Source organism: Sabethes cyaneus, chromosome 1 (genome assembly GCF_943734655.1).
Source record: "Sabethes cyaneus chromosome 1, idSabCyanKW18_F2, whole genome shotgun sequence".
NCBI lineage: Eukaryota > Metazoa > Arthropoda > Insecta > Diptera > Culicidae > Sabethes > Sabethes cyaneus.
The window spans coordinates 38,659,094-39,149,363 of NC_071353.1; the positions used below are offsets into that span (position 1 = coordinate 38,659,094).

The window sequence follows — 490,270 nt, forward strand, 5'->3', positions numbered from 1 at the left end:
AATACGAAACAAGGACACCAACAACGTGTAGTCGACATATCGTAGTCAATTCAACTCGGCGTCTCTAAAGTCGCAAGTCGCTTTTGATCTGGTAGAGCCATCTAGGACGTTGGATCCCTTTATTTATGGTGTCGGTGAAGTTGTAGAAGAGAACAGTTTTCGTCACCTTGTCATCCGGCTTCCTTACTAGGTGTCCGGAACACCGTAGCTTACCGAGTAGCGCTAGATATCCGACGGAAATCGAGTGAAATCTTCATAAACCCCACCGTCACCAAGAATAGAGGGGCCCAATGAATTAGATGGCTCGATCAGCATGAAGCTGACTTGCGTGTGTCGAAACGCGCAGCGAATTGGTGACGAGTAGCTCAGGACCACGTAAAATCGAGCGGAATTCTTGATACGGCAAGAGCCAACCCGGCTCTCGGCTGGTAAAGTAAGTAAACGATAGGATCTGTCCAAGTACCTGTAACTCGTGATCCATGCACCTCCGCTACTATTCGCTTTCTGTTTGTACTCCACCAAATATCGTCTTCAACACCTTCCGTTCGAACACGTCAAGGGTATCCTCCGTGAGCAAAATCTCGATTCAAGTTTAGAACTACCGGTCTCACAAGGGTTTTCTACATTGTCATCTTCCTACGGCGGCAATGATCGTAGAGTTTCACGAAGGACAAAGTAGGCGCGATTTCCCGCTTTAACGCGCCGCTGGATTTCTTTACTAAGGTTGTTGTCCGCGGTTACAAGCGATACCAAATATACGAACTCATCTACAACTTCTAGTTCCACGCCGTCAACTATTACCGCTCGTGAGAGGCGCGCGTTTGTCTCCTTTGAGCTCCTTCTTTTCATATATTAAGGAGCAAATTTTGGTCTACGACGCATCTATTTTTAGCCCAATCGACAGCACCGTAGCGTGCGGTTGGCCAAACTGGCTCCGCCAAGGGCACTAGCTTTTAGGAATGCCCAAAAGGGCTTGCATTTCAGCAAAGCATTAGTAATAACATATGCATTAAAAACTGGACTGGTTTTAGCGATTTTTCATGCCACGTTATCAGTTGATTTGTATGCAACAGCGAAAACAGTCAAGCAAGTACGCTCGATGCTTTGTTCGTACTACCAGCTCCACCCCGTAGCGAAAAAGTTGGACATGATGAAGCATTTCGTTTTCGCTGAAGGGGCCAAACTGGCATTTACAACAACCTCTCCCGCGAGAAAGGCGAAATCGTTGAAAGGAAGCCTGGTTCCGGCCGCCGTATCGTGCAGCAAAAGCTAACGATAAAGGCCAAGTGCAAGGGGGTCTCAATGTTCCGCGTCTTGGATCGGGAGGTCGAAGTAACCGGCTAAACGGTAAAGAAGTTTTTGGCCATACTGGGCATTTTCATGCGCGTGCGTCAGTCGAGACTGGCTGTTTCTGAGGAGCGGGCAATCGCCCAGAGCACACGATGTCATGGTCAGAATGAGCGACAAAAAGTACGAAAACTACTTGATGCTGGACATTGGCAAAGATTGGCAGAGGACCGAGTACTTTACGTCCTCCAACAAAAAGATAGGCGTTCAGTATATATCTTCCGCGCAAATCTCCCGACGAAGATCCTTCTGTGGCGAGAAGAGAATTTTCAAGTCGTTGTTTCGTTCAGTACTAACGGTGAATGAGGAGATACGAAGATACAGCTCGAAGTACCTACCGGAAGTTATCGCCTTGATCAAGAAGTATCAAGCAAAGGATGCGGTCTTTGGGTCGCTTGGCGGGGCGTTGAAGCATTTCTATAGAAGGCTTAATAAACGTAAGAGTTATGGAATTTTTTGTCTGTTGAATTATCTTTTGTAATGTTTTTTTCAGCGCCAACGCCAACCCATGAACTCGCCAACGTAGCAGGACCGAGGAGATGAGCTTGTTGGTGGCGTTTACCAGCGTTATGCGGCGAGCATTGATTTGATCACTTTTTTTGTATTTGGGACAAACAATGAGAATGTCATGCTACTCCCAAACAATTGATTCTTTGTGCAATCTTACTGTTTCGGCCAATCACGGAGTGCAACTACGGGCAGTCTACCTAAGCTAAGCCAAGGTGGGAAAAACAACTCCTTCCATCCTGTCGAAAGCGTTGTTCGGATACTTAATAGCATTTTTCGGAAATTTTCTGGCCTTTGCGGGTATTTCTCTGCTATTTTCCTGCTTTCAGAAGCGTTTTGACCTCTTCGGAAACGTTGTTTTGGCATTTGTTGGACTACAAGAGCGCTTTACGACAATTTCTTGACCTACACTAATGTTTTTCGGCCATTTTCTAACGTTCACAAGCATTTTGTGGCCATTTTCTAGTACCACCAAAAGCGCTTTTCAATTATTTTCTGGCTTTTGGAAGCGTTTTTCGAACCTTTTCTGGCGTTTCGAAGCGTTTTCGGCTATTTTCTAACCCTTTTGCGGACCCTAACGATTTTCGGAAAATTTCTAGGTTTCGAAAATACAATTTTATCCAGGAAAGGAAAATTGAAGATTGTTTGACAATTCAGAGTGATTTGCAAACTTTTGCCATTCATACCGTTAATATTCTATAACAAAAAATGCTCGAAATACGCCTCCGAAAACCAGTAAATGGCGGAAAGGCGCTTCTGAAAGTCATCAAATGCGTAGCATTTTTTCGGCATTTTCTGGTCTTCGAAGCGTAATTTGGCCCTTTTTCAATTTTCAAAGGCGATTTTTGACCACTTGCTGGCATTTTCTTGCCGTTTTCTGGCCTGTACAAGCATTTCTCAGCCATTTTCTCGCTTTCAAAAGTGTTTCATAACCACTTCTTAGCATTTTCTGGCTCGGAAATTTCGGTTTTCGAAAATTTTCTGGCTTTCAGAAAGGTTTTTCAACCATTTTCTGGCCTTTAGAAGCATTATTTGGATACTTTCTGGCTTTCACAGGCATTTCTCTACTACTTTATTCATTTATTTATTCACTTTCTAACTTGTTTCTGCATTATCTGGCCTCCACGGGTATCTGTCGGCAATTTTCTGTCTCTTAGAAGCGTTTTTCGACCATTTCCTAGACCATTTGCCGGCCTACGACTAAGCTTTACGGCAATTTCCTCACTTTCCAACATATTTTTCGGCCATTTTATGACTTTCAGAAGCGCTTTTCTGCCATTTACTGGTTTTCGGAGCCATATTTCGAGCACTTTTTGTTTTGGAATAATAAAGGTATGAATGGCCAAAAGTTTGCAAATCACTTTGAACCGTCAAACAATCCTCCATTTTTCTTACTGGATAAAATAGTGTCTCATTGTCAACGTAAAATCATGAAAATGAAAAAAGTGGTCCCAAATTACTACCATGCGGTACAGCTTAGTACACTAAGAATAGAACAAGATTTGTAGCACGAAAATGAACGTTTGTTTCACGAATTCTTTTGTTGTTTTGTGCCACGAAGTGGATTCGTATAATTGTTTGTACATATAAACGCACATATAATTGAGGGTGTATTCGTACGAATCATTATATTATCAAAAATATTTCGTGCATTAATAAATCAAAGCCATGGATATAAACGTCCTTAAGAACTTGATCCTTTTTTATCGTCAAGATTGTGGCAGCTGGTTCTAATAACAGGACACGTTCGGGGCTAGTGCTAAGATCCTACTGACTCTATAGCAGCACCGCCCAGTCGAGATTCGAACACACAACGGCTGGTTTGTAAGGCCAGCTTCGTAGCTTTCCCTCCTTCCGAACCTTGGATATAATCCAGTGTAGAGACATTGCCAGCTTTTCACGGCCACGTTTATAAAGTTCTGCTGGTAGGCTGTCCTTACCGGCGACTTAGTTGGTCTTCAGCTACCCGATTTCCCGTTTGACTTCTTGGAGGTGCTGGGATATTACTATATCCCAAGGGCATTTCTAGATTAACTTTCGTTTCGGCTCCTTCTACAGCTTCGTCATGGAGGTGTTCATCAGAGATTTGGTGTAGTCCTTACGTGATTAGTTCAATTACTTACTTACTTAATTGACCTAACGTTTTATGACAAGGCCTGCGTAGCATGATTTCTCGATCTATTTCGATCCATAGCAGCTGGTCTCCAGTTCCGCGGGCACCCAGTGCTTGCCAGATCTCGGTCTACCTGGTCTTGCCACCTCCCTCGCTGTGCCCCTCTTCGTCTTATTCCTACCGGATTCGATGCGAAAACCATTTTTACAGGATAGTTGTCCGGCATTCTAGCAACATGTCCTGCCCAACCTAACCGTCCAGCTTTAACCACTTTCTGAGTACTGGGTTCGCCGAGACGCGCGCGCTCGTGGTGCATTTTTTGCCTCCATACATCGTTCTCTTTCACGCCGCCAAAGATGCTTCTTAGCACACGCCGTTCGGAAACTCCTAAAGCTCGTGCGTCCTCTTCTTTTAGTGCCACGTTTCGTGCCTGTAGAGGACAACCGGTTTTGTCCAGTATGCCCTTAGTACGGGGGCTCAAATCGTTCGACCGCAAGTGTTTATGGAGTCCGTAGTAGGCCCGACTTCCGCCGATTGGTTAGGTGATCTCAAGACGGTTTTGTGGATAGCTGTGCGTGAGAAATATTAAGGTGCTTCGGAGCACCAGGCTTCGGTAAACTGCGAAGTTTACACATCGTTGGCCGTTATCGTTCATCTCGGTGCGCAGGCTGCGGGGTCCTATCATCGATCTATACATTTTTTCTCAACCGACTTGGGCGTTTATTATCGCCAACTGAGGTCCAGTAGCGATTAGCGAACAGCTGTTGCACGCTGTTTGTAGCCGCGCGTGCAACGATTCCTGCACATCCTCAGGTCTACCTTCATGCGAGCAGCGCACGTTTATGATGCTGTAATTCAAGAAACGGCCCTTCATCCTCAATAGACACATTCTCTCGTTAATCGCCTTCCAATCTATTAGGCGATCCTGCATTTTTTCCAACTTTACAAATCCCGTTTCCAATTCGTTGCTAGTGCCACCGCTCTGGTGACACTGGGCCTTTCCACCGCGGATCTTCCTAGCCTTCTCTGCTTTGAGACAGATTTCCTGCAGAGTTACGAACTACCGGGTTTGTGGGGCTCAAACTGTTCGGGCTGTACCCGATCGTCACTTACTAAATTCAGCGATCTGCAGTTCCAAGTACCGAATTTCCGCTCATCGTCGATGTTTCCTTGTCTAGGTCTATGCCGAATATGTCGATCCGTGTTTGATTGAATGTTCGTAGTAATCATTGTTTAGGTAGGATGTCTCGCTAGAACCACGATACCGAGGGCCACGGTGATGGGGCTGCTATCTTAGCTATAATGCCGAGATATTTTAATTCAGCGGCCCGCTCCAAATCAGACGTTGTCATGAGCCATCCCCTAACCTGGAGTGCATGTGCTCACTAGTTTGAGGAACGCGAAGTCGTCAAGAGCAGCTCCGGACATGGGGACATACTTTCATGGCTAGTAAGGCTACTCCTCAAGCTAACGCTCAGTATTCGCGCGAGTGTCTCCTTTCCTGTCCGGGTGCAACCTTAGTTTGCATCGGAATTGGTTTCCTCGTCTCCGCTAAGATTGTTCGTATTCCGGTTGGTACCACGAGAAGGCAGAGACAAGAGTTACTGGATGAAAGGTCGAGGACCATTGCGGCGTTTATTTTGTTCCGCAGGAACGCGAGGTACCGGTGCGGCTATAATAGATATAATATTTTTTTGAAACGATGGTTCTACAATTGATGAAGGGACGGTAGGGGAAAGAAATGAAAATTTTTTGGTGAAGGAGGGGGAAGAGCGGAAAAGGAAGGGGGGGGGGTATTGGTAGCTATGCTTGACAAGTAGTCATTTTGACTCCTACCTTTTGTCCAATGCTGGAAGGTGCATGAGGTCGAATCTTTTTGGTAAACTCCTGTGTCGCAGGATTCACTTCTAACGCATATACTATGCCAAGATACTCTCCAGTTCAACTTTCAAACTAGTGATAGGACAATTTTAGATACATATTGTTTGTATTTATTACGAGCATCAAAATTCGATACCCAACAATTAATTATTCCAATACTTTTGAAGCCCGTATATTCTTAATAATAATTTCATTTCTGTTGAATGTTAATACATGTGTAAAGCTCATTGAATGTGGAACATTATGACATTTGGCACGATTACCCATTATTAAACCATGTCATTTTTATTATTGTCCATATAACATATGTACTGAACGATTTCAATTTCCGGCTTTCTACCATCCAGCACGTAGAAGCATTGAAATCAATATCCACATTCCGTAATAAATAAATACATTACCAGCAGTTTGCGCAGTTGTTTAAAGCATCATTACGACTAGTAATCGAGGATTCATTTTAAAACACGAGTTTGATGCCACCACATCAAATCGGTTTGGCTTTTTTCCGGCTGAACAGTGTCGCAACATTTCAATTTCAGTCAACATTCAACAGCCGAAAACCAGCAGTGAATTTAAAATGTCCAGCCCGTTGGTTTGATTGCCTGTCGCTAGGTATTCCATTCTTTATTGAGAATTTTATCAGCCGTACACAATATAACGGTGATATGTAATATTTTACACCTGTTATATAAACTGATGCACGTACCGAAGTCTAATATGCCACTGCGTATGGAATTACACGAAGCGGTTGTCATGCCTGTAAGGTATTTTCCGTGATTTACAATTTGACATAAGCCAATTACACATGGCACAACACGCCACAGTACTGACCTGTCGAAGGTTCGACATCAAAATGAATTAAAATTTAACTACCGGTACTGGTTGACGATGATGTTGACTCATGCTCTATCGATTTTCAGTTGTTATTACTATTAGGATCATCAAATAGAATCAAGCAACAAATCAAACAACAGTAACACAATCCGAAGACACAAGCCGACGATAAAGATGACGATAAAACGTTTTACTTTCAATGTGGTAACCCCCACATGCAATATGAAGCAAAAAAGCTATCTCCTGTTGTTAATGGGAAATTTCCGGGAAAACCTTTTCGGTCGAGGAAATTATTTCCATCATTGACCATTGGCCATACCGGGCAGCCGTTTTGGGACCGCCTCTTTGGCCACCGACCCGAAATGAGAATCAAATTTTCTATTTCCTGTGTTCCGATAGGATGGTCCTGCTATATGGACAATTCAATCAACATGAAGAGTTGCGTTTGTTTTCTAACCAGCAAGTTAAATGTTCAACTTACTTTCCCAACTTCCCATCTGCTTTCTGTTGCATCCTTTATCACTTCGACCATCCTAGCCAACTTAAAGCCTCAGCTGCATCGAATCCAAATCGACGGACTGTCAAATATTTGCTCCATTAAATAGTCTAAAATCGAAAACACGGCTAACGATTTGTCACTCGATTAACTTGAATGGCTTCGTTTCCTACTGGTCTACCCATCCGCCGGCACCGTCGGACTGCCGGCGGAGCCTGCACAGTCCATTCAAAGAAGCGATTTTCTCGCCCGACCTGACATTTTCGCAGCATTTGTTTTCTCAAGGTTGCTCGCTAGCAATCCCATCAGCTTTTCCCGACCCCTCAGCAGCACGTGCCACCTTATACCTACGGAGCATTGGAGCCGCATGCTATTCTCTCGAGCTTTTCACAGCAGTATTTTCACCCAATTGTCCCCAAGACAAACTGCACACCATATTTCCCGGGAGACGGTCCCCTCGACCGGTGTGCAGATGGTATACTACTTGTGCAAGTTGCCGCTTGGCCAAGCGGCCGATAAAGTAGCAACGATTTACTACATACTCTCAATTCAACACTCCTTTGGAGCACCATAGTACCGACGGCCCGCAAGTGGAGAGACAAAATCAAATAAAAATGTACACCATATTTCTTCCTAGTTCGTGCCTAGACATAGTCAGTGGAAAACGGCCGCGCCGCTTATCGTTCTTGGCTCATCCGTGTTTTCGTCATCGAAAAGCAACCTATGGTTGTGTATGTAGAAGTTTTGGTCCGTGTGGAAAGGTGGATTGGTGTTACCTACATGCATACAACAATGAAACCGGACGAGTCGATTAAACGACTGTATGAGAAATTCTTTTGCTTATTTCTTTGTGGAAGTAGTAACGACAAGGTAACCGATTGATCGCGTTAGTTTTGTCGAATAAAGATGACCGGGAAACATGTTTGTACCTTGTATTGTTTCGTATCTGCATAATACGATGCCAAACAATCGATTTTTTCCAACTTCTGGGCATGCATAATTCAAATGAAAAAGCCTTTGCTTCAAGATTTCCGATTGTGAGTTATGTATTTTATTTTCTTCTTATTCGGCGGTTACAATCTTGTTTTAGTACCAGAACAGATCCTCTGACGATTGTACAGGGTGAGTAGTAATAACTGTCAGTAAAGTAAATGGTCACAAAAATAAGATGCTTGTCTAAATTTTAATTTTGAGTGTGTTTCGTGCACCCATAACACCCATTGTCTTGAATTACCCCATCATATCTTTCTCCCTTTACTTTAATTAGCAGTCGCAATCTTTGTTGAAAAGCGTTACAGCTGGCACGCATGGTTTCTTATCTTATTCTGGGGCATTTCATCCCAAATATTCTCCAAATGTTGTCTCCCTAGTTTTCCTAGCATGTAACCCCATGCATAGAGGATTCAAATCAGGTGAAGAGGCAGGCCACTCTTTCGAAGAAATAAAATCCGTAAAATTGTGCTCACACCTAGCTTTTGAGCTTTCGCCTGGTGAGACGGTGCAGAATTTTGTTGGAAGCAGTTTGGTGCATTCTTGTAGTTTTTTTTACGATGGGAAGCAAATAACCTAATAACCTAAGTACCTAATAACAATATCGATGTAATATTTAGTATAGATTTCAACACCAGGTTTAATCAACATCAATAGAACCTTCAAATTTTTGGAGAAGCCTCCCCATACCATCATCCTGGAAACATTCTGGAACCTTTGAACAGCCAGTTTGTCCCGAGGAATCTCAGAAAGATATGCTGCATATGTCCGATCATTTTGTTGGTTGTCGTGATCCTGATAGCAGGAACATTTTTTCGATCGAAAACAGAATTTCACAATCACCGTGCCGCTTGAGCAGCTCCCAAACCTCTTGCGACTTTCTGCTTTTCAGTCAAACCGTACACCTGTTGTTGTTTATATGCAATCAATCGTTGATCATGTTTCAAAATATTCTGCATGATTGACTACGAAATTCCCAGTTTCTTGGTCATCTTACGTCCAGACTGATCTGGTTTCCATCGAATTCGCTCTCTTACTCGTTTGATGACTTGGGGTGTCCTTATAGTGCTTTTATGGTTAGGTTCGGGGACCAGATGTAGTGCTTGAGACGGACGAACACTTTTTCGAGGTCAACGAACACCAGCAGAAGAGAGTCCTGGAATTCATTGATCTGCTCCAATATAATGCGGAGCGTTGTGATATGGTGTATATATGATGGGTCAGCACGGAATCCAGCTTGCTGCCGCCGGAGAGTAGCGTCAATCTTCTCCTGGATCCGGTTGAGGATTACCTTACAGAGTACTTTGAGAGTAGTACAGAGCAGTGTGATGCCACGCTAGTTACCGCATTCAGTTAGGTCTACTTTTTAGGGACTTTGACCAATCGGCCATATCCAGTCCACCGGAAAAGTTGCGGTTTTCCATTTATCGCTGAAAAGCTGATACATCATCTGGGCTAACAAAGACGGATCAGCTTTAAGCATCTCGGCTGAAATACAGTCTATCCCTGGCGCTCTACAACTGGATTTCATACTCTTGATAGCTGCTTCAATTTCATCCAGCGATGGCGCCGCCGAGTTGACGCGATTAATTCGATGAACTGTTGGCGTCATACGCTGCTGGTTTGGTTGGTCTCGGCTAGGGTTTGTTTGGCTAGGGAGTTAGTCCAGGCTCTCTTGTCCCGTTGACGGCCAGCTGTCTTAGCCGATCTGGTTCGCGCTCGCTCAATGCCGGCTTTCGCCTTTCGCCGCTCATCGATCTTACTCCAAGTTTCATCCGATATCCACTCCCTCCGCCCGCTGCGCACTTTGCCGAGGGTTTAGTCACTGGCCGTGAGCTGGCTTCAGCCCCGGTCGAAAAACAGACTTGTCACAAGTTACCTTTTTGCACCCATGAGTAGCACACCTCTAAAACAAATGAAAATTCAAAACAAACTTGTAAGCTATGTATGCGTCGGACAATGAGGTTTGTTTTTGGACTTTGACGTCACGCTTGATCGCGATTGGTCGATTTATGATTCCACCCAGGGAGGATCTATCGGTAAGGAATTGTGAAACTCACATGTGACGGGGCAGGCAGGTGACCATAATTTTCAATGCCGCTCTTGCTATTTTTTACTTACCGATTTGCTGCTCTTGTATGTATATGTAGCTTCCGAAAAGTGTCTTCGTTTGTTTTATTTAGGCTAAAAAGCAGATAAATGCATTATCGGGATCAAAACAATACAAATGACAATTGCACTGCGTGTTTGGGTTTGAGTTTCTGTCAACTGCAGTAGACAAAAATGAAGTTGCGAGTTTCCTGGCTCGAAATCAATCATAAGCCGTTTGGTTCATGACAGTGCAAACGTCATGGACCAAACACCATCTGCGGTAACGCACACTTGTAAGCAATTTGACAGCAATAGATCCCCCTGATTCCACCCACACCGTGATGAAATTTCTTCATTGCACTAACATCGCTTTACCAACATCGCCACACCTGTGTATACCACATTAGGGCCACCGGGGCCACTTTCGTATTCTAAACTTCAAAGTATAAAATGAAATACAGAATTGAGCTTAATTACCGCCAGCTAAACGCGGTTGATGGCCTAGAACCAGGGTTGCCACATGCACAGATTATTCTGTATATTTGAAAGAAATCGCTTGTACAGAATCTGTATGCATAGAATACCGATTTTCGCCAAATTACACAGATTAAACAGATTTTTGAGTTTTTACATGAGAGTGAAAGAGACGGAAATAGTCAGCAAAATGACTCTCTATCTCTTTCACTCCCCATTGTTTTGCATTGGACAGATTTTTGCACAGATATTTTTCCTCGCCGTACAGATTGTCAGATTTTTCCAACAAAAAACACAGAATTATATGTGGCATCCCTGCCTAGAACCGAATTACATGTATTTTCTCCGTACAAAGAGTTTAGTTCTCTAGTTTAATCTAGCTTATAATGGGTGATTTCCCCACCTGCTTGTTGTCCCAGTGCAGTGCGGAGTGCAGTGTGATATAAAAACTGAAATGAGAGAATGGTCAAACTAACTCAGTATCTCGTGAGTACTTTTCATCATTAAACCAGCGACACTAGTTTTGCTGGAAGTTCAATAATCAATAAGCGTCGTTGATTTACTTATGCGAGTTATTGAGTGTTTTGGCCGTTTTCTCATTTTAGTTGTCTCTACGTCCCACATGTTCTAGTAAATAAATAGATACACAAAGTTGAGCCGGCGGAGAGCGTCGCTTGCACGCGCTTGCTCCCAGACCTCTAGCCTCACTGGGCAGATAACCCTTTCATATCCGTCACGTCCGGTCTGCCACTTGATAAAATATAGGTGATCTTATGTAAAATTTTCCGAAGAATCGCGTGTTGCCCACCCCTGTCCTGTATGTCATCAGAAAGTGCCCCATTTTGCTCATTTTCCCCAATTTTTGAAATTTTTTTACCCTTATTGGACTATACCAAGTATGTGGATTATTTTAAGTGTAAATTGAGCTCCCAAGCAACAATGTGAGTTTTATTGTACTCTTATGGTGGTCGTCAAGACCAATTTTGGTCTTAAATACCATCATAAGAGTGTAATAAAACCCAAATTGTAACTTAGGCTAGCTTGTGGTCGGCAGCTGAAACTGGCGTGCCTAGGATGGGTCACACTAGGACCCCTGTTCTACCTCCTGCTTAAAGTTTGATGCCGTATTGTTGGCCATCCCTAGTCGGCCTCGCATCATCACCTTCCAAACACCACTTTGATTAATCGAGCAAGACCGACAGCGCAACGCGGTCAACCCTGCATTGAGATCGATATCATGCACAGCTGTCAGCGGTGACGTGATAGATCTGTCATCAACTGGGTAAGTGATTCGAATGAAAACAAAGCAACAGAAAGAGTTGAAAGTTAAAACGTGTGCCGGTTATAGTAGCCTAAAGAGTATTAAAACTAAATCTAGTTTATTCTATACTATCAACTTAAATACTTAAAACCAATTGCTTATTCTACTGGTGAGTATTGTTAACTAAAATTATTCTTACATCTATACTAAAGCTATGGATTTATGATTGTAGAATTCTACCAGAAGATAAGCCAGTTTCCAACCTGAAAATTATTTAAGGAGAACTGAATCATCTATTTCAGCTCCGGTTGTACTAGCCGCACTAAGTGGAATTACAATTAAAATACATCTAAGGGGACTAAACGTGAGTGGAATACAATTTTACTTAAAACTAAAATTACAGGAAACTCACAAGAACCTACAACAACACTTGCATGCAACACTTAATAATGAACTCTGTATACATACACGTAAACGCTACACGATAAAACACAATTAAATTAAGCATGCAATTAATATGTACAATTATGTATATTATAGAAAAATTATAATATCTTTACGAATCCTAACTCGGGTCCTGATATTAAATTAACGGAGAATCCACCTGTCCGTGTTGCCATGATTTGCGTAAGATTCCCTTCTTCTTCTCCTGCTTAGAGCCGGGTCGGCACGTGCTATATCAAGAGCTCAGTCCTGAGCAGCTCATCGTCAAGTCCTCAAGCGTCTCGACAATTGTTAGATAGCTTTGATCTAGTCGTGCCACGTAACACGTTGAGCCGTTCTATTCTTGGTGCCGCGCCGAAGAGGTTTTTTACGAGAGCAGATTTCATTGCAGTGCGGCATCCTTGCGACGTGACCGGCTCACTGTTGCCGTCAGTCTTACGCCAGGCGAACAATAGGAATTTCTCCAAGTGCCTGCAGCTCATGGTTTATGCGTCCATGTCCATAACACTCTCCGCTGCGCGTTTGTACTTCCTCAAATAAACCGCAAAATCTTTCATTCGAATACGACAACTGCACGTATGTCTGCCATAGGCATGGTTACAGTATCAAGTCCGTAGAGTACTAGTGGCCTGATCAGAGTTTTGTTAATATCGGGGTGCAACCTAAGAGGCCCTTTCGCTGGGATATACTAGAGTTCTGAATTGAGAGACAGGCCATGGCAACTCAGTAGCTCTCGAGAACTTGTCATCATTAAACCAGCGACACACGTTTCACGTAATCAGTGAGTGTCGTTGGTTTAATGATGTGAGTTTTTGAGTGGCGTGGCCAGTCTCTCAATTCAGAACTCTAGGATATAAATCGCTTCCTGGTCTATGCACCGTTACCGACCTGGGCGTTCATATCTCTGTTGACGATCACTATCGAGAAAGAGAACGAAGTCCTTCTTCGTCTATAATTTTGGCTGGTCTTCCACTACCTTGCTTGCGAGTAGGATATTGTAAATAGTTGAAGCCGCAATATTTTCGCTTTTAAAACGTTGTACCGTATACTTTTTGCCGAGTTCTTTGTGCAATTCGTAGAAGTGAACAACGCACTCGCGGAATGCTTCTTGTGTTGACGCCATTTTAAGCAAAACTTGGCAAGCATAAACAAAACAAAAACTACTTGCAGAAAGAGGAGAGAAAGAGCCAACATATACACACTCTCATTTCTCCCTGAGCTCGTTTGTTGTTGTGCGTAGGGACCTCAAAAAACTCCAAAATTTTAGTTGTCACCCCTTAGTGTACTAATACCAGACACCAACTCCAGTTGCAATGCAAATAATGGCGGCTTTCTGCTAACTTCCCAGGACACAGCAAACAAGTATAAACTGTTCGATTTTAATTGAAGAAATGCCACTTGACTAACGATATCTAAATATACATATTTTCGACGCTATGGTTCACAGAATTTCGGAGCTGTGGCACATTCTGCTCGTTAGGAACGAAGTCGAGTTTTTCACCCTGAGCTGTCCGTACGTAGATCGTAGATCATTGAGCCGTAAAAAATCTTATTATTGGCCATATCCTGCTGTCTCTCCGAGCAGAACACGGAAAAGTCTGCGGTGTTCCGAAACCAACCGGTCTGAGATCAACAACAGCTGCAACAATACAGCGGAAGCCTACAGGACAGCAGAGCTGCATTTCACCATTTCTTCTGCACCACTGTACCCGCAGGCCGCAACCGCAACGTTGATGACGACAGATTTGCTGGACCACCGAAGGCAAAACCGAAGGAAAGAAAATTGGATAGGATATGTCTGTTTTTGGGTTCAAACAGTGTAAATCTTTGTTTTTTGGGGGACGACGTTCAGCTGGCTGCCATGGCGATTTGCTTTTCAACTGAACACTTGCAGGTTTTAGCAGTTACATTTGGGTACACATTGGGTATTAATAAATGATTTATGATACACGGAAAATTAAATATACTGATGAAAATAAAATTGAGCCAAGTTTCTATAAGTTTATCTGTAATTTAAAAATAACAGATTTGAGCTTACAAGTATTGAAATTGGTTGTCGCTTTAAAAAAACGAAATTGTGTGTATTAAAGTTGATTTTGAGTAGATTTGATTTTCAGTGCATAGAAAGAGAAAGGCAAATAACAGGCTCAGTGTAGGAAGGCAATTTATTTATCTTTAGATTAATAATTAGTTTTGTTGATTCGAAATTGCTAGGGGGTCAGTGCAGAAGATGTCCAAAATTGGGATTTGTTTTGTTTGTTTAGACAATGGTGATATAGGTATCTATTCGACTCAGGTTTCCTTTTATTGAAATTCCACCATGGTATTGCGATATAAAACAACAATAAGCTCAACGTGAAGCTAATTAAAGGTTATTTTGTAGTTTACTACTGGATTTTCGTTGTAAAGTGTTTGAATCAAATGCATTAAATTTCAAGTGTGAAATTTCAATCAAAATTTTTTTCCTGAATTCATCTTCTATCTAACAAAAAATTCATCAGTTTACTGGCTACTACATTTTTTTTTATTTTTAGATGCTAATGAAATTAAACCACACTATTTCGAAATTCACTTTTTCGAGGCATTATTTACATTAAACTTGCGTTAAATAAAAAGTGTGAGGATTTGTAAAAATAGCCACTATGCCCAAACTGATCACGAAAAGAGTGGACGACAGTTGAGGGACATCTTTTGCAAAAAGACGTCTGAAAGTAGTAATCAATCCAATCTAGCAAAAGTTTAGCAATCTTGGCGCTTTTCTCCGGATTATGCTTGTATTATATGTCGTAAAGTTTTCTTAACCGATACGTTCTGCTTATTTGGCACACGCTCCACATGGTTTGTTCCACATTTCATTCACGAGTCGCTGAAGTAGATTTTTTTTGAAAAATTGAACAAATCAGACTGGGGCTGCCGCCCATCGGAACGTGGGATGCTGCAAAATATTCAACCAAGGTAGGCCACACTGATTTACTGCATACTGGCGGTTTGCCTTTCTACTCATCCTTCGCCGTAGCGCTTCTCGTCATTCATTCCGACAGATTCTACCGGTATGCAGCCTGATAATTTATAGGATACTCGCCAAATTTAAACTCTGTCACGCCATTTATCACCGGCGAGCCCGAAAGCCGGCATGGCCCAGACGGGCACCGGGTGCTGCCAGCAGACGTGCTACGAAACCGACCGTCCCGATGACCGGAGAATCCGGAGGGGATGGTGGCTAGTTTCGGAGTTGGTTTGGCACCACGTGTACGACATTAACCGGCTTTTGCTTCTCCCTGGTAGACCCATCTCATTTATAACTGGTTTTGCAGCACATATCAGGCGTGAGGATATGAGCGCTGCAAATTTAAGTTACCGTGGGCCCATGTGACAGGATAATACAAAATCAAATTTTATGCTCGAGCGCGAAAGTGTAGCAGCAGGGCGATCGTAAAACTTTGCTGTTCTAGTTTGTTTTATAACCGTACTTGTTTTAATTATGTTGTGCATTTATGCTAGTGTCAAATAGTTTGAAACTCCGCACTCTGGATTTGCATTTTTCAGGTGGATAAGATACATTTTTTGTCGTAAGACTGCTTCTTACCACAGGATGTTGCCTGGTTCTTATCAAACGGCCATTATTTCATCGCTGGATAGTGAAAAGAATCCTAAACTTTTCAAGTATAAATTTCCCACGCTTTTTCCGTACGATCGCTTTGGTTTCCAGGTATAGTTGACCTTGAGATACACAGAGTGAGTCGACTACAAAACAAACGAACTATTAAAAGGTTCAAGAACAACGAATCACCACAAGAAAGCACTAATTGTCGCTCGTCAGTACCAGCGTAACTAAAACCGTCCTTTTTATGGTCCCAAGAAACATTAGCTCGTGGCTCTTTTCAGAACTAATACAATATTTAGGTATTTAGGAGGAGAAGAAACTACTTAGTCCTATGGATTTCCGAACAAACTGATACAGCTGATCTAAGCTACCCAAGAACGAGTGAACGTGCGCGTTTCGACGACATGCTTCTTGTTTCGACGCTATTTTAAGAACTAGCATAAACAGTACAAAAAATATTAACAAAACGAGGAGAGAGCTAACACATACATACTCTCATTTCTCTCTGAGCTCGTTTGTTGTTGAGTATAGGGGCCGCGAAAAAATTCCAAAATTTTAGTTGCCACCCGTTAAAACTAACACGGTTGCGGTTAGACAAGCAACCACAATAAAATCAATTTTGTATTGGGAGTGGGACGCCATTGCTCCATGAAAATCCCTATAACGGTCCCTAGAATCCACTTTTCTCACAAGTTACTTGCACAACTGCAATCGGTCTATATGCAAGAGAAACGCAACCCCTTTTACTTATTTGGACCTCCCTCCATTGGTGGGAGCCCCCCCCCCTTATTGTTAACCGCCTTATGTTGATTCCATTATACCAAGTAACATGCGTGCTAAGTTTAAAAGGAACCCCGCTTTTATCAACCCCCCAGCAGTGAGTTCCTTATCTCAAGGAACATGTGTGCCAAGTTTCATGAAGAACCATTCAGGCGTTTCAGAGTTATGGCCTATCGGCCCCTCTTTGTTAACCCCCAGTGCCGTTTCCCTTATGTCAAGAAACGTATGTACCAAATTTGGTGAAGAACGGTCAAGGCGTTCTGGAGTTATGGCGGAACATACAAACTTACTTACGTTCACTTTTATATACATACTAGCTGACCCGAAAAACTTCGTATTGCCACAAATTAAAGCCTGTTGTGCATAAATCATGAATCTCGGATGATCTTTGTCTCAATCTCGAGTTTTGCACGTTTCTGAGAAGTTCAACCTTAGATGATTCATTTTGGCAGTTACGTAACTATGAAAGCATCCCAAGTAACCAATAAGCATCGCCAATGCTATTCAAATGCAAACCAAAAAGCATTTAAGTCATTTCAAGACTCCAAAATCCATTCCAAAATGCCCCGCATGCCAAATTTGGTTCCATTTACTTGATTAGTTCTCGAATTATGAGGAAATTTGTATTTAATTTGTAGGGGCTTTCCCTCTCCTAAACAGGGGTGGGGTCCTAGTTCATAAAAAAAATCTTACCTCCGAAAATCCCCGCCATTTACTCGATTAGTTCTCGAGTTCCATTTGCTCGATTAGTTCTCGAGTTATGAGGAAATTTGCATTTCATTTGTATGAGAGCCCTCCATCCTAAACAGGGGAGGGGTCCTAATTCATCATAAAAAAAAATCTTGCGTCCTTAAACCCCCGCTTGCCAAAATTGATTCCAGTTGCTTGATTAGTTTTCGAGATAAGAGGAAATTTGTATTTCATTTGTATGGAAGCCCCCCCCCTCTTAAAAGGGAGAGAGGTCATACCGCCCTTTCTAAAAAGGAAAGGGTTCTCAATATCTATACCTTTAAAAATGGATTTCCGTCTGTCTACCCGAATGTTCCTTATAGAATCGAAAACTACTAAACCGATCGGCGTGAAAATTTGCATATAGGGGTTTTTGGGGCTAGGAAAGGTTCTCTCGATGGAAAAAGACCCCCCCCCTACTAAGAGGGGGGGCTCCCATACAAATCTATGCCTATAAAAACGGATTTCTGTCTGTTCTGTGTTTCTTATAGAATCTAAAACTACTAAACCGATCGGAGAGAAAATTTGCATGTAGGGGTTTTTGGTGCCAGGGAAGGTTCTTATAATGGTTAGAGATCCCTCCCCCCACTAAGAGGGGGAGGGCTCCCACACAAATCTAAACCTATAAAAATGGATTTCTGTCTGTCTGCCCGAATGTTCTTTATAGAATCGAAAACTACTGAACCGATCGGCGTGAAAATTTGCATATAGGGGTTTTTGGGGCCAGGGAAGGTTCTTATGATGGTTAGAGACCCCTCCCCCCACTAAGATGGGGGGCTCCCATACAAATGAAACACAAATTTCTGCATAACTCGAGAACTAATCAAGCAAATGGAACAAAATTTTACATGTGGGTGTTTTTGGAGACAAGATCTTTCGAATGGTGAAGTGAGACCCCTCCCCACTTTAGGAGGGAGTGCTCCTATACAAATGAACTACGAATTTCCTCATAACTCGAGAACCAATTAATCAAATGGAACCATATTTGGCATGTGGGTGTTTTTGGAGGCATGAATATTTTCTATGATGAATTAGGACCCCTTACCTTTTTAGAAGGGGGGGCTCTCATGCAAATGAAATACGAATTTTCTCATAACTCGAGAACTAATCAAGCAAATGGAACAAAATATGACATGTGGGTGTTTTTGGAGACAAGGATGTTTTCTATGGTGAATTGAAACCTCTCCCCGCTTCTGGAGAGGGGGCTCCTATACAAATGAAATACAAATTTCCGCATAACTCGAGAACTAATTAATCAAATGGAACCATATTTGGCATCGGGTGTTTTTGGAGGCATGAATTTTTTTTATGATGAATTAGGACCCCCTCCCCACCCTTTTTAGGAGGGGTGCTCCCATACAAATGAAATCTAAATTTCCTCACAACTCGAGAAGTAATCAAGCCAATGCAACCAAATTTGTGGTAGGGAGATAAGGACTCTCATACAAATAAAACAGAAATTTTTGCGTAACTCAAAAACTAATCGAACTCGAGAAATTTTAGACTCTTTCATAAAACAATAATCAATAACAAGACCAGCAAAAACTATCAATAGTAACATTAGATAATTCAGCGCGAGACGGCCACAGGCCGCGAGTGTTGCCGACGACCTGCCGTCGGAAGCGCCAGCCACTGCGGGGGCAGCCCCCCGTAGAGATCACATCTATCTAGGTTTATTTATTTTACCAGATCTACTGACCTCTATTACTTTCCTTCAGTTGGGTCACCCCTGCGAAATGGTACTTTCTACGAAAAGAGTTACATCCCGCTTAACCTTCCTAGTGCATTGGGGTCGTTTTCGACCCATCGGCATACATACAAAGCTTGATACTCAGTAACGGTACGAGTTAGAGACTTGAAATTTTCTGACTTTTCCTAACTTTGGAAAATTAGCATTGTGGGGAAGTTTCAGCTTTCAGCGACATCTAGAAGAGCCACAGCAAAAAAAGTTACATATTATGCATTAAGGGTCGAAAACGACCCAAGTTTTGAAATTGCTCTCATTCATCCATTTTCAATCCGAATTTCGTTTTCTTTACCTCGTTTGAAAGATATGGCCAAAAACTAGCACCCAAGGTATATTGGGGAATATTTGTTGACTGAAGCCACTTCTGCGTCGGTTCCGGAACACCCACTACCAGGTCCCGGGGAACATTTTTATATTTTGAGATAATTCATTTTGCGGCACATCAAATCACATTGGCTTGATAAAATAAGACTAGTGGAAGTACAATGGGGACATTTTGGACCCGAATGGCCACTTCCCAATCGGTTACGGAACATCCCGTACCTGGTTTTTGAGGCCATTTTTGAATTTTAGGATGATTTCTATTGCGGCACGTCAAATTTCATCACATTGATAACATAAGACTATTGAAAGTATGATAAACACATACTTACTTACTTAATTGGCCTAACGTCTTATGACAAGGCCTGCGCAGTATAATTTCTCCATCTGTTTCGGTCCATGGCAACTGATCTCCAGTTCCGCGGGCACCCAGTGCTCGCCAGATCTCGCTCCACCTGGTCTTGCCACCTCGCTCGCTGTGCCCCTCTTCGTCTTGTTCCTACCGGATTTGATGCGAAAACCATTTTTGCAGGATAGTTGTCCGGCATTCTAGCAACATGTCCTGCCCAACGTATCCGTCCAGCTTTAACCACTTTCTTACTTGGAATACTTGGTTCGCCGTAGAGACGCGCGAGCTCGTGGTTCATTCTTCGCCTCCATACACCGTTCTCTTGCACTCCGCCAAAGATGGTTCTTAGCACCCGCCGTTCGAAAACTCCGAGTGCTCGTAGGTCCTCTTCTAGCAATGTCCACGTTTCGTGCCCGTAGAGGACAACCGGTCTAATTAGCGTTTTGTACAATGTGCACTTTGTACGGGGGCTCAGATTGTTCGACCGCAAGTGTTTGTGGAGTCCGTAGTAGGCCCGACTTCCGCTGATAATACGTCTTTTAATCTCACGGCTGGTATTGTTGTCCTCTGTTGCCAGCGAGCCAAGGTATACGAACTCGTCGACTACCTCGAACTCATCCCCGTCGATTACCACGGTGCTGCCCAAGCGAGCCCTGTCGCGCTCGGTCCCGCCCGCCAGCATATACTTCGTTTTAGACGTATTTATCTGCAATCCAATCTTCTCTGCCTCGCGTTTCAGTCTGGTGTACTGATCTTCCACCGCCTCAAATGTTCTGCCGACAGCATCCACGTCGTCAGCAAAGCAGATAAATTGACTGGATTTATTGAAAATCGTGCCCCGCATTTCGATCGCCGCTCGCCTTATAACACCTTCAAGCGCAATGTTGAATAGCAGGCAGGAAAGACCATCTCCTTGTCGAAGTCCCCTGCGAGATTCGAATGGGTCCGACAATCCACCCGAGATTCTCACACAGCACTGGATCCCATCCATCGTAGCCATGATAAGTCTAGTAAGCTTACCCGGAAAGCCGTTTTCGTCCAAAATTTTCCATAGCTCTTGTCGGTTTACGCTATCATATGCGGCTTTGAAATCGATGAACAGGTGGTGCGTGGGGACTCGGAATTCGCGGCACTTCTGGAGGATCTGCCGCAGGGTGAAGATTTGGTCTGTTGTAGACCGACTCTCCATGAAGCCGGCCTGGTAACTTCCCACAAATCTATTGGCTATTGGCGATAGTCGATGAAAGAGGACTTGGGACAGCACTTTGTAGGCGGCATTCAGGATAGTGATGGCTCGGTAGTTCTCACAATCCAGCTTATCACCTTTCTTGTAGATAGGGCAGATAACCCCGTCTTTCCACTCCTCCGGTAGTCGTTCCGTATCCCAAATCTTGACAATCAATTGATGCAGACAGCCGGCCAGCTTGTCCGGGCCCATTTTAATAAGTTCCGCTCCAATGCCATCCTTTCCCGCTGCTTTGTTGTTCTTCAGCCGCTGGATGGCTTCTTTAACTTCCCTTATCGATGGGGGTGGCACATCTTCGTCGCTTGCTGCACCAATGTGGTCACTTCCTCCGCTATCATGGTCTTCCGCCTGCACGCCATTCAGGTGTTCATCGTAGTGCTGCTTCCACCTTTCGATCACCGCACGGTCATCAGTCAAGATACCTCCATCTTTATCTCTGCACATTTCGGCCCGCGGCACGAAGCCTTTGCGAGATCCGTTGAGTTTCTGATAGAACTTCCGTGTGTCGTGAAAGCGGTACAGCTGTTCGAGTTCTTCGCACTCCTTCTCCTCTTGGTGGCGCTTCTTTTCCTTGAAGAGTCGGGTTTGCTGCCTCCGCTTCTGTTTGTATCGCTCCACATTCTGACGGGTGGCTCTACGCAGCATTTGTACCCGCGCTGCGTTCTTCTCATCCAATATCTGCTGGCATTCCTCGTCAAACCATTCGTTACGTCGATTCGGTGCCACACTGCCTAGGACGTTCTCCGCTACGCTGTTAATGGCTGTTTTCACGGCATTCCAACAGTCTTCAAGAGGGGCTTCATCCAGCTCTCCCTCTTCCGGCAGCGCGGTTTCGAGAGATAACGCGTAGTTTTCGGCGACCTCTGGTTGCTTCAGTCGCGCTAGGTTATACCGTGGCGGGCGGCGGTATCGTATGTTGTTCACAACAGATAGTTTTTGACGTATCCTTACCATCACTAGGTAGTGATCCGAATCAATGTTAGCGCCCGGATAGGTTCTGACATCGATAATGTCTGAAAAGTGCCGACCATCTATCAGAACGTGGTCGATTTGTGATTCTGTCTGGTTGGGTGATCTCCAGGTGTACCGATGGTAGAGGTTATGCTGGAAGAAGGTACTACGTATGGCCATGTTCTTGGAGGCGGCGAAGTCGACAAGTCTTAGGCCGTTTTCGTTCGTTTGCGGGTGAGCGCTGAACCGTCCAATCACCGGTTTGAATTCCTCCTCCTGACCAACCTGAGCATTACAGTCCCCGATGATAATTTTGACATCATGTCTTGGGCAGCGGTCGTATTCACGCTCCAACTGCGCGTAGAATTCGTCTTTGTCATCATCGGTACTTCCGAGGTGAAGGCTGTGCACGTTAATTATGCTTATATTGAAGAATCGGCCCTTGATTCTTAATCTGCACATTCGGGGGTTGATGACCCGATCACCCGCTTCTGCATCTCGCCCATCACTATAAAAGCTGTGCCCAGCTCGTGTGTATTGCCGCAGCTCTGGTAGATGGTATGACCATCTCTATACGTACGTACCATCGTTCCTTTCCAGCATACCTCCTGCAGCGCTACGATGTCGAACTTGCGGCTCTTCACTTCTTTAGAAAGCACGTGGGTACTTCCGAGGAAATTTAGAGACCGACAGTTCCATGTTCCTAATTTCCAATCGTTAGTCCGTTTTCGTCGCCTGGGTCTTTGCCGATTGTTCCGATTAGAGTTATTATTATTACTTGCGGAGTCCATTGCTTTGGTTTTTTTAGTGGTTCAGGCTTGCAAAGCCCGCAACCAACCCCACAGTATCGCCGGAGGGCCAACGTAGCTCGAAGGAGCCCTCCTCCCCTGTCAGCATACGACCTTGGTTTCCACCGGGGTTGGTTACCCGATCTCCACCCGAGGTTGCTCGTATCCCGGCTGGTACCACGAGGAGGTTGGGGTAGGAGTTGCTAGGTAAGAGGCTGTGAACCACTGTGGGGTCTATTTTATGCCCAGTGCACAAGGCACCGATGGTACGCATTACCTAGCCATTTACCAGCCTGATAAACACATGTTGAAGGCAAATGGCCACATCAGCATCGGTCCTGGAACATCCGGTACCCGGTTTTTGGGGACATTTTTGTATTTTAGGATAACTCATAATGCGACATATCAAATCACATCGGCTTGATAATATAAGACTGATGGAAGTAAAACAATGTCATTTAGAAGCCAAATGGCCACTTTACCATCGGTACTGGGTCATCCGGTACCAGTTTCGGGGGACATTTTTGGCTTTTGATATAATTCACCATGCGGCACCTCAAATCACATCGGGTTGATAAAATAACAACAATGGAAGTATAATGGGGCGTCAGTCGCATATAATCCGGTACCCGGTATTTATACCGGGGCAGATGAATTACCTTGTAATCCAAAAATGTCCCCAAAACCCGGATAACGGATAGTCCGGAACCGATGGTGAAATGGTAATTTTGGCTCCAAAATTTTTACATTGTACTTCCATTAGTGTTATTTGATCAAGCCAATGTGATTTAATGTGGCGCATGATGAATTATCCTATCCAAAAATGTTCTCATATACCGTGCACCCGATGTTCCGGAACCGATGATGAAATGGCCATTTGTCTTTATTTATTTGCTCAAGGCGTTGTGATTTGATGTGCCGCAAGATGAATTATTTCATAATCCAAAAATATCCCGCGGAACCAGGTACCGGATGTTCCGGAACCGATGGTAAAATGGCCATTTGGCTTCTAAATGACCTTATTTTATTTTCATCAGTCTTATTTAATCAAGCCGATGTGATTTGATGTGTCGCAAGATGGGTTATCCTAAAATACAAAAATGGCCCCAAAACCCGGGTACCGGATGTTCCGAGACCAATGCTGATGTAGCCATTTGCCTTCAAAATGTCTTTATTATACTTTCAATAGTCTTACGTTATCAAGCTGATGTAATTTGACGTGTCGCAAGATAAATCATCCTAAAATTCAAAATTGTCCTCAAAAACCGGGTACCGGATGTTCCAGAACCAATAAGGAAATGGCCGCTTGGGTCCAAAATGCTCCCATTGCACTTCCATTAATCTTATTTTATCAAGCCAATGTGATTTGATGTGCCGCAAAATGAATTATCTCAAAATATAAAAATGTCCCCCGGGACCTGATAGTGGGTGTTCCGGAACCGACGCAGAAGTGGCCATCAGTCAACAAATATTCCCCAATATACCTTGGGTGCTTGTTTTTGGCCATATCTTTCAAACGAGGTAAAGAAAACGAAATTCGGATTGAAAATGGATGAATGAGAGCAATTTCAAAACTTGGGTCGTTTTCGACCCTTAATGCATAATATGTAACTTTTTTCTAATGCATTAGGAAGGTTAAGGTTTTTCGCGAAATGGTATTCTGGTTGCATTTGCTTGATTAGTTCTCGAGATAAGAGGAAATTTGTATTTCATTTGTATAAGAGCCTCCCACCCTCTTAAAGGGGTCATAATTCCCCTCATAAAGAAGGGAGGGTGCTCAATTCACCATAGAAAAAAATTTGCCCAATTTGAAAAAAACACCCACATGCCAAATTTGGTCCCATTTGCTTGATTTGTTCTGGAGTTATGCAGAAATTTGTGTTTCAATTGTATGGGAGCCCCACCTTTTAGGGGGTGGATGTGTCTCTAACTGTCAGAATCTTCCTCGGTCCCAAAAACCCCTACATGCAAATTTTCACACCGATTGGTTTAGTAATTTTCGATTCTATAAGAAACATACCGACGGACAGACAGACAGAAATCAATTGTTATAGGTATAGATATATGTATATAGATAGAAGATAGATAGATGTAGCGAGCGGACTAGTTTTAACGTCGTAATATAAGCAACCACAAAAACTTTGCTTTATTGACTGTTTTACCAAGGTTTTATAGCTGACTAAAAGTATTTTTTGACTCGCTTCATTTTGATATTACATAATAAAACCAGAAGTAAAGCTTAATACAGCAGTGAATCCTTCAAAAGAATTTCAAATAAAACCGAGTGGTCCGAGTCATCTCGCACGATAAGTCCCTCAGTTTCTGCTGCTGGTTATGTCCTTGAACAGAACAGATTCGCCGCCATGTTGTAGACTCTAACCAGAGATGCCAAATACGGCTATTTTTCAACCATTTTATCAAGGTCAATAGTCATTGTCCGTGAGAGATGAACGTTTGCTTTTAAGACAAATCCTCCTAGCCTCCGAAATAACAATATGTACTAAAGCCGCTTGGTTTCATTTCAATTTTATAAAGGTTTTATTGCGGTATTGCGTAAGACCAAGGCGATACAAATCAAAAAATACTAATTGTTAGCTCCTTAAACCACAATGTAACTGTCAATAAAGCAATTAAATGGTTGTGCAATGGCAGGTAGAACTCGACCCCACGTCTCTCGATTGCCCGATGCCGATCAAGTGTGTTACCTTTACACTACTGCCGCTCGCTTCTACCCACCAAGTTTTGTTATCAGTCTTCCAATTCGAATAGAATGTCTGAGATCGATTTTCATTTAATTGAAATAAAAGTCAAATCACAATATCATGAAGTTTCACCCGCATAAAATATCATTACGCGATGGTGCATATGACAGTCAGCCACCTGAGGCAGGCAGAAAAAACAAAGCCAAACAGTGATAGTATACTCGATGCGGCACTCGTAACACATATTGATGAACTTTGCATACAAATAGGCATTTCCATAGGTTCCAATCGGTATAATTGATAATGACTGCGGGAGAAAAGGATCGATGGGTCATAAGCGGGAAGCTCCCGCCGGTGGTGGTGGTGGTGGTGGTGGTGGTGGTGCTGCAGCACGGAGCTTCGTTTGTGTGCATAATGACATTCACATCCATTTGTTGGAGGGTCTCTGTGTATCACCTCTGATGGGAAAAGAGGTAGCCGCAGGTTTTGAGTTATACAGTTAGAGTAATTAGTAAAAGTAGAACAGGCTTGACATCCCGACAGGAAGCAAAGCCGAGCAGGAACATCAACGGCTCTGTGATTTGATGCCAGTAGATGTCACAGGAACTGGTAATGCTACTGGTAATGACTGTAATGACATCATTTTCAACATAACGAGTGGATTCAGTTGGAAGCATGCATTTGATATCCTGTATATTAGTTGCTTGTGGTTCGTATTTGAAATTGAAGCCTGAGGTACTCGCGTCTAAAGTCCTCTGAAAGATATATATTGTGACTCGAAATATTACCATGGGAACCATTAAAATAAAAAACTGTTAAGGTGATATACGAGAGGGTGGCACAGGACTGTGTATCGTTATTCGAACTTGTGGTTCTTCGTTTATCCTTTACTACCGAGAGGTAGAGCACGGGAGGGTATTTTCAGCCCATTAAGCGATGGCATCTATTTTTTCGGCCTATGGCCTAGTGGAAGAACAGGTGGTTTTGACGTTCTTTGAATAAAAAATAGTAGATTACTTACAGTCTTGAGAAAATTGTTATAACATATTAAAATTATATGTCGGCAAAGTATTTTTACTGGCAAAAGAATAGGCAGAATTTAGAAACCTGCTGAAAATACCCTCCCGTACCCTACATACTTTCTTGGCGCGATTTTCCATTTAAATTAATTTGTTAAGTTCACACATCACACATCCTCAAGTGATGAACGGTATTCTAGCATTTGATAACTAGCAAACAACTGCCTTCAACATTAATCCAACAAAAGAGATTAAAGCACACCTTCGTATCACATCCACAATTTACTCCCGGGATATCGCGAGATTGCAGAAGTGGTATAGAAAATTATCGTCACGGCTTCGAAAGCCTCATGAAACTAATCGAATATTTTTAAATCGAAAGCTTCTTATATAAGCTGAACATTAATGTTAAAAGCTGTATAGAACTACAGAATAACTCACGCGAACGGTAATGAAATCTTGGAAACTTCGACTCGCACTTTGAAGTGTTAATTACAATGATCACAACTTTCGGATTGATTTATAATGACGTTTTCATCCAGTATTTCCCGGTCATTCATTACTTCTTGAATTGCAATTGTATTCATCATGATAACTATGTTCAGTGTCGTGGATAGGATGGGGACTTAAGGTATTAATTACCCCATCTGTAGTGCACCAACGATGGAACCTAATATCCACCCTTATCGCAAAGAGCAATTTACGGTCCTGAATTGGATTCTATCGTTGTACCGTTTCACTGTCTGAAAAAGTTTTCTGCTGGAAAGAGGACTTGAATCTTTTTCCGCCCAATGCAAGCTTTTGTTCGGTTGACCCGATTTCCTGTTGAATTGCAAATAACTCGTAAATGTATAAGGAATCAAAGAAAGTTCTCCATATCTACCACTGCGGTACGGTTCTTCTTGTGCTCTTCCATTCAGGTGCTCGAAGCATGAATGTAGTAACGAAGCTAAAATGTGAAAAGTAAGCCAACATTCGAGTGAATTCTTCCTGGGTCGAACATCATAAATATTCACGACCGATTGATTTGCCGACGGGCTCTCCATCTTGAATGCAATTTATCATGTAACTGAAAAAGGAAAGATTTGTTGATTCGCTTTCGAGACTACACTGCACCTTCAATGTTTCACAGCACGAAATGTGCACTTTACTTCAAAAGAAATGATAACATAAAACGAATAATACCAAAGTGCAGTCAATTGCATAAAAATCCTACATTAAGTTAAAAACATTGAATACGGAAGATACTGTAGTAAAATTATCCTGCAAATTCATATTAAATTCAACTTTCCAACTAACATCAGTTTGAAAACAATCAATTGGCACGAAACGAATATTTTCCGTCGAAATTAAACACGATTTCCCAGCAAATTTCAATATGTTCAATTGCTGTATCAAAGATGCTTGATATAATGGACGTCATATTTTCCCATCACGCGTAAAAAATTAAACAATCGCTTGGTCCGGAACTCGAAACAATGCTCCCAGGTATTAATTCGTCCCTCTGCCACCTACATGAATGGGCTGGAATGTCGTGCGGAAAACAATCACACTTCGTACGTGTCCGAGCATACCGATGATGTTACACCTTCCCCCCACATTCGGCCATCTATCCGGGGCTATCCGTCGCTACGTATTGGCCAAAATCGGCCGGATCGGATTGAGCGAATCAGTTCATTCGGTTCGGTCCGCTGATCACACGATTGTTCACCATGGAGACACAAATCAAAAGCTAAATCCTCGGCCACTGTGACACAATTGGCAGAATCTGTACGCGATAAAGAGCGCTCGAATTACAGAAATAAAAATGTGATAAATTGACGTTTATCCCTGGATGGCTGCCGCTTTTTTTGTCATGTGTCTGTGCTTCTTTGTTCTTCTTTCCGGCCAGCCCGTCACTTGTCTTTTCCAATACCAACGTTGAGAATTGGCTGGCTTGAAAACGATAAAGAGAGAACAACCCATCCTCAAATACGGTGAAAATGTTAAGCCAATAGTAAAAAAGGAGGTAAGGAAGCGAGGAATTTTATTTCTCGCTACCTTCGAAGCGGTTAAGTAGAAGGGGTTTGGGTTTTACTTAAGGTCAGTAAACAACACAGTTGGAAACAAGAGAACGGAGTTGTGAAATGTAGGGTAACGACCCCAGAATTCGCCCCTTTTATCAGGTTTTTATGCTGTAAAATGAGTAAATCGCCATATTATTATAAAATCAGCCCTGAACTCAGACAAGTAGGACTATATATTAATATTCTATCTATTTTGGCTATTAGGAATCGCGAAAATTGAAATTTGATAGCAAAAAAGCCAATTTTGTGCAGGAACCTCTAGCACCACATTTCGCCCATAGCGATCCAAAATTCGTCCCCCATGTGACCCAGATTTCGCCCACTTGTTATTTGTTGCAAATTTCAAAATAACCTCAATTATTTTGTTAGAATTGTTGTTACTATTATTTAACTTTAAGATTATGTCTATCCAGTCCTTAATATGGCAATCAATTTGTATCAGGAATTCGTTAAATGTTAATCTAAATTGAAATAAACTGATCATCATCACCTCCTGATACCTGATTCAGTAAAACTAAAAAACACAGAGAAGGTGGGTTTTTACTAAATGTTTATTTTCATTGCAGTAAAATAAGGCATTTGACACTCGTCAAAGATATTTAAAATGAATAGTGCTTTTTCTGGTCCTTTGTTGAATTCATTTTCACTATTGATATGTGGGCGAATAAATACAATTCAGTGCCTACAGAATGGTACAATGTTTATTTTAATAGTTTAAATAAACTTAATGATTACTTATATCATTGTTTAGTAATTTTTTGGGAAAGAGTAAATGTTTACTGTGAACAATAAAAAATTAGTTGAACTGGAAAATCTTGATATTCGGCTATATATATTGACTAATCGAAGGTGAGACTCGAGTCCACAACCTAACCTCTTCCCCAAGAAATAACTAAGCTTAACTGCTTAATATAGTCAATAAAAAGATGAAGAAAAAAAATTGTTTAGTAAATCACTGTCTGTAAATGGGTATGTCGGTTTACAGTATTAAATATTCCTGGTAACTGGTAAGCATACCCATCTTACCTACTCAACTAGGATATTTTTTGACATAACTTGGAATTCTTAACTAGCATTTTTGGTTAGACCGGGTTTGTAATGCTAAGCTATTAGAATTTTCATGATATTATCGAAATATTCTATTTTATCAACACGATTATTTCTTTGTTGTCTGCATTGCACATTAAATACTTTCCAAAGTTTTATTCATGACAACAATTTTATTGCGCTTAGATGCTTTAAAATAGTAGACGGATTTTTCGTGTGATTTTCCAATAGTCAGGTTTATTCTCATGACAAGAAAAATTGTGATTTTTGAGAATATTATGCGCGTCTTATTAATTCGTGCGGTTTTAATCTTATTATCAATTTCGATGTCGATTATTGCTAATTCAATAGTTCGTTTGGTAGAAACCCCATTAGCCCATGTTTAGCAGGTAATTCTTTTGTTAGATGAATTCAAATGAAGATATGATGTGCTTTCTGCATCAAAATATTATTTATTCTATACTTTTACTCACCATTTTGATAAACATAAATCAGCGAACAAACTAATCGATTGTGACTTGCATTTGCTTATGTGTGGCATACTTGCATATATTTGATAGATGAGGGCGAAAACTGGTTCACGCAGTAAGTTCGGCTAAGTATATACAGATTCGACCCGGGCGAATTTTGGAACTCATATGATTTACAATACCCAGTTTTCGCCCAGTGCATTTATGTTCTATTTTCAGCAGAATTGCGATAAAATATCAAAATAAAAGCACAATTATGAAATTTGAAACAGATATAACCAAATTGATGCGAAAAAAGTGCAAACAGATACGATTTTCCATTACTTTTCCTCAATTTTATTTTTCGTGCTCGTTCTTGAAAATGGAAAAATCGCGTCTTAAATACATTACCTATTTTTCAAACCACATTAAATCATTAAAATACATAAAACAACACAACGAATTCTATTCAAATAACTGAAAACTGAGTTAAAATGAATATAAATTAAACTAACAACTTATATTTCAGCTATATATTGAGTTAAATCACGGGAATACCAATGGGAGGGCGAATTCTGGGGTGGGGGCGAATTGTGGGGTTCTTACCCTACATAAATACCTACTCGAGCCTATAAGGAAAATACATCATACATAACTTATCTCGTTTATAGAGTAAACAGGGGCTAAAGTTTGATCGGGATAAAAATACGATTCAATGATTTATCGGTGAAGATACAGCATACTTTGACAACTTATGATTTTTTTACATTTAAAATTGAGGCGTTGGAACTAATTTTAGTCAGCCGAAACGCAATTTAGTCAACACGGTGCTTTCCTTAATAGTCCTGATTCACTTTACTGCTGAAATGCAAGCTTGTCCCAAATTATCACTAGTATAATCACCTATTATAAGCTTGCGACTATGACGTCAAATGACGCAAGCGCTCACATGTTTACTACAATTTAGTAGGTGAACATTAAGTGCTTGACATTTAGAAATGCTGCAATCAATGCTCAAAGTAGCGAGGTATTTGTTGCTGAAAACACAGTAAACTGCGTTTGTGTGTATTACATCTATGATTAAGGGGTTCAAGATGATGTTCTTACAAAATATTCTGAAAATATGAACAAAATACTGCATTTTAAGCGCATTTATTTCTATTAAAATAAGCGACTCTCGATTAATCGGTTCCTTACCCTATATCCAATTTGGGCTGCTAAGTTACCCAGAAAATATCACAAAAACTAACGTCGCACTATGGGGCAGAACCCGAAAAAGCTCGGACAAAACCTCAAAATTTTTATTTGAGATATTCTATCAAAGTTAATATTCTACGTATGGTAGACACATAATCTATAAGAAATATACATAAATTGTTTTAATAAGTAGTTTTTCAATAGGCATTAAAGAAGGTGAAACACAGTGTAAAAAAATTTTGGAAAATGGAAAAATAAATATCATTTAATCTTTTAGTATCTGGCTACCATGCTGCTTAACATTCTATACTGTTAAAGGACAATTCACATTAAAGGGATTATAAACTAATAGTTTAGATGATATTAAGACAGATTTTTTCCTAGTAGGCTTTGTTCTGACGAAATGTTTTAGAACAAAATATTTGTTATTTTTTGTCAATTTTCAATAGTGTGTAGAAAAAGATTTCCACAGATTTCCGCTCTGACACTACCATAAAATCAACATTCAGGGTGTTAACTAGTAATAAGCAAAAAATTAGCTGCTACTAGTTGCGATGTTCGGAGATATTCAAGTTTTCTGAATACATGTTTTCCGGCATTTTAGGCTACAAATTAGTAAACTCGCGCGCCAGTGCGAAGTTCATTCCTGCTGTACGTTAAAAAGTCATGCTTGTGTATGTAAGACATAGCATTATTATCGTTATGAGATACATCGGAGTAGATAAGGCTAATTCAGGACATTGTTAAGGCGACCACTTAACAACTTTTTCCCTATTAGCTCTGTTTCAAGTCAAATTGGCAGTAGAATATGTTCGGTTGGACTTTCAGCTCGATTGAACTAGCCTCCATTTTGTTTATTTAGAGTCGAACATGTTGATACGTGTTTGCAGGATAAACAGATTGCTATACTCTGTCAGTTACTCGTTATTTTTGTGCCTTCTGCCTTACCCTACATAAATACCTACTCGAGCCTATAAGGAAAATACATCATACATAACTTATCTCGTTTATAGAGTAAACAGGGGCTAAAGTTTGATCGGGATAAAAATACGATTCAATGATTTATCGGTGAAGATACAGCATACTTTGACAACTTATGATTTTTTTACATTTAAAATTGAGGCGTTGGAACTAATTTTAGTCAGCCGAAACGCAATTTAGTCAACACGGTGCTTTCCTTAATAGTCCTGATTCACTTTACTGCTGAAATGCAAGCTTGTCCCAAATTATCACTAGTATAATCACCTATTATAAGCTTGCGACTATGACGTCAAATGACGCAAGCGCTCACATGTTTACTACAATTTAGTAGGTGAACATTAAGTGCTTGACATTTAGAAATGCTGCAATCAATGCTCAAAGTAGCGAGGTATTTGTTGCTGAAAACACAGTAAACTGCGTTTGTGTGTATTACATCTATGATTAAGGGGTTCAAGATGATGTTCTTACAAAATATTCTGAAAATATGAACAAAATACTGCATTTTAAGCGCATTTATTTCTATTAAAATAAGCGACTCTCGATTAATCGGTTCCTTACCCTATATCCAATTTGGGCTGCTAAGTTACCCAGAAAATATCACAAAAACTAACGTCGCACTATGGGGCAGAACCCGAAAAAGCTCGGACAAAACCTCAAAATTTTTATTTGAGATATTCTATCAAAGTTAATATTCTACGTATGGTAGACACATAATCTATAAGAAATATACATAAATTGTTTTAATAAGTAGTTTTTCAATAGGCATTAAAGAAGGTGAAACACAGTGTAAAAAAATTTTGGAAAATGGAAAAATAAATATCATTTAATCTTTTAGTATCTGGCTACCATGCTGCTTAACATTCTATACTGTTAAAGGACAATTCACATTAAAGGGATTATAAACTAATAGTTTAGATGATATTAAGACAGATTTTTTCCTAGTAGGCTTTGTTCTGACGAAATGTTTTAGAACAAAATATTTGTTATTTTTTGTCAATTTTCAATAGTGTGTAGAAAAAGATTTCCACAGATTTCCGCTCTGACACTACCATAAAATCAACATTCAGGGTGTTAACTAGTAATAAGCAAAAAATTAGCTGCTACTAGTTGCGATGTTCGGAGATATTCAAGTTTTCTGAATACATGTTTTCCGGCATTTTAGGCTACAAATTAGTAAACTCGCGCGCCAGTGCGAAGTTCATTCCTGCTGTACGTTAAAAAGTCATGCTTGTGTATGTAAGACATAGCATTATTATCGTTATGAGATACATCGGAGTAGATAAGGCTAATTCAGGACATTGTTAAGGCGACCACTTAACAACTTTTTCCCTATTAGCTCTGTTTCAAGTCAAATTGGCAGTAGAATATGTTCGGTTGGACTTTCAGCTCGATTGAACTAGCCTCCATTTTGTTTATTTAGAGTCGAACATGTTGATACGTGTTTGCAGGATAAACAGATTGCTATACTCTGTCAGTTACTCGTTATTTTTGTGCCTTCTGCCAGGATTTGGCTGAGGCCGATGACAGCCTATCTCGCCACTCGTATCCTTTTGCTGTGTATGGCCAAACTAATGAATTAAAAAATTTGCATGAATGCACTAAATCAGATAATAGGGTAAGTTAACCTATATAGTAAACCCTCTACCTGTGATGGACCCTCGGATAAAATTTCGGTATTTATTAGCTTATACTTCTTATTTCTGAGGATATATGACATGAAACAGAACGTACTGGACATAGCACACATTTGAGTTAATAAAATTTTAGCTGCAATTCATTATTAATGCTTTAAAATTGACGTTTTAAACAAGTGGGTCCATTATATACAATGCAAAAAATGTCGCCATTACCGGACTCTCTCCATGCAAAATACACTAAAATTCCTATAATGGACCTGGTCGTTATTCTATTGTAAACCACAAGGGTCCATAAAAGGAAAATGGGCATTCCAATTTATTTTACAAAATCTGTAAAATATAGGGATTTGATATTTGAGCAGCAGAAATTGATATATTTAGGCTTAATCGAATGTTACTAATATTGTAAGTACCATTGGCTGCGTGTTTAGCGTAACGAGTTCAAAATAATGTATAGAAAGGTCCATAAATGGTTGATTTATATAATAATACTAAATTATAATAATACTAAATTATAATAATACTAAATTACTCTTGATATACAGATTGTGATAATTTGTATAGGAGGTCGTCAGACTACCAATTTCGACTACATACTTAAAAAAATGTGTTTGAGTATTTAAAATATTTATAACTTGATTCCCGAAGTCCTACAATTTTAATATGTTCAGTAACTTTACGTAACTTTACAGGACAAACAACTTTTCTGAAAACACAATATTTCTAAAGTCAGTATTTAAAAAGTTAGATCTCAACGCCATCTATAGGAATAAAAATACAACTACTTAAAATTCACAGAAAGATGCGAAATTTTATAACAAATAATGTTGCTGAAGACAATAAAGCTCTACGAAGCATATGAAAGAAGTTATGAGGTTTTGTCCGAGCGCCGGGCCAATCTGCCCCACTGTGCGTCGCCAAGGCTTCACTGCTAAAAAAATCGATTATTGAATTTCTGCACCAGTCGTTCATTACCGGATACGATGTAAAAAAATCTTATAGATTTGACGAGAGCTTTTTCTACCAACGGTAGGGTGTAAATTCACTTACTGTAGAGTCATCGAAACGACAGGGAATAATTATTGACTTATTCGAAGACCGCAAAGTGGCTGGAACATTACTGGCTGCGGTTTCTCGATGTCTGAAATATGGATTTTGCACAGTAAACACCGTTTCGAGTAATGGCGTTGAAATCTTCCCAGGCGGAAAAGCGTCTCAAAAAAAAATATGACGCCGCCAGTGCCGTCCTAATAATGACAAATAGGTTAGAAAAAAATCGATTGCTTTTCCTTGATCATGTCCGCATCTCTGCACCTTGAAATGTTCACCTGGCGCTATTTAAATTATGACTTCGGAAATTTGATGAAATCTGCGCGAAAACCAGTTAACTCGGTACTGCCGGTGGCAGTGCAGCAAGAAATGAACCGTTTTTAATCCATCTATCGGAGTTATTTGGGAATTCAAATTTTCCCAAACGCTTAGAACGCATTTTTATATGAACTAACTTCTTCATTTCGATCTTCAAGTGGATTTCTACGATAAATCAAAACGTCTAATTTATTCATCATGTCTAATTTGATGAAGTTTAGAATTAAAATATTGAAAAAAAATCGTTGCAAGTTTCTAAATTAATAGTAAAACACAATGATTGCACAATCGTTCTACGTGCGAAACATACCATCAATCCGAACGTCCCCCGTATGATTTTCATCTGCGTCCGCAAGCTGCAAGACGAAGAAAATCCTTACCCGATTTCCGACCGGATAGGACAGAAAACGAGAAAAACCTTAGACCGTGCTGTGAACACACGGAAGATTGCTGAATTATTGGAATCAATTATAGCAAATCACAGTCATTTTCTGCACGATTATACACGGCTCACTTCCGAGCGAGGCTCTTAAACCTGTTGCCAAGGAGTTAAATAAGAGAAAAAATACTCGAAGGGAAATATCCTCGCTGAAATTGCATTCCTCGCTCTCTGATAGAGGTGGGCTATTTTTTTCTTGCGTAGTGATTTGATTTCATTCCTAGCTATTTCTAACGTATTATATTTTATATTCAAGACTCAAGATTTGTTCCTTTTTTCTTAATCAGCAAATACACTGCTAAAGAAGTAACAATTACAATACAACACGTTTAAAATTGGCAACTTTATATACAGCACTAACTGTAACAGCAGATGTTAAATTATATGTATCGATACCGCGTAATTGTGTATTAAGATTGGAGTAATATGTGTGCGATACGAAAAGATAAAGATGAAGAATAGATAAAGATAAAGAAGAATAGAAAAGGATAAAAATACTGCAATTACCGAAATCAAATTATAATAAAACAAATCTAAAGAATGTTCCTCTTTGAAACCCCTTAGTAGAATCTGCAAAATGATAAAAATGGTGAATTTCCGTTTAACTCTACTATTTATCAACTAAACACGATTATAATAGTGTCAATAGCAGAACTTAAAGTAAAAGATAACTATGGTTAGTGCAGAGTACGTAGGTTGGGTTGCGATGAAACTTTGAATGTTAAAAAAACATTTTTCACCACCCTAGCCCAATTTTTAATTTTCTTATCACACGACTAACGGGTGACAACTAAAATTTTGGAATTTTTTTGAAGCCTCTATACTCAACAACAAACGAGCTCAGTGAGAAATGCGAGTATGTATGTGTTAGCTCTCTCTCCTCTTTTTGTCAATAATTTTTGTTTTGTTTGTTTTGCTTACCTTGTTTTGATTAAAATGACGAAGAACAAGAAGCATTTCGGGAGCGCGTTGTACACTTCTACGAACTGCCACAGAAATCTCGGCAAAAAGTATACGGTACAACAATTAAAAAGCTAATATGTTGCGGCTACGACTGTTTACCATATCCTAAGATGCCCAACAACTATTCGCTAGCAAGGTAGTAGAAGACCAGCCAAAATAATGGACGCTGAAGGACATCATTCTCTTTCACGGGCCTACAAAAACAAGCCCTCTGGTTTGGCTATCAATTAAGACGTGCCAGACGAATGTTTGAAGAAAATTTTGATCCCGTTTCTACAAAAACATCATGCAGATGGACAATACGTGTTTTGGCTGGATAGAGCATCATCGCATTAGACGAAAAAAACACAAACGTTCCTGAATACCCATTCGATCTCACTTGTACCCAAAAACCACGACCCGATAAATCTGTCTCAGTGCGCCCAATCGAAGATTTCTTCGGGATTTCGAGTTCCTTGCTGTACAAAAATAACTGAAGAGCCACGAATTGCAAACAGTTGATTGGTAGAATCAAGAGATGCATTCGCAAAGTTGACATGACGGCCGTACAACGCGTCTGTTGGACATCAAACGGAAGCTTCGCCAAACAGCCGATTACGGACCGTTTTCAAATGTACACTAATTTTTTTCAACAATGGATAAAGCATCCTTAATTTCGGTAAATGAGATCTTCTTCGTAAATCTTGGACTTTTTTTGACAGCTTGAGAAAAAAATTCCAAAATTTTAGTTGCCACCCGTTATTACAAATTGTGACAAGGGGAAAAACAGCGTTTTTGACGTTACGTAATATTTAACGGCTCCGAAGAGAAAAATTAAACCAAACAACTCGCAAGTCGAGCAGCGCAACGAATGAATGACTGACAATAATATTTTTGCCTTACCTTTTCGACGTAGGACTACGTCTTACAGAATGGTAGCAAAGGTAGGGTGTCATTTAAAAAAAATCTAAAAATGCAAGAGTCAGAAAAAAATGATAGATTTTGAGCGCTTATAACTACCCAGGTAACGAATAAGCATTTCCAATGCAATTTAAATGCATGCCAATAAGCATTTAAGTTGCCTTAAATGCCACTTAAATGCTATTTTGGCAAAATATGCGACTACTTTACTGCTAGTCCTCTTATAGTGCTTTTTTTTGCCTATTTGCAGCTAGTTACCGACAAGAAGAATTTAAATAGAATTGTGGATGCCAATTTACAACAATTATGCGGTAAACAGCAACCCCTAGTAGCACAGTTGTTAGAATTCAGTTGTAGCAACCGATTTATGACTAATTTCAGTCATAAATAAGTTTCTGCAACCATAAGTGCGAAAAATGTGCTGCTTGGGACCTGCGGTATAAAACGCCAGGGATGCAAATAAACAATTGATTTACTGCTTATACTAATGCTTATTGGTTACCTGGGTAGCTCATTTCTCAACAAATGCGAATGATATTTATATCAGTCGGTCAAAGTTGTTTCAACGAAATAATGAAAATAAATCATTTTCAAATATTTTGTTAATGCATTTTCATAATAGATGAATCAACCAATCACGTACCAACTCATTTTAGCTTCCCAAGCATAGATTTTTGTACATGCATAAATTTGGGACCCTATTTTCTCCGCAATATTTAATTTTTCCAGTATAATTTTTTTCTGTAGTATACATAGTTTATGAAGTAGTCTAATTATCAGACACATTGCTGGAACCAAAGCTCACAGGAACTGAAATAATTAGTGGGTTCCAAATTTAAGCGTGCACAGATATCTGTGCACGCTGGCATCGATGTTTCTAAGCCTGGGGTAAATACCTGCGATTTCACTAGTTTCCATTTCTGAAAACAGTGACCAGGCCTTCCCGTGCCAACAGGTCACGAAATATATTCCTTTTTGTCAGCCTAAGCCTAAAATCTCGTGTTCACGTATATTTTTGTAGAAGAAAGTACCGTTCTAGGTAGTAAGGATTCCGTGATAAAAACGTTAGAATGGAAGACTAACAATTGGGAGTGAGTGAAGTGAAGTGCAAACCCAGTGGAAAGAAAGATACATGTTTCAATAAGTATACTATAAAAACCGATGAAGAAGGAGAAGTCGCCAGTAGACGATGCTGCTGGGGTGATAGATTCTCAAACCATGCTCGGACAATAATTATGCTGGAGCGTGGACGATCCTATAATGAACGGTTTAGAATCGATTTGAAGATTCGTGGTTTACCTCTACCACCGACGCATGGTGAAGAATTTTATTTACTGTTGAGTACTGCCGTCAGCCTTCCAGTGCAGTGTTGAATAGCAAATTCGATAGCCCGTCACCTTGCTTCAAACCATCTAACGTCACAAACGAGTCCGATGTCTCACTCGTTATTCTGACGCTTGATTTTGAACCGTAAAGGGTAGAATGAATCAACCTATCAGTTGCGTTGGAAAACCATGTTCAGGCATACTCCGCTACAGGTCATGTCGTTTAACTGAATCGTACTCCGCCTTGAAGTCTATAAACGAATGGTGACAAATAGAATTGACCGAGAATTTGCCGCAAGGTGAACATTTGCTCCGTCGTAGAGTGCTATTTGCCGCACTGATAGTTGCCAAAAAAGATTTCCTGCAACGGCCTCAGTCTGTGAAAAAGGATGCGGGAGAAAATTTTGTATGCAGAATTCAGGAGAGTAATGCCTCGATAGTCAATGGCCCTTTTTGTAAATAGGGAGTATCAGGCCTTCCAACCAGTCCGTAGGTAGTTCCTCCTCAGTCTGCACCTTTAGTATAACCTGATTGCACAATACACCCGTTCGTTCCCGACTTTCAAAAGTTCGGCGGGAATGCCGTCCTTCTCAGCTGTTTTTTTCCTTTTACTTACTTTTACATATTTGGCCGTACCACCACAGCCAATCTAGTGCCATATGTGTCTTCTTTTTCGTCCAGCAGTAGCCGCACGCTTAGTGTATGTAATAGTCATTCGTGCCTGATGTCTGTGAAGCAAAGCTACCACGAGGGAAATATATGCGGATATTTGACCTTGAAAACTTTCGTTAATTTTGCTTACCAAGCGATTGGAAAACAATCATTTTCTGAAAACCCCATAATTGCTGGATCTATTTTGAAACGAATGGATTTTGAAGAAATGAAGTATGCCAAACGGCTTAATTAAACAAACACCCCGCAAAATTTGATAGGAATCTAAGAACAGTACAATGCTATAGCACAAAGTGCGCAATCGAGCATCAATGCCTATTACTTACCCAAACATTTTCGAAAGGTAATGGCCTGTTGGATTCAACCTACTAGTTCGAAAGTGCCTAGGATTTATTTCATCATACCTCCCGACTAATATCCTTTTCCGAGCGTCAGGGGAAAAAGTTCTTCAACACTATACGGCAACGCTAATAAAACAGGCTCATGCCGTGCCGAAGATTTCCTTGTTTGCATAAGCCATGATGCCGGTGCCTGACTGACGTTGTTAAACTGCATGATGCCAGCTGTCGTTTGCACAAAAACCCCATTCTTCCATTCCGTAGAATGTAGCCGCATGGTTTCCCTGTCGAGTGTATCTCCATTCATCGCTGGCAAATATGATATGTGCCATTTTTCTCAACGTGTCACGGTTGGATAGATGAGTGACATGGAAGGCGTACCTTCCTGGTTGATGGAGATGCCCTCAAGTCCGCAGAAGCATTTAGGAAGTAATGCATTTTTAAGCTTTTTGTCTAGGGCGCGTTCAACCGCGAAACTAACCACATAAGGTAATTAGTAAAATCTTCCTTTGGGGCTCTGTTCTTGAGCTGCTCACCGTTGAATCCTGGTTACGTCACATGTTTCGACTGTACGATTCCAATGACAACTGCTATGCGCCGGTGAATTCGTATTGCATGTGCTGTACTGTAACATCCCAACAGTGAAAGCTTTTCATGCTTGCCTGCTGCTATCAGACATCGTCTGTTACCGACCACAGTCATACGAAAGCCAGCACGGAACAGTGGGAAATTGTTCACTTTACCATCGCCTTCCATTTCGCTGCGTTTTGCGACTATTGTATGACTTTTATTTTACGATTGCCATTGACAATTCCATCGCTCTCACGTAGCTGATGGAAAGCTGTACTATACTTCCGGTGCAAACATTCACAAGGAAAACAGTTTAGGGAGTCCTGCTGATGTGGAAGTACAGAATTCTTCCAATATACGTACATCGCTATGATGTTGCACTCTCGTTTGATTCTATCTAATTTTGAATACAAAAATGTTCAACTTCAATTTTTCACAGTTACCAAAATACCTGATCTTATTTAGAATCTGAGTGTGCACTTTAAAAGGATCCTGAATAGCTTCAACCTATGCTAAGTTGTTTCTGCGAATTTACTTCTTTTTTTTTGTAAGTTAAAAGTGAGCACGAAATGCTTTAGCCGCCGCAGTAGCCAGGACCACCATATTATGGCTTCAGGATGATGGCGACAACCAGTCGTCCTCGGTTGCAGGAGAGGAACGATGATTGATCCCATACACGGAACAATCAGTTGCACCCATAGCCAACTTTCATCTTCGATGCGGTTTTCTACCAGTGCACGTTGCAGAATTAGTAAATTCGTTGTTAAATTAGTAAATTCTGAACGGATTAATTCTAGTTTTTTAAATCAAAAGTATAAAAAATAAAACAATAAATTTTGGGAACAGAGTTTAAAAATATGAGAAACAATCGGTGAAAAAAATATTTTTATGAATATTTAACAAACGCGATGGGGCCAATATTGATTTTCTGGTTTTCTTATAAGTGAATTAAATGTTCAAATAATAAACGCAAATAAAACTCTTAGTGCAGTTTATCGATAAAACTAATTATCGGCATTTACCAGTGAAGCACTCGATTGGAACTGCTCAATCTCCTATTGAAACAAGTTAGATGCGAATTTTATGTAGCATCTCGCAGTACAAATAACCGACGTTGACAAATACGATTCCGTGTGTACACACAATATATATAGTTGTCCGCTCATATCGGGCGCGACTCATCGCAGCCAGTTTCCTGTGTTCTGGTTTGGTTAGGAAAAAACTTTATAGTCGAATACATATTTGCACTATTCGGATTGCACAAACACCGTATGTTTCGCCATTAAGTGCGCACACATAGCAAACCAACACCAGCCACCTTACTCAACCTCTCAACCAGCCAATTTCGAACATTCATGCTGCTCCATGCTACTCCACACACACAAAGCTGCACATGCATACATGCAGTTGCATAGTCGGTCGAAGGTTACGCTTATTTGAAAAAAAAAATAACCTACTCACCCACACTTAATTGCATTGCATTGCAGAGGATAAATTGCCGTAAACTTTTTTTGTTTTGTTGATCTTCCTGAGAGTGTGCAAAACGCGAACGCGAGAACAAGAGAAATCATGATTATCTTAATCGCATACAATTACGCAACCAATTAGGCGCACTAATTGCACAAACATCCGCCTCTTTCCTCATCACTGGTCTGTTGAAATTTCGGAATTACTGATAGGTTAACCGCTTTTCAATCTGCTTCCACGACCTAACAACAACAACAACAACAACGGTGTATTGTGCATACTGCACTCTGCATTGCACTACACAGAAGTGATGGGTAATTTATGTTGAAGGAGCGTTCGTCTCGACTGTGATGTAAATTTAAAACCGTACTGTGAAAGGATTGCCAACAGAATCGGCGTTAATTAAACTATTTCCAGGGATCATCACATTATTACTAACCTCTAATCGGATTAGTCAAAAATGTGTAAAACCCCTGAAGTTGTACCGTACCTACTGAAAAGTAAATTAGTATCGTCGGTTCAGTTCAACAGCTGCAATATATCCTTTCAGCATATCTCGATCAATGGAAAGCGTTATTTGATGATTTAGTGAAAATGTAATCAAACCACAGTGAATCAAACTAACCGGTGGTTTCGTACTGAATGAGTGTTTAACTAAGCTTTAGAGTGTTTACAATAGCTCTGATTATTAAAGTATGCAGCTAGAATTTTCATTCGAGTGGAGGTCAAACTTTCACGCGTTCAACTAACATCGTACCTACATTGAATCAAAATAAACGGGAGAGGTTTCTGTTATTCAAATTTTGCGACTAGTTTTATGATACTGACGACCACGCCTTACTCAAATAATTTATGTTTGATCCTTCAATGTCTACCAGCTCCCAGGTATGATATTGTTTTAACAAGCCAGTGTCGTCGTATGTTCGAATCTCAGCTGGCCGCAAGTTGTTCCGGACCGTAACGTGAAAGAAAATCTGTAGGCAAAGAAACGGGTGAAGAAATTCTTCAAAAATGTTCTGACAATATTGAATTACGTTGTTACTTACATTTACTTTAGTGGCGACGGCCCGTTATCGATGCTGGGTTGAACGAATTATGATCCTCCTGGATGATGGCATAATGGACGATAGGTATAATGGATGATAAGTAGTCTTCCTCGCGTCAAGCTTACCAATGGAGGTTCCTCCACAGCCCACTTATATCTTGTCTTTCCTTTTTTCCTGCTGTTCTGCGATTTGTTGGTCAGACTTTCTGGCATATTCCGCCGACACGCCATCTGTCGTTCATGTTGAAACGCAGTGTCCCCTCAGTGCGAACCTTCGCTGCATTCGACAACCTTTGCTTGAATCTTACACACGACAAGATAGTGACATTCATGCGTTCGATGACATAGGAAAAGTGTCCACCGTCAATCAAGAGATGACCGATCTGAGGGCTAGAGTAGAGGCCATTTAGATGCATCCAGGTGTCTTTTCGAATATTGAGACGTGGAAAGTACGTGCTACAGATGGCGATTCATCTAACCGCAATAAAATCATTCATCGGCGAATGAAGACTGTCTTCCAATGACAGGACAGAAGAACGATAATGTCATGTTTTGGGCACTCTCCATAGATCCTCTGTAGCCTGCCGTGAAACTCGTCTCCTAGCGTCATCGCATCAGCATTCATTTGTCGGTGATATAGATGTCAATATGCTAGTAGATGTTAATAACCCAAGTAACAATTCTAAAGCCACTTGGTTTTACTTCAATTTTATAAAGGTTTTATTGCGGTATTATTCATTACCTCTGGTTTTATTATGGTATTACACAATACCAACCCAGATAACACAAGATCGTAATAGAAAGTCCTTATTAAGTCGTATGCATGTTAGTTTTACATTGGAATTGCATAATGATAGGAGTATGTCAAAGCGAAGTGTACAATAAATTGTTTTGTAGTCGTGCGTGTCGTCATATACAACTTATGGATGTGAATTATATAGCAGTATAGTTGATTGTAACATTTAGTTTTAACTTGATTGTATATTGAGGAGTATTAAGTTGCGTGTTCCAAAAACTGTTGTATAGAAAGCAAGATAGAATTGCAAATGATTGTCAAAATTTTTGCATGTATATTGCCTCCACATTGGTACTTATATGTTCTTATGTGGCGTGAAATATAACTTTTTCGTGCAGATATGATTTCGTATCTCTCAGTTGCAACCTAGATATACAAACCAAATTCTTTACTGGGAAGTGTGGATACGAGTCAAAACACACTTACAGCTAACTGTAACACCATAATATAACTATTGAAAAAGCAAATTTATTGTGATTGCTTATATTATCATGATAAAACTGTTGGCTGCACCACGTCTCTTATAAACTTTCCATCAGGCTTCATTTTCGGTTTTTTGCTCAGTACATTTAATTACAGCGCCTCAGCGAAACAGTATTCGAACAAGTAGTGAAAAGGACAATTGTAGAGTCAATTATTAACTACAGTATTGTTGAAGAAAGTATAGTTTTATATTTTGTATTTACGGCTACCCCATTGGTAGTCAAATGAGCGCTCTAGCAGCCCCATACCGGCGTAAACACAAAAGATAAAACTAGATTTTCATCAGCAACATTGTAGTTAATAATTAACTCTACAATTGTCTTCTACTCTACTTTTTCGAATTCCGTATCGTTGAGGCGCAGTAGTCAAATGAGCATCTACTGAGCAAAAAACCAAGATGAAACTAGATTACTATACGTGTGGCGTTGCAATACAATATGGCGCAACAATCAAAATTGGTCTTATTACGGTGGCTTGTCAAACCGCTATAAATCTGTTAGTTTTATAGAGTTCATAATTCGGTCACACCAATCAAATTTATTGCTACTATTGTGAAGAATATTAGAGTTCAACACCAAATTTTTTTTTTTTTTTTTTGAGGTCCAATTGCCATATTTTGTTTTAGCTCGCCAACAAAAATTAATCAAAGCAAAGTGTTTTGCAGAAAGTTAGTGTTAGTCGGTTTCCTATCACAGGCAGTGTTGCGAAGCCCACACTCGTGTGGTCTAATTTTCTCACACACGCGTACTCATCCTAACGAACGCGCCGGCGTAAGCGTCCCTTTCGGACTCTCGCTAGTACTTATTCATGCTTTGCGACGGGCTTTAGCGAGTGTGTGTTTAGCAACAGCTACGGTCGTCACTTTCGTTCTTCGTTACAACCCGAGCTGCTAATACCGATTACACGCGAGGGCTCGCACTCCGGCCCCCGTGAGTAGAATCGGGGGCGAAAATGAAGAAGGAAAGAAAAAGTAATGCAAAACCTGTATCCCAGTGCGCCACTATGCCTCACAGGCAGCTGATTACTCAGGAGTTATTTGACTCGCGAGTAAGCTATGCAGAAAGATGATGTGAGCATGTGCGTACGCGAGTGTGTAGGTAGCAGAATGTCTGCACACATGCAACGGTGACTGTTTGTTTTACGCTTGCGTGTGCGGTGCAAACGTTGAATTCTATGCTTCTCATACTCACTTGTGTGAGAGTGGACAATGTTGGTTTCTCGCTCGATTCGCAAAGGGCCATTCATAAAGTACGTCACGCTTTTAGAGGAGAGGGGGGGTTGACCTAATCGTGACGTAGCTGGGGAGGCGGGGTTTAGAGTTATGTGAAGTCACAAGAAAAATTTCAAATGGAAAATTCATTTGGGGAATTATAAGGCTTTACAGAATATGCTGTACACCACTGAAGAACTCTTTGAGTACCGTCCTGCCTAAAAGATATTTGCAACCGTAAATAGCTATCGCACAAACTTCTGAGGGGCTACGGGGTGCTACCAGAGACCAATGGCAATGTTTCCCTTTGCTATTCGTGCTGAACTCAATCGATAAACATAAACTTATACCGAAGTTCAACGGCTGGGTTTATGGTTCTTCCGTATAACCTATACTGTCCCTCACTCAAAAGCTCTCTGAAGGGTAGAGTTTGTGCCACTTGCGGATTAAATTTCGCATCTAAGGTAATGTTGTATGATTGCAAAAAATACACAAAATGACAAAATCCGTCAGAAAAGTTCTCCCAAGGCGTGTTGTTAAAGGCGTCAGCAGGAAAATCATTAGAGCAGTGGTTCCCAAAGATTTTCCTGGGATCTAAATTTTTGCCGAACCCCCATTAGGGAAAAGCTGCACTAGAGGAACGTAATAAAATTTAGAATTGCTTAGGGAACACGCGTTCAAGCACCTTAGCTGCTTCAGTATGTACATGAAGCGTTTCCAGGTATGGCAATCGATCGCCTTTGTTTGATTTAGATCTGCGAGAAGACGCTAGATAGGGGCTTGAAAGGACCAGAGTTAAATTTGACGCTCCTTCCAGATAACTCTCTTCATTTCATACTGCCTATGAATATAGTACACCTGAAAAGTCTGATGCGTCTGAAGCTGTAACTGAAAGATGTGCTCAAATAGGTACTAACGAATGATTACAATTTTTAGTGTACCCTAGTTAAAGGTACAACAGTTAAGGCAAAACTTTCTCAACGCATTCATTCACGACCATCCTGAACTGAGCGCAACATTAATCGAGAACTTATTCGGCCACCTATTCGTGCTTGGGCGTACCGCGAGAACAGCCGCGGCTAGTTCTTGTGCATTTAGCTTATTTTATGACAGATTGAAAAAATGGCGTCGGAAGAAGAGCTCGTTCGCGAAAACATTCTGCACAAGTACATCGAAAATGTGAATCTAGCACATCGTGTGGTCGGTAAAAAGTTGGTAGTCCCGAATTATACGGTTTCTCGTGTCATAAAACGGTTCGAATAACGTCTGACTGTCGATCGTAAGCCAACATGCGGAGAAAAAAATCATCCGTGTACTGTTAAGGATCGCGAAGTTGGGGCCTTCGACGGAAAATCAAACTCCTCCGCTCGAGATGTCACAAAAAAACTGAATCTGAGCAAAAGTTTCATGCAGAAACCCACACCTCGAGCTGGATTGCGCACGTTCATGGTTCAGAAGGCCCCAACAGAATACGGTCACGAAAAGCCGTGTCCGGAAGTTTTCGATCAAAAGCTAATGAAACCACGCTTCTGTCTGTTCTGGACGACCAGACCTACGTGAAAGCGGACTTCAAGCAGATTCCGGGGAACCAGTTTTTCACTGCAAAGGATATGTTTTATGTTCCAGAGAAGCTCCGGATACAGAATATTTCGAAGTTTTCCAAGAAATTCTTTATTTGGCAACCAATTTGTTCATGTCAAAAGCGGAGTACACCTTTCGTGACCGCAGATACTATGAATGGACAGGTCACAAGTGTATTTGAAAGAATGTCTCCAAAAACCACTTCTTACATGCCATTACGTAAAGGAGATGCTGGAGTGGTATAAGGCTAATAATGTCGATTTCGTGTCGAAAGATCTTAACCCCCCAAATACATCGGAGCTGCGACCAATGAAGAAAAACCGGGTTATTATAAAGCAAAATCTTCTAGAACGTCCCAAAGTAGTCAAAACAGTTAAAAAAATGAGTAAATGCATGAGTAAATATGCAAAAACATATCGATTTTGAGGATGTGCAAAACCTCATAGGTGTGGTTAAGGAAAAAGTATGGACACTCGGATACGAAGGCGAGATTAACTAAAATAAAGACGCTAGCACCAAGTTTGATTGTTTCATTTAATACCCTGAAAATTTGATGGCAATCAGAAAAAAACTCGAATTTTGCGAATTAATTATGTGTGTTGCAATTTTACCGTGAACACTCTTTATATCTTTCACTTAAAGCTCTAAACATTACGGAAATAGAAATTGAAATACAACCCCAAATAATAGTCATACAAAGTTAGCAATAATAACGAAACGTAATTAACATAAAACAAAAATTTAGCTGCTAATTGGAAATTTTGAGTTGGAGAATGAAAAAAATTCAAATGAAATTGAAGCATGGTAAAATCAAAAGTGTTAAAAAAAGAATAAAAACTAAATCGAAATAATATCGAAAATTGAGCTTTGTCAAGCAATATTCGATATCATTTTCAATATTCAAACAACAGACACCAAATTTATTTACCACAGTTATTTAATCGAATTTGGGAAAAGCTGAAGGTAATTTTGAGTTTATATAACTGGGAGAATCTGAATGAATATAAATATTGCGAAAGCTAACATTTGCAATGAGAAGCAATGCAATGAGAAAAATTACAGCAAAATCCATACAATCCATTAAGGCAAAGCTGATGTAATCCTTACATGCATCAAACTTTTTAGCAAGATTTTATTACATGTCGCGCATATTTTAAACTCTAGAATTACTGCAGGTAGTACCTAAAGCTATTATAATAATCATTTCCCGTGTTTCATCGAGATACATATATCTAAATGCAACATTTCCAATCAGTGCATGTAAAATGTAAACCAACCGGTAAAACCGGTGAACCATTCAGACAATAGTCGATGCACTCTTTGTAAACCACATTAGCCAACTGATGGTGGTGGTACGAATTTCGTTCTTCCGCTTCGCTATCATCATATTCGCCCATTAATCGGTTCGCTATCAATTGCCTTATCTAGTCGCCGAGTGCTTTATCACCCTGTTATCATATTTCAACAAGCAAACGATCCAACATGCAACAGTATCACTTGGTTCCCTCCCTGGTTATGAGGCAGCGAGATTTTACATTATTCCACAAAAACAGTGCTGGCTGTCGTCGGTTGTCGCAATATCGGAAGCATCGTAAGAGTTTTCACAAACTCCCACGCCCCGCTTCCGTGTCAGTGCAACGAACGCGAGTGTAACAGTGTAAATCATAATCGGTGCAGTTGCAGTTTAGTGCGTTATTTTTTTTTACAGAAGTACCCACATAGGATTAACCAGCAGCAATGCGCTTAATCAGTTTAAATTGTGTGATTGACCGTTTGTGACGTACTTTTCGTTCGTTCGCAGCTGATTTCCGTTTCTCGGCATTTGTGAGTTCCATTCAGTGTATCGGGCAAATTTACCGAATTTTTGTTTTATACTATTGCCTGTATAATAAGTTAGTGACAAATTGTGATTTTTACTGCGAAAATTAACGAAAAAAGTTTAGTCGATTCTAAGTTGACAACAGTATTCTTGGTAAGCTTTAATTTTCGATTGAATGTGGTCTGAGTTAAGCAAAGTAAAACATAAGTGATAGTAAAAACTGTCCGCTATTATAAGGTTCTACAGACTCTATCTGTTGCAACTGAAATTAGAATACCCTTCGATTACTATAGATGGATAACTCGAATGCTCTCAAATATCATATTGAATTTACCATGATACTAGTAAAAACTTCCGATCACCTTTGCTTCCGAAATGAAACATCCTTCGGTAGAATTCCGCGATTTGTTGGAATGGTCATATCGGAAGGAAACGGTGCGCGAAAAGAAACTGGAACTTTACGAATCCACCTTTCCAGGCTGATGCACAGCAGCACCTCCCACCGATTTAAGTCCTTCCTGCTGCGATATTACTGTGGGCGAAAAAGTTTTCCAATTTACGCCTGAAGATTCCGGTTTATTCGGTAACCGTGGAAGTGGCGAACTGAAAAAAACATAAAGTCCTCTTTGCGTCGTCTTTTCCAGCGTGCTCACGGACTGAAAATTGCATCCACCACGGTACACACTGTGCCAGCCGGTGCATTAATTAAGATAATAAGGCTAGAGTTTACCCGTTCTGATTTGCACTTGATCTGCCACTTAGTTTGTTTCAGGCGACATTTTTCCCAAACTTTGCCGCTTATTCCGCAGCAACGCTTTGCACGACCCCTAGGGGAAAACTTTTTCGATTCGTAGACATGCTCATAGTATAACAATTTCCATTTATTGAGCTTCAAGTTTTCTCGTTTCGACCATATTGTATCCGGTTTTGCATTCCATCAAATAAAATTGCTTAATATTATGCTTTCCATGAATGTTGAAATAATCGCCTGAATTATATGCCACTCAAACCGACACCGCCTCAATCGGGAAACGAGATCTTAACCGTGTGTATAGCTTCAGTTTGGAATACAAGTTGCTGAAATAAGGCACAATGGTTGGAATATAAATAATATATTGCCAGATAGGATTGCTTTCCTTTGACCTCCATCCACCCACGTCATCGCATCAACAACAGCAGCATAACAACCGGCAGCCGACGGCAGGTAGTGTATTTTGAAACACAACCCCACCCGCATATGGTAGCTCAACTTCATCAAATAGAACCGCCAGAGGATTCGATGCACATTGAAAGGTTTATTTTATGCTAAAATTGTTTACATTGCAGAAATTAGTAATTCAATAAATTATTCGGGATGTTTTGAAAATATGAAAAACTAATCTTCCTTTGGTTTTTCTCATAAAACAAAGTCAAATGAAAACGATCGATGGTCATACTTGGAAATGCTTCATATACACACTGGAGCAGCTAAACTAGGAGGTGCGAATTTGCGTGCCTCTTCCCCAGATGAGGGGCGGCTCAAACAACGTCTGCCTCGGAACGAGTGGCTGAATATGAAATGCTGTATCCCGCAAGCTACACCTAAGATCGCAGAACGGATCAATCATTATAGGATACGGCAAAGAACCTGGAATGTTCGAACACTTCATGAGCCGACACGGTCTGGCTTGCTTGTTCGAGAGTTACATCGACTCGGAGTGGAGATCGCTGCTATTCATGAAGTTTGGTGGTCAAATTCCGGAGAAAGAAAGTTCCGTAAGTGTAGGCCCTATTGCAGGCAGTTCATTCCAAGTACCACATCTACTATAGTGGCGGTAGAAAGGCAGAAACTGGAGTCGGTTTCGTAGTGTTAAGAAAGAAGAGCAACGAGTTATCCGTCGGACGCCTAAAGATGACCGTATATGTGTGTTGAGAATAGGACACCGCCTCTTGTTTTTGATAAGAAATAACACAAGTTGGCGCTGGTGTTTCATCATGCGCCATGCGTGAGAGTACGCTTGAAACTATCAATGTTTCCCAGTTGAATACAACAGATGTCGTTACTTCATAACGCATATTGTACATTTTGGAAACAGCTGAATTTGCGCGACAATAAATTTACTCAACACAGCAACATTACTTTCTCATGCATCTCAGTTTCTTTTGTGCTTATCACTAATCGCAATATAACGTTTGACACCTGAACCAATAAATAGTTGGTAAACATTGTTTTTATTTATTGCGTTCGTGTTGGGCAAAATTTAATTTTTTCGAATTGAAATGTCGCAAACATATACAGCTCCTGACTCTCGTACAGTAGCAAATCACTTTTCCGGGCTCTCGGAATTAAGAGAGAGCAATAAAGAGCAAATTCTTTAACTACAGCCAAATCAACGTATACGCATCGACAAATGATAAATCCGATGATGCTAAGGACGAGTTCCACGATAGGCTTGAGAGGAAAACCCAAAACATGACGTGAAAGTCATTAACGAAAATGCAAATGCCCATATCTAAAGGGAGGAATTCTTCTATCCTGTCATTGAAAAAGATAGTCTTCATCTGTCGACCAACACAGTCTGAAGCTCAAAAATTTTGTGTTCAAAATCTTTCTTCATTATTTCGTGACGCTCGCCTGACTCTAAGTTTTTAAACGACATCCTGCTGTCAGACGTAGTTCTACATCAAAATAATCTTTGATTTCAGTAAGGCATTTTGTTTTAGAGAAACCAAAATATCACCAGATATTTTTGATGCACTCCACATTCCGTTCTTTTTTCAGTATCAAACACACTTACCTTCCGATACATTCTCTATATAATTTCACTAGAAAAAGAGTTCAACATTTTCCATCGTCCGAACCATCCGAACCATAAATCACAATAATGCATGTCAAGGGGTTTCCAGTAAGTCATATAAGTGCGTAGTAATCATAGATTATTTTGGTAATTTTTTCTGTCTTAATGACGTAACACAGGTCTGCATCAAAAAACTGCATAGGATTTTTCAACTGATTCTTATAGATTTTTGTCCACCGAGTTCAGAAAAAATAATAAAAATTGTCCATCACGTCACGTTATCATGCAATACTCGTTGAATAATCTTGAAAGTTGGGTTTAGACATAAACCAGCAGAAATACCCCGGATATAATTTAAATTAAAAAATTAATTTTTACATAAGAATTGTATTTATTAATGTAAACAATGAGGAATATTATTTTAAAGCAATTGCGGTGCGCTCAAATGCGCCCATCACTACCCACTTACACTCAGTCGACTGTAGGGTGAATTATGTATGTTGGACAGGCGTTACGCGTACTCTATTTTGGACATTTACAGCAAAATCAAATGGAAATGTCCGAGTAGTGTCGAAGTGTCCGAGACTCGCGTAATCGACCTTCACGGATTTGAACCAAATTTTGCCAGATTATTCGTTTTCGGTCAGAAAGTAAAAATTCAAATTTTGGTGCCGATCGGACATTTCGATTTGATCGATTAATGGGAGCACCTCCATTTTTAAGGAAAATACCCGTTTTGTCAAAACCGCTTACTTTCTTTTACTTACAGTGTGACACATTTGTATTTGAACAAAAAGAAAGTCATATATTTTTGTAAATAAAGCCTTATTTTATCACATTACCACTCGCGCTGAGACATAAAAACTCATAACTTCCAGAGTTTTCATTTCTCCATTTCCTAATTTTGCATGCTTCTTCGAGAAAGATAAGAAAAAACGAGAAAAAAAGTTCCAAATTTGAAAAAAATGCAATCTATACATATAAAAATGAATTTCTGTCTGTCTGTCTGTCTGTCGGGATGATCCTTATAGAATCGAAAACTACTGAAGCAATCGGCGTGAAAATTCGCGTGTAGAGGTTTTTGGGGCCAGGGAAGGTTCTTATGAAGATTAGAGACCCTCCTCCCACTAAGAGGGGGGGAGCTACCATACAAATGAAACACAAATTTCTGCATAACTCGAGAAATAATTAAGCAAATGGCACCAAATTTAGCATGTGAGTGTTTTTGCAGGCAATTTTTTTCTATGGTGAATTGAGACCCCTCCCCTCTTTAGGAGGGAAATTATGACCCCTGTCCCCTTCAATAGTGGAGGAAGAGGGCTTCAATACAAATGAAATCCAAATATCCACATTACTAGAGAACTAATCAAGCAAATGGAACCAAATTTGGCATGTGGGGGGTTTTTGAGGCAGGAATTCTTTTAAGATGATTTGAGACCCCTCACTCGTGTGGTAGGGGGGTAAGGACTCCCATACCAATGAAACACAAATTTTTGCATAACTCGAAAACTAATCAGGCAAATGGAAGAAAATTTGACATGTGGGTATTTTGAAGATAAGAATTTTTTATGGTGCATTGAAATCCCTCCCCTCTTTAGGAGATGAATTTTGACGCCTCCCCCTTCAGGAGGGGGGGGGCTCCCATACAAATGAAATACAAATTTCCTCATAACTCGCGAACTAATCAAGCAAATGGAATTAAATTCGGCATATGAAGGTTTTTGGAGGCAAGATTTTTTTCTATGATGAACTAGGACCCCTCCCCATTTTAGGACGGGGGGCTCCCATACAAAAGAAATACGAATTTCTTCATAACTCCAGAACTACTCAAGCAAATGGAACCAAATTTGGCATATGAAGGCTTTTGGAGGCAAGAATTTTTTTCTATGCTGAATTAAGACCCCTTCCCACTTTAGGAGGTGGGGTTCCTATACAAATCAAACATAAATTTCCTCATAACTCGGAAACTAATCAATCAAATGGAACCATATTTGGCATATGAAGGTTCTTGGAGGCAAGATTTTTTTACATGATAAATTAGGACCCCTTCCCTTTTTAGGAGGGGAGGGGGTTTCCCATACAATTGAAATACAGATTTCCTCATTCTAGAACTAACCAGGCAAATGGAACCAAATTTGGCAAGTGGGAGCTTTTTTTCTATGGTGAATTGAGATCCCATCTTTAGGAGGGGAATTATGACCCCTCCCACCTATAAGAGAGGGGCTCCCATACAAATGAAATACAAACTTCCTCATAAGTAGAGAACTAATCGAGCAAATGATACCAAATTTGGCATGTGGGAGATTTTGTAGGCAGGCTTTTTATGATGGTTTGAGACCCCTCACCCCTGTGGTAGGAGAATAAGGACTCTCATACAAACAAAACAGAAGTTTTTGCGTAACTCAAAAACTAATCGAACTTGAGAAATTTTAGACTCTTCCATAAAACATAACAGATAATAACAAGACCAACAAAAACTATCTGCAGCCCCCGCAGAAATTACCTCTGTCTAGGTTGATTTGTTTTCCTAGGTCTACTGACCTCTAGTACTTTCCTTCAGTTGGGTCCGAACGAGCGACAACGAGTAAGGAGAGGATCACCCCGAGGATCGAAAGGGTACTTTCCACGAAAAGGTTTTCCATGAAATGGTACAGTCCGCGCAAGGTTTTTCGCGAAATGGTAGTCGGCGAAATGTTATACAATCACGGCGAATCCGCTTTATTTTATCTGGCTAAGTAACGGGGAGAATGTTTTCTACTTTACTGTGAGGAAATTGATAATTTGCAAATTATACTACCCATGCTTTCATAGTGACGTAACTGCCAAAATGAGCTATCTAAGGTTGAGCTCCTCAGAAAGTTGCTAAACTCGAGATTGTGACAGATTTACAATTTATGTACAACACATTTTAATTTGTGACAATACGAAGTTTGTCGGGTCAGCTAGTTGTTTATAAAAATACATTATTCAACTTATAAAAATACACTATTCAGTGTTTTTTTTTGTAATGTTCAAGTGAAAATTTTGCTTCTGCTGTAAGGATAATCAGCATTTCTCCTTCGTCGCACGAAAAAAGGTAGAATTTCAGTAAATCAGATCGTCTACAAGTATCTTTGTCTTTTTTTGACAGCTTGAGAAATAAATTCCAAAATTTATTTCACATCTATTATACAGGCAAAGTATTTACTTAGAAAAGCCCAGCGAAAGAAAAGGAATGTCTAGGCTGAATTTTAAAGTAGACTGAAAATGCCCTCCCATACCCAAGAACACATTGTTCCTAGTAAAACGAGATCTCAATTTTTACATGTCTTCTAATGCATAGGCTTTATTACTAAACGATGCTTTAATTCCATGATGATTGGTACAGCTATAATCTATTCAGAATATTGACACATGTGAATGGCAGGAGCGTATTTTATGCTGTTTATTCCAACCTGGAATTTTGCAGGTTACCCCATGAGGCACGTCGGTGAAATGCTAAAAAAATAAATCAACCAGCTAGTGGTGCATTTAAAACTCATACCGTCCGATTTTTGTTTTTCGCATCGTAAATCCTCTCATTTACTGCCCCACATTGTCCCATTATTCAAATATGTTTCAGGCCATCGTGTTTTTTTTTCGAGCAGGCATCCGAATAATATCAATAATAATAACAATAAGCACACCTAACCAATCCGAAAGAAGGATACGGAAATTGCAAAATTATATCCTCTTACCCGATGCCCTTTATTGCGCTCGACTGATTCCATTGGATCTGCTTTTTGTCCGACAGACAGTAAAGTAGCACATTGTTGGAAAAACCCACCACAGCAACAGGCACCGCGCGAGAGACATGGAGCGGAAAACCCTGAGTAAATATTGCATTGTGATTGCACTTCCCGGATTCGAGCAAATTTGCTGGCTTCTTCTATAACAATGTTTATAAATAGAATTCAAACAACCTGCTCCTTTCATCACTTAATGAGCTGCTTTTGTAGCATGAAAATATTAGCTAAAACTTAATTCTGTTGAATAGCAAACTAAAGATCTGCTGACGTTTTCAGTGAAAACTCGAACCATTTTTACAATCCATAGCATGCCTAACCTTCTTACTAGCAGTCGGTTCCCGATTGCAATTTGAAACAGCGAATATTTCAAGTCTCTTATCTACCCACCGGCCAACCTGAATTATCCTGAATTGCAAGAAAACGGTGAGCAACTGTTATTCTACACTTGTTCCGGCGTTGAAGTGAAAAATGCTAACCACATTTTCATTCCCATTCCCTTGTGCGGCATAATAGCGAAAAACGCACGGCGAAACAATCGGAGCTTTACACCTGAACTTTTTCCTCCCTGTCTGTTATGTGATGCAATTGTTGTACAGTGTTTCCTTTTCTCGCAACCCACCCGGGGCGAGCTCCGCCACTCTTTCAGGACTCTAAATACAATATCATCTTTGTCTTGCTTTCATTATTACCTTACCTTAGTATGTATGGCACCGTTGTTGCCGCTCCGGTGTGCAACGACACAATAGAAAACTTTTGTGCGAGAGTTTCCAGTATCCCCGTACATTTTTGCAACTTCTTGCAACGTCGTGTTTCTGGCCTCGTTCCTCCAAATCCCCATATCTGGTGCAGTTTTCAACCAACATTTCAGTTTTTATATCAATCCGAGTACAAGGGGAAAAAGTGTATCACTTCTTTCGCAACCAAGAGGCGGAAATCTCGCTCACTGCGCTATTATTTTTGTTCATAATTAAGACATTTTCGTTGCCGGCTGATTTCTGGGGCGTGTAACCGGGAACTTCCACTCACTGCTCCAGTTAAGAAAAAAATGTTGATGATGTATTTTATATCGTGAAAGTTAAAATATAGACCACACTACTGGCATTAGTTTTTCAAAGTAATAACAGAAAACAAAAAAGTTCCGTACTACATACGCTACTTGACAGCACATTGTCATTCGAATGCTTTTCTACGGTATTATGTTTGAAATTAAGTATGCATCAGCAAAGTCTCAAGATCGACTATGAACAATGTTGTTGATGTTAATGCGGATTTTAGAACAATTGACTGAGAGCTACCAAGGAGAAATACGATTTTCGCATTGTGTAGTCGGTAGAGTTTCTAAAAGTCTTTGAGTTCAAAACCAACGTCAACCATGTCAACCATGAATTCTACTAGTTCGGGAGAAAGCAAAAATGCTAATCTTACAAAAAATGCGCAAGTAAAGTCTATGGTCATCCGGCCACCATAATACTAACTAGAATTCTTGCACCGTCTCTGGGTAGCCTCCCACCATGAGACGAATTTAGATAATAATATCAAAAACGAAAAGCTTCTATATCAGCTTATTCAAATCAGTATGTATCCGAGACAATCAAGTCAATTTCTTTACTTTATAAACTAATATTTTCTTATAATAGTAGCAAAGTTGAATGAATAAAAGAACCTTTAACCTTTTGCTATTTGTCGCTGCAGGACGCACATGAATAACACAAATACAATATTCGGTGAACTTACAAGAAAACATCACTATTAGACCTTACCAACATACACCATAGTGTAGTCCTGTCTATCCGGAATTTCACTACTATACTGCTCGTATAGGTGTAGCCTATGGAACTTTTTTGAGAAAACTTAACTTGAAATTTGTATGGGAATGTAAGTCAATGGAGGCGCATGGTACATTATGAATATCCTGATCACTTAGTTGATTGACTTCCCGGAACTCGGCTTTCTAGCATTCCTGCCATTTTCTCACGTTTGAGCAAATTGCTATTGTTTCATTTGTTATTGTATATCGAAGGAAAAGATGAGGTAAATTCTTGCCGACAAAAATTTATGACTGTAATTGGAATATGATGCATATTCCTTCCACCGTTGATATGTATTAATGACCCCATGTTACCCATAACCTACAAAAACATACTACAAGTAAAACTAATCGGACCCGGATTACGACAGAATATTAAATTATTGACGATTGCTATTGCCTTTCACACTTTAACATACCTAATCCAATCAATTCTGCTTTTCGTATTTATTTCAGAATATTGCAGCATCAGAGCTCCACCATTCTCCGGTGCAGGATACAGCAACATTGCAATGCAGAGCAAACAGGAATCGTAGGTACACTACAGCTGCAGTTTTAACCCGGTTCAACTTAACAGATCAGCAGCCGTTATTAAATGCATAAATTTCCTCTCGAACATTGCGCTTGCTGTGGTCAAATCCGCTCGCTCGGCCTCCCTACCGTACCCACGTGCCGTCCTTTGGAGTGCAACGCAAAGATCCGGTGCCCGCTCTGTTAGTTTGGAAGAAATCAGGCTGTAGCCTAAAAGTGGAATGCAGTGAATACCTATCGGATGCTTTTGGTTCGGTGAAACGAAGCCGACTGCGGAGAGGTTGAGTGGCTGTAAGTGTGCATCTACGTTTGCAATCCAAATCAAATCAATATTGGCGATGTGCTCCAAACCCAACCCGAACGGCAGTAACGTTCTGATAGTCGGTGCTCTGTTTTTAATAATTGTAGAAATAAATCAAACTGATTGCAATTCCATACTCCCCAATGTGGGTACAAGGGGCCGAACGGCCGCTACAACGACGGCTGCAGCCGCAGCGGCAGGATTGACCACTATCAACACCCAGCCCTCAGGCGGCGATGAGAACGCTAGCAATAGCACCAGCAGAAATAGTCACAACTATGAAGAAACGACGACCGGGTATTTGGCAGCTTCTGAAAGGACGACCACTGTCAGAAGCAGCAAAACCACTAGCACTGCCGCCCATTCCGTCTACAAGACGCCTACCGGCAGCATAGCGTCCATGTCCTCCAATACCAGCAGCCTGGGCAACGGTTTCGAGGGTCAGATACCGTTGGAACGATTACCATCCAATACACTGCTCAAGTATACTGCCTACAAGGACGTTTCGATTCTACACTTCCGTATACCGACCGACACCCGTACAGCCTTCTTTAGTTTTAAGGCATACGAGGAATCTAAAAGTGCCTTTCGTAAGTATTTTAAAAATTGTTCTTTACGTTATATTGCCTATATTTTTATAGCACAGACAAACAGACGAGACACTCGCGTTAATTCCATCGTCCATTAGAAGCCACTCATTTTTCACAAAAAAGCGTGTTTCGTGGCATGGCCACACCGCGGCGCTCGAGTATTGCTTCGCGTTTTTCGTATAAAACCATACAAATGTAAAAACCCTCGGTATAAAACCCTGCAAATGCAAGCTACTCCGCAACATGCATAACAGAGGGTGCTGGTGTGCAAGTAAAATGTGTGGGACGATGGTTTTTAAAAGATTTTCTTCTATGTGTCATGCCAGTTTGTCAGTGATTATTGTATAAATTATATCTATTATATCTATACAGGTCGGACTCGATTATCCGGGTGAAAAAAAAATTTAAATAGGTTTTTTGAAAAGTGAAATATGCGTTTAAAACGTGTTTACCATTATAAAAAAAAATTTCATCCGATAATCGAGTCCGAACGTGAGTTTGTATGTTCCACCATAACTCCAAAACGCCTTGACCGATCTCCATCAAATTTGGCACACATATTCCTTGATATAAGGGACTCAGCACTGTGGGGTTGATAAGAAGGGGTAAGGGGGTCGTAACAATGGGGGTAGGCCATAACTGCTAAATGCCAAAAAACCACATATTCCTTGATATAAGAGACTCAGCACTGGGGGGTTGATAAGAAGGGGTAAGGGGGTCGTAACAATGAGGGAAGGCCATAACTGCTAAATGCCTGGACGGTTGTTCACCAAACTTGGTATACATGTTCCTTGACATCAGCAGGGAATCAGCACTGATGAGTTGACAAGAAGAGGGAGGGCGGGTGGTGATTCATAACAGGGGGGGGCATACCTCCGAAATACCTGGACGGTTCTTTATCAAACTTGGCGCACATGTTCCTTAACATCAGGGAATCTGCATGTTGGTTGACAAAGAGAGGAGGGCTAATAAGGGTGGGGGGGAGAACATAACTCCGAAACACTTTGACAGTTCTTTATCAAACTTGGCATACATATTCTTTAAAATAAGGGAATCAGAACTCAAGGGATTGACAAAAGGAGGGGCGTCATAAAAGGGCGAGGCTCCGAAATGTTTGCACGGTTCACCCATAAGTGACGGTGGGACAGGAAGGGGGTAATAACGCCCACATGACTGTAACAATTTATCCGTACAACAGAAAAAATCAGAATACGAAACTGCAATGCTCGCAGCTGTAGATTTGTCAAGTATAATTATGCACTGAATCAAAGTAACCCGTATAAAAAGTGTTCGATCATTAGTGTAAAGTGTTGTTGGCCGACTCTATTTGAGTTACAGGGGCAATCATTCAAACAGTGTGGAGTTGATCTGAGAACACCATGTTTTTCTCGTGGTCAGCTTTATATGGCATGATTCAGATTTCAGGATAGGATGCAGTACTAAACTAATAAATAAATAAAAAGCTGTGTTCAGAAAAGTACAATAACAAAATTATTCATTTCCTATGGGGGCGTGGCCATTATTAAAAGCGGAAGGTTACAGAAATTAACCTGCTAAATTTTGAACGAAAGCAGAGAGTTACCTTTATTTATGATGGTACTCTCCGTATTGGTACAAAATTTAGCGGATTTTGAATGTCTCGGCGCCTTTGTAATCTATAGACTCTGTACGGAAGGTGCAAGTAGGAAAAATATCTTTGTTTCTCTTTCTTTATAGGGTTTTATAAAGATTTCCGTAAAGAAAACAGATGTACAAGTGGCCGGGTAGACAAAGCTGACAGGTAGGGGAAGCTGACAAATGGGAAGGGACGTCCAAAAGAGGAACAACTGTTATATTTTTGCATTATACGAAATGCTTAAAAAATTTTGCGGCCATCTTGGATTTGACCACCATTTTGGATTTTATAAAATAAATCGCCGTTTTCAACATGAATTCTGTAACCGCTTTTCATTTTCAAATCACCATTGGAAAGCTGAGTAAAAATACTACAAAAAAGATTCATAAAATTAGGTGTGCATTGGAATTAATTAAATAAAACAACCAGTTATCTGTAGCAAGGTTCACAGTTTTCAAATAAGTATTGTGATATTGCAAAAAATTCATTTTGAAATGAAAATCGGTTGGAGAGATCATGGCGAAAATGGCCATTTTTTAATAAAATCCAACATGGCAACTAAATCTAAGATGGCCGCCAATTTTTTTTCACTTTATTTGAAAACCCTATCCTTCCTCTGTACAAAGTCGTGTCGTTTGTAATTCATTTCATAGCAAATTTGGGCAATATCACAAGTTTATGCAGTATGTCTTCATTCTGCATGAGAATTAATGTCATAGCCCATTCCGATTGACTGTATCATACGCTGTCTTGAAATCAATGCAAATGTGATATATGATACACGTTTTACTGACAACCTTTTTCTTAAATCTACCGAATCAAGAAGATTTGTTTCATGGTAGTACGGACTTCCACGTAGCCCGCCTGGCACTGTCTCACGAATCTGGTTGCCGGTAATAGAGATTGGAATAAATTTTAGGAGAATATTGTGTAGGCAACGTTGGTCTCGTCAGCGTCATCTTGTAGATGAGTTTAACGAATTGCTCTATTAACTCTTTTTTCCTCGTGCCAGATCCTAAAAAATAGAGAAGTGTCTCTATCACTAATAAGTGTTTATCTTGGAAAGCTCTCCCGGAAGTTTCTCCTTGTTTGCGGTTTTATTGTTCTTCCGCCTACCAATATTTCGCTAGATCGCATGGAGATGATGGGTAATACCCAGCTGGTTGCTACTGGTTATTTTGGGCCTGCTCTACTTCTGCTACCGCTTACTGCATCGCCATTCCGGTGCTCATCGAAGTGCTACTTCGACCATCTTACCTTTGTTCGTAATCACGATCGTAGAGAGTATTCAATCCCGCAAAATCTATGTACCGCAGGTCGTTATATGCAGAAATGTGGAAGGCAGCCTGTTTAAATAACAATTTGAGTATTTTTACACACTTACGACAGTTCTACTGACCCAAATTTATTACAAAACCTGCAATGATGCGACGACAGCCAAATGAGGCGTCCCGATCTGGTTCTTACTGGTTCTCCTTGCGATGCGTGCGGGAAAGTTTCTACCGAAAATGGAATGATGATCGTTTGCGATGGATACCAAAAGTGGAAGTGTACCCATATTTCCGTATGGGATTTACGATATGAAACGAAAAAGCAAGTAGTACTGCGAAGAAGAAGCATGCCAAAAGAAAAAAAAGAGGAGAAGCGTCAAATCCGACCGATTGACATTTCTGGAAAACAAGCTGAAAGCGACGGAGGAGAAACCGAAGCGGAGCGGAGCAGGAGGTTCTAATCAAAAGAAAGGAGATGAGGTTCAACCGAGCCCTCGAAATGAAATCGAATGGGATGGAAAAGTATTTTCTCGAAGAGAAAGAAAAGAAAGATAGGGAGCTGCAAGAGGTCATTCTGCAGGTGCAGCAAGAACAGCTAGACCGAATGATAAACCAACAAAATCACATGATTGACATGATTGAAGCAATCAACCTCAAGGAAACACGCTGCTACACGTGAAAGAACGGTAGAGATAAAAAGTGGAGCCCGAAGATGGAAAAGCTGATAAAGGGGAATCTGTAGAAGTTCGAAAAAGTATATGAAAGACAGCGGTTTGAGTGAAGACGCCGAAAACAACTGAAACGGCGAGGAAAGAATTCTATCCCGAAGATGAATCGGTCAGTGAATCTGCTGAAGGTTCGGAGCAAGGGTAGGATCTGAACAAGAGCAGATATTCAAAGATTCAAATGCACTAGCCGCGCGAAATGTATGCAGTAAAACGTTACCTATTTTCTCGGGAGAGTCGGAAGAACGATCATTGTTCTCTAGAATGTACCAAGCGTCCAACGAAGCCAGTGGGTACTCAGATTTCAAGAACCTTGTGCGGCTACAAGAATGCTTAAAAGGTCAAGCTCTGCAGATGGTTCGAGAACAGTTGTTTCTATCGAAATCAGAACCGAAAGTTATGGATGAGTTCCGTTACCTGTTCGGTCGTCCGAAACAACTTCCGCAGAGTCATCTGCAGAAAGTACACAAGCTAAAACCTCCGCAAGTCGGTCTCTTTGGTACAGCTGTCTATCAAGCAACATTTATTCAATCCGCTGCTCATTCAAGAGCTGATCGGAAAGCTCCCAGACAACGATGAGCGTCGCACCGTCGAAAGGTTGATGCTGCCTAATCAAACGTTGAACAAGGATCCGGAACTATGCATTTCTGTAGGCAGGCTGACAAGTACCAGGAGAAACTCCCGAGAAACTTGACGTGACCCAAACTACGTGGCACTTTAATCCACCAGCGGTGCCGCACTTAGGCGGCATGTGGGAGCGCTTGGTGCGGATCGTGAATGTAAAAAATCTGCGTAACACGATAAAGTTGGAATTTATGACATAAAATTTTCTTCACTGAAAGAAAAATGTAAATTAAGTTTTCAAATTGAGTTTAAAAATATTTGGCAGCACTGGTGAAACTGGGTAAGCATAAACAAAACAAAAAATATTGACGAAAAAAGGAGAGAGAGAGAGAGAACTGACACATACATACTCTCATTTCTCTATGAGCTCGTTTATTGTTAAGTATGGGGGCGGCGAAAAAAATCCAAAATTTTAGTTGCCACCCGTTAAAACTAACAAATTTGGTGATTCGCTGTACAGGAGCCATTGAAGGTGGAAGATTTAGTATCTATTGTAAGCTGAATTCTCGGGTACTTTTTCATTTCGGCGTATCTGACAATGAGAGATTCTCTCCGTGTCCCCTCTTAGTGATGTCCAGTAATCGCTTGATTAATCGAGTAATCGATTAGAACATGAAATAATCGAATAATTTGCAATCAAATACTGCCGGCACGAGTAATTCATTAATCGAATAGTTCAAAAGGGATAAAAAAATGCGAATAATCTCCATTAATCGTTCATAGTCGTACGATTAATCGAATAATTTAACGAAATATTCGAATATTTATAGTCGAGTACTACTAGCACGAATACAGAACTAATCGATCAGTGCATATAACGCTAACCGATTAATCGGTATTAATCGGTCATAATTGAAAATTTCGGACATCACTATCCCCTCTCTTCCGCTTTTTACGGCGATACTAATGAATTTTAGCGCATCGGCTTTGCACGAATCGGTTGCCGAAGTCACTAGCTAGCTAAATGTTTTGAAAATTTTTTTTTTAAATGCTTTAGTTTCGCCGTAAAAAGCGGAAAAGGGGAGACACGAAGAGAATCTTTCATTGTCAGGTACGTCGAAATGAAAAGTACCCGAGAATTCAGCTTTTTCGGTTCTTGCCTTTTACAACAGATACTAAATCTTCCACCTTCAATGGCTCCTGTACAGCGAACCACTTCGACCTTTAACGGGTGGCAACTAAAATTTTGGATTTTTTTCGCGGCCGCTATACTTAACAACAAACGAGCTCAGAGAGAAATGAGAGTATGTATGTGTTAGCTCTCTTTCTCTCTCTCTCCCCTTTTTCGTCAATATTTTTTGTTTTGTTTATGCTTACCCAGTTTTGCTTCAAATGGCGTCGAAACAAGAAGCATGTCAGGAGCGCGTTGCACACTTTTACGAAATGCCACAAAAATCTCGGCAAAAAGTGTACGGTACAACCTTTAAAAAGCGGATTTGTTGCGGCTTCGACTGTTTACCATATCCTAAGATGCCCAACATCTATTCGCAAGCAAATTAGTGGAAGACCAGCCAAAATTATGGACATCGTTTTCTCTTTCGTGCCTTCAACAACAAGCTCTCTGGTTTGGCTATCAATTAAGATGTGCACCAGACGAATGTTTGAAGAAAATTTTGATCCCGTTTCTGCAAAAACATCATACAGATGGACAACACGTGTTTTGGCCGGATAGAGCATCAACGCATTACGCCAATAAAACACCGTGGTTCCTGAATACCCATTCGATCCCATTTGTACCCAAAAACACGACTTGAAAAATCTGTCTCAGTGCGCCCAATCAAAGATTTCTTTGGGATTTTGAGTTTCTTGGTGTTCAAAAAATACTGGAGAGCCACGAATTGCAAACAGTTGATTGGTAGAGTCAAGAGATGCATTCGCAAAGTTGACATAACGGCCGTGCAATGCTCTTGTTCGCACATCAAACGGAAGCTTCGCCGAACAGCCGATTACGGACCGTTTTCAAATGTACACTAATTTTCAACAATGGATAATATATCTTTAATTTCGGTAAATCAGATCTTCTTCAGGTATGTTTGTCTTTTTTTTTGACAGCTTGAGAAAAAAATTCCAAAATTTTAGTTGCCACCCGTTAGTTTATCGTCTAGCGCCTTCATTGTATCCTTCACGGACCGCACCAAGCGCTCCCACATGCCGCCTATGTGCGGCACCGCTGGTGGATTAAAGTGCCACGTAGTTTGGGTCACGTCAAGTTTCTCGGGAGCAAACTACTTTGCCATATCGGGAAAGCATGTATACAGTAAATAATAATGCTGCTAGCTTTACAGTTACAATCTGGCAAAGTTTGGTTCAAATCCGTGATATATATATATATATATATATATATATATATATATATATATATATATATATATATATATATATGGGAGCCCCCCACCCTCTTAATGGGGGAGGAGTCTTTTACTATCGCATGTAAATTTTCACGCGAATCGATTCAGTAGTTTCAGACAGACTGACAGAAGGCAGACAGACTGACAGAAATACATATATATATATATATATATATATATATATATATATATTTCTGTCAGTCTGTCTGCCTTCTGTCAGTCTGTCTGAAACTACTGAATCGATCCGCGTGAAAATTTACATGCGATAGTAAAAGACTCCTCCCCCATTAAGAGGGGGGGGCTCCCATACAAATGAAACACAAGTTTCTGCACAACTCAAAAACTAATCAAGCAAATGGAACCAAATATGGCATGTGGGGGTTTTAGGAGGCAGGATTTTTTCTATGGCTAATTATGATCCCTCCTTCCTTTAAAAGGGGGCTTCCATACAAATGAAATACAAATTTCGTCATAACTCGAGAACTAATCAAGCAAATGGAACCAAATTTGGCATGTGGGGGATTTTGGAGGCATGAATTTATTTTATGATAGTATGAGACCCCTCACCCCTATGGTTGCCGGCGACTGCGGGGGGGGGAGGGTTTGTTTTCTTAGGTCTACTGACCTCTATTACTTTCCTTCAGTTGGATCCGAACGAGCGACAGAGAGTAAAGAGAGGATCACCTCTTCGAAATGGTCCATTCCACGAAAAGGTATTCCGTGAAATGGTACATTCCGAGTAAGATTTTTCGCGAAATGATATACAATTACGGTGAATATTTCTATCCGCTTTATTTTATCTGGCTAAGCAATTGTGGAAGTTATATTCTACTTTACTGTGAGGAAAAATTGCAAATTTGTATATAAAACTACCCATGGTTTTATAGTTACGTAAATACAAAAATAACTTGCAAAAAGTGGCACATTAAATAAAAAGTGAGCGTGTAAAAATCTATAAAAAAAACTTAAAGTCTTTCTTTCGACCTATAGTAACATCCTAATTAGTGCATTCTGACACAACGTACAGGTCATTAAACTAATGTCATATTTCGGAAATAAATCCTAGCTGAAGAATAAAATAAATAAAAGTGGTCCCAAGTCCCTGCCATGGGGTACATCAGATTTATTTGTGAATGGGGATGATTGCAGAACGCTATCAAACAAATACGAGCGTAGCCTTATGACAAACTATTGCGAAGCGCTTGAATATGAGGACTTCCTATATGCATTGCTAGCCTTATTCCTTCATTCGAGTTAATTTCAGATTGAGAAATTGATTGAATTATTTTCCGATTAATACAATTTTTATATGCAAAACATGACCGAGATCTAAAAGCTAAGCACTTCGAAATTATTTACCTTGCAAATAATAAAATTTTCATTTGGTCACTTTTAACGCAAATTCGGGAAATTTCAAAATTTTACCGCGGATGATGATTTTTACCATGAATTTTGGAATTTTGACTTTTGCGTTAGATTTACGCTGACTGCTCTCTTCGTATAAATAGCGACTTTAGAGTATGTAGAAGTTTATAGCATAAAAAGAAACAAAAAAAAATAGGCATGAAAAGTCCCAGCCATTTGGAAAAGTACGTACCATTAAGAAAAACCAAAACAAATAGAAGTTTGGGATGATGCAGTGCACACGACTCAATTCAAAACCAGGAAAATTTCCAAAAGTTCACCGCCACTGCATCGGTGTCGCAACTGCAAACAGGGATCCCCAAACAATCTACAATTTACAAACCAGATTAGGTCTATCGCTATAAATCTAGGTGGTGAACGAAGAGTCATCCAATTTTACCAGCATGTTTCTAAATTAGAATCAAGATAAAATTTAGATTTGCTTTCCCGGATGCTAGATTCTTTCCGCAGCTGCAGTCGAACTGCAAGACTAAATCCCATTTGACACTAAAAGTCGGTACCTTCGGCACCATCGATAATGTCTTCAATTCTGATTTTGGTTTTCTCTTTCTTCCAGAACGTGTGTGTCAACCGAACGACATAACGTTACACCTAAAAGCTGGCAGCTATCCAGTGATTAGTCCGGAGAATATTACGTTTCCGAAGCACTTCCTGCGGACCGACGAAAGGTAAGATTATGCAGTGCACATTATCCTTCATTACCGTTATCCGATTACACATTGACGCAAAACAATAACACTACAGCAGACGAGCAGACAATTAAGTTAGAGTTGCAATGCTGCCACTCAAAGCCAATTAAAATTGTATTGAAATTGTGTATCCGATTTGTTTACGGAAATGGGTTTGGCGCGTACTTTTCGGCGAAAAAAGACCACGCGCATCCATTGCAAAGTGAAATTTAGCTGAAAGGCCATAATCTTTGATCGGTCCACTTTTTTTTTTTTGATTTCACGCTCGAACAGCCGCCTCCCAGAGCGACAACATTTGTCGAACGAGACAAATCCGCAATAAATCACGGTGTAACATTTTTAATAGTGGATTCCGATTTGCCGATTACGTTCTCGTCCGCGAATAATATGCCCGCGACCTTCGCTTCGGATATAACGGCAGGAGGTTCGGCACGGGGTAGTAGCTTACAGTTTTATGTCCTTGCTGAGTGTTTCATCCAATCATTGGAGCTGTTTTTTTTTTGTCGTCTGAACAGCGAGGCCGTGCCACTGACCGCCATTGAGCAATTGTGACAGTTTGAGCTGCAGCTTATGAGAACGATGGAGGCAAAAGTGTCGCAAATATCCGATGCTACTACACCAAATCATGAGCTGTGCTGAAGTTACGATTGCCAATATTTCTAGCGTAATCCGTTCCCTGGCGATGAATTGATGTCCTATTGAACACATATCTCATTCAGCTAATGCCTATAATGCATATTCACGTCCATATAGCGAGCTTACTCGGAATTTGCGTTGTTTTCGTACACAACTAATGCTCCTTCACGCCATTGAATCTTTACGTGTAATGTTCAGTGGAATAACTGCGCTTTTCCATAGCACACCACGCGAAAAGCACACACTGCGCACTTGAAAGCATCCCCTCGTAAACAGGTAACCACTAAATTATTCAATTTACATAATCCACGTATGCCATTACAACGTTGCGCGGATTTTCTATTTCCTTTTTCTATCGGACCCGGGCCGGTATCAGGACAGGACTCTCTCCCTCATACCAACATGAAGATATGCTGCTTTCACCCAGTAGTGGCCTCGTATCGCCTCGGTCTGCGCAGCGGCTGCATCAGATATCTTGATCTAGATGAATGGGGGCGCCAAGTTGTTTATCGACGAATTTATGTTCAACAATATGTGAGATGAGATGTATTTTGATTCGCCGTTTTTGTGGCTCCGTTTCGATACTCTCTGCTTCCGCATTGAAGCCAGACGTCAACATGCTCTGCTCTGGCACAGAAACTCGATTCGATGTACGCCAGCATGAGTAAGCGTTCTTTTCATTCATTTATTAAACGCTGTCTACAGTGAGAACGACAATGACGACGATCACGATGACGACGACGACGACGACGACGACGACGACGGCGGCGACGATAACGCAACGAGTTTTAGGAAGATGGCACACGTCGTACGCCCCGGCCTGGAATCTGAAACGAGATGAGAATTTTTATAGCTCAGCTCATTCATTAGGATCGTTATGGTCTCGAACCGTTTTGACTCTTATCGGTCAGTGCAATCATATTCGGCTAGAACGGGTCGAAGGATGTTGACGTTGGATGACTTGCGCTTCTGGAGGATGGCATTCGTTTGCGATTGGAGTGAAAAACTGGCGGAAAATTTTAGCATGATCTCACCATTTTGAGAGCCAAATAGATAATCCGCGAATGATTGACGAAGGGTTCAGTTTGACTGAAAAGTAATATTAAAATTCATTTGTAGGTATGTACTTTGAGTCATGCGATTGTGCACATTTATATCTCTCGCAAGACACAACATCTTTGAAAAATATGCTTCAAGTGCAAAATTCTGCATCGGAAAGATGCAAACAAGCTCTCCATATAAAATGGCTTTATTCTGCTTTGATCCTTGCCATCTTCGGATTGCAATAGCAGAAATGTTTTCATCTTTGAATGAATTTCAATTTCCGCCTTAGAATGCATCTCGTATGTACGCGAACAGAGCGAATTAACAATACAACTTTGATTGTGTCACATCCTGCCATCACCAGTGCAAAACGGAACAACATTCCCCGCAATCCTTCGGTGTCTTCTTTCCACCATCAGAAACAATACCATCGACGATTCAATTCCTATCGCATCGATACGATAATGCAGACTTGAACTTTTAGCCGAAGCGTCATTGTGTAGCCATGCTTTAAGCCACGCAGGGGAATAGGAAGTGATAGAACAGCAGACCGTGACGTGACCCGGACGATGCAATGGTGGTGATGTTGAACTGAAAGTGTTCTGCTTTGTTAGCCCACATCGTGGAAAGGAAAAATAGATTAACACTCGTATACACATGCAAACGGTACGGGAAGAAAAAGTGACAAGACAGCGTGGGAGTTCCCTAGCGTAAATCGAATCATAAAAGTGCACGAGCAAAATCCCATGAATATCAGAAAAGGCTAACCGAGCGAACAGCTACTGCATAGCTTCCGACCGGTTCTGCTGGGAAAAATCAGAATAATCATATAAAGAGGAAAAACCAAAACTGCCGGAATTTTGTGGAAAGGCGGAACATCCTGATGGCATCGCCACTGACTGTTCACCCGGTGGAGTCTAGCACTAGCTTCAACCGCCTTGTTCCTGAAGGCTCTGCTAGGGAGACCACCGGTGCACATTTCATTGAAATTCATTGCTTTCAACAAGAAGGAAAAAATGCTTTAAATATCTAATTTAGACTTATTTTAATTCAATCGATAAACGCTTCCAGAGAAAGCACAGGAAGCTACTATTTGAACCACACTAGCGACAACGGTAACCTTATAGGTGATGCGCATGCACTCTTTCCAATCAAGACAGGTGGCACCGGGGAATTCTTTACGGTTTTCGGCAATCCTGATGAACTTTTTTTTTTGATTCGGTATCGAAAATTAAGAAAGAACTACCTACATAATAAATGAAATGGAGGAATCCAGTGAAGTGGTCTCTGTAGATCCGATTTGTGCAATCGATTAAAAATAACTTTAACTATAGAGCGTTACCGTAGGTAACGAGCAAAACTTTTGAACACACTAAAGCTTATATGATGTGCTCAATCAAGCTATTGGGAACAAAATAGCATATCGCCAAAGAACAATGTTTCAGTTTTTCTTCTTCCTTGTCTTCTTTGCATGATTTTTTTTGGGTATTGACCCAAACCAATGTTGCTAGAAACCAAAACAGAATCGAACGAGAAGCAAACGATGCCGACGTTTATGCGAGTGAGTTTGAAAAACATAACATCCAACGCTTGCTCCACTGACGCAAGCGTACGACAGTTAACCGTTCTGCTATCTATACACTCGCGAGCGCACGCGTCTTGCAGCGTCTTTCTACACAGCCCGCTTACGAACACAGCAACACATGAGCGCGAGCGACACACTAGGATGTATGGATATAGATTTTACTTTACTTTTTCTTTTTTCTTCCTTTTTTCGGCCACCCTTATACACCCGGGCTGGTAAACGGCTGGGTAATGCGTACTATCGGTGCCTCGTGCACAGGGCATAAAATAGACCCCACAGTAATCCACAGCCTCTTACCCAGCAACTCCTACCCCTACCTGCTCGTGGTACCAGCCGGGATACGAGCAACCTCGGTGGAGATCGGGTAACCAACCCCGGTGGAAAATAAGGTCGTATGCTGACAGGGGAGGAGGGCTCCTTCGAGGTACGTTGGTCCTCCGGCGATACTGTGGGGTTTGGTTGCGGGCTTTGCAAGCCTGAACCACTAAAAAAATCAAAGCAATTATAACTCTAATCGGAACAATCGGCAAAGACCTAGGCGACGAAAACGGGCTAACGATTGGAAATTAGGAACATGGAACTGTCGGTCTCTTAATTTCCTCGGAAGTACCCACGTGCTTTCTAAAGAAGTGAAGAGCCACAAGTTCGACATCGTAGCGCTGCAGGAGGTATGCTGGAAAGGAACGATGGTACGTACGTATAGAGATGGTCATACCATCTCTACCAGAGCTGCGGCGATACACACGAGCTGGGCACAGCTTTTATAGTGATGGGCGAGATGCAGAAGCGGGTGATCGGGTCATCAACCCCCGAATGTACAGATTAAGAATCAAGGGCCGATTCTTTAATATTAGCATAATTAACGTGCACAGCCCTCATCTCGGAAATACCGATGATGACAAATACGAATTCTACGCGCAGTTGAAGCGTGAATACGACCGCTGCCCAAGACATGATGTCAAAATTATCATCGAGGACTGTAATGCTCAGGTTGGTCAGGAGGACGAATTCAAACCGGTGATTGGACGGTTCTGCGCTCACCCGCAAACGAACGAAAACGGCCTAAGACTTGTCGACTTCGCCGCCTCCAAGAACATGGCCATACGTAATACCTTCTTCCAGCATAACCTCTACCATCGGTACACCTGGAGATCACCCAACCAGACAGAATCACAAATCGACCACGTTCCGATAGATGGTCAGCACTTTTCAGACATTATAGACGCCAGAACCTATCCGATCCGGGTGCTAACATTGATTCGGATCACTACCTAGTGATTCTCTCGAAACCGCGATACCGGAAGGGGGTGAGCTGTATGAAGCCACTCTTGAGGACCGTTGGAATGCCGTGGAAACAGCCATTAACAGCGTAGCGGAGAACGTCCTAGGCCGTGTGGCATCGAATCGACGTAAAAAGCAAAGCCTTGGGATTATACCGTCTTTAGACATTACCCTTCTTTATCGACAGACTTCGCAGCCAGCTGTTCGAGTACAGGAAAGTTACGGAGCCAGTGCAACAATCCTACTGACTCTATCAAGCAAGCACCGCCTAACCGAATCGACGCTTTGAGGAATGGTTTGACGAGGAATGCCAACAGATATTGGCTGAGCTGCGTAGAGCCACCCGTCAGAATGTGGAGCGATACAAACAGAAGCGGAGGCAGCAAACCCGACTCTTCAAGGAGAAGAAGCGCTACCAAAAGGAGAAGGAGTGCGAAGAACTCGAACAGCTGTACCGCTTTCAAGACACACGGAAGTTCTATCAGAGACTCAACGGGTCTCGAAAAGGCTTTGTGCCGCGGGCCGAAATGTGCAGAGATAAAGATGGCGGTATCTAGACTGACGACCGTGCGGTGATCGAAAGGTGGAAGCAGCACTACGATGAACACCTGAATGGCGTGCAGGCTGAAGACTATGATAGCGGAGGAAGTGACCACATTGGTGTAGCTAGCAGCGAAGATGTGCCGCCCCCATCGATAAGGGAAGTTAAAGAAGCCAGCCAGCGACTGAAGAACAACAAAGCAGCGGGAAAGAATGGCATTGAAGCGAAACTTATTAAAATGGGTCCGGACAAGTTGGCCGGTTGTCCGCATCAACTGATTGTCAAGATACGGAAAGGCTACCGGAGGAGTGGAAAGATGGGGTTATCTGCCCTATCTACAAAAAAGGTGAGAGGCTGGATTGTGAGAACTACCGAGCAATCACTATCCTGAATGCCGCCTACAAAGTGCTGTCCCAAGTCATCTTTCATTGACTATCGCCAATAGCCAATAGATTTGTGGGAAGTTACCAGGCCGGCTTCATGGAGGGTCGGCCTTCAGCGGACCAAATCTTCACCCTGCGGCAGATCCTCCAGAAGTGCGGCAAATTCCGAGTCCCCACGCACCACCCGTTTATCGATTTCAAAGCCGCATATGATAGCGTAAACCGACAAGAGCTATGCAAAATTTTGGACGAAAACGGCTTTCCGGGTAAGTTTACTAGACTTATCATGGCTACGATGGATGGATCCAGTGCTGTGTGAGAATTTCGGTTGGATTGTCGGACCCATTCGAATCTCGCAGGGGACTTCGACAAGGAGATGGTCTTTCCTGCCTGCTATTCAACATTGCGCTTGAAGGTGTTATAAGACGAGCGGCGATCGACATGCGGGACACGATTTTCAATAAATCCAGTCAATTTATTTGCTTTGCTGACGGTGTGGATGCTGGCGGCAGAACATTTGAGGCGGAGGAAGATCAGTACACCAGACTAAAACGCGAAGCAAAGAAGATTGGATTGAAGATAAATACGTCTAAAACGAAGTAAATGCTGGCGGGCGGGACCGAGCGCGACGGGGCCCGCTTAGGCGGTTCCATGATAATCGACGGGGATGAATATGAGGTAGTCGATAAGCTAGTATATCTTAGCTCACTGCCAACAGAGGACAACAATACCAGCCGTGAGCCGTATTATCAGCGGAAGTCGGGCCTACTACGGATTGGTATCAACTGCTTGGGTTAACGAGTGAGGGAATCGAACCCGAGTTCGAAAACAGACATTGAGGAAGCCTGCAAGTCGTAAGCGAAATACGTAACTGTCGTGAATAAAATACACATAGTAGAATTAAATTGGATAAGTTTTCTTATTTTTTATTTTTAGGTTTCGTATTCTACTAAGACGCTCCAAAAACTTCAGTCAAGCAAACCTTGAGCTCTATATCATGTGATATTTTCCAAATTTGTAATGAATCAACTTCCAAATGACTAGGTTCTATAAAAAACAGGACTTTCCAATTGTGTAAAAAATAATTTAGCGGCCATCTTGGATTTTGTCACCATATTGATTTTTTTTAGAAAATAACCGTTTTCGCTATGACCCCCACTGGTTTTCATATTATTTCCAATAGTGGTCTTAAAATGGAAATTGACTGGGGAACTCATAGCGAAACCGGCGATTTTCTGATATGACGACCATATCCAAGATGGCCAAGCCCTGTTTTTTTTCTTTACAGAACCATATCATTTGTTACTTGTTTCATTGCAAATTTAGGAAATATCACATTATACATGTCTCAGAGGAAAGATTCGCCATACGACACACGAAGTTTCTACAAAAAGGTATCTATAATAATAGTGCAATAATAGTGTTTACAACCTGCACTTCCAGATGTTGTTGAATCTAGAGGTAAACACGGAGTTTAGCAGAAACAGAATAAGAATTGTGAACAATGATCAGACTGTGGAGCCATCAATACTGGCTACAGGAAGGTTAAGAAGGTAATCAGTGAGCTGAAAAACGGTAAGACGGCTGATGCTGGGAAGGACGATATCCCGGCTGAACTTTTAAAAGCGGAGAGCGAGCGGCTGTACGGAGCAATCCACCAGATCATTGTCAGCATTTGGGAGGAAAAACAAATGCGCGTGGAGTGGTTGGATGGCCTCATTTGCCCTATTCTCAAAAAAGGACATAGAGTGTAAAAAGTTTCGAAGCATAACATTGCTCAATTCTGCCTACAAAGTGCTTTCCGTATTCTGTTCTATACACTGAGACCGTTAGCGGAGTCCTTCGTCGACAAGTACCAATCGCTCCGCCACGGATCAGATGTTTACCCAGCGTCAGCTACTAGGCAAACTCCGGGAGTACAACTTGCAGACTCCTCATCTGTTCGTGGACTTTAAGGCGCCGTACGATTCAGTCAAACTAAATTCGCTGTGGCAGATAATGCTTGAACATGGTTTTTCGACGAAACGGAAGTTGCGTCGTTCATCAAGAAATGCCATAAGGGCGAAGACGCCATGTTTTGGCCGAATCTGGCGTCGGCCCACTACTCAAAGCGATCGTTGGAGGAGATGGAGCGGTTGAATATCCAAGTCGGCGAACCCGACAAACGTCCCCCAGCTGCGCCCTATCGAAAATTTTTGGGCAAACCTGAAGCGTAAGATCTTCTCCAACAAATTTGTCGCGAAAACTGAAGAGGAATTGATAAATAAAACGAAGAAAGAACTCAAATACATGCCTACACGCATGTTTTCGTCCGCCATGGTTACACCTAGCCTTCGCATCTTGCTTGCTAGGCTCCTGGTCGCCTAATACCTAACGGAATTGAAGCGAACACCATCTTCGCAGTGTAATTGTCCGGCATTTTTGCAACGCATTTTTTAGTGAGTTTTGCAATCAATCTGGCATCCCCCAAGGAAGCAATCTTGGATCCCTACAGTTTTTCTTATTTTCAACGACGTTTACGCTGTGCTTCTAAAAGAATGTAGAGTGCTCTACACTGACGACCTAACAATTTTCGTACTGGTCATATTAGGTAAGGGAGCCCTATTAGGTATTAGGAAGACGCCATGTTTTGGCCGAATCTGGCGTCGGCCCACTACTCAAAGCGATCGTTGGAGGAGATGGAGCGGTTGAATATCCAAGTCGGCGAACCCGACAAACGTCCCCCAGCTGCGCCCTATCGAAAATTTTTGGGCAAACCTGAAGCGTAAGATCTTCTCCAACAAATTTGTCGCGAAAACTGAAGAGGAATTGATAAATAAAACGAAGAAAGAACTCAAATACATGCCTACACGCATGTTTTCGTCCGCCATGGTTACACCTAGCCTTCGCATCTTGCTTGCTAGGCTCCTGGTCGCCTAATACCTAACGGAATTGAAGCGAACACCATCTTCGCAGTGTAATTGTCCGGCATTTTTGCAACGCATTTTTTAGTGAGTTTTGCAATCAATCTGGCATCCCCCAAGGAAGCAATCTTGGATCCCTACAGTTTTTCTTATTTTCAACGACGTTTACGCTGTGCTTCTAAAAGAATGTAGAGTGCTCTACACTGACGACCTAACAATTTTCGTACTGGTCATATTAGGTAAGGGAGCCCTATTAGGTATGTGTACCGTTCCTCTTTACCCAAGCTGAAAAACCTGCTGATTGAAGTCCCCTCCGTGGAATGTGAAAACTACCGTTATAGAAAATTATTTATATAAAATCACGACAAAAATACTAGGTTGGTCTAAGTAAAAGTCAATTTTTTCAAGATATACGTTTAGCCGCAGAAAATCAAAACTAACTTTTCTTAGCAATATCGGTGATTTTACCCTTTCGTTACTCGCGCCAACTGCGATTTATAGGCATGCTGACACCTAACAGAATTCACTCGAATACTAACGCCACTTGATGAAAAACTTATGAAATTTTTTCCACCGTTTGAAAGATCTTAGTCTTCGGAACAACTTTGCTGAAAACAGTAATTTTCTTTAGTTGGAATCCCGAGATATACCGAGATAAAATTAACGGTTCACAGACGTTGTGCAAAATACAACAGTGCGAGTGACGGAGGGTTTTGGGTAATTTTTGAAAAATTATTTGAAAGTAGAATAAATTCATAGTAGTAGAATAACTTTCGACTTCCGAACACAACTTGCAGTCTAGATTGTACCTTCTCGTACCTAAGATCACACAAAATGACAGCTGCAAACTGGTGCCATTTGTGTGGAATTTTCCGCGCAATCGTAAACCGGAAAACCTGTCTAACGCTTTCCATAGCACTCACTTTTCTAACGCACTACAACGGACATTGTTGGGCGCACCTGCCACCTGCACTTGTCGCGCGGAGCGGACGGAACGGTGAAACGGCTGTACTCGATGGGTGATAACACTCTGCCCCGGTTGGGTTTGCTGAATCGCCGTATCGCTGATGGTAACGTTATTTTGTGCCAGTTTATTACATTTTCTCTGTGCATTTTCTACATTATTTCGTACGTCTGTATGCACGTATGTATAAAAACACAAGCAGATGAAACGTCGGCTAGCTTCGATGGACGAAGGAGGATCGAGAGGAGTTGATGGTGAAGAAAGAAAACAGAAAATAACACTGTTTGCATAAAGAAATAATACCATCATGAACACATGCGAATGGAAGTTTTGCCTTATACGCTGTCAGACGCCAGGAAAAACCATCAACTGAGTGGAGATTGACGTGGAAGTGGTATATAACCACTTCCATGCGAAGGCATTACTTCTCCGTGTGGAATGTAGGGAAAGGACCAAGACGAGGCGGCTCATCTTCAATTGAGATGTTGTGACTGTCTGTGCACGCTGCTGCTAGAAGACGGAAGTATCTGGGTTAACAGTGAAAACAATTCAGTGAAGCAGTACTTGAGCCGGGGTAATTTAGTTATGCTTTTAGGTTGAACTGAATTAAGTAGTTCAAACGATTCGCTTTGGTTCGCAATACTTCTGTAGATTTACCAGAAGTAATTTAGAAAAATGTTGTACTGCCTTTATTTAAATCTTTCGTTACGAGCTTCTATGGATCTCGATCTAATTTTCCACTCTCCGGCTAATGCACCTGTTTCAAAACTTTAACATATCAATTTTGAATAGCGTCATCAATTTAATATTTAATATGCTCTGCCCGACCGACCAGCACACCTCACTACATTTGAACTAGCATCGCCAGCAAAAATCCCATATCATAATATCCAGCTAATTTTCTGACTCATCTCTGTCTGCACCTTTCTTCTCTTCCTTTCCGCAACAGATTCGAGATACATAATTTACAATTTAAATCCGACAGCATAACGCGTCGGCTGAGCATAGATGGACCACATCCGGGTAATTGGTTTGCCGTGGCGTTCATCAGCTGGACGGACCCGAACAACGAGCGAATCGAGCAGCAAGGTAAGCAAACAGATGATGATGATTCGCCCTCGACTCGACAGCGGATTTCAGATGCCAGCTGGTACTCGCCAACCTGCGGCGGTGACATTTGATGGTATATGGCTAGAATTGGCACCAGCAGGAAATTGAAGCCACATCAGTTACATTTTAGCGAAGAACCACGTTATTATTACGTTCAATGAAAATCTTGATTCCAAAGTCTAGGTTCAATGAAAGTCGTTCAATAGGTTGATGGTATTTAGCGGTTGATTAGCGATTGAATCCAAATAACGAAGTTCTGTATTGTTATTTCTTTACTCTTGGGGAAGAGTGAATGTTTAATGCGAAAAATGTAGTTATTTATTGTTCCCTAGTAGCACAGTTATTACAAACCGGTTATGGCTACCGATTAATGACTAATTTCATTCATAAATGAGTTGCGGCAACTAAAAGTGCCAAATATGTGCTGCTAGGGGTATTTGTTATTTGTACTATTCATAGATGACTAGCTGACCCGACAAACTTCGTATTGCCACAAATTAACCTGTGTTGTACATAAATCATGAATCTCGGATGATCTTTGTAACAATCTCGAGTTTTGCAAGCCCCCAGTGGGCGGCGCTTCCGACGGCGGGTCACCGACAACACTCGCGACCGTCTCGTCCTGAATGATCTAGTGTTACTATAGATAGTTTTTGTGGTCTTGTATTGACTAATGTTTTATGGAAGAGTCTCGAATTTCTCGAGTTCGATTAGTTTTTGAGTTTCGCAAAAATTTCTGTTTTATTTGTATGAGAGTCCATATCCACCTACCACAGGGGTGAGAGGTCTCTAACTATCGTAAAATAAATCCAAGACTCCAAAATCTCCCACATGCCAAATTTGGTTCCATTTGCTTGATTAGTTCTCGAGTTATGATGAAATTTGTATTTCGTTTGTGTAGGAGCCCTCCTCTTAAAGTTGGGAGGGGTCCTAATTCACCATAGAAAATATTTTTGCCCTCGAAAACTTTCACATGCCAAATTTGGTTCCATTTGCTTGATTAGCTCTCGAGTTATGAGGAAATTTGTATTTCATTTGTATAGGAGCCCCCCCTCCTAAAGTGAGGAGGGGTCCCAGTTCATCATAGAAAAAATTTTTGTCTCCAAAAACACCCACGTGTCAAATTTGGTTCCATTTGCTTGATTAGTTCTCGAGTTATGAGGAAATTTGTATTTCGTTTGTATAGGAGCCCCCCCTCTTAAAGTGGGGAGGGGTTCTAATTCACCATAGAAAATATTCATGCCTTAGAAAACTTTCACATGCCAAATTTGGTTCCATTTGCTTGATTAATTCTCGAGTTATGAGGAAATTTGCATTTCATTTGTATAGGAGCCCCCCTTCCTAAAGTGGGGAGGGGTCCCAATTCATCATAGAAAAAATTTTTGTCTCCAAAAACACCCACATGCCAAATTTGGTTCCATTTGCTTAATTACTTCTCGAGTTATGAGGAAAATTGTGTTTCTTTGGTACAGGAGCCCCCCCTCTTAAAGTGGGGAGGGGTCCTAATTTACTAAAGAAAATATTCTTGCCCTCGAAAACCTTCACATGCCAAATTTGGTTCCATTTGCTTGATTAGTTCTCGAGTTATGAGGAAATTTGTATGGAAGCCCCCCCCCCCTTTTAAAGAGGAGAGGAGTTATAATTCCCCTTATAAAGAGGGGAGGGGTCTCAATTTACCATAGAATAAATTCTTGTCACCGAAAACACCCACATGCCAAATTTTGTTCTATTTGCTTGATTAGTTGTCGAGTTATGCAGAAATTTGTGTTTCATTTGTATGGGAGCCCCCCCCTCTTAGTGGGGGGAGGGGTTTTTAACCATCACTAAAACCTTTCCTGGCCCCAAAAAACCTCTACATGCATATTTTCATGCCGATTGGTTCAGTAGTTTTCGATTCTATAAGGAACATACGGACAGACAGACAGACAGACAGACAGACAGACAGACAGACAGACAGAAATCCTTCTTTATAGGTATAGATTTAGTCATCTACTTGATACTCGACAATTTGTCTGTCTCACTAAAAGCTTTAGCTATGCTTCTCGACATTTCTTTTTCAATTTTCGATCAAAGTGAGGGTTCACAGATCCTGACAATGATCCGATGGATTGCTTGGTACAGCCGCTCGCTTCCCGCGTGTAGAAGTTCAGCCAGGATAACGTCCTGCCCAGCAGCCTAACCGTTTTTTAACTCACTGATTGCCTTCTTAACCGCCTCCTGTGTTGGTGGCTTCAAAGGTTGACAATCGTCCACCAGTCTTATCATGTTCCAGCTGATCCCCGTGTATACCTCTCAATACAACAGGGGTGACATTGCGCATCTCGTTTCGAGTGATTTTCGTTCGAGACGCCCATTTGTTTAACGTGGTCGAAACGAACCAAAATCACTCGAAAAGAGATGCGCAATGTCACCCCAGTATCTGGATGTGATCATTATACCTGAATGCTGCCACCGTTTTGTTAGTAAGCAGGTTTATTTCTTTGTTATAAATCATCTGATACAGTGGCTGTATGAAACAGTTACAGCGAACTAGTTGTAAGTAATCTATTTTTAAACATATGAGTAGGTTCACTGTGATGTCCTGCCGTTCGCTATCTCACGCCACGGACTGCTCATCCCCTTTACGCGGGAAGCTGTCAACCGACCCCGACATCTTCTCTCTGTGGCGGTTACACGTTACCAAATAATGTGTCATTAACACACATTACACATGCCTGCTAAGTTCGCTAATATGGTTTAAATATCAGGATGCCACATCCTCCCCCTGCATAAAATAAACATTTTAATATATGATATTATTGCAGATCAATTATGGATTATTTACATTGCTGGTGGTTATCAAATTACTCTTCTTTGTTGTATTGAAATTCGTTAACTCTCACACTCTCCAATGTTTTTCCAATGTTTTTGCAATTCAACTTGATTATGCTTCGCCATGGACTTTTCCCGACTCAACCTTAATATGGTTTGGTCATATCTTCCCCTCTTCCCCTTTCTCGATCATAATTTGCGTTGGCCAAGGCCTTTTCTCAGCTCACCTTTCAATGTGCGTTGATCATGACCTTTGGCCGGTTCAACCTTACTACACTTTGGCCATGTGCTTTTCACGACTCAATCTTAATATACGTTGGCCATGGCCCTCTCGCTGGCTCAACTTTAATGCGAATTGGCCATGGACTTTTCCCGACTCAATCAAAATAAACGTTAGCCACGGTCCTCTCGCCGGCCTCTCTTAAATAGGAATTGGCCACGGGCTTTTCCCGACTCAATCTTAACATACGTTGCCCGTGGCCTCAACTCACGCTGCCTCAACTTTAATGAGAATTGGCATGGGCTTTTCCCGGCTCAAATTCAATTTTAATAATTTGTTCTTTGTTTTATACTCACTCTCTTCAGTCCAACCAACGTCATCAGAGTGTTCAAATTTTATCAATTTATTCATTAATGAAGCTAAATTTGTTTCGCCCTAGAATTGTGTACTAGCATTTTCTAGCACAGCCCATTTCACTCGACCGAATCGTACCCTGTCTTGAAATCCACAAACAGATACCTGTAAATAGCTTAGATTAAACTAAAACTTGTATATAGCTATTAAAAATCCTCGCCCCCCCCCCCCCTCATTCTTAAGATTCTGATTCTGAAAAGTTTTACAACCAAAAAATAGCCAAAATTATTTAAATTCTCTCTACATACTCTAAACTTGAGTTTAATTAAATTAAGGGCATTTTAAGCAGTTTGAAACAAGTTTTAGCTAAATCTAACCTATTTACAGGTAAGCTTATGTGATATTCTCCGACCAAGGATCCCACAACCATTTCAATATTTTCAACGGGCTTTGGGATACGCTATTTGTAGCTCTGGCAAATAAGACCTTTTAAGCAGACCCCCGGTAGTTTTTCTTCTGTCCATCCTTAATACAATCCAGTATGAAATGGAGAGAGTTACCTGGAAGGAGCGTCAAATATAGCTCTGGCTCTCTCAAGCTGCCACCTAGCGCCTCCACGCAGATCTAAGTCAAATGATGACGGTCGATGGCCTTACTCGGAAATGCTTCATGTACTCACTGGAGCAGCTAAGCTGGGAGGTGCGAACCAGAGCGCCTGTTCTCCAGGTGGGGGGCGGCTCACACAGCATCTGTCTCGGAACGGGCAGCTGAATATGAAATGCTGTATCCCGCAAGCTATACCTAAGATGGCAGACCCATCAGCGGGATGTAGGTATCGCGTCCCCGGTGAGGTAGTATACCGAAAACTCAATTACCACAAATAACGAAGAAAGAAATACAGGACGGAACAATCGGTATAGGATACGGCAAGAGACAAGGAAACGATTAAGGGATAACGATTGGAAACTTGGCACCTGGTACGGGCTGGCTTGCTTGCTGGAGAGCTGCATCAACTCGGAGTGGAGATCGCTGCTATTCAGGAAGTTCGGTGGCCAAATTCCGGAGAAAAGGAGTTCCTGTGCAGTAGACCGTATTGCAGGTTGGGAAAACAAAAGCAACGAGTTATCCGGTGGAGGCCCGTAGATGACCGTATATGCGTGTTGAGGATTAAGGAAAAATTCTTCAACTACAGCTTAATCAACTTATACGCACCGACTATCATTTAATAACGCGAGTACGAGGAGCACGTGCTCGCCGGCGCAGAGGAGCGTCGCAGTGGAGCAACGACACACGGAGTTTCTAGAAAATGGTGAAGGAATTTTGCTATGCTTGTGATGTGCAATGGTAGTGCTGGCAACCTGCCTACCGACTAAACGGCGGTAGCAGCCAGGTGGCAGGAGCACTTCCAGACACTGTGACTTCCAGATGGAGAGGTAAATGCGGAGCAGGGACAGGATAGGGATTGTAAGCGATGGTCAAGCTGTGGAGCCACCAACACAGGAGGAGATTAAAAAGGCAATCAATGAGCTGAAAAACGGTAAGGCTGCTGGGACTCTTGGACGGTATCCCGGCTGAACTTCTAAAAGCGGGGAGCGAGCGGCTGTACGAAGCAATTCACCGGATCATTGTCAGGATTTGGGAGGAAGAACAAATGCCGGAGGAGTGGTTGGATGGCCTCATTTGCCCAATTTTCAAAAAGGGACAACGACTGAAGTGTAAAAACTATCGAGGAATTACATTGCTCAATTCTGTCTACAAGCACAATATGTTTTCCCGTATCCTGTTCTGCAGACTGAGACCGTTAGCGGAGTCCTTCGTCGGCGAGTACTAAGCTGGTTTTCGTGAGGCTCGCTCCACGTCGGACCAGATGTTTACCCTGCGTCAGTTGCTAGACAAGTTCTGGGAGTACAACTTGCAGACACACCATCTGTTTGTGGACTTTAAAGCGGCGTACGATTCAGTTAAACGAAATGAGCTGTGGCAGATAATGCTAGAACATGGTTTTCCGACGAAACTAGTTACGAAACGAAACTACTACTGACGTTGGATGGACTGAAACAAGGGGATGCACTCTCTAACCTGCTATTCAACATTGCCTTGGAAGGTGCATTACGAAGGGCAGACGTGGAAAGGAATGGAAATATCATCACGAAATCTCACATGCTTCTTGGTTTTGCGGATAACGTCGATATCATCGGAATCAACCGTAGAGCAGAGGAAGAGACCTTCAGACCTTTTTAAAAGGGAAGCGGCTAGATTGGGACTTACCATTAACACCGCCAAAACAAAGTACATGGTTCCTGGTAGGGAACGTGGGAGCCCAAGTGGTGTTGGTGCCGAGGTGGAGTTTGATGGGGAACGATATGAAGTAGTGGAGGAATTTATATACCTTGGTACACTCGTGACATGTGAATGTGACAACGATGTAAACCGCGCAGTAAAACGACGAGTTGCAGCTGCGAATCGAGCTTTCTACGGATTACGTAGCCAGCTGAAGTCCCGTAGTGTGCAAATTCGCACAAAACTGGCGCTCTACAGTGCACCAATTCTCCCGGTGTCCCTTTACGGACACGAATCATGGACACTAAAGGAAGCTGATCGGCAAATGCATGGGCTTTTTGAGCGCAAAATTCTGCGATCTATATCTGGTGGCAAAATGGAAAATGGAGTGTGGCGCAGACGCATGAATCACGAGCTGTACCAAGTATACAAATATGCTGATATAGTGAAGGTAGTGCAGTGTGGCAGGCTGCGGTGGGCTGGACACGTGGCCAGAATGCCCGACGAAAGAGTAGCCAAAACTGTTTTCAGCAGAGAACCAGGAAGAGCCCGTAGACTCCGAGGCAGACCATGCACCCGGTGGGTGTGTGGTGTGCTATCGAAGACGATGCACGTTCAGCTGGTGTTCGTGGGGATTGGAGAACGGCAGCCCAGGACCGACGGTACTGGAGCACCATAATTCGTTCGTCGCAGAATCGGTAAGGGACCATTGCCACTTTACTTTAGTAAAGTAAAGTAAAGTAAAGTAAAGTAAGTAAGTAGGATGGCAGCTTGTAGTCGTCCGCCCTCCGCCTTTAGTGACGCTGCTGAAATACCCACAGCGGTCGTTGGTCCTTTGCTGGCCATCCTCATTCTACCCTTGTTTTTAAGGCTCTTTTCTCACCATTCAGTAATGGCTAAAAGAAAAGGGCTCCTTCCTTCTGTCAATAACCATCTAACGCTTTTTTGGAAATGGAGGAAGCGTCTGATGGGAAGTATAATTAATTGGATGAACTTGCGGGTTGTGCAACGGCAGGTGGGGCTCGCATTCGCGGTCTTTCGGTTGGTACCCGAATGTTTTACTCACTAAACTACTGCGGCCCGTTATATTCACGGCTAAGAAGCTACACGATCGCTTTTACCATCCTGGAACTGCCCATATGTGAGTGTGACTGAAGAATGGTCTAAAATCTCTCTGTTTCTTGCAATCTTTAACAAATTTCTCTTCTTGCTTCATTCATAGACTAAACTTATCCAGGTGGCAGCACATTACCTTCGAGTCAAGAATTAGGTAGTCTAATACCTAGTTGTGTTTTATTCTTCAAATTCGCCACCACAGGCTCCTGTGCGATACATTATTTTATGTATGACTACTCGTTGCAGCAAAGACTGAGAAGATAGACTGTTTTCTGTCAGTGCGATGGAAACAAGCAGTGCGTTACCGGCAGTCGCTCCGGAAGATCTCTTGATTAACCACCACCGAGTGTATTTGTTCTGCGGTGCGTTGCGTTGGTCCGTGACGTAATCTGTTGTCACTCCGTTGGCTTTTGCTAAGGATTGAAGCGCATGATCCGCTCTGTGGAAGTTTTTAGAACGATCGATTACCAAGACCCTTAATCCTCAAAAAGCTCATAAGGCCTTTTACAGACCTCCACGTGCCCGTTTTCTTCTGGAGATTGTAGCCCTGAGCGCTCATCACTGAACGTTAGACGGAGACAATTGTTTGCAACTTGCGGTTCGTAAGCTGTGACAAATGGCATTCCATTCATGTTATATGAACAACTTAGAATCTAGATCTAATAAATCAGTGTCTTTTCGGAATCGATTTCATGTAAGAAATTATCTTTCCTGCCCCACCAACTACCTTCCAGCTAGTATTTTTGTATGTATATAAAAGTTAAAATCAGCTATACGTACAGATATACATGCTAATAAATCGTATTTGATGCGCAAAATTGGAGGTGATATACGTGATTAGGAATAATTATACGTATTTCATCTATATACATAGTTCTATACGATAATATCCGATTAAACGCAACTCCCTCCATACTAGTATACAATTTCTGATACGATACTGAAAATCGTTTGTGTGTCAGTTATTATCATTAAATACGATTGAAAATCAACTTGAGCGGACTTTATTGTGCTTTAGTTACGATTCCGAATTTGTTAAGAGATGTTTACGATTATTCTCGTACATTGATGTATGACTTGGTGCTAGCTGGGCTATTAGTAACTGTCCAATGCTACTCAATGAATTGTTAACCTCTTCAGCCATATTTCGGAATGCTTGCACTGGCCACTAGACTCTGATTAATGATAATACCTGCTTGTCTCTTTTCAGGTCTCGCTCCATCCTGCGAAACGCTGCTGATGTCTGAGATGGCCGTGGCGCACGCTGTTCCGTTCATTCTGAACGCACAGCAGTCACACACGGACACGATCAGCAGCAATCACACCGAACCGAGGAGCTACAAGATCTTCATTCCGAGCGGGGTAGCGGTAGTTTCCTGGCGCTTTCAGATTACCAAACCATGCAACGAGTGCAGCGATGTGAGCTTCTTCGTTCAGGCTCACTCGCTTCCGACGCACAAGGATTACCTGGAAAGTGCGGTCTTCTGTCCGAACCAAACGGATACGATCAGAGTTGACTTGTATCCTCAGGAAAATACCTGGCACTATGCTGATTTGGAATTTTTAACCAGTGACGAAAGCCGCTTGAATAGGACGGTAAACAACACCAACGAAGCTGTTGGTGAAGTGAAATTATTAGAATTAGAATATGTCATAACGGTTGAATTCATCATTGCTGACAGTGACCACTCTCAGAAACAACAATTGAAGTCAGTGGGTGACGAAAAGATGAAATCATCAACCGAAAAAACGTTGTTCCAAAGATCGTTCGATCATTACCCGTTACTTCGTCAGACGTATCGCGAATTCTTTATGTTTGATTATGACCTTTTACCGGATATCAACGGAACCGTGCCGTTGACGCTGAATCTTAGCGCAGATAGTCCTGCTATGATGAAATTCGACGTGAATGATGTCTACGACATCGGTGGAACACTGAGTTTTGCGGTCGCTATGCGACAGGATATGAAAAGTGCTTTGATCGATGCTCATCAAGCGAACAGCAACGATCACGTGGGGGTTGTTGCCGAAAAATTGATTGATGTTCAAGACTTTGTCGAAGATACAACAACGACGACAACGACAACTAGTACGACAGCGGCGCCGGCAGCGACAGGTGGGGTGAAGGAATCGAATAAAACCAACCAAACGGTAATCGTTTGTATGCGACTCGGTGAACCGGGTGTACCGACCTGGCCAGACAAATGCACCTACGCGAGACATACTTTCCCGGCCGCCATAATTATTAACAATACCGATTCAGATACCAGTACCGGGCTGGTACATATTCCGTTTCCGGAACCTGGCAGGTGGTTTGTAACGTTGGGGATATTCTGCCCGGGGACCGAAACGGCAGCCAGAGTTACCATTATAGATAGTGTGAAAGAATTTATAAAGAGAAACCGAGCAATACTGCAGGATATAAAACGACCGTGCTCTTGTGCTGAATCGGCTGCAGTTTACTATCAGTGTCTCGGTGAAGAAACTTGCTTGGTTAATTTAAATGAAACAGAAACGCTTAAGATTAAAGAGTGCATTATGGATTCCAAGTGCACCGATAGCTCAGACGAGATGGCGCGAAAATTTGAAGCACACCATAAATATGCTACGGAACAAAGCGTTTCGGCTGATGGCGCATGTAACGGGAGTGTAGTGTTTACGATATCATCCAGTCCATGCGTGGCAGGCCGATGTGGTCGGTTTGGTCGTTGCTACCATTACATGTCCGGTGGTTTTGTATTTTCGACGTGTTTATGTTTGCGTAATTACCGTGGTTGGGATTGCACCGAAGACTCACAGGTTCCGTCCAGTGCATCCATCCTGCTTGCCTCGCTAATGTTGACATTGTCTAACCTATTGTTCCTACCAAGTATTTTCTTTGCCATCAAGCGAGGTTACTATACGGAATCAATTATTTATTTCTTTGCAATGTTCTTTTCTACGTTCTACCACGCCTGTGACTCCGGCGAGGAGGAGTTTAGCTTCTGTCTCGTCAAAATAGGGGTCTTACAATTCTGTGATTTCTACTGTGGCCTATTAGCCATCTGGGTTACCTTGATAGCAATGTCCAATGTAAGACACCAGTTTGTCTCGCTACTGCACATGCTGGGCGCTATTCTACTGGCGTTTGGAACTGAACTGAACAAACAGTCCCTATGGGTATTCCTAGCCCCGGCACTGACTGGAATCTGCCTGATCTCCGTCAGCTGGGGCATACGATGTCGAAAGACGAGAAAATGTTTCCCTTCTCGAAACTATCTGGCCATTTATCTACCAGTGGGCAGTGTGCTCGTCATGGTCGGTCTCGTTTGCTATGCTTTCTTACAAACCAAACAAAACTACCACATTGTCCACTCGATCTGGCACATGGTAATGGCTCTCAGTATCCTCTGCCTGCTACCCAGCCGGGAAACCTTTCAGCCAAAATGCTAGCATACGGTGTTGATCTACCTTTTCAATTCCGCCTCGCATTCGTCCAACTCAATGTCCACGGCGACTACCTCTGGAACGACTCCAGCGCCAATCACTACGACTACTGAGGAAATTTCCAACGGTGTTGAATCTCGTGGAAGTATATTTACTATAAAACCTGCAGCGCCTGTTGCTGAGAGTAGCTGCACAGCCATTGCTCAAACTTCACACCAACGGAACGTTTCCTGTACGACGGCAATTACAGAAATCACCCCATCTGTTTCGCTTGTAAATAATCTTACCGATACGACGCACATCAGTGCCAGTAACAGCATGACCCTGTCGTCCACGTATTCGTCACTGGCATCCACTGTGGCAGGTACCGCGGATACTTGAGCAGTACCGCCTGTTGCGTTACAGGAGTCCTAACTTCACCAAACACTTTTTGATAAGTTTTAATGAGCACACACAACACGATGTTAACTGTCGTCACTGGTAGTACACTGTATCGATGTAGCTAGGCTAGGCTAGGGTAGGAACAAAATGACCTCGCGTCAACGTCAAACTAAAACATTGTGGCGCGTGAATCGTAGCTATGGTTATGAGCAGAAATCCCGCATTAGTATCGAATACAATTAGCAACCGACCAACTCGTTGTGTACGGTACAGTTTGTCGTGGTACTGTAGTTGTAATTATTTGAATGAAAAGTGTCAAGACACCTAATGGCAGTGCACTACACCATCCGTTTCAATAACTGGCTCAAACATAGCGTAATATAGAAATTCAAAGGCTCAACTAAAATTCTTAATTTATTTCTAATACAGCAATTCTTTCTCCCTTAGTCCAGGTGCCTTTTTACTGCAATGTTTAAGTAACTTTTACAACGCAATGTGAAAACCCGGTTCTGCAGTCTTACGATACTAGTTTGAAAAGTTTGGAATAGGGTAGATTAGTCCAATAACTTTTGGTTTTGAGCAGCCGTTCTCAAATCAGTTCGACGACCCTAGTACTTTGTGGAAGATACTTTTAGCTCAACATTCTGGCACTGCAGCACTTTACACTCGAAAACTCTTAGCACCATCACAACCCCAGCAGCAGCACCACTGAAACTTGCACGTTTTCTGTCCACTGTACCTTGCTGTATATAGACAAAGCTCCAAAAAAGTTCAAAAACCTCTTCCTGGCTGTGCGATCAACTCCACTGATACTGATGTTAACTGCAAAACCACGAAGCTGAGATTTCGTGATGATGGCTACGTTTTTTGCCCATTAGCTCTTCGTACCTCACCTTCCGGAGCAATGTTTTTGAGAGCGCAACCGTCACGAAAGCGTCGGACATCTCTCCTGTTATGCATGGTTTTGATCCCTCCAGCGTAATTCAGATTCAGATTCGAAAACCATTTTCAAACCATTCTGATATCATCCGTCATAGATCATTAGGTGTAACTTAATCGTACACCGCCTTGAAATCTTCAAACAGATCAACAGCGTGCAACGTGTACTGGGGCTAATCTGGACCTGTCTAGAAGCTAGGATCAGAAATTCGACCGCAGTGCCGTCCGTCCCAGCGGCCTTGCAAATTTGCGGCTTGCTGGTCGTTGTTTAAACGCGTTCCCTACTAGCACAGTTGTTAGAATTCAGCTGTGGCAACCGATTTACGACTAATTTTAGTCACAAATAAGTTTCTGCAACCATAAATGCGAAAAATGTGCTGCTTGGGTTCTGTATTGATTATTCTACAGCTTGACATTCGTTTCCTGGAGGAATGCTTCACTTCACTTTGGAATGGCATGTGCTTTTCTTTGTATGGCCAGTAAGTCGATTTCCATCCTTATCGTTACAACGCATTACCGAAATAGGGAGATTCTTGCCTTCTGACGCTGTTGACTATTTTACTATTTTTTTTTGAAACGATGGTTCTACAATTGATGAAGGGACGGTAGGGGAAAGAAATGAAAATTTTTTGGTGAAGGAGGGGGAAGAACGGAAAGGAAGGGGGGGGGGGGGTATTGGTAGCTATGCTTGACAAGTAGTCATTTTGACTCCTACCTTTTGTCCAATGCTGGAAGGTGCATGAGTCGAACCAAGCTGTAATCTGAGATTATAACCGGATTCGAACCCACAACACCCTCCAGGGCATGTGGTTCGCTGGTACTTGTACCTTTGAACCATAGAGGCGCTGGACAAAAGGAGACCGCAAAATCCACTTCTCAATTGATTCTGCAATTGATGCAGGAAGCGGCACAATATGTGTCGATAACACAACCAACACGCGTAGCTATCCTTGAGAAGTGGATTTTGCGGTCTCCTTTTGTCCAGCGCCTCTATGGTTCAAAGGTACAAGTACCAGCGAACCACATGCCCTGGAGGGTGTTGTGGGTTCGAATCCGGTTATAATCTCAGATTACAGCTTGGTTCGACTCATGCACCTTCCAGCATTGGACAAAAGGTAGGAGTCAAAATGACTACTTGTCAAGCATAGCTACCAATACCCCCCCCCCCCTTCCTTTCCGTTCTTCCCCCTCCTTCACCAAAAAATTTTCATTTCTTTCCCCTACCGTCCCTTCATCAATTGTAGAACCATCGTTTCAAAAAAAATATTAATATATGTATGACCTCATTCCAAGGTCAAGACTAAAATCTTGAGATTAGACTATTTTACGCAGACTCCACACACATCATTCGTGCTCACCCTTCTGCTGACGATGGAAACCATTTTCGACAGCTATACCTCTCAGTGTTCTAAATCCGTAGTCGTAGTTAACATGTGATTCTAGCTCTGATTTTTAAGTCTTTTCCAATTACCATCTCTCTAGCAGTTAATTCAACGATTCCGTGGATATTCCTCACAGCTTACGCATGTCTTCTCCTGATACTGTGTTAACCGTTGTCCCAACTTTTTGACGTACTCTGCTGCAACGCCATCAGCCTTCAGCGAGATCGTCCATGCGAGATTTCCGCACGCCCGATAACCGTGCGCGGATGTAACAAATTGGGTTTTATTAAAGTCTTATGATGGCATTTAAGACCATAATTGGTAACGAAAACTGCCATAAGAATACAATAAAATTCACAGTGTTGCTTGGGATAGGATGTCGTTTGGGTGTCGTTCTTATTGGTTGACGAACAAAGATATTTTTTAGCAGTCGTCCTACGTAAACTCCGAGTTTTCTTAGGTCCTCTTCAAACAGCGTTATCGTCTCATGTTCGTTGGGTACAATCAATCAAGTTAGTTTATTTACAGGGGGTACTCAGTACGGAAGCTCAAAATATTTGACCGCAACCGCTTATGGACCTCCCAATTGGCCTCGAGGTAAGACGCTGGTTTAATAAGCCAGTCGTCGTATGGTCGAATCTCGGCTGGGAGAGGCTGTTAGAGTCAATAAGATCGCAGCACTGACCCCGCACTGTCCTGTATTCTAACAGCTGGTTGCGAAGTCTGTCGAATAAAAACAAAAGAAAATTTCGATAACGGAATTAGCACCCAGGCTTTTTTTGCTTATGGAGTCTATAGTAGGTAAGCCTTCCTCAAAGAAGACGTCTTCTGTCCTCATGATGTTGCCAGTGGTTCAAGGTATACGAATTAATCGACTATCTCAAGCTGGTTTCCGTCGATTACCACTGTACTATCTAAGCAACACTGTCGCATTCGGTCAACTCTTCAACATATACTTTAGACATGGGTGCGCAGGGAACTGGCTTTTGCGGTACTTCTGGAGTAAATCGATCCTGTATGAAGTCCATGAATTCGTTAAATCTAGTAGCTAGTGGCGACAATCGATGGAAAATGACTAGGAAAGGTACTTTTTTTTTTTTTGTTAGATTATAGTCACTTTAACCAGCTTGGGTCATTCGTGACTTCTGCGGGGTTGGGATTTGAACCCGGGTCCTCGGCGTGAGAGGCGTGAATGCTAACCACTACGCCGGGACTGACCCCTGGGAAAGGTACTTTCTAGGCGGCATTTAGGACCACGATTTTACGTATTTAGTTATTGGTCCATGTCCGCCGGTCTAACCGCTCTCGAATTTCTGATACTATTGGTCGTTGACGACATCGACGATGGAGTTCCTTATTGGATATCCAGTTATCGGGCCACCACGTTTCCCATGTGTACAATAATATGGATTTAACGTTTGAAATGAAAATTCGGGGTTTCGTATGTTTGGTTGGTTTAAGCACCATACGTTTCGCAGACCTGCAAAAAAAACCCGTGGCACTTCCTGTGGCTATATCAGTTTTTGTACTACCGTCGGGCGTTGTCGGGCTGACAAGATCTTAAAAAGCCTCCATCTACTCAACATGTTGTCCCGCAACTGTGAAGTTGGTGGGATTGTCAGTGTTCACTACATTCATTGTGAGACCTACTGCCTAGGAGCTCTCGGTGAAGCCATCTGACTTGGTCTGCATATAGGTTCGACGTTGTGCGAGCAAGACAATATCGTCAGCTAGGTCAAGCTCATTTAGCAACTCCATCGTTAGAGGATTACAAGGTATTCCACGATTTGATCTACTATCAATAGCTCCATACGTCCGATGAGAAAAAACAGCGGTGATAATATGCAACCCTATCTCACACCAGCAATAAACCTTATAGGATCGAACAAGACGCCATTGTGCAACAGCTTGCACGAGAGTGCCTCGTACTGAGCCTCGATGGGCTGAACTACCTTTTACGCAACTTTTCTACGGCTAAGTGCACTCAAATTTTTTCGAGGTTGAGTCGGTTAAACGCTGTTTCTAAGTCAGCGAACACCAGCAGAAAAGAGTCCTGGAATTCAGTGATCTGCTCCACTAGTCAGTCAGTAACTGACCAGCGCTATCCTTTAGAGGTATCTTAGTATTCACCATGGCACCACTAAGGCGGCGAGAAATATCGTTCAACAAACGGATATCACCATTGTTGGCGGAGGTTTCTCCTTCTTCGGCTAGCGAGTTAGTCCAGGCTCTCTTGTTCTGCCTATAGACTTATTTAACAGCCCTCGCCAGTTAGGCATGTCGTTAACGGGCAGCTATCTTAACCGTTTTGGTTCGTGCTCATTCAATGCCGGCTTGACTTTTCTCCACTCATCGAACATCCTCTAAGTTTAATGCTGAACTGAATAGTTTTCCCAATCCAGTTTGTTTTATAGATCCTCCGGTAGTTGTTCCGTATCGAAATCGCTTCCTTAGCTATCTTGGTTTTCAGACTAGGCGCTATTTAGGTGTACTGCTCTCAGCTTTCGATTATCAAACTTCAATCGTTAAAATACATCCTTTCCTAGCTCTGCACGTTTCAGCGCGGAGGCAGAAAGACTTTGCGAGATACGCTGAGCATTTGACAGCATACCCGTGTATTCTAAAAACGATACAGCTGCTCGAGTTCTTGCCACTCCTTCTCCTCCTAGCAGCGCACCGTCTTTTGCTTTCATTTTAGCAATTGTAAAATGTATGTAAATGTGAAAAGATGAGAAGAAAAAATATATAATGCCTTTGGAACTTTTGTTCGTAGGAACACCTCCCATAATCTGAAACTATCATAAGTTGCTCATGGCTTCCTATGATAAAATTTAAAAAATAACTTTTTTGTGTTGAAAAATACAGACATCGTTTCTTCGGCAAAGTTGTAGAAAATATAAAGGCAAACAAATTTGCTGAAAAAATAATATTTCTATCGCTGTCGGGTACGCAGATACAGAACATTTTGTTTAGAGGTCCTTAAAAATTAGTTTTTCGTGCATGATTTTTGTTGGTTGCATTTTACTAGAACACATTGTTCTAGGTAATTACTGAAGCACTCAAAACACACTTTGTGCAGAAGACTGCACCTTGAAGCTTAGATCAGGTCCTACAAACTTGCATAGGTGCCGCTTGTCGTGCCCACCCATATGAGAGCCGGAACTTGTAAGGAAAGGTCATAGATTTTCGCGCTCTTCTGCAAAAACGTGTGTTTTGACTGCTTCGATAATTGTCTAGAACAATGTGTTTTTGTAAAATGCAATTAACAAAAGTTAAGTATGAAAAACTAATTTACGTAAACTTTGTAAGAAAATAGTCTGTAGCTCTGCACCCGACAAAAGTAGAAAAGTTATTTTTTCACCAAAGTTTTTTGCCTGAATATTTTTTACAACTTTGCCTAAAAACCATGTCTCTATCTACTAATACAAAAAGTGAACGTGTATTGATCCTACGGCAAATGCAAAACACGTAAAAGGCATGCTTGCCGTACTCTCATATGGGTAGGTGGGGACAACCAGCAGCTATGCAAGTTGTTAGTGCTTGGCTTAAGCTTCAAGGCGAAGCACTAATTTGATATAGCCATTAGTCCTACTTTATCCTGCAGGCATGTTAAGCTAAGGAAAAATAAAGCTTGAATATGCGTTAACTTGGCAAGTAAATGTCCTAGAGATTTGCAGTCTTCTGTAAAAACGTGTGTTTTGAGTGCTTCAATAATTATCTAGAACAATATGTTCTCGTAAAGTGCAACCAACAAATGTTAAGTATAAAAAACTAATGTTTAAAAAACTTTTTAACAAACTTCTCTATAGTTCTGCACCCGATAGAGACAGAAATGTTATTTCTTCAGAAAATTTCCTTGGTTCTACATTTTCTACAACTTTGCTGAAGAAAAAATGTCTCTAACTACTAACACAAAAAAGTTATTCTTTTATTTTTATCATAAAAAGCCATGACTAACTTTCGAAACTTTCAGATTAGCGGGGATATTTAAACGAACAAAAGTGCTGAAGACCTGAAATGCTAAAATGAAAGTGAAAGGCGGTAGGGAAAAAGTTTCCTTTTTCGCCTTTTTGGACCACAACTGTGCAGCGCTTCTACTGCTGAAAGAGTTAGATCGATCAGATCAGATTCAACACGACCTAAGACGTTCTCCACTACGCTGTTAATTGCTGTTTTAAGGGTGTCCCAAAAGGCCCCGAAAGAAACTTTATTTAGCACTCGCAAGCGCCGCTATTATATGTGGTTTACAGCAAGTAGTTTCTGACTTCCCAAGTAACAATTAGAGTTTTATTATACTCTTTTGAAGGCTTTTATGACCTAAATTGGACATAAAAACTGCAATAAGGAGGAACTGAGGAGAGGAGTGCCCACCATGTACCAATACGTGGTCTATTTGTGAAACTGTTTGATTTCTCCTTCTGACCTAATCCTAATCTGGACGTCATGCCATGAACAATGGTCATATTCGTGCTCCAGGTACGCATTAAATTTGTCTTTGTCATCATCTGTACTTCCAAGGTAGGAGCTGTGTTTATTAATAATACTGATTTTGTAGAATTGACCAAGCTACTGGTATTAAAAAATTGATCAATCTGCACATTTGGGGGCTGATTTCGCGCACGTCGGTATTGTTGCACCTCAGATAGATGGTAAAACCATCACAAAACACACGTATCATCGTACCCTTGCAACGTATATCCGGACGCGTTACAATGTCGAACTTGCGACTCCGTACTTCTTCAGTAAGCACACAGATACCTTCTAGGAAATTCAGAGACCACTAGTTTCTTGTTGCGAGTTTCTAACCCAAAGTCCTTTTGATCGCATGGGTTTTTGCAGATTGTTCCGCTTCAAATAACTTCTTATGTCGTTACTTAAGTTGTTAGTGGTGCCAGCTTGCTAAGCCCACGAGCAACATCACCAACTTCGTGCTCTGTTGCATTGTATTGATGCCACTACAGTAAATGTGTTATCGGAAAGGAGTGCGTGCAACAAAACCCACTACAAGGAATGTCCTCTCAGTAGTATTTTACCGCTGAACCTCTTGAATCGTTGCTATCTTCACTCCTAGTCGCTGTAGCTCTCTAGCAAGCAAGTCATCGTCTGCCAGGTAAACGAAGAGTTCGGACCTTCCAAGTACCAAATTTTTATTCGTTTAGCACATCGATCGATTCTCTCTGAATTACTATCGTCGTTTTCCATGGTTTGTGGAGCCTTCGATACGCCACTCTACCGACGTCGCAAAACCTACACACTGCTGTTATAGCTTGGTTATAGCTGACGGCAGCCAACATTTCTTAATAAGTCGCTTACCCCTGTATGAGCCGCTCGCAGCCAAGCTCAGTTCTGCAGTTCATTTGGTGTTACACAGGATTCTCCTAGAGGAGTCGAACTACCTAATAACCCACTCCATACCAAGCCCACATTGCTAAATTTATACTACAGCAGTCCCCCGAATAACGCGGTGGGCGGTGGTGTACGCCCATGGTGAAGTCTGTCGATAAAGAAGGGTCAAGTCTCAAAGACATTTATAACCCAAGGCTTTGCTAGGTTCTTTGTTTTCATTTAGCGTCCTTATTTCTAGGGCAGCCAAGTGGTTGTAGGGATTCAAAGTCTACCGAATAGAAAACTTTTTCAACAATGGCTGTCGATAAGATTTACGATCTATATTGTATAGCAATATTCTACTGTTATATCTTGAGGAATCTCATACTGACTCAAAGTAATCGGCACACGACTATCGTGTGAGTTTCCCTTGCATTCTTTTTTTCATCATAAAAATCGTCATTAACTCATAATCGAATACAACCTAATTGACAGTGTTCACAGTAAGAAACATTGTTGCTGTTTCCGAAGCACGCAAAAAATATGTTGTCCACTTACTTTTTGTAGTGCTGCTAAATTGGATAACCAAAGTTCAGTAAGTTTTTCTCGCATTCTTTCCGGCTTCCACTCGAATGCATTCCGGTGTTTTATCTACCAAACATGTTTTGTTGCAACAGCAATTACCAACGCCGGTTATAGTAAAGAATTCATGAGAAAATGCCGAAAGCCAAATCTTTACTATCCCCAGCAGAAAAAGGTGAACAAACATGTTCACTTTCCTTCTTTTCTCCCGCCCTGCGAAACGCAGACGTTTCAATACTACCGCACGGGTAAACTAACATTCTATAGACAACAGTAGGTAGGTAGATGCTTTCGACTTGTCATCGTATCAACATTTTCCCGATTCAACTTGTGATCCTATGCTCTGTGATTTGAATACAGTCGTTTTGTAGCGAGAATACCACACGCACGAATGTTGATTGTTATCAGCAAAATAAATTGTGCCCTTTACAAATGTTTTCAAAAAAGCTACGCCTGAAGTTCACGGAAAGCCCCCGCACTAGGCGGTGTGAAAATTCAAACTAAACCTATCTAGGTCAACAGTTCGAGCCGGCTTCTAAAACAAACCTTTCGACTAGTCGTTTTGTTTGCAGACCACATTCAACAAATCGCGCCAAACATCATCACAATCCCGAACTTTGACAAAAACAAAATAACGTCATCGTACAGAAACGAGATTTAATTCATTCCGTTTTTTCGTGTATGCGCAAATAAAGCAATCCCGTGAGAAGCACGTATAAACTAAACAAATAACCACTCCAGCGGACGTAGAGTTAGGGAAAGGTCAGTCAGCATCAAACGATGCTATCAAATTATGATCCAATTATGTGTCACAGTAGAAATACATTCCCACACAACCAATGCAATGCAATTCCGTACTAAACTGACTGTAAGCACTTAATATAAACCCAACTAAACTAACCCCGGAAACGCACCAAGCACGCCCACTCACTCCCTCACCCGTCTGTTCGATGGAAACGCCCGGTCCTTTGTGCATCGGCCCGCTTGGTAAAAATCATTCCACAGTCACGCCAAAGTGATTTAAAAGGCAACAACTAAATTGTGATCTACTCTGTAAGCATCATACACTCAATGTTAGATAACTGGCACCAAAACACTGAAAACAGAGAATTACCCTTAAACTTAATATAACTAAAACTCAAGAGATGTTCGTCAAACACACAATGATCCGTTCTATTTTCCGTTTTGCGCAACTGTGATCGTCGTCACGATTTGTATTATAGGTTAAGGAGAACAAACATAGAACTAAATAAACGATATAATTTTCAACTTTTCGCCTGAACGTTCAAATGTTTATACTATGAAACAAACATCCGATGGCAGCAGTAAGCTGACTAAACTAGACTCAAAGCAACTAATTTTTACGATGTAATTGAATCAGATTAACAGCGCAAATGCAAACAGAGAAAGATATTAGCGCACTAACGAGCAAGTAGTAGATACGTACTAGATATATTAGGTAATAATTTTAGCGTACGCGTAACAGTGATGGAAAAGAGCTGCCCTCGCACCGCAATGTCTGTCTATTGTTGAATAGAGGAATTGTACTGATAGTAAATGGAACCGTGGTAAAATGCGAACGCATAAGGAACGGCGTAGAGAAATAAAGAATGGTATTTTATAGAATCCTTGATTTACTTTAGCATGCAGTATCACAGAGCTAAAACCCAAAGCTCTCCATAATAATTATAATTTGTAACATGTCTTAAGAGTATTTTTTGAAACGGTGGTTCTACATTGTCGACCAACATTTGAAACATTTGTCAAACAGAACGAGTGAGAGTTCATTTTCCTATGCTGCTCTAGCAAAAAATAACTCTCGCTCGGTCTGTTTGACGTTTGGCTTATCCGCCCTTTTCTAATGTTAGTCGACAACTGATGAAGGGACGGTAGGCGAAAGAAGTGAAAATTTTTTGGTGAAGGAGGGGAAAGAACGGAAAGGTGAAGAGGGAGGGGGATATTGGTAGCTACGCTAAACAAGTAGTTGTTTTGACTCCATTTGACCTTTTGTCCAATGCTGTAAGGTGCATGGGTCGAACCAACTTATAATATGAAATTATAGCCGGATTTGAACCCACTACATCTGCCGGGGCATGTGGCTCGCTGGTACTTGTACCTTTCAACCATAGAGGCGCTGGATAAAAGGAGACTGCAAAACCCACTTATTAATATAGCGACGCGTCTGGTTGGGTTTTAGACACAAAATTATGCCTCTTGCTCCATGTACTGTAGATAACCACCGACCGAGTAGTTTAAATCTAACTTGTTTTACTGGAAAGACGACGATACTATGCTGGCCCCTACGACTTGCAAGGTACTACACGTGACATTGTTCGTCTGACTGCGTGTTAGCCGTGATTCCCAGCGCGGGTTTTCGGGGAAAGGGCCCGTTCCTATGAAATACACTAATCTCATTTTTTGAAACGGTGGTTCTACAATGATGGGACGGTAGGGGAAAGAAATAGCTACCAATATACCCCCACCCCCCTCCCCCCTCCTCACCTTTCCGCTCTTTCCCCTATATTAATATATATGTATGACCGCATTTCAAGGTCAAGACTAAAAACATGAGATTAGTCTATGTTTTAAGAGATTAGATATATTAAAATTATTCATAGCGACAGTAGTTTAGGTTACAGCAGTTCAATCGTGAACATTTTTCCTTTCATTACGATGTGCTTGATAACCAATTGATAATTCAATAAAAAGGGTATATAATAATTTGAATTCCCATATGCAATTTTGGTTGTCGTACGCAAACTGGGAAGGGTGGCTGCCCTTCTCGGATGGTGCAGCGAAAGCAACTCCAACCCGCCTGAAAATTACAGTCATCCCTCGAATAAGGCGATGGTTGGTGCTGTACGTCCACCGCAATAGCTCAGTTATCCATTCACCAATAAATTAGATTTTTGATAGTTGATTTCAAAAGGCAGCTTAATTTAGGATCATTTTCTTTATTGACTTTTTCTGACCTTTCTAAGGGATTTCGAGCGATTCTGAGTTTAATTTGCGATCATTTTCTTTTCTGACCTTTCTAAGGAGGTTATTTTCTTTATTTTCTTTATTTTACAACTCATCTGACATGTCAGTCTTAATAAACTACACACTTTTGTGATGAAGCTTAGACGTAATGGCGGTATTCCGCACGACGTTTTCTTGAAAGAAGCTCGCACGGACTCCGCGGTAGCTGCTACTGAACTTTTTACTAAGTTCTTCAAGAGTGTGTTCTCGAACATTCATCCTCCTCATACGCCGGATGAACATCGGGATTGGCTGACCGGCATAGCGCATTACAACATCTATCTGCCACATTTGATCGTATCCATCGAGGATGTGAAACAAGCACTTTCGTCCGTAGATTCCTCAAAAGGTCCTGGTCCAGACAGTCTGCCACCATCGTTCATTAAACAATTTGCCACATCCCTCGCTACACCCGTGTCAATAATCTTCAATCGTTCACTAGATTGTGGTATTTTTCCAACAATGTGAAAAGTCGCGTCCATCACTCCTATACACAAGACTGGAAATGTCCACGACATTGAGAACTATCGCGGAATTTCAATTCTGAGCTGTCTCCCCAAGGTTCTTGAAAAGATGGTCTACGATGTTGTGTATCATGCAGTACACCCAATAATTTCGGAACACCAACACGGTATTATGAGAAAACGGTCTACAGCCACGAATTTGATGGTATTCGTCAACTCACTGATCACGAGCATTGAAAAAAGAAGACAGGTCGATGCGATATACATCGACTTCAGCAAGGCATTCGACAAAGTTCCACACGCACTGGCAGTAGAAAAAATGCGGTGTATGGGGTTACCATCCTGGGTAACACAGTGAATCCAATCATACCTTACCGAACGCTCTGCTTTTGTCAGCATCAATAGTACTAATTCGGCTTGTTTCGAGGTGCCATCCGGTGTGCCTCAAGGCAGTCATCTAGGACCCTTGATATTTGTACTTTTTTTTTTTTTTTTTTTTTAATTAACCCTCCGCTCACCCCCGTTACCAAAAAGCTCACACAGAGAGCCCCCTGGTATCGGACACTTACAGAAACCTCAGCTTAGAAGAGAACTGGGCAACACACTAAACAAAGAAATTAATTTAAGCTGAGGAAAACATGAAGAGGATACATAAAATTATTTAAAAACTATTTAATGGGCGCCCAGTGGAATTTAATATTCCTTTTTAAGGGGCCCAGTATAACTATAACTAATAATAATTCTGATTAAGCTACTGGTAGAGAGAAGTTAAATTTAATTTACGATTTACTTTACATAAGCATGGTTGATACGCTCAAATTATATAATTGATTATGTTTGTCTTAAAATATTGTTTAATTTTGTATTTATACAGATCGATGTTGGTGATTTGTTTTAATTCGTTAGGCAGAGCGTTGTAAATTGAAGGACCAAAAAATGAAATTCGCGTCTGACCAAGATTTGTTGTGGCTCTATCACGCTGTATGAGATTTGCTCGTCGGGTATTTTGCAGCCTATTACCAGTGTTTAAAGACATATTATGGTGATAGTCTGGTTGATGTAAAACTTTCTGCATGTGAATAACAGTTTGCATATCACGTAAGGCTAAGATGGGTAAAACTGTGTGGCTATTATTTGTGTAGAGTTGAACCGTTGGGTAAAGTATCGGTAGTTGAAATATTATTTTCAAGCACCTGTTTTGCAAAACTTGTATTTTCTTAATTTTCGATTTACTGGCGTGGCCCCACACGAGAACTAGATACTGAATTTGGGAGTGAATACAACCATAGTAGAATTTTAATAATACGTGTTTAGGAACGAAGTAGCTAACTTTTCTCATTGCGCCGGCTAATGATGAAATTTTTTGCTGCATATGTTTGATTTGCCGGTCCCAAGACAACGTTGCATCAAGGTAAACACCCAGATACTTGAAATCATCTACTTTTTATATAGATATTTCGTTGACGCATAGGTTAACATGATCGGCGGGTTTTTTCCTAGGTGAGTGGAAAACCATATATTTTGTTTTCGTTAAGTTGAGTGACAGTAAATTAGCATCAAAATAGTCAGAAAGAACTTTTAAATCATGCTCCATTGACGATATCGCACTGCCGATGTCAACGCAAGGATAAAATAATGCCGTATCATCTGCAAATAACCTTGGTATCCCTTTCAAGTTTAAATTGCCAATGTCGTTGATGTAAATCAAAAACAACAGTGGACCGATATTGCTACCCTGAGGCACCCCTACATCAATTTTGTGGAGTGTGCTACGTGCATCACCAATCGTTACAAATTGCATTCTTTGTGTTAAGTAACTGCGAATGACATTGTTTGCCACTCCTCTTATTCCATATAATTCCAGTATACTTTTTGTTAACGAGCTGTGCAGTCGTTTGAACTGTTCTAAACTTATGTTCGCAGACGATTTAAAGATATTCCGTGAAATTAAGTCCGCACTTGATGGGTGCGCTCTTCAAGGCGATATTAATTCTCTCTCACGATGGTGCACTCTGAACGGCATGGGAGTTAACGTCACGAAATGTTGCGTCATATCTTTTAGCCGCCTACGTGACCCCCTGCAAAACGATCACACTATCGGGCAAAACCATTTACGTCGAATACAGGCTATTAAGGATTTGGGCGTTACTATTGATTGTAAAGCCAGGTTCAATGATCACATCTCTACAATAACAGCTAAGGCTTTCGCAATTCTAGGTTTCGTGAAAAGAAACACTAAAGCATTCCAGGATATATACGCACTTAAATCGTTGTACTGTGCACGTGTCCGCAGCATTCTGGAATACGCTATTGTTGTATGGGCTCCATACCATGCTGTGCATATCAATAGATTAGAGGCTATCCAAAAAAAATTCCTGAGATACGCTCTGCGTTTTCTGCCCTGGGATGATCCTATAAATCTACCAGCCTATGGGGAACGCTGTAAACTGATCGACCTGCATTCGTTAGCTGCGAGACAGAAATTATTGCAAAGACTTTTTGTTTTCGAACTACTAAACGGAGATGTTGATTGCAGCTCTCTTCTAAACCAACTCCGGAATCATTCCCTTCTGTGGCAGCCTTCTCATCGTACAAACTACGGGTACAACGAACCTTGGGCCATGTGCTGCCGTGTCTTCAATGATACTAGTGAAGTGTACGATTTCGACGTTAGCAAAACTATTTATAAGCGTAGGATACAACTATTAGACTAAAACAAATTGTCTGTACAGCTCTAAGTTGAAGATAATAATATAAATAAACTAAAAATAATAAGCTGGAGCTTCTAATAATTCGCTTAAATTTATGCAAAGGTTCACCAAATTCGAAATATGGTTCAACGCGACTAAACGTTCTAGTACACGATGCAATCGGTTTATTGCGGCCAAATTTAGTGCGGTGAAAGCGGTTGGTCAGCAGAGAGGATACCCGCAGAGTCCTTCGTACTGCGCGAAAATTCACCAGCGCTAATTGTAATTGCGGCGAGTCTATCTCGCCGTGTAACAGTTTTGCCACAAACAAAGCTTGTTGGATGTTGCGAGACCAAGCAAGCGACAGCGATCCGGATACGGAGGTAGATTTTCCGGGGCACGCCAAGGCAAACTACGCAGGGCTAATCTTATGAACCTCCTCGGCACTCGTTCAAAGGACAGTGCCTCTAGTTTCTGATAATAAGTAACAGAAGTTGGCGCTAGTATTTCATCATGCGCCATGCGTGAGAGTATGCTTGAAACTATCAATGTTTCCCTGTTGAATACAGCAGATGTCGTTACTTCGTAACGCATATTGTACATTTCGGAAACAGTTCAATTTTGCGCAACAATAAATTTACTCAACACAGCAACATTGCGCTCTCATGCATTTCAGTTTTTTTTTGTGTTTATCGTTAATCGCAATATAACGTTTGACACCTGAGCCAATAAATAGTTGATAAACATTGTTTTTGTTTATTGCGTTCATGTTGCGAAATTTAATTTTTGCGATTTGAAATGTCATAAACATATTCAACTCCTGGCTCTCGTACGGTATCAAATCACTTTTTCGGGCTCTCGGATGAATGGTAGTAAGATGCTATGGAGAGGTATAGGAAAAGTTTGTTTTTTTATCAAAATTAGGCAGAAATCATAAAAATTAAGTATAACAGAGTGAGAGTACCACAATTAAAATATGATTAGTGATTGTTTTTCAGGTAGGTAAACATAGATGAGTTAGAAATTTTCATTTTACTACCACTAGAAAAGCGCCAAAAAACACCACTAGAAAAGCGCCTCTTGAAAAGCAACGGTTCGTATGGTGTCCTATTCGAAGGTTCCAAAAGAGTTAAGAGGACATAAAAGACTAAAGCTACCGGAAATTTAATTATTTAATTATTTTTATTTTTATTCTGCAGTCTTTTCTGCTTATTTTGATACTAATTTTGTAATGATCCGACTACGGGAAGTGGCCGAAAAATGATCATACACATAAGCATTCCAGTGCGTCATGGAACAACATCGATGGAATAAAACGCCGCTCCTGAAAAACCACGATTTTCAAACTTTATTATTATTATTTTTTTATTGTCCAGCTGTTTAAGGTTCAACCTTTTAATATATACTACCTCTGGGTTTGTCATTATTAGCTCAAATCTGGTAAAATCTTCCAATCCTTGCAATTTATGTACCTCTTTCTCAGAAACTACAGAACGTATTGGAATAAACTTTTTTTTGTTTTGTTGGTAGCAGCTTGACAAAGACTTTTATAACTTTTGAGCTTTGTAAACTAAATGCAGCTTGAGAAAAACAAAAAAAAAAGAAGAAAAGATAGTTGAAAAAATAAAATTTTGTCTTCTTTTTCTTTTTCCTCTGGCAGTGTTTCATTTACAAAGCTCAAAAGTTAAAAAGTCTTTGCCAAGCTTCTACCAACAAAACAAAAAAAAAAGTTAGTTCCAATACGTTGTGTAGTTTCTGAGAAAAAAGTTTCTGTTTCTGTTTCTGTTTGCAGCACAAGGTGGGGCAGTTAGAGCCAAGTCTGTCCAGGGCTGAGATAAGGTGGTTGTGATAATGTTAAAAGAATCCGTGCGGATTACGCTAGCTCCATAATGTGTTGGTGATTATGGATTAATGGGCGGAAGAAGAGTGACAGAACTTGGCTTGATATAATTGTGTGCTTGGTCAATATAGCATAAGATGGCTTGTACTTATCTTGTTTTCTCCTTCCTTTGTTTGTTTCCTCGTCTTGCTCGAACCTTTCTTACAACTTGTTCATTCATGGCATCACGGCGTCCTCATCCATCGTTGTCACCAGTGTGGTCATCTGTGGCTGGTCTCTTGCCCCCCCTCACGACAACATTGTTGTTGCCGTGAGAAAAAGCGATAGAGATCAGGCAGAAAAGGGAGAAAAGAAAAGAAAAGAAGAGAGAGTTTTTAGTCGCATGCTAATTGTAATTTTCAAGTTAGTAATATCACGAGAATTCTATGTCTGTCCATCACCTATGCTACTACCGACTAACTACTCGCTAGGCTGGACGCTACTCATCTCCCAAATACCCATGTCATCACGATTGACCCAGCGCTGTTCAACAACCTATGCTCATTAAAAGCCACAGCCGCCTCTTTATCTACCATCTTTGCAGTATTGTAGCTGATGGCGTAAATTTTCGAATATTTTGTGCGGAATATTATTCAAGAGCAATATTATCGCTCAGAACTATCGAAAAACTACTTGAACTTCCGAAAAATAGAGCAGATGCGATATAATGGGGACTGGTACTCGCTCGTATTATTCCCGGTGGCATTAATTGCATATTTGTAGCGGTAGTCAACCGATTTGTCGGTATGCTCTTCAGACCGTGGTCAATTGAAATGATTCTGTAACTAAAAAGGGATGAGGTGGATCAAAAAGAACTTCACTTGGAGATATGTATATATTCCGTGTTAAGTCTTAAGTGTAAGCTGTCACTGAAGCAAGACTTAATAAGATGTTAACGACGTTGATAATTCTGTGAGGATGGTATTGAATCGAAAAAAAAAAAAATCCTCATACCATGGCCATATATTATGTACTATGACCCCATTTTAGGAAGTGGGAATGATGGTATATTGAGGACAGCCCTTCGCTATCGCTTGAATCAGCCAGAGAATCGAATACCTGTTTTTACTTGAAGAAGTTTTAACGATAAAAAGATTTAGTTAGAAATGGAATTTCAGTTGAAGTCTGCCAGCATTGGGCAATGGACAGAACAAAATTAATATCGAGGCTATAAAGCTTTTCGAGAGATCCACTAAGTCCGACCGCGACGACAGCCGCAAGAATGGAGAGGAGCAGGCCACCGGTGAGTTGCCACCGTTCGACTTGATGGACTCTCCGACAGAGGCTCATCAGCATTAGGAAGGCCCTTGGGAGACAAACAGCGTCATACATGATCATTTTATGTTGTTAGTTGAATACCGTTAACGCGGTTAGTCACAAGACATGCAAATCATTCTAATAAAGGAGGGAAATAAGAAAAAAAATAATTATAATTAATTACATCCAAAACAATACAATAGAGGTGACAGTAACAGCAACGATAGCAATATTAGTAATAATAGTAATAGCATAGGAAACTGATACAGGAAACACAGCTACTGACTATAACTTCCTGCCCATTAATAATTGTAATTTGGCAGCATAGGTATAAGAAGAATTTCCGACTCATCATAGAACACTCAAACATATATTCATTCGTACCTATACACCCATGCACACTCATACATGCATACACATGTATACATGTACGTGTGTGTATATTTTTCAGTGCTGTGCTGTCCATAATCGCATAACAGCCACAAATTCTATGGCAATCTCATAGAAAATATCTCGATTACGCAAATAAAGACATCACATCATTTTTGAACACTCGTTCGTTCTAACTAGCGATACATTTTAATTTTCATGAGTAAGTCAAAATCTCATGAATGGTGGGTAGGATTTGGTTTCAGTTTTCTAGAGAAATTTCTGTGCATACCAGCAATTCATCTAGGGAACTGAGTAAGCCCTCCCGGTGCTTCGGCCCAAACGGATTGAATTTAAAATCAAATCCGTTCGATTTCGCTCCATTCCGCTTTACGAGACACATGCTACACATAAAGCTAAATTATGCAATACTACATACTACACATATATCCAACTTAAACTATAAACATTCTACATGCGGAACTAAGAATTTTTAGGTCGTTTGGCCGAAGTACGCGTCAAACCACCTACCCATGGGAGGGATGTAGTTTCTGAGAAAAAAAAAGTACATAAATTTTAAAAATCGTGGTTTTTCAGGAGCGGCGTTTTATTCCATCGATGTTGTTCCACGGCGCACTGGAATGCGAGTCGTGTCACCTAGGTGACAACCGTGTCACCTATAGGTAACAAACCCCTGTCACCTAAGTAACAAACCGTGTCACCTAGGTGACAAAGCGAGTCACCTAGGTGACAATTGTCACCTGATTCGCGGCGAATCCAGAATAGTCACGTCACTCGCCTCACAGAATAAGTGTGATTGTCTCTCGACTTTTGGCAGAGTTGCCAGTCTTCATGATGAAATGTTTTTGGTAAAATGTGGTATTGTAGTCAACGCGTCCGTCAGCGTTATTCTGACAGTTTTTCCGTGGGTTTACTATCAAATTGACGCTGACGGATGCGTTGAAGCAGCATTCTGTTTGGGCCTTTATTGAAGCTTAGGTAATCTTCGGAATCATCGAAAGAAACCAAACAATTCATGCGTTTGACAACTGTATTTTCTTATTGTTTATGAACTAGGTCCTAGGACGATATGAACTAAACTTTCACAGCATTTCAGGGCATGAATCTCTAAAGCAATCAACGCTTGTTTACAAATACTGCTGTCTCCCTTTCAGTACGTCTATACACTGTATATCCGAATGAAACGTACTGATAGGAGTCTGGACAGGATTTAAAATTTAAAGGAATTCGACATTTCCTGTTAGAGTTATCGTTGTAAAGGACGTATTTAAAAACTAAAAGAGACTAAACAGCAATTGAGGCAACGAAATCTAACGGTGTGCTACCGTGTTGTGCGATTTTTTTTCGTTTGAGTGCTTCAAGCTAACTGAATTACTAAATGGTTGTTATCCATTTAACTTAAAACTAAACGCATTGTGCCTGGTAAAGCAGATACCGTTCGAGCGAAGCTCGGATACTACGTTGGGAACTTCCGTCATGGCCTCTTTGAAGATGACTACAAGATACAGTCTAACATGGTAAACCGATGGGATTTAATGCGCAACAAAGTTGTAGTGGTACTACGATTTGACTAAAGATCAAGATCAGTGGAGTCGGTTGCTACCATTTGTTCTCGTTTCAGTTAGTTTTGACTAATTGAAGATTCTAGGTGTTATTATTGATTATTCTAGCGTTTCTTGTAAATCTATCTAAAATATTTTCAAATCACAGCTGAATCAAATGATTTTATATCTTACGTGTTGCTTCTTCTCAAGATATTCATGCATTGTGTTACTGACAATATGCAACTTCTTTGTCTAAATGTTTTGCTTCACACACACTTCGTCTCGCATCAATTGGTAAATACTAGTGAAAATAGATAATTATTAACATTTTAAAATGGATTTCTTCCAACAACACTATGATCGCTTGGCTATTTAATTCTCTGCTACACGCTTTAGAGGCCTGTAATGTAAACATGCTATCTAACTTACAATTTGTTCTATCGAAACTTTCTATGAGCCGTTGAAATATTTTTTTAGAAATAAACTTTATATTCTGGAGATAAAAACGAATAGTGAAGATAGGTTAATGAACAAGAATTCTAAAAACCAGAAATATATTAAAAATGACTGAGACGGAATGGGAGTATTTTATCCGCGTGGGCTTGTGTTGCCACGACGGGGCACTCTATGTCATTGACATTTTTTACGCTGCTGCAGCTTCATCCTGGCCATGCTAAAATTCGGTTCCGGTCCGTTGCACACAATAGTGCCGTTGGTAACGAAGTCGTAGGCACTGCGAATATCGCCCGGTTGCAGCTGGTGCTGCGAGATCATACCCCGTAGTGCACAGAGATCCTTTGTGTATGAGTAGAAAAACAGTGGATGATGGTAGCGGCGCAGCTTTACCCGATCGGCAACGATACCGGTTAGGTAAACATCTTCCAGATGGAAAATGGGTGTTGTAAGCGACGTCCGGTACAACAGCTTGGCTGCCTCGAGATTCATCAAATATGCCGTACCGGACAGGTAGTGCGGGTAAAACTCTTTGCTGTACATGTAGTTCGGCGAATACCTTGCAGGAAGAAAATTGTTAATTAAATTCATTATTTCTTTAAACCCATTGCTTAAAAAATCAAAATAAAAGTTTTATGTTATTTGATATTTTCAATAAAAGCCACAGAAAAAGGACTTACTGTTACTTACCATTTGCTACTGGTATCGGCAATTGGTTTCACCTCACAAAAGAGAAAACCTGTCAGCAATCGTTTTACCTCAACCAAACGGTTCTTCCTCGACGTTACCGCTATAGTATTTCGATCATAGAATGGAATTGATGCCTTATATAGCGGAACTGTTCCTCCCAGTAATACTTGCAGCAAATTTGGAACGTTAATAAAAGTGTCGTCATCACATTTTACGATGTATTTTACTGAAACGATGCAAAATCAGTAGCCATAATTATTCATCCTTTAAAATATAAACTAATAGAATTCAATCGAGTGCTATTATGAATATTTGTAACAAAGTCCTACAGCACACAACCTTCCTTCGTCGCTGAAAAGAAACAAAAATTATCCTTACAAACTTTCCTCCATTAGGATCATCTGCCACAACACGTTCGGAAAACGCATTAAACGTCTCCACCAGCACATACTTATTACCACGTGGATTTTCAAACCATTCCAGTACCATGTCGGTGACGTTAAACTCAACGAAGCGACCAACGCCGCTCGACACAGGACCCGCAAATCGCCCCACAACCGGAGTTATGCTAGGCTTAACCGCTTTACTGATGGTGAAGTTAACCACGTTCGACGGCGAGTATGGATAGTTGACTCGCAACCAATCTTCTCCATAGACAAAGACGTGCATCCGTGCTGTGAAATCGTTGCTGTAGTCACGCTCATCCAACCGAAACTGCAGATATTCTTTCTTCTCTTTCTGGAATCGCAACGTTTCTAAGAAACAAATTACCCTTAGTATCAACCACATACCGGTGGCACAAACCAAACCTTTATCAGTCGATCTCGCTGTAGGAATTTACCAACCAAAAAACTGTTTTGAAAATTTATTTCGTAACCAGCTTACCTCTTCCGTTACAATTGTTGACCACCCACTTCAGCATCATGATCGTCTTCAGCGTTAAATTATTATAACTATCGATAAAGCTCTCTTGTATGATATCACCGTACACCTCACTTTCATTTATGACTTTCATCTGTAGCTCGTCCAACTCTTCTGCAGCCGCACCGAAGGTAGGGTCTACGTCTTCTGCAGCGGCCCCTTCAAACTGCTGACGTTCCAAGGGAGCTTCGTGGCTCGGTGGCAACGTCGCCGGTATACCCCGTGAAGACATGGCCTCTTGCCTAGCAAGCCTACTTACGGTCTGCTGATGCAAATAGTCTGCCTCCGACTGACCCAATAGGAATACTACCTTCACATTAAAAGACGGTGACGGTCGTTCATTAGCAGCGACCGTAGGCTGCGGTGCTGTCGTGCCATTCGCCGAACCATGACTAGATTTGCTGCTCCGAGATTGCTCACCGGAGCTCTTGATATTATCGTTGATCTGAAACGTTCGGAAATACTGTTACTGTGTTACTGAACGAGTTGCAGTCGAATCTATACCTATAAAGAAGGATTTCTGTCTGTCTGTCTGTCTGTCTGTCTGTCTGTCTGTCTGTCTGTTTTGTGTTCCTTATAGAATCAAAAACTACTGAACCAATCGGCGTGAAAATTTGCATGTAGAGGTTTTTAGGGCCAGGAAAGGTTTTAGTGATGGTTAGAGACCCCTCCCCCCACTAAGAGGGGGGGCTCCCATACAAATGAAACACAAATTTCTGCATAATTCGAGAACTAATTAAGCAAATAGAACCAAATTTGGCATGTGGGTGTTTTCGGTGACAAGAATTTATTCTAGGGTAATTTGAGACCCCTCCCCTCTTTATAAGGGGAATTATAACTCCTCTCTCCTTTAAGAGGGGGGGTTTCCATACAAATTTCCTCATAACTCGAGAACTAATCAAGCAAATGGAACCAAATTTGGCATGTGAAGGTTTTCGAGGGCAAGAAAATTTTCTATGTTGAATTAGGACCCCTCCTCACTTTAAGAGGGGGGGCTCCTGTACAAATGAAATACCAATTTCCTCATAACTCGAGAACTAATCAAGCAAATGGAACCAAATTTGGCATGTGTGTGTTTTTGAAGACAAAATTTTTTTCTATGATGAATTGGGACCCCTCCCCACTTTAAGAGGGGGGGGGGGGCTCCTATACAAACGAAATACAAATTTCCTTATAACTCGAGAACTAATCAAGCGAATAGAACCAAATTTGGCATGTGGGTGTTTTCGGTGACAAGAATTTATTCTATGGTAAATTGAGACCCCTCCCTCTTTATAAGAGGAATTGTAACTCCTCTCTCCTTTATGAGGGGGGGCTGCCATACAAATTTCCTCATAACTCGAGAACTAATCAAGCAAATGGAACCAACTTTGGCATGTGAAGGTTTTCGAGGGCAAGAAAATTTTCTACGGTGAATTAGGACCCCTCCCCACTCTAAGAGGGGGGGCTCCTGTACAAATGAAATACAAATTTCCTCCTAACTCGAGAACTAATCAAGCAAATAGAACAACATTTGGCATGTGGGTGTTTTTTTTGGTGACAAGAATTTATTCTATGGTGAATTGAGACCCCTCCCCTCTTTATAAGAGGAATTATAACTCCTCTCCCCTTTAAGAGGGGGGACTTCCATACAAATTTCCTCATAACTCGAGAACTAATCAAGCAAATGCAACCAAATTTGGCATGTGAAGGTTTTCGAGAGCAAGAAAATTTTCTATGGTGAATTAGGACCCCTCCCCACTTTAAGAGGAGGGGCTCCTGTACAAATGAAATACCAATTTCCTCATAACTCAAGAACTAATCAAGCGAATTGAACCAAATTTGGCATGTGTGTGTTTTTGGAGACAATTTTTTTTTCAATGATGAATTGGGACCCCTCCCCACTTTAGGAGGGGGGGGGTCCTGTACAAACGAGATACAAATTTCCTCATAACTCGAGAACTAATCCAGCAAATGGAACCAAATTTGGCATGTAGGTGTTTTTGGAGGCAAGAATTTTTTCTGTGATGAATTAGGACCTCTTCCCACATTAGGAGGGGGGGCTCCAATACAAATGAAATACAAATTTCCCCATAACTCGAGAACTAATCAAGCAAATGGAACCAACTTTGGCATGTGAAGGTTTTCGAGGGCAAGAAAATTTTCTACGGTGAATTAGGACCCCTCCCCACTCTAAGAGGGAGGGCTCCTGTACAAATGAAATACAAATTTCCTCCTAACTCGAGAACTAATCAAGCAAATAGAACAACATTTGGCATGTGGGTGTTTTTGGAGGCAACCATTTTTCCCATGATGAATTAGGACTTCTTACCTTTTTAGGAGGGGGGGGACTCCCATTCAAACGAAATACAAATTTGCTCATAACTTTAGAACTAATCAAGTAAATGGAACCAAATTTGGCATGTGAGAGTTTTAAATGGCAGAATTTTTTTTCTGTGGTGTATTACGACCCCTTTCCCTTTTAAGAGGGTGGGCTTCCATACAAATGAAATACAAATTTCCTTATAATTTGAGTACTAATCAAGCAAATGGAACCAAATTTAGCATGTAGGAGATTTTTGAGTCTTGAATTTATTTTATGATAGTTAGAGACCTCTCACCCCTGTGGTAGGGGGATATGGACTCTCATACAAATAAAACAGAAATTTTGGCGAAACTCAAAAACTAATCCAACTCGAGAAATTCGAAACTCTTCCATAAAACATTAATCAATAACAAGACCACAAAAACTATCTATAGTAACACTAGATCATTCAGGACGAGCCGGTCGCGAGTGTTGCCGGTGACCCGCCGTCGGAAGCGCCGCCCACTGGGGGACTTGCAAAACTCGAGAAGTGATAAAGATCATCCGAGATTCATGATTTATGTACAACACAGGTTAATTTGTGGCAATACGAAGTTTGTCGGGTCAGCTAGTAACGAATAAATCAACAACAACAACGAGTTCTAGAGAGAGATATACAAAAGCTCGCCAAATTGTCATCACTTAGAAGTTAGAAATAAGCACATTGATGGTGAATGGAATAAGAAAATCTTTGGGCTTAAAAGACTTTCTAAAACTTGATCCTTCAATTAATCAAATAATAGATTTATGATGACTAGTTTTGTTTATCCTGCCTGTTACCACACAATTCGTGAAACAAGTACTTAAACGGGGTAACTTGTAACAGCTAGTAGATATAAAAGGTATACACTTAAACAAATCGGTAAAAATTACCGTGGACGCACCATACTTGACGCGGGTCCAAAGTTGACGCACTTTTCAGAAATTTTCTATAATAACTTATCTTGACTATTAATATTTCGCAAAAGTGTACCTTTGACACTTTGTTTACACTTATGAAACGCATTCATGCCATAAAAAGCTTTTGATTGGTCATTTATAATTGTAAATAAAAAATAAACAGAAAGGGTGTTTGTCAAATGCGCCATTTTTTTCCTACCTTAGCACAAACGCTAAAGAAACACTCAACTATGTTTTATATTTTTTAACGCGTAAAAGTGCTTTTTTGTTCTAATATCTTCGAAAACTGTTAAAACTTAAGTATTATTAATATATTGTACACGTTATTCGAACTGTAAAAGCTTTTTAGCTTATTTCTGGACAAAAATGTTTTGCGTCAAATTAGGCTCTTAGTGTTCCTTATTATTTACAGAGTAAGATATAAAAAGTATGTCATCTATTCCGACACTAAATATCTCGTAAGTCACCAAGAAAGATATTGGTTCAACAGTTTACCGTCTCATTAGGTGTTACAGAGGCCACAGTTCGTCGGAAAAAGCTGCAGAAAACACTTTCCCAGGGCAAACATATGGTTTTAGCGTTGGAGAGGAATTCCTATAAACTGTAAATGACTTGTTTTGCTTATGAGTAAAATCAAGTTCCCCAAACGGGTAGGGCAATCAAAAATATTGGTTTAGGTTAAATTAGGACACTTTTTTCGTTTGTCTGACCGATCCAACCCCGCAGTTACTGCAGTTTCCGGTAAGTGGCTAATTTAGTTTTTCCTGCGACACCCTGAATCTTGATACTTTCCTAGCTGTCATTCAAAACAATGTACAACTGTTTTAGGAAAGTCATTTCCAGAATTTTCATTGTTAAACACAAATTATGCCAGATTTTTGAATAGCCTGGTTGTGTTTGCAATATAAACATATCGGCTGAGGGCTGTCCCAATTCTCCCAACGTTTTCGCAAAAACTGGGGTGAAATATATCCACACAAATAACGAAAACCTTGTGTAACTATTTAAAATAATGCGCAGTTATCTAAAATACAAAATACATCGTCATTTTTGTTAAATTATACTAATTTTTCAAGTGCGTCAAATAAGGAACATTTCGCGTCAAATAAGGCACGTTGCAAAATTCATGCGTCAATTTAGGAACCCCGAGCGTCTCACAAAAACTTGACAAAATATAAAGAATTCAATGCATATTTACTGTTTGTTTATTTTTTACATATTCTTTGCTAGTCTAACTATTACTGTGCAAAACCTTGACTTTATTGGCCAAACCGTCATTTTGTAATTAATGTTAAAAATTGAAAATTTCTTAACCGCGTCAAATTTGGTGCTTGCACGGTACCGAAATCTCAACAGCCGTTTTGGTAGTGCATGTCGACGTTTACGGATTTTTATGAACGTTTGGTATCATAACAAATTTTACCGAACGTTCGGCTTTTGAGATTTCAGTAAAATTTTCCTCATCTCGGTGCTTTTTTTAAGATAGTAATAGATAGTAGAGTAAACATAGATCAGCGGATGATCCTTCTCGCAGAACTGAGATTCGCACTGTAAAATTCTCAAGAGTCGCATAGGATGTAATGACGTCATGCTCTTTTGGATACACGTTTTGACAGTTCGTTTGGATACAAAGGATTCGTCTTCGCTGATCTATGTTTACTCTACAAGTATCGTAACGTAAGACATTTATGCGTATATTCATAGCAAAAGCATTGAAAATCGCAATTCGGATTAACATTTGTCAAAAGAAAGAAACTCATAAGAAACTCATACAAATCAAACTAGTATAAGTTTTTCAACAGCCAATATTCTATCTTAGATAGGTCTAAGCTTCGTATAAATTAAATGTCCTCAAATCTACTGCAAATAAGTTTTTACTTGCACTCATAGTTGGGAACTGTTGCTAGTTACCCCGTTTACCCCGAATAATTATGATATTAAATCGCATTTTCAGACCCTTCAAAAGAGGTGACGTTCAAACGTCAATTTCGTTTAGGCAATACCTATATTTTGACATTTTGACAAGTGCTTTTTAGTTGGAGTATTGCCCAACCAGCGAACACCCTGCTAACGAGCAACCCATTTAATGAGTTCTCAACGAGCGAATCATTGATGTGAAAATGGTTGTACATTATAATAGAATCGAGTTAAATACAAAATTTACTGCTTATTTTAAAGAATGCTTCAACTTTTCTGACGATGCCCTTCATGGGATTTTGTACAACGTTCATTAAAACTTTTCGCACTGCTGCAGACCACATTTTTTAAAAATATTCAACGGAGTTTGCTTCTTTCTCATCCTTCTTGAGCTACCTTTTGATTATATCACAGTATCTTTCAATAGACCGCAGTTCCAGGAGGCGGGTTTTGACATTTATAAACAAAATCAACTTTTTGGTTTTGAGCAGTGCCAAAACCGCAGCAGTACAGTGAACAGATGCTATATCCGGCCACAACAATGAAGCAGTTGTTTGCTCAAGGCAGAGGCAGAGACGAACAAAGGCGAAAACAAGCAGCACCGTACGCAGTTGTTCACTGAGCTACTAATGAGTTTGCAGCATTGTAGCACCGTAAATACAAAAGATACAGCAAAACTTTATTCAGCAACATTGTAGACTAATAACTAGTTCTATAATGAATCAAAATTGAGTCAAAGTGAACGAGCAACATACACTTGACGGTACAACATTTGACCATCGGCTCGTTAAGATTATTTAATTCGTTGAAGATGCCATCAATTCAACTAACTTTATAATTCATCCGGTGACAACCAAGATTGGAAAAAAGCAAAGCCTTGGGCTTAAACATTTTTCTAAGACTTGACCCTTCTGTATCGACAGACTTCGCAGCCGCCTATTAGAGTACAGGACAATTACGGGGCTAGTGCAATGATTCTACTGATTATATACAGCAATACCCAGCCGAGATTCGAATATACGGCGACTGGCTTGCTAGATCACTACCGTACCTCGAAGCAAACTGGGTGGAAAACCAAGCTTGAAATACTGTGAAATATATATATTATCTTCCGCTTAGTAATTTATATGCAAGTATTCCATATAAAAACAATATTTAAACTTACGAGCTAGCAAAAAACGTTATAGTCTTCTAAGAATTCATTATTTTCACTATGCCACAGCCATTGGGCAGGCTTTTCTACAGCGGCGTAACATTGGCTTAATTGATTCCGTTAGTCTGCTAGTCAGACTAAGCAAATATTTGGCGACACAACTTCTAGCTAAATATATCATAGGGGATGGTATTATAATCTGCTTTCCAATTTGGCCTTTATTTTAGTCAATCTTCGCAGCTACGAGGCAAGCTTGCTAAAATGGCATCTTATTTGAAATCAAAGCTAACCAAATTCATGATTTGAAGTAATTTATAGCTATATATAGAATTTTACTGCAAATGAACTTCAAATGCGAGTATTGCATACGTACGAGTAAGATTAAAAATTACTTACATTTTCGTTCTCCTTAGCGAATTGATCATTCGTCACGCCGAAGCTGTCATCAGTCTCTTTTCTCATGTAATCCTGCAGCTTCTCAAAAGATCGTGCCTCGAGATAGTCGCCTTTTAGCCGGGCGTGCAATCGCGTGAACTGATTATAGTTGAACTCACTCACGTTGCCCCACGTTTCGCGAATTGTTTGCCGGGCTTCGAAATTGCTAGCCGACGAGCAGACCACTATAAGCAGGAATACCTTTTCGTTCTCGCTGCCGTCGCCGGTTCGTTCCTCCGTCGAGCAGACGTTCAGCGGCTCAAGTAGAGTCGTATTTTCCGCCGGCAGGACGTAGCTTACGGTTTGCCTGGACGTATTCGCACTCCAACCGACGATGGTCCCTGAAACGATCCAATTGAGCACTGCTGTTGTAGCAAATTGCACTACCTTTAAACGATCTAAGAAAATCACTTCCCATCGACTGAACCCGTAAGCACCCCCGAAAGAAAGAATGCGGTCCAAATTCGACCGCTGCCAGACTCATACTAAATCAAACCAATAAAGGCCAATAACTGCGCGATTGCCAATTGGAACGAGCGTGTGCTTTCCTCTGTGAGGCATCAGAATGCAAATGGATTCACACTCGCTGTCGAGCAATCGTCAAAAAACGACATTCATATCCCCGTCTCAAGCCAAGTGCATCTCTTCATTTATGTGCGAAAACAAGCAGCACCGTACGCAGTTGCGGTGGAATTTATGGTCCGTTTCAAGCACGGTAATTGGTGCTGGTCACCAAATGCAATATCCTTGCAGTAATCAAGGAAAAATATAAAAGGAAATGGGTGTTTTTTAGTCTCTAAATGAAAAACTAAACCTGTGGTTTTTTTTGTACAGTTCATCAAACCATTTTTGTTCCTGAATTACGATGAAACCACCAGTTTTTAGCTTAACAAGAGCTAGCTGTACAGGCTTTAAATCATTGACTACTCTATCATCATGAACATCTTATTTTAAATATCAACCTATTCATAAAACGAAATATTCTTCCCCAAATAAATTCCCCAATGTTTTTCTGGGATGCACATCTCCCCCCGCCTTTTTCCATAAATATGGTAACCCTGAACCGGTGTAGCGATACCGATACCGAGAGTAAACAAGTGATCAATAAATAACTACAACGAAGACAACCGCCGCTGACAAAGCCAACGTTACGCAAATAGGGACGGAAAGTGGCTAATGGTGAAAATCAGAGTGTACGAATGCGATCAATAAAATCAGAAGAAAAAACATGCTAAATTGATATCAATCAGAGTGAAAATTAACCTTTTGCACATATGCTACCGTCAAGGGGGTCGAAAGTCTGTCTCATATGGGCGATTGATACAAGTTAACGTAAGACATTCTTACGGTCGGAAGCAGTACAATCTTACAAAAATCGTACAAACGTCGCTATACACACGGCACTTGCTCGTAGCAATAATGGCATGAAGGTAATTGGCGGCGTCAACGCCGTGTGAATCGATTGAAATGCATTCACGATGAGCAGTACAGTTGTACTTAAACGGGGATGGTTATGAAAAACAATTTAGTCACGTCTTAGATCAGCCCCAAACTATGCCTCCGAGGAAGTCAACTATCGCCACAGACAGCCATGCGTAAACGCACACACCAAATAACTATTCATTGAGTTCATTGAATATATGCTTTCATTCACAAAAGTCCGAAAATTTATCAATCGATATCAATTAATAGCAAACGAAGCGCTGCTGGGTTGCTGAGTTCTATTCATGACCACCGGGCAATCGACCTAACAGGAAGCTGTGATATATTTCTATCAATTGATTTGCACATGGGATCACAGCCCTCGGCAACCAACCAACCAACCAACCAACTATACATTGCGCCGTCATTCGTTGAGCCCAGCTGATGGCCGGTCGTCTTCTCTATTTCTGGGTTTCCCTCGCTTCTATTACAATCAATTAAGCAAGTAGCATCAATGTAATGGCTACGATTTCAACGGAGCAGGAAACAGCGAGCAAAAAATGTGTAAAGAAAAAATTAAGTTTGACGTAAATATGGGGTAAATCATTGGAATGGAGCAGCCCCAAGCAAATTATTTGAAATTATTATTAAAACTTTCTTTTATCTTTTATCGACTGGTAATTCACTCAATGGAGTTTCTCTCGGTTTTGCAGTCTTAAAAAGCAGAAAAACGCTGTTTTTCTCTGTCACCAACGTTTCGAATAATTTATATTGTTTATCAAGGCTCCAAAAACAATCAAAAAATAATCAAAGCGTTAAAAAGTTTAAAGTACCGATATCAACAATATGCCGTCGTACAAACTTGACGATGTGCAAAACGTTAATCAGATTGCTAGTCCTTTAGGCAAGCTCAGCTTACGGAATATAAACATGCACTTACTGTCGAAAAAATTGACAGTCCTGCATGAAGGCGAATATAAAACGCATTCAGCGCAATTAGTTTTACCCCTGGTAATATTCTTTTAGCTGTTAGCCCATTGAAACGACTACTGAGCTGCTGCCAGTGATTGTCTTTCTCAGTTTTCTACCCTTCAAAACAATTCATTCATGAATTGCAGTGCTAAATGATTGTTCGACTAGCCTGTCATTCAATTTTCTTACTCTTGACTGATATTTTAGATCTCAAAGTTTAGTTTGTTAAACTGCCTGCTTTTCAAAATCAACCAGAACCTGGCTCGACACCAGCAGTAGAGGGACTCGACGTGCTAGATAGCTCGATAGTTCGTCAAGAAAATAAACAAATTTGCGCTGAGTTGCCCAGAACCGAGAACTTAGAACCCATTTTATTTCGCTGATGATTACTTTGACAGATGGCTAGCAGCAGCAGCAGAGGAGCTGGTAGAGCCAAATCAAACAACTATATTATTGTCGCTAATGGTTGACTTTGTAATTCACAGAGATCATTCACTATTGATCAGAGAGAAGCATCTTCCGAGCCGCGTACAGTAGTTTACGCGAAACACGAACACTTTTAGAATCAAAAGGTCCTTTTTAGGGCCACCATACTTACAAAAAGAACTTATCTCGAAGTTTTCTCTGATATTCAAAGATTTAAAGCAAAAACTTGCCGAACACAATCCTACGTCAGCCATGCGATAGTTGCTGTAACACAACCATCTGGTTTTTACCCTGCGACAATGCTTGATATCGTCTATGTTTTCATGATTTTCTCTGACATTCTCACTTCAATCTATTGCAGTATCATCCAGATATTTTCCTGTATTCCACACCTAATTTTTGGTAGTATCACTATTGAATAAACGAACTACTTATTGTCCGTTTTTGAGAGTCGGTATTTTCGTACTTTTCCCTTCATGTGTCTGCGACTTTTCAATACCACCCTTGCACCTAGAGTTATATTCCTACATCATCCGCTATTTCATAATCTGGCGAACAAACCGAACTCATGTTCGGTTCATCATGTGAATGCTCAAAAAAATTCTTCTCATTGCAATTTTCTTCAATTATTGTTGTTGAAAGATGATAACTCTTGAACGCATGGTCAGATAATGCGATAATAATAACAAAATGTCAAGTAATCTGCTCTGATTTTTTTTCCTATTGTCAATTTAAAACCAATCTCATATGTGACTCTGGGTAACCCCTGAGTCATCAACCAAATTACTCATAAGTCTATTATTCCTCAAACCAGTACGCGGGCCGCGCGAATCATCGCGAAGAAGCGCTGTTTGACCAATACTACGTTAGAGGACTGCGTTATGGGCCGAAAGCTAAGGTACGGCAGACTTGTTGTAAACACCGCTCAGAGCGATACCGCTGCTACCAATCCAGATACGCACCGCAACGGTTGCCTTCAATAAAAGCACGCAGTGTCGCTGCTACATATTGGAACGCTCCAGAAGAACGAAAAAACCCAAAACCGGTGTTTTGTCTTCGACTCGGTACGGATGAGCACGGCGCCAAAGGCTCACACGACTTCGTACTTTACTTTCTTTCTTTCTCAATTTGTCGTCTTTCAAGTTAGCGAAACTCTTCAAATTGCTGGATTACCGAAGGGCCCAGGGTTTCAATAAACCGAACCAAGTAAGTACGAACCACAGATTTAAAGGGTGCCCCACATCAAAATGCACCATGGAAGAAACACTGATAGAAAATTATCCATTGGATATTTTCTTTTGAAAATTTGGGTAGAAGTAGTTTAGAGTGTATTGTTTACACTGTATTTTTATCGCTGTCTGTTTTTTGAAAATAGGAAAATGGCGTCACACGAAAAGGAACGTCGCGAATTGATTTTGCGCAAGCATCTGGAAAATCCTCAACTATCTTATCGGGACACCGAAAAACAACTTGGAAATGTGCACTTAATTATGAGTCGTGTGGTTAAACATTGCTACGAAACTCTGAGCATCAAACGGAAAGAGAAATGCGGTCGGATTGGATGTTCTATTAGTGATCAGGATCACAAGCGTGACGTAGAAGCGTTTAACCGTTATGTGTTCGACAAAAAAAACACCTTTAAGTGCTCGACAAGGGTACCCGGGTACCCACAAATTGAAACGCTTGTAACTTTGGCAATATTTGACCGATTTGGACCATCTTACCACCTAAAGATTTAGGAACTTATCTACTTTCAGTGGGGTTGCGACAGAACCGGAAGTGGTTCATCTGGTTCCCGGAAATCCGGTATTCCGAGAGTGTGTTCCGGAATTAAGGCACTTTTTAAGATTTTTGATGTAATCATAGTAATATGGGTATCCAAAATTCCTCAAATAACTCCGAAAGGTCATTTTTCATAGTTTTAAAACCGTATAATGATTTACCCTCGGAATGGCCATTCTAGGACAAGTTCCCGTGGGACCTCCTGTGGCCACAGAACTGTTTGACTTGCAACACTGGCAATTTGGGTATCTATATTCATGAAATTACTCCGGAAGGTCGTTTCTCATTGTTTTGACTCTATCTGATGATTTTGCCCCGGCATGGCCATTCCGGAACATATTCCAGTGGGGCTTCACAGTGGTCCAAAACCACATAAACGTGCGCATTACAGTTTTGAGTGGGAAAACTTGATTTTAGGTTTATGAAGGCTTTGGAAGAGTTTCTTGAAATTAAAAGTTCTATCGTTTGATGGAATTCAAATTTTGATTAATCCCCCTAAAAGTGAAATAAAAATTTTATTTCCTTCAGTTTCAATATAACACATTTACGGGTTCTGCAAGGTTTTAGAGCATATTATTACAAGAATTTTTCCAGAAGACAGTAACCTTCTATCTCTTTAGCGAAGATAGAAAAATCCTTTTCAGCACTTTTTAGCTTTAATTCCGGAACACATCCTCGGAATACCGGATTTCCGGAAACCAGATGAACCACTTCCGGTTCTGTTGTAACCCCACTGGAAGTGGATAAGTTTCTGAATCTTTAGGTGGTAAGTTGGTCCATATCGGTCAAATATTGCCAAAGTTACAAGCATTTCAATTTGTGGGTACCCGGGTACCCTTGTCGAGCACTTAAAGGGTAAAAAATTTCGAAGCTCCCCCTTTCCTCCCCCTTAAGTGCTACATGAAAACTTATTTTATAAAAAGTTGTAATTTAGCGAGTTCTGAGATGTCACGGAGTTTCAGTATCCTGGGTCGAAGAAAACTTTAAAATTTCTTACTTTGAAATCTGAAAAGGTACCCGGCAGAGGTGGGCACAATTCCGCTAATCCGCTAACAGCTAATTAGCTCAGCTAACATTTTGGTTAGCGGTTAGCGTTTTCGCTAATTTTTAAAACCGTTAGCGTTTTTGTTAGCTTTCGCTAAATTTATGTGCCGCTAAATAAACCGCTAACTTTTTTTGGCAAGAGGAAAATTGTTATGAAATATGAAATTTTTCTTTTAATTTAACTGTTTAGCTATTATCTATCAATATTATCGCATAGATCTGGATCGAAAGATCCCAAAACTTAATAAACTTTTGTATGCCAGCACGGTTGATGGACTCATGAAATAAATTAATAATTAAAAAAGATATATTCTTAGAAAACCTCAAGAGAAACTTTCCGATTTATTTACTTCATTTACATCGCATACATTATTTTAAAAATTCATAAGTATTGAAGCATCATTTCAAAAATATTATGAAAATGAAACCATTTGATTTTTTTTAATGTGGTTTTAACCAGTGTGTCATTCACCACGCAAGAAAATGTAACCAAGTTTACACAACAATCCAGCAAAATTATTATCTGGGAAACAGTTTTTCACAAAATTTTCCGTGGAAGCGAAAAACTCCATAGCAAACTTAAATTTCCAAAATATTTTTTTTGTTTCTTATTCTTGTTTTACAAAGTGACCAATATGTGCTTGTAAGGGATTAAAATTTCACGATAGTGTTATTTTTTATTTCTGAGTGATGACCAAAAAGCTAGAATTTCTAAGATATTCATAGACAGCAGTCCCCTAAATTAGGCGGTGAGTGGTGCTACATGCCCACTGCATTTTCTTAATTTCCTGTTAGTCAATTTATTTGGTTTTTGGTAGTTAACAAGCTCATAACGGGCTCAAATAATATACCTACAATCAATTTTGTTGATCGATAGATAGCTGATGGGCGAACAGCATCACGCATCGCCTTATTCGGAGAATTCCTGTACCACTGAGAATTCATATCTCAGGAACTAAATGTGTGGTAGAGCAAACATTTTTAAATGAAAATGTAAGTAATTTTTTTTGGCAATCAAGAAAAAATATTGTTTGGAAAAATCTTTTAAAAAAATTTCCACAGATAAAAACTATGTCCTGCCTCATGGAAATTGCCCTCGTAATTTCATTTCATCCATTTTAAATGTGGTAATGTTCTTCAAAACATTTTTTTGTGAATGCCTGCAATTTTTTCACGAAATTATTTCATGTTTTTCCAGTATATATTTTTTCTTATACCTTTGCAACGAAGATTTTCTTCTTTTCAAAATTGGTTTTTTGAAAAGTATTGCTAAATTTGTGCTGCTAACAAATTTAGCGGTTAGCGGTTAGCGTTAGCTTCCGCTAAATTTTTGGTTCATTTAGCGGTTAGCGGTTATCGAAGCTAACGTTTTGGATTAGCGGTTTAGCTGTTAGCGAAGCTAAAATTTCGGTTAGCGGTGCCCACCTCTGGTACCCGGGTACCCTGTCGAACACATAACGGTTAAGGAGAATCCCAATGTTTCGATCAGCGATGTGGCCAAAAAGTTGAATCCGTCCAACTCATTCGTTCAGAGAGCCAAGGAACGGGAGGGACTGCATACCTCCAAAGTGCAGAAGGCTCCAAATCGTGACGAACGGAAAAATACGGTGACAAAATCACGGGCCCGGAAACTGTACACCCAGATGCTGACGACGCCTCATTGGGTATCCTGAATGTTCTACCTGTTGTCCAGCTTCGAAAATGAAGTGATTGGATGGAAGCTTGAACCAACTATAAAGTTCTATTCCGACGGAATACCCTAGAATAAGACCCCAGAATAAGAGTATCTGTAGCTATGGAAGATTAGCTAACAGTCTTCCAGGTAGAGATAACAGCAGAATGTACAAACGTCTGTTTTAAAAGGAAATACAAAAGCTCAGCGGCACTAGAAGCCCTTAAAGCTTTTAAGTGCTCCTCAAAATTGTCTTGGATTGCGTTGGCTTCTTACGTCATAGCGGTATAGAGGGGAATGAACTTGCAGACGAACTAGCTAGATGTGGCTCTAGCTCTCCGTTAACGGGTCCAGTTCCATTCTGTGGAATCTCTGACTTTGTGCTGAAGGGTGAGCTGAAACAATAGGAGAGCCGAACAGTCATGGCCAATTGGCCAATTGGTACAATCGCTCCAACAATAAAAAAAATCTCAAAAAAGGCTTACTAGAGCCTAGGAAGATCTGGTTTGCGTCGCCGATCAGGGTAACAAGGTTCATAAACCAAGTCATCCCTGATTGGTGATGGTGAGTTACGGAGCAAACACTCCGCGGAGGATCATTTGGAGTAAACGGAGGCTTTCGAGGTCAAAGTAGCGCAAAGGCACGCGCATTCAAAAATCGCAATGCCACTGAACCAGTAATTTTAGCTTGTCTCCATAAAGTAACAAACTTGATAGCTGCAGATACGTTTGAGCGCGTTACATACCAGCGTCACACAACGATTTTCACTGTAATCTATGGCGATCGTGGAACTAAACTTTGAAGGTAGCAGAAAGACACTCTATGCTACTCTATGATACTGTTACCGGCTTCACCACATATGGGTGGGGCATGCGATCGACTGATCCATGATGTAAAGCAAAATCTAGCTAAGCTACAATCTAACCAACTAGCACCCGACGAGGTAATGCTAAACGCGATGGCGGAAATCCAAAATATAATTAACTCTTGACCATTGGTCGACCTTCCCGTAGGTGCTGATGAATCGCCTAACCCTTTTCTGTTGGGATCAGCGCGCGGTCAAAGAAATGCGTAAGAAAAAATACGTATTAAATTTTCCCATGGACAAAACAACTTTTGCATGACCAACTATGGATGCAATGGTAACGTGATTAAATGCGGTTTCATTAGCGGTGCTGGACGTACGCGTTAGGATTAAAACGCTATCGGAGAATCCTTCGCCCATTTCGTAGGCGAGTATTCATTGTGTCGTCAAGAACGAATCGACTGCACCCAGGTTTGATTTACACGCTTAAATATTTTCATTTACAAATTGTTTAGGCTTTGTACACCGTAAGAGAATTTTGAGTAATTCTAATCAATCTATAAGGCAACTAGTTGAGCCCGAATCTTACGATCCGGAAAATATAAATGTCCGTTCAGAATTCAGAAAACGGCGGATACATACCATTGGCCAGAGTTTGCGAAGATGTTTAATCTTTGTATTAGTTTTTGAGTTCTTATAATGCATAATATAGCTTTAAGATGTTGTACATAAAAGAATCAGCCGGAAACTGAAACAAATAGTTTTCATGGTCGTATTGGATTTTATTTAACTGAATAAAAACATTATCTCCACTGTGCTGATTCATATGGTCGGTGTCGGACAGAACCAAGTGGCAAAATTCTGACTTCGAGAAAAGCGCATTCAAAGTTTGCTGGATTCGAAATCATCTTCTAACTCTGGCTGTTTGCAACATTTGTGTAGTCTGATTAGAGTAAAATGTTGCTTAGAAAATTCTTGATCGTTTGCTATCATTAACTCATTTTTTAAAATTTTGCGACTTGGTCCGGTCTGATTTAACACCGACCATATGATATCGCGACAAGCAATCGACTTGAGCAGGCGAGTCGAGCAGTCGAATCAAACAATTGAGTCAAGCAGTTGGGTCGAGCAGTCCAGTCGAACAGTCAAGTCGAGCAGTCAAGTCAAGCAGCTAAATCAAGCTGTTCAGTCAAGCAATGCGGTCGAGCAATTGAACCGAGTGGTCGAGTCGAGCAATTGAATCGAGTAGTCGAGTCGAGTAGTCCGGTCGAGCAGTGAAATCGAGCAGACCAGTCGAGCAGTTAAATCGAGTAGTCCAGTCGAGCAGTTGAATCGAATAGTTTAGTCGAGCAGCCGATTTGAATAGTCCAATCAAGTAGTTGAGTCAAGCAGTTCATTCGAGCAGTTGAATCGAGTAGTCCAGTCGAGCAGTGGAATCAAACAGTTGCATCGAGCAGTCCAGTCGAGCAGTCGAATCGAACAGTTGAGTCGAGCAGTTCAATCGTGCAGTTAAGTCGAGCCGTCGGGTCGAGTAGTAAGTCAAGCAAATGTGTCAAGTAGTCGAGTCGAGCAGTTGAATCGAGCAGTCCAGTCGAGTAGATGAATCGTGCTGGCCAGTCAAGCAGTCCAGTCAAGCAATCGAATCGAACAGTTCAGTCGAGCAGTTCAGTTAAGCAGTCCAGTCGAGCAATCAAATTTAGCAGTCTAATCATCGACCAGTCCAGTCGAGCAGCCTAGTCAACCACTTGAACAATCGAGCAGTTCAGCAGCCAACCAGTGAGGTGACTGAGAATACAACCCATTGCTATACTTCTTTGTTCTTTGATTTTAAGTCACCGCAAAATCACTATCTTCAGGTTTAGTTGAAAATTTTCGGTGAAATAATGAAACTGATGAATATATCGCGTAACGTTTCAGCCTACTACTCTTCAGCTATCGTCATTGCTATACTGCCTATAATCGCAAATCAGTCCCATATGCATTTTCATCGTTTTTGAGTTAAATATCAGATTCTCTCTTTTTCTTGCTTTACTATCCATTAAGAATACTAAAAAGCTGTTTTTATTTCAAAAAGTCTGAAAAAAATATGAAGACAAATTGTCCCATCTTAAAAATAATCGCATATCAGTCCCACCAAATGTTTTTCCAGGTTATGGCCATATATTTTACTTCAATCCATATAAACAATATTTGTTGTTGTTTTTACGCTTTTTAATTATTAAAAATCACCAGTTAATTTATAAATACAGGATTGTTTCAAAGAATTTCCATACGAAAATTAATTAAGTAATTTTCGTTGAAACGGAGCCACTAATGACACGTGAGGTCTTCAAATATTGAGACTCTTATACTTGATTGGTTGGAAATGGTTAAAATATGAGAATTCTTAATACCTCGAAACAGTGAACCCTTCCTTCGCGAAGGGGCTTGATGGTTTAAAAAAAAGTTAAAATATTGAAATATATATCATGAAATGCTTCCTAAATTTGCAATGAAACAACTAATAAATGGCATAGTTTTGTAAAGAAGAAGAACAGGTTGAAATTCCTGAAGTAAAAATTAATTTTTTGGTGGTCATCTTGGATTTGATCACTTTATTGGATTTTATGACAAAAATCGCTGTTTTCACCATTAGTACCTCAACCAATTTTCATTTTAAGACCACCATTGGAAAGCTGAGAAAGAATGCTATTAGTAGCATAACTACATCCGTCACATAACGTTTGTGACTGAGAAGAGCTGAGACTGATATGCGATTATTGAGCTATTGGATGACCTAAGTAATCGCATATCAGTCTCTACCTTATTTTTAATTGAAATTTTCACAAAAAATGCAATGTTTGGATAAAGAAGTTATATTAAAGGTCTATTTTAATATATTATGTCGAAAAAATAGGAATAAACTGCGCTCAACAGGTGAAATAACCAAAACAAGAAAAATACCTTCAAACGCTGTTTTCTCAACTCGATGATATTGGAGATGAGACTCATATACGATTATAGGAAGTATAGCTGATGCTGACGTCCTGTCAGGGACCTGTTTTTAGTTACTGATAAGCCTCTTATGACGTCCTGTCAGAGACCTGGTTTTCGATACAGACATAAGTTGCCGGTGGAAGCATAATTGTCCCTTGTCATTTTGTCATTTTTGATGTTTTGTTCTTTAACGCTATAATTCGATATATATTTTTAAAATAAGAATTGAAAACATGGTGTTTATACTAGAAAAAATCGAAAAAAAAATTGAAGACAATTTGTCCCACTAAAAAAATGGACGCATATCTGTCTCACTGCATATAACAACTATACCTATAAAAAAGGATTTCTGTCTGTCTGTCCTGTGTTCCTTATAGAATCAAAAACTACTGAACCAATCGGCGTGAAAATTTGCATGTAGAGGTTTTTGGGGTCAGGAAAGGTTTTAGTGATGGTTAGAGACCCCTCCCCCCACTAAGAGGGGGGGCTCCCATACAAATGAAACACAAATTTCTGCATAACTCGAGAACTAATCAAGCAAATAGAACCAAATTTGGCATGTGGGTGTTTTCGGTGACAAGAATTTATTCTAGGGTAATTTGAGACCCCTCCCCTCTTTATAAGGGGAATTATAACTCCTCTCCCCTTTAAGAGGGGGGTTTCCATACAAATTTCCTCATAACTCGAGAACTAATCAAGCAAATGGAACCAAATTTGGCATGTGAAGGTTTTCGAGGGCAAGAAAATTTTCTATGTTGAATTAGGACCCCTCCTCACTTTAAGAGGGGGGGCTCCTGTACAAATGAAATACCAATTTCCTCATAACTCGAGAACTAATCAAGCAAATGGAACCAAATTTGGCATGTGTGTGTTTTTGGAGACAAATTTTTTTTCTATGATGAATTGGGACCCCTCCCCACTTTAAAAGGGGGGGGGGGCTCCTATACAAACGAAATACAAATTTCCTTATAACTCGAGAGCTAATCCAGCAAATGGAACCAAATTTGGCATGTAGGTGTTTTTGGAGGCAAGAATTTTTTCTACGATGAATAAGAACCTCTCCCCACTTTAGGAGGGGGGGCTCCTATACAAATGAAATACATATTTCCTCATAACTCGAGAAATAATCAAGCAAATAGAACCAAATTTGGCATGTGGGTGTTTTCGGTGACAAGAATTTATTCTATGGTAAATTGAGACCCCTCCCTCTTTATAAGGGGAATTGTAACTCCTCTCCCCTTTAAGAGGGGGGGCTTCCATACAAATTTCCTCATAACTCGAGAACTAATCAAGCAAATGGAACCAAATTTGGCATGTGAAGGTTTTCGAGGGCAAGAAAATTTTCTACGGTGAATTAGGACCCCTCCCCACTCTAAGAGGGGGGGCTCCTGTACAAATGAAATACAAATTTCCTCCTAACTCGAGAACTAATCAAGCAAATAGAACAACATTTGGCATGTGGGTGTTTTTTTTGGTGACAAGAATTTATTCTATGGTGAATTGAGACCCCTCCCCTCTTTATAAGAGGAATTATAACTCCTCTCCCCTTTAAGAGGGGGGGCTTCCATACAAATTTCCTCATAACTCGAGAACTAATCAAGCAAATGGAACCAAATTTGGCATGTGAAGGTTTTCGAGAGCAAGAAAATTTTCTATGGTGAATTAGGACCCTCCCCACTTTAAGAGGAGGGGCTCCTGTACAAATGAAATACAAATTTCCTCATAACTCGAGAACTAATCAAGCGAATTGAACCAAATTTGGCATGTATGTGTTTTTGGAGACAATTTTTTTTTTCAATGATGAATTGGGACCCCTCCCCACTTTAGGAGGGGGGGTCCTATACAAACGAAATACAAATTTCCTCATAACTCGAGAACTAATCCAGCAAATGGAACCAAATTTGGCGTGTAGGTGTTTTTGGAGGCAAGAATTTTTTCTGTGATGAATTAGGACCTCTTCCCACATTAGGAGGGGGGCTCCAATACAAATGAATTACAAATTTCCCCATAACTCGAGAACTAATCAAGCAAATAGAACCAAATTCGACATGTGGAGGTTTTTGGAGGCAAAAATATTTTCTACGGTGAATTAGGATCCTTCCACACTTCAAGAGGGGGGGCTTCTACACAAATGAAATACAAATTTCCTCATAACTCGAGAACTAATCAAGCAAATGGAACCATATTTGGCATGTGGGTGTTTTTGGAGGCAACCATTTTTCCCATGATGAATTAGGACTTCTTACCTTTTTAGGAGGGGGGGGCTCCCATTCAAACGAAATACAAATTTGCTCATAACTTTAGAACTAATCAAGCAAATGGAACCAAATTTGGCATGTGAGAGTTTTAGATGGTAGAATTTTTTTTTCTGTGGTGTATTACGACCCCTTTCCCTTTTAAGAGGGTGGGCTCCCATACAAATGAAATACAAATTTCCTTATAATTTGAGTACTAATCTAGCAAATGGAACCAAATTTAGCATGTAGGAGATTTTTGAGTCTTGAATTTATTTTATGATAGTTAGAGACCTCTCACCCCTGTGGTAGGGGGATATGGACTCTCATACAAATAAAACAGAAATTTTTGCGAAACTCAAAAACTAATCCAACTCGAGAAATTCGAGACTCTTCCATAAAACATTAATCAATAACAAGACCACAAAAACTATCTATAGTAACACTAGATCATTCAGGACAAGCCGGTCGCGAGTGTTGCCGGTGACCCGCCGTCGGAGGCGCCGCCCACTGGGGGGCTTGCAAAACTCGAGATAGTGACAAAGATCATCCGAGATTCATGATTTATGTACAACACAGGTTAATTTGTGGCAATACGAAGTTTGTCGGGTCAGCTAGTTTCATATAAAATGTTTTCACGTTGTATGCAAAATTGATGAAAGTTTTTCGACATTTTCTCAAAGAAGGACAAATAATAACTCCAAAACTAAATAATTTTAGAAAAAACAGTTTTTCAACTTTGAGTGCGATTTTCTCACTTTCGTGTTTTATAACATGGGACAGATATGCTTCCAGGGGCAGTAAGCCTCTTAAATAAATAGATAGATAAGGCAATAGGGTGTTTGCAGAGTGCATATGTATTGGAGAGCTGTTGGGCAGGTAAAAGTGACAGCTCCATATAAACTATACGGGCTGGGAAGGGCGAGATTTTTTAAATAATTTAATTTCTGAATTTAAAACAGAAATTACTGCTTGTGTTATATGTATAGCAAGGTAATATATCTGTTTACTAAATAACAAATCTATTTTCAACAAACAAGCTAAAATGCTGTAGAAATGATCAAAAATGTAATTATTAACTATGTTAGCGGGATAAAACTGAACTAATAACGATAGCCAGCGATTACTTTCGAACAAGAAAACAATAAATTATACTAAAATCAAAGCTACATTGCTTATTTCGAACTTGGGCTATGCGGCATGCTGCATCCGAAAGCCGTATTTTTGGGTCACCGATTTAATGCTAATTCACTGAAATATTAGTTGCTAAATGTAAACATGTATATCGGGGTACATTTCTTGGTTGATTTAAACATTAATTGTTTTGAATGGATAAATAGTTTCAGAAAAAACGATCATTTTATCCAACGCGTTTTTGCTGCATTGAATAGGAAAAGATGCAATGTGTGCCTAACAGACGTCTTGCATGTGTGTGTAGCAAAAGCCCTATGCGGAATGAATGAATGAATACCAACATGTAGGTATAACCAAACTAGAACGGTGTGCTGCAGGTGGCAATTTCTTAATTCTGTTTAAGATTGTTCCCAATCTATTTTTGAGTTACAAATCTAAAAAAGAAGAAAACAAAAAGTTATTTATATCCTTTAATTCTACTACTGTGCACACAGTAGTAGAATTAAAGGATATAAATAACTTTTTGTTTTCTTCTTTTTTATTGTTTCAGGTATTCTACTAAGACGCTCAAATAAACATTAGTTAATTTTACAAATCTAGTTAAAAGAGTTAAAAGTAATGCTTTACCTGTTTTATTTTATTGCTAAAACGATGAGAAATTATTTGGAATATTATAACTATTATTCCTAACCTATTTATACTAAAACGCTAATGTATAGATTGGATTATTCCAACTATTCGCATAACGTATAGCGAATCTACGATTTAGGAAAAAGTGAGCGAAACTTAAGCAAAATCATAAACCTAAATAGGCGAACAGGTGTGGCCACGACTAAGCTTTCTGCTACAGTTTCAGCGAAGATTTTGTGCCGTACTACCACCGTTGATAGGTGAGATGACGTACACAAAGTCAGAAAATTAATGAGTAACATTAACCTAAATTCTTTCATGCTACCTATAATAATACAGGTTAGCAAAATATACGTTCCATAGAAATTTTCTAACTTTCGCGCGCGAAACAGAGCCAATGCTGTGGGAAGTCAGTGAAATCTTGCCTATCAAACAATACAGTTTTCGAAATCTGTTTCAACTAGCTACTAACCCTGTTTTAGTTAATACTAATTGATCTGTAGCTCAGTGTGCCACCGCTTGCGCTTCAAACGACACGCTCGATTGAAAGTTTATTTTCCCAGAAATTTTTAAATTCTGACTGACTAACTGACTGACTGGCTGCACGATCTGAGTTGATCTTGGCTCGAACTGCAAAAAAGAAACCTTCCCTCGATCAATTGGATCAATTAACGATGATTGCATGCAACTCGCGCGTTTCCCCTGGCCGAGTGAATGAGTGCCCCACAATGCGGTGTGTCCCGGTCCGGCCGGTCGATTTCTTATCATTAGCTCACGTCAGCCAGCCAGCCAGCCAGCCAGCAGCCGTTCAGCCAAATTGAAATTGAAATAAATTTGGAAAACTAAATGTCTAGACAAAACACGGCAATGGCAGCGGACAATGGATAAGTTCAATACCCTAGAGCCGTTGCTGCACTGCTGCTGCGGCATTCGACGCCACATTGCACGGCAAACTGCAGCGCTAATTGTTACCGAAAAGGCCACAAACGGGATGTAAATTAAAGTCTGCATACTTAAAAAAACCAACATACTAATCCACCTGATGGTGAATATATATCTTTTCAGATAGCCCCTCACGATGTCTAGGAAGTCTAGTCAATAATATTCTGTAATAAATTATTTTAAATATCTCGCATTTTGCACCTTACTGGACACCGCAGTCTAAAAGTGCGACTGGCACAAAAAGTGCGACAATGCGAATGCTGTGAGTAAGAAAGGGAAAGACTGAAAACTGCAATGATGCTGTTTTGTTTTGTCATATACATTGGCATTAGAGAAAATAATCTGGATTGATCCAGGTACGTCTGCAAAACACAATATTACGCGAAGTTTAATTAACCATCTGCTGGTATTGATACATAAATGTTAACTAGTAGAAATAGGTTTCGTATGTGAAAATAAAGTTAACTTTTTACTGAAAGACGTGTCTTTCAGCCACATCAAAGAAAAAGTGTAATTTCGCCCGAGATGTGACTCGATGATCGAACTGAATTTTGATACATTGAGTAAATATTCGTGTGCGTGCGGTTGTATATAAAAAAATCTACAAAAAGCTGGTTTGAAACATTAACTAAAACAAACTTTCAACTCTCCTGTTTCTGTCCTCCCAAGATCACGGTAGAAGGCACTCCTTTATGACACATTCCAGCGTTACGAGACACTAGCCCTATTTTGCAGATCGGTTCCTGTTTCATCCAATACCTGCCATTCTAGTGGAAAATGAAGTACTCTTTAAACAACTACCTATTTTACAAGCTATTTGCCAAAAAATTGGTGAAACAGGAGGCGATTCACAAAGTAACAATGGGTGCTAATTATGTCCCGTAACGCTGGAATATGTCTTAGGTATATCTTAATGAAGTATAGAATGTCTGTCGGAAGAATGAAGAATATAAGTGAAATTTCGTCAATTTGAAAATATGTTCGACAATAGGCCGTATGAAATATGAATAAAAGAGTTAGAGCAAACTCTCCCATAAGATTTACACAGGAAAAGCAAAGCAAACTATTTTATTCATATGGTCTAATATGCAAGACACATGTTTGTTGTACAACAGCTATCAAGCGCTTGTTTCACGTATAACAGTTGTCATTAATTGAATAAACTATCTTCGAACCGAAACTTTTTGAGTAGACAACATTCCCAAACAAAACACTGTAGGGCAAAGTTTGTAAAATGAAATTGATACACGGACCCGGGCAACCATTTCTTTATGTTTCTTCATTTTCCGATATATCAGACTTTAAAGACACCAATAGAGAAAATCGATGGCGATCGTTACCATTTCTAAAAGAAATTTCTACAAACTTAATAGAAAATTAAAGTTTACTTTATAAAGATCTTCACCAAAATATCGATATTGACCGTCATCTTCGAAAATAAATATCAATTTCTGTCGCCAATTCGTTATTAATCTATACGTGTTTTTTTTGGCTCGGGCAAGTTTCGAGTTCGAACCCATGCAATTTCCAAACTGTACCACTAATCCTCAGATCTAGGACTACTCTTGGGGAGCTTAGATAAAAATGGCGATCATGTTCTAAAAGACCCCATGCATGTATTAACATATTGGCGAATTCGTCTATGTACGAGAGTCGCGAACTAATTTGGCGAAACTGGCAGAAGAAGATGTTTGGGTTCAGTGCTCAGTTCAAATGATTCGGTCAACATATTGTTAATTTCGGGTTGAACATACATTATAAAGGCACATGTATACGCATCGATGCCATTCTTCATTATCCTTTGTCAATGTTAAAAGATACAATGGCATCAAAACAGAAGTAGTTTTAGATAAATGTTTATAGGTAACAAATATCTCTGAGTTCTATGATTTGATATTTGTGCTACCGTAAAGGGAATATAATGAACTGATATTTTGCTTGTTTCAAACTCATCGTTTTCTGTCAATAGTTTTACCCTGTTCTGATTGTGTATTAATTCAGCGATGTTTTCTTCAGTATACCCGCTGGATGCCGACTGTTCTACGCAGAAAATTTTGTAATTTCTGAAACCGATGTATGTTTGCCTCCAAGTTGGCTTTGAGGTACGACACTGTTCTAACAAGCCAATTGTTGCATATTTGAATCTCGGCTAGAAGCGCCTATTAGAGTTCATAGAATCTAACAATAGTCCCGCGATTGTGACCTGTTTGCAGATTGATTCTGCAAACCGTAAAGTAATCAGCGTGAAAAAACTGTGCTGTAATTTCTTTCGCTCGTAAAAACCATCCATTGCATGAGCCTTGGCATTAGCAGTACAAATTTGACGATTACTTTAATCGCAGGGGTGTAACTTTCAAGGATTTTGGAACTTTGCTTGATTCGCTTAAGAACATGCCGGTAGCAACTTTGATGTTTGCGAACAAATAGCGAATTTGTTTTTTCAATCCGGCAGTGGCACTGAATACATTTTTTTGTTCATTTGCTCCTATCTGACAAATAATATTTATCCAGTTCCAACCCGGATTGAATATACAGACTTACTAGAAGTAAAACTAACAAAAGCAAAACGACTGTAGCATCACCTCATAATCTGGCAGTTTCAGGCAAGAAACATGGTATATGCCAGAGAGTTGCTTAAGAAACACTTTCACGGAATGATCGTTTTCAGCTGAACCTGCACCTCTTTGCATTTTCGACGTGATGCGAATAGAGCGATAGTCGTCTCCGGTATGCTAACTTCACGAGCTATTTGTTTGTCTATATTCGAAAACCGTGATATGCAAGTACAAAGAACTACTCATACGTCATATATGATATCAAAGGTTAATCATAATCTTCAGTTCGAGAGTTCTACGAATCTATACCTATAAAAATGGATTTTGGTCTGCTCTATGTTCCTTAAAGAATCGAAAACTACTGAACCTGGGGTTTTTGGTGTCAGGGAAGGTTCTTATGATGGTTAGAGATCCCACCCTCCACTAAGAGGGAGGGCTCCCATACAAATCTATACCTATAATCTATATTTATACCCTACCTGTGGTAGGGGGATACGAACTCTCATACAAATAAAACAGAAATTTTTGCGTAACTCAAAAACTAATCAAACTCGAGAAATTTTAGACTCTTTCATAAAACATTAATCAATAACAAGCCCACCAGAGACTATCAATAGTAACATTAGATAATTCAGGGCGAGACGGACACAAGCCGTGAGTGTTGCCGGCTACCTGATTGTGACAAAGGCCCTCCGAGATTCACGATTTATGTACAACACAGTTTAATTTGTGGCAATACGAAGTTTGTCGGGTTAGCTAGTTATAAATAATAATAACAGCAAATACAAAAAAAATACTGACATAAGACAAATAAAAAAAACTGCTTTACACATCGTCAACTACGGGTCAATCAGGATGCATGCATCCAAAATTTCCAGTGTCCAGTAATAGAAGTTAAATCCCGCTTAATTGTGAAAAGATCGACCAAAAATTGACTCTGTCTAAATCTGCCATGTCATAATACTTTTAATTAAGAAGCAGATTTATATTAGTATCAATAAATATATATGAAATTATTAACCACAAATACCGCTACCAGATAATAAGCAGCACTGTAAAGAGAAAAAAGTTCCCATTCGACCACCTATCTTTGTTCAACGTCTTATCAAATATTGAAACAATCAAAAGATAAGGCGCCCCTCCAATGGTGTCAACTAATCGATTGACATTGTTGAATGTTTTCAATGGACAAAATAATCCAAACTAATTGGCAATAGATCAAATCATTATCGCACTCACCTACACGACCCTTCTCCGTGTTTAGCGGAACGACTTCCATAAACACTAGAGTGACAAAGCCGAATACTACCATCGATACTATGAAAATTCTATTTCTGGAACATCGGCAAACATCATCGGATGTCGTCGATCTAGCACGCGCCGCTGGTAATGCATTTCCGCTGCCGCCTGGCGAAAGCTCGTAACGTTTGGCCGAACGCTTTTTGCATGAATCATCAATCAGTAGGTGGTACTCGTCGGCATCCGTTTCGTTACTAGTCGAGCTAACACTGCTCTGTTCTGCACCAGCTTCCAGATCATCCGGTGGCAGGCTTCGGTCAGATTCACCGAATCCTTTACTAAGTGCACTTCCATTCAGGGTGGACAATGTTGCTGGTTTTCCCAACATTGGACCGCCGGAATTGTTTTCCTGCAAAAACTAGTGCGTTAGAAAAACTGAAAACCTTTCCAGAACAATCAATTTTTCTCCAAGTGCTCGATGGAAGCAAAAATCTATTGCTAGGTATATTACCGGCCAAGGCCGAAAACGTCAATCAGGAAGACAATTAAAAGTTTTCATGAATTTACTTACTTTTTTGCAGCAGTTATGGCTTAGGAGATGAAATGCAATCAAATAAAGGAACAATGCAATTCCTTTGATGTTTAATTATTGTTGTTGCATAAAATCCTTCGTAACATTCCGGATTCCAACTATCGTTCCCAACTAAAAAACGCCTTCGATATTCTTTAATAGTTATCTCGGTTCACTATAATGCGCGTCACTAATTTTATACTATATGATTCACATAGTGTCAAAACAGAACATTCTTATCTTTAAAATACAACACATTCTTTATTTGGCAGGATCAGCAAACCTCAACCACGGTTTAATCCGATCCTGTCCGTTCACTCTTTCCTTCCAATTTCAAACCTCTTCAGTCCAAAAGGTCCAAAACCAAACCAATTAGGAATGGGAGAATTGTCGATATTTGATAGTATCAATATCGATTACCTTGATTGCAGCCGCATATCGATAAGCTTTTGACGATAACGATAATAATTCTAGATAGAATTAACAAAAGGGCGGATGTCGCAAATGTAAACAAAACGAGTGAGAGTTATTTTTTGCTGGGCAAGCATAGGAAAATTAACTCTCACTCGGTTTGTTTACGCTTGCGACATTCGCCCTTTTATTAGTTCAATCTTCAATTATTACCCGTTTCTTTAGTAGAATCAATATAGAATGCCAGTGTCGCTGTTTTTCTACAGGACTCATTGTGGTAAACATGATGCTAACAATCTGTATCAAGTCTGTGAATCGGGAACTCCATTGTCAAAGTTGCTTATTGTTATTTGTCTGTTCTTTATCTGTGCACTGTATGTTGCTGTCATCAGTGCGCTCATCGCTGTGTTTTCATGCCAGTGAAATGTTTTTAAACGCTCATTTTCTTTTCGTCCGGATGCATTGAATCCCTCAACTGAGTCTTTTTGCACCGATTTTTTCAGAAATTTGAAGCAAGCGAAGTTTACAATTGGGTTGTTTAACAGTATATAGATTTTGATGACATATGATACAGATTGGCATAAAACATAAGAAAACATAAATAATTTGGTTTTTGTTGTTGTATAAACGCCAAAAAAATTTTTTTTGATGTTTAATAAGTTAGGTCAATATTTTAGACTACATGCCATCGAAAAACCATTCACGCCATTCATGCTTGTTTTACTGATAGTTTGTGACAACCTTCATTCAATATAAACTATAGTCCGCCGCGTTTGCGAAATCTTTGGCCATTTTTTGTTGTCACTGTGATGAAATAACGTCCCTGTTGAAATCATCTTACGTGTCTTGTGCCTGTTTCTTAACGTAACTCACGAACGTCATTATATAAACGCAAGTGTCTTTTAATAAAAAATTAAAACAATGCTTTTAAAAAAAACGAAGCCGTGGGCAATTTAAATGCACAAATAAATTTTGTTATACGTTCCTGGGAGTGTTCTTCATGGATAAATGTGTCTAAATGTGAAATTTCTCGTGCATTCAACAACCCAATTACATTACTTGGCAGCCATATTCGAAATTTTAAACTGGTTGTCAAAGTTTGACAATGAGATTCCCCTTTTGCTGAATCTCAGGCACACACACATATGCAAGTATAATGTAAATACATTATCTGAATATGTATGATGTTTGCCACGCGCACTGCAGCGACACTGGCATTCTATATATATTGATTATACTGTTTCTTTCAGCTAACTGGCACCTTTATCTCATTTGCTTTGCGTTGACAAGGGCTAACATCACAGCGCGCTCAGGAGTCGTGGGCCCCACTGACAGCTGAAGAGAGACAGAGACAGCTGTGTGCCCAAGTAGCACACGTTGTCACAATTGAGTCGCAGCGGCTGATATGCGACAAATTTAAATGTAAAACTTCGGTTACAGTAACCTAAAATATAACAGTTGTGTAACCGAAATAGCGCAACTTATGTAACTAAATCTGGTTGCATTAACAGTTACTCAATAACCAATATGTAACATGTATAGTTACAAAATGGTTACTATTGAAGTTACACATAAACTGTAAATTGACTTTCAATTGGTGGCAAATTAGTTATCTCGTAACTTTTATTGCATAGCGAAAATGTAGCAGGTTTATTATTTCAATCTATGGCTCTAAATTTAACTGTTGAATATAGAAGAGTGTATAAATTATTATTTCAACACAAATTTTAATGCAGTTTCAAATTTATGGTGAAATGCATGATTCTAGCTTTGAAAAATTCACGCGCTCTTATTTAATATAGCTTTTCGTTACTTACTTCTTTGAAAAATTGATGTTTTGTAAATCAAATATAAAAATTTTAATTTTAATTTTTTGATTTTTTAAATTTATTCTTAGCAATAATGAATTAGTGGAGCATTCACCTAGAAACCATTAAAAATCAAGTTGTTTTCGCTATCACTTCTATCACAGTAAAATTCATAGCCATTTTGCCTTTGGTTCTAACTACTACACCATCGTCCTTGAAGTTTTGTATCGTTTTCGGCATATTGCATGAAATGATTTTAAGCAGCCATTGTTCATTGTTCACATTGTTGATATCGGGAAAAGGTATTTTTTAGTGATTGTTGTGAAAAGAAAGTGTTAATTTAATATCAAAGAATAGTTTCAGTTTGAATAAAACAGTTACCACCAGTGTTAATCATAGAAGGTTACATTTCAGTTACATTCTAGTTGTACGTAACCTTAGCCTTCGACCTGGTTACGGTATCGGTTATACGGTAACCAATATTAAATCTGTTGTAGTCACTTATTTCTTATGTCGTCATTTCTAAGTTACACTGTAACCTATTTTCATTGCCGGTTTCGTTTCGATGTAACTTGATCGTTTTGACGTTTGAGAATAATCATCATTTGTTTACTTAATACCAATGTCTGGGCGGAGAAGATTCCAAGTACCATCAATTAAGTAAATAAACGCATTTACAAGAGCATTTCACAACCCGTGTACCAATTGTTTATCTTTACCATTAGCAATATTCTTCAGGTCTAGTTTTTCCTTAATCCGTTGTGTTTACAAGGAACAGTGAACAAATTGTTGCGAAAATGTTACTAGCCGACTTTTTTTGACTTCGTAACTGCTCGTAACGGAAAATTAACTGTTTTGCGACCAGCAAGTTGATGACAGTTTGGAAAAAGGTTTCATTTGTGTCACTTGATAACTATTTAGTCACTCGTAACTGAAAGGTGACTGTTTTGCGACGACCAAGTTGTTGACAGTTCGAAAAAAAGGTTTCAATTTGGTCATTTGGTAACTACCTGGTAACTTTTTGAGATTTTTGTCACTAGAAAACTAAAAAGTAACTATTTTTAATTTTATGTAACCTAACTCGTTACAAGTATCCTAAATGTAACTGCTGTGCAACCTTTTTGTATTTTTTTATTTTTATGATTAGTTACAAGTGCTACTTGGGTGAAGAGTGGCGAATATATGATATCTCGTTTACGCTAACGCTAACATGTTGGTATCGAAAACATGACTGCCTGCCAGCTACTTGGTTCCTTTGGTAACAAAACGCGCTGCTCACTTTTTTGATAGCTTGAAATCGTCGCAGAAAGAATCTGCTTGGCCGTAAGTGAGTAATAAGTAGAGTGACTATATATAGCGATTATGCCCATAAAAATTGTACGCATATGAATATTGCGGAGTTTCCACCTATTTAGAGTCCCACGCGAAAATTATTAGTGTGGTTATTTTCTGCGTTTTCCACACATGTTTGCAATTTAGCAATTTGAACCAGCAATTTTTCGTTATTGCCTCCTCACTGCACCCCTCCTTGCTAGACAAGCATATTTTCCATGTATTTAGTAAGTACAGGATAATAATTATTAACAAACGAATTTGCGTAGGGCTCGTAAAATTGCTGCAAGGTACAATAGTATGTGTTAATTTTTCGCTTGAACATAAATGATAACTGTTTGGCACATAAAGATCATTTACTGGGCACATCAAGCATTTTCCTAGGTTTACTGACTAGTAGGGGCTATCCCTTAGTTGAGTCCGAACGAGCGATAGCGAGTAAGGACAGCATATACTCAATAAGTAGGCCGAACATGCTGTCGCAGTTTCCGAACGGTAATAGTTAAACCCAAATTACTACAAGCTGATTTTAGGGAAACTGTTAATAGGAAATTAATTGAAAACTAGACAGCAAGAAACATTTTTGTTTCAAGTATTTTTCATACACTTGATCCATGTATCCAGCTTTTTACGAGCCATAACGGCGGACATGTTCGTAATATTTGAACGGCATTTTTGACAGTTCAGTAATACATCACACGTCTTGTTTCCGCATGAAACTAAGTCCCAAAACGGTAATTGGCTTTATAAACCATGTAGTACCAAATTGGGGCACAGGATTACAACTATCCCGCTCAGCTCCATCAATGGGTATGAGCAGTACGTAAACTGTGTACAGCAATCGGGGCCTGCCATAAAAGACGATCATTAATAGCGAATTTGTTTATTCAATCCGGGGTTCAAATCCGGTTATAATCTCTGATTACAGCTTGGTTCGACCCATGCACCTTCCAGCATTGGACAAAAGATAGGAGTCACAACGACAACTTGTTAACCATAGCTACCTATTACCCCCCCCCCCCCTTCCTTTCCACCCTTCCCCTTCATTCCCGAAAAAATCCTTCTTCATTACTTTCCCTTACCGTCCCTTCATCATCGAATCATCGTTTCAAAAAAAAAAAAAAAAAAAATCAATCCGGATTGGAACTGGATGAATTTTTTGTGTTCATTAGCTCCTATCTGACAGATAAAATTCATCCAGTTCCAACCCGGATTGAATAAACAAATTCGCTATAAGACTGTCGCAGTGGCCTTTTAACCCAATGCCCTTCTGACATATAAAAAAAGAGTCAAGAACCAATAAAACGCTTCATTGTTTCAAATTTCTGGTAAGCTCATGCAAATACATGTATTTTGAGGTATGGTCCATTCTGGTGAAGTTTCCTGGGAGACAGAGTATTGCTGATTGCAAGGAAAATTGTACCATCCAAAGTGCGAAATCGCTCATAAAAGTGCGATCCTGCATTAAATAGTTTTGGTATCTTCGGCGCACTTTCTCGTTACATTTCAAGCAATAATTGCATCGAAGAGACCGATACGATTTAAGCCAAAATAACACTTTTATGATCGATTGCACACTTATTGATTGGACAGTCGTCCTTGCAATCAGCAATATTATAAGGTTTTGCAAGGTGACGTCATGAATGAACCGGAATGAACGCAATTCACCCATTTGACATTCACTCGTGGTTTGTCTACTATTTGTTAGGCGAACGCGATATGCATAAATTGGAGTTAAACGTTTTAAAAGCGTATTAGCCAGTAGTGTCGCCCTCCAAACTACTCAGAATGGCAGTTTTTGTGCTTTTCTGACTTGCCGTTGAGGCCTTAAGCAATATTTAGTTTCAACATGTTAACCCATGTTCCAAGTCCATGTAAACAAACCACTGATAGACGTCAAAGAAGTGAGGTTATGCTCGCCCGTGCAAAACCTTATTTTCTGGGAAATGGTTCATTCTGGGGAATGGTTTTCTGGGAAATGGTTCATTCTGGGGAATGGTTTTCTGGGAAATGGTTCGTTCTGGGGAAAGGTATTCTGGGAACTGGTTCAGTCTGGCAAAAAATTTCTGGCAAATAATTTTGTGGCAAGTGGTTTTCGGGCAAATGTCATACAGTCATGCAATGCTCTAGCAATGCTTATTTTCTTTCTCTTTCCTGCATACGCGTTGGACTGGTCGTCTGCTCGATTGGAATGACACTGACAGATAATTATCATTCCAATTTTGACATTGTCGCCACTATATATATAGTCACTCTAATGGATACGAAAAGTTTTCTCAGTGTATGCTGCTCCAGCAAAATATAACTCTCACTCATTTTGTTTACATCTGCGACATTCGCCCTTTTGTTAATTATATCTTGAAGTTTTATATCCAGTCTGGTAGCACTGTGCAACTTGAAGTGGTCGAACTCGAAATTAATCTCACTAATAAACAGGGATACCAGACTTGCAGATTTGCCTGCAAATTCCAGATTTTTGGAACGGTCTTGCATATCATTATAAATTTGCAGATATTTGCAGTTTTTCTGACTTTTATTGTTTCGGTGCAGATTTTTGTTCGAAGCTCTTTAAACTTTCACAGACTTCCTAAAAAAGTGTGCAGATTTTCGCAGATTATTTTCAAACCAGAAAATTCGAGTAGCTGGAAAACTGCTCGATTTTTTCGGTTTTCGAGCAGTTCTAGACATTTTTTTAGAAAATATGGCATCTTTGCTAATAAATAAATAATAAACACAAAATGATGAGGATGACAGCCGGGTCAAGCTATAAAGCGGAACACGCTGATATTTCGCAATTTTAGTGTTTAAAGTGGTTAAAGTATTTCGTTGAAGACAAAATCAGCTAATATTCCTTTCAAAGTAATGTACCGCGTATTCACAAATGGATTATGAGTGAATTCTACTATTTGGATATATCGCTGTAAGTTTACATACATTAAAAAGAATAATTGAATGTGTAACTATTGAAATATTAGCATGGGCAGTCCAGAAAATATCAAGACATAGATTTGATCTTTTCCCGACGTTTCGACACTTTGTTGGTGTCTTTTTCAACAACAAAGTGTCGACACGTCGGGAAAAGATCAAAAATCTATGTCTTGATATTTTCTGAAGACTGCCCATGGTAATATTTCAATAGTTACAAGTGAATCCAGTCGGCAAAGAACACAACCAGAAGTGTTTATAAGACTGATCACAGTCAACGAAACAGATACAAATCAATCGACAAAGAATTAAACCACCGCTTAAATTCCCATAATTAGTTAGTTTAGTTATTTACTAACACTTATTACGGTGCCAGAAATCGCATTTATACCAATATATTAAAAAAATTAAGCATCTTTAAACAAAGCACTAATTACGAAACACGATTTCTCTATACTCAACAGTAAATTAGCTGCAGAACCGGAACAACTATTACCTGTGTACTTTAAAAGCTGCCTAGAACAGGCTCTCGTTCGGATTTTTGGAGAAATTGGCGGCCAAACTACGGTAGATATACTGAAATTCGACACCAAGCAGGCGCGTGCAATCATCCGGGTGCCAACCGATTTCTACGTAAAGTTGCGATCCGTGATATCGTTGATCGGTCAATTTCAGGATATTCCTTGCAGTTTCGTAGTTCACAAGGCGAGTCCACTTTTACTCGGATTGGTGGAAACGAATTTAGAATTTTAAGCACGATGTCAATCTGCAAAAGCTACGGCAAGGATAAAGTTATATTTGCCACCAAAGAGGATCACGCCACACCCAGCACAGTGGAACTGCCGGAATCCGAACCTGCGCCAGGTTTGATTCTCGAGAATGGTGATATAAACTGGAACTGCCCTTGTCTTGGTGGAATGGCAACTGGGCCTTGTGGAGTGGAATTTCGTGATGCGTTTTCCTGTTTTCACTACAGGTAAGTAATGCGTGCGTAAGCATGGAATTAGTAAACAGTAATATTTTATTTACTTTGCACCAAAAGTGAGGCACAACCGAAAGGTTCCGATTGCTACGACGCCTTCAAAACGATGCAAGACTGTATGGCAAACTATCCAGGGGTATATAAGCAAACCGCAAACGATGATGATGCAGAAGAGGGCTTAGATATGGGAACGATGTTAGAGGAGGAAGAGGATGTACAAACTGATAAGTCCGAAATAGCTACTACCAGGGATAGCAGTAAAGAGAGCCATTCAATAGAAGACAAACAGTCAACAACCGTAGCACAAAAGTGAAATTATCGTTCAAGGAATATGTCTAGTACGAAATAAAGCTGTTTAATTAGATTGTTTAGTATGTAGGTTGTTTTTAGAGGTTTTAACCGAAAAAAATTCTCGTGGTTTTGAAATTCCCTTGCAAACCTCGAGTTTTCTAGTCTTCGTTTATTCTCTGTTGCGAACAATATTGATTTCGTTCGAGTACTTTGCCTATTAAGATTGCTGACAGCTACCGTACGCACACTATGCCGCGTATACGTACACGCAATTTGTTGTTGCTGCTGTTGGTTTTTCCATGACGTTTTTCAAACTGGGGAAAAACAAACCACCAACACAACCGCAAATTAGCAAGCTCTATTTGATTTTGAAGGTGCAATAAGGAAAATCCTCAAATATTCAGATAAGGATAATCGTCAGATACTCAATCTTGCTCGATATTCCAGCGGATAGGATTTTTCAGTGAAAGTGGATGGTATTCTCCAATCCACCAGCAAACTCAAATGGTCAAAATAAATGATTCCCGTCGAAATTGTTCATCAAATATCAAACAGAATAAGTTTCTGGTTCGTGAACAAACTTCCAGTTTCTATTATGTAGCGTAAGTTTCAAAGAGCCCCTGCCCCATTTTAGTTTTGCTGTCAAAAAATCAAAACAAAAGTATCAGTTTTATTTTGCTTACGTTCGCTTAGAAAATTGGTATACGTTTTACTTATTTTTAAAACCAGAATTGGTTTTAAATTAAAGTGTTCGCGAATGTTTAGTTTTCTTCGACCACATGGAAGAGAAGCTTAGCAACTATCGAACCAAGAAACGTCGCCAGGCACTATTAAACAATTTCAAAGATCGCTTCTTTAATATGGTATCGTTCCAGCAAGTCCGAGTGGACGAAAAAGCATCCCACGTCATTGTGGAAACCGACGTACGTGTAGTCCTGGTTTAACTTTTCCGCTGCTTAAATACTAAATTCTAGTGCATTTCCAGCCCGATAATAACCAATCAAAGCCGACAAAATGTATTACTCCTGTCCACAAAGGAAAACTGAATCGCAAACCCTTAGGTACAGCTCAATCTAACTTCGATAATGAGTCGGTTACATCGATTGCCAGTTCAACATCCGGCAGCGAAACCGAACTGTCACAGGCTGAACAACCCGTTCAAAAGCCTTCCCGGTCTTATCTAACGTACATCACTTATACGGTGTATTTCCTTTTCTGGGTTACACTGTATGCCATTGCAATTGAGCTTCGATTTGGAGTTGTCTTTCTGATGTTTTCGGCACTGGTGGCCATCTATCTAAACACCCGAACGGAGAAAACGCCGGGCGAAATCAGTGCGTACAGCGTATTCAACCGGAACTGTGAAGCCATCGACGGTACTCTGAAAGCGGAGCAGTTTGAGCGTGAGATCGGAATTAGACACTGAGCGAAGCAGAGCTAAAAGTTAAACTATTTTTACACTTTAACTGAAAAAATTCCCGCAATATTATCAAGATATTTATATAAATTTTTTCACATTATTTATCATTGACGTTTCTGTTTCCGGCAAGTGGAATATCTAAGCATGCAATCGTAGCAAAAAGTGGTCATGGTTCAATTATTTATTACTCAGGCGATTATTTATGTCATTTAAAATAAACATTTTTGGAAGTTAGCTATTAGTTGACGTGTAAATCAAGCATGTCCAAATCAAAGATGAATTATTTTTTTTATGTATATAGATAATATCCAAGGCATAGAGATGGCGACAGTTATCTTGGATTTACATAAAAGGAAAACTTATCCAATTTAATTCTATTATGTATACATATTTATTCCGGACAGATACGTATTTCCCCTACGACTTGCATACTTCCTTAAACAGTTCGAAAACAGCCACTGAGGAAGCCTGCAAGTCGTAGACGAAATATGTATCTGTCAAAAATAAATATACCTACATCACTGACGAACATAGTAGAATTACATTGGATGTTTTCTTTTTATTTGATTCCAGGTTTCGCATTCTACTAAGAGGCTCCAAAAACTTCAGGCAGTTATCTTACTTTAAGGTGTGGGACAGTCCCGGATTTCGATGGCTTGTCCCGGATCATTAAGCGTTTTCGAAAGTGTCTCGAATTGATACACTAGAATCTCATTTTACGTCCACTATTGGGAGGACGTAAAAAAATCTGTCATAAAAAGAGGACATTAATATAAATTTTGAACGTAAAACGAGAGGGCGGTAACTGAAATTTTGGATGCAAAACGAGAGGACGCTAATTCAAATTTTGGACGTAAAACAAGAGGACGTTAATTCAAATTTTGGACGTAAGAAAAGAGGACGGTAATTCGAATTTTGGACGTAAAAAGAAAAGATGGTATTTCGAATTTTCTAAGACCACCTAATGATTTTTAACGATGACGTTAATTCAAATTTTGGACGTGAAACGAGAGGACGTTAATTCAAATTTTGGACGTAAAATAGAGGACTTTAATCAAGATATATTTATACACAGGTACTATGAACAGCCATATTGAATTTTGTGCGTGACGAATGAAAGTTCAAAAAACCATACGATTGCACTGTGAATTTGTTATTTTTGCTATTTTTTCATTGTTTACGGATATTTGTGTTTTAGATATATTTTTACGTAAATCTCCGTTCAATTTTTGGCAACATCTCACCGGCGTACAGCTTAATAAGGGTAACTATATTATTTATTTAAAAATGATTTTGATTTTCGGTTTCATGTCTTATCTGCAGAATGGTACGTTGCGCGACTGAAGATTGTGCAAATTTATAACAAGGAAAGGCAGGAATTACAAAACTAATACTACATCATTCCACAGCTTCCCACGAAATGCTTTCGTCCGACAATTTATCTGGAAAAATTTATGAATGAGCGTCAAATACGGACATGAAAAATTATTTATTTATTTCAGACATTTTGCTCCGTCGAGTTTAACACATATTCAGAAGGTATTTCTGCGGCGTAAATTAGTTTACAACGGTAAATGATAATTCTTGCTATTCGTTCTATGAACACTACATTTTGTTTTCTTTTTGCAATTCCTAATGCCATCAAAATTGCAAACCCGTGATAAGCGGTTCAAGCGATACCAACTGAAAAACACTGACGAACTGACATGACACTTAGAAGAAAATCCTTTAAAAACCATCGTCCTGCACATTTTGCTTACACATCACTAGCACCCTGTATGCATTTTGCGCAGTAGCTTGCATTTGCAGGGTTTTATACTGTAGGGTTTTGTATACATTTGTGTGGTTTTATACTGAAAATTCGAAGCAACACTCACGCGCCGCGGGGTGGTCATGTTGCGAAACATGCTTTTTTGAAAAATGATTGGTTCTTGATTGGACGATGGAATTATCGCGAGTGTCTCGTCTGTTTGTCTGTGTTAGTAGGTTGATGTCTTAAGGCCCCCATACACGTACGCACATGTTGGCCGAAAATGTTGGTGAATTCATGCTCGTCCAACACGCTCGCCGGTGTGTGAGTGCCACGAACCAAGCTGACAGAAGAAAATGTTCGGCTCGCCGCTCGACCGGAATGAACCTCCAACATTTTGTTCATTTCCAACCCAACATATGCGTACGTGTATGGGGGCCTTTAGGCACCCTATTTTGTCGGTAGACGCGTAAAATGCCTTCTGTCAAACTTTTTATGGGGAAGGATACGCGCGATGTATCCACCTTTTTTCGAGCCATAATAGGCCTTTCCAGTTATGTGTGTATTGGTGCTTGAAAATGAAGCAAACAACAACAGTAAACAAAAGAGATGCATTCCTTTGTCACCAAGGTACAGAATGAGTTTCATCTCAAAATCTTCAAAATATGTGCTTGAATTTGGAACAGGATGAAAAATTTGACCGAAATATGTGCTCTGCAGTGTGGCAAACGGAGAAACACAACTAGTAATCGCTATTTTTCGGTTTGTTCCTCCAGCATCAGCTGTTCCCCAAAATGAGGTAAACATCATGTTTATACACGCGTATTTCGTGTCCGCTAGTGTCAATGTGATATATACAGGTGTGGCAAAGTTGGTTAAGTGGTGTTAGTGCAATGAAGAAATTTCATCATGGTGTGAGTGAAATCGTAAATCGACCAATCACGATGAAGCGTGACGTCAAACTCCAAAAACAAACTCCATTGTCCGACGCGGTTTGTTTTTGTAGTTTGACGTCGTTTTCTGATTTTTCGCTACTAATACCATCAAATGTCTTCATCTGCCACACCTTTTTAAACCTCATTGCGCTAGTGTGGGTGGTTGAGCTGTCAGAAAGCTCTATGGCGGACGTGTTCGTAATATTTGAACAGCATTTATAAAGTTTATAAAGTTCCTTTTTGTGAAATCTGGCATCCCTGGTGTTCAAGTGTCCCTGACGGAGAGCAATTTGACAGAAATCAATCGCAGTCGTAGTCGTAGTCGTATTTTGAAGGAAATGAAGTGCAGAAAGAGGCAGATTTGTGTCGTCGTAATCGAGTGCGTATATTCCAGCGGAAAACAACCGTCGAAATCCGATCGTTTGTGACCGTCGGTCCATGACTGTTCAAGGTATAATCCAGAATTTTGTGTAGTACTTTAGTGCATCATCATACGAAAGGTGTCGAGTGACCCCCGTCGCGATTGCTTTCGGTGGGATATGTGTGCAAGTTGAGAGATAATATTTTAATTGGTGGAAACTTTTACACTTTTGGTGCAAACTAAAACATATTTGTAAACTTCCGTGCAACCTTTGCAGTTTAAATTTGAGTGGTTTATTCCGAGTCCTGCTGTCTACCTGCGTTTTGATAAGCTACCTTTTTATTTAAGGGAAAGTGTTTTATGGTAAACTAGTGTTGGCTGGATAAGCAGAAGGAAAAAAAAATCATAGGTAAAGAATCTGAACCGTCAGTGATTGCTGTTTGAAGAAATCTTGGAATCATTTGTGACAACATTTGAGGATGTTTGCTGCTTATCAGGATAGCTCGGAAAGTTGTAACCACTAATGAAGACGAAGAGTGCATTAGCCAGAAGCTATTCCCTCTTGGTGTGACGAAACGAATTTTAAAGCATTGGGGTGTTTGTGGAATGTTTATGTGTATCGCGTGTGTATCGAAAAAAGCCTAAGCTATTAAGTTACGTGAGTGTGAATTTTCAAGGATTTCGTAATACCGTGTGTTTTTGGTACCTGATACCAAATTTTGCTACCGGAGACAGGATTTTGAAAGCTAGAAAGTGTGGCAGCATAAAAGTTGATACAAGCATTAGAGCTTCTGCCGCTATTTATATAAATAAAAGTTTGTAAAGTTGAAAATACTGGTATTGGAAGCATAGCAACTTTGCAGCCAAAATGACACCACGGGCACCGACGACGACCGCGACTAAGCCCAAACCAGAAAAAGAGAAACGAAGGTGAGTGTCATTATTGTTTCTGTTGCTGCAGTTGTTGTTGTATGAGTAGAATGCGCTAAGCTTGAACCTTTGTCACACGCAGACCATAGTGTTTACGTTGAATTATGAGAATGTTTTTCGACAGTCAAACGAAATAAAAACAAGTTCAGTTCATTCGGGTTTTGGGAGGCCGTTTGTAAGACTGACTGCACGTGATAAACATTTCGGGTATCAGTAATACCTACATAATAACCTGTAAACAATTATGATAGTTTGAACTTGATGTTTTCGAACAACAAATAACTACAAGTATTTTGTTCAGAATACATACAATGTTTTAGTTTTTGTATCTATTTAATTTCTAGGAGTACAAAATTTATAATATTTTGTTATTAATTTTACAATATTTAGTCACCTTTAATTATTGTAAAGAATGTCCTGATATTCTTTCCGTTCATGCATCATTTGTTAAGTTACAGTATGGACAGTATTGTAGTAGTACAGTTGTGCATCGAAAATGTCTAAAGGTCCAAACAGAATGCAGCGTTAACGCATCCGTCAGCGTCAATTTGACATTAAACCCATGGGAAAACTGTCAGAATAACGCTGACGGACGCGTTGACGCAGCATTCTGTTTGGCCCTTAACTTTGCTACTAAAAACGGCCAGCACTTGAACAAATATCAAAAATGACCGTAATTCTCTGTATTTTCCGTGCTAGTCCTGTGTGTTTTTATTAAAATTATGTCAGTTTAAAGTTTACAGTCAGATGGTAGTTATCGATGGTTACTCGATCATTCAGGACCTACGTAGTCTAGTCTTTATATGGTTAAAGAGTTACGCACTATAAGCGAATAACGCGGACCTAGGTAGAGTCCTTTGGGTTCGAATTTGGTATTAATCGACTGGAACTATAAATCGGTTTAATCTAGGGATCTCCTTGCGTGCTATAAGTGGTCCTGCTATCAACTAACTTTTCTTTTTCCCTTCACGCCTTGTCACATCCTGAGGGTATTATTCACACCTTGAGATATTCGACTTCAATTACAGATCAACACAACAATACAAGGTTAAGTCTAAGATTTACCGCCCGTAACTTGCGATAGAAGTTCTAGGGTTCGAATCGACGATTGAAGTATCAAACCCCTTGGATGTAGCGGTATCTGTCACATCTTTAATTGTGGAATTTTTTGAGAAAATTTGTACGCTAAAAACTGTTAAAACGACGAAAATTTGTAGGCAATGGTTCATTGTACGAAAATGTTTTTCAAGCGAAATTCTTTTAACTATATTTGCGCTGCAGAGAGAGTTTATAGGCAAGACTATCTGATTTGCTTCGGATTGTCAGGGCGCTATAGAAACCCTTTGTACGGCTAATTCAAAGTTGAAGTTGCCACAATTAACTAAAAAGACTAAGCATTAGAATTCTTCTGAATGTGCTTACACTTGTGCCAAACTTGTTTTTAAAAACTCCCAAGTTTTATCAATTATTGTGAAAAGGTGTGATCGTACTTATCCAAGCAATAAATCATATTTTGCTTCCACCTTATTTGTTATTACGTAGCTCAGAATTCAGTTGTAGGATAGAAACAAATAACTAGTCTGATAATCAGATAAGGATCTCGACCGGTTGTTTGTGATATAGATTATTTATGTGATAGGAATGTGAAAATTGTCACAAGGTAACGATAAATTTATGCTGCCCGACTTCACTTCGGACTTCGACTTATGCCTGGAATGTTTATCCACCGAACAAAAATATACCAAACTGCGTCTTTTTTTCTGTCGGTAGCGCAACAATAGGTTTGAACACCTTGATCTATATTCCAGCGTTTGAAAAACGGAATAGCCGATTTGTAGTGCGCCGAGCTAACGTATTCGAAAGCTACGAATTTTTCAATAGTAATTTTGGCTTCCAGCAAAGGTTTCGCTGGTGTTTGTACGTTGATTGTTGTTCTCGGCAAATATATACAAACTCTGGAGTTGTTTATAGCTGCGGCGAATTTGAATTGTAGATATCTGATACTACCGACATCATCGTGCATGTGTTGCACGTTAATTTGTGTTTCATTACCAATAGGTGAAATTCGACAAAACTAGTGTCGGCGTGCGTGTATGATTTTTGAATGATTCTGGATTTTGAATTGTGTCATGCCATTCTGGGTTGACTTTCTTTAGCCTGTCGTTCGAAGCTCCGATGCTCATCGTATGTATTCATTAAGCCAATAAATCACAATTGGTCCGTATGTATGAAACCGGTCGACAAGAGCTGCGACTGTGGAGATTCACAGTATTGATCAAATGAGTTTCTGGAGAAACTATTATATTTTCACCACAGAAAGAAATATGGATCTGATCGAATGATTTGCATCTATTATAATTATTACTTGGTGTTGTCATTTACTCGAACATTCTAATTGCAACACTTTACTTCACGTGTTTCAATTCTCCTGCTCGAAGATTTGAGATCAACAACAATAATGAGTTCAAGACCGGTTCCATGCAGTGATTGTTGATGCTAGTAGTCTGAGTCGAACTTAGTCTTGCTTCCATACATACACATATTCATATGTGCAATGACCTAAATTGTCTTGCTCTACACACTTATCACTGCATGACATGTAAAGCTGCTACTGTGGACGCCAGCTTTCGACCATGTTTCCTTGGTGCTACCGGTGACTGTAACTGATTCACGGATCAAAAAGAGCTTCGATGTGATAACAACATGCCCGAAAAGACTCAACGTTGTTTGGGTAAACAAAACAACTCATAGCAAGTTTTTTGCCTCTGTCAAACTGTTTGCATGCTCTAGCCGGTAAACAACCGGCACAGTGGACCTTGGAGATTGATAGCACGCCGCTTGTGTCGATAAGATTCTGAAGTTGCATGTAAGATCATGACTGGCCTAATCAGTCCTAATGAACCATCAAAATCCATATCTGACACCACGGTTAGTGCATTTCGAATCAGGCAGAGGAAGTGCGGTCAGACCATGCTGTGAATATAGCAGCCTTCATTGTCATCAAATGACGATCGCATTTATACTGTTTTGTTTTCTTAATTCAACGATCGACCACATCAATTAAAATTTAGTAACATTGACATGCGAAAAATGTTTATCTATTAGTTGCGATCGTTTAATTTTTCAGCTCGCTGCTGCAATATGGCGAAAGGAAACCTGTAGAATTTGTATGGAGCAGAAAAGATGCACGTCGTGATTTGCCTGCAAAATCACCAACAGACAGAAATTTACGTCGTGACGCACTGTACCTGTTGCTTATAAAGCATACAAATGAAATTACAGTGACTCAATTAGCGTCATCTTCAATTGGATTACCCGCGCTTGGGTAATTTTCAATCATTTTCGGCAGACGGAAGTCATACAAGTTTTCTAACTAAACTTCAGATTGAAAGAGTTTTAATACCAAGGTTGTTCCTTTAGTCGATCATATCGCGATGGTATTAATATCAACACGCAAAAAAAAAACAACTGTCCAACAGACTTTGTACCTGCTTAGTATTCTATGGCGGCAATCTCTATCTAGCGGGGGGAGAAAAAACATTGCGAAGCTTTACGCAGCAGAATGGTGGCGCGCAGGAAATGGACAGAACCGAAATTTCGTATAAACCCAATTCGATCAACAATCAACGTGGCGCGACGACGCGGTTCTGCTTTCTGACTCGACTATTTGAGTAACTCCCGTATAATAAATTAGTTCAAATTATGATAGCTTCCTACAGACTGGCTACGATAAGACTCTGTCGTAGTTATCAGTAAACCTGTCTTTTAGCTTTTTTTTTAATTTATACAAGTCTAGGACTTTAGAATGTCTCGAATCTTAATTTCGACTATAATTTCATATGATCTATTGTATTATCTTATAACGATAGTAAAACCGGTTACTACATTAGAATGCAACAGGATCGTTGGGTTTTGTGTGTCTAGTTCGTTTCACGTTTCGATAGAGGCGGTCCATCATATGTAAATAACGGAAGAAGGCAAATTCAGACACTTCTCATTCAATACGGAAGCGTTTCGCACAAATTCGCCGATCGATCTAGCATGACCTTTTACGTTTGTGCAGAAAATTTACATATTGATTCACTATTAACAAATGTATCATTTCACACTATCACTATTTAGTTTCGTTGCTTCTCAGCAGATGGTGTGTTAATTTTTTAGTGTTGAAAAATTACCATTTTTACCATTGTTATTATTTTTTATAAGACTTTTCTTGCGATTTACGTATATGAGTAAAAATCGTCTTCAAGTCCACAGAATTACCAGGATTTCACATATATGACACGTGGTTCACGTTCACAGCTTTATACAAGGCAAGTTTTGTACAGCTTTGCAAACAACGACACTTCAACTGGCTGCGTAAGCGTAAGGCCCTAATCACAGCTGTTATCGTTAAAGAGTAGGCTTGATAGCGCATCCCCTTGTTACAGTCCACCCAATGTCACTAAAGCATCTGAGGTCTCGCCCGTTATTTATATGTATAACAAGCTTCATCAGTTTCGTCGGAAAACCACCTTCTAGCAGACTCCGCTAACAGTCTGGCGTAGACCGCCGTCCACCGTCGCAAAGTAGCTGGCTATGATATCAAAGTCATCTGCAAGGCCTAGGAGCTGGCTACCCTTGCTGGAAATCGTGCACCTGGTTTCAATGCCCGCTCGTCGGGTCACGCCTTCAAGAGCGATGTTGATCAGCATGCAGGATAAACCGTCACCTTGTCTTGACCCTCGCTGCATCTCAAAGGGACTCGAGAGTGTCCTCGAGTTGCGCACGAAACACATCACTCAATCTAATGTAGCTCTGATCAGACGCGTCAGTTTATCCAAAAAACCATGTTCGTGTATTATCTGCCATAGCTGGTCTCGATCGACTGTATCGTATGCTGCTTGGTCAATAAAGATATGATGCGTGAATTTGGTACGCAGTGGCGCGAGCCCCCATGAATCCCACGTGATAATACCCTACGGAATCTTGTGCTGTCGGTGATAGCCGGTGTAACAGGATTTGGAAGAGTACCTTGTACGCGGCGTTTACCAGCATTATGTGAAATCACTTGTGAATTTTATGACAAAAAATAGTAGGGTAAGTGTACCAGTAATGACGTAATATAAGTAATAAAATTGCATGGTTTTGGTCGAAATACAGTGTTGGTGATGTTTGTAGTAAGTCGAACGCTTGATAAGGGGATTGTGAAGTCTTTTATCCAGCCCACTGTGGTTCGAAGATTAACCAATACCTGCGATCCACAAGGGCCTGGGAGGTTATAATTGTCTCAAATTCGGTTATAATTGGGCTCCGACTATAGCTTGGTGAACACTAGTAAGAACAAAGCAAGCAGGCAATGGTTACTCGTCGGCAGCGGACGCAGCATTAGCAATGTGCTAAGAAAATAGACTGACGAAAATGCGTCTGACGATAGGCGAAGCATAGTAACCAGGAACGTTACGCAGATCGAGAAAAGAAGAGTTTTATTACACCGAAAAACATCAATGAAACTGAAGTTTTTGGAGCGTCTTAGTAGAATACGAAACCTATCAAACATATTATCATTTGTGGATAATGCAGAGAATTCCTCGGTCTCTAGTAGCAGCAAGTGTCGGACTAACATTCCTTTCCTTCTTAAATCGACCTGGATTTGACGTAACCAACTTTGCTATTGATCATCACAAAGAATTGGGTCACTAGAAAATGCATACTGAGAATGACCTGCTACTCCGAAGCATCATTCTGACGATTCTTTGTACAATTTCAGCTGACCTAAATCAACCGCGGACAACTTGTTCTTCCCCCCTTCTAACAGACCGCTCCCCTTTTGTCAACCTCCTGCGCTGATTCTTTTATATCAAAGTAAAGAATATTTCGGATGGTGGAACATCGCACCCAGAAAGAATTAGATTCTAATTGTAGCGAAACTGTTCTCTTCTTTTCAAACGCATAGGCCTTCACAGTAGTAAGGCAACTAGCAGGAGACGAGAAAGACCAAGAATTAGCTTGAAATTTCATTTTGGTCCGCCCGAGACAGTTGGTTCCGTTGCCTACGTTAGTTATTGCTCGGACGCTAAGCCCTGCGAACCCGTATTACCCGTACTGGGGTTGGAGTACCAACCCCTCCAACCCCTCTGGGCTGTCAAGGTTCGAGGAACATATATGGTTCCTTTTGATAGCTCTCCACGATCCTCCCCTTGTCAACTCATCCCTTACCCACAGCCACTTTTGCATCTGTTTTCTCTCTGAAAATCCCCTCAAAGCCAAAGCCTTTTAGTCTTGTCTTAAACCTTCCTCCGGAGTGGTCCCCCGTCCTCCTGTTCGAACCTTATCTCTCAGATACTTGTATAACTGCTATCGGTACAAATGAAAGAGAAACGCCTCCCTTTCACTTATTTGGATCTACCCCCCTTGTTGACCTAACTTCCCGGTGCTGATTGCGTCATGTAAAGCACATGTATGCCAAGTTTGGTGGAGAACGATGTAGGCAGTCCGGAGCTATAATTTATAATTTTGTTTGCATAATCCATCGAACAAGTTTGTCTACATGTATACGTAAGTACTAAAAATTAGATCCAAAAATGCGCTCGCGGTAGAACTGGTGAATATTGGTTCAATATTGATGAATTCCAGTGTAAACCAAATGATGGAACGGGACAGGGCTTTGAAGATTCGCTTACTCGATGATAGTGTAGAGATATGAGGCTTTAGAGTTAGCTTTCCGTCATTCCAAGAAGGGTTGATTTGCTCTTTTTACTTCTTTTTTGCTACAGCGCCTCAGCCAAACAGAATTCGAAAAAATGATTTATAGGACAAGTGTAGAATTACTCATTTTTTTTCAATATTATTGTAAAAAGTATAGTTATAGTCTTTTGTATTTATAGCGTTACAGAGCTGCAATGCCATTGGTAGCAAAAAGAGTGCTCTTTTGGATACCAGCGGGGTATCAGCCCCGTAGCGCCATAAATATAAAAGATAAAACTATACTTTATTCAACAATATTGTAGATAATAATCAACTCTGCAATTGACCTATGCATCACTGTTTCGAATTTTGTTTGACTGGGACGCTGTAGTCATAAGAGCAAAAATAAAGTAAAAAGAGCAAATCAAGCCTGATTCCAAGGTCGATTCCAAGGGTTTTCACTTGTTCAACTCTAGTGAAATTCAAGTCAAGTAATATAACATTTCTAGTGCGTTGATATCATTGTGGGACGCCTGACGTATTCGTAAAAACAGTGGTTTGATTATCACTAATTTACACATACAGCTGTTATTGTACGAGATACGATTTCAGTCATTTGCAGAATCTCACTAAGCAGTCGAGTTATGGCGGAACATATATACATGCTCACGTTGACTTCTATATGTTAGGATTTACTTATCACATGTAAATTGACTCTTCTTGGCGAATAAGTGAATTAAACTCTGTTTCATTAACGTTTCCGCCCACTTGATTCAGTGATCCTCAGAATTATAACTAATAACTTATAGGAATAATATAGTAGTTCTGAGGATGGTTGAATAAAGCAAGCAGAAATGTTAACGATACAGAGTTTAATTTGATTATTCACCGATAAGAATCCGTTTAAATCTGATAAGAAAATCGTACTAAACCAAAATATATTTGGATTAGAATAATGCTCCCACGAATAACCACAATGTGTATTTCGATTTATTTTGTTATTTGAATTAGTATTACAAGCGTGAATTGTGTCTTTTTTACTAGTAGGGAAATCTGCTAAGCACCTTTGAAGATACGGTACTATCAGACACCTGAGAAGACAACCCAGGGAGTGGGGTTAGGTATCCCGATCACCCTAATGGGGCGTGAGGATCCAAACCCACTAAAACCTTACTCGAGTCTCCAGCCTCAATCCCCCCTGGCACCATCGGTATTACTTCAGGGAGGGGCTATTGTGCTTAACGGACTCTCTTAGATAACTACTGGACTATGACAGTTAGGTTATTTATTCGCCGTTGATCGGCTCCTAAGCGGTTTTGTAGCTCAAGTATAATCTGAGTAGCAGCCGCAGCCGCATTGACCGCTCTCCAGACGTCCGAGCTGGAACACATCCTTTGGACTAAGTTATCCGGAGTAGTGTCCTGTCCGCTCACTGCCATCATGTTGCATCTCACGCCCGCGAAACGAGGGCCTATGAAGAAAGCATGTTCTGCAGTTTCCTCAACATCCAAGAATTCGGGACACACGGGGGACTCCGCATGCCCAAACTTGTGCAGATACTGTCTAAAACAATCATGCCCTGACAGAATCTGTGTCAAGTGGAAGTTGACTTCACCGTGGAGCCTGTTAACCCATCCGGATAGTTCCGGGATAAGTCGATGTGTCCACCGGCCTTTAATGGAATTAGACGATGCCCGTGTTCATCAAGGCCGATCTTGTGGTACCCCGTATGCCTCTAGTTCCACGTTGGTTGAAGTACTCTACGTCCTCGCTGATGATGATGCCAATAGGCATCATACCCGCTAAGACGCAGATTGCGTCATGTGAAATGGTGCGATACGCACTCGCCACTCTCAAGCACATGAGACGATAGGTACTTTCCAGTGTGGCCAGATAGCTTTTGGTACCTAACGCCGATGAGCACACCGGCCCGCCATCAGTGTTACCAGGTCGATTGCCCATTTTCCCGCTGCCCAGAGGTTGATTTCCCGCTGAAATCCCGCTGTCTAGAGTCTATTTCCCGCTAGAAATCCCGCTGAACCAAAAGTCATATTATTCCTTCGTTTCTGGTGCAGAATATTCATTTCAGTAAGGCTTGCATTTGAAATCAAGATGATCTGCTGAAATTGAGAGGTTGAATTAACATTATGCAAATTTGCTGCATTCATGTTGACGAAGCTTCAGGAAACAGAAAAAGAAGTATCTTGTTATCCCTCATATAATGACAATTTACTACGACACTTCGCAAGAATAATCTTATCTTTAATCTTATCTTTCCTTAATCTTATAATTAAGGAGTCTAAGAACACATGCGAAAATTTCGAAAAAAGCTTTAGCACAAATTCTCTTTCTGTGTCTAGCTATGATAAAAATAATGCAAAATTTCAGCAAAGCTGGCAAATGGTTATGGTTTTTGGTGACAAAAGAAGATATGTTTCAATCTTTATAAGCAGCCCAAATTCAAAAATATCTGAAAAGCGCACCGGTCCTTTGTTTTCGCTGATATTTTGTTTTAGCAAAAATGTACCGATTTGTCTTTTAGACTTAGGGTTTATCGGCTCATCAGCCGATTTTTTTTGGTTTTGTTATCATACAAATGCTGCGGTATATAGCAAATTATGATGTATATAGATACATAAGTTGTTTTGTTTGTAATTCATGAATCAGTTGGATTTTGCCATTGGCAACGAATTAGTTTGTGGAAAAATTAGGAATACGCAAAACGGATTGGTTCAGTAAGTTCTAATGAGTATTTGTCAGAACTGATCCCATTCTAGGCAAAAACCACGGAGTTTTCTAATCAGCAGGATATACTGAACCATCTGCCAATGCATGAGCAGACATTAGACTGTCAATAAACGAAGTTTTTTACTGTCAACCTCTCTGTCAGCACCCTTCTTGCCTACCAAATATCGCTAAATCGAGATCCCGCTAAAATCCCGCTAAGTTATTTAAGAAAACCGCTAGATTCCCGCTAGCCGCCGTTTGGTTATTAAGTCCCGCTATCCGGCTTGAAATCCCGCTAAATCTAGCGGGAAAACCGCTGATCTGGCATCACTGCCCGCCATACCTGAGTATGGACTGGACCACGTTGGCTAATAGCCTTCGCTTGCTGCCATATACCGCAGAGCTATTAAACATCATACGAGACAATGCCGAAATAGCTGTGGAAGCCTTCTTACAGGCATAGTCGACGTGGCTCCCGAACTTGAGTTTGTCGTCGACCATGACTCCCAGGAGTTTTAAGGATCGCGTGGACGAGATAGTGCAGTCCCCGACGCTGATATTTGCTTGCTGCGCCGACTTGCGGTTGTTCACCACGGTAACCTCCGTTGTATGATGCGCTAGCTCCAGTTTCCTGGATCGCATCCAATCTTCAACAATGCTTACAGAATGGGCAGCCGTCAACTCAACCTCTCTGATAGATTCACCGTAGACTTCCAAGGTGATGTCGTTCGCAAAGCCGACAATCACCACCCCTACCGGGAACTTTAGCGTCAGCACCTCGTCGTATAGAACGTTCCACAACACCGGGCCCAGTATGGAACGTTGCGGAACCCCTGCGGTGATTGGAACGCAGAGGGTCAGAAGACCCTCCTCCGTGTTGTAGCATAGCACACGATTCTGGAAATAATTTTCCAGAATTCTGTACAGTGACACCGGCACTTGGACGTTCCGAAGCGAACTGGCTATGGAGTCCCAGCTAGCGCTGTTAAACGCATTTCTCACGTCGAGCGTGACAACTGCGCAATAACGAGTACCTGTCCTCTTGGGCTGGATTGCCACCTCGGCTGTCTTAGTGACAGACAAGATGGCATCCACCGTAGATTTGCCTTTTCGGAAGCCGAATTGGTTCCTTGACAGACCGTTAGTACCTTCCGTGTACTGTACGAGTCTGTTAAGGATAATCCTCTCCAGTACCTTGCCGGCGGTATCGAGCAGACAGTTCGGCCTGTATGACGAGGGGACACCCGGGGACTTCCATCTGTCTGGGAACTGGCCATCTTCCAGCAATCTACTCATTACTGCCCCGAATAATTCGGGAGCCTCCAAAATAGCTGCTTTATTGGCCAAATTCGGGATTCCGTTTGGTCCCAGTGCTTTGCTCACCTTTAGGGATTTAGCGATCTTAATGAGTTCCTCGTTCGTAGCCGCCACTTCCTCCCCGACCTCTAAACCGCCTCGTTACTTTGGATGTTCGGCAGGGAGACTGACCATCCTACGCTATGGTCTGAGATACTGGAACGTCGGCCGTGGGACAACTCAGCGGCCTGGGGTCAGGGCCTTGGCTCGTGGTGCAGAACGAGGCATAACCCCACGGGTTCGCATTGGCACTAGCACATAAGCTTTCAAAGCAGGCTCTTTTACTAGCTTTTATCCCACTCTTAAGCGCTGCGCATGCAGCAACAAGTGCTAGTCGACATTCAGCCCTGCCTTCCTCCGAACGAGCTCTTTGCATAATCCTCCTCGCGCGAAAGCACGCCCCGCGGAGTTCCGCGATTGCATCTGTCCACCAATAAGCCGGTGAACTCCCCTGCCTAGCTCGATCTTTCCTAGGCATGGTAGCGTCACACGCTCGTGACAGTACCTCAACCAAATGATCAGTGCTCGGATCGGGCATACCGCGATCACCGCACTCTCTTCGGATCGCTTCCACAAATACTTTGGGATTGAAGTATGACGTCTTCCATCCACGGGTGGTTGGAGTGTCGGCTCTACTCGCCGCCTGCCGTTTCTTTATCTGACCGACACCATAGCGGACCGCCTGTTGGTCACTGTGAGTGTAGCCATTGTCTACCCTCCAGTCTCCTATCAGACCTGGACTGCCGAATGTCACGTCGATGATAGACTCCGCACCGTTCCTACCGAAGGTACTGGTGGTGCCGACGCTGACCAGGTCTACGTTGAGCTTTGCCGAAGCTTCAAGCAGAATCCAACCCCTATGGTTCGTGCGACGACTTCCCCATTCTATCGCCCAAGCGTTAAAGTCGCCCGCCACAACCACCAGCCTTAGACCAAGCAGCACAACTGTGGCTTTAGTTTTCAAAAGGTCGCATAATCAACCTTTTTACATACATTATGCGACCTTCTGAAAACTAAAACCAGAACTGATACTCGGTCTACCATCCGCGTAAACTGCCCGATAGACCAACTCGGCGGAGCATAACAGCTGCAGTAGAACCCATCCTGTCACAAATTCCTGAAGACTGCGGACAGATGGATCCAATGAATAATCAATCCAAAATTGGCGAAAGCTCTAACAAAATCGAAACCACACTGTAATATACCTCTCCGTTTGCCTATCGGTATTTCAGTACGGTTCGCCAGAGCAGTCTTTGGAATTGGTATAATTTTGTCATTCATTATCTGCCGTTGGCAACAGACGCTGATTTGCTTTGATGAAGACAGTTGCTGGAACTTGAAACCATTGAATCAAGTTATGCGAGAATGTCTGAACCAGAACTAGTTTCTAATGTTTTACAGCTCGATAAAATCGAACATTATAATTAACGTTTAGTTAACTAATAATATAATATTTTATGTTGGTCATGGTTGCCTAACACTAAGCTTTGTCCTTGCAATTCTCATTGAGCCCGCATCGTTCATGTATCTTTTTCTGGTGGAAACACAGAGGTTTTCTTTTCACGTTTCTCGCTCATGTTGATCGAATTCTTGCGTTTATTGAGTGTGACGAAACAAAATACGAAATACAACACAAATAACAGCATTAATGTTAGTCTGCTACTGCCACCCTCTCGTGGCGCACCGCACACCAACACTGTTGTTATATCTTTGTACTATGATGCACACACAGAAGATTATATGGATATGTCAGTCAGTACATACAGTGGACGGAACGGAGGAACAAAAGCAAATTTAACCAAAACAACAAACAACATAACAAGATTGGGAGAGCCTTCCCCTGCTTCTCCGTGGTTATCTAGAAACCGTGTTGGTCGCAACATAACAACAATGCAAAGCGCCCCATACCATACCTCCATGGAGCGGCGCGCCTTAAGCTGTTTTACATGGAGATTATGGCGTCTGCTGCTTTCGATAACAGCACGGTGCCCGGCCCGGTTTCACTAATGTAAGCTGATGTACGTAGAAAATGTATGTGCATCCTCACAGTAGTAAACTGGTATCATCGGCATTGGTTGGATTACAGGATCCAGTCCACAAATGAAAGCGCTGCTAGACCTTGCCCTCGGGAATGTAACTGCGGAGTTTGTTTTGTTTCAGAAATCTTGTCTTCTGTTAGTGTGCTGCGGTTTTCATTGTCTTCTTCTTGTTGATCAAACTTATATGTGTTGATTAGTAGTTGATTAGTGTTGATCACTCTCTTTCACTGGCAATACTTCTACTAGATATGTTGCTAAAAGCAAATAAGATAAATTACTTCATATGATTAATGATAGCAAAACGAGAACAAAATATCCAAACCATAGGGTGGCAAACACCCTTCGTCATGGTTAACTACAATCCATACTTTATTTCAACTTTTTAAAGGAAATATCTCTGCAGTTACTCAAGTTTTTGGCAACGAGGTTGCATGTACAATTAAACCCAGTTAGATACATAACATATTTTGAACCTTACATTTTTAATGAAACAAATTTTCACATTCTAGCGGATTCACTTCGTCATATACAAGATTTTCTTTCGTCTATAATGGACAGACTAAACAGTAATTGTTTACAAAAATCTATGCACGTATTCCTTGAGTGCATTGAGTGTTGAGTCGTGTGCGTGAGCTATCTAACTTCTACAAAAAACGTGAAAGTAATTTGCATCACTGGTCAAAATTCCAATTATTTACTGACCAGCAGATTCTCTTCGTCTTATTCAAAGAACCAAGAAAATTTTTATTTTTTGAAGAAAACATTGAAACATTTTTGACATGATTTTCCTACAATGTCTTTTATTGATAACGAAGAATATTGGAGCTAAAATGGTGTGAATATAATTCACATCAAACAAACTTGGTTCTCATGATGTTTGTTCGTCTTTATTAAGGGAACGTAGAATAAGACCGGTCGTAGACACAGCCTACCAGCACCGTAAACAATATTCCTGTTTGCATACCAAAAATATTTCGACTTAACAACACGTAACACATTTCTGGTTTTCGGAAATATCAAATGGAAACCCGACTTTGAAAACGGGAGATTGGAAAAGGGGTTTGAACTGCTTTAGCGGGTCAAGGCAACCTAGATTGTCATCTGATTTTGATTGCTCAATTGCATTGAGTATAATTAGCCCAAGGGTCATTAGAATTCGAGCCAGTTCAGGCGAATATCATTTTAGCAAACAATGTGGTTTTTCCTTGCAATTTTAGGCCTTTTCTGCTTATTTGTGTCTTTGATTTATTCGATCAAATCAATGTAGCAGTAATTTGTTGAACTTTTGACGTTTCTGTAGAAAGTCGATGGGCAAAGTTCCATGCGCGTCCCAAAAAAACAGACGTCATAATCTTGGCTGCTGACTGTCGGACATGCATTGATATACCGTGTACCCCCGTTGGTATGACCTTCTTTAATCTGAACATTTTTAATCTGTATCCCGGTGGTATGAATGCGTTCACATTAAAAACCGATCAAGCGTCACACACAATTGACGTTAAAGTGGACCGGTAAATTAAAAAAAAGCAAAAAATCTTAATGCGTTTCCCCTTGCTCAGGAGCTTTGGCAATACAGTGGTCCCCCGTTCGTTTGAACGATTCCTCATGCAAACTAACGGGGTTACTTTTTAATTTGAACAACTGGTAACCCGAAATATGCTGAAACCTGTGTGAACTGGCCGCCCTGCTCTTTGTTATTGTTTTGGTGGTTTGTTTTAGTTGGCAGTTGCAAGTGCGAATATTGCATTTTCCGATCAGATTTCTATCTTAATCGTTAGGAAAACGAAATGTGAAACCGATTAAACACGCTTGGTCAGTACAAACAAATCGTGTTTATGTGCATTGTCTGCATAAACAAATGATGTCATGTTGAGAATGACGTTTGAACCATTTTTAATTTGCACGTCGTGCAAACCAACGGGGTTCAAATTAAAAAGTGTTCAGATTAAAAACGGTCAAACGAACGGGGGTCCACGGTATAGCTCATATGCAACTTATCTCTCTCCAGCACTCAAAATAGACCATTTTAGTCGAAACTGCCGAGCCATTTTCGTATTATACAAACCGAACCTTTAGAATTCGCGCATGTTTGAGATGTTTTTAAAACGTTTGTTTTCGTCAAATCAAAACAAGTTCATAGGGTGCGCGTCTTGCGCGTGTGTGAAAATGAATAGAGTTACCAAATATTCAGATTAAAAATGAACTCGTCCAATCTGAACGAGCTGGTTTTCATATTAGCGGGGATTGAGTGTAAAGGTTTATTGATTCATCTTGTTATTGCTAAGTTAGTAAATTGAATGATTAATTTATTGTTTTATTGATTTGTTTAATTGCTCTGCATTGAGTTCTGTATAAAACTGTGTAATATCTGAAGTCATGAATATATTTTTTCAAGCAAAAATATTGCATAAGGAAATTGGATTTTTACCTTATAAATTTAGCGTGTAACTAACTACTGGTTAAGAAACAAATACAGCGAAGCAGAGCAATGAAGCAAAGACACTGAGCGGACTGCGTTTAGAATGAATTGAAGTTTCTTTCGATCGTACTGGTAGTATTAACGTGAGTCGTAAACAAAGAATCAAACAAATTACTGATTCAAATCGATAATCGACGCAACTAGAGCGACACAACTAGAGATGCGTACTGTGTTTAGCTGTCATTCGAGTAGCCAACAACAAACTTGTTCTATTTTTGTCACGCCCGCAGCGATAATGAAATTCGGTATAAATTCACCTAGTGCCTGCGAGTGGCTAATTTGATTTATTTATTCATCAAACAGTACGCGTACAATACATACAACTTTACAATTGTAAACCGTGTCGTCGGTACGTGATGGTGAATTGAGCTATCAATTTCTGAGGAGAAATTTATTCGTCTACCGTGCCTAAAGATACGCTAACCATTTGTTGACTATTTACCACTAGACTCTGACACAGCTACCTTGGAAATTGTCATGTGACGTGAAACAGTAAACACTGAAGCTCATTAGAATGACTATTAGTGATAGTAAACCTGCGTCCTTTACGATTATTTTCTTTTGTTTTATCCAAATTAATTTTGTTGGTCAATTCGCTGGTTGTTGGTGTGATTGCATCCGAATTATATTTTTATTTTTACAAGGTAACACGAATCTTTATTCAATGGGTAATCAAAATAAATCACGTATCACTCTGTCGTTAAGAAAAATCAATCACCTGCTTCATTTGTAATTCGGTGGAAAAGTTCAGTAATGGAAATACATGTGTCCTGGTAACAATAGAATATTTTGGTTTTTATTCCACCAGAGACAAGCAAAGTAGGGCATAAGCGCATGCTATACATTTTGCGTTTTCTGTGTCACGCAGTGAAGGGGTATTCCTCGAAAATATAGTATAAGGACGAACGTGCAAACGAAGTGGGAGGCACTGATTAAGCAGGAGCGCTGTTAGAGGTTGACCTATTTTCCTGCTGTGGCAGGCCATCACTCAGACTTTGTACTCTATCTATCGGATGTTTGTATACACGTTAATTTTCGGTTCACTGTAACCGATTGCACCGCCCGCCGGAATAAAACCCAATTTTGCAGTTACATCTGGAACTTAACTATCAGTTTGTTGTTCATATTTGCTTTCTTACACTTGATCGTGCATGTAACAACTAACTTCTATCGCTCTTATGTGTTCATTGACCATTCAGTGATAATAACCTTCAATTATTTTGAAAACATGTTATTTAATACTGAAAAAATGTGATTAACATGTATTTGCATTGACCAAACTCGTGACTTTAGTCATGACCTTGAAATGCGGTCAGGCATATATAAATATTTATTTTGAAACGATGATTCTACAATTGATGAAGGGACGGTAAGGGAAAGTAATGAAGAAGGATTTTTTTCGGGAATGAAGGGGAAGGGTGGAAAGGAAGGGGGGGGGGTAATAGGTAGCTATGGTTAACAAGTTGTCGCTGTGACTCCTATCTTTTGTCCAATGCTGGAAGGTGCATGGGTCGAACCAAGCTGTAATCAGAGATTATAACCGGATTTGAACCCACAACACCTGCCAGGGCGTGTCGCTCACTGGTACCCGTGTACCTTTGAACCACAGAGGCGCTGGACAAAAGAAGTCTGCACAACCCCCCTTATTAACCATAGCGCGACATGGGTTGTTCTATTTTTAGACACACAATGTGCCTCTTCCTACACCTACTGTAGAAACCACCGACCGAGAAGTTTTAGTCTAACGTCTTTTTACTTTCAGGACGACGACACTATGCAGGCCCTTACGACTTGCAAGGTACTGCGTGTGACGCTGTTCGTCCGAAAGCGTGTTAGTCCGCGTTTCTCAGCGCGGTTATTCGGAGAAAGGCTCCGTTCCTATGAAAATTGACCAAACTCGTGACTTTAGTCATGACCTTGAAATGCGGTCAGGCATATATAAATATTTATTTTGAAACGATGATTCTACAATTGATGAAGGGACGGTAAGGGAAAGTAATGAAGAAGGATTTTTTTCGGGAATGAAGGGGAAGGGTGGAAAGGAAGGGGGGGGGGGGTAATAGGTAGCTATGGTTAACAAGTTGTCGCTGTGACTCCTATCTTTTGTCCAATGCTGGAAGGTGCATGGGTCGAACCAAGCTGTAATCAGAGATTATAACCGGATTTGAACCCACAACACCTGCCAGGGCGTGTCGCTCACTGGTACCCGTGTACCTTTGAACCACAGAGGCGCTGGACAAAAGAAGTCTGCACAACCCCCCTTATTAACCATAGCGCGACATGGGTTGTTCTATTTTTAGACACACAATGTGCCTCTTCCTACACCTACTGTAGAAACCACCGACCGAGAAGTTTTAGTCTAACGTCTTTTTACTTTCAGGACGACGACACTATGCAGGCCCTTACGACTTGCAAGGTACTGCGTGTGACGCTGTTCGTCCGAAAGCGTGTTAGTCCGCGTTTCTCAGCGCGGTTATTCGGAGAAAGGCTCCGTTCCTATGAAAATTGACCAAACTCGTGACTTTAGTCATGACCTTGAAATGCGGTCAGGCATATATAAATATTTATTTTGAAACGATGATTCTACAATTGATGAAGGGACGGTAAGGGAAAGTAATGAAGAAGGATTTTTTTCGGGAATGAAGGGGAAGGGTGGAAAGGAAGGGGGGGGGGGTAATAGGTAGCTATGGTTAACAAGTTGTCGCTGTGACTCCTATCTTTTGTCCAATGCTGGAAGGTGCATGGGTCGAACCAAGCTGTAATCAGAGATTATAACCGGATTTGAACCCACAACACCTGCCAGGGCGTGTCGCTCACTGGTACCCGTGTACCTTTGAACCACAGAGGCGCTGGACAAAAGAAGTCTGCACAACCCCCCTTATTAACCATAGCGCGACATGGGTTGTTCTATTTTTAGACACACAATGTGCCTCTTCCTACACCTACTGTAGAAACCACCGACCGAGAAGTTTTAGTCTAACGTCTTTTTACTTTCAGGACGACGACACTATGCAGGCCCTTACGACTTGCAAGGTACTGCGTGTGACGCTGTTCGTCCGAAAGCGTGTTAGTCCGCGTTTCTCAGCGCGGTTATTCGGAGAAAGGCTCCGTTCCTATGAAAATTGACCAAACTCGTGACTTTAGTCATGACCTTGAAATGCGGTCAGGCATATATAAATATTTATTTTGAAACGATGATTCTACAATTGATGAAGGGACGGTAAGGGAAAGTAATGAAGAAGGATTTTTTTCGGGAATGAAGGGGAAGGGTGGAAAGGAAGGGGGGGGGGGGTAATAGGTAGCTATGGTTAACAAGTTGTCGCTGTGACTCCTATCTTTTGTCCAATGCTGGAAGGTGCATGGGTCGAACCAAGCTGTAATCAGAGATTATAACCGGATTTGATTTGGATTTGAAAAATAGAACAACCCATGTCGCGCTATGGTTAATAAGGGGGGTTGTGCAGACTTCTTTTGTCCAGCGCCTCTGTGGTTCAAAGGTACACGGGTACCAGTGAGCGACACGCCCTGGCAGGTGTTGTGGGTTCAAATCCGGTTATAATCTCTGATTACAGCTTGGTTCGACCCATGCACCTTCCAGCATTGGACAAAAGATAGGAGTCACAGCGACAACTTGTTAACCATAGCTACCTATTACCCCCCCCCCCTTCCTTTCCACCCTTCCCCTTCATTCCCGAAAAAAATCCTTCTTCATTACTTTCCCTTACCGTCCCTTCATCAATTGTAGAATCATCGTTTCAAAATAAATATTTATATATGCCTGACCGCATTTCAAGGTCATGACTAAAGTCACGAGTTTGGTCAATTTTCATAGGAACGGAGCCTTTCTCCGAATAACCGCGCTGAGAAACGCGGACTAACACGCTTTCGGACGAACAGCGTCACACGCATTACCTTGCAAGTCGTAAGGGCCTGCATAGTGTCGTCGTCCTGAAAGTAAAAAGACGTTAGACTAAAACTTCTCGGTCGGTGGTTTCTACAGTAGGTGTAGGAAGAGGCACATTGTGTGTCTAAAAATAGAACAACCCATGTCGCGCTATGGTTAATAAGGGGGGTTGTGCAGACTTCTTTTGTCCAGCGCCTCTGTGGTTCAAAGGTACACGGGTACCAGTGAGCGACACGCCCTGGCAGGTGTTGTGGGTTCAAATCCGGTTATAATCTCTGATTACAGCTTGGTTCGACCCATGCACCTTCCAGCATTGGACAAAAGATAGGAGTCACAGCGACAACTTGTTAACCATAGCTACCTATTACCCCCCCCCCCCCCCCCCCCCCTTCCTTTCCACCCTTCCCCTTCATTCCCGAAAAAAATCCTTCTTCATTACTTTCCCTTACCGTCCCTTCATCAATTGTAGAATCATCGTTTCAAAATAAATATGTATATGCAGTAATTATTATCCGTTCAGCCATTAAATTGTCTAATTGCTATTAGTAATGCTATCTAATTATTTATTTTTATTTTTATTTATTATTATCTAATACATACAGAGTAAGGATTAACCTTTTTAATTTCTGCATTCAGGTCAACGCATAGTTGTTTCTATAATTCTAAGTTTCTGATTTGATTCTTACTATACTCCAATATCTGTAACTGTCTAACCCCATCTGTTATGCCATGCCATACATTCTTTCCGAAATTTAGAAAAGGAAGTAATTTCTTTAATATTATTAGGAAGTAGATTCCAGTTTGCAATGCCTCGTACAAAACAGGTATTACCGTAATGCGATGTATTAAATTGAGGAAGGTTGAAATTTCGTGCCCGATTACTTCGAAATGGTAGAAGTTTTTCGAACAAGTAATTCGGCTTTGTTGTGCTGATTATTTTAAATAGTGCTAAACAAACCCGTAATTTGAGAAACTCAGAGAAAGGGCAGCCAAGTAATTTATGCTGGAGATGTGTAACGCTGGAGTATCTAGACAATCCAAAGACCCAACGTACACAACTGTTTAAAGCAACGCGCATCCTGCCAATTGCCCTAGCAGAAGCATTTAGCAGTAGTTCTGAGCCATAGATAAAATGAGGTAGTAATAACGTTTTGAACAGTTTAATTTTAAAACCACAGGGAAGAATGGAGGATGTCATTCTTAAAAGACGCAGTCCTGCGTAAATTTTTCCTGATTGATGATTAACGTGACTATCCCATTCAAAATCACTTTCAAACATTACTCCAAGAATTGATACTTTATCTATATAATCAATCAAGTCCGTTCCAAGTACAATATCTGGTGGGTTGCTAACACGTCTATTTCTTCTGAATAATACAGCTTTTGTTTTAGAAGTATTTATGGGAAGAATATTTTGTTCTGACCAAGCGAAAACGTTCATAAGATCCGCGTTCAAAAATTGAGTCATTTCGAGTGGACTTAGCACATTACTGCATATATAGATGTGCACATCGTCAGCAAATATGTGACAGTTGCAGACTTTGAGTATTGACGGTAGATCGTTAATGTACAAACTGAAAAGAAGTGGGCTTAGAACTGATCCCTGAGGAACGCCAGAGGAAACAGATAAGGAATGTGAGACGCTTCCGTTCGCAGAGACAAATTGAGAACGATTAGACAGATAAGACTCAATAAGTTTAACGGCATTCCGACTGAAGTCGAAATTAGTGCACAATTTCTGCAAAAGTCTGTTATGAGATACCCGATCAAAAGCTTTAGAAAAATCCACCATGACAAGTATACCCATTCCTTTTTTATCAATCGTATTGTGAATATCATCGTGAACCTTGAGTAATGCCGTTGTCGTACTGTAACCTCTTCGAAAACCTGATTGAAAAGGGCTGAGAAGAACGCGTTCATCGATATATGTCATTATTTGTTGTTTGACTATTTTTTCGAATGCTTTGGACAGGGAGCACAAAATGCTTATTGGTCGCAAGTTGTCAATCCTAGAAACTCTTGGTTTTTTTCTGATTGGCACAATTTTAGCCGTTTTCCAGACACGAGGAAATTTGCCGCTGGAGATTATCAAATTAAAAATATAAGTGATTGGTTCAATAATCGACGGTAAAATCCATTTGATGAATTTCATTGGTACCCCATCTGGTCCAATGGCATTTGATGTGATGGAGCTAATTGCAATGATAACCTCCGCAGAGTTAGTTGAATGAAATTTGAATCCATCTGAATTGAATGGAGGGACTGGGGGGAATAGTGACTCTCTTGTAAAATTGCTGGAAAAGAAAGTGTTGATCTCATCGCTGGTATTATCTAAAGGTTCATTGTTGATTGGGCTATTTATCGAATTAATCTGTTTGAGTCTTTTCCAGAGTTCACTGTTAGAATTAACATGATCAATGGTTTGGCTAATATATTGGGATTTGGCACTGTTTATCAGACTAGTTACACGGTTACGCAAGCGTCTATACTGATTATGGTGAGATTCAGTTTTTGTATTAACCCACAGTCTGTAAGCAATATTTCTTTCAATCATTGCTGTTGAAATGTTTCTATTGAACCACGGATTCTTATTATTCGGTTTACTTGGTCGATTTGGAACAAAAAGTTCATACAGTTCGATTAAATGTGAATTCAAAACATCTAAAGCAATATCAGGGTCATTGATTGAATATAGTAACTGGCAGTTAATTTCACTCAGGGCATTAACGAGAGCCGGTCGATCAATTCGAGCATAATCTTTATAATAAAAAGTAGTATTCGTAGTTGCGCGTGACATATCTAGAGAAGCAAAAACTATATCATGCTTCGAAAAACCAGATGCCGCAACTTGATGACAGTTAAACACAAATGAAGAATTGTTAGCTAATACAAGATCTATCAATGAACATCCTCCAGGATGGAAGAATGTTGGCTCGTTATTGATACACTGAATTCCAAAATATTCAATAGTACTACGTAGTCTGTTTGTTTTTGCATTACTTTGATTTAAATCAGTATTGAAATCGCCCATCAGGACAATATTTTTATATTGAATTGTGAACTCAGCCAACAAACGATATAACACTTCAGAACAATCCGACCGTGGAGGATTGTAGAACACACCAAGCAAAAAATTTTCATTGTTACACTGTACTTCTATAAACAAATACTCTGCACATTGGTTATCAGCTCTGTTCAAACTGTAATCAGAAGCATCCAAAATTCTGCACTTTAGATCTGTTTTAATGTATATGCATATACCTCCGCCTCTGCTATATTTGCGATCATTTCTTATTAGCCTGTAACCCTCAATAGCAATTATTTGATCCGGGATTGAATCAGATAGCCACGTTTCAGTTATGCAAATCAAATCAATTTTACTATTACCAAAGCAATAGTTCAACTCGTTAACTTTACTCAATTGACGAGCGCAGATGCTCTGTATATTAATATGACACATGTTCAAATTATCAGCACATAAAACTGAATTCATAACGGCACGAGGGATACAGCCAATACCATGATTTGTACTAGCATTGTGGAATGTAGAATTATCCGCCATCTAAGAATAAAAACAATAAACGCCTAAAAGAAAATATTTCATGGCACAACAAGATGGAGTGTTTAGTTACATTTAATGATAGTGAATAAATATAATAAACTTTTGGTACAATATACAATTCTTTGATAACATCATTCATAGCAATAACATCATTCCATTAAAGCGTTGTAGCATTTCAACCGAAGACAGCAGCCCGAGATAGCAACAATAGATCGACGACAGCATAAGCATCAGCAGCAACCACAACAGCACCCACAACATCAGCAGCAACGACACCTCCATTATTAACAGCAGCAACAGCAGAAAGGCCGCTGGGTTATAGACTCTGATTTCCCAGCTCTCCAATGTATAGAAATAACTTTTAGGAGGGAAGAATACACGGATATCGAATGGAATGGAGACAGGGATAAACTTGTGAAGGAAAAAGAGAAATGTGTATGGATGGGAATTTGATTTACATCTTAAACTTTCAGGAGCGGAATAATCAAAGGAATAACTGATGAACGGATTCATGGGAATAAAATAATGGAAGGAAAAGGATAGTCAAGGAAGGGTATTACATTCCACCAATTGATCCAGAGAGTAGATAGGATACGCGGCAGCATTCCCAGTAGATTTAACGAAGACAACACCATTCTTTGTAAACACGTTCAAAAATTTTCCTGTGCGCTTAAGCTTCATTGCGGCACCTTTTATTTGACGAGCCAGCTCAGTGAGGTTTTCATTAATGTAGATCCGCGAATCAATATCGAATCCTAGGTGATTCAACGACAATTTTCTCGTAGAGAGATATCGACCATAAAACTCATCACGCACGGTTCGGAAAGCAAATTGTAGCAGTATAGGGGGACTCACACCAGACGCAATTGGAAAGCGAGCCAGCCGTTTAGCATGAATCAATGGAATATTAGCATCTGAATATCCAAGTACACAAGACACTTTGCGGATGAATGAGCTTAAATCTTCCTCTGGGACAAAAGGCACACCGGTCAGCAGCAAATCATTTAACTTCTCGGTTCTGTTAACAGTTTCTTTGGTAAAAACCACCTCATCACTGGTTTTTCGTAGGGAGCCCGCAATATTGTTGATTTCTGCTGCACAATCCGCTTTAAACTGTTTCATTTCATCACGAATCGCTGATATGTCATTTCGTAGATCAGATTTGCACGCTTCAATTTTAGCCTCGATCCTAGAATTCCCATCGTTAAACATAGTTTTGATGCGATTCAGCAGTTCATCATACGATTCCACATTCTCATTTGTTGTATCCAAGTCGTCTCTAGAGCGTTTTGATGTAGTTCCATGTTTTTCGGTTTGTTGAACCAACGATGATTTGCCCTTCACCATACTTAAGATTGTTTATTTACTATCAGTTTTGAGTGACCTAGCGTGAGTGGCGAATGAACTTGTCAGCTAGTACGCTAAAGTCAAAATCGACCAGACAAGATGAACAATAGGCACTACGATATAACCATCAATACAATAAATTGAACGCTTATTTGCACTTATAGCAATCGTTGGCTGGAGCAAACTTTATGCACAGCAGATAGAGTCGCACTTGCTGAATAAGCCGATATAAGGGAAACGTTACGTACGAATCAAAAACGAAATAAATCTTCGATTGATTACACAACAACGCTCTTCTCACTCACTATTCGTACATCCCTTCAGAAACTATTTTGATTAATTATGTACGACAGGACGGATAAAATATATCCAACTTCGGACCAGTGAGGCAATAGCATATGACAGTTAACGAGATTCCCTGTTGTGACTACAAAATCGTTATCTTGTCGCAAACATATTTCTTCGGTAGCAAAAAGTACCTCTGTTGATTTTTTGTCGATAATTGCCTTTATTCATTTGCAGTTTTAATTGACTTGCGGCTCATTACACTCTTGAAATTTGTACGGAAAGAACGAAATTATCAGCGTACGAGGTCATCCGGGGTCTGCTCTGCTTAACACGGTGCTATACTACCGGCTTCGATCAAGTGTGACGGCATCGCGTTAGTGTGACTTTTTGTTCAAGCTTCCGTTCTCTCCAGCACATACACAGTTTTGTAAAATTGGGAAACCAGAAAAAGGCAATAAGACTCATCACATGTGTTTTGTTCTGAACCTGCAATGAATTCATAGGAGTAATCATATTATTAATTGAATGCAAATTTAAAACTATTTTTTTTACCAAAACTTTGTGATTGATTTTAAAACTTTATCTGAATATAATTTTTGATGACTACAGTAACGTTGAATGCAAAATATAAATTTCTAAATTTTTCATCACATTCAAAGAATTACTTAAATTAATTTTTTTTAATTTCAGTACTTCAGTTTCAGTAGCATTAATCAGAGTTGATCTTTCCGATTCCGATTGGTTGTCACCTCTACCTTTAGTCTGACATTGATTGTCTTAAAGGCGTTCCCGAATCGCACAGGTAACACATAACTCGTTCCAGGGTAACTTTGATCAGCCGCGTTAGTTTATCCGGAAAACCATTCTCAAAACTGTAAACGCCCGACTGTATCGCATGCTGCCCTGAGATCGACGAAAATATGATGCGTGGGCATTTGCACTTCCGAGATTTCTGGAGGATTTGTCGGAGTGTGAAAATTTTATTCGTATCCGCACCGTACCCCATAAAGACCGCCCGATACTGCCTTACGTCTGAAATAGCCGACGTAACAGTATCTGGGAGAGCTCCTCATAGGCGATGTTGATCAGCGTAATGCCAATGTATTTACAGGAATCGTGCCCCGCCTGTAGATGAGACTAACCACACCTTCCATCCACTCCTCCAGTAGTTTCTGCTCCCAAATGCTTGAAATTATCCAATAAAGTGCCGTTGCTAGTGGTTCTTAAACATTTTTGTAGAGTTCTATTGGGCTATAATCAGTCTTTTCTGGCGGCTCTATTATTCTTCGGCTGTCTGATTTCTCGTCGAATCTCTTCAAGATCGGAAGATGGAACGCTGTTACCATACCTTGCTGTCCTAAGACAAAGCCTGTTGAACAAAGTTTCTTCATGTAACTCGGTTGAGGGCTACCGCTCTCCAATTCCTCGGACACCGAGTACTCTCCGCCAGATCTCGCTCCACATGGTCTAACCATCTTGCTCACTGCGCTCCTGGTCGTTTTGTTCCTACCGGATTTGAGGCGAACACTATCTTTGCAGGGTAGTTGTCCGGCATTCTTGCAACATGCCCTGCCCATCGTATCCGTCCAGCTTTAGCCACCTTCTGGATACTGGGTTCGCCATAGAGCTATGCGAGTTCATGGTTCATCCTCCGCCTCCATACTCCGTTCTCCTGTACGCCGCCGAAGATCTTTCTAAGCACTCGTCGTTCGAAAACTCCGAGCACTCGCCATTTGTACCATCTGTAGGCACTGCTAGGTTAACTTCCGTGCCGTATTATTCTATTATATCACCACTGAGATGCTTATTGAAGAACTGCTTCCACCTGTCGATCACCTCGCGCTCGTTTGTGACCAGGGTTCCCCCTTCATCCCTACGCTACCCTACACTAATCAGCCTTCGATGCGTTTTTTTTCGAGATTAATTCACCTTCTCATAAAACATGCACGTGTTATCAGCCTGGAATAGTTGTTCTAGCTCTGCACGATCTCTGCCCCCCTTCTGGCGCTTATTCCTCTTTAGGATCATAGTCAACTCATTCCGCGCATTTCGATTCTTGGCCAAATTCTCCCTCGTAGCAATGCGTCGATAGTTATTCCCCGTTTTTTTTTCCTCTCCATTCTCCGTTAAACCAGTCATTTCTTGCACTGCACTTGCAGTTTCTGCACGTTAGCATCACCGTTTTGGCCTCAATGACTGCCAAACGTACCCTGTTTCATCAGTCTTTGAAGGTCGAAGCACCTAATAGAGAAGCAAAGTAGATATTCATATAGTAGACGAGCGTACCACGTAGTTCTCCATACCGTACCGTAACGTAAGTACCGCGTAGGCAACTGGAGTTTTGAATAATTGCCGAATTTTTAACCGAAGAGGGGGCCTTTATCGCATGGTATATACCGACGATAGTTTTAAGCGCACATGTACTGCTACGAGGTAATGATCTGAGTTGATATTCACAGTCGGTAGGGAGTGTATGTTGGTGATGTTCGAAGAAAAACGGTTATCGATGAGAATATCAATTTTGTGCAATGTTCGTTGATTAGCTGTTCTCCTGGTGGCTTCACCACCAGACACCGGCTAGTTGTAAAGTTGATGCATCACTGGCCATTATTGTACATGTCGGTGTGCAGGAGTTCGACCACCGGATTATACATCGCTTTCCTACCGACCTGGGCGTTCATATACCAGACGACGACCAGACCTTGATATCGTTCGGTCTATCTTCGTGCTGGCAGCGCACGTTGAAGATACTGTAGTATACTAGTACAGGAAACGGTCTTTTATCCAAAACTGAGCTATCTCTCGTAGGTTGCTTTCCAATCTGTCAAGTGCATTCTGTCCTGCCCAACACTTCAAAGTTCGGTGGAGGTTCCGCCGCTCACCTGCAGTTTCATAATGTCAAACTTTCGGGGTTCTAACCACTCAAGCATCAGCCGGTCGCCACCTATGAAACTCAGCGATCTGCAGTTCCATGTCCTTATTTCGTTGCGTGGATCCATGATAAATGCTCCAAGTCGAATTTTCTTAGTTATTCGTAGTTGTAAGAAGGCAGACGAGATAACACTTTTTATAAAACATCCGTGTAAATCAGACACTGTCATGAGCTGCTCCTAGCATGGAGTGCAGACGGAGGCTAAGTTGAGCATATAATGTTCAACTCTAGAGTGGATTCACCGTGAAGAACCACCCGTGATATGGACATAGACCATCAAGTTTATTCTTTGTGCATTCGGCTTTGGTTTCCATCGGGGTTGGTAGCCCGATCTTCACTAAAGCTGTTCGTATCTTGGGAGGTAAGGATAGAAGTTGTTGGAACATGAACATGAAGCGGATAAATACAGTATCTACCGGGTTACACAATTGCGGTTTTATCAACCACCCAGATGCCTAAAAGAGACCTCACCATCATAAAAACGCTAGCTTGAGGATCGAGTATTTGCGTAGACAGAAAGTTCCTAGGGAAGAACCTGCTTACCAAAAAATTGCACGTGGCCAATGGCATGGAGCTGCCAATAGACGCAGGATAATTATTAAGGATGATGATCAAGTTGTCGATTTATCAATTTTAGGTGCGGTACAAAGAGGTTGAAAAGCTGAAAAAGGTAAATCACAAGGACGGCATCCCCGCTAAACTTTTGAAAGTTGGGAACGAACAGATCACGTCATGCAAAAGCTATTTGCCGTTGAGGATCTATCGGAGAATTGGTTGAATTGTGTTAGTCTCACATAACCAACACAATTCACGAAGGACATAAAAGACATAGACAGTGAATCTTTATGGCAATTCACATAAATGCTGCCCCTGAGGAGTGACAGAATAAGATTAACAAATGCATATTGCGGGAAGTTTCAAGTTTTTACAAGCGAGAATGTTGAAAATAATTAAGATTTTTTACATTTTTTCGAAAATACATACAATATTGAGAACTGCCCCCATCCTCCTCATAAATACGGACTGCAGGCGCAGGGCAAGAAAATCGCTTAAAGGGTGTCCCACATCGAATTGCACCATGGAAGAAACGCTGTAGAATATTACCCATTGGATATTTTCTCTTAAAATTTTGGGTAGAAGTAGTTAAGAGTGTATTGTTTACACTGTATTTTTATCGCGGTCAGTTTTTTGAAAATTGGAAAAAATGATTCATTCCATTTCAGCTCGTTCCAAATAATTCTTACTCGAATGCACGACGGTCACCGAGCAACCGTTTCGTTGCATTTTGGGGGGCTGCAGTTGACTCAATTACTGTTTGCTACGCTTGCTAAGCGACCTTATTTTGGTTAGCATTTTGCCTGTGTTTGGTCAGTCAGTTGGCAAATTTTAATACACCATTCTCGGTTAGACTAGTAGGAGGACTGGGAACACTATCTAAAGAAGAAAGTGCATTTCAGATTCGCGCAAATTAATTATCGAAAACTTGCGTTATTAGCGCGTAATAAATCGGTGTTATACTTTAGAATTGTGAAATATATAATACCGCGTGTGAATATTATGAAATCTGTCCGTGAGCACCAGTAATTTGATCACAACGAGTAAAATATGTTTACGTTGCTTTCGCTGCTGTGCGGGGGGGGACAGAAGATAATGAAACAAATAGTGCAGAAAAATGAGAAGTTGTGTGGCCGAAAATATTCGCGTTGACGAACGTAAGCTGCTGCCACCTCCAAAAGTTTACTGTAGGGGTGAAGCGGAATAGGGATTTCTTAAAGAGCGCAAGAGATCGAAACATTTTGGCATATTTTCACCCACACGTGCATACGGGCATTTCTATGAGTGTGCAAGAGATCGTTTAATGCCGTCAACGCGAATTAGTGCTTGATGCTGGGAAACCGAGACGGAAAGATCGTGAGCAACGGCAATCGGGCGATGTTTGTTTTCTGTTTACTTGCTCTTTCATTCTTACTTTGAGCTAAAGATGACAATACAGCCGCAATACATTGCGGTAAAGTGTTGCTATTTGTCGACTAACATTTGAAAGGAGCGGATAAGCCAACTGTCAAACAGAACGAGTGAGAGTTCATTTTCCTATGCTGCTCCAGGAAAAAATAACTCTCACACGTTCTGTTTGACAGTTGGCTTATCTGCCCCTTTCAAATGTTAGTCGACATTTGACCTGGAGAATATATCATTCGACAGACGAAGATAAGTATTCTATTTTCATTCGTGTATTGCCACCGCGACTCATTTTGGTACAAATCTTTCGCACCAACTATTGTCAATAGTTGTTGATATAACAAAGTTACAAACATTGTTGTCAAATTATCGGTGGTAATAGATATCGATAAAATTAACTTAAATGTCAATATTTGTCGATATATAGTGTGGTCGATATTTTTCGTCAAATTGCGAGAATACTAGAGTAGATAGCGTTAAGAGATGTGCAATGCACGGGCCAAAAAAAAAATATTGATATCGATCCTTTTAATTATTATTGTTCTCAATTTTAAATATATTACACTAAATACGCGCCAGAATAATGAAAATTATTCTGGAAGTGTGAATACATAAAAGTATTCATGCGGGGCTTATTGTTTATAAAGGAGACCTCGGAATGTGCGTGTATATCCAGGCATTCTAGAAATGGGTCGCTGGATGAACAATAGAGCTTTCACCTTCCATCTCCAGGACTAAAATTATTTGCATTTATAACAGAAACAAACTTTTTAGCTAAGAGATGCAAGTATTTTTTTACATAAAAGCGCTGCCGGTCAGCGGGCGATGGATTGTATCACACACACACACACACCATTCTTGGTTAGACTAGTAGACAATGCACGTCTGTTTTCAAATTTTCATAATTTGAAACTTGAGACAATGATGATCAGCGGCTCAAACAATTACACTTTAGTTTTCTGAAAGCTTCGATCACCCCTCGTCAAGATAGATTCAGTTTTCTTATAGGAATAGGAACGTATTAGCGGGCATAAAAAAATTCTGATACCCACGATTGGATATGAATGGTAGATTGTAATTTATGTTCAGATGATACTGAAATGCAGATGATTTTGTGGATTTGGTACCGATTTGTATTCGGTTATGATGGAATTTATGGAAATCTCTTGTGTTCAGGTCTTTACAGATTGTTTTCAGACTGCAACATTTTGATTAATTACGACGAATTTTTTGTCGTGTTCCAATTTTCCACTGCAATTTATTCGGCAGTGCGGTCGATTTTACTGATGCGTTTTTTTAATGTGTATTATATCCACCTTCTCGCGCGCTTAATGGCGGCTAGAAGGTACAGCTTTCGGCAATGTTTATTTGCTTTTGAGAACTCCGCTCACGTATGCTTGAAAGTTCTACAACAACAATTAAGGCTGAAAATATCACTTGTCGTGAATAAAGTTTCCAAAGGTATGCTAACGTTCTTCGAAAGTTGTACCCACTAGCCGCCATTACGCACGCGAAAAGGTCGATACAGTGGAATTTTGATTTGGGCATGTCTCGATTTTGGCACGGACCGGTTTTGGCAGTTTTGTAGTATTCGTTTTTGGTAGGACGAAGTATTTCGCTTCCGGAGTATGTTTGGACATCGGTCTGTTTCCGCATACATGAGTTTATGATTGTAGAGTGTTTCGAGGTGTAATGTTTTTGTTGACGTAGGACTACGTCTTCCCACAGGCTGTCAGGGACTTACTTTCGTCGGTCTGACAGCCCTCGTCTGCCTTTTTGAGTATGGGGTAGTTGCATTCGTGGAGGGATCATTGATTGATTATATTTAACTTATTTTTGACCCTTTTTTGTTGAATTTTTCTATGTCGGGAAGGGATCTTAAGTTCGGGATCCTACTGTATTTATATATTTTGTATTGTTAAACTAAACAGTATACGGGTAGTATTGTGCGCGGTTTTGCACAACTGGTAAATTTCAATTCTAAGTCTAAAATTGAAAAAGAGGAAAACTTATACAGTTTGATTTTGCTATGTATATTTTGTTAACGACGGATGCGTGTTTCGCCTACGACTTGCAGGCTTCCAGCTTTGCAGGGACACTGAGGAAGCCTGCAGGTCGTAGGCGAGATACGTATCTGTCGTGAATAAAGTGTGCATAGTGGAGTTGAATTGGATGGGTTTTCTTCTTTTCTAGTTTTGGGTTTCGTATTCTACTAAGACGCTCCAAAAACTTCAGTCAATTCTAAGTGTTTTTATTAGAGTAGCGCATAATAGATCGCCTGATCGAATTACTTATCACATTGAATCCAGATCTGATCATATCCTATCATGCTAACATAATCGTCCTTCCTGTGACATTCGTGGAGGTGCAGAAGTAAACTCGGCCTCAACAGCGAATGTTGAACTGACAATCCTTCCCTTCCCTAACAACCACAAGGACGTGGCCGGCGCCGTTATTGATCTATTTAAAGGCGTAGCTACTGAATTGTTGTACATTGAAGATGGTAAATTATCCCAAAATGCTATCTAGGTGGTTCTTTTTGCAACTTCATTAGCTAAGATCAATCACGGAGGTGCAACTACGATGTGTATGGAAAAAATGACTAAATGCTCAATTGGAAAAAATGACGTCATTCGAAAAGGAACGTTGCGGATTTATTTTGCGCAAACACCTGGAAAATCTTCAACTCTCTCATCGGGACATCAGAAAACAATTCAGAATCGTGTAGCCAACGGTGAGTCGTGTGATTAAACGTTACTGCGAAACTCTGAGTATCGAACGGAAGGATATGCGGTCAGAGTGAATGTTATATTAGTGATCAGGATCACAAGCGTGGCGTGGAAGGCGTTTAGGTGGAATCCCAATGTTTCGATCATGAATGTGGCCACAAAGTTTAATTTGCCCAAGTCTTTCGTTCAGAGAGTCAACGACCGGGAAAGACTGCATACCTACACAGTGCAGAAGGCTCCAAACAGTGACGAACGGCAAAATACGGTGGGAAAGTCACGGGGAATGGAAACTGTACACCAAGAAGCTGACGAAGTCTCATTGTCCCATCATGGATGATGACATTTACATCAAGGCAGACTTCCGGCAGCTTCCAGGGCTACCGTATTTCACCGCCCAGTACAAGTTTGATATTCCGGAGTAAATAAGGATGCAGAAACTTTCAAAGTTTGCCAAGAAATACGTAACTTGGCAAGCGATATGCTCATGTGGCAAACGGAGTGCGCCGTTCGCAACTGCCGGGACTACAAACGGGCAGATCTACCTCAAGAAGTGTCTAAAGAAGTGCCTGCTTCCTCTGTTGAAGCAACACGAGAGCCCTACGATCTTCTGGCCGCTTCGTTCCACTATTCAAAGGATGTCCTGGAGTCTGAAGTTTTTAATTGTAGGTGTCCTGGAGTGGTACGAAGCCAACGGCGTTACTTTTGTACCCAAGGACATGAACCCCCCCTCCCCTCCCCCTACGAACCGGAACTAGGGCCCATCGAGAAATACTGGGCTATTATGAAGCAGGCACTACGGAAGCATTCCAAGAAGGTAAAATCTGAAAAAGGAATGAAGAAAAGTGTGTTTCCGCACAGAAGAAGCTGCAGTCAGATGTTGTACACAACCTTATGAGTGGAGTTTACCGTAAGGTGCGCGTATTGAAGTTGAATGAGATAAATATGTCAAAAACTTACTAATGAGTTATATTTTATTGCCTGAAAGTTTGAAAAGGATCGGTCAATTAGGTTATTTTCTACAGCGTTTCTTCCGTGGAGCAATTTGAGGTGGGACACCCTTTAGTTGCAAAAAGTTCAGTTAAAGTTACGGATATTATTTTTGCTCCCTCGACCAAAGCTTTCCGACAGTTTCTGACTTTTCCACAAGATGTCCCGAAGTCGTGTCGACAGCTTTCGTTATCAAATCGCAAGCGTTTAGCATTATCATTGGTTAAATTGGACTAAGCTTTGGGATTTCATTGACATCTCCGTCGATAAGCCGAACGATAGCTCTCTTGTCGCAGAAAACTGTCCATTGAAGTGGTGTCATCAAAGCATTCACATTTATCACTTACTGATAACGCACGGTCATATAAAGCATAATTTGGCCATCCAGCTGATTAGGCCAAATGCCACTGGATCAGCTTCTAGTCGTACCATGCCGCTTTAATCATTCGTGGATATTCGTAGGTTCCGGTTAGACGCGCAGTGGTGATCCAGCGCCGATGCTCGGATCTGTGGCAGTTGAATGGTGTTGTGTGTTGGTGAATTTTCCTGTAACGACTTGTAACTGATAACAATCTTAACTAAACGGTGTGTCTGATTGTGTTTCGAAATTACATGCAACGTGCTTGCTACCCTTAGCAAAATGATGCAAAATTGGAATACTACTGCCGTAGGTTTCGGAAACCAGAGCCCATCATTTTACGGTTCAGCACAGGAGAATTATTACTATCCAAACAAAGAGTATTCTCATTACGATGGACATCAAACAACGCAAAACCAAGCGCCGTTCGCTGCGGCTCCTCCAGTGGTGTATAATTCTTCGTCTCTGGCGGCGGCTCCAGCAGTTAGCAACATCGGCTATCCGTGCCATCAGCCAGCAACGCCATATCAGCCTTACGTCCAGCAACATGTGCCGCATTCCGCTGCTCCTTTGCCAATGGCACCGGCCTATATGGAACAACCGTACGCTTTGCCGAATTTCCCACCCTGCCAAGGTCCCACGGATGGACCTTGGAATTATGGCTATTGTTACGGGTTTTATGGTGAAGCCCCCTGTCCTTATGTGGATGTTATTGATATGGAAGATTTTATGTAAGTACCTATGTACACCAACGATTGGTTCAAATGGTAAACCAATCACTGAGATTAGCAAATAACCACTTAAAAATGGTTTAGCACCGGTTATGGTTCGTAATCGTCAGCCTCGTCGCTCCGCTATTGGTCAACCATTATCTATCGGTTGGATAGCTGCGATAAAAGAAGCCCAACCCTCTTCTTTTTGTTATTCGGTGGAACTCCGATCAGTGTGCACAACCAAGCGACAACTTGTAGGTAGGTGCAGCCTACTATCGGCAGCGCTGGCAGTAACCACATTTATTGTTCCCCGTCTATTTGTTTCTAGTTTTTATCGTGGCTGAGTGTATCTCGCCATGTTCATCTGTCGTAAAAAAAACTTCATACATCATACACGGGTGAGCTCATCGTAACTAAGATTTATTTTTGCGCTATGCGCTACGGAAGGGCCAAGCGGCCTTACCGACGACAATGTACTCCCATTATCAGATTTATTATCAAATTGGTCTGCTATTGGCAGTATTTACCTGGCTGGTTGAGATGTTTTTCTCAGGTTGCACAATGTCTCGATGGGCGCTGAAATGATTATATGTGGATGCTAACGATGTTTACACTGTTTGTGTTCTTGTACAATAGACACAAGTTGAAGGTACAATAATTAGAAGGATAACTCAGCGAAAAAATTTATGGGCCGAAAATTACTAGTAAATATCAAATTGTTAGTACATTCAGTGTTTTACAAAGAAAAATGTAAATTAAAAGGTCTTTTTGTAAATCGACAAAAATTGCATCGCTCATTCCTTGAGATTTATAATTTTGACGTTTCATTGCTGTTATTCGTTCTTAAAGTTTATCGATGAACACTGAAGCTTGAATGTGCTGTAAAGTAAAGTGGCAAAAAACAGAAATGGATAACAGGTAAATTACGTTGTGAACGTCATCGTTAGTGGTTGCGAAAGCAAACGTTGCCTGGCTGTAAAATAGCCGAAAAGTATGGAGTCATGACACTGTTAAGAGATTTTTTTAATTGTAAAGTTGATCATTTTGAAGAGGTTATTGTTGCTTGTTGTTTTTTGATTCAGCTAAAAATTTAAAACTTCAAAGAAAAGTAGGAGCAACTATTTTATACCTCATAAATTTGTTAAATGTTTTATCATTAAATCGCCTTTAGTAATGTTTAGTGGAATAAATTTGACGATAGGATTTTTTCTACCCTTGAGTTATGGGCGTGCGCGGTCGTTAGGAATTTTCCTCTACCGTGGAACATTTTATAGATGTTTTATTAATACACGGATTTCTGTTGAAATGCAGAGCCTCAGTACTACACTCGCTATGTACACACGAAATGATCTCTTGTACACTCATAGAGCTGCCCATATGAAGTGTTTGTGAAAGTTTGTGCTAAATATTGCTTGTCTTTTGTATTCTTCAACAAATCCCTATTCTGCTTCAAAAATTCTGCGTAAATTCCGAAATTTGCTAAAAAAATTCGCGTAAATTCCGAAATTCGCGTAAAAAATTGCGTGAATTGCGGAAATCTCCTAACAACAAACCGCGTAAAAACTGACTTCAGTGTATGACGAACCCGCAAACCGGAGCGCACCTTCCGAGATAATGAGTATATCTACATCCCTTTTAATGTAACAACCGAATGTGTGCCAAAAGGTATCATTTTTCATACATTCATTTGGTATCATTCACTGGGTTCAAAAATGCCACTGGTGACAGTCATGAAGATTTTCTTTTCTAGCTGGCCCCGATTGCTGTACACAGTTTACGGATTGCTGAAACCCATTGATGGAGTTGAGCTGGGTTGTATGACTATGTCTCAATTAGGTACTACATGGTTGATAAAACCAGTAACCTTCTTAGGATGAAGTTTCCATACAGAGTATGGAGTTAATAGGTAGCTACTAAAGAAGCTGTGCCTGGAAAACGCAAGAGCTCCGCAGGAGCAGAGCAAGTGCGCTGAACTTTCTAGTTCTAAATTGCAAAAGCGGCAAATGTCCGTTAAGATCTTGCCAATTCTCTTTAAATGGTAAAGAGTGGGACAATGTCCGGTGAGGGGTCTCGTAATTGTGCTCAGTTTCCTACGCGTTAGGGTAAGTAGTTTTTCAAACTGCAGAGTCTGGGTAGATAAACTGTTTAACTTGTCTACAGCCCTACGCTTGAAACCAAGCCAGTCCGGGTCCATAGACTCTGGAACCTGTGCAAGTCCCAATTTTTGATCCATCTGTAAAGAAGCAGATGGTACCGGACGGAAGAACAGGCCCTCCATTGCTCCATACAGTGCGATCAGTATCAATTACATTGTACGGAACATCCATGTTAGGCCGTGCCTCCATCCAGTCAGAGATTGTCGTTACTAGGGGTGATAGTTTGAACTCCCTTAGTACGCGAGGGTGGCCTATTTGGTCCCCCTCAAGTATGTTACGACATCTATGCAACCTTAGTGCACCGAGTTCGGCTTCCTTCTTCACATGAAGATGTGAAGGCAGCAAGCATAACAATGCCTCCATGGCTGCAGCTGGTGTTGCGCGCATAGCGCTGATAATTGACAAACATGCCAGGCGTTGAACTTTGTTTAGTTTGGCATGCGCTGTCACCTCATTCACCTTTGGCCACCATACAAGAGCGGCATAAGTTAGCCAAGACCGTGTGATAGTAGTGTATGAACAATGGACTAGTTAAGGTTTCAGTCTCCAGGTTTTGCCAAACAGTGAACTGCATGCTCAGTTGGCTGTAGTTGCTTTCTTGACATTATAGTCTTGGTGAGCAGTCCGGTTCAGTTTATGATCCAGACCCAGTTGTTTAACTTCATTGCTGAAGCTTAGTCTGACGGCATTCAGTGTAGGGGGAGTAAGAGTATGTCTCCTCCGCCTGGTAAATGGTATCACGACTGTTTTGGAGGGGTTTATACTAAGCCCCAAGAAATAGTGGTGTTTAGAGCACCTTGCATACGACTAGACAGCACTGCGTCAAATTTACCTCTGACAATAAGTACTACGTCGTCGGTGTACGCAATGCCAATGACCTCATAACCGTACTGTGATAGCTTGTGCAAGAGTGCGTCGACCACCAGTGACCAAAGCAAGGGGGAGAGAACTCCTCCTTGAGGACATCCTTTGATCACTGAGATTGTGATCGACGTATCTTCCAATGAGGCTGTGATTTCTTTGGTTGACAGCATTGCTTCAATCCAGCTCATTGTCGGCTGATCAGTTCCTTTATTAAGGAGAGCCGTATTAATTGAAGTGAAGGACATGTTGTCGAAAGCGCCTTCAATGTTAAGAAAAGCACATAGTGCCGCCTCTTCGTATTAAAGCGATTTTCCAATCAGCGTCACTAGGCAATGAAGTGCGGTTTCCGTAGCTTCCCGCGTTCGTAAGCATGTTGATTGCCATGCAGAGGGGAGTGTTTCTCCGCTTACGCCACCGTAGACCGCATTTGGTTACAAAATTGGAGCAAAGGGTGTTGCGATTAAAATTTAGTTGACTTAAACCTGATGTTGGGGACGGGAGAGTATTCCCAGCACGCTACTAATTTCGGCATACATTACCTTTTTTGGCTACACTTTCCCAAATAAAAACTTTGCCGCTATATTACAATACTGAAACGAATGTAGCACTCATAGGCTTTAGTGTGTTATAACCATTTTCATAAAAATGTAAGTAATTTGCTAAATTTTATTCAATAAACACCAAAACCACTGTTTTTCCACTGGCACGTAACCAGGCTGAAAAACCAGCAGCAATCGCTTACGCGTATCCGCTCTTGATGATGGTTTGGAAAACACACAATTAGGATCACGTTTACTTATTCTAGAAACTAAACAGCTGTGAAAATGCTATCACAGAAAAATTCTACTTCTTTTTATCACGGAAGAACACAAAAATTCCCCTCTGATATGAAAATATAAATCAATTTTCATTCACTAGCTTTAGCAGCATTTTGTTTTTAATTCTAGCGTATGGTGCGTTATTTACACTACTACCGATATGTGAGGCCTGAAACGCCTGAAAAGCTTCTATCGTGTTGACATAGCTAGTATTTGAGTGACAACCACTTGCTTCTGGCGCTAATGTATATGAACGATTCAATGATACACTAGCGCCAGCAGCAAGCTGTTGTCACTGCAAAACTAATTATCTTCAATGAGCCCGGTATGTAAGCAGTTATCCATCGGTCTCTTTTGATCTGTTTTTGCAAAGCATCTAATTCCTGTGCAGCCTACTTCGGCCGGTCGGATTTAAAAAACACAGACACCACTATAGAAAATGGGCTCCATTTAGCCGCAGCGACTTCATCATTTCTCGCGGCTATAACTCAAATTTAGTAGCGTTTCATTAAAACCAAAATACACGCCGATATTCAGTAAATAATATTCTATCAACTGGTATAAAAATCTTGTCTCGAATAAATATAGTTTCAACGTAATTGCTGAATATTGTTCAGGCTACCGCTTAATGGGCTGGAAATACCCTCCCGTACCCTATTTCTTTTAATCGAGCATTTAAAAAACCTGAATATCTCTCATTTTGTGGGTGTGTGCATGTAGTATGAAAACTTTGCTCACGCGACGCGAAAATCCCAACTATTCGCACGTCGAGTTAGCCAAATCATTAGAGTTGGCCAATTCAGCAGTCACCTGCGTAATAAAAGTGTGAAGGCTGGATCGGTGGGAAATTGAAAACCGGAAGCCATAAGAGAGTGACTAGCGCTATCAAGCGGAATTAGCAACCTCTTCGTACAAGATGCCATAAACAAGCTAATAGTACCGTCTACAAGCATTCTACTAGCTAAAAAACGAGTCGAACTTTCAACTTATAAGAGGAGAGTGACTCCAAATCGCGTTGATAAACAAAACAAGACGACCAAAGCACGATCCCGAAAGCTGCCATGACGATGTTAAGTTCGCTTGTGTAGCGATGGACGACAAAAACTATTTCAAGGCAAATTTCAAACAGTTTCTTGGGCAGTAGTTTTATACGCCAACCGGAAGGGAAAGGTGGCAGATATTTTCAATCATATGGAATTGCGATGTTCGCAAAGAAATATCAGATTTAGTAGTCTATCTGTACCTGTGACTTGAGAAGAGACGTTAAGAAGTGACGTTATGACTTGAGAAGTGACGGGAAATTCATGTCACTGAATATCTGAAAATCGTTTGTAGGCTTTCCTAAAGCAGCACGATTGTATCGTGCTGTTTTGGTTAAAATTGGTATCCTGCCATTACGGAATGAAGGCCATAAAGTGGAGGCTCGCCTAATTCGGACATATTGAGCAATCATTAAGCCTGGAACCTGGAAAAGATCCAAAAAGTTGATGGCTGCTAGAAGCAGTTTAAGGCAAACTGACATTTTGCGGCAAACAAAATAGGCGAAGTGGCTGTTCAATTCTGCGATTCGGTTCTGACCAACCAGAAGCTTGGTTGAATATTTTTTCTGTAACAGTCACCTTAACACGTAACACCCTTTATCCCCGAGTATGACCGCGTGGAGGTTGCACATTAAAAACACTGGAAATGGCCGGAGCAATGTTGATCGCTTCCTCTCAATGTCTTCCGTATTTCATAGCCAAAAATGTGCAAACATTGTATTTTAAGCTTTCCAATGTGAATCAACTGAGTTAGGCATTCTTAAAGGGTGTCACACATCAATTTGCACCACGGAAAAACCCCTGTACAAAATTACTTAGTTGACCGATCCTTTTCAAACTTTCAAACAGATAACCCATTAGTAAGTCATATGAGGGAGTAAATATTTTTTTTGTTGTGAAGAACGAACATTGGAAGAACTGGGAAAAATTATATGTAAAATCTGGAACCCACAACTCTCAACTTAGTAAGTTTTTGGCGTATTTATTTCATTCAACTTTAATACCAAAACCGTATGCTCGCACCTTACGCTTAACTCCACTCATAAGGTTCTTTACTGACTGCAACTTCTTCTGTACGGAAACCTACTTTTCTTCATATTTTTCTTAGTTTTGATTTTCCGGGATGCTTCCGTAGTGCCTGTTTTATAGTAGCCCATTGTTTTTTCGATGGGCCTTAGTTCTGCTGCGTTGCGGAAAGGGGGTGGGGGTAGTTCATGTCATTGGGTACGAGAGTGACCCCGTTGGCTTCGTCCACTCCAGGACATCTTATGAATAGCGGCACAAAGCTAGATCCAGTCAGCAGATCGTAAGGCCCTCGTGTTGCTTCAACGAAGGAAGCAGACGCTTCTGTAGACACTCCTTGAGGTAGATCTGCTTGTTTACAGTCCCGGTAGTCACGAACGGTGTACTCCGTTTGACACATGAGCAAATCGCTTGCCAAATCATGTATTTCTCTGCAAACTTTGAAAGTTTCCGCTTCCTTAGTACTTCCTCCGAAACATTAAACTTGTGCTGGGTAATGAAAAACAGTTGCCCCGGAGGCTGCCGGAAGTCCGCCTTGACGTAAGTCTCATCACCCATGATGAGACAATAACGGTCAGCATCTAGGTGTACATTTGTAGTCCCGTGACTTTTCCACCGTATTTTGCCGTTCGTCACGATTTGGAACCTTCTGCATTTTGTACGTATGCAGTCCCTCTCGGTCCTTGGCTCTCTACACGAAAGTCTTGGACAGATTCAACTTTTTGGCTACATCCCTGACCGAAGCATTGGGATTCGGCTTAAACGCTTTCACAACATGGTTGTGATCCTGATCCGTAATAGAACATCCATTATGACCGCATTTCTCCTTCCGTTCGATACTCAGAGTTTCGTTGTAACGGTTAATTACACAACTCACCGTTGACTGCACGATTCCGATTTGTTTTCCGATGTCCCGATGAGAGAGTTGAGGATTGTCTACATAGATGCTTGCGCAAAATCAATTCACGACGTTGCTTTTCCGGTGACGCCATTTTGTCTAATTTTCGAAAAACTAACAGCGATAAAAATACAGTGTAAACAACATACTCTAAACTACTACTATCCCAATCTTCAAAAGAAAATACCCAATGGGTATTTTTTTACAGCGTTTTTTCCGTGATGTAATTTGATGTGGGACACCCTTTAGCTGCAAATAAGAGATTATTTTCGTCTTGAAGTTTTATGCTAAATTTTGTATTAATTGTGCCTGTGGTTCAAATGTTATCGAAAATGTTAGCGAAAGGAATATAATGAGATATAGGGTAGATGATCCATTAGTTGCGCCACTAAGCACAATATAACTTCATTTTTCTTGTTTATTGAGGTACATGCTTCAATTAATGCTTGTGGGATATAAATTTATCAAATACAAGGTATTTGTCACAAGGCAAGACAATTGCTTTCGTAGTACGAGAAGCTATATAAAGAAAAAATGAATTTTCCGATTCAATTATTTTGTACCAACAGTTGCGCTAATGTTTTGTTAGTTAAGTTTGATGTTCCTTTAATTGTTGTATTCCATATACATTGCTAGGTTGCTAAGTGAAAAAACATCGTAGCAAAACTATAGATGGGCGCCTATAATTGTGCGGTCCAACTGCGCGTTGGATTTTGGAAAATTGGCATTTTAGCAAATAATGCTTTAATTTTAAATGGTGTAGTCTAACTACCAATACTTCTAAAAACCTGTTTTATATAATGAATATAATAAATATAATGAATTGTTTTTTCTAAAATGCTACGGTGACGAAAATATGCATTAATAATGAATAGTAGCGCAAGTATTGGTACTACCACAACTATTGGATCAACTACCCTAGTTAATTGTACTGGAGAGCGATGGGCGAGTTGAACTTAAATAATATGAATTGATTAACCCACCTAGCAGTAGCGTTGCTCACCTTGCACGCATGTTAACAATTTGCCCCACTTGTCATTGCACGCGAAACCATTATAACTTGTGAGCGATAAAATACGGTTCGCAGAACATACGTGAGTAATTGCAAGTTGTTCATGTGTGAGTAAAATGAAAAAGTCGCCTTCGTCATCGCTCGCAAATTGGGCAGTTTATGTTTCTCGTTCGATTTGCAACAATGGCTAATACTGAAATCCCCATATAATGTCAAATGAGGCAGTGTTTTTCATAATTAGTAATTTTACGAGAAATAATCCTCAATATTACGAAATTCATTGAAACACTTTTTCAATCAAATTTACATAAAATTAGCTCAGTATAGGAACTTATTGCTATGGTTAAGTGTAAATGCTGAAAGAAATTCAGAATGAACCGGACTTTATATTCAAATGCAATTCCAGTTAATCTCTGTAATTTTTCGCCTTAATAAAATTGAAACTTCACTCGATAGAATGATGTTGAAACATGATCATTAAGAAAAAGAAGTACTTTCCCCGCTATTTCCAGTTTCATGGAACCTCAGTGACAAGTAGAATAAAAAGTATCATCTGGATTACCGATAATCTTAACAACTTACTCCTGCCACAATGAGCCGTTTACCGTTTGTCACCATCCTTTTAGGCGCCTTAATTTCGCTGTCATAATCAGCTGTGAATAGCACACAATTAGCGGGCGGCGCCTTTTAGGCGTGTTTTTGCTTTGCTTTATCGTTGTAATTGCAATTTAGCAGAAGCCAACCGCCACCGCACACCATTGCGTAATCTGTAGATCATCTTGGGCGATTCGGATGACAATGGACAGACAGGGACGAGCGCCTGATGCGATGCAATCTTCTCCGGGCTACCGACAATCCGGAGACGTTTCTTGCACCGAACCTTGTGGAACACCCTCCAACAGGGAACTCTATTACTGGAGGTCACTTCTCCCACGGACAATCAAGTGATAGCAATTACTGTCGGTTATGGTATTGCTATGTCTAGTCATAAAGGTGCAAAACGATATCGGGCATTCGATACAGACCGACCAGTTGATTTGTCAGCAGTGCTTGTGTCGATTTTCATGTTTCACTGAAGAAGCAACCGTACACCCTATCGAACCAAGCAGAAGCACGTAGAGATTAAGTTTATAGTCCGGACAGATAACGACAGGATGGAAGACCCTACCGTACAATCGATCAATCGTAAAGGAATAAAAATCACAAATTTATTGGAAGCTCAGCATGGGCAGATGTACCTAGGGAGAGAGAAACTATTCTGGTTTCACAGTGTTTTCCATCGATAGATTAAAAGTGCCTAAATCGATGAGCACGCGATGTTGGTAACAATAGGACAAACATGAGATTATACTTTTGCTTAACATCAAACATATGTGATTTATGGATGTTCGAAAATTATCTCTACACAGACTGATACAACACGCTTAGCAATTTGAGGCTACTCAATTATCTATTTTTATGTTTTTAAGATAACCAATTGCTAACTTTTAACTTTTGATCTGAACATCGGTTCTAAAACTGCTGCTCACTATTTATTTACTATGGTATGACTTTGGGTTGACAAATACCTTTTGATTTGTATTTATCTTTTAAATTTATTAAAATTGCTTAAAAAGCTGGCTGTTGCACAATTATTTATACATTCAGTAAAAATAGAAAATTAATGCAGCTAATTAATTGATTACCATCTCTTTCTTTTCCTTTTCAGGAACAATGAAAAGCGCAAGGAGAAATCGCGCGATGCTGCCCGCTGCCGTAGATCTCGCGAAACGGAGATCTTTCAGGAGCTGGCCGCACTGCTACCGATGCGCCAAGAAGACGTAGACCATCTAGATAAGGCCTCGGTGATGCGTTTGTCTATCGCCTATCTGCGGGTTCGGGAAATGCTCGAGCTATGTAAGTAGAAAATTACGTACACCATGCGCTGGTGATGAATGCTATCGTGTGGACGTCAAGTCTGTAAATTACGATACAGTCGACAGGATGGGTTGTGGTGCCCTGTTAAAAAATTTGATACCATTAAGCAATTTGAAATCATCCAACATTTTGTTACGTAGTTTATGGACGCTTCCAGCGACAAGCTTTCAGGCCGGCTAGCACTTTGTGCGGTTTTCACACAATCACGTTGAGATGGCAGCACACTAAAAGCTTCCTGTTTTTGCATTTCTTTGCAGTTCCTAGTAAGAGCAACGAATCGAAGAAGGATGCCGCGGCGGGCGAGTCAAATAGCTCAACAGAAGACGAACTGAGCGGTGATGACGAAGATGTTAAGGAAACCAAATTGGCATTAGAAGAATTCGTTGTCGAGAGTGAAAAAATTGCTCTCCAAACATTGGATGGTTTTCTGTTGGTTCTTTCCGCTGATGGAGATGTAACTTATGTTTCCGAAAATATTGGCGAATATTTGGGCATTTCACAAGTAAGATGTATTGAGGAAAATTTGGAGGAAAAGAATAATATTGAATTCATTGTTTCAGATCGATATCATGGGGCAACCGATCTGGGACTACAGTCACCAGTGCGATCATGATGAACTTCGTGAAGCGTTGAACGGAAGGCACAGCCCGGCAGAGATTAACAAAGGTGTAGCCAACGGTGACTGCGCTCCACTGCAGAACCGTGACTTCTTTCTACGTTTGAAGTGTACCCTTACCAGCCGCGGGCGAAGCGTCAATATCAAGAGTGCATCGTACAAAGTGATCCACGTAACGGGACACATTGCGTGCAAAGACAACGGCCAACGGCAACTGGTGGCCGTTGCGCGCCCGTTGCCGCATCCTTCCAACATTGAAATTCCGTTGGACTCGAGCACTTTTCTAAGCAAACACACGTTGGATATGAAGTACAGCTACGTTGATGATAAGTACGGTTTTTTTTTTTCGAAGTAGAGTTTGAAATTCAATAAAAATAACTGAATTCACTATATTTCAGAATGCGACCCTTGCTAGGGTATGATCCGTCGGATTTGATGGGAAAACCATTGTACGAGTGTCATCATGGTATCGACTCGGAGCATTTGTTGGCAACCTTCAAAAACGGTGAGTGAATTGTTTTTGATTTTCATATTATACTGATACTATTTATTAGCATTTCGATGCTTTTAGTGTAAAAATTGTTAGAATTATGACTATTCTGCCGTTTTTGGTAATAGTCCAATATCGATCGAACTATGGTTATCCTGTTTGTCGGTTCTGGTCGTTCTCCAATCGACTCGAACACAATCTTTCTCGACGTGCACATCCATTCAGTGTGGAACCTGCTGAAGTTGGCGACCTCTTCCTACACCTCTGCTAAATATATTTTAACTGATCTTTCGTTAGACGTTGACGTTCGATCTTCGGTTACAACGCGAAATGCACGCGCTAGCTCTGCACTTCATTTTGCTTTATAATCGTAAAGTGAATTCTGTAGAAGGCTAGTTTTGTTTTTAAGCTATGGAACCTTAGGTAGCCACATAGACTACGGAAAGTCCTATTCGCAGCTCGTCGTTTTACTGTTCATTTCATTGCAAGACATTGATTTCTCAATTACTTTGAGTTGTTCCCGTTCAGCTCCACCATAGCAGGGATCCTAGGAATCCCACGGTCTCTACCAGCTCCCGTTTACATTAGGCTGAATAAAACAGTTTGCTTTGCTTTTCCCATGTAAATCTTAGGAGAGCGATTGCTCTAACTCTTTTATTCATACGGCCTATTGTGTTGGCAGTGTTGATGATGAGTCCGATTCTCGCTGCTTCCGATTTAGAGGTTTTAAAAAGTTTTTGGGCTTCATAAGCAATTGCAGTCCAACAGACAAAGCCCTTGTACAAAGTGCACCCTATACAGGACGCTTATTAGACCGGTTGTTGTCTACGACGGGCATGAAACGTGAACAGTGCTCGTGGAGGACCTGAGAGTGCTCGGAGTTTTAGAACGAATGGTGTTAAGAACAATCTTCGGTAGCGTACAGGAGAACTGTGGAGACTGAGGATAAACCATGAACTCACACAGCTCTCTGGCGAACTCACTATTCAAAAGGTGACTAAATCTGGACGGATACGATGGGCATGCTGCAAGAATGGCGGACAACTACCGTACAAAGATGGTGTTCGCTTTAAATCCGGTAGGAACCAGACGACCAGAAGTGTAGCGAGCATGATGGTTAAACCAGGTGGAGCGTGATCTGACGGAGAGTTCGCGGTGTCCAAGGAATTGGAGAGCGGGAGCCCTTCATTTTAACCTATCTAGTGCCGTCCAAGTCAACTTTATTGGCAAATTAGTATATAAAAGTAAGCGAAGACTCAGGTAAATTACGTCAGATTGCAATCAAGACAAGCATAAGCAACGTAGTTGCGTCTCCTAGAGTTGCATAGCATTGGAGTTAAGTTTAGTCGTTTTGGTCATATAATTCGGTTACAGTGAATCTAGATTATCACAGCAAAAAAGCATTTTTTCGCCGAAATTTTAGACAATTAGGTTAGGTACCCTCGATTCGCTCGAACTTTCTCGGGTTTTATAACTCAAGTTCCGATAATTATTTTGTAATTGGCTGCGTTAGTGTGAGATTAGATTAGATTAGATTAGATCAAGTTCCGATAATTATTTTGTGCGAAAAGCAAAACATGAGCTGCTTTTGAGTATACATGCATGCAAAAATAGTCATTACCTTGATTGCAGTTTGTTACTGCTTTGCCTGTTAAGGAGCTAAAACTTTTTTTGGTCCTAACCTTTTCCCCAATTTTTTGCCGATTTGAAAACAAGTGGAAAAATTCGGAGAAAGTCAGCTATTTTCAATCTTGCGACTGCGAATAATATATGTAGCTTTGTACCTAATAAATTTGTTTTGTTACAGGATAAGCCGTTGGTTAATTTTTTGACGTAGGACGAAGTCCACAAATATTTCAAAAATTAACTGATCAACCACAAGCAACATATGCAAGCCGCTTGCGCTTCCCAGGACCGTGACGATAGGTTATAGAAAAAAGTGGCAAAGTCTCTCCGTCCAACTTGAGAGATTATTCGTTTCGATCAATGATAGACAAATTTGATACTTTTAATGTAAATAATTTGGTTAAAGTGTCAAATCACCCCTTTCCTTCAACCGATTTTATCGGTTAAACATTGAACTCAGTCTAAATTGATAGCATAGCATAGACAATCGTACACATCATGGGTGGCTGATATGATGTACCAGTAAGTACACCATACACCTGGCCATGTCCTTACGATTGTAGAAATGGGTAACTTAGTTGACCACCTACTTTAAGAGGATGCGTAAAAACTCACGCAATCTTCATAGGTGTTCTTGTACCCAGTATATACGTTATGAATAAAATATTAAAAATAAAATTAAATGAAGCATATACGGGAAAAATAGAACAATCTCACCATCAAACCTTCGAATGAAAAAAAAATTGCGTCAGTTTCCATCATCTAATATCCAATAAGTAATTTAATTTTTCCTTACGATATCCATGTGCATTATTTAAGCTTGTTACGGTTAGAGTCTTAATTGTACAATAGGAGGTGCTTGAGCTAAAACGAAACAAATAATTAAAATAACATATTATACTTACCTGCTACCATGGCCGTGTGGCTCAGCCGTCTGCATTTGGGTATCACACGGTATCGCACCTCCTGGCTTAGCTACTCAATAGAGTATTACCGGGTTTGGCCACGTGGAGGCGCTAGGTAGGAGCTTGGGCTGGCAAAAGCTATGTTGGTCGCTTTCTCGTTTGCCTTCCCCATTTCATACCCATTGAACTCAGTCCAAATTGATGTCCTGAAAGTAAACAATTTTGTTAAACCGTTTCTTCAACCGATTTTATCGTTTAAACCTTGTTCAATTTGTTGTCCTGAAAATGAACCGTTATAGAAAAGTGAGCGATTATCCTTTACTTTTGCCAGATTGCATTCCACTATTGCAAGAATTCGTTCTAAACTGATGTCTTGCACGAAAACGGTCGAAGAGATATTTGTGCATGGTACGTGACGCAGCAATTCTTAAAGCGAAGAAAAATCAGCAACTGTCCTATCTGAAAACAGTTTGTGGGTGTTTCATTTGCTGCTTTGCATCAGCTGGTTGCTTGCAATTCTTTACATAGTTTGAATTGTATTACTGTCTAGTCAAGAAAATAACTGTAAAGTAGAGGATTGAGGATCGAAAAGAACTAGTAAGGTGCAGATGACGTTGTATAATTGATATTTTAACTGACTGTCCACATGTTAGTTGAAAGACAATTATATTTCAAATCAATCTATCACAATGAATGATGCTATCAATTCTTTTCGAGGAAATTGACAAATCAGTGTTGTAAATGATAACCCAGAATAATTATTTATATTTTCCGTCTAAGCGCAGTTGTAAGCAGTGCTTAGAAATCTCATATTCAATTTATGCAATACTCCTTAACCTTAATTGATGAATATACATCGCATTCTTTACTGTTTCTAGTACAGATGAAATGAACTCAGCATTGCCAACCTGAAACCAACGATTGGAACAAATCATTTGCGTTCATTTTCGTATTATTCTCTACATTCATTTATTCTCGACAATAGTGAATGAAATCAACTGTGAATCATTCATTAATTTTAAACTGCCGACAATGGCAAACGAAATTACAATAACGGTAAACATTGCTCCGAAGTATCAATTAATTTCCTTCAGCCAGGTTTTGCTTGATTTCGAGAGGAAGCAGTTTAAAAAACTAAAATTTGATATCTAAAATGTCAGTCAAGAGCAAGAAAATCGACTGACAGGTGAGTTGAGCAATCATTCAGCACCGCAATTCATGAATGAATTGTTTTTAAATGTAGAAAACTGAGAAAGACAAACATTGTTAGTAGCTCAGTAGTCATGTCAATGGGGTGACTTATAAAAAAATACTTTTAGGAGTAAACTGTATGTGCTGAATGCGTTTTATATTCATCGTCATGTAGAGCTGTCGATTTTTTCGAGCACTGCTTCTAAGTAAGCTCCTTAAGGTGAAACGGTACTGAATCCTAACATGACCGGATCGATGGCCCACAAACCCTATTGAGACTATAGATTACAGAGGCGACAAGGCACCGTTAAACCGATTATTTTTGAATCCAAACCTTTACCTTTATTTGTGATGGTACTCTCCGTTTTGATTCAAAATTTTGCAGTTTTTGTGTGCCTTATCGCCTCTGTAATCTATAGTCTCTGTACCATACATGGACACAATTTTTCCGGCCATGTTGGGATTAAGTACCGTATCAAGCAGTTAACTTTGTCAACTGCATGTCAGTTTCACTCCAGTATACTTAAAGTTGATTACTGCTACAAATAACGCAAAAATGGTCGAAATGCAAAATGCTCGCCAATCATTAGAAGATGGGTAATTGTGGCCTGATGGTTTAACTCTTAATGATACTACAAACTCTAAGAATCTGATAAAAATGATATACAAAGCACAGACATTAATGAAATCTAAACTAGCAAAGGTATATAAATTTGTTACATATATTACAATAATTTGCGTAAAAAATTGCTTAACATTTTTAAGCTGGCAAGCATTGCTGAAATAGTACCTGCATTCGTAGTTCTACATGAACCCCTCGTTCGTGCTCCTAGGCACAGACCGCCATAATTTTCTTTTTATCAAAAATTAGATTCTATAAAAGCATTTTAAATTGAAAGCAATTGAATTGTTCATAGGTTAGTTTTCTATGAGAGGGTTTCTGCTATTATTGTTGTTTTTTAATTTCAGTTTTGCAAAATGTAAATCACGATTCGCAGATATTGTGAAACCACATATATGACTACAATTAATAAATATGTAAATTTTCAACCGACCCGCGGAAGGACGTTCCGGATCGATTCGCGAATTGTCGCATGATCCGCCCCTCTGTGTCGCGTTATTATTGTTATTACACTCACGAGGTGAACCGTGAATCATATAGAACCACGGAAGCGGATGCGTGAGCCAGCGAAGGTTAACTTCAATGGTAGGCAGAGTAGTAAACAGAATTTGCATGTTTTGTTTGAAGGATGTAAATGTTGATAATTTGATCAAGAGTTCCAACTATTGTTTAATTCATTTAATAGAAGTTGACACAGCCGAGTACCTGTCACACTGTACATGGACTCGAACATGTTGCTATCTATCGAAATTCAATGGCTGTCGGTTGGAATCAATTTATGATCGCTCCGAATCTCTCTTATCAGCAGTAAACATCGCTTGTCATAGTTAATGATTGTCCTGATCGGTAATTTTTGAACTACATTTTTGCAGTATCCTTCATGGTTGCCTCCCTAGTAGTGTTATGAACCGCCGACTATTTCGTTATAATGAATTCATAAATAAATTGCTAGCGGTCATTTATCAATTTAGCAAAGCTGAGTTGACCCAGTTCGGTTCGATTTAAATATTATCTGTTAATCGAATCTATACCGTTCGAACAGCACGTGCTGGCTTCGGGTGCATGACCATCAGCGTACACTGTAGTCATTATTGCGCTCATGTGATCCACCACGCAAATCGGGACGCGTTTAGCGTCCATTATGAGCGACCTCAATTCCGGCCGGTCCTCGCCAAATTTGGGGTTTGCATAATAATTTATTATTTTTCGGTACGAAGCGTAATGCACTAGCGAATTTGCAAACAATGGCTTTGCAAAAATACTTTTAGGCACTGCGGGACCGTAAACTACTCGCAAACGGCAAGTATCGGTTCAGTCGAAGATACTAATAGGATCTCGTTAAGTAAACACCTGGGCGAGTTTGTACCAGTGTTAATGGAATCACTTATTATTGCTATAATACTCAAACCAGTACAGAGCTTTAGGCATTGAGTAGACGCGTCACATTAAACACACATTACCTATGACAAATTGCGTCACGTGACCCCGCCTGGTTGGTGCGGAACATAATCTAGAGCATCGGGTTGAGCCGATTAGTTACACGACGCACCTTTGTCGGGAGTACGGTGGCGTCGCAAAACTTTCAAGATGGGTGTGATGTGTGCAGGTAATTGCATTAGCAAAAGCATAACCTTCCCTGAGTCACGTTTCTGTTCGGCGCAAACTCTTAAGCGAACGGCGTGCGACAGGCGGCAAAAATATAAATTAAAATCAACTCCGGAATGAACGTCAATCCCGTCGAACGCATTTATCATGCACGCGGTGAGAACGTAATGACCTATGCTGTACGATCGATCTTTGTACACTTTGTTTGCAGTGATCAACTATGCAACTTGCAGGATTGGTTACCGCCTGCTGCAGCACTTGCCATATTCAATGTGCAGCAACGCATTTGAAACATGTAGTATATCGTGCGTGTGTAGTATCGTCGATTGGTTAAATTATCATAAATTTTTAAACCATATTGACATGCTATCCACTATTAACGGTCATAAATCTTTTTTCGAAACGAAATTAAATCTACCCCCGCCCGGACTTGGCGAAACCAATCCACAGGAGGGTAATAGACAATTTCCACACCACCCACGTCTCGTTCCTTTCCACGTTGTTACTGCTGTAGAATGTATCCTTTCCACGCAGTAATGATTGAAACCAGATCGCAAGGTTTGATTTAATGTAGATTATTATTGAAGTTGAATCGATACTTTGATTAAATCGCTAAATTAGCGAATAGATGACGGGCGTCGTGGCGCGTATGCGAATCGGATTGCCAACTACCGCACTGTCTGCCGTCGTCTGCGGCAGCAGAGCCTGCATTGTAAAATTCGGTGCGAATAAATATTCATAACATGCTGGCTGCCGAGAAGCGACGTGGTTTGGTGGTCATTCGCCGGACGAGGATATCAAATTAATTAACCGCGCAGGGAGGGGCTCTGTCGCGCGCTGCATACGGTCAAATCAACTGCATCAGTGTCGCAGCGTCCGTCGGTAGGAGATTGATTGTCGCTTTAAGGTAATACCGCTAAACTCGCTTGTTCGACACCTGTTATTAGACGCAGCTACTATGCTGACCTGGGTACGAACATTTGCAAATCGATTCACAAAATTGACTTTAAATTAATAGAATTGACGACGCTGATGTTTTCTAAAGCGAAAACAACTTTTTCAATGTGGAGTAGACCGCGATTGAGTTATAATTAAACAATATTGTTTTTCTTTTTTCATTCAAAAATTGTATGTGAGATTATTGATTATTATATCGCGGTTTCGGAAGTTTTGAACCTTAGAGGCATGTAACCCAGCTTTTGCATTTATGTTTTAGACGTAGCTTTGTGAAACGCCGATCTTCTTGGCAACATCACGTGTTAAAATATTGGGATTTCATGTGAAACTAACCTTGACCTTTCCCTCCGTCTTTTTGCAAGTTGCTCCTGGTTTACTTCCAGCTCCTGGTTTGTGATCTAATGTTAATCGATCTTTGAACCTTTCCAACACTCTCGAGCTTCCCAAGCACGATGATTTTCCATATGAGCGCATAAACTTTTTTCTCCCATCTCCACTTGATTCGCTTCCATGTTGACCGAAACAAAATGCAATTCACAGGATGTAAACACTACACTTTAAAGAGAAACTGTACCAAATTTGGTTGATTTCTACCCAGTAGAAACAAAAGTTATAGCTAGTTGTGAATGTTGCAATATGCTCGTGTTCGCCCTTTATACCTTCGCTTCACCAAATTGTCAAACCAAAAACGAAAATTCATAGGGTTTATTTCTAATTCCCGTCGTAGTAAATAAAGCCATTCTAATTTTCATCATTTGTTGGCTGGATTTAATGAATACTCCAAAGGTTTTTGTGCTAATTTGACTAAAACACACTTACTTTCCGATCCTTGAACTTTGAAATCACTGAAAAGCGATTATTAAAGCATATTATTGAAATTACGCAACTGATTTTATTTCTTAAATTCGTCGTACCGTTTTAAAATCCGTCCATCAAAATTTTTCGTCGTCCGAACTAAAAATCACAACAATGTTTACGAAGCTAACGCGCATGTATTTGTGGAGGACGGTATGACAAATGTTATCCTGCAAAATTTCTGCAGGTCATGCAAGTTTTCCTGGCTGTAGAATAACGACAATCCCTTGTGTGAGTTATTTTCAGTTAAGAATGATGGAAATTAAAACGATTAGTCGACATTTTCTTCTTCGTCGCAGGAAAAAACGTAGCAAATTTGGCTGGTAGGACTTCTTTAATGATAAAAAGCATTTAAATAGATCTCAGCTCACTTTGATTGATCGCGTATGACAGACAACAAACTAAAATATTAGGGAATAACTAATTTTGCATTGTGTGCCACAAAAGTGCTGTTATTTTTAATATTTTTTGTTGGATAGCACGGGAATAGGCAATTACGACGAAGTAGCAACATACCCTAAATTGAATCGAAATTTTCCAGTTCATTTCATTTTCTTTCCAAAAAAGAGCTTACATCATGACCAAGTACAGAGTCATATACAAGCAAATAGAGAGAAAAAACACCCCGTGGTGGGCAATCACACAAAGACTTGCCGGGCCGACTGTCGGCAACGCACTGCATGTCTCTATCGCACTGATCGAGTAGATAACAGTCTTTCTTCTCAGCGATAGAAACAAAGAGCAGTCATCCCAAGAGAAGTAGAATGTAGAATGATAGAATTGGGGAGTAAAACAAAACTAGGTACACTGAAGACGCATTTTACGCGTTTTATTTTTACGCGATTTTCGGAATTTACGCGGATGTGTTCAATCACTCTATTTTTTCGCTTAGTGTTGAAATCCAACAAAGTTTTTTTACGCGAATTTTGGAATTTTCGCAGTTTTTTACTCGTTTTTGGTTTGCGCGGAGCGTATCCTTCGCGTAAAAAGCGACTTGTATTAGACTACCTAATATAATGAGCGGCAGTAGTATAGTGAGTAAAACATTTGGGTAACAACCGAAAGAGCGTGGGTGCGTGCTCCATCTGCCATTGCACAACCCAATATATTTTTGATCTAACGGGTGACAACTAAACTTTTGGAATTTTTTGCCTTGTGCTTGCCTTGTTTTGCTTAAAATGACGTCGAAACAAGAAGCATTTCGGGAGCGCGTTGTACACTTCTACAAACTGCCACAGAAATTTCGGCAAAAAGTATACGGTACAACATTTAAAAAGTGAATATGTTGCGGCTGCGACTGTTTACCATATCCTAAGATGCCCAACAACTATTCGCAGGCTAGGTAGTGGAAGACCAGCCAAAATTAAGGACGCAGAAGGACATCGTTCTCTTTCTCGTGCCTTAAAAAAACGAGCCCTCTGGTTTGGCTAGCAATTAAGATGTGCCAGATGAATGTTTGAAGAAAATGTTGATCCCGTTTCTACAAAAACATCATGCAGGTAAACAATACGTGTTTTGGTCGCATAGAGCATCATCGCATTACGCCAAAAAAAACACAATCGTTCCTAAATACCCACTCGTTTTGTACCCAAAAACCACGACCTGACAAACCGGCTTCAGTGCGCCCAATCGAAGGCTTCTTCGGAATTTTGAGTTCCTTGGTGTACAAAAATGACTGGAGAGCCACGAATTGCAAACAGTTGATTGGTAGAATCAAGAGATGCATTCGCAAAGTTGACAACGCTTCTGTTCGGACATCAAACGGAAGCTTCGCCGAACAGCCGATTACGGACCGTTTTCAAACGTACACTAATTTTTTTCAACAATGGATAATGTATCTTGAAATTCGGTAAATCAAATCTTCTTCATGTATCTTTGTCTTTTTTTGACAGCTTGAGAAAAAAATTCCAAAATTTTAGTTGTCACTCGTTATGTCGAAATTTTCATCCAATAATCATTCTTCGCATCAGATACCTTGTCTCATCGCAAAAAAAATCATCTTGTTAATTCATCTTGGTAAATGCTTCGATTTAGTTTCTGGTCAATTCATCACAAGTGTAATAGGACACCGCCTCTAGTGTCTGGTAATAAAAAACAGAAGTGGACGCTAGTGTTTCATCATGCGTCATGCGTGAGAATATGATGCCGTTACTTCGTAACGCATATTGTACATATTGAAAACAACCCAACTTTGCGCAACAATAAATTTATTCAGCGTGGCAACAACACTCTCTCGTGCATCTCAGTTTTTTTTGTGTTTATTGCTAAAAGCAATCTGAACCAATAAATAGTTGGTAAACATCGTTTTTATTTATCGCGTCCATATCACGAAAAATTTAATTTCTTCGAATTGAAATGTCGCAACAAGGTCGCAAAAATATTCAGCTCTCGGCTCTCGCACGGTTCAAAATCACCTTCCCGGGCTCTCGGAAGAATGGTAGTAAGATGCACTGGAGAGGCTTAGGAAAAGATGGATTTTTATCAAAATTAAGCAGAAGTCATTAAATTATGCATAACAGAGTAACTGTACTATAAATAAAATGTGATTAGTGGTTGTTTTTTAGGTAGGTAAACATAGATATGTGAGAAATTTTGTTTTTACTACCACTAGAAAAGCGCCATCTCTTGAAAAGCAACGGTTCGTCTGGTGTCCTATTGATTGCAATCATGGGGTATATGTTCAGCATAATATGTTATTCATACAGTTATTGATACACTGTGTTATTGTAAAAACCTGCTAATATCTTATTTGTATGCGAATGTCGAAATTTAATCAAACAGAAGCATCGTACTTTTTCCTTAGAACTTCGTTCGAAGAGTATCCCACGTCCGAGTCTATACTATAACAGGACTATAACAGGTACACCAATCCCCACATCATCGTTCCAATCAACAAAGCACGATTTCACAGTTCATCTACTGGACCCGTAGCATCCTCACATCAACTGCAGCTTTCGGTGCAATCGAAAGAAAACATCGTGTTTTGGTATGGCACCAAAGTGCACCCAAAGGGAAACATGATTCGGATTGTATACAGACGACGCTACGAATTCTAGCGAAACAGCATCAACCAAAAGGGATAAGTTTTGGGCTATTATGAACTGCATTGAGAAAGGACCACCGTTCATTTACTGGCTGCCATCGTCATACCTACCTACTGAAAACATATTTTTCAAGCAAACTTCAACCTTGTCTAGATCTCTGCTGATGAAAGGTAACAACTGTTCTGTGGTTAAAGTTAAAAGTTTCAGGTTTAACTGATGTGTGGAACGGCACACGAGCTATAATGGGGTTGCCAGGTTGCTATTACTCTAAATCTTCACTTCGAATCATGTGTACCGTTTCGGTGTCTATTCTGGGCGTATACGTTTTACAACAAATTATCATGCAAGCAAAAGCGAAAGGAAAGGAATATTAAGACTATCAGCGTTTGCTCTATCAACATTTTGTGCCAACATGTTTACAAAACTATGCAGTAATTACATAAGAGACCGTTTTGGCAGCAAAAGTTGAAAATATACACACTATATTTTTTCCCATGACCATGCCCACGTGGTTTAGCTATGGCTAAGGTCAGTTTCGTTCTACAATGAGAGGTAGGTACCTACGTACCTTCATCTCGTACTCTCCGCGGGATATCGTAAACAGCATCATGACTGGCACGAGCGCCCAACAGCAGGGGTCGTCGTGTTTTTCTGGCATGTTTAGAACTGATGGTGGCATTCTCTTTGACGTAAAACTTGGCGAATGTTCACCACTGCCACAGCGTCGACACTCTAGCGTCCGAAGCAGCAATGCATGCTGCTCAATCCGTATCATTTCAAATATTGATGAATAAAATTAGCAAACTCAATGACCAAGAAGGGATCTAGGGCCGATGGCTGCCAGGTCTGGTCAGACAGAAAAAAAACCGTACCGAACGTTTCCCTCACGAGTGTGAGAGGTGCTCATTTTCTGATCTGCATTCATCCGATATAATACATAATGAAGCTGCTTGAAATAAAATCCAAAACAGACACGACTGTTATGGCTAACAAAGTAATTGTTGTACACACTGCTCGAAGACAGAAGCATAAATTAGCCGCCAGTACTATTCAAAAACAAATAAATAACCGCGCTTCACTGAGTACATCCCCACACGCAAAGTGCATTCTTGAGCTAAACTTTATGGCGCTACTGGTATCCTCTTTCATATCGTCAAATGTGCTCATGTTTACATTTTTGTCCCTCGAAGCAAAAAAAGAGAGGAAAATCTTGTATACTCTGACAGCAAGTGCAGCGAAAATATTTGAATAAAAAAGTAAGTTGATTTCGCTTGTGGCTTTCTTTCTTCAAACACGACAGCAAGTGAAGCGAACTCAGAAGGAAAAGCATCGTCGTCACTCGACGACTCGTCGACGAGAGTAGGATGTGTATTTGAAATGCACTTTTCTTCTTGTCGTCGAAGGTGCTTGCCCGATATACAAATCATGCTTCTTTATCGCCGTGCGGTCCTGGCAAGATAGTGTGTAGTTACCGAAAAGCAAAAGATTTTTCCCCGTTTCCCACACGGGCAAACAGAGATTGTGTTGCGCTGCTGTTCACTTTGCTTGATTGCGAGCCGAAAGCAGAATGAATGCGAGCCAGTGAAATTAAGGGTAAATAGAAATGGAACGTGATTTTTGACACCACAAGTTGAATGAATTGGCGAAACGAAATGATGGTTTGTGTGGGAAAGCATTGATGTACTAGATAAACAAGGCGAGCGTGTCGTGACCTAGGATGGTGAGCGTAAACTTTTGGTAAGTTATTGTGCTGCATCAGGAATTGTACGTCTGAAATTTCGTTTGAGAGAAAAAAAAAACCCTAAGCTAGAAGTTGAACGGCTTGTAAAGTGTTCAAATTGTTGCTGTCTTCAAGTGAATTTATTGGTTTCATTGTTTGAAACTGCACCCAGAGGTCTTAACAACAAGAAACTTGCTTTTACTAGTTAAACACATGTGTTATATTTTCCTTTGTGTTCTTCAAACTTGTTGAAGGCATACCTCTATATAACACATCCTGGATATAAGACAACCTCGATATGCAACTAAAATTAAACAGACTCTAGCGAATCTGGCGATAGAGAGAAACTTTTTTCCACAAAAACACATAAACGCACACGAAAGTATACGAAAGCATATAGTAGCAAAAGAGAGTGTGCGTTAAGCTCATATTGATGTTATTCTTGAATAAGCGAAAAGCTTCCAAAAGGAAAACAAAATCGAAAGAGACTCTGCTGCCACTTTTTGGTCATCGCGTTGTTCGAGTTGTTGCGGTTTCGGTTCTGTATAGATAGATCTGGGCCGAATTTCGGATTCGTCTCCACACTACTCGGTCTTGGGCTACCATTCTCCAGTCGCACTAACACCCGGTGTTCTAGCATCCTCGTCAACAGCCATCACCCTGTATAGGTGATGTAAGTACATAGCCAAATACTTACTTTTACCAGCAGAGAGCCGCGGTAACTCTTGCCGTATCAAGAATTCCTCTCCACTGTACTCAGTCCTGGGTTACTTGTCGCCAATTCGTTGAGCATCTCGACACATGCAAGTCGGTTTCAACCTGGTTGAGCCATCTAGCTTGCTGGATGGGCCTCTCTAATCTTGGTGCTGGTAGAGTTTTTGAAGAGAACGGATTTCACTGCACGGTCGTCCGGCATCCTTGTGACGTGGTCGGGCCACCGTAGTCTCCCAACTTTCGTCAGGTGTACATGTGTCATGTACATGTGTGGTGTCATGTGAATCTCTTCAAGCAACGCCTGTAAGTCGTGGTTCATATGCCTACGCTGCTCTTCGTTTTCCGATTGCACTCCGCCAAAAATAGTCCGCAACACCTTTCGTTCAAATACGACAAGTGCACGTATGTCTTCCGTAAGCAGCGTTACTGTCTTAAGCCCGTAGAGGACTAACGTTTGTACATTTGTACATCGTCAGCTCTGTGCGGCGGTGTATAGTAGTTGATCGAAGCGCCTTGCGGACGAAAAAGTAGACTCGACTTCCAGCTTGAATGCGTCGTTGGATCTCCTTACTCGTATTATTGTCGGTGGTGACCAGAGATCCCAATTATACAAACTCATCAACTACTTTCAGTTCATCGCCGTCAATAGTCACTGTCCGTGGGAGACAAACGTTGTTTTCTCTGGAGCCTCTTCCTACCATATATTTGGTTTTAGACGCATTGATTTGTAACCTAATCTGCCGAGCTTCCGCTTTTGGACAGGCGTAGGTTGCCTCTGACGTTCCATCGTTTCTAGTAATGATGTCGAGGTTGTCTGCGAAGGCTAGAACTTATTCTTACTGAAAATCGTTCCTCTCCTTTGGAAGCCAGCTTGCAGGGTCACACCTTCAGCAATGATGTTGAATAACCTATAGGAGAGTCCATCCCCTTGATGCAACCCTCTGCGCTATTCGGAGGGACCTGAGAGTCCGAAACACGTACGTAGCACGTCACTCATTCCAGGATATCTTTAAACAGTAGTGTCAGTTTGTCCGAAAAACCGTACTCGTGCATTATCTGCCATCCCAAGCAGCACTTTTAGTTGCAGCAACTCATTTATGACGAAAATTAGACACAAATCAGTTGCCACAATCGGTTTGTAACAACTGTGCTACTAGGGATAGTTGTTCGAGCTCGACTGTATCGTATGCTGTCCGGAAATCTACGAAAATATGATGCGTGGGGACGTTGTACTCCCGACATTTCTGTACGACTTGTCAAAGGGTAAAAATTTGATCTGTAGTAGCACGGGCCCCATAAACCCCGCATGATACTGCCCTACGAATTTTCTTGGTATTGGGGATAGACGAGGTAACAAAATCTGATAGAAGCACCTTGTTGAGGGCGTTAACCAGCGTAATACCGCGGTATTTATTGCAATCCAGCCGATCGCCCTTTTTGTTGATGGGACAAACCACACCTTCCATCCACCCCTCCAGTAGTTTATCATCCTCGCAATCTTTAAAATTATCCAGTGAAGTGCCATTGCTAGCAGTTCTTGGCCATTTTTGTAGAGTTCTGCTGGGATTCGGTTCTTTCCGGCCGCTCTAGTATTCTTCAGCTGATCGGTTTCTCACCGGATATCTTCGAGATCGTGAACCGGCATACTGTTGTCGTTTGTAAGCACTCCTAGATTAACTTCCAGGCTAGCCGTTAATATCCAGGCAAATAGGCTAACCGTTAATATGCTCATCGAAGAACTACTACACCACCAGTCTACCACCTCGACCTCGATGACCATATCCGACCATATGGTATATGGACCATATGGTCGGTATACGACCATATACCGACGACCGAGCTCCATCCGTCTTAGAGAGTCGAAGCACCTAGCTCCACAGAGGATGGTAGAGCTTCATCTAGTACGCGCGCGTAGTTCTCGGTCATTCACGGGATGTCTCATTGTCGAATGTTTTACCGAGGAGGGCAGCTTTGTCGCAATGTATTAATGTAGGGCCGTTGATAGCTTTGAGCACACATGTACTGCTACTAGGTGATGGTCCAAGTCGTTATCCGCACCCCGTAGGAAGCGGGAGAGAAGTGACTTGAAGAGAATCTCTCATTGTCAGATACGTCGAAATGAAAAAGTACCCGAGATATATCTTCTCTCTTTGAGATCAATAGCAAAGGCTTTAAATATATCCACCAGCACAAGTAGGAAAAAAAGAAAAGTGGAAAAATGGTTCTTAACTGAAGCATTCGCTGAGAGGTGCTTTGCTTATGCTTGGTTCTAGAGTTATAAATTTTTAAATTAAGCGATGTACTTACGTGAAAATCGGCAAATTTCCATTGTAGTCAATTTCCTCTAGTCTCTGAATTATGCCCGTGATAATTTTTTTTATAAAATTCGGTGGGGCAATTGCAGATGGTAAACCGTGACCTAACGTACGCTCCTCGCGTTCGAAATTTATAATCCACTTAAACCCTCTAACGGGTAAGGTAGTTTTTGCCAGTTCAACAAAGAAAAACAATTGAATTGTCACGAATTAACTTCACTTTTAAATTTGAAATGAATCTTTCACGATTGTTGTTAAAATATTGCTTTTTTCATCTGCTCGATAAAAAGTGTTCTAGGGTTGTGTTGTGCATTATGCTGACGAATTATTGTTATGTTGTAAATTAACTATCTTCAAGAAGTTTACGTTTACTTTCCTTTACGAATCAAACACTTGGTTCGTTATTGTTTTACCTTTGTTATATTATATAACAAAAGTTTTTAACTTAATAAAGTGATTCTAACTACATCGCATTTTTCGTGATTTTCAACTTGCTTCAACAAGCGATTTTTGTCTGTGATAAGTGCTGAAAGCCGAAAGTGGCAACTTAACGAGCTTCATTATCACCTCCTCTAATCTGTCTCCTGTCGTCTTTTTGTGTCAATCTTGTCGCAAACCACTAGTTCTAATAGGTCACCGTGACGTCACACGTGGGTGAAAATTCGTTAAGCTGGAAAATCACCAGTATCAAGATGAATTGCGAAGCTATTGCGAGCCACTTCTCGATATGTATTAGGCAGCTCCTCTCGCAAACGGATTTCTGGCAATTCGGGATAAACCGATCTATTATTCAACTGGTGCCCGTACCAATCATCAATCACTCGCTTCGTTCAGCTCACGTAATCTGGGAGTTAGCTTCTGCTGATGGCGAAGGGAACTGGAGCAAACTGTTAAGCGAGACTCTGTTATCGACTGGAGGGAATAGCGTGTTCAGAAGAATCTATTATAGGAAACTAAAATAGGATACACTAACTTGACAGCGGAAAGGAGCCCGTCCTATAGCTGCACGCCATATTCTCGATGTGTGATGGTTAATGCGCTCTAATTCGTTAGAAGAAAAAAAGAGAACACACGTGCTTCTTGAGACGTGATAAAATAAACGTAATGCTTTTAAATAAAGAGCATAAAATTAAATGTCTTTTGATTGCTTTAACCGTTGAGTAAAAGTGATTGATACCCGGCGGCACAGCACATAAGCGGGTTTAATGATTCACTTTCAGAAGTTTCGATAGTGTGAAAGCTGTTATGTTTAAGTACATTAATTTGGCTTCCATTACTGGTTTATAAATATACTTAAGGTTGACAAATTTGTTTATCATTTTAACGTCGTAAAAAGCTACAACTTGACCATCGTTTCATATGTCATTGACTTTCATTGAAACCGCCATTACTACACAGATGTCAGCAGCGTAATAAAATTCATTGCTCCTGTTCCCTTGACCCTGATGATCCTTCTGTCCTAATATCAAAACCTAACTGAAAGCATAGCGTCACTGGTTGCGGTAGCAGTTTTAAAATTTAATGTATTTTTCCCGTTTGGGTTGTTACTAGCTCCTTCATCCCGTACCGTTCGTTCTATTTAACCATGTTCTCTATGTTATGCTTACTCAGATGCATTTTTATCTTAGGATTCAGCTTCCACCACTGCTCACCAAACAGCTGAAGCGGTTATAAATTCAGTGCATTTCTAGTAATAAATCTGTACCTCCTGAGAATGTATCTGGATTTAAGAAATCAACGCTCAAATCAATACGAATACAAATGTTGTTGCTTGCATAAATAACTATAGTGTACTAGTTTGAATATAGTTCTGAATATTCTTGCAACATTACCTTGCTACAGCGGATGTTTTTTTCTAAGTAAAACTGAACCACAAGAGACGACTAAATATAAATCAGATTATTGATAAAGTAAATACATATACCTAGTGTTTTCCGTCGTTCGCCGAGTTGCTGCACGCGAAGTGGAAAACAAGATAAGTAGAGAAAATCCTTCACCCATTTTAATGTTTTATTATTTTAATCACGAGTCGTTCGTCGAAATGCGCTACGTCGCCAGCGACGATGGAAGATTTCGTTTCCACGCAACATAGAAGGACGTGCACATATGATGTCAGTTTTTGCTGCTGACGCGTTCCGCCATGCAGTTTTGGGGGCAGGGAAGCTAACTGGAGCAAGCAGAGCGCAACTTTGGTCTACCAGTTCTGTACTTTGAACTGAGAGAGGAACAGTCATCGTTATGCTAGTAGCGCATAATTTATCATTCAGTCATAAATTTAATTGAATTTTCGATGCGATGCGATGACAGAAGCATGTGATAGCTTGTAACATTTGGGATTCCAACATGGCATGGGTTTTAAGGACCTTTGTACATCGGATTATCAAATATTTTATTACGCTGCCCACAAAGCGATTGTGCGATTAAGTTTCAGCAATCTAAGGCTTACGATAAAATCGGTTAAGACTTCATCCCAGGTATAGACTTGATTTCTGGTTGTTCCTGCTCGAGATCTAATCAAAAGCAGGCACACTTAGAGGGTCCCTCACTCTTTCCAATGCAATCGTTCACCTTTTTTTTCGCCAAATCTATTTCACCGGAGATCAATTACATCCCTGCGGGTTTTCGGTCGTCTGCTGGTCGCTATCGACGGGGGAAAACTTTAATTTTTCTATGCGGTAACTTTTTTCATTAACTAAATTTCACTCTCAGCTCCCCCTCGTATTCCAATGAACGACGATGCGGTTGTGGACGAAAAGCTTTTACTCTTTTAACGCTATTAACAGAGCTGGAAAATGAAAGGATGGCCAACTATAGCTAGGGTTTTAATTCAGTTCTAGGAAAAGCATCACTTCAGTGGTAGTGGCAAAGTATGTTGTCGATTTTGGGGCTACAGTTGAAGATTAGAAGATTCTCTGTTAGAACAAATTCGTAGAGATGTTGTTTGATTCAGTAAAATATATAAATGCGAAATTAATTATCTTAAAAAATATTTTGAAGTCAGTATTAAATGTATAATCGATATTTGTGGATCGTTTATGCCCAATCGAGACTTACTTTATATATTTTCTGTCTTTTGATAAGAAACAAAGCTACTATTGTGGAAAGGGAGCAAGTGCCTGGTGAAGATCATTATTAATTCGATGAACTGGAAAATTTCGATATAAACCAAAAATATATTGGGTTGTGCAATGGTAAGTAGGGCTGGCAACCACGCTCTTTCAGTTGGTACCCGAATGTTTCACTCACTAAATTACTAAATTGGAATGTGTCATTTGCTGTTCGTATTGTTCCAAGGTAAGCATAAATAACAGAGGCTACAGACCCGTGCTGTAGTCCATCCACCGTCACGAAAACAGGTAATATCTCACCCACTATTATGGCGTATTGTGCTTCATACGAATCAGCTTAATCAGTTTCGTCAGAGAACCATGTTCTAACATTACCCGGCATAGCTCATTCCATTTGACTGAATCATATGCCGCCTTAAAATCAACAAGCAGATGATGATGTGTAGTCGTTTGAAATTGACTAAAGGTAGTCATTCTATAGTGAATTTCTAGAAACAGCCAACCCCAGATTACAGCAGGTTCTCAATAGTGAACCCTTCCTCGGTGGCATTAACTGAATAAAACGATCAGTTATCAATCAGTAAAATTTCACTTGTATTCGCCAAGGAACGAGGGGTCCACTATTTCGAGGCATTAAAAATGTAATTTTCATTTTTAGCCATTTTCAACCACTTAAGTGCAAAAGTTCCAATATTTGAAGACCTCGTGTCAGTAATTGGCCCGTTTCAACAAGAATTACTCATTTGCAGAGTCGGCTGTAATCTACAATCTAACTTCTATTTGAGTCCTACATTGAACTCGTTCACATGACCGATGAACTATTTTACTGCCCTAAATATTGTTATTAGCAATTTTTTGGAAACATCCTTCAATTGCTTCAAAAACTAAAATCAAAATTATACGTTTATAGCTCTATTATGTTTGCATTTAAAAAGTTCCTTCAGTTCAACGCCCTGTGGAATTGCTGCAGCCGTGATAGTAGAGAACACCTTTAAATGCATCAATTGTTGCTTGTACCAAAAATGCATCTCTTCTTTCTTTTCTCTCTTTGAATGCAAAAACTTTACGATTCCCGATTGGGCATCCGGCACCATGTAATTAGCAATGTTACCAGAACTTCACCATTTTAAGCAAAGATTTTCGAAATAGGGTGCAACGGGGCACACTATCTGTCTGATGAAACGAAACGTGCGTTGTAACAATCACTAAACAAACTTCTTGTCAAATAAGAAGTATCCGTCTTCAACATTCCATTAGGTTCTATATTCCAGCGAACAAAATTTTACTACTCCCACATCTTCAATGTTACACAGTGTGCTAGACAGTCCACTTCCTTCCTGCGACCCACAGCAATTACGGGACCAACGTAGCTATCATTAGACTGCCGTCTCTTCAAACCAAACGAAACGATCGAATGACTATGCTCACCTTTTTGCCATCATTTAAATGAGTTGTTGCTATTATCCACCCACGCCGAAATTACCCGACTAACGATGGGTCAATAGTGAACCGACCACCAGTCAACAGTGGAAGCGGGGGTGGTGTTTGGTGGCAGGCAGGCAGAGGTGTAATTTCTGTTCGATTAAGCTTTTAAAGGAAACATAACTTTTCTCGGTTGAATCTCAACCTGTGGGTTTATGTGAGTGCAAGCACTCGAAATGGACTGTGTCTGAACGTGACAATAAAAGTAGCTGGATTTTTACACTTTTCTTGAACTCGTCCTTTCCCAACATTTTCACGATTGAATCTGCAGCAGCTGCCGGTTAGGTTCCCCCCAAAGGTGTTCGCAGCATTATGGCTTATTGTCTTTTTCCTTCGTTTCTGCTCTTCTTCCCTCGTGCTTCGTGCCACCTTTCGGAAGGTAGATAAAGCAGTCGTCCATTATGGATTTTATTAGTAAGCAGCCCATTAAATTCGATGCATGCAAACATTAGCTAGCTGATTTTACGGGATGCTTGTGATGTTCGTTGTGCAGTTCGTAGTTTTACTTTTGGGTGGGAAAACAATGTTTCCCAGCACCACCGGTGCAAGCGCTTTTCTTTGTCCTTCGTAAATTAGCTAGGGAGAAAATTCCACGTACTCCGTGAAGGAGGACCAGTGCAGCGGAGGCAGGGGATGCGACTCAAAGAAAAACATCCTTTTCCATTTATTTATTTTTAACTTTGATAAATGTAAACAAAACACAAGTCGAAAATTGGAATTGAAATGAAACTGCAGCTAAATAAACTTATTAAGTCCTGGGCAAGATTTATTATGGTTTTGGCATAATTGAATTCCACCCAGGAGGGAGGGAAGGTCCTGTACCTTCTAATGGATACACGCTGCAGCCAGCAAGGTTGATGTTTCTTTTCCATTTTCAGTGGCCTCGGTGGCCAAACTGAACCGTCTTCTTCGAAGTCCAGCTGCAACTCTCTGGCGACTTAATGCAGTCTAACGCGCGCCGCACGGAGTCGGGATTTATGGTGGATATCATAAATTTAACGGGATTGCTTCGAAATGCGGATAATGCGCTTTCCTCTAGTGCGATCGTAATCCCCGTAAAAGAAATCTAAATGCCAGTGACTACATATTTGACTGCTTGAAAACATGATCAATTTATGTCCGCTGTTTGTAATAGCTCTGCTCTTTGTTTTATCGGAAGTCATTCAACGCTCTTCGATGGTCTTCTGGTTTGCAGGAACACATCAACCAACGGATGATTGAGGACTGTTCGTGTTCAGTTGACAGCTGTTACTTTGTTCGGACAAGCACGAAACGCGGTTCAAAAGTATGAATTACAACGTGCATGGAACATGTCTGTTTGGTGAACAGTCAAACGAAGTATTATTGTTAATTTGAGGCTTCATTTGAAATTTTAAGCTTTGAAGTAATTTAACATAAAAAATTAGGTTTCGTTTTCGACGAAAGCCGACGTCTTATTTCGATATGATTCGAACGCTTTCAACCGGTTTATTCTTCATCGCACCCCGTCGAATAGATAAACTGCACATCAATTTGGCGACATAATGGTTATCCATTATGCAATAATAAAGTTCATAATACCGTAACATATAAAATAAGCCAATAAGTGGGCAGAATAAAATTCGGAAAATTGTCCTCACACCAAGCCTGTGTAGCTTTCGCCTGGTGGGACAGTGCAGAATCTTGTTAGAAGCAATATGGTGCATTGTTGTAATATTTTTTGACGATGGGAAGCAAATAGCTCTTCAAAACATTATCGATGTGTCGGTTTTAACATCAGGTTTAAGGAACAGCAATGGAACCTTTAAATTTTTGTAGAAACGTCCCCATAACATCACCCTGGACATATTCGGGAACCTTTGAACAGCCAGTTTATCCCGAGGAATATCGAGATGATGTGCTGTATCATACTTATTTACTTTAGTGGCTTGCCGTCCTAGGAAAAGTCTGTTGAACAAGGTTTTTTCAATTAACTCGGTTGTGGATTACCGCTCTTCAGTTCTTCGGACACCGAGTACTTTCCGCCAGATCTCGCTCCACCTGGTCTAACCATCTTGCTCGCTGCGCTCCTGGCCGTCTTGTTCCTACCGGATTTGAGACGAACATCATCTTTGCAGGGTAGTTGTCCGGCATTCTTGCAACATGCCCTGCCCATTGTATTCGTCCAGCTTTAGCCGCCTTTTGGATATTGGGTTCGCCATAGAGCTGTGCGAGTTCATGGTTCATCCTTCGCCTCCATACTCCATTAGGAGAATACGCCGCCGAAGATCCTTCTTAGCACTCGTCATTAGAAAACTCCGAACACTCGCAGGTCCTCTTCGAGCATTGTCCATGTTTCATGCCCGTAGCGAACAATCTGGGGACTTAGTCTGCTCGACAACAATTGCTTGTAAAGCCCATAGTAAGAACGGCTTCCGCTGATAATACGCCTCCGATTCTCACGGCTGGTATCATTGTCCGCCGTTACCAGTAAGCCAAGGTAGACAAATTCATCGACTATCTCAAACTCTTCGCCGTCGATCATTATACTACAGCCCATGCAGCGTCGCACAGTGGAAAATACTGGGACAAAACACCCAAAATGGAGTTGACGTTTTTCATGAAATAGTATTTTTCTATGAAAGTAGACAGACTAAATAACAATATTCCAAAATTTCAGAGCACTGGGAATGATACAGCTTTTTGGAGAATTTTTTGAATCTGAGGTTTGTGTAACAACTTCCCATATTTTTCATTTAATGCAAGTTTCGAAAAACTGTTTTTAATCGTACCCCGTTAGGTATTTGCATACAAATAAAACGTGATTTGGTATTGAAATGATTATAGATTAACACCTTATTTTGCAAATTGACGAAAATCAAGTACACTCTAAAATATATTTGCTTCAAATATCAAAATAGTAACAGACACGTGACTTCGCATTTTCAAAATTGAGCATCTTTTTTGGGAACGGAAGGTAACCGTCATTTTTTCATATATTATGTAAAATTTAGTCTACTTTCCAAAAATCATATCCGCATTTTGCGCAGATTTGCGCAAAGATTAATGTTCGTCCGTTGTGGAAGGCCCTACGTTGTGTTTTCTAATTTTCCTTCCTGGCCTCTGCCAATTGTAGTAAACTGTACCGGGCAATTAAGGCCTGGTGAGTTTGGATCACTGAATCAGGGAATCACGGGTTTCTTTATGTTCAGTTACTGAATAGTACACTGGTTTACTATACGAATTATATTCACTTATATCACAAACGGGGTAACAATTATGGAATACTGGCGGCTGCTGGTAAGCAGGCCGGCAGTGGCACTAAGTCAACTACATTTCGTTCTAATCTAGCCACGTAACAGTGGTGGCAACAGAGACAAGTAGCAACTGGGCTACTGCATGTACTGAACAATACTAAGAATGATAATGAGAATGATAGTGATAATAACGATACTAACAACTGATAATAATTGCTGACCAGCATCTGAGCTGGTTTATATAGATTTTAGTAACAATAGCGTGAGGCGCAACAAAGACTTATTCTTATACTGGAAGCGGGAATACATAGCGTGGCTTTCATGTAGGTCACTCACGAGTGACGACAGTGATACCGACCGCAGTACGGGCGGCGTGTCCAAACATACTCCCCCCCTTGAAACCACCTGGTTTCAACATTCATCCGGGGGTGGCGGGGAAGAGGTTGGCTATGTTGTGTACTTGCTGCACAGGCTGATGGCAGCGTCGACGAAAGCAAGATATCTGCGGCACCAACCAAATAACGTTGAACCAGTTGATGCAGATGATAACGCTGAGGACTGGCTGGATGCACTGATGCAGCTGAACGGCAATGGATGTGCAAGCTGCGCAAACAGATGAGCAGCATCGATGCTGTCTGCATTTACGAAGGGCAGGCACCGATGGACTCGGCTGCCTTGGTGATGAACAAGCAGCGATGAACTAAGCTGCGTACGTGACTGCAGGCATCGTTGATATCAGCATGGGATGCAAGCCAAATGCATCCGAATAGACGAGCGATGATGCACTGGAAATCGCCTGCTACCTGGCCTGGTAGCGGTAGGCAACGATGGACTTAGCTGCTTCAGTGTTGTAAGCTGCGATGAATCGTTGCAGCGGAAGGCCGTCTGGTGCTGAAGCAGGAACCGAAGGAACTGACCATAGGTGAGAGCAGATGACCTGTCTGACTGCAGACGGTTAAACTGAAAACGAGGTTGGCGTAAATGGGTTGCATTTAGCCTGGAATTACAAAATACTTAACTCATAACGTTGGTGGGGCAGCAGTTTCGGTCGCCTCGGTTGACCAGAAACGCGCTACCCCTGAATGCCTTTGTGCTGGAACACGCCTTGCCACGTAAGACATGTGGCTAACTCGATGAATGCACTACACTGCTGTGTAATCCACGATGACGAAAGCAACGACTGGAAAACTGTGCTGGCGATGAACTTGTAGAATGCGTTCCGTTGACTCTACTCAGCTTGCCGGCGGACGCTACGCTCCGACCGGCGGTTTGGAGGGCTACGCTCCTGAAATGTGGAATCTGGGTTCCACGACACTTGACACGAAACTGGCGATTCACGCCAAAGGACTGGCTGTCCTTGAAAGACAATCAAGTCGACGGTAAACGCTGCAGATAATGAATCCCCGGATGGCCGCTCCGGCGAATTCCACTAACCGGCGGACGTTGCACTCCGACCGGTGGTTTGGAGGACTAAGCTCCCGAAATGTAGAGGCCGAGCTCTACGGCAGCATGACGATAAATTAGCAGAAATAGCACAGCACAGTCACTGCGGTCTTGTTACCACAGCGAGACAATAAACTATGGAAATCATCGTGGCTGGAGGCACTCCAGCACCGGCTGAACCAGAAAACTCCCCTGAAACTTCGAGACTTATCACGCAGAGGTGAAACAGAAAATTGCTGCGGCTTGGCACGCCACAGCAAGACGATACTACAACTCATTGTCGAATTCACCTTTTAGTAGGAATGATGACATTTTGTAGCAGGAACGATGGTACTATATAATACGAACAACTGCTTGCCAAACTCCAGAATGTCCATAGCACAATTTTACATGAACAAGTCCGATGCCGCATTCAGCGGTTTGAAACCAGGAACAACGTTAGACAATAGCCCTATTGTGGCTCCAATCGATGACAATGATACAATGGCTGCGTAGTCGAATGTGCCTTTCAGCACGACAATAGCCTTACAACAAAGGCTCAGATTCCTTGCGCTCAACCGGTAGGCTACCGGCCAGCCGGTGTTTTTCAGCAAATTTACGGAGATTCTCCATGACGAGATAAATTTTAACAGGAATGCGAAGGCAACGTAACAGCTCGCATTTCGTATACACGTAAAAAACTTTGAACATTGTTGTATGTTCCTGCCTCGCAATTATGGGAATTGACGTCCCGCGAGTAAACAGTGCACTTAATTGCGGCAGCGTATCACATTTGTTCGATGTACCGGCACTTGGTTGTTCTCGATCACGGGCGGGTACAGTTCACCGCGATAGCAAAGGCGAAATAGAAAGAACGATAGCCGGCGGCAAATAACGAAAACCGGTAGCATTCCAACAACCGGTGGCAAATAACGGAAGCCGGCAGCAGGTGACCAATCCTGGTCACGGCACCAAAACTATGTTCGTCCGTTGTGGAAGGCCCTACGTTGTGTTTTCTAATTTTCCTTCCTGGCCTCTGCCAATTGTAGTAAACTGTACCGGGCAATTAAGGCCTGGTGAGTTTGGATCACTGAATCAGGGAATCACGGGTTTCTTTATGTTCAGTTACTGAATAGTACACTGGTTTACTATACGAATTATATTCACTTATATCACAAACGGGGTAACAATTATGGAATACTGGCGGCTGCTGGTAAGCAGGCCGGCAGTGGCACTAAGTCAACTACATTTCGTTCTAATCTAGCCACGTAACAGTGGTGGCAACAGAGACAAGTAGCAACTGGGCTACTGCATGTACTGAACAATACTAAGAATGATAATGAGAATGATAGTGATAATAACGATACTAACAACTGATAATAATTGCTGACCAGCATCTGAGCTGGTTTATATAGATTTTAGTAACAATAGCGTGAGGCGCAACAAAGACTTATTCTTATACTGGAAGCGGGAATACATAGCGTGGCTTTCATGTAGGTCACTCACGAGTGACGACAGTGATACCGACCGCAGTACGGGCGGCGTGTCCAAACAATTAAATATATTGAATTTTAAGGAACCATATGTTTTTAGGCAATTCCGCTTTGTAATTACTTCTAGCAACACTATTACAGATATTTTTAAAGTAAATCTTTGAGCATTTAGCAGCTAAAGGTTAGTACCAGGCCAGCAGAGCAGCAGTGACACTTTGATATTCAAATTTTAGTGAATAAACATGGTTATTGGCTGGAGAAAGTGATATTTTTAAAATTCAAAATAATTTTCAAATGTGGCTCAACGTTATGGATTGCTGAGTGTTACAAGGCCATTACTACTTCTCCTAATTATCCCAATGCAATAAAACACAAAATAAAAATAATAGCTCAAATAGTTATAAAACTTTTCTTAGAAAATTATTTTAGAGACACCCTAATTATTGATTTTTTTAAATATTTGAAAACTTTAAGTTTTAGTAGTCAATTTGGTTCACAGTTATATACAAAATATGCAAGTTCCATGCTACTTTACCAATTTTATTAGTTTTGTCTCAGTTTTGTTCTGACTGGCGCCACTGTGCGTCGGTTCCGCTCGCCAGCATGTACTTTGTTTTAGACGTATTTATCTTTAACCTAATCTTTTCTGTTTCGCGCTTTAGTCTGGTGTGCTGTTCTGCCTACGCCACAGATGTTCTACCGATAATATCCATATCATCGGCAAAGCAAACGAATTGACTAGATTTGTTGAAAATTGTGCCCCGCGTGTTGATATCCGTAGCAAGCATGAGAGACCATCCTTGACGAAGCCTTCTGCGTGATTTGAATGAACTTGTCAATCCTCCCGAAATCCGAACACAGCACTTTGTACCATCCATCGTAGATTTAATCAGTTTGATGAGCTTCCTGGGGAAGCTGTTCTCGTCCATGATTTTCCATAGCTTTTTCCGGTCGATGGTATCATTTGCGACTTTGAAGTCAATGAACAACTATATTGACGTGGGAACTCTGTATTGACGACACTTTTGGAGGATCTGCCGCAGTTTAAATATTTGATCCGTTATAGACCGACCTTAGACGAAGTCGGCTTGATAAGTTCCTACAAATCTGTTCGCCATCGGTGATAGTCGGTTGAAAATAACTTGGGACAGAACTTTATTAACGGCATTGAGAACGGTGATCGGACGATAATTCTCACAGTCCAACCTGTCGCCCTTTTTATAGATCTGCCCGAACCTCATCTTTCCATTTCTCCGGTAGCTGTTCCGTATCCCAAATTCTAACAATTGGCCGGCGTATACAAACGGCCTGGTCCCATTTTAATAAGCTCCGCTCCGATGCCATCTTTCGCAGCTGATTTGTTGTTCTTTAGCTGCATGATAGCCTCCTTAACTTCGCCATGCTGCTGCAAATGATCGGATATTCTGTTAGTTGTGGTGATCCTGTAGCAGGAACATTTTTTCGTCTGGAAACAGAATTTTAATGCCCTCCGGTGTCCTCACAGTGCGCTTACGGCCAGGTTTAGGCAGTATTTTTCCGGTTTCCTTCTGTCGCTTGAGTGTATGAAAGATAAATCTTTCGTTTACATCCTTTGGTGATTGGCGGCGATACCACATTTTGTAGATTTTTGAGTAGCTTGTCTGGACTGACTGGAAACTACACTCCAGTTGACAATCGATATACGTTTATACGACTTAAAAAACTTTTTCAAAGCATAAAATATTTGTCATTAAACGCAAAACTTTTGGCTAAACAGTAAATAATAATCAATTGATCTGGGTTGTCATTCACAAAATTAATTGAATCTTATCAATTTATTCCAAAATAGTTAAAAACGCCATTTATTATTATGGCATATTGCTTTGATGTATGCTTGTCTTTCAATTAACATGTAAAATGCTGGAAGATTTTGATTTAAAATTATTGTTCTAAGTCCATTGGAGGTTTTCTTAGCACTCTACTTTTCGGTTATTTTTATACTTTACAGCACTTAAACTAAAAGCTTGTAAAGAATTTCATGGCTGAAAATTTGTGCCTTATGTTACATGCAAGAATATTCCACCTAGGGTATGTTGATGCTTCGTCGTAATTGCCTATTCCCGTCCTATCCAACACAAATTATTAAAAATATCAGCATTTTTATGACACACAATACAAAACTAGTTATTGCCTAATATTTTAGTTTGTTGTCTATCATACGCGATCAATCAAAGTGAGCTGATATCTATTTAAATCCTTTTTATCATTAAAGAAGTCCTACCTACCTTTTTTCGTGCGACGAAGAAGAAAATGTCGACTAATCGTTTTAATTTCCGTCATTCATAAATGAAAATAACCCACGCAGGGCGTTGTCAGAAAACTTGCCTGACCTGCAGAAATTTTGCAGAATAACATTTGTCATGCCGTCCTACACAAATACATGCGCGTTAGCTTCGTAAACATTGTTGTGATTTTTAGTTCGGACGATGAAAAATTTTGATGGACGGTTTTTAAAACGGTACGACGAATTTAAGAAACAAAGTCAGTTGCGTAATTTCAGTAAAATATGCTTTAATATCATCGCTTTTCAGTGATTTCAAAGTTCACGGATCGGAAGGTGAGTCTGTTTTAGTCAAGTCAGTACAAGAACTTTTGGGGTATTCATTAAATCCATCCAACAAATGATGAAAATTAGAATGGCTTTACTTACTACGACGGGAATGAGAAATAAACCCTACCACGTTTTTATACATGACTTCAGTTTGGAATATATTTTTATAGTATATTGATATAATCGGTTGAGCAGGTGAGGTAGATGCGTTCTTTTATTCAACGGGTTACTTTCAGGACATCAACTTTGTCTACATTTAATGTTAAAATGATAAGATCGATCGAAGGGTTGGGATAATTGAAAGGATAGTTTTACACTCTTCCAAACTTGTTTACTTTCAGGACATCGAATTTGTCTAGGTTCAATGTTTAAATAATAACATCGATCAAAGAGCGAGGGTAGTTTCGAATTTTTATAAAATTGTTTACCTTCAGGACTTCAGTTTGTTCTAGGTTTACTGGTAATGAATAATTCCTGTGCTGTTGGAAAACAAGCGTTCGGTCGTTGTTTTAGAATCGAAGTAAACGAAAATTGTCGTACCGGGTCTGGGAAGCAAAAGAGTGCTTCTATGTGATTGGCTGATTCGTTCGTTTTTGACAATGCCTAATATTTATGCTGTTTTTAATAGTGATTTGACAAATTATTTTTATATTTGCTATATTAATCAATTTTTAGAAAAATTTCTGATCGATTGTTCCAAATATCTCTAAAATCCATTGAAAAATGGCTGAGTTATAAGCGTGCAAATCATAACCACTTTTGGTTACATGCTCATTCCTCGAACTTCTAAAGTGCACCCCAATATAGAAAACGAAAACGTAGTTCTATGTTATAAAAGCAAAGCCTAGGGCTTAAACGTCTTACTAAGACTTTTTTATCGACAGACTTCACAGCCAGCTATTAGAGTACAGGACAGTTACACAGGGCTAGTGCAATAATCCTACTGACTATCTAGCAGCACGGCCTAGCCGAGATTCGAACACACGACACGACGACTGGCTTGTTAGAGCAGCATTGTACCTCTAAACCAACTAAGCGGTTCCTCGAATGGAAAAAACGGCACAAGTTAATGTGATCTACACGGATTTAAAGGCTGCGTTGGATAGCGTAGGGTGCCTATAGATCATAAAATATAGACGTACAGACGACTTGTGATTACCTGTGCGGCAGAGTTCTATTCCTGCTTCTTCTCTCGGTTTATTAACCTCTCAGGTGTACTGCAAGGCGGCAACATCGGACCTCTTCTGTTTTTATTGTTTGTGAACGATATTGCTTTGCTGCTTAGAGTTGGATGCAAGCTGCTGACATGAATATAATTGTATCTGACTTCAAAGGCTCTTGATGTGTTTGTGGGTTGGAGTACGAAAGATTGGCTTGTTATCAGCATCGCAAAATGTCAAATGATGTCTTTCCACCGCATCGTCAGTTCGGTTGTTTTCAATCACCAAATAAATGAACATGTCCTCACAAGAGTCGACTAAATCAATGACTTTGGGGTGCTACTTGACGCCAAACTTACCTTCAACTTACATCGTGCCACGTGCCAATATCGAAAACTTCCCTACAGCTCGGTTTCATTGCAAAAATTGCACGTGACTGCAGAGTTCCACACTGCTTTAAGAGACTTACTTGAGTTTTCTTTGGGTCTTCAGCAGGGAATCAAAATACCATTCTCGGGTACTTTTTCATTTTGACGTATCTGCAAATGAGAGATTCTCTTCGTATCTCCGCTCTTCCGCTGTTTACGGCGATACAAATGCATTTTGACACATCAGCTTTGCATGAATCGGTTGCCGGAGGCACTAGCTAGCCAAATGTTTTCAAAATTTTCTTTTCAATGCGTTAGTTTCGCCGTAAAAAGCCGAAGAGAGGAGACACGAAGGGAATCTCTCATTTGCAGATACGTCGAAATGAAAAAGTACCCGAGCATTGTTCATGCGCAGAAATAACTGACAAAAACAAAGAGCGATAAGCCAGTGATTCTCTGCCTATAAAATAAACATATGTAGCAACCAGAATGTATCACGATAACAAAATCCTAGGACAAATGAATGTCTCTTCACACCAGTCAGAAGGATTAGTTTCGGTGAGAATATATTTAGATACACACTCGCTCTCACAAGCGCTTGTTGTTGGTTATGCAGGTATACAATAAAATATGTGTTTGTCGCAAGTCGGCTGGTTGAAGACAATACTTTATCAGCAACTTGAACAAAAGGGACAAACAGCAAAAATCTTCAGAAAATGACTAGGTTGCTTTGTTCCATACAATGTTACCTTGGTAACTACCAAACACTGCCGCTGCCGACGCAGTGTGACATGATTAGGATTGCTTTTGTTGCGTACAATACGTATTTCATACAGCGGTGCATCTCTTTCGCAGGTTGTCATGAAACATCTGTATCTATGACAACTGCGACATCTTGTTATTGTCCTAACTTCCATGCAATAGTGACAAACTTTCATCGTACATTGTCGCAACATTTTGAAGTAGGGACAATATCGTTGTCTCTTGTGCGTTCGTGATTTTTGATTCCCTGGTCAGACAATCAAGCAGCGTAGGAAAGTTCAGCTAGCAGCGAGTGGCAAAGATCTTAAATTGCGTGATCGATTCACCAACCACCCTTTCTTGTAAAATTTCGTGCATCGCAACGCGCCTTCCGCTAGTGCAACCGATTTTCCATTGGACCACCTTTGGGTCCTATGAGCCAATAATTGCCTGCATCCGAACTTTTTGTATTGCTGAAAGCTTATTTGAGCTAAATGTTCCGTCACACAAGTTATCTCATAAACGGTTTTATAAACTTGTACTGAAACATTCAACATATATAATGTATATACTGGAGAGGAGGGTTCCACCGAAGAAAAATATATGGTAAAAAAAGACCTTTGTTCCTCACGTCGTTTGTCAAACACATGTATTTTGGTACAGAACAATCAACGCGGGGGGGGGGGGGGGGGGGGTTGCCAAAAGAGGGAGATGGTCTCTTACAAGGGGAGAGAAAGGTTCAAATGGGTAAAGGGGTGCGTTCCTCTTGCATTTGGAACGATAGCAGTTGTACAAGCTGCTTGATTTCTGAAATGGGGAATAAGGTAACCATTAGCAAAGGGGATGCTCAAAAACGTAAAAAGGCTTTTTGTCGATTTATAGGGATTACCGGGAAGAAGTCAGATTTACAAGTGGCTGACTGACTGACAAAGGGAGTAGAGTAGTCATTTCATCGAACATCAGTATTCTACCAGCCAACTATGAGTCTATGACAAGTGACTTTAGCATGGGTTAATTCTCAGGCCCCTCCATTTACCCTTCCTTCATGCTGAATCCTATATTTACCCTCTGAAGACTCTTGACAGTGCAAATGTCCCTCCTATAGTTGAGTGTACTGGTCAGAGGTATGAATGAGTCCTCGCCAGGGACGGCTATAATATGGGATAGTACTGGCAGCGAGGAATAAGTGGGTAAAATAGATCAAGCTTTGAAGGAAGGATAAACCCCAATACACACAAGCACGCATAAAATTTAATAAGCATATCGCTCATTCAATAGCGATTATAGCAAAAAGGAACGCAGTGCAGGTTATACAGCAAACACCCGGGTGATATCACAATAGATCAACTATACTGGTCGCAGTGATGAGTCCACACATGGAACAAAGCGAGTCTATGACACGTTGGAGGTGAGCGTGAGGGCGACTCTGAACCGTTCATTTTTTACTGTGAACCGATTAACAATAGTGGCTTGTAGCTCACGTTTAGCTTGTTCCGCTATCTTGAGCGTTCGTCAACTATCTCGTAAGCTGCAAATTGCGACCCAAAGTTCGTGTTCGAAGAACCGTGATTCCTATTGGAGATCCGTTCGCCCATATGATGACCCATATAAGAGGTTAGAAGTTACGAATTTATCTCCTGCATTCGGCATTGTACTGCCTTGAAGGTGGGTTGGCACCGCGAATATCGTTGGTTTCATTTAATTGAAAGTTAGCGCTCGGATCAGAGATCGCGTTTGAAATAGAAAATATTATAATATGTTGACGATGTTTGTAAAAATATATAACCATTTTTGCAACAGTAACCCAGTGAGTGCCATCTTAGAAGATCCCTAAAACTATTTGAATTTCTGCAAATCAAAAGTAATACACTCTACAGTGAGGAAACTTCGTTTAAACGCATGGTCAATTTTGGCTGATATGATATAACAACCAAAAAGGAATACGTCAATACAAAACTATGCAACTGGTAATTGAGAGTAGATTTTGTGCATATATTGATTTGGTTTGAATGCTACTCATGACTCCGATAAGATAACATATTTCATGTTGTTTTGGAAAATTCGTTTAAACGCATACTAATAAAAATGGTCTTAGTCGTGTCTGAGAGGACAAATCCTTAGTTAGCTGTCATTTTAGTATACTGTGATTGCATAGGTAAACAAAACATAAACTGATAGTTTTATTTTGTTGAACAGAAGACAAAATGGTGAAACGAACGTATCTAAGCGAATCAAAGCAAAAACTGACCCGTGAATTGAAGAATGTGGAATCAAACAACCGTGAAATAGCAAAGAGAATAAACCGATACGAAGTAGCAATTCGAAATCTAGTCAAGAAAGGTGAAAAATATGGTGTAAAGAAGTGTACCAAGGGGAACGCCAAAATAAAAAATCGCGGCCGAAATCGAATAGCGCAGCTGGGCGAAACAGGAAGGTATTCTGCTGCAGAAATAAAGGAGGAACTGAGACTTTCGATTACAAACAAGCGAATTGCACAGATATTGCAAGAATGTAGATACTTAAAGTACACTACAAAGGCCAAAAACCTTAATCTTACTCCAACTCATATCTAGCTAGGCTGGTAATTCGCGGAAAAGCACATGTCGTGGAAAAGAGAATGGAGCAGTGTATTTTTTTCGGTCGAGAAGATGGTACCAACTGCTTGGCTTACTACTGGAGTGATTTGAGGAAGTAACCAGAAGTCAAACTGAGTAGAAACAATGGTGGTGGAATGCTTATGGTTTGGGCTGCATTTTCGTGAACTGAAAACCCCCTATTATGATGATTTCAACAATGATGAATTCCGAAAAGTGTGTAGAATTTTTGGAAGAGGTCTTTGTTCCCTTTGCCGAGAATATTATGGCAGAAGATTTCATTTTCCAGCAAGATAACGTAGCCATTACGTTGGTAAGAGAACTTTGCAATGGTTTGACGAGCGAGAAATCAATGTTTTGAAATGGCCTGCACGTAGCCCAGAGCTTTACCCTATGGGGCATTCTAGTGTGGCTTGTTTATCAAGGTGGAAGGCAGTTTGGAATAGTACAGGAGCTCGAAGCTGCAGTTGGGGAATCTTGGAGATTCATTCCTGTTGCTACGCTGTAAAAGCCTGTAAAATTTGATGCCGGACAGGATTTTCAAAACAATTCGAAATAACGGAAAGGAAACGAAATACTAACTGTTGTTAACTGTTAAAATATTAATCACATCCTTATTTGAACCAATAAAATTTGAAGTGCGTTTATACGAATTTCCTTTATTAAAACCCATTTTTGTACTTTTATTAACTCTCGAAGGGCTTAAAATTGAAATCGGCATTGCTGCATATTACAAATTAAGACTACCACCATCTGATATTGTTATGGTTTGTTTTATTGTTGAAACATTAAAATACTACCATGCGTTTAAACGAATTTTCCTCACTGTACTGCTCGTTGGTACAATAACGAGTTTCGATCGAAAACTTTTATTTTCCATTTTTGGCCGAATTCTTAAAGAAATATTTCTTAATCTTCAGCACTAAACATATGTAAATATGTTATCTTGCTTATAATAAAAATCACACGTGAAATTATTTATAGTTTATAACCACTTCGTTTTAGAACAACCTCATATTTTGTTCGGTTGACTTTTATAATGAGGTCAGGCATTAATTATTTAAAAAAAATTGTTTTGTTGTACGTGATAGTATACAGCAAGGTTCGTCGCTCCTTAATTACAGAGTAGTTGTCTGACTTCTCGGAAGTGATAACATGAGGGTTAAATTGCTATTGAAGAAATGTGACTAGGTACATTGCTACACGAAATATCCTAAGTTTATGTATGACACAAAACCGTAACAATCAACTGCACCCTACCGTACGGTGCGCAGTATCCCGTGGCATGGTAGTGGCCTTGACTTTGGATCTAAAATTTCGCGCAAGTTCATTGCTCGCAAAAAAAAATCCGACGCCTGCAGTAAGCAGTTTGGTTATACGCCTAAGATTTCAAAAAAAAATTGTCAATCTATTTTCAATTCCACCGCAAGCCGAGCGTGCTCTACTACTATTCAAAAAACATTGCCGGCGTGTTGCGAGGTGACATAACAGGCCAGACACGTTCGGTGTTTTCTGTCCGTCAAGCCGCGAAAATGTGGAAAACTACTGCGAATTTTCGCACACCGATGATCGATGTTCCGGCGACCGCGCGGGTCGCAACGCTTCGGCTATGATTGATGCCCGTCGGTTGTCGCTCAACAGTTGGTTGTTATCCTTCCACCGGCCTACGAAAACAAACAAAAACATAAAAAAGTCATTATCTCGTTTCATCTACTGGTTAGAATTGTTGTACGTTGTTTTTGTTTTTTCTTATTTCCTTACTTACAACGGTGTTGAAAAATAAAGAAATAACCACGCGTCTCCTCCGCGGGGCCTCCTCCCCGGTATGGTTCTCTTGTGGATAAGATTTCCATTTCGATCGGGATGATTTGATGCAGTTAACGAGACACGTAATAAATGTCTGCTTGTGAAATTGCAAATGCTGCAAATTTGTGATTTGCTTCGCGGCAATACCGAATACCAAGCTTACGTCAGTCAATTTCCTTCTGTCAAAGTTATCCCGCAGCCGAAACCTCAATTGTGCGGGGTCGAATCCCTTCAAACCAATAGATCAAAGATAGGACAGGACTTCTCGTTCCCGCACGTAAGCTCTCTAACAAAGAAAGTGTTATTGTACGCTGGCGAAACTTATCATCCAGAAAAACAGCCACGTTTGACCCGCCTGTCCGCAGCAGTTGCCAGGAGCAATTGTGTAAACGCGATAAACTCTACCGAATCAAACTCAGTCGATGTCTACTGACTTCCAGAATGCTGTACCTACGTAATAGCTTTGTACGGTAGAGTGGTTCACAGCTCAACAGGACTCAGCCTAAAGATGCTGTTCACTTGCAGTTCTGTGCTACGCTCGGTGAGCCGCCCTACTGTTCTTCCACTCCGAAACGTGTCGGGCGAAAAATTAAATCAATTGGATTCGAAATGTTAATTCACGCCAATGAAATTCTACCCCATTGCTCGCTTTCTTCCAGTGGCACTTGCTGCTGTTGCTGCTGCTGCTCTTGGCAAGAAGAAAGATCAGTGCACGTAGCACGTAGCGAGTACTATTTCTTTTTTCAGCTGGATGCAGTTTCGTGTGCAATTGGCGGGAGATTCGCTTTCGGTTCAGTGCGGACTGCTGCTGCTGCTGCCGCTGTTGGTGAACGAGAGAGCACAAGCCGTCGGATCCAGGGTGGAAACTGCGGAAAACGTTGTCGTTGGTCATGGCATTTACCTTCGGCGCTAGAGGGATGTATTTAGTGCACATTTTTGCTGCTCATTTTGGGTGTTTTTGTAACAGATCACTTTATTAATCTATGTATTATGTTCAAAGAACAACAATAATTATTTAGTTGAATTTCAACTGCAATAGTTGAATTAAAAATTGTTCCCAAATATTGCCGACAGGCATGAAAAAATTAAGTGTCCAATCCTAAGTTTAATCTTTAATGCAGTCAATACTTTGCTGTGCTTCGGTGAGATACGAAGAACCGTAATTCAATGCACAACATTCAGTAAAAAAGCAAGCACATTGTACATCTTAGTAATCAAGTCGCCAAAAGCTTCAATCGAAATTTCAAACACGCCACAGCAACTGATACCAAGTGTTCTTTGGCCTTTCATCATCACAAGTAGCAGCGTTGTACGAACTATTTTATAATCTGATTTGACAGCCGGTACAAACTTCAGTCGCTGGTGCCAGTCCAGGTTGTACACAACGTAGGAAATGTTTTCATTCTGTAATGATGCACAAACTTATTTGGAAGAAACTGTAAATCGAGGAGATGTTTTACCGCTTCGTTCAAGTAATCAATCAACTTAAAACTCCAGAATATGTCTCCTACGGCGACTAAGATGTAAGCACTCATGAGAGCTGAATCGATTGATAGTCCTTGGTATACACAATATAGTAGACTACAAGCTAGTAATTGAAAGTTTACATAAAATATAAATGAAAATGTTACATTGAGAAAGCGCTTCAAATAGTGCACTTGTTCCAAAAATTTATTATGGCGTATGACTGTAGCCTTCAGCTCACTCTTCAATTCGTTCCAAAACAATAACACATTATTTTCGGAATCTTGCATCTTTGTTGCTTCTTGATCAACAATGAGTTCAATGTTTTTATCAACACGCGAAAATAAAATATCATACTCATTAATGAGATCCTGCGAACACTGGTAAAGTCCCATCAGGTAAGAATTAAGTACCGTCATATTTGCAACAAACATAAAAATTATTAATAGATAATAAATACTGTTCCAAATCGCAAATAACATCTTCCACTGTGGCCCTATTCGGGTCAAGTTGTCCGGTGTACCGTGCAGTCGAGTATCGCCTATCAACATTTGATGCGGAATTTGATTTACGCTCAAAAACATCAATGACCATAGCGTAATTCCTCGTATTATCCGGTACGACCGATTTCGTCCGAGATCACGAAACAATCAAATGTTTAACTCACGCGAAAGGTAATCTTTAACCAGTTGTAGATCCTTAAGATAGTACCGAGTAGCTCCTGCACGGATTACCATCATAGCCATTTCGGCAAAGAAAGCGACTGCTCCAAGTGTGTCTGCCTTAGAATCCCACTCGAAGACAGCGACATAAATGCGATTCAGCCCAAACATAATCGATAGAATCATCAAGAACCGGTAGAGCGCAAATAGGTATCGACCGTAAGCACTTCTGTCGGACAGATGAATCCCTATTAAATTTCGTGATAGCATAAGAAAACATAGAAACCTTTTAAGTTCAATTCTAGTTACCGCCTAAGGCCAGCGCAAACTCTAATGGACGAAAATAGTCCGTTTCATCGTCCAGAATTCTCAGCAAACTCTCGTAGCGTTCTACTAGCGGTTGGAACATTTCTTTTCGCAGCTTGTTTGTCAAAACTGTAACTGTGTGTAAAGTAAAATTTGCACTGAAAGTAAAAGCTGAACCATCATCCCCATTTGTGGACTTATCATCTACTGTCATTTGCCAGGTATGATTGCGTATTCCCGTTTGTGTTATTTATTCATGCAAAAAGAAAAAGGCACGAGAAAATTTAATGGCAATACAAAGTTTTTCTGATGTTTGATAGCATTACCTAAAGTTCTCACATTAGTTTTTCATATTTGTCATTAAAGCAACTAGCATATAATTTTCAGGACGGAATGTCCATTTGTTTACTTTGTTTGGGATGCTTACTCTTTAATAATGTTCACTGCAAATACTGGGATGCATACTGCCGCTATGGAATTGAAATTGAACTGATAAAATGAAAGATTTCAAACATACATAAATATATGCTCCGCAACGGGTGTCCTTGATAATTGAACGCGGTGCACTATCGTATAAAGAAAAAAAAAGTATGGAGGTATGTGCCTATGGGAACGAACGAGTGGTTCACGTAGGACCACCAATTGACAATTTGACAATTTTTGCATAACTTGTAGTCAACTTTAAGTAACTGCTTTGAAACTGGTATGCAGTTTCAAAGCTAACTTTGTCAGCTTTCTTAAGGAGCTTGCTTTCAACTACGGTCAAACCGAAAACATAAATAGCTATTCTGAGTTATCATTTACAACACTGATTCGCATTCGTCAATTTCCACGAAATTGTTGATAACACCATTCATTGTGATAGATTAATTTGAAGTACAAATGGCTTACAACTAACATGTGGACAGCCAGTTAAAATATCAATTAGCTAACGACCTCTGCATCTTGCAAGTTCCTTTCGACACGATATCACGACACTCTTTCGATACAGTTATTTTCATACTTGATACAAAGACAATTGAAACTATGTGAAAAATTGTAAGTATACTAACTGACGCAAGGCAGCACTCAAACGCTAAAAAACTATTCACGGATAAGACAGTCGCTGATTTTCCTCGCTTCGAAAATTGCTGCGCCACGTCACATGCACAAATATCCCTTCAGTCCCATTTCCGTGCAAAACATCAGTTCTGGTGTTCAAACCATCAACATCCATTTATAATTGGCAGAGCTATTAACGTTCAAAATGTTTTATTTTTTCGTGACGCTCGAATTTTTTGTTTTATTTTTTGGAATTACCCCCTGTACCAGCTGCCTGCCTGAGAGACGTAGTCCTATACGTCAAAAACCGTGTGGTGCCTGCGTACTGTGTCTGTGCGTGCTTTCGGTCTCTAGTATTTTCATTTTATGTTTTGTGTGCGTGACGAAAGTATCTATCGTTTATGTTTCCGCTTTCTGAGACATCCCAAGTAATAATGAGGATTTTATTACATTTTATGATGGTTTTCAGACCAAAACTGGTTATAAATACCATTATAAGAGTGTAATAAAACTCAAAATGTTACTTGAAATCTTCAAGTGTTATGTTCGCTTTCTGGCATTTTAGTTAATGCATCATTGTTGCAATCCGTGGGTCGGGATTGAGCCAACCCCTCGCCAATCACACACCGGCTCCTTGAGAGCCACCAGTCCTCGGACCTCCCAAGGCAAAGCTACGACCGCGCTTCCAGTTGTGTAGCATTGGCATTAAAATCTGTGCTACATTCTGCAACAGTTCGAGCAGGTAAAAAAATCCTTGTTGTCTAATGGTCAAACTGATTTGGCGATGGGTGAAGTATCTCGTTGCAGGTGACCTTATTGCTTGGTATGATAAACCTTCTTGCTACTTCTACCAACAGAGAGCCGGGGTGGCTCTTGCCTTATCAAGAATTCCTCTCCACTGTACTCGTTTTTCGTCTACTCATCGCCAATTCGTTGAGCGTCTCGACACACGCAAGTCGGCTTTAACCTGGTCGAGCCATCTAGCACGTTGGGCCACAGTAGTCTCTCATCTTTCGCCAGATGTACGATGGGAATGTCTTCAAGTAGTGCCTGCAACTCGTGGTTCATACGCCTACGCCCTCCTCCGCTATCCGTTTGTACTCCACCAAAAATAGTCCGCAACACCTTTCGTTCAAATATGGGAAGTGCACATATATCTTCCGTAAGCAAAATTACTGTCTCAAGTTCGTAGAGGACTACCGATCTGATTAGCGTTTTGTTTATCGTCAGCTTTGGACGGCGACGTATGCTCCTTGATCGAAGCGTCTTGCGCAAGGAAACGTAGGCTCGACTGGCAGCTTGAATGCGTCGTTGAATCTCCTTACTCTTATTATTGTCGGCGGTGACCAGGGATCCCAAATATACGGTCTCATCAACCACTTCCAGTTCATCACCGTCAATAGTCACTGTCCGTGGGAGGCAAACATTATTTTCTCTGGAGCCTTTTCTTACCATACATTTGGTTTTCGACACATTGATTTGTAACCCAATCATCCTAGCCTCCGTTTCTGGTCTGGGGTAGATTGCCCCCGCCGTACCAAAGTATTTGGTAACGATTTCGAGGTAGTCGGCGAAGGCTAGGAGTTGGCTACTCTTGCTGAAGATCGTTCCTCTTGTTTCGATGCCCGCTCCCCCGGATCACACCTTCAATAGCGCTGTTGAATAACATACAGGACAGTCCATCCCCTTGCCGTAACACACTGAACAATTCGAAGGGACTCGAGAGTGCCCCCGAAACGCGCATGTAGCACATCACTCGCTCCATGGTAGCTTTGATCAGCGGCGTCAGTTTGTCCGGAAAGCCCTACTTGTGCATTATCTGCCATGGATGTTTGCGCTCGACTGAATCGTATACTGCCCTGAGATCCACGAACATATGCTCGGTATGATATGGGTATCCGAAACTAGAACAGGAGCATCCTGGCGCATCGCTACAGCATTTTGGTGCCAAATTGTTGGACCACAATCTCCTGATCGGGAGTTCACTTCATTCTGGATACCTTTCCGATGAACTCGATCATCACAACCGTCCCGAAAATCTTCGAGGCGCTGTTATCCGACAGACAACTCCCGGTGATACCTAAAATTGTATATACTGGGTCGAGTTTCAGCGCATTGTCGACGATAACATTGATCGTGAACATGCTTTGGATACCTCTGAGAAGCTAGACCAGACGTTGGAATCCCCTCAGTGAGCCATCGCCGTCGCTCATTATAGAGCGAACCCCGTTCAAAAACACCATACTAGTGAACGAGCAGAAAAAGATCACGATCGCAGGGTTATCCAGGAGCAGCTTTAAAATCTTGGGTATAGGGATTTCCAAGAAAAACTTCGGTCAATTTCAAAGAGGCCAAACTCATTCTACCTCTTGTTTGTTGCGTCTGTTAGTTCATGTGCCATTAGCCCACACGAGTGCTCTATCGCTTAGGAAGTTACTGTCGAAGTTGGCCAGTCGGACAGGTTGATACCAAGGAAAGAAAAAAATCACCATGAATGAGCTGATCGGTCTTCCTGATGAGATTATTGTGTTAACCCCGCTCTCACTATCAGTGGGTGCTTTCGCACATCTAACGGAATGTTAACAACTGGGAAGGTGTTGCGTAACTGCTTTACTAACAAACTTTATAAAATGTTTTACAGTAGTTCTACAATACGTAATATTTTAAAAATATACCGTTTTGACAGTTTCAGTGTAAGCCGAAACGAAAAAGCGCGCTATCAGATTGCGTCAACTATTCATTTTACAGCGCAATTTAATGGACAACGTTGAGCAGGAAAGCAAGTGCATTATACATCTTTATAACGAAATCGCCAAAAGCCTCAGTTGAAATTTCAAACATTCCACAGCATCTGATTCCAAGCTTCCTTTGAGATTTCATCATTACAAGTAGCAGTGTTGTACGAATTATTCTGTAGTCTGATTTGGCGGCGGGAACAAACCTCAGTCTTTCTGGCCAGTCCAGGTTGTACATAACGTTGGTAATATTCTCGTTCTGCAATATATAAACTGAACTGGAAACATAATTGAGAACCGAGACATGTTACCTCTTCGTTCAAATGATCAATCAATTTAAAACTCCAAAATATTTCTCCTAAATCCAGTAAGATGTAGCCAGCCGTGAGAACTGAATCGATTGACAATCCTTGGTATATGCAATGAAGGGAACTACAAGCTAGCGATTGAAAATGTACATAAAACATAAATGAATATGTTGTATTGAGAAAGCGTCTCAAATAATCCAGTTGTTCCAAAAAATCATTATGACGTATGACTGTAGCTTTCAGCTCACGCTTCAGTTTGTTCCAAAATAAGTTATCTTTTTCGGAATCTTGCATTTTTGTTACTCTTTGTCTAGCGATAAGTTCAATCTTTCTATCAACTAAAGAAAATAAAGTATCATATTCGTTAACAAGATCCTGCAAACATTGGTAGAATCCCATCATGTACGAATTGTTTACCGTTATGTTTGCCACAAACATAAAAATTAGCTGCAGATAGTAAAAGATGTCCCAGATTTCAAAAAGCATCTTCCATCGTGGTCCAATTCGGGTCAAATTGTCCGGTGTACGCTGTAGCAATCGACTGTCGCTCATCAAAATTTGATGTGGAATTTGAATTACGCACAGGACGATTAGCAGCCACAGCATAATTCCACGGATTACCCGGTACGTTCGATTTCGGCCGTGAGCTCGTAACAATCGACTGTTCAATTCACGTGACAAATAACCTTTAACATGCTGTAGATCCTGAAGATAGTATCGAGTCGCTCCTGCACGGATGAACAACAGAGCCGTTTCGGCGAAGAAAGCGACTGCTCCAAGTGTGTCTGCCTTAGAATCCCACTCGAAAACAGCGACATAAATGCCATCCAGCACATAGACAATCATTAGGATCATCACGAATCGGTAAAGTGCAAACAAGGTTCGAGCGTAAGCACTTTTGTTTGCCAGATGGATTCCTAGCGAAATTTATAGTAGAAATTTAGTAGTTTTTTGTTTAATTCTATTAATTACCGCCTAAGGCCAGCGCAAATTGTAACGGACGAAAAAAATCCGTTCCATCGTCCAAAGAACTCATCAAACCTTCGTAACATTTCACTGCAATTTTGATCATTTTTTACGCAGCTTGTTCTTTTTCCTGATGTACTGTTAAATTTGCTATCCTTTTCCAGGTTTATTATGCTTATATATTTGTTTTTGCGTCATTTTTTTATAGTAAAAAGTAAAGTAAAAACAAATTTAAAAAAGTTTTGGAACATTGGTTTTCTGTTCCTAAAATTCTCACATTAATTTTTCATGATTGCGAACTAAGCAGGTGGCATATAGTTTTCAGCTAGGAATGTATCTATACATACATTCAGTCAAAAGATTTTTGGAACACTCTAGTGTTCGTCAGATTTTGTAAACTATCCAGTTTACACAGACATTCATTGGATAACGTTTAGGAGGAAAGCAAGTACATTGCACATTTTTATGATTAAATCACCAAAAGCTTCAGTTGAAATTTCAAACATTCCACAGCATCTGATGCCAAGTTTTCTTTGGGCTTTCATCATTACCAGTAGCAGCGTTGTACGAACTATTCTATAGTCTGATTGAGCAGCCGGAACGAACTTCAGTCGCCGATACCAGTCCAGGTTGTACACAACGCGAGCAATGTGCTCGTTCTGTAAAGATGCATAAATTGTTTTGAAAGAAGTATTGGGAACCGAGATATTAAGGCCCAAACAGAATGCTGCGTAAACGCGTCCATTAGCGTTATTCTGACAGTTTTTCTTTGGGTTAACTGTCAAACTGGCGCTGACGGATGCGTTGACGCAACATTCTGTTTGGCCCTTTACATTTTACCGTCTCGTTCAAATAATCATTCAACTTAAAACTCCAAAATATTTCTCCTAAAACGCAATATAGAGTACTACAAGCTAACGATTGAAAATGTGTGTAAAACATAAAAGAATATGTGGTATTGAGAAAGCGCTTCGAAGAGTCCAGTTGTTCCAAGAATTCATTATGACGAACGATTGTAGCTTTTAGCTCACGCTTTAATTCGTTCCAAAATAACTTATCTTTTTCGGAATCTTGCATTTTTGTTGCTCTCTCCGTAATGTTGAACTCAATCCTTCTATCAACACGAAAAAATAAAGTATCATATTCGCTAACAAGATCCTGCAAACATTGGTGGAGTCCTAACATGTACGAATTGTTAACCGTCAGGTTTGCCACAAACATAAAAATTAACTGCTGGTAATAGAGGATGTTCCAGACTTTAAAAAACACCTTCCATAGGGGTCCTATGCGGGTCAAGTTGACCGGTGTGCCGTGTAGTCGAGTGTCACTTATCAAAATTTGATGCGGAACTTGCATTACAGTCAACACCGTTAGCGACCAGAACGTAATGCTTCGTACTGTCCGGTATAATCGAGTTTGGTCATGAACGCGAGTGTTCAACCTTCGCGAGAGGTAAGCTTTAACATGCTGCAGGTCCTTGAGATAGTACCGGGTTGCTCCTGCGCGGATAAACATTAGGGTCGTTTCGGCGAAGAAAGAGGCTGCTCCAAGTGTGTCTGCCATAGAATCCCACTCGAAGACGGCGGCATAAATGCGATCCAGTACAAACATGATCATTAGTATAATGAAGAACCGGTAAAGTGTAAATAAGCATTGAGCGTGAACGCTTTTGTTTGCCAGATGGATCCCTGTTGAAGTTTATGTTAAAGTAATTGAAAATATAGTAATCTTTTAGGTTTGAACGATTACCGCCCAGGGCTAGCGCGAATTGTAACGGACGAAAAAAGTTGTTCCGTCCAGAGAACTCAACAAACCCTTATAGCGCCTTATCAAAGCGTTGAACATATTTTCCGAAGCTTGTTTGTTGAATGTTTAACCTGCTGGATAATGAAATTTTCACTGAAAACAAATGGCATTTAGCCATTTTCTTTTCTCGGATACTGTAAAATTTGATGTCACTTTCTAGGACTGATTATTTGTTGTTGCATTATTTATTCATGCCAGAAAGAAAATGCTTATCGAAAACAAATTGGGCTGTTTTGTCATTTTTGCTATCATATCATTATGTTCTCACATTAATTTGGATAGTTGTGAATAGAGCATCTGTTTTGAAATTGTCTCGTAGACTTTGTTTATTTACTATAATGAACTGCTTTTTGTAAGTGCAAGTCTGAAGTTGCATTATTGAAATGAAAGATGGCGAACACACGTAATGTTTCTATTATTACTAGATAGAATTCCATCACCAATTTGATATAGGTGGGATAATCAATTACCGTATACATTCTATCTCAAAATAAAACGAACATTGAAAAAAATATTTTGTACAAAACGGCAAATTGAGTGAGCTTAACACTAGTTTCGGAAGATGGAAAATTTAAGCTTAAACAAAACATCTTTTGTACTACGCTAAGCTTTATTGCGTCCTTTCGCGGCAACTGTACAATTCGGATTTCGGAATGCTATTACCGTGACCGCCCCTAATTCTGCGCAGCTCCTAATTCTGCGCATTTTTCTTTATATAAGTATTTTTTAACATTGTGCATAACTATGATCATTGCGTTATTTTTTTATAAATGTCTGTTGAATATTACGCCATTATTCACAAATGAGCCATAATATTTGAGAGCGAAATAATTTAACGTGAAACTGAAAGTATTTTATATGGCAGAAAACATCGCCGTTAGCACCAACGCTAAGATTGTCCTGCTAGAAAATTAACAAATTTATGATCGAAATTCTGTGCAATGATCAAATTACCCAGCATAATTAGAAAGAATAATTAGTTTTAGTCATGTTTTAGACCAGTGATGGCCAAAGCGCGGCCCGCGGGCCGCATGCGGCCCTTCCTGATAATTTGTGCGGCCCGCGGGCTAATTTGAGGGATGGCAGACTTATGAATAATTTTTTTGATGACACAGGGGTCACTTAGTTCAGTCGTAGTACCTCGTGCATATTGTAGATCTGATTGCTCTGCGGTTTAAATTTTGTGATGATTGTTAAAAATCGGCTTTTGCTGCCGCCTATTCTACATTTTGGTATGCGAAAGAATAGCCAGAGGTCATTGCGGCCCCCGGACTCTTGGGGCGACCTGATTTGGCCCGCACCAGGCTTATGCCTGGGCAACACTGTTTTAGACAAAAAGAGTGATTGCTTGCATTGCTTTCCTTAGAAAAATGCGATGCAATACTGCGCAGATTTAGGCACAGATTTTTTATTCATGTTCCAAATTCTGCGCAGTAATGTATCCTACGAAGAAATCGCGAAAGAATACGCAACCTCACCCAAATGGCTGAGGTATGGAAGCATGAAAATTCAAATAGAATCTTTAACTTCCATTGATTGGAGTCCTGTGATTTGTCTCGGGGTCCGAACCCTCGAGCGCCAATTCATGAAATTATGTCTTCTATTTTTTTTAATGTTCAACCTCCAGGGGCTGTCAGAGAGTGGGGCAGTGGTTTCTATATGAAAACACAATTTTTGGTATTAGTCTAAGGTGTAATGTTCAGTATGCAGAAAACCCGAATCAATTCGCCCTTCACGTTATCGAGAATAAAATATTTAAAATGAAGCAATCAAAATGATAACAATGTTCCTTTGCCACCCGGACAGCACAAGAAGGCCGGATCATGGATTTAATTATGGTAATGGCTAATGTCGGATTTTTTGGTGTGCTTTCAGCGTATAAAGACATAAACAGCATGGCAGGAGTAATTATTTTCACTTTTTGGGTGCTCAGAATTAGGAGCAAACTTGCGCAGAATTAGGAACATGGGCAAGAAAGTGCGCAGAATTAGGCACCGTGGATAAGTTTACAAAACGAAAAATATACTCAATTGTTAGTCGACTTATAATTCCCATATTTTTTACCAGATATTATAGACCGTAGCACTACACGTTGCTGCTATTCACGTTGTTAATTTAAATCTAGAATACTTAGAATAGCGGAAGAATCATAAAAATGTCTTAACTGCGCAGAATATGGTACGTTCACGGTAAATACTAAATTTTAGTATTTCATGTCTTATCACGTCGGTTACAATGCGCTATTCTATACACACACATACAGAAAAATTTTGGCGCGTACTAATTTGACAAGCTAGGCAGTGCGGCCAGTATGACGGCAATACGCGTAACAGAACCTGTGGTGTGAAACGGAATAGGGTGCATAAACAAACTACAGAACGTAACGTAACCTAAATCATACTATATTTTATTTTATTTTTAAGCGATTTAAATTATGACAGTATTTCATAGTTTCTTCATAAACTAACTTTGTCCAGTAGTAGGGTATTTTCAGCAGGTTTTATAAATTCAGCCTATTTGCCTTTTCTTTCGCCAATAAAAATATTTGGCCGACATACAATTTTAATATGTTATGACTATTTTCTCAAGACTGTAAGCAATCTACTATTTTTTATTCAAAGAACGTCAAAACCACTTGTTCTTCCACTAGAAGTAGGCCATAGGCCGAGAAAATAGATGCACTCGCTTAATGGGCCGAAAATACCCTCTTGTGTCCTATATTCACATTGCATTGAAAGTTGAAACGCAAACACTTTTTGAGTTTTACACCACCATTCAGTGGACAACGTTTAGTAGAAAAGTAAGCACATTGTACATCATTATAACCAAATCACCAAAAGCTTCAACTGAAAATTCAAACCTTCCACAGCATCTGATGCCAAGCTTTCTTTGGGCTTTGATCATTACCAGTAACAGCGTTGTACGAACTATTTTATACTCTAATGTGAGAGCCGGAACAAACTTCAACCGTTGATGCCAGTCCAGATTGTGCACAACGTAAGAAATGTGTTCGTTCTGTAATAGTGCATAAACTCACTGAAAAGAAAATTAAGAATTTGAATATTTTACCGCTACGTTCAAATCATCAATTAACTTTAAATTCCAAAATATTTCTCCTAAATGCGCAAGGATGTAGGCACACACGAGTGCTGAATCGATTGACAGTCCTTGATAAACACAATATAGTAAAGCACAAGCTAGCGACTGAAAATGTATGTAAAATATAAATGAAATTGTTGTATTGAGAAAATGCTTCAAAGAGTCCAGTTGTTCCAAGAATTCATTATGACGTATAACAGTAGCATTTAGCTCATGCTTCAGTTCGTTCCAAAATAGCATACTTTTTTCGAAATGTTCCATGTTTGTTGCTCTTTGGGTGACGATACATTCAATCTTCCTGTCAACACGAGAAAATAAAGTACCATACGAGTTAGAGAGAGTGGTAGAGTCCCATCAGATATGAATTGTTTACCGTCATGTTTGCCACAAACATGAAAACTACTAGCGTAAAATAAAAGATGTTCCAACTTTTAGAAAATGCCTTCCCGTAGAGTCCAATTCAGGTCAAGTTCTCCGGTGTACCGTGCAATTAGATGCCGCCTAAGAAGATGTGATGTGGAATTTGATTTATGCTTAAAAGTATTAGCGACCAGAGCGTTATCCCTCGTATTGCTCGGTATGATCGATTTAGATTGTGAATTCGAAACGATTGTGTGTTCAGCTCATGTGACAGGTAATCTCTTACATGCTGCAGGTCCTTGAGATAGTACCGAGCTGCTCCTACACGCACATACATCAGAGCCGCTTCGGCAAACAAAGCGATTGCCCCAATTACGTTTGCTTTAGAATCCCACTCGAAGGCGGCGACATAAATGCGATCCAATACATAGACCATCATTAGAATGATCAACAATCGGAAAAGCGCAAACAAGTATCGAGCACAAACGCTTTTGGTAACCAGATGAATCCCTACCGAAATTCATGGTAGCGTAAGAAGAAGATATGGTGACGTTCTATGTTCAGTATAGTTACCGCCCAAGGCTAGCGCGAATTCTAACGGACGGAAATAGTCCGTTTCATCGTCCAGAGAACTCAGCAAACTCTCGTAACGTTTCACCATGGCTTTCAACATTTTGTTCGCAGCTTGTTGATCGAAAATGCAACTTGTTGGGTAGCGAAATTGGCACTGGAAACAAGAGCTCTGATATCCAGTAAAATTTAATATCACATACTAGGATTGTTTCTGCATTGTTTATTTATATCAAAACGGAAAGCAGATGTAACACAACATGCGATTTAAAGTTTTGTTGTATTTGATATAATTTACCGAAGTTCTCACATCAATTTTTGATGACTGCATTTCAAGCAGCCGGTATTCAAGTTTTGCATAAGAAAATACCTTTGTTTACTATACCACAGTGCTTCCGAGAAAGTGCGAATGTAAATTTACATTGTTAAAGAGTAATATTTTAAAAACACCTACAGTTTTTCTGCTGCCGGATAGAACTGTATTTCCATTTTGGTCACGTGATAGTTTTCACTCAAAACCAAAATAGAATCATTGTTTTGCATGCACACACTTAGAATATGTAGAATGTTTAGGTTTTATAAACGCATAAAAAATGTGTCAGTTAACCAAATTTTAATCATAATAACCTCATTAATTGGCGAGCCGGTTACTGATGTTCGATAAAATAGAACTTGCGAGCGGCGCTATCCACGCGTTATGGTAACTATCAATAAATAAAATCACGCTCGTATATTTCAAGATTACTCACGTCGTCAACAAAGTTTCCTACCTTTCAGAAATCTTCATTTTTATTTCCCGTTTATAAAAAAGGAGCATAAATGTATTTGGAAAATTATCGTGAAGTTTTCGCCCTGAGATCTCTTGCTAAGCTGATTGCACTCATTGTATTGGATCACATTTTAAGATTTTGCCAACAACAGTCTATTATTGAGAACCAGCATGGATTTATGCCAAAGAGCACCATTGTAACCATTTCTATATAACCGATGATTGTAATTACGTTAGACAAATTGATTCAATTTTGTTGGACCTAACAGCAGCCTTCGGTTGCGTCAACCACGAAATTACCTTTGCTAAATTTGGAGAAAGTTAGGATGGCAAAGTTAGGTTCGTATCTCTCTGATTTCCTGGCATTCCTCAAGGTAGCCACCGCGGGCCATTGGTATTTGTTGTATGTATATTTCAAACTGACAACTCCAATCTTCAGTCAAATTAGTTCTATCGCCATAGCCCAATTATTCGTCAGCGATAATCGGACTAGGCAGTAATTGGTTTAGTCAGCTTCCGGGAATTACTGTTGAAAGAACAGACAGTGTCAAAGACTGATGCGTGCTACTAGATAGCGAACTAGCATTTCAGCAACATAATTCTTTCGTATTAGGGCCTCATGTTCCCAATCGCCAAGAATTTCAACAACTTCTATTGCATGAAATCCTCATACTGCTAGCTTTTGCGTTCAACTCTTGAATATTGATGTCAACTTCGGAATCCTTACTATCAGAATGGAGTTGACCCGTTACTGCTGCTCTGCTACGCAAGTCGCTGCCCACTCAGGGATCTGGACACGCTAGCTATCCGCCGCAATGTTGCCAGTGCGATTCTAGTGTTTGGTGGGCTGACCGTTTGCTGACCTGACATTTGCTGACCGTTAGAACGGAATGTACAAATTTTCTCACCAATATTCGGTTACAGATTCATTCAGGAAATTTCAGGAACCGTAAATTTCTACAATAGTATAGGTGAATTTCTCAGATTATTCAACAGAGTTGCAGAGGAGTTTGACTTCAATTTGTCCAGGGAAGCAATCAAGTGTAATTGTAAGGCAATATGTATTAACTAATTTGAATATCATTAGAGTATATAACTAGCCTGTTGATAATGTAAATATATACTAAATACTACTTTATTCTCTACAAGCTGTAACCCCCGCGTGTCGCCTCGCGTCTGATTGAGAACAAATTGGAGGTATGCTATGTAACGCTAACGCTATGTAACTCTATGAGGTGCAACTACGTTACTTTTGCTCGTCTTGAATGTAATCTGGTATGATTGGTTTGAGTCTTTGCTTAATATGGGCGATGATTACCACGAAAATACATATCGCGCCCCTCGTTTTGGCGACAGACATAAGCCTCTTATATTTATGGTTATGATGTATGGTTATATTTGTGATGGATAGGATGTGTGAACTAAAGTAGTTTTTATATGGACTCGACATAATAAAGATTTACAAAATTATCATATTTACGGAGTCCAGATGTGGACTATTATGCACTCGAATTAGTCACGACAGCCAAGAAATGACAAAACAGGGTCGCTGTTTTAATCTCTCTTCATGGAAGCACAATGCCGAATGCACAGTATAATGGTTAGGAGCTACCGGTCGTCCCAATTTTGGACACTTAGCTCCTAGTTTAGAGCATAAGCTCTAACAACAAACACTGATTATCTAATGACGTGTCGGTAAATGCGAAACTATATCTTAAGAATTGAACACATTGCACAATATTTATCCGCCATTGTTTTTACTCTTATACTTATGATGTACTTTTTCATATTTTTCTTGCTTGTGAAACCCCTGGAACACTTCATCCCGGGGATCACATATTCGTTCGTCGAAGGCAAAATTGCCAGCTTGCAGCATACTCCGGCCAAATTGGCATTCATAAACAGTTTAAATGCAATCGCGCGCACTGTTCCAGTGCTGACGCTGGTGACTTGTTTTGTGCTTTGTGAGTGTGTGTTTTTTTGTTTCATACATTTCAACTAACGTATAGAATGTAGCTTTCCATATACAGGATACACGTACTTTACAGCAGCATAACAGCACACTGCCAAGCCAAATCATGTCGTTCGTTCGAGAAAAATATTAAGGAGGGCTCGGTGCAGTGGGGGGGGCCAACATGGTGCAGGTTGATATACTCATGAGCCGTCCCATCATCGCCTGGTTGCGCCATTGCCGTCAACGTTTTGAGTGGTTCGGGAAAACTTGGCATCCTTTCAAATGGTGAAAATCGTGTGGCATGGCGCAGTGTGGCAGCAGGCAGCACGGGGAATTTTTCGGCATAAACTGGTTGTTGCACTGGTGCATGCCGCCCGCTGATGCCATGGAAGGACTTTTTCGTTTGATAGTACCAAGCTAAACAAAGCTAACGCTTACGGTACATTTGATAGAGTTGAAAATCTGTTGAGTAGGTAGCTCAAGTAGAATGGGATGTATTTGCATGAGAAGTACCATTCCGTTGAAACGAAGAAAGGTGAATATGGTTGAGCAGCTGCAGCGCTTGCTTCTGAATACGAACGTACGGGAATCAGAAGTAGTCCTGTTGTAGCAATTCCTGTTTGAAAAAGTTAGCCAGCTTTCATTAAAAATGTATCCCTAACGGCTCCCATTCATTTTGTTTGTACGTTTCAATTTTGCTGCTGTTAAAAGGACACCCATCTAATTTCATTTTCTTTCCCCCGCTTTCACTGTGGCGCCGGGGGTTTTGTATCGTCAGCCAGTCAGCCCCAAAATGCTACCAGGGACTATCATGACGAACGGAGCCAATGCACAGCGCCGCAACTCCATTGCATTGCATACAACCACTCCGTTTTTGCTTCTTCAAGGACACAAGCAGTGTCCTTGGAAGGGAACAACACACTTCAAATTGATGTTGGTCAGGATAGCTAGTCACCGAGGCAGACCATTTTAGAACATTTGCAGTCGAGCGATTGATTAAATTTTCATGTATTCCAGACACGATCCCAATATTTACCTTCGCAGTAAATTAATAATAATCCCATCTTTGTTTTTCTCTGTATGTAAAGCTAATTTGTTGTCGATTCGGGTTTGCCGACTGGCCGGAAAACGGTAGTGTCAAATACCTTTGTATAGCTTTGTGTGTTCCGATTAGCATTTCAAGGGTTTCGTGTTTCTATGTTTGTTTCGGTTTATTCCCGGCACGAAAGGGTGCCAGGTGCATTGAACGCGAATTTACTACAACAGCCGCCATCGTCGCTTTGAAGTGCTCCCGATGCCATGTGGCATTTTCTTCTGCGTCATAGAGCATGGACGACGGCGACGACCGACGAGGAACTACGAACGAAAATATGCATGCAGCGAAATCACTTTGTGGAAGGATATAATTAATTGGGAGTGATAAAATATTAATCACTATAATGTACACTTTTATCTGTGATTAAATCGAATGAAGTACTTCTCGAGAAAATGGAGAGGTTTTTGTGACGAAAGTCGTTAAACCTCGCTATCATCGCTGGTGGGTGAATGGCAAGCTTTTTGGCGTTTTCTACGAATAAATTGTAGTGCAAATAATTCATATCGCATTGGAACTGTCTCTGTCAAGTGAAATATTGCTGCTTCCAACAAACTTCGAATTTCTGAGGCCGATATGTGGAAAAAGCAAAAATATACAAGAAAACTGTTTCATAACTGAATTAGAAAAAAGGTTGTTTTTATCTTAAGCTTAGAGTTTTATTATGATACTTGCACCAGTCGTTTTTAATATATGATTTGAATATGGTGGTGGGTTATGAAATTTTAAGGATGACTATGATTGATTTCACATATACCACACCTGCCTCTTTTAGAGAAGAATGGTTTACGCAAACAACTACTCGTTCTTACAACCTAATTGAAAATAATTGCACATTACATAATAAGACTTTATCTAAACTGCTTACTGCATAATCAGCTTTTGTGTATTTTTTTTTTACAATATCTTGGAAGTCATCTAAAATAACACGTATTAGCGGATTTTATACGCGGCGAACATTTACGAGGTAGAGTGACACTAGAGAGTTACAGAACATTTTTAGTTTTCGGTTCATTTTACTTTAAATTTACTCTGGTACAAAAACTATGCTAGCTAGCTCAATACAGTTACTTTCATTTGAAAGCTGAGAAAATTTTGTACTAAAAATTGCTGTTAAACCTCCTACTCAATGAGATTTAGTAACTTTTTAGAAGCAAAAATCATTGAAATATATGTTTCTCAAGACGTTTCTCCTAAAAATGTGATAAAAGCTATTTACCAATTTAAAGCTCTAGTTCCGTTCTACAATTCGTTCTTTGACGTAAAACGTCTATCTCTTTTATAGCGTTTTTGTTGTTTAACCTGGGTTAGTTCCCACCCAACCACTGAATAAACAAACATTTTCGACAGAATAAACAAGCGTTTTCGGGTTGTCAGTGTATTGCTTATTGCGAGGTTGAAACTGTGAAAAGAGTGAACCCGTCGTCTAAAAAGTGCATCCCTGAGCGAAACTAAGTTCAACCAGAGTGAAAAAACAAACATTTTGACAGCCGTTCGATTGGAACTAGAGCAAACCTAGGTTGGAACTAAGCAAAAACAAAAACGGTACTAGTTTCGTTGCAATTTCATTTTAAACGTATGGTTTTGGGTGTTGAATTAGTTTCGGAAAACTGCTCGAACTCATACATCAAGCATAGCACACTAGATCAACGCGTGCGACGGACATGGTTAGACGCATATGTCTCTCTGGGCCGTTTGGGATCATTCAATAATGACGTCCACTGCTTATGGGGGGGAGGGGGGGTGTAAATGTTATGACAGGTTGGGACAAAGGGGGAGGGAGGTTAGGCAAACGTGACATCCGTCGAAAAAAATTGCATTTTCATCAAAAGGCAGCAAAAATATGTTTCTCAGTCATTTATCTACTTAAATACTTCTTAAATTGAAACCAAAGCTTCATTTCTTCATTGATTTGTAACAATTTGCAATTGAATGTTGTTAGAGCCTTTGTTCGAAGTTATTATTTGTTGTTAATTGTTATTTTCTATTTTTTTTTTAGTCATAAACTAACTCTTAAAAGGTTAAGCTATTTTTATAAACCACTTTTTACTTTCAAAACGCTTTCCATTTTTATTTTGAGTTTGTGTGACATCCCAAAGGGGGGGGAGGTTAAGTTTTGTGACACAATCGGACAGAGAGGGGAGGGAGGGGGGTTCTAAAAAAGCAGAAATTTGGTGGACGTCATATATGAATCGTCCCTTTCTGAAAGTATTAAAACGTATTCTCCGGAAGAATTCACTGACATTTGATGTACCTTTGTTATGGCTTCGCTAATTGTGCAGCAATGACAGCCCAGCAGGAGTATGGTTGTAGATTTTCTGATCCTCCGCTACCGAATGCAAGTAAGCGAACACAAATCTAGAAATGTTGGATTTATTGCACAATGATTTTAATTCAGGGACGTCTATGACAACGCACCGTACGTCGCTTCCGAGAAGGAACGTTGTTTACATCGAGGCTTCGAGGGAAGCCTCTGTCTCATCAGCAAATAGTGCCAGCGATTGACCATGAAATTTTTCGGATTGTGGAAAATGATTTCAAGACAAACACAAGGCAAATTGCGGCACAGTCCCTTATCACCATGGAGGTGTAGAACGTGCGGGTAAAAATGCACCCTTTCCACACTCCACACACGTTCAAGAGCTGCTACCAGCGAATAAACCTAAGCGGCTTGAGTTTTGCAAGCTTATGCTAGTAAAAGTGGAGGCGAATTCTCAATTTATGACTATGTTATTGTTTTTTCATACGTGTCAGACTGTGCTCATCGCACGCGGTCATCTAGTGTGCTATGCGTGATGTATTTCTGCAGTTTTCAGATACTAATTCAACACCTAATACGATACGTTTAAAATGAAATTGCAACGAAACTAAAAAAGATATGCGTTTTACGTTAATGAACGAATTGGAAAACGGTACCAGAGGTTTAACTAGGTGAATAACAGCAATCAGAATTATCACCCAAATCGATAAAAACGCCTTGAGAAACCCTTATTTCAAAGCTTTTTGTTTCTAAAAAGTTACTAAAATTCATGAAGTAGGAGGTTTAAGACCAATTTTTTGTATAAAATTTTCTCAGTTTTTGAATGAAAGTAACCGAATTGAGCTAGCTAGCATAGTTTTTGTACCAGAGCTAATTAAAGACAAACAGAACCGAAAACTAGAAATGTTCAAAAACTCTGTAACAGCCCAAGCAACCATGTGAGTTTTATTGTACTCTTATGCTGGTCTTCAACACCAATTTTGGTCTTAAATGCCATCATAAGAGTGTTACAAAACCCAATTTGTTACTTGGGAATTAAGATTTGACCACATGCGTAGCTGGATTTTTTTCGACAAATGTGGTCCTCTTGCACCCCCTGAAATAGCCGCACTAAACTACCTAACACCCTGTATATAATAGTGAACGTGAATTTGTATGTAGGGGAAATGTGTATAATGTGCCCCCCCTAAGAATAAATGGATATATCTCCGTTATACTTCCCCAAATTAACGTTACAACTACGTGTATATGTTGGTATTTAAGCTGACAACCAATTGCAATTGGTTATTTCATTTAGTATTGTGGAATAAACATGCTAGGAATTATTTAATAAAAGCACCTAAATGTTGTGTTGCTCGTCTGCGCGGGGTAAAATGCCCCACCTGCGGTATAATATGCCCAATGCGGTAATTTGAGTATTTCTACCAGTGACAGACCAACTCTATTTTGTATAAAGTAAAACTATTTCCTTTGTTTTGCAAAATATCGTTATTTTATGTAAAACTAGCTGACCCGACAAACTTCGTATTGCCACAAATTAACCTGTGTTGTACATAAATCATGAATCTCGGATGATCTTTGTCACTTCTCGAGTTTTGCAAGCCCCCCAGTGGGCGGCGCTTCCGACGGCGGGTCACCGGCAACACTCACGACCGGCTCGTCCTGAATGATCTAGTGTTACTATAGATAGTTTTTGTGGTCTTGTTATTGACTAATGTTTTATGGAAGAGTCTCGAATTTCTCGAGACCGATTAGTTTTTGAGTTTCGCAAAAATTTCTGTTTTATTTGTATAAGAGTCCATATCCCCCTACCACAGGGGTGAGAGGTCTCTAACTATCATAAAATAAATTCAAGACTCAAAAATCTCCTACATGCTAAATTTGGTTCCATTTGCTTGATTAGTACTCAAATTATAAGGAAATTTGTATTTCATTTGTATGGGAGCCCACCCTCTTAAAAGGGAAAGGGGTCGTAATACACCACAGAAAAAAAATTCTGCCATCTAAAACTCTCACATGCCAAATTTGGTTCCATTTGCTTGATTAGTTCTAAAGTTATGAGCAAATTTGTATTTCGTTTGAATGGGAGCCCCCACCCCCTCCTAAAAAGGTAAGAAGTCCTAATTCATAATTGGAAAAATGGTTGCCTCCAAAAACACCCACATGCCAAATATGGTTCCATTTGCTTGATTAGTTCTCGAATTATGAGGAAATTTGTATTTCATTTGTGTAGAAGCCCCCCCTCTTGAAGTGTGGAAGGATCCTAATTCACCGTAGAAAATATTTTTGCCTCCAAAAACCTCCACATGCCGAATTTGGTTCTATTTGCTTGATTAGTTCTCGAGTTATGGGGAAATTTGTATTTCATTTGTATTGGAGCCCCCCCTCCTAATGTGGGAAGAGGTCCTAATTCATCACAGAAAAAATTCTTGCCTCCAAAAACACCTACACGCCAAATTTGGTTCCATTTGCTGGATTAGTTCTCGAGTTATGGGGAAATTTGTATTTCGTTTGTATAGGACCCCCCCCCCCTCCTAAAGTGGGGAGGGGTCCCAATTCATCATTGAAAAAAAAATTGTCTCCAAAAACACTTATATGCCAAATTTGGTTCAATTCGCTTGATTAGTTCTCGAGTTATGAGGAAATTTGTATTTTATTTGTACAGGAGCCCCTCCTCTTAAAGTGGGGAGGGGTCCTAATTCACCATAGAAAATTTTCTTGCTCTCGAAAACCTTCACATGCCAAATTTGGTTGCATTTGCTTGATTAGTTCTCGAGTTATGAGGAAATTTGTATGGAAGCCCCCCCTCTTAAAGGGGAAAGGAGTTATAACTCCTCTTATAAAGAGGGGAGGGGTCTCAATTCACCATAGAATAAATTCTTGTCACCAAAAAAAACACCCACATGCCAAATGTTGTTCTATTTGCTTGATTAGTTCTCGAGTTAGGAGGAAATTTGTATTTCATTTGTACAGGAGCCCCCCCTCTTAGAGTGGGGAGGGGTCCTAATTCACCGTAGAAAATTTTCCTGCCCTCGAAAACCTTCACATGCCAAATTTGGTTCCATTTGCTTGATTAGTTCTCGAGTTATGAGGAAATTTGTATGGAAGCCCCCCCTCTTAAAGGGGAGAGGAGTTACAATTCCCCTTATAAAGAGGGAGGGGTCTCAATTTACTCTAGAATAAATTCTTGTTACCGAAAACACCCACATGCCAAATTTGGTTCTATTTGCTTGATTAGTTCTCGAGTTATGAGGAAATTTGTATTTCATTTGTATAGGAGCCCCCCTCCTAAAGTGGGGAGAGGTTCTTATTCATCATAGAAAAAAATTTTGCCTCCAAAAACACCTACATGCCAAATTTGGTTCCATTTGCTGGATTAGCTCTCGAGTTATAAGGAAATTTGTATTTCGTTTGTATAGGAGCCCCCCCCCCACTTAAAGCGGGGAGGGTTCCCAATTCATCATAGAAAAAAATTTTGTCTCCAAAAACACACACATGCCAAATTTGGTTCCATTTGCTTGATTAGTTCTCGAGTTATGAGGAAATTGGTATTTCATTTGTACAGGAGCCCCCCCTCTTAAAGTGAGGAGGGGTGCTAATTCAACATAGAAAATTTTCTTGCCCTCGAAAACTTTCACATGCCAAATTTGATTCCATTTGCTTGATTAGTTCTCGAGTTATGAGGAAATTTGTATGGAAACCCCCCCTCTTAAAGGGGAGAGGAGTTATAATTCCCCTTATAAAGAGGGGAGGGGTCTCAAATTACTCTAGAATAAATTCTTGTCACCGAAAACACCCACATGCCAAATTTGGTTCTATTTGCTTGATTAGTTCTCGAGTTATGCAGAAATTTGTGTTTCATTTGTATGGGAGCCCCCCCTCTTAGTGGGGGGAGGGGTCTCTAACCATCACTAAAACCTTTCCTGGCCCCAAAAACCTCTACATGCAAATTTTCACGCCGATTGGTTCAGTAGTTTTTGATTCTATAAGGAACACAGGACAGACAGACAGAAATCCTTCTTTATAGGTATAGATAAACCTAGTTTCGGCCTTCTGGAGCACTTTTTCTTTTCAGCATGGGGCACATTATACTGCAGCTGTGGCGTTTTGTACCGGGTAGTTGAATTACCTATAATTTGGACGTTGGTAAAAAATTATTCCCACTACGGTTGCTCTACAGTACTAATTGAATTAAATAATGGCAATTGGCTTCAACTTAGATCTGTTTACCTATGTTTATAGCCACATTTGCAAGGGGGCAAATTGCACCACCGCAAGTGGGGCATATTGGCCTGCTTTTACTTATTTGAAAAAATATTAAATGCTAAAGCAAATCAAGCGTTTCATACCGTTATTTTTGGCAGGGATGTCTTTTTGAAGTTCACTTTACGCAATCGAATCGCAACAACCGGTTATGTACAGATTTTGACAAGAAAATAGCTTATGGAAATGACGCCAAAAGTTACATCGGAAGCTGCTCAAAAACAAATTTATTTTTGTTTTATTTTTACAGCATGTGACAACTGTCATACTTGCATAGTAGGCTAGTTCCAGCAAATACTATGGTTTCTGGGTGGTTTTGCATTTTGATTTCGCTTGTTTAGCGAAAAACGAAGGGGGGCACATTGGCCAGGGGGGCACGTTATACACAATTCCCCTATGCTTCGCCAAGACTTGTTTCTCTACCGTTTTAGGGATTTTCATAGAGCAAATGGTTGCATAATTGGCTACGTGACAGAAGCGGGAGCTGCCTGAGTGAGAACCAAAAAGGTGCTGGGGGAGGAAGGAACGTGAGTATGCGTGTATATTCCTTCGTAACTCCGAAACGTTTGGATGGTTCTTCGTCGAACTTTGCACAAATGTTCTTTGACATAAAAGAATCAGCGCAGGAGATATACAAAATAAGGAGCGGCATCTTACAAGTGGCTGGATGACAAGAGAGGGTTTCTGAAAGGGGGTGATAGAGAGTGGCATTGACAAGAGGAAGTTCAAAAACGTAAAAAAGTTTTGTCTTGCTTTATAGATTACCGAGAAGGCAGATTTACAAGTGGCTGGGGGACGACAGGACGGGAACTGACAAAGAGAGTAGACACATTTAAATGAAGAAAAAGGGTTTTATTTCTTGAGTGATGGGAATGTTCGTTACATTAACAGATGTACAAGTGGCTGAAAGACAAAGGAACTCCGAGTAAGATGTAAGAGGACTTGACAAACATGGGTATTTAGTTTTAAAAAAGGAGGTGCTCCCATTAATCGAGCGGGGCTCGGGCACTTGGTGATGAATGACCTATGTTAAATATAGCATGACTCATGCTACCATTTTGTAACAGATGTGATGCAAAACTTGTCATAACAATTGATGATTACATATTTTGCATTATGTCCAAGTTTTGCGTGTACCTTTCCGTTTTGTTACCGAAGCAGTATGTATTGGATAAATATTCCTCTTTGTTGTTCCATTAGTTATTGGTCATGTCAGACCATCAAAAACTATTGTTTGTATGGAATATAAATCGACACCTGGTTGATTAATCTTGATCGATACTTAACGTCAATCCAATGTATTAATTAATTTTTTTGTTTATCTTTCCAGTGATCAGCAAAGGCCAAAGCGAAACGGCCCGGTACCGGTTTCTGGCCCGTACCGGCGGTTACGCTTGGGTCGTGACGCAGGCTACGCTTATTTACGATAAGCAAAAGCCACACAGCATCGTATGCGTCAACCACGTCATCAGGTAAGTGCAAAATAGTTCCATTTACTGGCTGATATCATCTCCGTCTCCGGTCCCGCCACCAGTCGGGACGTGTGAGGCGGGTGATTCGCCTTCGTACGAAACCTCGCTGTCAAATCTGTCAAATATTGCTCTGTCTCTGATTTACGCGGGAACAACTGCACCAACATGGGTGGGAGCTTACGGCACCGTGCGTGTAAGTGTGCCTGTGTGGTTTTAAGTTATTTCGAACTCACATGCTGCTCCCGGTGATATTCTCCATATGGTGAGCATACTGTGCTCTACGTGATTCACAGGAGGTGACAGTACTATTTTTGTGCACGAAGTTGTTCCTCATTGCAACCTGTGGATAATCTAAATAAACTGAGCGTTCGTAACAGTCGGGTATATGGAAAAATACTACGGACCGCACACGTGATACTCGTTTCTTTAAACACTAGCAATAATAAACACGAAAAGCTACCAAATAACCGTAAACAGAATAAGTTTACTTGGCACCCACTGTCCGTTCGATCCATATTCCCACTCGACCTGTAGGCATGTGTTCGTTAATTAACTGAAAATAAATGATGTTTTTTCCGGTTTCTTTAAGCAAGTGCTACCAGGCTACCGTAATTCCCAAAAAGACGTGTTGCGTGCGGGAAAAAATCCAAAGTGGGTCGAGCCCCGGTAATGGTCAACTTGATTCTCCGTCGTAAAAAGGATTACGTGGCCTGATTAAGGATGCTAGTTATTCAGCCTTCAAACTTCCAACGTACACGGAAAGCTCAACTGAAAATTGACACCCATTTATTCATGATAATATTCTGCGGGTCGGTGAACCACGACATCCAGAAACATAGAAGTAAATCATGCACGAGATACCAGATCGGTATGACATACAATAGCCTCAATTATCTCTAAGCTCCGGAACGAGTGCAGAGAGCTTTCAGGAGCCGGTGCGACACTGGGCGACAACGACGACTTTTCCCCTTCATTATAGAGCAGATTCCGCACACAAAATAAAATGGTACTTCGACCTTTTTATTGTCCTCCCAGTCCGCCATTGGAAATAGCTACATACAATCTGACAAAAGAACCGTAACAAATCACCACTAGCGAGGGAACAGATCCTGGCAGAACTGGCATTTTGTTGTACGGTTTCTCGGTGGAAGTGCAGCATTGAAAAAGAATTGCCATTTATTCACTTTTATATCATTTTATGCCCTGCTTCGTTGCCACCGAATGCACCCGAAAGTGGGCCGTCAAAAGCTGGTATTTTTGTTTTCCAGACATTCATTTAGCTTAAACGATGTTAGACTAAACTTCGAAACCGTAAATCGTCAAAATTTTTCTTAGGAATCATTTTGAACCATTTCAAACTTACTGTTTTTGGGTGTATCATCGGATTCTGAGCAGCATCGGCTGACTTGCCGCGTCAGGAGAAAATTCGCGATTTTTATTATGTTTCATTTCGTCGGCCAACTGTGCGCTGCTCCAAATTGCATTAGTACCGAGGAGAATGAACCGGATTTCAATTTAGAAGCTACATTTGTTCGCTATTTGTCTTCACGTTTGCTTCGCGCAGTGAAATCCTCGAAGCGCAGATTTGCAAACTAGAGAGACTAAGTTTACGGCTTAATGGCGTCAAATTGTTCGTTTCCAATTTGATTGAAAATTCCCGTTGCAAACTTATGTTTCATTTGGGGAAAATTTTCCGGTTCAATTCGGGAGATACAATCTGTTCCTTTTCTTCCCTGAACTACCTGGAGCTAGACAGCGTTCCGTGGAAAGTCATAAAGTCAAACACGTCCAGTAAAAGAATAAGCTTCCAATCTGAAAGGAGGAGTCCTTTGTGCCATTTCTTATCTCTATTGCTACCCATCATCGTCATTATCGGTATCGATGTGGCGAGAAGGAGATATTTACGATTATTTGCATCCATTTGAGGACGATATCCCGTCTGCTAGTTGCACTTTCGTGTGCGCTCAGTACGGATCGTTTTTGACCTCATTCGGCACAAACTGATCGGTATATTTATGACATTACAGACCATAGGGCTCCCGTTGAAGGAAATTTCGCTCCCCGGTTCCTCCGGTTAGAGGCGATAAGTTTGCATGGGGGGTAGTAGTCTTGTGTTTGCTTGTACTTTTCTTTCTTACTATCGCTCTGCAATAAACAGGATGAGATATGCTCTACGGTGCAGCCAAAATGGTTTGTTACTTTTATAGCTTTCTAGCTAAAAGCTTGACCGCACTTGAAATATTGCTTTTTACAGTTGAAAACGTTAAAGAACAAGGGGATCAGCATTATTTTTGATCGAAATTATAATCAGCATTGTTGTTTGGGTAAAATTATTGCAAAAGAGGAGTGAAAAGTATTTAAACCTGGGGCCAATCCCGGTTTAGTGGTTAGCATTTACACGTCTCACGCCGATGATCCGGGTTCAAATTCCAACCCTGCAGAAGTCACGAATGATCCAAGCTGTTAAAATGACTATAATCAAAAAGTATTTGAACTTACGCCATGACACAATTACGTGAAGTTATTTCGAGTATTTTAACGGAGTACTCACAGCATTCTTGTATATTTGAAAAATGTTGTGATTTTGTGCTCCAGCTTGACGCTTAGAATTGACCACAAGAGCACCTTACGCGCCTAATCCTCTATCGGGCAACGGCCGTAGACCGTTTGGTATCAATATTACAATAAGAATTCAGGCTATAGGCGAAATAAATACATTTTTACGATATTTCCCGTTGGCAGGTTTAAAACTCCTACTGCTTGCCTATACCTTTAGCATCCTTCATAGTCGTAGAACACAACCGGAGGAATAAACCCTTTGTAAAACAAAAGTTTTTAACCAATCTGTAAAATCTACACTGTTCCTTGCGATAATATTCCGTCATACATAACAACATCTGGTCAACATCTGAGTGTAGAGTGAGACTGTTCGAGATTTCGCGAAATTTTGTCTTCACTGAAATTAATCGAAATCCAACGAAATTTACCATATATTTAACTATAGTTTACGGGTAATCTACCTTATGGTCTAAGGTAAATTTCGCTAGATTTCGTTAATTTGCAATGAACACGAAACATCGCACAGCCTTAGTGTAGAGTTTCCTAGTGCGGGTCTTCGTAGTAATTTGCTGACGTTCATCGCCGTTTAGCAAGTTTTTAACTTTGGGTTCGGCGGATTTTTCAAAATTATCGAACAAGTTTGGGTCGAAGAGTTTCAGGTGGAAAACTATGGGATTTATTGCGGTTTGGCAAATAACCATAATAAGATCAATTTTGTGTTTGTTTGTCATTGTATTGCTATTGTATTGTTTTGGATTTGTATTGTTACGCCTCGTAAAATCACTTTCAGTAATTTTTTAAAAGATTAGCTGACCCGACAAACTTCGTATTGCCATAAATGAAGCTGTATTGTACATAAATCGTGAATCTCCTTTGTCACAATCTCGAGTTTTGCAAGTTTCTGAGCATGTTTCATGGGTGGTTTAATATACAAATTTTCCTCACAGTAAAGTAGAAAACAACTCCCCCATTGCTTAGCCTGATAAAATAAGGTGGATAGCATTAAAATATTCGCCATGATTTTAAAACGTTTCGCCGAATACCATTTTGCGGAACATCACTTCTCGGTTGACCATAACGCGGAATATAGAGTTTCGCGGAATACCGTTTCGCGAAAAACCTTACGCGGGATGTACCATTTCACGGAAAATGTATTCGTGGAGAGTACCATTTCGCAGGGGTTATCCTCTCCTTACTCGCTCTCGCTCGTTCGGACCCAGCTGACGGAAAGTAATAGAGGTCAGTAGACCTAGGAAAATAAACAAGCCTTGATAGATGTGATCTCTGCGGGGGGGGGGACTTCCCCCGCAGTGGCCGGCGCTTCCGACGGCAGGTTGCCGGCAACACACGCGGCTTGCGGCCGTCTCGCCTTGAATCATCTAGTGTTCATCTATTGATAGTTTTTGGTGGTCTTGTTATTGACTAATGTTTTATGGAAGAGTCTAAAATTTGTCGAGTTCGATTAGTTTTTAAGTTGCGCAAAAATTTCTGTTTTATTTGTATGAGTTCTTATTCCCCTACCACAGGGGTGAGGGGTCTAAACCATCATAAAAAAAATTCCTGCCTCCAAAACCCCCCACATGCCAAATTTGGTTCCATTTGTTTGATTAGTTCTCTAGTTATTTGTATTTCATTTGAATGGGAGCGTCCCCTCTTATAGGGGGAGGGGTCATAATTCTCCTCCTAAAGAGGGGAGGGGTCTCAATGCACCATAGAAAAAGAATTTGCCTCCCAAAACACACTTGCCAAATTTGGTTCCATTTGCTTGATTAGTTCTAGAGTTATGAGGAAATTTGTATTTCATTTGTATGGGAGCCCCCTTCCCCCTCCTAAATAGGGGAGGGGTCCTAATTCATCATAGAAAAAATTCTTGCCGCCAAAAATCTTCACATGCCAAATTTTGGTTCCATTGCTTGATTAGGTCTAGAGTTATGAGGAAATTTGAATTTCATTGTATGGGAGCCCCCTATCTTGAAGGAGGTCTCAATTCATCATAGAAAAAATTCTTGTCTCCTAAAACACCCACATGCTAAATTTTGTTCCATTTGCTTGATTAGTTCTCAAGTTATGCAGAAATTTGTATTTCATTTGTATAGGAGCCCCCATCTTTGTGGGGGGAGAGGTCTCTAACCGTAAGCACATTCCCCGACCCCAAAAACCAGTACATGCAAATTTTCTCGTCGATCTGCTCAGTAGTTTTCGATTCTATAAGGAACATACGGGCAGACAGACAGAAATCCATGTTTATAGGTATATATTTGTATGGGAGCCCCCCCTCTTAGTGGAGGAAGGAGTCTCTAACTATCATAAAAACATTCACCGACCCAGAAAACCCCTACATGCAAATTTTCACGCCGATCGGTTCAGTAGTTTTCGATTCTATAAGGAACATACGGACAGACAGACAGAAATCCATTTTTATAGGTATAGATTTGTATGGGAGCGCCCCTCTTAGTGGGGCGAGGGGTCTCTAACCAACATAAGACCCTTCCCTGGCCCCAAAAACCCCTACATGCAAATTTTCACTCCGATCGGTTCAGTAGTTTTCGATTCTATACGGAACATACGAACAGACAGACAGAAATCCATTTGTATAGGTATAGATGTGACACAATGCACAACTAACTAGTTTCATCGTGGTAATACAAGCAACCACAATAAATTTGTTCTTTGTCTTTAAATTCATAACGTAATAAAAACTTTATAAATTAGAGTAAAACCAAGTGACCAAGTCCTAAAGTGGAAACTTTTACATCTGGGTGTCTAGCCTATCGTTGTTGTGTCTCGTATCATTACATCCGATAACTACAGTTTTATACGAGCGAAGGACCGAAATAAATTGCCAGATCCACAAAACACCTACGCGATTATGATGTGGTGGACGCTCATGATTGAAATGGTTCAGCGCGACGCGGATCGGTTATGCTGTATAAGCGTAAACGGACTGTACCGCGTCGAACGGTGACAATTATACGCTGACACAGCGCATAGCGTAAAACGTACGACACATAGCATAGGAAGAAATATTTCAGTACAATATAGTCGAGAACGACACGTTACGAGGACCACATCTAGTATTCTTACTCCAAACCGAACCGCCATATCCCAAGAATATTGCATGGCGATCCTCGCCAGTATGCAGTGAAAGCGAGTTTCGATACGGTTAAATTTTCTGATTCACGCGTTGGAGATGCCCAAGTTAAAAAAAAAAAAAAAGTGGTCGAGTTTTGTTCCGGAAGTTATAGTTTCAGAAATTGTGCAATGAAAAACGTCCTTGTTGGTTGCAAAACGAAAAAGCACGCTTCGAACAGTGTTCTGGAAGAGACCACGTAATACGTGAATCGTAGAGTGAAAAAAAAAAAATTAAAATGGGATGGTTTAGTGCGGATGAAATCATCGCACCGGCCGCATCAAATAGCGTCATTGAACAGAACCATACCGCACAAACAATTGCACTGTGCGTGATAGCAGCGTTGGCTGTAGGATACATTGTAGTGCGGATAGTAGCAAAACTGCACCGCCAACAGACAGAAAGTGTCGCCCAAAGAGCTATTAGTATGGCAAATTTGCCAAACGTGTAAGAAACTACCAAATGTTGTGATTCAAAATAAAAACAATTAAAACAATAAACAATTGCTTTAAAAAACAAACGTATAAAAAAAAAAAAAAAAAAGTGTAGTGCTGTCCCAAGTAGCTTCCACGTTGCATTCGTACATCGACATACATTCTACGGATAAAAGTGCTGATTCAGTTGTACAACTGGAAATGATTTCAATCAACCAGACGATGACTGCGAGAGAAAATTTCGTTCGATGATTCCAGCTTCGGATGGATGGAAAATTTCACACTAGCGAGATATGGGAAATTTCGGCTGCTGCGGGGAAAAAATGTCAAATGTGATGACCATAGAACAGCTCAAATATAACCAGAGAAATAATTGGGAAGTATCCATTAGTAAAAAAAGAAGAATATAAATTACTTTACAAAAAAAAAAAAAAAAAAATTTTTGTTTTAGGCACTATCACTGGAATGGAAGAATTTTTCAAAGCAGGAGATGCGTTAGGGAAATTACATGCTAATTTAAAAAAACATGCCAATTATAAACCAGGCACTAAGGTAAGGAAAATAAAGGAAATCCAAACCATATTAGAAGAGCTAAAAAGGGCCGTAAACAAATGTAAAGCAATAGAGACTAAAGCCCAATTTAAAAGAAGATATCTACAACTAAAGTCTGTTGCTAGGCAGTGCTATAAGCTGCTTGGCTCAGTACCTGCTAACCTAGACGACACCTTAGCCCCTGAAGGCACTAAAGGGGGTGAGGGTGAAAATTCGAAAATACAGGATAACGAAGAAGACTCAGAGGAATCAAACGACGACGAGGAAGTTCTTCAAGAAGAATTTTCAGACTTCGAAGAAGAAGAACGCTACGAAATGGCGACCAAACTAGACCTTAGCTTGGCCATGAAGGTAGTCGACAGATATAATGGCGAACCATCGAAACTGTCCATATTTATTGAAACCGTCGAATTGCTGGAGGAATACTCCAACGGAGTTCCACCAGCAGACGTCCTGAAATTTTTAAAAACAAGACTAGTAGGCGCAGCCCACGGGGCAATCGATAATGCCCGAACAACCGCCGAGGCGTTTGATGCACTGAAAAGAAAATTTTCGGTGAAGATTACACCGAGAGCGGTGGAAAAGGAGATGGCATTGAAAAAACAACATTCTAAACAAATCGCAGAGTTCGGCGCGGACATAGAAAACCTGTCCGCTAAATTGGCAGCCGCACACGTTTCAATGGGAACTTTCCCAAGTGAGGCGGCAGCCCTAAATATTGTCGAACCTGTAGCGGTTCAGGCATTTGTCGAGGGATTGAAAGATCCCTCAACACAATTTTTCGTAAAAGCACGGAATCCGACATCGCTAAATAAAGCGATATCGGATGCGTTGGAGTGCCAAAGTACTCCAAAAACTGAAAATAGTTTGGAAAATATGATGGCACTATGGTGCACATCAGGAAGAACGCCCTATAGGGGCAACGATCGAAATAATTGGAGAAGCCGAGGAGGCTCTGGAGGTCGTGGTGGTTACCGAGGAAACACTAGGTACCGTGGTAGGGGTACACAACACAATAACAACTATGGTTATAACAATAACCACCAAACCAACCAAACCTACCGAGGAAATAACAGTCGCGGGAGGAACAACGGACATGTGGCACATATGGCCGAACCTCAGCAACGACAACAACAGCAACAACAAACACAACAACAGCAACAACAACAACCTGTAGAAGAGGCACATTTAATCGATCTTTTTCGTTAATTTTAGTGCGAAGAAGGCTCTCAGAGCAAAATTTAAATTATTTGGCAGAGTAATAGAACTCATAATTGACAGTGGAGCATCTTGTTGTATTCTGGACAAAAGATGTCTTCCCGAATTTATCAATATCAATAATTCACACACATTAGAAATCAGTGGTGTAAACGGAATAACCCGTACTCTGGGATCCGTTGACACTTTTGTGGGGTACAAGTCTGTGGAATATCCCATTAAATTTAATATTATAGAGAGCTTGCCGGATGCAGTTAACGGCTTGGTTGGCACAGATTTTTTGAGAGAATTTGGAGCCATTGTTGATTTTGTGGGTATGGAGATGAGATTGCAACAACCAAAAACTGAAACATGCTACATTATACCGGCTCGTACTGAGGTGGTAAGGTACGTTGATACCGGTGTGACGGGTACTTGTGTGGTACTACAACAAGAAATAATGCCACATGTTTTCATAGCAAATTCAATATCAGTTCCAAAAGAAGGGAAATTACCCGTAAGAATTATTAATATAGCAAATAAGGAAATTTGCATTGAAACAAAAAATATTGAAACAAAGGATCTAAGGGATTACAATGTGGTAGGAAAAATTAAACTGCCAAAATACGATACTAATAGAGCAAGTAAACTTTTAAATGAGTTGAACTTGAAACATTTGACAAAACAAGATCAGGCAGAGATGCAGAGGCTATGCTTAAAATACGCTGATGTGTTTTGCTTGAAAGACGATAAATTAACAGTAACGGATAAGTACACATCCAGTATTAAAATAAAGGATGGCACAACTCCAATATTTTCTAAACAATATCGCCTTCCCCTGGCGCAAAAAAGGGAAATAAATGACCAGATTGATAGGATGATGTCAGATGGAGTCATTGAAAAGACTAGTTCCGAATGGAATAGCCCAATTTTACTAGTGCCAAAAAAGTCGGCGAATGACAAAAAGAAATGGAGGTTGGTTGTTGATTATCGGAAACTTAACAATGTTCTTGAGAACGATACATTTCCACTCCCAAATATAGAGGAGGTCATAGACTCATTGGCAGGAGCGAAGTACTTTTCGCATTTAGACTTGTCCCAAGGGTACTACCAATGCAATTTGAAGCAAGAGGATAGGCCACTAACAGCTTTCTCGACGTCGTCTGGACAATATCAGATGACAAGGCTTCCAATGGGACTAAAAATAAGCCCAGCATCATTTTCAAGACTAATGACCATAGCGATGGCAGGTCTTAATGGAGAGAAGTGTTTAGTATATTTGGATGATCTCATCATATTTGGTAGAAATCTAGAAGAGCATAACAAAAATCTCTCGAACGTTTTCCGAAGATTGCGAGAGGTAAATTTAAAACTAAACCCCGAAAAATGCAATTTTTTGCAAGAAAATTTAGTATACCTGGGACATTACATATCTGCTGAAGGCATCAGGCCTGATCCTGCTAAAATCGAAGCAGTGAAAAAATGGCCGATCCCTTCCACTGCGGATGAAGTCAAGCGATTCGTTGCTTTCGCAAATTACTATCGGAAGCACATAAAAGACTTTGCTAGGCTTTGCACACCGTTAAACAAGTTGACCAGAAAGGGTGTAAAGTTGAATGGAGTAGCGAATGCCACAACTCATTCGAGAATTTAAAACAATGTTTTATAAATCCACCAGTACTGGATTACCCGGATCTAACGGAGACCAACAAATTCAACTTACATACGGATGCGTCTGGATATGCGATTGGTGCTGTGCTATCTAATAGCAACGGCAAACCGGTTGCATATGCCAGCAAGACTCTGAATAAAGCCGAATCAAATTACAGTACGATAGAAAAGGAGTTATTGGCTATGGTGTGGGCTATCAAGCATTTTCGACCATACCTGTATGGAAGAAGATTTGAAGTCTACAGTGACCATAGACCATTAGTTTACCTTTTTACTTTAGCTGACCCCTCCAGCAGATTAACAAAATTCAGGTTAGCTTTAGAAGAATATGATTTTGAAGTAACTTTCAGGAAAGGAAGCGAGAATGTGATAGCGGACGCGTTGTCACGCATTTCGATTCAAGACCTGAAAACACTTCATGGGAAAACTGTTCTAGTCGTTACCAGAGCTTCGAAACTTAAAGGCGAAAAAGCGAATGACGATAGGACTGATCAACCTTCGTCTAAACAAGACAAATACGTTAAAATGGTAATGAAAGATAACATAAAAAGCATGCAAATCTCCACAGATGTAATTGAAATTCCCCTCAAAAGGACACAAATTGACCTACGGGCAATGTTGTCGAAGGTGGCGGAATATTCAAAAATTAATAATATAAAATATATAATCATCAAAAATAATAAGGAGACATATGACGTCATTAAAAAATATGAAGAACTACAGATATATGGTCGACCATCATCAGTAAAAACATTACCAATTTTAATAAAAATCGGAGAGGAAATAGAAGAAGTAACAGACGAAAGGTCAAAGCTTTTAATACTAAACGACTATCATATATTACCGACAGCGGGACATGCGGGTATTAGACGCACACTTGCAACTATAAGCAAAAGATATTTTTGGAAAAACATGAAATGCGATGTAGAGAATTTCATTAAAAAATGCAAGCAATGCCAGATATCAAAAGTTGGAAGCTGCGGAAAAACTCCAATGATCATTACGACAACAGCAAGCACAGCATTTGAAAAAATCTACGTAGATTTGGTTGGTCCTTTGATACCTACCAATGGATACGAATATATACTAACAACGCAATGCGAGTTAACAAAATTTATAACCGCAACACCGATACCTAACAAGTCAACAGAGACAGTAGCTAAAGCATTCGTGGAGCATGTTATTTTAAAATATGGTGTTCCACAACGAATTGCGTCGGATAGAGGAACAGAGTTTATGTCGAGTTTGTTTACATCCATTGCCAAATTATTGAATATTCAAAAACTAAATTCTACAGCTTACCATCATGAAACTATAGGTTCTTTGGAGAACACACACAAATGTTTAGGAAACTTTTTACGCATCTATTGTAACGAAAAATTATTTTCTTGGGTACATTGGATACCATTTTACACATTCGCATATAACAATACCGTTCACACTAACACTGGATACACACCTTTTTATTTAGTATTCGGAAAAAATAGTAACATGCCTTCAAATTTAACAAATGATAATCCAGTGCCTATTTATGACATAGACAACTATAGCAAGCAATTGACGTTAAAGTTACAAGTATGCCATCAAGAAATAAGAGAAAACCTTCTTTCTAGCAAGATGAAAAGAACAATGAAAAATAACTTAAACATTGTACCAAAATGTTATAACAAAGATGACTTAGTCCTAATTAAAAATGAAATAGGTAAAAAATTGGACAATAAATTTATAGGTCCATACAGAGTAGTAGAGGACATAGACTCAAATATAAGGGTAGAGATCAATGGTAAAGAGGATATAATACATAAAAATAGAATAAAAAGTTATAAGGAATGAAAATAATAATACATATAATTTGAAACAATAGGACGTGTGGTGGACGATTGTTTCATAATGAGTTCTTTCAAATTACATGGGAATAATACGCATTATATAAATCCTAGTTCATATTTCCTTGTTTAGTTTAAAAATTCTTAACTATAGATAACAATTTTTAAAAAATGTAAATAGGGCGTGTGGTGGACGCTCATGATTGAAATGGTTCAGCGCGACGCGGATCGGTTATGCTGTATAAGCGTAAACGGACTGTACCGCGTCGAACGGTGACAATTATACGCTGACACAGCGCATAGCGTAAAACGTACGACACATAGCATAGGAAGAAATATTTCAGTACAATATAGTCGAGAACGACACGTTACGAGGACCACATCTAGTATTCTTACTCCAAACCGAACCGCCATATCCCAAGAATATTGCAATGACACACAGTGGGGAAGCCTCATATAAGCTTGGATGAAATTTGTAAAAAAAAATTATAAAGTGAGCAGCTAGTCAAAAGCAAACTTTTTCATTCACAAATTAAGTAAATATCAAAGAGCGGAGACGAGAGCCTTGAGGAACGCCGAAGGTAATTTGAATTGGATTTATCTGTCCTTTGAATTTGACTATTTCTTGTGCGTATATCTGTATAATTATTTGACTGAATTCTAGAAAGGTTGAACATAGTTTTTTCATGTATCTGACAAAAATATTCTACAGTTTTCGCAAGAGGCTTTGCCTTCTTAGTTTCTTAGTGTAACCGTGTAAGGATTTTTATAATTTTGAAACTGTTATAACTAGAACATAATTATTTCTTTAGAAATAAAAGTTAATTTTGAGTGTGTTAGTAAAATCTCAAATATGAGTAAAAGAAATCTTTTCCGTTTAGAAGACTGTAGAATTTTCTTTAGTTTTACAATGTGCCAAATTTTTCCATTACCTATTCAGCTTAATGACTTCTCCGAAAAAAGCTTAGTTAAAAATATTGATACCACCACCATTCATGCAATTATAGTAGAACAACATAAAACATTGAAAACGACTACAATTCTGTGCTTAGCGATTTCGCTGAAGATAGCAATCCCATATAAACAACTCTGGAAAAAAGGGTTAAATTTTGTCCGAGTGCACGACCATTCTATCCCGCTGTGCAACACAGATAAGGGTTATGAAACTTTCTCCTGGCAACAGTTCAGCAACGACCTATAAAAAGTTGTTTTGAATGGTGCGAAAATTTGGAATCTTCTATCCCTAGTTTCTTCTTCCACCAGCGCAATATATTATGCTGTTTGTGAGACACAGCTAGCGGGTGATATGGTGGATACCCTATATCGCTCGAGTCACATGTTGCTAGAAAGCTGAAACATTTGAAAACAACGACAATAGCCTGTCTGTCCAATAAATATCAAATGCAAAAATAACCACACACGCAAAAAATTCGCGGAAAATAACTGAGAGGAATATTACCAAGGTGTACAAGTGAGTCGTTTAGCTGCTTGAAAGATCAAACTGGAATCCGCCATGGCGGTGCAGTGTAGTGACACAAATCCAACTGCGGTTAGACAGCCTAGAGTCTAGAGGTAATTTCACTCGAAATGTCCTGCCATAGGCGGGCGGTTTGTTTTTATTCCTTCCGAATACTTTCATACGTTGTTGTTGTGCTCCCTCCCACCACCTGTTTGAACGAAAATAACCCACCGATTTAAATTTAAAAACTTGCTCAGACAAACAGCGATTCCTAACGATATCTCCTACCGGTGCGTGTTGAACTTTTCTGGGACGAGATAGTTTTGTTATAACTGCTCTTTCAAGAAAGTGTCTTAAAAACTATTATTATATTTCCGTTGTAAGTATTGATGTATCTATTATTTCTTTTTTTTCTCAGTTTCTCTACTACTTGTCATTGTGATGTAAAGTTTTACATATGTTTTTGACAGTTTTTTTTTATTTTGGACGAATATTTTCTATAACATTCGGCCATTTGTGATTCGGCCAAGTGTGTTTCGGTCTTTTGAGATTCGGCCATTAGATCTATTATACCATTTGTTAGTTCGTCCATTTGTGTATCGGTCATTCGTGATTCGGCCATTTGTGTTTTGGCCATTCGAAGGTAATTCGACCATACATTAAACCTTCCGCACATTAAATATGCCTAATATATCTATGCTTAATATCCATTATGCCTATCGTGCTTATGCCTAATGGGGTACACTCGTTAAAAATTACTTCGGTTTTGTTCAAAGCTTGTGCGGATATTCATTTTCAGTACATTTTAGAACCGTAATTTTTATGTACTGTCAAAAAAATCGACCAAACCTCGTGTTTTTTAGTCTTGACCTTGAAATGCGGTCAAACATATATTAATATTTTTTGAAACGGTGGTTCTACAATTGATGAAGGGACGGTAGGGGAAAGTAATGAAAAGTTTTTTTTTTAAATGGAAGGGATGGTGAGGGGGGGGGGGGTTATTGGTAGCTACGCTTAACAAGTTGCCATTGTGACTTCTACCTTTTGTCCAATGCTGGAAGGTGCATGGGTCGAACCAAGCTATAATCTGAGATTATTACCGGATTCGAACCCACAACAAATCCGGTTATAATCTCAGATTATAGCAACTTGTTAAGCATAGCTACCAATAACCCTCCCCCCTCACCTTCTCCTCCATTTCAAAAAACTTTTCATTACTTTCTCCTATCGTCCCTCCATCAATTGTAGAACTACTTACCGTTTCAAAAAATATTCAAAAAAATCTGTTCATCAAGTTTACGTGAAAACATAGGTCATTCTCATCCACCGCACTTTTCATGTAACATTCACGTGAATTGTAGGTAGGTAGGTAAAAACTTTAAACTCCAACACGGTATCCTTCCAGAAAAGCTTACAGCAAATACCTACTTTTTATATGTATTGAAAGTTCACTGTGAGAGCAATCCCTATTCCTTGTGCGAAACGCAAAAACGACACATGAAAACAAGCGGAAAATTTTTGTTTTCCCCTGATCTCGGTATCACGCGTAGTGTGGGTGTCGGAAAATCTCATCATTAAAAGTCGCTAGCCAGAAAAAAAAACGGGGAGTAATGTGTATTTTGCTAAGCAGCCCAAACCGGTTCAGTCGTGCCGGCTTTCGGCTGTGGAAAGATTTGTTTATCACACTCGTATGTGGTTCTTTGCATTTATATTGTCGCGAAACTGAGACTCGTGCAGCAATACCGTGCATAATTTGGTTATAAAGGCAATATAAATGTTTTCGAAAGTGTTTTCCATTTCGATGGAGCCCAGAGACAAATCTGGGCGCAGCATCTCGTTATTGAAATACGGACTTGTTGCGGTTTACCCAACCCACGAGTCGAGCACCAGCGCAATTACCGGCGGATTATCGCTCAGAAACACGTCATTTTAATGTCTCTAGTTATATGCACGTTACTGCAGTTAAAGGAAAGTGTCAACCTTTTTTCAGTCCTGTTCTAGGAAACTAAGTTGCGTGTTTATCTGGAAAATGCAAACGCTTGAATGACAACGAAAACAACAGGACATTAAAAGTAATCAAATTACATCCCTTTCTCAAAAATACTTTAGCGACTGATGAATTTTCTTATTGCCGGCAACAACGTGTGGTTATAGTAAAAATAAGATCGCGTAATCCGATGTAAATACTCGACGCTATTCTGTCACTTTTGCTGAAAACAAAAGGCAATATCATCCGAATGTGCGTCGAGCGAGGATTCTACAATTGTTAGGAGATCATGAATGGTTGACGACAGCAACGTGTTGTTTTGATTTCATTCGCGTTTGCACCACTTGCCACCATCCTCTCTGGTAGCTATTCAAACCGGAATCAAGATGGAAAATTTCCAAATATCAACTGTCAGCTGAATTCAAATTATATTACGAGCATCAGTTGAACTTGACCTAACGCTTCAATTGGTTGTCACATTTTTGGTCAGTTTCTACAGATACTAGTGCTAAACGAGAATGACTTGATGTTTATATGCGAGCTATTGTCTTCACGCTTTCACGATATCGCGCAGCTGTGAGATGTGAGCACTTTGATCATCATAAAGAAAAAAAAAACTGTTCAGCTTGCGCACTCGAAATGTTTATGTTTAATGGGACGTAGGGTGCTCTAATGTTAATTCCGATTAAAACCGACTAAGCCAACGAAAGACTCTGCTCAGTTCTTATCAGGTCCCGTCGTTTATACAGTATACGGTAGCGGCTGCCTTGCCAGTTGAACCCTTCCATTACTGCCGCCCCGTTCGGGATGACGCCGGCGATTGCAGTGCGCGCACGAATGAGGTGTATCAGCATAACAAACAACAAATTGATAGTGTGCCATTTAGAGTGCAAGATTGGCTCTAGCGAGAAAAAAGAACATGATCGACCGAAGCGGCTTGTTTCCTCTATCTGATGAAAACTAGTGATTGTGGTTATATAATCGTTATGCAATGGATGTTCTGTTTATTTCTTGTGCTGGCAAAATTCAGAGCTGTTAGTTAAATTAAAGTACAAAAATGAAAAACTGCTTCATTGCGTGTATTTCTCAGTTATCGTCAATTGACCAATAACTTTCTGTGTTTCGTTTGATTAACTCTAATTAACTGTCTCATAACTAGTTTCGTACGTTGTGATTTTTTACTGGCAACCATTCGCCTCCATTTGTATCTTATTAATCGCCTCCATTAAGCAGACAGTGGTTGTGTAGAATAAAATTAGCTCTAGATAAAAAGAACCTCTAAAAATTCCTAGTTACTTCCTACTAAGATTTCTTCAACCTTTTTAAACTTAGACCTATCATTCCAGCTTATATTCTAGAACCGCTCAAATCGTGCTTAAGTCTCGATCCATTATCAGAGTTCGCCTCGTTTTTTTTGCGCTGAAGAATGCTTCCTATTGTGGATTGATAAAATAAGATTTCGCATCATCAGTTTGGTCGTAACCGTCGCCGTACCAGTCAGTAATCTTCGATTAAGCTACGTTATAAACGTCGACTTTTCAGCTTCCGCACATGCGATCCGTGGAGCAGAACACGTTTTACACCGTGCGCCGTACTATGGAGTACAGGTGGCATTCCAAAGTTTCCGCATTTTCTTTTTATACGCCTGCAATGTGGTGACTGGTGATAATTTTATCTGGCATAAATATATGTACAAGAGAAGCAGTAAAAATCGTAATAAATGCTTCCACGACGGAGGTGAAAAATTAAAGATAGGATACAAAAATACATTGTAAAGCGTAGCAATATCTTAAACAAGATATTTTTGAGTATAGGGTCGCCATACGTAAACACGATCAATACTTTATTGCGAGTTTTTATAAGAATTAATCCGCAGTTAAATTATTTACAAAAATCTATAACTACTATAAAAAAGTGGAAATAGTTTGAATCACAGCTCAAAATTTCAAGTAGTTACTCCGAGCGATCAGCAGATTCTCTACGTCATACTTAAAACTGGTGGAAAAACCAAGAGGATTTCTATTTTTTGAACAAATAGTGGGAAAAAGTAAGGTTTTTAACATATTCTTTTCCTCGATAGTGAAGAGAAAATCCATAAATATCAATAGCAGGTTAATTGGCATCAAAATTGATTATAATGCTGGTTTCCCGTCTATATGTCTGGAAAGTAGACGAAGACCCACCGTAGACGATCCCATCCAGCACCCTATCACTGATTCTATATAATTTCTTTGTCTAATTTAAAAACAATCTAGTTTAACGCGAAGAAATTTTTGTACATTTTATATTTCAACTGAAAACTTGGTCTTTTCCATTTGTTTTTTGAAAACAATTTTATGCAAATGTGAAAGGTACAATTTTGCACCACTGTTTCGAGCGTTTTGATTGACGTCCCACCAACTAGTCCAGCTAGTGCTCTCTTTTGATGCCACAATCTTAGTCTAGAGCTTTCAAATCACACGATTTAGGCGGCCACCTGCAGAAAAAAACTAAAAATCAATCGTGAAAACGATGCGATCCAGCTAATGTTTGTTTTTTTCACGAAAGTACACTCAAAAGAACCTCAAGGTTTCATAAAAAATAATTATCAAAAATTCTTTACGACGATTGAACTTAGACCAATTTGATGTCTGTGCTTGGGAAGTACGCGAGAAAAAGTGACAAGGTCTCCTCGTAGAAGTTTCAATTCCATTTCTATTATTAGTTTAAATTGAGGGGAGAAAACAATCTTCCCACATCTGCTGAAACGACGCCAGTTTCGCTTTGGACCATTTCAGAAATGAGTTTCGAACGATACAAAAATCTGGCATCTCTGTTTAGAGTAGCTAATTACGTACGTATGTGCGTTTGTTGTCTGTGCTTGAGAAGGTGAGAAATCGTGGAGAAAATATACAAAGAGTTCACTCTCATTTATCATCTCTTTGTACTATTTAGCGATTGATATACGATTTTTTCCTTCATGTAAACTGTAGAAAAAAATTATCTTCAATTGATACGAAATTTTGGTTAATCCCTCTAATAAGTAATGAATGAAGTATGAGCATTCTAAACCGGACTATTTTACACATTTACATTTTGACTTTTGACACCCTTTGTTTTTTGGAAGGTGTAGCCCAAATAACAATTGTTTATTAAAGTTTTATAACGTTACTTTAGTGGTTTTCAAGACTAATTTCATAAAACCGCTAATAAAACTATGACATGCACCAGAGCTTTCTGCTGAGCGCTATAAAATTGCCTTCCAACCAAGTGGCCCACTCATCAAAAGGTTTTTGTGACCTTTTGAAAAATCGGGTCTTAAGCTCAAATGGTCTCATCACGCTCTGCTGAAAGCAGCAATAAAACCGATTATGTGTTTCGCTGCTTGACAGCCACTGCCATAATTTACTTAAGCTTTTCGTTACAAAGCTATAAAGCATACATCTTGCTCTGGTGAAAAGCTAAATCCGTCAGCCGGCTTTTTTTCCACGTGTGGACTCATCATTACGACCAGCATAGTTGATCTCTGGTTATATCGCCCGGGTGTTTGCTGTATGACCCGCACTGCATTACTTTTTGCTATAATCGCTATTGAATGAGCGATCTGCTTATTACATTTTATGCGTGCTTGTGTGTACTGGGGTTTACCCTTCCTTCAAAGCTTGATCTACTTTACCCACTTATTTCTAGCTGACAGTCCCTGGCGAGGACTCAGTCGTACCTCTGACCAGTACACTTAACTATAGGAAGTACATTTGCACCGTCAAGAGGCGTCAGAGGGTAATTATAGAATTCAGCATGAAGGAAGGGTAAATGGAGGGACCTGAGAATAAACCCATGCTAAAGTCACTTGACATCGAAAGGCTTGATTCTACTATGATTCGAACCCACGACCACTCTCTTGTCAAAGCAGACTCGATAACCTTGTGGCTACGGAGCCCCCCTTTGTCAGTCGGCTTTATTCATTTAAAAATATGTACATCCGTGAGTTATAGTTTAGCTGTTAAATCATCCTGTTCGATTTGGTTTATAGCGACGATAATAAAATATACGATAGAATGAATAATAAATTTTCAACAATCTGCGTAACTATGAAGCATATGCGCATTAAATTTTATTATGCATGTTGTTATAATAGGTGGATAAAATCAACGCGCTAACAAAATTTTGCAATTGCAGTCGACCGCAATTTCTAACGAAATCATTTTACTTGCTTCCTGAGACATGAAAACCGATTAATAATACATTCAAGTCTTTTTTTACACGGTTTATTTTTACGATTTTTGAATTAACGCGGGTTTTTATGACGATTTTTTAATTAACACGGTTTTTTATGACGATTTTTGAACTAACGCGATTTTTTTTAATAATTTTTCGAATTAACGCGGTTTTTTCAGCGATTTCTTAATTCTTGCGGCTTTTTTGGTGATTTTGAATTAACGTGGTTTTTTACTTCGATTTTTGAATTAACACGGTTTATTTTATGGCGATTTTTGGATTAACGCGGTTTTTTTACACGGCACGTATCCTACGTATAAAAAAATACTTGAGTGTAACTTGTTTCCTGCAACAGACTTTGCTTTGATGAATTTTTGTTTGCTCGCTAAAACTAAGGTAAAAAAACTAGAATGTGGCAATATGGCCTCGCATAAAAAAAGATTTCGGTGTTGAACTCTAATATTCTTCATAATAGTAGCATCTGGTTGATCAGTGTGTTACTGTTTTAGTAGCTCTATAAAACTAACAGGTTTATTGCGGTTTGACAAGTAACCGTAATAAGATCAATTTTGATTGGTGGCCATATAGTTTTGCTACATCTCGCGTATCATAATTTTCTAAAAGATGTGGCGCAGCCAACTATTTTTATCGGGGTAATACAAGCAACCAGAATAAATTTGCTTTATTAACAATTTTATTGTGGGTTTATAACCAGCTACAAGCAGTTTTTTACGTGTATCATCTCGGTATTGCGCAATACCATGATAAAACCAGACGTAATGAATAATACCGCAATAAAACCTTTACTAAATTCAAATAAAGCTAAGCGGCTTTGGAATTGTTAGTTGGGAGTAGAGTTTGACATCCTCTTCTTCTGTTGGGTACTCTCACCACTGCGTCCATTATTTTGAACTATTGTGGTATGCCCCATTGTCTCTTTTGCTGTACGCTTCAGGCTTACCTATCACTTATTGAAGAAGTGGTAGGCTGGTAGCTGGAGCGAGACAGGTGCCAATCAGGGATGACTTGGTTTATAAACCTTATAGTCCTGATCGGCGACGCAAACCAGATCTCCCTAGGCTCTAGTAGGGCCTTTTTGAGATACTGCAGTCTGCGTCCTATTAGTGCTCCACAATTGCAGAGTAAGTGTTCCGAGGTTTCGCTCTCGGTATTGCACAGGCGACAAATATCATTTTGCACGAAACCGAGATTCCAAAGATGATATTTACTCGGGCAATGTCCTGTCACCAGACCGGTAAACGTGCTGAGGTCTCTCTTATTGAGACTCAGCAGCTTCTGAGTAACCTTAATACTAGGCATTATAAATTTCTTTGATTGTTTGAGCGACTGTACAGCCATCCAATTGGCCATAATCATTCGGCTCTCCCATTGTTTCAACCCACTCTTCATCACACAGTCCGAGATACCGCAGAATGGATCCGGACCTGTGAATGGAGAGTTAGAACCACATTTGGCTAGTTCGTCTGCGATTTCATTTCCATCTATTCCGCAATGACCAGGGACCCAGTACAGGTAGAGTTTGACATAATGTATTAACACCAGGGTCGTTAAATGTACTGGTTGGTGACAAAAATTTGAAGACATATGACATTTTTTCTTGTTACCATTCTTGCAACATAGTACATAAGCATCGAAAAGAAATACAAGAATAATGAACACATCTATTGTTCTACGTGTCGTACACCTTTCTGTATAAGTCACCAGTCTTTGAGACGCTTTTTTGTATTCTCTTATGCTGTTGCGCACGTAAGCCAAGCTTAAAGCTTTCCTCCAAACAATTTTAAATAAGTACGTTCCCAATACACCTAATTTTCTATCACTTGTCCGTACTATTCCAACTACAACTGTGAGCAAAAAGTGACAAATGCGTGTCGTTTCTATACTACATTTTGTGTGAATGATCAGTTCTCGCACGAAAATGTTTTTTTTTTATTATCATCCACGTATTCGGTCTAGTCTCTACACTTACAAGAGATAGGTACTATCGATACAGAAACAGTACAGAGCAATGGTATTGCATGCTGATAAATGTATAGAAAAAGTGTAGGGGTAATCTGGGTAAAGCCGACACCCCTCGATTTTTAAAGCTATAAACTGTTTTTTGCAAGTTGCCTAATACATTCTGTTTACACATGTTATTTCTTACGTTTCGAGTCATTTTAACACCGCCGAAGTTCCAAAGCTGCCAAAAGAAACAGCAAAACAAGATCGGTAAGCAATGAAAAAACAGTCCTTGTAAAATTTCTCAAGTGGCATTTAAGCGTTTTGGCAGAAAAATTTTGTAAAATTCAATGCTTTTTGCATCCTTGTTTCATCACCGATTATTCTTTAGTCAGTTTACTTTGTAAAAATACAGGCGATTTTTTCCTTTATTGCTGCTCTAAGCCATTGTTCTGAAATTTTGAGTCATTTCGGGGTAAAATTGACACTTTTAGTCAGGGTAGAAAAGCGCCACAGGGTTTGTGCTTCTAGATAGTATGTGTTTTAAGTTTAATGTTACGTTTAATTAGGTTTATTTTTACGGTTTGCTATAAAACTGAGAGTCTGGGTCGAAAAACAACTGAAAAATGCCAAAGGTGCTATAGACCGTTTAATTAAAAGAGACAAATTAAATAAAATATTAAGGTTAAATAAAAAATCAAGGGGAAAGGAGGAGAGGGGGTTGATTTTTCCTCGCTGTCGCTAGGCGTAGTATAGGCACTTTCCCTGAGATTCATAATTTTTTTAAGAAAAGCTTTCATTTGATATTTATGAGGTGTCGGTTTTACCCTGACAGGGTGTCCCTGCTGCTTGTTATGCCGGAAGATACAGAATTATGCTTTTCATTATATATCAAAAACATTCAAAATATGTATCAAATAGACCTCGTTGAATGAAGAATTTAGATTTTAACTAAGATTCTGGGAGGGTTATTGGAAATAATTGGCGTACATATATGAAATTTCTGTAAAATTGTTAGGTTGTCGGCTTTACCCACAGTTTCCCTAACCGTTTCGGTTCCGCCTTAACAAGGCAGATAGAATCAGCTCTATCCGGTATCTGTACCGCTTTCCGGAAAATAACTGCAACAGACAGATCATCTGGGAAGTTTATGAATAGATGAAAAAAAGTTCAGATTGCGTTAAAATGTGCACTTAGTATTAGAGTAAGCTTTAAAGAAAAGGAAAAATTTCCTCCAAATAGAAAAAAAATCATAAAAGTGTAAGTGCCTGCCTTGTATTAGCCAATAGTTTCATGGTAAATTTGGAACAATCGTACCACAGTCGTAGCGTAATAACAACGCGATGTCAAATCAATAATTGATAACAAAACTTTACAACTTACCCTCCCCTTTAAATGTCACAAAGTACATTGGCCCTTTTTCGTTTCAGTTCTATTTCCCTCGAATGTTACATCATTCATCAGTCACACTCTAAACCGCTTCCGACATTTTCTCTATCACGTCACAGCGGTAGCGCGATTACCTTTCCAAATATAGGTCGGTTCTTTATCAGCTTACGTGAGTGCATGATTAATTTTAAATGCTTTTGACTGTTCTAGCTTGTTGCGGGTTTTTATTGCATAATTTATCGTTTGCTATTGCAGAAAAATACGTTTCGTTGCGTTACGTTCGACTTACTGTATGGTTCTAGCGCCTCGTCGTTACGAACGAGTAAAGCAAAGTAATTATGAAAGCTGGATTGTGACTGCGATGGCTGTTTATTAGCTGATTTAAAGCGTTCAATGCCAATGCAAATATCCTAACAATATTTCGAAACATTAATGAAGCTACTTGAAGTTACTGGCTGATTAAGAGCCTTCTCCTCGAAGCTGGGTAATGAGCCTAATAAAATATTTTTCAAACCTAACAATAAATTTCTAGCAGAGCAAGTCAACATGCTGATCTATTGTGACGGACGTAACTTTCTGATTTGAGCTTGTAGAGCAAGCTTATTCAACCTCGTGATTTGAATGCTGTCTAATCATTAAAATGGTTTTTAGTTATTTTTTGTAAATGTTAATCGGTTATATCGATTGTGAAAACATAACCTACTATACATTTATGTAGAATAACAAATACTTTCTCCAATACCCGAGCATTTATACAGCCTTTGTACAGCTCTAAGTCTCGAAGACTTCCCGCCAGTCTGCCAGAGCTGTCGTTCTTGTTGTTGTTGTTTGCGAACGATGCATTATCATTATGCGGATCAGAAATCACCACATCCTATTGAATAAAAGCCTGAAAAGCCGACTACATGGTTCTTTCGCCCCGCCCCTCGCTTCTTAGAGTCTCACACTAAGTGCGGTTTTGTTTTCTTTTCCGGAACCACCACCATCACCACGCGCTCATTTAGTTTTTTGTTTTCGATCTCCTGAATCTGCGGGAGGCTTATTGATAAAATCACCACCCACCCAGCGCCCAGCTACTTAGCAGTAGCTTTGCTAGGCTTGTTCAGGACATTACTGTCGTCATGTGTTTGTTCGTTTGTTTCCTTTCCGTAAACCTAGTAGATTATGGTCGAAAATTGATTAGAATGAATGAGGCTTTAGATTCTGGGACAAGTATGTCGGGTTCTTTCTTTCGTTCCGACCGAGGCGATGCGATGGTTGCATAGTTTTGCGACTGGTTTTTTTTTGTGTGCTACGTGTTGTCATCCATAGAGGTTAGCTTATTTATCACAGTAATAGTGTTTGTGTTAGGCATGAAGGAAATGGGTCACCAGTACTTTTGCTTTACACTGTGATAGACGCGTTTTTTAGCAGCCGCTTAAGGATGCTATTGGATTTTTGCGTTTGTTATAAAATTTAAATCATGACTCATATTAAATCATAATTTTAATAGTTTCGTTATTCACACTGCGCCACTTCTGTTACCGGTTTGCACTGGATAGAAACTTGCATGTGGCAAACTTCACGCTTGTGTAATCATTCATAATCGCAATCAGCATGACATCTCACATTATACGATTATTGTTGAATGTCTGTTTATAAAGGAATCACAGTTCAGAGTCTGGTAGATTTCAAAAATCTCATACTTACATGCTAAAAAGTAACTGAAAATAAGATTTTTTCCTGCAGAAAATATTCAAAAGTCACATAATTCTAACGATTTCAGCGATAGATCGGATTTTTATGCAAATATTTACAATCCTAAAGCATAATTCTACCCATGGAATAAAAATAATCCAGGTTTGCGTGCATTTATTTTCTAACCTTAGGTTCCAAATCAAATGATTAATTCTATGGATGACATTGGCGCCGTACTGTTGGTATTATTATTATCTTTGGCTGCTACTCGAAACGTCACTGCAGTCCGAAGCAATTACCCCCCTTGGAATCGCGGGCGGTGGCGGTGGTACAATGAATGTTTTAATGCGGTCGCGTTCGGAACAGGTTCATTTCGATGTTCTGCCTGGGCGGTACGTACCGGTATAATAAAAACCCAAACTTTGATGATGAATATGGCCACGGTGGTATTTTCCGTTCTTGCACCACCGCCAGCCAACCAACCGACCGGCCAGCCGCTTACATCAAGGAGGATCACAGTCGGATGGTCTTTTTGCCTTTTGCGGCGGGTTACTGGCTGTTATTATCTGTTTCCAATTGTTCGTCTCTGTCATTTGTTGGTATGGCGACTGAGTCGTAAATAAATTAACGAAATACTCAATAATTACCTTCCCAATCAGCGCGCACGCAACGGTTCGTGTCAGTGTGGATGGATTGTTTTTTTTTTTCTTTTTAAAAAAAGCTTGACACCGCATCGATTTCAATTCTGGGCAGCTGGATTATGTTGATCGCTGTCATAAAAATTCGTCTTATTTGGGATCTGAATTGTTGTATAAAGCTGACACAGAGGGTGTCCGGTATCAAATTGCAGTTCATTGCGTAACTTTCATTGAATAAAATAAAACACGTTATTCAATTTGTTCCATATTTGTTTTACTCGATTTCATTAAATATACGAATCTTCCTCTTAACACTACTCATAGAATCTTGTACATCATCTAGACCAACTTATTTGTGTGGAAATCCAGTTTTCCTCCATAGCTTCTTCCGATTCCACTTCCTTAGGATGTTTCCGAAGTGCTTGGTTAATAACGGCCCGGCCGTTTTCAAATGGCCGCAGTCCCGGTGCGTTCGGGAGTTTGAGATCATCCGACACGATGGACCTCAACTCTTTAGCCTTTGTACCACTCCGGAACATCTTTCGTTTGTGCTCTTTCTGCTTAAGGTGACACTGATGTAATCAGTATCATTCGGAGACGGAGCAAACGGTTGTACGGGAAACGAAAGCACTTGGTCGTTATGAGAAGCGGTTGTCTCTGTCTCTTTATGGTTAAGATGAACAAACCCAAGAAGCAATGTGAGTTTTATTGTACTCTTATGGTGGTATTCATGACCAGTTCTGGTCTTAAGTGCCATCATAAGAGCGTAACAAACCCCAAATTGTTACTTGTGAAAGTAAGTTTGGAAGAAAGTAATGAAATCAAAGTGTTTAGAGTATCCAAGCAGAGTTTGGGATAAGACGTAAAGGAGAGAGAGCTGAAAGTAAGATAAGGGAGGGTCATAGACGCAACGCTTACTAGATTCGCACAACTGCAGTTGACGATTGCACAAGGATATGTTTTCTTATATACAACCTTCGCAGCTTGATCCCATCGATACCTTGACCAGCAAATAAGCCGTACATCAAATGCTTTATGATGCAAAATGTGCTACGAATATATTCTCGCACGAAATACAAACCAATCGTAATAACAATATTTGCGGTAATAAATAAGCCTACGAATGTTTTTAAATAGTTTGAACAATTTTCATCAGCTATGAATATTATAGTTTTGCGAACAATTTTCCTAAAAAAACGCGACATTATGTTCTCAAGTTAATAACATATTAAACAAACAAGTGTTCGACCCAAGCGACCAAGCGACAATTTTTAATTAGGGTTTTCTGTGAAATTAGTATTAGTATGCCTATGTGTTTTTAGAAGCGCTCCCTAGAATTTTAAGTCTTGATTGAGAAATAACTACATTAAAAATACCGTTCAAATATTTTAGTTTGAAGAACTCGAAATTTTCGATTTCATTCTAAAAATATTTTCAATATTATCGGGAAATAGTAAATTACGTATTGATTCTACTGTGTTGAGTTAATTTTAACTACGAACTGTCGTAAAATTATTAAGTGTATCCTATATATTTTAGCGAAGGAACACAAATAAAAGCCTTCATGGAAAACACAAATAGAATTCCGAGGGAAACTTTGTCAGAGTCCCTGCGCTTCTAATGTACTTCTGTTTATTGCCGCTCGCCGGCTGTTAGTTATTCATTCAGTCGCTAGGAGAAGAGCAAACGAAATCTCCTGCCAAATATATTTCGCTTCAGCGGCTTCAGCTGTTGGTGGTAGCATCGCTGACAATTGATTGACAGATTCAGGTGGCTGAATGGGGAACACGCAGCATTACTGTGTTGAAAGGTTTTCCCCTCTGCTCTCGTAGACTGATTCACATCAAGCCGCATTTGTAGATTGGCTCATATAAATTATTACTCGCTAATTGTTAACTATAACTCGGGATCCGGTATTGGTCATGCTAACGGGATACACGTGTCCCGTGAGCATGTGATTGAGAATCCGATTTTACTCAATAAGCTATGGTGATGCGTTCTAGGAGATTAGATTAATAACCATTACCATTCCATTCAGCGGCGAGGCAGCAGCCGGGCGTCATCAACCTAGTTGGCGCTTTCCGACGATGTACTTTGATTTATAAACAGTGAAGGAAAAATCCGATCAGAAAACAAACAACTGCTAAACACTGTTGTTTTTCTGAAAAAAAAAACGTTTATTCTCTGCTGGTAGGTCTATCATCGCGTCTATATATATTGAAACCGGCTCGAGCATGTTTTTCAAAGCCTATGTTTATTGAGCAGTTTAGATTGATTGTTATCAAGTCAAGATGTGGGAAGGTTGAAAGCATTTCTCTTCCTTTATGGAGCATTGTCAACTGCTAAAAATATTAAGTTATAATGTTTAACTATTTTTACATTTTATAACCTAGTATGTGGTTACATAAAAGTCGATTAAATGCAGCCAAATGACATTGTGAAATGGAAGATATTGTTGACCAAATACGGGCTTTGTTTTTATGTTGCTGTAAACAAAAATAAATAAACATTCCGCTGTCATAGTTTTAACATGAATGATAATTTGAAGAAAGAGCTTTTGAAGATTGCATCCTCCGACAATCAAATTCAATCAACCCGGATTGACTGTCCGTGTAAATGTCGAGTGTCAATCTGGCAGAAGTCTCTATAAGTTTCGTTCGAAATGAAAGGGGATAGTGAAATACACCTTTTTTACTGTCTGCCGACGGAAACTCAGAGTAGATTATTTTGCAAACAGATAGAAAAGGGTTGCGAGACACTACAAAACTTTAAATCCGCTCCCGAGTTGTTGTTGTTGTCAGAATATAAATTAGAGTTGGGCTTCTGGAAAAGTGATGGTCCGGAGGAGCAGGACGATGCGAGCAAACATGGCCCCTAGATGCGCTATTGGTCTATTTTCCAAGTCACTGAAACCCTTCGTGACACGACAGATTTGTTATGGTCGAGCTACTCTGCTGGATGTCGTTCTGTCACTCTCTCGTGCATGTATATGTGCCGTGCAGTAGACGAGGTGACGATAGAAGTGTTGATTGATTGTTAATGATTTATTCATGCTCAAAGGATTTAGTAATTTAAGAGGGATGTTGCTCCCTCGGTTCCCAAGCGTAGGCTAGACTAGCCCTTTTAAGAGTTGATTCTTACCATCGTTCTCCATTACCAATGTTTACTCAACAAAAATATGCAAGGAAATCATGATTTAAAATATGACTTATATTTATGATTGATTGATAAGTAGCCGTTGAACAAATACCATTAACCGAAAAACACACAGATAAATGTTAACATAAATTTGTACTTTCATTAGGTAAGTAAAACCTAATTGCCCCCGTTCTTGTTCCATGTTGGTTTCCAAAACTACCTTGTACTGTCGTGGTTATCACGCAATCGTTCTTTCGTCCATAATGACGGTGTGCGTGGGTGTATAATTTTCACATTTTGGAGATGGTCGCTGCACCTACTACTTTTCCGAAACCCATTTTCTCGCAATTGGATCGCATCGCATATCGGTTTTTGGTTCGTTCCGGAGGTTCGCTCTTGAATGTTAAAAAATCTTTATTTGTTTTCCTTTGCATTTTCGTGGAAGGGAACTCCGGAATCAATTGGAGCGATAAATTAACATGCAAATAAATGCTGCTCGGCATGAATCTGCTAACGCGGGGGTGGTTGTAGAAGGAGCTCCGGATATTTTGGGTGTTTCTCGTTCTAAGTTTTTTATTTTTTGGTGGTGGAAAGTATTGAAATATCGATTTTTCTGACGGTTTATTCATTTTTTCTGAACTTTCTAATTCTAACTTAGTTTATTTTCACAATTTTGTTGAAGGAAATTTGTGTACACTAACAGGTTGCTAGAAAATCATAATCGGCTTTAAATTCAATAAATGCCAAATAACTCTATTTGATTAGGCCCTAAAGGATTTGAAACTTCCACAGACGCTGTAACGCTTCTCATCAGAAACAACTTTACCTAGTATTAATTGTTTCTCTTTCATTAGTGGGAAAAGTTTTCACCCGATTAGGCCAGTAGAAAGTCATTTTAATGTAGGAGATACCTTCACCAGAGCAATTAGAAAGGTGGTCTCATCTTTCAAAACGCGGTCCTTGAAAATATGGCATTGATTCTAAGGGTGTTTTAAAACCCTCCAACTTCACAAGCGGATTAAAAACCGTACTTTCCAGTCCTTTTGCCAGAAAGAATGCCTTCTAGGGGCTTCTCCTTACACTTTCACTTACCTTTCCTTATATATGCTGTCAAGGAGCATATACTTCAACAGGATTCTTTTCAAGCAACCCACTGTAAAGCACCCGGAAGGAAAAGTTTTTCCAATTATGCTGGAATGTTGATGCCCAAGTCTGCGGAAGCTATTGAGCAGCTTGGCTGGGGGGCATAATAATATGTCGAACACTTTCGCTTTCGTGTGACTCTGAAATGCAAGAACCATTCCAGTCGTCTTTTTTTCTGGAGCATTTTACCACGTGTGGGGGCGTTTGGGTAAGGTGGTCGATTGTAAAATTATGTTAATAAGATTTGTAATTTGACTGCTTTTCATGACCTTTTTTGCGGTAGAAAGCTGGCAGTGGAAACATTACTGAAACTGGGAAGAGTAGGAAGAGGCCGAAAATAACCTTCTAGAAGCATTCAGTGCTGAATATATTATTGAGCTGCGCCAGCAGTTTATGACCTAATCCACGCACACATTATTCCTTCTGGTGAATGTTAAAAAATTCTGAAAGGAGGATTTTAAGATTGACACATTGACCTACATTCAATCCAGCATAAACAAGCAACTGTCAAAAATTAATTTAGACGAAAAGTACTGTGAATAAATGATTGCCAAAAACGCAAGCAGTCAACCACACTCGGTTTCTCTGTTCTCGCTCAGTAATAAAACTGTGAAGAAGAAAAATCCGTTTTGATCTGCTGTCATGCAACCGGATGGTGTAGCTTAAGTCAATACGAAATGGGAATCCTGATTAATTTCGTTCAACGTTGTCAACTGCTTCGTCCGGAATTGCCTTGATTGCCATAAGCAACTGCGGTCGTCTAATGGCATACGATTGAAGTTTATTGCGCATAACAGCCTGGAAAACTGAGTTTTGCCCGCACGATGAAATAATTTATGTTGACAAAGATGATTCCTAAGAACGAAGTCCGGCTTGAAGAAGAGAAAAATTATCCGCAATATTTATGCGTTTCATCCTACCGGCTTCAAACCATTCGGCGTTATTGAATTGGAAACGCAAGAAATTTATGGCCTGTCAAAGACAAGCTACTCGCAGAATATTGAAACAACCAAATCGATTACTAATTTAGAGCGCAGCCCATCGCAGATTGACTACTAAACTTTTGACCGATGGTGACCCAACTTTGCAAGATTATATCAATATAAGGCGACATTCTTCTTTTATCCTTACTCAACGCAATTATTACTGACTCGACCCAGTTTCGCTCCTAGTTTCGACGATAACGAACCGGGACAGCGCGCGGGGGAAGTTAACTGTTTTTTTTCGGGATTCCTTTTCACTTCCTGTATCTTCAGCCAGCAAATCTCAGGCCCGTCACGGGAAACAAGCAAGCATCTAGCGGAAGGAAACGTTCGTTGGTAACTCGGCTAGGCAAGGCAAGTAAGTGTGTGCGCATGAACGGAATAGCAATGGGTGAAATTTGTGACCCATTTCCGTATCCTGGGTTGAGGATTTAAAACTCGCTTCTGAGTGCTATTTTGTGCAATGTTTGTGAAACTTCAAGATTCTTGATTATTGGATAAAATGTGTTGTACAAATAAAATAGAATGATGAATGACCAAATAGTTAAAGCCACATTATATAATAAAAATTAAAAAAAAAATCATCTAAATAATTTTAATAGCAATCGTAACTTTTGTGATTCATTAAAGCTCCGGACTTACCCTTACTCACTTTCTAAACATTTGGAATTAAATTTAGTTGTTTCGTACTACCTGCTTACAAATAGACAAGGAATTCGACGTTCACTAATTATGCGCCATTATCTCTTACACAGGTTGTTTTCCAGAGTTCCCTTCGCTTAGTTGTGCCTCACGGCTCGAGCCTGCGCCCAATATTATTTAATATATTGAGATGTAATCTTGCTGAATTTTTGTCGAGCTGCACTAAATCGTTATTCTGTGAGAACATAAAAATAAAGTTTCTAAAACTGGAATTCCTCACCAGTCTTATATTCCTCGGATCCGTGGATTGTTAAACCAGCATCGTACCTTAAAGCTAACTGGGCGGTAGTTCAGCTGGATACGTAATCCGTAAAAATTTGAGGCTGTAATTCATCATTTCACTTCGCGGCTTACATAGTAGTCACATATCACGAGCGTACCAAGGTATATGAATTCCTCCTCTCCTTCATATCACTCCCCATCCTGTTCGACCTCGGCAACAACACAATTCAGTCTCCAACCACCATGCACTTCGTTTTGGCTGTGTTAATGGCAAGTCCCATTCTAGCTGCATTCAATTTAAAAGGCCTAAAGACCTCTTCTACCGCTCTACGTTGTTCTTCACATATTGCACCTTGCAAGACAATGTTGAATAGTAGGTTATGGAGTGCATCCCCTTGCTTCAATCCATCCAACATCAGGAAAGTGACCAAGGTCTCACCCGCTATTTTGACACATGACTTTGATCCATCCAGCGTCGCATGAATCTGCTTAATTAGCTTCGTTGTAAAACCATGCATTATCTGCCACAGCTAATTTCGTTTAACTGAATCGTACGCCGCCTAAAAGTCCACAAACTAATAAGTCTGCAAGCTGTACTCCCGGAACTTGTTTAGTAATCGACGCAGGGTAAACGTCTGATTCGTCTTGGTGTGCCTCTCACAAAAACCAGCTTGATACTCGCTGACGAAGGACTTCGCTAAGAATCTCAGTCTGCAGTACAGGATACGGGAAGGCACCTTACATCGATGACATCCGAAAAGCGTCAATCGTCAATCAGGACATGATCGATCTGGAAGCTAAGGTCTATTTGGATGCCTCCAAAAGTGTTTCTGAATGAGTAGACACGCAAGTAGGTGCTACAGATGGCCTTAGCTCAAGCTGCGTCAAAGTTTATAAGGCTCAAACCATTCTCATTGGTCGACAAATGAAAGCAATGTCTTCCAATGACAGGACGGAAGAATTCCTCTCTACCGATCTGCGCATTTGCATCTCTGATGATGATTTTCACCCCATTTTTTGAGCACTATCCATAGGTCCTTTTGGAACTGTCGTAGAACTCGTTCTTAGCGTCATCGGATATATCATTTGTCGATGCATATTCGTTGATTAGACAAGAATTTGCATTTAGAACCAAATACAAAGGATTGACTTACTGTACTTTAACAATGCCCTCTGCCCCAATTTCACCGAAAAAATCAAGAAACTCAAATTATAATGCCCTCAGCTGTCAGCTGTAATGAATTACCTTAGTATATTTCTTAAATTTCACTTTTAGTTCCATCAGTCTAATGTCCATAATTCCTTCGAAGCTCAGGGTAACTCCCAATTAATTACCAGTGCCGCACAGTGTTGCGAAACCCACGCTCGTGTGGTCTAATTTTCTCACACACGCGTACTCGTTCTAACGAACACACCTGCATAAGCCAATTAGGTTTAAAGAGGCGTGGAAGAAGAAGATATTTGATTGCATTTGTAGCGAAGAATTAGTAATTGGTGTCAAACTACAAAAATAAACTGTGTCGCACAATGAGGTTGGTTTTTGGGGTTTGACGTCACACTTGATCGTGATTGGTCGATTCTCTATTCCACTCACTTCATGGTGGACCACTTTACCAACATCGCCATACCTGCATATACTACTTTGGGTATACGCATTCCTTTCGGGCTCTCGCTCTTATTTATTCACGCAATACAACGAGTTTTTGCGAGTGTGTATTTAGCTAACAGCCACGGTCGTCACTCTCGCTCGTCATTGCAGCCCGAGCAGCTGATGCCGATAACTCGCGAGAGCTCGCATTCCCACTCGCGTGTAGAATCGAGAGTGTAAGATGAAGAAGAAAAGAAAACGTAACGCAAAATCTGTATCCCTCCCAGTGTGTCAGTATGGTCGTGAGCAAGCTATGCAGAAAGACGCTACGAGGTTGTGCGTTCGCGAATGTGTAGGTAGCAGAATGTCTGCACACAGTAACGGCGGCTGTTTGTCGTACCGATTTTTCGGTACGATTTCGAAATACATATAGGACAAAAGTATATTGGGTCGTTAAACGGTTTCGGTACCAACCGAATGTTTTATTAATTAAACTATTTAATTCCTAACTAAACTAAATAATTTTGAGTAGATTTTATCATAAACTTTTGCTGCTGTTAAACCTTATCCATTGTAAACGATTGGCACATTATTTGTAACAGGAATTACTAACGTTACTGTGCTTACATGTCAAAGAACTAGTGCGTGAAATAACATTTCGGAAAATTATTTTTAAAAAACATTCAAAGCAATTATTTGCAGTTGGCGATCCTTCCCTTTTATTTCAACAAAAACGAATTTAACGAATTTAAATTGCAAATTTTGGCCATCGGCCAATGACAATCTAGTTTTCTAGTTAGACTTTTAACATGTTTGGTTCTTCCATTGAGTTAAGAATTGTTCATGGCTGTGAAATCAATTACTGTGAACGCAGATAATTCCGATCACTCAACCAAAGCAGCCGATTTTTAAAAGATTGAATTAAAATTCATAGTTCAAAGTAGGGATGGAAACTATCATTAAAAATCGTTACTGATAACTATCAGTAGTTTCAGTACGTTACTGATAACTATCAGTAAATATCAGTAATTTTACCCATCACGGCATTGTAGCAATAAAATAGGAAATTGTAATACCGGCATTATTTTTTGTAATTTATCAGGTGGACTTCCTGGGGTCTCGCGTAACTATCGACCAGATTTTTACCATCCGACAGATCTTGCAGAAATGTTGAGGGTACATCGTGTCCTTGCATCACATCTTTATTGATTTCAAAGCAACATACGATACAGTTCATCGAGACCAGCTATGGCACATTATGCATGAAACCGGTTTTCCGGATAAACTGTCGCGACTAATCAGAGCTACATTAGAACGAGTAATGTGTTTCGCACGTCTCGGGGACACACTCGAGTCCCTTCGAGACGCGGCGCGGGTTGGAACAAGGTGACAGCTTATCCAGTATACTGTTCAACATCACTCTTGAGGCGGTGTTCCGACCAGCGGGTATCGAAACGAGAGGCATGATTTGCATCAAAGGTAGAAGTATATGAATCACGACATACTTTTACTGCTTGAGAATCCCAGAGACTCTCATCTACATCTGACGAAAGTCGGTAGGCTACGGTGGGCCGGGCACGTCGTAAGGATGCCAGACGGCAGAGCAACGACAACAGTTCTTTTCAGCAACCCCACCGGCACCGGAAACACGAAGACTCAACATGCAAGATGGCTGGACCAAGTCGAAAGTGATTTATGACTTTTGAGACGACTGTTAAATTTGTGACGAATGACCCTAGATCGAGTTGAATAGAGACGACTGCATGAAACAGCACGAGCCCCCCCGGCTCGAAGCTGCTGACTACAACGACGACATATTGTGTCACTCTCGTCTATCGTACGCAACTACCGACCATTAACTTTAATCCAAATGATTTTTCTAACGGGACGACGTACCTGTATCAGTAAGCATCAAAAACTGCGAAACCTTACTGATACTTAGTGATATTATTGCTTACTGATAACTATCAGTAATTAATAATAGTTTTCTCATCCCTAGTTCAAAGGCAAGCTTTGATCATGAGGATTCTCATTTACTATGGTTTCACCTTATATTGCAAGAAAAAAACAATAGCAACTCGTATTAAAGTTTGCAATGCTGTATCGTTCTGGTCTAAACTGCGTTCATGTGTCTATTGTTCGTGACAGGAAAATCAACAACTTGCTTAATAATCAATTTAAATATTCCAAACATCGTTTTTTGGTAGAGTTTCCTAGTCCTAGGTATCATGCAAAAAATTATTTCCCACCGCCAGCGCTCAGAATGGAAACTCATTTTCAGAACCTTCCGAACGAAATCAGTTCAACGGCCAAAATGCTTCCTAACATGCACATTCTTAGGACGAAAAAAAAACCCTGTCCTTTGAATTTCCCAATTGATAACAAAGGCAACGACAAAGAGGTTCCAACCTATCGTTCGGCAAAATGTTGAGAGTCACAAGCCAAAAATAGCTCTCCAAATGTTACCCCAACAGCTCGAACCGGATTGTAGCCCGAAACAAATGCCACACACTTCACATCAGCATGGCAAATGCTGGCTCCCGGGGATGGGCAGGATGGTGATTTGGACGGAAACCCTCCCACTGCGCTGTTGGGGCACGCTACAATGGATTCGCTGTAGGGAAAGGTCTCGATTCTCTTCCAATCCAACGAGGAAAATGAAAACAAGTGGAGGCCTATTGAAAGGGAACTTGTACCCACTCTCACAGCAGAGGCAGCTCGTAGGAAAAGTGAAAGTATAGGAAAATTCACTCTCGCTGCCAGTAGCAGAACAACACAGCCCACCTGCCGTGTCTGCGCGAGGAGGGGGGGGGGACAGGAACGGTAGTCACGTGTTGTCGGGAAATGTCTAGTTTTGAAATTCCACGCAAACCACGAAAGCTGGCCGCCAGAGAACGACGGCAGTACAGCAGAGAGCGAGAGTCCGTCTGGTTTGTACTCAAGGATGTAGGAAAGCGAAATCGGCAAGTTTCCCTTGCATGACAAACGAAAGGAAAATCGACGCAGGCTCAGAACTCTCCAGACTGTCAGTTGGAACCCACACTAGCTGCCGCAGAAGGAAGTCGACCATTATGGATTGCCGAATACTACTACAGGGAAATGGATTTTTGTTGCGTAAATTTGGATTTTCATTCCACTGTGTACGTACTCCTGATTGGTTTAGGGTGTATCCTCGCAAAAAAATTTCAATGAGGTTTCCCTATGGAGTTCCCTAGTATTTTATTTTGAATTGTATTTAGAAAAACTTTCCTACGTGAATGAATTTTATCATCAGTTTGTGGATTATATCACTGGAGAGCCACCCTTTGGCTGGCGAACTTTATTGCTGAAGAAATATAGTCCTTATGCGCAACGGCCGGTGAATAACAAAGGCTTGTGCACCCAGCTGATTTTTCCAGTATTTGTAGTGGAGACAGTTTTCTCTCACAGTCATCCTAAGCAGTCGGTAACATTTGCTGTTGGTTTTCTCACCCTGTATTTTACTACTGAGAAAAAACAACCAAGACTATCGCTGCACGGGCCTCATAATTCGCCGCTAATTTCCAGCTACTGCCAGCCAGCCTGAAAATCACCACCCACTGTCACCGTCACCACCCAGCAAACCGCGCTTGCAGCAGCTGTCGCTGCCGTGCGTAGTAGTACACAGACGGTGTGTATGGATGTTTGGGTTGGGCATAGCTTTCAGCTTTAGACAGCCTGTGCATCGCTCCAGTCGACAGCATTAGGACATTTTCGGTCCGGTACTAGTTCATGTATGAGCTTTAAGGTGACATTTTATCGAAAGTAAAAGTGAATAGTTCAATTATCCGTCTACTAGACATTGCTTGACACGACAGATAGTGCAGCAAAACAGCCAAATTGATTTCGCATCCTTAAAAAGAGATCGGTTCAGCTGGTAAAAAGGCGATAGTGAAAAATTTGAGCCGTCTCAACCAGCCATTACATAACATTCGTTGCTACTTTTCCTATCAACCATCCTCGAAACTGCTACCAGCAAACAGGAATAGTGTGTCTACGATGATTTCGAGCAGTAGAACAGTTTCAAGTCGCGTTAAAGTGAGTGCCAGAAGAAATAAGACCGAAATATTGATCTCGTCTTCACTTTGCGTCTCCTGTGTCTACCTCCGGAGCCACCAAGCACTAACTGAATCGTATTACATTACGCGTTGTTTTCCAGCTAGAAAAGCTAGTATAGCTGGCATTATAGAAGAATAATTAAATTACGTCGAGAATAATCAACGTCGTACGATTAAAATACAGTGCCGTTTTTCTACAGTTTTGGTTTGCTTCCGCGGTGACGTCAGAACGTAAGTGTTAGCGAAGAAAAATCATCCCAACTCGAGAAACGGCCTCCACTCGACAGGCTGTAGTACTCGCCGGGCCGAGGGTGCTGGCTGGCGCTGCTGGGTGGAAGACCAACTCCGTTGCTATTCAATTTGACAGATTCGGAAAGCTTCACGTGCAAAGCACATACCATTCGTTATCTTGACTTTAATTGCTCGTGAAAATTTTGCTTACGGCGAGTTTCATTAAATTCCGGGGTGGGGGTGTTTGCCATGGAAATGCAGCGTGTAGCCTTCTGTCAGGCTTTCTATCAGATGAGCAGAAGAAGAAAAAAGCAGAACACCTTAATTAACATATTTTGCGTGAATCTGTCCGTAAAGTTGATTAATTATCCTGCCCTATGGTAACATAAACTAGACAAAATTGCGTACAGAAAATTTGTAGTGCTTAGACATAACAGAATCATAATTGAAATCGGTATTTTTTTATTTCTCAAATCGCACAGCACATAACATTTCTGTTATAGTTTTACGACAACTTGACAAACGATGATAATTTGCTGAAAAATCACTACGACTATGACTGGTTAAAACCAGCTGAGAAAACAGACCCATTTTGTAACACGTCAGAAATCGACTACACAATCTGACGATGCCGAGTAGTGAAATAAAATCCTCATGGGAGGAGCCAGTCACTAGACTACGGGTTAAGCTTGCATATATTTTCGTATCAGGTTGTGGCTTGCCCCATGTAGCGGTGTCTATTTTGACTGCCTACTATTACTATACCAAACTGAACTTCAACTTTCGGTTTTGATTTACGACACTTTGTATTTGTTCTTGATTATATGTACGGTTTCGGCTTTTCTGCCCTGTGACCGTCGAAAGTGACAATAAAATTGGTTTACGTCAGATATGCGTCTTTTGTGAAACAGTTTATTTCGTAAAAATCACTCATTTACTAGGCGCACTAATCAAGGAGATTTATGGGGTTCACTATATGAGAAAGGAATTTTACTGCTGAAAGAAAATCCGATAGGTGTCTGGTGTTTTCCCGGAAACGAAGCCCCTAAAGAGTTTTCGTGAGGAAACGAAGAAATCACTATAGAAGAAGAGTCCAATTTATCATAACTGGTGACATACTAAATTGATGCTTTGCTTAGAGTATATAAAACGTTACTGATGTATTCGTTAGGTAGTTTTCGCAAACGCTCTCTTGTTTAGAATTCTACAATAGATAGACACTGCGTATAGTTGAATAAAAGTTTATTTATGATATTTATTAGCGTTAACATTAGTGACATTGCCTATACTGAAACACTTCCTGTCCTACTAGTAGACATCACATGATATCAAACATACGAAAACACGTATGTTTTTTAATATTTTGACTTCTGGTGAAGATATTTGCTGATTCAGCATGCACACGCAAAATAATCCACACGTCCTTTCCATGTGAAAAATCTCTACAGTGAATTTCTCTACAGGGAGTTATGTGACTTTCAGTCGAACATGATTGGAAAATACAATATTATCTATGATTTCCACGTAAATGCACGCATATCAATGTAAACTATGTTGAATTCACGGAAATAATTCGGGTAAAGTTGGATGGAAAATATCCACATAACCTTTCCCGTAATTTCGACGTGAAAATTATTTTGAGTGTATTGTTTTTATTTTGTTTACACCTCAAAGAAGTACGAACGTCAATTCCTGCACTGAAAATAAAGCATGATTTATAGAACAAAAACTATTAACAAAAGGGCGAATATCGCAAGTGTAAACCAGACGTGTAAAATTGTCAAAAATTTTCGGACTACACATCCATGGATGGCGATAATTTCGAAGTAGCCTGCATATCGAAAATACCAGCTAATAATAGTTTAATCATAGCTAAAAAGCTGTATTTAGCTGCTTTCTGCTTGGTTTCAGTTGTTTTAAGATGAATCAAACAGTAAGTAGGTGCCAGAACCAAAAGTACCAAAACCAATGAGGTGGACATGGACGATACATGTAGTTTGACAACCACACCACCCCTCTGATGTAAACAAAACGAGTGCGAGTTATTTTTTGATGAACTAGCACAGGGAAATCACCTCTCACCCGGTTTGTGTATTCACACGAATCATTGCATTTTGAAAAATGATGCTGACACCTATCGGAAAATATCAAAATCGTTATTTTCTCTAAAAAAAAAGCTGACAAGATCGGTAATCCGAATTTAGCTTGTTTATCACACTGCCGTAAGAACAGCAGAAGACGCATTAAACCATAGAACTACGACGACTGCATATTAAGCAGATCGCAATTGCACAAAAATTTGCTCTCCTATATATAATCTTTGCAGCTCGATCTCGATTCATGTGAGTGAAACTCAACTGAATCTGTTGTTGATCAGATAACAACAGCTTGGGATCAGCCAAACTCCTTATTTTGCAGGAATTCCAACTTCAATACACACGAACATTGTTAGCTAGCCTTTTCAATAATAATGGTTCCCTAACGCAGACATCAGAACAGGATACCTTATCATTAAACTATCATAACTTTGAAAACGTGAAAAACGAAAAATGGGACGATCCTGAAGCACAGTTGTGTTTGACCCCTCGATGAGCGTAGTGGGAGGGTTTTGCAATCTGCTTTGACAAATGAGCGGTCGTGGGTTCGAATCTTGGCAGAAGTAGGCTATTCGATGTCAAAGTGAATTTAGCATGGGTTTATTCTAATGCCCTCAATTCATGCTCAATTCGACATTACCCCGATGAAGCCTCTTTGACAGTGCAAAAGTCTCTCTTATAGTTAGTGTACTAGTCAGAGGAACTTAATGAGGACTCGCCAGGGACGGCTATGGGGTAGTACTGGCGTGTCAGGAACGAGGTAGGTCAAACTTAATATCACAAGTAGATCACACATCACACTCGATGGCGATTACAGGAAAAACAAATTCAGTGTAGGTTATAAGGAAAACACCTAGGGGACTTTATAATATACTAAGAATAAAGCATTATTTATAGTATGAAAACAAGCGTTTGTTTTGCGTATTTTACCACGAAGTAGATTCGTAAAGTGAATTTTGATTATTTCGTACATATGAACAAGGATGTTTCTGTACGATGCATTGTATTCATTGTCGTGCATTATACGAATATTACGAAAGCCTACGGTAAAAATAGTATGACACCGACACCTATCGGAAAATAGCGAAATCTCTTTTTTCTTCGAAAAAATTGACATGATTGGGAATCGAAACTGAGCTGCTGGTTTGTTATATTACCGTAAAACTGCTGACGACGCCGCAAACCATAGAACCACTAACACTGCATATTAGGCAGGTTATAATTGCACAAGTGGGGTATGTTGCTGCTTCGTCGTAATTGCCTATTCCCGTCCTATCCAACACAAATCATTAAAAATATCAGCATTTCTATGACACACTAGTTATTCCCTAATATTGTAGTTTGTTCTGTTGTCTATCATACGCGATCAATCAAAGTGAGCTGAGATGCTATTTAAATGCTTTTTATCATCAAAGAAGTCCTGCGTTCTGGTACAAAATGTGCTACGAATGTGTTCTCGTACCAAATGTGAATCATTCGTAATACACTCACATCTCGTTTTACGTCCACTGTTGGGGGGACGTAACAAAAATCGGTCGTAAAAAGTGGATGTTAACTCAAATTTTGAACGTAAAATGAGAGGACGGTTTGGTTTGGTACGGGAGGGCCATGTGTTTTTTCCGTTCTCTCGATTTACAGGAATCTAAAGTATTGTTTTTTTGTGTTTCCATGAAGAGACAAAACCCCGTTTTTATACATCTAAGATTAATTGACATAATATATCAAAAATTCAAAAATGTATGTGTTTTTGTTTATGAGGTATAATTCTTTGAAGAAATTAGGTTGCGATAATACAATTGAGACGTATGATGGTTTCGGGTCAATAATTCTCCGAAAAAGAATAAGTGCATAAGTTTTTTTAACAAATTCGTAGCCCTTTTATAATTTTTATAGTTCTCTTTTCATGGAATTGTTTTTAACATTATTTTTATTTTTTTATAAGGGTAGTCTTTCTAACAAACGAAGGGGAACGGTAGAAGAAAGTAATGAAACGAAGGTGTTGATTGTATCTCCAGGGCGAGACAAGACGTGAAGGGGAAAGAGCGGAAAATTAAGTAAAGGAGGGTCATTGAAGTAACGCTTATTAAGTTCGTATAACGTTCCTCTTCACCCAAACTTTACAAAGAATAGTAAATTTATACTACACCTATAAAAATCGAAATTTCGCAATATTTACAATTTAGTACAAAGCTACGGCGGATCAAACTATACAGATGGACGACTTTGATACTTTATCGTATACAAGACGAATTTTAGAAGGAAATACAACCAAAATGATTAATCGGATCTAATGACTGGTTCAAATACAACGCAAAAATCGCAACACCATGAATCCCAATATCGATTTTTGTCTTGTCTATTATAATATATTTTCAGCAGGTTTCTAGGGACTGCATCGAGAGAAACAAAGAGTCATCCGATTCTGCTGTGGCCCTGCAGCAAATTTCAGCCACCTAGAACGATGGAGACACTTACTACGTACACAGATACCGAAAATGTTTCCCTCAAACTTCAGGATGCGTGCTCCCGAAAAAAAAGATAAAATACTCGTCTCGCTCGCCATAAGAGAGTGCGTGAGCATGCGGCCTTGATGGGACCTTGAATTGGTAAAAGCGCTGACGTATTTATGCTCGCCATTGCACGCACACCTTCGCACAGTGGGCCGCACGTGGAAGCATCCTTATTATTGCTAGTATTCCTCTTTTTATTGGATGGATACCAGGAAAAATATGATCTTGAGCGTGATTATGTGACAAAACGGAGAAACTCAATTTGGCAGGGTTTGACTTATATTATATAAAGCGATTTGTCGAATGGGAAAAGGGGGTGTAAGGAGAATAAATTTCAATGAAGTGAAAATTGAATTTTAATAAACTGTACAGAATAACGCAACCGAGTTGGATAGACAAGGGTTGATTGTTCGATGATGGTGATTTAGTGAATTACACTTCCTGTTTGAAAAGTGCTAGTCTTTGCTACTTAGGCACTGAATTTAATCGGTAACCATCTAATTTATAGTAAACAGTTGTGCACAAGTCGCTCGAAGTCGAATCGTTGCTTCCCGAAGATGGAAAAGGAAACAAACTTTTTCTCTTTAATATTATTTCCAAATGTCACGACCACTTTCGTCAGAAGTTTTAGTGCTGTCGGTACAGGCAAATGAGGAGAACTTTTTTATTGCCAAAAGCTAAGCAAATGCCCAGACATTAGTATCGATTGATGTGAATACGTTCAAGTAAACTTCGTGCTTGTACTTAGATTGACCGTATGGAAATGACCCTATAAATAGTAATCGTTTCCTGGTATATTGTTTTTCGTTCCGAAATTAGTGTTGTTTGAAACACGTTTTGGATAAATACTTTTGGGTAAATAACGACAGCAGCTTTCACGTTTTCGAAGTTTAACTAATATAGAATTTACGGACAACCTAATGCCGTCTGGAGCTGGCCGGACAGTACTGTGAATCATATTTCATTTCCACGTCCTTTTGAAATATTCATTGCACATTAATTTTCCATGACTGAAGTTCTTTAACCTGTCGGGAGAGCCACTTCGCTTTAGTTTCGGCTACTAAACCAACCCTGCCCAGTGTTAGTTCACCCATCGTGTGAGCACATAAACTATGTACAACAAACCGGTAATCCCTTTAATGGTAAATACGCCAGCCAACCGTTAACGAGCAGCGATTGCCTGCGGCAAGCTTGTGCTTTTTATAGAAATCCTGCAACTACAGTTTTAGACATGTTCCAACTAACGTAGAAATGTGTGCTTTCTAATAAGCTAAATGGCACCGAAAATCTTCCACTTTAAGTATTTTTGGGCGGGCACCGCTACAATAAACCTCAAGGAAAATCTCACCACTTGTTCACCAATATACTTACCGTTCTGAAAGTTAGTACAATTTGTGTTAAAGGAAAATTTCGCTCCCCAGACATGTCTGTTTTTCGCCTGCCCGAAGAATAGTGAATTCCTACCCTCATTACAGCTAGCCTGCACAGGACTAAGATTAGAGGGGTGTTTTCCCGAGAAAATGTTTGATATAACACAATTTTCGATGGTAGGCTTTTGCGGTTTCTACCGTTTAGACAGAGCAGAAGTAGAAGGAAATGAAGTTCAGTTACTTACAGTTTCGCAAAACTTTTCCGTTTATATTGGTGGAAATTTTCCCAATCTTGATTGATCAGAGACAGGTTTGTTGGCTAATGCTTTGGTAGAAGTCGACAGGATGTATGAGTTTTCGTCTTGTGTTGAATTTAACGACGTAATTTTGCCGCAACTTAGTTGGTATTCGAAAACTAAACCTGTTTTGCGTTTAGTTAAATAACAACCTTGTTTTCGGTCTTATTATGATAGCTGTTTGATAGCTTTGTAATTTACCGTTAAATCTATGAAACAAGGAAATTACACCAGGTTTGAATTTTTAACTGTATTTTCCGCACCAGAAATTTTACTTTCACCGCAGATCAAGTATTCTTAAAACCCCCTTGCCCGTCTACGCAGCCAAAATCCAATTAGTTTACGAAATTAATCTTCCTAACGAACTTATTGCCCCCACCTGCCGCTGAGGACGCTTGATCCCAACCGTTTTCGCCGTTGTTTTTGCTGCGTTTGCTCCGCCGAAACTGCCGGAAGAGATGGAAACCATTGACACTTTTCTTCCGTAATCGAATTTTCTCGCAGCCACAAGCGGTGGTTACGACTACATGCGGGCGGTGACGGTAATGCTAGAATTAAAGAGACGACATCTGGCTGGTGGGATATCCTGCGGACTAATTGTGCCAAAGTAAAAGGCCCTTCAATCTGAGAGTAGGCAGGAAAAAATTTAAAAATGTTAAAGGTTACTTGATGCTTTTTAAGAATGGCAACGTTTTAACAATTTTTTGTACTCTGATTAACTGCTTTTTTGGCAGCAATAGTCTCAAACTAAATTGCAGCGAACATCATTAGAAACCGACTGACACTACTAACTCATTCCCTTGGTCAGACCTCAGTCAACCAGCGTTTCATTGCGGATCATTATTTTACACTTGTATGTAAATTAATTTACTGCATGCGAAAAAAGAGTTATGAATGATAACCCGATCAGGAGGCCATAACAAGATTATATCTGTTTTATAACACATTTTGATATTTTTAACCATCATCATTTCAAAAGTATTTTAAATACGTCACTTCACAGTTACTAATACTTGATAATATAGAGCGAATAGAGCTCGCTGTGTTATTTTTTGAATATATTGAAATGTTGACAATTAACCTTTTACACAATGTCTTACAATTAAGATAAAATCATTACAGGATTTTTTATGAATCAGGTATTAATTAGAGGCAGTTTAGTTATAATTTTTGATATTTTAACCACTTGCAGAGGTTAATTTATAACAACTGTTGTTATAATGTATTATAATATATCTAATTAATAACACCTGTTGTTAGAAGATTTGATAACAAAATAACAAGATGTGTTATAATTTTGTTAGGTCCTCCTGATCGGGAAACCATACATTTATGGGTTCAATCCATTCCGGAAGTATGTTATTGATTCTTTCAAGAATCCGGACCATCAATCACAAAACTTTTGCCGACCAACTGATGATGATGTTCGCACGTTTGTATCATCATTATCATTTTTGAAGGCTATTTTGTATTTCAGTTGTTGCGAAATTCTTCCATTAAGGCTCACTGATATTTACTTTCATGCCGTCTCAACTAGCCCTGTTGAATTGAACTATAAATAGTGAATTTTTATATGCATCATGACTATGAAATTCTATTAGAATCTGTAGAATATCTGCTCTAGCTACGACATTGTAATTTTCAACACGCAACAAAGAACTGATTGCAATTCTGTTGTAGTATGCCTTAAACCCCACCTGCCTTAGGGCCGTCTTTTTGACAGAATTTGCCGAGGAATTACAACAAATCACAATACTAAGTAAGCAGAATTTGTAGTACAGTTTCTCAAAATTAGGTTACCCGTTGCATCCAAAATCCTTAATATTTTTCTTAAAAAGTAGCTTTAGGCATCAAGGAAGAAGAAACATGAATATCTGAATCGTTCCGGAACGACATTCTCCGCTTCGGGTAAAAGTTTTAATGCTTCATTTAACACTATTAATACGCCTGCGGAATTGCACCTTATAAATCGACTTGTTTTTACTTATCTTAATCCTAAAAAGACAGAGAAATCTGCTACTGACAGCGACCGAGTTTTTTATTTTCTGATCAATCGTTTGCTCTGCCCCTGAATGATGCCAAATATTCTTATATCTTACAACTAATCTTGCGCAGAGAGAGCACAACTACAAGCAGCGGTAATATTTTCTTCACGCACTAAGGACTAGAGACTATTTGGTCCGGAATGGATACCAAATTGCCGAAACACAAATGGTCGAATAACAAATAGCAAATAACTGCCTTAGGAGGTCGAAATTACCGGCCATTCGAGGAAGGAGAGCGAGAGAGAGAGAGAGAGAGAGAGTATCAATTCCACTTCTGGGCTTTGCATTCTTCCTTGATGTCATTTGTTGAGGAAGTGATGAAAGTCCATAGGAACTTATTCCTTGCCTGCTTTACGAATTTACAAGCAAACACGAACTGGCACATCGCCACGCCTAGTTGTAATGTAAAATTTTTGACTGGAAAGTTGCTTGAAATCCATTTTACCAACTGATAGAATACCATTTACTGAATATCGGAGTGCATTTTGGTCTTAATGAAACGCTACTGAATTTGAGTTATAGTCGCGAGAAATGATGAAGTTGCTGTGGCTATTTGGGGCCCATTTTCTATAGTGGTGTCTGTGTTGTTTAAATATCCGGCAGGACGAAAAAGCCTGCATGGTACAAACCCTAACAGTTATAAACCAATCCACCGAATAACTCAATAGGTGGTACTGCGCATGCGCCCACCATAATCTCTTAGTTGCGCAATTAACAATAAAGCTGAGTTTTGACATATTGTTGGGGCTTATCAAAGGCTTACCAAAAACCAACTGTATCTATTTGAAGAAGCCTGAGGAAGTACAATGCGAAAATTGCACCATTCACGGGACTATTCGGTGGATTACTGTTTTTCAAAAACAGATCAAAAGAGAGACAGATAACGTAATAACGGATAACGGATAACTGATAACGTGTCGGTATTGCCTACATACCGGCTCATTGAAGATAACTAGTTTTGCAGTGACAACAGCTTGCTTCTGGCGCTAGTATATATTAAATAGTTAATATACACTAGCATCAGAAGCAAATGGTTGTCACTCAAAAACTAGCTATGTCTCCACGATAGAAGAGTTTCAAGCGCATCTGCCTTGCATATTTGTAGTAGTGTAAATAGTAGGGCTGTCTAACCGGTAGTACCGGTAGTACCGAAACCGGTAATACCGGCCAATTTTTGGATACCGAAATACCGGTTTTGGAAAAGCAAAAAACCGGTATTTCCGGTATTTTCTAATCTGCTTGTTTTTTCCAATTCCTTATTCGAATAAGAATTAAATTTGGTAAAAGAAAATATACTCTTAGAAAAACAACTTGATGTTAATGCCGACGAGATTCTTCGACTACTAACAATGAAGAGAGTGAAATTGTGGGTCAAATAATTATAGCTCTTGAACCCGTTTAAGGTACAGTAGAGTAACTTTGCTGTAAAAATGTTTTATTGTATGAGCCAAACGTCGCGTTTCAATTTATTTTTGAACAACTTGATATTCAAAAGCCACCAAATTATTCGAAGCTCTCAAATAACGAATTTAGGAAGATCAGGGCCCAGAAACGTCACCTACAATAGTAAATTGTTATTCAACAATGAAGTAATGAAGCTTAAGTTTCAACAGAAGCAGCGCCGCTGGCTTCAATCAGCGTCATTGAAACGATTTTCACTTCATCATGACGACCGGTTTTAAAGTTTCATTTGTATTTCTCTATCAAATAGTCAGAAAAAGGTCAGCCTAGACTTTGAATGCAATTGAATTGATTTTGAATAACATTTCCTACAATTTAACGCATATTATTATTAATCTACACAACATCGACAAATGGTGCCTGACTGTCAATCGTCGTCATTTGACATAGTCAGTAGCTTCAGCTGAAACTTGCTTGAAACGTTCTGTTCAACAAATGAAACAAGTCGCTTCAGTATGAAGCGAAGGTAAGGGCTAGCTTCATTTATTTGTTTCGACGATGCCGGATTCTGATCAGAATACGGGGATTTTTGAGTAAAGAATTTGGAATATTTTTCAAGTCTTTTGAGTAATACAATGATTAAACAGGGAGATGAAATCTGCATCTCACTACCTTCGAATAGTGGGATTGATAACAAATAAGAGAAGGTATTTGTGAACGATGATGAAGAGGATGACGTTATGCAGGAGTTCCGGTTTGGGGATAGACAAAAATTGCTGAGGGGCTGTAGGAGACCGCGGTATTAATTATGATGGAAGCTACAACACAAGATATTTTGTAAATAATTAAAGGCGGGTTTCCCTACTATAAATTTGAATAAATGGAAGGAAAATTCCTGATATGCTTAGAGCCGTTCGCCAGACATCGATGAAAGCGGAAGTTTTTTCAATTGTTGGAAGTGCTGGCAATAAAATTCGTTCTAGTAAGGGAACTAAATCGCTAAGAGTATTATATCTGCTTAAATTCTACTTTGCTAAGCAACAATACTGAAGCTAAAGTTTCAAAAAGAAAAGATTTACTAAAAAACATTGACATTTCTCTTGATTTCGAATAATCTACCAATACCGGTTTTTTACCGGTATTACCGGTATTTTCTACGCTAATACCGAAATACCGGTTTTCACCAAAAGCGCCCAATACCGACAGCCCTAGTAAATAGAGCACCATAGGCTGAAATTAAAAACAAAATGCTTCAAATTGCTAGTGAATAAAAATTGATTTATATTTTCATATCAGAGGGGACTTTTTGAGTTTCTCCGTGATAAAAAGAAGTAGAATTGTTCTGGTATACCGTATTCACAGCTGTTTAGTTTCTAGAATAAGATCATCATCGAGAGCAGATACGCGTAAGCGATTGCTTCTATTTTTCGGCCTAATTACGTGCTAGCGGAAAACAGTGATTTTGATGTATGTATAAGTGCAGCAAAAAAGGTATGCCGAATTTAGTAGCGTGCTGGAAATACCCTCCGGTACCCTAGGTTTCGTCGTCAGTCAAAATACATCCGTTGAAGTTCGTCAAAACTTGCTAGTGCAAACACTTAGCACGCTTTTTGGCTATCAAATTCTGCTTCAAGTGTCGAGTCGTATGTTTACTGGCACTGTACAACCCATAGGCTTCTCGAGCGTGGATATTTCGCGGGGTTCGATAGTTGACATCGTACGTCCTAGCCATATCCCGGATGAAGATGCCAGAATTGGACTCAATGCACCTCTTCCTACTCAGCTCTTAATCTCTAGTTTCGGTTTTCTTACAGGTTCTTAATCGCCTTTTCGCACCTAGATTCTCCTTATAACCTTTCAGAACAATGTACATTATTGATATTGGTATTTTGATCCAGACCACTCTGGATTTTGTAGGTGTTTATGTAAGACTTTTACGTCGTCCGAGTTCTATTCTGTACTAGTCCACAGCGTGGTGGAATATTTTAACGAAACCTGGATTAGTTGTTCATGTAAAAAAAAACGTTATGTCAAATGGTTCCTGTTCCTACCATAAGAGGCGTGCCAGTGATGCACAGGGGGCGTCCAGATTTATTTTTAGTTAGACCAACTTTTAGGTGGCCAAATCACAGATCCAAAACGAGAGGTTAATTGCTCACCAAACTCGCCACTCAGTCGGTCAGTTATTTCGCGTACTGATGGAAAAGTAGTGCCATCTTGTTGAAACTACATGGCAGCCAAATTAATTTGGGGTAAAAAGAAGTCCGTAATCAGCAGCTGATAACGGGCTCCGTTGACAGCAACGTCAATTCTGAATTATTCTTGTAATATCTGTGATTGTACATCACATCAAAAGCAACATTTTTGTTTGTTGATGTTTGCAATCAACTAGAAATTAGGTAATTATTATGACCTCTCTTTCTCTGTATCTATATCTGTCCCCTACCATTTCAAACGATATGCTTAGTGACTGAGAATGTAGAGCTCCTACAGAAAGAGAGAAGTGGAAAAAATCTATTCTTGTTGCACATAGAGCTCTGCCCTATAAGAGAAAAATACGCCATTTGCTATTCGAAGATGGCATTCTTCGAGAGTACGCAAGAACTAGTGGATTTCGATTCGGTAAAGTCCAGAAATGAAGATTATTCTCATTCTGCTTGTTTTCATTCGGTTTTGCTTGTTTATGAAATAAATTACTTTAAGGAAGAGATTTTTCAATAACACAAAGCAGACTATTATCATTAGATGAATTTTCATGAGCCACGTAATAGCTCCACGGATAACAAAAAATAGGCTAGCACAAGCTACTTCAAACTTAGAATGCATAATAAATCACCACGCACCCAAGGGAGGCCTGCCACCTGTCACTTACCTTGTTGAAACAATACCGAGGTTCCGCTCTGTGGCTCGTTTAACATGGGACGTAAGGGAAAACCCGATTCGGAAAGGAAGCGCAACATCTGGATGAATCCCTAGTTTTTTTTTGCACAAAACCTAGTTAGTATTTTTCTACTGGCTCTGCCCAGTTGAAAAATGTAGGTAATAATATGCGTACCTAACGCTTTTGCGGTATTCTCCATCCAACTTGTAGGCTGTCATGCATGATTGGATGCGGCAGTGTGTATCTATTTGCAGTAGAAATGCATTGCAATAGTCTGTAAAATAGTTTTTGCGGTTTCGCTATGTGTTATTGTTGATGTGAACGGAACTCACAATATCGTTCATACAGTCGTAGTCTTTCAAGAAAATTTTCAACGATTCAGCAAACTATATTTCAACTTCTAAATCTTTTAAGGGGCTGTCTATCTACCATAAAGAAGAACAAATTCAGTTTATATGACCATTGTAGCCTTTAACATTACCAGCAGATCAAAAAAATTCAAAGAATGCTACCGTAACAAGTTTGTAAAAAGGAACAAACAATAAAACATTCATTAGATGATTTACTGTCGCTTTTTTAAGACTACGAATCTATTCGGCGAATGAACTGTGCAATTTTTACATTTTAATTTTCTGCAGTAACATCAACGTAATTACCAACCGCAAAAAAAGACAATCCATTTATGTGTCCGACTGCCATCCTCGCTCGTGGGTTGGCTAAAAGAATTTTCTTGCAAAGAGTTTTCTTCCAATGACGGCTGCACTTCACTAGCAGTAGAAAACGGCAGTCAGTTGAATGTTTGCTTTCACGACAAAGAACCATACCTCCAGCTACTTACTGGCGGATGAATTACCGGACGTCCCCGCTTTTTTCGCTGATGGCAGAAAGTTTTCCCATTCGAAACTAACTGACACGATGGAAAACATGTTTTTCGTGGTCGTCTGATACTGATTTTATTGCGTTACAGTCGGTTTTCTGGCCTTGCTATAGTCAAACTTTTTTAGGGTATTGTAACGATGGTATCTTTCCAGTCAACTTTTTTGTTCACCTAGTTGCTTCAACAATTAAATTATTACGATTGTAATGAATGGAAAATATTTCATAATGTATCGTAGGAGAACGGCGAATAACTGTATCGAAAAGAGAGAAAGACACCGCTCGAAATCGGTAGTACAGTTTATACGTGAATGATTTTAGAGTGGAATTTTAATGTGAGCTTTTGTATTTGTTTCAATAACAATTGAACATATTCCTAACGTCAAAATAATCTAATGCACAAATTATGGAAGCGCACGGTTTTTTACTTTGTCGCGTCGCTTCACCATAACACTGTACCTAAAAAGATTTATGCATATTTATACGATTCAGAACTAAAGCTGTTCTGGAATATTTGAATCAAGCGAAAATCTGTACTCGGAGTTCTCAGGGTGACGCGGTTTCGTTTTATCCGATTCGGAAGTAGCGACGTAAGCACATATTTGCTAATGAAGCTATATGCATAATGGCGTCGTTAAAATGCTGGTATCTTCTTCCGTTTGTTCGGGTTGTCAGCGAACGACATAATTTATACGGAAATGGAAACTAGGTTGCCGAAAGCGAAACCCGGAAATTGTTTCATATTTGTTCCAATGGTGCTTCGCCGATTCCTTCAGCAGAGGCTCTTCAACTCCAGAGAAGTGACGCACGGTTATGTACGTGCGTATGTGTTTTATATATGACATCATTAACTATGATTACGATCATGTTGGGATAAACGCTTGCACGAGCGTGTCCTGAAACGAAAGCTTACTACCGTGGCTTATTACCATCTAAATGTACCCGCTCGTTCTGCCTTCACACGCGGCCACACGGCAGGACTAGACTTTTGCTCCACCGAACGGTTGAAAATTTTCCAATTGTGGTGTCGCTCGGAAAACGGTTACTGACACTCGTTTTTTTCCTGCCCAACGAAAGTACACCCCAGAGAATGCAGCTTCAAGCGTTTCGTTCTATTAACTTTGTATTTCGTGTTTACAATGCTGCTCGTTTGGCTGGAGGCAATTTGACCATCCTTTCTCCGGTACACCGAAAATGGCGGCAGTAAATACACCGTTTCGGCGCCGTTCCCGGGTCTAGAGTATTCCGTGTGAATATCTATCGTGAATTTTTTTCGCTGAATGTCTGCCGTCGAAATGTTTCGATTGGATCTTGCGTGATGTACAAGGAAAAAATATTTATTTGACTACAAAAAAGCTTGCCGTACAATAAAAATATCGTATCCGAACGTGTTGAGATATCAAATTGGAACGAGGTCGGCTTGAGACGGAAGTTTCATGTCGTTGTTAACGTCTCTGGCAACCAAACTACTAGTCGTGGTTCGATTCCCTACCCAAAGGTATTACCGATGATATTTTCTATGGACGGTGTGACGTTTGCTTTGTCGGTTTTTTTTTCTCAAAACCACACTATGATCACGTTTTATTGAATTTGTGCAGCATAAGCCTTTTTCGAGCGCTTAGTCAAACTCCATTCTGTGGTCGTTTTTCGCCAATCCAGTGCAGTGACAACAGAACGATTGCTACGTGATCAGATTCTAACCTACTGTGCGAGCATCGTAGGTCGAACAAACATATCTAGAAGCAGACTAATTCTTGTGCTAAGTTTTTAATATATTCATATTTACAATATCTGTCGTGATATATTCCTGAAATGGCGAAAAATTACCCTCTTGACAGTTAACAGACAGAAATAGGGACGTTTAGGTTATTTTCACTGTGCGAGAAAAATGTCCTGCTGATAAAAATCATAAAAGTTATTCAATCATTTGAGTAAAAAAAAACGCTGCGCTGTCCGCAAAAGACTCAATATCAACCATGGTTCCGAGAAATGTCATCAAAGGCATATTTGGATGTTGTTTGGGTTTCAATTTCCTAGTGATTGTTTGATTTCCCCATTCTTTCCTCAGTTTGCTCCAGTAAACCGCATCCGCAGAGTGTCGGAAATTGATTATTTTGTTGATACTGCCCAAACTGACATGCTGCTCCTGAACGACGTCCTCTTTGCTCGCTACTTCACTCCGATATTTACACAATAATATTTCAAATTACCTTTAAGAAATCTGGAAAATGGCTATATTTTCACTCAAAATTTTATTAAATCCAATGTCTGTTCATAGAGTGTTGTGCAAATTCGGAAAAGCAAGTTTACATTTCTCAACCCCAAGTAACCTCGACCAACCGCTCGCTGAAACGCCAACACTTAGCACCGGTTTACTGAACCACCTATTCCAAAGCCATAAAAAAGAGACCGACCGACGACCCCCCTTCGTTGTGCTGAAAACTAGATCGAAAAGATCTGCAGTCACATTCTGCACTATCCACCGTCATAAATAACTCTCACCGAGTGTGTACCTACCCCGACCGCGCCATACACCTGGCACCTCAGCTCATTCAGTATGAATGGGCGACCTAAAACCAAAAAAAAAAATGAAATGCAACAATTGTGCAGCAATGGACGCGGACAGTCACGGCAAGTCGCGTCAATAAATAAGCGAAAGCCGGTCATGGGCCGACCTGAGGGAGAAGGACCGCCGAAACGGCTCGGTCTACCGAGTGACATGACCGCTGCGCTGGCTGCTGCACAGCCGGGGCCAGACGGGCTAGGTTTAAACATTTAAGAATGAAATTGTAAAATGAAACTGAAAACTAGTTTTCCCGAACCCACCCGGACCTTTTTCACCCGACCGTGGTTTCCCCCACCGGGGATTTATTTCTCACGATTAGATATGGGTCGCGTTACTTGTACCGCAAGTAGTGCCGACTGCGAAGTGCAACGGTTGCAACGCGTGTTGCACTCGCTTGCATGTAACTTGTTGCAATTTAATAGTGCCATGATTTTCTCTGAGCGTGTACTTAGACTCTCCCACATTCGATTGAGGCCTTGTCTGGTAGTAGTGCAAATATTTGCTTTACCTCACGGAGGCACGCACATTCTGATGGGATGAAAAACACGTGATGCACCGTGAAGTGTCGCATTAAACTAGCATTAGTGGTGCCTGAATTTGCGCTACAGATGCGATTTAACAGTTATGAAATTCAGTTTTGATTATAGAAATTTCAACTGACGACCAATTTTAGTCTGCACTGTCGAAATAATGCATTCTCGACGTGTCAGGAAGCGTGTCAATCAATCTCCGCCCATTCCTCACTGTGAATCAGGCTTACACCTATTTATGAATCCTTATCGCGGAAACAACTGCCATTGGCAAATTCCATCCATCGGGTTGCCTTTCGATCCCGGTTGTATTAGTGATTTGCGTAGGCACCGGTGATGGATCGATTATGGTTTGTTTTATTTGCTTTTGCACTGATAGTGCAACGCGATGGTAATGATTGTATGTTTGATCAGTAGAAGGCACTTTGAAATCATACGAGAATCACCTAATTGGCACGATTGATAACAATCAGTAGAAAGCTGCTACCCGGCCAACGATGCTCCTCCGCGGTTATTGCATTTGATTGTGGTTCGAACAATGTTATTGTTCAGCCAGATTGTTGCACAGTGGCATGCTTTTTCCGCTGAGGCCTGCATGTTTCTATGCCTAGTCGATAACATCATTCGATGAAAACAACAAACATGCACATAAACTTTTGAACCAAGGCTAGCGCTTTAACAAAACACTTAGATCTGTAGGACGAAACATTGACAGGAGCTGTATTTGTGTTTTTGGTGGCTCACTGATGTTGAATAATTAGTCAACTCCCAGAAAGGTTCCGAAATATGCCGTAATTGACCTGTCGTGGTCCGACTATACGGTACGAGAAAACTAAACTAAGTTACAGATCTCAAGTAGCAACCAACTATAAGTATAACATAAGGGATTTTCATAAAAAAATAAAATTTGATCCCTATGGTGGAATTTTTGTTGAAACATTTCCAGACCGCGAATCTTCCTGGTTGAAGATAGAACCTAAGTAATCCTCCTTTCTGCGTAAAATTCGGATCAATAGGACACCATACGAACCGTTGCTTTTCAAGAGATGGCGCTTTTTAGTGGTAGTAAAATCAAAACTTCTCACTTATCTATGTTTACCTAACTGAAAAACAATCACTAATCATATTTTATTTATGGTACGGTTATACTTAATTTTCATGACTCCTGCCTAATTTTGATAAAAAGCAAACTTTTTCTATACCTCTCCATAGCATCTTACTACCATTCATCCGAGAGTCCGGAAAAGTAATTTGATACCGTACGAGAGCCAAGAGCTGAATATGTTTGCGACATTTCAATTCGAAAAAATTAAATTTCGCAACATGAACGCAATAAATTAAAACAATGTTTTCCAACTATTTATTGGTTCAGGTGTCAAACGTTATATTGCGATTAGCGATAAACGCAAACGAAAATGAGATGCACGAGAGAGTAATGTTATTTATAAATTATAAATTTATTGTCGCGCAAAAGTGAGCTGTTTACGAAATGTATAATATGCGTTACAAAGTAGCGACATCTGTTGTATTCAAACAAGGAAACATTGATAATTTCAAACATACTCTCACGCATGGCGCATGATGAAACACTAGCGCCAACTTCTGTTGTTTATTATCAGAAACTAGACGCTGTGTCCTATTGAATCTGATTTTTTTAACCAACTTTACGTCCCGCAAGGCCCTAACCTAGTGCTGCCATATATTTTCATAGTTTTCAATCATGTTTAATTAGCTTTCCAATTACTTAAGTGGTCTAATGTTCATGACAGTCTATCTAATTAGCATTCTGACACGTTGGACTTCGACTATTTGAATCGCTTAATTGTGAAGTCCATGGTAGGTACGGCCTCCGCTGATAATACGCCTTCTAATCTCACTAGTGGTGTTGTTGTGTTCAGTTGCCGGTGAACCAAACTATGCGAACTCGTCAACTACCTCAAACTCGGTCCCCTCGTTCACTACAGAACTGTCCAAGCGTGCCCTATCGTACTCGATATTTTCCACCAGGATTTACTTTGCGGTTCAGTTTGGGTACTGGTATTTTGCTGCCTCATATGGTCTGTCAAATCGGCATGCTGATCGTCGCTCGCCTTATAACGCCTCCAAACGTAATATAATGAAGACGCAAATCACTTTCGACCCGAACGAATCATCTCGGACGTTGGGTCACTCTTTTTTTTCTGGTACCGTTGTTTCACTGCACTATTGTTTGGCATTTCTACGACATGCCCGGTGTTCTGTAGCCTTCAGACTTTCGCTAATTGTATATCCTGGCATATGTCTTCCGTGAGCTGCGTCACGGCCTCAAGTCCACAAAGCACTACCGGTTTAATAAGAGTTTTGTACATAGTCATTTTCGTACGGTGGCGCATGCTCTATAATCGTAGCGTCTAGCGAAGGGCCAAGCAACTCCGATTTCCGCCAATCCAAACGTTCTGGTTGCATTGTCGAAGTCATCTGCGAATTCTAGGAGTTGGTTGCTCTTGCTAAAAATCGTACTTCTTATTCTTATGCCCGCTCTTCGAAGCAACCCGTCAGGGACGATGTTAATCGCCGCGTCGCGAAAGGTCTGGAGAATAGCCCAGACACGTCACGACAAACGTCACTGGATCCAAAGCAGTGCTGCGAAGCCCACACTCATGTATTCTAATTTTCTCATACATGGGTACTCATTCTAACGAATACGCCGGCATTAGCATCCCTTTCGGACTCTCGCTCTTATTTCATCATGTACTGCGACAAGTTTCTGCGAGTGTGCATTCAGCTAACAGCTACGGTAGTCGCTCTCGTTCGTCATTGCAGCCCGAGCTGCCGATACCGATTACTCGCGAGGGTTCGCGCTCCCGCCCGTGAGTATAATCGAGGGCGAAGATGAAGAAGAAAAGAAAAAGTAATACAAAATCTGTATCCCAGTGCGCCATTAGCCCTCACGGGCAACTGATTGCTCACGAGTTATGTGACTCGCGAGTAAGCTACGCAGAAAGACGATAGGTGCTGTGCGTTCGCGAGTGAGTAGGTTGCAGAATATCTGCATACAGCAACGGTGGTCGTTTGTCTCACGCTTGCGAGAGCTGCGTAAACGTTGAATGCTATGCTTTTCATACTCTTTCGCGTGAAAGCAGGTATCGTTGGTTTCTCGCAATATATGCATGCAATATTGTCCAAAATTGCTTTGATCAGTCGCGACAACTAGTTCCGCGGTTCCGTATTGGTGCATTAGCTAGTGTCGATCGGCTGTATCGTATACTGCTTTAAAGTCGATGAGTATATGATACAAGGTCATATTTTGTTCAAGCATTTACGCAAAAATTGCGGGCCACTACCGCTTTCACCCATTACCAGTATTTCTTTACAAGTCCTTGAGCTTTCGGTGACAGTCGGTAACAAAATAGTTCTATAGCCTATAGGTGCGTTTATCATTCGCTTCTTACCGGTGGCTCAGATGGTCGTTAGCAACCCAATTTCTCGTAACCGCTTGAAGGTCTATTGGTGACATAAAATTGTTCTCCATGGGCACTCCTCGAGAGACTCCGTAACCGCATGGTCATGTTCTGGAATGAGGAGACTTTACCATGGATTTATTTTAGGTCCCTTTATATCTTTCCTTTTTTATGAACTTTATCACTGCGACTAATATTTTGATCTATTGTGATACTGTTCAGATGTTTTTTTTCTGTATTCCGCACTTCGTTCTTTTTGCAGTAGTGCTATAGAGTGAGCCAATTGCACGGATAATATCCGTGCTTAAGTGTCATTGTTTCCTTTCATGCTTTTGGCTACTTTTCAACCAATCTCGTTCTCTGAAGCCAGACGAAGCGGATGCTATTCATAATTTGCCCTGGACAGAGGCTTCATTCGCATCTCAAGCCAGTACCATCCTTTAGAGCTCGGTTTAACCTCCAGCCGAGGTTAGTTATTAAGAATGGTACTGGCTTGAGGTGCGTAATGAACTTTTGTGCCTAAGGGTAATTTATAACTAGCATGGATGATATGATCACTTTAAGGCAGTGGTGCCCAGGCATAAGCATGGTGCGGGCCAAACGAGATCGCCCCATAAATGTCGCGGGCCGCAAATTCCTCTCGCCATTCCTGCGCATAAAAAAATGCAAAATATGCGACAATAAAAACCATTTTCTGTGAATTACCACAAGATTTAAACCGGAAAGCATTCGAAACTAAAAAATGCACGAGGCATTATGGCTGATTTGAGTGACCCCTGTGTCATCAAAAAAGTTACTCATAAGTCCTCCATCTCTTAAATCAGTCCGCGGGCCGCTAAAACATCTTGAAGGGCCGCAGTTTGGCCATCACTGCTTTAAGGGGACACAAACGACTAAAACTTTTGAAAATTTCACCTTTTTTACCTTTGTTATACTATAACAAAGGTTTAGGAATTGGTCGAAAAACACGAAATTGATCCGAGGCCCGGAGGGCCGAGCCACATATACCAATCGACAGGGTTCGACGAACTGAGCAATGTCTGTGTGTGTGTGTGTGTGTATGTGTGTATGTATGTGCGGGACGCAACTTTTCTATCGCCTGTTTCTCGGAGATGGCTGAACCGATTTGTTCGCTATTACTTTTGCTTGAAAGGTATTATTGGCTAGTATATCACTATTGAATTAGTTCGAGGTCCGACATTTCGTTTAAAAGTTATAAGTAAAAACGTGAAAATTACGTGACACGATTTTCTCCGGAACCAAGTGACCGATTTCAACGATCTTGGTATCGAATGAAAGCTCTTGTTAACGCTAAATTTTTCGGGTAAATTTTATTGAAAACAAACAAGCAGTTTAAAAGTTATCCTAAAAAACCTGTTTTGACAAGGCAATAATTATCGCCTGTTTCTTAGAGATGGCTAAACCAACTTAGGCGCTATTAGTCTCATTTGAAAGGTAACATAGCCTAATAGATCACTATTGATTTGTTTTTTGATTGGACGTTTAATTTGAAAGTTACAAGCAATTGAATACAACACATTAAAATTTATAATAATTTATAACCATTTCATCTAAGATGATTTATCTAGTTTGAATTATTTTGACATCAGATTAGAGATTTTAATGCTGCAAATATATCTGCAAAATTTCAGTAGAATTGGTTTTGCCGATCAAAAGATATTGACCCTCCAACACTCGCGCCAACTTTTGTAATACGGGTTATTCGCGCGCACAATGGCCCAAAGCCAAAAAGACATGCGCACTAGAGTTTTGACTGGGAAAACTTGGTTTTAGGTTTATGGAACCTTTGGAAGAATCTCTTGAAATTGAAAGTTCTATCGTCTGGTGCAATTTAAATTTTGATTAATCCCCCTAAAAGTGGAATAAAAAAATTATTTTTCTTCAGTTTCAATATAACACATTGATGTATTCTGCAAAGTTTTAGAGTATATTATTACAAGAAATTTCGCTGAAGACAGTAACCCCCTATCTCTTCAGCGAAGCTAGAAAAATATTATTTATTGTATATGAATTAGTGAAATCAGTTTTTTATTTTAGCTCTTTTCGTAATTGTTGTATGACATTTTCATGTATTACAAAGTTGCACAAATAGTAAAAATACACAACTTTGCTGAATATAGTATACCTCTATGTTTGCTTGTTTAGGAACTGTAGAACTTTGATTATAAAAAATACCCTAATTTTGACTCCGGATTACTCGACTACCAACAGACGGATACATTTTAAACATTTTACATTATTGCTGATTGTTTTGATGCATACAGACACCATTTTTCCATATGAAGAAACGAGAGAAAATTCCAGGCCAATTCCGGTACACCTCATATGCTGATTGCTTCATTTCTGTGATGTCAGTTTATGCTGATCAATTTTCCCAACAATTTAAAGTATTAATGCATTGAATAATTTTGACATTTGGCTCATAACAAGTTTATTGAAGAATATACGTTAGTTACACAACGATTTGTAACTTTATAACAATATGGCGTTCAAAAACCTACACGTGTTATACAAAATACAACAGCGTGAGTAACGGAAGGTTAATAAAAATTGATGAAATTTATTCTAGAAAACTTTATTGGTGTGAATCAAATAGGCATTACAGGAAATTATGCATAGTTCAAAAATCTATAAACTTGACCTTTACTACGCAATGTATATGTTAAAGAATAATATTTGCTCTTACAACCTACTTTTACTTGCACTTACTCAAATTATTAACAACTTACTTATCCTTATTCAGCAATTTCATGAAAAAAGGATCTATCAAAATTTATAAGTGGTCATATTTTGTTCAAATTTTGTAAACGTATTCAATTTTCAAAAATTTTATGTAAACCAACGCACTACGCAACGTTAACCAATAGATGGATTATACTCCGAAGACGTGTCGGTTTCTATCTCAAATAGCAAGTAAGACCGTTTAACAAAGGTTCCTTTCACCACTAGGTGGATTAAATCGGGTTTTTTATTTCAGATTTTGATTCTACAATCTTTTACGCTTATTTTGATACTAATTTTATAATGATCCGACCACGGGAAGTAACCGAAAAACGATCATACACATAAGCGTTCCAGTACGGCGTGGAACAACTTCGACGGAATAAAACGCCGCTCCTGAAAAACCAAGATTTTCAAACTTTATGTACCTTTTTCTCAGAAACTACACAACGTATTGGTAAAAACTTTTTTTGTATTGTTGGTGGAAGCTTGGCAAAGATTTTTATAACTTTTGCGCTCTGTAAACGAAACACAACCAGAGAAAAAAGAAAAAGTAGAGAAAATTTTACTTTTTCAGTCATCTTTTCTTCTTCTTTTTCGTTTTTCTCAAGCTGTATTTCGTTTATAAAGCTCAAAAGTTATAAAAGTTTTTCTCAAGCTACTACCAACAAAACAAAAAAAAGTTTGTTCCAATAAGTTGTGTAGTTTCTAAGAAAAAGGTACATAAAGTTTGAAAATCGTGGTTTTTCACGAGCGGCGTTTTATTCCGTCTAAGTTGTTCCATACCCCGTTGGAACGCTTATGTGTATGATCGTTTTTCGGCCACTTCCCGTGCTCGGATCATTATAAAATTAGTATCAAAATAAGCGGAAAAGACTGTAGAATCAAAATTTGAAATAAAAAAAAACAATGAATTTTTCAAAATTTTTAGTCATTTATGTCCTCTTAATTCATTTGACTGTGCCGTCTCACTCAAGCAAAATTAAAAACTCATGTGCAATGCATTTGTAAAGCTTGTTATTATCTACAATATTGTTGCGTATAGTGATACTATATCTTTTGCAAATAAAAAACGAAGTGCGGAATACAGAAAAAGATACCTGATTAGTATCACCATAGATCAAAATGCTGATCGCAGCGATAATGTCCATTTAAAGAAAAACGGGCACTCTTAGATTAACTTCCGTCCGATGACGATGATTATGATTCCGTTTGGTTGGGTCATTAAGTCTTTGGGATAAGTGTAGAGTTAAGTGGCAGAGGTTATGCTGGAAGAAGGTACTATGTATGATCAAGTCCTTGGAAGCGGCAAAATCGAGAAGTCTTGGGCCATTGTCGTTCGCTCGTGCGCTGAGCCGAATAACCACCACGGGGTGTTTTTTCTTTTTTATTTACTTGTATATGACTCTATACGCGGTCATTATGTAAACCTTTTTTTGGAAAGGAAGACTCCCACGAAGACTAGTCGGCGCGACTGTCGGCAACGCACTGCCTGTTTCCATCGCACTGATCTGGTAGATAACAGTCTATCTCATCAGCGGTAGAAACAAAGAACAGTCGCACAAAAATAATATCGTTGCAAGAGGAGTGTGTGGTGCGAATGTAGAATAAAAGAATTAGAAAATAAAACAAAACTAGCTATTACACTAACTAATATAACGGGCGGTAGTAGTTTAGTTGGTAAAACATTCGGGTGCCAACCGTTAAAACGTAGGTGCGTGCCCCACCTGCCTATGCACAACCCTAAATATTTTTGGTCTATATCGACATTTTCCAATTCATCCAATTAGTCATTCTTCGCATCAGACATTTCCTCATCCCCATCCCCAAAAAATAGCTTAGCCGTCTCTGAAATCTTGCTTGTAAAATGTAAAAATCTGGTTTGTGAAGCATAAAAAGTAATGGTTTTTCGAAAGTTAATTGAAAGCGGATTTTGAACTTCAGATCTGTATATTAGAATAAATAAAGGAATAAACAAAAAATCATTCAAATCAATTTCACATACAAATGAAATGTTATGATTGTTAGCCCAATCATAACACGTGAAACTGTAGCAATTACATCTCTTCCGAGGTCAAGAACACACGTGATATTTTTCACTTGTATCGATTGGATTCGAAATAGTTTTATGCAGAGCGGATTGACGTAGTTAAAACAAGTCGTTATCAGCTCGATCCCAGCGTATTTGTGAAAACATGCCTTTTCTAACCGCCTATAACTGCCTCCGGATTGTAGCAGATTGCATCTATTAGGGTGATGTAGCATAATACCGTTGTAAATATATAATTTTTAAAAACTCTGTTCATATTTGCAAAACCCATACCTCAGTATACCACGTCCAATAAGTTTAAAAAAATTAAACTGACTTTATTTAATTTATATACCGTCCTACCAATTGTTAATCAACTAAGCACTCGAGCAATAATCAGTTTTTATAAATCAAGGTTAGTGTCACGACCTGATAACAACTGCAAAATATTTTACCTATGCAAGTAGAATAACAATATTGCATGGTTGCATGGATTGAATACAACACTGAACCTAATCATTTCACTAACAATAACAGTGAAACAATTACATATTGTATTGGTATCTATATACAGAGAGAAAATTTATTTTTTAAGCATTTCGTGACCTGTATTAGCAGCATCAATCCTCCTCCCGCAATTCAATAAATTTACCCAAAAAATAATGCTCTTCGCACACAAAAAGCCTTTTGTCACAGAAGCAATGGTCATTATAAAATGTTTCTGCACGCAAAGCGTGCTTCGCTCGGAGGATTGTTATGGTTCGAAAGCCACGGAATACAGCGTCAATTAGGTTTATATTCATGCTGTCATAAAAGATCGTATAACGCACATCACACAATCAGCGCATTTTGCGTGTAGTAACCACCAATAGCGATAGGCGGCGTCTCAAACCGGAGCTGCTAATTACGCCTTCCAAAGTGTGTTTCGGAATTTAATTTGGCCTCTTTTTTTCGATGCAAGAATTTCAACTGAAAACTTCCAGCAAAATAAGGATCCCTTTTTTTCAGTATAGTGGAGGTTATGTGTAATTTTTAACATAATTTTAACAAAAATTTTAGATATTTTACTACCAACCTTCCGCTGATTTTTTATGTGATTTTCGTTGCGGCCCCGCTCTCAGGTTGGATTATCATGCTGTAAGACACTTTTCATGGGGCGGGAGCTTGTTCTTTCTGCTCTGCGTTAAGCGGTTGTAATGATTTTTTTACCAATCAAAAGTGTTGTTCTCAGAAGGCGCCCTGTAATTATACTCTGCCCCACTGCAAAACACGCACGGGGTCCACCCAACTTTATGCAATGGCGAATAATTTGCAATTTCGATGATATCTAAAATTGATTAAAAAAGCACTGTACACCGTCTTGTCGGTGGCAATTTATGGCGCCCCCTCAGGGTACGCGGTGCAGGTGTCTTGTATAGCACTGAACGGCAGCTATCACATATTGCGTGACGGCTCGGGGATAACGATCTGTCCCCAATTGGGCTTCTGAAGTTTTGTGTGTTTGAATGGCGTAGGTTTTTGCCTTTAAACGCCGTCCGTCATCCGTGCAATTCAAAGTCGGTAGCTCAACCGTACCTAACCGAGAGCCGATGGGGGATAAACCGTATGGCCTAGAAGAGCTCCTGTCGGCTGCTAGTATAATGACCCATGTGACGTTTATTTAGTGTCTGGTTGCCGCTCACTCTGTATGGAATCGACTGCCATCTAGATGCCATAATAAATTAAAGCGTGTCAACAATCGGTCGGCACAAAAGCGCACAGTGCAGTCAAAAGGACATCGACTATGAGCGGCCGTGAAAAAATAATGACTGCAATAAGTGCGAGTTTAGTATTAGAAAGGCTTAGTAAAGTGATTGGAAATATTTCAGCACATGAAGAAAAACTCAGAATACTAACCCTGGTTTAGCTGTAATATTATGTTTTTATTAACTCACTCATACGTTTGCCTTGCGGAACAAGAGCAACACAGCTGCATAAGTCATCCGATAAATCTTTCGAATCGGAAAATCAAGTCGCACAGATGATTCCACTGCATAACTACAAAGAAAAACGACAACAGAGCCGCGGCCTGAGCAAACATTCCGACACGATACGTTGGGAAATTTGATTCACTCGGCCAGACTCCAGTTTCTTACGCGACTACTTCTGTTCGCTTGGGCACACTTCCGAATCTGGTTCGGAATCTCGTTTTACCACGCACAGAACCACTGAAAGCTGACGCTGACGGGTAATATGACCCGTACAGTGGCGCCGCACAAGTTGTGGTTAGTAGGTACAGACGCTAGAGACTAGCCCCTAGCCTCCCCTGCAGTTGCGGTGTTTCGCACGATGTTAAGGAACAGTTGGTTGTTTCGTTAATAGGCCTGCCTGCCACAGTTCGTTTGTTCGCTGCCACTAACTAAATTCCATGAAATCGAATCACTGCAACGTTGTGTACTTTTTTCTTTTTGTGTAACTGTAGATCCATAATTTAAGGTCCCAAAAATTACTGTTTTTGTCTTTTCGTGCTTTTTTGAGCTTTTAAAGAGTCATAACTTTAGAACCACTAAACTGGTTTTGATGAATTCAATTGCAAATGAAAGATATCGATATAATATTGGATTTAACCTCACTTGAAATTGGATAACGTATCAACAGTTTAGAAAAGTATAATTTGTTGATCTTGGATAAAATTTTTAAACAAATAAAGTTTCGATAATGCATTGGAAACGCACTATACTCTTCTTAACTAGACGAAAACAGATATTTGTGGCAAGGCAATAGTCTGCCAAATCAAAGATATTAGTTTATTGTGCTCTGGAATATATTTGAAGCAATACAAAACTCTTTGCGTCGTATTGTTATTTGGCATTGAACAACTTCAGTGCCTGGGATCGACGAGATTAGATAAAAAATAGTACTTTTTAATCCCAGTGTGCAAAGTTATTGAGCATACACACTTAAAAAACTCAGCAAAATTTGCCGAGATTTGGACAGCCAAGCGTTCGGTGAAAATTTCAGTTTTGCAAATCGACGTTTACGGATCTTTACTAACGTTTGGCATCATAAAAATTTTACTGAACGCTCGACTGTCCAAATCTCGGCAAAATTTTGCTGACTTCGGCACTTTTTTTTAAGTGTGTAATTGATTTTTAACACATCATTATATTTCGCAACCGGTAAGAGATAGACAGTTAATGTTTTCAGCAAAGTTGCTTATTTTCGTATGTTCTGCAACTTTTTGAAGAAAAAATTTTTTTTTGAAATTATTTAAAAAAAACATATCAACCAAACAAACAAACAAATTGGAATTCTTAAATCGTCCAATTGTAATTTGAAGGTCAGACTTGGACCACTGACCATATCGTTAATCATAATAACACAAGTAGGAACATACGCGCAATACTCCCACGTAAAATCATTACAAATATTTCAATTGCTTACTTGAGGCTCGAGACAGTATACTCAGTACACACTTTAAGAACCTCGGTCACTGCTAAATAGTTTTGAGCCAGATCTTCACCCTAACCGACGCGACATTGATACCCTTGCCAATCGATACTTAACGGAATTACTTGCAATCGAATATCCTTACCGGATGGACATTGAAATTCTTGAACCGAACAATTCCAAGGTTCAGTAGGTTCTTAATGTTAAGACTTGAATCGCTGACCATACCGTTAATCTCAATAAGGCGAGTAGGATGATACGCGCGATACTCCCTTCATTTGTTTACTTGAGGCTCGAGACAGTATACGGAGTTTGTTTGGCCGAAGTTACGAACCTCGATTACTGCTGAATTTATTTATTTTTTGGTTGTGTGTGGATATTATCGTTACGACCAGCATTTTGATCTATTGTGATCTTATCCAGGTGTTGTTCCGCACTTCATTGTTATTGCAGTATCGCTATAAAGTGAGCGAAAACTGCTTATTATCCGTGCTTAAAGTTTCGGTGTGTTTTCACCCCTTTTTTCCTTCTACGCTTCTTACTATTTTTCAACCAATCTGGCCAGGAAGTGCGGAGACTAGTTATAAATTATAATTTGTCCTTGGACAAGAGGCTTCATTCGCACCTCGAGCAAGTATCAGTCTTATAACCACTTAACCCCGTTAACACTCAACACCCTCTTATAACTTATAACCCCGGCTAAAGGCTTCATGGTCGGTAAAGCAGAGTTCAGCACAGAGTGAGGGTGTGTATGTATTAGAGATGGTCGGGCATGGAAATTTGAATACCCGAACCCGACCCGTGCCCGATTAAGAAAAAAATTAAAAACCCGTACCCGACCCGAACCCGCAAATTTATTATTTTTAATACCCGAACCCGACCGCAACCCGTCGGGTACGGGACGGGCCCGGGTACCCGGCCATCTTTAGTGTTAAATGTGGTCGATAGAGATACCCGACCCGACCCGTACCCGGTTTCAAAAACAAAAATTAAGAACCCGAACCCGCAGATTATTTTTTTTCAATACCCGAACCCGGCGGGTGCGGGTTTCGGGCAAATTTTCCGCTACCCGACCATCTCTAGTATGTATGTGTTCCTTACTACTTTTTACATAACCAATCTCGCCCCTAGAACCAGGAAGCGGAACAAGTTATAATTTGCCCTTGAACAAGAGGCTTCATTCGCACCTCAAGCAAGTACCACCCTTATAACTTGCCCTGGCAAGAGGCTTTCTTGATAGTAATTGCAGAATTTAGTAAGAAGGATGTGGAGGGGCCTAAGAATAAACCCATGCTAAAGTCACTTAGCATCGAATGGCCTGATTCTATTAAGATTCGAGCCCACGACCACTCGCTTGTCAAGGCAGGCTCGGTAAACTTGCCAATTCCTCCGGATGGAGCTTGACTTGTAGGTCTGCATCCTGCGAGGTGCGTCTATTCTTCCTTGGAACCAGGCTTTATCCAGAGTGATAAATTTAAGATTTTTACTGCTAAATTTTTACAGAGCTTCACTGCTAAACGTACAAAAGGAATAAGGATTTACTCCTGCTCTCTCGGAGGCTATCTTCTCCGGCAAACGAAAAGGTTTTTCTTTCTTTTGCAATGCTTTGTTGTTTTATTCTGTCGGCAACGTAGCGCCAAATTTTTCATTTCTTTTTCTGTGGGAACACTAGAGAATGCATGCTTTGGCATCATACTGGGGCAGAGTAAATAATTGAAAAGAAAACCGAAAGCACTAGTGACCCAGTGAGAGCAGAGACTGCAGTGAGAAGCAGTTTTCTCTGTCTCTTTATGGTTAAGCTGTGCGGAAATAAGCCAGCTTGAAAATTATTTTTAAATCCAAGCAGGATTAGTTGGAGATGCAAACTGGGAGTCAACAAAACAATTCACACAAATTAGAAAAATCTATTTCTCGATGTTGGATTTTGGACGGGTAAACTTAAAATGCACTGCTCATCCTAAAAAAACTACTTATCTTATGAAGTACTCGCTAGATAACCCAAGTAACAATTTGGGTTTTATTACACTCTTATGATGGCATTTAAGACCAAAATTGGTCTTGAAGACCACCATAAGAGTACATTAAAACTAACATTGCTGTTTAGGAATGCTACTCTAGACCTTACATACGAGCGACACCTAATGAACCATAACGGGTGGCAACTAATATTTTGGAATTTATTTCTCAAGCTGTCAAAAAAGACAAAGATATTTGAAGAAAATCTAATTTCTAAAATTATAGATACATTGTCTATTGTTGAAATAAAACTAGTGAACATTTGAAAACGGTCCGTAACCGGCTGTTCGGCGAAGCTTCCGTTTGATATCGGAAGAGGAGCATTGTATGGTCGTCATGTTAACTTTTCGAATGCATCTCTTGATTCTACCAATCAACTGTTGTTTGCAATTCATGGCTCTCCAGTTATTTTTGTACTCCAAGGAGCTCAAAATCCTGAAGAAATCTTCGATTTGGCGACACTGAGGCAGAGTTGTCGGGTTGTGGTTTTTGGGTACAAATTAAGATCGAATGAGTATTCATGAACGATTGTGTTTTTGGCGTAATGCGATGATGCTCTATCCGGCCAAAACACATATCGTCCATCTGCATAATGTTTTTGTAGAAATGGGATTAAAATTTAGCTTCAAACATTCCCTCTGGTACACATTTTGATAGATAGCAAAACCAGAGAAATACCTCTCTCGGAAATGGCAATGTACAGCATCACTTTCTATTCAAACTTACGTTTAAACTTGCATTTTCTGTTCAGAGATGCAGTAAAAATATACATAGAATAGTATGAATCATTCCCGGGAATGTGTTCGGGAATCTTTTTTTTTATTAATCAGGGGCATTGGAATTTGTTTTGAAGTCATTTTGAGCAAAACTTGACAAGCATAAACAAAACAAGTAATACTGACAGAAAGAGGAGATAGAGAGAGAGCTAACACATACACTTTCTCATTTCTATCTAAGCTCGTTTCTTGTAGGGCCCTCAAAAAAATCCAAAATGTTAGTAGCCACCCGTTATAATCCAAATTAATCACTGCAGCCTTGATAGAGGATTAAGTCCATAAGCAAGCAAACACAAACCACACACGAAGCGCACGTTGTTAACGAAGGTTCACAACTTAATTCGGTTCATCGTAAATAACTTTTGGTACAATGGTGAATTAAATTTAATACATATCTTAGTACCTCTTTAATCAACTTTTTATTGTATTCGGAAGCAAATTTGGGCTTAATTTTTCGCAATTAAATCCCATTGGAGGATGAGTGATGATATTCACGTCAAGTTTCATGACAAATGAGGTATTGAGTATAAGCGTATTTAAAACTTGACTCTTCTTTATCGACTGACTTCGCAGCCGGTTAGAGTACAGGACAGCAACGGAGCTAGTACAACGATATTACTCATTCTAGCAGCACCGCCCAACCGAGATTCGAACATACAACGACTGTCTTGTTAGATCAGCATTGTATCTCGAAGCTAACTGAGCGCCAAATGAATAGCTGTTGCTAAATATTACCATCAAGGTTCATATAAGCAGCGTGCAATTCAACTAAAGGTCTAATAAGTTGTCCACGAAGATCCTATTAGAATCCAGTTATGCGTTTTATGTTTTATTTTTCATTGCTTCGGGTATATATCACTGGGCTTAACGTCTCTTGTTGGACTATTGTTTCAGTCTTACATCTTACCATAGTCGTTCCACAAACTTTTCTCCGAACATGGTTCATCATCCTTTGTACAGGCTTTTTTCCACTTGTTTGACAGTTGGAAATAGCTTGGACTCTTTCTCGTCGCTTGCTGTTGCATGCTTTTTCTTCAATTTGCTCTTCACCATTGAGGGTTCTTCCTCAATCGGCCTTCGCTGTGCTGGCCGGATTCCATTCCCTAGAAACCACAGTGACGCCATTGTCGTTGTACCACTGTTTGCCCGAATTTGTATAGTAACAGCGTACCAAACCGGGCATGAAGATAGACTGCTGAATTTGTAAAAATTCAATATGATTGTATGATCCTAATGCTTTAATAAGTGAAGCCTTGGGTTATAAAAGTCATTAAGACTTGGCCCTTCTTTATCGATAGTACATCGAAAGTTAGAGTACAGGACAATTACAGGGCGAGTGCAACGATCCTACTGACTCTAGTAGTACCACCAAACCGGAAATTGAACATACGATGACCATCATCGTACCTGGAAGCTAACTGGGTGGTGTGATTTGACTAAAAATGCGTTAATTAAAGGTAATAGTACAACAAAGTTTTGCCTGTTTTTTTTATGAAAATCCAAACTTCTAGTAAATAAATGGTTACAATTTAATCATTGAATTATATCTAATCAGGCTTCCCCAACCTTATCCTATCTTTTTGGCAGAGCTTTAAAATAAAAGTTTTTGTCTTTCGAGGCTTTCCATAAATCTAGAGCCTTTTTTTGAAGTCTTCAAATGACCGGAATTGCCAGATCATGAGCCGTTGTTCGAAACAAGTAATAATCGGGTGGTGAATATGGCAGCTGGGGTAGATTATCCAGATTAAGTGTTTCCAAGTAAATTTTAATGGATTTGGCAATGTGAGGCGGAGCGTTGTCATGCTGAACTATCATTTTTTCGGGCTTCCGCTCGTATTGTGGTCATCTTTTTCCTGCAGTGCTCGACGCAATCGCATCAATTGAATTCGTTTGACTTCAGCAGTTCAGTGTTGTTTTTTAGTTGCAAGATGTTATCATTGCAAGGTCTTTTATTAAGTGGGCCAACATTTTGGTCACCTTCGTTCGTAATAAAAATATACTATACATACATTAAATATTGAATAGAAATTTCCTCGATCACCACAGGCATCACTGCAACTGGTTGAAGCAACGATACTTGACCTATATTCATTCAAATGGGTAGTTTTCAATTAAGAAACCAACGAGGCAAACTCCCAACCTATCTCAACACACATTGCATCAAAACTTCATATTAACCAAGCTTCATAGCAAAAATACACCCAAAATAGAATTCGACATGCAATTTCTTACACATCAAGGCATGATATTGTAACAAATTAGTGCGTCTACTGACTATCTATTTTCAACTATAAATAGAACATGAAGTTAGTTTTTTTTATGTTGCAATACCAATATCACAGTTTACTAATATGTAGTTGAAAAATGCTATCAATGAATGAGATTATGGCGACATTCGTTTTGGGTGCAGCAGAACCGATGCCCCGTAGTTGCAACGAATGTATGATTGAGCGAACAAACCGTGGCCGCCGTTCATTCCTAGTCGTTACAATTGCCTTCTCTCACTTGTTCAAGTAGATCCAGCTATTAAGTCTCATTCAAACGAATCATAACGTATTTCCAGTTCGCGCCAGAGCTCATGCAAATAAACAAATCATCAAATTACGACCACTTGACGTTTGCGGACCAGTCGCACGTGATCATTTCAATTTGCTCTGCTGCTCCACACTTGACTGCAAAGTGCAACGCTCGCTTCATGTGCGCCTTGCGACGGAACCGAGCCGAACGCATTGCTTGCAGGTGCGGTTGTAAATTACAAAAACCGACCCCACCTCAGACGAGTTTCAAATCAAAACTAAACAATTAGTGACTGTACCTACAGGCGAGTCGAACACCCGTTTTACTCGAATCACTAAGAATCATTAAGCATTTAAATGCCACTCCAAGTTCATCACCGTACGAATGAATGATGAATCTCTCCTGACTCCCCACAAGGATCAACTGGTGAAGTCAGAGTCCTGCCACCTGGCACTGTACCCATATCACTAGCGATAGCCAAAAGTTCGCTTGCAATATTAATGAGAGAGTATGAATTTGATTATTTTTGCGGTTATTATTTTAATACGAGCTTCAGATTTTCATTTCCCACGACGCATCACCATCGGTAGCAGCAGGTAGCGCCATCAGAGGTTAGAATTTCAATTTACGTTCTGGTCTCAGCAGGCTAACTAACTAGCTGATGCTGGATGCCCTAACCACCCTGGTTTACCACAGCGACTGCGGTTCTCCAAGGCCAACAACTTTATCCTAAACCACCGCCACCATCCCGCTGTTGCTGCTGATGGTTGTGGTTTTTTTTCTTCTTCTTTGTCATCAGATGACGCGGCACTTTCATCCTGTGTGCAGTTTGGTTTTTGACAATTTAAGTAACGAAAAAATACGGATGCAATCCCCCAGTGTCAACTATTAAATTGTTGCAACGTGTTTCTTTGTGTGCTGATACCAGGTCCTTATCGTCGTTCTACCGCTAAATTCACGACGACGTGCTGACGAAGAACGGTTGTCATCGCCGAAATGTGCGGTGGTTAACTACACGGCAAGATGCAGCAGTTTAGTTCGGTTTTTTTTGCTCCTTTCCCGCTGTTGTTGTTGGTGATGCGAGATAATCGAAAAATGTACGCTTGACGGAGTCCGCACCCGGCAGAAGAATGGTTTAAGGATGCATCCAGCAAAGCTACCGTGTTAACGGGGGAGGTTGGAATGCTGTCGATTTTACTTTGTACCATTTGATTTGGGCTGTTCTGAGTTCTATACAGAATTCCTATGGCAGTGACACTTTCGTGTGTGCAGGATCTACTGTCTTAAAAGTTGTCCAACATCGCCCACAGCCACTGTCTCTGGTGTCCTCGTTCATCATCCTTTCGGTATCGAGCACAGTACCATAGTCAATCACCTTCGCTCGTCGTAAAAATATATTAATTTCGATAACAAACCTCACTTTGTTATTGTTACGTGCGCATAAAGGATCATCGTTATTACGTGCCGGGATCAACCACCAAGCATGGGAAAATGTAGCAAGTAGCAAAGCTCGTCTTTCCGAAGATGCAACTAGTTGTCAGCTAACACGACGACGCCGTGGGACCGGCTCGGGACATGTTTCCACCGATGAACCCTTTCGATTCCGAAAAAAGCACAACCCTCAATGCAACACGATGGATGGATGAGATGAGCTTGTGCACAAAATTGTTTATATGGTTTGGAGCTGATAAAAAGTAAATAAACATTAGACAGTATTATCCTGTGCACGCTCCAAAGGGCTGTAACTGTGCGCAATGAGCCGAAACACTAATGGCTGCTGGAAGCGAACAAGTTTTAACGTAAACGAGCTGTTGGGTAAGGTCCTTGTTTCACCGTACTGTTCGGGACATTCACTTACACCTAAGTGATTCCGACTGTAGAATAACCGCATTTTAGCGTTGACTGCAAGATGTAATTGCATTAAGTGGTAAGCTTGCTCTGCCCAATTTGATTTTACGGGTTTTCTTTTATGACTTATGAAGTTTCGCAGTTAATCTGTTGGCTCATTAAAGCAACTTTTTTATGTTTCTTGTTACTAAAGCTGTTGAACTCCCACGTTTTTCTTACCAATTTTATTTTTCTTGGAGTTGATGATGAACTAAAAATTTTACTAGTTAAATAGTTCGAGGTAGCTATCATTTATCGATCTATCTCTTTTCAAACGGGCAGTCAACTTACTCGGCGAATGTTTTTTTAACTTGCGGTGAACCAATTCGAGTGTTTTTGATGATACAGAGAACCATAAACACCTCCCGGCGAGGACGGAGCTATCGGTTCTGGATCCTTCCGATGAAGTTGTTTCCCTCAGTGGCAAAGTACCTCAACCTCGATTCGCCGAACAGAACCGCCGGCTGCCTGTTCATGTCAAATTCATGATGAACCACCGCCGATCGTCTTCAGTTCGTCCTCGTCTCCCGGTCTGTCGGTAGACGCGGGGGGAGTGTAAACTTCACATAAAACGACATAAAAATGTTTTCCCAATTAAGCTCATCTGTTCTCGTTTGTCCATGTTTCATGAATCGAAAGGACGTCACTTTTATGATTGCATTGGCTTCACTTGTGCATGCTGGCAGGAATCATTTACTGTCATACCAGGGGAAGGTTGAACAAGATTATTAAACTGTATCGAATTTTTTTTGCCATGTCAGTGGATAGAAACACAGTTAGAAAAGTAGAAGTTTCGTTAGAAACTTAGGTTAGGTAGGAAAAGTTCCGCATGACTCGTCGATTTGTTTTCAACAGTGCACTTCTTCAAATCATGCACCACTCAAACTAACTGACAAAACTCTTCCCAATCAAATTACCCATCACAAATCGTTGCACCACATGGCAACATTGCGGGGAAATTTTCCAACCAATTTCCTTCCGAGTGTTGGCTGGAAAGGTGAAGAGCTTAGCTGACTACTCTTAGTGGAGGAACAAAAAAATTAAATCAAGAACCGTCAATAAATCATCGACTTTGTATTGCCCAACCCCTCACCAGACGGGACAGCTTTCCGCATCTAATAAATGTAAATTTTATTATCAACAAAGGTACAGGCCAGCAAGCAGCAGAAATCACTTTTGTTTCAAACCATTCAACAGTAAGTAATATTGGAGTGCTTCTGGCTGCTGAAAACATTTACCTTGCATTCAGGCTCCCCCTACCTGACAGAGTGAGGGATAATGTCGAGCATACTACCATGTTCATGGTTCTGGGCTATTTCGCTGGTTCACTCTCCTGATGCAACCCGTCCAGTTGTTTTTCACATCTGAGATATAAATATTGTATCGTCAGCATATTTCGGTTTTTTGATCTTTCCTTGAGGCGAGCTTCATTTTTTGTCACTTCTCTATCGTATCTTGTTACGATAAATTAAAATATGCTAATTTTCCGCTACATTCAGATCGAGATCCCCAAAGTGATACCGACTTGAAAGACTATAGAGTAAACAAGCATTTTACTTCACTTGCATGACTATTTTAACTGAGCGGAAATTACGCTTACCAATTTAATTTCATTGCAAAATCCTTCCTTCCAGGTGCTCCGCCACTCTGATAGCCAGCAGCGACTACGAAACCAGCTTATTTAACCCGACTAATTAATTGTACATATTAGATTAATTACCTGCTCGTAGTGCCGCGGGTTCCGAATTTGTTGAAACTTAATTATCACATTGCGTTGTCGGTGCATTCTCATCACGTACGATGGAAATTACGTAGCAGCCCACAAGTTCACCAGCTTCCGTTCGAACCATAGCCGCTATGAGGTGCTGCTGATCTCCGGATCAGGTAGGGCCGGTAGGACAGATCTTCTATCGGAGCTTGACCCGTGCGTTGTTGATGTCAGTAATCGATTGCAATGGGTGTTTTTGATGGTTTCAGGGCACACATAACTTACTCGCTTACCCGTAACTTGTGTCACCCAGCGAATTGTCAAATGGAGTTCATCGTCTGTGTGGGAGTGAGTGAACTACCAATCGCTTCCGCGTGTTATTTTACAAATTTTTACGTAAGCAAGTGACCCACAACTTCTTTCTTAACTAAAAACTTGACTGGAGTTGACTGGAGTGTCGCAAAACAAACCCATAAATGACAGAATTACTGTATTTTTATTCAGCTTCAAGTTTAACAGTATTAGAGTAAGGAGGGGTAAAAGTGCGATGCGGGTAAAAGTGTGATTCAATGATTTACCGGTGCAGATTCCGAGTAAATTGACTACATTGGCATGCATGGGTGACTACTTTGACAGCTTGAATCTAAAGTAAACTTTGGTTGCTTACGAAGCAGAGTTGCTGCGTTATGTGCAAATGTTATTTTAGGGCGGTTTTAATGTAATTTTTCGTTATACAAAAAATTCGATATCAACAGGAGGATATTACTTGTTGAAAATTTGTAGCAGCGTTTTACATCACTCACATATCTGTTTTGAAAACACAGTGAAAAGAATTTACAAAATATATTTCGCTTTTCCGTAATTTAATCTAACTCCATCAAGCGCCTAGTGGGGTAAAAGTGCGATTTACGGACGGGGTAAAAGTGCGTCTCACGGACGAGGCAAAAATGTACAGCTAATTATATACAGCTTTAGGCACTATATTACAGATACTAGAAATGAAAGATCTGCAGAAAACTGCGTGCTCTACAGATGTTGGCCGAAGGAAAACAATGTTTTTCCGCTGATGAAAAAAAAACAAACGTTTGGAAAAGTTTCTAACGAAGGCTGCAATACACCAGCGCAAAATAGGAAAGGTGCAAATTGAGAATATTCCTTACCAAAACATAACGCAGATTGAAAATAATATGGTTTTGTTAGCTACTGCTATGCTAATTTCATGGATTCGAGCTTCGCACTTTTGCCCCGCGGTATTCGGCAATCGGCACTTGATCAGAAGAAAGAAGAATTTATTATGCAAAACACTATAACCGCAGATGATTTTTAGTTGAATGTGAAGACATTGAGTTACTGCATCTCTATAAAATATATTATGTTGTAGTCCTAAATAAGATATAAAGATCTCACGAAAATTGATGACAACTTCAAACATCGCATTTATGCCCCGCCATACTCTACATCATTGCATTTCTCTGGTTTTGTTAAAATCTCGAACTACATATTTTCTTAATAGAACTCATCTTACCCTGCAGAGCTGAAGATGCGACTGAGTCAGCATGTTTCCTCCACTTTGAACGCATTTCTTTAGCACTGTTGATTGTCCCCTCACTTCGTCGAAGTCGTTTTCAATTGGTTAAAGTTTTCAATGGCTCGAAGCTCCGGACAATTTGGAGGCTGCATCTCCTTTGGTACGTTATTAGCTAAATATTCACTCGCGCCACTTTAGACAGCTGACTAAATCAGGCCAGAATATAACATTACTCTTGTGTTTACGATTGAATGGCAAAATCCGTTTCTTCAAGCATTTTGCCATGTATATACTATCATTGTTCAGGAAGTGATGAAAGACTCAGTCTTTCGTCCACAGTTATAAATTCCCTGTCGGATAATGGCCTTCTTTGCGAATCTTCCAGCAAACACGAATTTATACTTGCCTGGCCTGGCCACTCGTCGCCAATTTCCCAGTCGTCTCCAAAGTCGCAAATCACTTTTGACCTGGTAGTGTTATCTTGGACGTTGAGCCCTCTATTCCTGGTGTCGGTGGGGTTGTTGAAGAGCACGGTTTTCGTCGCATTGTCGTCCGACATCCTTATGACATGTCCGGCCCACTATAGCCTATTGACTTTTGCCAGATGTACGATGGGAATCTCTCCAAGCAGTGCCTGTAGCTCGTGATTTTACGCCTCCGCCACTCTCCGCTTTCAGTTTGTACTCCGCTAAATATCGTCCGCAGTACCTTCCGCTCGAATTCCGGCCATGTTGTATCAGCATCACTGGCTCGAGCAGCACGTTCCTCACAAGCCAAAGATGCTGATACAACATGGGCCGATTATGACAACATTTTTTATCTATACGTAAATACCTGTATCTTTATTCATTACGGGAAGAGTAAATGTTTAATATAACAAATCGAAAATAAGATGGACTGAAAAATCTTGATCTTAGACTAAAAATATCGACTACGCGAGGGTGAATACACCTGTATTTTTATTATTTTCAAGTAATCAGTTCAACATTTTCCAGAAATATAGCTTATTCTTAGACTTTTTCAACGATGTATTTAAATTTCCGAAATTCTTTTTGAAACGGAAGTGCCATGTTGTACATGTTGTACAGGTTGGGTAACCGCTGAAACTCCAAGAAATACGTATTGAAATTCTATACAGGGACATGAAAAGAATGAATTCCGTGAACAACGGCCCATATAAGTACAAATACCCTATTTTCAGTTACATATTTGCAAGATTTTTAGCGATCTTGTGAAATTAGTATTGCTACAATCGTTTTTTCCGAAATGTACAAAGAAAAATCAACCGCAATATAATTTTTCATCGTATTAATTATGCATTATTTTATCACATTTCACGCGTCCGACGTTCTCTAGCGAATATCCGTGCATCCGTGCATAAAATTATGGTGGCCCAACCATGACTACACAAGTGGGCCGATCATTACAATAAGCGCTTTTGTAGCATTTCGTCTTACCCTACCCAAACACCTAACTGGACGGGGCTTTTCTATAGTCTTCGTATGGAGCACAACACTCTTAATACATTTTCAATATTTATCTGGATAATTGCATTTCATTAATCATTTCTGCACCTGGAAAACTTTTTTTGTAAGGTTCAAACACTGAATTCAGTGCACTTTTGCATATCAGATGGTGTTTTGATTGTTTTGCCACACTTCTTCAATGTACAGCACTTGCCAATTGCTTAGACAATTGACCACAATATTCGCTAGTTCGAAAATCTGGACATTTTGGTGGAGTCATACGGAAGTTTTGGAGCATCTAAGTAGAATAAAATCTTTCGAGAATAAAAAATCTTTCCAATTCAATTCTACTGTTTATATTTATTTGCGACAGATACGTATTTCGCCTACGACTTGCAGGCAACAGACACTGATGAAGCCTGCAAGTCGTAGGCGAAATACATATCTGTCGCAAATAAATATCAATAGGGTACGGGAGGGTATTTATAGTATGTTTCTAAATTCAGCCTATCTACCTTCTCTTTCGCTAATAAAAATACTTTGCCGACATAAAATTTCAATATGTTATAACTATTTTCTCAAGACTTTAAGTAATCTACTATTTTTTATTAAAAGAACGTCAAAACCCCTGTTCTTTCACTAAAACGAGCTGATTTCTTTAGGCTTCCATTACACCGTACTCAGTTCGCTCAAAACAATCCATTTGACGTATGTGGTCTGTGTATTTAATACTGTTTCTGACGATTATGATTTTAATGTCGGACTACTTTCAAACTTAGAATAAGTAGTTACTAAGAACTGTCTGTACGAAATTTCGAAGACTAAATAAATAAAACTAGGCCATACCCTCCCGTGCCCTACTAGAGTTTAATGGGAAAGGTTTGTTTTCTTTTTTATTTAATTTCAGGATTCATACTCTTTTCAGTTCAGATATTATCATCCTGCTTATACCATTACCATTCTGTAATAGTAGCTGGCTAAGACGGGCCAGACCTTCGCGGGTAAGTTCCGTGTGAGGGAATGAAGACACTTCTCCTGGTAAAGTTTCCCGGTAACGTTTGAGCATGGTATTTACAGCCGATTTTGTGCATACTAACAGAAAAAAACTTTATATTCATGAGCCTTAAATGAACGCCTGCTTCTCAGGGACGAAGAAACCGGTTCGTGAGCTTTTACCGAATTTAATCAGAATTGGATATTTAGTTCAAAGGTCATGTTTTAAAAATTGACTTCATCTAAAGCTGGATAAGTGTCTATTTGTTACTCAAAAATGGCTAAATCGATAAGCTTATTATTAATGTCGTTTAAAATCTAAGTAAATTCCCGACTATGTCGTTTATTTTTTTGGGTTGTAAATTTTCTCGACCGGAATTGGGGTACGGTGTATAGTTAAATTTATCCCACAACATGTGATGTGCCTTATAAACATTATCCAAATTCTCTTAACTATAAACATTAGTTAATCGAGTTAATCGGTCCTAAATGGGCAATATTGTTTTTGTGTGGTGACAACTTCCTGCTAACACAGTTGATATAGAGTTGTTGTGGGAACTGATTATATGACTAATTCCGGTTATATAATAGTCACTGTAACCGAAGTACAAAACTGTGTTGCTTGGGTTTTCACATTTTTGGTTCAATTTATTGTGATAATGAGAAAAGCTAGAATGAATTTTGATCGGAAAACTACAAAAATTGTATAAATTAATTTAGTGATAATTATTGACTTGTTACTCGTCCTGTAACCACTCTAATTGGTTCCGAAATCATACAATGTCAATCAGTACAATGTCATTAATATTCAGTGTGCCACCCGATACATGATCAACACCCGTTTTGTTAGATTACGTACCGGTCTTCTATGTCTTATTGATGTGCCATAATTTGTCTTGAATCTGGATGGATGATGAATATAGAGCAACCATCGTTATAGGCGTTTCAGCACCTCTGCAAGACTCTCGCCAACGAGTAGATTCTGCACCTTAGCTTCCTGTCTGCTGTGAATTCGCATTTATCTGCTCATTATTCAGCAATTTCCTGTGACCGAAAGTATAGGCGAACGAACGAATGAAAGAAAGGGGCACGCCGATGCAAAAAGTCGGCAAACTTGGCAAATTATCCGAGCTTCGCCAACTCAATCATTGCCTTCCGTGCATCTCGTTCGCTAGATTGGAAGAAGCATGAAAAAAAATTTAGGGTCAAGTACCCTAGATTTTGGCTGCTATATAAAACCTTGCAGGTTTAGGTTACTTTATATTTTGCTAATTTTCATGTGTAGCATGAAGTGATTGCGACTAGCAAATTTTTGGGATTGTAAGAGTTAAAATGTGTGTTTGTGGGTGGTTCGAGCAGCTTGTGGTCTCTTTATGATGGGGCATAGAATCTAAAAAAAAATGCTTCAAAAAAGGGGAGGGGGAGCGGTGGGTAATTAATCTGATTCACCGCAACTCTCGCCACCGATCGAGAGGAAACCCCGAAATCATTATTACCGCATGCCACACATCTCATCCGATCTGGATTGAAACCGGTTGTGAAAATGAGACATGCGAAAGCTCTTTTTGTTTAGTTGTTTCGTGGTTGGTCTCTTTCTTTTCATAACGACAAAACCTGTGTTCGAAAGGCAACAATGTTGCATCACTAAATCTCGGCACTGGGAGATGATGAATTCCCTTTCCTGCCAGAAACAAAAACATGGTATAAAGGTGTAAAGCGTTGTGTAAGGCTCTCTCGGTGCACATCCTGTGCTAAAATGCATTCGCTGTAAATGTAAAGCGAAGCACATTCAGATACCTAACCTAAACTTTACATTCACAGTAGAAACAACCGACTCATACCGACATCAGCTGGTCGTGACCAGAAAAGCCCAACGTATTACGTGCTGCAAGCAAGCAAGCAGAGTGGTTATGCCTTAATCAATTGACAATTTAACGTAAGACCCTACTGTTTGCTGTGTTTTGTGCTTTAAATTGAGTAAATTGTGAAACTGCGCTACGATCTGCGCGCGCCCGAAGTTAGCTGCCCAGGGACAGCGTTTTTGTCTCATAAAACATCAGAATCCCCACCAGGACAGTTTGGTAATCCCTCCGTCCTAGATTTTTGGCAGCAGCTATAAACTGGGTGAGCATTAGGAACAGGTGCTCGGAGTTGATTTCAGCTGCCGAAGCCCATAATCTTCGCCGCACTCGTGTCCGGAAATAGCCGCCGCCGATGTGAGGCGGAAAACAGTCAAGTCCGACACTCTCAATATCTCGCTATAATTAGCGGATCAATCAAGGAAACGGCGATCGAAGAGGGGTAAGATATCCGCGGTGACAACGGTTGATGTTGTTTACTATCATTCACATTAGAGTGTTGGTTATTTCTTCATTTCGTTTTCTAGAGTCCAACGCTTTCAGAGTTGAGCTTTATAGTCCCAACATCATAAACTATGCCGCCAAATCTGCCTTGATCGAAGCTATTCTACTCTCTAGTGAGTATTCTTCTACTACCGGTGATAAATGCTACCAGCCGATCTATTATTATACACATCGCGCTACTCGAACTCGGTTGATTGGCTAAATGAAAGATTTCAAGCGCTTCGATCTTGGCGAAATCGTCGCACGAGACGGAAGGTAGAAGACGGTAGAATAAGGCCGCATTCCACTGAACGGCGTAGATTGAGTCATTACTGGCGATATGTCGACGGCATTGTTACTTGGATAGACGCAATATCTATCTGTGCCGTTCATCTGACGTTGAAATCGGCAATAAGCGCACGTGCTGGCGAACTGCGGTGTTGTTTTGTATTTTTGTTTTCAATAGACGAAATCAGCTTTCATCACGTTGCAATCATACCCAGGCGAGTCACTAAGGTCGGCCGTATGAATGATAAAAAACAAGCAGATGATTCGATGGGTTCGTAAAACTGAAAGCAATTGCTTGCAATTTAAATGAAGATAACAAATACCACGAACGTCCCAATCAATCAATTGGAATCTGAGAAACGTACTCGTTTGATAAGTTACTAGTAATTATACAAAAATTTGTAGATATTAGACTAACGTGGACACCAAAAATCAAAACATAAAAGTGATTTAAGTGTTTGTTCACGGCATGCGTCGGTTTCTAGCAGTTTTGGCCAAGTGAAGGGCCTTTTACCCTACTTTTCTCGGCGTCAAAGTTGAATTGATCAATAATTCTGAAACCCGCTGGGATAAAATCAATCTTTTGTCGCCATAAGACATTTGTTTTCATATGAATACCGATTTAATGCGTATTTGATTGCGGAAAAATAGTCATGTTACCCTTATTTTCTCAGTTAACGTCACAAAAACTGAGATAGGAGAACTTTGCCAAAACTACAAAAAAGCAATCAAGTGCTGTGAACAACCCCCAAACAATTGCAATGCATATAAAAATATCTTTATTTTGATGAAAAAAATTGAATTTAGCCCAGTAAATCCAGAGATATTCGCATTGATAAAAAAAAATAGTGCAATATACCGGTTATACCAACACATCAAAAACCATGTATCACAAAAAAATACACTACCGTCGGTTTCCTTATGAAAATAGCTCATTCATGGCGCAAAAAGATCAATTTTAACAAAACGAAATCCGCAGACATACACTTTTATATCTCGTGCTTCGCATACATCCAAAATCATTCCGCCAAATACATTCATATTGCTGCCGATATTATTACTGAGCATATATGCCCTCGCAAATTAATCTAGTTGGTTGAAATCCGGTGATGCTGCAGGTCATTCTTTGGAGAATATGAAATTTGGTAAATTCGAACGACACCACTCTTGATTAGACTTTGCCTCATAGGATAGAGTAGAATCCTGTTAAAAGCCAAAATTCACTTTTTACCGAAGAATTTCGAAACATGGGTAAGTAAGTGGATTTCCAAACATACTTAACATACCTATGATCATTTTAATTCCGGTAATTTTTCGTCAGAACAGAAAAAATCGCAACCAGCATGATGCCGCATTGTAATTCAATTATTATTTCCAGGCATAAGTAAAAGGTTGGGCACTAACCTTTCCAAGGCATGTTTTGCTCTAAAAAAATCAAGTAATCTTAGAATGGCGGTTTAACGCAGTTAAATTACATAATCGAGTTTCTTTCGGCTTTGTTTGATTAGTTCTCGAGTTATACAAAAATTTGTGTTTCATTTGTATGGGAGCCACCCCTTCCAGAAGAGGGAGGGGTCTCGAACTACCATAAAAAAAATCTTGCCATCAAAAACCCCCGCATACCAAATTTGGTTCCATTTGCTTGTTTAGTTCTCGAGTTATGCAGAAATTTGTGTTTCATTTATCCACAGGGGGAGGCCTTCAAAACCCGAGCATGCCAAATTTGGTTCCATTTGTTTGATTAGTTCTCGAGTTATACAGAAACAGATTTGTATTTGTATTTCATTTGTATGGGAGCCATCCCTTCCAGAGGAGGGAGGGGTCTCGAACCAACATACAAAACAATTCCCAAGTAACATTCTAAGCTTTTTGAATGCCTACAAGAGCGCTATAAAACCATTTACATAAAACCATGGTCAGGGATGGTTCGATCACTTTGACTCAATTTTGATTCATTTGACAGTACCGTATTAACGGGGCTAAATATGACAAAGTTATATATGGGACATTTATGAACAGGTTATTATATATAATTTTGCTGAATTAAGTTTTGCTGTATCTTTTGTAGTTACGGCGCTACAATGCTAGTATCTTATTAGTGTCTAAATGAACGTTCATTTAGTGACTGATGAGTTACTAGCGTTGTAGCACCGTAACTACAAACGATATAGCAAAACTTTGTTCAGAAAAATTGTAGATTAGAACTAGTTCTACAAATGTCCCATACATAACATTGTCATATTTGGCTCGGCTGAGACGGTACTGTCAAATGAATCAAAATTGAGTCAAAGTGATCGAACCATCCCTGACCATGGTCAAACCATTATCGTTTTAATTGTTTCCACAGAAACGTCATTAAGAGCAAAATCTGCCTAGTAGGCCCATCCTCGCAAAGGTTCTGGAGGGCATATTTTCGAAGTACTTCAAGTATAAATTAAAACGTAAAGGTCACATCACAGAGGCATTTAAAGTGATTTGAAAACGATACGCACACTATAATAAAAGCTAAATGGTATTTATAAAAGTCTCTGTCATGCTAATTTCCTTATGCTCTTGCTAAATTTACTAGAAAAGCCTTTATCGAGATTAGAAAGTTAACATTTTTAAATTTCGTTCAGCCTCAATAAACTCTTTTTAGCAGAATCAACTTTACCAATTTGAAAAACAAATTTAATTGAAAAGTTTCCATATATAGATGGACTATTTATTGATTATGATTTTCGAATCAGTATTTGATATATAACTTTTATGTGCCAGATTAAATTTACCGTGTAGAATGCAAAAAAGGTCCTAAAAACTAAGCGCGCTTTTAAATTATGCTCTTTTCCTTTATTAAAAAAATAGTAATTTTGCTGCGAAGTAGAAACTATTGTTGGTATTAGCTCTTGAGTTATGCAGAAATTTGTGCTTCATTTGTATGATAGCTCCCCTCCCCCTTTCAGATGGGGAGCGATCGAGAACCATCATAAGAACCTTTCCCTACCCCAAAACCCTTGCATACAAATTTTCTTGCAGATCGGTTCAGCAGTTTCCAAATCTGCAAGAGTCATTCAGACAGAAATTCATTTTTATAGGTATAGATGTGGATCACACGGTCCAGCCTGGGCTTCTCAAGACTTAAAATTGGACATAAACCTGGACTTGACATTAGATCAGAATTAGGGCTTAAATTTGAATTTCAGACGTGGTATTTTCAGTTTTATTTAGAATTAGACTTCAAATTAGTCTGAAAATACTAGATATTGGACTTGAATTTAAACTTCAAATTGAACTTAAATTAGACATGAAATAAGCTTTGCGATAAGACATTAAATTAAGCATAAGCAGAAGCATTGGATGCCGCCCGTCTGCTGCTACCCCGTTATTGACCAGGAGCGATAAAATTTATAAAATAATGGTTTTCAAGCCATACATATCGTAGGGGAACTGTGATTAAGACGAACAGGGTGGGTAAGACGGACAGGTGGTTGATTCTACTAGTTAACCATTAAAATTCGTAAATGTTTTGATGGGCATCCAACCATCTTGCTATCTCATGATGTCTGAACGTTTCCATTATCATTTAGAACTTTCCAATTTTGATAAACTACAGAAAAACTGAAAATTGGAAATGATTCTGCGTCTGGATGTAACTTTCTTTAAATCGAAATTAAGCTTTTTGAGTGGTTTAATTCCAAAATGTTGCCCATAGCATGAAGTATTTCGATTGAATACCTTTTCAAGCAACGTCTGCATTGAAATAATAGGTACGTAATTTCATTTGCGTATAAAAAATTGTGAACGCTTTAAAAAAATGTATAATGATGGGGTGAAATGAACAACTGCTAGTGTGGGTAAGATGGCCAGTGAACATATTATAATAAAATTGTTGATTTTGCTTCTTAGTGATATCTCATGCATATAAATGAAAATTTAACCGGCAAACGTGAACTTCAAACAAATTAGCAGCGGCCAGGCATGAAACAGTTGTTGGAATGCTTGTTCATATTGCCGCTGCGTATTCAATTTGTTAAGGGTCAAAAATAATAATATGCTCTCAGTTGGGGCGATTTACAATACCTAAAAAGCACTAAAAAGTTCACTTTTTCGGACCATTTTTAATACTCAAAATACAGATTGAAAAACATTTTTTGTTAAATATTTCACTAGCTGCTTTTGAAAACAATATATTGAACTGAAGTAAACTGCATTTAGGTTTTATAAATCATAAGTTCTCTGTATTATATTAGCTGTTCTTCTTAACCTGTTCGTTTTACCCACAGTTCCCCTACAACACGCTATTTCTTATGATGCAACCTTATCAGGTCCCTGTTTGATGAACTATACTGATACCGGCCACGTCCGAATGCGGGTCCTGGTGGGATCCCTGGCGCAGTTGACCAGTGCATTTAACTATAAGAGTCATTTTTGCACTGTCAATAGGACTTATCGGGATAATATAGAATTCAGCATGAAGGAGCGGTGTTGAGGGGCCTGTGAATAAAACCCATGCTAAAGACACTTTGACATCGAATGGCCTGATTCTACTATGATACGAATACTATGATAAAATCATCGTTATTGGGTCAAAACAAAAATATAGGTTAAGCACGTACATAAGAAGTCAGGAAACAAATATAAAAGTAATTTTTACGATATCTTTTACAGTTTATTTACAACCAACTCGTGCAGGAAAAGAGTCAACATTCGGGAAGCATGAAACACAAATTCTCCTTAATATGCAATGCAAGCGTTTCGTCAATGTTTCCGATGTTACATCAGATTCGCCGACACTAGTCGAGCCTCAGCAACATGACATTTTGCATGACTAACGACCAATGAATTAAAGCCAGCGCTAAATGTATCTAGCATCGAATTAAAGCGTGTAAATTTTTGCAACCTCATTCTATGCCCAGTCAGTGCCGTTTTCATCATAGAAACACCAATCGATGACGGTTGACAGGCACGGTCTTCTCGTGTTTTGAACGACGCCATTCGCGATGGTTTTATATCTGTCCGTATTGCCTACGGTAAATAAATGCAACACGCCCTGACCAGACGCACGTAGACCTACATTAGAAAACTGCCAGGGCCTGTCAAAGGGATGTGACGTGGTGCTGCCGATTGACTCACCGCACACAACGGAGGCCCTTTCTCAAGCTAACCTCTCGAACCTTAGGCTAGGCGTTAAATTTGACATCTGTCACCGGACATTGAAATAGTCGAGCGGTATGCTATGTGGAGTAGATTTCGAAAACCCGCCGATCGTCGTCACTTACGTTCGATAGTGTTTTTGACCGCATCATGTCCAACCACAACAAAACGACTCGAGTCTGCTTCTGATACCGAATTCGGATTGCCCACAGCTCAACCGTGACAGCTCACGTTTCCGACGAACTGCGCCACGCGATTGTTTTGTCATTAGTAAGCTTACTTCGTCCGCTCACCTCCTGTTGCTCCCGCCATTGTCCCCATAGTAGACAAATGCCGATAGTATATATTCACACCGTAACTCTAACTATGAGCTGTGTGTTCCGGATTTATCCAGATGGTTTAGGACGCGATACACTAATTCGCGTTAGAGACCCGTATGCATTTATTCGAAACAAATGTAAAATCCACCTCCGTCGTTTCTATTTTCGCCACTATTAGGTCAAGAACAATGCTCTTACGGTCGCTAGTGATAATGAGTTTTACTAGGCAAATATTTCCTTGGTATCGACACTGTGTTCGTAGTGTATACTTTCCCAAATGCTACCCCGGACCAGCTGTGATAGATCAGATGTCTGCACCTAGCACCCAGCATTTCCGCAGCATCTTCCTCCGTCCGTGTGTTGTATACGACCAGAATGCACCCTAAAAGCGATCACTTGCGCCGCAGCCGCAGTCTGTCTGTAAATAATGTTCAATTTAAATTGCGCAATAACATTTCAACGAGCGACGCTCCCCGGTTCTCTAGCAGACCGGACCGACCTACCGGTTTCCATGTATGTAATTATCTTCGACATGTGCATCCTCTTCTTGGAGTTCCGCCATCTACCCCGTCTAGGCATCCGTTTTGTCGCCCGCTGGTCGTTGATATTCTTTGCGACCAATTATTGAGTAATGATTCGCCTGTTGTGGTTCGCTCTTTCCGAGCGGTTCCACGGATATATCTGCTCGCATCTGAAAATATACGATAGCAGATTTAAAGTTCTATGAAGCAATACCGGAAAACAGGGAATTGCGCAATGGAAGGAATGGTGGTAACTGGTAATACCTACGTTTGTTGTCGTTGTTAGGGTCATTTAAGTATTTTGGATATCCGTTACGAGTACTTTATTTTGGACATTTACGGCAAAATCAAATGGAAATGTGCAAAATAACATACGTGTAACGCCTGTCTAAAATACATAGATCACCCTATCTGTCGTTTTATTTCCATGCCGAAAATCACGGACAATATTAAAGGATGACTGTAGACGGCCTTCGCTTGTATAGCCTCAGATTCACATGCGAAATTTGTTTTGAATGGACAATACGAGATATACCTATGTTCAGAATAGATTTTTTAACATTTTGATATCAACAAAGCTTGAGTTATTTAATATCGCAAAAAACAAACGGATCTATCTCGGAATCATGCTAATGAAATTAAAATGTTGAGTACTTAAAACGGAAAACGTTTATTAGGAAAAATGCTTTGACGAAAACTCGAGTTTTTCTTTGAATACCACTCATCACATTTCGAACACTCTGTTGTTTAATCTGAACGGCCATTTTTTCCACCATCTCTGCATCTCTGTTGCATCCCGGGTCACCTTTCCACTCTTCTCCAACGTCTGTTTGACAACCACTATAGTACGTCTCCGCTGTAGTGGCAGCTTGCCAAATCAGGCCAAAACTTTACAGGTCCATCGTGAGCTTTAATGTACGGAAGAATACATTTTTTCAGGTACTCATGTTTGTACGTTTTGCAGAGGTCCAAAGCAGAGGTTGGAAAATTCGCAAAATCAATATATACGCCGACCATCGGCAAACGATTTTATCATGAGAAAACAGAGAAGCAATGGGTTTCATGTTCATTATTTAATATTTTTCTAACTCTGATATTAAAGTTATGTATTTGTTGACTACTTTCCACGTCATGCTTTTTTTATTGAATAGCCCAGGCAATAAATAAGCATTACAAATGCAATTTTAATGCAGCCAACAACCATTTCAGTAACCTTAAATGCTATTTAAAACTATTTTGGTAAAATATGCGGCTGCTTTACTGCTAACCCTTTTATAGTGCTGACAATGCTCATCTACAGCTAGTTACCGACATGAAAAATTTAAATAGAATTGTAGAATTGTGTGCACCAATTCACAACAACTATGCAGTCAAAAGGCTGCTATACAGCAATGCCCAAGTAACAATTCTGAAGCCACTTAGTTTTACTTGAATTTTATAAAAATTTATTGTGGTTGCTTATATTACCACGTTAAAACTTGTTGGCTAAACTTACCATAAGTGTGGCGTGGCAATACAAAATGGCGCACCAATCAAAATTGATCTTATCGCGGTTACTTGTCAAACCGCAATAAATCTGCTAGTTTTATAGAGCTATTCAAACGGTAACACCCTAACCAAACAGTTTTTTTTGCTGCTATTATGAAGAATACCAAAGATCAACACCAAAATCATTTTTTATGCGAAGCCATATTGCCATATTTTAGTATTTTGTTTTAGCTCGCAAACAACAGTTCATCAAAGCAAAGTGTTTTGCAGAAAGAAAGTTATTATCAATCGGTTTTCCTGTCAGAAGAAGCAACTAAAATGATTTTGCTAGAAATTGAGATTGACTAACTGAATATTTTCATTGACCAAACTCGTGTTTTAGTTTTTGACCTTGAAATGCGGTCAGGCATTAATATTATTATTTTTTTGAAACGATGGTTTTTACAATTGATGGAGGGACGGTAGGGAAAAGTAATGAAAAATTTTTGGGAAAGGAGGGGAAAGAGTGGAAAGGAAGGGGGGGGAGGTAATAGGTAGCTACGCTTAACAAGTTGTCGTTGTGACTCCTATCTTTTGTCCAATGCTGGAAGGTGCACGGCTCGAACCAAACTATAATCAGAGATTATAACCGGATTTGAACCCTGGCACGTGTTGTGGGTTCAAGTCCGGTTATAATCTCTGATTTTAGCTTGGTTTGACCCATGCACCTTCCAGCATTGGAGATAAGAGTCACAACGACAACTTGTTAAGCGTAGCTACCTATTACCCCCCCCCCCCCCCTTCCTTTCCAAAAATTTTTATCACTTTCCCCTACAGTCCCTCCATCAATTGTAAAAACCATCGTTTCAAAAAACTATGAATATTTTCAATTTGTTAAAACAACCAGTTTTCGAAAATTGCAAAATTTCAGTGGCGCGCTGATTATATCGACCTATCATATTAATATGCACGATGAAATTAAATGCGCACATGCTGCAAACCAAAGAAATTGCTTAAAATTTAATAAATATTATATGGGATATTTTATACTGGTCGCTATAAACCAAATCGTTCAGAATGATCTGTCAGTAAACTTTAAACTTTTCTGTTCACGAATATATTTTCAAGTTGACAACTTATTATTTAGCTTTTGCCAGAAAAGCGAAACGTGAAAAGCGAAAAGTTTTTCTAAATTATGGCGAAGGCTGTCAAGCAGCGAAAGTTTAACCGGTTTTATTGCTGCTTTCAGCAGAGCGTGATACGACTACTTGAGCTTATAACCTGATTCTTATAGCGGTTATGAAAACATTCTGAGGAGTGGGCCACTTGGTCAGAAAGCAGTTTTATAGCGGTCATCAGAAAGTTCTGGTGGAGCTCATAGTTTTATTAACGGTTTTATGAAATTGGTCATGAAAACCACTATACGAACGTAATAAAACTTGGAATTGTTACTTGGGCAGGCAGGATAAAACGCTAGGTGGGGTCAGTCCCGGCGTATTGATTAGCATTCACGCCGAGGACCCGGGTTCAAATCCCAACCCCGCAGAAGTCATGAATGACCCAAGCTGTTAAAGTGACTTAATCTAACAAAAAAAAAAACGCCAGAGATGCTAATAAACGATTGATTTACTGCTTGTATTATTGCTTATTGGTTACCTGGGAGTTATTGAGGCATTCCGAGAAAATCCGTCTTTTCATGTTGAGCCTTTCGAGACTCGGCCAAAGAGGGGTCGGCCTTTCGTGCTTAGATTAAATATGGGGCATTCCACGCCAAGTATCTGAGACTCGTGTAATCGACCTTCTCGAACTTTTCAGAATGTCAGATTGCTCATTATGGGTCAAAGAGCAAAAATCCCAAGTTTGGTGCCGATTGGACTCCCCCCTTTTATTAGCAAAACCTTTGTTTTCGTCAAATCCGATTTCTCCGGGAATATTAAGTCTAGAAAGACACTCTTTTCACATTTTCAAAATTCTTTTTTAATTGGCCAAGGAATTCGCAAAAAATAGTATTTTTAGCACCAGTGCTGCCAAATCTCTTTAGTTCGATTTGAAAACTAAATTTCTATTTTTCACTCAATGAATAGCAACTAAAATTTTGGAATTTTTTCGCGGCCCCTATGCTCAACAACAAACGAGCTCAAAGAGAAATTAGAGTATGCGTGTATCAGCTCTCAATCTTCTCTTTTTGCTAATATATTTTGTTTTGTTTATGCTTGCCCAGTTTTGCTAAAAATGGCATCAAAACAAGAAGCATTTCGGGAACGCGTTGGACACTTCTACGAACTGCAACAGAAATCTCGGCAAAAAGTATACGGTACAACATATAAAAAGCAAATGTGTTTCGGCTTCGACTATTTACCATACCCTAAGATGCCCAACAACTATTCGCAAGCAAGGTAGTGGACGACCAGCTAAAATTATGGACGCAGAAGGACATCGTTCTCTTTTTCGTTTCCACAAACACGCTGGTTTGGCAATCAATTGAAATGCAGCAGACGAATGTTTGAAGAAAATTTTGATCCCGTTTCTACAACAACATCATGCAGATGAACAATACGTGTTTTGGCCGGATAGAGCATCATCGCATTATGCCAAAAAACACAATCGTTCATGAATACCTATTCAATCCGATTTTTACCCAAAAACCACGACCCGAAAAATCTGCCTCAGTGCGCCCAATCGAAGATTTCTTCGGGATTTTGAGTTCCTTGGTGTACAAAAATAACTGGAGAGCCACGAATTGCAAACAGTTGATTGGTAGAATCAAGAGATGCATTCGCAAAGTTGACATGATGGCCGTACAACGCTCCTGTTTCGACGTCCAACGAAAGCTTCGTCGAACAGCCGATTACGGACCGTTTTCAAATGTACACTAATTTTTTTTTTTTTCAACAATGGATAATGTCTTTAATTTCGGTAGATCAGATCTTCTTCTTGTATCTTTGTCTTTTTTTGACAGCTTGGGAAAAAATCTAAAATTTTAGTTGCCACCCGTTACAATTTGCTCTCGAAAATTCCCACTCCATCGTATTTTCCAGATTTTTTTTACATAAGAATCACTTATCGTCACGAGGTATACCTTACCAATCCAGAGATACAGCGTTTTGAAGCAAGCAATCCCCAATTTCTCAAGTAAAACCAAGAGCAAAATTATTTTTTCATGATGCAGTGAGTCTCTAAATATGTGAAAATATTTTGCCCTATTGTGAGAGCATGTATACAGTATATAGTGAAATTTTCCTTGACAGTGTTGCCAGCTTTTTAGGTTAAATTTTTGAATTTGGCAAATTCTTTAACTAATTTTCTTTGAAAATGTGAAAATAGTGTTTTTCTAGGCTTGATGTTTCCGGAGATATAAGCAAAAGAAAATAAGCGGTTTTGACGAAAAGAAGGCTTTTGCTTATAAAAGGGGGAGGGGGCTCCCATAAAGGGAGCGGAGTTCAATAGGCACTAAATTTAGGATTTTTGCTTTTTGACCCAAAACGAACAATCTGACCGAATTTGGTAAAAATCCGAGAAGGTCGATTACAAGTTTGTACTTTTTCTCGGTCACTTGACGTGGAATGACGCATATAATTTCGGCCTTCTGTGACAGTTGTTAAAATTTGACTATTTGGATTTCAGAACCAAATTAAAAAATAGTACTTGTTATAATTTTGCTCTAAAAACTGGCAAAACAAATATTACTGAATGGATTCACAGAAAACAACCGACCAATAAAAAATTATGCAAGTCATAAACCTGCTCACACATGGCTGAAATAGACCAACAACCTATATTCAGATGTACAGAGTCCTAACAACATGTCAGCTGATGCGTTTATAAAAATTTCACGTGATTCCGGAAAAGAATTTTGTAAGACCGGTCGGTATTATCATGTGTGTGGGGCGGGAAACTGCTACCCACACTGCGGTTGTGTCATCTCATTTCATTTACGTGCTTTTTTTCGCACCAATATAATTTGCGAAACCCCAAAATAACTCAAAAGATCGCTTGTTTTCAAGCCGGCGACAGTAGGGGATACTCGATCATGTGATCCGAACCCTATGCGCAGTTTATTTTCCGTACTCACCACGTGCAATCAACAAGCATGAACTTAAAACGCCCCTTGTCGAACGAGCTATCGTGTCAGCTGACAAGTCCATCTTGTTATTTCTTGAAACACTGCTTTATGAGCTGCGTTGCCCGTCGTCGATCATGAGAATATTGCGAGGATGGTCACTTTTTTCGATATCAACCCCGGCATCGAGAGTGTATACAAAGTAAACTCATTTCGGTAGAAATTTATGGATGAAATGAGGTAAAAAAATAAAAAGTAAATACACATCAAAAATTCGATCGTGCTACTGTGTATGCATGTATCAAAATTTTACACTGTAAAATCGTTCAATGTTAGTCCTGGATTTTCTGATGATTTTATCTTAAATCTTGCATACGGTTCGTTCTAGATACCTGTGAATAATTTATTCAAAATCAGATTGCTACAAGTTCGGCTAACAGTGTAGCTCACCATTTTGATGAGGGACTTAATTTATGGTTTGCTTTTATGGGATACTTAAATTTTCACTGCTTACAACATACTTCACGATATGGTTGACTACCCTCGATTGACACCCTCCTCTATTCACGTTTTAAATGTCGAAACGCTTACTCTATTTTATTTATTTTTGGATTATTTCTAGCATTTCAACGCATATTTCGATGATAGTCACATGCGTTTGTTTTTTCGTTGTTTTCATTTGAGTAGTTTCACCCACCACCTGCTAGGTTTACCTGCCTTTATTTGACACAGTTGAATTGCAGTGCAATGAGTCCGCAGAATAATTTTATTTACTGTCTCACAACTTACTGCCGAAGTAAATAAAATGTGTCTTTTAGAGACATTCAATTTAAATCTCGAAAATTTAAAACCCATTAATAAAAATTCCTCGCCCGTTTCTGCGCTCAATGCAAAGAGAATAAAATGCAAGCAAACAGCTCTAGACTAGTCCGCTAAAGACGACCCGCAAGTTTTCGTCGATCATTTGCCCGGAGCTGGGAAGCGAGCAGGAGGAAAACACAATTTCCCCTGCTTGTTAAATGTGAGTAGCCTTGGTCGAGAGTGAAAATGCGAATGAAAATGAAATTGGAAAATTATATATCTGATGTGCAAGGGAACAAACGCGAAAGCCCGGATTTCTGTTGTGTTGTGCTCGTACGAGGGAAAAGCTGAGAGGAACGTAGAGAGAATCGTTTCCAGTTTGGGATACTACATAGAACATAGGTACACTTTGTGTACCGTACACATTGATAGCTATGTTTTCGACTCAGTTTGTCCGATGGCAACACTGGCATCTCTCCCCCGACAAGCAGTACCCACCGTCGCTTTATACCCTACATCTAAAATGTTGAATGGAAAATACCAATGGAGCACAATCTTGCAATTATTTCTCATTTCTCTTTCCGTTGAACCACACAAAAATCACAGAGAGCGTGTGTCATGCTTCATTTTATCGTCGCGCGACATTCTCTTCCTGTCGTGAGGATACCAACGTTGAAAATTATCGCACAATACCGGCAAGGCAAAAACGAGTTTTCCCTGTCCACCCCAACCGCCAACTTCAACTTCATCCGCCAGCTGCTCTCTTCCCAGCAGCCGCGGGTAGACGTCTCTCAGCTGTGCCCTGGTCTGGAGACTGGAGCCCTGTTTTTTTATGAATGCTACTCGTATGCATAACTCACACTGGCTCAAAAAAGCAATCCAACGACAGCATGTGCAGCAAGTTTTACAAACTTCTACCAGAGCTGCGGCTGCTTATGGTAGTGAATCAGTGGTGGAATTTCATCATTTCTGACGAATTTTGCCTATCTTTCTGCAAACTTCTTTTTCCCTATCTTCCAGCCAGTAATTACGTAGCCATGCCTTACCTCTTTCTGTCGCTTTTGGCTGGTTTTAGGTATACGTACGTTCCACTTCGGGCCGGTGCGCGGTCCAATCGTTCAAGTGTCGTCATAAGTGTGCAAAAAAGGTAAGGCTTTCATTGTTGTTCCCCGAGCGAGCGGTCTCGGTGTGCCGTGAAAGTATATGTTAAGTGTACGGGCATGACGCGGCATCTTCGAGGGCAGGTCACGGTGCATACGTTGAAATTCACAGTCGTTCCAGGTTCCAGCAGAGCCCTCAAAGTTTGAAGTACGATTATAGGATTTTTTCATAATCGATCTCTCTTGCGGTAATTTGGGCGTTATGTAATTAAGCGTTTTTTCGTAATTAAATTTTGGTTAATTTTCTTGAAAAATTACTCAGACGTATACATATTCACGATTTTTTTTTACAAATTATCCCGTTATAAAATTTAAGTATGTCTTGAAATGGCTAGACTGCCCTGTTAGGGTGATGTTTTCGTTCTTTTTTGTCGACTTTGTAGTGTGGTTCCAAATAGCCGGGCTACAAATTCGGTCAACCGGTTTGCCGGCTCTAACCTGTTTCGGTAGCAGTTCGCGTTTTTATCATTACTTTAATTTGCATTATATTAATCTTTTGTGGTATCTCATGCGCTAGGTTTTTGTCATTTTAAATGTTGCTTCAACTCCCAGTTTTTAGTGATAATTTCGATTCAACACATTTTGACCATTCTTAATACGTACTTAAACACGTATACATGTGTAGCAATTGCTTGAAAATGGCTACTTTCGAGATTCAAAAGTTATTCGATTTTGTTAAAAATTTTCCATGTAAATGGAATCAACAAGCCTCAACAACAACCCTTACAAAATGCTGACAATACTTATTTGTAGCTGACTATTGACAAAAAGAATGCAGCAGACAAACAGTAATGCAGTAAAATAGATCATATACAACAACGTGTAGTAAAACGTTAGGAATTCCAATAAACGGGTGATTTACTGTCTATGATAATACTTATTCCTTATTGGTTAACTGGCAAGTTTTGAACAACATCGGAGCACTTTTAAATTTTCATAGTAGGTCATTTTTTGAAATTATCACACGAACTTTTGAAAGCGGGTATGTTTAATAAACAATATTCAAAAAAATTCGAGATCTCTCATTTTCCCAGAAAACTCGAAGAGTAGTCTCCGATTTTTTGGACATCGCATTTTTCAAAAATTCAACCAAAAAGCAACCATTCACAAAACATTTCATAACAGAGGAAAACTTGTTCATCGAATCTGTTAATGGTTAAAATTTTACTATGTATTTCTCATGCTTCAGTCACTGTGAATTAATGTATTCCTAGGAAAATGAAATATCCCCATTTTTCCATTTCAATCAAATTTTTTTTAATGTTATCGATGTTTCCAGGACTTTCCCGTAGGAATTTACCCTAAATACAACAGTCGTTCCCCTTTTCTCCCCTGCCTGGTAGCCACTTCCTCCACGTCTACTCTTCCAACCGAGCTGAGCATAAAGTATTCTGTGGTAGTACTACGATATTATGGAACCCCAAACCCCCCGACGGGTTGCATGCATTCATCAGTTCGAACTGACACACCGACAAAATCACGTCACAAAATCACCTTAGCTCTCGACAACAACATTCTCTCACGCCCTCTCTCTCTCACTCATAGGGAGAACTCACTACAGCTCTTCGTGCAAGTTATTGTGGTCTGCTCTGGATGTTGCTCTCGTCGTGGCTGCAACAATTTTCCATCCATCGAAAAGCAGTACGCTTCGCTGATGAAAAACTCAGTTTGAGTCGCGGCGCAGTTAAAGCAAGTATCTCCTTGGATCAAGTGGCGCTCGTAGAAAACACAGAACATCCGCCGAAACCGCGCGTTGGTGCGACCGTTTCGCATAACCGATTCCTTATTTTATTTCCCTTCTCTGCACATCTGCTGTATCCCTTTTGTATTGTGTTGTACTTTAAACCCTCGTCCTTACCTAACCGGTATCGTCGCGTAAATATCCCGCAGCCGTTCTTCGTCTTGGCTTCTTTAGCACGCTGTGGTCCGCTCGGTAATAATATTTATAATCAGAAGAAAAATCAGTACAACAAGAAGAAAAAATCAAAGCGAATCTCGTAAGTTCCAATCGTCACAGTTAGCGTCTACAATGCGATAACATTCGCCCTGTACACGTTTAACAACAGGAAAAATGTTCACATATCCGTGAAAAATCACCGAATTCTCAAGGCGGAGGAGCAATTCGATCGAACTGACAGACTGCCAACCATATTCGGGGTGTAAGTGCGCTGCGAAGTAAGCTCAAGAAACGAAGGGTAGAAGCCAATCGAGTTTTGCAGTTTCACGTCTCGCGTCGAGTCGGAGTGATCGCTGCGAAAGAAAAAAAAAGTTGCAGAGAAATTCGCGTTTTGTGCTGCTTGCCTTCCCCCTTGGACGCCTCCACAGGAGCAGTCCAAGTGCTGCTGCAACTCCGTTCAGAATACCGGCGTTAAGCCGCGGCTCGCACACGCTGTTTGCTGAACAAACAGATTTCATCCGTGGTTATATAACATTTTAACGACGCCAAACTCTGCATCGCGCGAGTGAACAGCGTAAAATGGAAAGAAGAATCTACGGAAACTTTGAGAACAGTGTGGTTAGGGATGCTGGACTTTCCGGTTAAGTGGACGGAGTCCCCTGTCGAGTATACGTAACTCTTGAATTAACAACCACTGACAGTTTTTTTTACATAACTCGACACGTTGCTCGACGAACGAAGATCTGATCTTCTGTAAACACGGTCGGACAGCGTGTGCAGTGTGGTGGTAGTGCTAAAATCGTGAAAGCGCGGTGTGTTGTATCGAGAACTGCAGCAGCCCTCCCCGAAATAAACTGAAGTGCATAAAAACGTTATATATCTATATATGTCTCTCTCGAAACGACCGCAGCGGTGGACGTTCTTCCAAAGAGGACTGGTTTTGTGTGTGTAGCAGCGCTCAGCCGACTTAATTTGATTCAATTCGCTTCTTCTGCATCTTGTTTTTTCTTCGCATATAATTCGCAAAGGGTTTATTAGTCACATTTATCAACCGTAAAACCGAACATTCTCGCTTCGTGGTTGAACTACCAGTGCAGGGACTCCCGAAGTTGCTCTCAGAATATCGCTTGAAAAACTCATATCTATTGTACTAGAATAATGATTTTTATTTTTAATTTAATAATAACTGTGTAGATCCCACATCGTGATTTGCTGACAATTTCCAGCAGCAAACGCTTTGCTTCACTATCAGTTGATCAGATTCAAACAACCGACAATGTGTTGGCCGACAAGTCTTTTTCTCGTGCAAGCTGGATTCCAGCGGCGGGTGCTTCACAAACCGAACTGCATTCGATAACAATGGCGTAATCAGTGGGTGCAAATTATTATCTTATCGCCATACTGGATGACCGGAAAGCATGCCCTAATGGCAGCGACACCGGGCGGAAAGTAACTTCTCTGCATGAAGCGTTGTAGTGACAGTAAGTTTGACAGTGCGTGATTATTATTTTTGTCCACACCGTGAATGATTATCATTAGCGTGGGAATGTGATGGTGCTTTTATTTTTTCTTCTTTTGCCTGATCGGGAAAGGTTTCGTCGCAATTGGTGGCGCTGATAAGGTTGAAAATAGAATTTAACTGGCTGTAAAATGCGTGTCGCGTCGTTGGAGCTTTATTTCCCATTTTTGAGCTTATTGTTTTGCAATATCATGGTAAAGTTAGCAGCGAAAGCACAGACGTAAAAATACCAAAACAATGTGTCAGTGGCACTTGATGAATGTAAAAATAAACAAATGCTTTAAATGGTAATGATTTTTTTTATAAATTTTTACTTTATATTCAAAATGTTGTTTAATCTTTTTTAAGCACTGGAAGTTTTAAAACATTCCAATTGTTAATCTTTAGCAAAGACTGCTCAATGGTGAGTGATCCTCTGGGTTAAAACCACTCTTATAAAAAAAGACTGCTCAAGCTTCGATAAATTACCATCATTAACTCGTTTTAGTGTGCAAATTTTCTCATAGCTATTGCATTTTGTTTGATCCCTGGGGAAACAGCTAAGAAACAACAGCTTTTTGCATCGAACAATTGATTATGGGGTTATGTTTTTTGCACAAAAATAAGATATTACATGAAAAAATACTTAAATCCACGTCAATTGTGTTGTGAAAATTACCACAAAAAATTGGAGCACGTTTCAGTGATAGCCTGTAATGGCTCTAAACCGTTGTCGCGGTTAGAAAACGCTTATTATACATACTGTATAATTTCATCAAAGAAACATTATACATAGATGCATCGATTTGGACTAAAACTAGCACATTTGTTCATTCTGTAAAAATATTTCATTTCACACTTTTTGCTCATTATACAGCAAATAATGTGAAAGCTAAAATAAGTTACAATCTTAAAATACGCTCTTTTCCCTTAAATATGCCCATTTTGCAATGTATGGAAGGCTTATAGACCATAATTATCTATTTTCCAAAAAAAATCATAAATTTCTGATATGGCCTTTTTTGGAAAATCGAGTTTTAGTTTTTAAAATGCTTTTTTCTCAGTGTAGAAATTAATTTTTTTTTTCAGTATTGTTTTATTCAGAACATTTTCCCATAGTCACTCATAGATCATTTTCTGTAGGTGCTATAGTATTCGGAAATACTGAAATATTTTTTTCCTGTAAGGATCTGAAAAAGATTTTGGTTGGAAAAACTTTTTTCTTTTAAATATGCCCATTTTGCGATGTATGGAAGACTTGTAGGCCATACAATTAGCTATCTTCAAAAAGAAAAATTTCATCAATATCTGAGATGGCCTTTTCTGGAAAATCGAGTTTTAGTTTTCAAAATGCTCTTTACTCAGTGCAGAAATTAATTTTTATTTTTTTCAGTATTTATGAAAATTCAAAACATTTTATAATAGTCACTCTTAGATAATTTTTTGTAGGTCCTTTAGTTTTTGAGTTATATTTTTTATAAAAAATAGAAAAAATTTGAGCCCTTTCCAAACTCTAGACCAATTTTGGAAAAACTAAGTATGTAAAGTTGCTTATTTACATGAACTCTTTACACACATAGTTTCATTGAATTCTGCGAGGGTGCTGTCAACCCCGAGTTGACGTGAATGCCGTCAATTATTAAGCCCTACCAGAAATTTATTTTCACAACTACAGGTTAAAAAGCACGTTTTAACCGTCTAAGGCGGGAACTTCGTAAATACGATGCGATTAAGTTAATGATTTTTTTTCATGAAAGTACACTCGAAAGACGCTCCAGTTTTGATATTCATGCAAACATAATTATCTGGAGGAGCGCCAGATAAGAAATGGTCTAATTTCTCTTTTTCGTTTTTATAACGCTTTACCCAGGTATTTTTCACTTCTGATATTGTTCAAAACTGAAATAATGCCATTATACAAAGATTTTATAAAGTATTTGTCCTTCTGGTGTTGGGCCACTGAAAGGGGGGAGGGGCGGGGCCTGAAAAAAAAAACAAAGTGATTTTTTTAATCGAACAAAAAATGGATTTTACGCATTTTTATTTAAAGTTTAAACGTGAAAACCAAATCTGTTCTTGCTTGTAATATACACTGAAGTCGCTTTTTACGCGGTTTGTTTTTTACGCGAATTTCGCAATTTACGCGGTTTTTTACGCGAATTTCAAAATTTTCGCGGTTTTTTTACGCAAATTTCGAAATTTACGCGGTTTTGATTTATGCGGGACGTATCCTTCGCGTAAAAAGCGACTTGAGTGTATTTTCCATGCAAAAATCTACGAAAAAAAAATTTTTTGAAGGTTTTTGGAAATTTTATTGTGCGAATTTCCATTTCTATTTTGTGCTAAAAGCGTTGACTCAACTCGTACACTCATTTTTCGAGTTTTTCAGGTTGTAAAACCCACGGACAATATATTTTATAAAAAAATTAACTCATATCCTACAAATTTTTTTGCCCCGATTTTTCAAGCCAATTTCCAAGGGGGGAGGGGTGGTGACAAAAACTTTAAAAATAATTTGCAATGGCCTAAAGAATGTTAATTACTCATAGAAAACTTTTGAGGTTAATCGTTTTGTTCTACATCTCCTTTTTCTTCAAAAGTTAAAAAGGGAAAATTCGCGCAAATTCGCGATATTCAGAATGTTGTGATATTAATGTCAATATGTTAAGATATCTATTCTAAATACATTTTTCATAATGCCAATTCAAAGCAAATTTCATATGTAGCTCTGGAGCTTCAAATCACACCCATTTGAGGGTTAAGTTTTTAATTCAAAAAAAGAGTTTTGTAAGAAAACTAGACGGGATGGATAGTAATTTCATATTATATTTTATCTGACTTGAGTGTAAAAAAGCTCGAAAAATCAGGCAAAAAAATCTTTGCAGTCATTTCATGCAGGCCTCTGGATCCGAAGTGCTTAAAATATTATATAGTATAAAAACTATGGCACTTACAGTTAAAATTTCACAGTTTTTAATAGACAGATTAAAAATTTACTCTGTATTGTCGAGTCCAAGACTCCGAGTAATGGAATAATTAATTTTGCATTGTGTGTCATAAAAAACATGGATATTCGTAATAATTTGTATTGGATAGAACGGGAATAGGCGATTACGACGAAGCAGCACCAGACCCTACTAGATATTTAAATAGTTTTCGGTGTGCATAAAGCAAAAACACGATGCTGGACCTGTTATAGTACTATCATTGATATCCGAAGAGCAAAATGGCTGTCTTCTCTGTACAAAATTCGTGCATGAGTCTTCGCACCAGCAGACAATTAGCGACTAACAACGTTCCTGGTCAGTCTCCAGTGACGACAATCGTAATAATAGTTGATTATTTTTTGTTGTTAGAACTCTCTACCGGGATAAACATTCTCGTAAACGTCTATTGAATGAAATTCATCCCTGAATTAACTGACGTTTCGGTGTGACTCGTAATTGTGTGTCGCGAATAGTTTACACTGGCAAACAGCGATCGTGTGCTTATGCAGCCAGCTTGTGTCTTGCGTCACGGAAAGTTTCTTTCAGCGAATTCATCATCATCGTCATCAGCATCATGTTCTCTGTTTGCCAAAAAAAACAGCCACGAAGAGGATTTCTTCTCATTTGGCAAAATGCTTTATCGGCCACGTCGAATCACTCACTTTGTTTAATTACCGACGACGGCCCGCTCAAAGTCAAATTTTATGGCCCTCACTTCCACGTTTCCACAGAATGTCGCCTTCACGTACCTAACCTACACTTTACTGGACAGATTCACGGAGAGCGATCCGCTGCAGGAGGCAGTTCAAATTTCGACTTCGCTTCCAAACAGCACGAGTAGATTACTCTAAATTGATTCCTACGGCTGGCTAGCACCACCAGCGACAGGAAGAGTTTTGCCAGAGTATGGTTTGCTGACAAACACCTCCTCCAGGCGACAATTTTTGATTGAATTAAAGTACCCAGCGATCTTCCTCTGAAGTCAGGTCCGGCTGAAGTTTCATAAGCTGGATTATGTAGACGCTTTAGGAGGAAAAAGTCCATCTGCAACGGCATAAATTGAATTATGACACAAAATGGGACTCGAATGAACCCACGATTTACTGCAATGAACAACTTAGTTAACAGTTACGACTGTATTTGAGCTGCATTTACGACTGCGAAACTCATCATAATGACGCAAATATGAAAAGGTTTGGTGAAATTCAATCTTTCTTTACGCGCCGGAGCCATCATGCGTGTTGTTTACCAATCAACGTTTCAAAGGGGTAATCGCGCGGTTCGCCTGATTGCCGACCAAACATCGGGTCCAAAAGATCGTTCTTTCACTGATTGTTTGAATAAATCTCAAACCGCTAGAGCTTCGTGTAGGTATGTCGCGGTCGGCCCGCCGCAGATCGCGTCGAAACCGGCTTTTTGCGTTCTAGTTGGCAGCTTCTGGGCCCTGCTGCAGCACGGTTTACACATTCGTCGCTGATCGTTTCTCTCCGCTGCGCTGCGCTGCTTCGAGTGCTTCTTCGTGTCTTCGTGTGCTGCAGCAGTAGTACTTACTAGTAGAGTAGCAGCAGAGCCGACTGCTTGCGTGTATGAATTATATAATGGATTTAATTGTTTTCAATTTGTCTTGTTTAGCAACGTCGCATTCGGTCGGTCTGGTACGGGTTGAGCTTGCCTCGGTTCCTCTGTGAACTGAGGAGCAGATAAAGTTTTTAGCTTTTTTTTTGGCTCTGAATCTCTTCCCTGCGGCGACGGTAGCTGTTTACGGAAGGGGGGTTACCATCGGGAAAAGGCTGCAAAAATGATGCGATTAGTTTTTATTTAGCCATTTTTTCCGGTTTCTATAATGGTTTCATAATGACATAGCTCTTATATTAGGAATTTCAAATGATCTCTTCCGTCTTTCTAATAGAGGAGTTTATGTATTTTCACTCTTAAGTGATTTTTTTTAATTAAAACTTGCAGAACGATTATTCGAATCAGTTTTAACAATTGAGAAAATATGCGCCTTTCCCACTATGAACCCACAATATTTACTCAGCAACGACTAGATTGGTTTAAATATTTTTGATTGTAAATTAATGTTTTACTGCTTTTAATAAAGTAATATGTACTCTTTAAGAAATTTTTAGGCCACTAGTAAAGTATATAAAACATGCCATCAAAGTACTCGTTACTTTTTTACGCTTTTAGCACGCACACAAGGGTCAAGTTCATTCGATTTTGTTTCTCTTTTGGTCGATTTTCGCATGGAATTTATTAACGTATATGTAAAAAGTAAGAATAGATTAGGTTTTCACGATTAAACTTTGAGATAAAACGCCTAAAATGCTCAATTGCTCAATTTCTCAACGCTCAATATCATTTGACTGGGCTCACGATGCCCCGTCACGGTCGCCATGCCACAGAAAACTTCTGTCTAAAATTATTTCGTGATTTTTGATAGAATTTGTGAATATTTAGTGTTTTGTATAGTAGTAGAATGCAATGGAAAAGCTCCTTTTCTCAATCCCAACAAGTGACATGATTGACTATGTTATCATTTTGCTGTGTTATCAGTATGGTCTGTTCTAAGAATCGATATTATTTATTTTTCGCTCATACGTTGGTCGCAAATAATGCAGGAATGTCTTAAAACTATATTCAATCGTTGATTTATCATAAAACAGAATAAATAATTCATAAATGCATAAAATCAAGCTATTTCATCCTATATTTTGAATGTATAAACAAACAAAACGAGTGTTCTCCGAAGTAGTAACTTCATGATTTCGAATTTCGTTTCAAACGTGACTGTTTACTAGCATCAGTTAATCGACACCAAAATAATTCGATAAGCCTCAGAGGTTACGCAATCCGGCCCGACCACGATAATTGTGGATTGTTCGAGTGTGCCTCCTCCTGCTAGAAAGCCCTCACCTTCTCTCGCTGTCTTTCTCGCCAGTTGAACCTTATCAGCTTTCAAAAATACTAGTGAACCCAAAAATCAACCACCAAAACATGTGCTGCTTGTTTTGGTGGTATGTGTGTATGTGATCGAGTGCGCGTTGCGCCAATTGCATTGCCGGCACTTCTGACACTGTCTTTAAGCCGTTCTCTCGCTTCGATCGAAATTAGAGAAATGCTATCATTTGCTTCGCCAGCTCCCTTAATTTGTATTCCTCGAAGCATCTTGTTTTGTTATTCCTGATGCGACGGCGAAAATAAACCTATTTTCAAATTTCGTTCGCTTGTCACTCGCTGTTTGCCACACGCTCGCAAAAGGATAGACAAAAAAAAACTTCGGATGACTTAATTGCCACCCAACAGATGCAACAGCGGAATATTTATGATTGACGGAATTTTTTCGTTAACAAACAAAAGAAAAACAATGCCCGAGCCATTTTCGGAAATCCGGCACTCAGTTACGACTCATAGTTCCGATAATACCGTAATCAGTTGGAACCGCACTAATGAGCGTCTATTCGTCAAGTGTGGATGAGTTTTTTTTTCTTTCTAACGTCGGGGAATACTTGGGGCCAAATTGTCTATAATCTTATAATGTGCTGTGCATGGTAAAAAAGCAGTAATATTTCATTACAAACTGCTACACTCGGCCTGTCTAATAGAGGCTGTGCTTGTTGTTGGTTGAAAAATTTACCCATGTGGAGGAGGACGAACAGCAACAGACTGGTGCGATCCAAACCGATATATAAGAGCGATCGCCGCTATAAATAGGATACGGGCGAGTGGTTTGTTGATGCACAACGTGAAAACACCAAGTCAGCAGATCAGTGGGAAATGCCGACAGAGTCGGAACAGATTGTGTGGGTGTGTTTACCAAAATCACGCTTTAATGCTGAGGAGCTGGAAAATTGCTTTCGTCCTGTGTGTCCTGTATGTGGAAAAGGTTGCGCTTTCCAAACTGAAGTTTCCTTTAAAATTTGCCATTGAAAAAATTATGATGCCGCGTAATTGCACTTCGTTGTATTCAGAAAGCAACGATTCTTCCAGAAAAAAGAGACTTGGATGACCACTATTTTTGAACTATTGCTAAATCTGAACAGTAATCGTTTCCCCATAGTAAGCAGCAACATATTTCTTAACTTTAGTTTATCAAATACCGTTTTTACACTATAAAAATAAGCAAGCAGCATTTACAAATGCTTGCTATTGTGAATCTGGTTTTCAAAATGAACTTGTGTTTCCGTTAAACTTCGCATTACATTCTGTAGCAGCAAAATGTGGGAGGCTATATTAGCAGTATGAGAAAGTATTTTTCCCCTCACCTACACAAACGGTAATTTTCTGATGTGTTCCAAATCTTCGTAAAAGAAAAGAACCTCAGCAAGCAAACAGTGTAGGAAAGCGAAGTATTTATTTTTTATTTGCAGTCCCGAAATCAGAGACATTAAAGAGCAATCCACGCGCGCGATTTTCGTGAAAGCAACTCCCGAGAGTAGCACGGTGCGATTCGGGTTTCCACTACAATGTGGTAACCAGAAAAAAATGCAGAGAAAAGATAAAGTGCATTGGTTTGGTCAATTTACTTTCCCTTGGATTTTCCAACCTAGTTCCTGCTAGGATTGACTAACCGAGTCAATCCAAAAAATCGCCAGTGGGAAGTTTGGTGGAAAATTTCAGTGAAAAGTAAATTTACCTCACATCGTGTGTTGTGCTGAGCGGTGCTACCGGAGTAGAACTACTGGTAAACGCAAAACCCTTCAAAATCCCAAATTAAAACTTTTGCAGTGGTGTCGAAAACAAAGATGAAATATACTCGTGTGCTCAACTGGAGGCACGTCAGCAGAAATCAACTACGGAATCGCCAACATCAGTCGCTTCGGAAGCAGATTCTGTCGCAGTGACGGACACTCCAGTGAAGACTAGTGATAAAGTGCTGAGAGAAAATATTAATCACATTAATACTGATAATCACACTACCAAACCCGAACTATTGTCGGAAGATACAGCGAAGAAGAAGTCACTTACGGAGGAAGTGATTAAAGTGCTTGGAACTGGCAAGTGCATCATTCGGAAAGTTACTGCTGCCAGTGTACCACGCCCAGTGTCTGTGACGGCATCGATTTTCAATCCTGTGCCGAAGAAGGAACTGCCAGCCGTTGCGATAAATACTGGTGATAAAACAACAACAACAACAGCCCTACTACGCAAGGTTCCCCAATCGGTCACAGCAAAACTATTTGTGACGTTCAATCCACAAACCGCTGGTGGTGGAGCACCACCAGACCCGGCTTCGACCGCTGCCCCGGTCAACTGTAACAAACCAAAACACGCGACCGATTCCATCTTTGCCCCACGCACGCAAGATATGAACAAAGGGTTCTTGATGTTCTCGGAAGAGGAGCCAGGATTGACAAGTAAGTAGATTTATTTTTTTGTTTTATTTTTCTTCTACGAATCATCCAAATGACAGAAACATATCACAATTTGAGTACATATTTACCCTGGGGAAAGTTTTCCATGAAAGAAAATTGTCAAAACGTCATTACTTGCGATTAATAAAATATAAGAATACATCCCGTTTGCTAAATTGTGCAGTTAAAAAGACCGCATTCCGCAGTCAAACCATTTCAGCGTTGGTACGATTACATCAGAGCAATCACTTCATCCCTACTAACGGTGCACACCACCCGCGCTTTCCGGTCCAGGAAAGATGAAGAATGAAAAATCGATGGACTACTTTTTCCCAGCCACTGGTAGCGCTGCCTTTTGCGCTCTGCCAGTGGCTGATGAGAGTACGAAGCGAAAAAAAGCGAAAGGAAAAACTTCACTGCCACCTTCTTCCGGCAGACTTCGGCCTCAAATGCCCGGGCTTTAGTGGATGCTGGGGGTACATATCCCACCAAGCGTCTCGGGAGAATTTTTCCCTACACTCCACACCACACCACACCACACATGCATGCCACACACCGTAACGCGGTATGTGACGGATCAAGTGGCGCTACATTTGTGCGAGGAGCTTCCTTTTTTTCTATGGAAATGTGAAATTTATTTCACCCAAGAATTTCGGATTCAGCTGCTTTGTCTTCGAATTAAAAATAATGTGACTTCAAGATAAAGATTCTATCCCGCTGTAAAGTTTTAGTTCGGCCATAGTTGTGTGACAAATTATTAAACTTTTTTTTAATCTTTTTTCACCAGTAGTCTATTCTTAGCTATTTTTATCAGTATGTAGTGTGTTGGTGAACATAATTCTTCTATGTAAATATGTTCTTATTCAACATCTCAATAAAAGATTAAGGTTCTTCGAAAGAGGGCTGTTAGAACCCTTTGATATTTGGAGAACAACTCCCAGCGCAGTAGTGCACTTCATCCGAAGTGCATCACCGGGCTGGACAAATGCTATTAGTCAAACAATGACAATCACTTCTGATTGTGGTGCGTTATCTTGACAACATAACTATAATAGAACGGGGAATATATCACAATAGATCAAACAAATGGTCGCAGTGATAAAAATACCCAACATAGAAAAAAAATCAACATCTCATAGCCGAGTGGGCTCGTAATGTATCAAGATCTCGTCTCAGCTACACTCGATTCCTGGACTACTCAGCACTAACTCTGCTTGAGCATCTCGACGCTCGCAAGCCAGGTTTGATTAAGTTGAGCCACCTAGCCCGTTGGACCTCTCTATTATTGGTAACGGTGTGGCCCTTAGCGGTATCCTGATCCTCACGATATAGCCGGCCCAGTTTAAGTGCCTGATTTTCGCCAGATGTATGATAGATATCCAAGAAGTGGTTCATACGCCTGCATCACTATCCTGCATCACATTTCGTTCGAATACGGTAAGTGTACGTACCTACCCCTAAACCTGCTCATCAACCAATTGAAGTGGAACTCATCATCCAATTCAAGTTCATCGTCGTCATTAGCCACTATTTGTGGGAGACGAATGTGGTGTCCCCTTAATTCTCTACTTTTACTTATCATGTATTAGGTTTTCGGCATATTGATTTTTATCCCAATTTTCCTAGCCTCCGAAGGCAAAGCCTAGGTACTACATTCCGTTTTCGAAACTTGACCTTCTGTTTTTGTTCAACAGCTGATTGTCCGATCTTACTCGGGCCTCGTTGTCTCTCAGTCGCTTGTACATCTGTTATTGTAACGAAAATTCTCATAATGCAAGAAACAAAACCCATTGTTTTCATTTGGATGTGTTTACTCCCTCTGTCAGTTCCTCTCATGTTGTCACCTAACTACTTGAAAATCTGTCATCTTCTCAGTAATCCCTATAAATCGACACAAAACCTTTTTTGAACCTCTTTTTTGAAAGTTTTGAACCTCCCCCTTGTTAATGGGCTGTCAGAAATTCAGCAACTTGTACAACTGCTATCGTTCAAAATGCAAAAGAAAAACACCTCTCCCTCTTTCTCTCCCCTTGCAAGAGCCCGTCTCGCTCTCTAGTCAACCCCAAGCGCTAATACTTGTATGCCAAAAAACATGTGTTTGACAAATGATGTTTTGTGAAAAACAGTTCAGAAATTCCGGAGCTATGGCGGAACATACATACAAACTCATGTTCCTCGTCTCCCTCCCTGTCGCTTCCTCCCCAGTCAGCTCCCCCTTCTGTCGCGTAGCTAATTATGAATCGGTGTACTCTATAAAAATCCCTATAATGGAAGGTCCGTGGAGCCCCTCTCCCTTTCCCAAAATTAGTTATACAAATGTAATCGGTTTGAACAAGAGAAACGTAAACCCTTTTTCTCCCCCTTTTTTGTCAACCTCCCAGTGCTGATTCCCTTATATCATGGAATATGTATGCCAAGTCTGATGAAGAACCGTCCAGGCATTTCGGATTTATGACCTCCCCCAGTGCATATACATATATAGATAGATAGATAGATAGACGCCGTAACAAGATTTGCGAGCACCTTGTTGACCAGCGTTTTGTCGCAGAAATTTTAACACTTAAACCGATCGCGCTTTTTGTAACTGGGACAAGCCACTCCTTCCATTAATTCCACCGTTGGGTTGGTTCTTCCTCCTCCTAAAACCTGAAAATTATTCAATGAAGTGCCGTTACTAGTAGTTCCTTACCATATTTGTACAGTTCTGCCGGGATTCGAACCTTACGGGTGTTTCTATCAGTCTTCGACTGGCCGATTTCTCGATCTTTAGCCCATACCGCCATCTTCCTCACCACTGTATGGTTATTGAAGAATTGCTTCCAACTGTCATCCATCTGGCGTTCGTTCTTGATCGGATTTTCCTACGAAATTTGTTTATCCTGCCATATAATTAGTTGGAGCCGTCAGCTCGGAACAATTGTTCCAACTCTTCACGATCTCTGTCCTCCTTCTGCTGTTTAATATCTCCTCAGGATCATGGTCAACTCGTTTGGCGCCCGCCGATATTTGACCAGATTCTCCCTCATAGTAATGCTTAGATAGCTATTCCAAACTCTTTTATGTTTTCCATCGCTTGCTGGTGTCAGAGTGCGTTAAACCAGTCATTTCGTGCATTCCATATTTCTTCAGCTAGCGCCGCCCTTACCTCATCTCTGAGGGCCGAACATATTTTGCCCCACCCGCCGTCTTCGACGGCCAAAACATATAGCTTCATAGAGAAATGTAGAACCTCATCTAGTAACCCCGTAGTTCTCGACAGGCCATGGATAAGAACGTCATTGATTTGGTTGGTTGTTCGTTGGTCGGGTGATCTTTAGGTGGCTTTGCGAATATCGGGATAATAAATTACTTCTGATCACTAGGCCTCGAGATGCTGTGAAGTTAATACACCGCCGGTCGTTACCGTTCTATCGTTGTTAGGCCACGCGGCCACACCACATCGCTTCCCTAGCAAGCTGGGACGTTCGAATCCCTGATGATGATTTTACTGCCCTGTGGTGAACAACTTGCCTCTAGCTGCGCGAAGATACGGCCTTTTATCCTCCACAAACACATCCTTTCGTTTAGCGGCGTCCAGTCCCGGTTGTTACCCGTTACCACTAAGGTCACGGGTACTATGAAGGGATAGGGATAGGAGTACCCGTAACTTAATCTATGCTATGCTTAAAAGCTATGCTCTGTGATATCAAAAACACTCGGCTCCGGGTTTTTCCGAAGTATGAAACATGGTTGTAAATGGTGGGTGAGTTTCATCGGGTACTGGCATTGACTTGTCCAGATGCTAAGAAACGACGGGTAGTCAGATTCAACGAGATAAATATGCCAAATATTTGGGATTGTCTCGTTTGTTGTCGATAGCGTTCAATATTAACGGTATCGCCAACCTTGAGTAGCTCAAACATAGTAGATCAAGCTTTTCTGATCCCAACAAACACACAGCAATTGTTTCATAGCGATTTGGCCGTGCAACCGACGTTCATGGTTCTATCACAATAGATCAAATAAATGGCGGTGATAAAATACTAAAAAAATATTGATGGTTCCTCTAGATGTACCCAAGATCTTTGACGCTTAGTCACAATCCGGTAGAACAACAACCTCTTTCTTTCGTTCAGCTCATGTGGAACCCGTTTCTTCCGGATCTTCTCCAACTCCATGTCCTTCCAAGCGTATGAAGATGGCTTCTTCAGTCATATTCAATGGATCTGCACTATCCTCGAACATTTTCGCAGCTTTTTCACGCTCTTCATCTCTCATGTCAAAATCCTCAATTTACAATTTTTTGAACAATTTAAAGCACTGCGATTTTCCAAGAACTTCGACCGATAACCAATCTTCTTCTTTTTCTAGCGGCCTAGAGCCGAGTGGCTCTTGTAGTATTAGGAATTCCTCTCCACTATACTCGGTCCTGGGATACTTGTCGCCAATTCGCTGAGTGTCTCGACACACCTAAGTCCGCTTCAACCTGATCTAGCACGTTGGGCCCCTCTATTCCTGGTATCGGTGGGGTCCTTGAAGCGCACAGATTTCACTGCAAAGTCTTCTGGCATCGTTGCGATTTCGTCAGGTTTACTTACGATCTCTCCAAGTAGTGCCTGCAGTTAGTAGTTAACACACCTCCGCAATTCTCCGCTCACCATTTGTATTTCGCCAAAAATATTCGGACCCAACACCTTTGGTTTAAATGCGGTAAGTGCACGTATGTCTTCCGTAAGCAAAGTTATAGTCTCATGTCCGTAGAGGACTACCGGACTGATTGGTGTTTTATGCATCGTCAGCTTTCTGCGGTGGCGTATGTCCCTTGATGGAAGGGTCTTGCGGAGGAAAATATATAAGCTCATTAACCATTTTCAGTTCATCGCCGTCGATAGTTACTGTCCGTGGGAAGCAAACGTTGATTTCTCTGGAGCCTCTTCCTATTATATATTTGGTTTTGACGCGTTGATTTGCAACCCAATCTTCCTAGCCTCCGTTTTTAGTCTAACATACATTTCCTCCGCCGTACCAAAGTTTCTAAAAGTGATATCGAGGTTGTCTGCGAAGATTAAGAGTTGTTTATTTTTACCGAAGGTTGTTCCTCTCGTTTCGATACCCGCTCGTCGGATCACTTCTTCAATAGCGATGTTAAATAACATACAGGTCCAGGCTTGGCATGCTATTTTCCATTCAATTTTGCTCTTTTCATTACTGCACCTCAGCCTAACAGAATATGAAAAAGTAGTGCATGAGGCATTTGTAGAATTAGTTATTATCTGCAATATTGTTGAAATAAGCGTTGCCATGTCTTTTGTATTTATGGCACTATAAGATTGCTAACCCGTTGGTAGCAAAAAGAGTGTTATTTTTGCTAACAACGGTATTGCATCCCAATAGCGCCGTAAATACAATAGATTAAACTTTACTTTCTCTAGCAATATTGTAGATGATTACTAGCCCTATAAATGCCCAATATAAGACTTTTTATATTCTGCTTGTCTGAGGGGCAATAATCAAAAGAGCAAAATCAAAGCGAAAAGAGCATGCTATCATTAAAACTCAAATTAGTAACATTGGTCAAAAAAATTTCATAAGGTAAATCAGAAACTGCTTAATTTTTCTTGAGCGTTGCTTTTAAAACAACTCACAATACTCTTTGGATTGATCTAACGCCATAAAAACCTGTGATGAAACCGAGCTCCATTACACGTTTTATGGACTCGGGTCAATTAAAATAGATGTGATTTTTACTACCGATTGGCAATTAATGAAACGCCGTTTTTATGCCGTGGCATCCTGCCGCATAAAAGTTTCACATACTTACGTAGAAAAATCTTCATTGCAAAAGATCAACGCATTCAATGTTATACGGTATACCTTTCGAAGTACGATGCTATAAAAACAAGAAGCAGGAATTTCATGAAATTCAAGCAGATTCAAATAAATTACATGAATTATGCAATTACTAATTGAAACCGAATAGATGTAGATCACGGCTTAACATGGCATGGTTTATGGCATAATTTTCATAAATAAATCAAGACAAATCCTGTCTCCATCCATCTCTGTATCCAGTGTAGAAAAAGGGTCCACTACTGGTTAACGAACCCTAGTTAATTTTACTGCGACAAACATCAAGCCAAATCATGACTGTCCGAATTCAAACCCGTTTAACGGCTTTTCCAAACGGTTTGCTGTCCCTGCGGTTGTCGTTCCAGGGCTTTCAATCTAGCCATCAGCACGACACACGGTCTACGGTTGCAATAAAGTTGTCAGGGTCCGAAATTGTTTCTACGAAACGTCCTTAACTGGCCCATTAGCCGTAAGCAGACAGATTTAGCGCTTTGCCGACCGAATTGGTCTTCGTTATCTATTATCTTTGCGTCCCGGGCTGTGCTGTGCTTTACCGGCGGATAGACATGTAGGTGTATTAGTATATGTTTATCGCTCGTCAGCCGTTTTGGAAACGTTACAAAAATATCGAGATGGCCCGACGTTTGTTTTCGTTCAGCACAGCACGGTCTGCCGTCTCAACTGGTCAGGATGTGTTATCGTAGACTTTATGTCGCCGGTTCGAAGCAATATATTATGTGTAATGTTTCACTGTTCTGATACTTGTTACTCATGCCTGTGATTTGAAAAAAAACGTACACATTTTAAGCGACGCAGTTGGCAGACAACGACAAGCGTTTTACATTAGTCGAAAGTGAAACACCTGTGCATAAACAACGCAAGAAACTCACATTTGATAACACTTATCAGGTTCATGGTTGCAATGAAGCATAAAACTTTCATTAACCCAGTTTTGCTACGCTGTCATCGATTTTCCCATTTGATCACGCCAGCACGCCGGAGCTGGCCACATTTTTTGTTGTTGGTGAATCCTCCGAACGTACAAGGATGAGCTAGCCCTGCCAAATTTTCACTTTCCACCATGCAGACCCGATTCTTTGACCCTAAGTCGAGGGAAAAATTTTATCGCTTTTTCCCGAGAAATGGGATCCTGGGTACCTTTTTCCACCTCCTAATCTCCAATATAGCGATGCCAGCCTGAAAACGAGAGGAAAAGAAGCAATTCTAATTCACCTAACAGTGCTTGGTTTGGTTTCCTCACATGGGACAGTTGAGTAAAGAATGTGATAAAATTCATTAATCACATCGAGGGTGATTTATCTATTTTGGACAAGCGTTACGCCTACTCTATTTTGGACATTTCCCATTTGATCTTGCCGTAAAAGTCCAAAATGGAGTATGCGTAACGCTTGTCCAAAATATATAAATCACCCTATTACTGGAGGTTTTGCAGTTTACAGGACTTTTAACTATAGAAGGAATATGGAACCTCCTGCACTCCACTGCACAAAATACTTTTTTAAATATAAATGTTGAGCTGCAACTGTGGGCCTTAATTAAAAAGCTCGCTTCTGCAACGAAAATGCCGTCTTTCCTCGTTAGGAAAAAGTAAAACCACTACGTTTTCGGGAGCTTTCCCATTGCCCCAGTTGCCTAGTTTGCTCGCTTGTGTCCGTATCCATCTTTTCGACGACGACAGGCTCTAAGCATCGTACCGCTGCTGCTACTGCTACTGCGCCACAGCTGATAGACTGCTGCTGAGGGGGAGTGGTTGGGCAGAATAAAGACACCGCCAGGAGGTAGTTGTAATGCTAGTGCCCAACTGTACTATTCTCTTCTCCAAAGCAGTGACGTCTTCTGTCCAATTATGTATTCATGGGCTGCGTTACAAATATAGCGTACGAAGCTTCAGGTGATTGCACATAACGAATGTAAAAAGCCTTCATGTGTCCCAGAGAGTTCACATGAACTGTGACGGATTGACAGCCATTAGGTACATCACCGTTTGATGATGATGCTGATATAAGGAATAATAATCAAGACTAATGTAGACAGTATTTTGTATGCTCTGTGTTCTTTGTTTTTTTTTTTAAATTGCCAGATTACCGCTCCGGATCTGGTAGTCTTGCAATTTTAGACGAAAGACTTTCGCTGCCCTGCAATAAAACTTACGCTGAAACATCCCTAGGGTGAGAAATTCTACGATTTTCCCTTTCCCCGCAAACTCGCTTCTATCATTCGGGAAGCAGCTTAGAGAGAACCAGTTAAGGGAAACGAGAAAGTCGTTAAGCTTCCTTTGTCACATGATATGCCATTTCGGGAGGCCTTCCCGATGGACTCTCATTGACCTCATTTTCGATGGTGGGGCCATGCAAGCCGGGGGAAACGAAGTATGTTTCCTGTTTTCCTTATATTACTTCAGCCTGGAATGCTGATTCCGTCGTAAATTACTTTTATTTTTGTTATTTATCCGATGATAACAGGTTTATTGTGATTAGACGCCCTTCTTTTCGGAGGAAATGAAAAATTCCTAATTGGAGATTAATTCAATTATTCTATTTGCATTGTTTCTGTCATTGGTGATTCGAATATTTAAGAACTGTATTTGTCAAGCGTTTTAACATACTTTTTTCCTTCCGTTTCAGTGCTAAAAGATGAACCTGACGATTTAACTCATCTGGCACCGACTGCAGGCGATGCCTGTATACCTCTGGAAGAAACCGGTCCTTTTTTCAACGATGTATTTGATGATTTTATGATTGTCGACAATTATCAATCGCTGCTGGAAGATGAACTGAGCTGCCTGGAGAGTGCCGAACACAGACTCGGATCCAGCGGCAGTATATCGGTCACATCGGTGGCTTCCCCCTTAACAGTCAATGGTACTATCACAATGGTAAATCATCACAATCCACAGAGCAGCAGCACCGCAAGCAGCCAGTTCTCGTCACATTCGTCGTTGGGCACCGCATCGCCGTCGCCGTCGCTTTCGTCGTCCTCTTCGTCGTCCCTTTCATCGCCCTCTACGGCAAGCTCTCCGCTGAACATGTCAGCCGCCTCGCCCAGCGGAACGTCCGGCATCGGGACGGTTTCCTCGTTGGGCTCGGCATCGGTGGTATCACGTAGTTCTTCCACCGGCCAAAACTGCCATACCGTCGATCCCAGCAGCAACGATCCGTTCATCAACTACCGGGATGAGATCTGTGAAGTTAGCCATTCACCGCATTTACTGTCGCCCGGATTGTCAAAGGTTAGTATTAATTTGCTATTATCATTGCCAGGTTGAACAGCGGGAATGAGGTTGACTTTTTCGTCATTAAAAAGCAATAATTAAAAAAAATGAATCCTGAACCAAGCTCGGTAACACCTCTCCGCATTTTGGTTCGTTAAACTAGCATCCAAACGGGATGTTCGGCATTATGTATAATGCACAGCTTCCCCGAAAGTCACTGAAACTTGACTCTTCCCAGACCTGAATAGAACGCTTTTTGTAACCTTTCATCAATTTGCTTTAATATTGAACAAACGCTCAATTATCTAGCTAAACATTACCTAACATAATACCTGAGTTCTAGCGTAAACGTGTCCCGCAGCCGTCCTGTCAGGGTCGATATTCGAAACGACGATAGGACCCCAATTTACATAATCAACTGCACATTATCAGCAGTTTAATAGCAACAACAACAACACTCAGCAACTAGACTGCAACAACCACGCAGTAGCTAGCCAGCTAGAGTGCAACGAAAAAAAACAACAACTGCTAATCGATGGGTGTCCTCGAGGCACTTCGCAAATAAACGAACACGGTGCTATCGTCTCAGACTCGGTCGGCTCTAGCAGACAGCAGCGGAATAGAATCTTTGTTACTCTCGTGTGAGTGATTGGATGTGTGCCGTAAATTTCAGCGCACCACGCCATACCGGTCGCGATAATTATCTCTAATTTTTATAGTTCGACCAATTAAATTAGACGCAAACACAGCGAAGAGGAAAAAATGCACCCTTACTTTGCGACGGCAGGCGAGCGAACCTATTGACCCCCATAATGGCGGTTTTCGTAAACCACCCCAGCCGCCCGCCCATTCTGGAAGCGAAAACACGACTCCTTTTCGGGGGCAAGATAATGTATTCATTCTCATAATTGAATAAATGTAATCGCTGTAAATTACCGGCTAATCATCACGGAGGTAAACCACCGATCGGTAAACGGTAAGCTACACGATTTAGACATTTTAAGAACCACGTCTAGCGAGTCTCAATGGCGCTAGGATTATACACTAGGCTTAGTTTTCCTGTAAGATAACGGCGCATTGCAATTATATGCATCAAGGCACACCGCAAGCTTAACCCAGAATAGAACTAGTGTTGCTATCTGTTCAACATTACGTTCTCTGATATGAAGCTCTTATCTGTGATGATGGTTATAAATACAAAGCCATTAAATTGTTATCAAACATGTCACTGGCTCGATCTGGCTGTATGGCTCCGATTTCGATTTGCGAAAGATAAGCAACACTTATCGCCATCAGGTCTAATTACCCGACAGTCATAGATTCCACTGCTAAAAATATCCATCTTCGGCTGGAGTGTACTTTGAACGGCGAGATTTACATGTATTTCCAGAACAAATCGAGGATATTTATTATCTCTTGTGCAAGATTTAGCTTTCACTGTGTGTATCAATTTTTGTTGAATGATTGTTTTACAATTTATTCATGAATCTATTTCAATTCCGAGTCGATTACTTTGTTGCAACCTAAGCAGCTATCACGTATTATTCAAAAGTTTTGCATCTTTTTTTATTCTTTTCGAATAAAGATGCTTCCGCTGCTAACCTCGCCTTCAGCCGTTGCATCCGAAGTCACGTGTAAGCATCTCGCAGCCCGCGCTGTTCGATGTTTGCATTATTTTTCCTTCCTTTTAATCAACCAGTCATGCACTCACTCATCATCTCACTTACCTACTTACTTGGCACTGCAGCGTTAAACTACGGCCCTCGACCGTCAGCCAGTATCTTATCAAACAACAAATCTGCAAAAGGCAAAGCTCTTGAGAGTAAACACGTTCTAGCGGCCATGTTCTGATTGTTGGGTTAGTCTTTGACAAACAACTGCTGTTTGTAGGTTACGCTGAAATCAATCATTTGGGAGAGATGTGAGTGTAGTTTATACGCATCCTTTTGCATCGAAGTGTCGGTCGGGCAACTTTTACGTAGCCAGGCTTAATTGATCAGCATCCTATACAAGCTCAAATAGCCAAGTTCTGACTGAAGTATTGTTTCAAAGTTTCATAGCACCTTCCTTTGATTCTTTTCTTTTGACTTTCAGCCTACGACCACTCCAAATTTTGTTGTGAGTATTTCAAAATAAGTTTGGGTCGTTTTAACAGTTCCGACTATTGCTCAAATCCAGGATGAATGTTAGTTGTCTTACAGTAGCGAATAATTCCTGTAGCTTCAAATCCAATTATCTGATGCCTTAAACGAAAATTTGACAAAAAAATCCGTCCTGTAGAGTTCCACGTTTCATATCTTATCCTTGATGGAAACTTTTTAACTAACAGTTTGGGATTTATTCTGCTCCTTTTACAACTATGGTAAGCTAAATTGGTCATAAAACCGTTATAAGAGTGCAATAAAACTGAAATTGTTACTTGAATTTAGTCTTCTGACAGCTATTTCATATACTCTGCTAAACGACACATTTGCAAAGGAATTTATCGACTATAATAAACTTCTATTGAAATTTGCGATCGTAAGTTGAGATGAGAAGAAATTCTTTATACCAAAAGTTACTCAGAACCAGGACTTCAACAGGGATCGCTAATCGTCTGTAACGCCGTAAATGCGTACGTCTTCTGTAATTGACTTGCGCAGCAGAAACGCATATTTAAATGGGGAAAGTGGCACATTCATTCTACCTCTACCTGGGGCCTTCTAGAGAAATCAATATTTGCTCTCCTGCGAAGTGTTGTTTTTGAAGATTGTAAACTGTAAAATTATCATTTTGCCATCGTTCATTGCTACAACTGATAAATGGAACTTGATCAAGGCAAAAATATGAAAATGAATCAGAACGAATTTGTTTTGCTGTATAATAGGAGGTATGAATGCACGCAGTAGCGTAGAGCAACGCATGGTGTACTGAAATCCTGTACAAGATTATCATGTAGAAGACGTTAAAAATATAAAATAAGACTCAATTTGCATAAATTCTCGCAAATTTTATTTTTACGAATGTAATAATTACGAATGTGGTGAAATAAATTAATAAAATGAAAACTCCAGCACAACAATGGCAACTAGTAAATGGACTGTAGTTTCAGCGATTCGCCGACAAGGACAACGCAATGTTGCGTGCAAGTTTCGTTCAGTAAAATACTTGAATGAAATCGAACTATCAAGTCTTGTAACATATAGAGCAGGGCGGGGCATAAGTGCGATGTTTGAAGTTGTCCTCAATTTTCGTGAGATATAAAGAAGGACAACAACAAAATATATTTTATAGCAGGGCTTGAAAAGGGATCGCAAGTTGAATGTGACTGCGTGAATACGCACGCTTTGCGCATTCAACCTGCGCTTTTCGAACGATCAGTTGACTGTTTTTTGAATCCAGTCAATCTGCCGCTTGCGCTGCTGCCGTCTTATAATTCATGCGGCCTCTCAAGAAAAGCCAACAGTCGTTCTTCCGCCTTGCGCGTTAAGATCGAAGAATCTAACTGACTGCAAACTGACTGGAAGCAGAAGCATGACATCTCTTTTCGTTTCTCTTTTTATCTCCAAATCGGTTGCTCACAGTAATAGTTTGACGTCGGTCCGACGCAAGCAAAATGTTCGTTTGTATTGGACGGAGTCCGACCGGTTTCTTCCACGTACATGTGCTTGTTTTTTTTTTTTGTAGTATTGTTGTATTTTGTATTGTTGTATTTTGTAGTATGACTGCCATTGATATGACTGTTTTGCAGTCATTCACTGCTCCAAAAGGTAAAGGCAACTTGATCGGAACGAAAACGTTAAAAAGGTTTAAAATGCGTTCGTTCTACCGTTCAAAACAGAGGTTTGACTGAGCAAGCTGCTAGTGACGTTATGCATAGCGTTCGTATTCCACCACTAAACAGACGATGCGAATTTGAATGCGCGGTGGCGTTTATAGTGATAGTTTTGTAGTGATGCAGTAACTCAATATCTTCACATTCAAGTATAAATCATCTGGAATAATAGTGTTTTGCAAAATAAATTCTTCATTCTTCTAATCAAGTACCGATTCGCACTTTTACCCCACTAGCGGGGCAAAAGTGCGAATACCGTGGGGCAAAAGTGTGAATACCACGGGGCAAAAGTGCGAAGCTCGAATCCATGCAATTAGCACAGCAGTAGCTAACAAAACCATATTATCTTCAATATGCGGTATGTTTCGGTAAAGAATATTCTCCATTTGCACCTTCCCTATTTTGTACTGGTGTATTGCAGCCTCCGTCAGATCGAAACTTTTCCAAATGTTTGTTTTTTGTTTCATCAGCGGAAAAACGTTGTTTTCCTTCAGCCGACATCTGTAGAGCACACGGTTTTCTGCAGATCTTCCATTTCTAGTATCTGTAATACAGTGCCTAAAGCTGTATATAATAAGTTATACATTTTTGCCTCGCCCATGAATCGCACTTTTGCCCCGTCCATGAATCGCTAGGCGCTTGACGGGGTTTGATTAACTTATGGAAAAGCGAAATATATTTTGTAAATTCTTTTCACCGTATTTTCAAAACAAATATGTGAGTGAGGTAAAATGCTGCTACAAATTTTCAACAAGTAATATCCTACTGTTGATATCGTATTTGCCGTAGAATAAAAAATTACATCAAAATCGCCCTAAAATAATATTTGCACATAACTCAGCAACTATGCTTTGTAAGCACCCAAAGGTTACGTTAGATTCAGGCTGTCAATTATAGTCAATTTACTCGGAATCTGCACCGATAAATCATTGAATCGCACTTTTACCCCCATCGCACTTTTACCCCTCCTTACTCTATATAGTACAACAAATACCTGATTCGCTTAAAGTTGGACGAGTGGCAACACACGCGGGGGATAAGTTAGTGTCTATATATGTGACAAATTATCTCTGTTTTGCTAGTTAATGCGCAATGTGGAACACATTTTCCAATTGACCCGGTTGTCTAGTCAAAAATAAATTGTCCAATCAAAGTTCAGCTTGATAATTAATTTAATGAAGATTCTACTCTCAATCGAAGTTGAATCGCGAGACTGTATCTACTAGTTTGTGGCTCTCATGCTATGTATCCAATTTAAAATATATTTTCCTGATTTCTTAATAAAAATTTCCGCAAATTTGCAAAGGCTTTTAACATCCGCAAAGCGGTTTGATCAAGATAAATATTTAGAGTTGTACCGTTTTGTTGAAAATTCCTCTTTTAAATTTCTTTTTCCAGGTTTAGTTAAAAGACGGATTTGAAAAACCTGTAGCTTATTCAGCATTAATAATTAAAGCATTCACACTATCCAGCCTCGAACACTTTTAACAAACCAGTAAAAATTGTTGCAAAATATACGGATATGGGATTGCAGCTTCATAGCACCATAAGCACAAATGAATTGACAATGTCTTAATTCAGCAATATTGAAGATGATAACTAACCCTACAAGTGGGCCATACGTAACTTTTTCGAATTCATTGTGGTTGGGGCGGCACAATAAAATGGATTTATGTGATTTAATAAAAGTTTTTCAATATTGAAAATTGAAATTCAAAAACAAATTTTATTAAAATCACATCAAAATAGTAAGACAAACATACAGCCGAAAATATTTCTCTTAATTCTAACAGAAAGAATTCTTAATTCTAACAGAAAATTAATTTTCATGAATTATTCATTGGAATGCATGGAATCCAAAGAGACCTTTTATCGCCCCCTGACCCACGACGAGTCCGTTTTGCTACGTACACACACTCTCACACCCATCACGGTCGGTCGGTGCCGTTTTTTCCGGTCTGCGATTATTGACGTTTGGCACACGATAAGCTTGACGACGCATACGCTCGAAGGAAAGCAAAAGTTAGCGAAAGCAAAATCACATTGGAATCGATATCAATGAAGCCAGCCCCCAGACCGCACGTGAATGCCATTAGGAGCGCAAGCTTTGTGCTCGAAAGGCGACCAGCATCGACTGCAAAACGAAACTAATTCATACTGCGACTCACATGTTCACAACTGCTCATAGTTTGATTTTACGATTTCGAATATTTACCTCGCACTTTCGCTGTTCAACATCATGCCAATAATAGTACCTCCTTGTATCTCCATATGACCAATCTATTAATATTTCTCTTCTAATTCCAGAGTCCAGAGGGAAGCAGTATACCATCACTGTGCAGCCCGAACGGTTCTGGCTGCCCGGAGGATGAGCTTGCATTTATGACTTTAAATATGGAGGATGACTTGGACCTGTCGATGCGGGCTCCGTACATATCGATGAGCGAAGTGGACGATCTGCCGCTACTAACGAGTGATGATTTAATGTGGGGAGCCCCACCGGTGTCGATTGACGGAACCACTGGTGCCGGCAAATATACAATGATCAAGCAGGAATATCCTGCCGTATTGCAGCAGGCAAACGCAACAATCAGCAGCGGTAAATCCAAACCTGCAAATGCGCGAACCGACCTCAGCAGCAATAATAGCACCAGCAACCTCAATACGAGCAGCTGCAACAGCAACATCAACGACAACAATTGCAATGTCGGAAACAAAATCATCGATTCCAGTCTAGCAGCACTGCTGTGCGGCAACGTTATTAACATACAAACGTCGACAATACAGCCAAACAGCAACCACCAACAAATTTTAATACAACAACAGCAGCCACAAACCATCACTACGGAACAACAACAACAACAGCGGGAACTTATTGGCGAGAAGAAAATTAAGCTTATCGAATCGAATATGTTGCACCCGATGTTAGTCATAGCCCCGGGATTTAAATCCAGTAAGTTGCTTAACAAACAAAACAATACTCCGAAAACATGTCAGGGAAATCTTAGTTTCAATGCTATTTGGCTAGAAAGTGTGGAATTCGACTAGTTTTCATTTTCGAATTTGTTGAATAATTTACCTTGTTTGTACGAGCACGCGTTTCCTTTGTAGTTCGCACCGGTGGGCACGCACGGTGTTTTATCATTTTAACGAACGTCTGTAAAATGCCTCAAATTCCGCTACGCAATTCTCGAAGCAAAACACTCAAACCTCAAGGGTTTTGAAAAGGTCCGTACAATAGACTAGCTACGACAGAATCGAGTATACCGTCCCGTTTCACCTACGCAATCGCGGATTGATACCGTTGTCGCCGAGTGAACCATAAATTAATGTCTGGTGAAAACAGTGGTGTGCTCGGGTGCTACAACATGTTTGTGATGTTTTTAAATTAAAAATAGCTCCAAATATCGTATTCAAACGGCAAAAGTGCTGAAAGAAATCACCACTGCTCGAGACGCACCATATTTTAGAGATCATTAACTGAATACAGTCTACTTAGAACGTTAATGGCCCATTCCGGGAACTATCGAGAGCCACACTTTCCAACGCCATCATAATAGCACTCACGATTTTAAGTCCCAACCATTTTTTCACATATTTCTTTGACTCACTTTTAGGCAACACGATCGAAACCTGGACCATGAACGATCTGCTACAGCTGAACGGAGCTGGTACTACTACCGTAAGCAATGCATCAACAACGACAACAACCTCAGTAACTGGTAGTCCCAAAACGAATGCCACCGTGACAGCGACCTCGGCTGTGTCGAAGAAAAACTCCACTCACAGCAGCCATACCTCAACGATGCCGGCCACCAACTCACACAAACGCTCCCACACGACCTCAGAAAGTGGCGGTGACACGACGAGCAAGCGTGTCAAGTCAACTACCTCGGTCTCTACACTTCAACAGCAGCAATCTCCGACATCATCACCCCAACTGCTCCAGCAGTTGATGGCTCCGTCGCCGGTCCCCGCTAAGGCAAAGTCTAAGTCCAAAGCCGGAATCGAGCAATCAGAGCATCGGTGGGCAGCTGGCAAACTGAACGGTTTGCAGGAGCAATCGTCTAATTCGGTTTTGATGAATCTGCTCGTCAGTGGATGCGACGTAAGTGCTGGGTATACCTGCTTTCCACGCCCAAGCAAGGCCGCCAAAGCCTAGCAGACCTGTTACAGGGTCTCGGCAGGAGGCAGCCTAGCCATCTTAAGGAAGTTTTTGATTCCCGCGAAGCTTCAACTTGTTCGTAAATGAGCTGGCAATTGGATGCCGATGGCATCCAGTTGCCACTCACAAATGCCCAGTTAATGAAAACTATAGATTTACTACCATCTTGTCTAATTAGGTGTAAAGAGACTAAACCATTACTGTGATAGTTGTTATAATTATAGTTTTAACTCGTTGAAACAAAAAAGTCATCATCATCATTATTGTTAAACAAACAAAAACGAGGGAAATTATTTAAGCAACACACTCTAAGTATGTTATGTTTTTAGTTAAATGCATAAAAAAGAAGCCTCTTACTATTTGTGTAGAGTTTTAAGCCCGTTGCGAAATCAGGAACTGCGAAATTACATACCTGCGAACAGTTTATTTGCGAATAAAAATTGTTGACGTGAACGTAAAAAACAGCAAATTCTCGTATCGTTTATTGTTGTCCATTTTGGTTGGCTGCAAGTTTACTCGGTTTATCATTATTTCTTGTTGTTTCAATGTTGCAGAATTGGTCGTCGAACCGAAAACAAAACGATTAAAATAAGACATTGCGTCCTTTGCCTTTCTGTTCGAAAAAAAGACTTCAAAATTATGTAAAAAGATCGTCATTATAGGAACAAAACGATAACGAAGGAACCAAGCGTAGTTCTTGCTCATCTTTCTCAGCAACAGCAACTAAAAAAAGCGACAGCGAGAAAGAACCCGAGAAAGAGCCCAATCGTGACGTTTCTGTCGTTGAGCCCCCGATGGTACAAAGAAAACTGTTACAAAACAAAACATGCAAAAACATGCGAAATTTAATCTTCTAAATCAGCTGCATATTAGCTTGTACAAAGATAAACAAACTAAAGTGAAGACAAAACCTATTTTCATGATCGAAATGCGCCATCGCGTGAGGAAAAGAAAAATGAACGCTACAATTTTGTACAAACGAACTGCCTGCTAGTGGTTTGCCGAAACTGATCGGGCTCTGGAGAGATGGTGTCGCCGATGGTTTTCGTCTGCTTCGAAAGGTTTTCTTTTTATTTTGAGATAGATCCTACATAAACAAATGCTTGACACTGTAAGTTCTGATTGTGATTTTACCATTTTGTTTGATCAATTAACGATCACTGAAATGTAACGTTATCAGTTCGTATACTTCGATCATCTAATGGTGTACAAAATTTCGATTTTATATATTTCAACCCTGTGCAGTTAGTGCACAGTCTCGCTAAAATAATATTATCTCTACAATGAAATCATAAATAAACAAAAACGCTGGCAGTACGATTCAGTATTATGCACTATCATAAATCGTGCAAATGTCTCGCTCCTACTTATATAAGCCGACAGGAAGATCCGCCGGCAGAATATGTGCGATATAGATGCAGAAAATGCGCAGTGCAACAGTATAAACAAATAGCCGTATACGTTATAGGTTGTGAGATACTATCATTCAAGACGCAGATGCATCCCTACGGAGAGCGAAACACGTCAGGGCACAGCGCAGAAAAAACGAAGTGGTTTTATTAGTTTAATTAGCCAGTTGGTTGCACGCGGCGGCTACCCTCCGGCCGCTCCCATTGCAGAATCACCCTTTTTTCTCGTTTGTCTGGCCAGATGCAGTTGCATTTTCTGTCGATAGAATAAAACATAGCACGAGAGTAGTGTGATTTACCGATGGAAGTCGTCGCGCCAGCAGAATGTTACATGACTTCAATCAGTTAGGTGCAACAACAGAGAATCGTCAGGTCTTGTGCCAAGTTACTTTTCTATTTTCTATTCCAAAAATAAACTTGCACAACGAAAGGCGCAAAAAATGGTGGGTGTGTCGTCGCGTGAGTAGGCACCGGCAGGAATGCGACATGGGTTGTTTGCTCCCGGTGATTATCTAAGAATTACGCCGCCACTACCGTTGGACCGTGTAGTTTTGTTAGTATGTGCTACCAACGGAACGAGAGGATTTGATGGTTCCATGCTGCTTTTCCGGTGGCTTGGAAGGTTCTTTTTTCCACCTAGAACTTATGCAGTCCACAATACGATCTGCTAAGACAACCTTTGCCTGTAGCTAGATGTTTTCAACACAAATATTAGCAGTCAATTAATTTCTATTAGGCCATAAAACTCTCAGTCAAATGTTGGTCACATTAAAAGGTGGAAATATTACTTCGTTGGTTATTTTCGAGTGGCCATACAAATGGAAAAAGTGAAAATAAACGAACATAAAAAGTGTGATTCAGTGAGCACTTTGTAAGTTCAAGGAAACCAAGGTTTAAAATTACTTTAACTGAGGCACGTGGCCAAAGTAGTTTGATGTATATCCAAATAGGAAATTACAGTTTGAACTGAGTAAACAATATTGGTTCAGTTAGCAGCGTTCGTTATAAATGAACAATGTTTTTTATTTTATAAAGTGGCATAGTCTTGGGTTATTCTGAAATTCTGAGTGTTTAGAACTTGATTTTTATGTTTTTGTCTGCTTTCTTGACCAAAGAGCGAAACGAAGTCTGGATACCACATTTCGTTTTCGGAATCTGAATATCAGTTTTACTGGACAGATTTTGCAACCAGCTATTGAAGTGCTCGACAGTTGAGAGTCTAATAAAAGCTACACTCCTTTTAACTCTAAACAGGTGCGTTCAGTCGAGAATCATTACACAGTAGTAGTAGCAAAACTAAACCCTCACTCGGTTTGTTTACATGTTGCACTTCGGCCCTAACGTATTGTTGGAATATGATCTTCAATTGATCTTTGTTCATTGATGCAGTGGCATTTCAGAATTAAAAATTCAACTTAATCTACGTGTAAAATCTGGGTTAATTTGGATTGATTTTGATAGAGAACCAAAGTGCAGGTTTCCCTTCAAATTTTTTCCACTAAAAGAAGGCTTCTGCTTGCTCGTTTTTGTAGTAAAGAGACCGAGAAATTTATTTTATAGCAGCGGCCCAATACTGTCAGTTTCTGGGCAACCGTTTTGTCCTGAATAATGCCAAAGACGGTGCTTTCTAGCACTTTCATAGAAAACTTGGAACGTATCTCACTCGTAAACAGCGACTCCCCAACAAACATTTTTGTTGATTAGTAGCTTATTCAACCATTGTATAGCTTATTATTGGGTTATAAACGCTTGATAAGCTGTTATACGAAAATGTTAATGTTTGTTGGGCCAAGTGTTTACATATATATGTAGTGACAAAACCCTTTGATTCGTAATGTCAAAAAGAATGCCAGGCAGGTGTTGTGCCGTATCGACTAGAACGATTTACTCAAGGCTTATATGCTGCAGAAAAAATCAATGCTCATTGCAGACAGAGCAGTGCAGAAGATAAAATGCTCTTCGCTATTCGAAGATGGTTGCTCTTGAACGCTTTGTAGTTAAACGCTACAGATTGAAGCTCTCTCTCAAAGTACGAAAAAAGCCTGGCCGAAAATTCAATCACACATGCTCTGCTGATTGGTCGTAATGTGATAATTATGAAAATCTTCACGGAGTCAACATTTAATGGCCGCCACCAACTGTGCTAAATAACAAACGACGGTCTCTATTCTGGGATTCTAGTCATTCTCTACGCAATACCAAGATGTTACAAGTCAAAAAATGCTTATAGCTTGCTATAAAACCATAACAAAACTGTTAATAGGGCCAATTTATTGTGATTGCTTATATTACCGCTAAAAAACTAGTTGGTTGCACGACATCTCTTATAAAATTACGTGTTTCTACGAGAAAACGTAGCAATACAATGGCGTACCAATACAAAATTGATCTTATTGTGGTTGCTTGTCAAACCGCAATAAATCTGCAATTTTTATAGTGCTATTAAAATGATTACACCCTGAGCAAACAGATACAGAATACTAGTTCAACACCAACATTTGTTTTAAGCTAGGCCATATTGCCATTGCATTTTTTTAGTCCGCAAACAAAAATTCATCGAAGTAAAGTGAGTTGCAGAAGGGAGTTATTATCCGTCGGTTTTCATGAGACTGACAAACCGTATTTATTTATATTATTTAAAATTTCGATGGCGCGTGGATTTTTGCGGCCTATCAATCCAATTGTCACGATAACATTTATTGCGCATATGCTGCACAATTACGAAAACTGTTGATTTTTTCGAATATTTTATTATGGCTGTAAACTCAATTGATCACGATGCTCTGACATTAAAATTTAAACTTTTCTACTAATGGTAATTATTTTCAAGTCAATAAAGCTAGCTGGCTGATGTAGCTTTTTACCACAAAAGCTTCATGCTTTATAGCTTTGTAGAACGAAGTGAAAAGCTTCTCTAAACTATGGTGGTTGCTGTCAAGCAGCGTAAAACATAATCGATTTTATTGCTGCTTCCGGCAGAGTGCAATATGACTTCTTGAGCTTTTAATATTACTATTAAAGAGATTATAAAGACCTTCTGAAGAGTGGGCCCCTTGGCACTGTAACAGTTTTGTAGTTGCTGTTAGAAGATTGCGAGAATCCTTAAGCTTTATTAGCAGTTGTTTTATAATCTTGGCGTTGAAAACCATTCGAAGACTTCAAACTTAATTTGTTGCTTGGGTGATGAAACTAGGCAAATTCAGTTCAGGTCAACGGTTAGGAGACTACGACTATCTTACCAGTTTTCATGAATTTTTCCATTTAATTTTATTGACTAGTAACAACACAATTATTGATAAGCAAACCAAGCAAAAGCAACGAAAACTATCGGTAATCCCTCTCAGAACGAGCAGAATTACTGAGACCGCAAATAATTCCTTTTCACTCTTTTTGAGTTTTGATAGTGCAACCAAACGTCAAAGTTGGACAGAAATTTATTTCTGTCAGTTTTCCATTGCATGGTCGTAATTGTGTGCAGTCAAAGTAATTGCAACAACACTAGCCCGGCATGTTTTCGTGCAGAAATTCACTCTAAAAAGTCATTCGATCGATGTTCTCTCATACAAAATAAATTGTAAGTAGAAAGTCACATAACGACCACAAACAAGTAAATTATAAATTCGCGAAACTATAAGTTTAGAGATAACAATCATCTGATCGGTCGTCGTATAAATCTTGAAAAGGAACGGAGAAGTGGACAAAATTCAAAATTTTCAATAAACTGCAAACCAAAATTTATTCCACAATAACTTGAAGATCCTATCTCCCGCTGCAGGGTGTGAAACCTAGCGGTCGAACCAGCCTGAAAACCAAACTGTATGAACACCACTCAACGCTCGGCTTAGGGTCACACTGTTCTGTCCTGGTGGTCTTTTGGATAGGAGCATTTTCGCGCGGAAATGAACGACCGCACTTGCAAGCTTTAAAGTAACTGACGTCGTCCGACGGCACACAAGTAATAAACCACCCAGAAGACTGAGTAACGAATTGGACTTCAGAAATTTCGCGGATTTTCGCGTGGCTTCTGAACGATGCAGTGTTGGTCGGTCGGAAATAGTTTGTAATTATCCCAAATTTTGGACGTTATTCAAATTGAATTGACACCTGTATCTGATCAACTCAAACACACCGGTATGGATCCACTAGGAGTGCGGTAAGGGTGGTGAAGTGTATAAATAAACTCAAACTTCTCAAAATAAATAGTAAGAAAGAATATCAACCATATAAGTCAAGAGTAGTGTGTAGTGAAGCTATTAGTAGAAAGGGCTTCGGTATAATATAGAAATAAAAAAGTAAAATAATAAGTACACCAATGTTGATGTTATTTACACCATTACTAACCACTAGGGTAGAACAAGGAACGATGTTGATGCGATATTTTGTTCTAATTTTATCAACCGATACTAACCTCAAACTCTACAAACGAATACTAATGCAATAAGGTTTGATCAAGGCAACAACAAATACCTACAAAAGGATATCCAGGTCATGTTATTTTTTACAATCGAAACGGACAGGTACAAAGCGTATTTTACTGTCATCAAATCAGAAAACAATACACTTTACGGTACGCTTGGAGAGAAAGAAACGATCAAATCGGTCGTTTGAATTGATAAAAAAAAAGTAGAAAGTAGAAACAAACAGCAGCGACTACTGATTTCCCATCAGCTAAGGGTTACGTAAATATTCGTTGATTTTCTTTTCGTTATCTAGATGTTTATCGATAACTGGATAGATGTGAAAGTTTCTTTTCCCCACTTTCGCACATACTGAATTGCCTTGTTTTAGGAATTCGCTGAGAAGGTGAACCAACCTTGAATCGTTCAATTATCCTTTGTAAACAATTCAGCCACTGCTGAGCATGTTTACGAGCGAAAAACCAACACACAGACTGTACCGGCAAGCGCAACAACAAATAAACCGTATCGCTTTGAACAAGCTGGGATTGTTTTAGGGAAAATACGAAAAAACGAGCATTGAATAATCATCTGAAAAAGGGAATGTAACAGAAAAAAAAATTTACAAAGAACTGATTAGTGAATGTTAAGGTTGTTTTTATGAGAGTATAGGTAAGAATTCGGACACAGCCAAACGAAGGTCGCCAGGAAAAAGCGCCGTTGACCATTACACATATATCAGGAATTATTTCGCTGTTATTTAAAACCGCTTACGACACGTTAAATTTTGCTTTGCACCATTTGGATCGTTTGTGTCGTAAAACATTCGATTGAATCGTACCACCGAAAATTGGTCAATTGGTTGTCATCAATCAAATCGGAGCTATGAACTTTGAAAAACACTTGAGTTAAGAGAAACTTTGTTTCACGTTCCTCGCGGAACCATGTAGCGTTACTAAGAGCATATTAGTGTTTAACAAAAAAAACAAGACCTTTATATTCAAGAAGAATGAATGGTCGAATAGTGCCGTCACAGCAATAATCGTCGCGAACAGAAACAAGAGAATTGAGTGCGATTCTTTACTTGTAGCTCTCGGCTGTTATACTCGTCATCCTTTGGGAAAGAAGGAAACAATCAAAGTACCGTCCCCTGTAGCGAAAAGTTAATTTAGTTTCTCCTAAAAGTAGAGACAAAAAACCGAAAAAGTTGATAACAGATTAGTTTTTCCGCTGAATGTATTTACAATGTCTGATTTTGTAAAACGTACCAGCTGCTGGAGCGAAAATTTGCTTGAAATTGGTGTTACTGATTTTATATCTAATGTTAGAGGAGCTGCCCGAATTAAAACGAGAACGACTACGTTTACCAAATTTCCAGTGAAACGAAATGAAACGGATCATGCGAAGAAGTCAAATCCCGGTAAACAATCGACTCGTACAAGTCAACTCAATTATTGGGTGTCCGTCGTTACTGCTGCAAATAAAAACCAAAATCATTCGTATAAAACATAACAAATATAAACTAAACTCCCTAAGTGAAAGTCACCGAATAAATTAAAACGAGGGAAATAAATTTATACAGCGTATGTTTCAAGACTAGACCTATCCGGTAGTTTGTATTCTCACTTTTAGATTTTAATGAAACTTGAAAATAAAGAATATTAAAAATGAGATAAAATTAAACTCAATAAAAGAAACAAAAAATGGCTGAAAAAATGGCATATTACTTGAATACAGAGTTACGTACATAGATTTCATCGTATAAATAAAACAGAACACAAAATAAATATTCAACCATTACGATAAAATTTCGGGCGGAAGAACGAATCGTGAGAAACCGTTAATGGCGTCACCAATTTGCTATAATCGTAACAGAAAACACTATCAGAAAGCAAAGATGCAATAAGTCGATCGAAAATTTGTGACTTAAAAAATCAAACTACTAACACAAGAAATTACAAACACACACGCAAAGAAATAATGATAAAAGTAAATGTTAAAGCGAGCGTAGCAAGGCACATGAAAGAGCAGGGACAACTGCTTTCTCGTCAGAAAAGAAAAAAAAAATGCAGTTCCACTAAATACTACTGACAGCAACAGGCTAAAGTATACATACTATATCCACTGCAGAGAATGGAAGAGATAAATAACCCGAAAAATAAAGTTTTGCAAATGTTGAAAACAAAAAACGGTTGTTTTTGTTCTAATTGTGTTTTAATCTTTTTTGTTCCATATGGACAGTTTTTCAGCTATAAAAACTTAAGTAAATTATTATTTACAGGGTGAACCTAGCAATCGAGAAACGTAACGGAAAATTAATTTATCTTTCCAGACATGCTGAAATGTCTATCAATGTTATTTGTACTCCTAGGATAATTTTCGTCGCCAACTCAGTCGATTCTGTCTTATTCCACTTGCGCCGGAAACATCGTTTCTAGATAATTTACGCAACGAAAAAAAAATTAATCTTTCAATAACACTTGGTCAGTCATATGACGGTTAAATGAGAGCGGGAGCATGTTACGCAATCTCCACAAAAATGCACACTACTGACTTCATTCACCGCTGCTCGCGATCCTGTCCTTGGTCCTACAAATTGGGATTGGGAGAAAGTGGAGTAAAATTTCGCTCTCGGTTTCCATCCGTGAGGCGACGTGCGGTGGGTGCCAAGAAAATCTCATTTTTCTGCAGATGATACGGATGCGTTCCCGTTCATGTTTACGTTAACTGCTCCACACTACCATACCAGCTGCTGCGTGTTGGAAACGCGGATGCTGTGTGCAGCTGGAGGATAGCAGGGTGGCATTCAGCGCACGTGATCCACCCAAGTATGACGTAGGAAGGCACCGTATCGATTGCTGTCTGCTACCGCAAATATGCAACACCGCACTCGACAGGGTTGCTGCCGGCTGCTACTACTGCGACGTTACGTTTTCCTTCGGTCAGAAAATTTCCATTCGCTTACGAATCTATACCTATAAAAAAGGATTTCTGTCTGTCTGTCCGTATGTTCCTTATAGAATCGAAAACTACTGAACCGATCGGCGTGAAAATTTGTATGTAGAGGTTTTTGGGGCTAGGGAATGTTCTCTCGATGGCAAAAGACCCCTCCCTCCACTAAGAGGGGGGGAGGGCTCCCATACAAATCTATGCCTATAAGAATGGATTTCTGTCTGCTCTATGTTCCTTATAGAATCGAAAACTACTGAACCGATCGGAGTGAAAATTTGCATGTAGGGGTTTTTGGTACCAGGGAAGGTTCTTATGATAGTTAGAGATCCCTCCCCCCACTAAGAGGGGGGCTCCCATACAAATCTATTCCCATTAAAAAGTGATTTCTGTCTGTTTGCCCGAATGCTCCTTATAGAATCGAAAACTACTGAACCGATCGGCGTAAAAATTTGCATATAGGGGTTTTTGGGGCCAGGGAAGGTTCTTATGATGGTTATACACCCCTCCCCCCACTAAGAGGGGCGGCTTCCATACGAATGAAACACAAATTTCTGCTTAACGCGAGAACTAATCAAGCAAATGGAACAAAATTTTATTGGTGGGTGTTTTTGGAGACAAGATTTTTTTCTATGTTGAACTAAGACCCCTCCCCACTTTAGGAGGGAGGGGCTCCCATACAAATGAAATACAAATTTCCTCATAACTCCAGAACTAATCAAGCAAATGGAACCAAATTTAGCATGTGGGTGTTTTTGTAGGCAATTTTTTCTATGGTGAATTGAGACCCCTTCTCGCTTTAGGAGGGGAATAATGACCTCTCTCCCTTTTAAGAGGGGGGGCTCCTATACAAATGATATACAAATTTCCTCATAACTCGAGAACTAATCAAGCAAATGGAACTAAATTTGGCATGTGGTTGGTTTTGGAGGCAGGAATTTTTTTAATGATTGTTTGAGACCCCTCACCCCTGTGGTAGGGGCATAAGGACTCTCATACAATTGAAACAGAAATTTTTGCGTACCTCAAAAACTAATGAAACTCGAGAAATTTTAGACTCATAAAACATTAATCAATAGAGTTCGAAAACAGACACTGAGGAAGCCTGCAAGTCGTAGGCGAAATACGTATCTGTCGTGAATAAAATACACATAGTAGAATTAAATCGGATAAGTTTTCTTAATTTTTATTTTTAGATTAATCAATAACAAGACCACCAAAAACTATCAATAGTAACATTAGATAATTCAGCGCGAGTCGACCATAGGCCGCGAGTGTTGCCGGCGACCTGCCGTCGGAAGCGCCGGCCGCTGCGGGGGGCAGCCCCCTGTAGAGATCACCTCTATCCAGGTTTATTTATTTTCCTAAATCTACTGACCTCTATTACTTTCCTTCAGTTGGGTCACCCCTGCGAAATGGTACTTTCTACGAAAAGATTTTCCGTGAAATGGTACATCCCGCGTAAGGTTTTTCGCGAAACGGTATTCTGCGAAACTCTATATTCCGCGTTATGGTCAACCGAGAATTGGTGTTCCGCAAAATGGTATTCGGCGAAATGGTTCGTAATGATGGCTAGATGCTATCCGCTTTATTTTATCAAGCTGAGCGATGGGGGGAGTTGTTTTCTACTTTACTGTGAGAATAACTTGTATATTAAAACACCCATGAACTCCTCAGAAACTTGCAAAATTCGAGATTGTGACAAAGGTCATCCGAGATTCACGATTTATGTACAACATAGTTTAATTTGTAGCAATACGAAGTTTGTCGGGTCAGCTAGTGACTGAATAAATGGGGCGAATGGCAGAATTCATAAACATTTAGTAAGAATTTTTCCTGGAAAAATCAAAACATTCGGATTAGATTTGTTCGTTTATCCAACAATTCTAATGAGGGTTGTTCAGTATATTGAGTGAATCAGGGAGGGTTCGACCACTTTTAAACAATTTTGATTCATTTGATAATACCGTCTCAGCCGAGCAAAATTTGACAGTTATGTATGGGACATTTGTAGAACTAGTTATTATCTACCATTTTTCTGTATGAAGTCTTGCTGTATCCTTCGTATTTACGGTTCTACATTACTGCTAGCTCGTTATTACCTCAGTGAACGTTCACAAAACGGCGTGCTTTCGGTAGGTAGACAGTAAAGAATCTGACTAAAGAATTGACAGGTAACTCATTTTCAGTTCGTCGAAACCAGGTGCGCATGAATCTCGATGAAACCTTCTGAATCTTTTGCTCGAAAACTTGCGAAGTATCAGTCGATCAACGCGGGAGAAAATAATGACTGCAAGCAAACGGCAACAAATATCATCGTATCATCACGAATCGATCCGTGCTGCCTAACGAAAACACCAGGCAATCAAATTTGTATCGTACAGTTCATAAAATCGCCTAAATGTTGAACTCGAAAAAATATTGTTCGAACTTTTCCTAGCAACTTTGAACAGAGTCACGCACAACAATCATCGTTGAGCACATCAGGTTTAATGATGACAGGAGGCCGCGAGTGACTGAGCTCCAGTGTCTTTTCTTTAGTCAGATTCTTTAGTAGACAGAAGTCGTATTTTAATGCACTCCTTCCTGTAATCCTCACCTTTGATCGTGCCCGTTTTGCCTGTGTCGCAAATTTAAAAACCTCTTCCATAACCTTCTAGTTGATCCCAGCGATATCGATCTCTGCCGTAAAATCAAGCAGCATATATAAGAGACTAGCTGACCCGACAAACTTCGTATTGCCACAAATTAACCTGTGTTGTACATAAATCATGAATCTCGGATGATCTTTGTCACTTCTCGAGTTTTGCAAGCCCCCCAGTGGGCGGCGCTTCCGACGGCGGGTCACCGGCAACACTCGCGACCGGCTCGTCCTGAATGATCTAGTGTTACTATAGATAGTTTTTGTGGTCTTGTTATTGATTAATGTTTTATGGAAGAGTCTCGAATTTCTCGAGTTGGATTAGTTTTTGAGTTTCGCAAAAATTTCTGTTTTATTTGTATGAGAGTCCATATCCCCCTACCACAGGGGTGAGAGGTCCCTAACTATCATAAAATAAATTCAAGACTCAAAAATCTCCTACATGCTAAATTTGGTTCCATTTGCTTGATTAGTACTCAAATTATAAGGAAATTTGTATTTCATTTGTATGGGAGCCCACCCTATTAAAAGGGAAAGGGGTCGTAAAACACCACAGAAAAAAAATTCTGCCATCTAAAACTCTCACATGCCAAATTTGGTTCCATTTGCTTGATTAGTTCTAAAGTTATGAGCAAATTTGTATTTCGTTTGAATGGGAGCCCCCACCCCCCTCCTAAAAAGGTAAGAAGTCCTAATTCATCATGGAAAAATGGTTGCCTCCAAAAACACCCACATGCCAAATATGGTTCCATTTGCTTGATTAGTTCTCGAATTATGAGGAAATTTGTATTTCATTTGTGTAGAAGCCCCCCCTCTTGAAGTGTGGAAGGATCCTAATTCACCGTAGAAAATATTTTTGCCTCCAAAAACCTCCACATGCCGAATTTGGTTCTATTTGCTTGATTAGTTCTCGAGTTATGGGAAAATTTGCATTTCATTTGTATTGGAGCCCCCCTCCTAATGTGGGAAGAGGTCCTAATTCATCACAGAAAAAATTCTTGCCTCCAAAAACACCTACACGCCAAATTTGGTTCCATTTGCTGGAGTAGTTCTCGAGTTATGAGGAAATTTGTATTTCGTTTGTATAGGACCCCCCCTCCTAAAGTGGGGAGGGGTCCCAATTCATCATTGAAAAAAAAATTATCTCCAAAAACACACACATGTCAAATTTGGTTCAATTCGCTTGATTAGTTCTCGAGTTATGAGGAAATTTGTATTTCATTTGCACAGGAGCCCCTCCTCTTAAAGTGGGGAGGGGTCCTAATTCACCATAGAAAATTTTCTTGCTCTCGAAAACCTTCACATGCCAAATTTGGTTGCATTTGCTTGATTAGTTCTCGAGTTATGAGGAAATTTGTATGGAAGTCCCCCCTCTTAAAGGGGAGAGGAGTTATAATTCCTCTTATAAAGAGGGGAGGGGTCTCAATTCACCATAGAATAAATTCTTGTCACCAAAAAAACACCCACATGCCAAATGTTGTTCTATTTGCTTGATTAGTTCTCGAGTTAGGAGGAAATTTGTATTTCATTTGTACAGGAGCCCCCCCTCTTAGAGTGGGGAGGGGTCCTAATTCACCGTAGAAAATTTTCTTGCCCTCGAAAACCTTCACATGCCAAAGTTGGTTCCATTTGCTTGATTAGTTCTCGAGTTATGAGGAAATTTGTATGGAAGCCCCCCCTCTTAAAGGGGAGAGGAGTTACAATTCCCCTTATAAAGAGGGAGGGGTCTCAATTTACCATAGAATAAATTCTTGTCACCGAAAACACCCACATGCCAAATTTGGTTCTATTTGCTTGATTAGTTCTCGAGTTATGAAAAAATTTGTATTTCATTTGTATAGGAGCCCCCCCTCCTAAAGTGGGGAGAGGTTCTTATTCATCATAGAAAACATTCTTGCCTCCAAAAACACCTACATGCCAAATTTGGTTCCATTTGCTGGATTAGTTCTCGAGTTCTGAGGAAATTGGTATTTCATTTGTACAGGAGCCCCCCCTCTTAAAGTGAGGAGGGGTCCTAATTCAACATAGAAAATTTTCTTGCCCTCGAAAACCTTCACATGCCAAATTTGGTTCCATTTGCTTGATTAGTTCTCGAGTTATGAGGAAATTTGTATGGAAACCCCCCCTCTTAAAGGGGAGAGGAGTTATAATTCCCCTTATAAAGAGGGGAGGGGTCTCAAATTACCCTAGAATAAATTCTTGTCACCGAAAACACCCACATGCCAAATTTGGTTCTATTTGCTTGATTAGTTCTCGAGTTATGCAGAAATTTGTGTTTCATTTGTATGGGAGCCCCCCCTCTTAGTGGGGGGAGAAGTCTCTAACCATCACTAAAACCTTTCCTGGCCCCAAAAACCTCTACATGCAAATTTTCACGCCGATTGGTTCAGTAGTTTTTGATTCTATAAGGAACACAGGACAGACAGACAGACAGACAGACAGACAGACAGACAGACAGACAGAAATCCTTCTTTATAGGTATAGATTTCATGCTATACTGGATAGTAAATTTAAAACCGTTCTCCTTGCTTCAATCCACCCAACAACGTCAGGAAAGTAACTGAGTTCTCCCCCGCTATTTGTACGCGCACCATTTTTATAGCTTTTCAATCAGCTTGTCAGTTTCGTCAAAACCGGGCCCAAGGTTTTTCTGCCACAGCTCATTGGGTCTAACTGAATCGCACGCCGCCTTGAATAAACAGATGATCAGTCTGCATGGCACGTTGTATTCCCCCAAATTATCTAGCATAAACATTTGATCTACGCTGGAGTGATCCTCTTGTCTCTTGGAAAACAATCCAGTACTAGTTTAATGAGCAGGATTTTTTCCACACTTGTTGTAAACACCGCTCGGAGCGGTACCGCAGCTACCTATCCAGATACGCACCGCAACGGTTGCTTTCAATAATAGCACGCAGTGCCGCTGCTACATATTGGCACGCTACCGAAAAGCGCAAGAACCCGAACCCGGTGCTTTGTCTTCGACTAGGCACGTATAAGCACGTTGCGAGGACTCGAATGATTTGGTGCTTTGCTTTCGTTCTGTCTTATACGTTCATATTCGGTGACGTGACTGAGTTGTTAGCACACGCTTTAGTTCGGTGTCGGCTAGTAAGCTGGAACGGTTTCGCTCGTAAAAGAACGAAAATTCTTTCTTGGTGGGGTAACAGTAAAAACTTATGAACGACAGCGGGTGCTTTTCAGCGCGTATGTTCGGCTGACGTTCTTGCCTAAGTGCCGCCCGGAGCGCTTTGCTCCGTGTCAAACAGAAAAATTTGGCACCGACTTGCGGTTTCATGTTCGTTTCTAATGCGAGTTGAAAAAATGCGCCTTACCGGAGTGCGCGTTGGTTAGAGTTTATTTCTAATTCCCGTCGTATTAAGGAAAGCCACTCTAATTTTCATCATTTCTTAGGTGGATTAAATGAATGCTCTAAAAGCTCTTCTGCTGATTTGACTCAAACACACTTACCTTCCGATCCGTGCCCTTTGAATTCACTAAAAAGCGATTAATAAAGCATTTGATTGAAATTACGCAATTGACTTGATATCTATAATTCGTCGTACCGTTTTAAAATCCGTCCATCAAAGTTTTTCATCGTCCGAACTAAAAATCACAATAATGTTTACGAAGCTAGCGCGCATGTGTTTGTGTAGGACAGCATGACAAACGTTATTCTGCAAAATATCTGTAGGTTATGCACGTTTTCTCGGCTGCAGAATACTAACAATGCGTTGCGTGAGTTATTTTCATTTTATCAATGACGGAAATTGAAACGATTAGTCGACATTTTCTTCTTCGTCACACGAAAAAAAGTTGGGAATTTGGCTGCTAGGAATTCTTTAATGAAAAAAAAATCAGAGGGGTTGTATACAAGACACGACCGCATATATAGGTGACGCAGGACTACGTAAGTCTCTTTGTAGTGATAGTGACATGTATTCATGCTTGTAATCATTCGATTCTTCATGTGTACATGCTATATGCAACTTATATACATGCTACATGCGTTGTATGTTACTTTTATCAAAGTAGTAACATTGTGCATTTGAAAACAATTTAACAAAATCAAGAACACAAACTATTGCTTTCCTGATACCTTAGTGAAATTAAAGATTGTTTTTATTATCCATGGTTTCCCACGTTCAAGAGATTTTATCAATTCAATCCTATTTTATCAGCAGCACATCTTTCCACTACATTTCTAATGAAACGGTAAGCATGCGTATTCATACAGAGTCGTATTATAACCGAACACTACAGCTGTAGCACATTTTTTCAACACAGATATCAAGTTCGCCGAGGTTTAATCGTCTCGCAGTAAAGAATTTGCGATCTGTTGGGAAAACGAACTTGTGTCATTTTTTCTGGCACACTTCCCTTACACAGACATCAAATTGGACTAGGTTTAATCGCGTTCGTAAGAAATCTGTTGGCACGAGGGGGCTTTGTTACTCTCTCTGGCGTACTTCCCAAGCAAGGACATCAAAATGGTCTAGGTTGAACCGCGGTGTTAAGAAATCTTGTTGAAATGAGGAAACTGTCACTTGTTTTGGCTTACTTCCCAAGCACAGATATCAAATTGGTATAGTTTTAGATCATCGTAAAGAATCTTCCAACCAATCACGAAGCGAGAATTCTGGTAAAACATAGGTTCATTATTTTCAATTTTTCAATAGTTCAACATCAAGAATCCATAATTTTCTTCATTTGGGTCAATTCTTAGAAGATTTTCCGATCGATTGGTGTAAGAATATTGAAAATCGATCGGAAAACCGCTGAGCTATTAGCGCTCAAAACCTTTCATTTTTCGTGACGCTAGCATTTTTCGATTTTTTGGAATGACACCCTATCTCATAACTTGCCGTAAGACGTAGTCCTACGTCAAAAGCATTTAAATAAATCTCAGCTCACTTTGATTGACCGCGTGTGAGAGGCAACAAACTAAAATATTAGGGAATAACTAATTTTGCATTGTGTGTCATAAAAATCGCTGATATTTTTATTAATTTGTGTTGGATAGGGCGGGAAGAAGCAATTACGACGAAGCAGCAACATACCCTATGATCGGAGCAGAATGTTGGTGCATCGCTGCCGGTGCGGTGCGTGTATTCACAAGTCTGGTTTTTTCTGTGTGGACACGATCTATTGATCTATCGCGATTTTGTCTAGTTTTTTGTTTATTCTGCACTTCATTCTATCGCTATTGAGCGAAATGCTTATTTTATCCGTGCTCGAGATATCGGTGTTCGCCCTTTTTCTTTATGTTTTTAGTACTTTTCAACTAACCTCGCTCTCTAGAGCCAGGAAGTGCGGAAACTAGTTATAATTTGTCCTTAGACTAGAAATTTCATTATGCACCTCGAGCCAGTATCACTCTTATAACTTACCCTCGCAATAGATTTTTCTGGTCCATGGCTGTGCGTCTCCAATTTCTCGACTGTCCCACACTTTCCAGGTCCTGCTCCACTTGGTCTAACCATCGAGCACGCTGCGCATGCACACCTCTGCGTCTGGTACCAATCGAATTCGAGGCGATACCCATTTTTGCGGGGCAGTTGTCTGGCATTCTCACGTGTCCCGCCCATTGTAACCTTCCAGCTTTAGCAACTTTCTGGATATTGAGTTCGCCGAAGAGCTGCGCCAGCTCGTGGTTCATTCTTCTCCTGCATACACCGTTCTCACATACACCGCTAAAGATAGTCCTAAGCACACGACGTTAAAAAATGACCAGTGCTTTCAAGTCCCCACCGAGCATTGTTCACGTTTCGTGCCCGTAGATGACAATCGGTCTTATTAGAGTTTTGTATATGGTACATTCGGTACGGAGGTGAAGCTTACCAGACCTTAGGGTCTTGTGGAGTCCGTAGTAAGCACGACTTCCGGCAAGAATGCGTCTGCGTATTTCTCTGCTGCAGCCTGCACTTGTTATCCGACATCATCAACGACCCGAGGTATACAAATTCGTCCACCACCTCGAACTCGTCCCCGTCGACTACTACACTATTGCCTATGCGAGCTCGATCACGCTCGGTTCCTAACAGATACTTGGTTTTGAACGTATTCACCACTAATCCAACCTTTACTGCCTCACGTTTCAGTTTGGTATACTGCTCAGCAACCGCCTGGAACGTCCTTCCGACAATGTCCACGTCGTCAGCGAAACAGATAAATTGGCTAGTTTTGTTGATCGTGCCCCGCATGGTAAAACCGGCACACCTTCTAGCGCGATGTTGAATAGAAGACAGGAAATACCATCCCCTTTTCGAAGTCCCCTGCATGTTTCAAACGGGCTTGATAACGCGCCCGAAATCCTCACACAGCACCGAACACGATCCATCCATCGTGGCCCTAATCAGTCTAGTCAGCTTCCCGGGAAAGCGATCTTCGTCCTTAATTTTCAATAGCTCTTCACGGTCGATAGTATCGTAGGCGGCCTTGAAATCTATGAATAGGTGGTCGTAGGGACTTGGTATTCGCGGCACTTTTGGATTTGGTACGTTGTCGATCGCCCGTCTACAAAACCGGCTTGATAACTTCCAACGAATCTACTTGCTAGCGGCGATAGACGGCTAAAGATGATCTGAGAAAGCACTTTATAGGCGGCGTTAACCTTCCTAGTGCATTGGGGTCGTTTTCGACCCATCGGCATACTTACAAAGCTTGATACTCAGTAACGGCACGAGCTAGAGACTTGAAATTTCCTGACTTTTCCTAACTTTGGAAAATTAGCATTGTGGGGGAGTTTCAGCTTTCAGCGACATCTAGAAGAGCCACAGCAAAAAAAGTTACATATTATGCATTAAGGGTCGAAAACGACCCAAGTTTTGAAATTGCTCTTATTCATCCATTTTCAATCCGAATTTCGTTTTCTTTACCTCGTTTGAAAGATATGGCCAATAACTAGCACCCAAGGTATGTTGGGGAATATTTGTTGACTGATGGCCACTTCTGCGTCGGTTCCGGAACACCCACTACCAGGTCCCGGGGAACATTTTTATATTTTGAGATAATTCATTTTGCGGCACATCAAATCACATTGGCTTGATAAAATAAGACTAGTGGAAGTACAATGGGGACATTTTGGACCCGAATGGCCACTTCCCCATCGGTTACCGAACATCCGGTACCTGGTTTTTGACGCCATTTTTGAATTTTAGGATGATTTCTATTGCGGCACGTCAAATTTCATCTCATTGATAACATAAGACTATTGAAAGTATAATAAACACATGTTGAAGACAAATGGCCACATCAGCATCGGTCCTGGAACATCCGGTACCCGGTTTTTGGGGACATTTTTGTATTTTAGGATAACTCATAATGCGACATATCAAATCACATCGGCTTGATAAAATAAGACTGATGGAAGTAAAACAATGTCATTTAGAAGCCAAATGGCCACTTTACCATCGGTACTGGGTCATCCGGTACCAGTTACGGGGGACATTTTTGGCTTTTGAGATAATTCACCATGCGGCACCTCAAATCACATCCCGTTGATAAAATAACAACAATGGAAGTGTAATGGGGCGTCAGTCGCATATAATCCGGTACCCGGTATTTATAATGAACCGTAAAACGGGGTAACTCGGGACAGATGAATTACCCTGTAATCCAAAAATGTCCCCAAAACCCGGATACCGGATAGTCCGGAACCGATGGTGAAATGGTAATTTTGGCTCCAAAATTTTTCCAACGTACTTCCATTAGTGTTATTTCATCAAGCCAATGTGATTTGATGTGGCGCATGATGAATTATCCTATCCAAAAATGTTCTCATAAACCGTGCACCCGATGTTCCGGAACCGATGATGAAATGGCCATTTGTCTTCAAATGGTCCCCATAGCTCTTGTAACTGTTTTATTTGATCAAGGCGTTGTGATTTGATGTGCCGCAAGATGAATTATTTCATAATCCAAAAATATCCCGCGGAACCAGGTACCGGATGTTCCGGAACCGATAGTAAAATGGCCATTTGGCTTCTAAATGACCTTGTTTTATTTTCATCAGTCTTATTTAATCAAGCCGATGTGATTTGATGTGTCGCAAGATGGGTTATCCTAAAATACAAAAATGGCCCCAAAACCCGGGTACCGGATGTTCCGGGACCAATGCTGATGTAGCCATTTGCCTTCAAAATGTCTTTATTATACTTTCAATAGTCTTACGTTATCAAGCTGATGTAATTTGACGTGTCGCAAGATAAATCATCCTAAAATTTAAAATTGTCCTCAAAAACCGGGTACCGGATGTTCCAGAACCAATGAGGAAATGGCCACTTGGGTCCAAAATGTTCCCATTGTACTTCCATTAATCTTATTTTATCAAACCAATGTGATTTGATGTGCCGCAAAATGATTTATCTCAAAATATAAAAATGTTCCCCGGGACCTGGTAGTGGGTGTTCCGGAACCGACGCAGAAGTGGCCATCAGTCAAAAAATATTCCCCAACATACCTTGGATGCTAGTTTTTGGCCATAGCTTTCAAACGAGGTAAAGAAAACGAAATTCGGATTGAAAATGGATGAATGAGAGCAATTTCAAAACTTGGGTCGTTTTCGACCCTTAATGCATAATATGTAACTTTTTTCTAATGCATTAGGAAGGTTAAGAATGGTGATCGCTCGATAGTTCTCACATTCCAACTTGTCGCCCTTCTTGTATGTTGGGCATATTACTCCCTCCTTCCACTCCTCCGGTAGATGTTCTGTTTCCTAGATCCTGACTATCAGCCGGTGCAGACAGGTAGCCAGGCTATCCGGGCCCATCTTGATAAGCTCCTCTGCGATACGATCCTTGCCAGCTGCCTTGTTGTCTTATAAATTGACTTATGTCTTATGTCTTATTAAAGCTTATGTCAAAACAATGCAATTCAATGTAAGTGATTCACGTTTATTTATGTGTTGGCCAAGGGCATAGACAGATTCATTCAGTTTTGTTGTAATGTTCGTGAGTAACAAGCTGAACACTATGTCCGGGTTTTGGTATGAACGGTCTTTAATACCAAAAGCAGACCAGTCGAGCAATGAGACACATTCGCAAAACCCACCCAAATTTACGATTTGGACGATGGACAGTTTTTTTATGGTCACTGTTGACGCGACCGATATTGGTAAACCCAAAGTGATAGAACCCGTTTCGTTTCGCACAGTCAGACCGAACCAAGTGACAAAAATCTGATTTCGAGAAAAACTAAGTCAAAGTTTGTAGTTTAAAGCTATCAATCGTTCGAAATCATTTCATATCTCTAGCCGTTAACAATTGGCAACAATTATGTAATCTGATTAGAGTAGAATGTAGCTTGGGTAATACTTAATTGTTATCATTCCGACCATTTCACTTGCGATGCGTGCATTGTGAATTTAAGTTTTCAAAAATAGTTTCACCCGGGGAGCTACTACCCGGAATCCACGTTCTCCGGACCTTTCGATGTGGTTTGAATAGTAGAGCTACCCACGTGTAATGTAAATCAATTGAGAAATATTAGTCTGGCCGAGGATTGCAAAGTAATGTGGATCTTAGAATTCGACTTTTTAAACGTTATCTCGATTGCCTGGTTTCCCCCAAACGCAGACATTGTCCATTAAAACACAATTGGAACAAAAGAAAAAGCAATGTTGAAGCTTCGCACTATCAATTAGTCATCTCCCCTCTACTGCACGAGGTATCCGATCTTCTAATCTTTGTTTTGTTCACTTCCAGAACGTTGCCGAGTCCCCTCCGCAGTTACTGATGACAGAGGAAGAATCCAATCAAGGTTCTACACAGAAGAGCAGTGGGCGTAAGTTCTCTTTTTAGCCAACGATATTAAATTACAATAGTCATTAAATGTATTCGGCATACCCCCCCCCCCCCCCCCCCTCCTCCAAAAACACAATGCCTAATATTTTCAAATAATGTTGCTGACATTCTAACGTATTTTCCTCTTGCCTTTGTCCCCCTTTCGGCAGTAACCGATGATGAAGACAGCGTCCCGATTTTGGCTAACCCGATGATGAGCAGTGGCACACCGTTGACCATCCAGACCGAGGACGCTTCGCTGATCCTTGGTAAACCCTCGGAAACACGCATGGACGAAGAAGATGACTTCATGATGACCGTTTCGCCAAGCTTGCTGACACCGACAGATCTGGAAATTTGGCACGCCTTCAAACAGAATTCTTTCGATCCGAAAAGGATTTCAACTCCCACAACATACGGAGGTCTGTTGCCGTTGACCGGCAGAACTTCGCTAGAAATGCAGATGAACCTGGATGAAGCAGGCTGTGGAAGCTTGCTGACCGTTTTAGATCCGGCGATGGCCATAAGCCGCATGAGGAGTGAAGAGCCTGAAGATGAGCAGGACTTTGAAATGACCATCCCGGTCAATGCAATACTGCAGAACAGTCTCATTTGATTGTGTGAAAAGTTTTAATTATTTTTCGTTTTATTCAGACAACTTTTAGAAGTAATTTGATTCAGCAGCTTCAAGCTGCTACTACAGTACATTTAACGTGTGTTTTTTAAGCTAATTCTCTCGAAAATAACTGCAATTTATCAATTAACTTTAAAAAATTTCGGTTTGCAATTGTTTTGCAATGAAAAATAATATTTCTCTTCGGACGCCATTAAAAACAATATTAAAAACTTTTCTCGATCTTTTCGGTTGTACGTTTATGAAAGTTTTATAAGCCAGAGAAAACATGTGGTTCAAAGTAAACGATAATGCTCAGAAGTTATATAACAAAAAAAAACATTTTTACATTAATAAATAAAAAAGGTCGAGTGGAGTCTTTCCTAGTTGATAAATGATTGTTAAAACAAATGATTTTTTTCTATAGTTTTATGTATTGTTGTTCAAGTCTAGATTTAATTGAAATGTGTGTGCTTAGATTAGTTTGTCTGAAATTTCATTTTCTGGGTGAAGGTTAAGATAGAAGTTTTGATTTTTTTAAACTAAAGTACAATGACACAACATGAGAATTTCATAAATCGAGACTAAATGCACCTCTGGCCTTCAAAGTGCTTCAGCTTGTAAAGGCTTCGGTAAGCTTACCGAGAGTTGGTACATTTTTTTTATGTTGTTACAACTAAATAATCTCACTTGGTGTATGAAGTAAAAGTATCGCATTTTAACAATCGAACAATAACCAGGTTGTACACTCTCTAGAGCACAAAGGTAGATGTTTTATTAAGCTACAATTTAGGAAATACAAAAGCAGGAAAATACTACTTTCCTATAATTTCTTTTTTTAATCCGTCTACATGTACAAGTTACCAAATGGAAAAAAATAATTAATAGTGCATTTGAAATGTCAGGCAAATTAAGAAAATATTAAACACATTTTTGAACGCGAGTGGTAACCCTGCATTTTAAACACTTTTTCATTTCTTTTTATAAAAAAGTATACTCTGTTCCATCAATGTCATTTTAACGGATGGACTCATCATCTAATAAAGAAAGAAAACTTCCAATGACACACAAAAAACGTACTAACGTTATTACCCGATGCAAAAACAATATCTATACAATAAAGCATGGAAGCAAATCTTCCTTCTTCTATCCACAACTGTAGAAATATAGCATGTATATGTAACTGTACAACATGGAATTAGTGTTAATACAGAGAATTTATAATCGTATTAGTTTAGAACGTATGTATTTTTCGATATCCAAGCCTATCACAGCCTAAACATCGTGTCAGGTGGATAGATTATGTTAGCCATCAGGTAAGTAACTTCAAACTTTTCTTTCAAATTTCCGTCTTTTGGCTCGCGAAGAATTGGTACGTCCAATTTTATGCTGGATACACAATATATCATAAGATATGTCTAGGGTATAAGGTCATTCAGAAATGGGCTAGAATAATACCTTTCTCCGGAAGTAATTTCAAACAGATATGTGAGAATAATTTTACTCAGACTTTATCAGTCCTCGTTACCAAAAAAAATATAGCATTTTTTTCGCCCCAAAGTAAAAAAGTGGACTACCGCCATCCGGGGTAAGATTGTGCCAAAAACCAAAAATGTATATTTGTGAAAATTTATTGTATCTATAGAAACTGGTGACCTAAAGTCAAAATGATGATGAACATAACATATTTATTCATAACTTAGAATGGAACACAGATAATATTAGCAAACTATTTAGCCTAAACAGGGTATCAAAGTTCGCGATCAAAAATAGGCAGAAATAACGCTTGTAAAAAATGTCCCGCATAAACCAACTCAAACAAGAAATCGCATCAACTTGCTATCTTGAAGGTATATAATCTAATTATTTACAATGTATTGAAAGGTTATTATGCGTTGGATAAGTTTTGATTACGTAAATAATATTTTTTCGAAACTTTGTGCTTTTCGAGCTTCACGGGGGTGAGATTGTGCCAAGCCATAATGATTAATTTAATTTGTGGATTTCACATACACAACAAAAATACGTCAGTTCTGGTGTATACTAGCATTTTTTACTATTGAGCACAATATTTTGACAGATTAGATTGCATCATCCATTTTGGAGCAAACAGCATCATAGGCCTGCTAAATAATTTAAACTAATTTTTACTTTTTCTCTGGAAATTTCAGATGCTTTGAATAAACACTCTAATATAAGACGAATATATTATACCGTGTTTAAACTGCCAGTTTTAAGGAGGGGGAGGTGGGTGGGATGGGCCACATGTTTCGCGGCCGCGGGTTCTCGAACGAAGTAATGGCTGCTTTTGTTAAATGATCAAATAGGTATGCCACCTTAGGATACTTGCCCTCCATATATCTCCCCTTTGTTAACCATAGAAACGCTACTGGCTATATAAAGGCTGTTCATTAACTACGAACTCATTTTTAGTTATTTCAGACCTCCCCGGGTTATTTTCGTTCATACTTTTTGTATGATGCGTTGTTTTTGGCCGATCCCCTGCCCCTAAAAGCGCACTTAGTTCATGGACGGCCCCATATGAGCTACTTTATACTGACATTTATGTGTATTGTTTATAAACATGCTAATGTTCACTGTTTAGGTATTTACCTTAACTTTTAAGTTCATGCACTTCCAGTAAAATTAGGTTTCATTGTAACTAAACGATCTCTACGGGAATTGTTAAGTGAACAATTTAGTATATATTAACAGATTTGAAATCACCTTAGTTTCTAAATTGTGTGTATACTAAGCTGAAGAACAAAAACATATACTTTTTTGGCATAATATCGCCCCGGATGACGGTACGGTTTGTCTTATCTATAAAAAGGATGATCGGTTCGATTAAAACAATTTATCGTGACATTACGCTGATAAACGGCGCCTGCAAGGTGCTATCCCAGATTTGTTACGTAGTCTGTCTTCCACAGACAAGAGAGCATTCGTAGCACAGTTACCCTTATTCTGCGAATCACGTGACTCAATACGACAGTTGTCAATCGCGGTGACTCGCCATGGCGAGTCGAATTAAGTGCTGTCATCTAGGTGACAAACCGTGTCACCTAGGTTACAAACTCCTGTCTCCTAAGTGACAAACCGTGTCACCTCATTCGCGGTGACTCCAAATTAGTCACGTCACTCGCCTCGCAGAATAAGGGTGAGTATCAGACGTCCGTGCAACTGCGGATCAAATTTAATTTTCACTCTCCAACAAATCCTCCAGAAATCTCTGGAGTATAATGTGCCCACGCATCATATTTGCGTGGATTTCAGGGCAACATAGCGTAAAGCCAAACGCAAACAGCTATAGCAGTTAATGCACGAAAACGGTTTTCCGCTACGCTACGCTAGAGGGAGTGCTATGCTACGTGTGTATTTCGGAGCCATTCTCGAGTCCTTTCGAATCGTGCAATGAGTCGCTCTCCTTAGGAACTGGAAGTCGTTGATGAGTTCATATTTGGGATCTCTGGTCACCACCGAGTAAAGAGATTCAACGACCCACTCAAGCTGGGAGTCGAGCCTACATTTTCCCCCGCAAGACGCTTCGTTTTGAGGAGCATACTCCGCCGACTCCGCCACATTAAGCTGACGATGTACAAAACGCTAGTCAGAACAGTAGTGCTCCACGGACTTGAGACTGTAATTTAGCTTACGGAATACATGCGTTCATTTGCGAGTTTTGAACGAAAGGTTTTGTGGACTGTTTTTGGTGGAATACGAACGAAAGGCGGAGAATGGCGCAGGCGTATCAGCCACAAGTTGCAGGCAATACTTAGAGAGATTCCCATCACACACCTGGCGGAAGTTGGGAGATTACGGTGAGCCAGCCACCGTACAAATTAACAACGAGTAACTCGGAACCTACACTCTTAAATGATTCTACCTGTAAATAGGTCGGGTTTAGTTAAAGCTAGGTTGAAACTACTCAAAATGCCCTTAAGGGGAAACCGAAAGTGGCTCAAAGATGGCTGGATAAATGGCTACCATTCGAAGCATGTATTGTTTTGCGCCTTAAAAATGCATCTGTATTGGCAAAGCACGCTTTCGCCACGTAATCAGTGCTTCCAGCGCTGTTATAATTTCCTAAAACTTGTAATTCAATTTATCGATCTGCTATGTATCAATAAATGCTCAGCAAAACATAATTGCTAATGGAAAATAAATTTAACTGAACATATCGATCATTACGTGTTCATAAAAGCGACCAATGTATAATTTGGAATTAGTTAATAGATATTTGGTTACGCACATATTTCGTTGAACTAGCGATTTCCGAAAAAGCAGCAACACAGTATCAAACTTTCGTCACATCAATGAGCTTTTAAAGAGCTTTCAACTTTCGCCGCATCGATGAGCTTAGAGTGAAATAAACAAACAAAACGCAAACGCAGGAATCAAAAACGCAATCCGATGCAAGCGGATTAATTAAACATCCTAGTTATCCTACGCATTATTCAGTTGCTGCTGTTAATTTTGATTGAATCGGAATGCCTTGATAAAGAAAACAAACCTTTTTTCGGGATGTTTGTAGTCAGTGCGGTTGGCTGCGAATCAGCTGTTTATGTTTGCAAGCTCCACTATTTGACATATTTTACCAATACTAATGCAATATTCAAATAAACGTTTAGGTTTTTAACGAACACATGAGATGTACAGTACAGTGTTTGTCGCACTAACACAATAACGTGAGCCACTTTCGGTTCCGCCTTAAAGTGTACAAACTCAAACTTTGGGTAAAAATTTCAACCAATTTTGGCGACTTGCTACCGATAATTGAATTATTCTCTATGACAAATAACGCAATTTTAAGTTCCTACTACCAATTTTTTGGTTGAAAAACTACTCAAAATCTGAGTTTGTACACTTTAAGGGCATTTTGAGTAGTTTCCACCTAACTTTAACTAAATCCGACCAATTTACAGGTAGAATCATTTAAGAGTGTAGTACAGGGGAGAGGAATTCTTGATACGGCAAGAGCCATCCCGGTTCTATGCTGCTTCAAGGAGTAAGTACCACATTCAAGTGGATTTTATTTGAACTATACATTAGAATGCTGTATTTTCAGGCGGAAAATGTTAAAAAAAGAGAATGCCAACAGAAAAATTAAACTGGGACCAAAAGATAATTTTGAACCTTTATATGATTGATGATTGGCTGGTAAACAGCTAAATAATGCGTACCGTCGGTGCCACCTATAGGCACAAAATAGACCCATAATGGTTCACAACCTTTTATTCTGCAACTCCTATCACTACCTCCTCGTGGTACCAGCCGAGATACGAGCAACCTTGGTGGAGATAGGGTAACCAACCAGCACGGTGGGGTCTTTCGGGCTTTGTTGGTCCTCTGGCGAACCAGAGGGTTGGTGTTGCAGGCCTTGCAAGTCGCCACTACGAAAAACTATTAAGTAATGAGCGAAGAACAAAGGAATTTGAACTGGAACAATCGGAATAGACGAAAAAGCACTTTGGTTTGAAAACTCGAGACGTGGAACTGCCGATTTCTCAACTTCCAAGAGATCACTCAAGTGCTCTCCGACGTATTGAAGAGCCGCAAGTTATAACGTAGCTTAGCGTAATAACGTAGCGCTGCAGGAGGTGTGCTAGAAGAACTCAACAGTAACATGCAGAGATGGGCATACCATCTACCAGAGCTGCGGCAGCTCACACGACCTGGATACAGCTTTCATAGTGATGGGCGAGATGCGGAAACAAAGTGATTGGGCAGTGGTCGATCAATCCTCGAGTGTGCAGGTTAAGAATCAAAGGCCGGTTCTTCGACATCAGCATCATCAACGTACACAGCCCTCACCTCAAAAGTACCGATGACGATGACGGTCACCAAAGCAGACATAATCATCTCAATAGTTCAAAATAATGGACGCAGCGGTAAGAGTACCCAACAGAAGAGGGAAGGGAAGAATGAATTTTTTTTTTGGAATGGAGGGGAAAGAGCGGAAAGGTGAGGGGGTAGCTACGCTAGCTACGCTTAACAAGTAGTGGTTGTGACTCCTACCTTTTGCCCAATGCTGGAAGGTGCATAGGTCGAACCAGACTATAATCTGAGATTACAACCGGAATCGAACCCACAACACCCGCCACAAAGTCGGATGGTGATAAAAAAACTAAAACATGGGAAATTTATCACACTCAATTAGCTGTCTTGGTTTTTTTTATCACTATCCGAAAAAAGCCCATTTTTTAATGGAAACGTTGCCATCGACCGGAAAGAGCTATGGAAAATCATGGACGAGAACAGCTTCCCCAGGAAGTCCAAGGAGTTGAAGAGCGGTAGCTCACAATCGGGTTAACTGGAGAAACCTAGTTCAACAAACTGTGTCTTTGGGACGGCAAGCTACTTAAGTAGGTAGGTAATGATTGATTGCCCGTTTTACCGTTGAACTACGTTTTTGTTCAATATGTTGGTAAAAGTGGTTACGTTTTACACGATTATTACTCAGTCATTCCTCAAGACGTTTTAAAGATATTGGCGTCAGCCGATCAGAATTTTTTCCTTTAAAATTGTTTTATCTGGAGAAGATAAATAAATTTTCGGTAAACTGCTGAAAAATGAATTCGGGAAAAAATATAATAAATTAACCAATCACACGCAAGCACACTTGTGCTTTCCAGACAATTGAAACTAAGATAGGTAATTTAATATCTTGACTGCAAATAGTCTTGTAAAAGTGGGTGAATGATTTTTTGATGGTATAACAAGTTATTTTTTATTTATTAGCAACCTGATGACAAGTATCAGTCTATTTTGTTATAATAGAGGTACTTTACCGTAACTAATTAAATTTAAACTGGCCGTTTTAGATAAAATGAAAAATATATCCCTAATAGCGAAATAGAATGTTCGAAACCCCTCTATTAGTGAAGAAATCCATTACATTCTTTCAAAGAAGGATTCTCAAAATGAAACGCTCATTTAAACAAGAGAAAATTGTGATTTAAAGACTAGTGAGTGATATGTAGGGATTGAGCTTTCATTTGGTCACTGCAATATACAGACACATAATGTAGAAAACAGTTGCTGATTAGATTCCCTCGAATGAAATTTAAGCTACTGAATGCTTCTTCTTAGACTAAAATCTAAACTCAACAAATGCTTAACGCCGGAGAACTACTCCTTTACATCACCAACACCATCCGCATTAATGGCGTACATGGCTTCACTTTCTGGCAAACATGGTGAATCGTATATTTTGCATACGCGGGTGTCCCCTCGGCCCTTCCGCAAGTACAGCCTAGTTGTTGAGGCATGTGCAATAATATGTCCCCCGATCGGTTTCTTCGGGTCTGGATTGAACATTGCAGAAGCGTCCACTTGGGCCACCACCTGGTTCGTGATTACCACGGCTACACCGAATTCGTCGGCCAGCCGTAGCAACATTCGTAGAAATTTACCCAAGCTAACCTGTCGCGCATTCAATTCTCCGCGTCCACTGTAATCCGTGCGAAAAAGAGCCGTTGCACTATCTACGATGAGCAAGGCGTATCGGGATTCGGCCATCATTGCCGATGCTTGCACTAGAAGCTGCATTTGATGATCGGAATTGTAAGCTCTGGCGTACGCAACGTTGTCCAATACATCTGCTCCCACTAGCTTATATCGTTCAGCAACGGCTAATAAACGTTCTGGCCGAAACGTGCCTTCGGTGTCAATATAAAGACATTTTCCCTCGCCACCGTTTTGACTCACCGGCAATTGACAAGTAACGGCCAACGTATGACAGAGCTGTGTTTTACCTAAAAGTATTCATAATATGTAATGCAAATTCGTACATCGACAATATAAGCCATATATAACAAACCGGTTCGAAATTCGCCGAATAGCTCTGTAATACTTCCAGTTTCTATGCCTCCACCTAGCAGTTTATCCAGCTCCTTAGAACCAGTGGTTAACTGTATTATTTCAGAGCGCTTTTGATGATAATCGGTAGCCGTTGTAAATCCCATTGGTACAAGCTTCGTTGCTTCCAATAGAATTTTATCAGCCTTTGCTTCAGAAATGCCTTTAATAGCGAGCAGTTGCTTTTTAGGAGCAAACGCAACGGCTTCAACCGTATGAAACCCTGCTTCGGCCAGTTTTCTAATATCTTGGGCAGTAATACCATTAACCTTCAATTCCAATTGAATATGTTTGAAAAACACAATTTGAATTTTAATAACCGATTACCTCTAATTTGCCAATTAGTATTGGCCCATAGTTATCCTCATCCTGTTCTTCAGTTACTGCTGAAGTCTCTGCTTTATTTTGTTTTGTTGTACTTTTTTCTTTTTGCTGTGCCATTTTTTGCTAGCTTAATAAGAATATAACCATGAGTTTTACGGGTCTTACGTTAAAACTATTAAACTAAAGTGAAAATATTTAATATTCGAAATTAGACAAAGGACAACAGTAACAGGAAGAATCTTGTTCTTGTTTAGCGCGCTGTATCTGTCACTTTTTTTTGTTTATCTTTATAGATTCTTTGCTTTACGTCAGAGATGCCAGAAAATTTTATAAATTGTGGCATTGCTCGAATAGGAAAGTAAACAAACTGCTCGAAAAAATATTGCGCTCTTCGCACTCAATTGGACTGCACAGTTATAAAGTGCAACCTTCAAAACTGTGATGAAAAGTGTGTTACTGATAAATATCGCTAGTAATCTTATATCGATAACACCATCAAACTTTATCGTCACGGAAGAATATCGAAAATTGGAGGGTTTAAAGTGAAATCTCGCGTCACTTTTGATTTCGTCCAATGTAACAATTCCACCATATTGAGAAAAACGAGATCGAAGTTCTTCGAATTGAATTTTAAATTGTTTCAAAATGAAATAATTTTCAGTCATTCACTCAACGTGGTTGATGAATAATAACATTCAATATTTAACGGAGATTTTAAAAATCTAATTAAAACTAAGCAGTTTTGGTTTATTATGGAAAAAGTTACATTGGACTGTTTACCATCTCATGTTGTACTTTGGACGGTTTTATTTTTCCAGGCTATTGCACATAAATTAAGCGAAATCATCGTAAAATACGTGCGTTGCCGTGCTACGCTATTTTCGAGGTTATTTTTCAATATTAGACCGCTTGTTTCACTCAAAATGCATAAAAAATGCGAAAAAAAACTTTCACTTGCTAAACGTCCAATGTACAGATTGGGTTTGTTTTGATTTTTTTTTGCACTTTGGACATCAGATGAGAACGACCGAAGTAACAGTCAGTCATTCGTAATTCGAATGTGCACATTGGACATTTTGATAATGCTAATTTTTTCACCTCAAAATAATTCTATTTGGGCAGGTGTTTTTGTATAACATAGAGTTTAAAAAGAGCAATAATTTGTTGTGATAAACCGGATTTGTTTACATTTGTTACATTGGACGAAATGAAAAGTGACGCGAGAAATCTTCTTCTTGGCTTGTTATTATTTTAACATTTTTGTTCTATTTCTTACGTATTTTTGCTTATACTGTCATGTTATCGTTATTAATTATTAACGATAAGAAAACTTTATCAATAATCGTTATAGATTTTGATCGGTATTTCCCATCATTGCAACTCTCCCATCTTAGCTGACATTTGATTTAGCAGTGGCGTCAGTACCAGTTGTAGGAAAAACAAATAGTATTGCATCTGGCAGCAATTTAACGAGTCCTACGCAAATTCTTTTTTTAATAATATTTATCCTGTACTTACCAAATACATTGAAAATATGCTTGTCAAGCAAGGAGGGGTGCAGTGGGGAGCAATAACGAAAAACTGATAGTTCAAATTACTAAATTGCAAACATGCGTGGTAAGCGCAGAAAATAACCACGCTAATAATTTTCGCGTGGGACTCTAAATAGGTGGAAACTCCGCAATATTTAATTTTTCATTTATTTCATATATGAAAACAGAATTAACAAAAGGGCGAATGTCGCAAGCGTAAACAAACCGAGTGAGGGTTGATTTTCCTATGCTGGTCCAGCAAAAAATAACTCTCACCCGTTTTGTTTACATTTACGACATTCGCCCTTTTGTTAATTCTATCTAGATATGCAGCATATTTGTTCAAGTTATGAATTATGCGTGGAATTATGTATTTAGAAACAATTTTTATATTATTCTTAGCGTCGATAACAACTCTACGTAAGCACTAGAGTTCAAATAGGAATCATCTTGGTTGATTCATGGGTTTTTCCTACGAAATTTTGGCAACTTTTCTCACCTACAAAATGTGTGACTGAACAAGTGTGTTCAAAATCCAACTTTCAATGCAAAGAGTTATATCTAAAATTTTTCTTTCGTAGGTTTAGTTGTGCGCCTAACAGTTGCGCGCAGCTTTGTTCTGGTTGCTTGCAGTCAAAGTATCTCTTTTACACTCACTCGAAATCTCGTAAGAAACTGTCAACGCAAGAGTGATGAGAAAAGCAACAATATATCTCTCCGCTCATTAGTTGAATGCTAGGGTAGCTTGCTTCGTGTTTGCGCTTTCAAACATGGACAATTTTTTTATAAACGCAATCAGCATTTAAATTTTATCATTTTCGTAAACGTCGATTGAGTATAATCAATATATATAGAATGCCAGTGTCGCTGGTGTTTCATGGATATTTTGGTGGCAAACATGTTGCTGGTTCGTGTCTTGGATACGGGAACTACATTGTCAAATTGCCCAATAGAAAATTTTCCTGCCGACGAAATACCCCAAAACGACCAAATCGGGTGATTTATCCTACGTGATTTACGGAAAGGCAGAAGGATTGTGTGATGTTTACCACGAGCACTGCAGCGACACTGGCATTCTATATATATTGATTCAGCTGTCGATTGGCACCATCGAAATTTTTACCGAACGTTCAGCTGTTTAGATTTCGGTAAAATTTTACCGAATTCGGTGCTTTTTGTTAAGTGTGTATAAAGCTGAAAAACAAAATATTTTCTCGGGAAGTATTGCTGATTGCAAGGAAAATTGTACCATCCAAAGTGCCAAATCGGTCATAAAACTGCGATCCAGCATTAAATCGTTTCGGTGTCTTCGGCGCACTTTTTCGTTACATTCCAAGCAATAAGTGCGCCGAAGAGACCGAAACGATTTAAGCCAAAATATTGTCAATTGCAAGGAAAATTGTACCATCCAAAGTGCGATATCGCTCATAAAAGTGCTATTTTGCATTAAATCGTTTCGGTATCTTCGGCGCACTTTTTCGTTATCTTCCAAGCAATAAGTGCGCCGAAGATAACGAAACGATTTAATGCAAAATAGCACTTTTATGAGCGATATCGCACTTTGCATGGTACAATTTTCCTTGCAATTGACAATAGCACTTTTATGAACGATTGCGCACTTTGGATGATAAAATTTTCCTTGCAATTAGCAATACAATATTATGCTTTGCAGCTGTACCTGGATTAATCCAGGCTATTTTCTCTAATGCCAATGTATATGACAAAACAAAACAGCAAGATTGCAGTTGTCACTCTTTCTCTTTCTCACTCACAGCATTCGCATTGTCGCACTTTTTGTGCCAGTCGCACTTTTAGACTGCGGTGTCCAGTAAGGTGCAAAATGCGGGATATTGTGCTTCAATTGCAATTGCTGCAACGCTCAATAAAATGCAATTCGCCCCTCGTCGAAGAGTTTTATTTACACATTTAGGTGTTTTTTACATTCTTTTGTTAGGTTCTCCGATACGGTATAACTGTCACTTTTTCTTTGTGTTGCTTTTTTGATCATTCGTCGTTCTCTCGTGAGAGACGTAATGATGGAGACCGCGGCTTATGCTTGCCAGAAAGAGACAGTCGAAATTCCGTAAGAGGTGCTGAACGGAGAGAAATAAGACGAATATATATTTGAAAAATTCTCTCTTACGATTCCGCAGCGCAGTAGAGGTATAGCACAAAAGGAAAAAGTCAAATAGCTCTCGGTTTTCCTTCGATGTGGGACGGAAAGTGGTTTCTGCTCGGGTGTTTGCCGTGTCATCAGTAGATTTGCGTTTTTGGATCGTACATTAATTTACAGTGAAAATAAGTGATTAGCTACACAATTACAGAAAGTGATAGTGCCAATCGCTAAAACAGGTGAGTTGAGATGATAAAACGAATGGCTTGCGCGGCCCGAGCGTAATCTGCTGGTGCTCGTCCAGGGACAATGAAAAAATGGGCTTCCATTTTCTCTACGGTCGACAGGCAGAATTTCAAACATGGCGGCGAACGTTTTACGACTACGAGCTATTCAAACCAGACGAAATTAAAAATAGGAAAAGTCAGCAGTAAACTTGTTTCTAGACTAGTGCGAGCTGTTTTAGCTTTTGACGATATTTTTGCAAGTTCGAACCGAACAGAAAATGGAACTTTGGCACGAGAAACGTTTTTCTCTAAATTTATGCAATCGAAAGTGGTAATGAAATAAGCCAACGGGAGACCACACGAAAACCAATTCAAAGCAAAGTATTCGTCTATGTGCTCTGTGGCTGTGGCTATAACATGAACCTACCTACATAAGAAAAAAATCGTCTGCTGGTGTGTTGTATTATATTTTCCATTTCCTTCTTTAACGCCCGTGCTTATCTTTTTCACGTACAGCAACTTTGACCACAGATTAAGAACTTAAACCCTTCCTTCAGTCAATTTTTCCCATTGAAAAGATATTAATAAATTCATATGTGTTTTTTACTCTATTAGCTACTTGGGTTAGGTTTGGTGCTCTGCTTTCAGAGATGGCTGATAAACTATTTAGGGATATAACTTTAATTCTTCTTTGTTTAATCCTATATCATAATCTATTTGTGCTTCATCTAAAAAATATTAAACTGCAAACTTATATTGCAAGTTGAAGAGTGATCGATAGTATTCTAGAACTTATGTTCAATAAATTGTAATTTGTTTTCCATGAATTGTCGAATTTAAAAAAAAAGTTTGGTAGCTAATCATACTCAAAACACAAATCAAAAACACTTAAACAGACTTATTATTTCGAACAAAAAAAAACTGGTACATATAAAAATGTTGACTAATTTCATTTCGCCTTGGCACTGCGACACTTTTTTCAGAACGATTGTCGGTCCAGGCAGGAAATTTTCGCTGTCAAAATGTGCCGCAAAATGATACGGACATTTTTCTCACTAGTGGACAAATTCTTGATTAAGATCGACAATACGGCACCAACTATTTAAAAGGAATCTGCAAAATGTTAACAAACCAAGTAAGGGTTTTTTTCCCTATACTAGTCCAGCAAAAAATAACTCTCATTCGGTTTGTTTACATGTTGCAGATTGGCCTTTTTGAAAAGGTGATGCCGATATACATTTATATTTTATAGAAGAGTCACACTGCCATTAATAGCTATTTTTTGCAGAATTATTAAAACCTAAGCGAAATGTATCTTATGGTTAGTATGTTAAATGCGGCAACAATGTGATTTGAAGTACATGACTTTTTAAATAAAATAGAGCTACTTTTGAGAAAACATAGGTACAGGAAAAATCGCAGACACAGCTTCAAATTTGTATAGAATTTTTATAACTATGCCAGGACTCATTTTTGAGTATTATCCGGGCCGCAATAAACAAAAAAACGTTTTTTATCAAAGTTAAAATATGTAACTGTTAATACGAAAAATATCGAAAAATGGCTTTTAGTAAGAAAGTGTCATTTTTAATAAGAAAGCCTCTATAAGGGCTATAGAATACCCTATCAAAAGACGAGCACAAACAATGTTACATTATCAATAAATTATTATAACGTACAATTGGTCGGTGTTAAGTCAGACCGAACCAAGTGACAAAATTCTGATTTCGAGAAAAACGCGTTCGAATTTTGCTGCTCTGTATGGTTTATGGCTATCAATCGTTCGAAATCATCTCATAACTCCGGCTGTTTGCAACATTTATGTAGTCTGATTAGAGTAAAATGCAGCTTAGAAAATTCTTGATTGTTTGCAATCATTAACTCATTTTTAAAAATTTTGTGACCTGGTCCGGTCTGATTTAACACCGACCAATTGAGCTAAGTTGTTTACAACTTTTATTTATTTGAAACAATTTGTTTCATATGCCTATTCATATAACTTAAAACTTTACAGAGAAATAGAAAAGTTCGTAAATATGTGTCTCTGAGCACGTATTGAAAATTAAGTCATCAGACCTCTCTGCCACCCCACAGGAGTTTACAAATTAGCAAAGTGATTATAATTGATAAAAATATGTATTAAAACCTTTAAAATATCCTTATTTCACACGAGCCAACTAAGCATCCAACGACAGTACTGACTCGTACACAAATGCAAGTTATTTTTTTCTCTAACCACACTGACGAACGTCTTTTTCTTTCCCGTTGCAGCTTTCGCATTTTCATCACCTCTTTGGCGAGATAGTGCTTTAATTATTAAAGTACAACGTCTTCTAGTGTAATCGCAGTGTGTTTATCTCTGTCAACAGCAGGGATTGTCGGAACATAAGATACAACAGACCGTGCATTTTAGTGTATTGACAATCAAACATTTAAACCGAATCGTTCGGAAACCATTTCGGTAGGCAGATTCGGGACAGATTTTCTTACAAATACATAAAGTGAACAGTGAAGTTTCAAGCGCAGTGTAGGATTTAATTGTGAATGAAGAGAACCAGAAACCCCTTAAATTGGATAATTTGCTCTTGCAGTTCGTAACAGTATCAGTGCTTTATTTTTTGAAACTGCATCAACGTTGGAGTGTATGGTAAGTTTATTTGTTTTACAAACCTTAGTACATTTTAGCTAATACAATTTGTACGATACAATGTTTGGAATTAAACACGTGTCGGATCTACTGATTCAGTAAAAATCTTAACACATGTTATAGCGAAGTGTTCACGTGTTCAAGCCTCGTTTGCAAATAACAAGCGACAACACAACCTTCTACAATTTCTAAATGTCAATCGTAGCCAGATATTGCGATCTGCTGAGAGAAAGCGTTTCCCTCGTACATAGATGATGTGGTGGATGAACGTGCAGAAATGGAAATCTTTTTCACTTCCATTTAATTTTCTTCATAAATCATATCAAGATTATCGTTTCTCATTTACTCTTCCTTGCGCTGGTACATGTGCTGGTGAGGAAACTGCCGTGGTACGAAACAACTCAAACTTACAAACAGGCCATTAATAAAGGGAACAACACGCTAGTATAGACCCTGCGGGAAAATAAGGAGCATTCCACGAAGAGGCGAGCGAAAATGACCTGATGGTTATAGGAGAGACGGTCGATGGCCTTACCTCGTCGTCGGATCGGCGCTCCATTATCGTGGTGCGGCACCAACTTTTCTGACCATCGGCTGACTTGTTTTCATTACTTCTCGTTGTGGTCAGGCGGTTTTTCTTGAACCACATACAAACGTATAGGAAGCAGGGCATGCACAAAGTTCGTTCAGTTTTCCAAACGTAATGAAATGATCCGAGCTTCGTGTTGAATGTTTAAATAATATCAACGACTGCCAGGATTATTCAATTTAAAAATTCAATCTTCAACAGCCTAATTCAAGTTGAAATCACTTTATTTCACTGAATATATGGAGAAGGGTGTTTATTAGACATTCTCTTTAAACTGATAAATAAGTCTGTTTTGCTCAATGAGATTTACTATGACGCAGAAAGAAAATGAACATGTAGCATCTGTGCGATTGCATCTCGCAAATGAGTAACCTTTCCTGTAAATCGAAAAATATTGATGTCCTGTTTTTGTTTTACGTTCAGTTCACTTGGCTACCGCACGCGCGGATGCTGCTAATATGAAAAAACAACATTATGTATTATGCGTATTGTTTCTTTTTCAAATAGTCGTAGGCACGCAAGAAAATTCTAAAATAGATTTACGAGTTTACCTTGAAAAACTAAACCATAAACCATAAGTGTAAATCAGCCGCTCAAAACACTATATTTTATACTATACAAGTTACTTTTTAGGACTCGCGCAATTCACTATGGTAATAGACAAGAAAGCTAATTTTATATTTACACACATACCGCTAAAGTGTATTAAAAGTATAAAAAACATTTGCTTTATCATAGGGGTTCACAATAAATTTCTTAAATGTAATCAAAATCAGCTTTCGTATCAACTTAAACCAACAATTTTAAATCTTTCGTTTTGCGTATCCTATCAAGACACTCCCACCATGAGCATTAATCGACTTAAGTCGTATTCAAAAATGGGTGCCGCCGGGTTTCAAATACGCTTTATTTCCGCCTCTCAGTCTCAGCTCGGCCTGTGTACACGAGCAGCTCAGCACAAGCAACCATCCAGATCAACTCATCCATCCACAAACAAAGATTCCGACATCGGCTTCGCGTTCGGCAGTACACTTCATGCTAGTCACTTCCTAGAAGCGTGACGCTTTTCGCTATTTATGTGTATCTATCATGGAGTTGCAAACAAGCTCGGCTTGACAGCGAGAGCAAACGAGTATTGTCTGCCTGGTGTACCGTTGTTTGTTTACCTCGGGGGTCCCGGTTCGAATACTTAACCATATGCGTCGCGGCTGCTGCGGGCAGCTCAACGAACTCTGAAGGACCAAATAATTATTACCGGTTGAACACGAAAAATAGCACTTTGTTGCCTGACTGGCTTGCCTCGATAGAAATCATGAGTTCGTATTCGCTTATAAAAGACGTAATACAGGGAAGATAGATGATTGCTCTAGTACAGAATCGACCGATTTACCGCAATCTAGACATTCAGCCATACAATCAACCGGTACCCGTATGATAAATGTCTCTTTATCGCGCGCCTATTCAAACTGCAATAACTCGTTGTGAATGCACGATCTCAGCAGAGCCTGGTTTAGAGTGTTAGTAGAATTAGCTGATAAACGGCTATAAATTAACTTTCGTATTCGTAGGCAAGTCCACTTCAAGTTTGAATTCGAATATACGAAGCTAACGAATATAGTTGTTTAAAATTGCACGGTAACGGCCACATAGCCTTCGGGTTATATTGCAAACACGTTTACTAAAATAATAAAAAGAACTGTCGTCCTGTAGAGTGTTTGCTTTTTTGCCAAACACAAAAGGTCCTGCACTTTCATCACCAACATACCATTAATTTATAGTACTCAATGAAATATTAAATTACTTACTAATGCAGAAACAGTATCATATGTTGAAGTTTGATACCCCCATATTGGAATGGTTTTGGTCAAGTCCCAAAATGGCTGTAAAGTCAGAGAAATTAATTTCGCGGAAATAACCATATCTTGGCTGTTTCTCAATAGATTTCCATTCTCTATTCACTAATCGACTGAAAATTACCAAGTTTGAAAGATTTTTTAAACTATCGCGTGAAATAAAAGTTTCAAATTAATGTAATAAATCAAACTATGTAATGAGAAGGTACAAGTGTATATTAAAATATGAAAAGGATATACCAGGGGGGGGGGGATTCTAGGGACTTTTAGAAATAGTCAGTCCTAAGCGGCCAGATGGCGAGGTAACATAAAAAAGATTATCACACAATGGATATCAGGACACATCAAACTTACAGGAAACGACAGAGCTGATTATGCAGCTAAACAAGGTACGACTAGACAACAAATAGAAGACTACGCTATAACAAAACATGATTTACTACTGAGCGTGAAAAATGGAATAAAATGTATTTGGGATCTACGATATAAAACTATTTTCGACGATAATGGGAACTACCACTATAAAATACCACAAGACGTTAAATTAAAACCATGGTTTCATAAAATTAACTTACCATCTAATTATGTCATAGTGATATCAAGATTACGAACCGGACATACACCAAAGATAGACTATTTAAATGGGGACTAGTGTTAAACGATCAATGTGATTTGTGCAAAGTAACGGAAAATGTTGTTCTCATCTTATACCACTGCCGCAAATACACTATTGTCAGGAAAAAATCCCAGTAATTGACAATGAAATTGATCTTCAAATATCATTATCCAATAGTAAAATAGATGAGATTAAACAACTAGCAGAATTCGTAAAAGACATTAAAATGTCTATATAAACAGCTTAAATTTTTCCTTGCATCTAGTTTCGCTGCCCGCTGCTGAAAATAAAGCATTTAAAAAGTGCCCGTCTGACAATCGTATAATTATACCTGTGACCAGGCTTCAAGTTCGCTTTTTTGTTCAGCAGATGCTCATTGGACTACAGCGCATCAGCGAAACAGAATTCGAAAACGTAGTGTAAAAGACACTTGTAGAGTTAACCGTTATGTGTACGGGAAATTTAACACCCATAAGTGTTCGGATGGGTACCCGGGTACCCACCGAAATGAAATGCTTCTAACTTTATCAATTCTTGACCGATTTTGGATCTTGAACCGTCAAAAGATTGGAAAATTTATCTATTTTTAGAGCATGAGACTTACCAAGCCTGGGACCACGTCTGGTTCCCGTAAATCCGGATCTCCAGGACCATGTTCCGGATCCAAAACAAATGTGTACAATTGTCAATAAAACCACACAATATTGGTATCAAAATTCATGAAATCACTCCAGGAGTTGATGTTTATCCATTTTGAGTCCATTTAACGAGTTGTCTTCGGAATGGCCATTCCGGAGCAGGTTCCTGTGGGGCTCTATGAGACCATTAACCTGTTTGGATTGAAACCCTAGCAATAAGTATATCAAAATTCACGAAATCACTCTAGGAGTTGAGTTTTATCCATTTTGAGTCCATCTGATGATTTGTCCCCGGAATGGCCACTCCAGAGCTTCCTGTGGGGCTCTATGAGACCAGTACCATGTCTGGATAGAAACCCTAGCAACATGTATATCAAAATTCGTGAAATCACTCCAGGAATTGAAATTTATCCTTTTTGAGTTCAGTTGATGACATGTCCTCGGAATGGCCATTCCGCAACAGGTTTCTGTGGAGCCTTATGGGACCAGTAACATGTTTGGTTAGAACCCCCAGCAATATGTATGTCAAACTTTATGAAATCACTCCAGGAGTTGATTTTTATTCACTTTGAGTCCATTTGATGAGTGGTTCCCGGAATGGCCACTTCGTAGCAGATTCCCATGGGGCCCTGAGGCCACTAACATGTTTGGGTAGAAACCCTAGCAATATGTATGTCAAAATTCATGAAATCCCTCCAGGAATTGATTTTTGTCCATTTAAGTCGATTTGACGAGTTGTCCTCGGAATGGCCTGCTGCTACAGGCAGTCTGTTGATGACAAATGGTTTATTCCCACTAGTTAGGAGCATTCTACGAGTTTTAGCTGGCTGAGTTGTCGTAAACCTTGTTTTTCGAGGCTATAAAGTCTCAAAAGGTACCCGGGTACCCAGCCGAACACATAACGGTTAATTATCATCTACACGCAAAATAATCCACACGTCCTTTCCACGTGAAAAGTTACGCAAATTTCTCTACAGATAGTCACGTGACTTTCAGTTGAAAATTGTTAGAAAATACAATAACATCTATCTGATTTTCACGTAAATGCACGTATACTAACGCAAACTACGTTGAATTCATGTTAATAGTACGGGATAAGTATGATGGAAAATATTCGCATAGCTTTAGCCCGTAATTTTGACGTGAAAATTATTTTGAGTGTACAATATTGTTGAAGACAGTATAGTTCGATTTTTTGTAGTTACGGCGTTATGGGGCTGCTACCCCGTTGGCAGCAAAAAGAGCGCTCATTTATCGACCAACATTTGAAAAGGGCGGATAAGCCAACTGTCAAACAGAACGAGTGAGAGTTATGTTTTGCTGGAGCAGCATAGGAAAATGAACTCTCACTCGTTCTGTTTGACAGTTGGCGTATTCGCCCTTTTCAAATGTTGGTCGACATTTGGCTATCAGCGATGTAGCAGCCCCATAGCACCGTAATTCAATTCTGCAAAATAACTTTTCATCTAATTTATTTATTCTTTCAACTGTTCTCCAAAGTTATTCAGTATGATAAAATACACATTTTTTCTGACGGTTGTTTATGCCTATGAGTGTTAGTTTTAATCGCTTTAATTAGCTTATCTATGTAGCTGAGAGTTAATTGGGCAAAATGGACTATTCTTGCATTTCGTACAGTATGGAATAAATGGGATTGGATTCTTCTGATGTTTTGACAACATTTGAAAGCTATTTGAGTTCATTTTACGGGCGGCAAAGAAGTTTCTATGCTGTTTAATTGGTTTTTATCATAATTTTTGGAAATAATAGGCAAAATAGACCACTTCCCAAAGTCTGCGCAGGATGAAACCATCACCAATCGATTTCTTGCATTTTTTACATAGGAATAGGTATCTTGTAAGCAGGGCTTCAACCGATCCTTTTTTTCTACCGCAGTCACACCAACGCGCATTCAAGTTCACACCGTCCGTTTAGAGGTGGAATGCGAATGCTATGCATAACACAACTGGCAGTTTGCTCAGTCAAACGCCGAATGCACGCAACAGAATGAACGCGTTCTAAAGCTTTTTGACATTTTCGTTTCGATCAAGTTGCCTTTACCGTTTGGAGCAGCGAATGACTGCAAAACAGTCAAATGACTGGCAATTACCACGCTAACGACAAGCAACCGCACAATCGTATGATTCAATACTACAAAAAAACAACCACTACATGTACATGGAAGAAGTCGGTCGGACTCCGTCCAATACAAACGAATATTTTGCTTGCGTCGGACCGACGTCCGGGTGACAAACTATTACTGTGAGCAGTCGATTTGGAGACAAAAAGAGAAACGAAACAATACGTCACCATATGCTTCCAGTCAGTTTGCAGTTTATATTCTCAAAGCGTAAAGCAAAACGGGAGATTGACTGTTTGCTTTTGCTGAGATGCCGCATGAATTGTAAGACGGCAGCAGCGCAAGCGGCAGATTGACTGGATAAAACAGTCAAATGATCGTTCAAAAAGCGGAGTTTGAATGCGAAAAGTTCGCATTCACGGCAGTCACATTCAACTTGCGATCCCTTTTCAAGCCCTGCTTGTAAGATTCCAAACCAGCGGCTTCTAATTCATGGGATTTTGAGCTCGTTTTTGCCCACTGTGCAACGGTTGCATATCGCTTTCAATCAATCAGAAATTGGGTCAATTTTGGGTCAACGCCGCGGTTGACACTTGGCACGTTCTGTCCTAGGTTTGAAGGACAAAACAGAATTGTCGAAATTTTCGACGCAAACAACTCTCAATGATCCAAGAACGTCCTTCCCCTTCGGTGAGATATGAAACTGTGCTCCCAGTCGAGTTTTATGGAGCCATGATTCATCCATGATTAATAAGACGGGTTTGAAGGCCCATTCCTCATTTTGGTACGCATTCTGTTTGTCGCTGATGTATCTCCCTCCTTTGGGTAGGTGGTTCATCGAGTCCTTCATCAACCGCTTATATGTTAGTTCTATGTGTAGAATACTATGTAGATAAACTCATCTTAGTAGTATAATGTAGTTTTATGATCTAACTCTATGTGTAGTTGTGTCAATCAAAGCGGAGTTGAGCAGGTTTGACGTCAGGTCTGACTTGGTCAATTTGAAGGCACCGGAAGGGTCCACTAAATTTTCTGAAGATTGCTGGCCGTGCTTGCATGATGTTCGTGGCGCGCCCGCCTCAGATATCTTATAGGTACGTCCAGTGGGTCCACAGTCAAATCGAAGCTAAAGCCTAGCTACTCCATTTCCCAACTAGATTCGGGTTACTATACTGGGTCTCAATTCCAGTCATTGTATTCTTGAATCCAAAATGGGCCTCTGATTGCCAGAGGCTTTATTCGACAGTTGGCTACAACGACTTCCCAGTTTTTATTACCTGTCTCGTTCATCTATGAGCATTTGTCGACTCGTGGAGGGATGAAGTTCATATACATATCATATAACTTGAGGGAACAACATTGGCAATGCAAGTTTGTCGTCCTGTAAACCTAATGGGGATTCACTTTTAAAAGTCAGGGAAATTGTGTGCTGTTAAGTCTGGCGAGTACGACGCTCAAGCCGTGTAATGAGGTAAATTGACTGATATTATCAAGTCGCATAACTCTCAGTAAATATAAGTCTATTTATGCCTTATGGAGGTTGGGTATAAATTAACGCCAGCCGGTATGAATGTTTAAAGTTGGTGTACTATCCCTGACTGCGCGACCGAGACATTCTCTATGGAGATACTATAGAATTTTTGGCTGTTACGTAGTTATAGGCAGTACAGCGATAAAAATTATGCCCATACGAGTATGCATGCAGGCGTAGAAATACGCATGTTTGGGTGCGCATATGTGTACGAGATGTGTATTAGTAAGCATAGTGATAAGTCGATACTTTCTTCAAACCTGTTCTCTATTCATATTAGAATTTGGCTTATCATCTACTTTTACAGTCACTACCGTTGTTAACGCTTCTCTTACTATCACCAGTAATGTTTTGACTTTCTACATCACTATTAGTAACATTTCCTGTAATATTGGAATTACTCAGTGGTTATATACAACCAAACTTCATTGATTGCGCTAAGTCTAGCGTAGGTTCAAATGCTATTTTTTTTCTTTTTTGCGACTTTTTGACAAAAAAATCTAGATAGAATAGAACATAGAACATTGATAACTAGACTACTACGTGACTTTTTGATCAAGCACTTGACATTGTCTGATCTTGGAATCTCCAGAGTCATTTCGCTACTGCGTTTTATTGGCTGTCGCAAGCTGTCTCGGCAGGCAGAAATGACTCTTGGAGGCCCCGATATGAGATCACCCCTCGGGCCTAGTGTAGAAATAATGTCTAGCTAGTCAACCCCCCACAGATTGCATTCCGTTTGTCGCTGATGTATCTTGTTTTTTTCTCACAATTTGTATTGATGCCGAAGGATGCTGCTTGTAGTCCTGTCCATTGTAGGGTCAGCCAAATTCGATTTTCTACCAGGTCTTGGGGAATCTCCGAAAGTGCAGTGTTTATCATGAATTGCTCCGACCATCACACCTTCGTCTTTAGCTAGATGGATACTTTTTTTCGGTTATCAGAACTCAGGGACGACAAAAAAATACGGTTGAATGTTTATAACTGACTAGCTGTAAACCGCGCGCGTCGCCTCGCGTCTAATTGAGAGCAAATTGAAGGTACGCTATGTAACATCTAATTGAGAGCAAATTGGAGGTACGCTATGTAACGCTGACGCTATTTAACTATGAAGTGCAACTACGTGACTTTTGCTCGTCTTGAATGCAATCTGGTATGATTGGTTTGAGTCTTTGCTTAATGTGGGCGGTTATTACCACAAAAATCGCCCGTCGCGCCCCTCGTTTTGGCTACAGACAAGGCCCTTATATATATAGATTAGAATCTGGGTGGTTGAAAAAGGTGGGAGGTCCCAATAAATAAAAGGGCTTGCATTTCTCTTGCGATTTGGATCAATACCAGTTGTGCAAGTGCCAAGGGGGCTAGCGAGAGACAATAGGGTGGTTCCACTGGGGAGGAATATCTGGAAAGGGTTTGAAAGGGGTGGGGGTCGTAACCAGGGAGGGCAGATTAACATAAGGAAAAAGGCTTCGTTTCTCTTTTCCATTATAGCAATTTTCGGAGTCTAAATAGATACATGAGATACCAGTCAAAAGAGGGTAGCTGATCGGAAGGGGTGGAGGTGGTCAAAAAGAACGTATGTGTATATGTTCCACCATAATTTCGGAACGCCTGGACGGTTCTTCATCAAACTTGGCTCACATGTTCTTTAACGTAATAGAATAATCAGCACAGGGAGTTGACTAAAGGTGGGGAGCGGTCTTTAACAAGGGTCCATCCAAATAAGTAAAGGAGCTACGTTTCTCTTGTATTTGGATTAATGGCAAAGTGGCTAGCTGACAAGAGCGGTGGGTCCAAAAAATGGGAGGTCACCGTCTAGGGGAGAAGCTAAAATAAGGAAAAATGATTTGATTCTATTGCATTATAAGTATTTTGGAAGTGAAGAGAGATGTGTTAGTGGCTGTGGGACATCAAAATGAGGAAGAATAGCTTTGTTTATTGCATTTTAGGATTTTTCGAATTGAAAAGAAATGCAGAAGCGGTTGGAATATAACATGTGCTGTTTTTTCACGCGCGTAGTACAGTCCAATTCGGCCATTCAGCGGCTGGTCTGAAAAAGTCTGAAAATGTGCTACGGGTTGTCACTTATCGTCTCAGGGCCAAATAGGAAAAGAGGGCTTTGTTTGTCTTACATTATGTAAATTGTTGGATCAATAACTTAATATAACAGTTTTACAAATGGCTGAGAGACAAGAGGAACTTCAAAAAATAACGGGGATGGGGTGACGGGGATGGGGTGGGGGTTGGTTGTAAGAGTTAACAAGAGGAGTAGAATCGTTTAAATGAAGGATAAGAGTTTTGTTTGTAGTATTATGAGTATTTTCATTACAATAAGAGTGGTACAAGACAAGCTGAGATGTACGAGATGTACAAGCTGAGAGACTAAGGGGCCCGATCTTAGGTACTCAGCTAGTTCTGAATAAGAATAGGGACCAATACAAGGATCTCTGATAATCAATTAAATAAACCGAATACTTGAATATTCTTGATTCCCATAAAAAAATCTTGAAAATTTTTTGTATGGGTTAAGGCGGCTGGTAATTTTATGTTTCTAAGGGATAATGAACAACATCACCAGTTCCAGTTGGATACCGAAGGAAAATTTTTCAGTTAATTTAATTAATGCTAAAATACAAGTGTTAAAGGATAAAAAAATTCATGATAATTTTTATCCTATACACTCAAGTCCCGTTTTGCGTCCACTATTGGGGATAAAAACATTGGTCGTAATAAGAGAGGACGTTATTTCACATTTTAAACGGAATCGTGTAATGTCTGACTGGATTCTGTAGACTTGCATACGTTTGATATTTCGCCCGCCATGATTGGCGCTGCCTCAAAAAAGTTGAAAAGCTCTTACGTTCCTGGACCGGATGGAATCCCTGCTGTTGTTTTTTATCCCTGTGCTAGTTCTTTTGCTGAGCCATACAGGTTTCCCGTTTACAAAGTGGTGACCGTCGTGTCGTAAGGAATTACCGTGGGATTACTAGCCTTTCTGCCACTTCGCAACTGTTCGAGTGACCAAATTCTTCAAGCCGCGGAATCTTATATTTTCTCTGATCAATATGGTTTTGTTGCCGGTAGATCCGTAACTACGAACTTGTTAGACTTCATTACCACTTGTTCGACGGCTATGGAAGGCAGAGCGCAAATCGATATCATCTATACGAATCTAAAAGCGGCTTCTGACAAAATTGAGTATTACTCCGTAAATTGTTGCGAATGGGAACCTCGAGCAGATTGGTGCCGTGGTTTTCATCTTATCAATTGAATAAATGCTTCATGTCAAACACGGCCTATGAATGTTTTCAGCTGTTAATATATCAGGCGTTCCACAAGGGAGCAATTTGGGATCACTTTTGTACATAATTTTCTTCAATGTTGTTGGATTCTTGCTTGGTTATAGATAAAAACTTTTTACGCCGATGATCTGAAAATCTACGCAGTCTCTATCAAGGACTGTCTCCATTTGTAAATGATGCTAAACGTGTTCGTCAATTAGTGTCGGCTGAACAAACTGGTTATCAGTATTGCAGAATGCAACGTTATGACCTTTCATCGTTCTACAGATCCGATTATGTTTGATTGCCATATCGACGATACTATTGTCAACCGAGTGGACTACAGAGACTGTAGATTACAGAGGCGACAAGGCACTCAAAATCCGCTACATTTTGAATCAAAGCGGAGAGTACCATTATAAATAAAGGTAACTCACCGCTATAATTCAAAATTTAGCGGATTTTGAGTGCCTCTGTAATCTATAGTCTCTGTAGAGTGGACCATGTAAACGGACATTTGTATTCTACTGGACCTAAGCTCACCTCCCATATGCACTACAAGTTCATTATGTCCAAGGCAAACCGACAACTTGTCTTCATTTCTAAAATTGCCAAGGACTTTATTGATCCGCATTGTTTGCAGGCATTCTATTGTTCTCTCATTAGACCGATCTTTGAAAAAAGCTTCCATTATATGGACATCGAACAACGTAACATGGAACTTCCGGATTGTTCAGAAATTCAGCGATCATTAATGCAGCCTGAACTGAGTAACTGAAGTCCTCTTGGTCCGAATAGCGACGATCATTTGATCGGCACACGATCCAATTGGCAATATGCTGCAGTCAATCAATTCGTGCAAAAATATTTTTACGAAACAGTCATATATTTGAATAATTGGTTTTGCATTTAATAATAGAGCGTTGAGATACCTCTAGACTTAAGTTATTAGGAGGAGACGCGAAGCGAATTTCTCAATTTCTGCATTTGCTCATACTCTAGAATTCATTACGAATTTCTTTTATTGCTGTAGGTATCTGCTTATAATTGTAACTCATTCGATTTATTTAGATTTTCAGATCTGACTAAAAAGTCAGATTAAACATAAATTTATTTACGAACACAGTTTTTAGGTATACAACTGCAAGTAACATTTTTTTCTTTTATTTCAGATATTGACGAAACATAAACATAGCAGAAACCGGTAGGTACTCTCAATCTCGCAAACAACATTGATCAGTTTATCAAACAACCATCTTGATCCATATAACCACACAAGCAATCAAACTTGGCAGAACATTTCATAATACTTTGTTCCGAACATGTTACGAAACGGGGCCTAACTTCAGTTTCTAGTTGGCAGTGAACTTTGGTTAAACAACAAAACGGTTTGCCTTCGCCGGAGGGCCTTATCAGCTGTGCCTTGTTCTGAGGCACCAACGCTCTGACACGTGTTACTAATAACTAATGGCTACCATCATTGCAACACGAGCTTGCCTGACACAAAAGATGCTCTAAACTGCGGCGTAGAATGTGGTGTAAGTTTGTACGTCCATCACGAGCCAAATACTGATGCGCTGTGGTGGTTGGTCGGTCGTGTTGAGTGAGGCCGCTCAGGGGAATTTCTCTTCAACTGTATAATGCGTCATTTGAAACTACATACTTGTACTTACTAGCTAGGACTGTCATTCCTTGTGACGACACCTGATGTTTCGAGTGTTGATAAGCGACATCGTATTAAATTTATAGTTTTTCAATTGTGTTCATCTAAATTCCTTCCTGATGTTTAAAATGGTTTCATGCTTTTGGTAATATTGTAGTTGAACTTTGTGGCGCTGCGAGGTGATAATTGATTTATCGTGAAACAATTTACTGTAAACATGTTTACTAATGCTTTTAGGTGTTACGTTTCAGTTTGAATCAATGTAATTCAAATGACAGTTTCATCGTCGAAATCAATGTTAGTGTATAATGAGGTACAAAAACTAAAAACGGCTGAGTGCTAACACCATATATGATGCATACTAAACTGCTAACTGGAATTAAATGATCGTAAAGTATAGCGATGTTTCGCATCGATACCATACTGGTAGCGGATGCATGTCGGATATAGACCTTTCCGGTCTGGTCGAGACGTAGTGACTCAGTCAGTATGTGTATGATGCATGCGAACATTGCAAAACACACCATTAGAGGAGGAAGGTTCTTGCGGTACGCCCTTATAACATGGTTGCAGGAACGTGCCATCTCCGCTCGACCCTTGCTCTTTATGTTTTACCCACGTGCGGTGCCTTGATCGAGATATACAAAATCGTTTGCTGCACGAATAGTGAATTCAGACTGATTGCAAAGAAGCATCAAAAGTATATATGCTTCTTCAAAACCTCACTTGTCTAAGAGCCTTAGTGTGCGTCGGATTTCTTGTACGCACGAGACCGACACATGCTTATGGGTAGCTCTCTACTCTACGGACATTTTCGGTTCGCAGAAACGTCTGTGCACTTGGCAGCCTTTGTTCGTGTGGCATTGCATATCGCAGAGGATGCGACGAAGGCTGTTTGTGCCAAAGCGAATCCAATAAATCATCTTTTATAAATCCCTTTATCTTTATTTTTCGACCGCTGATAAAGATTTGAAAATTTTAAACTTCACATATTGATTCTGTTTCATTTGTCTTTGTGGACTGCGCTAAAAAATCTATTGTAGTAGCCGACACGGGTTCTTTTTAGAAACAATATACTGGTGAAACATTTCGAGGTTCCTATCTAGTCAACTCACTATCGAAGATCAAAGGAGTAGGGGTTGGTGTTACATTCGGTTGAAGAATGTACATTCAAGAGCGCGTCGAACTGCTGCTGCTGTCGAGTTGAACTGAGTCATGGTCAAAGTCAAGTCACTAGGAATTACCATCGCGCGGTCGATGTTGATGGTAGTGCCTTCGTGCTTTGCCAGGTTGGTAGTGGTTGTTGTATCGTTATCTTTGTGACGACGAGAAAATTGAGGCAACTGCAAAAAATATTTACGTACGATTGTATTTTCTCTGTTTGTATCTGCGCCAGTCGTTTCGGGATTTCGTAAATCAAAATCAACTACGTCCTCAGGCAGAATGTGAGAAATTTTTTGTTTGCTAACCTTTGGAATCAAAAAAATAGTTTTTATTTGCTTGCTTGAAGTTGTCATAAGTAGAATCTGAGGCGAATTAAAATGCGCTATCATCGCTAACATTCATCATCATCTGTACGTAGCCGGCTTATGAGCAATTTTGTTGCTCGACACAATCAGGAGACAATGATGCTGAACTTAGCAAGGTTATCTGGATACAGTGATATTTCGTACGGATGTCTTGCAAGATTCGTATGGATGTAACAAAAGAAACAACAGCTCATGTTATGTGTTAATCAGTCAATTTTAACGCTCAGGTGCATACATTATAAGACAGATTGTTGGTATTTCATCACTATAATCAACGCTGCTGTTTGATTTTGAGTTATTTGCAATATTTATTGAATTTAACATCAGCGTTTATTTTGTGATACATCTCGTGAAATAGGACAGATTAAAAAAATTAATTCAGGTTTGATTGTGTAAAAAGTTGGTTGGAATTGGTGAAAAAGATATCACCGGAGACACTAATCCGAATCAAAAGATTTGCGTTGTATACATTATGAGTCGTATGCTTGAAACTTGGTTGGGAGAGACTGTTAGAGTCAATAGGATCGTAGCACTAGTCCGGAATCCGCAATTGTCCTGTACTTCTAACAGCTGACTGCGAAATCTACGAAGATTAAGTTTCGAAAACAGAATGTAGCACCTAGGCTTTGCTTTACTTTGTGAGTTACACAAAGGAAGTTCATCGTTGGTTTGTTCTTTTTTATATTTTGCTATTCGAAAGTTCTAGAAAATAAAAGCCTTTAATACCTCAAAAGTAGTTTCTGGATCAAATTTTCATTTCTAGAAGTTCAGTATTCTTCATCTGTATTAATAGTAGGGTTTACTTCTCTAAGCAGACAATTTTTAATAATCTGATTGTTCTGCAATAGTAATTCCGTTTCGAATCCGAAGTATTTTCAACGAGGGAGGTTTTGAGGAAATTGAACATCCTTCTTTTGCTTTGCCTTATTCGCTAAATCCGAGAGAACTTCCCTCTTCCTCAACCGTAGTCCACTAGGTCAGTATCGTTGTGTGAGGTTGGTGAGCAAAAAGCTTTTACAGCGAACAAAAATATCTTTGGCTCTTTATGTTTGCGTGCACGTGTTTGCGAGACGCAAGCGTATTCTCGTTCGTACATATCGAGAGAGAGAGAGAGACCTCCGCTGTGTTGCTGATATAGTGTTCGTTGTTTACGTTTTATGACTATTTGTGAATGTTTCTCAATTTTTGCTAGATCATCGTGGTCGGTTTATAACTTTTGCGATGTAAAAAGGAAACGAAAAATAGAGGAAAAATACTTTAGTATTAAAAGCTGAACAATGGTAACAGGGTAAACAGATCACATTATATTCACGTAACTATTCACAGATAAGACAACGGGAAGAAATTAAGAATTATCAAAGGTGCACGATTTATTGTAATTTATTGCATTTTAGATTTCATAAAAATCTGTAATTTATTTTATGCTGTTTCACCAAGGAAACTGACTCAACTTCGAAACACATAACATCTAATTATAGCATATCGGTGCCGTCAGGATTTTTAACCCCCTTGAATTCATTCAACTTCCATCCATTATTATGATTTCGTTCTCTTTTAATCATTCGACTGGAAATGAAATGTAGTATTGGCATAAAATATGAATATTATTAAATTTTCAAGACAGATAGAGATACATGCGATGAAAAAACTGGTTTTGACATACCCCCGGACAACTCAGAACATCTCCGGTGTCCACTGGCTAATTTTAAAATATTTTAGAAAAACTAGAAAAATTTCCCCATCGAATGCAATTGATTTCATCTAAAAACGTCTTATTTTGTAGGTCAAGGCCGTTTGAATTTCGTAAAAATTTTGTCTGGCCTGATTATTTTGTCTAACCACCTACTGTAGGGATCATTGCACACATTACAATCAGACTTTACTTTCAGGACATCGAATCCGTTCATATTAACTAAGGAAATATGCCTCACCCGCTGGGACCTGGGACAGGCATATCGGCACAACTTTTTTCGGAAAATAAAATAAATGAAATTTCAGTTGTTATGGGCCTAGAAAACAAAAGTGTACTTACATGTGATTGGTTAATTATACGACAACGGATTTTTTGCTATTTTGGAATGACATCCAAACTTTGCGTCCTACCACAAAAAGATATGCAGAGTCCGTGAATCTGGCATCCTTGTTCAATACCAGTAAGCTGAAGAGAAGCGGAACAAAAGCTCTCTTTCTCTTCGTTCGCACACTACGTCGCAATTTGTGAAAAATAAGAGAAGCGAATGAGAGAGATGGCATTACGAAGCAGAATTCTGTATTCACAACCTGTCCGTCCGCAGCGCTTGTTCAGTTCGATTTTGGTTGTTCAGTGGTAAGCACTTCGGGAATAACAACTGTAGTAGCAGCAGTGGCCTGTGAAGAACGAGAAAGCCAAGTCAGCCTCAATTAGTATCGGTACGTGTATTGTGTGCGTGTGTGTTTGTGGGCTTATTGTGCAGCAACTTCTTTCTGTATGCTTTTTGAAGGAAAAGTAGTTCAATGAAAAAAGATATACGAACCAGCCAGCCAGCCAGCGTGTGTAGTGAGGATACAAAGCAATGAAGGTGAAATCGACGGTGCAAAGCAAGTCTTCTCAGATTACGCTTGATTGAGGAAGTTGGATTTTGCTGTGAATCAGGAACAGGAGCAGTGATCAATAGAATAAAGGCATAAAGAGAAGTAGGTGTTCATCATATCCACCTGCCTTATAGATATAAAAGAGGGTTGTGCAAGAGTTGAATACCCACGTCATCTGCCTGGTAATACATCAAGTCTACGACCAGCTGGCTAACTAAAAATACTTTGAAGAAAAAAGTTATCATATTTGCGCATTTCGACGAGGATCTGTGTATAATTCCATTTTAAGACGCAGTTTTTTTTACGAAATATGGTGTACTTTGCTGCTTTTGCGACTATCATATGTGGTTGCGCAATTTTTCGATTTCTTTATCACAATTAAGCAAAGCTTTAATTTAGCTTGAGTGTGGCTGTCTTGGCGATATTAGCTCGCGTTGTGTGAGTCCCATAAGCTGTAGTGCCTGCAAGCTTTACGAGCTGTACGTGTGGATGGCAATCGTTAACAAAGAGTGCAAACATAAAAAAATACTGCAGCTTGCTTTTGCATTATTTGGCTTATTTGTTCGATGGTTTGATGTGTGAGTCGGGGAATAACACGTTGAATCATCGAACACACCACTAGAAAAGCAATGTTCAGTCTGGCTCACGAAAAGTATATGCAGGCGGATAGAAGAAAAAGAAATAAAATACATAGTATAGAGGCAGAGCACAGCGTAGAAGCTCAATAAAAGAAAAAAAATTAAATCGAAGAAATCATAAAGAAAATCTCTTACACACTAAGTGGAATTTCAAAGAAGCAAAAACAAGGCAAGCAAAATTATACAGTTTGCAGGCTGACAGCGCACGGGTCTAGCGCTTGTGGTTTTGTGGACGGTACACGGACGAACAGACAACATGTAGAGATGAACCACCAGCCAGCAGTGAAGTGAGATTTAGTGGGAGGGTAGCACCTTTTGTACTGCCATTGATCATGTCTGCAGAATCTGGCAGAACAGGAAATAAGCATAATATGCCAGTCAGCAAACAAATGGTTGCTCCATCGCCTTCATCAGAAGTGTCTTGCAAGTTGTGCGCTGTATAGAATAAAAGCCGAAGAAGCAAGCTTGGAATTATAAATTTCATTGGGTTTATATTGTTCTTGGGTGTTAGATTCATTTTTCTGTTTATCTGGTTAGATTAGATAGAAAGTAAGCAATAAGCAAGATAAGTAAGAAAAAAATCTTATCGCAGTTTGTTACGCCAAAATTAAAAAAATTGTTTTTTGGGGTTTCCACCTGAAATAAATACAATCAGACCATTTGATATCATATGAGTGAGTTCACCAATGGTTAATGTTCAGCCATCTTCAATATCTTTTCTTCATATTGAATTGTATTTAAACGGTTATTTAGAATACGGTTGATGGCTCAGGGCGGCTAAATAAAAAGTTTTGTTTAATTTTCCCGTTCGATGGATAATGCCTCAGATTTTAAATTTCACTGGCGACAAATGGAGATAAATCGATGGTTGATAGTCACGCCACCGATAGCCGAACATTTTTCTGTTCGGCTTTTAGCCTTGACTAGACTGGACATTTTGTTGAGATAAGAAACGTCGAACAGCCCGCGTCATATGGAAGTGAAGATAATTGCTATCTTTACTGTGATTAAACACAACAGTTTTGTGTGATTGTCGACCGATTTTAGCGATTTTCAGTTCGACAAGTATCTTGACTGCAGTGTAATCTTTTTGCGTGTGCAATAATTATGATCTGCTATTCTTTTGCGTCTCTATTAAAAACTGTTGGATTAATCTGATTACTTTTCGTTTAATTGCACTTGACTACATATTACATGTTCAGATACGATTTGTTTTATTGCTAAATTCAAATTTAATTTTGCTTAATCCCTTTAATAATGTTGGCGATTTAAGCTGATTTATAAACCTTTTTGTGATAAAACGTTGAGCAAATAAACTACGTGACCATCAAATGCTTTAATTCGGAATAACCAAAATCCAGAACACTTCCATTCTCGGTTCCCTTTTCGAGGAACAGCCGCGTGATTCTTCCTATCATTCCTCTTCCGAGACCGGGCACGGCGAAGCGAATCGACGTTTCCGGGGTCAACAGTCGCTACGGCTACTGAACGACGGCAGCAGTAAAATGAGGTTGAGAAGCTTACAGATTAAGGAATCACTCTGATTACTATAATCACTACCTTCGCACTACGACAAACGCTATTAACATTTCAACTGTGGTAATCTGCAACACTGTTGTAATTGTCAATAAGTCGTAGTTGGAATTGCGCAGATGCGGGTCCTTAGATGTGCGATTTATTTTGAAGATTCATATCCTTCAAAGTAAAACCCTTTTATTCAAAACTGCAATTCACATACTCCAACCCGGGTTTACAAAACCGAAGTTTCGTGGTATGAATCCTTATGCCGTTCGATTCGCATCCGCAGCCGTCGGCTTTACCGATCCATCAAGCAAGCATCACAGCACAGGAGACCCCAGTGAGAACGAACAGCAGATCGGCATCGGAAAAAGGGGCGGTAATGGCATCAACAGAGCATACGTACGCGTAGGTCATTCAACCATACGTATTCCCGTCGACATCGTCATCGAAGCCGTCTCTTTCCCTGCTGGTACATTCGTTCGAGCGAACACGCAGTTGAGGGAACACCAACCGCAACGTGTATATCGGTCGTTCTTCTTTCTATGAAGTTTCTTCATCAGTCGGTCATTCCGTTGGTGCTGGATTCCATTGCTCCCTCGCTCATAATTCTTTGAGCATCATTTTAGCCAACAGGACAACTTACGCACTAGGAAAATACGCGTGCTTGAGGATACGGAAAAATAGATTATAGGTACTGGTTAGGTATGTCAAATGGACGTTTAGTTTTTTTTACTTTAATGTGATGAGTGTTTAGTTTAGACAAGTGGTCATCATAATGGAGATGTAATTTAAAGCATAGAAATCAAGTGTGCCATTTCTCTTCTGTTGTACTCGAACCTGCGTGCGGTCAAATGGCTGTCGGTACGCAACCATTTAGTAGAGCAGTACAATTCAAGGTCGTTGGCCTTGGCAAGGCACATCGTGTTGAGTGTACGGGTATGTATATGCATCAACAGCAGCTTTGCCTTCATGTTCGGTTTGGTGGCAGACTATAACTTATTGTTGCGTTTGACCAATATGGGGTTATTTTTTGCTGCTACGACGTCAGTCGCTGTAAAAGTGATTTTTTTCTGTGAAGCAACTAAGCGAAAAAGGGTAACAAAGAGAAGATATAACCCATACGTATAACGGCATATACATTCGCAAGGACATAAGAGGTAGAATGAAAACTTTTTCTGCGAGTTTTGCTCGATTTCTAAATTTTACCATCAGAGCGAACCTTTAAGTAAATACAGGTATTTTCGAGGGTCTTCTATAGTTTCCTGAATGTTACTTTTTTGTTGAATATGCGGTGTTGACAGCAAGTCACTTTCTGGAGGGAATGACAGTCACTTAATTTTAGTGTTACAGACCGGGCTCATATTTTGTCATATGATTGGACGATATCGGTTTGATTAGTGCCTTGTGCACGACAATCCGGATGCTTTTTATTGTGTGTTCAAAAAATAGGATGATTTCTCAAAATAAATAATTAGTAAAATCGACCTTGTAGTACACCGTCGGCTAACGGATAATTGTTGCCAAAAAGTAAGTTATTTATTGTCGCCATCCGAAGCAGCAAAAATGGTATACGACGGCAGAACAAAAGTTGCAAAATCATCTGTTTTTCGCTGAAGATTCAATTCAACATTTACAGTCAACAGTGGATACTTTGTAGCTCGGCATTGCAACGGAAGTGTTTATTTCTGTGTCTCATAAATTCATTGTATTTGAATTAGTTGAAACCGAGTTATACAAAGTCCACTGTATGTACCCAGAGTATATAACGGGTCTCATTTGGCGTATTTTATTACAACATGAAACCATGAGGCGTGAGAGATGAATTTGTTTCCTACTTGATTCACTCCCTCCTGTTGTGGCTGCTGTTCTATATAATGAGGACTTCTGTTTTCAATTGTAGTGATCTACATTGTTGTCTGCATTTCCCATTGTTTTCACTTTCCCGTGAGAAGTAGTTGATTTTGTTTTCTTTGTGAGAATTTGTCTGGGAAAATCCAGATAACCACCAACCAACCATACTGTAGGCAAAGCTGTAAAGGCATTACCTACCTATATTTAAGGCTAGGTGCACGTTTTTAAAATCAGTTTTAAACCAACGATGTTTAGAATCAAAAGTTATTCGATTAATGGCTTGCAATTCTTTAGAGCTCAGGACGACTGAACTTTTAGATTTTTTTCTCCCCGTTCAGTCTTCAATGTCACCGAAAGACGACGAGAGTAGCAGCTATTTTAAAACTCTTTGTTGCGGCTTTGTACGATTTCAAAATGGTTTTCTGCTGGGCACTAAAAGTGTTGCTGTCGAATAGACACAAGAAAATCAGTATGGTGAAGTACGCAAATTGTACCCAGTTTGTATTTATTCATGTTTACCGTTGCGGAACACTAGTAAACATTCGACGCACTCTGGATAATTGACGCCGTAAGGCATTAGTTCCCATTGCTGTAGTGAATCGTACGGACGTCACTCCCCAAATTTTATCCTCAGCTGTCTGCACGATAGGACATGAAAGGGTAAAAATAACCGCTTTCAGGTGTTCAGCTGCTAGAAGTCTGAGGTTTGTGCTTTGTATATTTTTGGTTTGTATCGACCAGTTTCTTACTATTTACTGTTGTAATCCTCATGAAAAAGTTTCAATGACATCACTAACATGAAATATATTATCAGCAAAACTGGGTACTTCTATGTAATTATTATTATTACACAATGGAAAATGTGTGTGTCAATAGTTGATAATGTCACATTCTACATAGTGCATATAATGTCTGTCACTCAAAAATCATCTCAACCAAAACAGTATCGACAGGTTTCTATTGAGGTTAAAAGCATTCGGCCTACATTTTTTCTCATTTACCGTACCATTCGTCTTCGCCCTCACAAATCACCACGCATTAATGTACCAGTTGCTGCTTTTATTTATTTATACGCCGAATTGGTGCATTCATTGCTCCTCTCGCTCTCTCGCAGCTTTTTGCAATCGCTCTCCTGATGTAGCAGACGCCATGTGATCTATTTTTCCCAATAACGCGCATTTGCGGAACCATAACATGACGGGCCGCGAAACAAAAGTGCAAATAAAAAACGAAAATATGGCCGAAAAATGAAAGTGACTCCGAAGGACGGTAAACAGTGTGCGTGCGACTATAGGCAAGTTTGTTGGAAAACAAAACTGCCCGTCTCTTAGTGTTTTTATTTATAAAATAAAAATATTTTTGTGAAATCTTTTGCACGTTGCGCCGCGTTCGGGGATAATGGTAACAATTTTCTTCAGGATATTGACTTAGTTCAGCTAGCAAACTGCGTACTACCTGCTGTGCGTCTGTTCATTGTGATAATTACTCACATCCTTACTTGTAATTGAATTCGAACAGCATTCACTCGGTAGTGAAGTGGCCCTATGCCTCTCTCGCACCTTCACTCATACTCATGGTTACGACCACACATTCATTTAAAAGAAAGCAATTACCGCCATATAGTATAGCATACCTGCTCGACTGACCGGCTGACTGGCAAATCGAGTGGTTCTATTTCAAGGCCTGACCAGTAATAATAGATGGCTCGTATGCTTCTAGGAAAGCCTCCGCTTCACTGCCCATGGGTTTGATGGGTTGTAGTAATTGAACAACTGAAAAACAACGTAAAGTGTTATTGAATGTTGGTGCCCACTCCTACCAAAGCTCAGGCCGATGTGCGTTCCACTAATTGGTAGCAGAGTGGGAAGCAAATCGAATTGAAGCCGCAGCCTTTTAGGCAAGGTTGTGAATTTCTGGCTGATTTAAAATTCAAACAAGTTTTTCATAAGAGCTGGAATAACACTATTTGAAATTTGCTATTGCTTAAAAACCAAGAAGACGCTACATATTTAAAGCGAAGGTGATATTTTTGTAGATTAGACAAAAAGTCGGTTCAACGTGTGCCTCTGGTTTCTGGACCTAGAGCTCTGGATCGACGCATAAAACGATCAACTTTTCAGTCATACTGATTGCTTTATGTGCAGTAGGTTGATCCGAAACGTATTTTATCTGTCCCCGTAGTGATGGGAATACTTGGGTGTGAGGGAATGTATCAAGCAACTACTAAATCGTCATTAATCTTTTTACTTGATGGTAAAATTCGTAGGGAATATGCTTGGAGCCAACTTTGGAACCTGTGATTAATGGACACAAATATGTAGTTTGCGATGCTTTTTTTTATTTCCAATGTGATGGATCGATTCGACGAAATGACGAAACTATTTCGACGTGTATTCAGTTTTTGTTTTTTTTCGGAATAAATTTAAAGTATAATAGCATAAAACGATTACGTATATATGCGACGCATGCTTTGTGTATAATTACTCTGAACTATAATTACTGTGACGCAATGTGCCGAATGCTACATGAATGTAGTGCGGGGAACATGACAGAAATAGGTGTTCCGTTAAAGCCGTGCCAGCGCTAGCGTCAAACAGCGTTGGAGCGAACGAGAAAGATAACATTTGGCAAATCTTGAACATTTCTAAATAACGCTACAACATAGTTTTTCAAATACATCATTGTGTGTAAAACCCGTACCTGATATGATATGTCACTTCAGTTGAGTATTCAAAACCATCTACTAAAAGTGCACTCTCATTGAAAGTTTTGCTTCGTCTTTTTTCTCTCTAGTGCGCTGGCTTGGCCTTAAAACACGAGCAACATTTCAAAAGGTCCAATGTGCAAATGAGAGATTCTCTTTGCGTCTCCTTTCTTACGCTTATCACAGCGGCATAAATGCACTTGAATGTGTCTATTTTGCATGAATGAAGCGGTTGCTGGTGTTATTGGCTAACTAATCCTAGCTAGCTAAAATTGTCATCGCTATTATATAGAAATCAAATCTTTTCTCATAATAGTTTAACCATATTTTTTAAATAAAATTTATCATTTTTTAATTTGGACATTATTGCAAAATTAGGGCACAGTTTCTTATATATAAAAATGAAATTCGCAAATTTACACCATAAAATGCGGAAGTTGAAAAAATAATTCTAGGACTGACAGTTTTAGCGTAATTACTTTTGTCCATCTAGGTTTGGGTTTCATCCCACAGTGCGGTGGGGCATAAGTACGATGTTTGAAGTTGTCATCAATTTTCACGGAGTTCGCCAAAACTTTAGTTCGCTGCAGAATAGTATAGGGGACTTAGTTATGGGGTTCGTGAACCAATAAAGGTTGGGAACCGCTGACCTAGAGTGTTTCTGATCAAGTGCCGAATCCCATTTTTGTGCCATCAGCGTGGTAAAAGTTACCGCGGGGCAAAAGTGCCGAAGTTTGAATCCATGAAATTAGCACAGCAGTAGCTAACAAAACCATAATATCTTCAATCTGCTATGTGTTTTGGTAAGGAATATTCTTAATTTGCAAAGCAAAGCAAAGCCATCGGTATAAACGTCCTGTTGAGAACTTGACTCTTCTTTATCGACAAAATTCGCAGCCGGTTATTAGAATACAGGACAATTACGGGCCTAGTGCAATGATTCTACTGACTATAGCAGCACCAGCCAAGATTCGAACATACGACGACTGGCTTGTTAGGCCAGCATCGTACCCCAAAGCTAACCGGGCGGGCAATTTGCACCTTTCCTATTTTCCGCTGGCGTACTGCAGCCTCTATCAGATCGAAACTTTACCAAACATTTATTTTGGTTCACCAGCGAATAGACACTGTTTTCCTTCGGCCAGCATCTGTAGAGCACACAGTTTTCGGCAGATCTTCTATTTCTAGTATCTGTAATATAGTACCTAAAACTGTATATAATTAAGTTTTTATGACGGTAGAATTTACAATTTACGGAGGGAACGGTAGAAGAAAGTAATGAAACAAAGAGTTGATAGAATCTAACAGATTGAGACCAGAATGAAGGGGAAAGAGCGGAAGATGAGGGGGTAACGGAGGGTCATATGAAGCAATGCTTAAGATGTTGTGTAGCAATCTTTTATCCAAGCTGGGGGATGCCATGGATCGAACCAAGCTGTAATCGAAGCATTACAACCGGATTCGAACCCACTCCTCCCACCAGATTCGAACCCACATCCTGCCAGCTCGCCGGTGTTAATGGTCCTTTGAACCACAGAGATGCTCGACAAAAGAGAGACCCCACAACCTCCTTATTAAGCGTGCAACGTATTAGAAACTCTACCAACACTTGGCTAGTTGAGTTATTTTTAAACACAAATTGTGCCTCTTCCTCCGTCTAGTGTAGAAACCACCGTCGGTTGGTCTATTCCGTAAGAACGGAGCCTTTCCCTGAACACCCGCGTCTCGAGAATCGCGGCTAACACGCTGGCAGACGAATAGCGTCACGCGCAGTACTTTGTAATTGTATGTCGCAAGGGCCTGCATAGTGTCGTCATCCCGTCAGTAAAACGAGTTAGATTCTCGGTCCATGAATTGCACCTTTACCCCGTCCGTGGAGTACACCTTTGCCCCGCTGGGTGCTTGGCGGGGTTTGATCAAATTACGGAGCGAAATATATTTTGTAAATGCTTCTAACCGCAATTTCAAGAAAGATATCTGAGTGATGTAAAACGCTGCTATAATTTTTCAACAAGCAATATCCTCCTGTTGATATCTATTTGCCATATAACGAAATATCACATCAAAACCGTTCTAAAAGAGAAGTTATGGGTGAATACATAACTCAGCAACTATGCTTCGTAAACAACAAATATTTACGATAGATTAAAGCTGTCAAAGTAGTCACCCATCCATGTCAATGTAGTCAATTTGCTCGTAATCTGCACTGATAAATCAGGGACCATCCATATACCACGTGGACACCTTAGAGGGGGGTGGGGGGATATTAAAATGTCCACGCTTGTCCACGGAAAGGGGGGAGGGGATATGGTATATGGAAGTTTCTTTTCCTACAAAAAATAGAAATTAAAAACATTGACCATTGATCAGTGATTGTTTTTGAGCTTAAATAAAATTTTATTTTCTGAGGCATATGTTGACCTAAACACATGAACCGAGCATTACGAGAGCACATATCTGGCATAAATCTTGTTGAAAAGATTAAGCCTGCGTTAGTACACGTAGATGTTGACTGTCTAGCCTGGATGAATCCACTAGTATTGCACCGCTTGCACCAAATGTGGATTGCATTTAGCCTCAAAATCAAATGCAGCTCACCACCAAAAGGGCATCCATGGGCAACGTAACGTACTTCAGAAAATTTATGAATCACATCGTGTCGGAAAGATCTTTTGGTATTGGTATTTTTCTGTCCACGTGGTATCTGGATGGCCCCTCATTGAATCGCACTTTTGTTCCTCCTTACTCTATATACTGTCCTTTATCGCAAGCGCTGTTGCGGAATAAACACCAAAAAGGGGGTTTATAATCACAATATAACCGAGTCTGCTTTGAAAAACGAATGGGCGCGGGTTTGAATCTTAACCGAATAGTGCCATTTGACAATTAGCATGGTTTTATTTTCAAACTATCCCCCCAATATTAGTTCATAGTTAGTTCATTATTAACAATAAATTAGCCTTAATTCGACAAGTAATATAAGTGGTACAAAAAACTAGTTTCCACACTCTCTACTCTTGCTTTATGGAGTGTGAGATTGATGTTTTAATATAGAAAAAATACATCAGAGGGTAAAATATCGAAAAATTTAGGCAGTTCGATACTGTGAATACAGAAAAATAATTGAACGATATTACAAAGTTGACCAAAGCCTGGAAACATGAACTTCTGTTCATATTCGACAGACTTTGCAGCCAGTTGCAAGAGTACAGGACAATTGTGCGGGCCGAGGGCTACGATCCTACTGATTCTAACTTCCTTTCGCAGTCAAGATTGGAACATACGACGACTGGCCAGCATCGTACCTTGAGGCCCACTGGGAGGCTGGACAATATCACAGTAGATCAAGATACTGATCGAAGTGATAAGTGATAGTGATAATGATAATAATAATCGATGCATGCGCGGTGGCGTGGTCACCGCCTCGCGGTCGGGTTAGTAGCGGATTAAGACTGCGGCTGACGTCTTGGTTTTTTGCCCAGCTTTGCCACATTGAAGAGTTACTGGTTTCGGTTTGCTTGTGTGATTCACGGTCTCACAGAATGAATTTTTGGCCAACCCACTCTTCTAGGAGAACACAGATGTTCTTCAATGTTGTGCCACATGTACATTATGAGTATCGTGCATTATGGCTCTTGCGCATTATGGCAAATGTATATTGGGCCAAACGTCTTGAAGGCAATCGCACATATGACAAACGTCCGTATGGATACCGTATTTTTGACTTTCGTCCGGTTGCCCTTGCAGAATTCAATCCAAAAAATCCAAAATCAAAGCAAAGTCTTGGGTTTAAAGGTTTCTCAGATCAGACTTGACACTTCTTTCTTTATTGACAGACTTCGTTGCCGGTTATTAACGGGAAACTAGCGGTCATCAACTTTTCGTCGTTCAGCCCAATTTCGGAAGCAGTTTTTGGGCCCAAAAGCGGGGTTCTGTTTATAAAAATGTAAATACTGCATTCTTCTTGCCAATCTGCACACAGCGAATATATTTTCATGAACATAATTTTCGTTTCATACAAAAAAAACTGCTTCTGAAATTGGCAAAATCAATGACGACTAATTTCACCTTAAAGTAAAAGACAATTACGGGGCTAGTGCAACGATCCTACTAACTCTGGTACCACCGTTTAGCAGAGATCCGTACATACGACGACTAGCTTCATGTTAGGTCAGCATCGTACCTTAAAACTGGTTCCCTATATCTAGCAAGTTATCAACATTTTGGTCCATAAAATGTCATTTTGTAATCCCCTACGATAAAACTGAATTGACTGAACTGAAATGATAGTGGGCGCGCAGTTAAGGACCGTTGTTTGGTGGAGCTGACGAATCCTCCACTTCTTCACTATACTACATTTTTCAACTCAAGTAGTACAAAATGTCCAGGACAAAGCACATTTACAAATACGATGTACCATATTTCTTTTCGTTAACATTACCATCATCATGATCATCATCATCATCATCATTATCATTTTGTTTAAAATATGACATTCCGGTCTTTGACAGAGAGATCCCAGGGTCAGTTCGTGAAGTCCGCGCAGGGCCGGAAGGCCTCGGCCTACGAGCATAGACGTATCGGCTACACTTGGGGCTTTACCTGTGTTTTAGTGGGCGACATTGCCTGTCTCGTCAGGTAGAACTGATGTTTCAGGTCTCCCTGACACTTTGTTGGCATTACAAAAAGGCCTGCCGCAGAGTTTTATACGCTATTAACGGGAAATTAGCAATCATTAACTTTTCGTTGGAGAGTCCAATTGCGGAAGCAGTTTTTGGACCCCAAACGGGGTTCTGTTTATGGAAATGTATACACTGCATTTTTCTTGGCAATCTGAACACAGCGAATATATTTTTATGAAGAGAATTTTTGTTTCAGACAATAAAACTGCTTTTGAAATTTGCAGAATAAATGACGACTAATTTCACCTTAAGCGATCAGCTGGATAACCCGAAAATATAAAAAAATAAAATGTCATTTTGGAATCGTGTGCCCTACTATTATTTTCAAACTGTTTTCTCAATTGTTTGTTACGTTTTCATTATAGTTTGGACAATTGGTCCTTAATACGTTTATCGACAACGGATTTTCGGATAAACTGACGCGGCTGGTTAAAGCGGCTACCCTTGAGCGAGTGATGTGCGCTTCGGGGAAACTCTCGAGTCTTTTCGAAACACACCTTGGGATACGGTGAGGGAATAGACTGTCCTGTATGTTATCTAATATTGATATTGATGATGTAATCCGATAAAATAATTGGCAAGGGATATTTTTAGCAAAGTTTTCGAAACTCTTGGGTTTCGCAGATAATCTTGACATTATAAAATGTGGCGATGGATGCCATTCTACATCAGATTGATAACCATTGAAGGAGACGAATATTAGAGTGGTAGATTAGTTCGTGTATTTGTGATCGCTGGAAACCGCTGACTAGTACACAACACTAGCAAGGAGATCCAGTGGTGCACTCAAGCAGGCAATTGGGTCTACTTTGCTTTGCTTTACAAAATTCTACGATCGAGAAGCATATGCCACCGTGCGAAGTTCACAACGTATAAAATTAAATATCTTATTAAATGACACGACTAGTCCGAAAGTGATTTGTGACTTCTGTCTGAAACGCTTGGGAAATTGGTTATGAGTGACCCAAGATTGAGTTGAATGGCATTACTTGGCATCGATGTCGTATTTCAACAGTTTGACGATGAAGACGGCTCTGGTATGTGAACCATCTATTTTGGACAATATTTCATAATCTAGTTATAATCATGCAGTCTTCAACGGACGTACAACGAGGAATAATTCTAAATCATCTGCATATAACAGTTTGCAGCCAGAAGGGATCACTCAAATCAAACATCATAGAAATATGAGGAATAGCAACGATCTTCTCTTTGTGACTCTAGCACGTTTGCGGAAACTGTGCAATTCAGTAGACCTACACTCCGAAACGGTTTACTAACATTTAGCTTTATTAAACAACAGCTTTCACAGAAAAATTTGCAATTCGCAATTCGAACCGAACTCAAAGAACGGATACAACTAAGCATGATGACAAATAAAAATTATATTTCAATGAAGTAATGAAGTGATCATTAAGTGATCTAAAAAATCAGAATTTCAACACAAAAATACTGGTGCAGCAAAGCAGATTGTTTACCTTCACAAAAAAAATTATGACCTCCGCTTGTGGCTCTCACGATAGCTTTGTTTGTTTGTCTTCCGCATCGTAGTTTCATGTATTTTTCACTAATATACAAGCCGTATTGTTTTTAATACTGTGTTATGATTAGGTACTTGAGCCAGTGCACCAGATGGACGGTTGGTCGTAGTTGAATTGGTTGGTTGTAGGGTTTTATATAACATGCCTGCAAATATTGATGTGTATACAAAGTTTTATCGCTGCACAATAGCGTTCAAGTAGCTCCTATTAACGAAAATTAACGGACACAGGGGTCTTGACTTTTATAGGTAAAATATATGTTAACTATATTTCTTTATTGATAGTTTACTGTCTGAAAACCATGCACAATTTTGGGTGCACTGTGATTACATGGCATCGAATCTGTTGATGGTTGTAAACATACATATACTAACGCGATAGCTAGCAATTTTCGTCATATTCGACAACAGAACCTACGCGAATATGCACAGTAATTCAAGCAGAAGAAGCAGAAGACCTATAAAATTCTCAAACATGCGAAACAAAGCGTCGCCAGCGTTCAAAAGCGGTTCGAAACGGAACAGACGACGGATCACATGATTGATTGTGACTGCAATACATGAGAAACGAGAGCGTTCCGCCAACTCCGCTGGCTCCTTCGGACCGCAAGAGTTGTTGTGAATCGAGGTGTGCGACAGACAGTGAATATCAAGCCACGGGCGGGCGGTACCGTGGACCGAATAAACAAATCATTGGAGAGTGTAGTAGGGACTTATATTAATGGAAGTGTTGCTGTCGTCAGCTATGGTACAGTAGATGAGAACATTCCAAGCTGAGCTGATACCTATGTACGTTATACACCATGAGGTTCGGGTTGACAAACCAGAGTCCGCAGGGGACGTCGTATGTGGTGGGATGGCAACAGTAGACAAATAATAAATACTACACCAGGCGACAGCAGCCGCAGCAGCAAAAGCAGAAGCATTGGATGCCAAAGGCAATAAGAAAACAAGCCTGGAACTGCTGGAACCGAAGCGAACAGCGTGAAGGATGATGAAATGAAAGCAATATTTGAGCTTTCTGTTATACCATCGAGAAGTAATGTTGATGTTGTTTCGACTTTGGTTGATTGGATGGTACCGATAAGCAAGCTGTGCTGCTCGTGTAGTGTAGAACTCGATTTGAAAGAGTTTGAAGTTTATTTCATAAGAATAGAAGCACGATACATCATCTGAAGTTTAAAAATCATAACTGAGAGGACATTTTGCAAAATAATGAGCCTATCGAAATCGATTATTGTCTGAAAAATAGACAATCTCTTTTTGATTAAACAGTCGAGGGTCAAAAATTAAATTATATGCACTAGGAGTTCTACTCATTATTATTTTTCAATCTCATTTATTTGATCTGACCTACTTCATTGACTAAATATGTGACACGTTTTGCAACTCAAAATTTTTGTCTATAAAACGGGGCATGCTTGCAATGCTAGGCAACTATTAGACGAATCTTCCAAGAGATAATAATTTAATTTCCTTGAAACACGTATGCATATTTCTCCGTCAGCAACTTGAGTCAGCGCTGTATACAAATGATATATAATGAGCAAAAAATCAAATGTTGATTCATGCTTCGAAATTATGAATTTATTGAATGATTAAAATTGCGAAATATTGAAAAAAAAACTGAAGCTTTGCCCGTCTCATTCACTTGTATACCTTTCATAGGTCTTACAGAACACAACCTCTTCCTGGTAAAATTTAGCATAGCCGACAATGACTCACACGGGTTTTTCGGATTATCAATAAATGATAAAGACCCTACTGAGATTGCAAACAATAACTTGGTGAATCATCTTTCAGGGATCATTGCCCAAAGCACATGGTTTTAGTTTTAAAGGCTCTCATTGAACATTAACATTTGCTAATTGAAATCATGTAAAATTGTTTTCACATCGGTTACCTTTCTTACTACAATTACCGCTGCGTGTGACGTGATAAAATAAACAGCACACCCGTCTGTAGAATAATAAGCACAAACTATTCCTCGTACGGCTGATGATAACAAAGTTGTTCTGCCTCGTTTTATTCTAGTCACGAGTGTCATAATGCAATTAAAGATGTAGCTAGGCTTTATGACGTTGCGTTGTAGCCATGATGAATAATACCTTTTACACCGTAAAGCTTGTGAGCAATTCATCGAATTAACCGTACTATGTACTGATTTCTAATGATAGATTTTACACGTTTTTCTTTACTTACGGACCGAACAAGAAAAGGAAACTTTTTATTTTAATCTTTTCTGTAGGATGTAAGGACGTAGTTTCGTAAATGTCTATGCATGCAAATATTTAAGACCAATTCGCGCGAACTATTCCGTTCTTCAGTCCAAATGTGAATGGATTATGGCTGAACTGATGGAGGCCTCCCAAATTTATTGATGCATAAACCTTTGCACATCTGGCATAACGAGTTGGTTTGATGAGAGCTGAATATATACCCTGCCATCGAGAGTCGCAAAATTGAGCACCATTCACCTACACATTATAATGTTATGACGGAAAGAAGTACACACACCTTCGAATGCATCACTGGGTATGGGTTTCTCATACCAGTAGTGGTTGTCCTATTTTGCCACAAAATTTTTATCAAATCGAAATAATTTCTAAACTATGACATCAACTACTTATTTGACATTTTGAAAGCATTCTTTGCTTTGATACCCGTTTACAACCAAATCAACCAACTTAATATTCATTAGTCTGAAATCATTATCATAAAGATATTTTTGTTCATGTAAATCTCTCGCTCTCTTTCTCTCGTATCGCTATTTTATACACTTAGTAGTATTGGTAGTACTATACAGTTAATCTATCATTCTCTGCTATCCACTCACACAACGTTTTGTTCAATTCTCTTTCTTCCGCCATTCATCTCAGCTCGTATGTGTAGTGTTTTTTTTGCTTCGTACTGTGTGACCTCATTCGTTATGAGCTTACCACCCACCAACCGTCGCACTGTTCGTCTGCTGACCCCACCTGGTCTGTGCTTCTGTACCGTTGTGCACATATAACCCAGCAAGGTCTCGCGTCGCTCCTCAACGTGTGCCTCGTTTCTCCATTCATCCGTTTATTTTATATACCTCTTGCGTGTGTCCACAGTGTTCCGACGAGTCGTGACCGACACGTTATCGGGTTGTCGCTGCTGTCGTCGTCGGTGACGGCTGTTGCCAGACTACGAAACCCATGCGCATGTATCAGTCTTCTCATTTTACGCTCTTGTTTTGTCGTGCAGTGTTGTCTCCGACGGATTTAATCTTTGCTCTAATCTTTCGTTGCTATGTTGACTAGTTGAGGGCTCAAAAAATTCGGCAATTCAGACAGGTGTATTTTATAGTTACATACAGCATTTATAAATCATATAAAACAGTTACGTTTAATTCCAGTATAAAATCACTATATTTACAAATTTGCAGTGAAATTAATCATTTTCTTGTTCGCTTTCTTGCAGATCCAAAGCGCAGACACTTCGGCCTCGGTGATACGACGGCAAACTCCTGTGAACCATTTTCGGCATCCCACCAAAAGAAAGGGTCAATCCCTTGAAAACCAAAATAAAGTGCAAACAAATAACGCCAGTGGAACAAGTGTAGAAAATCTTTTTAGAAACCGGTAAAAATTAAACGCATGCGGATGTGAGGAAAAGTTCTGGTTGAAATTGAAGGCAAAGCAAGCTTTGTTTTAATAAGAAGTTTGAAGTGCGCTAGAAATTGAGATACCGACAACACCTGAAACGCAAAACTGAAAGGATAGTCAAACTTTAGTCAGAAAGGTTCTGCCGTTCGTGTGAAGCGGGCACTAAATTTGACCGAAGTGAAAAAGCAGTGAAAATCTACAGTGTTTTGAGTTTGCTGTTCTTCTTTTAAATTTTAGTTTGAAAGTTGAGTGCTTTTGTTTCGTGAAAAGATTCCTTGAACGAAGGACGAATATAACCGTGATCGTGTGATATCAGTGGATTTCCTGGTCCGGCAAAATAAGCTCGCCGTTGACTTACTGGGCTAGAGCAATAAATCGAGAGTTATAAATTGCCAGTTTGCTGCCGCTTGTCTAACGTACACATACGAAAAGGGAAGAAGGGGATAGAACTTGTCCTTTTCGATATCTTTCTCTCGAGCTGTGCAGAGCAGCTGGGTCTGCTCACGGCAAAATTGCATACCTGCTAGACTTGTTAGTCCGGAGACAGAATGGAGCGTGAATCGAATCCAATGCAGCCGATGTGTAGATCAGGTTGTGGATTCTACGGTAATCCAGCACAGGACGGATTATGTTCAGTATGCTATAAGGTGAGTAACCTTGTTGATACAAATGATTCGTGTTGTTCCTCTAGTTTTATGAATCAATTAATTTTCCTAGAACGGTTTTTAATTAATCACAGTTTAGTTTTTAAGCTAACGCTACTAGACTTTTGTAATGTACAAGTCATATCAACGGTTATAGATGTTTTTACTATCCCACTTACTTGTGATAGGATCGTGCTTAAAATAAAGTATTACGGGTTAAAGAGACTGCTGCGTCAAAGAGTCGGCCATTGTTATTCTAACAATTTTCCCAAACTGTCAAATTGGCGCTGACGCAGCGCTCTATTTAGCCCTTTAGGTATGTTATAGATATGCACTGTTTGAACCGAAGGGTCTTTAAACTTCATGAAATTTTGAGGACGGACCGAGTTTTATGGACCTTAATAATATATTTTTGCAAATGTACGGAGCGGTTTGAGAACTGATAAAAACTTTTCTGTACCTCTTGGAAATGAATAAATTGTAATACAGTATACTAACTAGACATCATGACGCATTTTTGGGGGATGACGTAGCTAGGAAGAATGGGATTTTCTGAATTTCATATCTTACTGCACGCGTGCGTGCGTTAATGTGTATTAACGGAACCAGTTCTCTTCCATTTGAGATACAATTAGGGCTAGTATGCCCCAAGGAAGCCATCTGGATCAATTGCTGTATATTGTTACAGTAAACGTTGTATGCTTCATCATTAAATCTCCCAAATATATGTCTGCCGATGGCTTGAAGCGCCAAGCGATTGTATCGAAAGTTGACTGATGCGCCATATAATCAGATATTGATACACTGTTAAATTGGTGTACGCTGAACGATACGAAAGTAAATGAGAAGAAATGAGGTATCATCTTATTCTTCAGGAAAAGATAAGGCAGTTAATTTGATTATACAATGCAAACGGTCAATATGCTTCAATTAATGCTTGTGGGATATAAATTGATCAAATATAAGGTATTTGTCACAAGGCAAGACAATTACTTTTGTTGTACGAGAAGCTTTATAAAGAAAAAAATAATTTTCCGATTCAATTATATTGTACCAACAGTTGCGCTAATGTTTCCTTAATTAAGTTTGGTGTTCTTTTAATTGTGTTATTTCATATACATTGCTAGGTTGCTAAGTGTAAAAACATCGTAGCAAAACTATAGAAATGAGCGCCTATAGTTGTGCGCTCCAACTAGCGTTAGATTTTGGAAAATTGGCAGTTTAGCAAATAATGCTTTAATTTTAAATGGTGTAGTCTAATTACCAATACTTCTAAAAACTTGTTTTATATAATGAACGTAATTGTTTTATCAAAAATGCTACGGTGACGAAAATATGCATTAATAATGAATAGTAGCGCGACTATTGGTACTACCACAACTATTGGATCAACTACCCTACGTACTTTATTTTGGGCATTTTCATTTGATTTTGCCGTAAATGTTTAAAAAAAAGTACGCGTACCTGATGTAGTGTGATTTTGGAAATTTTCTGAAGAAACGGGAAGGTCCAATTTCGAAAGAAAGCTCTGGTGAAGGCGAAGAAACTGGAAGTACACGGACCTCCGACCATGTCAGAACGCTGGCGGTGTTACAGAAAGCGGCAGCCGTTCCAGGGGAAGTGTACATGCCGTTGGAAGCTCTGTGAATTTACCGGCCATGAAGAGGTTGGCCTCCCAGTTGTTTTCGAGGTATGACGCTGGCCTAATAAGTCAGTGGTCATATGTTCGAATCTCGACTGGGAAAGACTGATAGAGTCAATAGGATTGTAGCAACTGGCCCTGCAATTGTCCTGCACTGTAACAGCTGGCTGCGAAGTCTGTCGTATAAAAAACAGAAGGTCAAGTTCCAATAACGGAATGTAGCACCTAGGCTTTGCTTTGCTTTGGGGAGGTTAAGGCGACGTCAAAATTGCGCATCGTGGGCGTAACCGATGAAGATGACTTTGTTTCGAGAAGGTTCCTGGCGAGCAGCGAAACCGACCGAAAGTCAAGTCGTAGTCTCGAATATTAACCAAAGGAAGTTAGCAAAAAAAAGCCTTGGGCTTAAACGTCTTTCTTAGACTTGACCCTTCTTTAACGACAGACTTCACAGCCGGCTATTAGAGTACAGCACAGTTAGCCACGTGAATTTACCGGCCATGGAGAGGATATGAGGACGTTAAAATTACGCATCGTGAGCGTTCGCGATGAAGATGACTTTGATACGAGAAGCTTCCTGGCGAGCAGCAAATCCGGTCAAAAGTCAAGTCGTCGACCCGAATATTAACCAAAGGGCGTTAGCAACGATTTGCCTAAGCCAAGAGAAGAATAATAACAGCTTGACTCTTGCACAGGGAAAATCAAAAATTACGAACGCACAAGAGACAAAGATATTGTCCCTACTTCAAAATGTTGCGACAATGTATGATGAAAGTTTGTCACTATTGCATGGAAGTTAGGACAAAGACAAGTTATCGTAGCTGTTTATCGTGAATACAGATGTTTCATGACAACTATGTTGTGGCCTACGAAAAAGACTCTGCTGTTTGCAATCCTACACTTACACTGTGTCGGCAGCGGCAGTGTTTGATAGTTACCAAGGTAGCGTTGGTAACTTTTGTACCCCAGACTTTAGGTCAAAGTAAGCTGGTCTTTTTCTTAAGGTTTTTGCTGTTTGTCCCTTATGTTCAAGTTGCTGATAAAGTATTGTCTTTAACCAGCCGACTGGCGACATATACATATTTTATTGTATACCTGTATCACCAAGAGCAAGCGCTTGTGAGAGCGAGTGTGTATCAATACCTATATATTCTCATCCAAAGTTGTCCTGTTTGCTGGTGTGAATGGATATTCATTTGTCCTAATATTTTGTTATCGTGATACATTCAGGTTGCTACGTATGTTTGTTTTATAGGCAGAGAATAACTGGTTTATCGCTTTTCAGTTTTGTCGGTTATTTCTGCGTATGAACAATGATATTTTGATTCCCTGCTAATAGGTATCGTAGTTTAAGGAAGAGTGATGTAGTGTGGTTATTGAAGTAACCTACGAGCACAACAAGCAGGTCTTAGCAACTGGAAGTTGTTAATACGCAGTATCAGTATAGATAGATGGTGACGAAAAATACACACGAATATAAAAAATCCTTCGTACTGTACAAACTACGGTTTATTTTAATTAACACAAACGAATAATTTCTTGCTCGCAGTTATAAACAATAATACATACACTCTATCATAACTGATGTTGGGAGATCATATTTGTCATATTCTCCTGAATAGTTGGAGTAAAGAAACAAGAATATGGTTGCGGCAGCAAGTTACAGATATCTGGTAGTTTTTAGTTGAAGTTTGGCTCTTTGATTGTTCTCTGCCTCAGAGTAATGCCAAAAACTGCTTTCCCTTACTCTGACCAATACTGCACAACAGAAATGAATGAAACAGAAGCTAAGTTTCTTATACAGAAGCCCTTTTTGATTATGCATGCCAAAGAAAATTATAAAGTGTGTCTTCTCCCGATTGAAACTAATGCTTTACATATGTGTTTCGAAGCAAATATTTTAAAGCGATTTGGCAGGAAGCGTAATGTAGCAAAAAAAATCAGAAGGGTTGTGTTATAGACTACTTGCTTTTCATCTAATGCATGTTTGCATGTAACTGCATTGACATCAATCAAACAAGCAAACGACTGTCGTACTATTCGTTCCGTTTAAACAAGTTTTGGCCCGTTTTTCGAGCTGCAGTGTCGAAGGCACCAAAATTGCTTTATTTACAGTAGTCAGACTGTGTACAATTTTATCGTCCGTCATGGGAAAGTAAGACATCGGGAAGAAAATGCCTTAAGATTGAACATCTATTGCAATGATAAAACTGAGACCCTTTAATTCTGGCTCCGTGTCGATTTGTATCCTAAAACATAAATATGATGTTATAACAAAGGTCATCTTTCATCGTCAGATGGATTATGGATAAGATTTTATGGATTAGCTAAAGGATTACTTTTTTCATATTTATACGAGCAAATGTATTCTACGTATGAATAGGCAGTCCGTCGAATCCAAGAACATAAAATCTCGGGTAAATTTTCAAATAGACCTAAGTGACAATGAGAGATTCTCTTCGCGTCTCCTCTCTTCCGCTTTTTACGGCGATCCCAATGCATTTTAACACATCAGCTTTGTATAAAACGGTTGCCGAAGTCACTAGTTAGCTAAATGTTTTGAAAATTTCCTTTTCTATGCATTTATGTAGCCGTGAAAGACGGAAGAGAGGAGACGCGAAGAGAATCTCTCATTGTCACTTAGGTCTATTTGAAAATTTACCCGAGAAATATTAAATTTTGCTGCTTTTCTCAGAACTGGAACCCATTCCAGCGATAGCTTACTTACTTACTTATGTGTCCATGTCCGCCGGTCCGGCAGAACAAGGGGATGAAGTCAGAGATCTCCACTGCTGACGGTTACCCGCCATGGCTTTTACATGTCGCCAGTACAGGTTCTCGTCTACAGCCCGGATGGCGTTGGCTAAGCTCCGTCGCCATGAGCCTCTGGGTCTGCCTCTTCTACGCTGTCCTTGTGGATGCCAGTCGAGTCTATCGGCCGTTGATGACATCGACGATGGAGTTCCTAGTGGGATATTCAGTTGTCAGGCCACCAGGCACGAATGAAATGTCGCAGGCACCGGTTAAAGAATACCTGCCGTTTTTGCGTTGTTTCCACTAAGACTCAGTTTGGATTAAATTTAAGTGTTCCATGATCCCCGTGTTCCAGCGATAGCGCTTCAAATCAATCGATGATAGTCGGATGGTACCAAGTCTGGTGAATATGGTGATAGGAATTTCTATCCGCTATTTTCTAACCAAGTATTTGCAACAATGCATTGTTCCTGGCAATGAGGAATACATTTATCAAGATTGGCGCAAATTAAGTACAAGCTAATTAAGTACAAGCGGAATTGAATTTATATTCTTAGTCCAAGTGGAAAAAGAAAAAAAAAACTAAATTCAACTCAACACTGCATTATCTACCTCCTATTATTCCATATGAACGTAAGCAGGGAATCAGGAAACAGTCAGTTTTCAGACCTTCAAAAAGTCGTATTTCATTTAGCAAGTAATTTTTACTTTACTTTTTCTAATAAATACCAAACAAAGCTCTCTAGGTGCTCTCATTCTCGTTTTCTGTTCGAAACTTGACCTTCTGTTTTTTCGACAGACTTCGCAGTCAGCTGTTAGAGTACATGAAAATCGCGGGTGCTACGATCCCATTGACTCTAACAGCCACGCTCCTAGTCGAGATTCGAACATACGACGACTGGCCTAATAGTCCAGCGTCGTACCTCGGAAGCAGCTGAGATTTGATAACCGTACAGAATTTCGCTTCCTCTCCAAAAATCGCTGCTCGCTACTGTTGCGTAAGTTGTAATGTAGCTTCAAAAGAATATGCAATTTAAAATTTCGAAGCAACGAAGAATACGGAATCACAATCTAACCAATCATATAAAAAATATTAGATGAACATGAACCAAAAATAAGAAAGTGAGTCAAACAAACTTAATAAGAAAGTAAGACGAATCAACTTAACATGACTTTTTGAAATAAAACACGAACTGTAATAGTCACATTCCGTGTGCAATGCAGAGACATAGTATGACATGGCATCCTTGGCAAAGATCTGCTTTGGTGCCCCCTCGTATCTTAATTCAATGTTCATGCCAAGTTTATCATTATTTCGATTCATACAATCATGCTTGACTCGTATATGGCTCCTCCTCTTATTCAACACTTCTCTACATTTATTGCTGATGTATTGCTGAAGTTCAGGCTCTTTTTAGGGCCCCAAAAATTCGGCGGATGACAGTCTAGCAAACTTTATAATTCACGTAATAGCGTTAAGAACCAAACTGCGTTGATGTAAATATAGTTATAGTTATGTTACTATTTTTTTACATACCATCACAATCATACAACCAAATGCAAAACCAATTATACTGCTAGTCTGACTCGTGAATATGTTCTCTTTTCATATCCATTGCAGGACTCGTTAAGAAAAAAGCAGCAACCGCCAGTCAGTAGCACGCCAGTATCTTCCAATGCGCCACCGCCTCCGTCGGCCGTTTCTCCCGCTTCCTCCACCAACATTGGCACCGTCGTCACGTCGCAGAGCTTTGCCAGCACAGCAGCCGCTGCAGCGGCTTCAGTGTCCGCAGTAACGAGCGCCACCTCAATCTCATCGCTCACAGTGACAAACACCGCACAACCTACAGTCCAGAGTGTGCTCTTTAGTACCGAAAATAAGGATGTAAGTATTGACATTCCGCTGCGCAAGTTCTATCTCGGTTTAAAGCCGTTTGTTGACCAACTCAAATTGGAAAAGCGCTTTAGGTCGAGATCAGCTAGCGATTGATTTCTGATTATCCGATATGTATTACTCTCCACTGTAATCTGACATCTCAGGATGTTTTGGAAGATGTCGATATGAATGGTTGTCAAGCTGGTCCTAGTGAAGCAAATGAAAGTGTACTAGAAAAAGTCCCAAGTCAAGTCATAGACAAGTCACGAAAACGAGTATGTTTCGGTTTGTTTTGTTGAATGAGATATGTAGTTCAAGTTCTACGCGATTTCGATATTTGCTCCCCTGCATAGTGTATCTCTAAACTTTCACATTTCATTTTTGCAGAAAATCGATGACGATAGTGGAACAAGCTGCAGTGGCGCATCTAGTAATCACTCCGATGCCAGCGACGACAAAGACGGTGATAAAGACGGTAAAAAGAAGAAGAACCGATGTGTGACTTGCCGCAAAAAAGTTGGACTGACTGGTAAGATAGCGTTTTTTTTGCATGGATTTCGATTCGAACTGACTTTTGGTTTTTACCTACAAAAACAGGCTTCGAGTGCCGATGTGGTGGTCTTTTCTGCGCGATACATCGATACAGTGATAAGCACGACTGCTCGTTCGACTATCGGGAGCTCGGCGCGGCGGAAATTAGACGTAACAACCCGGTCGTAGTCGGAGAAAAGATTCAGAAAATTTGAACACTCGTGCCATATATTATCTGTCTAATATACATCTAATTCAATTTAATCTTAATGAGATATAAATAATATTAAAGGAGTCGAAAAGGAAAGTAAACAACTAAATCAGACCCACACAGCAAAACATGCAGAACCCTTATACATATTACTACAATAATGAAAAGTTAATACAAGCAAACAATTAATGCTAGTAATTATATATTTCATACATTTAATGTAATCGAAAATGCTGAAGAAAGAGATATCCATGTATATCATTTCAGAGCATTAAATTCACATCCACGGAAAATGATATCGGATTAATGCACACACAAGTGTACAAACGAATCGCGTAATAATCGCGTGTGCTCGTGCATCTGTGCGTGTATCCCATTGGAAATGTGTATAAGGATACTATTTGCTGCAATGTACTATTTCCGTATTTTCGATATTTTTTGTATAGATCCCCCTACTTCCCTTCATTCTTATGTATAAAGTCAACCTCCTCACCCTCCAACTTCTAATTTGCCTTGTTTTTTTTGCAAACTACAACAGGTTAGGATAAAAATACAAACCGCTATCACCTACTACTACCTAGAAATAAAGCAGAGAAGAATCGAAAGAAAAAAACAATGTTTAGCGAGTATGTACTTTTTTGATTAGGCGTGGTAGAGATTAGGTGTTTGCTATATGCTGACGGAGCGACAAAACTTCTTCAGTCGCGAAAGGAATAAAGAAACAAGCGTGTGTATGGTATGTACTAATAGGTCTATATTATAGGTAGGATTCGAGCGAAACAGACGGAAAAGGAAAAGTTCAATCCAGTCATAGAAAACAGCAAGACAAACGTCTAAATAAACTAACTACGAAAAGTAACTAATCGTGTTTCTGGGCTCAGAACACAAACTGAAGAAGTATATTTTAGTAACAAAACAAAAAATGAAAAAATAAAAAAATATAAATAAAAACGCAAAAACCACTGGCAGATTTGGGTGAAACCAGACGTTTTCACGTGTATAAAGAAAAGTGCGAAAAAGATATTTTTCATTTATATTAATTTTGTTTTTATAAGTACATCTAGTACAGCATGGAGTTTTAAGAATATTGCAGAAACTTATAAACCATACTGTGTAATCGCAGCAATATTTCATATGTTTTAAAGATTGTATCACAACTTTCTGAATATTGTTTATTCAGTAACTGCTACAGTATATATAGCGAAAAAATGTTCTCTTGTACACGATGCAATCATTACACCTTTCCCACGCTGGTTACAGCCTGCTCGATTAGAAAGAGGGTGCCACCACGTTTGAAGCAGTGGACTAATCATATCTTTATTCTTTGGTAACGTGTAATGCATAACATCCACTGGTCATTCGGATTAGTAGAATAAACGCAAATGAACGGCTGGAAAAGTGTAAAAGTTCTAGTCTTTGCGGTGTAAACTGATATTCACTTTGAGCCTTTCTGTTTCCGAAAACCGATCTCATTATAAGACGGTTGGTCGAGCTGGTGACCTTTATTCCCATTATTATTCTTATTCATCACTATAATCGTGTAATTCCGTACTGCTTTCTGTTGGAATAGATGAGTTGCTCTCGGCTTTTGCAGCGCTTATAACGTGTTCTGTATTAAAATGAACGTGTAAAAAATGGTTTCAATTACTATTGATAATGTTTCCATTTTTTGCGGACGCTACCAATTTAAAAAAGACATGAAATGAGCTAAAGATAACATAAAATTTTAATCACGTGGAGTGCCTAGAGAAAACAAAAAAATGAGGTTTTAGTGCAATTATTTTACGTTTTTTTCTCTCACATTTATTGTTGTTCTCTGAAAGCTCCTATTTTCTGTCATCTTAACTGTTTTCAGTTAGCGTATTGGACGCTCGTATTAATTTCGTCCACTGCAATCCTCAACGTCCCACGATGGCAAACATCCTCGAATGCTTATTTTGCTTCTGAGAATTATCTAGAACAATTCTCATTGTATAAATTCTGCTACGAAATAGCTTACCTAACGTCGGTTCTATCGTGAAAAGTTGTTTAGCGCTTTAGCTAACTGAAGCAAGAAACAAATAGCAATGTTCTAGGAAAGTACTAGTGATGATTTGTTTCTCTAATCTGTTTACCTATTTTCTGTTTTTTGTTTTATATTCTTTTTGTAATAACGCAGTTTGAGGCCTGTTTGTTCTTTTTGGTCACTGTTGATATGCCTTCTGTTTGCATATTTTTTACTATCTTCTAGGATAATCCTAGTCCTGGAGGATCTTTTGTACAGTTGCTAATTGATTCTGCTTTACTAGAGGCAATCAGAAGGGAAAATCCCGTATACACCCTATACGTTAGAAATTGAGACACCCACGCACACTTTCACTGCGGTGGCACTTTTACAACAGCAAGAAAAAAAAATTAAATACCTTACAAAATTAAATGAAAAAAAAAATCAAAAAACACGTTTTCTCTTGTTTGTTTTTAGTTAGCTTTAAATTTCTGGATGTGGAGTTTATTCTAATTATTGATATATTATCACCAAGAAGAACGCTTCAACAGAGCGAAATATACTGAATTCAATTTGTAATCTTATTACATTCAAACACAAAACATAAAAACAACACTTCGCTATTAAAATTGTATTTGCTAAAAAAGATATGTGTATAAAAGAGGCAAAATGTGAAAACTGCAAATATAATCCCAGCTCTAAACAACAGCAACCTGTAGAGACTTAGCGGCAGATGAAAAAAGTGTGAAATGCTAACTGACATGTAGTAGTCTTTTGCGTTTTGTTCTGAATGAAAATAAAGTACGTATCGAAACAGAAATCATTAAAGCAGTCGAACTGAAAGAAAAACAACTCAACTACCCACTTCACACCATAGTCCGATAACTCGTTTGTCTATCTTTTTTCTCGTTGATAACTGTTAATCGGGCTACAATCTGCTAAGCAACAGAGTTCTGTAATTGGAAAATGACAAGCGAAGGCAGCACATTTGTCTGTCAAATAAAAGAGATTGTAACTGAAACAGCAAAAGTCGAGAAACAAGAGATCACGAAATAAGGAAAGAGAAGAAACACAAAAAATACAACAGCAGATTATATAGCTATAACTTTCGTTCAATTACACGATAATTGTTTTTAAATCAATTGAATTAATTCAAGCGAAAAATATACCCATACAATATTAAATATCGTACTGATACGTCATAAATTCACTAAAAACATATTCGAAGACTCATAGACTCAAGACACTGTTTAAGGATTTCCTTTGCCAACACTCGTGGATTTCACCATACGGCGTTACCTGACATCTCGTTTGATCGCATCGTATTGAGACAAAACGCGTTTAGTTCATCAATCGTTTGATACAATTGTGCTAAGATTCGAACATACGACGACTGGCTTGTTAGACCAGCATCGTACCACGAAGCTAATTGGGCGGTCGCACGTTAATAATGTTATAGGTAATTGAAGAAACGGCTTTTTTTCCTCAATTCCCAGTTCAAGTGACTTTAGGATGAGTTTTTTCTCAGGCCTCTCATTACACTTCCTTCATGCTGAATTTACCACATCCCTGGCACGAACTAGACATGTGCGCCGCCGCGCCGCGCCGCCGCCGCCGACACTTTTGCATGCGCCGCCGCCGCCGATGATTTAGAACCGGCGCGCCGCCTAGGTCCTTTTTCCCACGCCGCCGAGGCCATTTTCCCACGCCGACGATATAACCCAACATTGACAAAAATGCGGGTCAAAATGTTGACAGCACATAGTAAACCCGTTTTGTGAATTCATTCTTATATTGTACCTTTAATTTAGATTCAATTTAACTGCTGCGTAGATGTACCCTGAGTATTGCCGTGCATCCAACTGAGAGCGAATCGAAAATACCTAACTTAAATAAACTTCAGTATGACATTTTCCGTCAAACTTCTGTCTTGCTTCCCGGTGTTAATTTCTTTTTAAAAATTGCTTTTCGTCTGGGAGGTATGATTACTTTCCTTGGCAGTGAGGGTAAGAACGGCAACTCTTACTTTTACTAGAAAAGCATCAATTGTGTTTTTATACACTGAACTTGTTAGTATTCATTACTTTAGATATTTTAAGACGTCATGACCGATATGAACCATCAAATATCGAAATATAAACCAAAATAATGCGAGTGCCGCCGACTGGATGTACGCGAAATGGACCCGACTGAATGGACTCGCGAGTACGTTTTAACCTCTAATTCTTGAATGATCTGCAACTCGTTTACAGTCTTTTGCAGAGAAAACAGATGTTATTCAATGTTACGGCTGTTATGGCTACCACTTATATACCGTATATACAACTACTAGCTGACCCGACAAACTTCGTATTGCCAAAAATTAAACTGTGCTGTACATAAATCCTGGGGGCTACCCTCCGCAGTGGACGGCACTTCCGACGGCAGGTCGCTGACAACACTCGCGGCCGTCTCGCCCTGAATCATCTAGTGTTACTATAGGTAGTTTCTGGTGGTCTTGTTATTGAATAATGTTTTATCACAGACAAACTGATATAACTCTTGGAAGAAAAATCAACAAAAATTATCGTACCTCACATTTAGCCTGAACACTAGCACCATCTATGATCGACATTCCCAAATATCAAATAGCAACATGGGTATCCCACGAAGTAGCAAGTTTTTTTTATAGGGAATTCCCCTTCTGTTGTCAAAAAGCGCCACTTTGACCAAAACGGAGACATTCCCAACTAAGCCCAATTTTGAAATAACGGTTTAATCGGTACGAAGAATGGAAAACGAGTGTTATGTCTGTTTGTCTGTGGTTTTAAGGAAGAGCCTAAAATTTCTCGAATTCGATTAGTTTTTAAGTTACGCAAAAATTTCTGTTTCATTTGTATGAGAGTCCGCCCCCACTACCACAGGGGTGAGGAGTCTCAAACCTTCATAAAATAAATTCATGCCACTAAAATCCCCCACATGCCAAATTTGGTTCCATTTGCTTGATTAGTTCTCGAATTATGAGGAAATTTGTATTTCATGTGTATGGGAGCCCTTCTCTTATAGGTGGGAGAGATCATAATTCCCCTCCTAAAAAGGGGATGAGTTAGATTTGCTCGATTAGTTCTCTAGTTAAGCAGAAATTTGTGTTTCATTTGTATGGGAGCCCCCCTTCTTAGTGCGGGAGGGGGTCTCTTACCATCATAAGAACTTTTCCCGACCCCAAAAATTCCTACATGCAAATTTTCATGCCGATCGGTTCAGTAGTTTTCGATTCTATAAGGAACATACTGACAGACGGACAGAAATCCATTTTTATAGGTACAGATTGTCCGGTCACCAAGCCATTTCTTCAAAAGTATCCGGGACATGTTTTGACTTTTGTCGTGCCTGTAAACTGGCTGACAAACTTAGGTGCCGGTCTTACCCTGATACTGATTTCCAGTGTTGCAAGCCCGCACTCGTGGGGTCTAATTTTCTTACACGCGCCTTTTTGTTCTAACGAACACGCCGGCATGAGCATCTCCTTGGGACTCTCGCTCTTATTTTTTCATGCCCTGCGACAAGTTTTTGCGAGTGTGTATTCAACTATCGGCCGCCTTCGCTCGTAATTGCAATCCGAGCAGCTAACACCGATCACTCGCGAGGGCTCGCAGTCTTATCCGCGTGTGTAAGTGAGGGCGTAAGGTGAACAAAAAGGAAAAAAACGTAAAATATGTCAGTGTGATTCGAGCTGTCGTTCAGATCGGTCGCATATTTTACTAGCTCCTGGTTTTTACCCAGGGTTTAAAATTATTTCTTTTGCGGTGCCTGTTGGTTAGGTTACCTATAAATTCACCACGTGTGTAATCAGTCTTTTTAAAGGCTACCGAAAGGCTAAAGATTTTTAGTGTATCCATTTTAGAAAAACTATTTTATTTCTTCTAAATGTCAGGTCGAAGTAAGAAAGCTCGCCTCGGGAAGAGAAAGAGGGATATACCCTCTCTAAATTCTAGCGTTGCTAGTGAAAATCAATTTTCCGTTCTCTCCGAGCAAGAAGCCGGAGATACTAATATTATTAATGAAAAAAATATCGTTAACAAAAGGGGTAAAATTCCACCTATTGTGGTATATGTTACCGAATTTCAAAATTTTCGGAAGGAACTTTCTTTGCGAGTTCCTACCGCTAAGGTCAATTATCAAATCGGCCGTAGAGGCGAGTGTCGCGTACTGGCCGAAACGGAAGACTCGTTTAATTTGCTTATTCAGTATTTAACTGAAAAGTTGTATAAGTTTTATACATTCGACAGTCGGAATGAAAGACCATTCAAGGCTGTTTTAAAAGGTCTCTCAACCGATCAATCCGTTGATGAGGTCAAATTTGAATTACCGGAATTACTTGGCGTTTCCCCTATCCAAGTAATTCAAATGAAGAAAACCCGATTTAATCCACCTAGTGGTGCAAGGAACCTTTGTTATACGGTCTTACTTGCTATTTGAGATAGAAATCAACACGTTTTCGGAACATAATTCATCTATTGGTCAACGTTACGTAATGCGTTGGTTTACATAAAATTTTTTGAAAATTGAATAAGTTTACAAATTTTGAACAAAATAGGAACACTTTTAAATTTTGATAGATCCTTTTTTCATGAAATTGCTGAGTAAGGATAAGTAAGTTGTTATTAATTTGAGTAAGTGCAAATAAAAGTAAGTTGTAAGAGAAAATCTTATTCTTTAACATATACATTGCCTAGTAAATGTCTAGTTTATAGGTTTTTGAACTATGCATAATTTCCTGTAATGCCATTCTATTTGATTCACATCAATAGAGTTTTCTAGAATAATTTTCATCAATTTTTATTAACCTTCGGTTACTCACGCTGTTGTATTTTGTACAACACGTGTAGGTTTTTCAACGCCATATTGTTATAACGTTACAAATCGTTGTTTAACTAACGTATATTCTTCAATAAACTTATTCTGAGCAAAATGTCATAATTATTCAATGCATTAATAATTTAAATTGTTGGGAAAATAGATCAGCATAAACCGCCATCACAGAAACGAAGCAATCAGCAAGCGAGGTGTACCGCAATTGACCCCAAGTGGAATTTTCTCTCGTTTCTCCATATGGAAAAATGGTGTCTGTATGCAGCAAAACTACCCAATGTAAAATGTTTAAAATGTATCCGTCTGCTGGTAGTCGAGTAATTCGTAGTCAAAATTAGGGTATCTTTTATAATCAAAGTTCTACAGTTCCTAAACAAGCAAATATAGAGGTATACTATATTCAGCAAAATTGTGTATGTTTATCATTTGTACAACTTTGTAATACATGAAAAAGTCATACTATAATTACAAAAAGAGCAAAAATATAAAACCTGATTTTACAAACTCATATACAATAAATAAGATTTTTCTATCTTAGCTGCAGAGATGGAAGGTTACTGTCTTTAGCAAAATTTCTTGTAATAATATGCTCTACAACTTTGCAGAACACATCAATGTGTTATATTGACACTGAAGAAAAATAATTTTTTTTATTCACTTTTAGGAGGATTAATCAAAATTTAGATTCCACCAGACGATAGAGCTTTTAATTTCAAGAAACTATTCTAAAGGTTCGATAAACCTAAAACCAAGTTTTCCCAGTCAAAACTCTAGTACGCACGTTTTCTTTGGATTGAGGCTATTGTGCGTGCGAGTAACTGTGTTACAAAAGTTGGCGCGAGTGTTTGTAACAATATACCTTGTTACATGTGTTTATGTACGTTGAAATTTAGGTGCAAGTTCGAGTTAGCAAATGATAAGTTAGAAAATTTTCGAATGAAACGTTGTGTGGGTACGACTTGCATCGTTGCATATAAGATAAAGCGACACCTAGCGAGGAATAGTAAAACGTTAGATAAGACAGAATACACAGTGTTACTGGATGGTATAAATTGAGGGGGATTTCTGCCACGTTGTACCGACGTTATGACATCATTCGGGAAACTTCCAGAAATTTCCTATATAACTGATTGAGTAGTAGGTAGCGGGAGCAAGTAAATAGAAAACGACCAATCAGAGCACAGCACGCTAACACCTTTCGATCGCTTGTGAGGTGGAAAGCGTGATCGACTCGTTCACTTTGGTGGAGACCGTACTCGAGTTAAGTTAAACTTTATCGAGCAGTGTGAATCATTTAATTTGAATAAGTTAATTTGATATTTAAGTTGATACGCGAGTGAATATTTAATTCGAAATTGTATTGTGAGTGTTTGAAACATTTAGGACCAAGATGTGTTTTAACTAGTTTTTTAACTTTGCAGTACGCGTTCGGAAAAACTATATAGTTAAAGTTTTAGAAAATTATTTTGAAATTTGTGCTGATTCAGGTAAGGATAAAAGTTGTCGAAGTAAGTGAAAACCAACTAATGTGAACACGTTGAATAGGTTCACCCACCAATTCAACGTGGGTGCTAGTCTAGGCTGAAACTCGAGGGTGGATTGTGGTCGTGCTGTCTGGCAAGCCGCTGGTTCTCCACCGACAGTGTTCCGGGGACGCATTTACCCCGACGAATTCTTGGCCGTCGTCAACATCGGCCGCGGTGCCGCCACCCAGCGCATACGACCTGCCACTGATACTGCTGCTCGCCTAGAAACCACGTGGGATGATCTCGACCACCGTTGGACACTTGTTAATCCGTCCACGAAAGCAAGTAAGCACGCATGTTTGAGTTCAGAAGAACGAAAAAAAGTGAAAGTTGGTTAGAAGCAAATAAAAATAAGCTAGTGGCGCCAAAAGAAAAGCTAGGAAGAATCTGCACAAATTATTTTGAGCCGGGTCGAGTTAGAGGTGAATAAAACACGTGAAGTCGGGAAACTAAAAAAAGGCATTTTGGTTAGTGCGATTAGTAAAAATTGACCCTGTTCGATTAACGTAAAGATTGTGCGCCTCCATTAGAGTGTTAAAGGTAAGCGTGGTGCTGATTTGGTCTCGCGCTCCCTAAACGATTTTCGCAGTATTTTGGTTAGACTTTGTGGTTTGGATTTCGTTACACCCGCCCGGTGGTAAGAGTCTTTGGCCGGACATCGACGTGCTCTAGTGGCCTTCTCTGGCTTAGGGAAGTGGCGCTTAAGTCACTAGAGTGTAGTAAACTGCCACAGAGTTCCGAATACGAACGATTGAGTCGGAAGGAACAAAAGGCGAAGTTACATTTTGGCGCCCAACGTGGGGCCACGTTCTTTAGTCGAAAATCTGCAAAGTGGGAAATTTTTTTTTAGTAAATTTGAATTTTACATTTGGAATAATTTTAAGTGGGTTTCGGATTTGTATATATAGGTAACGTTTAGTATAGGCATTCGTAGGTATAGGATTAGGTTTAAATTGTATTATATTTTCATTTTTCTATATTTCTTTTTACTCTACAAATTAATTATTTTTACAATTGTTTTTTTTTACCTGAACTAAATATTAAATTTGCTTTTTTCGAGTCTAATAATGGCTGAGGCTCAACCTGAGGTGGCCCAGTGTGGGAAAGCCCAGGATGTGGCACATTTTTATCGGATGAATGTTTCGCATTTAGAAGAATACGAACTCGACTATGAACTTATCTTACGCGGATCCTCAATCGAAGGAACTAGGCAAGATAAGGAACGTCGGTTACGAAATCGGTTACGTGATGATGAAAAGGAAAAACGACGGTATAGTAGTTCGCGTACGGCATCAGAAGAGTGCGCACTTATTGAACCGCGTTTAGTGGAAATTGAAAATTCAATTTTGAACGATTTCAATCCCGCCGCGAAAGCAAGATTGTACCATTACTATAATAGATTGCGTTGGTGTTTTGTCGATACACCCGAACAAGAAGAAAGTCGGAGTACTTTGGTGGATATTATTAAAGTTATGCTGTCAACGTATTTCAGTGAGGTAGTGAGTGATAGTGATGAAATTTTTGAATCGATTCCGCCGCTGGCTGATGAATTAGCGGGAGTGCAACAAGAAGGGGAGAATATTCCAAGTACAGAGAGATCGAGAGAAGAATCAGGACCATCGGGTGCAACAGTAGTGGAACCTTTGAGACCGACAGGGACCACCCCGAAGAACTTAGAACTGCGACGACGTGTATCATTCTCGGAACGTACAGTAAGCGAAAACAGAGCTGCTCAGTCACCACTAGGACCACCCTCGGAAAGAAGGGACAGAGTAGAACGAACCCCTGCTGGCTTTGGAAATAGCTACGTGAATCGGGACGTGCCTGGTCGACCGCCAACACGGGAGACAAACGAATATGTGCATGTTTCGGAAATCAACGAGTATGTAAGGAAATGCATCGAACAATACCTTTCAAGTGAACGGAGGCAAATTGTGGTACAGGAGACCGTTGACCGCCTAGCTGAAGGACTTCTAAAGACGAATCTTCGAGATACGGAAGTGATGAACATCTCTAGAGCACCAATTCCAGAAGCACTACATCCGGAATCTATTATGGCAAAGAGGAGTCAGGAGTTACGACGTTGGTCTGTCGTTCCTGGTGAACTTAAAGTACCACCATCGGCAGCACGCAGTCGCATATGTACAGATGCAGCGTTCAATCGAACTGTACCGCGTGAGTCGGATTTCTCACAGCCCAGAAGTACCCCGCTGACTGACATTAATAATATAGCGGAAAATCCGTTTGAACCGCGACGATCGTCGTCGAATGGACAAAGACGAACGGAACGATACCCGCATCAAATTTGTAAAATTATCGGGACTTGGCCGAAGTTTAGTGGAGATAACAGTACCGTTCCTTTGGTGTCTTTCCTAAGAACAATTGATATGTTATGCCGATCGTACGAAATTGAAAAGGAGGAACTTAAGCCGCATGCGCACCTGCTGTTCACAGGCGATGCATACACCTGGTATACGACCTACGTGGACAAGTTTAGCACTTGGGATGCGTTGCTATATTATTTAACCATGCGGTACGATAACCCAAATCGTGATCGGTTTATTAAAGACGAGATGAGAGCTCGGAAACAGAAGCCTAACGAACTTTTTAGTGCGTTTCTGACGGATCTGGATGCTTTAGAACAAAGATTAATACACCCCATGTCTGAATTTGATAAATTCGAGCTTGTAGTGGAAAACATGAAAATGTCCTATAAGCGACGATTAGCCTTGGAGGACATTCATTCTGTGGAAGATTTAGCACAAAAATGCTATCGTTTTGATGCGCTCGAACAAGCCTTATTTAATCCTCGTTCGAGGGGAGTTGGTCAGGAAGTGCACGCAGTGGTAGCAGAATATGATGAAGAGTCGGACGGAGAACTGAACGCGATCGAAGCGAAAACAACACGCAAGACAAATCAGGTAAAAGTTGGTAGAGAGTCAGTTGAGCAAAGAAGTCAAAATGAAGTATTCTGTTGGAATTGTCAGAGGAAAGGACACTTTTGGCGCTTGTGCCCAGAAGCGAAACAAGTTTTTTGTCATTTGTGTGGGCATACCGGAAGAGTAGTTGCTAATTGTCCTGGTAATCATCAGATGATTAGTAGACAAGTAAGTGAATCAAAAAACGTGAGGAAAGAAGATGCTTAAGGAACCAAGCTTCTTCTAACGTCGCAAATACGGTTCCAACAAACACTCAACCATGGCAATTCTCACAGTACACTGAAGTAATGCAGATCGACGTGAAACCTCACAAATGTCCGCGAATTAAGGTCAAAATATTAGGTCACGAAATAGAGGCATTGGCAGATACCGGAGCGGCAGTAACAATATTAAATTCTTCGGAATTAGTGCGTAAACTTGGTTTACAAATTCATCCAGTTCATCTAAAGATACGAACAGCTGACGGAACCGCTCACCGATGTATAGGTGGTACAAATGTGCCATATACGTACGGTTCGAAAACAATAGTGGTATCTACTGTAATAGTGGAAGGGATCTCGCAAAAACTAATATTAGGAATGGATTTCCTCAATGCGTTTGAATTTGAGCTGCGTAGTCCGCTAACAGTGAGCTCGGAAATTGATTTGATAGACTTTAATTATGTCGAAAACTACTTTGGCGATAATGAAGAGTCGATTGTGTTCACGATAATGCCGGAAAATGTACACGACCCCACTCAAACCTGCGAAAATCCTGAAAGGGATTACAGTCTTGAGCTGCCTACGCTAGATTACCCTGAAGATTCTGTTAACGGCCTGGAAGATATCAAAACCGAGCACCACCTTACTGAGGCGCAACGTTCAATACTCTTCAAAGCGGTGAAGAAAATCCCGTGCACGAGTGAAGGAAATTTAGGGAGGACAAGCGTGCTAAAACATAGCATCGAACTGATACCCGAGGGAAATTTTAAAAGGAAATACCCCATGTATAAATATTCACCTGCGGTAGAACGCGAAGTGGATAACGAAATAGAACGCATGAAGTCTCTTGGTGTGATAGAGGAGTGTCACGGACCAGTCGATTTCCTGAATCCCATCCTACCCGTCAAGAAGGCTAGCGGGAAGTGGAGGATATGCTTGGACTCTAGGGGACTAAATCAGGTGACAAAACGAGACGATTTTCCATTCCCGAGCATGACGAACATTTTGCACCGAGTAAAAAAATCAAAGTACTTTTCGATCATCGATCTATCGGAGTCTTACTACCAAGTTCCTTTGGAAACTAACTCAAAAAACAAAACTGCGTTCCGTACAGGAAAGGGATTGTACCGCTTCACTGTAATGCCATTTGGTCTGACGAATGCACCGGCTACAATGGCCCGCCTAATAACCAAAGTATTAGGACACGACCTCGAACCGTATGTGTATACGTATCTCGACGACACTATAGTCGCTACAGAGACTTTTGACACACATATTCGAATGTTGGAGAAAATCGCTGAAAGATTCCATGCTGCTGGTTTAACAATAAACATACAGAAAACGAAATTTTGCCAAACTACAATAAAATACTTAGGGTATGTTCTTTCGGAAGATGGCTTATCAATCGATCCTGCAAAGATTCAACCGGTTTTAGATTACCCGACACCTAAGACTGTGAAGGATATTAGAAGGTTATTGGGACTTGCTGGCTTCTACCAAAAGTTCATCCCGAATTATTCGGACATTACTGCACCAATATCGGACCTCCTAAAGAAAGGTAAAAAGGTTTCATGGTCAACCGAAGATGATATCTCCTTCAATAAGCTTAAATCTGCCCTAGTATCGGCGCCCATTCTCGCAAACCCTAATTTTGACTTGGCGTTCATAATCGAAACCGACAGTTCGGATCAAGCAATCGGCGCAGTATTAACGCAAGTCCAGGGAGGCGAACGGAAATGCCTTGCTTTCTTCTCGAAAAAGCTATCGGGAACGCAACGACGGTATAGCGCAACTGAGCGAGAGTGTTTAGCGGTTCTTTTAAGCATAGAACATTTCAAGCACTTTGTAGAAGGAACTCGGTTCGTTGTACAAACTGACGCAATGAGCTTAACCTTCTTACAAACAATGTCAATCGAATCAAAATCACCGCGAATAGCTCGATGGGCTTTGAAACTATCCAAATACGACGTTTCGTTTCAGTATAAAAAGGGAACGGAAAACATTTCGGCAGATTTTTTATCGCGGGGCGTTTATCAAATATCAGCCGATGTGCCGGACGAATACATATCTGGTTTACGCGAGCAGATTGATAAATATCCCCAAAGATATAAAGATTTCCAAATTGTCGATGGGAAAGTCTATAAATATATCACACACACATCAGAATTGGACGATGGCGGTTTTAGATGGAAATACGTCGTGCCAGCCGCAGAGAGGAAAGCCATCGTACAACAAACCCATCAAGAAGCCCACCTCGGCTTTGTCAAAACTTTAGGAAAAGTTCGAGAAAAATATTATTGGCCAAAGATGTCCATTGATGTTAAACGATACTGTGCAACTTGCGAAGTTTGCAAGGAATCCAAAGTAGATAACGTCAAATGTACACCACCATGCGGAAAAAGGAAAATCTGTTCGAGACCCTGGGAAATGATATCGCTAGACTTTCTAGGTCCATATCCACGTTCCAAAAAGGGCAACATTTGGTGCTTGGTAGTATCCGATTTCTACTCCAAGTTCGTCATGGTGCAATGTATGCGGTCAGCTACAACGCAAGCAGTCTGTACGTTCCTAGAAAACATGGTGTTCCTCGTATTTGGTGTCCCATCAATTTGTATATCAGACAACGCATCAGTTTTTACGTCGAAATTGTTCGAAAAACTGTTAAAGTCATACCAGGTAACGCATTGGAATTTGGCCGTGTATCATCCGGGACCAAATCCTACTGAGCGTGTAAATCGCGTCATAGTAACGGCTATACGATGCTCACTAAACAAAAAAGACTCTCATAAAGAATGGGACGAAGACGTTAATCGTATTGCAATGGCTATACGAACCTCCGTACATGACTCCACAGGATTTACCCCGTACTTCCTTAACTTTGGCAGGAACATGATCAGCAGTGGAGAGGAATACGAAAACGTGAGAGAAGCGGAAGACGAAAATCGCATCACGAAGTTCCGGGACAACCAAAAAAAATTGCTAGAAGTGGTTCAAAATAACATGAAAAATGCATATCGTAAATACGCGCATCACTACAACTTGCGAAGCAACCCAAAAAGACAGTTCGAAGAAGGCGAAATAGTTTATAAGAAAAACATTCATCAGTCTGATAAAAATAAAAACTTTGTTGGCAAATTTGCTAACAAATTTACAAAAGTTCGTATAAAACAAAAACTAGGATCTAACACTTTTGCCCTAGAAGACCTAAATGGGAACAGAATCTCAGGGACCTATCATGCCTCATTCTTGAAAAAAGCCTAAACCTAGCCTCCTAAGCTACGTCGGTAAGTGTCTGTGGTTAGACCTTACATAAACAAAAATGCCTAACCGGTAAAAAAATACACAATGTGGATATTTCATTAACAAACCTAACCCGATGTCGACGTCGAGCTCGCTCCGTCCATCGTGGCCAAAACTGCTCCAGCTATGTCGGTGAGTGCTGGGAACCTAGCCTCGCATAAACGAGAAACATAAATCCGTAGCAAATACTCATTAGAGGAACCTAAAATAGAAAAATAAAACGAGCATTAGAAAAGAAAAGGTAAACAAAGTCGGACTGATGCGATGTTGAACCATCTCCATCAATCGCGACACGAACCTGAAAAAAAAACAAACAAATTAGTTATTTGTTCGAACTAGAGGAATAATATAAATATGTTAGTGTAATTAGTAAGAGTAATATGTGAGCCGCAAATTTAGTGGTAGCATGCAAAATGTAGATACAAAATACTTAGCTCTGAGTAACACGATAAGCAGCGACCTTGACCTTGTGAATCGGGAACCTTAGCCTTAAATTGAAGCGGGTCCAGGTTGTAGTACAGTAAGAGAGGGCAGTCATCACACTACTGCTTAAGCTCGAAGACGACAACATACGGCAAAATGGTTATTCAAAGCTGTAAGAAATAAGAATATTTCAATTAAATTTTATCAATAAGTGTATAGAATCGTTCAACTTACCTGCAAAATTAATTTAATTTGCAAAAGCAAATTTAACAGCACATTTCCACTTACAATCAAAACAAACTTTGACAGAATTAGCCAATGTTCGAAATTAGTTCGAATCACATAAATTTCGAAATTGGAACTTACATGAAAGCAATAGCCCAATGCATTCGAATACGTAGAGTGAATGAGGTAAATACGAGCAGAGGATGAATAAGTAAATAAGTTAGATATGTTCCATTCATTAATGGAGGAAAAAAAAACACTAGGGCAGAAACATGTTTTGTACCCAATGATAAGGTACAGTTATTAATTTGATGGGAATATGAAGCAATTGGGTTTTTCACAATTGTGTGAAGTAATAAATATGAGTAAGAAAAGTTATTGGTTTTTCACAATTTTGTGAAGTTATGAAGTAGGAGAATGGAAGGACTTGTTTCACAAATTTGTGAAGTTATACGAATTGGGGAATTTGGGGCGAAGTTTTAATTTTTCACATATATGTGAAGTTTAAAGTATAAGTAACAGTTTGGATTTTGTTAGTGGGGGGGAAATTGCGTGCATATGTAGATGCAAGCAATAGGGATGAATGAGATTAGAGTGACTGAAGTATTCGAAGGCACAAAACACGTTACAAATGCAATAGACCGGTTTTAAAAATGGTACGCAGATTAGAACGAAAAGTGATATAAAACGTACTAGTTTATTTTAAGATAGAAAAAAAAAGGTTTTGAAAACTTTTTTTTAAAGTTAGCGTGGGCGAATGTAACAATATACCTTGTTACATGTGTTTATGTACGTTGAAATTTAGGTGCAAGTTCGAGTTAGCAAATGATAAGTTAGAAAATTTTCGAATGAAACGTTGTGTGGGTACGACTTGCATCGTTGCATATAAGATAAAGCGACACCTAGCGAGGAATAGTAAAACGTTAGATAAGACAGAATACACAGTGTTACTGGATGGTATAAATTGAGGGGGATTTCTGCCACGTTGTACCGACGTTATGACATCATTCGGGAAACTTCCAGAAATTTCCTATATAACTGATTGAGTAGTAGGTAGCGGGAGCAAGTAAATAGAAAACGACCAATCAGAGCACAGCACGCTAACACCTTTCGATCGCTTGTGAGGTGGAAAGCGTGATCGACTCGTTCACTTTGGTGGAGACCGTACTCGAGTTAAGTTAAACTTTATCGAGCAGTGTGAATCATTTAATTTGAATAAGTTAATTTGATATTTAAGTTGATACGCGAGTGAATATTTAATTCGAAATTGTATTGTGAGTGTTTGAAACATTTAGGACCAAGATGTGTTTTAACTAGTTTTTTAACTTTGCAGTACGCGTTCGGAAAAACTATATAGTTAAAGTTTTAGAAAATTATTTTGAAATTTGTGCTGATTCAGGTAAGGATAAAAGTTGTCGAAGTAAGTGAAAACCAACTAATGTGAACACGTTGAATAGGTTCACCCACCAATTCAACGTGGGTGCTAGTCTAGGCTGAAACTCGAGGGTGGATTGTGGTCGTGCTGTCTGGCAAGCCGCTGGTTCTCCACCGACAGTGTTCCGGGGACGCATTTACCCCGACGAATTCTTGGCCGTCGTCAACATCGGCCGCGGTGCCGCCACCCAGCGCATACGACCTGCCACTGATACTGCTGCTCGCCTAGAAACCACGTGGGATGATCTCGACCACCGTTGGACACTTGTTAATCCGTCCACGAAAGCAAGTAAGCACGCATGTTTGAGTTCAGAAGAACGAAAAAAAGTGAAAGTTGGTTAGAAGCAAATAAAAATAAGCTAGTGGCGCCAAAAGAAAAGCTAGGAAGAATCTGCACAAATTATTTTGAGCCGGGTCGAGTTAGAGGTGAATAAAACACGTGAAGTCGGGAAACTAAAAAAAGGCATTTTGGTTAGTGCGATTAGTAAAAATTGACCCTGTTCGATTAACGTAAAGATTGTGCGCCTCCATTAGAGTGTTAAAGGTAAGCGTGGTGCTGATTTGGTCTCGCGCTCCCTAAACGATTTTCGCAGTATTTTGGTTAGACTTTGTGGTTTGGATTTCGTTACACCCGCCCGGTGGTAAGAGTCTTTGGCCGGACATCGACGTGCTCTAGTGGCCTTCTCTGGCTTAGGGAAGTAGCGCTTAAGTCACTAGAGTGTAGTAAACTGCCACAGAGTTCCGAATACGAACGATTGAGTCGGAAGGAACAAAAGGCGAAGTTACATGTTCGAGGGTTAATATCTTTTGACCGCTACAACCAATTCTTATGAAATTTTGCATATATATTCGTAGTGTCAAAACCTCTCGTTTGATATTAAAATAATTGAAATTAGGTAAATTATCTTGGTTAAAATCATTATAAATTTTTGTTAATTTAGGTGTGGTGTATACGGTTGCTCATAACTTTCAAATTAAACGTCCAATCAAAAAATCATTCAATAGTGATCTATTAGGATATATTATCTTTCAAATGAGACTAATAGCGCATAAATCGGTTTGGCCATTTCTAAGAAACAGGTGATAATTATTACCTTGTCAAAACAGGTTTTTTAAGCATAACTTTTAAACTACTTGTTTGTTTTCAATTAAAAATTCCTGAATAACTTAGCTTTAATAAGAGCTTTCATTTGATACTAAGATCGCTGAAATCGGTCATGTAGTTCTAGAGAAACCCGTGTCACGTATTTTTCACATTTTTGCTTATAACTTTTAAACGAAACGTCGTGTCACGAAGCAACTCAATAGTGATCTACTAGACAATAATACCTTTCAAACAAATGTAATAGCGAACGATTCGGTTCAGCCATCTTTGAGAAACAGGCGATAGAAAAAATCATTACATACATACACACACACACACACACACACACACACACACACACACACACACACACACACACACAGACATTGCTCAAATCGACGAACCCTATCGATTGGTATATGTGACTTGGCCCTCCGGGCCTCGGATCAATTTCGTGTTTTTCGACCAATTTTTAAACCTTTGTTATAGTATAACAAAGGTAAAAACGTCAAATTCGGGAAACCGGGGGCATTTCACAGCAATTTTACCTGGTTCATTTTAACCGAAATCAGGTAAATAGTTTAAATATTTTAGAAAAGGCACGTGTTTTATTTCACGTGCGTGTAAAGTGGGAACTATACAAAAAGTTTGGAGGAAATATTCCTCATTTAACTCAGTGTCGCTCATGTCAAAAATATGGTCACGGCACAAAAAATTGTCACTTGGACTCCAAGTGCATGACTTGCAGCAGTCCTTCACACAAAAAGGACGATTGTCCAGTGAAGGAGCAAAACCAATTTAAATGCGCAAATTGTGGTAATAATCATAAAAGTAATTCTTTTGATTGCCCTGTTAGAATCGCTATTTTACAGCGAAGAAATCAGGGTAAACAAAATCCTAAGCGTGAGCAAATTCCACCGGTAGTTAGTGCAGAACCTGTGAATTACCTACCCGTACAAGCTAGGTCAGGTAAATCATATGCTTCGGTCTTAGCCGGAAACTTGGACATACCTGTTATTCCAGGCAGTTCCAAAAAAACCATTAATCCTGGGCCACCTAGGGACGATGCCATTAATGACGACCTAGGTATGATTACCCAGGATAAACTTTTATTTTTGCAACAAGCAATGTCTACTCTAATGACTTCTTTGTTGCAAGCAAGTTCCATGACCGAAGCTATTCGAATTGGAACAAATTATACATATGAAATTGTAATGAAGTTGAAGTTCAGCAATGACTTTAAATAATTCTATAAAATTTCTAAATTGGAACGCTCGTTCATTAAAAGCGAACGAAGATGAGTTTTACAATTTTTTAACTGTCAATAGAGTGCACATTGCAGTTATTACCTTTTACTTTTTTAACTTTTTTAAAGCCAAATATCAAACTAAAATATAACCCCAACTACGTGGTACATAGGTTCGATAGAATTCAAAGTTCTGGCGGTGGAGTTGCTATTGTTATCCACCGTCAAATTAAACATCGCACTCTTCCTCATCTTGAAACAAAAGTTATTGAAGCTTTGAGGATTGAAGTTCAAACGGAACTTGGAATATTATTCGTTGCGGCTGCGTATCTCCCTTACCGTGTACAAACGAACAAATAAATTTTCTGAAAGGCGACTTGCAAAAACTTACAAGGAATCGCTCAAAATTTCTAATTATCGGTGACTTTAATGCTAAACACCGATCATGGAATAATGCTCAATGTAATTCTAACGGAAAAATTATTTTTAATGATTGCTCATCTGGATACTATTCCATTTTATGTCCAAATGGGCCTACATGTTTTTCTTCTACAAGAAATCCTTCTACAATTGATTTGGTTCTAACCGACCAAAGTCATGCGTGCAGCGAGTTAATTACTCATGCTGATTTTGATTCGGATCATCTCCCAATCACTTTTTGTTTATCACATGAGACAATTTTAAACCCTATTAAATCTGTGTTTAATTATCACAAGGCCAATTGGGAAAGATACAGGTCTCATATTGAGAATCATTTGAATCATGAAGTAAGTTTGCAAAGTAAAACCAATATTGATTCAGCTTTGGAAGCTTTGAGAAGTGCTATTATTGAAGCCAGGGACAATTCTGTTCCGAAGGTCCAAATGAAATTAGATACTCCAATTGTTGATGACAATCTTCAATTGCTTATTAGGCTGAAAAATGTACGTAGGCGTCAATATCAACGAACTCGAGACCCTGCTATGAAAATTATTTATAAAGAATTACAAAAAGAGATAAAACAAAAATTTACTGCTTTGAGGAATGAACAGTTTGCGAATAAGATTGAGCAGTTGAAGCCCTATTCAAAACCTTTCTGGAAATTGTCAAAAATTCTGAAGAAACCATCAAAACCTATTCCAGCAATTAAAGATGGCGATCATATTCTATTAACAAATGAACAAAAGGCTCAAAGACTTGCTCAGCAGTTTGAAAATGTTCATAATTTAAATTTGAACGTGGTGAGCTCAGTTGAAAACGATGTCTCTCAAAAATATGATCAAATTTCTACTTATAACGTCTCACCTAATGAAGTATTTGAAACTGACTTGGATGAGGTTCGTTCAATTATCAAGAAATTCAAGAATATGAAAGCTCCTGGTGACGATGGGATATTTTACATGTTAATTAAAAAACTCCCTGAAATCGCTTATCAACTTTTGGTTAAAATATTTAATAACTGTTTTAAATTAGCATATTTTCCTAACTTATGGAAAACTGCTAAGATTACACCTATTTTGAAACCAGATAAAAATCCAGCGGAGGCTTCAAGCTATAGGCCAATTAGTTTACTTCCATCCATAAGTAAATTATTTGAGAGAATAATTCTTAACCGAATGATGTCACATATTACTGAACATTCCATTTTTGCAGATGAACAATTTGGTTTTCGACATGGGCATTCCACTACTCATCAATTGCTCAGAGTTACTAATATGATACGAGCTAATAAAGCCGACGGCTATTCTACTGGAGTTGCTCTTCTAGACATAGAAAAAGCATTCGACAGTGTGTGGCATAAAGGTTTAATCACGAAATTGCTAAATTTTAACTTTCCAATTTACATTGTAAAAATTTTACAAAATTATTTAACTGATCGATTTTTACAGGTTGTCTATCAGAATTCTAAATCTGATAAATTTCCTGTTAAAGCAGGTGTGCCTCAAGGCTCGATCTTGGGCCCAATCCTGTATAACATATACACATCTGATCTTCCTGAATTACCGGCTGGCTGCACAAAGTCGTTATTCTGCGACGATACAAGCATTTCCGTAAAAGGAAAAAGTCTTCGTGTCATATGTAGTCGACTGCAGAAAAGCTTGGATATTTTCTCCAAATACTTGCAAAAGTGGAAAATTTCTCCCATTGCTTGTAAAACTCAATTAATTATTTTTCCTCATAAGCCTAGAGCTTCTTCCCTTAAGCCAAATAGCAATCACATTATCAAGATGAATGGAGTTGCTTTGAGTTGGTCTGACCAAGTTAAATATTTGGGATTAATTTATGATAAAAAACTTACTTTTAAAGACCACATCGAAAGTATTCAAGCAAAATGTAATAAATATATGAAATGTTTATATCCTCTTATTAACAGAAATTCTAGACTTTGTCTGAAAAATAAACTATTGATTTACAAACAAATTTTTAGACCGGCGATGTTATATGCCGTTCCGATTTGGTCAAGTTGTTGTATTACAAGGAAGAAGAGTCTTCAGAGGATTCAAAATAAAATTTTGAAAATGATTTTGAAGCGTCCTCCTTGGTTTAGTACATTAGAATTACATAGACTTACTGGTGTTGAAACCCTAGAAACTATGTCAAACAAAATTATTTCAAATTTCCGTCAAAAATCGTTGCAATCCTCTATTGCTATGATTAGGTCTCTGTATAGATCATAAGTTAGCTAGGTTAGGTATTAGGTTAAGATTTATATTTTTTTCCCTTACATTTAGGTTGTAATCCCTACTGCTAAATAATCTTAATTGTCGTAACAAATCATAAGAAATCAGAATAATAGTATATATTGCAATTCTAATAGTGTTGAAAAGTCACCACTTGTGATTGAACACACAATATGATATAGGATAGTTACTCTTAAGTATTTTATGTACTCGAATATTTGCCCCAATAAAAAAAAAAAAAAACGTAAAATATGTATCCATATATTCTAGTATGCCGCTAGCCCGCACAGGTTGTTGGCTTCTCACGAGTTGTTGGCTTTGTGAGTGGGCTGTGCAGAAAGACACTTTGAAGCTATGCGCTCGCTAGTAAGTAGGTAGTAGGATGCATGCACGCAGCATCGACGATTGTGTATCGTCGAATAAAAATTATTCCTGCGCCGCCGCCGCCGATAATCTGACCGGCGCACACCTCTAGCACGAACGTCATTCTCATACATTTTTCTTCAAGCCGTATGAGCCAGGCTTGCTGGCTCGATTTTATTTCAAATTTGACAGCAGCTATAAGAATTACGCAATCATAGGGTTTTATGCTTCAGAAAATTTGTTGCATGTAGGATGTAGATAGTGAAAGATGTTTGTTTTTTTTTGTGTTATCGGCAGGAAAAATTCTGGCTTTTGATAGTCTTACTTTTTACGATAAACAAAAGAGGGGGAAACAACACGCTGCATTCGTCATACTGCGCTGCAATAAATACATGCGTTGTCCCGTTTAAATTTTGTTTCAAAATTTGTTGTCTACCTCTATTACCACCACTATCGGAGGCGGCTTCATCTGATAGCTGTCGTGACAGGGATCTGGAATTTACCCACTGAAGTCTCTTCTTGACAGTGCACTACTACTTGAGATTGAAAGTAGGACAAGGTAGTAGAGTAGAGCAAGGCAAGGTTAGTTAAGAGAGGTTTTCTGATGTTAAAATTTGTTTTTCACCCACGCTGGGTTACCCTTGACGGTTACCGAAATTTTCAAAGCGGAAACTGTTGAATGTATAAACAACGTTGATGGTTGCTAAACAATCGTTCCGCGCACTTCTGTTCTACAAAATATGAAAACTAGATCACCTATTTTAACTCACCTTGGAGCAAGGTTTTGCTGGGTAGGGTGTCATTCCAAAAAATCTTTCTCGAAAAGTGGTCAGGTTTTGAACGCTATTAGCTTAGCGGCTTCCCGATCGATTTTCAATCTTCTATAAGAATATTCCAGCCTTAATTGTTGTTGTAGAACTTTCAAGCATACGTGAGCGGAGTTCCCATAAGCAAATAAACGTGGTCGAAAGCTGTACCCACTTGCCGCCATTAAGCGCGCGAAAAGCTGGATATGCTTGAAAGCTCTACAATAACAATTAAGGCTGGAAATATTGTCAATTGCAAGGAAAATTGTTTCATCCAAAGTGCGATATCGCTCATAAAAGTACTATTTTAGCTTAAATCGTTTCGGTATCTTCGGCGCACTTTTTCGTTATCTTCCAAGCAATAAGTGCGCCGAAGAGACCGAAACGATTTAAGCTAAAATAGCACTTTTATGAGCGATATCGCACTTTGGATGGTACAATTTTCCTTGCAATCGACAATATCAACTTGACGTGAATAAAGTTGCCAAAGGCATGCTAACGTTCTCCGAAAGTTGTACCCACTAGCCATTACGCACGCGAAAAGGGAGATAGACAATGCATGGAGTTTAACGTTTAACCAGGGATGCCAGGTGATTTTTTGATAAGTCTTCACGAACCAACTCTGAAACAAAAACCATAGTATCTCGCACAATTTTGTAGAAAACGCATGCTTTTTGTAAGTACCATGAAAAAGCTATTCAAATTTGCCATGATTCTAGTACAACTAATATGTTCTCAGATAATTTTACCAACTTTCATGGTCATGTCTAGTAATTTTGACTACGATTCTGTTATTTTTGTTACGTATCGGAGTAATGCCGAAAGTAACGCATAGTAATTTTGACCAGAACACTGCTTAAGCTAAACAGAAGTCTTTTCTGCAAAAATTCACTGGTGTGTCCTTTTAAATTTACCCTCTAATATGGTAACCATTACCATGATTCTTGTTTCAGTGAAGGAAAAATGTCTTCATTTGTCTTCCTTCGGCTTTCCGCCCATTTAAACTGCATGGTGAAGACATGTCTTCACATGTCTTCAAGTGAAGACATTTCACTTTTTTGTAACAAAAATGTCTTTAAAATGAAGACATCTCTTCACTTCTGGCATCTCTGAGTTTAACAGACCCGTCTGGTAAAAAATTCACCATTAAATGGTCTATCAGGCAGCACTAGCCACTACTCGAATTTTACACGCAAAAAATACAGATTTTCGAGCTCTTATATTCGGACAATGGAGGATGTCTATAAAGATATCTGGCATCTCGGCTAGACATTGACATTTCGCCGACGTTTCATGTTGTGTTTGGCCTTTTGCATCAGAAATTCCGGAATTGCCACTTTCCAGTTACCACTTACCAGTTCTGCATTCTGCTTCTGCAGTGCAGATATTTATTGCTTAAAATTTATAAACGGAAAGTTGTTTCTCAAATTTTATATAATGAAGCATACAAATGAGAAATTTGGTAAGTATCCCGCGTTCGTTTTAAAAGGATTCAAATATAAATATTTCTCCGACATAGATGTTGAACGGTATTTTCTGGATATTTTGGACAAGGATGATAGCCTTTCATCTGGCATTGCCGCAATCAAAACACTGTTGATGGTTTTAGAGAAAACAAAGTGTAAGTACAAATCATTGAGGTAAAATTTTCTCCATGATAACCCAATTGGCTTATTAGTTGATACTGTACAGGAGCTGCATTCAACCATCCAAGCAGCGGTACAAACCATGCGGAAGACGGACAAACCAATGACTTCGGTGGTGTCTGGAAGCGAGCTATTTTCACGATTCATCACATTGGCCAAGTTTGATGATAAAACCATGGACGAGGTGCGGCAAATTATGTTAAGCAGGGGGAAGTTGTTCCTGGACAAATTGCTGGAAAGTAGACACATCATTGCGAAGCAGGCTACAGGTTTCATCAGCGACGGATGTCGAATTCTTACCCATGCTCGTTCCAGAACCGTACGTGACACATTGATCCTAGCAGCCAAAATGAACAAACGTTTTCATGTTTACTGTACACAGAGTTTTCCAGACAATCAAGGGTAAGAGCCTTATATTGCTATGTTCTGTAAACAGTGGTTTGATAATACCCTTGCAGCGAACAGATGCTTAAAGAACTGCAAGCGGAAGGAATCGAGTGTACGCTAATTCTGGACTCTGCCGTTGGTTACGTGATGGAAACTGTCGATCTGGTGTTTGTCGGTGCGGAAGGAGTTGTGGAAAGCGGTGGTATAGTTAATCGGGTCGGTACCGTCACGATGGCAATGTGCGCACGAGAAATGAAGAAACCTTTCTACGTGCTTGTCGAAAGTTTTAAGTTCAACCGGATGTATCCTTTGAATCAGCGAGATTTACCGAATGATTACAAGGTAAGCCGGTTTCGAAGCCTATAGGTTGGAAACAGTGAATTAAATCTATTTTTTTCCTCATGCAGTATTCGAAAAAGAATCTCGCCGACATCGCTAAAGCGCATCCACTCGTAGATTATACACCACCTCTATACATTACGCTTCTTTTCACCGATCTAGGAATTTTGACACCTTCAGCTGTTAGCGACGAATTGATAAAACTTTATTTATAATACTTGTGGAATGAAAATGTATTTAAAAAATAATTAAAATCAGACATTCGATTTTGTCTATCTAAAACAATTGGCCTGAAAATGCTTAGCTGCTGAACTAAAGTTACAAAAAATGTTTCAACCGTTAAAAAAAATCTAAAATAATTAAACAGACTTTTTACAAAGGAAAAAGTGAGCTTGAGTTTTGAGAGAAAACATATTTATTTTTTGCAAAATTACAAATAACGTTTAAAATTATAATCTGACTATAAAACGATAGATACCGGAGCAAAAGTTATTTTTTTACCTTTGTTTTGTGATGTGAGCTTGAAAATGGTTCACTGGAAACGAAAATCTAAGCGAGTGTTTATTAAATGTTGAGGATAACAGCGTAAATGTTGACATGTGATTTCATTAAAACGGCATGGTTTCGACCAAACAACTGTATTTGCTGAGTTTATTTAAAGCTTCAATTACATTACAGAATGTCACAATTCCATGAATAGTATAAAAAGCATAAGCTATTACTAAACTCACCCGATGCGCCATATTCTAATCTGCACAGTGGTCCCATCAGCGAAATACGTGATCGTGTGATACTGCGCCAAAACGTGAAGTTTTTCGCATATAATGTCTTTAGGAACATTTCTTGGTATAACAAGCACCTTGTGAGAGAATTCATTGGCTGATTAATTCCCTTAAAAGTGAGATACGAAATTTATTTTCTCGTACATTCGATATACAGGTTTGGTACTTTCGGCAAAGTTGTAGTAAATATCAATGCAAACAAAAAAAAGATGATGATGATGATGGTTCCACCTCATGTCCCTACAACGGTTTGAGCGAGACGATTTATTTATTAAGATATTTATGTAATAACAATGTAGCCAGGTGTAAAAGCAAATAACGAACTGGCTTCTAATACAAACATATCAAACTTTCAAGTGAATATCACAATTTCAAACAATGTCCAAGGCTCGTCCAAAACGTTTCCAACCGGAAAATTATCTGGACTTGATTAGGAATTGAACCTAATATTTAGGAGCTCAAGCTAGTCAGAATTGGTTCTAGATAACGATCTAGAACTACGAGGGAGATCCTGCAGAACTTTGGTGCTCGATATACCACTCGGCAATAAAGCGATGGTATACGAGTTCCAAAGTTCACAAGCAAACCCAAGCCCGTCCAGCTTTCGCTCTAAACCCTTTGTTCAGGACTTTAACCTGATCATTCATTTTCCAGATTGTGTATGTCTGTTCCCGCGCGCGTGACTCAAACATGTGTAGCCTTCTCTATACTTTTTTTAATTAATAATAACAATTTCAAATCCATCATCATCAGTGAACATGATAACTTAATATATCCACTAAATATACAAAAAATAAATAAATATACAATCTTCTTTAAGTAATACAAAAAATCATCAAATTGTGTCTATAAAGTAGATTTTATGTGTGAAATGCAAAGCCTCTTGAATTTCGCCATTGTTGCTGCACGTTTTATTTGTCTTGGCATCGAATTGAAAAAATTTATTCCTTTGTGCAACAGAGAGTTCTGTGATCTTCTAAACAAAAAATGTGGTGTTCTTGCATCTTCCGCGTTTCTAGTGTTGTACGAATGTAAATCTCTTCCTCTTTTAATTCGATCACACAAATATCGAGGTAGCATCCCATTAAGAATTTTATATAGAAACACCATTGTCAAAAAATAAACTCTTTGCTTCGCAGAAAGCCATTGCAATGCGTCCAGCATAATATGTGAGGAAGTGTATCTATTACATCTTAAAATTAATCGCATAACTTTATTTTGCAAGCGCTGCAACTTCAATATTTGTGTATCGTTTGCAAGGAACAGGATGGATGAACAAAAATCTATATGTGGTGAAATGATTGACTTATATAAAAGAATTTTACTACTAATCGTCAATTCATTTTTTAAACGGCACAAGACACCGTACTTTTTCGCCATTTTTTTGATGACATTATCTATGTGAGACTTAAAAGTTAACTTGTCATTAATGATTACTCCAAGATACTTTAGTTCATTTACGAGATCAATAGTCTCACCATCAATTTCAATGTTTACGTCTGGCTTGAAGTTGGCTGAAATAATCATATATTTTGTCTTGCTAATGTTGAGTTTAAGTTGTTTAAATTTTAACCAATTCGAAAGATAATGTAAATCTTGGTTTAAATGTGATACAATTTCATTAGGGTCCTTAGCCGCAATGAATAGAACAGTGTCGTCCCCAAACAAATTTATGTCGCAGAACCGTAAAACTCGTTTAATGTCATTGATATATTAATATTTTTTGAAACGATGGTTCTACAATTGATGAAGGGACGGTAGGGGAAAGAAATGAAATTTTTTTTGGTGAAGGAGGGGAAGAGCGGAAAGGAAGGGGGGGGGGGGGTATTGGTAGCGTCACGTGCAGTACCTTGCAAGTCGTAAGGGCCGGCATAGTGTCGTCGTCCTGAAAGTAAATAGCAGTTAGATTAAAACTTCTCGCTCGGTGGTAATCTGCAATTGATGCAGGAAGCGGCACAATATGTGTCGATAACCCAACCAAACGCGTCGCTATTCTTGAGAAGTGGATTTTGCGGTCTCCTTTTGTCCAGCGCCTCTATGGTTCAAAGGTACAAGTACCAGCGAACCACATGCCCTGGCGGGTGTTGTGGGTTCGAATCCGGTTATAATCTCAGATTACAGCTTGGTTCGACTCATGCACCTTCCAGCATTGGACAAAAGATAGGAGTCAAAATGACTACTTGTCAAGCATAGCTACCAATACCCCCCCTTCCTTTCCGCTCTTCCCCTCCTTCACCAAAAAAATTTTCATTTCTTTCCCCTACCGTCCCATCATCAATTGTAGAACCATCGTTTCAAAAAATATTAATATATATGTATGACCTCATTTCAAGGTCAAGACTAAAAAACTTGAGATTAGTCATTGATATAAATTATAAACAAAAGGGGCCCCAATACACTTCCTTGCGGTACACTAAGTGTGTTGGCAAGGGAATCAGAATTCAAATTATCAAAGCGAGTTTTCTGAGTTCTGTCACATAAATAGCTTTCAAACCATTTATATGCCATCCCTGCAATACCAAATCGCTTCAAGGTTTGTAACAATAAAGGCCTAGAGATTGCTTCAAACGCGCGTTTTAGATCCAAAAATACAGCAAGAATAGTTTCTTTAGCTTCGATTTTTTCTTTCCATTTTGCTAGTACCAGATTTAATGCAGTTTCACAAGAGTGTCCCTCTCGATAGCCCGATTGCTTTGTCAACTTTGTCAAAGACACCATACTTGTATCTCTTCATGGAAATTATCTATGAAGGATTATTCGTGGACAAACCTTTTAAAACAGTTTTTAAACCTGACTTATTCTGGTCAACTTTTGCGTGTTCATAGTGTTCTAGAAAGTTGTTTATCTTGCTAAAATCAACGTTTTTGTAGAACATTATTATACGTGATTTTCTGAAATTTCGGAGATTTTGAGCTTTTTTGATGAAAAATAGTATTTCTTTGAGCTTAAATATTTCCCAAGATGGCAAATGGTGGCAGATCAAACAACTCGTACCTAAAAAATATGTAAAATTTAGAGATTTGCAGCAGAAATTGATATATTTAGGCTTATTCTAAAGTTACTAATATTGTAAGTGCCATTGGTTGGGTGTTTAGCGTTACGAGTTCAAAATAATTTACAGAAAGGTCCACAAATGGCTAATTTACCCTATACCAGAATAATAATACTAAATTACTCTTGATATACAGATTGTGATAATTTGTATAGGAGGTCGTCAGACTACCAATTTCGACTACATACTTAAAAAAAAGTGTGAGTATTTAAAATATTTATAACTTGATTCCTGTAACTCCTACAATTTTGGTATGTTCAGTAACTTTACAGGACAAACAACTTTTCTGAAGACACAACATTTCTAAAGTCATTATTTAAAAAGATAAATCTCAACGCCATCTATAGGAATAAATATATAACTACTTAAAATTTACAAAAAGATGCGAAATTTTCAGAGGTTGGAAAACTCGCAAAATGAATAGATGCGCCGAGCATCGGCAAACGGTTTTTATCATGATAAAACAGCTACGCGAGTGGTTCAATTCGCTTATAACAATGAGCAACATACACTCACGCTTCATAGCATCGCTGAATATACGACTATCGTGAGCAACGCAAAAGTGCAAATTACTGCTTTCTGCTGCTTGTAAAGCCACTAACACTACTTTAAACTATTCCCTTTTCGTGGTACCGTCATCCGGGGATACTTGCAACACCGGGGTTACTTGCAACACTTTGGCGCATCGCGCTTTTGACAGCTCTAACGCATTTGTTTGTTAAGATAACCATTTGTACTCAATGCCATTTTAAAGAAGGGATGTTTACGTATTGTTTAGTTAAGTTAAATCCATTACATCATTGTTTTGCTTGTTTTTACACGATTGGAAAGTAATTTCACTTTCAGAGTAGGAAAAATGGATGTGCAAAGTTGCGTCAGTTCATTGACATGGAATTATTTTTTATTGTTTGGTTCCTGTACACAATAAGTGCATCATATAAGCTAACAAATAGCAACTTTGAGCTTTGTTTATATTTTGAACTTGGAGAAGAAACGATGAATTCGTGTTGTTACTTCCAATATGGCGCGGCTTGCAGCACTTGTAAAAATGAAAATTATCGTAATAGACAATATGCACAAAGTAAGTTTGCATCTGTACGATGTTATTTTGTCTACCACCATCTCCAGAAAAATTAAAATTGTGAAAAATTCCACGTGCCTTGAAACGGCAATTTGGAGTTCGCCGACATGCTGCATTTTCACCGAATATCTTTAAAAAAGCGATAGACGAAATTGGGAAACAAAAAACGCCTCCAGTATCTCTTGTTTTACTACAAATACATTCAAAATATCTCAAAATAGTCATTCGCGGTTTGAAATCAGATATAAAATCATAAGAAACGCAAAATCAGAAAAGTGTTGCAAGTAACCCCGTTTACTGGGTAACTTGCAACACCCCTATTTTTGGTTCATTCTACAGATTCATTTAGTTTATATTTTTCCTCATAATCATAAATCAAAAGTACTCACCACTATACAAGTTTTGGCTACTTACACTTGGACCTAAGCGGTATACTTCGAAAGTTATACTAAGTCAAAGTTCAAAAGTGTTGCAAGTATCCCCGGATGACGGTAATATTATTTTGAATACTTTCCGGCGTCCCCGGGCATTCTATATCCGATAAATCGAACACACTCAATGTTCAATATTCAATTTTTGAACGAATTCTGATGTTCACATTGAGGTTCTGTTCGTGATAAAATTCAAAGCTGATGCGTGCATTATCGGCGAGGCAGGCGAATAGTGTGTGTTCATGAGGGATGTTCATCGATTCAAACGATCACTTTTTCGCGAATTCTCCAACCACTGGAAATTTTATAACAAACAGTGTTGCTGAAGACAATAAAGCTCTACGAAGCATATGATAGAAGTTATGAGGTTTTGTCCGAGCGCCGGGTCAATCTGCCTCACTGTGTGTCGCCACTACGTCGCACGTGGTGCGCTGTGTTCGCACATTGATGCGCTATACAGCGCACCACCTGCGACGTAGTTGCGACACACAGAACAAGAATAAAACGGAATGTTGCACGTTGATTATTACGGTTTTCAACTGCAACAGCAATATTGCTCGAAAAGGTTTTAACAATATTTTTTTCGAGCTCAACATTTAGGCGTTTTTATGGTCTGTACGCTACAAATTTGATTGCCTGGTGCTGTCGTTAGGCAACACGGAATGATTTCGTGATAATACGATGATATTTGTTGCCGTTTGCTTGCAGTCGGTATTTTCTCCTGCGTTCTTCGACTGATACTCCGCAAGTTTTCGAGCAAAAGATTCAAAAGTTTTCATCGCGATTCTTGCGCACTTGGTTTTTTCGAACCGAAAATGAGTTACTTTGACATTTCTTTAGTCAGTTTCGGCCACGTCAATGGCGCAGTTAGTAGGCGAGTAGGCGACAGCGGAGTTAAAAATTAAGGTGGGTTAAGATTCAGTCTCATAATTAGTTATAAAATTTCGAATATCTTTTGTAGCGCCTTTCATTTTCTGCCAGGAATTGAAAATAATGAACAAAAGAGCTGTACGTTTTATTTCATTTTGCTTACTAAATCAGTGCTCAGTGGTCCAGAAGACAGTTCTAGGGGAAAATTAGCTTTTCTAGCCTAAAATTTTAGGCTGGTTCTAATTTTCCAACAATCGAAAATCTAACTTTTTTGTTTGGAAATATAGAAGTAGGCATGTTTGTCAAAGTTATAGCCCTATTAATTTCAGGCAATTTAAAAAAAAAAAATTGTTGCACCTCTGATTGACTGATTTAGAGCCATTTATTTAACCATAGGTTAACTCGTAAAAAAACGGTTTTTGCTTTAACTTTTTAATAGCGAACTTTTCGCAAAGGACGTCTTCAGAACTCTTAGAAGTTTTTAAGACAAAAATTTTGCTGCATAGAGCTTCCCAACTAACAATTTGGGTTTTATTACACCCTTATGATGGTATTTAAGACCAAAAATGGTCTTGAAGCCAACCGTAAGAGTACAATAAAACTCAACAATGTGCTTGGGTTGTTTATACATTAAGCCAATCATGAGTAATTAATGTTGGAGACGTGGACATCCCTACATCGTTACTGTCGGAGACGTCGACATTCGTAACATCGTTACGGCCAAGCTCTCTGGTCACAGTGACAGCTGTCATCAGTTGATGCTCGCCAGTGCTGACAACAGGACGTTCACGTCCCTGTTCCGTTTTACCGCGAGAATGAGACTCGCACAATTGTACCCCGTTATTGTTCAATAAAGTTAAGTTTTAATTTGTTTAATGTACGGGTCGTGTTTTAATACATCATTTCGGTCACCTCCGAACGCGAACCGTAACAGTGGCGATGCACACCGTAACAGTGGATCGCTGATCGTAAAAATTAACATTTTTCTTCATAGAATACGCCCTCTTCAAATGTTGATATCTATAGTTGGGGCAAACCACCCTATAGACCAAATCATCATACCGTCAATTGACAGATACTGGCGCCCTTGTTTACGTTTTGGAAAATTTTCCTTTTCGTTTATAGCGAATGTAGCGTGTGTTTTAACAGTTTACAGGCATATTGGCTTTTAAATTTAGTCCTAATGCTGGTTAAACTCGGTTTAAACAACAAACTTGCCGTTTAAACAGGTGAATCTTTTTTGGACTCTGCGGTCTGTTTGTAAACAAGGGCGCCAGTATCTGCCAGATGACGTCACCTTGATTTGGTCTATTGGCAGGCAACCATGTTTCGTCGCTACGTTTCACTCGACTGCCTCGACAGTGTTTTGGGCTCGCTGTCAAATTTTGAGCCCGGGACATTCAGTCGCTGTCACTTACTGCAGCTGCAGGTCGATATACAGATGTCAATAGGGTGGGGCAAATGAAAGAAATATCTTTTGTTGGCATTTTGAAGGGCATACTTTAGACCAAACCTCTTGTTTCTAGTCTTGACCTTGAAATGCGGTCAAGCATATATATATTAATATTTTTTGAAACGGTGGTTCTACAATTGATGAAGCAGCAGGTAGGGGTAGGTAGGGGAAATTAATGAAGAATTTTTTGAAGTACTAATAGTCAACTTTCCGAACCCTGTTGACGTAGGACTACGTCTTACGGTAAGGTTTGAGATAGGATGTCATTTCGAAAAATCAAAAAATGCAAGCGTCACGAAAATATGAAAGATTTTGAACGCTAATAGCTTTACCAATTATGGATTTTCATGGTTTAGATACCGATCGACACATAAAAGATGTAGCAATTATGTGACTTTCATTATAACTTTCTTTTTCAATCACTAATTAGCGAAAATTAACGAAAAGTTTCAAGGTCAAATATTTCCATACATTTTCTTCGCGTTCGCCTTGCTTTACAGGCAGGGATGATAGTTAAATAGACCATCTGTTTTCTGTGATTTCGATTACTTTATTTCTAGCACAAAAGTGACGAAGTCCCCTCATCCCAAACCCAATAGGTCGAAGATTCATTACGAATTACGACGTTTGGACTTATACTATTTTGATATCTGTGCTTGGGAAGCACGCCTCAAAAACTGATAAAACCCTCTCGTTCTAACTAAATCTCTTTGGATCGCGATAAACCTAGTCCACTTTGATGTCCTGAAAGTAAACAGTGATAAAACAGTGAGCGACCAACCATACCTTTCGCCCGATTGTATCCATATACTGCATGAATTTATTCAAAACTGATGTCTTATATGAAAAAGAGGTTGACGGAATACTCATGCATGTGACGCGATGCAGCAATTTTCAAAGTGAAGAATTAGCGATTGTCTGATCCGAATATAGGTTTTGGGCGATTAATTTGTTGCTTCACAGTTAGTTGCAACCAATTGTTTATATACTTGCGATGGTATTGCTGTCAAGTGTGGAATAACAAACAAATAGAGTGTCTAAAAGAACTATTATTGCGCAGAGCATGTTAGCTAATTGAAGATATAAATTTTAACTTGTCATAATTTTAACTTGCTAGTCGTATGTAAGTTTAAAGGCAATTATATTTCGAATCAACATGTCACAATAAATGGTAATCATCAATTTTCAAGGAAATTGATGAATGTCAATCTGTGGTAAATTATAACCCAGATTATTTATTTGTTTTTTCCATTCAATCAATAGTTGTGCGTCCTATGTCAAATACTTCACGTTTTGAGCAATACCCTTAAACCAGTTAACATTCGTTTCAAGCCAGTTACCAAAAGTTGACTAGCGCTACTACACTACAAAAATGTTCAAAATGCGATATTGTCGCCAATGACCAGGAAGAAGTGTGATTGGGGTCTGATAAAACTTTTAGTGGAACTACAAATGACCGCTGATGAATTTTGCTATCGTGGTACATTCCGTTTGTGCTTTGGAATGTCCTTGATC

The 490,270-nt window shown here is 39.8% G+C and overlaps 9 protein-coding genes across 12 annotated transcripts; 7 read left to right on the forward strand and 2 right to left on the reverse strand.

The window, feature by feature from the left end:
- Nucleotides 1-25,981: 25,981 nt before the first annotated feature.
- Nucleotides 25,982-88,157, forward strand: LOC128745598 (uncharacterized). The gene is made up of 8 exons (XM_053842675.1): nucleotides 25,982-26,138; nucleotides 26,199-26,276; nucleotides 57,835-57,910; nucleotides 57,956-58,091; nucleotides 58,176-58,800; nucleotides 67,365-67,476; nucleotides 77,784-77,923; nucleotides 85,936-88,157. The coding sequence occupies exons 1-8, from the start codon at nucleotides 25,982-25,984 to the stop codon at nucleotides 88,155-88,157; spliced, it is 3,546 nt and encodes a 1,181-aa protein (XP_053698650.1).
- A 19,366-nt stretch (nucleotides 88,158-107,523) lies between these two features.
- LOC128733195 (uncharacterized) lies at nucleotides 107,524-137,531 on the reverse strand. Its single transcript, XM_053826871.1, has 6 exons — nucleotides 137,223-137,531; nucleotides 136,652-137,060; nucleotides 116,780-117,159; nucleotides 110,034-110,514; nucleotides 109,149-109,374; nucleotides 107,524-109,017 (listed from the first exon to the last, which is right to left on the reverse strand). The coding sequence occupies exons 2-6, from the start codon at nucleotides 137,037-137,039 to the stop codon at nucleotides 108,636-108,638; spliced, it is 1,857 nt and encodes a 618-aa protein (XP_053682846.1). The 5' UTR covers nucleotides 137,040-137,060; nucleotides 137,223-137,531; the 3' UTR covers nucleotides 107,524-108,635.
- Nucleotides 137,532-143,526: 5,995 nt separating this feature from the next.
- Nucleotides 143,527-144,451, forward strand: LOC128745139 (ribonuclease P protein subunit p14-like). The gene is made up of 2 exons (XM_053842133.1): nucleotides 143,527-143,693; nucleotides 144,163-144,451. The coding sequence occupies exons 1-2, from the start codon at nucleotides 143,662-143,664 to the stop codon at nucleotides 144,449-144,451; spliced, it is 321 nt and encodes a 106-aa protein (XP_053698108.1). The 5' UTR covers nucleotides 143,527-143,661.
- A 5-nt stretch (nucleotides 144,452-144,456) lies between these two features.
- Nucleotides 144,457-145,037, forward strand: LOC128745138 (mitochondrial intermembrane space import and assembly protein 40-B). The gene is made up of 2 exons (XM_053842132.1): nucleotides 144,457-144,674; nucleotides 144,741-145,037. Exons 1-2 carry the CDS (start codon nucleotides 144,457-144,459, stop codon nucleotides 144,991-144,993), a joined length of 471 nt encoding a protein of 156 aa, XP_053698107.1. The 3' UTR covers nucleotides 144,994-145,037.
- Nucleotides 145,038-145,662: 625 nt separating this feature from the next.
- LOC128745246 (SAYSvFN domain-containing protein 1) lies at nucleotides 145,663-146,690 on the forward strand. The gene is made up of 2 exons (XM_053842275.1): nucleotides 145,663-145,894; nucleotides 145,957-146,690. Exons 1-2 carry the CDS (start codon nucleotides 145,751-145,753, stop codon nucleotides 146,395-146,397), a joined length of 585 nt encoding a protein of 194 aa, XP_053698250.1. The 5' UTR covers nucleotides 145,663-145,750; the 3' UTR covers nucleotides 146,398-146,690.
- A 2,728-nt stretch (nucleotides 146,691-149,418) lies between these two features.
- Nucleotides 149,419-401,602, forward strand: LOC128745193 (protein similar). 2 transcript variants are annotated; one of them, XM_053842211.1, is made up of 12 exons: nucleotides 149,419-150,367; nucleotides 193,933-194,120; nucleotides 194,399-194,643; nucleotides 194,702-195,087; nucleotides 195,156-195,262; nucleotides 255,727-255,868; nucleotides 360,934-361,562; nucleotides 370,034-370,638; nucleotides 376,742-377,387; nucleotides 378,052-378,542; nucleotides 399,703-399,781; nucleotides 399,951-401,602. In XM_053842211.1, exons 1-12 carry the CDS (start codon nucleotides 150,306-150,308, stop codon nucleotides 400,394-400,396), a joined length of 4,026 nt encoding a protein of 1,341 aa, XP_053698186.1. In that variant the 5' UTR covers nucleotides 149,419-150,305; the 3' UTR covers nucleotides 400,397-401,602. The 2 variants fall into 2 exon arrangements, with proteins under 2 accessions (XP_053698186.1, XP_053698187.1); XM_053842212.1 differs by lacking the exons at nucleotides 149,419-150,367; nucleotides 193,933-194,120; nucleotides 194,399-194,643; ... (1 more) ...; nucleotides 195,156-195,262; nucleotides 255,727-255,868 and adding an exon at nucleotides 351,402-351,820.
- A 5,509-nt stretch (nucleotides 401,603-407,111) lies between these two features.
- On the reverse strand, nucleotides 407,112-408,790 carry LOC128738888 (DNA repair protein RAD51 homolog A). Its single transcript, XM_053834355.1, has 3 exons — nucleotides 408,581-408,790; nucleotides 408,216-408,522; nucleotides 407,112-408,150 (listed from the first exon to the last, which is right to left on the reverse strand). The coding sequence occupies exons 1-3, from the start codon at nucleotides 408,692-408,694 to the stop codon at nucleotides 407,525-407,527; spliced, it is 1,047 nt and encodes a 348-aa protein (XP_053690330.1). The 5' UTR covers nucleotides 408,695-408,790; the 3' UTR covers nucleotides 407,112-407,524.
- A 3,524-nt stretch (nucleotides 408,791-412,314) lies between these two features.
- On the forward strand, nucleotides 412,315-458,826 carry LOC128737677 (AN1-type zinc finger protein 6). Of its 3 annotated transcripts, XM_053832372.1 has the most exons (7): nucleotides 412,315-412,461; nucleotides 414,721-415,096; nucleotides 426,857-426,888; nucleotides 447,834-448,665; nucleotides 454,677-454,940; nucleotides 455,319-455,460; nucleotides 455,529-458,826. In XM_053832372.1, the coding sequence occupies exons 4-7, from the start codon at nucleotides 448,567-448,569 to the stop codon at nucleotides 455,675-455,677; spliced, it is 654 nt and encodes a 217-aa protein (XP_053688347.1). In that variant the 5' UTR covers nucleotides 412,315-412,461; nucleotides 414,721-415,096; nucleotides 426,857-426,888; nucleotides 447,834-448,566; the 3' UTR covers nucleotides 455,678-458,826. The 3 variants fall into 3 exon arrangements, with proteins under 3 accessions (XP_053688347.1, XP_053688362.1, XP_053688356.1); XM_053832387.1 differs by lacking the exons at nucleotides 412,315-412,461; nucleotides 414,721-415,096; nucleotides 426,857-426,888 and adding an exon at nucleotides 431,200-431,285; XM_053832381.1 differs by lacking the exons at nucleotides 412,315-412,461; nucleotides 414,721-415,096; nucleotides 426,857-426,888 and adding an exon at nucleotides 431,302-431,549.
- Nucleotides 458,827-480,043: 21,217 nt separating this feature from the next.
- On the forward strand, nucleotides 480,044-481,730 carry LOC128743519 (translation initiation factor eIF-2B subunit alpha). Its single transcript, XM_053840119.1, has 5 exons — nucleotides 480,044-480,176; nucleotides 480,234-480,335; nucleotides 480,393-480,762; nucleotides 480,819-481,089; nucleotides 481,155-481,730. Exons 1-5 carry the CDS (start codon nucleotides 480,152-480,154, stop codon nucleotides 481,299-481,301), a joined length of 915 nt encoding a protein of 304 aa, XP_053696094.1. The 5' UTR covers nucleotides 480,044-480,151; the 3' UTR covers nucleotides 481,302-481,730.
- The last annotated feature ends 8,540 nt before the right edge of the window (nucleotides 481,731-490,270 follow it).

Bases quoted from the DNA above. Each gene is read 5' to 3' on its own strand.
- LOC128745246 (XM_053842275.1), top strand. From the start codon at position 145,751: ATGGAAGAGAAGCTTAGCAACTATCGAACCAAGAAACGTCGCCAGGCA. The intron at 145,895-145,956 runs GTACGTGTAGTC...GTGCATTTCCAG, and splicing joins ACGTCATTGTGGAAACCGAC to CCCGATAATAACCAATCAAA.
- LOC128733195 (XM_053826871.1), bottom strand. From the start codon at position 137,039: ATGTTGGGAAAACCAGCAACATTGTCCACCCTGAATGGAAGTGCACTT. The intron at 109,375-110,033 runs GTAAGCTGGTTA...GCATCGTTTCAG, and splicing joins CAACAATTGTAACGGAAGAG to TAAAATACATCGTAAAATGT. The intron at 109,018-109,148 runs GTAAGTAACAGT...TCTTCCTGCAAG, and splicing joins GCCGATACCAGTAGCAAATG to GTATTCGCCGAACTACATGT.
- LOC128737677 (XM_053832372.1), top strand. From the start codon at position 448,567: ATGGAGCGTGAATCGAATCCAATGCAGCCGATGTGTAGATCAGGTTGT. The intron at 448,666-454,676 runs GTGAGTAACCTT...TATCCATTGCAG, and splicing joins TATGTTCAGTATGCTATAAG to GACTCGTTAAGAAAAAAGCA. The intron at 455,461-455,528 runs GTAAGATAGCGT...CTACAAAAACAG, and splicing joins CAAAAAAGTTGGACTGACTG to GCTTCGAGTGCCGATGTGGT.
- LOC128745139 (XM_053842133.1), top strand. From the start codon at position 143,662: ATGAGTGAATTCTACTATTTGGATATATCGCT. The intron at 143,694-144,162 runs GTAAGTTTACAT...TATACTCAACAG, and splicing joins TACTATTTGGATATATCGCT to TAAATTAGCTGCAGAACCGG.
- LOC128738888 (XM_053834355.1), bottom strand. From the start codon at position 408,694: ATGGCACAGCAAAAAGAAAAAAGTACAACAAAACAAAATAAAGCAGAG. The intron at 408,523-408,580 runs GTAATCGGTTAT...TTGGAATTGAAG, and splicing joins TACTAATTGGCAAATTAGAG to GTTAATGGTATTACTGCCCA. The intron at 408,151-408,215 runs GTTTGTTATATA...GAATACTTTTAG, and splicing joins ATTCGGCGAATTTCGAACCG to GTAAAACACAGCTCTGTCAT.
- LOC128743519 (XM_053840119.1), top strand. From the start codon at position 480,152: ATGAAGCATACAAATGAGAAATTTG. The intron at 480,336-480,392 runs GTAAGTACAAAT...TTGGCTTATTAG, and splicing joins GGTTTTAGAGAAAACAAAGT to TTGATACTGTACAGGAGCTG. The intron at 480,763-480,818 runs GTAAGAGCCTTA...ATACCCTTGCAG, and splicing joins AGTTTTCCAGACAATCAAGG to CGAACAGATGCTTAAAGAAC.
- LOC128745138 (XM_053842132.1), top strand. From the start codon at position 144,457: ATGTCAATCTGCAAAAGCTACGGCAAGGATAAAGTTATATTTGCCACC. The intron at 144,675-144,740 runs GTAAGTAATGCG...TTGCACCAAAAG, and splicing joins TTTTCCTGTTTTCACTACAG to TGAGGCACAACCGAAAGGTT.
- LOC128745598 (XM_053842675.1), top strand. From the start codon at position 25,982: ATGGGTCATAAGCGGGAAGCTCCCGCCGGTGGTGGTGGTGGTGGTGGT. The intron at 58,801-67,364 runs GTAAGTATTTTA...TCTTTCTTCCAG, and splicing joins GGAATCTAAAAGTGCCTTTC to AACGTGTGTGTCAACCGAAC. The intron at 67,477-77,783 runs GTAAGATTATGC...TTTCCGCAACAG, and splicing joins TTCCTGCGGACCGACGAAAG to ATTCGAGATACATAATTTAC.
- LOC128745193 (XM_053842211.1), top strand. From the start codon at position 150,306: ATGACACCACGGGCACCGACGACGACCGCGACTAAGCCCAAACCAGAA. The intron at 370,639-376,741 runs GTTAGTATTAAT...TTCTAATTCCAG, and splicing joins TGTCGCCCGGATTGTCAAAG to AGTCCAGAGGGAAGCAGTAT. The intron at 399,782-399,950 runs GTAAGTTCTCTT...CCCTTTCGGCAG, and splicing joins TACACAGAAGAGCAGTGGGC to TAACCGATGATGAAGACAGC.